The following is a 576,716-nucleotide window of genomic DNA, read 5'->3' as shown; positions in this document are numbered from 1 at the left end:
AAAGAGATGGGAATACCAGATCACCTGACCTGCCTCTTGAGAAACCTGTATACAGGTCAGGAAGCAACAGTTCATACTGGACATGGAACAACCGACTGGTTCCAAATAGGAAAAGGAGTACATCAAGGCTGTATATTGTCACCCTGCTTATTTAACTTATATGCAGAGTACATCATGCAAAACATTGGGCTGGAGAAAGCACAGGCTGGAATTAAGATTGCTGGGAGAAATATCAATCACCTCAGATATGCAGATGACACCACCCTTATGGCAGAAAGTGAAGAACTAAAAAGCTTCTTGATGAAAGTGAAGGAGGAGAGAGAAAAAGTTGGCTTAAAGCTCAACATTCAGAAAATTAAGATCATGGCATCTGGTCCCATCACTTCATGGCAAATAGATGGGGAAACAGTGGAAACAGTGTCAGACTTTATTTTTGGGGGCTCCAAAATCACTGCAGATGGTGATTGTAGCCATGAAATTAAAAGACATTTACTCCTTGGAAGGAAAGTTATGACTAACCTAGACAGAATATTGAAAAGCAGAGACATTACTTTGCCAACAAAGGTTCATCTAGTCAAGGCTATGGTTTGTCCAGTAGTCATGTATGGATGTGAGAATTGGACAGTGAAGAAAGCTGAGCGCCAAAGAATTGAAGCTTTTGAACTGTGGTGTTGGATAAGACTCTTGAGAGTCCCTTGGACTGTAAGGAGATACAACCAGTTCATCCTAAAGGAGATCAGTCCTGGGTGTTCATTGGAAGGTCTGATGTTAAAGCTGAAACTCCAAAACTTTGACCACCTCATGCGAAGAGTTGACTTATTGGAAAAGACCCTGATGCTGGGAAGGAATGGGGGCAGGAGGAGAAGGGGTTGACAGAGGATGAGATGGCTGGATGGCATTACCATCTCAATGGCCATGGGTTTGTGTAGACTCCGGGAGTTGGTGATGGACAGGGAGGCCTGGTGTGCTGCAATTCATGGGATCGCAGAGTTGGACACGGCTGAGCGACTGAACTGAATCGAACTGAACTGAATGGTCTAGTGGTTTTCTCCACTTTCTTCAATTTCAGTCTGAATTTGGCTATAAGGAGTTCATGATCTGAGCCACAGTCAGCTCCCAGTCTTGTTTTTGCTGACTGTATAGAGCTTCTCCATCTTTGGCTGCAAAGAATATAATCAATCTGATTTCGGTGTCGACCATCTGGTGATGTCCCTGTGTAGAGTCTTCTCTTGTGTTGTAGGAAGAGGGTGTTTGCTATGACCAGTGCATTCTCTTGGCACCACTCTGTTAGCCTTTGCCCTGCTTCATTCTGTACTCCAAGGCCAAATTTGACTGTTATTCCAGGTGTTTCCTGACTTTCTATTTTTATATATTTCTTAATATATATATTAAGAAAAAGAATCTGACTGCCAATGCAGGGGGCACAGGCTCAATCCCTGGTCCAGAAAATTCCACATGCTGCAGAGCAACTAAGCCTGTATACCACAATGATTCAGCCTACATGCCCTAGAGCCTATGCTCCACAATAAGAAAAGTGACAGCAATGAGAAGCCCCTGCTCGCTGCAACTAGAGAAGCTTATGTGCAGCAATGAAGGCTCAGTGCAGAAAAAAAAAAAAAAAAAAAAAAAAAGAACACAAAGTCTGAAATTTTCATGTTTGGCCAAAATGGAGTAACAAGGCCTACAGTAATTCGCCCAGATTAAATGATTAAAAAAACTGCAAGATGTGAAATAACAGGTTTCAGACAGCATACAATAAGCAGTGAAGTGTAGCAATCCTCGACTGAAGGAAAACAAAGGAGGTGAATGTTATGAATCTCTCATTTAAAACCTGGATATACTTTTTCAGGGTAAAGCACTGGGTGTGAAAACACAGTAGAGCCTGGCAGTATCCCAGACTGAGCACAATGAAATGGCAGTTTAGGGAGATTAGTGTTCCCTTGTGTCTCTCATGTCTCCAACTGAATACTAATCAATAATTGCTTTAGAAGAACTTACCTGAGAATAGGGAGTGAACCACACAAAATAAAGTGGTGAGTCAATCTCCAGGGCTCATAAAAGGCTGGGAATAGTTTCCACCAAAGCAGAAAAACTGTTGCATGTGGCACTAGGTAGCAAACTTAGAAGGGTATTTCCTCAGCAGTGCAAAAAAAAAGAGTTAGCCCTACATTAAAGGCTGCTATGATCTGGCTAAACAAACTTAAAGGTGAGCCTCAAAAGAATAGAAATATTAGGTTGGTACAAAAATAATTGCAGTTTCAGACCGTGAGTTTTAAATCATTATAACTAGGCTCAAACACACCTTTATTAATCAAAATAGGAACCATTACAATCAACACATTTTTGCCAATGAGAAATAAGTTTATTCCTTTAGTGTAAAAAATCCATGCTTCAGGATTTGATGAATGCTAGGAAAGCATTTTCTGCACTCTGGTGGTTGTGGAAGTGTTTTCCCTGCAAAAAGTAGTCAAGATGCTTGAAGAAGTGGTAGTCAATTGGCAAAAGGTCAGGTGAATATGGTGGAAGAGGCAAAACTTTGTAGCCTAATTCATTCAACTTTTGAAGTGTTGGTTGTGTGACATGTGGCTGGGTGTTGTGGTGGAGAATTGCGCCCATTTTGTTGACCATTGCTGACTTCAGGCATTGCAGTTTTGGTGTATCTCATCGATTTGCTGAGCATATGTCTCAGATGTAATGGTTTTGCAGGGATTCAGAAAGCTGTAGTGGATCAGACAGACAGCAGACCACCAAACAATGACCATAATCTTTCTTTGGGTGCAAGTTTGGCTTTGGCAAGTGCTTTGGAGTTTCTTCGTTCAACCACTGAGCTGGTCTTTGCATAAAACCCACTTTTCATCACATGTCACAATTTGAGAAGTGATTCACTGTTGTATAGAATAAGAGAAAGATGACACTTCAAAACGTGATTTAAAAAAATTTTCAGTCAGCACATGAGGCACCCACTTACAGAGCTTTTTCACCTTTCCAATTTGTTTCAAGTGTCAAATGACTGTAGAATGGTCAACATGCACTTCTTCAGCAATTTCTTGTGTAGTTCTAAGAGGATCAGCTTTGGTGGTTGCTCTTAATTGGTCACCGTCAACTTTCAAAAGGCTCTTGTCTCCTTTGCAAAACTTCTTGAACCACCACTGCACAGTACATTCGTTAGCAGTTCCTGGGCCAAATGTGTGGTTGATATTATGAGTTGTCTCCACTGCTTTACAACCCATTTTGAACTCGAATAAAAAAATTGCTCAAAATTGGTTTTTGTCTACATTATTTCTATAGTCTAAAATAAACATAAAATAAATAGCAAGAAATAAGTCATTTGCAAAAAATAGAGCAAGAAATGTGCACTAAAATGTTTTAGATAACTACATTTATTAAGAATGTATTTCATTATCAAATGGCAAAGTTCAACAATGTAAAACCTCAATTACTTTTGCCCCAACCTAATATTTTCAAGTTACTTTACTGGGGAACAAAGACTGGAACAAAGACCAAGAATATGTATTATTAAATATGAAAAGTAGGCAAGAAAGCAAAATTCACAATGCCTAGCATCCAATCAAAAATTCTGTTGTTGTTACTATTTAGTCGCTATGTCATGTCTCTCTCTTGGCAACCCCATGGATTATAGCCTGCCAGGCTTCACTGTCACAGGATTTCCCAGGCAAGAATACTGGAGTGGGGTTGCCATTCCCTCCTCCAGGGGATCTTCTTGACCCAGGGATTGAACCCATGTCTCCTGCACCATCAGGCAGATTCTTTACCACTAGGCCACCAGGGAAGCCCGAATCAAAAATTACCAGGCAGATACAATCCATAAATAGGAAATAAATCAGTCAACAACTACTCAGAAAAGTCTCAGATGACAGGGTTAGTAGGCAAGGACATTAAAGCTTCATTACAACTATATTCCACTTGTTCATGACAATAGAGGAAAGCAAATATTTTAAGGGAAGACATGGCAGATATTTTAAAAATACATAAAGTGAACTTCTAGAGATGAAACATAATGTCTGAGATGACAAATACACTGCTAAGATTAAAAGATTAGACACTGTAGAAAAAAAATTAGAAAATTTGAGAAAAAAGAATAGAGAATCTATGAGCTGCAGAACAACTAGAAGCATTCTAAGATAAATGTGACTGGAGTTACTGAAAGTGAGAAGGGAGAAAGAGACAAAAACAATATATGAAGAGTTAGTGGTTGAAAGATTTCCAAATTTGATGAAAACTATAAATCCATAGGCAAATGCATTACAAAATCCCAAGACAGACATAAAACTACAAAACACATCATAATCAAGAGAAAATCACAAAATTAGCCAGAGAAGAATGACAAATTACACATAAAGGAATAAAGATAAGAATGATTTTTGGATCTTCATTGAACAAGAATGACTTCTGGTGAAAAAATAATGAAAAGCCAAAAAAAAAAAAAAATAGTGGAGTAACCTCTTCAAAGAACTGAAGAAATAAAGAAACAACTATGAAAAAAAAAAAAAAAAGAAACAACTATGTTACCCTAGAATTCAGTATTAGAATTACAAAAGAGTTACAAAAAGACAGTGAAATAAAAGATCTTTTCAGATATTAAAAACTGGAGAATTAATCAACAGGTGACATCTACTATAAGAAATGCTAAAGAAGGTCTGTCAATAAGAAGGAAAAAAAGTACCAGGGGGGAATGTACACCAAAATAAAGGAGTGAGGCACGTTGGAAATATTAAATATATGTGTTGTTGTTTAGTCACCAAGTCGTGTCCGACTCTGTGACCCTATGGACTGCAGGACACAGGCTTCCCTGTCCCTCACCATCTCCTGGGGTTTGCCCAAGTTCATGTCCATTGCATCGGTGATGCCATCCAGATATCTCATCCTCTGTTGCCCCTCTTCTTCTGCCTTCAATCTTCCCAAGCATCAGGATCTTTCCCAATGAGTCAGCAGTTTGCATCAGGTGGCCAATGTATTAGAGATTCAGCATCAGTCTTTCCAAAGAGTATTCAGGGTTGATTTCCTTTAAGATTGACTGCTTTGATCTCCTTGCTTTCCAAGGACTCTAAGAGTCTTCTCCAGCACCACTGTTTGAAAGCATCAATTCTTTACCCTCCAGCTCTCACATCTGTACATGACTACTGGAAAGATCATAGCCTTGACTATAAAGACCTTTGTCAGCAAAGCGATGTCTTTGCTTTTTAACACACTGTCTATGTTTGTCATAGCTTTCCTGCCAGGAAACAATCATCTTCTAATTTCATGCCTGCAGTCACCATCTACAGTGATTTCAGAGCCCAAGAAGAGGAAATCTGTCACTACTTCCACCTTTTCCCCTTCTATTTGCCATGAAGTGATGGGACAGGATCCTATAGTCTTAGTTTTTTTAATATGGAGTTTTAAGCTGGCTTTTCCACTCTGTTCCTTCACCCTCATCAAGAGGTTCTTTAGTTCCTTTTCACTTTCTGCCATTAGAGTGGTATCATCTGCATATCTGAGGTTGTTGCTATTTCTCCTGGCAATCTGGATTCCAGCTCGTAACTCATCCAGCCTAGCATTTCACATAATGTACTCTGTGTATAAGTTAAATAAACAGGGTGACAATAAACAGCCTTGTAGTATACCTTGTGTAGGTATGAAAGAATGTTATTTATAAAATCACTTTAGAAGATAATTGAATATTTGAAGGAAAAATTATAACCATGAATAATGCAGCTCATCACAATCATAGAAGTAAAATAAAATATATGACAATATAATTCAAAAGCCAGAAGTACAGAAATGAAAGTGTACAGTTTGTTGCACAGTTCTCTACTACATGTTAAGTAGTATAATATTAGTTGAAGGTAGACTAGGATAAATTGAATGTGTATACTATTAACCTCAATAAGGAGTATATAATAAGCCAAAGGAGCTAAATAGAATTTAAAAAATATTAACATCAAAAGAAGGAAAATAAACATGGAACAGGAGAACAAAGCAAATAGTAAATGCCAGATTTAAATATAAATATATCACTGATTCATTTTAATGTAAATGAACTAAATGCTCCAAATAAAAACAATTGTCTAACTAGATTAAAAGAACAATACTCAACCACATATGCTTTAGAAGAGCTTGGTTTGTTGAAATAGTAAGTAAAAGAATAGGAAAACACAAAATTTTATATGTATCAGTATTTCACTACTAGGATAATGCCATGTCCAACCAAAGGCAAAAACTTTAATCATATATAATTATAATTTATTGCTCAAACATCTGAGCTAATCAGTTATTCAGTCAGCTCACCTAGACTGGCCTCAGTTAATATGACCAGATAATTCTGCTCCATGTGACACTCAACCAGGTTGGCCTGAGTATGTTCTTATGGTGATGGAAATTATCTAAGAGAGCAGGACCAAGGTACAAACCCATTTCAACCCTCTGCTCCAAGGGATGTCTTCATGTCAGAGTCAAAGCAGAGTGTATCAACTCATGGTAGGAGGCCACTGTAAAGTTGCATGGCAACAGCTATGAACACAAAGAATGTAATTAAAGGAAAAATGAGAATTGGGCCCATGTGACATAATCTACTTCACTATATTATCAGCAGATCAAAGAATCTTGAGGCAAAAAGCATTAGCAGAGACAAAGAGGGACATCTCATAATGATGAAAAACGATTTTTTAGAAAAGAAATTTTCGTTTATAGGCATCCAATCACACAGTCTTTAGAAGAGAAGCAGACAAATTCACAATCACGACAGGAGATTTAGCACATTTATCTCAATAAAGGATATAATAAGCAGACAAAAGTTCTCTAAGTAGATAGAAGATTTTAACAACTCGATTAACAAACTAATCTAAATTAACATACATAGAACACTGTCTTCAATAATCACAGAATGAACATTGTCTTCTAATGGAAATGGAACATGTTTTCAAAACTGATCATATATTGAGCCACACAGCTGGTTTTAGTAAATATCTAAGAATTGAAATTGAAACCGTACCCCATTAAGTTAAAAAAAAATCCATCCTGAAACCATACACAATAGGATGACCAGAAACAGGTAAATAAGAAAATTTTGAGCTCATCTAACATATCAGTCGCTCAGTCGTGTCTGACTCTTTGCGACCTCATAGACTATACAGTCCATGGAATTCTCAGGGCCGGAATAGTGGGGTGGGTAGCTGTTCCCTTCTCTAGGGATCTTCCCAACCCAGGGATTGAACCCAGGTCTCCTGTATTGCAGGCGGATTCTTTACCAGCTGAGCCACCAGGGAAGCCCAAGAACATTGGAGTGGATAGCCTTCTCCAGCAGATCTTCCCAACACAGGAATCAAACTGGGGTCTTTTGCATTGCAGGTCCATTCTTTACCAGATGAACTACCAGGGAAGCTATGATTGGGCTTCCCTCATAGCTCAGTCGGTAAAGAATCTGCCTGCAATGAAGGAGATTCAGGTTCGATTCCTGGGTCAGGATGATCCCCTGGAGAAGGAAATGGCAACCCACTCCAGTATTCTTGCCTGGAGAATCCTATGGGCAGAGGATCCTGGCAGGCTACAGTCCATGGGGTCACAAGAGTCGGACACAATTTAGTGACCAAATCAACAAACAGATCAGTAGATAAGCATACAGCTTGTTCAAAACACCCTCTGCTTCACTGAGCGAGTCTGCCTTATTTGTTGCAAAATAGATACCCTCCAAACTTCACATAGCTTAGGAACCTGGGGTCAGCTCTTGTCCAGTTCAAGCCAACATACACTAGTTGGGATACTAACCCGAAACCTGAGCCTGCTCAAGTATCTGATGTATGATTTTTTGATGACAGAGGGCCACAAACTTCACTCTCATATCATGCTAAGCATCTCCATTTTTTGAACATGCATCTATGAAGAAGAATGTCACTCAGATACACCTGCACAAAATACCAATTGCCTCACCTTTTCTCTACCTCAAATTACCTTTTCTCACCCTATTTATACAACTGTTTTTATTTGGAGCATAAAGACCACCCTGCTTATTTATCCCACAAATATCTCAAATCCCTCACCTTCAGGGACCTGGAACTGAGTTTTATTTCTGGCGCTGAGATTTGTTCTCCTCTACAAACCCTGGCATATTTGTGCTTGGTTTATTGCATGTCAAGCAAATGAAACTGATTTGGCAATAAATATGGGGAGCCAGACAGACTTTTTCTCCATGGTTTGTTGATTCTTTGCAGGCATTATGAGCCTGTGGATGAGTCCAAACAGCTGTCTGGTCCATTTGTTCCAGGGACCATTCCCTGGATTTCCCCTGGCATGATGCTGCTGACCTTTGGTGTATTATTTTTAATGGCAGGTAAGAAACAATTTCTGGGTCTGGAAGATACTTGATGCTGAAGCTGAAGCTCCAATACTTTGACCACCTGATGCGAAAAACTGACTCATTTGAAAAGACCCTGAACCTGGGAAAGATTGAGGGCAGGAGGAGAAGGGGGAAACAGAGGATGAGATGGTTGGATGGCATCACTGACTCAATGGACATGAGTTTGAGCAAATTCTGGGAGATAGTGAAGGACAGGGAAGCCTGGCGTGCTGCAGTCCATGGGGTCACAAAGAGTTGGGCATGACTGAGCAAATGAACAACAACCACCTGATTAAAAAGTACCTGTACTTAAATTTTCCAGATGGTGGGTTAGAGGCCCAGATGGTGGGAACTTGGTAGGATCATGGGCTAGAGGCCTACACTAACAGGGACAATAAAAACGTTACACCTGCAGAGTTCGTCTAAACCTGGGTTAATGTCCTGAAGTTCTGGTTTTAGACTGTTTTATGTTTTGGCCTTAGTTGTCTTGTCTGTCTGATATCTGATTGTCTTCTTTGTTAAACATTGGCTATTTAGAGGCTGAGAATTTGGAACTACTTTATATTCAAATGAAAATAAAAGAAAACGTGAAATGGTGTTTCTAAATCTTAGTTGGTTGTTAGTTTTAGTCACTAAATTGTGTCCAACCCGTTGGACTCCAGCACGCCAAGCCTCCCTGTCCATCACCAATTCCTGGAGTTTATTCACGCTCATGTCCATTGAGTCGGTGATCCCATCCAACCATCTCATCCTCTGTCGTCCCCTTCTCCTCCCGCCTTCAATCTTTCCCAGCATCAGGGTCTTTTCCAATGAGTCAGTTCTTCGCATCAGGTGGCCAAAGTATTGGAGCTTCAGCTTCAGCATCAGTCCTTCCAACGAATATTCAGAACTGATTTCCTTTAGGATGGACTGGTTGCATCTCCTTGCAGTCCAAGGGACTCTCAAGAGTCTTCTCCAACACCACAGTTTAAAAGCATCAATCTTTCAGTGCTCAGCTTCCTTTATAGTCCAACTCTCACATCCATACATGACCACTGGAAAAACCATAGCTTTGACCTTTGTTGGCAAAGTAATGTCTCTGTTTTTTAACATGCCATCTAGGTTGGTCATAGCTTTTCTTTCAAGGGGCAAAAGTCTTTTAATTTCATGGCTGAAGTCACCATCTGCAGTGATTTTGGAGCCCCCCCCCCCCCCAAATAAAGTCTGTCACTGTTTTCCCATCTATTTGCCATCAAATGATGGAACCAGATGCCATGATCTTAAGTTTTCTGAATGTTGAGCTTTAAGCCAATTTTTAAACTCTCCTTTTTAACTTTAATCAAGAGGCTCTTTAGTTCTTCTTCACTTTCTGCCCTAAAGGTGGTGTCATCTGCATATCTGAGGTTATTAATATTTCTCCCAGCAACCTTGATTCCAGTTTGTTTTCTCCAGCCCAGCGTTTTGCATGATGTCTCTGCATATAAGTTAAATAAGCAGGGTGACAATATACAGCCTTGATGTACTCCTTTCCCAATACAGAATCAGTCTTTGTTCCATGTCCAGTTCTAACCATTGCTTCCTGACCTGCATACAGATTTCTCAGGAGGCAGGTTAGGTGGTCTGGTATTCCCATCTCTTTTAAGAATTTTCCAGTTTGTTGTGATCCACACAGTCAAAGGTCTTGTAGGTCTTCATAGAACCATTCAACATTAGCTTCTTCAGCATTACTGGTCAGGGCATAGATTTGGATTACTGTGATGCTGAATGGTATGCCTTGGAAACAAACAGCGATCTTTCTGCCATTTTGATTGCAGCTAAGTACTGCATTTCGGACTTTTCTGTTGACTATTATGGCTACTCCATTTCCTTTAATGGATTCTTGCCCACAGTAGTAGATATAATGGTCATCTGAGTTAAATTCATCCATTCCAGTCCATTTTAGTTTACTGATTCCTAAAATATAGGTGTTTACTCTTGCCATCTCCTGTTTGACCGCTTTCAATTTGCCTTGATTCAAGGACTTAAGATTCCAGGTTCTTATGCAATATTGCTCTTTACAGCATCGGACTTTACTTCCATCACTAGTCACATCCACAACTGGGTGTTGTTTTGCTTTGGCTCCATCTCTTCATTCTTCCTGAAGTTATTTCTCCTCTGATCTCCAGTAGCATATTGGGCACCTACCGACCTGGGGAGTTCATCTTTCAGTGTCCTATCTTTTTGCCTTTTCACACTGTTTCATACTGGTCAAAATGGCCATAATAAAAAAATCTACAATCAGTGTTGTGGTGGGTGTGGGGAAAAGGAAACCCTCCCACACTGTTGTTAGTGGAAATGTAAATTGGTACAGCCACAATGGAGAACAGCATTGAGGTTCCTTAAAAAACTACAAATAGAATTATTATATGATTCAGTAATCCCACTTCTGGGCATGTATCTGGAGAAAACTGTAATTTGAGAAGATACATGACCCCCAGTGTTCACTACAGCACTATTTACAACAGCCAGGACATGTAAGCAGGCTAAATGTCCATCACCGAATGAGTGGAAAAAGAAGATGTGATATATAAGATGCACACGCACAATGGAATATTTGTTGTTTAGTCACTAGGTTGTGTCTGACTCTTTTGTAACCGCATGGACTGTAGCCTGCCAGGCTTCTCTTTTCTTGGATTTCCCATGCAAGAATACTGGAGAAGGTTGCCATTTCCTGTTCCAGGGGATCTTCCAAACTCAGGGATCAAACCCTTATCTTTTGTATTGGCAGGCAGATTCTTATGGAATATTACTCATCCTTTAAAAAAAACTAAGGAAAAATAATAAAATACACATAATTCAAGCTACTAGAAATAATAAGGGAAACATTTTAGCATACAGGAAAGATATGTGTTTTCAGTGCAAGAAAGTATGAAAAAATGGAAATGCATTTTGTTAAGGGAAAACAAAGTGATTTTTTCCTAATTATTCCTGGTTATTTTAAAATGGGATAGAAAATAAAGGTTAACCTAATATGGATACACTGGAGCAGAAATGGTAACCCACTCCAGTGTTCTTGCCTAGAAAACCTCCTGGACAGAGGAGTCTGGCAGCATATAGTCCATGGGGTCACAAAAGAGTTGGACATGACTCAGCGACTAAACAATATGTACACAGAAAATTGTGGAAGGTTGTTTATGGGAAAGGAACCCTGAGAAGAGTTTTGTAAGTGGTCAGAAATGGTTAGGATTAGATTGGATTTTAATTAAGTAAATGATCTAATTAGGGACTTTGTTATTAAAAGTAAGCTGATGAAAGACTGAAGTTTTGGTGCTCTCTGTTAAGAGAACCAAGTTTTCTTGGAATACTGAGCTACTGTTGATTACACATCTTACATTCCTCACCTCCTTTAAGTGATTTGTCATAACTTCATTTGCCTTTGAAATCTTTTAATGGTACTTTGGTTAAGTGAATAAGTGGTGCTTTACAGTCATCTTATACCCTATTTGACCAGGCATTTTAAAACCTTTTTGACAAAAGATTTCCAACAATGATCCAGCAATCCCACTGCTGGGCATACACACTGAAAAAACCAGAAGGGAAAGAGACACGAGTACCCCAATGTTCATCGCAGCACTGTTTATAATAGCCAGGACATGGAAGCAACCTAGATGTCCATCAGCAGATGAATGGATAAGAAAGCTGTGGTACATATACACAATGGAGTATTATTCAGCCATTAAAAAGAATACATTTGAATCAGTTCTAATGAGGTGGATGAAACTGGAGCCTATTATACAGAGTGAAGTAAGCCAGAAAGAAAAACACCAATACAGTATACTAACGCATATATATGGAATTTAGAAAGATGGTAACAATAACCCTGTGTACGAGACAGCAAAAGAGACACTGATGTATAGAACAGTCTTATGGACTCTGTGGGAGAGGGAGAGGGTGGGAAGATTTGGGAGAATGGCATTGAAACATGTAAAATATCATGTATGAAATGAGTTGCCAGTCCAGGTTCGATGCACGATACTGGATGCTTGGGGCTGGTGCACTGGGACGACCCAGAGGGATGGAATGGGGAGGGAGGAGGGAGGAGGGTTCAGGATGGGGAACACATGTAAACCTGTGGCGGATTCATTTTGATATTTGGCAAATCTAATACAGTTATGTAAAGTTTAAAAATAAAATAAAATTAAAAAAAAAAAATAAAAAAAAAAAAAAATTCCAAGGGTCAAATTCTAATTGAAGTTTTTTGGATCTCGAGCTAAATTTGGGATGCTTCAGAGGGCCGCTGAAGCATCGAAGAGAGAAATATTAAACTAATTAGGATTATTTGATATTTCAGACTACATGGGAAGCATTATAAAATGAGTGGTGATAAATCTTAAGTTGTACAGTATGGATAAATGTCATTAATATAAATTTCCTAGAAATCATGTGAAATTTCTAAAACTTGGATATGTCCGAGTATAGTATTATCAGTCATAATTCTAGCTATTATCTTTAAACACTGTATGACACATTGTATGTCAAGTTTGTCAACTGCATTCCCATCAGATCTTTAACCAAGCTTTTTCAAAGAGAAAAAGAGTTATTTATTCAAAGAGAGTTATTGTTGCATTCTAATGCATAAGCAAAAAGAATTTCATTTTAAGATTCATAGAAAGGACTTTTGACTAGTGCTGCTGCTGCTGCTGCTAAGGTGCTTCAGTCGTGTCCGACTCTGTGCGACCCCATAGAAGGCAGCCCACCAGGCTCCCCCGTCCCTGGGATTCTCCAGGCAAGAACACTGGAGTGGGTTGCCATTTCCACAGGTTTCTGTAAACATTCAGATCACACTGCTCAACTGAATAACTACAGAAATCTAATGGAAACACTGATGTAACCCTGATGGTTCCTTCAAACTGTTAACAAAATATAAGATCAAAGATTAGGTACATTGGATAGAGTGAACTGATGAATATAGTTATACGTTTTATAGTTTTTATCTGAAATATTACTGGCTTTTAATCTGTGTTTTCCATATATGGGGAAAGCTTTCCCCTTAAGCTAATTATAACATATAGTACCCTGGTAAGTTATAACTTTGTAAGTAAAATTGAAACATTTATGTCTTCTCTACCCAATCCCTTCACAATTTGGGAACTCAGTATTTTTATTTTCATGGAAATATAGCTACTTGCATGAGTTCTAAGAATCTGTTCTCCTTATAATGGGACACAGTAATAATGACTATATGACCATGGCTTTAAGTGGAATATCCTATTTGGAAAATACATAAACTCAAATATGACTAGACAGCGTTAAAGAACTAAAGTGGACTTTATGGAACCATAAAGCCCCTTGAAAAAACAGTTGTGGTTCAGTAACAAAATCTGGAGGGTATATTCTCTGGCTACAGTTCGATCAAACCAGAAATCAATCATAAAAAGATAACTAGAAAATCTGACATTTGAACTATACACTATACTCATAAAAAAAAAACCATGGGTCAAAGGCAAACTATAATTATATGAGAAAAAGTTTTAATTGGTTGATATTGAAACTGCAATATGAATTGCAATATGAATATTTCAAATATTGGCCAAAGAAAGACGTTCTGAACAAAAGTTCTGTGACTGAGAGGAAGGTAAACTGCTTGAATACTGAATGAAAGGAAACATTCTAACCAGAATCATTACTATCATAATTTCCCACATATCCACCAATTCTTTACCTTGCATCTATCAGCCAGGGTGACCAAATTCACATGAAAATTCAGTACTATTTAGAGAAACACTAATAAATATGATTTCTCTTCCAGATCTCTCCTCTTATTTCCAAACCCATACATCCAAAACTCTACTGCAAACTCAACCTGCATTTTTCACAGGCATCTCAAAATTTGGTATGTCCAAAACTGAACCCTTGACTTTCCCTTCAAAATCTATTTCTCTTGAGGTCAGTTCCATGTTAGTAAAGGGCACCCCCGTTCACCCAATTGTCCGAGCAAAATCCAGGCTGTGTCCATTAGGACTGAGAAAGTAAAACAAAATTTACTCTACAGACATAAAAAAAAAAAAAAACAAGAAAACTGGACAAAATGCATGAAACAACTTTCAGACATCTGACAAGGCAAAGATGAACAGTGACTCGAGAAGAGAAACAAATAAAAATGCCATTCACACCTGCATGACGTACAGATAAGCTGAACCACTGGCCCTGCCCAGAGGCTGCGGGGCTTGGTGCCCCCATCCCCACACCCACCCCGCCCGGGGACCGGCTTAAGTGGAAGCCCTCTGTTCTTAGCGCAGTCCCTTGAGCAGGGAAGGACGATGGCAGCTCCAGCTTCACTAGACATAGTGAGCTGACAGGGTAGAATGCCTAAGGTGTGCCTACCAAATTGAGAGTATTAATGTAGCTTCATCTTTCTAGAGATGCCTAAGGGGTAAGCACAGAGTTGTACTTACAGTGACTGCAATTCGAAACCTAAATCAGGAATACAGGCTGGAGAAGGCCAACGTCTCTCAAGATGGCGGCCAGGCAGAATGAAGCGCCCAAGGCTGCAGGTATGGGTGGGCGTGGCCAGGGGCGTGGCCTCGGATACCAAGTCCGGGACTGAGATGAAATACAAGGCTAACACCTGACCTTAGCTCAGAGCACCACACTTTAAATGTCTTTTAAGGTATGGACTGATTTGTCTTGCTCTTCCTAAAAATAACTTACACATAAACTCAGTTCTTGTCAGTCATTTAGTTCAGGCATTAACTAACTTTGTACCCCAGTTTGTTATTAGTTCTCTCTTTCTGTTTTACTCTTTTTTCTCTTAACTAACCTGCTTCAAAAATTTACACTTTTGTTTAATCTCTGATTCCTCCAGGCATTTCTCTAGCTTTCACCTTATTTCTGACTTTTAGACTCATATCCAACTGTTTACTGGTCATATTCATCTGAATGTCCTGCTGTAGACACCTCAGAGTCCATAAACCCTAACCTGAAGGATCTTTCCGTCAAATACAATCCATTGCCTCTGTCTTCAAATCCCTAAATGACAAGATTTGAAACCAATATTTCATTTGTAAGTCCTCCTTTTTCCTTTCCAACTCCATTCCCATGGTTACCTACCAAATTCTGATTATTATACTTCCTACTCATTTCTCCTAGACATTCTCGTATTGATTTCAATGCCCATTATTTTCTTGGGCTCCAAAAATCACTGAAGACTGTGATTGCAGCCATGAAATTAAAAGACACTTGCTCTTTGGAAGAAAAGGTATGACAAACTTAGCATATTAAAAAGCAGAGACATCATTTTTTCCAACAAAGATCCGTCTAGTCAAAGCTATGGTTTTTCCAGTAGTCATGTATGGATGTGAGAGCTGGACCATAAAGAAGGCTGAGTGCTGAAGAATTGATGCTTTTGAACTGTGGTGTTGGAGAAGATTCTTGAGAGTCCCGTGGACAGCAAGGAGATCAAACCAGTCAGTCCTAAAGGATATGAGTCCTGAATATTCATTGGAAGGACTGATGCTGAAGCTCCAAAACTTTGGCCACCTTATGTGAAATGTGGGCTCATTGGAAAAGACCCCTGATGCTGGGAAAGATTGAGGACAACAGGAGAAGAGGGCAACAGAGGATGAGGTGGTTGGATGGCATCTCTGACTCAGTGGACATGAGTTTGAGTAAACTTCAGGAGATAGTGAAGAACATGGAAGCCTGGCATGCTGCAGTTTATGGGGTTGCAAAGAGTTGGACATGACTTAGAAACTGAACTACAACAGGCTCATAATCATCACCCTGGTAACAACTTCTTAGTACTACTATGCTAAGTGTTAAGATGTCACTACTTCCAGTATACCTTTCCCAAAATGTACCTTTCAAGAGTTGTATAGTGATATTTTTAAAAAATGCATACCTGACTATAGTTAAAATTCATCCCTGCTGCTGCTGCTGCTGCTAAGTCGCTTCATTCGTGTCTGACTCTGTGTGACCCCATAGATGGCAGCCCACCAGGCTCCCCCGTCCCTGGGATTCTCCAGGCAAGAACACTGGAGTGGGTTGCCATTTCCTTCTCCAATACATGAAAGTGAAAAGTGAAAGTGAAGTCACTCAGTAAGTGTCCGACTCTTCGTGACCCCATGGACTGCAGCCTATCAGGCTCCTCCATCCATGGGATTTTCCAGGCAAGAGTACTGGAGTGGGTTGCCATTGCCTTCTCTGAAAATTCATCCCTAGTGTTAAATTTTTAGCTCCTTAAATTGGATCCTGCCTTTCTTCCCAGCTTCATCTTCCCTCTACTCTCCTTCATCCCAACTCAGCAAAAGTTGGGTAACTCCAGTAAAAGTAAACCCCATGTACTGCTCTCCTAGACCATTATGTATCTTTCTTCATGCTGTCCCTACTGCCAGGCTGACCCACTTCCCACCTCCAACTTTCACCTGGTTAATACCTCTTGTTGGTGTAAGACTCACAGGAAGCTGATCATTTTTGATCATCACCACCTATTCCTCAGAACCATACTCAGTTAAATATTTCCTCCTCTTGTCCTATATGTCCCTTGAAATCATTGTATCTACTGAGATTAGGTAGCAATCAAGGGATTAAGAAATCTTTTCTGATATGAAGATTTTCTAAAACTTCATTGTGGCTTCTTCTTTAGACACTTTTTCCTCTTCTCTTATCAAGAGAGAATGAAACAAGTTCTGGAGGTTGGTCCCATGTTAGGGCAGACATAGGTCTGATACTATCATGCTTAGTTTCAAAGCAGAAGCAAGACAAAATTAAAGCATGCAAAGCAGAATATAAAAAGGGTACCAAAGAGTTTATCAAATAAGTCTAATGATCACATTTTTATTTCAAAGAACATAAGTATTCAATCTTCGTGTAAAGCTTCAAATCTGACCACAAAATATAGTTAAAGAATTTGACTCAGGGACATGATATAGCATAAGAGACCACAAGTTCCCACTGATATCCGGGAAATATTTTCTCCCAGCTTTATTGTCCTAAAAGAACTGACTCAGTTTCAGACTTGTTATTCATCTAATTAAATGGCTGTTTTGTAATGAATACTGTTCAAAGTCTAGTAAGCCACATATGATTTTAGACAAAAAGTTTGATGAACTGATATAAGATTGTGCTAGAAGAACTGAGTTATTTTTTTAAGGACACTTTCAAACCTGCAAACAAAGAATGTCAGCCATTTTTTCACAACTCCACCCTCCTGTAGAGTAGGAACTCTTAGTCAAATAGTTTCCATAAGGAGCAAGCTGACCCAAGACAAACTTTTCTTTCTAGTGATCATTGTTACACTATCATCTTGGGGAGAATTCTACTGAAAACAACGTAAGAGAGTTTGCAGTTTGTTATAGTCCATAAAGCCTGTTTCATATACTTTGCAAACATATGTACACACACACACACACAGTCATTTGCTACTTAAACATCTAGGCTGGCCTACTGTCACTCAAGTCTTTGTGTGACAGGAGAGGCTTCTCAGAAAAGTGTAAGAAGCAAGTAATATTAAAACAAATACTGCAGCCTACAGTCTAGGCAATAGCAATCCCAAACTTTATTTATATCATTCTAATTACTGTTAGAGCAATTCTGTTTGTTACTGCTTGGACTGAAGGCTGAGTCAGGAGCTGTTTTAAGTACCAGTTATCTAAATCTGCAAAATAATAAAACTGACACAAAAAAGGGATAAATTCAAGACCTATAGCTGGTGAGTGGTGTCACTCACCAGCTGAGTGACAGCCTCTGATTTTCCTTTCTTGGCAGTATGCTGGGGCTTGATGCCAGACTCTAGTCAACTGTACAACAGTGTATCAAGCCCAAAGTCTGGACATTATCTTTACTAAAACATATGGTATTCCTATTTTAACAACTGTCCTTTTTTATTAAAAGTAATGATTCTCTTCATGAAAGCTCATTGAAATTAATAATTTTGCTCTTAATACACTCATAATGAAGAAATACTGAACAGCAAGTTTGAAAGAGCTACTCATTGGTAATATTGGGGCTGAAACTCTTAACAACTTGACAAGAAAAAAAGAATCCCATGCTTTTGAACAGAATATCTGCAAGCAGCCTGAAGTGGCTTTAGGTTGTTTTCAGTGTTGATTGGTCTTTGATTCTGTGGACAGAAACCAGTTATTGGCTAAGATGCTCAAGCATAACTCTGACTCCTAGTTATTGATTCTTCTATAAAACTTCCATATTAGTGTGAGTAAAAGGTTTTGTGGCATAAAATCTGATAAACCAAGTAATTCCAAGCATTATAAAACAGGACTGCATTTGCTGTGTGTCAGGGTTTGTGTTAAATACAATGCACATGTTATTTATTTCCTCAGAGTCTTAGAGTTAGATATTATCAATGTATTTATGTCACAGGTCTAGAAACTGAGACTCAGAAAGATTAAGTAGCTTCTCCATAGTCACATATACCTCTGACTCATAAATTGTAGCTTCCCAGGTGGCACTAGTGGTAAAGAACCCGCCTGCCAATGCAGGAGACATAAGAGACATGGGTTCAGTCCCTGGGTCAGGAAGATCTCCTGGAGGAGGGAATGGCAACTTGCTCCAGTATTCTTGCCTGGAGAATCCCATAGACAGTGGAGCCTGGCAGGATACAGTCCATGGGGTCACAAAGAGTTGGATACCACTGAAGTCACTCATATAAATTAACCCAGTCCATTTGACTTCAGTTACATTATGAAACTTTTTTTTCCCTAGACCTGGATTCTTCAGTTAAGTAGCTGTGAGCCACCCATGGCTAACTAAATTTTAATTGATAAAAATTTAACAAAAATAAAAGTCAAGTTTCTCTGCTACTAATCACATTTGAAGTGCTTAACAGCCATGTGTCTCTAGCAGTTATTGTACTTGACAATGAAGGCAGAGAAAGTTAGTATTGAAAGTTCATTGGACAGTGCTGGTCTAGAATCACTGGTAACTGGAATGCCCTCTCTCTTTTCTGACAATGAGAAATACATGAAGTACGTTGTTACTTTGACTTCCAGGAAGTTCAGTTCCAAAATTTAAGCTCAACTGTAGCAATATTGACTTCCAGGAAGTTCAGTTCCAAAGTTTAAAAGCTAAAGTATAACAATATTTTAACTCTTGTGATCAACATATCTGTGTCATCTTTTCCTTGGGCCTAATTTTCTGTTATTTATTACTATTTCATTGAAAAAGTTCTTGTTGGAAGTTTTCTTAAATCATTTGTGAAAAAGGCCAGTAGATAAATATAAATAAAAATCAGGACACTTCATCTGATTTTGTATGACCTCCCTGGTATAAAGTATGGAATAGCCAACTATATGCTGTCTAAAAGAAACACACTTCAAAAATAACAACAGTTATTAATAGTCAGGATGAAAGTAAGTGGATGGAAAGGCTATACATGAATCAAAAGGAATGCAGAAGAGGCTACATTCATACCAGATAAATTATACTTCAGACCAAAGATAATTACTAGAAACACAGAAGGACATTATATAATGATAAAGGGCCAGTCCACAAAGAAGACATAGCTATTCTAAATTTGTGTGCAACAGACAACAGACTTACAAAATATGTGAATGAAAACTTGATAGAACTAAAAGGTGAAATAGATGGATCCACAATAGTTTAAGTCTTCAACACTAAACTCTCAAAAATTGATACGACAATTAGATTGAAAATCAGCAAATATTTATAGGAATTCAACAACAGCAACCAATAGGTCTAATTGATATGTATAGAACATTCCACCAAACAATATCAGTATATACATTCATTTCAAATCCTTACAGAACATAAGCAAGTATGACCATATTCTGAGTCTTAAAACAGACCTTGACAATATAAAAGGAGTTAAATCACACATAATGTGTTCTATGATACACTGGAATCAAAATAGTAATCATAACAGAAAGATAACATGAAAATCTTCAAAATTTTGGAAACTAAACCACACACTTCAAAATAATCTATGGGTCAAAGAGCAAGTCTCAAGGAAAATCATAAAAATACACTGAACTCAACGAAAGTGAAAATACAACACACTCAATTTATGGGACATACCTAAGGCTGTGATGAGAGGGAAATTTATGGCACTAAATATATAAATTAGTAAAAAGGAAGTCTCAAAACAATAGCATAGCTCCCAAGAATCTAGAAAAAGAAGAGCAAAATAGACCCAAGAGCAGCAGGAAGAAGGAAAGTAAAATAAAGAGGGATGAGACATGAGAGAAGTGGTTATGACTAGCAAAGGGCAATATGAGAAATCCTTGTAGTTATGGAATTGTCCTGCATCTTCACTATATCAATGTCAATGTTCTGGTTATGATACTGTTACTCTAGTTTTGTAAGTTGTTCCTCTTAACCACATATGTAAAGAGTATGTGGTGTATTCCTTTGTATTCTTAAATATCTCTTCAGTTCAGTTCAGTCCCTCAGTCGTGTCCAACTCTTCACGACCCCGTGAATCGCAGCACACCAGGCCTCCCTGTCCATCACCAACTCCCGGAGTTCACCCAGACTCACGTCCATCGAGTCAGTGATGCCATCCAGCCATGTCATCCTCTGCCATCCCCTTCTCCTCCTGCCCCCAATCCCTCCCAGCATCAGAGTCTTTTCCAATGAGTCAACTCTTTGCTACATGATATAAAAAGCTACAATTTTCTCAAAACCCTTAAAAGAGACAAGCCACAAAATAGATTTTACAGGACAAAATAAGAAAAAAACCATCTAGATTACAACGAATTCCAACAAAAATATTCAATAGATAAAATGAAGAAAAGATTGAAAACTCACTTCACAAAAGAGAAAAAGCACAATAAAATACAATACACACACCAGATCGGTTATGATGAAATAGTCTGATGGTACTGAATGTTAGCAAGGTCTGAGCAATTTGAGAAAGGTTGAGTAATGGATATGAACTTCCAGATTGGTGGGAGATTAAATTGGTACAACTTCTTTGGAAAACTCTTAGGAATTATTTTAGAAATCTGAAGATATATTTGCCCTAATATCCAATAATTCACAACTAGAATGTCTCCTAGGTAAACATGTGCTTTTGGGCACTAAATATACAGCACTGTTCTTAGCAGCATTCCTTGTCATAGCCTCAAACAGCAAAAAACTCCAAAATGCTCATTGAGAAGAATTAATAAATAATGTCAGCACATTCAGACAACTGAATAACATGGAGCAAACAAAGCCAGATGACCAGACCTTTAGCATAGGATTTATTGGAAGACATCAGTAGCAGGTTTGGAAGTCCCCTGTTGCTTATTCCATTTGTAGTCAACATACAGGAATGAGAGGGGCCCTGATTCTTGTATTAATATGACTGCCAACAAGGGAGGATATTGCTTCACAAAGGAAGAGGCTGGAAAACCAGAGAATGGCTAGCTTGACAAGGGTTGTGATCCAAAGCCTGCATGACATGGCAGAACTGTGGCTTCTAGCCTCTTCCACCACTTCATCGTATATCAGTTAGGAGTTAGGCACTCATCAGACTAACCATTTACCACCCCACACTCAAACTGAGGAAACACAATCTTTGGGTCAATATCAAGCCTACCCACCAGTGGGCCAAACCATGATCTAACATTCCTTCTATCTTACACATAAGAAATCTGTACTTGTCCTCTCAGGAACAACATGGAGGATCTTCTGTGATTTTACTGTTCATTTTTAATTGTTTCTTTCCTCTCATAAACCAACATTAAGAGTCATTGGTTCTTTATCAATCTTGACCCCTTGATCTAAAAGCCAAAATCAAATAGATTATAGGAGATAGCAGCTCACTTAGCTCTCCTACAGTTAGCTCCTCACCTGGAGGTGGGGATGGAGAGTGTGATGGTTAACACTGTGTCAACTTGACTGGGCCTTAGTCAAGTTGGGAAGCTCACTATCTGGTTAAATGTTATTTCTGTGTAGATCTGTGAGGGTGTTTCGAGAAGAGATCAGCATTTGAATTGATGGACTGGATAAAGCAGATGGTTCTCCTTGGCGTGGGTGGGCATCATCCAATTAACGGAGAGCCTAAAAAAACCAAAAAGGTAGAGGAAGACTGCTCGCTGTTTGACTATTCACCTGGGACATTGATCTTCTCCTGGTCTCATTGCTCCTGGTCCTCAGGCATCAGACTTCAACTAGAATCCAGCTCTTTGGCTGTCTAGCCTTAAACTAGACCACTGGGATTCATTCAAGTCTCCAACTTGTAGATGCAGATCATGGGACTTCTCAGCCTCCATAACTACTTAAGTCAACACCTTATAATATACAAACATTTGGGACCCATCCGTTTCTCTTAATATTTAAAGTAAAAGTGAAAAGAAGAATAAATACACATCGAAGTACACAGTGGTAAAAGGACACCTCATCTTCAACTTAATCTCAAATGATTCTGGAAGAATAAACATATGTTATAATATATTTTTTGTTAGGTTTTCTTAAGTTTGAAATTATTTCAAAATTTAAAATTAGAAAAGAAAGGAAAGGGAAAAGAAAAGGGAGAAAGAAAGGCATACTCCAATTCTAATATTTTTATCTCCTTTTTTGAAGGAAATAAAACTCATCCAGCAGAGGCAGTGGTACCTCAGAGTATGACAAGATAGCTAATGGGGCTGACATGACAAGACACAGTGCTGGTTAGGGACCTGGACCATAGTGGGAGGACAAAAACCACAAAGACAGCAGGACAGAGCTAACATTTCCAACACTCTGCAAACATTTCCATTTGCAGAGAGTTTGGCCACACACTGTAAAAACACACAACTGGCAGACTATCATCTCAGGCCAGCAAACCCATCCAAAATTAACACAGTCTTGGATTTGGAGATCCTTCTCTTTGATCTAAGGATTCAGGCCATCAGAAGATGTTAATTTTTTAGCTCCTTATTCAAGATGGAAAAAGAGGCCAGCTTCTTGAAGAAGAGCCTTATTCTAAAAGTTGTCACAGTTCATTCCCTGACTTCTCAGACTGCTCTCACCTAGCATATGGCTCTCATCCTAGAAAACCTCTCAGTGTTGTACACAAGGACAAGATGCAGACAGCAGCCTAGGGAACTTAGGGAATCAAAAGCTGCTACATAGATAAAACCATTTCACACAAAATAGCATGTGAAACAGCATTGAGTCAAGAGCCTCTGAAAGAGTTGCTAGATGCAGATACAAAGTAAAATGTGGTAGTTTTCCCTCCCATATTAGCATCAGCTGTGCCAAAATAATGGTACAGGAATAATGGTACAGGAAAGAGAGCTATTTAATATCCTTGGCAGACTGAAAAACACTATGGCATCCCTCAAGATATTTGGTGTTGGCAGATGCAAACTATGATATTTAGAATGGATAGGATGTCCAGAGATAAACTTACACACCTATGGTCAACTAATGTATGAAAAAGGAGACAAGAATATGCTATGGATAAAAGATAGATTCTTCAATAAGTGGTGCTGGGAAAACTGGACAGTTACATGTAAAAAAGTAGGGCTTCCCCAATGGTTCAGTGGGTAAAGAATCCTCCTGCAATGCAAGAGACACAAGAGATGCAGGTTCAATCTCTGGGTTGGGAAGATACCCTAGAGAAGGAAATGGCAACCCACTCCAGTATTCTTGCCTGGGAAATCCCATGGACTGTAGGCAGGCTACAGTCCAAAGGGTCACAAAGAGTCAGAGATGACTGGGTACACATGCACACACATGTAGAATAATGAAATGACAACATTCTCTAACTGTTTTCACATCTATTTCCCATGAAGTGATGGGACCAGATGCCATGATCTTCGTTTTTTGAATGTTGAGTTTTAAGCCATCTTTTTCACTCTCCTCTTTCACTTTCATGGGTACAATAAAGGACAGAAATGCTGTGGACCTAGAAGAAGCAGAAAATATTAAGAAGAGGTGGCAAGAATACACGGAAGAACTGTACAAAAAAGATCTTCACAACCCAGATAATCATGATAGTGTGATCACTCACTTAGAGCCAGACATCCTGGAAAGTGAAGTCAAGTGAGCCTTAGGAAACATCACTGGCAAAAAAGCTAGTGGAGGTGACAGAATTCCAGTTGAGCTGCTTCAAGTCCTAAAAGATGACACAGTGAAAGTGCTGCACTCAATATGCCAGCAAATTTGGAAAACTCAGCAGTGGCCACAGGACTGGAAAAGGTCAATTTTCATTCCAATTCAAAAGAAAGGGAAAGCCAAATAATGCTCAAACTACCACACAATTGCACTCATCTCACACCCTAGCAAAGTAATGCTCAAAATTCTCCAAGCCAGGCTTCAACAGTACGTGAACTTCCAGATATTCAAGCTGGTTTTAGAAAAGGCAGAGGAATCAGAGATCAAATTGCCAACATCTGCTGGATCATTGAAAAAGCAAGACAGTTCCAGAAAAACATCTATTTCTGCTTTATTGACTATTCCAAAGCCTTTGACTGTGTGGATCACAACAAACTATGAAAAATTCTTCAGGAGATGGGAATACCAGACCACCTATCCTGCCTCCTGAGAAATCTGTATGCAGGTTAGGAAGCAACAGTTCGAACTGGACATGGAACAACAGACTGGTTCCAAATAGGAAAAGAGTACATCAAGGCTGTATATTGTCACCCTGCTTATTTAACTTATATGCAGAGTACATCATGCGAAATGCTGGACTAGAAGAAGCACAAGCTAGAATCAAGATTGCTGGGAAAAATACCAATAATCTCAGATATGCAGATGACACCACCCTTACGGCAGAAAGTGAAGACGAACTAAAGAGCCTCTTGATGAATGTGAAAGAGGAGAGTGAAAAAGTTGGCTTAAAGCTCAACATTCAGAAAACGAAGATCATGGCATCCAGTCCCATCACTTCATGGCAAATAGATGGGGAAACAACAGAAACAGTGATAGACTTTATTTTTTTGGCCTCCAAAATCACCAATGCAGATGGTGACTGCAGCCATGAAATTAAAAGACGCTTGCTCCTTGGGAAAAAAGTTATTACCAACCTAGACGGCATGTTAAAAAGTAGAGACATTAATTTGCCAACAAAGGTCCATCTAGTCAAGGCTATGGTTTTTCAAGTGGTCATGTATGGATGTGAGAGTTGGACTGTAAAGAAAGCTGAGTGCCAAAGAATTGATGCTTTCGAACTGTGGTGTTGGAGAAGACTCTTGAGAGTCCCTTGGACTGCAGGGAGATCCAATGAGTCCGTCCTAAACGAAATCAGTCCTGAATATTCAATGGAAGGACTAATGCTGAAGCTCCAATACTTTGGCTACCTGTTGCAAAGAACTGACTCATTTGAAAAGACCTGATGCTGGGAAGGATTGAAGGTGGGAGAAGAGGGGGATCACAGAGGTTGAGATGGCTGGATGGCATCACTAACTCAGTGGACATGAGTTTGAGTAAGCTCTAGGAGTTGGTGATGTACAGGGAAGCCTGGCATGCTGCGATTCATGGGGTCGAAAGAGTCAGACATGACTAAGTGACTGAACTGAACTGAACTGATGCCACTTTACGTGAGACTTGAATGACCAGCATGGATTTTGGTATCTGAGGTGTTCCTGGAACCAATTCCCCATGGATACTGAGGGAGGACTGTATATGATAAAGGACTATTATCCAAATGTACCAAGAACTCTTAAAGCTCAGCAAGAAGAAAACAAACAATCTAATTAATACAATGGGAAAAAATCTGAACATGGTATCCCATCCTTAACCAAGTAAATCAGGTCTCACTGTGATGATTATATAAATCTCTTACTTTGTCTTCCAGCACCTATTCCTGCTCCTAAGTCTATTCCCAACCCATCAGAGTAAGGTAGTTAGAATAAATAAGATGATATTACTTCTATGTTCAGAACCTCCTAAGGCTTCTCATCTCAGAGTGAAAACAAAAATTCCTATTGTATCTTTGTCAACATTATTTTCTTCCATCTTATTTATGATTTTCCCCTTTGGCTTATCATATCTACCCAAATGGAAGTTCTTCTCTCACTAGGCATTCCCCTGCATCAGCATGTTCATGCTTGCTTTTCCCTCCACCTGGAAATGCTTTGATACAGACAATAACATGATTTTGTCCTTCACTTCCTTCCAGACATTTTTCTTGAAACCTTGTAGAGCAACAACTTTAAATTTACAATCCCTATTCCCTCACGAAATATCTTCCATCCCTGTTATATATCTTTGTTCTTTGCACTTAATACTGATTAAAATAATATACCATATTTTACTTATTTATGTGTAACCTATTAGATTATAAATCTGATGAGGGTAAAGATGTTGATTGTTCTGTCTGATAGTGTAACCTGAGTCCATAGTACCAGGTCTGCCTTTGATATATATTGCTGGATGAATAAAGAAATCTTAATGAAAGGGCTTCCCTGATGGCTCAGACAGTGAAGAATCTTTCTGCAATGCAAATGCAGGAGACCCATGTTCAATCCCTGGGTCAGGAAGATCCCCTGGAGAATGAAATGGCAATCCACTCCAGTATTCTTGCCTGGAGAATCCCGGGACAGGGGAGACTGGTGGGCTGCCGTCTATGGGGTCACACAGAGTCGGACATGACTGAAACGACTTAGCAGCAGCAGTAGCCGATCATATTTTAAAAATATATCATATGATATGATATGCATAAGATATGCAAGCATATTCTAAGTATTTGTATGATAAGAAAATGGAGTATAATATTCTGTAAGTTTCTTTAAGTGTTTTGCTCCTACAGGAGCACATTTTACCATTGTATGTTGAAAAATTCGCTAGTCTTCAAAGTGTCTTATTAATATTAATATATTTGTCTTCCCTAGTGGTATGCTAGTGGTAAAGAACTGGCCTGCCAGTGCAGGAGACTTAAGAGACACAGGTTCAATCCCTGGATGGGCAAGATCCCCTGAAGAAAGGCATGGCAATCCATTTAAGTATTCTTGCCTGGAGAATTCCATGGACAGAGGAGCCTGGTGGGCTACAGTCCATGGGGTCACACAGAGTCAGACACAACTGAAGCTACTTAGCACAGTGTGTGCATGCATGCGTGCACACACACACACACATATAATACAGAAACACACACACACACATATACATATATGTATCTGTGAATTTTTTTTTTCTGAAAGCATGATTCTGGTGCATGTTTGAATTAATATTAAAAAATGCCTCTCTGGAGATGACCATAAGTATAGCTTTAGGCATTTGGAGAATACTGAATTGGATTTCCTAGTACCTCAACATTTAGTCTTAGTGAACAATTTAAATTTACCTCAGTAATAAACACTTCCCAGTTCAGTGGGGACAAATAAACAAGAGCAGAGAGTAGAGAGAAAATAGAGCTCTTTTCTGATATTTCTAGGTTATTCTTGCCTTGTGAAAAGCTTTAAGCAGTTCATCACATTTCACTTAAAGGATCGATGGATTTGTTTTCCAGCTTTCAGATTTCTCAGTTTCTACTTAAATTAGTGGTTTGTCCCACTGGAGATCCAGTACATCTCTTATACCATAAGTTTACAGGTGGTGCTGTTGTGGTTCAGTCGCTAAGTCATGTCCGACTCTTTGCGACCCCATGGACTGCAGCATGCCAGCTTCCCTGTCCTTCACTATCTCCTGCAGTTTGCTCAGACTCATGTCCATTGAGTCAGTGATACTATCTAACCATCCCATCCTCTGCCACCCCCTTTCCCTTTTGCCTTCAATCTTTCTCAGAATCAGGGTCTTTTCCAATGAGTCAGTTCTTTGCATCAAGTGGCCAAAATACTGGAGTTTCAGCTTCAGCATCAGTCCTTCCAGTTTATATTCAAGGTTGATTTCCTTTAGAATCGACTGGTTTGACAAGTTTACAAGTGCTTGATGCTATTTGTAGTATCAAAATAAGTTGGCAAAATATGTTTTATAATGAGCTAGAATGTAAGTAATTCTTAATGCTAGAAATCAAACTGTGTCTTGTGGAATGCAATTAATTATCAACCTGTAGATACTAGCAAGTTTCATCTGTTTCTTATCTACTTTTAAATTTGTTTCAAGATTTCATATTTGATTATAGATGAATAATCTTCAACACTTGTATATTTTATATCTATATGAGAGTCATGATTACAATTTTCAATAATAATAATGACAAAAATTATCCAGAAGAAGAATCATTCAAAAATGTATGGAAAATTTCAAAATAATCAGAATTCCAAAATAATTATTATTACTACTATTATCACTAGTATTGAATAATATTGAATATTAAGATAGCAAAACAATTCAAAAGTGTTAATAAAACAAAACATTTAGTTATTACAATCATATACTGCTCAAGTAATAACTTTAAATATATTAATGAATTAATGAAAAATATTATATTAAGAAAAGCTGTCCAGTTGTTTTCCAGCATTTCCATTTCCAGACACAAATCTACTATGGACAATTGTACAGTAACTAATTGAAAAACCTAGAAGAAACACATAGATTCTTAGAAACATAAATATCAAAACTTAATCATGATGAAATTGAAAATCTGAACAAACCAATTATTAGTAAAAAGACTGGTAAGTAATCAGAAGCTTCTCAAAAAACAAAAATCCAGTACCATATGGCTTCACCAGTGAATTCTACCAAATATTTAAAGAATTAATACGAGCCATTCTCAAACTCTTCTAAAAAATATAAGAGGAAGGAACATTTCCAAACTTATTTTATTAAGCCAACATTATCTTGATGCCAAAACTGGACAAGCACTTACTAAAAAAGATAATTATAGACTGATATTAATAATGAACATAGATGCAAATATCTTCAACAAAATAATAGCAAATCAACAGTACATTAAGAGGGTCATATACCATGACCAAGTGGGATTTATCTCTGGGATGTTATGCTGGTTCACATATCATTCACAAATCAATCAATATGACATATATCACATTAAGAAACATTCACAAATCAATCAATATGACATATATCACATTAACAAAATAGAGGACATAAATCATAAGATCATCTCAATAGATGTAGAAAAAGCATATGAGAAAATTCAACAATTTATGACTAAAAACTCTCAACAATCTGGATATAGTGGGCATGAAACTTAGCATGATAAATGTCATATATGATAATCCTACAGCTAACATCATATTCAATGGTGACAATCTAAAAGCTTTACCTTTAAGATCACAAGCAAAGCAAGTATTTCCACTCTCACTCACTTTATTCAACATAATATTGCAAGTTCTATTGTGACAAATTTGGCAAGAAAACAAACTAAAAGATGTCCAGATAGGGAAGGGAAAAGTAATGCTGTAACTGTTTGCAGATAATTGTAGAAGGCATACAGAAATGAAAAAAAATCCATACTCATGGATTAGGAGATTTAACATTAAATATGTTCATACTATTGTCACCCTGCTTATTTAACTTATATGCAGAGTACATCATGAGAAACGCTGGACTGGAAGAAACACAAGCTGGAATCAAGATTTCCGGGAGAAATATCAATAACCTCAGATATGCAGATGACACCATCCTTATGGCAGAAAGTGAAGAGGAACTCAAAAGCCTCTTGATGAAAGTGAAAGAGGAGAGTGAAAAAGTTGGCTTTAAGCTCAACATTCAGAAAACGAAGATCATGGCATCTGGTCCCATCACTTCATGGGAAATAGATGTGGAAACAGTGTCAGACTTTATTTTTCTGGGCTCCAAAATCACTACAGATGGTGACTGCAGCCATGAAATTAAAAGATGTTTACTCCTTGGAAAAAAAGTTATGACCAACCTAGATAGCATATTCAAAAGCAGAGACATTACTTTGCCAACAAAGGTCCATCTAGTCAAGGCTATGGTTTTTCCAGTGGTCATGTATGGATGTGAGAGTTGGAGTGTGAAGAAAGCTGAGCACCGAAGAATTGATGCTTTTGAACTGTGGTGTTGGAGAAGACTCTTGAGAGTCCCTTGGACTGCAAGGAGATCCAACCAGTCCATTCTAAGGGAGATCGGCCCTGGGTGTTCTTTGGAAGGAATGATGCTGAAGCTGAAACTCCAGTACTTTGGCCACCTGATGCGAAGAGTTGACTCATTGGAAAAGACTCTGATGCTGGGAGGGATTAGGGGCAGGAGGAAAAGGGAACAACAGAGGATGAGATGGCTGGATGGCATCACCGACTCAATGGATGTGAGTTTGAGTGAACTCTGGGAGTTGGTGATGGACAGGGAGTCCTGGCTTGCTGTGATTCATGGGGTCGTAAAGAGTCAGACATGACTGAGTGACTGAACTGATGTTCATACTTCTCAAAGCAATCTATAGGTTCATTGCAAAATTAAAACATATCAAAATTAAAATTACATTTTCCATAGAAATAGTAAAAGCAATATTAAAAGTTGCACAGAACCAGAAAAGAAAATGGCCAAACCAATCTGAAAAAAAAATAGAACTGAATGAATCACACTACTTTTTTCAAACTATATTACAAAGCTACAGTAATCAAAACAGTATAATAGTGAAAGTGAAAGTCGCTCAGTTGTGTCTGACTCTTCGTGACCCCACTATACAGTCCATAGAATTCTCCAGGCCAGAATACTGGATTGGATAGCCTTTCCCTTCTACAGGGGATCTTCCAAACCCAGGGATGGAATCCAGGTGTCCTGCATTGCAGGTGGATTCTTTACCAGCTGAGCCATAAGGGAAGCCCAAGAATACTGGAGTGGGTAGCCTATCCCTTCTCCAGTGGATCTTCCTGACCCAGTAATCAAACTGGGGTCTCCTGCATTGCAGGTGAATTCTTTAAAAACTGAGCTATCAGGGAAGCCCCAAACAGTATAATACTGGCATAAAAACAGACACATGGATCAATGAAACAATTAATTTAAACAATTTAGTGAATTAAATGAAACTTTAACACATGTATATTTTATATCCATATGAGAATCGTGATTAAAATTTTCAATAGTAATAATGACACAAATTATCTGGAAGAAGAATCATGCAAAAATGCATGGAAAATTTCAAAATGATCAGAATTCTAAAATCAGATAGCCTAGCAATAAACCCATGCATATATAGTCGACTAATTTATGACAAAAAAAGTCAAGACTATACTTTGGTAAAGGATATTACCTTCAATAAATGGTGTTGGGAAAAGTGGAAAGCCACATGCAACAGAATGCAAGTGTATCCCAATCTTACTCCATACAAAAAAAATCAATTCAAAATGGATTAGGTTTGAACATTAGACTTAAGATCATAAAACTCCTAAAAGAAAACAAAGACAATATGCTTCTTTACATCAGTCTTAGTGATGCTGTTTCAGATCTGATACCAAAGCAAAGGCAAAAAATCACAAATAAGTAAGTGAGATTACATTAAACTAAAAAGCTTCATCATAGCAAAGAAAACCTTCAACAAAATGAAAAGGCAACCTAAAGAATGAGGAAAATATTTGCAATCATAAATATAAGGGATTAATGTCCAAAATATTTAAAGAACTCACAGGACTCACTGGCAAAAAGGAAAAAAAAAATCTGGTTAAAAAATGAACTGAATAGACATCTTTTCAAGAAGACATGCAAATGGCTAATAGGTACATGGAAAAGTCTACACCATTACTAATTATCAGGATATGCAAATCAAAACCACAATGGAATGTCACCTTACATCTGTTAGAATGGTGTCACCAAAAAGAAAAAATATATATATAGAGAGATAAGTGTTGGCAAAGATATGGAGAAGAGGGAATACTCTGTGCACTTTTCATGAGAATATAAACTGGTGGAGCAATGGTACAAAACACTATAGAGGTTATTCAAAAAGTGAAAAATATTCAAAATAGAATTACCATATGATCCAGCAGTCCTACCTCTGGATATATGCATATTTAAAAGAAATTTTAAAAGTGTATAAAAGAGATATACTCCCATGTTCAATGTGGCCATTATTCATGATAATCAAGATATGGAAACAGACTAAGTGTCCATTAATGAATGAATGGCTAAAGAGGAGGGGATAATGAACATATAAATATGCAGCTGACTCTTGAATAACATTTCAACTTAGAGGGTCCACTTATACACAGATTGCTTTCAATAATAAATGCTGCAGTACTATGGATCATAGGTTGGTTTAAACCATGAATATGGAACCTCGGATCCAGAGGAACCACAGACACACAGGGCTGACTGTAAGTTATACGCAGATTTTTGATATGTGGAAGGTCAGTGTTCCTAACCTCCATGTTGTTAAAAATATATATATATGATGAAACACTAATAAGCCATGAGAAAGAAGAAAATCCTGACATTTGTGACAACATGGATAGACTTTGAGGGCATTATGCTAAATGAAATAAGTTAGAGAAAGAAAAATGCTTCATTGAATCACTTACATGCAGAATCTTTAAAAAAGTCAAAGTCACAGAAACAGAGGGTATAAAAGTGGTTTTCAGGGCCCAGGTGGTATGGGAAATAGAGAGAGGCTGGTGAAACAGTACAAATTCTCAGGGTACAAATTGTAAGATAAGTAAGATCTGAGTCTATAATGTATAAAATGGTATTATATTTGATAGCATTGTATTATATGAATGAAATATGCTAATAAACCAGAACTTAAATGTTATCACCAAATTAATAAGACGAATAAGAATAAGAACAAGAAGAAGTGGTGAGGTGATAGATGAGTTAATTAACTAGATGGGAGGAGTCTTCTCATAATGTTCAATTCAGTTCAGTTCAGTTCAGTCGCTCAGTCATGTCCGACTCTTTACGACCCCGTGAACCACAGCACGCCAGGCCTTCCTGTCCATCACCAGCTCCTGGAGTTTACCCAAACTCATGTCCATTGAGTCGGTGATGCCATCCAACCATCTCATCCTCTGTCGTCCCCTTCTCCTCCTGCCCTCAATCTTTCCCAGCATCAGGGTCTTTTCAAATGAGTCAGCTCTTCGCATCAGGTGGCCAAAATACTGGAGTTTCAGCTTCAACATCAGTCCTTCCAATGAACACCAGGACTGATCTCCTTTAGGATGGACTGGTTGGATCTCCTTGCAGTCCAAGGGACTCTCAAGAGTCTTCTCCAACACCACAGTTCAAAAGCATCAATTCTTCGGTGCTCAGCTTTCTTTATAGTCCAACTCTCACATCCATATGTGACCACTGGAAAAACCACAGCCTTGACTAGACGGAACTTTGTTGACAAAGTATGTATTCAGTATATCAAAGCACCACAATGTATTAACACACTTTAAATGTCTTACATTTTATTTGTGAATTATATGTCAATAGAACTGAAAGAAAAAAAGAGCAGAAACTGAGTTGATGAGGTTGTCAACTTTTAGAGTTGAGAATCATTGATTGCACCCTCCAGCACCAGTACTCTTATTCTCCCTACCACACCTGCCTGCCCATTCCTTTACGTGTTTTAATTCTTTTAATTAATTAATTAATTTATTTTTAAAATTTATTTAATTGGAGGCTAATTACTTTACAATATTGTATTGGTTTTGCCATACATCAACATGAATCCACCACGGGTGTACACGTGCTCCCAATCCTGAACCCCCCTCCCACCTCCCTCCTCATACCATCCCTCTGGCTCATAACACACATTCAAAGGATGTGATACTATTCCCATTTTATAGAAGCATAAATGAGTTCAGAGATCTAAGTTATATAGCAAGTAAGAAGCACACTGCAGCATCTGACTGGCTTCTCTTAGATTCTGCTCTTGCAAATTCTTTCTTACTCTCATGTTTTATATCTCTCAAATGTATGCAGAGATTCCTGTGATTCCTACCTGTACATGAGAGCATGCCCCAGAGGTCTATGCCTATCCAGAGAGGTAATATTGACAAATAAAATATAAATAAAATACATATACCTTGTGAGAAGACTCCTCCTATCTAGTTAATTAACACATCACCTCACCACTTCTAGTCTTTGTTTTTATTCTTGTAAATGAGAGCATGCCCCATGGGTCTGTGCCTGACCTTTCAATTTTTTTTTTTTAATAGAGTGACCTTTGCATTTTAATTGTCACTCAGTCTAACAAATTCAAAAATTGAAGTTTTAGTTAAAATATGTTGTCCAATTTATATTCTTATTGCTCCAAATGCAGTGAGGACAATTCCCATCCAGAATCATGCTTTCAGCCTAAACATGACTAACATCCTCTGCCTTAGATAGAGTGTGTGTGTGTGTGTACATGCGTGTGCACACATGCTCAGTCTCTCAGTCATGTCCAACTCTTTGTGATCCCATGGATAGTAGACCGTGAGGCTTCCCTGTCCATGGAATTTTCCAGGCAAGAATACTGGAGCAGGATGCCATTTCTGATTTCATTACTTTTTCTTCTTTTTTTTTTTTAAATTTTCTGATACATGGTTTTTTTTTTTCTTTTTAAAATTTTTTAACTTTACAATATTGTATTGGTTTTGCCATATATCAAAATGAATCTGCCACAGGTATACATGTGTTCCCCATCCTGAACCCTCCTCCCACCTCCCTCCCCATACCATCCCTCTGGGTCGTCCCAGTGCAGCAGCCCCAAGCATCCAGTATCGTGCATCGAACCTGGACTGGCGACTTGTTTCATATATGATATTATACATGTTTCAATGCCATTCTCCCAAATCATCCCACCCTCTCCCTCTCCCACAGAGTCGAAAAGACTGTTCTATACATCAGTGTCTCTTTTGCTGTCTCGTATACAGGGTTATTGTTACCATCTTTCTAAATTCCATATATATGCGTTAGTATACTGTATTGGTGTTTTTCTTTCTGGCTTACTTCACTCTGTATAATAGGCTCCAGTTTCATCCACCTCATTAGAACTGATTCAAATGTATTCTTTTTAATGGCTGAGTAATACTCCATTGTATATTCATTACTTTTTCTGGTTTCCCTTTTCCTTTTAAAGATTTTCATTTTCCCCCCCAGTTACTGAGATGGGAAACCTCTCAGATATTTTTAACCTCTCCTATATCTAGTTACCTGTTACACCTTTCTTTTCCTCCTCCCTTGTCCACTGCTCTATCCAGATACCAGCTTAGTGCCTGGCATGTACAAACCATTCTGTTAAGACTCAAGGGGAACAAAAAGTAGTGTTATTTAGCAAAGAATAGAAATTAAAAAATAACTATCTAAGATGTCTAGGGTGAAGCAATAAAATGGCTATGATTAATAACCTTTGGTGACAAAATTCCACACATAATGCTCCTTTATTTCTCACCAGAACTCAGTAAGTTAAGTTAGGTGCAATTATTATCTTTATTTTGCAAATGAAGACTCCAAAGCTCAGAGAACAGTCTACCTAAATAACACGACTGGGAAAGGCCGGTGATGGGATCTAAGCTTATCTGTACCTAAAGCTCATTTCTCTTTTAGTGGGGCTACATTCTACAATAATATAAAGTTGATCAGGGAACAATGCCAGACAAAAGAATATCCATGGAATTAGAATGACAAAAGGTTTCAGCAGCCTGAAGAAGTCTGCTTTTTCTAGTGGGACCACAAGGGCCCCTGCAGGCCTCTGACTAGCCACTTGGTCATTCTATGGTATTTAGAAAGAGGTGAAAACATCTACCAGATCAACACCTCGTTTAGGATAACACACAATGCTTAGTAAACATGATTACAATGATGGTACACATGATTACAGAGAACTGCACGGTGGAGTGTACACAGCATGGGTTTTGTGCGAGGGCAGGTCTGGATTTGAATTCTGGCTCTATCACTTACCCTGGGCAAGAGCATCGCTTTGTTTAACTTGCTTCTTTGTCTGAACAATGGAATATTAAGACCTAACTATAATTGCTATTGTGAGAACAAAATAAGTAAAGGAATTATGGAGTTTCTATACTATGAATGCTTAGTAATAAATATGTCCTTATTAAGCAAAAATAGTATCATGATTAAAAATTAAATAATACTTTCTCACCTTTGTGAGAAAGGTCACATTTTAAACATGAGTTTTAAATGTGACATAGGAAGTATGAAGTTTAGATTGAGGGACTTTTGTTAAATCTTAGTTTTGCTCAGTGATTACATAAAAGTCCCTTGTAAACAATCTTTCTGTGCTAAAATCTATCCAGTATTAAGTGGATATTTGGAAAGTATAGGGAGAATCACTTAAATGAACATAACATGAACATGCATCATCGAGAAAAGAACTCTCAGTATTGCCAGCCTCCTGTGTTAACCTTAAATTTCATTGTTTATAAAGGCAATTAAATTAATGTTTATAAAGGTATTGCATACACACTTATACGAGGCTTATATTTTCACCTTTCTTCATATTTGGTCTAATCCACTGTCATGGTCAATGGTAATCAACATCTAACAAGACAGAACAAGCAAATAAGCAGTTCTTAGCACAGATCTTCTCCATGCAGCTCAGGACATAGCAGGGAATGTTATGAACTCATCTCAGAGATTTGCCCTCAAAGATCACAGTGGTCATGGTTAAGCTTATTCTCTCTCAACTCTGCTTTGTTGTTCATAAATTTACCTATTTGTTGTTCTGTTCTACAAAACCATGCCAACTAGTAATATAATGATGAATGAAGCTTGACTTCTCCCTAATGGAACTGACAGATACTCAGTGCACTCTTTCATATGGTTTCTGCCTTTATTCCCTTGGAACACTGAGCCAGGTATGGGGAAGGACAGAGGCCTCCCGGATAAAAGTCAGGACCTGTCTGTTAGCAGATGTGAGACTACTTTGGACTTATTAGCTCAAGCTATTGTCCAACAAAATTCAATCCATTGTGAGCCCGAGAGAAACCAGCAAAGGTGAGAGAGCCCTCTCCCAATATGCAAACTGATCACTTTTTGTATCTTCTCGTGGCGGAAAGTGCAGGGTGCTCTGCAGATCTCTTTTATAAGGGGACTAAAGCTTCCCTGGTGGCTCAGTGGTAAAGAACCCCTTCCCAAAGCAGGAGATTTGGGTTTAATACCTGAGTCAGGAAGATCCCCTGGAGATGGAAATGGAAACCCACTCCAGTGTTCTTGCCAGGGAAATCCTATGAACAGAGGAGACTGGCAGGCTATAGTCCATGAGGTCGCAAAAGTTGGACATGACTTAGCAACTAAACAACAACAATCACCTCCTAATATCATCACCCTCGGGATGTAGGATTTCAACATACAGATTTTGGGAGGGCACAAATATTCAATCTATAATATGTGGCATAGATAAGTGATAAAATATTGCTTTGTATTTTTTACAACTTGCTTTATGTGGTATCTTCTAAATCAGGGATCAGCAAATACTATTTCTGAAGAGCCTGATAGTAAATATTTCAGGTTTTGAGGGTCATATGACCTCTGTCATACCTATTCACCTTTGCCACCACAGTGCAGACAGTAAGTAAACAAATGGCATGGCTGTGTTTCAATAAAACTTTATTTAGAAAACAAGGCATATGGGCAGATTTGGTTTATTGGTCATGCTTTGACAACCTCTGTTTTAAGTCAACAGCCTAGGAGAATATGTAATTCTCATTTTAATAGTATGAATTCAATGATTGGTAATTAGCCTTTTCGTTGTCTTCAGAAAATTCTATATTGAAAGAAACCATACAGACATTGTCATAAAAAATATCAAGACCAATCACTGCAGTCAGCATACCACTGTGCAGTATGGAAAAGCCAGATAAACAGTTGCTATTACAGAATATATCAGAGAACTCAGCAAATGTAAACTGTTTTCAGAATCATGTTTTCCCTAAAGTAATATTACTGCTATTTTGAATACCATAACAGAAATTTAAAGACAATAAGAAATAATAATACAGTATGTTAGATGTTCTACTTTCTTAAAATTATTAGAGCAATGTAAATTAATGTAAACTTAACAAAAACAACCTATTCTGACAGAATGTTTGTGTCTGATGATTAATAAAGATGTACGTGAAAAGATCATTTGAATGAAACTGTATTTCTTTCACTCTTCAAACACCATTTGACACAATTCTTATGCAGATTCTCTAAGTTTTTCATTATTCATTTGAGCTACATGTATCAAAGAATAAATCAAAGTCAATAACACTGGAGACACAAATAATAGCATTCTCACTGGAGAAGAAAATAAAAGTAACTTCAAAGAGACTAGCCTGTAAGTTTAAGCTTTTATTAATAAATGCGCCTTCTTACATGTAACTCAGGTTAACTAAATTAAACAACTGACTTTCAAAAAGTCTTTCCTAACTTCAAAATTGACATAGCACAGACAGAAATGGTATTTAAAAAGATTGAGACTAACTAATTTCAGCTGAAAAAACTGTTTCTATAAATGTCATTTCCTAGAATTTCCAACAGCCTCTATCTTAATAATTGAGTGATAAAAATAAACAAAACTACTTGCAAGACTAATAGTCACTAATGGATAAATACTACCTCCTCTTGCTACTGACGCATGAATAGATAAATCAGTAGGACAAAAGAGAAAGTTCAGAAATATATTTAAGTACAGAATAAAATCCAAGATATAAAAATATCTCAAATCACTAAGGAAAAATGACTAGTGGGCAACTAGATACAAATTTGGAAAAAAAAAAAAACTGAACTTACAGTTTGCACAATGGTAAAGGGTAAAGTCAAAAGGGATTAGAGGTCAAAAAACAACAAAACAAAACCCCAAAAGAATTCATGTATATAATAGAAAAAAAAACATAGATTAATCGTAATCTGAGGATGAGAAAAACAAACTTTTCCAATTATGGCTTGAAAATTCAAAATCAGTAAAAAAAAACCTGCATAATAAATTCAACTATATTAAAATACATTTGTAAAGTGAAAAGACATTGTAAAGTAAAAAGATAAATGAAAACAGGAAACATTTCCAAAAACTGCCAGTGAGGACAAGATTATCTTCCTAGTATAAAATGAACTAATACCACTTAAGGAAAAAATATCAGAAACATGATTTTAAAAATGAGTAATAGTATAACTGACAGTCCATAAAACAGATATGCAAAATGGCTCTAAACCTTATAAAAAGATGTCCAGTTTCTTACATAATTATTGTAATGCCAATGGACTTCCCTAGTGGCTCAGAGGTAAAGAATCTACCTGCCAATGCAGGAGAAACAAGTACAGTCCCTAGGTTAGGAAGATCCCCTGGAGAACGGAAATGGCAACTCACTCGTTCTTGCCTGGAAAATTCCATGGACAGAGGAACTTGGAGGGCTACAGTCCACAGAGTGGCAAAGAGACAATGACTGAGCAATGGAGCACATGAACACACACACACACACAGCAATCCTACTTCTAAGAATTTACTCTGAAGTTTCATTGTTAGGAATATGAAAAATATATGCATCGATTTTCTCACTGTAGTATTATTTTTGATAACAAAATATTGGGAATGAGATCCTGCCAAACATATTTGAATAAATAAATTATGATACATCCATAAGCAATTACAGTTTCTGTGTGCAGATACCATAATGAATGAAGATAATCTCTGTAACTGATTTGGGGTGATTTCTAATATATACTATTGAATAGAAAAAGCAAACTGCAAAATAGTTTATATGGTATGCTAACTTTTGTGTGAGAAAGAAAGGAAACAAGAATCATTGAAGGAGCCGAGAATACACAGTGGAGAAAAGATAGTCTCTTCAATAAATGGTGTTGGGAAAATTGGATATTCACATGTAAAAGAATACAACTTGACCCCTAATTTACATCACTCACAAAAACTAACTCAAAATGGATTAAAGACTTAGACCTAAGACCTGAAACCATGAAACTCCTACAAGAAAATATTAAAAATCTCCTTACATGGGTCTTGGTAATAATTTTTTTGGAAATAACACCTAAAGCACAGACAACAAATTTTTTTTTAAAGTGAGGCTACATCAAACTAAAAAAGCTTTGTACAGAGAAAGAAACTATCAATAAAGTGAAAAGACAATCCATAGAACAGGAGGAAAAAAGTATTTACAAACCATTGCCAGGGAGGAGAAAATTCCCCCTTCTACCTTTCTTGAGTTCTTGCAGCTGCACTAATAATAAAACTGACACAAGACAGATTATCAGGAGAAAAAGAAATAAATTTTATTTATGTGCATGCAGGTCTCATAGAAATAGGACCAAAAAAATGGCCAAAGCAGGCAGCTTTTATAGTTTTATTTTAGACAAGCAATAAGTTGTGAGGAATTGACAGGACATAAAAACTTAGGTTTGGGGGGCTCACTTAGTAAAGAATCTAAAGAGTTTGGATTTGGGGCAGTATGTTAAAGTAGTGACAAGATTTGCATAAATAGGCCTCTCACCTGAATTTCCTGTCTCTGGCAATCAGGGCATCCTTTCACCTCCAGATGCAGGGAGTGCATCTTTCACCTGAGAGATTTATTTCCTGCTTTCATGGAGCCAGAAAGGAGGTTTACAGTATTCCTCTTGCACTGGCCATTTTTTAAGTAACTTTAATTCCAAGTAATCAATATGCTATTGTGTTATATTTGTGGGCAGTTCTCCCTGAGCCCCAACACTGTATGTCTGATAAAGGATTACTACCGGAAATACTTGGAGAACTCTCACAACTCAATATTGAACCCTCAAATTAAATGATTTTTTAAAAATGGGCAAAAGACCTGAATAAACATTTTTTCAAAGAAGATACACTAATGACCAAGAGGTACTTGAGAAGATGTTCAACATCACTAGTCATTCAGTTCAGTTCAGTTCAGTCGCTCAGTCGTGTCTGACTCTTTGCGACCCTGTGAACTGCAGCATGCCAGGCATCCCTGTCCATCACCAATTCCCGGATTTCACTCAAACTCATGTCCATCAAATTGGTGATGCCATCCAGCCATCTCATCCTCTGTCATCCCCTTCTCCTTATGCCCCCAATCCATTAGAGAAATACAAATTAAAACCACAATGAGATATTATTACCACACGCATGTTAGAATGACCATCAAAAAAAGACAAGTGATAACAAATGTTGGCATGCATACAGAGGAAAGAAGAAAAACAAGTTAGGTAACTTTTGAATGTAGTACTGACTATATATGGATCAATGAGACATATTTTAAGGGAAACTAAAAGAAATTTTGAATTTTAATAGCAGGTTTTTTTTTTTTTGTAGTAATAGTACTGGTAAAGTGACTCTTGAATTACTGTATACTGTAATATTAAGCAAATGGTACAAATGTATTAAAAGTTTTCGAGAACCAGATTTCCTTATGGGAAAAAGGGGAAATGCAAGTATGAAATGGGAAAGGGAGACGACTTTGTGGTTTAGGATCAGAATTCCAAGTGTCACTATGAACTCATAATTAAAACAAACAAACAAACATATTTCCTAACCGTTCACAGAATGGGCTGAATAACAGCGATAATCCCATGGACTGTATAGTCCATGGGGTCACAAAGAGGCAGACACGACTTAGTGGCTTTCACTTTCACTTTCTTAGGTCTTAGTCAACCACACCTAGTTCAAAATATAGCTATCCATGGTGATCATTCCTTTCCTGTAAAAGGCCCTCCATCTAAATTCTTTGGGAAGCTAACAGGAAAGGTCAACACTTTTTTATGAGTCTTTTGGATTTTAATTGTTTTCAGCTCAAAATAATCTACGTGTCAAAGAGACATTTGGTTCTCCTATACATACATATGCATCTACAGTAGAATCTGTTTATTGTACAGATTCCTAGGTTTCACATTTGAGATTCTGATATAGCAAGTACAGGATACAGAGCTTTAGGAAAACACTTCAGGGATATTTTGAGGCTAGTGATCTGAGATCCACACTGTAGACAGTTCCCCAAAACTGGCTGATAGATAACCTGAGGAGGTGTTTTATGTTTGTTGTTTATTAAGTGCCTAGATTAGTAAACTGCAATCAACTGTACTGTGTAGAATTCTGCAGAATGATACCCAGGATTTCTGTTTTTAAAACTCCAAAAAAGCAAAGTAACAGCAAACAATCTCTCAATCCCAATGAGAGTCTGATTTCAGAATCAACAATATGTGACATTATATGCTCATTAAACTTCTTTGTAGTTTCCTGTCAAAAAAAGTGTGGTATGGTTTATTCGAGTAAACTTATATATCCCAAGAAGTCACCCTATATTGTATTTTCAAGAACAAAAGACAGGTAAGCTGTTGTTTTAACCACTAACTCCAACTTAGCTCCACTGCTACCATATAGATTTTTTTTATTAGTGGTAGTACTATTGCAATTCCCTTGTTCTTTGTAAATCAAACAGATAAGCATAAAGGATGCTACACTTGCAAGGTATATACAATTTGAGTAGATACTGTGTGAAGAAAAAAAGTGCCTTTTCTTCTCTTTATAAGCAGAATGAAACACTGAGACAGGAAACAAAAGAATAATTTACAGGTTGGAAGCATCTGGAGAGACAAACATTCTATTTTTCCAAGTAAGAGTTTCTGTAATGTGTGTGAGTATGTATGCTCAGTTGGAAAAAAAAAAAAGAACATATGTATGTGAAAAAAGTGAAAGTGTTAGTTGCTTAATAGTGTCTGATCCTGTGACCCCATGGACTGTGCCCACCAGTCCTCCTCTGTCCATGGAATTTTCCAGGCAAGAATACTGGAGGGGGTTGTCATATTCTACTCCAGGGAATCTTCCTGACCCAGGGATCAGACCCACCTCTCTTGCATCTCCTGCACTGGTAGGCAGATTCTCTACCACTGCGCCACCTGGGCAGCTGGAGCTTTATAACAGGGAAGAACAAATCTCCCTATTAGATCTGCTTCTTTTACTTTAACCTTTGTATGTTATTGCTTTTGTTACAAGTTAAGAATGTTGCCTATAGTCTGAAATATACAGAATAGCCCAGATTAAAGGCTATGACCCTAAAGGTTTACTACTTGCCCATTCATACAGAGAGAAAAAGTTGCAGAACAGAGAATAACATCTGTCTAGGAGGTTATAGTAACCTGACCTACATGGACTTCTGCAGGAACAAAGGACTCTGACACCAAGAACTTTACAACCAACCATTCTTTTTTAACATAAAAGAAGCTGAAATTCTAACTCACGTAGGATGTTTCTCTGGGATAGCAGTCCACCATCTTCTAGGCTTGCAGCTTTCTTAATAATGTCATGATTCTCTGTCCCAACAAAGATTTGTCTCTCGATTTATTGGCCTGTTCTGTGCAAGCAGTATGAGTTTGGACTTGGTAACATTTTCACAGCTCTTTCACAGTTAAGAATTCAGCTAGGTGACAGTTCTTCATAGATGATCTACAATTCCACTGCCCGGGGGCTTGTTAAAAATGGATGTGTTGCAGCGCTACAAGTAGCAGGGCTGGTAGGAAAAACAGCAAGTACTTCAGGGGAGTACAGGGTGATAAACCCAAGACTGGGGATATACAACACAGGAATGAGAATTTAAATTGCGCACACATGACACAGGATGTTAAAGGTCACCTGAATGAATTCAGATGTTATTTAGGTGGCAACACTGAGATTTGAAAAACATGAAATTCAGTCATCCTAGTGGTATAAGCGTTATCTCATGGTATTGATGCATATGTCCCTAGCGAGCAATGATGTTGAGCATTTTTTCATTTGCTTATGAACTATCTGTATATCTTCTTGGAGAAATATCTATTTAGATTCTTTGTCCAATTTTAACTGGATTATCTTTGTAGCATTAAGTTTTAAGAGTTCTTTATACATTTTGGATTCAAGAGCCTTATGAGGTATCTAATCTACAAAAATAGCAGTTTATTTCAACGTAAGAAATGTGTCTAATAACAAATGGATAAATCACCTAGAGAAGTAAACTGTACTTAATGAAAACATGGTTTAGGTTGGTTAGGTTTATTTTTGGGAAGAGAATTAGACAAAAAAAGTCCATAGCAATGATTGCTGCTGCTACTGCTAAGTCGCTTCAGTCGTGTCCGACTCTGTGCGACCCCATAGATGGCGGCCCACCAGGCTCCCCTGTCCCTGGGATTCTCCAGGCAAGAACACTGGAGTGGGTTGCCATTTCCTTCTCCATATAGCAATGATTAAGATTCCAGAATAAATCACCAGTATCAGAATACAGGCATAAGGGGTGGGGGTATTTTCTTTCTGAGTCCTACACTACACCAACTGTCTCACTGTTGAAACTAGAGCTCTTGTCAGTTTGTAGATTTCAGAGAAATGTTTTATTTTTAAAAATTTATTTATATTTAAACAAACTTTTTAGAATAGCTTTAGATTTATGAAAAAGTTGAAAAGATAATACAAGTTCCAATATTTCCCTCACCCAGTTTCCTCTCATGTTACGATCTTATATTACTGTGGCACATTTTCACAATTAGTAAGCCAATACTGATACCTTAATATTAACCGAAGTCCATTTTCTCTTTTTTTTTTCCAGTTTTTTTAAGTTTAAGGTATACAGCATAATGATTTGACTTACACTCATCATGAAATGATCATCACACTAAATTTCAGTTCAGTTCAGTTCAGTCGCTCAGTCGTGTCCGACTCTTTGTGACCCCATGAACCGCAGCACGCCAGGCCTCCCTGTCCATCACCAACTCCCGGAGTTCACTCAAACTCATGTCCATAGAGTCGGTGATGCCATCCAATCATCTCATCCTCTATCATCCCCTTCTCCTCCTGCCCCCAATCCCTCCCAGAATCAGGGTCTGTTCCAATGAGTCAACTCTTCGCACGAGGTGGCCAAAGTATATGAGTTTCAGCTTCAGCATTAGTCGTTCCAATGAATACCCAGGACTGATCTCCTTTAGGATGGACTGGTTGGATCTCCTTGCAGTCCAAGGGACTCTCAAGAGTCTTCTCCTAAATTTAGAGACTAGAAAATTTAACACAGGATATGGGAAGTGATTGTTTCTATACATATTGTTGCAATTTGAAAATCTTAAATAACAATTCCAAAGGCCATTTCCTCCCTCATGAAATATTTTGTTTTCTCAGTTCTAAAGAAAAATATTGGTCTTTTGAGGCAGTTTATTTCTGGCTTCCCTCTTTGGGTGATGCCATTGAGTCTGACCTCCAGTTTTATGAGAAGATTTGATGGAGACATCTGAAGCCAGAAGAATCTTTCACAGGCATTGAGAAGTGATGAAGAATATCTGTTTCACAAAGCAGTACCAGCTTAACATAAGCTTTAGAGAATGCCTAAGCCGGGAGAATTATGATGTTATTATCATACTTTAAGGGTGCTCAGATTTGACTCAAACTATTTACTCAGGTGGCTAAAACATTTTTGTTAACTCTAGAATAAAGCTGAGAAAGTATACTTACAGAATGTATCTTAGTCTCATGCTTGGCAATGAATCTCTGAGGAATCATTTCAATGAGAAAATATTCCCACAGACACATTACAGGACTGAGGATATCGGAAGACAAGGCATGACATAGGCTATGGACAATCTGCAACAACTACAAATTTCAGAAGTCACATACTCATCAACTTTGAGATGGCCTATCTTTGTACACGTTGCCTTCTGCAATTCAACAACCTATATGGATTTCTGAACACGGCTATCTCATCAAGAGAAGAACTGGCTTGGCTGAAAATGCTATCACCTATGTTTCTGGCCACAGACTCATAGTATCTGCTATATTCTTGTGCTTTTTTATTCATGTGCACAGGCAAAGCCAGAATGCTGGACAATATAGTCACCTGCTGCTGCTGCTAAGTTGCTTCAGTCATGTCTGACTCTGTGCGACCCCATAGACGGCAGCCTATCAGGCTCCACCATCCCTGGGATTCTCCAGGCAAGAACACTGGAGTGGGTTGCCATTTCCTTCTCCAATGCATGAAAGTGAAAAGTGAAAGTGAAGTCGCTCAGTCATGTCTGACTCTTAGCGACCCTATGGACTGCAGCCTACCAGGCTCCTCCATCCATGGGATTTTCCAGGCAAGAGTACTGGAGTGGGGTGCCATTGTCTTCTCCGATATAGTCACCTAGTTGGACTATAAAGAAAGCTGAGCGCTGAAGAATTGATGCTTTTGAACTTTGGTGTTGGAGAAGACTCTTGAGAGTCCCTTGGACTGCAAGGAGATCCAACCAGTCCATCCTAAAGGAGATCAGTCCTGGGTGTTTATTGGAAGGACTGAAGTTGAAGCTGAAACTCCAATACTTTGGCTACCTGATGCGAAGAGCTGATTCATTTGAAAAGACCTTGACACTGGGAAAGATTGAGGGCAGGAGGAGAAGGGGACGACAGACGATGAGATGATTGGATGGCATCACCAACTCAATGGACATGGGTTTGGGTGGACCGTGGGAGTTGGTGATGGACGGGGAGGCCTGGTGTGCTGGGGTTCATGAGATTGTAAAGAGTCAGACAAAACTGAGCCACTGAACTGAACTGAACACATTGAAAAAAAACAATAATTATCAAATGCATATTTTATATTATGTATATTATTCTAAGAATTGTGTCCTTACAAAGTCACTCTCTCATGACTATTATTATCCTGATTTTATAGATGAGGATACTGAGGCATAGAAAGACAAATTTAATGGGCCTAAGATCATGGCATCCTGTCCCATCACTTCATGACAAATAGATGGGGAAACAATGGAATCAGTGACAGACTATTTTGGGGGGTTCCAAAATCACTGTAGGTGGTGACTGCAGCCATGAAATTAAAGATGCTTGCTTCTTGGAAGAAAAGCTATGACCAACATAGACAGCATATTAAAAAGCAGAGACATTACTTTGCCAACAAAAGTCCATCTAGTCAAAGCTATGGTTTTTCCAGTAGTCATGTATGGATGTGAGAGTTGGACTATAAAGAAAGCTGAGCTTCGAAGAATTGATGCTTTTGAACTGTGGTGTTGGAGAAGACTCTTGAGAGTCCCTTGAACTGCAAGGAGATCCAAGCAGTCCATCCTAAAGGAAATCAGTCCTGAAAATTCATTGGAAAGCCTGATGCTGAAGCTCCAATACTTTGGCCACCTGATGTGAAGAACTGATTCATTGGAAAAGACCCTGATGCTGGGAAAGATTGAAGGTGGAAGGAGAAGGGGAAGACAGAGGATGAGATGGTTGGATGGCATCACCGACTTGATGGACGTGAGTTTGAGCAAACTCCAGGAGTTGGTGATGGACAGGGAAGCCTGGCGTGCTGCAGTCCATGGGGTTGCAAAGAGTCTGACATGGCTGAGCGACTGAACTGAAGATCATAGAAAGATTGGATAAATTTGCCAAGATCAGATTTAAAATTTGAGCCCCAGAGTCCACTGTTTTAACTACTAGAATAAACTAGACTTTCTAAAATGTGTTATATTATGAACCAAGAGTTAAACTTGTTTACTACATTTACTGTAGGACAAATAATTTAAATACAGTAAAAATACTAAAGAGAAATGTTCTTTACACATTCTGGATTTAACTATGGACAAGTACAGAAGGTCATAATTCATTCAACAAATATTTCACTTAGTATCAGCTGTCCCATTGCTGGGATTGTGGTTATAGCCATGAAAGAGAAAGACAGGAGATGGACTCTCAGGGAGATCAAATTGTGGAAAAGGAGGGCTTTTTATAAATAAATAATAAAAAAATTATTAGTTAACTTTAGTGTCATAAAGAAAATAAAATAGTTAATATGATGGAGACTGATGGAGTGGAGTAGATGATTTAAACAGTGTGTTGAAAGGTCTTTTTTGAAAAATTTGCATTAGATTTGAAATCTTGTTTGTAAAAAGGAGCTAGACTAGGGTAACCTAAGGAAAGCACTCTAGGCAGAGAGAACTACAAGTACAGAGCAACAGACAATGGAAAATGTTTGGTAACAACACAGACAAGGAAACTCAGTACTGAACTCAGATCACATAACCATTTTCACAAATTGCATATTTATTGTGACACAAAGTCAGCCCTGCTTTTTGTTCCCAAATCATGAAGCAGCATAAATGAGAGGTTATCACCTTATGGTCTTGTATGAACTGGAATTTAAGACTTGTAAGAAAATCTGAGATCATTTAGCCAAGCCAACCTCTCCTTGAAAAACCAGTTAAGAATAATCTCTAAACTATAAATGAAAGATCTTTAAAAGTTACAATATATTTTTCTATCTACTAAAGCAACTCCTTATCAAGTAAACAGTTACACAATATTTATATGCATTTCTGAATGTGAAAATAAGAAAATATTAAAAATTAATATTGGCACCCATTATCATCCTTACTCTTCTACTTTTTATTTTTCCTAATACCTTGTAATATACCAAGGAATTTACTTATTATTATATTTATCTTTAATGGATTGACTCATAGTAGAATGTACACTTCACAAGTACAGAGAGTGTGTCTGCTTTCCTTATTGATATAGACTCTTAACAATATTTAGCCTGTAGAAAGCAGGGAATAATTAAGCAAATAAATGGATGAATACGTAACTATGTCCAATGACAGGAAATTAAAAGAAAATATATTGTGTTTGGCCATCAGAGTTGTGATATTTTTCCAGAATTGTCTAGGTTCAGTTCAGTTCAGTTGCTCAGTTGTGTCCGAATCTTTGCCACCCCATGGACAGCAGCACACCAGGCTTCCCTGTCCATCACCAATTCTTGGAACTTGCTCAAACTCAGGTCCATCAAGTTGGTGATGCCATCCAACCATATTGTCCCCTTCTCCTTCTCAATCTTTCCCAGCATCAGGGTCTTTTCCAATGAATCAGTTTTTTTGCATCAGGTGGCCAAAGTATTGGAGCTTCAGCATCAGGCTTTCCAATGAATATTCAGGACTGATTTCCTTAAGAATTGACTGGCTGGATCTCCTTGCAGTTCAAGGGATTCTCAAGAGTCTTCTCCAACACCACAGTTCAAAAGCATCAATTCTTCGGTTCTCAGCTTTCTTTATAGTCCATCTCTCACATCCGTACATGACTACTGGAAAAACCATAGCTTTGACTAGATGGACTTTTGTTGGCAAAGTAATGTCTCTGCTTTTAATATGCTATTCAGGTTGGTCATAGCTTTTCTTCCAAGGAGCAAGCGCCTTTTAACTTCTGGCTGAAGTCACCATCTGCAGTGATTTTGGAGCCCAAGAAAATAGATGTTTCCCCATCTATTTGCCATGAAATGATGGGACCAGATGCTATGATCTTCATTTTTTGAATGTTGAGCTTTAAGCCAACTTTTTCACCTTCATGAAGAGGCTCTTTAGTTCTTCTTCGCTTTCTGCCATAAGGGTGGTGTCATCTGCATTTTTGAGGTTACTGATATTTCTCCTGGCAATCTTGATTCCAGCTTGAGTTTCATCCAGTCTGGCATTTCACATGATGTACTCTGCATATAAGTTAAATAAGCAGGGTGACAATATACAGCCTTGATGGACTCCTTTCCCGATTTGGAGCCAGTACATTTTTCCCATGTCCGGTTCTAACTATTGCTTCTTGACCTGCATACAAATTTCTCAGGAGGCAGATAAGGTGGTCTGAAGAATCTCTTAAAGAATTTTTCACAGTTTGTTATGATCCACACAGTCAAAGGCTTTGGGGTAGTCTATAAAGCAGAAGTACATGTCTTTCTGGAACTCTCTTGCTTTTTCTATGATCCAGTGGATGTTGGCAATTTGATCTCTGGTTCCTCTGCCTTTTCTAAATCCAGATTGAACATCTGAAAGTTCTTCGTTCATGAACTGTTGAAGCCTTGCTTGCATAACTTTGAGCATTACTTTGGTAGCATGTGAGATGAGTGCAACTGTGCAGTAGTTTGAACAGTCTTTGGCATTGCCCTTCTTTAGGATTGGAATGAAAACTGACCTTTTCCAGTCCTGTGGTCACAGTGAGTCTGCCAAATTTGCTGGGATATTGAGTGCCGCACTTTAACAGCATCCTCTTTTAGGATCTGAAATAGCTCAACTGGAATTCCATCACCTCCACTAGCTTTGTTCACAGTAATGCTTCCTAAGGCCCACTTGACTTTACATTCCAGAATGTCTGGCTCTAGGTGAGAGAGCACACCATCATTGTTATCTGAATTATGAAGATCTTTTTTGTATAGTTCTTCTGCATATTCTTGCCACCTCTTCTTAATATCTTCTGCTTCTCTTAGGTCTATACTGTTTCTGTCCTTTATTTTGCTCATCTTTGCATACACTGTTTCCTTGGTATCATTAATTTTCTTGAAGAGATCTCCAGTCTTTCCCATTCTATTGTTTTCCCCTATTTTTTTGTATTGCTCACTAAGGAAGGCTTTCTTATCTCTCTGTCCTATTCTTTGAAACTCTGCATTCAAATGCGTTTATCTTTCCTTTTCTCTTTTGCCTTTCATTTCTCTTTTGTCAGCTGTTTGTAAGGCCTCCTCAGACACCCATTTTGCCTTTTTGCAGTTCTTTTTCTTGGGGATGTTTTTGTTCACTGCCTCCTGTACAATGTCACGAACCTCTGTCCATAGTTCTTCAGGCACTCTGTCTATCTGATCTAATCCCATGAATCTATTTCTCACTTCCACTGTATAATGTAAGGGATTTGATTTAGATCATACCTGAATGGTCTAGTGGTTTTCCCTACTTTCTTCAATTTAAGGCTGAATGTTGCAATAAGGAGTTCATGATCTGAGCCATAGTCAGCTCCTGGTCTTATATTTGCTGACTGTATAGAGCTGCTCCATCTTTAGCTGCAAGGAATATAGTTAATCTGATGATGGTATTGACCATCTGGTGATGTCCACCGGTAGAGTCATTTTCTGTGTTGTTGGACATAGTCTAGGTTGGACCAGTTCATCTCTCAACTTATTTTCAGCCGTACTCATCTATAATTTGCCTTTGAACACTGTAAAAATGCCATACTAATTAAATATGTTGTTAATAACTTTTGCATTAAAGAGATGCTTTTACATTCCTAGAATCTATAAAGATTGAACAGTCAGATGGGTAAGTTTTATATTTTTATTACCATGTTTTCTCTTTGGGGCGAGACCATGCTTATGTGGTTCAGTCTTCAAAAAGCATGTTTAATTTGACTAAATGTAGAATAAACTCTGAAAGTCTCTTTGTATATCCACATGCACACAACTTTTTCTACAATACATACACAAGGGGTGCTTCTATAAAGGAAGATAAACATTTTCCAAGAATCTCTTGACTGTTTAAATGTGGAAACCTTGGTTTATGTGGTTAATATACACTTTATGTAACAGTTTGGGTAAACTTTCCTGCTCTTAACTTCAAAACCATTCACCAGAAAGGGAATGTTTATTTTAGAATCACAACAATTTCTACTAACATGTGACAGTCAAAATATATTCATTTAAAAATAAGTAAAAAGAAAAGACTAAAGCATTAAAGTGCTAAGTCCCCAAATTTCAAAATACAAGTTAAGAATAGAAAATGATGTCTAAAATTCATCTCATTCCTTTTGGCATATGTATTTTTTCCTTCTCTTAACTTTTTTTCAATTGATTAAAAATAAATGACTTTGATGGAGAATTTTATACGACACTGAAAGACATAAAGAAGAAAAATTCCAGCTCAGATAAGATGCAGATAGAAATCTCATTATTTTCATGAACATGTTCAGTGTCTTATGCAATTTGATGGTGTTGGGATGGTGGACAGGTGCCAATCAACTATGACTTTGCAGACCAGTGTCTAAGATTTGGAACTATATCTTAACAACAATATGGATGTAAGTGTATGAGTTAAAAGGTGCTGTTGTAGTTTAGAAGAGAAATGGCACTGCCTTAAAGGCAACAGACCTATTTTATACATCCATATTTTCCCATACTCTACACTGGACACAGAAAACAGTCCTTCCAGCAGACTTCCAAAGAGCTGGAATGTTGCACATACATTCCTCTCTTGTCTTTCCCTCCCAAAGGAAATATTTGCATTTATTGGCAAACTAATTATTCTTCTGTTTTAAAATCTATCTTCCTCTGTTTTAAAATCTATCTATCCCATGTATTCATGTGCTGTTCATGCTAAATTGCTTCAATTGTGTCTGACTCTTTGTGACCCTATGGACTGTAGGCTGCCAGGCTCCTCTGTCCATGAGATTTTCCAGGCAAGAATACTGGAGTGGGTTGTCATCCCTTCTCCAGGGGATCTTCCCGACCCAGGGATCAAACCCACGTCTCTTATTTATCCTGCATTGGTGGATGGGTTCTTTACCACTAGTGCCATCTGGGAAGCCCAAGAATTGGTAGGGAGCAGAACAAGATAAAACTGCAGGCCTCTGATAAAAAAGCCGGAAAAAAGTTTTTCGTTTTTCCATGTCTCACTCTCTCTCTCAACTGTCATGGAATTTTTATTTGTTATTAAGTAGTACATTTGCTCAGGCTTGGGGAAAGTTGTGGTACATATGCAGACTCTCATAGTGTCCAGGGTCCTGTTTCATGACACAGTGGTACACAAACCTCAGCCCTTCCTGTGCCAGCACCTGGGGTCCCTCTTGGGACAGCAGTCACTGGGCAGAGGTGGAGGAGCTCGTGGCCAAGACCAGTCACATGATGGTAGAGAGAGGCAGAAGGAGGCAGGACTGGGTGTGAGCTGAAACTCCAAGTCTTTGACATGTGCTATATTATCCATGGAACTTCATTTACAAACACTGATAAAATTTATTAAGAATTTCAACACAGTGACTACCTAGCATTAAATAATATGATTTATTATGATTGCACTGGTTGTATGCTGATGGAGTTGATACTATATGCCATCTTTCAATTCCATGACCAATGATACTATATTCCATCTTTCAATTCCATGACCAATGATAATTTGAGCAACTATGCTTTCACTGAAAAGCATGGATTACTATTTTCTTATTTTTTTCCTCAGAAGTAAGATATCCATGTAGTTATTAAGTAAATGAGAAACCCACTCCCAGATTCTCATTTGGAAGCCCTAATTCCTGGGATCATTCCTGGTCTAGTTACTGTATCAGCAGAAAAACAGATCCTCTACTCAAAACTGGTGATTAAATAAATTCAAAGACAAGACCATTTACAAAATTTGGGGGCAGAGTTAAAGAAAAATAACAAGGATACCTTGGTAGGCACCCTGGAGTTAACCGGAGTGTAAAACAGTACTGCTTTTAAGTCTGAAGGGGCAAAGACAGGGAGCCATTTTCAAAGAAAAAAATCCAGTTGTGGAACTACCAGACAGAAGTTGCAGCCTTCAACAGCCGAACTCATCCTCTGTCAACCACACACCAGGAAGGAGGAAGCTGGTGGATAATTGTCTCTACCTCTCTTCCTTTCATGCACTGATCTCCTCCTGGTGCCTCGCATTTACCAACCAAAGTATTCCAAACTGCAGAGCTCATGAGGATCACACTTCTAGGGCACAGAACAATATCAAGTGGGTTGTAAAACAGAAGTAAGGGAGCAAACAGAAAATACAGTGCAAGTCAGTTTTCACTCATGTGCCTACTGCTGTATACCCATCAGTGCCCTACTCAACTAGCAGTCCCCCCAAAAAGCAATTCTATGGAGTAAGTGTGCCGAAATTTCAGATTTAGATAGTCAAGTCAACTGATTCTCAATATATCCATTCTGAAAATCAAAGTTTAAGAATCTGTAACTGGAAACTATTCGACTCACCGACAAGTTCACACGCATCATCACGGAGTTGATCTAAAGGGTGAACACACTTTTGAATCATTAGTCAGGGAAAGTTTTTTATTCTTTCTTTCCTATAGTAATACTAGTAATAGGCAAATTAGGCACTAAATTGAGTTTATTCACAGAAATTTTTATGGTAGCAGTGGATTGTCATCCATTTTTATGGTTGAAATGGATTGTCAGAGACAGTCTACAGACTTTCATATCATTCCAGCCTATTTTCATAAATATTTGTAATATAACATAATAAAGATAAAATATAAGAGGTCTGGAGGATGAAATACCTTGTAGCAGAAATATTTTATGTAATACAAATTGTGATTTCTTAGTAGGACAATTTATCATACTCAAAGACAAGCTCAAGAACAACTATATATTTTAATAACATGAATGTACATCAATCATTTATATTTACTCAATGATCACTCTGTGTACAAACACTGTTCTTGTCTGTCCTGAAGTGCAGGGGAAGTGTTACATATTCCTGATTAAAAGCTGATTTACTTTCAAATTATTTAGAAAAATAATCACCTCTTTGTCTGTCATAATTCTTTTTCAAAGTAACAGAAGCCACCTTAATTAATTCAAATGGAAAAGCAATTTACTTAAAAACAATCTTACAAAATCTCAGGGAGCAGGGAAGAGCAAAGTATGATTCAGAGATCATCCATCTTAGAAAAACACTAAAACCACACTGCTGAAACCGAACCATGAACATCAAAACCCTAGCCACTCCACCTTGAATGCTTTATGTTAATGCTTTATGTCACCAACATCACTAGAAAAAACTAACTTGTTCATGCATCTGCTTCTTCAGATAGCTTTCTTCTGAATCATGGTCATACACTGGTGCCTCTGACTTGTAAACCTAGGTTTTTGTTCTAGACGTAAGAAAGGCTGAGAAACTGATGTTCTGGCTCCTTTCTAAAGGGTAGGGATAGTACACAAAAGAATTATGGCAAATACTCCAAACATTGGAAAGTCATTTAAAAACATCTTCTGCATGATGAAATACCTTGAGCTAGATTGACTTTCCAGTATGGAAAAACAAAAAACAGATCCTATGTGTGAAATAATCACTAAAAACATTAAATAATACACTTCTCAGTAACCCACATATCAAGGAGGATAGCATAAGAAAAATTATAAAATATTATAAACTGAATGAAAATGAAAAAAAGAACCAAAATTTGCATTCATAATAAATACAGTTCTTACACAGATATTTATATGTTTAAATGTTTATATCAAATACAAGGAAAAGTCTAAAATCAATGATTGAGACTTCTACCTCTGAAAAAGTTAGGAAAACAAACAGTAAGACTAAGGTAAACAGAAAAAAAATAAGAAAAAGATCACTAAAATAAGAAATGAATAAGAGAAAAATCATTAAAACTGAAAGCATTTTTTCTAAAATGATCTACAAAATTAAAAAGAAAACACTCAGGTTGTACTGATTAAAGGAAATAAAAAAGAGAGAAGACAAAATTACCAAATAACAGGAATTAAAGATGAGTCATCAGCACAAGCGCTACATAACTTAATAACATCAAATAAATATATGCAAATAAATTTGACATCTTATGTGAATTACAAAAATTCTTTGAAAGCACACATTTAAAACTTTATGCTGCTGCTGCTAAGTTGCTTCAGTCGTGTCTGACTCTGTGCGACCCCATAGACAGCAGCCCATCAGGCTCCCCCATCCTAGAGGACATAATAAATCCTAATAGCCCTATATCACTTTAATACATTTGCAATTTAAAACCTTTCCACAAAGAACATTCTGGTTTTAGAAAGCATCATTGGTCAAATCCATCAGACATTTAAGGAAGAAAAAAATAGCAATCCTTCATTAAATCTTTTAGAAAAACAACAAGGAAGGAACATATCCAAACTCATTTTATGGGGCAAGCATTATGGTACCCAAACCAGACAAAGATATTTCAAGGGGGAAAAAAAAAAGCTAAATACTGATATCCACCACTGATTAACACAAAAACAGGCTTAACAAAAGACTTAGCAAATAAAACACAGCAATATAAAAAAGAATAATACATTAGGACTGCTGTAGTCTTAGCAGAACTAAAATAGCAGTTTGCCAATTTAAAAATGCATCAGTGTAACTGATCACATTAAAATAATAAAGGAGAAAAATATGGTCATATCAATAAACATCATCTTAAAACATGTTGAAAGCATTTAATGAACTCCAATATCCATTCATAACAAAAAAATTCTCATAAAACTAGAACCAGAGAGAACTTTCTAAATCTGTTCAGGGCAAGCATCAAAATCACATATAATTTCATGCTTAATGGTGAATGCTTTAGCCCTACGATCAGAAATAAAACAATAGGTCCACTCATCAGCTCTATTCAACACTGTATGGAAAGTGACAACCAGTGGGGAAAATTAAGTGCCAAGGGTTTGGAGGGAAAGAGGGATGAATAAGTGGAACACAGGGGTTTTTAGGAGAGCAGAACTATTCTGTATTCTAATAGTGGATACATAACATGATATTCATTAAAACTGTAGGAAACACAATGTACATCAATTGTAACAAATGTGTCACACTAATGCAAGATGTGAATAACAGCATGTGGGTGTGGGAAATTAAAAGCCATCTGGGAACTTTCTGTTCAATTTTTGGGTGTACCCAAAACCACTTTAAAAGTCTACTAATATGTAGTTAAATAAAATAATATATAAATATATAAATACATATAAATGTAAAAATGGTGAATCTAGTGAAGAGTAGAGGGTATTCATATTTCTCCACTTTAAAATGAGTTGTGAGAAATAGTAAAGAATATATGAAGAAGTCTACAAAATATTTAAGAATATATAAAACAAAATCTGCTGCTGCTGCTGCTAAGTCACTTCAGTCATGTCCAACCCTCAGACGTCCAACCCATAGACGGCAGCCCACCAGGGCTCCCCCATCCCTGGGATTCTCCAGGCAAGAACACTGGAGTGGGTTGCCATTGCCTTCTCCGAAATAAAATCTAGATATGTTAAAAAAGGTGTGTATCATCTTGGAAAAATCTAATCCTGTGATCAGTTCAGTTCAGTCGCTCAGTCGTGTCCGACTCTTTGCGACTCCATAAATTGCAGCACGCCAGGCCTTCCTGTCCATCACCAACTCCCGGGGTTCACCCAAACTCATGTCCACTGAGTTGATGATGCCATCCAGCCATCTCATCCTCTGTCCTCCCCTTCTCTTCCTGTCCCCAAATCCCTCCCAGTATCAGAGTCTTCTCCAATGAGTCAACTCTTCGCATAAGGTGGCCAAAGTACTGGAGTTTCAGCTTTAGCATCAGTCCTTACAAAGAACACCCAGGACTGATCTCCTTTAGAATGGACTGCCTGTAATATCCCTCCTTAAAATCATCACCAGCTTCCCACTCTTCCTAGGATAAAGACAAAACCGCTTAACACAATGTCTGAGGCCCAATGTGATCTTGGCGCCTGTCTCTTCTTCCTCACTTCTGTCCACTGACTGGCTTCACCATGACCATGATCTCTGCTCTTTGGGGTTCAATCATATGAAAATGCTACCAAACACACTGGAAGCAATGACTCCTTCAAAGTTCTCTCTCCTCTCAGACTTTGCTTGCGCTGCTGCTTCAGGTTGGCTAAGCCAGACTGGAAAGGGATTTCTCCCGGTTTCTTCCCATCTGTTCCCCTCTATCTCCTACAGGAAACTTTCCCCATCCCCTAAATCCAGAAACTTCCTTCCTTAGCATCTAGTGCTTAGTCCCATAGTGTATTGTAACTGCACGCCTGTCTGTGTTCTCCAGTGTCTGTAAACCTGAGGACAAGAACTATCTTTATTCCTCAACCTCAAGTACTGGATCTGGCCCACAGTTATTATATATTCAATAAATGGGCTGTATGTGAAATTAAAAAGTTGGACTAAACAATCCAGAAGATCTATTGGCATGCATCAAATAACCCCAACACCAGGAAATACCTTTTTCTCTTAATTCCTCTGGTTCTGAGTGTTTGAAGACCTCACGAGTCAGGGTTGTAATTCCCAGGAACCCCCTGCATGTCATGTGCCACTCGGACTACGGTCACGCGACACAGACTTCATTTCCCAGCATGCCTCCAGAGGCGGCGACTGAACTGCCCACGCAAGCCTGGCCCTGAGTGAGCAGAGGAGACTGCCAAGGTGGAGTGGCCGCGTATGCTCATGGGTCCGGGCCGAGAGGGCTCAAGAACCATTTATTCATATCTTCGAGATGGCTATTTCATTTGTGTGAAGTTGGAGCAGAACTGAACCATGAAGTGTGAGAGTGGCTCAAGAAGAGCTGAGGGGCAACTGGATCCCATGCAGCCGCAGATGTACTTCCTCATGGTCAGCTGAATTTTACCTCTAGGGACCGAAGTGGTCCACGCTATCCTTTCTGAAATCCTGGCTGTCGACGGGCTGGCCATCTAGGCATGAAACCTGCCTGGTAGAGGGATTTATTAAGGGTGAGGATCCCTGGCTTCGTTCTACTGAAATATATTCACCAGAAATAGCAAATTATTAAAAATGCCAAATCTAACCTTGGGGAAGGGCAGAATTATTCAGTACTGCTCTTGCCCTGAACTGTTCAGGAAGGAATGTTCAGTTATTCTGTGTAATCAGTTCAGTTCAGTTGCTCAGTTGCGTCTGACTTTTTGCGACCTCATGGACTTTAGGACTCCAGGCCTCCCTGTCCATCACCAACTCCCAGAGCTTACTCAAACGCGTGTCCGCTGAGCTGGTAATACAATCCAACCATTTCATCCTTTGTTGTCCCCTTCTCCTCCCACCTTCAATCTTTCCCAGCATCAGGGTCTTTTCAAACGAGTTAGTTCTTCGCATCAGATGGCCAAAGTATTAGAGTTTCAGCATCAGGCCTTCCAATAAATATTTACGACCGATTTCCTTTAGAATTGACTGGCTGGATCTCCTTGCAGTCCAGGGGACTCTCAAGAGTCATCTCCAGCACCACAGTTCAAAAGCATTAATTCTTCGGGGCTCAGCTTTCTTTATAGTCCAACTCTCACATCCGTATATGACTAGTGGAAAAACCATAACTTTGACTAGATGGATCTTTGTCGTCCAATGGTGACTAAGAAATCAGCCAGGCCTGATGAGTTGGATACAATCCTTTATATTAAAATAGAAAATATTATGTGACTTGCAAATAGGTACATAAATAAAATTTATATATATTAGAAATAGTTTTCATTTCAGATGGCATTACTTTATGTGTGGGAAATCTCAATATTTGTAAAAACAATTAGATCAGATAAAAGAATATTATCAGTCTCAGATTCAAAGTAATATACAGAACTTAATTATTTTCCTATATTTAAACAATGTACACTTGAAATCAGATATCATTAACAATAACATATAAACATATTGTTTTAGAAAAAATCCAGGTGGAATATTTGTACACTGAAGCCTGTAAAATATGCTGAGAGAAATTGTTTTCTGCCTGGAGCCAGCATGAGGAGCTCTGCCCACGGCAAAGGTCATGAGGAAGGAGGCTCGGCATACGCAAAAGGCGGGATCGAGCCTCAGGAGTCCCCCTGGATATTCTCGAGCATCTATCCCCCCAAAACCAGAGTCTGCCTACTTTACTGCTTTGTGCTCTCACCTCTGACTTTACGGGGGCTGTCCCCCCCCCCACCATCTCGCTCTCTCTGAAAAGGAGTTAACTTACAGCTCCAGTTAATAAAGTTCCTGGCATTAGGAATGTTTAAATCCAAACCCCTCAGATGGCTCTCTAACTCACCTGACAAGTTTACCTGGACTCCTACAGCTATGCATACGATTGTTTACAGTCTCCCAGCTGCGAGAGGCAGGGGAAGCTTAAGATATTCAAATAGCTTAGAGCCTCTCAGAGAGTTAGAAACGGTCAGAATAAAACTAGTAAAAGATTTCATTGATGAGCCAATGCTTGCTGCCAAGTTTCCACATCCCCTGTATTGTATCCTTGAATGTGTATTAATTAATATAGTTGGTATGTAGAAAAAATAAGTAGTGGCCTTGGTGTTAGCAACTTTAGACCTTAAGGTAATAAATTCTTTCCTTTGTTGTAAACCCACTGCACTCTATAGGAATGCAACTTTATCTAACACCTTTGGAGGATGGCGCCAAACCTTAAAATAATTACTCTTAGAGAAAATAAGTCTTATGGATTGACAAACCTTTGTCAGAGTCATAAAATGTTAATAGGCCTTCTGGCCAGAAGATGATGTAAATCACCTAAACCATTTGTATATGATAGATTTGCAGAAAAGAAACCCTGGTTTCGATAAGGATCAAAGACTGCTGACTTTGCATGATTTCACACCCGCTATTATCCTCTATGAACAACTTATGGTATAAAAGCCCCTGTTGAAAATAAAGCTACGGGCCTTGCTCACAGAAGCTTGGTCTCCCCATGTCATTCTTTCTTTCACATTCTGGCTGAGTCTCCATCTGGAGCGTGGAGGTCCTCTGCGACCATTTATTTGCCTGGGCTTCTAAGACCCACTCGAGAAGGTGCCTAAGGTGGGGCACCTTCTGCTATTCAAGAGGGTGCCTGCGGCCTCCATGGTCAGAACTAACCTGATGTCACAGGTTATACTGATTTTCCGCGTAAACCAAGCTCCTCAGCCTCTTTTCTCCACTGAATTTTCCTGCTGAGCTATCCTCATTCTATTACTCTTTATATCTTTGATGAATATTTAAATTAATCGCCGATGCCATTTCCCTTTCGAACTCCCTAGATCAGCCGGGGCTGGACCTTGGCAGTTTTCATTCTAAATTGATTTATAGGTTGAAATTTAACCCAGCCAAAATTTCAGAAGTTTGTATTTTCTGCAAATGGACAAGCTGAAACTATTAAATATATATGGAAATTCAAGGAACACAGAATGATCAAAATGATTTTAAAAATGAAAAAGTAGGAAGACACTACCTCATTTCAAGATTTACTATAATGCTAGAGTACTAAAAAGAGCAAATTGTTTGTTGAAGAACATGCAAATATATAACTGGAACAGAAATATACTCACATGCCACTCACAGATATGTGGCCTAATGACTTTCAGCAAAGATTCAGGGTAGTTCGATGGGGGAAAGAATAGTGTTTCAACAAATGAGACAATTAATAATTTAAAACAAAAATGAAGTTTATATCACAATGTATAAAGTTGAACTTGAAATGTATCATAGAAATAAAACTACAAAATTTCTAGATGGAAACATAGGGAATAAAATTTGTAAACCTGAGTTACACAAAGATTTCTTAGAAAGGAAGCAAAAAGTATGAATGATGAAAACATTTGTTAAAATTGAATTTGGTCAAAATTTAAAACTTCTGTTTTCAGAAGACATTTTATATAAATGAGAAGTCTACCCACAGTCTGGAGTACAAGTTGCATTAAAAATACTAATATTCAGAATATTGTACATGCATATATAAACATGCACATACATAGTACACATGTATGAAAATGCATACATATAGACGTTGTATAATGGAGCCGCAAGATTATATATATATGTGTATTCATATTGTATAATTTTACAGTTCAATAATACAAAGTGAACCAAAACAATTTAAAAAAACAATAAATGTTTTAAACAGACACTTCAACAGAGAAGATGGGCAGTTGAAAAGTAAGAACATAAAAGGTTGTCAGCTTCATTGTTTATTAGGAAAATGTAAACTAAAACCACAGTGATATATCCATACATTCACTCGAAGGGCTGAAATTTAGATGTACTAGGCAGAATGTAAAAACAAAAAGGCAAAATGGGTTGTCTGAGGAGGCCTTACAAATAGCTGAGAAAAGAAGAGAAGCTAAAGGCAAAGGAGAAAAGGAAAGATATACCCATTTGAATGCAGAGTTCCAAAGAATAGCACAGAAAGACAAGAAAGCCTTCCTCAGTGACCAATGCAAAGAAATGGAGGAAAACAATAGAATGGGAAAGACTAGAGATCTCTTCAAGAAAATTAGTGATACCATGGGAACATTTCATGCAAAGATGGGCACAATAAAGAACAGAAACGGTATAGACCTAACAGAAGCAGAAGATATTAAGAAGACGTGGCAAGAATACACAGAAGAACTATACAAAAAAGATCTTCATGACCCAGATAACCATGATGGTGTGATCACTCATCCAGAGCCAGACCTCCTGGAATGTGAAGTCAAGTGGGCCTTAGGAAGCATTACTGTGAACAAAGCTAGTGGAGGTGATGGAATTCCAGTTGAACTATTTCAAATCCTAAAAAGATGATGCTGTGAAAGTGCTGCTCTCAATATGCCAACAAATTTGGAAAACTCAGCAGTGGCCGCAGGACTGGAAATGGTCAGTTTTCATTCCAATCCCAAAGAAGCGCAATGCCAAAGAATGCTCAAACTACTGCACAATTGCACACAGCTCACACACTAGCAGAGTAATGCTCAAAATTCTTCAAGCCAGACTTCAACAGTACATGAACTTCCAGATGTTCAAGCTAGATGTAGAAAAGGTAGAGGAATCAAAGATCAAATTGCCAACATCTGTTGGATCATCGAAAAAGCAAAAGAGTTCCAGAAAAACATCTACTTCTGCTTTAGTGAAAGTGAAAGTCATTCAGTCGTGTCCAACTCTTTGTGACCCCATGGACTATACAGTTCAGGGAATTCTCCAGGCCAGAATACTGGAGTGAGTAGCCTTTCCCTTCTCCAGGGGATCTTCCCAACCCATGGATGAAACCCAGGTCTCCCACATTGCAAGTGGATTCTTTACTAGCTGAGCCACAAAGGAAGCCCAAGAATACTGGAGTGGGTAGCCTATCCCTTGTCCAGCGGATCTTCCCGACCCAGGAATCAAACTAGGGTCTCCTGCATTTCAGGTAGATTCTTTACCAACTGAGCTATCAGGGAAGCCCTACTTCTCTGCTTTATTGATTACGCCAAAACCTTTGCCTGTGTGGATCACAGCAAACTGTAAAATTCTTCAAGAGATGGGAATGCCAGACCACCTTACCTGCCTCCTGGGAAATCTGTATGCAGGTCAAGAAGCAACATTTAGAATTGGACATGGAACAACAGACTGGTTCCAAATAGGAAAAGGAGTACATCAAGGCTGTATATTGTCACCCTGCTTATTTAACTTCTATGCAGAGTACATCATGAGAAATGCTGGCCTGGATGAAGCACAAGCTAAAATCAAGATTGCCGGGAGAAACATCAATAACCTCAGATATGCAGATTTCACCACCATTATGGCAGAAAGCTATGGTGTTAGAGAAGACTCTTTAGAGTCCCTTGGACTGCAAGGAGATCCAACCAGTCCATGCTAAAGGAAATTAGTCCTGAATATTCACTGAAAGGACTAATGTTGGAGCTGAAACTCCAATACTTTGGCCACCTGATGCAAAGAACTGACTCATATGAAAAGACTCTGATGCTGGGAAAGATTGAAGGTGGGAGGAGAAGGAGATGACACAGGATGAGATGATTGGCTGTCATCACTGACTCAATGGACATGAGTGTGGATAAACTCCGAGAGTTGGTGATGAACAGGGAGGCCTGGTGTGCTGCAGTCCATGGAGTTGCAAAGAGTTGGACATGACTGAGCAACTGAACTGAACTGAGCCAGAATGCAGAATAACTCAAACTTATTAAACTATACAGCTAAAACAGGTTTTTTTTTTAATGAAATGTAAATGTAAATAATGTCTGATTTAGACTTTCAAAGTAGGCAGCATAAGATAGCTTAAAGGTAGTATGAGAATATAGGAAGACAGAGGAGGCCAAAGCCAGTAAAGAAAGACTTCCCAGAGATTAGGCTTGAACTAGGTATTGAGGATGACTATGAGCTGCCTAGCTACATAAAGAAGTAGACGGGGAAAGAAGGTGCATAAGTAATTTGAAGAGAGTTTCAGTAAATTCAACAATATATGAAAGCCAATGAGGTACAAGAAAGGAAAGTGAAAGTGGCTCAGTGGAACAAGAGCTTAGGGAATGAATGAAGGTTCAGCAGGAAATAATACTGCCAATTATTGTATATAAATAATTATGTATATGGTTATATAGAGAGAAATTGGTAGAAACTAGTTCATAAAGATTCTTGAATTATAAACTGTGATTTTAAACTATCTCATCAACTATCTTATATGTGATGATGTATAATCAAATGATTTTAGACAGAAGACTGATTTAATTAGATTTTATTTATAAATAAATTCTGATTGCAATGTGAAAGTTAAAATGAAATATGGGGAAACTATGTGAGAAACATAGTTACAAGAGGAAGATGAAGAGGGCCTAAAACAATGACGTTGGTAATCACACGGCAGAAGACATATAGAAGGTGATGTGATTCTGCTACTTAGACAACGAGAGTCCGAATATAAGTGAGTTCTCCAGGTTGGATGATATCTTGATGATGGTGCTGTTTCTGGGATTGAGACATGTAGTGGTATGGTCAGTTGTGCATTAGGATGAGAATTTAGAGAATCAAACGTATGATATTAAATATGCTGAATCCAAGGTAACCATGGTAAAACTAAGTATAGTCTGGTACAGTTTCTTTGTTCCCTCCCCTCAAAATTGTATTTGTTTTGTACTTTATGCCTTTTTAAAATCAACTTTTTTTCTTATAAAGCTTTCTAAAATTGAGTTACTTTATCCCTCATTCTTACTCTTGACCTTCTTTCTTCTTTTACTGTAAAATTATTTTAATATATAGTAACTGTGTATAAATATACACATAACCATCAGATGATCTCTTGTAAACATGTAATTTTCAGGTGCTCTCTTCTTTCTTTAGTCTGTATATTTTCTAAGGGAAGTAGCTTTAACTTGCTCCTTAATATGGTGATTGCATTAGCGTTTGTTGTCGATGCTCTTGTGCGGTTATTGTCATTTATCTGTCTGCCAGGCTTCTCTTATTTTGCTTATAACTGGTTTGCTTCAGAAAATTAAATTTCTATCAGATATCAGGCAAAGGGAGAGGGAAAAGATAGATAATATTTAACTGCATCTATTTGGTATCGATTTTGTGCTAAAAGGGACATATTGAATTGTTAGAACTCTTTTCTTAGGCTTCTTGAAATAGGGGAAAAATCCTTTCCAGGTGGTGAGGATATTTTTCAGAAAAAGCACTTCACTCTTTTTAGTAAACACTTTGAACTATTTAGGATTGTGACAGATATCAGTGAATACAAATTAATTAGCAGTTATAGAAGATGAATAAATTGTATGAGCTGACATCTTATATGCATGTGTTGTTCTGAGTTTTATAAAAGCACAAGGTAAAGACATTTTCACACTTTTAGAATATATTCTAGTTGAGTATGCTAAATTATAAAGCACATAAAACATTAGGGATTTGCAGTATTTTTTTAATACTTTAAAAAAAGTTTCAGTTAGTCAAAACTACTTGAGATTAATCTCTGAGTCATAATCTATAAAATTCTAGGTAAGACAGGATATTGCCTGAAGTGATGGTATCGTCTGCTCTCCATATTGTGCAAGTACATGAAATACTAAAAGTTGTTGATTTAATTTCTCTTGGGAAAGAAAAATATCCATTCTGAACACAATGTACACATGCACACAAAATAAGACACTACATCTAATAGAATAATCAATATAAAAGAGATAAAAAATGCAAAATGTTTATAAGAATGTGGAACAATACACATTCTTACAATTTGGTAGTGAGAGGGTAAAATACTACATCTAGTTTATTAAAGTTTCAAAATTATATAGTGATTTCTTACAAATTTAAGCATGAATCAACTCCATGGTCTAACATTTCTATTCCTAGATATTTCCCAAGGAAATAAATTAGAGTTATGTCCACAAAAACACTTGTATAAAGATTTCATAAAAGCATTATGTATAATATCAAATAAAATAAAACAGAGAACAACACAAGTTCCAACTGTAGAAAAATGGATAAACACAGGTGTGATGTGTTCAAACAATGAAATAGTACCCAGCAATAAAAAAGGAAATACACTTGAGATATATGCAGTAGCAGAGACAGTGGAAGAAGATGGAGACACACACATATATACACATAATATAGTGGGAAATGGAATTTTCATAAGGTATATGTGAACTAGCAAAAGCAGTCTATGATGATAGTCAGTGAGTGGTTGGGAAAGGGTAGGAATAATGATTTAAAGGGTAAAGTTGAATTTTATGAAGTGAGGAAAACGTTTTATATATTATTTGGAATGGGTGTTACACGCTTGGGTAATTTAAGAACACATACTTTTTACCCTATTGTTGACCCCTCCTAGAAGTCATAGCAGTTTGCCTCATTGGGAACCATTAGTAGGCTGAGATCAGCAATAAGTATATCTTTTTAGCTGCATGGAGAATTTCTAAATCATTAGTAAAATTATATGCAATAATCTGTTGGCTGAAATTATCAGACTTGTAGCAGATAGGCACAGTGAAAATCTTGCTAAATAAAATAAAAGTGAAGAAATTGTGTTTCTCAAAATTAAGCTCATATGGACACCTGTATATTTCAGCATAATCAGTTTAACAACTTTAATTTAGGCCTCAGATTATCACTTACATATTTTTCTTAGTTATTTATGAGGCAGTTACGTTTAGTTTTCAGTATGTAAAGCAATAAATTTCTCCTAAGGTTACTCACTGTTTTATCTGTCACAGATTTTTCAGGCTTAGAGGTTTCAGTATGGAATGATTTATTTTTGTCTTAATATCTTTAATGACTGTATGGCTCAAGTGCTTATATGTTCTACCATTTTAAACACTTCACAAGAGAAATAACATGATAGTAGCTGTGAAAACATATAGTGGTGAGTTGAAATTTTCAACTATGGGAAAATTTGCTTTTAATCTGGGAGTGGCAAAAACATCTGACACCTAATGATATGTCCACATCAAACTCAATAGAATTTAAGATCTGTTAGTTATTTTTATTTTTTACTTCACCTGATATTATCATTTGCTATCTTCATAATTCATTTTTTCCTACCAAAGGTTAATGTGAGATTTGATTATGGTAAGACTTTGTTACATGTAGGGGAACATGTTATTTAGTTAAAAATATGTATGGTGCACCTTCTATGTACTAGGCACAGAAATTATGTAGTATAAGATGCCCATCTATTTTCTTTTTCAAAACAGTTTAATCTATTCTAGACCATTTGAATTTCCAAATAAATTTTATGATTTATCAATTTCTATTTAAAAAAACTATGAGAATTTTGACTGAGGTTGAGTGAAATCTAGAATTAACTTGAGAAAACTTTTCATCTTGATAATATTGAATCTTTAAATTCCTGGTATGTTATGTCTGTCTATTTTATTTGTTTTACTGTTTTATAAATATACTAAACATGGTAAACTTGCTAGTTCTAAAAGCTATTTATTTTTTATTCCATATGATTTTTTTATATAAAACAGCATGCCATCTGAGAACAGAAGTACTTTTATTCCTTCCTTTTTAATATGTATAACTTTTACTTTTCGTACTTTGTTGCATTTCCTATAGCATCTAGTACAATGTTGAATAGAATTGGTAAGATATTCTTGCCTTAGTCTAGCTCTTAGATGAAAAATATTTGATCTTTTACAATTAGACATACTGTTATCTGCAAGTTTTCCTTGGATGCTTTTTTGCAGGTGGAGAAAGTTTTCTTCTATTTCTAATTTGCTGAGAATTTTTATTATCCCTGGAAATGGAACTAAGAGATGAAAAACAGAAAAAAAGTGAGCTAGAGATTGTGGAACTAAAGCCTGTTCCTTTGTGGTAGCAGTTACCACAATTACTTTCTAAACTGTTACTACAAATAATTTGACTGAACTATATGATTTAAGCCGGAGAAGGCAATGGCACCCCACTCCAGTACTCTTGCCTGGAAAATCCCATGGACGGAGGAGCCTGGTGGGCCGCAGTCCATGGGGTCGCGAAGAGGCGGACACGACTCTGCGACTTCACTTTCACTTTTCACTTTCATGCTTGGAGAAAGAAATGGCAACCCACTCCAGTGTTATTGCTTGGAGAATCTCAGGGACGGGGGAGCCTGGTGGGCTGCCGTCTATGGGGTTGCACAGAGTCGGACACGACTGAAGTGACTTAGCACAGCATAGCATATGATTTAAGCTAGTATTCCCATATTTAAAGCGTTCAATCATGTATTACCATCAAAGGATAAAATTCAGTTCACTTAGCATGGTGCTCATGGCTCTCAATAGTACACTCTCTGCTCTCAGCTTCCTGTTCTTAATCATTCCTATTATCCTGCATGACCTTCTGTACTCTTGACGGTTGAACAGTGTGCATTTCCTAAAACATGCAATAGTTGGCACTTCTGTTTTGTAACTGTTATTTCTTTTGTCTGAAATCTCTTTTCAGTTCTGGGAAATAATTTGCACACAATTTGAACCACCTCTACGAACCAGTCTCAAGTCTGTGATACCTCATTATAAACATTTGTGTCAGAACACAATGTACAGTTACTAGTTCTTCTGTTACTTGACTATCCTCTCCTCTCTCCCCCTCCTCCCCACACATGCACACACTGGACTATGAATTTCTTAAAGGCATGGACTCTCTGGGTGCTATATTTGTATCCTGAAGGCTAAACTTTGTTGTTGTTCAGTCACTCAGTTGTGTCTGACTCTTTGTGATCCCCATGGTCTGTAGCATGCCAGGCTTCTGTGTCCTTCATCATCTCCTAGAGTTTGCTCAAACTCATGTCCATTGAGTCGATGATGCCATCCAATCATTTCATCCTCTGTTGTTGTCCCCTTCTCTTCCTGCCTTCAATCTTTCTCAGCATCAGGGTCTTTTCCAATGAGTCAGCTCTTTGCATAAGGTGGCCAAAGTAAGGTTAAACTCACTTGTGTGTAACAAGTGACACACATTAGTAGTTTATGATGAATTTTTACAGAAAGCAGTTTATGTGGATTGGCCAAGGCTGGGTTAAAGTATCTTGACTGAAAAAGTCAATTTGGGTTGACTTATCCTGGTATTTATATATAAAAATACCCAAATGGATTCTTAACTCTGGGATATTTGGGTATAGTAAATAAACTTAGTATTAATGTGTAATTATTAATTTTGGAACAAGAATGTAATAAGTTTGGTGACACATTGTTAAAGATAGAGTTAATTAATAAAATTATTTACACAAGGATTCTGAAATAAGTTCCATCTCTTCCTTTCCAGTGACCTAAAGGGGTGCAATAACTAATTTCTAAATGGACCTAGTTTGAATTAACCTATATACATATTTTCAGCTATATGGATTTTAAGAAAATTTAATCAATCCTTTTTCATACCTAGAGGATGTATTCTTCAATATTCCTAGGCATCAAAAATAAGTTGATTTCACCATTTCTTACTTTCTCTGTGATAGCTCTCTGAAGAAAATATATTCTCTATTCTTTTTTTTTTAATTTATTTATTTTAATTAGAAGCTAATTGCTTTACAATATTGTATTGATTTTGCCATACTTCTCTCTATTCTTAAATCAACAGTAGTCTGATGTTGATCTAGGCAGAATGACTTTCTAGGACTAGATCAACTCGTGAAAGTTAAACTCAGTCGTGTCTGACTCTTTGCAACCCCATGGACTATACAGTCCATGGAATTCTCCAGACCAGAATACTGGAGTGGGTAGCCTGTTCCCTTCTCCAGGGGATCTTTCCAACCCAGGGATCAAACCCAGGTCTCCTGCATTGGAGGTGGATTCTTTATCAGCTGAGCCACCAGGGAAGATCAACTTGTAGGTATATGAAAAGGAATGAAAACTGAGAAGGCTCTGCTTTTGTTGCAGGGTGTCAGACAAGAGGTGAACTCTAATACTTGCCTAGACAAAACTGACAAATAAAAGGGTGAAAGGGGCCTGAAGTATGTCTTTGATGGGTGTTGTCAGGTTGGAGAAGTGAGTTTTCTGATATGCAGAAAACGAAGTTACTACTTCCTTTAGAAATGTGTTTCGTAAGAACTTGCTTACGTTCCAGCCGTGACATCCCATCTGGGGTTGTGATTTGGTTCTATTTGGGGCCAGTCTCTCCTGCCTAGCTGTTGAGCAAAGGTGTATCTCTTGATCCTGGCAAATCTGTGTCACATCCTTTACAGCAGTGCTTTCATGTATTAGGATATCATGGAATCTCTAGTCCAATTACACTGTAGTCTACAGAAGGTCATTGTCACATCTTATTTGACTTTTTTCAAAACAGACTGCTTTATTCTTAATACTACCACTTTACTTTAATGACAGGTAAGGGTTGGTTATCTAGGAAGCCCATGACAGAACGTTATAGTTATCAGATGTTTTGTTGATGCTCTCAAATATTTGTCTGCTAGATACTATGTCACCTGTTAACATCTTCAAAGTCTCAGAAAATTTCTCAGTGACTATTACTGACATGACATTACTGTCATGACACAGATGACACTTTTTACTTATTTTGTTCTCATATACTAAATTTCTCCCCTTTAAATTATAATCTAGAAAAATTTGCAGAACTGTAATAAAATGATACTATATGCAGAAATACCTAAACACAGTTTTATGTAGTTTTTTTCCTTCTTTACTGCCTTGCTATTTTTCTAAATAATTGGGATTGCATTTTAAAACTGTGATACAAGATTACAAAATGTAAATACTTAAAAATCTTACAAGTTTAAGTCTAATTTTGCAAGGTATATGTTTATAAAATTTTGGAAAGAAAACAAAATATGAAGCAGAAAGTAACATCACATACAGATGACCAGAGCACTAACAGTGTTTTTCTTAACAGATGACTATCTTTCAATAGTGTGTTAAAAGCACTGCTTCTCTTGATCTTCTGTGATTGTAGGCCAGAAAAATGTTTTTATATAGAGGCATAGCCACAATTTGAACATTGACAACCTGAGGGAGGGATAGCAGTAGACTTCATTGTTTTGAGCTAGTCACTTGGACAGTTTATCATTTGCTGTGTTTTTAATGATCTAATAACACTCTCTGTTTAAACACCCTTGTTGGCAAGATTGTAAACACTATGCAGTATGTTTGCAGGCATGCTGCCGCCGCTGCTGCTAAGTCGCTTTGGTCGTGTCTGACTCTCTGCGACCCCATAGACATACGTCATTAATAAAACAGGCAAATGATAAAGCAATGCTGATGCTGGCTCAGCATCACCAAATCAACGCTAGAAAATATTTTTAATCCTGGTTTGAAAACTGGTTTTAATGCAGTCAAACTCTGGAGGGCAGTATTTCTCAGAGTTTCATGTGAAAGTATCTGAAGCAGAATCAAATAAAATGCAGTTTTCTAAGCCCCACTGTAGAACTTCTAAGCTAGGATCTCTGAGGGAGTGGTGTAAAGAACAGGAAAATTGATATATGTTTTTGAGTATCTGCCCAAGAAAATTTCTTCACACTAAATGGTTTAAGAAACACTGTTCAAAACTATATTATATAAGTAATGGCAGTTATTCTTGACTTTCCTCTTAAATTCTCATAACCCCAGATCTAATCTGCCTCCAAATCAGATGGATTGCATCTCTTCAAAGTTACTCATATCTGCTTTCTTATCAACACCACACCATCCTGAAACTCAGACTTCCCTTATTTCTTTTAAAAAAGTTTTTTTAAAAATTTACTTATTTTAATTGGAGGCTAATTACTTTACAATATTGTAGTGGTTTTTTGCCATACATTGACATGAATCAGCCATGGGTGTACATGTGTTCCCCGTCCTGAACCCCCCTCCCACCTCACTCCCCATCCCATCCCTCAGGGTCCTTCCTTATTTCTAAGTGATGAAGTCTACACTATTTTAGATAGTAGTGACTGTCCACATGTATCTGTTGATCACTTGTAAAATCAATAAAGTGGTTATAATTTTGTTTAAATTAGTTTGGTTATAATTTTATAAATGGATACTCACTTCATATATCGGGAGACTTTTAAGTGTGTTTTAACCAATTTGGAAGTATGAATCTGATTTTTCAAATGATAATTTTATGAACTCTAAATATAAGCCAGATATTTCACATGGAAATCCACAAATTGAGATGTTGTGTATGTTAAAATACGTAGTGGATCTCAAAGAGTTAGTGTGAAAAAAGGAGTGCAAAATATCTCAGTAGTTTAATATTGTTAACATGCTAAAATAATAACCTTTGTATATTAAGTAAAATATAGTTTTAATTCAACTTTACCTGTTTCTTTTTATGTTTTTATTGTGGCTACCAGAAAAGATTTAAATTGTATACATGACTATCCTTATGTCTCAGTTGGAGAGCACTGTTCTAGCATAAAGAAGCAGATAGCATTTAGTGTGAGCAGGGCCATCCTAACCATTAGTAAAATAAACATAGTTTCAGAAAAGCCTAGAAGATAAGGGGTAACAAAAAGAGGAACTGAAAGGCAACATGGGAATTGCAAGCAGGAATGTTAAAACTACGGGAATGGGATAACCTGCTTCACATTTTAACAATGAAATAAACAGAAATTACAGTATCAGATTTGTTTTGCTAACTATTCCTTAAGAATTTTTCTAAGTAGCCCCTTTTCACCCCATGCAATATTAATCAAAGAATCAAGGAAGTGCATAGTTGAGAATGATTTTCCAGGCAATAGTCCAATTGTTAAATTTTATAATACTATTTTAATTGAAAATTCTGCTTAAGAAATATCATCCTCACTATTGTCCTTAAGTTTTATATAACAGTCATTTAAGGAGGACAATCTGAGCGAAGGTAAAAAGAGAAAGGGCCAATGAAACAAATGATCCAGAAAACCAATCTCAGTGTGTTAAAATCATGAGAATTACCTTCTCTTCTTATTCTACACCTTCTCTTCTCTCTTTTTTTAACCATTTCTATCTCTGCCTTTCCCTTCCTCAGCAATCCAGTCTTAAGGCCATTAGGTAGGGCCTAGCAGGGAAGTATTTTTTACTAAATGGAAAAGAGTCATGGCTCCACAAAGCAGGGTTCAGTGCTGTGGGGTATGAAGAAGGCCTTCACACTGGAGAAAGGGGAGTGAGGAAGGGAAGTCCCAGCAGAAGAGGGGGACATTGCAATATATGATATAGAACCTATGTGAGGTGAAGCTGGGATCCAAATGTGGGTGGAACAGATAGGCCCTTGCAAGGCCCTGGAGCCCAGAGTGGGTACAGAGTCTTGTGTGCTATGGAATGATTTGGCAACGGGTGTTGGAGCATGGACAGAAGATGGAGAGTTCTCCACAGGTGGGTGGTAGCTGATGCTAGACATAGCGTGTCCAATCTAGAGTAGGGTGAAAAGAGGGTGTGTGTTTGATATGGGGGTATTAGTTAAACAAATATATTAAAGGTATTAGATGCTAGTATCAGAGAATGGAGTTACAGGTATGAGATAAAGGGAGTAAAGAAGAATGACGGTTAATTAATTTTGAAGTCATTAATGGAAACTCAGATTATGTATGCATCTACCTCACAACTTTTGACTTCTATATGCCATTCTCATCTCCAAGAAATCTGGGATTGATGGAGAAGTGCCTGAATGCAAGCATAGGGCAACCCCACTCGAATATGAGCCTGACACTGCTGATTTCAAAAAATAAGGAAATGTTCAAAGAATATTTCAAAGAACACAGTAGCCAGCTTGTTCTCAGATAATTTAAGCACAAAAATAAACATGACAGTAATGGATTATGATGCATTGAATAAAATGGGAAACCAGAAGCTCTAAAATAATAAAAATAGACATGAGAATAAATTGAAAGATTTGCAAAGAACAGCATGTTTATAAAATTTCAAGGCAACTCCCCACAAATACCAATCTATTATAAAGATTGCACATACATATATATATATATATATGCAGAATATATTATTTTTGAGAAGAGATGCCTAACAGTTATCACCCTTGTCAAGAGATCAAACATTGTTGGTAATGGGACAAATTGAAATCTTGTGCCCCTGATAGGCTGCAAAAAAGAAAAGAAAAAAAGCATAGTATAACTTCTGCAGTATCTATCCAAAGATGCATAACCTGAATCTGCTCTTAAGAAAACGTTAGACGGATAGATGCAGAGATAGCTCAGGTGAGACTGAGATAAGAAGTTCTGGGCTGCTTGGCAGTTTTGTGGTCATCAAAGAACCAGGAACGCTTCTGATTATCCATGCAAAGCAAATGATTTCCACCTTTAAGTTGTTTGGAATATTGTTACTTCAATCCCAGAATTTTCAGGTTTCAGGAAGCAGAAAATAAGAAGGGAAGGATGCAAAAATGACGCAGCCACTAGCTTTATAAGGACTGTTAAAAAGAGCTATACTAGAAACTGACTTATAACTTCAACTTATATCTTATGTGAAACACTTTCAGAGCTGAAACTGAATAACTATATTTAGATGATTATATTGCCACCTTAAACAATGAAATGATCCATTAGTAAGGTAAATGGAAGAAATACAGTTTTTCTTTCCTCTTATGAAAAGTATCCATTTTTAATTATGTCATACAACTGTCTTGTTTTTACTGAAATAAATAAGTCTTGGCAAAATAAAAAAAAAAAAAAAAAAAGAAAACGTTAGATAAACCCCACTGAAGACCGTTCTACAAGACAACTGGCCTCTAACATTTGTTGGGCGGGGGAATTTTTCCCCACCCCTTTTGAGTTCTTTTGTCTGGACTATTAATTAAATTGACACAAGACAGATTAAGAGAAGAAAAAAAAAACCATACATACAGATGTCCCATAGATATGGAAACCAAAGAAGTGACTGAAGCAGGAACCTGATATACCTTTTAGACAAAGAAGCAATAGATTTTTGAAGAATTGACAAGAAATAGAATTTGAAACAAGGTAATAAATTAGTAAAGAAATAACAAAGTTTATGTAGGCTCTAAATATCTGTATCTGTGGTTGTAAGGATGTCTTGCTACCTCCTGGTACAGAGAGGGTACCTTTCACATGAGAGATTAATTTCCTGCTTCAAGGGGGACAAAAGAGGGTCAGAGTATTCTTGCATCAGTGTTTTCTTGCATGGGTACATGCTGAGTTGCTTCAGTTGTGTCCAACTGTTTGTGACCCCATGGACTGTAGCCTGCCAGGCTTCCCTGTCCATAGAATTCTTATCAATATGCCAAAGAGCATATTTTGAAGTGTGCTGCCTTGAACCTCATTACTTTGAAAAGTATCAAGTTCATGAAAGTTAAGGAAAGACTGGAACAGCTACATTCTGAAAATCACTAACGAGACATGATAACTGAGTGCATTGCATGATTCTGAAAGCTATTTCTGGGCTTTAAAGGACATTTGGGGAACAAAGTTTACATGTGAGGGTATGAGAATTAGATTGGTAAAGACTTAGTGTTAATTTCATGATTCCTGTGGTTTGTCTTTATGCAAGAATTCTAAAATACTAAGTTATTTGGTTGGTGCATCATGTTCTCAGCTTACGGGCAAATAGTTCATGAAAATATAAGAAATAAAAATATAAAAAATATATTTTTACTGTTCTTGCAAGTTTTCTATACATTTTAGAAAATTTTCAAATAAAAACAACAAAAAGCTTCATGAGAATAAAAGCATGTCTATTTTAAAATCTGTAGTCTAGTAGACAAATGGTTTTCAAATATTGTCTTTCCAATTATAGTTCTTTTCTAGTTGCTTTGGTTTTCTTAGCTAAGAACCAAGGTCATAAACTGAGAGAGGATTGGCAAAATATTTTTAAGTTTGAAAAGAAGAGGAAAAATATAAATACTCGTCTGGAGGAACTGGAATTAGGCAAGGCTGGGAGTTACAGTATGTCGTGGACAATGTTACGGGCCCACTTGAAAGCAGAAGTTGTAAATTTAGAGTGAGATCAGAATTTTCAGTTATATTTATCTGCAAAGGTGCAGATTTTGGCTTGGATTGTGTTTTTCCTGGGAATATAAAAAAATCAAAAGGGAGAAAAGATAGTTGAGCATGTTTGCAGAGGAGTTATGATGATTCATTGTGTAAATATGAACTGCAGTAGGTTTTAAACATGATATCCATTGTTGAAGAACATGCCTTTTTGCTGACTCAGCATTATTCATGCACATGCTCCTGAAATCCTGCTATTCCTAACTGGAGAAAAACATAACTTAATGTGTTGTAAAGGATGGAATACCATATTCTCCCCATATTTACTGTGTATATGTCTCAATCACTAGTGCCATACCATTTGTTCATGATTATCCTTAATGTGTCTATCACTTATGTGTCTATTTTCCCAACAGCACTGAGAGATTCTGAAAGATGAGAGGCTATTTGCTTTAAATGTCTTGTGCAGAGCCTGATACTTAGTAAACTATCAGTCTTTTAGGAAATCCTGTTATTTTATTTTTTGGAACAAAATCACCATCTTGTGACAAAATAAAATATTGTCACTGTAGACTTAAAAGTGTCATTGTCTTAATAATTACTGGCATAAGTATAATTACTTTCTGGTCTTTGAACTCTGAATGAGATAGGATGTTAAAAGTAGTATCTTCGCTGAAGGTGCTGAATTTTCACATCTCTGCTTTAATCTCCATCTATATAATTTAAACTTTTGGTTTTATTTAACTGCAATTTTTCTTTTGTCTTATGGGAAAAATAATACTTTCATAAGAGAGAGAGGCATTTATTTCAAGAACCTAGATAAGTTTTCCAGAACTCAAATACGGAAAGTCACATAGGGTTAGACTTGAGAACTGAGAAGCCATCAGTAACGTAAGGCAGTTATGCATCTTTCAGGCTCAGAAACTGTTTTCTTCTCTTAGTTTTTATTTTTTATTTTTTCTCTCTAGAGAGCTCTCATCTGATCCTGCAGCTTGAAAATGTTTCACCATGACTGGTCTTGGCTCCTTTATAACTAAAATCACTTGTTTTAAATCTTTTGGTCAATGGACACAGTCTCTGTGCCCTGAATCTAAAATGCAAAAGAGTTATCTAGTTGGCTCAGATGATCTTTTTCTCAATGAGTCTGTCTGTGGATGGGCTCCTTCTTTAAATTTTTTTCTTCTCCTTGTTCAACCAGTTGTTTTGAAAAGATAGGTCAAGATCTCATCCAGAGGGAGTGTATGGGCAGGTCTATCAGTCAGAAAAGCAGGACCAATGAGAACATGTCAAATAGGGCATGGACTCTAGGAATTAAACCTTATACAATGATAAAAGTAAGGTCCAGAAAAGAGAGTTGAATGATCAGAGAAATTTTTTATTGGCCTTCAGAAGAATTTCCAGTATTAAACCTCAAAGTATAGAAATGCAGATTTGGTCCTGGTAACCTGATGAAGAACATCTATAAACAGAAAGGTTTTGTGTGGTTTTTTGCTATGAAATTCATTATCAGCAACACATTTCCTTAAATTTTACCTTTGTGATGTGCTCTTGATGTTTGCTAACTTTAATGATTTGGACTGATATTTCTCATAATGAGAATGCTTAACTTGATGAACTTGATACCAAAATCTAAAAATTATCAGTGAGTTCCAGAAAATGATACCTGTTGCTCCAGTTTAATACCTAGGAGGTGATTACATTTAAGCCTAATCTCCTCCATAAATTATGTTCACATGACTTTCATCCCTGAAATTTTTATGAATCTGAGAAAACTGAGTTCTTTTTCTGTTTGTTTCTCCAGTGTTAAAGGAGGTTGATGGCCTGTTTTATGAGTTAAAATATATCTATAGTTAGGTTGGAGAAGTCTTCTGAAGATTGATACAATCAACCATTTTTTGTAGGATCATCACAGAGGAAAGTGCTGAACATTAACTGGATTTTTTTTTAAAAACAAGATTGTCACAAAGAGGAAATTTCTTAAATTGTATGGGAAAGAGATGTTATGAGCAAGGAAAATTCAGCTATAAATGTTTAGGGGTAGAATTAAAATTTTCCAAACAAGAGAACACAGAAAACCAAAAATAGAAAAAAAAATCAGCTGAATTTTACTGCCACTTACAGTAAAGTTGTAGAGTATTGGGGCAGAAAGATTATAGAAGTTAATGTCCCTCTTCTAGCCCAATAAGCATTGAATTTGCTTTAACTAAACAGGGCAGGATGGAATTGGGCTGAGATTTGGCAGTCTGTGTCAAGAAGAAATATTTTCCTTTAAATAAAATAGCACAAGGGAGTGAATACTTTGGAATAAGCAGTCTCAGTTTCTGATACCATAGTTATTCCTAAAAATTTGTCACATATTTGAGAAGGTTGCCTTCTAACCCCACAGCAAGCTCTATAATAGATAGTTTATTGTAAGTGCATTTCTTTGTCATTTTCAATTTATCCTACTTGAATATGAACTGAAAAAGGAAATGTCTATAAGTACAGGCTTATGTTCAGCTCTGAATGTTAACTTGGAGAAAAAGAGAGCACATATGAATGAGATCTCTGTCTAATCAAGAGATGCTTTTGGATATTTGGCAACCAAATCTATGGTTATAGAATATGAAAGAGTCAGAGAAAACATTAATGTAAAATAAAAAGTAAGGCACTAAAGTTAGCAATATTTATCATACCAAAGAGCTTATAAAGGCTGAAAAATCTATTGTAGGTATGTGCCATGCATGCACAACCTGCCAGAAACTGACATCAAAGAAAAGTACATGTTACCAAAATGAATGACTCTTGTGTCATAATATGAGACCATTTTGACCTGTAGTGTATGAAATTACCTGTCACTTGTAACAAATTATTGCCCAACCAGTTTTCTGTGCCCTCTTATTAATGTATCTCTTTTTCAGCCACTCCAAATTACAGACACTCTCAGGAGAATCTGCTTCCCAATTCCTGCTTCCACTTTGCCACAGTGTCTTTGTCAACAAACAGCTCCTGCAGTCTCACTTTTACCCCAGCCCTTCTCCTGCTCTGATTGGTGATTACTTAGATCTATTAATAACTGCATCATCTTAGTAGAAACTCATTAGCTAATGTCAATATTCAGAGAATTACTGGACACCACTCCTATTCCCAGATTACTACTATAACTTAATCTACATGGAAAGGATTAACTGGAATATATATTCTATTAATCCCAAACTAAATGTACCTTCTCTACTCAACTTTCCTTGAATCAGATTCTAAAAATGTTAATTGTCGCCCTAAAGCCACTGATGGGATGGGAATTATTATAAAGTGGGGGGCTTCCCAGGTGGCTCAGTGGTAAAGAATCTACTTGCCAATGAAGGGGCCAAAGGATATGTGGGTTCAATCTCTGGGTTGGGAAGATACCCTGGAAGAGGGCATGGCAACCCACTCCAGTGTTCTTGCTTGGGAAATCCCATGGGAAGAGGTACCTGGTGGGCTACAGTTTGTGGGGTTGCAAAGAGTTGGACACGACTGAGTGACTAAGCACAGAAGAGGCCTCATGTAAGTAAGAGGCCTTAAACCTTTTATTCCATTAGCTTTCTGGTAAATCAGCCTCTGACTATAACCCCAGCACTCTTATGGTGTAAAGTAAGTTAATAAAAATTGGCCACTATGCATGGGTTAACATGTTAAAATGCAGAAAAAAGCAATGTAATATTAAGTATCAGAATGACTGCTGCTAGAATCTATGTCACATTCCTCTAAAGGTCAGGTACCTCCTGCTCCCTACAACATTTTAAGAAACTTCAGGGAAATTTTTTCCCCACTATGAATATTCCAGAATACATGTCCAGGCTTAGAATGTAGGCCCTGATATCCTGGACATATCTAAGCCTCACAGTCATCATCATGACTGTTTCCTGCATCTTCACCATCTCCAGGTTCACAATTCAGCTAGTTAGATAAAATTGTTTTTATTCTCACGTTGAGAGAGTCCTCATTCTGAAGCAGGGTGGTAGTTCATTTTGAATAGGAAAAAAAAATAGACCCTTTAAAAGTATTTCCCTTAATCATCACACACACAAAAAAGCAGTCTGTCTACTGCTACTTTCTTCTGGGGAAGGGATAGACGGGAGATGAGCTAAGAGCCTTAGAAATGTCAGAAGTAGCAGGTAGTAGTAGCAGTTCCTTGGACTGCAAGGAGATCGAAAAAGTCAATCCTAAAGGGAATCAACCTGAATGTTCATTGGAAAGACTGATGCTGAAGCTGAAGCTCCAATTCTTTGGTCATTTGATATGAAGAGCCAACTCATTAGAAAAGACCCTGATGCTGGGAAAGATTGAAGGTGGGAGATGAAGGGGACGACAGAGGATGAGATGGTTGGTTGGCATCACCGACTCAATGGTCATGTGTTTGAGCAAGCTCTGGGAGATGGTGAAGGACAGGGACGCCTGGCATACTGCAGTCCATGGGGTCGCAAAGAGTTGGATACGACTGAGCGACTGGACGACAATGAAGTAGGTACTAGTTGCAAAATACTCTACTTATCACTGATAGAAGATGCAAAAAGATAGGTGCCCAGAGGGAACTGAAAATAGTAGTGGAGTTCAAAGAAGAGAGAATCCACTTACTTGCTGGAATCAGGATTTGATGAGTCAGAACTACAGCCATAAATGGAGGGCCCTGTAGGTGAGTGGAAGACAACAGTGGAAAGAAATACTGGAGCTACATCCTCAAGATTTTAAACAGCAGCCTAAAAAATGACTATGTAGCGAAAGAAAAATATTTTTTTTTCTCTATGCTGCTAAATTCTTGGCTGAGAACCACCAACTCCCATAATAAAAGATTACAGAAGAAAAGGAAGCAGAAGCTTAGTAACGTGTACCTCCTGTATGCATGGAAGAGACCCAGGAAAATGGAGTAACTGCCCCAAATGGCCTAAACCATTACCTTAAAATACATTTCCAAGTAAAGACAAAAGGTGTTGGGGGGGCTGATGAACCAGCAGGGAGGTTTTCAGGCAAAGCCCAGTAAACAAAGGTACATTTGTTTTTTTTTTTTTCAAAGGTACATTTGTTATGCAGACCAATTCTTCTCCATTGATGAGAGGTTCTGGATATTTAGTTGTCTTTTTCCTGGTATACCAATGGAGACACTCTTGTAAGGTGATTGCTCTTATCAAAGTAATGTCTATTTACATTACAAAAGGTTAACAAACTTCCACTAGATTTTCTGAGCTTCTCTTGTGTCCACTCTTTCTTAAAAGTAGTCAGCCTAAATCTTTATGCCAAAGAGATATGTTTTAGGCTAGCAAATTCTGCTCTCCTTCAACTATTTGGTGGGAAATAAGCAACCCCACAGAGTTCTTGAGCAGATATCTGAAATTAATCAGATCTGTGAATCAGGGAGTTTTGTCCAGAGTGAGAGATAGTGATGAGAGGGAGAAGGAAGTGGACTGCTGAAGAGACAGATCTGCAAGTGAGTCCAAGTCCGAGCGAGATGAATCAAGAGCAATAGCAAAAGAGAGTATGGGAAGAGTGTGGATACAGTAGGCTTTGGGATGGCTTTCACAAGAAAAGGATCAGTGAAGTAGATACTTGATTGAAAAAGTAAGCACTGAAGTTACTAGAGTGAAATAGTCAACACCCATGTTCCTATGAACTTCCACTTCTTCGTAGATGTTCTATCAGAATTAAACTGTGCTTGTGTTTCTAGCCACCAGATAAGAATTTTGAGAGTCTCTTTGACTTTTTTTGTGTGTTAAAACACTACATTGCAGCTCATAGATACAAGGACATAACTAATAGACATCAAGACACATTGCAGGAGTTAAGCTTAGAACAGTCTGCCATCATAAAAATAAGAAGCAACCATTTTATTTTTTCAAATAAGCATATATCATCATACATAAATTTGCATAAAATATACAACTTTAGAAACAGTCATGGGGATAGTGATTTTATTCAAAAATAGCTGAAGGACACAGAATGCCTAGTTAAATTATAACAAGGTTTGTCTTCTCAAATTCTTCTTCATAGATAGCTATGGGAACTTCATATTTTCCTGGGAAAAATTATTTTTTTCAGAGAATAGAAAGCAAAAGCCAGTAAACATTCAGGCCTCTTGCCAAATGGAAATTATCTGTGCCGAGAATGGTCAAATTCCCAGCACATGAAGATTTTTTTTCTTCTTTTCCATGCCATCAGTTCAGTTCAGTTCAGTTGCTCAGTCATGTCCAACTCTTTGCCACCCCATGAATCACAGCATGACAGGTCTCCCTGTCCATCACCAACTCCCAGAGTTCACTCAGACTCACATCCATTGAGTCAGTGATGCCATCCAACCATCTCATCTTCTGTCGTCCCTTTCTCCTCCTGCCCCCAGTCCATCCCAACATCAGAATCTTTTCCAATGAGTCAACTCTTCGCATTAGGTGGCCAAAGTACTGGAGTTTCAGCTTTAGCATCATTCCTTCCAAAGAAATCCCAGGACTGATCTCCTTCAGAACGGACTGGTTGGATCTCCTTGCAGTCCAGGAGACTCTCAAGAGTCTTCTCCAACACCACAGTTCAAAAGCATCAATTCTTCGGCGCTCAGCCTTCTTCACAGTCCAACTCTCACATCCATACATGACCACTGGGAAAACCATAGTCTTGACTAGACGGACCTTTGTTGGCAAAGTAATGTCTCTGCTTTTGAATATGCTATCTAGGTTGGTCATAACTTTCCTTCCAAGGAGTAAGCATCTTTTAATTTCATGGCTGCAACCACCATCTGCAGTGATTTTGGAGCCCCCAAAAATAAAGTCTGACACTTTCCCCATCTATTTCCCATGAAGTGATGGAACCAGATGCCATGATCTTCGTTTTCTGAATGTTGAGCTTTAAGCCAACTTTTTCACTCTCCACTTTCACTTTCATCAAGAGGCTCTTTAGTTCCTCTTTACTTTCTGCCATAAGGGTGGTGTCATCTGCATATCTGAGGTGATTGATATTTCTCCCAGTAATCTTGATTCCAGCTTGTGCTTCTTCCAGCCCAGCATTTCTCATGATGTACCCTGCATATAAGTTAAACAAGCAGGGTGACAAGATACAGCCTTGACGTACTCCTTTTCCTATTTGGAACCAGTCTGTTGTTCCATGTCCAGTTCTAACTGTTGCTTCCTGACCTGCATACAGGTTTCTCAAGAGGCAGGTCAGGTAGTCTGGTATTCCTATCTATTTCAGAATTTTCCACAGTTTATTGTGATCCACACAGTCAAAGGCTTTGGCATAGTCAATAAAGCAGAAATAGATGTTTTTCTGGAACTCTCTTGCTTTTTCTGTGATCCAGTGGATGTTGGCAATTTGATCTCTTGTTCCTTTTGCCTTTTCTAAAAGCAGCTTGAACATCTAGAAGTTCACGGTTCACGTATTGCTGAAGCCTGGCTTGGAGAATTTTGAGCATTACTTTACTAGTGTGTGAGATGAGTGCAATTGTGCGGTAGGTTGAGCATTCTTTGGCATTGCCTTTCTTTGGGATTGGAATGAAAACTGACCTTTTCCAGTCCTGTGGCCACTGCTGACTTTTCCAAATTTGCTGGCATATTGAGTGCAGCACTTTCACAGCATCATCTTTTAGGATTTGAAATAGCTCAACTGGAATTCCATCACCTCCACTAGCTTTGTACAGGAGACAGGGATCAAGACCATCCCCATGGAAAAGAAATGCAAGAAGGCAAAATGGCTGTCTGAGGAGGCCTTACAATTAGCTGTGAAAGGAAGAGAAGTGAAAAGCAAAGGAGAAAAGAAAAGCTATAAACATCTGAATGCAGAGTCCAAGCAAGAAGAGATAAGAACGCCTTCCTCAGCGATCAATGCAAAGAAATAGAGGCAAACAACAGAATGGGAAAGACTAGAGATCTCTTCAAGAAAATTAGAGATACCAAGAGAACATTTCATGCAAAGATGGGCTTGATAAAGGACAGAAATGGTATGGACCTAACAGAAGCAGAAGATATTAAGAAGAGGTGGCAAGAATACACAGAAGAGCTGTACAAAAAAGATCTTCATGACCAAGATAATCACCGTGGTGTGATCACTGACCTAGAGCCAGACATCCTGGAATGTGAAGTCAAGTGGGCCTTAGAAAGCATCACTATGAACAAAACTTACCTTACCATATGTAAAATAGATAGCCAATGGGAATTTGTTGTATGGCTCAGGAAACTCATACAGAGGCTGTGTATCAATCTAGAGGGGTGGGATGGAGAGGAAGATGGGAGGGTTTTCCAAAAGGGAGGGGATATATGTATACCTATGGCTGATTCATGTAGAGGTTTGACAAAAAACAGCAAAATTTTGTAAAGCAATTATCCTTCAATAAAAATAAATGAATTAAAAAAAAAAAAGCATAAGCATAAGAAGGGATGGTCATGGGAAGTAAATGCCAAATCAGCTTCTTCCTTGACTTGAATTCTTTCTGAAGTTCAAACAAGTTATTGTGTAATTTTAGAGAAAAAAGAGGAAAGGAAGATTTATTCTCATGGGAAAAATGACCTAATTTAAAATAACATGAAGCATAAAATATTAAGGCGAATAATATGTGGCAGGAGAGAGAGAATAAAATCCCTTTTAGGACTATGTAATACAAGAATTGGTGATGGCATTATATTTGTACTTGACAAGTGTATAGGAAAGATGCAGATATTTTTATCCCATTGAATTCTTCCACAAGAAAAGTTCATGGACTGGTCCAGGGAATAATTCTGTTTTGATCCTTCCATGAAAGTTGGGTGCTACTGTGGTAATTTGTATTAATGTTAACCAGTCTGAACTTTAAAACAATTATAGTGAAATGACATTTTTTCGTGTGATTTTCTCCTATTAGCTATTAGTTGTAGTATTGGTGATATTGGTGACAGCTCAGTTTAATTTTTCTTACACAGTGTTCTATGGTACACTGTTTTCCAGTATGGAATAACTGTCAATCAAAAAGAAAAAGAGTGACTCTCTTTTCAAATACATATATACATATATTAGAGAAATGTTGAATTAATGTTCATCTGATTATTTCTGAAAAAAATCAGAGATTTTAATATTTTAACAGTCTTTCATATATCCTTGAAGTGCTTATTTTCAAATTGACAAGAACAGCTTTGTAAAATTTTTTTAAATTGGAATATAGTTACTTTACAGTGTTGCTACCAATGGCATCATTTTGTTCTTTTTTATGGCTAATATTCCATTGTATATATAAATACCACATCTTGTTCAACCATTCCTCTGTTGATGGACATGTAGGTTGCTCCCATGTCCTGGCTGCTGTAAACAGTGCTGCAGTGAACATTGGGGTGTACCTCTTTTTTTGAATTATGGTTTCCTTCAGATATATGCCCAGGAGTGGGATTGCTGGATTTTATGGTAGTTCTGTTTTTTTTAAGGAACCCCCATACTGTTCCACATAGTGACTATACCAGCCAACAAGGGATTAATCTCCAGAATATACCAACAGCTCTTGAAGCTCCATATAAAAAATGGGTAGAAGATCTAAATAGACATTTCTTCAGAGAAGACATGGCCAAGAGTCACATAAAAGATGTTCAACATAACTAATTGTTAGAGAAATTCAGATCAAAACTACAGTAAAGTATCACCTCAGATTGGTCAGAATGGCCATCATTAAAAAATCTACGAGCATTAAATGCTGGAGAAAAGGGAATCCCTTCACTGTTGGGGGGAATGTAAATTGTTACAGCCACAATGGAGAACAATATGGTGGTTCCTTAAAAAATTAAAAGTAGAGCTACCATTGGAGAAGGCAATGGCACCCCACTCCAGTACTTTTGCCTGGAAAATCCCATGGACGGAGGAGCCTGGTGGGCTGCAGTCCATGGGGTCGCTAGAGTCGGACAGGACTGAGCGACTTCACTTTCACTTTTCACTTTCGTGCATTGGAGAAGGAAATGGCAACCCACTCCAGTGTTCTTGCCTGGAGAATCCCAGGGGCGGGGAAGCCTGGTGGGCTGCCGTCTGTGGGGTCGCACAGAGTCCGACACGACTGAAGCGACTTAGCAGCAGCAGCAGCAGCAGCAGCAGCAGAGCTGCCATATGAGAACAGTCTTAACATCTAAAGAAGTTAGTGTTCTAAGAAACACAGTTTGGAATTTCCTTATATATGTATTTTAAGATCAGGGAATAGATGAACCATTCTAGGGCATTTTAATCAATTTTTTAAACCAGTTCACCCCGGGAGGTTGAAGACACTTTCTATCTGCCTCTGTCTGTCTGTCTCCCTCCCTCCTACTTCCTTCCTGTCTCTCCGTTTCTTAAATTACATTTGAAATCCATTTTTCACAACAACTTTCTGTGATCGTGCGTTTGATGTATTTATTATGGCACTGTAGGACATCCTTGAACACACAAGGACATTGCCCTTGTGAATATGTGGGGCCTTCTTAGATTATTGCTGACATTGACCACTAGGAGTTGAACATCTTTAAGGAAAATTGAAATCTCTCTTCTTAAAATTGATTTCCTCTCATACTTAATTCTGACATATGCAAATGTTAAACGACTTCTTGCTATGAGGCAAAACAAAATGGGAAAAAGAAACACAGACCCCCTCTTCTGGGAAAGAGGCTTCGTAAAGTTTAAAAATAAAATAAAATTTAAAATCTTAAAAAAAAAAATACACTTTTACCATCTTCCTTAGTAGCTGAACTCAACTGAATAATTTATGTCAGCTAATCATTGCCTTTCAGCTTCTGTAGCCATACAGTTAAGTTCTGGTGAATGACATAGGAATCAAATCGCTCAGAGGTACTTAACGTTCTTTCTTTGGAAGGGAGAGAGAATGTTTCTGTTACTCTTTTCTTTACTGTTAAGTGTGGTATTGATGTTGTGGCTAAAGCTATAATGTTCATCTTGGACAGGCAGGGAACCTTAAGGATGAAAACAACCAATGGATGAGGTTCCTGTTGATATTAGGAAGCATTAGATTAAACCCAGAATTGCCTGCCCTTTGACTTGTTTTACACAAGAGAAAAAAAGTCTTGAATATTTAAAGGAGGCCTTTTTTATTAACCAAGGACAATGTTTATCTGATGAAAACGTTCTACTACATGTTTACCTGGAGCTCACTCTGCCCTCAGAACTGTACTAAGCTATGCTTTTCAAAGATTTTGATGGTGATCCACAGTAAGAATTCACTTTATATCATAATCCAGTATTCACATGTACATTTTTTTCTTATATATAATGGAAAAAATCTTTTAAGAAATAGTATTTTATCCTTGCTATATGTGCAATATATATTCAGTATATCCAATGTATCTTTTCATTTTATGTGATATTTGAAAACAGAGTTGGATTAACCATGCCAAATAGAACACAAAGAGATATAGGAGGAAAAATAATGTTAATCCTCATTTAAACAAAGCAATGTGTCTGTGTATACACAGAATGAAAGAGAAAGAAGCTAGCAATTTAATAATTGCTATATGCCTGACAGTATCTTAAGTGATTTGCATAGGTTGAACCCATTTGATTTTTATAAAAATGCTGTGAGTTAAAATTGTCTGCATTTAGTAGACAGCTGTAGTTATTTGAAGTGAAAGGACTATACCATAAATTGTGTAGTTAATTGGTCCTAGAGCCAGGATTCAAACTCAAGTTTGTCTGCCAACTACATTACTCTTCAGATATTCAATTCTACTGAAGTATGGGTTGTTTTTTTTTTAATTTTTTTAAATTTTATTTTATTTTTAAACTTTACAAAATTGTATTAGTTTTGCCAAATATCAAAATGAATCCTCCACAGGTGTACATGTGTTCCCCATCCTGAACCCTCCTCCCTCCTCCCTCCCCATTCCATCCCTCTGGGTTGTCCCAGTGCACCAGCCCCAAGCATCCAGTATCGTGCATCGAACCTGGACTGGCAACTCATTTCATACATGATATTTTACATGTTTCAATGCCATTCTCCCAAATCTTCCCACCCTCTCCCTCTCCCACAGAGTCCATAAGTATGGGTTTTTTATTACTCTGATATGTTTGTGTGGGTTTTGTTTGTTTGTTGTGGTTTTCTTTTGGTTTGCTTGTTTTCTGTTAACAGTGCTGTTACGTTGTTTCATTTTCACTCAATACCTTTGGAATTTTGAGAACTGAAGTAAAGAGTAAATAAAAAGGAAAATTATTTTGTTCACTTTTGCTCCTGAGTACCTCTGAAATATGGTCATTGATGGGCCAGTTCAGAAACAGTCCAAGTTCAGTAGATTCACTTAACATCTTAGAAATAGCCATGTTTTGTCTTGCGTGTTTCTGAGCATTCCTATGGGATTTCATTGATCAGAACTTGATTTTATTTCTTTTTCTTGTTCTTTACAAGATCTTTTTTGAAGCTATGAGGACTAAGTACCAAATCAAATTGTTGCTGAATTGTGCATAGAAATCATAAAAGACATTAATACAAATCCTGGTTCTAAATAAAAATGTTACCTTGTGCAAATTATTTAGCTTCAGTTTCCTTACATGCAAGATGGTGATTTAAGCATCAACTTCACAATGTTGGTTTTAGGCTTATACATCTAAAGTAAAATAGGGAAAGGAGTATGACAATGTTGTATATTATCACCCTATTCATTTAACTTATATGCAGAATACATCATGAAAAATGCCAGGTTAGCTTGAATCACAAGCTGAAATCAGGATTGCTAGGAGAAATATCAACAACCTCCGATATGCAGATGATACCACTCTAATGGCAGAAAGCGAAAAGGAACTAAAGAACCTCTTCATGAGGGTAAAAGAAGAGAGTGAAAAACTGGCTTAAAGCTCTCAACATTTAGGAAACTAAGATCATAGCATCCAGTCCCATCACTCTGTGACAAATGAAAGGAGAAAAGGTGGAAGCAGTGACATATTTTCTTTCCTTGGACTCCAAAATTACTGTGGACAGTGACTGCAGCCATGAAATTAAAAGATGTTTGCGCCCTGGGAGGAAAGCTATGACCAACCTAGACAGCATATTCAAAAGCAGAGACATCACTTTGCCTACAAAGGTCCATCTAGTCAAAGCTATAGTTTTTCCAGTAGTCATGTATGGATGTGAGATTAGACCATAAAGAAGGCTGAGAGCCGAAGAATTGATGCTTTGAAATTGTGATGTTGGAGAAGACTCCTGAGAGTCCCTTGGACTGCAAGGAGATCAGACCAGTCAATTCCAAAGGAAATCAACCCTGAATATTCATTGGAAGGAACTGATGCTGAAGCTAAAACTCCAATACTTTGGCCACCTGATCTGAAGAGCCGGCTCATTAGAAAACCCTGATGCTGGGAAAGATTGAAGGCAAAAGGAGAAGAGGGCAGCAGAGGATGAGATGGTTAGATAGCATCACTAGCTCAATGGATTTGAATTTGAGCAAACTGGGAGATGGTGAAGGACAGGGAAGCCTGGCGTGCTGCAGTCCTTGGGGTTGCAAAGTCAGACACGACTTAGCAACTGAACAACAACGACAACAAAATATCTAAAGCAGTAAATATAGACTGAACATTAGTAGTGTTAAGTGTTCAAGCTTCAGGTCACAGAGACCTAGTTCAATATCTGCCATCTTCATTACTACCTGAGTAAATTGGCAATGTTATTTAGCCTAGCTGTAAACCTTTCTTTTCTTTCTATAATCATTAAAAATACTCACTCCTTTTGTGATAGCTGTGAGATTATAAAAGATAATTTATTTGAATTGTTTATCACAAAACATGTTACATTTAAGCACTCAAATATAAGCACTTGCCATCATTCCTCAGTTGATTAATAATTAGTTCATATGTGAAATAGATGCTGCTAAATTTTAGTGGACAGGCTTTTAAAATCCTGTTAGGAAGACCAATTAGTGCAGTAAGTCTTGCAATTTGGAGAATTATCACACTCCAGCTAACAGTGTAAATATCTACATACAAAATCCTGTAGTGTTAGTTCTGGGGGACTTCTGACTGACTTCAAAGAAAAAAAGATCTAAAATGATTAGAGCGTGTGAAGACTTTTGAAGTATATTTCTTTGTTATGATATTTGAATACTTAATTAGAAAATATGCTCAATGTAATACAGAAAACATATATTTTCCCCCCCACTATTTGACTTAATGTGTTTTCAGTCATGTACTAATTCTTAGTTACATGGGAAACAAAGATGAAGAATTTCATCTGGGATATAAAGTATTCTTTTCTGTTTTTGGAGATTTCTCCTTGTGACACCTTTAATATAAGTCACTTTAGTGAAATCTTCATGAACATTAGATGATTTTTTAAATTACAACTACTTCAGAAGAATCCACTTATTTCTCAAGATTAATCTCTGTTTCTGTATTACATATACAGGCACATGAGCAATGAATCAACATTAGGATTTTGCAGTTGTTTGATACACAACAAATCTGGTTAATAAAATCTGTTGCTTTCCCTTTCTCACTTTAATAGATACACTGTTTGAATAATTCTCCTACCTTAAAGCCGCTGAATAATTCCATTTCTGAGGCACATTTTATTTAAGTTTCCTATCTAGATTGGTTCTTTCTGCTGGTACCTTATATTCAGTCTATAACCACTAATATTACAATAGGCAAAATTGGAATTAATTTTAAAATGTGGAAAAACTTTATCAGAAAGAGCTCACAAGGCTAATTAAGAATTAATAGGAGTCCTCTTGTCATTTTATTTGCTGTAAGCCCAGGAGTTACAGTAGTCTCAGCAGCTTTGCAAAGCAACTACTGGCTTGATTGAGATTTAAGACATAGATGATTGGTCAGTTTATATCCTGCAAGGCAAATTTACTTTTGGTGAAGTGGTCTTCATGAATTCAAAGATAATCAGCCACCATATCCATACAGTTATATATTTATTCCTTGCTCAAATTCTCCATTATTATTGCTTTGAAATCCATTCATCCTTGTTGTTCACCATTTGATCTAACTGATCTAAAAGCATCAGCTAATTAAATGACTCAGAGCTATCATTTTTTTAAATTTTATTTTATTTTTAAACTTTACATAATTGTATTAGTTTTGCCAAATATCAAAATGAGCTATCATTTTGAAACAACTAACAGAAGTATAATTTGGGTACATTAATATACAATCTTATTTATGCAACTAGATTTTATAATACAGTATTAGATTTTATAATACAATATTGGAAATAATGGCTAGTAATTGCAAAATTACTTTTCTGTTTTCATATTAAGAAACAATGCCCCAAATATCACTACTTTGATACCTGCCAGATTAATTAACAAATATAAATCAATTATCAACACATTTTCTATCAGTATATCTTATTTTAGAGTCCAAAGTTGGAAGTTCCAGCTAGAGTCATATGAAACTTAAAACACAAAGTACTCTTTGCATTGGGATTTTAAGGCATCATTTCAAAGATATCAACTAGAAAGCTCTTTGCAAAAAGACATCATTTACTAATTATTTTTTCTCATCTTGAGGGCAGATTTAAATTTTAAGACTTGTGCATACATCTTCATTTGATATTTTTATATTCCAAAATTTTCTTCAATAATACTTCTCAGTCAAGCAGAACATTTCCCTTGTGCTAAAAACTTAATTTCTTAAACAAATATTCTATATCAGGGAAATCATTGAATTCTTTAAACCATTACCCATCTATGAGTATATTTTGAACTTTTCATTCCACATTGTATATATTCTTTCTACTATTACATCTAAAACCTTTTTTTTTTTTTTTTTTTTTATCAGATTTGAGTAAATTAATGCCAAGTTGGAGCTTCCTTCTCTTTTGGTCTTCTTCCTACATTCCCATTACCACCTTTACTCAACTTTTCATTAAAAAAAAAAAAATTATTGAACCCAGACAAAGGATCAGTAGTATGCTTCATTCAGGAGCTATAAATATGAGGATGAAACAGCCTGTGCTTCACAAATCCTTCACAGATTAGGATCAAAAGCTATGCAAATATTATTAACACCAAAGAAATATGACAAGTTTTATGATAGAAGAGTAATCATGAATATCACAGAGAAATTATCATATTTACCTAATGAATAAATGAAGACAAAAGTGCCTTGAATTGAGCCAGATTTTTATGATTAAAGAAGGTGGGTAGGACTATGCATATGTAAGTATAATCTATAATGGAAAATGCAGTAAGTGTTTAGACTTAGGACTTAAGGCTAGGGGATCATAATGTACTACTTTATAAAACTGTGGAACTTGAATGGATATGAGAATAACTTTATTTTGGCTAATGGGTTTGAATAACTTTCTCCTCTGAATTTTACTCTACAGTGCTGCAGTAAATGGGGTGAAGGAATGATATAACCAGTGAAGATCAAAAAAGAGTATCAGATTTGTCTGTAACAATCTGTTATTTCCAATGGAAATTATTTTGGTAAGTAATAATGGATTTTTTCAAAATTATAAATTTGAAAACAATCTCTTAAAGCAATTTATCAAGATATTCAAGATGGTTAATTCTGGAAGGTAAAAATTATTTTTCCTTGAACTATTTTGATATTTAAGAAGTCATCTAAAATTTTAAAAAAATGACCACTTCCAAGAGAATCTGTTTAATCAGAAGTTTGAATGACAGGCTAATTAATTTAGGAATAAGGGCAGTGGGGAGTGGTGTAGGCAAAATGAGTTAAAGGGGTAAAAAAGTATAAATTTTAAGTTACAAAATAAGTCATAGGGATATAATGTGTAACACAATAGCAATAGTTAACAGTAATATACTGTGTATTAAAAGTTGCTGAGAGAGTAGCTCTTAAAAGTTCTTATCAAAAGAAAAAAAATGTAAGTAGGGTGATAATGTTAACTAGCTTCATTGTGGTGGCCATTTTGCTATATTTCCAAATATTGATTTATTACCTTAATATTGTAAGTCATATTTAAATTAAAAATGAGGGCAGAAATATCAGTTAAGAGATGAAAGCAGTACTCCAAGTAAAAGGTAATATGTTTCTGAATGAAAGGAATGACATTAGCAAACTGAGTTTATAGACTCACTACTGCATGAAGTGAAAGAAGCATCCTAAAAATATGGTTTGATTACAGAGAGCTGGAGATGTTACTTCATGTAGGTAGAGAGATATTTTTGTAATTAAAAAATATGATTTGTAATTAAAGTTTTTATAGTGACTAAGTGAAGACAATAATATAAAATATGTGCAATAGATGACAATTCTAAATTAACTCCTAGATTCTTGAAATAGCCAATAGAAGTGTTTAAAAGATAGATAATGTGTAGAAGGTTTAAAGCCAATAGCTAAGAGGAATCAAGTCACCTTTTTAGAGCGTAAAATGAGAGGCATTAATTGACTGTGAGGACCTGGAAAAGCAGAAAGATTTAGAAAATCATTCTCTAGGCATACAGTATATTCAAGAAATGCGGGTGCCTGTGAAGGTTTAAGAAATGGAATTTGTATCTCTCTTGACTTTGATGAGTGCTTTAAATCTTTGCCACATCACGTCTTGTAATGGAGGCTTGTATGGAGCCTAGCTATGACTCTACTCCTTGTCTTCAGTCTGTTCTCTTCATTCTTCCCTCTTTTGAGAGCTCAGGCAAACCTCAGAGAAAGACTACTCATTAATCCATAAGTGGGTACCAGAATGGAAGGATAGATTTAAAAACTTTCTACCTAGGTCAGTTAGAAGCATATGGACTATATTGTTGTTGGTGGTCAGTCGCCCAGTCGTGTCCAACTCTTTGTGAACCCGTGAACGGCAGCACACCAGTCCTCCCTGTCCCTCACCATCTCCCAAAGTTTGCCCAAGTTCCATTGCATCAGTAATGCCATCCAGCCATCTCATCCTCTGATGCCCTCTTCTTCTTCTGCCCTCAATCTTTCCCAGCATCAGGGACTTTTCCAATGAGTCATCTGTTCACATCAGGTGACCAGAATACTGGAGCTTCAGCTTCAGCACCAGTCCTTCCAAGAAGTATTCAGGGTTGATTTCCTTTAAAATTGACTGGTTTGATCTCCTTGCTCCAGCACTACAGTTTGAAGGCATTAGTTCTTTGGCGCTCTGCCTTCTTTATGGTCCAGCTCTCACACCCATACTTGACCATGGGGAACAACATAGCCTTGACTATATAGACTATTGTTGGAAGAGTGATATTTCTGCCTTTCAACACACTGTCTAGATTTGTCATGGCTTTCCTGCCGAGAAGCAATCATCTTCTGATTTCAGGGCTGCAGTCACCATCCGCAGTGATTTTAGAGCCCAAGAAGAGGAAACCTATCACTGCTTCCACCTTTTCCCTTTCTCTTTGTCATGAAGTAATGGGACCAGACAACCCACTCCAGTGTTCGTGCCTGGAGAATCCCAGGGACAGGGGAGCCTGGTGGGCTGCCATCTCGGGTCGCACAGAGTCGGACACGGCTGAAGTGACTTAGCAGCAGCAGCAGCAGCAGCAATGGGGCCAGATGCCATGATCTTAGTTTTTTTAGTATTTAGTTTTAAGCTGGCTTTTTCACTCTCTTCCTTCACTCTCATCAAGAGGTTCTTTAGTTCCTCTTTGCTTTCTGCCATTAAAGTGGTATCAGATATCATACGCATATCCGAGGTTATCGATGTTTCCCCTGCCCGCATCTTGATTCCAGCTTGTAACTCATCCATCTTGGCATTTCTCATGATGTGCGCAGCATATAGTTTAAATATGCAGGATGACACTAGACAGCCCCTTTGCAACGACAAGGCAGTGATCTGTGAAGGGGAGAGAATATATTGGATACGTTTAAATCTTAGTTTAAAGAATAAGAGAAGCAGTATTATGCATTGGGTCCAAGAGTACAGAGATAAAGATGGGAGAAGATGGATCGGATTCTAGATGGGTATATTGAGGGTACAGAGCAACAAATCAGGATAGAGTCACTGGATTCAAGATGTAGGTTATAAACAACACCAAGGTACTGTGAAAGCATTTTCACTGGGTGATAGCTGCATCTGTAAGACTGATTGTCGTTCTTATCTTATGTAAAAGGAAAGGGAGACTCAAAAGGTTAAGTGTCTCACCTAATTTTACATGAATATGCCCATAAGTGGCAAGGCTATTATTCAAATCAAATCTTGCTGACTTTGAGGTCCACATTTTTTGCCTACACCATACTGACCTGTGAAATGAACTATTTCCTGCCATATCCACAGGCTAAAAATGTCTCAGCTATCAGTGATATCTGGCCTCTTAATGTGAATGAGGGCTCCCAAAAGGGAACAGTGCCTGGAATCCAGCAGATGCTGCCTCCCGCACCAAGGTGATTGCAGAGAAGCTTGAGGGGGATGCAAGAACCAGCCATCCACCACATCTGCCACACCTTATGTTGATAGGAAACAGGATTTAGCCTTGGTGGCTCAGTGGTAAAAAATACACCTGCAATGCAGGAGACGCAGGAGACCGGGTTTGATCCCTGGGTCAGGAAGAGTCCCTGGAGGTGGGTATGGCAGTCCACTCAAGTATTATTTCCTGGAGAATCCCATGGACAGAGAAGCCTGGCGGGCCACAGTCCATAGCTCACGAAAGGTTGGACACAACTGAGCACTTGGCACGCATGCACAGCTGAGGTGCATAAGATGAATCCAGTGAGCCCCGAGGCTTGCATCTTTCCATACATAGAAGAACTAAATTCCTTAGCTTGATATCTGATTTTCCTTACTGCTTAACCATAGTCTTTGATGTTCCTGCTGCCTGCCCCTTTTGTTGCAAACTTATATATAGCCTGACTCCCTCTCTTGCCTCCTTGGAACAGTTTTTCTTAGGGCCATTGAGATGCTGCCTTCTGGGGCTCAGACTTCTTAACATACCCACCAAATAAAACAACTCTCTATTAACAGGTTGTGGCTAATATTTTTTTAGTTGACAGACCTTAAGACATTTTTAAGGACTTTAAAAATATATTCAGGTGTGCTTTTTGGAAGGATGCTTTTGGCATAGTTTACTGGTAAAATGTATGTTACAGACCTTTTGTCCTGCGTAAATAATCTCAATTGTTTATGTGTTATGCATTCTAGCTTCCTCAAGCACCTAGTTGTTTTTCCTGTTTACCATTCAGTTTGACAATAGCATTGTGTATTAACCTGTTTTCTTTAAGAAAACAAGATAAAATGTGGACGAATTTTAATAGGGAGGCTCCTGTTTGAAAGGAAATAGGGGGAGGGCAGTCACAAAAGACGGGGAGGGTAAGTAAACTGTGTTGTAAATTCAACCCTGTGGCAAGCAGAAAGGGAGGGAAGTTTGGGTAGATTTGTCTTAGACTGCAATACAATTCAATAAAGTTTGGACAAGGTCAGAATTCTTCAGGGAGTTTCAAGTCTTCCACGCATGGGTCTGCCTTAGTAGCCCTGCCACACTATCATTGGTTGGGAGCAGCTCCTGGGAAGTAGAATCTTGGCAAAAACATTGCAGCAAATTTCAGATTGCAATAGGCTGTTAATCTATCTACAGTGTTGTAGCCACGCGTTCCGGGAAACAAACTCACTCAGAAGGACAATGCAGATAGTGGAGTGCAGTTTATTACACCAGCGGGCCCAAGGTAGAGTCTCCTCTTAGCCAAGGACCCGGACCAGTTTTTGTGAAAACCTTATATACCCTAAGTGTACGTGCCCAAACCCACCTCCCCCAATTCCCTGAATGTAGTCTGAACAAAGGAAAAGAAAGATACAATCAAAGTTAACCTGTGATTCATATGCCTTAGGCCTAGGTAGTTAACAGTGGACAATTATCAATAGGCCTGTGGTCATACCCCAATAAGCATAATAGAATGTATGATTCTATTTGGTCACACAGATAACTAGGGTATTCTTCTAGGCGAAAGAGAGTCTAGGTATGAGCCCTGGGGCTCTTCCTCCTGGGGGCGTGGTTTTCCAGTTGGTATGTTGTTTCCATAGATACTGGGCTGCTACTGCTGCTGCTAAGTCGCTTCAGTCGTGTCCGACTCTGTGCGACCCCATAGACGGCAGCCCACCAGGCTTCCCGTCCCTGGGATTCTCCAGGCAAGAACACTGGAGTGGGTTGCCACTTCCTTCTCCAATGCATGAAAGTGAAAAGTCAAAGGGAAGTCGCTCAGTCGTGTCTGACTCTAGCGACCCCATGGACTGCAGCCTACCACAGGCTCCTCCGTCCATGGGATTTTCTAGGCAAAAGTACTGGAGTGGGGTGCCATTGCCTTCTCCGAGATACTGGGCATAGAGCTCAAAGTCCACATTCCGACCCAAGATGGAGTCCTGCTTTCAAGATGGAGCCTGTTCTGTCTGTTTCCTCCTTCAATAGTTGTGGACCTGCAAGCTGCATTCTCATGGTTGCCAAAGATGACTTCCAAAGCTTTACGAAAATTTAGAAACTTATCAGACACTATCTACCCTATAAATTAAGGAATATTTGTTGTTCTGTCACTCAGTCACGTCCGACTCTTTGTGACACCATGGAATGTAGCACGCCAGGTTTCTCTGTCCTTCAGCCTCTTCCAGAGTTTGCTCAAACTCACATCCATTGAGTCGGTGATTGTCATCCAACCATCTCATCCTCTGTCGTCCCCTTCTCCTTCTGCCTTCAATCTTTCCCAACATCAGGGTCTTTTCCAGTGACTCAGTTCTTTGCATCAGGTGGCTAAAGTATTGGAGCTCAGCTTTAGTATCAGTCCTTCCAAGGAATATTTAGGACTCATTTCCTTTAGGATTGATTGGTTTGATCTCCTTGCAGTCCAAGGGACTCTCAAGAGTCTTCTCCAGCACCACAGTTTAAAAGCATCAGTTTTTCAGTTCTCAGCCTTTTTTATTTTCCAGCTCTCACATCTGTACATGACTACTGGGAAAACCATAGCTTTGACTGTAGGCAAAGTAATGTCTCTTTTTTTTAATACACTAAGTTTGTCATTGCTTTTCTTCCAAGGAGCAAGTGTCTAAAAGACAATGGCTGTAGTCATTGTCCACAGTGATTTTGGAGCCCAAGAAAATAAAGACTGTCACTGTTTCCATTGTTTCCCTAGATCTATTTGCCATGAAGTGATGGGACCAGATGCCATGATCTTACTTTTTTGATTGTTGAGTTTTAAGCCAGCTTTTTCACTGTCCTCTTTTACCTTCATCAAGAGACTCTTTATTTCTCCTTCACTTTCTGCCATAAGTATGGTGTCATCTGCATATCTGAGATTATTGATATTTCTCCCCCCAATCTTGATTCCAGCTTGTGCCTCATCCAGCCTGGCATTTCACATGATATTCTCTGTATAGAAGTTAAATAAGCAGAGTGACAACATACAGCCTTGACCTACTACTTTCCCAATTTGGAAGCAATCTGCTGTTTCATGCCTGGTTCTAACTGTTGCTTCTTGGCCTACATACAGGTTTCACATGAGGCAGGTAAGATGGTCTGGTATTTCCATCTCTTTAAGAATTTTCCAGTTTGTTGTGATCTACACAGTCAAAGGCTTTGGTACAGTCAATAAAGCAGAAGTAGATGTTTTTTATGGAATTCTCTTGCTTTTTCTATGATTCAGTGGATGTTGTCAATTTGATCTTTGGTTCCTCTACCTTTTCTAAATCCTGCTCGTACATCTGGAAGTTCTTGGTTCACAAACTGTTGAAGCCTGGCATGAAGGATTTTGAGCATTACTTTGCTAGCGTATAGTTTTGATAATAATATGGGATTATATATAGACTTCCTCATGCCTCTCTCATATCTTCCATACTCTTGAATGAGAGTCATGGATAAAATCCTTTTAAAGATTATTTAAATAAAAGGAAGAGTGGAAAATCTGAATTTGAATTATAAATGACATTGAACACAGTCTCCTATGAAGAGTGAAAAGCATATTTATCTTTTCAAAACTAAATATATTGAAAGATAAACCAAGAGCATTAATGAGTCTTTGGGACACTAGATTAACACTATTTTTGTTTCAAGAGGTAACATGGGATATTTGTTCAGTTTACTCCAATAGATGTGAGGGCTGAGGGGACTAGGAATGCCAACACCTTTGAAATGGCCATAATACGTCCATGATCATGGTAGATGATTTACATTTGAAAGGTAGCAGAATATTCCAGCCCGAAATATGACTGTAGGAGTTCAGGGTGTGTCAAACCTAAATATGTCTCTTAAATATATTGATTATTTTGAGTGTTAGACCCTGGAAAAACAGCAAATGTGGGGAGAGGTTTACTCTGAACTCTTCTTATCTGCCTAAAAACAAATCCCCCTAAACAAACTCAGTTGTCATAAGGCTCCTCCCCAGGAGTCTCTTCAGCAGAAGAAGATTGGCACTTCTTAGAGGAGACTAGATTAGAAGTTGATAGCACACCGAGAGAAGCTTTGTACTCTTCCTTTAGAAGATGTACATCCTCCCTCTCCTTTCCTTATGCCTGTGGTATTTAAGCTAGAATTCTAGGCCACCTGGAGAAGTTATTCATTTTCCTTGGGTATCTCCCATGTACATGAGGTATACATCTTAATAAACTTCTGTTTGCTTTTCTCTTATTATTCTGTCTTCTACTAAGCGTTATCAGCTAAAAACTCAGAAGGGAAGAGGGAAAATTATTTTTTTTCTTCTACACATTCAATCCATATAATGACTATGGTAGAAAAAAATATTAGTCTTATTTAAAGATGAAGGTAATAAGGCTCAGGGTCACAGATCAAGGAAATGACAAGGAAGAGATTTTCAGTCTAAATCAGAGCAGCTCTGAATCCTGTAATCTTTCCAAGTGCAGGTATTTTACTTTGTTTATCAAAGATTTTCAAAATAGCTCTTTTATATCAGACACATTTTATAGACTATGGAAGATTAAATACAAAAATATATGTTTATAATGTTCAGTCTCTCCCTTAAGGAATTTATAATTATTTGCAAGAGATAATATTTAATACAAAGTTATGAAACCCAAACCCAATTGTAAATTATATGACTAGTAAAATCAAAATACTATGAGTTGAAGTTGTTAGTGTGAGCTTTATGGTGGTTTGGGTGCTTGCAAAACTAACAGAAGGTAGTAGATGTTTTTTGGATGGAGATCTTGCTATAGCATAATACCAAGAATGGGTAGCTAATAAATATAAAAAAAATATTTTTCACACTACTGGAAACTGAAAGTCCAAGATCATAGAGCCAACATGGTTAGGTTAGGGCCCTCTTCCTGAGTCCAGACTTCTTGTATTCTGACATGATGCAGCAACTGGAGATCTCTCTGGAGCACTGACCTTATTCAGAGGGCTTTATGCTCATCACTTAAGCATACTCAAAATGACCCACCTTTTAATATCATAATTTTGGAGCCTTAAGATTTAAGCATATGAATTTTGTTCAGTTCAGTCGCTCAGTCATATCTGACCCCCTGGACTGCAGCACGCCAGGCTTCCCTGTCCATCACCAACTCCTGGAGCTTACTCAAACTCATGTTCATCGAGTTGGTGATGCCATCCAACCATCTCATCCTCTCTCTTCCCCTTCTTCTTCCACCTTCAATCTTTCCCAGCATCAGGGTCTTTTCAAATGAGTCAGTTCTTTGCATAGGGTGGCTAAAGTACTGGAGTTTCAGCTTTAGCATCAATCCTTCCAATGAACACTCAGGACTGATTTCCTTTCAGATGGACTGGTTGGATCTCCTTGCAGTCCAAGGGACTCTCAAGAGTCTTCTCCAACACCACAGTTCAAAAGCATCAATTCTTTGGCGCTCAGTTTTCTTTACAGTCGAACTCTCACATCCATATGTGACTACTGGAAAAACCATAGCTTGGACTAGATGGACATTTGTTGGAAAAGTAATGTCTCTGCTTTTTAATACACTGTCTAGGTTGGTCATAGCTTTTCTTCGAAGGAGGAAGCGTCTTCTAATTTCATGGCTGGCGTCACCATGGCTGCAGTGATTTTAGAGCCCAAGAAAATAAAGTCTCTCACTGTTTCCATTGTTTCCCCATCTATATACCATGAAATGATGGGACCAGATGCCATGATCTTAGTTTTCTGAATGTTGAATTTTAAACCAACTTTTATATTCTCTTTCACTTTCATCAAGAGGCTCTTTAGTTCTTCTTTGCTTCCTTCCATAAGGGCGGTGTCATTTGCATATCTGAGGTTATTGATATTTCTCCTGGCTATCTTGATTCCAGCTTCTGCTTCATCCAATCCAATATTTCGCATGATGTACTTTGCATATAAGTTTAAGCAGGATTACACTATACAGCTTTGACATACTCCTTTCGTGCTTTGGAACCAGTCTGTTGTTCCATGTCCAGTTCTAACTGTTGCTTCTTGACCTGCATACAGATTTCTCAGGAGGCAGGTCAGGTGGTTTGGTATTCCCATCTCTTTCAGAATTTTCCACAGTTTGTTGTGATCCACACAGTCAAAGGCTTTGGCATAGTCAATAAAGCAGAAGTTGCTATTTTTCTGGCACTCTCTTGATTTTTCCATGATCCAACAGATGCTGGCAATTTGATCTCTGGCTCCTCTGCCTTTTCTAAATCCAGTTTAAACATTTGGAAGTTTGTGGTTCACGTACTGTTGAAGCCTGACTTGGAGAATTTTGAGCATTGCTTTGCTCGCCTGTGAGTTGAATGCAATTGTGTGGTAGTTTGAACATTCTTTGGTATTGCCCTTCTTTGGGATTGGAATGAAAACTGACCTTTCCAGTCCTGTGGCCACTGCTGAGTTTTCCAAATTTGCTGGCATATTGAGTGCAGCATTTTCACAGCATCATCTTTTAGGGTTTGACATAGCTCAACTGGAATTTTAGCATCTCCACTAGCTTTGTTCGTAGTGATGCTTCCTAAGGCCCATTTGACTTCGCATTCCAGGATGTCTGGCTCTAGGTGAGTGATCACACCATCGTGGTTATCTGGGTCATGAAGATCTTTTTTGTATAGGTCTGTGTATTCTTGCCCTTCTTCTTAATATCTTCTGCTTCTGTTAGGTCTATACTGTTTCTGTCCTTTATTGTGCTCATCTTTGCATGAGATGTTCCTTGGTAGCTCTAATTTTCTTCAAGAGATCTCTAGTCTTTTCCATTCTATTGTTTTCCTCTATTTCTTTGCATTGATCACTCAGGAAGGCTTTCTTATCTTTCCCTGCTGTTCTCTGGAACTCTGCATTCAAATGGGTATATCTTTCCTTTTCTCTTGCCTTTAGCTTCTCTTCTTTTCTCAGCTATTTGTAAGGCCTCCTCAGACAACCATTTTGCCTTTTTGCATTTCTTTTTTTGGGGGATGGTCTTGATCACTGCCTCCTGTACAATGTCACAAACCTCCGTCCATAGTTCTTCAGGCATTCTGTCTATCAGATCTAGTCCCTTGAATCTATTTGTCACTTCCACTGTATAATTGTTAGGGATTTGATTTATGTCACACCTGAATGGTGTAGTGATTTTCCCTACTTTCTTCAATTTAAGTCTCATTGTTACAATAAGGAGTTCATGATCTGAGCCACAGTCAGCTCCCAGTCTTGTTTTTGCTGACTGTATAAAGCTTCTCCATCTTTGGCTACAAAGAATATAATCAATCTGTTTTTGGTATTGACCATCTGGTGATGTTCATGTGTAGCATCTTCTCTTGTGTTGTTGGAAGAAGGTATTTTCTATCACCAGTGCATTTTCTTGGCAAAAGTCTGTTAGGCTTTGCCCTGCTTTGTTTTGTCCTCCGAGTCCAAATTTGCCTGTTACTCCACGTATCTCTTGATTTCCTACTTTTGCATGAATTTTGGGGGAACACTAATATTCTGACCATTAACAGTTGGGAATACATGTTTGATTTAAGACATCTGAGACTGAATTCTACCTCTAACATTTAACATCATAGTTATTTAAGTTAACTCTCTATGACTCTTAGTTTTTACCTCTTTAAAGTAGGGGAAACAATACCCACTTCACTGTATTGTTGTCAGTATTGGCTAGGAAAATGAGTGAAAGAGCAAGCCGCTAATTCATAGTCGAAATGCAGAAGGCACTATAATTGGCAATGAGATCTGTATTTTATCTGAATGCCAAATTCTGTTCATACTTAAACTAGATATAATGTTTAACCCTGCTGTCAAAAGTTTTCAAAAAGAAAACATCAAAACTATTTGTTCTTGAATTTTAAAATTCTTCTTTGAATTGTATGAGTCATCAATTTTCAAAATATTTGTTTCGCTCACTATTGTTTATGAGAGAGCAGAGCTCTTAAGTACGATTTCTAAAGTTGGAAATAAATGAAATACCAACTCTATCTAAAAGAAACCTAAAAATAAAACTAGAGAGGAGCAGGAAAGGCATATTTTCAAAATAGAAAACATTCATAAGAGTCACACAGATAAAGTATATTTCAACATGGCAATCCAAGAATTCTCATTGGACTGACTATATTCTCATTAAATCAAAGTTGATTTTCCAGTACGGGCAGCATGATACTCTAGTCTACGTTTGTTGTTAATTTTAAAAAAAGGAATTCTTTTGAGCGACTTCACTTTCACTTTTCACTTTCATGCATTGGAGAAGGAAATGGCAACCCACTCCAGTATTCTTGCCTGGAGAATCCCAGGGACAGAGGAGGCTGGTGGGCTGCTGTCTATGGGGGTCGCACAGAGTGGGACACGACTGAAGTGACTTAGCAGCAGCAGCAGCAGCAGCAGCAGCACCTTATTGTTTATTAGCACATTTAATTCTTGCAACAATTTTAGGAGATAGTTGTTCTCACTTTACAAATGAGTTAAGCCTAAATCCAGAAGACATAGGATATAGATAGTCTGACCCCACCGTCCTTGTTCTTAACTATTGAATTTACTGCAGGTATGCTATTTGTAATATTGTCTCCTAGTTTACCTTCTGGGAACATATGTTCTAATATTAGAACCTGTATGAATTCTGTGAAAAGTGAAAGTGTTAGTTGCTTTGTTGTGTCTAACCCTTTGTGACCCCATGGACTGTAGCCTGCCAGGCTCATCTGTCTATGGAATTCTCCAGACAAGAATACTGGAGTGGATAGCCATTCTCTTTTCCAGGGGATTTTCCTGACCCAGGGATCGAACATCGGTCTCTTGCATTGCAGGCAGAGTCCAACAGATGCAGTACATACTCTGTTCATGGACTCTTGCATTTGCCCAGAAGCCTCTTGTTCCAGATATCTCCAGAGTACACCACCCTTTTCCCTTCTAGTTTCCTTGCAAATAGCATCTCCCAAGAGCCCTTCCTTGACCACTCTTTCACATGCAATCTACTTACTTGAAGAGTTTTGTTTTGTCTTTGCTTTTTAATAATTATGACTGTTTTTAATGTCACCTTATACTTTTAATGGCTTTATCTTTTCTATTATTTTGATAAACAGTGCCTAAACCAATGGATATTATATTGCAGACTCTTTTTATAAATGTGTATTGAATGAATAGGTGGTCATGAGACAGATGTTATGCTAATAGCTTTGAGGATATTATCTCAGTCTTAAAACAGTCCTTCTAGGCTATCATTATTTCTCTTTCCACACATGGTAAAACAGATTCATATATGTCAAATAACTTTAACAGATATAAATAAGTATTAAATATCCAAGACAGGATTGAATCCAGGTTCATGTGATTTTAGAGTTCCCAATTTTGCAATTATTCTGTGCTGCCTTTCTAATTATTTTGAAAGAAAAAATAAGGAAAATGAATATTTTATCTATGCTGTAAATCATTATTTTGTATCACAGTAACATGTTTTAGTATAATATATCCATTAAACTAAGTCTGTAGTTTTAAAAGGACATTTCTTCATATCTTTATAATCAAAGTGCTGACTGTTTTTTTCCATTATACTTTCATCTATCTTTGTTCCTCTACAGAGATATGCAATTTAAATTCTTCATTAAATAATAATGTGCAGCTTTATGAATCTAGGAACTTTAAGAGGCGTATCAATCCTTAACCCTAAGTGCCCTAGAACAAGTCAGAACTGTAAGTCTTTTTATGACACAGAATTGAAAGTCCACTTCACAAGCGGCCACAATGATCTCTGCCCTCCTCTGAGAAAAACAAATGTTTCCTTTCTCCTTTTTCCCTGCAAATTTTTTTATGAAGCCTATGTGTTCTTTAAAAATTTAATCATGTTATTACCTTAGGACTTTCTTATAAATGCCTGATTGTTTGGCTCTAAACAAATTTTTAAGAACACTCATAATGGATCTTTGGTGTAAGATAGTAATCATATGATGTGATAAGTGCAGAAGTGGCTTAACAAAAAAGATTTTTGTGGCTCTGGTTTGTAGTAGATAGAATGTTCAGCTAATTCATTCAAATAAATAACTTTCCTTTGCTTCTATTAAAACTTGTGCTCACAAGTTGCATATTTCCAACCCTAGGTAAAGTTTGAAAATGTACATAGGTGTGTGAGATTGCATCTCAGAAGTCAAATTTTCAGAAGCTAATGTGAGAAATTTGAGAAGCAAATAACCAGGACTTTGGGATTATGCATTACTTATGTGAATCGTAAATGTAATGAGATAAGAACCCTTTTTCCTCTAAGAGTAGTGTTGGTGCTGGGGAAAATATATTTGAATATGTAATCAATTTGATTGATCAGTGTTTCAACTGACTTCAATATGGTATGGGAATCTGATGACTGTGAAATGTTATATAGAATGATGTCTGGAGACTATCTTAGGTTGGTCAAAATAATCAATCAGTAGATTTAAGACCAAAAGCCACAATGAGATAAAATAACATTCAATAGAGTTAAAGTTGGCTAACAAGTAAAAGAAGTCTATTTCAATTTTGTTACTGATTTTTTTGACTGTTTTTGTTCAAGCAATAAGTCATATCTGATTCTGTGACCCCAGGGACTGCAGCATACCAGGCTTCTTGTCCTGCACTATCTCCTGGAGTTTGCTCAGACTCATGTGCATTGTGTCAAAGATGATAGCCAACCATCTCATCCTTGGTTGCCACCTTCTCCTCCTGCCCTCAATCTTTCCAAGCATCAGGGTCTTTCAAATGAGTTGGGTCTTCCCATCAGGTGGCCAAAGTATTGGAGCTTCAGCTTCAGCATCAGTCCTTCCAATGAGTATCCAGGGTTGATTTCCTTTAAGATTGATTGGTTTGATTTCCTTGCTGTCCAAGGGACTCTCAATAGTCTTCTTCAGCACCACAGTTTGAAAGCATCAATTCTTCGGTGCTCAGCCTTCTTTATAGTCCAACTCTCACATCCATACATGACTACTGGAAAATCCATAGCTTTGACTATATGAATCTTAGTTGGCAAAGTGATGGTTCTGCTTTTTAATATGCTATCTAGGTTAAGGAGCAGTTCAGTTCAGTTCAGTCGCTCAATCGTGTCTGACTCTTTTTGGCCTCAGCGTGCCAGGCCTCCCCGTCCATCGCCAACTCCTGGAGTTAACCAAACTCATGTCCATTGAGTCAGTGATGCTATCCAACCATCTCATCCTCTGTCATCCCCTTCTCCTCCTGCCTGCAATCTTTCCCAACATCAGGGTCTTTTCAAATGAGTCAGCTCTTAACATCAGGTGGCCAAAGTATTGGAGTTTCATCTTCATCATCAGTCCTTCCAATGAACACTCAGGACTGATCTCCTTTAGGATGGACTGGTTGGACCTCCTTGCAGCCCAAGGGACTCTCAAGAGTCTTCTCCAACATCACAGTTCAAAATCATCAATTCTTTGGTGCTCAGTCTTCTTTATGGTTCAACTCTCACATCCATACACGACTACCGGAAAAACCATAGCTTTGACTAGATGGACCTTTGCTGGCAAAGTAATGTCTCAGCTTTTTAATATGCTGTCTAGGTTGGTCATAATTTTCCTTCCAAGGAGCCAATGTCTTTTAATTTCATGGCTGAAATCACCATCTGCAGTGATTTTGGAGCCCCCCAAAATAGTCAGCCAGTTTCCACTGTTTCCCCATCTATCTGCCATGAAGAGATGGGACCAGATGCCACGATTTTAGTTTTTTAAATGTTGAGATTTATGCTAACCTTTTCACTCTCCTCTTACACTTTCATCAAGAGGTTCTTTAGTTCTTCTTCAATTTCTGCCATAAGGGTGGTGTCATCTGCATATCTGAGGTTATTGATATTTCTCCCGGCAATCTTAATTCCAGTTTGTGTTTCATCCAGCCCAGTGTTTCTCATGATGTACTCTGCATAGAAGTTAAATAAGCACAATGACAATATATAGCCTTGACTTACTCCTTTCCCGATCTGGAACCAGTCTGTTCCATGTCCAGTTCTAACTGTCGCTTCTTGACCTGCATACAGATTTCTCAGGAGGCAGGTCAGGTGGTCTGGTATTCCCATCTCTTTCAGAATTTTCCACAGTTTATTGTGATCCACACAGTCAAAGGCTTTGGCATAGTCAATAAAGCAGAAGTTGATGTTTTTCTGTCACTCTTGCTTTTTCAATGATCCAACGGATGTTGGCAATTTGATCTCTGGTTCCTCTGCTTTTTCTAAAATGAGGAGGAAGTGTCTTTTGTTATCTCAGCTGCAGTCACTGTCCGAAGTGATTTTGGAACCAAGAAAAGAAAAACTGTTTCCATTTTTTCCCCATCTATATGCATGAAGTGATGGGACAGGATGCCAGGATCTAAGAATGTGAATGTTGAGTTTTAAACCAGCTTTTTCACTCTCCTGTTTCACACTCATCAAGAGGCTCTTTAGTTCCTCTTTGCTTTCTGCCATTAAGAGTGGAATCATGTGCATATTCGAGGTTGCTGATACTTCTCCCAGCAATCTTGATTCCAACTTGTGATTTTTCCAGTCTTTCATTTCACGTGGTGTACTTTGCATAGAACACTAATCAACAAGGTGGCAGCATACAGCCTTGATGAACTCCTTTCTCAATTTTGAACCAGTCCATTGTTCCATGTCCAGTTATATCTGTTGCTTCCTGGCCTGCATACAGGTTTCTCAGGAGACAGGTAAGGAAGGTGGTCTGGTATTCCCATCTCTTTAAGAATTTTCCACAGTTTGTTGTGATAAACACAGTCAAAGGCTTTAGTATAGTCAGTGAAGCAGAAGTGGATGATCTTCTGGAATTCCCATGTTTTTTCTATGATCCAGTGGATGCTAGCAATTTGATCTCTGGATCTTCTGCCTTTTTTAAATGCAGATTGTACATCTGGAATTCTCAGTTCAGGTACTGTTGAAACCTATCTTGATGGATCTTGAGCGTTACTTTGTTAGCATGTAAAATGAGCACAATTGTGCAGTAGTTTGAATATTCTTTGGCATTGCCCTTCTTTGGGATTGAAATGAAAACTGAACTTTCCAGTTTTCACTGTAAAAACTTTAAAAGCCTCAGGATTCAAGCTGAACATTGTCTTGGTTTTCATATTCATAGCTTATTTTGAGATTTTAGACCAATCAGCTAATTTATATTGGGCTTTCTTTATGGAATAAAACAGTATTTCATGTAAAAATTGGCACAGTAAATGACAGATACAGCAGGGACCTAACCAAAGCAGAAGAAATTGAGAAGAGGTGGCAAGAATAAACAGAACTGTACAACAAGAGTCTTAATGACCAGGATAACCACAATGGTGTGGTTACTCACCTAGAGTCAGATGTCCTGGTATGAAGTCAAGTGGGTGTTAAAGAAGCATTATTAGGAACAAACCTAGTGAAGATGTGCCGGGGTCCAGCCCCAGCTGATCCAGGGTATTCGAAGGAGAGACGGCATAGGCGAGGGTCAGGGAACAACTGCTTAATTACACTTTAATTAAGGATACAAAGAGTAATAGAATGAGGATAGCTCAGTGAGGAAATTCAGTGGAGAAAAGCGGCTGAAATAAGGATAGCTCAGTAGGAAAATTCAGTGGAGAAAAGAGGCTGAGTAGCTTGGTTTACGCGGGAGACCAATAAAACTTCAAGACAAGAAGTTTGCACCACTTACGTAGGCCGCAGGCGTCCTTCCATTCTCCCGAAGGAGAGGAGACACTGAGGCCTCCCCGGTCGGATCTTAGAAGCCCAGGCATAATTAGCAAGCATGGCGGGTTCCGCGCTCCAGATGGAGACTCAGCCGGAAGTTGAAAGAGAAAGCGACATGGGGAGACCAAGTTTTGGTGAACAAGGCCCGCACTTTATTTTCCAAAGTAGTTTTTATACCTTAAGTTATGCATAGAGGATAATGGGGGAAGGGGTAGAGTCATGCAGCAAGCCAGGCTTTCTTCCTCTAAACTTATCATATGCAAGAGTTCAGGTGATAGACATCATCTTCTGGCCAGGAGGCCTGTTAACATTTTAAGAAACTTATCTTTCTCTAAAGGTGATTATTCCAAAGTCAGGCGCCAGCCTTCCAAAAAGCATTGGACAAAGCTGCATTTTACATTTCTATACACCCATTATATCAATCAATACACTGCCAAGGACACAGTAAGTAAGGAGTATGGAGACTTAGCAGCAAACATTGGCCCAACAAGTGAAAAACCCTTCACCAATACAATTTCTAATCAATCTTTTAACTACTCAAAGGAATCTGTGTTTAGGCAGTTTAGAACATCTCCTGCCTCTCACAGTTGGGAGGCTCTGAACAATCACATGTGGCCGGAAAAACCCATTCAGGCAGGCTAGAGGATTTCCAAAGGAGTTTGTAGGTTGAAACACTGTCACATCCAGGAATTATTAACTGGAGCTGTAAGCTAACTCTCTTTTCAGAGAGAGGTAGTGGGGGACAGCCCCCCGTAAAGTCAGAGGTGTAGGTGAAAGCACAAAGCAGAAAGTAGGCAGACTCTGGTTTTGGGGGTAGATGCTCGAGAATTTCCAGGGGGGACTCCTGAGGCTTGATCCCGCCTTTGCGTATGCCGAGCCTCCTTCCTCATGACCTTTGTCATGGGCGGAGTGCCTCACGCTGGCTCCCGGCAGTGATAGAATTCCAGTTGAGCTATTACAGATCCTCACTCAATATGCAATATGCACTCAATATGCAATATGCCGGCTCCCGGCAAAGATGATGGAATTCCAGCTGAATTATTTAAAATCCTAAAAGGCGATGCTATTAAAGTGTTGCACTAAATATGCCAACAAATTTGGTAAACTCAGTAGTGGCTGTCAGTCTGGAAAAGGATAGTTTTCATTCCAATTCCAAAGAAAGGCAATGCCAAAGAATATTCAAACGACACAATTGCACTTATTTTACATGCTAGAAAGGTCATGCTCAAAATCCATTAAGATAGGTTTCAACAGTACCTGAACTAAGAATTACAGATGTACAATCTGGATTTAGAAAAGGCAGAGGATCCAGAGATCAAATTGCTAGCATCCACTGGATCATAGAAAAAACACAGGAATTCCATAAGATCATGCACTTCTGCTTCACTGACTATACTAAAGCCTTTGACTGTGTTTATCACAACAAACTGTGGAAAATTCTTAAAGAGACGGTAAACCAAACCACCTTCCTTACCTGTCTCCTGAGAAACCTGTATTCAGGCCAAGAAGCCACAATTAGAACCGGACATAGAACAATGGACTGGTTCAAAATTGAGAAAGGAGTTCGTCAAGGCTGTATGTTATCACCTTGCTTATTTAACTTCTATGCAAAGTACATCATGTGAAATGCCTATCTGGATAAACCACTAACTGGAATCAAGATTGCTGGGAGAAATATCAACAACCTCAGATATGCATGTTTCTACTCCTGATGGCAGAAAGCACAGAGAAACTAAAGAGCTTCTTGATGAGTGTGAAACAGGAGAGTGAGAAAAACTGGCTTAAAACTCAACATCAGATTCTTAGATCCTGGCATCCTGTCCCATCACTTCATGGCAAATAGATGGGCAAAAATGCAAACCGTGATAGATTTTCTTTTCTTAGGCTCCAAAATCACTGCAGACAGTGACTGCAGCCATGAAATTAAAAGATGCTTGCTCCTTGGAAGGAAAGCTATGACAAACCTAGACAGTGCATTAAAAGCAGAACCTTCACTTTGCCTACGAAGGTCCATATAGTCAAAGCTATGGTTTTTCCAGTAGTCATGTATGGATGTGAGAGTTGAAACATAAAGAAGACTGAGCACCAAAGAATTGATGATTTTGAACTGTGATGTTGGAGAAGACTCTTGAGGGTCTCCTGGACAAGGAGGTCAAACCAGTCGATCGTAAAGGAAATCAACCCTGAATATTCATTGGAAGGACTGACGCTGAAGCTAAAGCTCCAATACTTTGACTACCTGATGCGAAGAACCAACTCATTTTTAAACACCTGATGCCAGGAAAGATTGAGGGTAGGAGAAGAAGGGGTAACAGAGGATGAGATAGTTGGATGGCATCACCAAGTCAATGGTTTGAGCAAACTCTGGGAGATAGTGAAAACATGGAAGCCTGTTGTGATGCAGTTCATGGGGTCAGAAAGAGTTGGATAGAATTGAGCAACTGAACAACGAAGTGCTCTTTAATGTTAATTGATTTTTTTTTTTTTGGAGCTAGCCAATATAAAGTTTTAGAATCTTAAATTCTAACATTGAAAAACTGAAGAATTCTCAAGTGATATCTAATCCACTTATTCCTAAATATGACTCATTACTGATATTTTGTAGGTGGCTGTTGAAACATCTAGCTTCCAACTGTAGTTCAGTGATTTCTGCTTCTGTAAGACTGAGGTGTGGCCATGGAAAAGATATTAACATTTCCTGGATACATCCAATATACAATGGCTATGAGACAACTGAAGTTAAGTGAATAATATTCTCACTAATTAGAAATTAGTTTTGGCTGGAAATAGAACTTCCTTATGACCCAGCAATCCCAATGCTGGGCATACACACCGAGGAAACCAGAATCGAAAGAGACACGTGTACCCCAATGTTCATCGCAGCACTGTTTCTAATAGCCAGGACATGGAAGCAACCTAGATGTCCATCTGCAGATGAATGGATAAGAAAGCTGTGGTACATATACACAATGGAGTATTACTCAGCCTTTAAAAAGAATACATTTGAATCAGTTCCAATGAGGTGGATTAAACTGGAGCCTATTATACAGAGTGAAGTAAGCCAGAAAGAAAAACACCAGTACAGTATACTAACGCATATATATGGAATTTAGAAAGATGGTAACGATAACCCTGTAAGTGAGATATCAAAAGAGACACAGATGTATAGAACAGTCTTTTGGACTCTGTGGGAGAGGGAGAGGGTGGGATGATTTGGGAGAATGGCATTGAAACATGTATAATATCATATGTGAAACGAATCACCAGTCCAGGTTCGATGCATGATACTGGATGCTTGGGGCTGGTGCACTGGGATGACCCAGAGGGATGGTATGGGGAGGGAGGAGGGAGGGGGGTTCAGGATGGGGAACACGTGTATACCCATAGCAGATTCATGTTGATGTATGGCAAAACCAATACAATATTGTAAAGTAATTAACCACCAATTAAAATAAAAAAAAAGAAATTAGTTTTGGCTAAATTTTAGGGAAAAAAGTATATCTATCAAAGAATAAATTTTTTTTTGCCATTTGTACCTTGACATTATAGATGAATATACAAATATTTAAAATATATTTTGAGAGGATATGTTTCTTATTTAAAATTGAGTGAGACATAGACCCTCTAAGACTGAAATTTATCACATAGTTATAGTATATTCCCTTCTCCCCACATCCTAGCACCACCACAATAGGGCTTTAGTAATGTAATACTGGATTCCAACTAAAAGAGCTGTGATGTGTAGCCTCTATTTAATCAGGCATTCTTAGGGAAATCCAAAAACAATTGGGGAAACCAAAAAAAGGCAACAGAGTAAACTGAAACCTTTGCCATCTTCAGATAGAATAAACACTAAAAACAGATCAACTTCTATTACCTCATTATGTCTATCTAACATGGAAGTGTTTGAGAAACCTTCACACTACATTTCTATCTATAGTTTCATCTAATAGAGTGATAGATTATGTGTACTCAGCAGTCTTACATGAGCAAGACCCTAATCTGATTCTCTTTGCTTTGGGAGAGTCCTTGATGATATAACAAATTTTCTCAGATCAGCTAAGTAGGGCAGCATACTCCCTCCCATAACAGTCACAAATGGTGCTTGGCAAAACATCAGTGCTTTTGGCTGCTGCTGCCTCTGCCAGCCTCTTTAGTGAACAAGTGTCATGGCTCACAAAAACCCATAATAAAACTACAAAGGCAGTTATTTAGATAAAAAAAATCTGAGAGAAGTGTTAGAAAAGTATGAAATTGCAAAAAAGAAGCCAAGAACAAAGAACAGGTTAAATATTTGAATAAATAGAACTGAAACCATGATAATATTTTCTTGTAGTGATTAAACATATATACACAATTAGTTACAGCCCCAAAAGGCAGGAGACAAATTAAGGAAGTCTAAAAGTTCTAAGTTCTTTTAAAGAAGTGGCAAAAGTGTCAATTTATTAAAGTATTTTGTATTATGGTGATCACTAAGCGAAGATTAAAGTATGTATAATAGCATTATGGGAAAATAAGAATAGCAGAGAAACAAAACAAAAAAACCATTGGTTTGTCCAGAAGGTTAAGCAATTAAAAAAAAAAACAAACAGTAGATTTAATCTTAAATATATCAATTGCTGCTGCTGCTGCTAAGTCGCTTCAGTCATGTCCGACTCTGTGCAACCACAGAGACGGCAGCCCACCAGGCTCCCCCGTCCCTGGGATTCTCCAGGCAAGAACACTGGAGTGGGTTGCCATTTCCTTCTCCAATGCATGAAAGTGAGAAGTGAAAGTGAAGTCGCTCAGTTGTGTCCGACTCTTAGCGACCCCATGGACTGCAGCCCACAAGACTCCTCCTCCGTCCATGGGATTTTCCAGGCAAAAGTACTGGAGTGGGGTGCCATTGCCTTCTCCGAAATATATCAGTAACCACATCTAATGTAATACATTAAGAACAATTAAAGCACAAAGGCTGTCACTGAGATTTTTAAAAGCCTTGTCATATTCTCCTTAGAAGAGTCAAAACTGTTATATAGAATACAAAATGCTTGAAAGTAAAGAGATGGAAAAATGTTATAGTCTACAAATATTAGCAAAACCAGCCTGATGTTGCTAAACATCTATTGTTGCTAAACGACTATCAGATAAACAGACTATCAGTTCAGTTCAGTTCAGTCCCTCAGTCGTGTCCAACTCTTTGCGACCCCATGAATCGCAGCACGGCAGGCCTCCCTGTCCATCACCAACTCCAGGAGTTCACTCAAACTCATGTCCATCGAGTTGGTGATGCCATCCAGCCATCTCATCCTCTGTCGTCCCCTTTTCCTCCTACTCCCAATCCCTCCCAGCATCAGAGGTTTTTCCAATGAGTCAACTCTTTGCATGAGGTCTATAAGTCAATAAATTTTAGTAGATATAAGGAGTATATCATTTCTTAAGAAAAAGGTTAAATCCACTATAAAGTGTTATAACTTTGCGTGTGGACTAGTAACATATTCTCAGAATACTCAAGGCAAACATGACACAAAGGAAATAGATAAATACACATTCGTAGTAGAAGATTGTAAGAAAAATTTCCCAGTTATTTGTGAAATATGCAGATAAAAATCACCAAGTGTTTCGAAGCTTAGACAGTATGGTTAACAGATGGCCTTGCTGGCCTGTAAGAACATTGCACTGAAGATCTTATGCTGGGTCTTAAATAATTTTCAATAAAAGTCCAAAGATGGAAATCATGGTTCTTGCCATGTTAAAACCCAACTTGTCAGTAAAACCAACAAATGGAAAAAAATAAAGAAGGAAAGAAGGAAGGGCCCAAATTTGCAAATTAAGCAAGTACTAAGTAGCCTATAATTCAAGGAAGAAATCATAATGCAAATTAGGAAATAATTTGAATTGAGTAAAAATGATAATATTAATTTTTAACATAAAGTATAATATTAACTATTAATAGCAAAGTATTAATAACTATCAACAAAACATGAGATATTGTTAAAGCCATGTTTAGAGGAAAGTTAACATTGAATTTATACTTTAGAAAAGAAGAAAGATTGAAAATCTGTGTATACCTCTTAGGAGTCTAGAATAAACAGTAAACTGATTCCAAAAAAAAAAAAAAAAATAGGAAGAGGAAATTTTAAAAGTAAAAGTATAAACTGATATAGAGTGGGAAGATTTGGGAGAATGGCATTGAAACATGTAAAATATCATGTATGAAACAAGTTGCCAGTCCAGGTTCGATGCACGATACTGGATGCTTGGGGCTGGTGCACTGGGATGACCCAGAGGGATGGTATGGGGAGGAGGGTTCAGGATGGGGAACGCATGTATACCTGTGGCGGATTCATTTTGATATTTGGCAAAACTAATACAATATTGTAAAGTTTAAAAATAAAATAAAATAATAAAAAAGAAACTGATATATACAAGAAATAAATAAAGGAGAAAATCAAGAAAGTTTGCTGTCATGTTTAAAAAGATAAATAGAAGTAAAAATACCCTAAACAAGATTGATCAAATCAAAGGAAAGAAGGCATAAATTGTCAGTAGTAAGAATAAAAACTGGAAATAACTTCAGACCTTACATACATCAAAAGGATATGGAGATGCTATCATGAATTTGGTGGTGGTTGTTTAGTCACTAGGTCATGTGGGACTCTCTTTGTGACCCCATGGACATTGCCTGCCTCTGTCCAGGCTCCCCTTTCCATGGGATTTCCCAGGCAAGAATTCTGGAGTGATTCACAGTTTCCTTCTCCTGGGCATCCTACTGACCCCGAGACTGTAACTGTGTCTCCAGCATTGGCAGGCGGATTCTTTACCATTGATCCACCAGGGAAACCCATATTATGAATTGTTGTTTATTCTCTAAGTTATGTCTGATTATTTGCGACCCCATGATCTGCAGCAAACCAGGCTTCCCTGTCCTTCATTTATTTCCTGGAGTTTACTCAAACTCATGTTCATTGAGTTGGGTGATGAATAGCATTATGCAAAAGAATTTTTAAAAGTATATAGAAACCGAAAGTACCTTGGGAAAGACAACATTTCACAACTGACTCAGGAATTCAGTGGGAAAAAAAAAAGTTCTCTATCTAGTAAAGAGATTAGATCAATAATTAAGAATTTTCAAAGCAAGAAAACTTCAAGTTCCAGATGGTTTCCCAAGTTAGTTTACCAAACATTTAAGGAAGAATAATACTAATCTTAAAAAAAATTCTTCCAGAGAACAGGAAAAATAATAGTTTTAATTATTTTACAGAAGGACAGTATCATGTTCAATGCCACATCTTATAAGGACTAAAGAAAGAGAATTACATGCTGAGCTATCTCATAAACATAGGTGCAAGATTAGCATTTAAATCCATTGATACATGAAAATAATGATTACATCAAGGTCAGTGTTGAACTTAGTGTAGGAATAAAAATTAGTTTTAAATTTAACAATCACATTAAAAGGGAAATCATCTCAATAGACATTGAAAAAGTATTAGGCACAAGTCAACCCACATACTTTGTTTATAAAAGCAGTATGTTCTTATTGAAGTATGAATAAGGAGGAATGGCAATAATCTAATAAAGGAATATCTACAAAAAACATATGATAAGCTACATATTTAGTGAAAATTTTCTGCTCAGAATAGGAATGAAATAATATTCATGATTGTCATTTCAATTAACGTACTAGATTTACTAGCCAGAGCAAAAAGAGCATAATTATTAAAAAGTTTTTAGGTATATAATTATTTTCTTATTGGAAGGTTAGAATCAAATGATGATTAAGAAAAAGGAGCATATCTCATCTTAATTTCAGTATCTCTGGCTCTCAACTGGGGAGGATTTGTCCATGGTCATCCTGAGTCAAACTCTATTTATTTTGAGGCAACTTCCTTTTTGTTATCATGGAATTGCCCATTATTCAGTCTATTTAACACTCACCTCCACCATATAGTCCAGAATTTTCTAAAATTTTCTGATACTTTGCTGTCTTGCTACTCTTAGATTTTTGAAATTTTTCTGCTAATCCAAGGGTAGTCTATGGTAATTTATTTAGTTAGTTCAATGGTTGGTTCAATGGAAAAGATAGGGTATAAACCTGCTGGCTCAAAGACTCATTCTGAAACCAGAAAAATGATAAATATACTTCTGTGCATCCAAGAGCAAAGCATCTGAGACAGTGAAAATATGTTGTCTGATATTTTCACTGATATTGTGACATGTCACTGATATTGTGTGATATTTCACATAACAATTATTCAACTGTTATAAAGTAAAAATTGTTATAAACAATTACAATTCATAACAATTGTTCATTTGGGAATTTGTACATATCCTAAAACCTGTGTAAAAAGCAAGATTATACTTGTTTGAAAATGTATTGATGATACTATTAAAATTGCAGTGATTCAAAATAAGTTTAACTATTTTAAAAATAAAATCAAGTTACTTTGGCCTGTTAAGAATCCAAGACACATTATAACAAATAGGCTTTACTGAAGAAGACAAAGTTTTGCAAATGCAGTTTATATTTTAGAATGAATAAAGGACCAGATTTGAATTTATGGTAACCACTGGCAAGTGAGTGGTTACTATAATAACGGAGACAAACTGATCCAGATTGAGAGAAAAATTTTCAGAGTTAGACCAGTCAACAGGAAGGTTATGTGCCGTTTCCTGCCCTCTTAGGTTCCTACTCTAAGGAGAAAAATATTGGAGGATGTGTTTCAGGTATCAGAAAGATGACATGAGTAAAAAGTTTGCACTGATATTTCCAAAGATTTACAGACAAATATTCTGAATATAAGCATTAGCTAAGCTATCGTGGAAAATACTTCATGAAAGAATTTGAAGTTTAGAACTAACTTAGGTAACATCTCCATCTTACTCAATGTTTTATGTCAATTTTGCCTCAGTAAAACTGTTAGGGGGAAAGAGGAAAATACAGTGTTTCTTAACTTAAAAAAAAAAAAAGACTGGCAGTCACATTCTGACCAAAGACCCAAGAGTAGATATGTGCTGAGGGTTCCAGTTCTTTAGTATTCACATTAAGGAAACATTCTTTATTACTGACATTTTCAGGCCTCAGGAGATGTTTGTACCTACATCTCTAGTGGAAAAGGACATTGAAGTGAGTTTGTTGACAAAGTTTGCCCATATATATTATTCATAACAGTAAAATCTTATTTTTAATATACTGGAGAATAGTAATTGCTGGTTTATGAATATATGGACCATTTCAAGTAATTTTGTATGGTTTATAGATCCACCTGTCTTAGAGCAAGTTAGTAACATTTTCCACACTTATATGAAGACACTTTGAAGTATGTGATTAATAAAATGTAATATTTAAGTTTTAGTAAATTTCAAGTAGTTTTATATGAATATGTCATATATTGATAATCAAAATACAGTAGTATTATGAGTACAGAGGGATGATGACTGGAGATATATAGTGTGTATATACATGCATATATATATATATATATTCTTTTTTTCCCAAGGTGTCCTCATGTTCAAAAACTAAAACCCATGCTAGAAAAAATGAGACTGTGTTATGATATAAGATATCATACCCTCAGTGTTTTGCTGAAAAATCACTTAGGCAATTCTAACTCTGGTTCTTATACAAAATCACATTTCCATGTAACCACATTCTTTCAAGGATTGCTTGAAAAAGGGAACACTGCAGGATTTGGGCAGACTTTTCAGAGGTATAGAGGGTAGAAATTATTATGTAGTTAAACCTCCGTGTGTGTGTGTGTGTGTGTGTGTGTGTGTGTATGTAGCTCAGTTGTGTCCGACTCTTTTTGACTATATGGACTGTAGCCTGCCAGGTTACTCAGTCCATGGAATTCTCCAGGCAATAATACTGGAGCGGGTAGCTATGCCCACTTCCAGGGGATCTTTAAATCAAACCATCTAGACTCTAGTTTCTTAAATATAGATTTAAGAAACTGCCCTTTACTATCTACCATAACAGATATTTCAATTATTATAAGCCCATCCTTCATGATTCTAGAATCTACTTTATTTCTCTAAATTGTATAATGTACCTTTTGCTTTTATCATCTCCCCAAATTTATGCCAACTATCTTTTCTGCTACTCATTTTATCACTACTGACCTATTTATATCTTTCCGAGAAGCCTTAACTCAAGTTTTAAGAATCCTTAGGTGGTAGGAGACAAGTAATTGTGTGTATTGCCGTGAAAGCACTTCATCAGGCATTCAGAATATTACTGATACTTTCATTTTTATTTTAAATATAGTATTTTTCTGAAATATCATTTATAATTTTTTATTGACGGATAATTGACTTACAGGTGTACAACGCAGTGATTCTAGATCCCCTGGAAAAGGAAATGGCAACCCACTCCAGTATTCTGGAGGAGCCTGACGGTCTATAGTTTATGGGGTGGCAAAAGAATTAGACAAGACTTAGCGACTAAACTGCAACAACAACAACTTATGTATGTGTGTTCAGTTCAGTTCAGTTTGGTTCAGTGGCTCAGTCGTGTCTGACTCTTTGCGACCCCATGAATCGCAGCACTCCAGGCCTCCCTGTCCATCACCAACTCCCAGAATTCACTCAGACTCATGTCCATTGAGTCGGTGATGCCATCCAGCCATCTCATCCTCTGTCGTCCCCTTCTTCTCCTGCCCCCAATCCCTCCCAGCATCAGAGTCTTTTCCAATGAGTCAACTCTTCGCATGAGGTGGCCAAAGTACTGGAGTTTCAGCTTTAGCATCATTCCTTCCAAAGAACACCCAAGACCAATCTCCTTTAGAATGGACTGGTTGGATCTCCTTGCAGTCCAAGGGACTCTCAAGAGTCTTCTCCAACACCACAGTTGAAAAGCATCAATTCTTCGGCGCTCAGCTTTCTTCACAGTCCAACTCTCACATCCATACATGACCACTGGAAAAACCATAGCCTTGACTAGATGGACCTTTGTTGGCAGAATAATGTCTCTGCTTTTGAATATGCTATCTAGATTGTGTGTGTGCGTGTCTATATGTGTATATATATATATATATATATGTAATATATATTCTTTTTCAGATTCTTTTCTGGTATAGTAATTACAAAATATAGAGTATAATTTCCTATGCTATACAGTAAGTCCTTGTTGGTTACCTATTTTATATATAGTAGTGCATATATGTTAATAACAACCTCCTAATTTATCCATCCTCCCTTTTCTCCTTTGGTAACCATAAATTTGTTTTGTATGTCTGTGAGTCTCTTTTTGTTTTACAAATAAGTTAATTTGTATCTTTTTAGATTTCACATATAAGTGATATGATATTTGTCTTTGTCTGACTTCACTTAGTATGTGCATGTTATGGCTTCCCAGGTGGTGCTAATCTCTAGGTCCATCCATGTTGCTGCAAATGGCATTATTTTATTCTTTTTTATGGCTGAGTAGAAAGTGAAGAAGAACTAAAGAGCCTCTTGATGAAAGTGAAAGAGGAGAGTGAAAATGTTGGCTTAAAGCTCAACATTCAGAAAACTAAGATCATGGCATCCAGTTCCATCACTTCATGGCAAATGATGGGAAACAGTGGCTGACTTTATTTTTCTTGGCTCCAAAATCACTGCAGATGGTGATTGTAACCATGAAATTAACAGACACTTACTCCTTGGAAAGAAAGTTATGACCAACCTAGACAGCATATTAAAAAGCAGAGACATATTAAAAAGACTTTGCCAACAAAGGTCTGTCTAGTCAAGGCTATGGTTTTTCTGGTGGTCAAGTATGAATGTGAGAGTTGGACTATAAAGAAGGCTGAGCGCCAAAGAATTGATGATTTTGAACTGTGGTGTTGGAGAAGACTCTTGAGAGTCCCTTGGACTGCAAGGAGAGCCAACCAGTCCATCCTAAAGGAGATCAGTCCTGGGTGTTCATTGGAAGGACTGATGTTGAAGATGAAACTCCAATTCTTGGCCACCTGATGTGAAGAGCTGACTCATTTGAAAAGACCCTGGTGCTGGGAAAGATTGAGGGCAGGAGGAGAAGGGGATGACAGAGGATGAGATGGTTGGATGGCGTCACTGACCCAATGGATGTGGGTTTGGGTAGACACTGGGAGTTGGTGATGGACATGGAGGCCTGGAGTGCTGTGGTTCATGGGGTCGCAAAGAGTCAGACACGACTGAGAAACTGAACTGAATATTCCATTTTATGTATGTACCACATCTTTTTATCTGTTTATCTGTCAATGGACATCTAGGTTTTTTCCATGTCTTGGTCATTGTAAATAGTGCAGTGAACACTGGGGTACATGTAACTTTTTGAGGTATAGTTTTTTCCAGATACATCCCAGGAATGGGATATCAAGAACATATGGAAACTGTGTATTTTGTTTTTTAAACTGATAATTTGGTTATGCTTTCACCATCTTATCCAAGCAAAGTGTCATATAATTACCAGAGAAACTTGGTCATATTAGCCATTTCAGTCAGATTGTTCATTCCTGTTCAAGAACTGTGGTAGCCTAGGTTTGCCTAGCATATTTTCTTGTTGTCCTTGCTGTTGGAATGATGATGATTCCATGGCTATGAACAGTAGTTTATAAAAGCATGTAGAGCAGAGAGCCAGTTTTCTTTACTTGTTTGTTCAGTTACAATAATTAATGATGAGTAAGACTTGTCACTTTTTCTCCAGAATCCTTTTATATTATAACAGCAGTGGATTTGCGAGCCTGTTTTATATATTTACCTTCTCAGAGCCTTCAAATGTATTTGTAACCTGGCTGGGGATTGTCTTTCATTCCACAGTACCTGGCCTGCAGGGGAATGCAGGGGAATAATAAGTAAGCTTAAGTAGTCCAACAAATACCAGTGCTTAAAGCTGCACCATCTATGTGTGGAACTGGTACTATACACACAATTCTGCATAATTGTCTTCTAGAATCAGCTGCATATCTCAGAGTGCTGAACACAGAAAGTAAAATTGCCATTCCTCATGTATAACACATCTATGCCCATACCTAATACCATGGTCATAATTAAGATTGCTAGTGAATCATACCTCTCTTTCCCACTGAGACCAGATCCAGCCCCCGTTCTTTCCAGTGAGCCTTCCTTGGCATTTTTGTATATAAGTTAATACCTAGTACAGGGTCAATACATACTCACTTAAATGAAGAAATAAATGGTTAAGTAATATTCCATTGTACATATATTATATTGCCTTTATCCATTTATCTATCAGTGGACATTTATATAGCTTTCATGTTTGCCTATTGTGAACAAGGAGGTGCAATATCTCTTAAAAATAATGGTTTCATTTCATTTTATACAACCAGAAGTGGAATTACCAAATTATACAGCAGTTCTATTTTTTTAATCTTTTGAGGAACCTCCACAGCGTTGTCCCAGAGAAGGCAATGGCACCCCACTCCAGTACTTTTGCCTGGAAAATCCCATGGGCGGAGGAGCCTGGTAGGCTACAGTCCATGGGGTCGCTAAGAGTCGGACACGACTGAGCGACTTCAGTTTCACTTTTCACTTCATGCATTGGAGAAGGAAATGGCAACCCACTCCAGTGTTCTTGCCTGGAGAATCCCAGAGACAGGGGAGCCTTGTGGGCTGCCGTCTATGGGGTTGCAGAGAGTCGGACACGACGGAAGCGACTTAGCAGCAGCAGCAGCAAAAGCAGCAGCAGCAACAGTACACAGTGTTCTTCTTCTTCTTTTTTTTTTTTTTTTTCTGTATCCTGCCTGCATGTTATATCTTGTGTTTTTGTTTTGTTTTTGTTTCTTTGGTAATAGCCATTCTAATGAATGTGAAGGGGTATCTCATTGTGGTTTTATTTGCCCTTGTCCGATGATTTGCAACGTTGAACACCTTTTTGCTTACTTGTGCCATTTGTATGTTTTCTTGGGAAGACATGCCACTTCTTTAACTGGATTCTTTTGCTTCCAAATTGTATGAATTCTTTGTATATTTCAGATGTTACGCACTTTCAGTTACATGGTTTACAAATGTTTTATCCCACTCCATAGCTTGCCATTTCATTTTATTGATTGTATTTTTGTTGTGCAGAACTTTTTAGTTTAACTCACCATTCAATCTCCACTATCACAAGCATGTTTCAGTAAGCATGAAAACTACAGTCTCACAATCCTGACCGAGGAAATATAATTTAGAATTAACTTCCTTCCAAATTAAGACATTCCTCTGATGTGCTGCCCAGTGGAATAAAGTTGCATTCTCCAACAGTACTTAGCCCCACCCAGCTGATCTTTTGTGTACAGATATGCGGAGACCTAATACCAAGTTACTAAAAGCATCTCTCTGCAGCCTTGCCTGTATCCTCACTTAGCTCATTTTACTTTCTGTTGCAGCCTCTCTGAGATGGGGTTAGCACTACTATCATTTAAAGGCAGCAAGATTATCTTCAAGGAAAACAGCGCTAAAATCCATCCATCCTCTTGACGTCAATTGCTTAGGAAGGGAGTGAATACAGAAAACTTCGTAAAGTCAGCTCTGCATGTTTTATCTCTTTTAAATTTCCAAGTGAAAACAATTACTAGAAAGCCTGGGGTTGTTGCTGATTATAAAACAGTGATTTTCCCCCTCCTGTGATTTTTAAAAATTCAGTAGTTTGAACTATCTGAATCAAAGTTTAAACTTCGATTTATATAGCTGTATAAGAATTTTGCAATGTCAACTGTGAAGTTTGAATTGGATAATCTTTCTTCTGAAGGATTCAGACATGAGCACGCTTCCAGCTCAGATTTTGCTTTAACCTGCTTGACTGAACTTTCTGGTGATTCTAGTCAATGGGAACTTCAGCACTCCAATTCTGTCCCTGTTGGTAAGCTAAACCTTAGATTGATATTTTTGAGTATCTTAACTTACATCTGTACTTTTTAAATGCCAGATGTGTAAAAAGTAAATCTTAATGTCATTTACTTTGCAGTCGTGTAACTGATGTCAATTTTAGTTTCTTGAGCTATTTTTTCCTGAAATATATAAATACTTTTTATAGAAAAGAATAGAGGGTTTGCCAATAGAGTAAAATGTCAGAAAACAAATTCAATGAACTAAAAAAATGTTAATGGTGAAGTAGATTTTGTTTGCCTAAACACTCAAGTCTATCATGGCTTTGTTTTGTTTGGGACGACTGAGGAAATCAGGGGATTTATCCATAAACTGCAAAAAAAAAAAAAGTCCTGCCTTCTTTCATTCCTCTTTTTTACTTCTGTTTTCTTTTACATAATTATATCAAAGACAATATATGCTTTGCCTCTCTTTAAGAACAAGATAGTATTCCTTTTGGTTTTGTTATTTTATTTGGATTCTGTGTGAGCTGACAGTGTTAATAGAATTTAATATGAAGAATTTCTTTTTTGATACCTTTGGGTATTACTTATCCAGAATCTCAGTTTTCCTTCTTGCTCTACAATTTTGAGTAACTAATGCTAGACACTAATAGTTTGCATTCATCAAAAACTTCTGAGGGTTTCATTTGGATGAACAGCTGTGAGATGTCAATAATAAATTGTTCTTTGTAGAAAAAAATTGTATAATAAATAATACTTAAATGTTATTCTAAAGGAAAACTATAATGATTTAGTTCTTTATCTTTACTCATAAAAATGACAGTGTAATATGAATGTAAAAGTTAAGCAAAGCCTTCTGGCATTGAAATATGTATAATATCATATATGAAATGAGTTGCCAGTCCAGGTTCGATGCACGATACTGGATGCTTGGGGCTGGTGCACTGGGACGACCCAGAGGGATGGTATGGGGAGGGAGGAGGGAGGAGGGTTCAGGATGGGGAACACATGTATACCTGTGGCAGATTCATTTTGATATATGGCAAAACCAATATAATATTGTAAAGTTAAATAAAATAAAATTAAAAAAAAAAGTTAAGCAAAGCCTTCATCACTCTGGTTGTTACTGGACATTAATCTTTGTCCAGTGAAAAATATTTGCAGAAATAATAAATTCCATTTTGTAACCAGAGGATTATTCCAAGAGAATTTGGCATGTTTATTTGTTTTGAGATGTTTAAAAAGAAGCTTTATGTGACTCCAAACCAATTGCTGATTTTTTTGTTGATAGATTCTTTGTCTTCTGTGACTTGTTTTATTATACTATAGGCAGTTCTACAGTCAGGATATATAACAATCTTTTGTAAATTTTCTTTCCATTGTAAGAAAAGCGGTCCCCATGTTATTGTCTTTTTCTTAAATTGAGAATCTTCTTGAGAATTGAACCTACAATTTCATAAAGTGGGAAAATCAGTTCTTTATAAGTAAATGCAGCTTTATACAGGAAACTTAGACAGGAAACGAAAATTTATAAACAAAGCATTTGCCAGTTCAATCATTTTCTTTGCAAGGGATTTTATCTTATTTCATCTCTGTCGTAGCACATCTTGAATTGAACAGTTGTCTTCATGCAGTTGAGCTGTACATCTATAGCTTAAGTGTAAACCCAGAGCCTGGAAGACACTTCCTCATTGATATCCTGGCAGTGCCTCAAATTCAAAACAACTAAGCAAAACGTCCTAAAAACTCCTCCTCCTTCTTATATCCTTTTTTCCCTTTTAGTCAATAACTGCTTAGCATATATTTCAGTATAAAGTTTGTGTTTAGTTGTATGCATATTAGTTTATTAATAATATTTGTCTTCTCTACCTCTTTGACAACCACTGTAGCCCTAGTACTCAGTAGTGTGCCTGGCAGTAAAAGGTTCTTGATGTGACTCCCTGCCTGCATACCTAAGGGACTGAAAGATTGGCCCTCTTCATTCTGCCTAGTGCATGCATCCGTGTAGATTTCTAACCGATCTCACCTCCAGGTTCTCTAACAAGCTTCTTGCATATTGACAGTCACATTTGTTGTTGTTTGGTTGCTCAGTCATGTCTGACTCTTTGCCACCCCATGACTGCAGCTCTCCAGGCTTCCCTGCCCTTCACCATCTCCCGGAGCTTGCTCAAATTCATCTCCACTGAGCAGGTGATGCCATGCAACCATCTCATGCTCTGTCGTCCCCTTCTCCTCTTGCCTTTGATCTTTCCCAGCATCAGGATCTTTTCTAATGGGTTGGCTTTTTCCATCAGGTGGCCAGAGTATTGGAGCTTCAGTTTCAGCATCAGTCCTTCCAAAGAATATTCAGGGTTGATTTCCTTTAGGATTGACTGGATTGTTCTCATTGCTGTCCAAGGGACTCTCAAGAGTCTTCTCCAGCACCACATTTCAGAAGCATCAATTCTTTGATGCTCAGCCTTCTTTAAGTTCCAACTCTCTCATTCATGCATGACTACTGGAAAAACCACAGCTTTGACTATAAGGACCTTTGTTGGCAAAGTAATATCTCTGTTTTTTAAAATGTTGTCTGGGTTGGTCATAGCTTTTCTTCCAAGGAGCAAGTGTTTTTTTAATTTCATGGCTGCAGTCATCATCTGAGCTTATTTTGGAGCCCAAGAAAATAAAGACTGACAGTGTTTCCATTGTTTCCCCATCTATTTGTCATGAAGTGATGGGACCAGATGCCATGATCTTAGTTTTTTGAATGTTGAGTTTTAAACCAACTTTTTCACTCTCCTCTTTCACCTTCATCAAGAAGCTCTTTAGTTTCTCTTCCCTTTCTGTCATAAGGGTGGTGTCATCTGCATATCTGAGGTTATATTTCTCCTGGCAATCTTGATTCTAGCTTGTGTTTCATCCAGCCAGGCATTTCATATGATGTACTCTGTATATAAGTTAAATAAGCAGGGTAACAATATACAGCCTTGAAATACTCCTTTCCTAATTTTGAACCAACTGTCCAGTTCCATGTCCAGTTCTAACTGTTGCATCTTGACTGGCATACAGGTTCCACAGGAGGCAGATAAGGTGGTCTGGTATTCCCATCTCTTGAAGAATTTTCCACAGTTTGTTGTGATCCACACAGTCAAAGGCTTTAGCATGGTCAGTGCAGAAGCAGATGCTTTCTTGGAATTCTCTTGCTTTTTTATATGATCCAACGGATGTTGGCAATTTGACCTCTGGTTCCTCTGCCTTTTCCATATCCAGCTTGAACATCTGGAAGTTCTTGGTTTACGCATTGTTGAAGCCTAGCTTGGAAAATTGTGAGCATTACTCTGATAGCATGTGAAATGAGTGCAATTGTGTGGTAGTTTGAACATTCTTTGGCATTTCCTTTCTTTGGGATTGGAATGAAAACTGACCTTTTCCAATCCTGTGGCCACTGCTGCATTTTCCAAATTTGCTGGCATATTGAGTGCAACACTTTCACAGCATCATCTTTTAGGATTTTAAATAACTCAGCTGGAATTCCATCACCTCCACTAGCTTTATTCATAATTATGCTTCCTAAAGGCTCATTTTACTTCACACTCCAGGATGTCTGGCTCTAGGTGAGTGATCATACCACCTGGTTATCTGAGTCATTAAGATCTTTTTTGTATAATTCTTCTCTGTATTATTTCCACCTCTTCTTAATATCTTCTGCTTCTGTTAGGTCCATACCATTTCTGTCTTTTTTGTTTTGTCCATCTTTTCATGAAATATTAGCTTGGTGTCTCGATTTTCTTGAAGAGATCTCTAGTCTTTCCCATTCTATTGTTTTCCTCTGTTTCTTTGCATTGATCACTTAGGAAGCCTTTCTTATCTCTCCTTGGTATTCTCTGGAACTGTGCAGTCAGATGGGTATATCTTTCCTTTTCTTCTTTGTTTTTTGCTTCTCTTCTTTTCTCAGCTAATTGTAAGGCCTCCTCAGATAACCATTTTGCCTTTTTGCATTTCTTTTTCTTGGGGATGGGTTTGATCCCCACTTCCTGTACGATGTTACAAACCTCCATCCATAGTTCTTCAGGCACTCTATCAGATTTAATCCTTTGAATCTATTTGTCACTTCCACTGTATCATCAGAAAGGATTTGACTTAGGTCATTCCTGAATGGCATAGTGGTTCCCTACTTTCTTCAATTTAAGAAGACAGTCACATAGTCCTTCAGAAGTACAAGTCTGACCTATTTTCACCTTTGTTTACAATTTCTGTAATTCTTTATGACCTCAGTTATAAACCTAGTGCTCTATGACCTAAATCTGTTTTCTTCCAAAACTTTTCAAGCCTCATATAACCTACACATACCCAACAAGAATGTTTTTCACTTTAAATCAGTGTGCATATTATTCTTTCAAAATAATTTCCAATAATTCTTTCCCTCTGCCTCTATTAAGATCTCACTGAGATAAAATACTGTTGTATCCCCAAATACCTATGATTAACTCTCTATATAAAGGAATTTTTCCTGTTGCTAAACTTCTACAAAATGTTTGTTCATTGTGTTAAAATTTTCACATTCTAATTATTTTTATAAATACATATGCTCATGGCTCCTTTCCTATTAGATTATGTTTCTTAAAGGTAATTGCCATTTCACAATTGTTTTTTGTGTCTGTGAATCACATACAACAATTGTCTGTCACGTACAATAAATATGATTCAGTGAATTGCCAATTAGTACCACGTAGTTGGGCTTCCCTGGTAGGTCAGCTGGTAAAAAATCTGCCTGCAATGCAGGAGACCCCCGTTCAGTTCCTGGGTCAGGAAGATACTCTGGAGAAGGGATAGGCTACCCTCTCCAGTATTCCTGGGCTTCCCTGGTGGCTCAGACCTGGGTTCGATCCCTGGGTTGGGAAGATCCCCTAGAGGAGGGCCTGGCAACCTACTCCACTATTCTTGCCAGGAGAATCTCATGGACAGAGAAGCCTGGCAGGCTGTGGTCCATGCGTTTGAAAAGGGTGGTATGAGACTAAACACAGAACAGTATAGTTTATCTTTTAATGAATTTTATGTTATAGGTAGTATTTACTGAAATCAAATTATACATATATTTTAACAGCCAAAATATGTGGAAATTATTAAACAATTTGTTGCCTGATAATAACAAGTACCTGGAATTTGTTTTTTATTCAAAATTTTTATGGAGCATTGAGCATTCTAGAAATCTGTTCTGTATGCTAAATCTTTTTATCCTTTTCCTAATAGAATCAGGTTGTATCCTTTCATTCAGTATATATTGATTGAATATTCATAAGAGTTAATGCTTAATGTCTATATGAAAATAAAAATAAGGTGATAACAGAAGTAAAGAAGAACTGTGTCCTTTTAATCTCAATGGCATGATAGTGTGAAATTTTTTTTCTTTTTGGTAACTTTATTTATTTTTGGCTGTGCTGGATCTGCTTGGGGTGAGAGGAGGACTCTCTCTAGTTGTGTTGTGGGTTCCTCACTGTGGCTTCTCTCCTTGCAGAGCATGGGCTCCAGGCACACGAACTTCAGTAGTTCAGGAACATGGGCTCAGTAGTTGCAGTTCCCAGGCTCCAAAGCACAGGCTCAGTAGTTGTGGCACATGGGCTTAGTTGCTCCACAGCGTGTGGGATCTTCCCAGACCAGGGACTGAACCTGACTCTACTGCAATGGGAGGTGGATACTTTACCACTGAGCCAGCAGGGAAGCCCAGCAGCGTGTTTTCAGTATGCATATGTACATACTCCTAGCATAGGAAAATAAAGTATGAGATGAATGGTAGTTCCTAGATTTTGTCAGTCAGTCAGTTGGGACAGTTCAGTCGCTCAGTCAGTGTGACTCTTTGTGACCCCATGGACTGCAGCACACCAGGCCTCCCTGTCCATCACCAAGTCCCAGAGTTTTCTCAAACTCATGTCCATTGAGTCGGTGATGCCATCCAGCTATCTCTGTCGTCCCCTTCTCCTCCCGCCTTCAGTCTTTCCCAGCATCAGTGTCTTTTCAAATGAATCAGTTCTTCACATCAGGTGGCCAAAAAATTGGAGTTTCAGCTTCAGCATCAGTCCTTCCAATGAACACTCACACTCATTTCCGTTAAGATTGACTAGTTGGATTTCCTTGCCGCGTCCAAGGGACTCTCAAGAGTCTTCTCTGACACCACAGTTCAAAAGCATCAATTCTTCGGTGCTCAGTTTTCTTTATAGTGCAACTCTCACATCCATACATGACCACTGGAAAAACCATAGCTTTGACTAGATGGACCTGTGTTGGCAAAGTAATGTCTCTGTTTTTTAATATGTTGTGTAGGATGATCATAACTTTTCTTCCAAGGGCAAGCGTCTTTTAATTTCATGACTGTAGTCACCATCTGCAGTGATTTTGGAGCCCAGAAAAATAAAGTCTGTCACTGTTTCCACTGTTTCCCCATCTATTTGCCATGAAGTGATGGGACCAGATGCCATGATCTTAGTTTTCTGAATGGTGAGTTTTAAGTCAACTTTTTCACTCTCCTTTTTCATTTTCATCAAGAGGCTTTTTAGTTCTTCACTTTCTGGCATAAGGGTGGTGTCATTTGCATATCTGAGGTTATTGATATTTCTACCAGCAATCTTGATTCCAGTTTGTGCTTCATCCAGCCCAGAGTTTCTCATGGTGTACTCTGCATATAGGTTAAATAAGCAGGGTGACAATATACAGCCTTGACATACTCCTTTCCCTATTTGGAACCAGTCTGTTCCATGTCCAGTTCTAACTGTTGCTTCCTGACCTGCATACAGGTTTCTCAAGAGGCAGATCAGGTGGCCTGGTATTCCCATCTCTTTAAGAATTTTCCACAGTTTGTTGAGATCCACACAGTCAAAGGCAAACGTCTGACAAAATATGGTCCACTGGAGAAGGGAATGCAAACCACTTCAGTATTCTTGCCTTGAGAATCCCATGAACAGTATTAAAAAGCAAAAAGATATGACACTTAGAGATGAACTCCCCAGGTCCGTTGGTGCCCAATATGCTACTGGAGATCAGTGGAGAAATAACTCCAGAAAGAATGAAGAGATGGAGCCAAAGCAAAAACAGCACCCAGTTGTGGATGTGACTGGTGATAGAAGAAAAGTCCAATGCTATAAAGAACAATACTGCATAGGAACTTGGAATGTTAGATCCTTGAATCAAGGCAAATTAGAAGTGGTCAAACAGGAGATGGCAAGAGTGAACGTCAACATTTTAGGAATCAGCAAACTAAAATGGACTGGAATGGGTGAATTTAACTCAGATGACCATTATATCTACTATTGTGAGCAAGAATCCTTTAGAAGAAATGGAGTAGCCATCATAGTAAACAAAGGAGTCTGAAATGCAGTACTTGGATGCAGTCTCAAAAACGACAGAATGATCTCTGTTTGTTTCTAAGCCAAACCATTCAACATCATAGTAATCCAAGTCTATGCCCTGACCAGTAATGCTGAAGAAGATTTTAATGGATCTGTCTAAAAAGAAATACATTCCATTGTCTGCAAAAGCAGTATTTATACTTTTCACTTTTTAAAAAATACCTTGAAGATAACACATACCTACAGAATTTAAATAGTTCTCACAAGACATCTATTAGGTAGAGTTTGTTTATCTTAAACTCTGTTCACTAAGAGAATCCAAATTTCAGAGAAGTAATTTAATTGGACAAAAGTCATATACATATAGTAAGAGAGAGAGAGAGAGTGTGTGTGTGTTTGTGTATGTTGGGGAAGTTTAAGAGTTCTTAATCTGTTTTCTGTCTCTAGTGTTTTTTCCTTCTTAACACAAGTGGGACATTAAGTTTAAAGAAAGTCACATGGGGGAACATGCTTTATTGTGTTCCAGAAATGGATTTAATTAGTAATCAGTAATGAGAATATAAATTTCCTGCCTGTACTCCAGAATGCACTTTAAATGATTTGTAAGCCAGTGAGCATTTCATCATTATGGTCATCTTGGTCATCATCCTTACTGTGGTGTTAATGACAAGCACAGATATATCATTTCCTGTGTATTCAAGCAGTGCTTTCTTTTATACCTATAATGTTTATATTTATATATAAAACATATAATGTTTATTTATAACATACTAATGTAATATATATACATATATACATACATACATGTATATACACACAGACACACACACACACACTGGAGAAGGGAATGGCAATCCACTGCAGTATTCTTGCCTGGAGAATCCCCATGGACAGAGGAGCCTGGCGGGTCACAGTCCATGGGGTCGCAAAGAGTCGGACATGACTAAGCAACTAACACTACATTACTACACTATACACACACAAATGTATATATTTACATATTTAATTTCTCATGTTCAGCCCTATGGAGAAGCCCTATGGAGAGTTAGGTAATATTATTTCCTTATCACACTACTAGTCAATCAACAGATATTTTCTACACCTTAAGAAATGTGTAGTGGAGTAATGGATCATTTCTCGCTGTGAGAACAGTGGTTCACATTTGATATATGTGCCAACATGAACAATAAGGAACAAATTATATGTACCTAAATGCAAAGAGTGGTTACCACCGATTTTAGATGTTTATAAAATCTACACATCTTTAATTTTCTGTAACAGTCTGTTATGCATCTATAGGTTATAAAAACTTTTTTAAACCTAATTGTGTCTTTGATTTGGAGAAGGCGATGGCACCCCACTCCAGCACTCTTGCCTGGAAAATCCCATGGACGGAGGAGCCTGGTAGGCTGCAGTCCATGGGGTCGCTAAGAGTCGGACATGACTGAGCGACTTCACTTTCACTTTTCACTTTCATGCATTGGAGAAGGAAATGGCAACCCACTCCAGTGTTCTTGCCTGGAGAATCCCAGGGACGGCGGAGCCTGGTGGGCTGCCATCTCTGGGGTCGCACAGAGTCGGACACGACTGAAGCGACTTAGCAGCAGCAGCAGCAGTGTCTTTGATTATTGTGACTTTTTGGTGATTGGCTCTACTTGATAGTTAGAGACCTACAATTTAGGAAGCAGATCATTTGTTCAGGTTGTGGTTATTATAATATAGCAGAAAGAAGACATAACTACTGCAGACTGTAGCAAACCTGGATGCAATTTTAAAGGATGTCTTCTCCCCTTGTCTATAGTGTCTGCCTGTGTGGATGTCTAGTTCTCTAGAGTGACTTACTGCTCTGTCTTTACATCTGTTTTCTATATCCTTGATGCTTCTGAATGTTTGCTTTTTTGCCAGCTCCTCAGGGACTCTTACTATTTCTATTTTTCATGAACTGTTTTTCTAGTTTCAAATTAACCTGTTACTGCATGATGCAGACACGACATTCCTTTAGAATTTAAGTACCCCATACAATTAGATAATAATCTCTTAACATAAAATCGTATATTACTGAAAAAAAGTTGTGTCAGTTATCTCAATTATGTGAAAGCAAACCAGTAAACATCCATTTGGACCAATGGGCTGCATATTGAAACAATGCTTATATAATTCACATAAGTACTGATACAAATACTTCACAGTGGTGGTAAGTGTACAGTGCTAATTCTGAAGAGTTGAAGATCATTTTGTTCATCTATTATTCCTTACCAAAACCAGGTATGTTCCACTGATAGTCATGTAACTTCCAGTGTGATAAAATAACATTTTGATCAATGTGATCTATAATTCACTTAAAGGCCAATAGCATAAAATACATTTCAATGGTTGAAAGATTTTGGCCATAATAGATAGTAAATTTTTTTTCTAGAGTTTCATACAGTGCAGTCTAGTATATTCAAGAATGTATGTGATTCAACTTTGAAGAAGTTTGTTAATTTTATTTAATCTAGAACTGTGCATGTTTATTAGACTCAGAACACTTTTACATAGAACATTTCCAACATCCTGCAAGATTTGCTTTGAAGATTTAAAGAATACATTATGTAACTAATGAAATAATGGGAACTCTAATAAAAAATCAGGATAGGGTCCCACTAAGTCACCTCAAAGTATACCACCTTAGACAAGGTTTTAACATCTCTTCTGGATGATTTTCCTAATCTATACAATATCTAGAATAGATTAGTTGATCTCGAAGCCCACTGACAATTATAAAAAAAACTTAATAAAAACAGATTTAGAACATTTCCAATACACATCATTAAGCTTGGTAAAGCCAGTAATATAAAAATAGGTAAAGATAATGTGTATATTTATATGTAAGTTATAGCAGTGAGTGTCAGCATATGCAATGAACTTCAGAATTTTCAGAGCTCTTTTACATTTGAATTTTACAACCACTCTGTAGATGAAATCATTTATTATTCCCGTTTTACAAATAAAGAAATTGCATATCTAACAGTGAAATTTTAGTCAGTGGCAAACCAAGGCCTTAAATCCAGGCTTTTTCCAATCCCACGTTATGCCACTATGCTACTACAAGCATAAGTACCACTATTGCCATAATGATTATAGTGAAAAATATGGGAAACAACAATATTTACTATGTCAATTGCTTTCCAGACACGTCTAATCTCATTTTATTCTTCCGATACTGTTCAGAAGAATGGAGAGATTCAATAGTATTGTAATCACCTGTCATATATCAAATATAGTTTTTCAATTAAGAAGGGTTGAGCTGGTATCTTTGCAAGAAAAAATATGACAAGTAACTTGTTAAGCTAGGAATGACTACTTGGCCTACAGAAATTAACTGTTAACATGCTGGTTTTAAATAATTAGTGTGATCATTTCAAGTGTGTTCTATATATTTGGTGAAGCACAGAATCTTTTAATAGTATTAATCATTTTAAACCATTTTTTCCTGTCTAAATTAGGAAGCTTATTCAATTCTAATGATTTCTGGTAAACTAATCCTAACTTTTGACCAACTATCATTAAATACTAGAGGCTGACATAATTGTTATACTTTAAAAAATTATCTTTGAGTTATTTCCATAAGAGACTTGCTTTCTTTTCTAAATTTTTATTTAAAAAAAATTCAGATGTCTTAGCAAGGTGCTGGTGTACTGTGCATTTACAGTAACATTTTGATGCAAACAACATCCTTTCTGCTTTCTTTTGTTTGTAGCTGAGGATTAACTTGAAATTATTCTATTTAGTCATGCTGCTCCTGCTAAGTCGCTTCAGTCGTGTCCGACTCTGTGCGACCCCATAGACTGCAGCCCACCAGGCTCCCCCATCCCTGGGATTCTCCAGGCAAGAACACTGGAGTGGGTTGCCATTTCCTTCTCCAATGCATGAAAGTGAAAAGTGAAAAGTGAAATTGAAGTCGCTCAGTCATGTCCGACTCTTAGCGACCCCATGGACTGCAGCCTACCAGGCTCCTCTGTCCATGGGATTTTCCAGGCAAGAGTACTGGAGTGGGATGCCATTGCCTTCTCTGCTGTTTAGTTATACTGCTACTTAATACCAAAGATGAAGATGAGAAGCTGGGTCTCATGATTTCTCATCTATTGCATTTCACACTAAAGTAGTTATCTTCTCTCAAAGATTTCTTAGTATCATGTCTCCCTGATACCAAGTGAAAATAAATCTACTCCACTGAAGTATAACTGAGACATAAAACAATTAATTATTGTGCTTTCCTTAGAAAACAGATTTTAAGGTGTCATATGATCGCAAACAAATGATGTATTTTCAAGAGCATTGCACCATTCAGTAGTAATCAGAGGAGTAAATATAAACCCATGATAAATATTACAGAGTATTCCCATCAAACCACATAATCACATACAAAGGCACACATGTACATACACATTCAGTCACTGTGTTTTTTAGAGAATTTTACTGCTATTTTTTCGGAAGTGTTCTGGAACCCAGAAATGACTGACCACTCTGCTGAAATTCTAGTTGTGCTAAGCATAAAAACAATCTTTTTATCATCATGGGTGATTTGGGCTATTACCAAATGGGCTTTTCAATGATTATTTTTTGTCTCAAAAAATTAAGAGCATGACTACTAAGGGAATCTAAAGAATAGGCTCTGTGTTCTCTGACCTTGGGGTATGAGGATGAGCATCCAACTAATGTTAGCCCAGAAGACTATCTCTGACCAAAAAGTAGAAGACAGGCCACTCTAGAAAAAGAGTTTTGTTCAGTTAGAAGTAATTAGAGGTACTAACTTTTTTTGAGATACTTAGAACTATGACCAGCTGCCATATAACTAATTATAGTTATACAAACATCACCAACTGTTCGTTTTTATTAAATGTCTGCTCTGTGTCCAACTCTCTGCCAGTCTTTGTGAGAAATGTACTTGGAAGGCCCAGTGTCTGCTCTAAATCGTGCTCTCTAAATCTGGTTATGAAAAAACCCATATGTATGATTGAAACAGGTTACCATCTCATCCTGCCAGTGTCATTCAGGGCAGGAACCTATGAACTGGGAGGACAGTGCTTTTAGAGAGGTAGTTCTTAAAGCCAAAGTGTAGCCCGCAGAGCACTCACATTAGAATCTCGTAATATGTGAATATTCTTGGATCCCATCCCAGACCCATTACATGTACACTCTGTGGTTATAATACAGAAATCTAGATTTTAGAACCTTCTCATATTATGACTCTATATACCAAAGGTTGAGAACCAATGTTTTTGTCAATGGCAAGGAGAGGTTTATTGGCAAAGGCCCCTTTTGGTGATCACTATATTATGGCCTTTTTTTTTCCAGATGATTTCTGATCATAACGATTTTCAAGTCTCCATTTGACTCACAGCATTTCCACAACCCTCTATTCCAAGTTCACCTTCATGCTGGGGCCCTACCATAGAGGCCCATATGAAAACATTAAATCCAGGTAAACCATTGAGTACTCCAGAACTCTTGCCTGGAAAATCCCATGGATGGAGGAGCCTGGTAGGCTGCAGTCCATGGGGTCGCTAAGAGTCAGACACAACTGTGTGACTTCACTTTCACTTTTCACTTTCATGCATTGGAGAAGGAAATGGCAACCCACTCCAGTGTTCTGGCCTGGGGAATCCCAGGGACGGGGAAGCCTGGTGGGCTGCTGTCTATGGGGTTGCACAGAGTAGGACCCAACTGAAGTGACTTAGCAGCAGCAGCAGCAGCAGAACTCTTTTGTCATCAACTTTTGTTTAAAGGCTGTTGATCCATTTATATACTTGCCAAAGTGTCTTCCTATTTTCTTACACCTACACATCACCCTCAGATAAATTCAGATTCACATCTTTCTAAAAAGTCCTTCTTCTCATTTTTTATATAAAATATTTCGTTTTCTCTATGTTGGAGGTTCATTATACTCATTTCTATGGCACTGATTTCAATGTAAAGTGTTTCCTTTTTGCATTTAATCTTGCATTTAAATGGGTGTAGTTTTCAATGTAATTTTGTCAAATAGAGAATAAACTTCTACAAGATAAGAGACATGTTGTACTTCTCTTCCCTCAAGAGGGACCAACAGAGAGCTCTGTGAACAGAAGGACCTGCATTACTTGTTCTTAATATGACTTTACAAAGACGGACCAACTGATAGAAATCTTTACTTCCTTTGTGTAATGTTTTAATATAACTCTGATTTCCTAATGGCTCTGCCTAGGGACCTTCAGTTCATTCTGTCTCAAGAAGAGCAATCTAGGTTCATATAATATGTGTACTTTGGCTGCCCTGGTAAAATGAAAAGTTAATGCTAATGTGATGTTGTAAAATGAAATAACCCCAACAACCACCATTTTGTTAAATGCTTGCTGAAAATATTCTACTAGGAATTGAGTACTTCTGTTATAATTCAAAATAATGATTTAAAAAGTGGCCTTTCTAGATTCCACATATAAGGGATGACATGATATTTCCCCTGCTCTGTCTGACTTAATTCACAAAAGGAGTGATGCAAATGAACTTACTTACAAAACAGAAGCAGACTCACAGACTTTGAAACTGAAAAAGAGCTTATGGTTGCCAGGGGTTGGGGCAGGAGAGGATAGGGGGAAGGGATATTTAGGGACTTTGGGATGGGCATGTACACACTGCTATATTTAAAATGGATAATCAATAAGTACCTAGTGTACAGCACAGGGAACTCTGTTCAAAGTTATGTGGCAGTCTGGATGGGAGAGGGGTTTGAGGGGGAATGGATACACGCATATGTATGTATGGCTGAGTCCCTTTGCTGTTCACTTGAAACTCTCACACAACATTTGTTAATTGGCTAAACCCCAGTACAAAATAAAAGCTTTTTTTTTTCCAAAGTGGCTTTTCTGATAACATACAAGGAGTGCTTATGTGGCCATTGCATCAGTGCATAATAATTGGTGGAATTCACTAAAATGAATAGAGATAAAGATAGTTGCTGATATAGAGATATCTCTCCTCAAATGATTTCTGGTGTCTTGTCTTCCTGATGCCAGATGAAAAAAATTTTTGCTTCAATTTTTTTGGAATAAGTTTCAGTACCTTGGCTTACCCAGCATTTTATTTTTTTAAATTAAGACTTGTAGTGAAATGTTTATGATAATGTTCTCAGGTTGACATAATGATACATAGCCTTAATCTTTATTCATAAAACTGTTTCTGGAAAGCAATTGACAGGAAGCTCTCTAAAGTAATGGGTGTGTTCATATCTGAGGTATGGAGTCACACACTCTACCTAATAATTTATGACCAATTACAGAAAATGTACTTAGGTACTGCAGCTTGTGAGTATTATCTCTTTACAATAGATTCAAGATTCTCTTACAGTTAAGCAATCTCACTTTAACTCCAATGCTTTTATTATTTTTTTCTTTTAAAGCAGGAGATAAAGTAGTGGGGTACAGATGTACACTGTGAATTAATTAAGTCTGCATATGTGGGTGTATTTGCATGTGTAAAGGTAGAAACAAAATTGAAAATAACTATTCTTAGAGATATAAGCAGGAAGATAGAAGTCCAGGAGTAAACTATTCTGGAAAGAAATTTGGCATTATTTTTCAGATGGATTTCAAATCATATATAGCTTTGATTCAGAAATGCAACTTCTAAGAATTTGTTTCAGATAAAATCAGAGACATACACAGAAATAATGAAGCAAAAATGCTCATTGTAGTGTTGCTTTTAATAGAGATAATGAGAACTAAGAGTCCAACAGTGCTGAATTCATTAAACAATTAAACTATAACATATCTCCCAAGAAGGAATGTTACAGACTCATAAAATAAGTAATGAAGAAAATGCTGTTGGTAATGGAAAATGCTCAAGACATAACATTAAATGAGGTGATAAAATTATATGCAGATGTTTTATACAAGGTTTGTGTAGATATTTATAATTACATGAGATTTGAGCAAAAAATAAAAGAAAAACATACCAAAATAGTAAAATCTGTTAGTCCTGAGGGTTCAGTTCAGTTCATTCACTCAGTCGTGTCCGACTCTTTGTGACCCCATGATTCGCAGCATGCCAGGCCTCCCTGTCCATCACCAACTCCCGGAGTTCACTCAGACTCAAGTCCATCGAGTCAGTGATGCCATCCAGCCATCTCATCCTCTGTCGTCCTCTTCTCCTCCTGCCCCCAATCCCTCTCAGCATCAGAGTCTTTTCCAATGAGTCAATTCTCCACATGAGGTGGCCAAAGAACTGGAGTTTCAGCTTTAGCATCATTCCTTCCAAAGAAATCCCAGGGCTGATCTCCTTCAGAACGGACTGGTTGGATCTCCTTGCAGTCCAAGGGACTCTCAAGAGTCTTCTCCAACACCACAGTTCAAAAGCATCAATTCTTCAGCGCTCAGCCTTCTTCACAGTCCAACTCTCACATCCATACATGACCACAGGAAAAACCATAGCCTTGACTAGACGGACCTTTGTTGGCAAAGTAATGTCTCTGCTTTTGAATATGCTATCTAGGTTGGACATAACTTTCCTTCCAAGGAGTAAGCATCTTTTAATTTCATGGCTGCAGTCACCATCTGCAGTGAGTTTGGAGCCCCAAAAAATAAAGTCTGACACTGTTTCCACTGTTTCCCCATCTATTTCCCATGAAGTGGTGGGACCGGATGCCATGATCTTCGTTTTCTGAATGTTGAGCTTTAAGCCAACTTTTTCACTCTCCACTTTCACTTTCATCAAGAGGCTTTTGAGTTCCTCTTCACTTTCTGCCATAAGGGTGGTGTCATCTGCATATCTGAGGTTATTGATGTTTCTCCCGGCAATCTTGATTCCAGCTTGTGTTTCTTCCAGCCCAGCGTTTCTCATGATGTACTCTGCATATAAGTTAAATAAGCAGGGTGACAATAAAATTTACCTTTTTTGTTGTTGTATGCTTTCTGAATTGCCTTGATTAATCATGTATTACTTTTACAATGATAAAAAGGAGTTACATCTGAATGCATATCAGGAGTATAATTGTTTTCATATACTTAAGAAAAATGAGAAAAAGCTTACATGAAAATAGACATAGAGGGAGCTAAATTGTGCCAGAGTCCTTGGCTAAATATAGGTTTCCTAATATTTGAGAATATTTGAGAATTTTCAAGTCTCCATTTGACTCTCACAGCACTTCCACATCCCTCTATTCCAATCTCATTGTCATGCTGGGGCCCTAGCATAGAGGCCCACATGAAAACACTAGATACTCAAGACACTTGTTCAGGATGTTGAGGATAGTCATCTTTAGCACTGTTTTTGCAGTCATTGTTCTCCCCAGCCCTCCAAATACCTAACCTTATTTCCAACAAAACTCTTCCATATACAGAAATAGCCAATATGCGCAATCAATGGCCACTTACCATATCCAGGTAAAACTGCAACTGGCACTTTTATGAGCTTCATTATGTTTTACTTTCTCAGAAGAAGAAATCATTTGACAACCTTTCAAGAAAGAGGATATTTCAGGGAAGACAAAGGGGCAGCCAACAAACAGGTGCCCCATCTATTTAAAGGTTAGCAGAAAGGAAAGAAAGGATAAATAATAACGGCTGTAGGCATCAAAATGTCTGTGGGCATCAAAAAGCTAACAATAAGAGAGAAGAGAAAGGGCCACGTATTAAAAACTAGCAATAGCAAAAGTATGGAAATCAACAGGAAGATAATTATACAATAGAGACAGAATATTTTTATGTATCAGGATCTGTTGAAACACAGAGATTTGTTAGTAAGATATTTATATCTCATAGAATCATTGAATCAAGTTGAAATAGGCTCTAAGGTAAGTTTTCAGGAAAAAAAATCATAGAACATACTGATGTTTAAGCATGAAAAGTGAGACATAGCTGCTGTCAACTCCAAACACATGCTACTTATGCTGATATGCCCAAACTTTCACCTCTCCTCCAACTCTGGCGCTACACAGAAAATCACTTGGTAAACAGGAAAAGTATACACTGCTACATCTCCAACCCAAAACTGTGCCCTAATTGGTTTCTGATTAAATCACTGCCAAAACCCTTGCACTGGGGTGGAATGAACCCCACACAGGACCGATTGCCTGAGAGTAGGCAATGCATAGATTCATCAAGAGAAGGCCACTTTGAACTTGTTTCCTCATTTGAAAAACAAGGGACTTGGACCTCTTTTCAAAGATTCTTTGATTTTTTTCATAAGCATTTGGTTAAAAAATAATAAGGGTCTTTGTTTGAAGGTCTACAAAGTCCTGCAAGTCATCATAAATTTGGAATATGTATTGCTTAATATAAATTTGTGCACTGGAGAAACTCATCATTGGCTTCCTGTGGCTATGTTCTCACCCTTATTCTTGTGTCTTTTCAAAACTCATGGTGCTGCCTGACTCAGGGGTACTCTTCATCTAAACCAAGGGCATTGGAGAAACCATTGCTTATCCCTTGAGTTAGCTGTGGTGGATGCTATTATTGATAGTGGCATTTTGCCTGTTCTTAGATGACCAATGGGAGAAGGCAATGGCAACCCACTCCAGTACTCTTGCCTGGAAAATCCCATGGACAGAGGAGCCTGGTAGGCTGCAGTCCATGGGGTCACTAAGAGTCGGATGCGACTGAGCGACTTCACTTTCACTTTTCACTTTCATGCATTGGAGAAGGAAATGGCATCCCACTCTAGTGTTCTTGCCTGGAGAATCCCAGGGATGGGGGAGCCTGGTGGGCTGCCATCTATGGGGTCGCACAGAGTCAGACACGAATGAAGTGACTTAGCAGCAGCAGCAGGTGACCAATGAACTCTACTCTCTTGTTTCCCATATTTGTATCTTACACATTCTGAAATTTGAACTTTTTGCTTGTTCTTTGCTTTTCTTTGTCCTTTGTTCTTTGCTTTTGCTTTTTCTTGGTCTGTAATTTGAGTTCTCAAAACTCAAATATACTTGTTCATGTTATCTGAAAATTCTGTGCAGAAAGTTCTTGCTTCAGTTTATGAGTAGAAAATACAAACCATAATGATAATCTTAGATTTAATAGTTTTATTTTCTACTTCTTGTAAGTAAATCCAAAAGTTGCTAGCATTTATTTTTGCAATTTTTTGAACATTTAAACTGAACAACAACTTCTTGATATGGGAGTTGTCTACCTAGAAATGGAACTTAGCAGATAATCTGGTACCCTATATAAAGTAAACTCGTTATTCATCATATAAAGCAATGGAGAGGCAGTTGCTTTAGACCCTAGAATCAAGCTAGAATCCAGAGGTTGCTCTGATATTTCTTAGTTATATGACTTAAGAAACTTTCAATGAATCTCTGTGTGTTTCTGTTTCTTCATATAAGGGCGTAAAAAAAAAATCTCTATTTCACAGAATAGTTAAGAATGAGAGTGAAAGTTGGTAAGTTGTATCCAACTGTTTGTGTCTCCATGGACTGTACAATTGATGGAATTCTCCAGGCCAGGATACCGGAGTGAATAGTTGTTCCCTTCTCGAGGGGATCTTCCCAACCCAGGGATTGAAACCAGGTCTCCCGCATTGCAGGCAGATTCTTAGCCAGGTGAGCCAACAGGGAAGCTGAAGCCTGTAAAAAAAAATCTGTATTTCACAGAATAGTTAAGAATAGTAAGTTAAATAATACCAAAAAAGCATTTAGCACAATGCTTAGCAGTTAACCTAGAACTAGTAAGTATCTGGGCTTCCCTGAGCTTTAGTTAAGAATAGTAAGTGAAATAAGACCAAAAAAGCATTTAGCACAATGCTTAGTACTTAGTCTACAACTAGTAAGTATCTGAATTTCCCTGCTGGCTCAGATGGTAAAGAATCCACCTACAATGTGGGATACCAGGCTTTGATCCCTGGGTTGGAAATATCCCCTGGAGGAGGGCATGGCAACCCACTCCAGTATTCTTGCCTGGAGAATCCCCCATGGACAGAGAAGCCTGGTGGGGCTACAGTCCATGAGGTCACAAAGAGTCGGACATGACCAAGCAACTAAGCAGACAGTAAATATTTAGGAAATTTTGTTATTTTAAGTATATTATACAAGGTAACAAGGTAGGATATATACTATTATGGTGTTCCGCAATATGATGGCTGACCATGTTCTGGGGATTGTAATCCATATGAGACAAATTGTAGAATCTGTGTAGTGAGAACTGAGCTTCTCAATTTAGGTACAGTTTTCCACTGGGATACATGACTGTGCAGAGAATTAACATCACACATTTCAGGAGCATTTATTTTACTTGAAAAGTAATCTTATGAAATTTTAATATTAAAAAGGAAATTTGGTAGGAAGTGAATAAATACCTAGATTAATTTGTATAATAAAATGTTAGATTTCAAAGAAAATTCCTGTTAACCTAGAGATGTTTGTGGGCATTTGCTTTTCTAACATGAGAAACATTTCTAGAGGAAAGTTTGTGAGGCACTGGAAAGAAAACAAAGCAAGAAAAAAAAATGTATTGGCTGCATCAGAATCCTGGTTTCTGCTGGTTGTTTGGGTGTTGATGGCCCATGACAATGGGCTTCCTTGGTGGGTCAGATGATAAAGAATCTGCCTGCAATGCAGGAGACCTGGGTTTGATCCCTGGGTTGGGAAGATCCCCTGAAGGAGGGCATGGCACCACTTCAGTATTCTTACTTGGAGAATCCCATGGACAGAGGAGCCTGGTGGGCCACAGTCCATGGGGTTGCAAAGAGTTGGACATAAGCACACACAGCCCCATGATGGCAGTATTTCTCAGTGCTTTTTGTGGAGTCAAATGTCTTGGGTTCAGTGAGGCCATGTTAGTTTTAGCATTTACATAGTTGCATTGACATTAAACAGTGTTCTTTTCTCAGGATATCATTAGAGAAGCTGGGAATTTTATAATACTTCACTTAAAATGAGATTGGGAAAGGGAAACTTGAGCTTTTTTCTGTGTTAGTTATTAAACTTGTCTTTTGCTCCCACTCTAGATCAAAGTAGGCAGGAGGCAGTCTAGGTCAAAGTAGGCAGGAGATTGTCTAGCTTTTGCAACATGGATAGACCAGCAGAGTAATATTATGCTTAGTGACATAAGTCATACAGAGAAAGACAAATACTGTTTATGGAGTCTAAAACATAAACTAATGTGCTTAGTCACTCAGTTGTGTCAGACTCTTTGCGACCCCATGGACTGTAGCCTGCCAGGCTCCTCTGTCCATGGGAATTCTCCAGGCAACAATACTGGAGTGGGTTGCCTTGCCCTCCTCCAGGGAATCTTCCCAATCCAGGGATTGAACCCAGATCTCCCACATTGCAGATTGATTCTTTACCATCTGAGCTACCCGAGAAGCCCATAAACTAATGAATATAGCAAAAAAGGAACAGACTCATGGAGATACAGAACAAACTAGTGGTGACCAGTGGGGAGAGCAGAAAGGGAGGGACATGCTAGGGGATTAAGAGGTACAAACTACTATGTATAAAATAAAGAAGCTGTAAGTGTATTTGTACAGTACAGGGAATATTAGCCAGTGTTTTATAATAACTATAAAAGGAGTATAATATTTATAAACTGTGAATGATTATGTTGTACACTGGAAACATATAATATTGATAATCAACTATGCTTCAGTAAATTTAAAATAAATTGAGGTGATCTAGCTTCTAGAAATGGGATGTCTTCTCTTAATGTTGAATGATGTGTTACATAAGGAAGCTGAGATACTAGTGATGTTCAGGCATCATCTGGATTAGCTTGACTGAATTGTACTTGTCAATGGGTAGAGATAGATCTATAATCTTCTCTTGTGTGAAAATATGAGAGTGGGACCAAGACAGCATGTGTAGCTTGTCTAAGATCACACAAATAATTGGATACAGAGGTCAGTCTATAATGTTGTATAATTTACATTGTCAAAACTGCAAGTTTCTTCTAATTCCAGGGGCTCATGATGAATAAGAGGCACGACATGGGCTTCATCATAGAAAACTCTGACTATGATTCAGAGACACAGTAGATTTCAGAACTTGTACAAGTTACTTAATAATTTTCTTCCTGTTCTCAGTGGGATATCCACTTTACAGACTTGTCTATAGGATTGAGAAAATGTATGAAAAAATACCTTGTGCAGAGAAGGGACTTACAATAAGTGTTTAATAAATATGTGATGTCTCCCCATTTCCCATTTTCAGTGTTTTGCCTACTTATTTACTCCCTGTGCTTTCTCAAATGAAAAATTGCTGGGCCATTCATTAATTGCTATGATAACTAAGGATAGTGAATCTGAAAACCACAAAATATTCTACAAATACCTATATCATTGTGAGTTCCCTACTTAATTCTTGCAACTACATGCCTTTTACATGCCTTTTAGATCAGATTCCCTTGAGAGTGATTTATGACTAATTTCAAAAAGACAAAGATATGGGAATATTCATCTAAACATTTCTAGTAATACCAGAATCTTGAGCTCATCATTGTTTGTTTATTGTCGATTAACACTGAAGAAATTTTCTTCCCCCTTTATCTATTCTGCCATTGTTTGCTCCAAAATTCTTATCTGATTCCTTGGTAGATAAGCATAATTCAGTGCTTTATTTTTATTCCTTTCCACTGAATATTTGGCTCCAGCCAGTCAAATTTCAGAATGCATGTTCCATTTCCAAGGCCACAATGGAGACAAGTCTTGAAAGAGAAGGACATAAAGAAGAGGTCAGTTCTGTAGCGGAAACCAGAGTGTGGATTTTGGAAGTTACCTAACTTCTACATCCAAAATGCTACATATTTCATAATTTCAAATGAAATACTATAGAAGCGTGGTCAATACTGTATACAGCGTGGTCATTTTTTCCTCTGGCTTTGTCTTGAAAGTCAAATGAAGCTGTTCTCAATTTATCTGATGTCCTTATTATATGCATTCTTTAAAAAAGTTTTTAGAAAAAGAAAAATAAAATTAATTAGTTTTTAGAAAGTAGCATCCTGTTAGCTCCATAAAATACATATGCAAATTGTCTTACATTTGAATTGAAAGTGACCATTTATTTCATCACAGAGAAATGATGAAGAGAAAGAATAGGTGGAATTTTTGGAAGCTCCAGGGAATGAATTATTTATTTATGGATCAACAATGTAATGTGTGACCAACTAAAATGTAAAAATTGTATAATACAAGGATAGGAATGAATTAAAAGGAGATTAAAACGTGGTATCTTCTTTTAGATGACTATTAGAGAAGACATTCATTACATTAACACTCACTGAGTAGTCAAGTGTCTGTGTGTGTGTGTGTGTGTGTGTATATATATATGGCAATACATTGTACAATATATAAATATATGCAATAGGCAATGTACCATGTGTAAGTGTACTTTGATATGCAAACAGTAATATCTGTGTATATGTGTGTGTACTGCCTGGGCTGGTATCAACTCTATTCTTCCTGACATTCTAGACATCACTGCATCCCTTGCCTCATTCTTTCTTATTCATGAATTAGCTCAAGCTGTCCTTTCAGTCTTGGGCTCTTGTTCTTGTCTCACCCTGAACGTGCTCAGTATTAGGATCTTGATAGATGGCTACAAAGAAGGAGAAGAAAACTAAGAAAAAGGAGAGTCTGCATGAGAGTTTTGCAGTGTAGTCACTGTGTGGATGTGTCCATGTAAGTTTAACTTTAGTCTTTAGTTTACTGAAAGGTAAGCTAAAGAAGAGTCTCTTCCTGGGCTTACAGTCTGTGCTTCTATGTCATAATATCTCTTTATCTGTATTAGTCTTCCCTAGTGTTTCTGAGATGTACCTTTCCCAGATCTGGACTTGGCCACTGTTTTAATCCTCATCCACACTAGATATTCATCCTCCACAGATGTCAAATTCCTGCATTCTCCACACCTCATGCCATCTTACTCAGCCCTACCTGTTGGAACATCTGTATCTCATGCTTGACTCCAGCCTCAGTATTACTGAGGACCTTCACAGAATATGGGGCCATCAAAATGATGGGAATGAGCACACCCTTTCACCTCCCAGGTCCAGTGAGGTAAGAAGTGGTAGCAGTGTTCTTCCCTCTCCCAATATAAGTGGTCAGGTGTTAGAGAACAGGAAGGAATTTAGGATCGTCTTGGAAAGTCAAATTAGAACTTTAATATTGTACCTCAGTTTCATGATGAATTAATTAAATTTTGCTAAACTGTCCTGGAAAGTGGACACACTGTATCACACCACTTTTTAAGCGGAAGGGATTTCTATCTTCTGTGCAGTGTAACTTAGAATTTAACCCTCAGCAGTACACACAGCTGCTTTAAAGTTGAGAGTGATTATTGAAGGGAAAAGTGAGGTAACTGTTGATTATAGTGTGTGTCAAAGGAAGAATCAATGATTGAGGATATGTGTTCTGGACTTTCAGAAGAATCAATCAACATGGCCCAAAGAGAGTAGAAAATGAAAGACATTTTAAAGTGGGACAGACTTTTTTAAAAGAAAGGAGGAGTTGTTCTCAGGGGATGCAATGACGAAGACTGACCACAGAATATGATGTCTTAAAAGCATTCACTTGTGCGTCTGTGTATGCCTGTGTTTGCTGGTTTATTTTTTGCCAGTCCTGCATACATTCTTCTTTCTTTCAGTATGAATACTCTGGATTTCTCTTGGGAAATGAATCCCTTTCCTACTCTTTGATGATAAGGTTTGTGCCTCTAAACTGTGCCCGAAGTCAGCCTTCCTTCCAAGTATTCCAGTTATTGGGCCAATGAATTTCTTATTGGTTATCACTCATTTGGTTTGACTTTTCTATCAGGGGCAACAGGAAGATTTCTCAAAGGTAGATACGTACATTTCCAGTTTGGGGTAGGATAATGATAAGAAATGACCTGCTTAGCTAGATTAGAAGATCCTTGTTGTCAGGTGGTGGAACATGGATAGAATGGATGAATGTTGTTGTTCAGTCACTAACTTGTGTCTGACTCTTTGTGACTCTATGGACTGCAACATGCCAGGCTTCCCTGTCCTTCACTATCTCCCAGAGTTTTCTCAAATTCATGTCTATTGATTTGGTAATGCCATCCAACCATCTCATTGTTCGTTACCCTCTTCTCCTTCTGCCCCCCAATCTTTCCCAGCATCAAGAGCTTTTTAATGAGTCTGATCTTCACATCAGGTGACAAAGTACTGGAGCTTCAGCTTCAGCACCAATCCTTCCAATGAATATTCAGGGTTGCTTTCCTTTAGGATTGACTAGTTTGGTCTCCTTGCTGCCCATGAATAGAATAGTTAGCCTTTAATGATAAATTAATAGTATTAGCCAGTGTGGATGATAGATACCCTGCTATTTGAGGGAGACCCATTTTATCTTTCCTCTTTTTTTCTAGTCAAGACCTCATAACAGTAAGCTGGGCCCATAGCCAGACAACCATTCTTAACTCATGGAAGTCTACCAAACTCTGGCCTTAACCTCTGCTCTCTAGGTTCCTGACTTTATATCTTTTTGCATCTAAAATAGATGGAAACTAAGCCTCATGTAGAAGCCTAATGTGTCCCCAAGGAAACATTGAAGTTTTCTGTCCCTCCCACCAAAGAGAAAATTTTATTTAATTGTAGGAGGAGGAGGAAGTGGCTAATCTTAGACTGTTTACAGAATTCCTCCAGGGGTCTCAGATTTGCCTAGCCTGATTCAGTTCTATTTCAGGGTGAACTCCATGTGGGTACTTCATGTTCCTGTTTTTTTGTTTCACGCAGGCATGGGATCTAGGCATAAATTTATACTTGCATAACCACTGAGAAATGACATATTTAACCATCTGGCTAGGAACTGGGACAAAGACACTTTTACACTCTTAAGAAGCTATAACTATAGAATTCATTGATATTAATGGTATCCTATGTTTCTATATTTTCATGGTACCTTAATGGACTTTATCTTCCTTATATGTGGAAATTGATTTTTTCCTCAGTGAATGGTTTTAAGACTAAAAACATAAGACCATGTGGTTCTGTGTAACAGTTGCAACAGTGTACATTTTCCCCTCAATGGAAACTCTTAGCCAAATTTCTTTGAAGAAACATTCCCTTGCCACATTCTAATCATGATATTAGTAGATAAAAGCCTTTTCTCTGGGAGTTTGACTGATCCATGACCATAGAGTGTCTTACTTATTTAGATATGCTTGTGCAATTAGAATGGCTATTAGGACTTCAGTTAGGAATTCTGGGCTTACTGTTTGGGTTTGAGGAAAGACATGAGGCTAAAACCGAGACCTGAAACAGTTATGCTGTGAGAGCCTGGAGCTGTCAGGGCCTATCTGTGGAGCGTATACTGAGAAGAAGAGGAACCAAGAGATGGATAGTACTATAATCATTGAGTATTAATCAGGCCCTAATTGAAGCTGGTCTGAATCCAGAAATTGGTTAAATTAAGTCTGTTATTTTTAAAAACTAGCCTATGTCAGAATTTGTGTAACTGACCCTTTCCTTTTCTTCAAAATTTCTCTCAAGTTATTTCTTTGTCTGTGAGGCTTTTTTTTTTTTGACACAACTTGATAGGTGGTTAATCCATTATAATTTTTATCATATAATGGCATGTTTACATATCTATATCTTTCATATTATAAATTACTGTCATTAATTTCACAGTATTTAGCACCTCTTCTGTTCTATATTGTGTTCACTTTGGGGAATTCATCAGGACAGAGTTTGTGCTCTGAGTGAACTACTGGAAAGACAGATTATTGATCATTAAAGGTATGATGTATTTTAGCCAAAGGAAGAACTAGGGATGCCATGGAAGATGTGTAATAACAGATTATTACATATGCAACATATTTTTGAAGTCTACATAAATATACTGTTCAGTTTTATTAATAAATTAAATTTATTTTAATTATTTAATTATTTATTTTTATTTAAATAATTTTCTTTTATTTATTTATTTTAATTACTTATTTTATTAATAAATTAAATTCATTTAAATTAATAAATCATAAATGAAATCATACTGTGGATTTTCAGTGTGGTCAAACATATAGAAATCATGAAGGTCAAGTTCATGAATGTTATGTTTGAGTAGTAATACATTTAATTCAGAGAGAGAAGTTACATGAAGGGATAATGATTTGTGTATTCAAACTATGTAAATAAACCATTGCATATATCTGGGTCTATTTCTCTCTATAGAATCAGTACATGAGGCAATATTTTTAAAAATGTCCCTCAGAGCCTTTGAGGTCTTAACATACAGGTTATCAAATGAAAGACTGACCACTAGTAAAACCCTGTTGAAACTGTGCTAATGATTTTAGGCAGACACTCTCATTGATGCTTATAGTCTATTGCTATTTTTACATTCATCTATCAAAAGGTCATTTGAGTTTGGCATACAGCTGCTGTTGGAATAGAATTAAGCAAACTGCTACCCTGGAGATTAGGTTCAAGCTATTAGCTTCCTTGGTCTTAATAATTAACCTACTCCTATAACTGGTTGAGTCTAGAAGAGACAGCAACAAAAATTTCTTAGAATATCATATCCAAAATTTCTCAGTTCAGTTCAGTCGCTCAGTCGTGTCTGACTCTTTGCGACCCCATGAATCGCAGCACTCCAGGCCTCCCTATCCATCACCAACTTCCGGAGTTCACTCAGACTCACGTTCATCTAGTTAGTGATGCCATCCAGCCATCTCATCCTCTGTTGTCCCCTTCTCCTCCTGCCCCCAATCCCTCCCAGCATCAGAGTCTTTTCCAATGAGTCAACTCGTTGCATGAGGTTCTAACTGGCCTCAAATAATCTTCTAAGTTATATTTATTTCCAGAATTCCATTAATTAATTTGTTAGTTATAAAAAGTACTTTTTAGAATCTTATGTGGTGGATTTTGATCAATGGAACAGTTTAGTGGAAAGAGAAACACTTAAACCTTCTATTAAAGTGTAACATGGTTAGTTCTATAGTAAATTCATGAATAGTGTGTTGTGGAAACACAGCACTAGAAGTGATAAGTTCCGACAGAAGGAATTGGAAAGGAAGTGGCAAAAAAAGTACACAATGGTGGAGACATTTGACTCCTTCTAAATAGAATTTTTCCATAAAGTTAAAGTATGAGGATGGCGAAGGAGTCCAGGTAAAGAGAGCAATGTGGTCAAACCACAGAAGAGCATGGGAAAGAAACCTGCAGTTGAGAAATCAAAATCCATCTTTAAAACCACCCTGAAACCACCAGAGATATTCAGTCATTTCTCTGAATTCCTAGAACATTTTTTCATATATTTGATAGAATAATTTTTTTATGACTCTCTTAGGCTATTTGTCATCATTCTATGCTCCTCAAAGCAGGAACCATTTCTGATTTACTTGGCAAAGCATATGTTTCCTTGGCAGCAGTTCAGTAGACAGTTGTTAAATGGATAGTAATGTAACTGGACTGTGGGTTGCATGAGACAGAGATTGAAAGACAGGGTTAAGATGGGCCAATTTATGATGGGATTCGAATGTCAAAACAAGCAGTTTAGCTTTTATTTTTTTAAAGAAGAGAAGCCTCCGAGGATATTAAAGGAGGTTAGTGACACAACCCAAGCTATGCTATTGGTAGTTCCAGAGGAAGAAAAGTTATTTTCTTTGGTCTCCGAATGAAGGCTAATTATCTTGGTAAAAAATGTTTTAGTATGGCCTCATATGAATCTTAAGTTTATGAATAACTAAAACAGCTGGTCATACACAACTTTTAAGTTTATTAATAATTAAAGTACCTTCTGAATAATTAGAAGTGGGTATGTATGGACAGTGTCGGAGAAGGCGATGGCACCCCACTCTTGTACTCTTGCCTGGAAAATGCCATGGACGGAGGAGCCTGGTAGGCTGCAGTCCATGGAGTCGCTAAGAGTCGGGCACGACTGAGCGACTTCACTTTCACTTTTCACTTTCATGCATTGGAGAAGGAAATGGCAACCCACTCCAGTGTTCTTGCCTGGAGAATCCCAGGGATGGGGGAGCCTGGTGGGCTTCCATCTATGGGGTCGCACGGAGTCGGACACGAATGAAGCAACTTAGCAGCAGCAGCATGGACAGTGTCTCTTCCTTGTTACCAGTTGTAATGAAATCAACATATACGGCTACATTCAAATACTCATTAACAAACTAGTGTGAAATAGTTATTCCAATTCTGTAAGTTCACAAACTCCTATGGCCAGTCCTTTCACGTGCTCTGATAGTGCCTTGAGAGAAAGATTTATCTGAGGCAACGCAATGATATTCTAAGAGCAGGTTCGCCTAAGCTGTAAAACAGGACTATTTAAAACTTAAATCTAGGGAACCATTCTTAAGAAATCTAAGATATGGGTTCCCAGATTTATATACCCTATTATGCAATGGCAAAAATGCCTCTGTACTGTTTCTACATAAACTATGTTTGAAACGTCACTCCTTTCACCAATAAAAAAATCATACTAACATCCACAGTTTTAATTGATAAACCATTGGTTTTGACTGCAGATAGTAATAGTGAAAAACTGGTAGTAACTGCTTCTGGAGTGTAGATTAACTCTAGCAACATGCGCTCTCCGGGGGTATAGAGTAGTAGAACAAAGAGACAGGTACACACACCTCTCTTATACACACACCCACTCAGATGCACACATCCACTCACACACAAACTCATCATATCCTCTTTGCAAAGGTATATTAAGGTAAAATTTAGAGTATAGAATATTCTTTAAGAATCTATGTACTTTTTCTAGTTACTATACATTAATCTGTCATTAAGTCTGTCTTCTCTGCTCTTGAACAGTTTCGTAGGCCAATTCTGCTCCTCTTGCCAGCTGCATTCAGGTTTACGAGAATCAAGTTTTAAGAAATTAAAAAATCCAGAAAACAATATGATTTAACACTTCAACCTTTCATGCAGTCCAGTTTAACTCACCTTACCTTCTGCTATAGATTTCAATGTCTGTTTTCCCTAAAATTCATATTGAAATCCTATCCCCCATTGTGGTGATAATTAGAAGGTGAAGACTTTAGGAGGTAATTAGGTCTTGATTGGAGCCTCCATGAATGGAATAAGTGCCTTTATAAAAGAGAGCCCAGAGAGCCTCTTGTTCTTTTCCTCCATGGGAACATAGTGAAAAGATGACCATTTAGAAGTATATCATCACCAGACACAAATCTGCTGGCACCTTACTTTGATTTTGGACTTCTCAGCCTCCAGAACTGTGAGAAATGTGTGTTTATAAACCATTCAGTGGAAAGTTTCTGAGGATTTTCTTGAGAGTCACTCTAATCCCAACATTCACACCTTCTCTGGAGCTTCTGCTGTACTCTCCCTGGGAGGGTGCTACTTTAGAACGCTTCCTCAGTTCCCACACATAGAACTTGCACCTCACACAGGCCTTTTCATAGAAAAATTTCTTCACCTTGTCAGGCATTCCTCTCAGGCAAGTTCCTTTCAAGCTGTTCCTTCCAAGCATTGGCCTATCCCACAGGATAACACGGTAATATTATACCCAACACATTCCAGAAGGGCAGGCAACTAAGCTACTCTCCAGTTTTTTCTCTTTGCTGTGTTATCAGGGACATCCCCAGCACCTATGTTCTTCAGAATTTTCCCAGGAAAATAGTAAGACATTGATTTCTGTGCCATGGGAACCCCAGAGAACGCAGGTTATTTTTCCCTAGGAAGACATTTGTCACTTAGTCTTTCGAAACTCTTAAGAATCTTTCATTGCCAAGCTCCTGTGTGGGTGCAAAGCAGGTCTTTCTTGAGGCACCCTGACTCTTTGGACTAGTTTTCTTGAGTCTGCCACATTTGGTTTGAGATAGAGGTGAAGCACACTGGGAAGGTGTGCAGAGGATACAGCAGGCTAACACTTTTCCTGTGTACACGAGTCTTCAGTCTTTCTTCCCTGTTAATCTCCTGTATTGTCTTATATGTAGATGTGCTGAAAGATGTGTAAAGGGAAGCAGCCGTGTTTTATAATCTGTAAGTGTTCCCAGCATCATTCTTTGGAACATGGGGGTGAATTTTACCTATTGTTTTCAGCTTTGGTTCCTCTTTCTGGAAAAAAGAAAAAAGAAAAATCTCATTTTGCATCCTACTAGACATTCTACAGCTCATTTAATACTCACATGGGCTCTAAGAATAGGTATTATTATCCTCATTTTACAGATGTGGAAATGGGTGTGGAACTCATTATCTCTCCAAGTGGCAGAAGTCGGCTGGAAATCTGTGTCTAGCTTTAAAGCCCAAACACCACAACCTTACTCAGTTCAGAAATGTTTTGAGCAAGGAGGTTGCTAACAAAATTGACACTGATTTGTGACTAAAATGTCATTTTCTGAACAATGGATTTTCTTCTCAAGGAAAGCCTATATATTCCAGAAGACTCCTCTGAAAATCTGAGGAGTTTAGGTGACTTGACTACCAAGTTGTTTTGGGTATATCAGTCTTGGGACCCAGTCATTTCCATAGACGTTAAATTGTCCAGTCATATTTTCAAGTAAAATGGCAGTTGAATCAAAGTTACCAATTCATGCCTCAAAAGGCATTGTTAAAAACTCAAGCTTAAATTTTATGTGTCCTCTTCTAGTAATTTTTGTTCCTTCACCTGTTAAAAGGAAAATCTAAAAACCTTTAAGAAAAATGGAGGTACATGCATAGATGAAAAGGGAGGAGATAACAAGAAATAGTGATAGACAATAACAATATATTGCTGTGGTTTCCCAATTACAATTCAACTTTTATGGTTTAGTTTTCTATTGAATATATCATAGGAAACTATTTCTGATTGAGCTGAAGATATTATCAAACAAAGTTTGATTATACATTTGGAAATTTGGTTTAATTAGTAGTTTGGAGCTTTTAAAGTATGGGTTTATATGGATGTGATACTCTTTTTATTGTACTTCCGGTTTATATTGAATCTTGCATATGTGTGAACAATTCATCTTGCAGTCAAAATGTCACCTCTCCCTGTTCCTCACATGATACACAATTCTATCCGTCCATTTCCAAATGCATATATTATATTATTAGAAATACTGCATATTTAGAATTCCTCTTAAAAAAGTCAGAAATCTGGTATTTGTTAATCAACTTGGTTTGCATTTCTAGGTAAACTCATTATTATTATCTCTATTTGCACTGCTTTTTATAAAAATATGAACACTGTTTCCTTTCTGGGTAGTATCAGAACAGTTTAGTTTATATTTTAATATAAACTGATTTCCCTAAGGAAAAGAGAGGGTGACGTGGAGAGGACATCAGCATAATTATTATTTGACAAATGAGAATGATTTTATCTTCTTAGTACAAAGCTGTTTTAAAGACTGAAGAGAAAAATGCATTCAAGGACAAAATAATTGGAATATTCTCAATCAAAACTATCTAACTCAAGGTTAGTGAATTATTTATTCACCTTTAGGGATTAGTTGTGCAGAGGTTTTGACATGCTGGGGCATTATGTGCTCTTAAACATTAAGTTAGGCATTGAGCAGATGAATGAACATACAAGAAAGAAGCATTTTAGTGTGCACTTTGAGCTTTGCTAATTTAATAACTAATTTAACTGTTTCAATTAATTATAGTTGATTTCTAAAATAAAGTCAAATTAATAGGGAATTTGATACCCAGAGAAATAATTTTGTAAGGATTAAGGGTTTAAAAATAGTTTTTTAAAAAGTATAAATTCCTTATAATAAATCAGATTCTTAAATGTAGAGTTAATATTCTAAGTTTTGGGGTTTTTCTGTAACCTTTAGAAGTTTGGAAGAAAAACCTCAGCAGTAGTTTTCTTTTGTATGTGTGCATAATTGCTTTATTAAACATTGATGTGGGTTTAAATTCACATTTTTCTCTCTCATCAGCCATCTTGCATGAACCTTTAACCTCTCTGCTCTTCCAAAGTTTCTTCATCTTTAATGATAATAATAATAATGATGACATTAATAAGAATAAATTCATTAAGTACTTGGTGCCAGGCATTGTTTTACATGCTTTTCATAATTTGATTTATTTAATCCTCATAATGGGTCAATGAAGAAGTGGCTATAATTACAGAAGAAAGAGCTGACGCACAGAGATGTTAGAGGTTGCCCAAGGTAGGTTACATCTACTTTGTAAGTGGCAGATATAAAGCAGGGGTACTGCAAAGCAGGGGTACTACAAAGATGGTTCATTTGCTCTTAATACCCATACTAGATTACATCAATGTCAGTAAAAGGTAGAACTTGTAAAGGTGACATTTTACTTTGATTAATGTAATCCATTAGAGGTCTACACTGAAATCTCTATGGGCTAATGATATCCAACTTTGTGCGGACGATACACATGGTTAAAGATATAGTACCAAGCTTTCACACTTTATTTGCTAAGCATTGATCATGGAGGCTCTCCACAGAGAGCCACACTTCTGCAGATCATTTGATCGCAGGGAACTGAATGTTTTATAAAATATGAAAATAAATGTCAAAACTAAAATATTTCCATATAATATGAACATGATGTTAGCCCTCACTAAAGGAAAAATAAAGTTCTAAGGTATCCAAGGCATCTTTTTAAAGATTATTTTGATTAATATTTTTAGTTTTACACAAACATTTATTGTTTTGCATACATATTTATAAAATCAAAGCAGTTAGCATGTCCTTGTCTTAGATCTGAATGAAGCAACAGCCTCAAGTAGAGCCATCATGAGACACAACAGTCAGAAGAAAAAGATATTGAGGTGATTTTGCTTTTCTAATGTTTTTAAAGTTTTCTGATTCATTAAGTTTGTTTCATTTTATAGCATTGTATAATATGCAAGACCTTTAATTTGTATTTTGAGGCTTTGCTTCAGCAGATCTCCTCTCTTTTCCTGTTTCTTCTGACTATTGATGAACAGCTAGGACTGTTGTTGCTCTTGTGGAGTAGAAGAAATGGGTGCAGGTGGTGGGACAGAGGTACTTGGTGTGACTCTAGCTTTTTTTTTTTTTTAATATTTTTTTATTGAGGGATACTTGCTTTACAGAATTTTGTTGTTTTCTGTCAAACCTCAACATGAATCAGCCATAGGTATACATATGTCCCCTCCCTTCTGAACCTCCATCCCATCTCCCACCCCATCCTACCCCTCTAGATTGATACAGAGCCCCTGTTTGGGTTTTCTGAGCCATACAGCAGATTTCTGCTGGCTATCTATTTTACATATGGTAATGTAAGTTTTCATGTTACTCTTTCCATACATCTCACCCTCTCCTCCCCTCTCCCCATGTCCATAAGTCTGTTCTTTATGTCTGTTTCTCCATTGCTGCCCTGTAAATAAATTCCTCAGTACCATTTTTCTAGATTCCATATATATGCATTAGAATATGAATATTTATCTTTCTCTTTCTGACTCACTTCACTCTGTATAATAGGTTCCACCTCATCAGAACTGACTTAAATGCATTGCTTTTTATGGCTGAGTAACATTCCATTGTGTGTATGTACCACTACTTCTTTATCCATTCATTTGTCAATGGATATTTAGGTTGCTTCCATGTTCTAGTTATTGTAAATAGTGCTGCAATGAAAAATGGGATACATGTGTCTCTTTTTTTTAATTTATTTTTATTTTATTTTATTTTTTAACTTTACAATATTGTATTGGTTTTGCCATATATCGAGATGAATCCGCCACAGGTATACATGTGTTCCCCATCCTGAACCCTCCTCCCTCCTCCCTCCCCATACCATCCCTCTGGGTCGTCCCAGTGCACCAGCCCCAAGCATCCAGTATCGTGCATTGAACCTGGACTGGTGACTCATTTCATATATGATATTATACATATTTCAATGCCATTCTCCCAAATCATCCCACCCTCTCCCTCTCCCACAGAGTCCAAAAGACTGTTCTATACATCCGTGTCTCTTTTGCTGTCTCGTATACAGGGTTATTGTTACCATCTTTCTAAATTCCATATACATGCGTTAGTATACTGTATTGGCGTTTTTCTTTCTGGCTTACTTCACTCTGTATAATAGGCTCCAGTTTCATCCACCTCATTAGAACTGATTCAAATGTATTCTTTTTAATGGCTGAGTAATACTCCATTGTGTATACGTACCATAGCTTTCTTATCCATTCATCTGCTGATGGACATCTAGGTTGCTTCCATGTCCTGGCTATTATAAACAGTGCTGCGATGAACATTGGGGTACACGTGTCTCATTCAATTCTGGTTTCCTCAGTGTGTATGCCCAGCAGTGGGATTGCTGGATCATAAGGCAGTTCTATTTCCAGTTTTTTAAGGAATCTCCACACTGTTCTCCATAGTGGCTGTACTAGTTTGCATTCCCACCAACAGTGTGAGAGGGTTCCCTTTTCTCCACATCCTCTCTAGCATTTATTGCTTGTAGACTTTTGGATTGCAGCCATTCTGACTGGCATGAAATGGTACCTCATAGTGGTTTTGATTTGCATTTCTATGATAATGAGTGATGTTGAGCATCTTTTCATGTGTTTGTTAGCCATCTGTATGTCTTCTTTGGAGAAATGTCTATTTAGTTCTTTGGCCCATTTTTGATTGGGTCATTTATTTTTCTGGAATTGAGTTGTAGGAGTTGCTTGTATATTTTTGAGATTAGTTGTTTGTCAGTTGCTTCATTTGCTATTATTTTCTCCTATTCTGAAGGCTGTCTTTTCATCTTGCTTATGTGTCTCTTTCAATTTTGGTTTCCTCAGGGTATATGCCTAGGTGTGAGATTGCTGGGTCATATGCTGGTTTTGTTCCTAGTTTTTAAAGGAATCTCCATACCGTCTCCGTAGTGGCTGTATCAATTTACATTCCCACCAACAGTGCAAGAGCATTCCCTTTTCTCCACACCCTCTCCAGCATTTATTTTTTGTAGACTTTTTGATGATGGCCATTCTGACTGGAGGAGAAGGCAATGGCAAACCCACTCCAGTACTCTTGCCTGGAAAATCCCATGGACTGAGGAGCCTGGTAGGCTGCAGTCCATGGGGTCACTAAGAGTTGGGCACAACTGAGAACTTCACTTTCATTTTTCACTCTCATGCTTTGGAGAAGGAAATGGCAACCCACTCCAGTGTTCTTGCCTGGAGAATCCCAGGGATGGGGGAGCCTGGTGGGCTGCCGTCTATGGGGTCACACAGCTTCGGACACGACTCAAGCGACCTAGAAGCAGCAGCAGCATTCTGACTGGTGTGAGGTGATATCTCATTGTAGTTTTGATTTGCATTTCTCTAATAATGAGCGATGTTGAGCATCTTCTCATGTATCTGTTAGCCATCTGTATGTATTTGGAGAAATGTCTGTTTAGGTCTTTTCCCCACTTTTTGATTGGGTTGTTTATTTTTCTGGTATTGAGTTGTATGAAGTGAAGTGAAGTTGCTCAGTCGTGTCTGACTCTTTGCGAGCTCATGGACTGTAGCCCAACAGGATCCTCCGTCCATGGGATTTTCCAGGCAAGAGTACTGGAGTGGGTTGCCATTTCCTTCTCCAGAGGATCTTCCCAACCCAGGGATTGAACCCAGGTCCTCTGCATTGTAGGAAGACGCTTTACCATCTGAGCCACCAGGGAAGTCCCTTTGTTTGTATATTTTGGAAATTAATCCTTTATCAGTTGTTTCATTTGGTATTATTTTCTCCCATTCTGAGGGTTCTCTTTTCAACTTGCTTACATTTCCTTTTCTGTGCAAATCTTTTAAGTTTAATCAGGTCCCACTTGTTGACCTTTGTTTTTATTTCCATTACTCTTTGTGGGGGGAGGGGATCATAGAGGATCTTGCTTTTTGACTTATGTCATCTAGTGTTCTGCCTATGTTTTCCTCTATGAGTTTTATAGTTTCTGGTCTTACATTTAGGTCTTTAATCCATTTTGAGTTTCTCTTATTGTATGGTATTAGAAGTGTTCTGATTTCATTCTTTTACATGTAGCTGTCCAGTTTTCCTAGCACCATTTATTGAAGAGGCTGTCTTTGCCCCATTGTATATTCTTGCCGCCTTTGTCAAAAATAAGGTACCCATAGATGCATGGGTTTATTTCTGGGCTTTCTATCTTGTTCCATTGGTCTATGTTTCTGTTTTTGTGCCAGTACCATACTGTCTTGATGACTGTAGCTTTGTAGTATAATCTGAAGTCAGGAAGGTTGATTCCTCTTGCTCCATTCTTCTTTCTGAAGACTTCCTTGGCTATTCAGGGTCTTTTGTGTTTCCATATAAATTGTGAAATTTTTTGTCCTAGTTCTGTGAAAAATGCCCTTGGTAATTTGATAGGGATTGCATTGAATCTGTAGATTGCATTTGGTAGTATAGTCATTTTCACAATATTGATTTTTCCTACCCAGGAATATGGATATCTTTCCATCTGTTTATGTCACCTTTGATTTATTTCATTAGTGTCTTATAATTTTCTGTGTACAGTTCTTTGGTCTCCTTAGGTAAATTTATTCCTAGATATTTAATTCTTTTTGTTGCAATGGTGAATAGGATTGATTCCTTAGTTTATCTTTCTGATTTTTCATTGTTAGTATATAGAAATACAAGTGATTTCTATGTACTGGCTTTGTATCCTGCAACTTTGCTAAATTCACTGATTAGCTCTAGTAATTTTCTGATACTATCTTTAGGCTTTTCCATGTACATTATCATGTCATCTGCGAACAGTAAGAGCTTTACTTCTTCTTTTCCGATCTGGATTCCGTTTATTTCTTTTTCTTCACTGATTGCTATAGCTAGGACTTCCAGAGCTATGTTGAATAATAGTGGTGAAAGTGGACACCCTTGTCTTGTTCTTGATCTTAGGGGGAGTGCTTTCAGTTTTTCACCATTGAGAATAATGTTTGCTGTAGGCTTACCATATATGTTGTTTCCTATGCTGAGGTATGTTCCTACTATGCCCATTTTTTGAAGAGTTTTAATCATACACAGGTGCTGAATTTTGTCAAAGGCTTTTTCTGCATTATATGGTTTTTATCTTTCAATTTGTTAATATGGTGTATCACATTGATTGATTTGTGTATATTGAAGAATCCTTGCAGAGACATTACTTTGTCAAAAAAGTCCATCTAGTTAAGGCTATGGTTTTTGCAATAGTCATGTATGGATGTGAGAGTTGGACTATAAGGAAAGCTGAGCACAGAAGAATTGATGCTTTTGAACTGTGGTGTTGGAGAAGACTCTTGAGAGTCCCTTGGACTGCAAGGAGATCCAACCAGTCCATCCTAAAGGAGATCAGTCCTGGTGTTCATTGAAAGGACTGATATTGAAGCTGAAACTCCAATACTTTGGCCACCTGATGTGAAGAGCTGACTCATTTGAAAAGAACCTGATATTGGGAAAGATTGAAAGCAGTAGAAGAAGGGGATGACAGAGGATGAGATGGTTGGATGGCATCACCGACTCAATGGACCTGAATTTGGGTAAACTCCAGAAGCTGGTGGTGGATAGGGAGGCCTGGCATGCTGCGGTTCATGGGGTTGCAAAGAGTCGGACAAGACTGAGTGACTGAACTGAACTGAACTGATTTTATCTTTACCAGAGGAACTGCTTTGTTCTTCTGCTTCAGATATTCTGCTATTGATTCCTTCCAGAGTATTTTTAATTTCAGTAATTGTGTTGTTTATCTCTGTATGTTTATTCTTTAATTCTTCTAGGTCTTTGTTAATTGATTCTTGCATTTTCTCGATTTTGTTTTCAAGGTTTTTGATCATCTTTACTATCATTATTCTGAATTCTTTTTCAGGTAGTTTGCCTATTTCCTCTTCATTTATTTGGACTTCTGTGTTTCTAGTTTGTTCCTTCACTTGTGTAGTATTTCTCTGCCTTCTCATTATTTTTTTTAACTTATTGTATTTGAGGTCTCCTTTTCCCAGGCTTCATGGCTGAATTCTTTCTTCCTTTGTTTTCTGTCCTCCTAAGGTTGGTCCAGTGGTTTGTGTAAGCTTCCTATAGGGTGAGATTTGTGCTGCATTTTTGTTTGCTTTTCCTCTGATGGGCAAGGCTGAATGAGGTGGTACTCCTGTCTGCTGATGGCTGGGTTTGTATTTTTGTTTGTTGTTTAGATGAGGTGTCCTGCACAGGGTGCCACTTGTGGTTGGGTGATGCTGGATCTTGTATTCAAGTGGTTTTCCTTTGTGTGAGTTCTCACTATTTGATACTCTCTAGGCTCTGGAGAAGGCAACTGCAACCCACTTTAGTACTCTTGCCTGGAAAATCCCATGGACCGAGGAGCCCGGTAGGCTGAAGTCCACGGAGTCTTGTCGAGTCAGACACGACTGAGTGACTTCACTTTCACTTTTCACTTTCATGCATTGGAGAAGGAAATGGCAACCCACTCCAGTGTTCTTGCCTGGAGAATCCCAGGGGCGGGGGAGCCTTGTGGGCAGCTGTCTATGGGGTTGCACAGTCGGACATGACTGAAGTGACTTAGCAGCAGCAGCAGCAGGAGGGTTAGTTCTCTGGTAGTCTAGGGTCTTGGAGTCAGTGCTCCCAAGGCACTCCAAAGTCTCAGGGCTTGATCTCTGGTCAGGAATGAAGATTCCACAAGTGGCTTGTTATGTCATTAACTGAGATTAAAACAAGTATCCAAAAATGAGAAACCAAAGATGAACCCCAGACAAATGACAGTTACAAAATCAGGTAAATAATAACTAAAATAATGGAATATACACATATACATATACACCCATGAACAAAGTGAAATAGTCCAACAAAAATAAAGTACAGTAGATTTACCTAGTGAACAAAGGAAATCAAAAATTATATGTACCAGTTAAGAACAAAACTAACTAAAGCACAAACTGGAAATTAATACTAAAGCAAGGTGCCAAGTGGGAAATAAAACAGTGAAAACAAAGCTAGCAAATATGTTGAGAGGAGAAGAAAGAAAGAAAATAAAGAAAAAATAGATACGCAAAGTTAAATAGAGGTAGATTAAGATAACTGCAGTGGGAAAAGAACAGTAGGAAAGGCAAAAAGGAATAAATGTAGAAAAAAATATGCTTAAAAATTAAAAATATAAAAAAGAGAAGAGAATAAAGAAAAATAAAAAAAAAAAAAAAAAAAAAGGAAAACTCCACAGAACTGCAAAAGCCCAACCTAGAGGCAGAGGTTTATAACAACAATAAAAAGTATGCTGAATATACACATACACATATACACCCATAAGCAAAATCAAAACAGTTCAACAAAAATAAAGTACAATAGATTGACCCAGTGAACAAAGGAAACCAAAAATTATATCTACCAGAACAAAAGACAAAACCAACTAAGTACATACTGGAAAACTAAGCTAAAGCAAGGTGCCAATTGGGGAATAATAAAGCAATGAAAATAAAACTTACAAATATGTTGAGAGGAAAGGATTGAAAGAAAGAATAGATAAGAAGTTTAAATAGAGGTAGATAAAAAAGATTTATAAATATTAAAGATTAACTGCAAGGGGTAAAAAAACTGTAGGAAAAGCAAACAAAGGAATAAATGTAGAAAAAATACTAATAGGTTTAAAAAATTAAAAATTGAAATCAAAAAAAGAAAAAACAAAAAGGAAAGCTACACAGAATGGCAAAAACTCAATGAAGAGGCAGAGGTTTATAACAGCAATAAAAAATGTGATTGAGGGGGAAAAAGAGCTCAAAAGCTTAATTATATTTCATAGTGCCAATAAAATTGACAACTATGACAGAGGAGGGAATAAAAGGAAAAGGAAAAAGAAATCCAAAGGAATTCTAGAGAACAAGTCAAAACATTAGAATAATAAATGTATTTCTTCAGTTACTGCTGTCAGAATCCTTTCCCTTGCTGGGAGTCACAGTCTACCTCACCTCCCTAGGATGCCCTCCAACACTGTGCTGATCTCTGGACCTGCTGTGGGGGCAGCTCAGATTCTAATCTGGTCCTACTCCTTTGTGTTCTTGCTTCCAATGTCCACAGCTATCAGAACTAGTGCATTTCCTTTTGTGGGAGCTCTCAGTGACCTTTTATGTATTCCGTAGACACAGAGTCTGCCTAGTTGATCGTGTGGATTTAATCTGCAGCTTGTACAGCTGGTGGGAAAGTTTGGGCCTTTTTCCTCAGCCACACTGCCCCTGGGTTTCAATTATGGTTTTATTTCCACCTCTGCATGTGGGTTGTCCACTGGAGTTTGCCCCTGAGGCTGCCCTGGAGGACTTGAGTTTGCCCCTATGAGGGCCAGGTGTAGAGGTGGTGCAGCTGCTTGGGTCGCAGGGGTTCTGGCAACAACTGGCGGCTAGGCCAGCAGGAAATATAGTTCTCTAGAAGGGCATGGCAACCAGTATTGGCTAGTACGCTCCAGTATTCTTGCCTGGAGAACCTCAACACCCCCGTCCATCCCCCCCCCCCCCCCCCCCGAGGAGAAGCCTGGCAGGCCACAGTCTACAGGGTCACAAAGAGTCGAATACTACTGAAGTGACCCTGTGCACATAGATGCAAGACTTTTTTTTGCCTGTTCAGCTCTGCCTCAGCGAGAATCGAGTGTGAAGGTAGAGCAGCTGCTTGACTTGCAGGGACCCTGGCGGTGCCAAGCGTGCAGGGAAACGGACTGCCTCTGCTGCAGGAGTAATGGCCCCATCAGAGTCTTTTTCCAAGCCTCTTGTAGCTGGCAATCAGAGGGCCTCTTTGGCCAGTCCTTCTCTGTACCTCTGCCCATTCAGGCACTTAGAGGGCTCCCTTGCCTAAGGTCCTTCTCTAGATCTGGGCATCAGGCACTTCAAGGGGCACCCTGGGTAGGGTTCTACTCTGTAGTTCAGTGCATCACGCTGTTTGATGGGCCAGCCTCTCTATTGTTTATTCAGCTGCCGATGCTGGCATGTGGGGAGACAGAGGCTATGGTGATGGTTCCAACCCTTATGCATGACTCAGCAGTATCACCTTGCTTCCTTGTCTGCCTGGCTTTCCTCCACTGGCATTTCCCGCTAGGATCTCCTCCCTCACATCCCCTCAATCTGTCTCTCCACAGTCAACAGCAGCCCTCACCCTGGGATCACTCCATAATCCCCAAATTCCAGCTCCCAGCTGCTGTGCCTTCCATGGGACCTCATCCCTGTCCAAGGTATGTATGGCTGTGGCAAGGCCTGTCTGATTCTTATTCCATTTAGGCTGCCACACATTAGCTTTTTCACTGTCAGCCTTAAATGTTTCTCTTCTGACTCAGACAGTTGCCCTGATATGAGTATCAGACCCCTGCTTCAGTTCCCCCACCTGCTGAGTGCAGGTCCAGTCCTACTAACACTCCTGTTTCCCCCCCCTAGTTCCTTCATCCTACTGAGTTTTGCGTGGTTCTATATGTTCTTTTCCTCTGGTCAGGTACTCCTGTCTGCTCTCAGCTGGTGTTCTGCATGCACTTTCGTGTCTGAAGGTGTATTCCTGATGTATCTGTGGAGAGAGATGTACTCCACGTCCACCTACTCCTCCGCCATCTTGTTCTCTCTCTAGCTTGTTTTTTATCCTCAACTGGTATTTTCCTCACAGTTCAGAGTCTCATAAGAGATTAAGTTAGGGAGAAACCCGTGTTATAGGAAAAAAAAATGCTGAAATTAGAGTTGGAAGAAGTAGGTTCCAGGATGGGCTCTGTTACTTGGTAACTGCATAACTGCAAACGAGTAAGTAACTGTTGGAGCCAGAGTAGCTTTCATTGTGAAGTGGGAATAGCTTTGATCCCATAAGGCTGATATCAGTAGATTAGCTAACTGATATGAAAGTGCTGGGTAAACTGTAAAAAATTGTCTATATACAAATACAAAGTAAGTAGTAAACTAATATGGTATAGTAGTGGTAGTGATAATATGGATAATAATAATTTAATGACACTTATCACCTTACTTTGTATAACAACCTTTGGTATTGCTGTATCACAATGGGAGAGAAAATTCAGTTTCAGTAGCATCAGTGGATTCGTTTCACATTTTATAAAGCAGCTGTTATATTCTTGACAAGGTCAAGAGTTGACTTTAAAGTTCAAGTAGAAATGTCCATGATATAAATAAGTCAGGTTTGCAGTGAGTCTTGGGATGGGATTGGGCTAAAAATATTCTTTAGTAGTTTATGGTAAAAAGCATTTATCATCTGCACTAGTCAGTTCATGAGTTTCTCATACCAAGGTAGCCTAAAATCCAACTTATCTGTATTAATAGTGATTTTCACACATTTCCACATTTATCAAGAAAGAGGATCAATCTCCTGGGATTAAAATATTATATAGGTGAATCTGTTGGTCTCATGCCTCCCAACCACTGAGCCCTCTAATGATAGTAACACACTATTCTAGCAGAATCTTAACTCACTGACAACATTACCATTATCATGAATAGCTTTCCCTGTGAGGACAGAGAAGGCAGAACTATGGCATCACCTGCCATGTAGTGAGGAAGAACCTGTTAAGGAAAGACTAAAAGGAGCTGGTGTGGCAGACAGTTGAAATAAGGAGCAATCAGTTCTGACTTCCCTGAGAAGACTGCATTGAATTTTGGAATGTTAGACTGTTATCTCTTAATTACAACTTGAGCCCTTTTTCTTAAGGCTTACTGTATGAGAAGTCATATAAAATTTAAGATTATAATTTCCTTGAGATTGTGTTTTATAGTTCATGAATTGTCCTGAGTAATAGTGATTTTTAGGGGAACAAAATTTATTTTCTACTAATTATTTTGCAATAGATAATTGATAACCCTGTTTGTGAAGCAACTCCCCACTAAACTCTCTAAATTGATATGAGTTGATCAAGTCCTATAAACATTTTAGTGTGAATGATATTAACTTATTCTATGTGAATGTGATGACAGCTAATAAATAGATACATTTTATAAATAAAGTGATAAACTATTGCCTCAACCAATCAATGGTATCTTCTTCATAACGACAAAGAATGAATTTATTCATACTGGTTTTGTATATTTCTCATTTTTGTTAGGCATCAATCCTCTTCTCCCTGTCATCAAACATGCTGGTCAGATGCACTCCTAGTCACTCTTTCTTGACAATGTTTCTCTTGAAAAGAAAAATCTCTGGTAAATAATAGGTACCTGCTGCTGCTACTGCTGCTAAGTCGCTTCAGTCGTGTCCGACTCTGTGCGACCCCATAGACGGCAGCCCACCAGGCTCCCCCGTCCCTGGGATTCTCCAGGCAGGAACACTGGCGTGGGTTGCCATTTCCTTCTCCAATGTATGAGAGTGAAAAGTGAAAGTGAAGTTGCTCAGTCGTGTCCGACTCTTAGTGACCCCATGGACTGCACCCTACCAGGCTCCTCAGTCCATGGGATTTTCCAGGCAAGAGTACTGGAGTGGGGTGCCATTTCCTTCTCCAATAGGTACCTAAAAGTTTGTAATTCTTGGATAAGACATTTTTTAAATTGACCTAAGGTCTGCTTCCTTGAGCATAAAACTCAGGAATAAAGAATATAAATTTATGCAGCTAATGTATTCTAGGAGTAGAGTAGCTAAGAACTTGAGTTATTAGGAGGTTATGTTTTGACTCAGAATTATTTACGGGAATTGCAAGCACTAGTTACTTGAACGTTACCACTTCTTCTTTATTTCTCCATTGATTTTCTTTGTCTTTGTATGCATCTTTCATATTTGTGTACTAGCCTAAACACATGTTCCTACATAACAAAAATACTACTTCTGTGATTTCATACACAATAGGAAAAAATTCCATCTTAATTCAAATTGAAGCCTTCAAATATATGTAGCTACATGAATTTCCCCAAGCCAATATTTCATGTTGTTCTTTCTAGTCTCACATCCACCTCCATCAAGCCATTTTCCAAAACTTCTGAGAATATCAGAAATATATAGCAAGCACTTTTATACTAATCAGCATTAATTTAATAGTTAGTATATGAAATATACAGAAACTGCAGTCCACGGAGTTGCAAAGAGTTGGACATGGCTGAGTAACTAAACAACAACTGTCTTCTCTTATGTTAGCAGATTTTTTAAGCTTATGAATATTTACCTAAGTTTTCAGGGATTTTCAATTATATATTTCTCAGGAGTATTCTTAATAAAAATATAGTCACATGAGCAACTTTTGCACCTTGATTCAACATCTGATGAGAGCAACAGTTACTTCTTTCCTCAGTAATAAGTCCCTTTATTTAACATATCTTCTGAGCATCTGTATATCATGTGCCATAAATAGCGTGCATTCCTAATTCACAGGAAAAGTTCACTTTTGTTCTGTGGTTTGAAGAAATTTGGGGAAGAGTTAGATTTTGGATAAAAATTTATAAAAGTGGTAAAAAATGGAGGAAAGCAAGGTTAGACAGTGGGAAAAAGTGGGGGCAAATATCTGTCTTGTTTTGACCTAATCAAAATTCTTCCCATGAAATAAGAAGATTTCTTATGAAATAAAAAAATAAATTGTTGCAGTAACTCAAAAGGAGAATACTGATTTTGATAAGGTAATTTTCTGGTACTGTCCTGATAAATCACTTTCAGGTCTATTCAGTTAGAACACATCATTCACTTGGTAGTAATTGTCCTTTATCATTTGAACATGTGGACAGAAGTGGGAGAACCTTGCTTACAATTTTGTAGGAGCTATAAGGAAAGAGATGCTAATTCTGAGATTACAAGCACTAAGGTGTGATCACTCACCCAGGGGCAGACATCCTGGAATGTGAAGTCAAGTGGGCCTTAGAAAGAAAGCATCACTATGAACAAAGCTAGTGGAGGTGATGGAATTCCAGTTGAGCTATTTCAAATCCTGAAAGATGATGCTGTGAAAGTGCTGCACTCAGTATGCCAGCAAATTTGGAAAACTCAGCAGTGGCCACAGGACTGGAACAGGTCAGTTTTCATTCCAATCCCAAAGAAAGGCAATGCCAAAGAATTCTCCAACTACCGCACAATTGCACTCATCTCACATGCTAGTAAAGTAATGCTCAAAATTCTCCAAGCCAGGCTTCAGCAATACGTGAACCATGAACTTCCAGATGTTCAGGCTGGATGTAGAAAAAGCAGAGGAACCAGAGATCAAATTGCCAACATCCGCTGGATCATGGAAAAAGCAGGAGAGTTCCAGGAAAACATCTATTTCTGCTTTATTGACTATACCAAAGCCTTTGACTGTGTGGGTCCCAATAAACTGTGGGAAATTCTTCAAGCGATGGGAATACCAGACCATCTGACCTGCCTCTTGAGAAACCTGTATGCAGTTCAGGAAGCAACAGTTAGAACTGGACATGAAACAACAGACTGGTTCCAAATAGGAAAAGGAGTACATCAAGGCTGTATATTGTCACCCCGCTTATTTAACTTATATGCAGAGTACATCATGAGAAACACTGGGCTGGAAGAAGCACAAGCTGGAATCAAGATTGCCAGGAGAAATATCAATAACCTAAGATATGCAGATGACACCACCCTTATGGCAGAAAGTGAAGAGGAACTAAAAAGCCTCTTGATGAAAGTGAAAGAGGAGAGTGAAAAAGTTGGCTTAAAGCTCAACATTCAGAAAACTAAGATCATGGCATGTGGTCCCATCACTTCATGGCAGATAGATGTGGAAACAGTGGAAACAGTGTCTGACTTTATTTTTCTGGGCTCCAAAATCACTGCAGATGGTGATTGCAGCCATGAAATTAAAAGACTCTTACTCCATGGAAAGGAAAGTTATGACCAACCTAGATAGCATATTCAAAAGCAGAGACATTACTTGGCCAACAAAGGTCTGTCTAGTCAAGGCTATGGTTTTTCCAGTGGTCATGTATGGATATGAGAGTTGGACTGTGAAGAAAGCTGAGCACCAAAGAATTGATGCTTTTGAACTGTGGTGTTGGAGAAGACTCTTGAGAGTCCCTTGGACTGCAAGGTGATCCAACCAGTCCATCCTAAATGAGATCAGTCCTGGGTGTTCTTTGGAAGAACTTATTTTGAAGCTGAAACTCCAATACTTGGGCCACTTCATGCAAAGAGATGACTCATTGGAAAAGACTCTGATGCTGGGAGGGATTGGGGGCAGGAGGAGAAGGGGATGACAGAGAATGAGATGGCTGGATGGTATCACCGACTCGATGGACATGAGTTTGAGTGAACTCCGGGAGTTGGTGATGGACAGGGAGGCCTGGCGTGCTGCGATTCATGGAATCACAAAGAGTTGGGCAAAACTGAGCGACTGAACTGAACTGAACTCAAGGATATTATCAGTCTGGAAATATCAGTTGCCACTCTATGGGAAAAGTAGTCTTAAGATTACTCTTCCCATACAGTGATAAAGCTGACCTCAATGTAAACTTGGGAAAAGTTCAAATTTTCTGCTTTTTTAGAAAATAATGATAATTATTTTAAATGATATATTTTGATTGATGTACAGGTTAATAAGGGTGAGATTAAAATGTTTGTATATCTGACATGATTTTAAAAGGTCTGTTTTAAAGAATTAGTCTTTATTCATTTAAATTTGCACCTCTCTCTTCAAAGTACATTGCACTGAAATATGTCTTGGTTTGATTTCTGTTTGGACTAGTGCAAGTTTAATTAGATTTCTGAATCCAGAAGTAATTTGGTTTCTCCACATATGACTTTTAAGGGCAAAATAGCTTTAGATATTTGTTCTGAACACTAAAATAAAAATGAAAGTCAGTTTTAGTTTTGCAAATCTTTTGGTAATACAGAATTTTGAAAGGTAATTTTCACATATATGACCTTTCATGTTATATCAGCATGTAAGTGAAAGTCACTCAGTCATGTCTAACTCTTTGTGATCCCATGGACTGTATAGTCCATGAAATTCCCCAGGCCAGAATAGTGGGGTGAGCAGCCAATCCCTTCTCCAGGGGTTCTTCTGGACCAAGTATCGAACAGGGGTCTTCTGCATTGCAGGTGGGTTCTTTACCAATTGAGCTATTTATATCAGCATACCAATTTCCAAACAAAAGTTTCTCCCTTAAAAGTTGCAATGCAATATATTATGCCACTTTACTAAATTGGAAAAGAAATATAAAACAAGTTACAAGTATTACCTTTGTCTAAACCTTATAAATATATTTGTGTATTTATGAATGTAAATAGGCTCCCCTTGTGGCTCGGCTGGTAAAGAATATGCCTGCAATGTGGGAGACCTGGGTTCGATCCCTGTGTTGGGAAGATCCCCTGGAGAAGGGGAAGGCTATCCACTCTGGTATTCTGGCCTAGAGAATTCCATTAACTGTATAGTTCATGGGGTCGCAAAGAGTCGGACACAACTGAGCAACTTTCACTTACACTTTCATGAATGTAAATAAGTACCAACATTGATTTATGTTTTTCTGTTTGGGAGATTAAGGATGGGCAGTGGTGGCACTTGTAAGATAGGCTGTCATCTTCTAGTTTTCCATGAATTCACAACTGCCATGCTTCATTATTTTCTTTCCGATGGATAACTGTTGATTTAATACTTAGTCATGAATTCTGGCAAAAGTATTCCACATCAAAATAGTAACCACAAAATAAATATCATCACTGTTAACTAGCAATATTTGGACATGTCCAGCTACATCCAGAGCCACAAACTTGGGAATAGTCTGATTCCTTTTTATACTCCATCTTCTACTCATTATTTTTTCCTTCTCCTTATCAACATAATATTTTTAAAATAAACTTTTCAGAAAAGATATAAATTTATAGAAAAATCCAGGGAATAGTATGAGGAATTCTCATATACACCACCCCTAGTTTTCCCTGTTATTAACATTTTGCATCAATTTGGTGCATTAGTAAAATTAATAAACAGATATATTATTATCTAAATTCCATACTTCATTCAGATTCTCTTAGCTTTTATTTGTATTCATTTTGTTGTTTCAGAACCTCATTCAGTAAAACACAATGCTTGTGTTTGTCATTTCAAAGATCCCCTTGAGAAGGAAATGGCAACCCACTCCAGTATTCTTGCCTGGAGAATTTCTTGGGAATTTCACGGACAGAGGAGCCTGGCAGGCTACAGTCCATGGGGTTGCAAAGAGTCAGACACAACTGAGTGACTCACACATTAAAGCTACTGTTAACTGCGACAGTTTTACAGGCTTTCCTTGTTTTTGATGGTCTTTACAGTTTTGAGAACTGGTCAGCTATTTTGCAGAAAGTCCCTCAATATGTATTTGTCATCTACTTACCTCATGTTTAGACTGGGATTATGTGTGTGAGGGAGGAAGACCACAGAGGTAAAATACAATTTTCAGTACAATGTGTCAAGGTTATACTAGCAACATTACTTACCAATGTTGAAATTAACCTGGATGAAGTACTGTTTGTCAAGTTTAGAATGTTTTCATTTTTTTTTCCTCTTTACCATAGAAAAGACTCACTAAAAGTATAAATAGCCCACACTTACGGAGTAGCAAGTTGTTTTCACCTCCTTTAAGGAGCAGCATTCAGATAAATTATTTGGAGGTCTTCTTTTTGGGCAATTTGTTCATTTTCTCTCATTTGTTTAAATACTGTTTTTATCAGTATGGAAACATGCATAGTGCTTTTATATTTTAAGTTTTAATGCAGTATTGCTTCAGTTGTTCACACTTTGGCCATCTGGAGCTGTTTCAACTGTCTCCAGTGTCACTTTGCTGTACCACCATTATTGTGAGTATTTGTTTTTCCCCTTATGAAACATCCCGCACTTTTAGAGAATACAAGATACTACAGACTCTTTCTGTATATTTATTTCCCCAGTTCTTCAGCAAGCCATTTTTCTGAAAACTCCTATTCCATTTATTGAAGAACAAATGGAAACCGACATCTTGGCATTAAGTATGCTTATTAGTGTTCTAATATCATTGCTGTTAGGCTCTCTCAGCTGAAAGTACAGTGAACTATATGTATACATAATAGCCTGTATGTGTGCATCTATCTGTAAATATTTCAGTGTGTAGCAGTATCCATCTATGTTAAACTGATCCATTCCATGAGTTATTGTAGCCTCCTCCTTTGTTTATCTGTAACAATCAACTCTCAACAATGAGAAACTTGACTTGTACCATGTACTGATACCATCCGTTTACTGATTTATTTTTCAATGCCAGTATACATGTATAGTGTTACTGGAATTGTTAGCCTAAACCCCCAACAGAAAGAACTTTGTCCACTAGAGTACTGTACCTATGTATAGCCTCTTGCCTTTAGTCTTACAGATTTCTTTCATTTTCAAACTTGTTTAGGATAGCAACGTTTTCCTTTACTCTCTTTAGTTAGGATGTTTCATTTATTGCAATAAATGTAATTGGCTTTGTCACATTCTGCCTTCTTTCCTGAAGAAACTCTATTTAGATTTTTTTTTTAATTTGCATGTTTTAGGGTTTGTTCTTTGTGTCACAAAGTTCTAAGGGTTTAAATAAATGTGTTCAGTTCAGTTGCTCAGTGTTCAACTCTTTGCAACCCCATGGACTGCAGTACCCCAGGCTTCCCTGTCCATCACCAACTTCTGGAGCCTACTCAAACTCATGTCCATTGAGTTGGTGATGCCATCCAACCATCTCATCCTGTCATCCCCTTCTCCTCCCGCCTTCAATCTTTCCCAGCATCAGGGTCTTTTCTAGTGAGTCACTTCTGCACATCAGGTGGCCAACGTATTGGAGTTTCAGCCTCAGCATCAGTCCTTCCAATGAGTATTCAGGACTGATTTCCTTCAGGATGGACTGGTTGGATCTCCTTGCTGTCCAAGGGACTCTCAAGAGTCTTCTCCAACACCACAGTTCAAAAGCATCAATTCTTCTGCGCTCAGCTTTCTTTATAGTCCAACTGTCACATCCATACCTGACTACTGGAAACATCATAACTTTGACTAGACAGACCTTTGTTGGCGAAGTAATGTTTCTGCTTTTTAATATGCTGTCTACGTTGTTATAGGTATAGGCTAGGCTAGTACACAAATAAATGTGTACTGTCCTGTATTCCACCCAGTATCACAGATAAAACTTAAACTGTGTGTCACTGTAGTCTACCAATTAAACTTTCCCTTACCCTACGCTTGGCAATGACCACTCTTTTGTTTTTCTACCATCTTTATAGGTTTTTTACATTTAAAGGAGTGTTGAGTAATTTGGAGTCATATCATATGCAGCCTTTTCGGATTGGCTTCTTGCATTTCACCAACGTGCATTTAAGGTCCATCTGTGTTGTTTTGTGGCTTGATTAGCTTATATCATTTTGTGGCTGAATAATGTTCTGTCGTATGTACCTGCCACAGTCTTTTTAGCCATTCACTTATCGAAGCCTATCGTGAATGCTTCTAATTTGGGTGGTTATGAATAAAGCTACTATAATTTTCATGTGAAAGTTTTGTGTGGACATATTTTCAGTGAGTTTAATGAGCACCTCAGAGTATGATTGCTGGAGTGTATGGTAAAATTGTACTTAGCTTTGAAATAAATAGCCAAGCTATTTTCCAAATTGACTGTACCATTCTGCATTCTCATCATCAGTGAGTGAGAGTTCCTATTGTTCTGCATCCTGGTCAGCAATTTATGTTGCCACCCCTCCACACACAAAACATTTAAAAAATTTTAAAATGTTTGAAGTGATATTTAGTTTTTGTTTTAATTTATAACTCTCTAGTGACAAGATCTTGAGCATCTTTCATATGTTTATTTGCCACCAAAACATCTTCTTTGATGAGGAGTCTAGTTGTCTAGTCAGATCTTTTGCCAAGTTTTTTATGGTGTTAGTTTTTTTTTTTTTTTTAAATTTTATTTTATTTTTAAACTTTACATAACTGTATTAGTTTTGCCAAATATCAAAATGAATCCGCCACAGGTATACATGTGTTCCCCATCCTGAACCCTCCTCCCTCCTCCCTCCCCATACCATCCCTCTGGGTCGTCCCAGTGCACCAGCCCCAAGCATCCAGTATCGTGCATCGAACCTGGACTGGCAACTCGTTTCATACATGATATTTTACATGTTTCAATGCCATTCTCCCAAATCTTCCCACCCTCTCCCTCTCTCACAGAGTCCATAAGACTGTTCTATACATCAGTGTCTCTTTTGCTGTCTCGTACACAGGGTTATTGTTATAATCTTTCTAAATTCCATATATATGCGTAAGTACACTGTATTGGTGTTTTTCTTTCTGGCTTACTTCACTCTGTATAATAGGCTCCAGTTTCATCCACCTCATTAGAACTGATTCAAATGTATTCTTTTTAATGGCTGAATAATACTCCATTGTGTATATGTACCACAGCTTTCTTATCCATTCATCTGCTGATGGACATCTAGGTTGCTTCCATGTCCTGGCTATTATAAACAGTGCTGCGATGAACATTGGGGTACACGTGCCTCTTTCCCTTCTGGTTTCCTCAGTGTGTATGCCCAGCAGTGGGATTGCTGGATCATAAGGCAGGTCTATTTCCAGTTTTTTAAGAAATCTCCACACTGTTCTCCATAATGGCTGTACTAATTTGCATTCCCACCAACAGTGTAAGAGGGTTCCCTTTTCTCCACACCCTCTCCAGCATTTATTACTTGTAGACTTTGGGATCGCAGCCATTCTGACTGGTGTGAAATGGTACCTCATAGTGGTTTTGATTTGCATTTTTCTGATAATGAGTGATGTTGAGTATCTTTTCATGTGTTTGTTAGCCATCTGTATGTCTTCTTTGGAGAAATGTCTATTTAGTTCTTTGGCCCATTTTTTGATTGGGTCATTTATTTTTCTGGAGTTGAGCTGTAGGAGTTGCTTGTATATTCTCGAGATTAGTTGTTTGTCAGTTGCTTCATTTGCTATTATTTTCTCCCATTCTGAAGGCTGTCTTTTCACCTTGCTAATAGTTTCCTTTGATGTGCAGAAGCTTTTAAGGTTAATTAGGTCTGGTGTTAGTTTTATTATACAGTTTTAAGAGTTATTCCTGTGTTTTGCATACAAGTCTTTTATCAGATATTTACTTTTCAAGTATTTTCTCCAAATCCGTGGTGTGTCTTTCTCTTCCATCAAGTGCCATTTCAGAGCAATAGTTTAAAGTCCAAGTTATCAGTTTTTCTTCCACAAATGGCACTTGGTGTTGTATCATACAGATATTCTCCCTTATTATCTACCAGAAAGTTTATAGCTTTATGTTTAGTTCTATAATCTAGTTTGAGTTACTTTTTGTGAAAGATATGACCTGTGTCTAGTTTACAGACAGGTGATGAAAACTTTGTAGCATTTCTTGACTGTAGGGGAAGGGATTTAAAATACTTTTCTCTGTCTCTGTCTCTGTCTCTTTTTGCCTGAATTTCAAGGAGTCGGAATGTCTTCATGTATTGCCAACAGACTGAGGTAATGAGGACCTCTACCATGTCATATACCTTCAGATGGGAGTTAGGTGGATAAAGTAAAGATTGGGGAGTCACAGTGAGTGATCATAGGCTCTGAATTCAGATAATCTGTTCAGAATCCCAAGTCTATCTTTTACTAGCTAGTTGACCCTGGACATGTTTTTATACAACCTCTTGTATCTTGGTTTCTCCATCTGTTCATTTCAGTTCAGTTCAGTTCAGCCACTCAGTCATGTCCAACTCTTTTCGACCCCATGGACTGCAGCATGCCAGGCCTCTCTGTCCATCACCAACTCCCATCTGTACAATGGTGATATTAGTCTGTATTCATGCAGATGATGTAAGGTCAAATTAATATTTGTTAAGTGCTTAGAGGAAAACCTGGGACATAGTACATGTTATAACAATATTTGAAAAGTATTTGATATATAAATGCAAGTTTAAATTCAAATTATCTCTAGATATTTGTTACTTTTTTTTTTAACATTTAACTTAAAAAATAAAACCCTTAGTCATTAAGGATATTTGGTGTGTGTGTGTGTGTATGTATGAATGTGTTAGTTCCTTTCTGAATGATTGGAGTTGGGAGTTTGGGAGGTTGGTGTCTGTATTCACGCATGGACCAGGATGGAAAATGGAGGATGTAATTTGCATTGTGACCAATGTAATAACTAAGGACATTGAACTGCAGGCAGGAGAATTCAGGAAAACTTGTGGCTTGTATGATTTAGCTATCCTAGGCAGGTCAGGAAGCAACAGATAGAACTGGACATGGAACAACAGACTGGTTCCAAATAGGAAAAGGAGTACGTCAAGGCTGTATATTGTCACTCTGCTTATTTAACTTATATGCAGAGTACATCATGAGAAGCGCTGGACTGGAAGAAGCACAAGCTGGAGTCAAGATTGCCGGGAGAAATATCAATAACCTCAGATACGCAGATGACACCACCCTTATGGCAGAAAGTGAAGAGGAACTAAAAAGCCTCTTGATGAAAGTGAAAATGTAGAGTGAAAAAGTTGGCTTAAAGCTCAACATTCAGAAAATGAAGATCATGGCATCTGGTCTCATCACTTCATGGGAAATAGATGGGGAAACAGTGTAAACAGTGTCAGACTTTATTTTTGGGGGCTCCAAAATCACTGCAGATGGTGACTGCAGCCATGAAATTAAAAGATGCTTACTCCTTGGAAGGAAAGTTATGACGAACCTAGATAGCATATTCAAAAGCAGAGACATTACTTTGCCAACAAAAGTCCGTCTAGTCAAGGCCATGGTTTTTCCTGTGGTCATGTATGGATGTGAGAGTTGGACTGTGAAGAAGGCTGAGCGCTGAAGAATTGATGCTTTTGAAGTGTGGTGTTGGAGAAGACTCTTGAGAGTCCCTTGGAATGCAAGGAGATACAGCCAGTCCATTCTGAAGGAGATCAGCCCTGGGATTTCTTTGGAAGGAATGATGCTAAAGCTGAAACTCCAGTACTTTGGCCACCTCATGCGAAGAGTTGACTCATTGGAAAAGACTCTGATGCTGGGAGGGATTGGGTGCAGGAGGAGAAGGGGACGACAGAGGATGAGATGGCTGGATGGCATCACTGACTCAATGGACGTGAGTCTGGATGAACTCTGGGAGTTGGTGATAGACAGGGAGGCCTGGTGTGCTGCAATTCATAGGGTTGCAAAGAGTCAGACATGACTGAGTGACTGAACTGAACTGAACTGAACTGAGGGTATAAGGAATTCCTTCTTTAACAACTTTAACATTTATGAAATGCATTTATTTGTTTTCAGAAGGTCAGGTAGCACTGTTTATAGTGCACATTAGCAGAAATACAGAATTTTTGTCTTGAGGAAAAGTGGTCCTGGTTTCACTTTATGCCAGACAATCAGACCATGACTGCCTGTTGCAGCCAGTTTGACCCTGGATGGAAGAATCATCAGAGGAGAGACATTGTTGCTGTGCCTAGTGGTATTAGCAGTCAGATGACCTTTTCCTAGAACCATATAGAATCCTTTATTGTTTTTTTCTCTACTCTCTGTTGTAAGTGAATTTTTCTTGAATTTTTCTCTTCCATATTTTCTCATACTAGTTTCTACTTTTGCTTGAGCAATAATATTTTAATTAGTTACACTCATCCTTCCAGCTTCCTTCTCTGCTCCTCACTTCTCTAGATATTATTTATGTTCAGTGACACCCTCTGACCCTTTATGTCCTGAGCAGCTGCTTCATATCATTGTTCAGCTCATTGAAAATTTGCATTTGTCCAATGGCAGTACTGATAAAAATTTCTCCAAAGGACAATATTAACACTCAGGGTTTTTATATAAGGTAAGTAAATGTGCAAAGGCTTATATTTTTCTTGAGAGAAATGGCAGTAAGTAGAGCTCCAAAGTGTTAGTTTTTTTTTTTCCAAAAAAGCAAAAAAAGAGATATGTTTTAAAAAAATACACCAGAACTCGGCACACATGTGGTTTTTAATGTGAAAATAAAATGCAATGAAGTGGCGGAGAGCTGGTATCCTGCAGATTGATGGTTTCAGTCATCATTTGAACATTTGATTTGAAGTTGTCATGTTAAATCTCAACTCTTGTGCGTTTGTCATCTCAGATTGAAGTTTCTCAGTCTTGGCACTATTAACATTTTTTGCCATAAAGTTCTTTGTTTTGAGGGGCTTTCCTACTCATTATAGGATATTTAGCAGCATCCCTTGTCTCAACAACACTAGATGCTAGCAACACCCCTCCAACCAGTTGTGACAAACAAAAATATCTCTAGGCATTGCCAAAAGTCCCAGGGGAGCAGAATTTCCCCCAGTTGAGAACTACAACAAAAAACATTTAAAATATGCTTTTCCAGGAGATGTTTAAGCCCATGGGAAAGAGATATGGTGAAATGGGGAACTTGAAAGTAAGTACAAGTTAGAAACTTAGGCAGAACTTCAAAGAGCTATATTAAAGTTTCTGTGTTATCTGAGCCTACTTAATTATTTTGTACTTGATGTTTGTTTTATTTGAGTAGAAATTTTTAATAACCAGCAGTGTAAAAAGAAATCATATCTTATTTTTGTTATGGTAAAATCAACAAAGCTCTTCCTTGGGATCTCTTAGTTTTTTTCATGAACTCTGTCTTTGAAACAAGATAAGGTTAAATATTGGCTTTCCAAGTGGCTGTGTGGTAAAGAATCCTTCTGCCAACGCAGGAGATGTGGGTTGGAACCCTTGGCTTGGAAATACCCCTGGAGAAGCAAATGGCTACCCACTCCAGTATTCTTGCCTGGGAAATCCCATGAACAGAGGAACCTGGCAGGCTACAGTCCATGGTGATCTATAGTCCAGACTCCACACTCAAAAAAGTCAGACGCGACTTAGCGACTAAGCACAACAACATTAAATATTATATCAATTTATGTGGCTGAGGAAAGTAAAAGACAGAAAAGATATAATCTCACCTAAGATACCTAAGCAGTTATGCAGTCCAAGAGGAAACATGGAGTACAAGAGTCCACGTTCTCTTCTTATAGCTTAAAGCTACTCATTGCTCTTTTGGGGGTTGTGAATTCACTATACATAAAAAGTCATCTTATCTTTATAGCAAAATTTTAAAATATCTATTAAACTCTCACCAGTGAGGTCATATTAAGGAAAGATTCTCAATTTAGAAAGCCTTTTTAATTCTGCATAACATTTTGCATGTCATAGGCACTGAACTAGAATAATTCAACTTTATTCAAGATCAAGTAAGTGGAAGAAAAAGATAGAGACCATAAACGTCCTACAGAAAATTCAAATGAGAAATTATTTCTGGCTTGAGAGTAAGAAATGATCCAGGATTTGTGAAGTTTGAAGCTTATGTAATAAAAGGAAAAAAAAAAAAAAGAAAGAAAAAGAACTTCCCTGATAGCTCAGTTGGTAAAGAATGAGCCTGCAATGCAGGAGACCCCGGTTCGATTCCTGGATTGGGATGATCATTTGGAAAAGGGATAGGCTACCCACTCCAGTATTCTTGGGCTTCCCTTGTGGCTCAGCTGGTAAAGAATCTGCCCTCAATGTGGGAGACCTGGGTTCGATCCCTGGGTTGGGAAGATCCCCTGGAGAAGGAAAAGGCTACCCACTCTAGTATTCTGGCCTGGAGAATTCCATGGACTGTATAATCCTTGGGGTCCCAAAGAGTTGGACATTACTGAGTGACTTTCACTTACTCACATTCAAAAAATAATGCAAATTTTTAATATATAGTAGCTGGTGGAAAAGGGCACATTTAGAATTGAGAAAAGTAAATTACTACAGTTAGACTTTGTTTCAATGCTGACAATTGCAAAAAGCACAAACTGCATAAAAAAAAAAGATGTTATTTTTATTGATGAACTACCCAACACCCTCTGCCGTGTTTTTTCCGTTAATTTTCAGATTCATTCTCTTTGATAGCCTCTTTTTTTTTTTAAAATAATTTTGCTTGTTTTTGACTGTGCTGGGTCTTCATTGCTGCATGGGCTTTTCTCTAGCTGAGGTGAGTGGGGGATACTCTCTAGTTGCGGTGTGCATGTTTCTCATTGCAGTGTTTTTTCTTGTTGCATTTGGAGCATGGACTCCAGGGCATTTGAGCTTCAGTAGTTCTGGCACATGGGCTCAGTAGCTGCAGCTCTCAGGCTCTAGAGCTCAGTAATTGCAGTGCATGGGCTCAGTTCCCTGTGGCATGTGGGATTATTCTGGACCAGGGATCAAACCCATGTCTCCTGCATTGGCAGGCAAATCACTACGGAGCCATCAGGGAAACATTGGTGGCTCTTCACATGACATTGATTTTGTAATAATTGTTTCTGTAGCGAGAATTTTTTAATGATACATTGTTTTCTCTCTCATCCTTGGTTGAAGAAGCTTATTTTCATTAAAAAAGTTATTTTCAGCTACACAATTATTTTTGATAATACCATGCACATTTTTAGAATTATTGTCCAATTTGGAAATACCTCTATTTAGTTTCTCATTTGTCATCTATAGGGTTTGGTATAATTTCTCAGATGTTTCAGGTTTGGTACATTCCAAATGTTATTTCAGCTCTAATTACAAATTTCTGGAGTAAAGCAACATAGGACACATCCATTCACAATCACAATTACTATCCTTATATGTTTGTGCCATATCATGGGTGAGTTCACATAGCAAGCAGATGGTCAGAGTATTCCTAGAAGCCATCTGTACACCAGTACTGCCATAAATATGTTAATTCTACGTAGCTATAGGTGCTTAGCCCATAATTTTCTCACTAAAACGTAAATAAATGTGTTTGTATTCAGCTTCCCCTGTCAAGTCACAAAAGTACTCATGACCAATCCACAGCCCCACTTGATAGAGGTGAGATGTGACAGAGGAAACTTAGAGTAGATAGAGACAACGGTCCCAATGTATTACAACTTTTGCAAACTTATAAAAATGTATGAGTGATCATGGGAACATATTAAATGAGTGGCACCTTCAATTATGGGCTCCACTGACTACATTTTTCTGTTTCTCCGTGAGGAGTATGTTCAATAGAAAAGAAGCACTGTTAATTTCTATCATGACCTGTGAACTGTGACATTGCCTGTACTATTTTGCATTTTGATTTTTTCTTAATGGTCGATACCATGTGGCACAAGCACGAGCTTGCCATGATTGTAAGAGATAGGCTAGGCCTTGTGTCTATGCCTGGATTTTTTCTTTTTTCTTCCTGGTAAAAACTATTATAAGGATTAGAGATACTGGTTGTGGGTTTGAAAGGCTTTAAATCCTGGCTGCCCATTTACTATCCGTGTGACGTTGGAAATGTCATTTCCTTCTGTTTTACTCCTTCATCTTGGGCTGTCTCCTGGGTTACTTGGTCTTTCTTACTACACAAAGTTTTCTAAGGATACAGTCTATAGTTTGAGCACAAATGCACCTCTGATACCTCACAGATTGCATGCAGTTGGCACAAATGTTCGTTGAATGATAGTGAATGAATAACTACTATTATAGTTTAATGAAGTGATCAGAGAAGTGAATAATCATTGAGAACTGGTTGTGATTAAGAACTCAAGAGGGACATATCTAAAACAGCCCAAAGCACAGTAGAGGGTCAGATGAACAATCAGGAAAAACTTTCAAAAGGGGGGAGATATTAATGGGAACCTCTGAAGCATGGTGGCTTCCCTCATAGCTCAGTTGGTAAATCATCTGCCTGCAATGCAAGACCTGGGTTCGATTCCAGGGTCGGGAAGATCCCCTGGAGAAGGAAATGGCAACCCATTCCAGTATTCTTGCCTGGAGAATCCCATGGACAGAGGAGCCTGGTAGGCTATGGTCCATGGGGCCGTGAGAGTCCGACACGACTTAGTGACTAAACCACCACCTCCTGAAGCAATAATAGGGATGAGCATACAAAGAGTCAGGCATTCCCAGTGGAAGGCACACTATATGATAAATGAATAGAGAGATACAGAAAAGAAAACAGTGTTCTAGATCTATAGTGTGAGATGCACGGGGAATGATAGCAGGCAATGGAATGAAGAGGTAGGCAGGAACCAGATCTCAAAGGACCTTGATAATACCAAGTTCAGTTCAGTTCAGTTCAGTCACTCAGTCGTGTCTGACTCTTTGCAACCCCGTGAACCACAGCACGCCAGGCCTCCCCGTCCATCACCAACTCCCGGAGTCTACCCAAACTCATGTCCATTGAGTTGGTGTTGCCATCCAACCATCTCATCCTCTGTCGTCCCCTTCTCCTCCTGCCTTCAATCTTTTCCAGCATCAGGGTCTTTTCAAATGAGTCAGCTCTTCATATCAGGTGGCCATATTAGTATTGGAGTTTCAGCTTCAACATCAGTCCTTCCAATGAACACCCAGGACTGCTCTTTTTTAGGATGGACTGGTTGGATCTCTTTGCAGTCCAAGGGACTCTCAAGAGTCTTCTCCAACACCACAGTTCAAAAGCATCAATTCTTCGGCGCTCAGTTTTCTTTATAGTCCAACTCTCACACCCATACCTGACCACTGGAAAACCATAGCCTTGACTAGACGGACTTCTGTTGGCAAAGTAATGTCTCTGCTTTTTAATACACTGTCTAGATTGGTCATGACTTTCCTTCCAAAGAGTAAGCATCTTTTAATTTCATGGCTGCAGTCACCATCTGCAGTGATTTTGGAGCCCAGAAAAATAGTCAGCCAGTTTCCACTCTTTCCCCATCTATTTGCAATCAAGTGATGGGACCAGATGCCATGATCTTTGTTTTCTGAATGTTGAGTTCGAACCCAACTTTTTCACTCTCCTCTTTCACTTTCATCAAGAGGCTCTTTAGTTCTTCTTCACTTTCTGCCATAAGGGTGGTGTCATCTGCATATCTGAGGTTACTGATATTTTCTCCCGGCAGTCTTGATTCCAGCTTCTGCTTCTTCCAGTCCAGCATTTCTCATGATGTACTCTGCATATAAGTTAAATAAGCAGAGTGACAATATGCAGCCTTGATGTATTCCTTTTCCTATTTGGAACCAGTCTGTTGTTCCATGTCCAGTTCTAACTGTTGCTTCCTGATCTGCATACAGGTTCCTCAAAGGCAGGTCATGTGGTCTGGGATTCCCATCTCTTTCAGAATTTTCCACAGTTTATTGTGATCCACACAGTCAGAGCCTTTGGCATAGTCAATAAAGCAGAAATAGATGTTTTTCTGGAACTCTCTTGCTTTTTCTATGATCCAGCGGATGTTGGCAACTTGATCTCTGGTTCCTCTGCCTTTTCTAAAACCAGCTTGAACATCTGGAAGTTCATGGTTCACGTGTTGTTAAAGCCTGGCTTGGAGAATTTTGAGCATTACTTTACTAGCGTGTGAGATGACTGCAATTGTGCGGTAGTTTGAGCATTCTTTGGCATTGTCTTTCTTTGGGATTGGAATGAAAACTGACCTTTTCCAGTCCTGTGGTCACTGCTGAGTTTTCCAAATTTGCTGGCATATTGAGTGCAGCACTTTCACAGCATCATTTTTCAGGATTTGAAATAGCTCAACTGGAATTCCATCACCTCCCCTAGCTTTGTTCTTACCAATGCTTTCTAAGGCCCACTTGACTTCACATTCCAGGATGTCTGGCTCTAGGTGAGTGATCACATCATCATGGTTATCTGGGTCAGGAAGATCTTTTTTGTACAGTTCTTCTAAGTATTCTTGCCTCCTCTTCTTAATATCTTCTGCTTCTGTTAGGTCCATACCATTTCTGTCCTTTATCGAGCCCATCTTTGCATGAAATGTTCCCTTGGTATCTCTAATTTTCTTGAAGAGATTTCAAGTCTCTCCCATTCTATTGTTTTCCTCTATTTTTTTGCATGGATTGCTGAGGAAGGGTTTTTTTTTTTTTTTTAATCTCTCCTTGCTATTCTTTGGAACTCTGCATTCAAATGGGTATATCTTTCCTTTTCTCCTTTGCTTTGCTTCTTTTCTTTTCACAGCTATTTGTAAGGCCTCCTCAGACAGCCATTTTGCCTTTTTGCATTTCTTTTTCTTGAGAATGGTCTTGATCCCTGTCTCCAGTACAATGTCACAAAACTCCGTCCATAGTTCATCAGGCACTCTGTCTATCAGATCTAGTCCCTTAAATCTATTTCTCACTTCCAGTGTAGAATCATAAGACATTTGATTTAGGTAATACCTGAATAGTCTAGTAGTTTTCCCCACTTTCTTCAATTTAAGTTTGAATACCAAGTTACTTATAAGTTAATAGAAGTCGCTGGCTGGTTTTAAGCAGAGGAACAACAAATCCAACTTCTTATCTGCCGTAACTATTTCTCACCTCTTGGCTTAGGTACCCAAGGAGCAGTTTTTGCTTGAATCATCCTAGTAAGTCCTGTCTTCACAGACTCTATTAACCCCTTAAATGCATATTCAGTCTATTAATAAAATGATTCAAAATTGTTATCTTGCTACAGTTTCCTTTTTTGATATTAAACATGTTTTGGTCAGATTAAAATTTGGTTTTATCACATAGGCAAAGCTGGAAGATTACATTTAAAACAAGATAAATAGCATAGCATATCTTATTTTAGTTAAATGAATTTTGCAATATCTAACTTAAATATATTATCCTTAAATCTTGAGATATAAAAGTTCACAGTAAACTCTGAAAAAAAATCATGAAAATTTATGTTAGTGAAACTTTTGCTGTTGCCTCATGAGTTTGCTATATTTCATTTTATGAGTTTAATGAATTTCCTTGACACCTGCCTCCATTAATAAACATTCCTTTGAGCTTTATGTGAAAGTCATAAACTGGATCATCTGTGTCCTCCTGCCATCTACTGGTCATAGTTGAGAACACATATTTACATCTTCACTGGTCTTTGGTAAATGATTGTGTTGAATGTTGTGAAATTAAATCCATTTGTAGAAAACAGGGGTGAAGCCATCAGTGATTCATCCATAGGCAATATTGAGAAGTTTCTTTCCCTTTTTTATTATAAGAATCTCTCAACCTGCCTTTATTCATCCTGAGTTTTTGATGAAGAAAGATTCTTCATTTGCGTGATTTTACTTGTGCTCCCCACGTGCTTTGGGGAAACATCTCCCTTCAGTCATACCATTCTCTTCCTCTCATACTTTATACTCCTCCTCAGAATAGCAATCCAGACTGCCAGTTGTGTGTGACCAGTGAGACGAAGATATTTTGCTATTGGTGTACACAGCAATGAGCTTTTTAAACAGGATTTTGATTTCTTAACCTATTGCTTACATAAGTGAAGTTATAGTCACTTTGTTGGTAAGTCAACATTGTTGACGATAAAGTGTGACATAAATGCCATGAGTACCTTCTGAGTGCTGGGCATGCATGCCCCTCTCATATTTCAATGTGCACACCATAGGTTGCCTTTATTTTTTTAAAGAAAGCATTTGGTTTTTGTTTTGTTTTAAATGCTAAACTATCCTCTCCTTTTTGTTGTTATTCTTACTTCTCTGATCCTAAAAGTTTGTATAACCTACCTCTTAATGATGGGCGACCCTAAACTGTCACAGAGCCTTTCTTCTTCACCCATCTACACTAGGTGCTAATCTAGGATCCATCGCTTCTTTATGAGCAACATTTGCTGAGCGCGCATGGTGTGTGTTTTTATTATTATTTAAGTTCAGGATCCACTACACCTACCAGAGGTTAATTTAAAAAATCACCTATACACAGAACTACTCCGTATTCAAGTTGTTATGCATATGAAGTATTAATAAACAAATAAAGCTAGAAATAAAACATGAATAAAAGAACGGTTGGCAGAGATTTCCTGTTGTTTTTTGCCTATTTACTTAGCTGTCTTAAAATCATTTCTCTTCACTGATCCTTTATTCTTAGTTTGCCTCATTCTGTTTCAGGATCAGAGCCTCTTTGCTTTCTTCTGAGATTGGTGCCATGTAAAGACAGGGACATCGCCCAGAGATGAAAACAGACTGGCACAGATGAGCTAGTTGGGTAAAGACTTCTGCCTCCTGAAACTGTGATTCTTTCTAGACACATATAGTTTAAATTAATAAAATCATGGAATTGGATAGTTGAACAAAAGAGGTTACTTTTTTTTTTTTTTGCAACTCATTGTCTTTGAGCAGAGAGCAGAGGTGAGGAAATGGACACAGGTGCTGCTGCTGCTGCTGCTGCTAAGTCGCTTCAGTTGTGTCCAACTCTGTGCGACCCCATAGATGGCAGCTCACCAGGCTCCCCGTCCCTGAGATTCTCCAGGCAAGAACACTGGAGTGGGTTGCCATTTTAAAAAGTGAGATGTGACAATGTTATAAGAAGGGACAGTATGGAGAACTGGGGGAAGAAAGGTCTTCAATATAGAGCACTTTCCAGTGAGGAAAAGTCAATATATCTACAAAAAGGTTCATAAAATACTTTGACTACAAAAAGGAAGAAGAAAGGAGTAGAGGAATCTAAAGACAATTTATGTCCCTTATCTAGACTGAGATTCATTTGATTTCTTAATTCATCAGCTTAATTTTGAAATAAGATGATTCTTTAGTGTCATTCTTTATTGATTTTTTAAAAAATTGAAATATAGTTGGGGTACAACATTATGTTACTTCCACATGTAGTGATTCAACATTTAAATACATTATGAAATGGTCACCATTATAAATCTAATAACCATCTGTCCCCATAGAAAGTTATAATATTGACCATATTTCTTGTGCTGTATTTTACATACCCATGACTTTCGTTGTTGTTGTTCATTTGCTCAGTTGTGTCTGACTCTTTGCGACACCATGTACTGCAGCACGCCAGGCTTCCCTGTCCTTCACCATCTCTTGGAGCTTGCTCAAACTCATGTCCATTGAGTTGGTTATGTCATCCAACCCTTTCATCCACTGTCGTCCCCTTCTCTTCCTACCTTCAATCTTTCCCACAATCAGGGTCTTTTCCAGTGAATTGGCTCTTAGCATCAGGAGGCCAAAGTATTGGAGTTTCAACTTCAGCATCAGTCCTTCTAATGGATATTCAGAGTTGATTTCCTGTAGGATTGACTAATTTGATCTCCTTGTGGTCCAAGGGACTCTCAAGAGTCTTCTCCAACACCACGGTTTGAAAGCATCCATTCTTTGGTGCTCAGCCTTCTTTACAATCCAACTCTCACATCTGTAGAGGACTACTGGAAAAACCATAGCTTTGACTTATATGGACCTTTGCTGCTAAAGTAACGTCTCTTTTTTATTATGCTGTTTAGGTTTGCCATAGCTTTTCATCCAAGGAGCAGGCGTTTTTTAATTTCATGGGTGCAGTCACTGTCACAGTGATTTTGGAGTCCAAGAAAAATCCTCCAAGCTAGGCTTCAACAGTATGTGAACCGAGAACTTCCAGATGCACTAGCTGGATTTAGAAAAGGCAGAAGAACCAGAGGTCAAATTGCCAACATTGGTTGGATCATAGAAAAAGCTAGAGAACTCTTGAAAAACATCTGCTTCATTGACTATGCTAAAACCTTTGACTATGTGGATCACAACAAACTACAGAAAATTATTCAAGAGATGGGAATATCAGACCACCTTGCCTGCCTCCTGTGAAACCTGTATGCAGGTCAGGAAGCAACAGTTAGAACTGGACATGGAACAACAGACTGATTCCAAATTGGAGGATTTTGTGCATTACTTTGTTAGCTTGTGAGATGAGTGCAGTTGTGTGGTAGTTTGAACATTCTATGGCATTGCCTTTCTTTGGGTTTGGAATGAAAAACGGACCTTTTCCACTCCTGTGTTCACTGCTGAGTCTTCCAGATTTGCTGGCATATTGAGTACCAGCACTTTCACATTTTTTTGACCCAGGGCAGTGACCTCTACCAGAGACTGATTGAGTTGACTTGGTTTTGGGTGTTTGAGTGTCTCCTGTGGAAGTATGGATCAGCAGTGGCTTGCCATGGGGGCAGGGGCTCTGGCTGCAGCAATCCTGGGAGGCACAGCATGTGGCATAAGTCTTCTTAAAGAAGGTTGCCATTAGCTCCACTACAGAGCCGTGGAGCAGACGACCCACAAACTGGAGAATAATTATACCAAAGGAGTTCTTGCACTGTGGCAAAAGTTCTAGGGCCCACAACAGATTTCCCAACCTGGGGACCTGGCAAAGGGCCTGAGAACCCGCAGGGAATTTGACTTTGAAGGTCAGTGGGATTTGATTACAGAAATTCCACAGGACTGGGGAAACAGAGACTCTTGGAGGACACAAACAAAATCTTATGAGCATCAGGACCCAGGAGAAGGGGACAGTGATCCTCTCAAGAGACTGAGCCAGACTTGCATATGAGTGTCCGGAAGTCTCTGGGGGAGGCATGGGTCAACAATGGTCTGCCACGGGGTTAGGGGTACTGACTAAAACAGTCTTGAGAGGCTTGGCATGCTTGCATAAGCCCTTTTGAAGAAGGTTGCTATTACTGCCATTACCCCTACTACAGGGAGGGAACACAGCTCCACCCATCAGCAAAAAATTGGATTAAAGATTTACTAGCATGGCCTTGTCAACCAGAGCAAGACCCAGTTTTCCCCACAGCCAGTCCCTTCCATCAGGAAGCTTCCACCAGCCTCTTATCCTCATCCATCAGAGGACAGACAGAATGAAAACCATAATCCCTATGACTTACTTACTTTAAACTGGAAGTTTATACCTCTTAATCTCCTTCACCTATTTCACCCCTCCCCCACTCACTTCCCCTCTGACAACCACCTCTTTGTTGTCTTATCTATGAGTGAGTCTGTTTTTGTTTTGTTTTGTTTGTTCATTTGTTTTGTTTTTTAGATTCCATATATAAGGGAGACTGTCATGGTATTGGTCTTTGTCTGACTTAATGCGACTTAGCATGCATGATAGCCTATAGATCCATCTCTGTTGCCCCAGATGGCATGATTTTGTTTTTTAATGGCTGAATTCCATTGTATGTATTTGTATGTGTATGCCACATCTTTATTAATTTGTCTGTTGATGGAAACTTAGTTTGCTTCCATAGGCATACCAGACCACCTGACCTGCCTCTTAAGAAACCTGTATGCATGTCAGGAAGCAATAGTTAGAACTGGACATGGAACAACAGATTAGTTCCAAATAGGAAAAGGAGTAGGTTAAGGCTGTATATTGTCACTCTGCTTATTTAACTTATATGCAGAGTACATCATGAGAAATGCTGGGCTGGAGGAAGCACAAGCTGGAATCAAGATTTCTGGGAGAAATATCAATAACCTCAGATATGCAGATGACACCACCCTTAAGGCAGAAAGTGAAGAGGAACTAAAGAGCCTCTTGATGAAAGTGAAAGTGGAGAGTGAAAAAGTTGGCTTAAAGCTCAACATTCAGAAAACTAAGATCATGGCATCTGGTCCCATCATTTCATGGCAAATAGATGGGGAAACAGTGTCAGACTTTATTTTTCTGGGCTCCAAAATCACTGCAGATGGTGATTGCAGCCATGAAATTAAAAGACGCTTACTCCTTGGAAGGAAAGTTATGACCAACCTAGTCAGCATATTAAAAAGCAGAGACCTTACTTTGCCAATAAAGGTCCGTCTAGTCAAGACTATGGTTTTTCCAGTGGTCATGTATGGATGTGAGAGTTGGACTATAAAGAAATCTGAGCACAGAAGAATTGATGCTTTTGAACTGTGGTGTTGGAGAAGACTCTTGAGAGTCCCTTGGACTGCAAGGAGACCCAGCCAGTCCATCCTAAAGAAGACCAGTCCTGGGTGTTCATTGGAAAGACTGATGCTGAAGCTGAAACTCCAATACTTTGGCCACCTGATGCAAAGAGCTGACTCATTTGAAAAGACCCGGATGCTGGGAAAGATTGAGGGCAGGAGGAGAAGGGGACGACAGAGAATGAAATGGTGGGATGGCATCACTGACTTGATGGACATGGGTTTGGGTGGACTCTGGGAGTTGGTGATGGACAGGGAGGTCTGGCGTGCTGCGGTTCATGGGGTCAGATGTGACTGAGGGACTGAATCGAAATGATATCTTGGCTATTGTAAATAAGGCTGCAGTGGAGATAGAGGTATACATATCTTTTTGAATTGGCATTTTCATTTTCTTTGTGTAAATACCCAAAATGGAATTTTGTGAGTCATATGGTATTTCTATTTTCAATTTTTTGAGGAACCTCCATACTGTTTTCCATGTGCCTGCACCAATTTACAACCCCCCACACAGTGCAGGTTCTTATTAAATATTTGTCTTTTCATAAGAGTTTTTCTGTGTCTTCTTCAGTGTTTCCGTTTTGTATTTCTCTGAATAGATGATTTTCATAAAGATGATCATCTGGGGTTAAACCTCTGGAGTCCTGGCTTTGGATCAAAACTTTGGGTTTGCCAAGAGTGTTCAAAGTCTGTGAGAATCATACTTAAATGAATAAAATGCTGAAGTGACCATTGATCACAGTAGCCATTCATGTTATTCAGATGTGTTTTGATGGAGATTCACTAGGAGAATTGATACCCTGTAATCTCTGGGGATGTGACTTGTCCAACTTTATCTCTGACATACTGAACAATAGTAGTGAACCAGTCATTTTCAATTAGTGGTATTAACACTTATGCACAGAAGAAGAACAGGGTATGTTCATCAACTAGAATCAGAATTAAGCCTCTGAGGCTTCTTCTCATGAGTCATGTTTCTTTTCTCATCAACAATGTATTATACTTCAAGCAGCCTTTTAAAAGTTTTTGTTTGTTTGTTTTGCCTCAAAAGAATTTGAAACATAAAACAATTTTTTAAAGAAATGTGTGCATTTCTCATACATGTGAGATTTGATGGTGTGAAATACTAATTCAAGTGTCTTCAGAATCCCCAGTTTTCAAATAAATATTAGGTTCATTTAGTCTATAATTCTTATTGGATCAGAAATGAGGATATATACAGTTCCAAAAGATTTTGAATTTGGGGAAAACATATATTTTGGGTCAAAATTCTGTTTTTCATAAATTTGAATTATCAAGGATTCTTTCTCTTGTACTGGTACCTCCTGCCTCATAGTTCCATGTATAGAAAAGTATTGATTGAATCATAAAGGGTTTGAAGTCTGCCAAAACTGGTTATGAATTTTACAGTTTTCATTCATATGATATTAACAGTTTACTTATGATCTCTAAAATCCAGGTTTTTTATTCTATGAAATTGGTTGTAATTATATTTCCCCTTCTGTACATTGCTAGGATTAAATAGTATAACTTGTGAAACTTTACATAGATCATCCAAAATAGAATAGCTTTAAGTTATATTTTCCCTTTCCCTAAAGCATTTTGGGTGATTGCAGTTTGATTGCAGGTGATTAAGTTTTTTTTAAAGTTTGCTGTTTTAGTTTTTATCAGTAAGTATCTTATTTATTTCCCTTATAGAAGGGGGAAAAGTGGAAACACTGACAGACTTTATTTTCTTGAGCTCCAAAATCACTGTAGATGGTGACTGCAGCCATGAAATTAAAAGACACTTGCTCCTTGGAAGAAAAGCTATGACAAACCTAAATGGCGTATTAAAGAGCAGAGACGTCACTTTGCCAACAGAGGTCCAAATAGTCAAAGCCATGGTTTTTCCAGTACAGATGTGAGAGTTAGACCATAAAGAAGACTGAGTGCCAAAGAATTGATGCTTTGGTACTGTGTGCTGGAGAAGATTCTCAGGTGTCCCTTGGACCTCAAGGAGATCAGCTTAGTCAATCCTAAAGGAAATCAACCATGAATACTCACTGGAAGGACTGATGCTAAAGCTCCAATACTTTGGCCACTTAATGTGAAGAGCTAACTCACTGGAAAAGACCCTGATGCTGGGAAAGATGGAAGGAGAATGAGGCAACAGAGAATGAGATGGTCAGATAGCATCACCAATTCAATGGACATGAATTTGAGCAAACTCCGGGGTAGTGGAGGACAGAGGAGCCTGGCATGCTACAAGTCCATGGGGTCACAAAGAATTGGACAAGATTTAGAGACTGAACAGCAATATCAACAACAAATCATACTTTTAATTATCATCGTATCTTTCCTTTGTCAAAATATGTTTCCTGTTGCAACACATTTTACATAATTTGCTTCAGGATTTTACAAATAAAACAAAGCAGACAAAAATCATAATAAATCTTCTTAAGGACTTAGTAATTTTAAAAATGATTCTAAAAATATCTGAATACTTTTCTTCTTTTTTAAAGAAAGTATGAATCATAGGATAACAACAAAAATGTATTTTTGCTTTTGCTCTTATATAGAGAGCTTTGTTTTGTCTTTCCATGTAGGTGAAAAGTTCTATAATAGACATTTATTCTCTTTGTAAACTGAAAATAATTCGTAATGGAAAACTTATACATGCCCAAATGCATGTATTAAAGTTTACATGCCAGTCCCTAATTTTAACAAGTATTCTGTAGTTTATAACTTAGTATATTGCGTGTCAGCCTTTAATCTTAAACATTCTACTGCACTTGAATGAAAGTGTTTATGAACGTCATAAGTTAGTGTGAAATTTAAGGGCTGCACTGATTCTAAAATAAGCAACTTTCTCTTGTGTGTGAGTATAAAAGACAAAAACTGGATTGTTTACATGGACTGTTAGATAAATGGCGCAATGATTTTATAAACCAAAAATTTCCAAAATGTCAACAATTTAGAAAATCTCTTCATGAAAATGTCTACCGCCCTTTCTTCTACCATCTATTGGAGAAGGCAATGGCACCCCACTCCAGTACTCTTGCCTGGAAAATCCCATGGACGGAGGAGCCTGGTGGGCTGCAGTCCATGGGGTCACTAAGAGTCGGACACGACTGACTTTACTTTCACTTTTCACTTTCATGCACTGGAGAAGGAAATGGCAACCCACTCCAGTGTTCTTGCCTGGAGAATCCCAGGGACGGGGGAGGCTGGTGGGCTGCCGTCTATGGGGTTGCACAGAGTCGGACACGACTGAAGCGACTTAGCAGCAGCAGCAGCATGTTGTACATAGAATGGTTGTGCATGTGTACATGTGCTTGCATAGAACATAGAACTAAACTTCTAGGATTCACATCATATTACTCAATTAGACTAGTTTGAGGATTTAGCTTGTCACGATCAAGAAAAGGAAGCTTGCTCATTAATTGATTTTTTTCAGCACAATCTCTAGGCTTTCCCTGGTGGCTCAGAGGTTAAAGCATCTGCTCGCAATGCAGGAGACCTGGGTTTGATCCCTCAGTTGGGAAGATTCCCTGGAGTAGGAAATGGCAACCCACTCCAGAATTCTTGCCTGGAGAATCCCATAGACGGAGGAGCCTGGTGGGCTACATTCCAAAAGAGTCGGATGCTACTTCACTCACTCACTCACTCACTAATGGGGTTAACTAGTATTTACTTGGTGTGCATACCACTTTTTACAATGTCATCCAAATTTATTGACTTTAGTGGTCTTAATTTACAATCATAGATTAAAGATGAAAAAGATTAGAAAGTAATCTGGTTTAACATTAATATTCTTTAAAATTTAGATCCTCAAGATATTTTAACTTTCAACCATTAAAACAATTATATCTACCTATTCATCTATTTATTTATTCATTAAATATTTACTGAATGTCAGAAATGTTCTAGGCTTCATGCAGCTGAACAGTATAGGCAGGGATTCTGCATTGAAAATTATTATATTTCTATAATAATTTATATTTATAATAATATATATATATTATATATAATATTTTATATTAATTTCTCCAAGAATAGGAGAAAATTCACAACCATGTATATATAATGAATGTGAAAATTACATATAGTGCTTTAGTAGGTGGTGGATGTTGCATGTTATATAAAACCAGAAGAAAGAGTATTGAAGTCCCTGTTATTGCAAGCACCCTTTTTATTTGTTGTCTGGTAATTCATTATAGTCAAGTTTTGTAACATATTTAATTTTTTATCTATTTTGAACTGGAGAAGGGAATGGCAACCCACTCCAGTATTCTTGCCTGGAGAATTCTGTGGACAGACGAGCCTGTCGGGCTGCAGTCCATGGGGTCACAAAGGGTCAGACATGACTGAGTGACTGACTAAGCACTCTATTTTGGACAGTTATTTCAGATCATTAACCCAAATTTGGAAAATCTAAATTCAAGTTTCTTCTAACTGGAGATAGCTTCTTTTAGCATTTCATGGAACTGTATCCATTTCTGTCCAGCATTTTAAAAAGACTTATATTAATCCTAATTTGGATTAAAAGACATTTATGTCTGATGTATAGAACAATCTTATGGACTCTATGGGAGAGGGAGAGGGTGGGAAGATTTGGGAGAATGGCATTGAAATATGTAAAATATCATGTATGAAACGAGTTGCCAGTCCAGGTTCGATGCACGATACTGGATGCTTGGGGCTGGTGCACTGGGACGACCCAGAGGGATGGTATGGGGAGGGAGGAGGGAGGAGGGTTCAGGATGGGGAACACATGTATACCTGTGGCGGATTCATTTTGATATTTGGCAAAACTAATACAATTATGGAAAGTTTAAAAATAAAATAAAATTAAAAAATAAAATAAAAAATAGAAGACATTTATGATTTTGTGTTCAGATTTTTTCAAAATTTGTAACTTGATAGACCTGCTAAAAATTGTTGATATTCATAGATGCAGTAAGACATTATTAAACTATTTACATGGTAATATATCGCTTCTTTACACAAAAAAATAATATGAAAACACATTGTTAAAATAGATCCTTCATAATCATGTGGTTACAACAAGCTGGAGACCTCCCATTTATGCTAATTAGAGTTCCATTTCACGGCCTTGGAGCAAGAAGAAGGACTAATTTACATCTTCATTTATATTCAGCCTCCTGAAAATGAGTCATGACTTGTGGTTCAAAGTTTTCTACTCTTTACTGTAAATACCAAATAGTTCCTTGTCTACACAGCTCTTCACTGACTTGCTTCTGTTGTTGCCCCAGATCAGCCCAGGGTGACCCCTTCTCATGATTGTGATTTCAATTCAGATGTCATCCCATAAAGGAGACTTTCTTCCCATTCTATTAATGCAACCCTAGGTCACTTTCTTTCATATTATCCATTTTATTTCCCTCGTAGCGCTAAGGTTGATTTGTTTCCTTGTTTATTATCATCTTATTGTCTTACCTTAATGTCTTAAATGCACAGCTCCTATTTGCCTTGGTCTCTGCTGTAACTCTGGTCTAAGCTAAGTATCTGACACATGGCAAATGCTCAAGAAATATTTGTTGAGTGAAGAATGAAAAATGATAAGGGTCTTAGGCTTTCCATGATTAAATTATTCTAGAAAATTACTTTCTCTCCATAATTTAGTGTTTTCACTCATTAACTTTTTAATACCAGATTAGATGGGAATTAAATTGATAATTTTGGTAGGCAAAAAAACATTTGCCATAGAGTAGAATAGTCTGGTATGGTATGATATAGTACAGTAAAATAAGATATATAGTATAGTGTAGTATACTATAGTATAGTATAGTATGTATACCATAGTAAATTTAGCTACTGCTGCTGCTGCTAAGGAGAAGGCAATGGCAACCCACTCCAGTACTCTTGCCTGGAAAAACCCCATGGACGGAGGAGCCTGGTAGGCTGCAGTCCATGGGGATGCTAAAATTTGGACACGACTGAGCGACTTCACTTTCACTTTTCACTTTCATGCATTGGAGAAGGAAATGGCAACCCACTCCAGTGTTCTTGCCTGGAGAATCCCAGGGATGGGGGAGCCTGGTGGGCTTCCATCTGTGGGGTCGCACAGAGTCGGACACGACTGAAGCGACTTAGCAGGTTGCCATTGCCTTCTCTGAGTAAATTTAGTATGGTTGGTTAAATGGTTAAAGTCATGGACTGTGGATAAGTCCATGATGGTTAGGGTTGAAATTCTGACTCAGCTGCTTACTTATGCAAATTACTTTAAGCCTTCTATGCTTCTTTATCTGTAAAATCAAGATAATAATAGTTACTCATACAGATACTGTGAAGACTGAATGAGCTTATTTGCATGTTTATGATAGTGCATAGTATGTAATAAACATGTGACAGTATTTGCTGTCACCATCATCATTATTCAGTGACCATAATTATCTTTCTTGTGGTGGCCCCTCAGCATATGACAAAAGAGCACTAAGGGAATCCCTTCATATCCAGTAAAGCTGTACATAAAAATGTATTCCCATGTTTATTCATACCAGAGCTTCCCTTGAGAGTATAGCTGTCTTCAAAGGCCCATTGTAGTCAATGCTGTTACAGAAAAACAGAACAATGGGCTCTTTCAAAGATACTGATATGTGAGTCCTGAAAGCTGTATTCACTGGAAATTATGGAAAGCACCAGCATTGTACTTTGTCCTCATGTTCTTTAGTCTTGTGGCAAGTTTTTCATTGAAACTGGTCTCCAGAGACATGAAATATCAGAATCAAGCTTTGCTAAAATGCATTCTTTAAAAATACTTTCTTTTCTTTACTTCTAGTTTCATAAGAGAAATATTTTGGCTGCCTGGGGAAATAGTATTACTGACTCTAATTTAATCTGAACTTAGTATGTGATAGGAGCTTAATCATTTCCTTGACCCAGGCACTAACCCAAACTTATCCTACTACCTTGTGAAAAAAGGTATCTGAGTACACCTGAATATTCTCTGTAAAATTCCTCAGACTTCAAACATGACCATTAAGTCAGCACTTAAATGCAAAGATCATATTCAGCACTGTAATGAAAATTGGAAGACCCAGAAAAAAAAAAAAAAACTACAAAAAGTCACTGTGTTCTCCCATCATCAGGTACTCAGTAATTATTAGACTCATAAGCACTTTTATTTTTTGTTAGTCTTTTGTTAGTCTATTTTCTTTGTTAGTCTTTTGTTAGCCAAAAAACAAATGTGTTTTGTTAGTTGTTAAAATCAAGAGACAGGCCATTGGGAGTTGAAAGAATCGGTATTCACAGAAACCATTGTTTCAGCTCAGTTGAATTAGTGATGGAGCCTTTTTCAGTTTCCATTTCTGTCTGCGTCATCTGACTGTTTTGAAGAGAGGGGAATATTATTGAAAGATCCAGAAAGTTTATTTAGTTGGGAACTCCAGTCACTTTTGAGAGGAAGGTTTAAAATTTACATCTTCCAAGTTCTTTTTCAAATTAGCCTTCTTTCCCAAATGAGACGGTTATTGTATGTGACTGTGATCTTGACTTTGATTTTTGTTTACTTGAATGAATGACAGGAAATATAGAGAATCTGAAGAAAAACTATGGCAAATGGTATGACAAGAGACAGAGACTTTCTTCCAAGGAATCTTTTCAATTACATCCTCTTGAAATCAATTAATGGAGCGTAACTGGATTCTATATGCAGATACTGTTTACCCAGACACAATCATTCTATTGAAATGACTTGTTGAAGTTCTGAAGTTTTAATTTTTTTGTGATATTCTTTAATTCTGTGGGATGCACCATTTTTCTTTTGCCTTTACATTTCTGTATTTCTTTTATATCAGAACTTAAGCAAAGATAAAATGTATATTTGCCTAGATCTCTGAAATATTCTTGAATGGAAACTGATTATCTAGCTTTGCCACTCTGGCGTGTGAATACTGATGGCCATATTTGAACAGGACCCTCTTAATCCAGATGTCCTTTAGTCCCACTGTATACTTGTATGACTCTGTTTATATAGTACTTTGTGAAGACAACAAAAGGTTACTTATAAGAAAAAAGCTGAATTTATTCAATGGAGTGATAATTGAACACATTCCACTATGTAGTTAGCATAAGAAGTAATAAATAGTACTCTTCTGATATTATCAATCACTATACAAAGGAACAAATGAGAAGCCTTAGCTAGCTTTAGTTAAGGAATGAATTTTATGGTGTTGTGGTTTCTATTACTTCTTGAATTGTGTAATTCTTTGCCTCTTCTGGTGGCCTGTGGTGACTATTTGGTGAGCAATAACTCTCTGCCACTTGCGTTGCAAAAGCGTTGCTCATAAACTAGGAAAAATTCCTTTTGTATTTGTGTGTGCTTGACATTTTCTTTCTCCTGCAGCTCTGAGCACTTTATGTTTTCTGGTTGGCTGCCATCTTTGTTCTACTCATCGGTATCGGTGAGGGCTTTCCAGGCGGCACTAGTGGTAAAGAACCTGCCTGTCAATGCAGGAGACTTAAGAGATGAGGGTTCGATTCCTGGGTCGGGAAGATCCCCTGGAGGACGGCGTGGCAACCCAATCCAGTATTCTTGCCTGGAGAATCCCATGGACAGAATAGTCTGGTGGGCTATGGTTCATAGGGTCACAAAGAGTTGGACAGAACTGAAGTGATTTAGCATGCATGCACGTGTTGGTGAATATATACAAAAATAAAGAATAGTAGACTCTGTTCTCTCTGGAGGACCAGGTCACCGTTTGATTGCCTTGTAACTGAAGAGTCCCATGATGCGCATAGCTCGAGATGCCATAACACTCCCTGAGTAGCTAACATGTTTAATCAGCCCTAGGTCAAAGCACTTCTGTATTCCTGTTTAATCTTTTCATTTCTAAGATACACACTACAGTGAAATAAGTTTTCAAAGGATACTATTTTACAAATTTTTTGCTACCTTACATACTATCACTGAGCTGATTTTATGCAAAAATTTCCATTGAATTCCTCACTGCCATCCTTCAGTGTCGAAGCAGTTTACCACCTGAATGATAGGGTTGAGACAATGAATTGATAAGCAAGGGAACTAAATCATATTTTTAGTTCTGTCACTAGCTAGTTGTTTTCTTCTTTGGAGGCATTTCACTTAACTTCTCTAGTCATAAGATCCTTAATCTGTTTAATGAAGGTGCTATTATATCCTTCTGATTTTACACACATAAACACACACACACACAGCCTGTTTTTTAAATGAAATTTGTTTTAGTTTTCCTAAATATAAACAAGAAAATGAAAAAAAAAATCCCCTCCCTTTTTAGGGGATATAGAGAGCAAGTGTGGGGAGGGAACAGGAGGCTTATCCTTCTATCCTGGGTCAAAGTCTGAGGCACAGCTATTTGATTCTAGATGTGCTGTTTTCATAAAGCTAAATTCAACTTTAGCCTTGACTTCAAAAGAAACTCAGAAAATCACATTGTTTAATTCAATTTTTAAAAATTGAGATACTCAAATTTTTTTAATTTTCAAAAATTTAAAATGATATAGTTGGTGAGTCAGTCTTATTTTGGAATGTAAAATAGAGTTAAAAAGCATCATGAGAAGTGATATTCTGAAGATAATGATATCTTAGCAAAGCTATGAATTACTAGAATCTCAATAGGAGATGTCTTGCTCTCCAGATAGTTTTCCTGAACTAAAATGTCAAAGTCTCTTATAGAGTGAGGCCAATGACGACCTTGAAGACGGATATGTGAATTGTTCCTTAATTTTCTAGTACTTAAATAGAGTAGTTTTTAAACTCTTCCATGGAGTACTACTTTTATCACCTTCTTAAGAAAAGAGAGTCACTTTACTGAATAGTTTTGAGCACTTGGTGTTCCTACTTATTTAATCTTTATTCTCATTAAATTTATTCCAGGCTTTTCACATACCAACTCTGCAGTAATTTGAACACACCTCCCCACACAAACCCCCTCTTGTACATATTAGATAGACACACAGATGCATTTACACTCTCTTCATGTCTGTTTTCCTTTTTTCACCACTCACTGGTGAACTGCATTTCAATAAAGATAAAACTTCTTTTAATCTTTTCATATTATTTCTAAAATCTGAGCAAAATTCATATTTAAGGTAGAATATTAGTGTACTAGTGCCCTGAGTAAACCTTTTTTAAGTAATCCACCTGAAAGATTCTTCTATGTCACTCATCTTGAAAGAAACACTTGGACAGTATGAAAGTGAGAACTTCCTTTGTTAGATTTTAGTTAATTGAAAGTCAGAATTCACAAAGGACAACAATACTGGGGTCTCAGTCATCCTGTCTGGCACGAAGATTCAGGAAGCAGACATTTTTAACACTTCACGATAACGATGGATGATCGTGTCCAGAGGAGACACCCTTTTTCTCACTGCACTGTCTTTGCTGGAAGCCACTGCTCTATCCCATGACATCTCTCTGCACACTGACCGTGGTCATACATCTGCACCAGTGCTTTACAAAATACAGCAGAATATGCTAAAATATATAAAAATAAGAGAACACTTAAATTTGGGCATATCTTTGAAATCTGCAATGAGAGAATGCTTTATTTTGAAATAATCTTAAGAAACCAATGAGTCAAATGTGTTTTCACTTTTGATGAAGAAATTGAAATTAAGAGATAATGGCACTCTTATCCAAGGCCTACTGGCCGGTCAATGGTAAAGATGAACTATGAAGACGGGTAATCTAATTGCTTAACGCAGTATGCCAGTCTACCTTGTGTTTGCCAGCTTTGAGTCTGCGTCACACTCTGAGTTACCTGGATTTCACAGACAAGGCCTCTGAAACAAATAGTTCATCTGCTTGTTCTGTCTGCTCTACTGGATACTGAGTAGAGTATTTAGTGTCTGGAGTGGTAGTTTGGAATAATAAGAAGGCATACTCAACAGTAAGATGCAGTGCTCCTCTGCATACTGCAGTCTCATTCTAGAAGGAACTGCCAACACCTGGATTGTGTTCTATGCTGTGGATTTGATGCTGAAATCTTGGCCTTTATGCACCAGTGCCAAGAACAGAATCTCAGAGACAGAGTTTGGGGTGAAGTAGGAAAGGATAGTTTTATTGTTTCATTAGGCAAAGGGGCCATAGCACGCCTGTGCCGCTCAAAATTGTGTGTCCTAACCTGGGACATTTGATGAGGAGTTTTATAGCCCTGGTGGCTCAGATGGTAAAGCGTCTGCCTACAGTGTCGAAGACCTGGGTTCAATCCCTGGGTTGGGAAGATCTGGAGAAGGAAATGGCAACCCACTCCAGTACTCTTGCCTGGAAAATCCCAAGGACAGAGGAGCCTGGTAGGCTACAGTCCATGGGGTCGTAAAGAGTCAGACACGGCTGAGCAACTTCACTTTCACTTTATAGCAACTGTTCAAGTGTGGGGTTGCCGATAAGATTAGAGTGGGTACTGGGACTGCATTCCTCTGAACTTGTTTCGGATAATCTTCATGAGCTGCTCTGGTGTCTTCAGTCTGGCCTTAGGTGGTCTTCTCTAGTATAAAGGAGCTGATGTTTTCCATTTGTTGGGTTTTAATTCTACAAATTAAACAGATGGGAATACCAGATCACCTGACCTGCCTTCTGAGAAATCTGTGGGCAGGTCAGGAAACAACAGTCAGAACTGGACATGAAACAACAGACTGGTTCCAAATCGGGAAAGGAGTGTGTCAAGGCTGTATATTGTCACCCTGCTTATTTAACACATATGCAGAGTACATCATGAGAAATGCTGGACTGAATGAAGCACAGACTGGAATCAAGATCGCTGGGAGAAATATCAATAACCTCAGATATGCAGATGATACCACTCTTATGGCAGAGAGAGAAGAAGAACTAAAGAGCCTCTTTGATGACAGTGAAAGAGGAGAGTGAAAATTTTAGCTTAAAACTCAACATTCAGTAAACTTAAGATCATGGCATCTGGTCCCATCACTTTATGGCAAATAGATGGGGAAACAATGGAAACAGTGAGAGACTTTATATTTTTGGGCTCCAAAATCACTGCAGGTGGTGACTGAAGCCATGAAATTAAAAGATACTTCTCCTTGGAAGCAAAGTTATGACCAACCTAGACAGCATATTAAAAAGCAGAGACATTACTTTGCCAACAAAGGTCCAACAAAGATAGCTGGATGGCATCACCGACTCAATGGACCTGAGTTTGAGTAAGCTCTGGGAGTTGGTGATGGACAGGGAGGCCTGGCATGCTGCAGTCCATGGGGTCACAAAGAGTCAGGCGTGACTGAATGACTGAACTGAATACAAAATGAAGGAAGGATCTTTATTTTGATATATTTTTTTGTGTGTGTGAGGGTCTTTACCCTTTTATCAGTGTTGGAAGAGCACTCCTGGTATCATTCATTGAATTAATCTGCTAGGGCTACCATGAAAAAGTGCCACAGACTGAGTAGCTAGAACAACAGAATGTATTTGCTCACAGTTCTGGAGGCTACACATCTGAGATTAATGTGTTGGCAGGCTTGCTTTCTTTTGATCATTTCTCTTGTTGCATTGTTGATAGTTGTCTTCTCTCTGTTTCCACATGGTCTTCCTTCTTTATGTGTCTCTGTCCTAATTTCCTTCTCCTAAGGAAAACTGTCATATTGGATTATAGCTCACTCGAATTATCCCTTTTAACAGTTACCTCTTTAAAGACCTATCTCCAAATACAGTCACATTCTGAACTACTGGGGGATAAATACTTCAACATATACATTTTGGAGGACATGGTTCGGTCTATAACAATATGGTAATTAAATTTCTCTTTTGAAGACAATATTTATTGGACTTGGTGGTGTTAGTACTATGGATGAAATAAAGGGGAAAGATAGGAGACCATCAAGAACAAGAAGATTAAAAAAAAAGAATTGCTTCTCACTATGCTACACCTAGACATGTACGAATGTGACCTTCTTTCCTGCATTTGTACATATTTTTTGTCATTAATAATTATTTCCCCATTACTTATATGGCTAATTCCTAGACATGCTTGAAGAATTAATTTTAGCACCATCTCCTACAAGAAGCCTTTACTGTTAAGTCACTTCAGTCGTGTCCGACTCTGTGCGACCCCATAGATGGCAGCCCACCAGGCTCCCCCATCCCTGGGATTCTCCAGGCAAGAACACTGGAGTGGGTTGCCATTTCCTTCTCCAATGCATGAAAGTGAAAAGTGAAAGTGAAGTTGCTTAGTCATATCCGACTCTTAGTGACCCCATGGACTACAGCCTACCAGGCTCCTCAGTCCATGGGATTTTCCAGGCAAGAGTACTGGAGTGGGGTGCCATTGTCTTCTCTTTACTCTCTCCCAATTTTACTGATCTGAATTCAGCAGTTTCCTCTGTGCTACTTTTGCACCTGAATGTTTATCAGCACTGGTAGGCTTATCATCGTGTACAGTAATCATATACACTTATTCCCTCCATTAAGCTGAGAGCTCCTTGAGGATTAGGACTAGCTGTTTTATTCCCATGTCATCAATGCCTGGCTTGGTTTTACATAAACTTAGTTTCTTGATCCAATACATATTGTTCAGCATTCTCTCTGTGGCAGACAGAGAAGATACAACAAAAAGAAAAAAAAATCAGTCTCTGCTCTACAAGAACAATTTAATGAAAGCATCTCAGAAGCAACACATCTTGGATGCATCCCCACCACTACCACCACCACTATCTATAATCACAAAAAGGCATCCTTCATTCTTTCTTCTCTAGTTAAGTAGATTTCTATGAGGAATATTACATTCTTTGAGCAGAGATTTCTTTCCATTCTTAGCCTGTCTAGGACAAATATTAGCAGTCCAGGACTTGAATGTTTTTTTTATTTTAGTTTTTAACTTTACAATATTGTATTGGTTCTTCCATATATCAACATGAATCTGCCACAGGTATACACGTGTTCCCCATCCTGAACCCTCCTCCCTCCTCCCTCCCCGTACCATCCCTCTGGGTCGTCCCAGTGCACCAGCCCCAAGCATCCAGTATCGTGCATCGAACCTGGACTGGCGACTCATTTCATTTTGTAGTGAGTCAAATATTGTGGAACGTAGGACCATTTCTCAAAGCTCAGGTGGGAAGCAGAAATACACATATGACAACCTTTATCCTGAGTAAGATGCATGGCAAATTATACATATGAAAACCTAGAGGTAAAGTGGTTACAATTCAAAGGATAGCAATGATAAATGGAATACATGTCAAGTAAACCTGAAATTCCAACCGAGTAGCCTGCCTCATAAGCTCTACAGTGGAGGGAGAAAGCCTGTCAGTGTCAGCCCATTTTGACTGGAATCCTTCTGGGGAATAAGGAAGGCATTTTAAAGACATTCTCTGTCTCTTATCTCTGGGATGAAATTCAGGATTCAATACAATTTTATAAGTAGATGTTTACACTGGGATTCATAAAATCCCTCCACAAATCACCTAGGGGAAATTTTAGTCTATCTCTGCAAAGTTGCTCAGCGTTAGAAATACTTCCAACCTCCTCCAACCTATCCCCCAATTACTCTGAAATCTTTCTCTGCTCTCACTCATCATTTCCCCGTTCCCTATGGTTCAGATTTTAAAGGTTTATTAATTAGAATTATTCACTGATTGATTTTAACACTATTATGGGGCACTTGATATATACCAGACAGTTCATATAATTCCTGTTCTTATGGACCTTAAATCCAAGCAGTTAATTATGCATTCAAACAACAAATGTAAATATTTCTAAGTACAGAATTCAGTGTTTTCAGTATTAAGTATTTTCAAAACGTTTCCAGGCATAAAGTGCAAGTTGAATATGTATAAGGACTACCTTCCCATATACACGTAAAAATCTGCAGTGGTGCAAACTAAATTTACCTGGAATTTCCCAACACTGTTCAGTGGCACCAGAAGCTTTCCTTTTGAGGAGCATGTATCAGAATAGCTGAAGTCACCACCTTGAATCCTAAGTACTTGATGTTACATAAAATATTGTACCAGAAATTTATCACAAATAATTTATATTATGTGGCAACTTTTCCATTCCATAGAGAATTTATATTCAGAGATCTTTGTATTTTTGCATGAACACTGAGGAAATACAGCTCAAAATATTATTTTTAGGCTTTATCAGTTTATTTCATCCTTGGTTTAGCAGGTAATTTAAATGTCTTGAAAAACATCATCAGCTAAGAGAGAATAAAATCATAATCATTTCCATAATGCTTCCCTCTTCTTTTAAAAGTGAGCATCAGTTTTAAAAAAAAGTTTAAAAAATAAGCAAATAATGTGAAGATCAGTAATCTCTTTTTAAATTCAGTAGCAGATTAGTTATATTTATTGTGCAGGTATTGCCAGCTAAATTTTCCACTTTTCTTGCTCTTCTTTATGGTTCTCCAATTAATCTTATTGCACATCTTACTCATGTTTCCATCTGCTTGGTCTACTGGTGAAAATGATCAGACATAAACAAAACAAAACAAAACAAAAACTTATGCTTACTCTCTCTGTACAGAATTATATAACTCCTTTTGTCTCACTTTGTCCTTTCCTTTTGGAGAAGGCAATAGCAACCCACTCCAGTACTCTTGCCTGGAAAATCCCATGGACAGAGGAACCTGGTAGGCTGCAGTCCATGGGGTCACTACGACTGAGCAACTTCACTTTCACTTTTCACTTTCATGCATTGGAGAAGGAAATGGCAACCCACTCCAGTGTTCTTGCCTGGAGAATCCCAGGGACAGGGGAGCCTGGTGGGCTGCTGTCTCTGGGGTCGCACAGAGTCGGACACGACTGAAGTGACTTAGCAGCAGCAACAGCAGCAGTCCTTTCCTTTTAATTTGTTGGCATATAAAACATTGGATAATATACTAAAATGAAAATTTAGTTAAGAAACTATTTTACAACTCTAAAAAAAAACAGAACAAAATTAAACATAGTACTAATAGCCCAAAGACAAATCATTGTGGAGCAGAGAACAGTCCTACATTGTATGGTAAATGTATGGTCTTGAAAGGAATATGATAAAATGATCATTTACAGAATATTTACTGTGTGCCAGACACTGCCATAAGCACCACCTAAAATATAGAGAGTTCGTTGTATTTTAGTTTCTGTCCTAATGGATTGATAGCATCAAAGCCCAGTCTCTGGCAGTTTCAAAATCTGCAACCTGGAAGTAATATTACCTACTTATGTAATTGTTGTGAACATTGTATGAAGTAAGGTGCCCAGCCCCCCAGGGATGGTGCTAAGTGTGTAACTCAGATAATCACCACGTATTTTTTCCCCCAGAGACCTCTTTGTAGTAGGTTCTTTTTAAGCAGAGAGGATGCATATGAGGATGCCAAACCCCCCTTTCACTTTCAAAATTGTGTCCACTGGAGTATTGAGCCAAAGATGTCAGCCTTGATATATTTATGTAATATTAGCTTCTTGTTGTTTTCGTTTAGTTGCTAAATAGTGTCTGACTCTTGAGACCCCATCGACTCCCCTTTGCAACCCGCAAGGCTCCCCTTCAAAATATCATCTAAATGAAGAGGAGATTGCTTTAAAAGACCACTTTAAAATACTATTTAGAGACTTTGGTATACAATTTTATGTTGTTTTCCTTCTAAAATTATTTAAGGTAAATATTACTTATCTAGTAGTTTATAATTCTGAAAATTTCTGGGAAATATTTCTATTCTTTGAAAGCTCTGAAAATACAAGAAAGGTCAAGTGAGAATATTAAATATTAAGCATTTACTCTGTTCTGAATATTCATAATTTTACCTCATTTAAGCCTCATAAAACTGAAAAGTAGGGATTATTAAGTACATTTTATGGGTGAAGATACTAACCATTAGAAATATTAAGTACTTGACTTTGCTTCATACTGTTGTATTATAAAATTTCAGTGTTACCTCAGGCATTTCTGCTGACAAATTCCATGTTATTTCCATTAAACTAAGGCTAATTAATGGAGAAGGCAATGGCGACCCACTCCAGTACTCTTGCCTGGAAAATCCCATGGACGGAGGAGCTTGGTAGGCTGCAGTCCAAGGGGTCGCTAAGAGTCGGACACGACTGAGCTCCTTCCCGTTCACTTTTTTTTTTTTTTTTTTGATGGTAAACTTTATTATTTATTTATTTATTTATTTTTTTAGGTTCTTAATTTTATTTTATTTTTAAACTTTACATAACTGTATTAGTTTTGCCAAATATCAAAATGAATCCACCACAGGTATACATGTGTTCCCCATCCTGAACCCTCCTCCCTCCTCCCTCCCCATTCCATCCCTCTGGGTCGTCCCAGTGCACCAGCCCCAAGCATCCAGTATCGTGCATCGAACCTGGACTGGCAACTCGTTTCATACATGATATTTTACATATTTCAATGCCATTCTCCCAAATCTTCCCACCCTCTCCCTCTCCCACAGATTCCATAAGACTGTTCTATACATCAGTGTCTCTTTTCCCGTTCACTTTTCACTTTCATGCATTGGAGAAGGAAATGGCAACCCACTCCAGTGTTCTTGCCTGGAGAATCCCAAGGATGGCGGAGCCGGTGGGCTGCCATCTATGGGGTTGCACAGAGTCAGACACGACTGAAGTGACTTAGCAGCAGTAGCAGCAAGGCTAATTAAAATGTGGTGTAGGAGAAGCAAAGGATGATAAACTTTATAATGGCATACGGTTTTCTGTGTTTGGTTTCTTGTTGTTTTTGATATGCAGCTGGACTAAGGTGAGAAGGGTATAAAATTATTCATTATGGAAAGAAAAGTCATACATTATGTGGGATCTACTAATTTATAATGATGAGCTTCATAATAGCTAGCGATAGTACTATTTTTAAGATTCTTCATATTACAGATGATAAAACATAGTCACAAAAGGCTAATTAGTAAACATAGGTGGTTGATAATTATTAAATGTATTCAGTTCAGTTCAGTTCAGTCACTCAGTCATGTCCGACTCTTTGCGACCCCATGAATCGCAGCACACCAGGCCTCCCTGTCCATCACCAACTCCCGGAGTTCACTCAGACTCACATCCATTGAGTCAGTGATGCCATCCAGCCATCTTATCCTCTGTCGTCTCCTTCTCCTCCTGCCCACAATCCCTCCCAGCATCAGAGTCTTTTCCAATGAGTCAACTCTTCGCATGAGGTGGCCAAAGTACTGGAGTTTCAGCTTTAGCATCGTTCCTTCCAAAGAACACCCAGGGCTGATCTCCTTCAGAATGGACTGGTTGGATCTCCTTGCAGTCCAAAAGCATCAATTCTTTGGCGCTCAGCTTTCTTCACAGTCCAACTCTCACATCCATACATGACCACTGGAAAAGACATAGCCTTGACTAGACGGACCTTTGTTGGCAAAGTAATGTCTCTGCTTTTCAATATGTTATCTAAGTTGGTCATAACTTTTCTTCCAAGGAGTATTGGTGGGAACTAAATCCAGTTTTATAATATCAAGCTCCCTTCTTTGTCCAAAACTCCAAGCTTTGCCAGCTCTAGTATCACAAAAAGAATTTCATTTATGTGATTTTGACAGAATGTCTGTGGCTCATGTTACACCAGGAGAAGCTTTAATGTGTTTTCCCAGTTTGGCTCTGATTTTTCTGAACAAATTCTAAAAATAGATAACCCACAATATAAAGTCTTACAGTGAGCTGCACAGACCAGTATATCTGAAAGTAGGCGCCTGAATTTCTAAGTAAGGATCTGCTTTACATGAAGAAGAATTTATATTTGATAAAATGTTTTCAGAAAATATACCTAAGATGAAACTGATACTGTCCTAGAAAAGTATCAGTCAGACTTTCCCCATAGTCAGTTCAGTTCATTTCAGTCACTCAGTCATGTCTGACTCTTTGTGACCCCATGGAATGCAGCATACTGGGCTTCCCTGTCCATCACCAACTCCTGGAGCTTACTCAAACTCAGGTCCATCAAGTCGGTGATGTCAGCCAGCCATCTCATCCTCTGTTGTCCTCTTCTCCTCCCGCCTTCAACCTTTCCCAGCATCAGGATATTTTCCAATGAGTCAATTCTTTGCATCAGGTGGCCAAAGTACTGGAGTTTCAGCTTCAGCATCAGTCCTTCCAATGAATATTAAGGAATGATTTCCTTTAGGATGGCCTGGTTAGACATCCTTGCAGTTCAAAGGACTCAGAAGAATCTTCTCCAACAGCACAGTCCAAAAGCATCAATTCTTTGGTGCTCAGCTTTCTTTATAGTCCAATTATCACATCCATGCATGACTACTGGAAAAACCATAGCTTCGACTAGATGGACCTTTTTTGTCAAACGTAATGTCTCTGCTTTTTAATATGCTCTCTAGGTTGGCCATAGCTTTTCTTTCAAGGAGCAAGTGTCTTTTAATTTCATGACTGCAGTCACTATCTGCAGTGATTCTGGAGCTCAAGAGAATTAGTCTGTCACTGTTTCCATTGTTTCCCCATCTATTTGCCATGAAGTGATGGGAGCAGATGCCATGATCTTAGTTTTCTGAATGTTGAGTTTTAAGCCAAATTTTTCACTCTCCTCTTTCACTTTCATCAAGAGGCTGTTTAATTCTTCTTCGTTTTTTGCCACAAGAGTGGTGTCATCTGCGTTATCTGAGGTTATTGATATTTCTCCTGGCAATCTTGATTCCAATTTGTGATTCATCCAGCCCAGCATTTTGCATGATGTACTCTGCATATAAGTTAAATAAGCAGGGTGATAATATACAGCCTTGACATACTCTTTTCCCGATTTGGAACCAGTCTATTGTTCCATGTCCAGTTCTAACTGTTACTTCCTGATCTGCATACATATTTCTCAGGAGGTAGGTCAGATGGTCTGATATTTCCATCTCTTTCAGAATTTTCCACAGTTTGTTGTGATCCACAGTCAAAGGCTTTGGCATAGTCAATAAAGCAGAAATAGATGTTTTTCTAGAACTCCCTTGCCTTTTCGATGATCCAGTGGATATTGGCAATTTGATCTTCCAGTCCCATTCCAGTCCATCTTAGTTCACTGATTCCTAAAATGTCAATGTTCACTCTTTCCATCTCATGTTTGACCACTTCCAGTTTACCTTGATTCATGGACCTAACATTCCAGGTTCCTATGAGATATTGCTCTTTACAGCATCAGACTTTACTTCTGTCTGTCACCAGTCACATCCACATCTGGGTGTTGATTTTGCTTTGGCTCCAGATGTCTCTTCATTCTTTCTAGTATTATTTCTCTATTCTTCTCCAGTAGCATATTGGGCACCTATGGACCTGGGAAGTTCATCCTTCAGTGTCCTATCTTTTTGCCTTTTCATACTGTTTATGGCATTCTCAAGGCAAGAATACTGAAGTGGTTTGCTATTGCCTTCTCCATTCCCCATAGTAGCCTTTAGTAAAATATATGTCTTGAGAATATTTATCTTTCTTTGATTCTTGATGACATACTGCTGCTGCTGCTGCTAAGTCACTTCAGCCATATCTGACTCTGTGTGACCCCATAGACGGCGGCCCACCAGGCTCCTCTGTCCTTGGGATTCTCCAGGCAAGAACACTGAAGTGGGTTGCCATTTCTTTGTCCAATGCATGCATGCATGCTAAGTCACTTCAGTCGTGTCTGAGTCTGTGCAACCCTATGGACAGCAGCCTGCCAGGCTCCTCTGGCCATGGGATTCTCTAGGCAAGAATACTGGAGTGGGTTGCCAGTCCCTTCTCCGTGATGACATACTATCTAAGTTTAAAAATTTTAGTGACAAAATCTCTCTGTACTTTTATACCCATATTTTATGAAAAGGCCTAAGGTCAGTTTGTTTCAAAGTTTGTAAGTCTTGTTATCTATTTGGCTGAACCACACTGATTCCATCTTGTCAGCTCTATCTCAGGCCAGCAGTCCTATCCTCTCCCCTTTCTACGTGATTGAATTTTAGCCTACTCCCAGGACTGTGCCCAAGCCAGATAAGTTCTCGTCAACTCTTCCTCTTGCCTTCGTCTGATATGAAAATTGGAAGAGTGCCTTTTGCTGATGCAGATGGTTAATAGTCATGAGACCCCTGGGAGGAGACAAACCCCGGGTTCCCGGAAGTGTGGATTTACTTTCCTCTAGTGGTCAGATTCTATTTTTATCTTTTGCTCATTTAAATCCCCTTACTGGAGAAGGGAATGGTAAACCATTTCAGTGTTCTTGCCTTGAGAACCCCATGAACAGTATGAAAAGGCAAAAAGATAGGACACTGAAAGATGAACTCCCCAGGTCGGTAGGTGCCCAATATGCTACTGGGAGAATTGGAAAAGACCCTGATGCTGGGAAAAATTGAGGGCAGGAGGAGAAGGGGATGACAGAGGATGAGATGTTGGATGGCATCACCGACTCAATGGACATGAGTTTGGGTGGACTCCCAGAGTTGGTGATGTACAGGGAGGCCTGGCACGCTGCAGCTCATGGAGTTGCAGAGTCAGACACGACTCAGCAACTGAACTGATCTGAACTGATACCCCTTTTGGCTCTGCAGAGTACAGCTGTGAATGTCTCTGAATCACTGTTGCCTGATTCCCCATAAGTTATCCACAATAAACTTCATAAGTGCACTCCATTTTTCAAGTCTTAAAGTTCCTTCTCAGCTCAGAGGATATTATTCAATATCTCTGCCTCCCAACACTATCAGTTTTTTGTTTTTTTTTTTTTAAGTCACTCACAGGAGTCTTTCATCAGCCTTAAAATGGAGCCATTTAATTGGTATATATATATCTCATGATTTTTATTTCTTGTAAGTTTGTATTATTGCCCTTTCAAAATATATATTTTAGGTTTTTGTTCTATTTCTTCTCCTCCTCAAAAATTTTCCTTTCCCCAGAAGTTTTTTTTTTTCCAGTAGTTTTGTTGTATATATTTTTTCTAGTTTCTATCAAGAATACCACTTGAGGAAGTTGAAATGGTTTTATCTTTTAGTTGAATAATTTCTCCTGAATTATTTTTATATTGTTGTTTCCATTTTATTTGTTCATTGCCTGGGTCTTCCCTACAGTTTTCTCCTTTTAATGTCTCTTTTTCTGTTGTTTAATTGTATTTTCCTGGATTTTTTTGGTCACAACTGAATTTATAGCACATGGTACAATGCCTGCTGCATAAGGAGTTTCTAGAAGCATTTGATGAATATATTAAGAATAAAGGAAAAAACAAAAACTTTCTTGTTTCTTTGTCCTCCCCTATTCATGTTAGTGGTTAGTGAAAGGAATCTCATTTTCATTCATTTTATGTGTTTAGTTCGTCAACCAAGCAGAATAAGCAAGACTGTTTTCCATTTAGTAAAACAGTCATTGATAGTGCAGTCTGCACATATTTCTCTAGGCCATAACACATGCTAGTTAAAATTGTAGGCTTTGTCTAGAGATGGACCTGGTTTTGGTCACAGTGTTGCTGTGTACTAACTGGGAGAGTGTGGTAGCAAGATCATGTTGTTTCTTCATGACTCCAGCACCTGATCATGGTGTCTTTCACAGAGTAGGTCCTCAATTTTCAGAGTGTTTGTTGGATGAATAAATTTACAAAATTATGGATGTAGTCATCTTTCAATTTTTTAGAAATATTATAATTAATAAATTTATACATTAGAAAATACCATAATATCTATCAAAATTACAAGCAAGGCTATGTGTTTAAATGATATTTAAAGTGAGGTATAACTGTCCATTAATTTCAAAAAGTATTACCCACTATTTGATTATGTTTGTTCACTGACATAGGAAAAGAATGGTGTTATTTCTTCAGATGGCTGAATGTCAGATGTGTGTTAGAATTTGAAATATACACGGAGTAAAGGAAGCTACCCCAGAGTTGATCCAAACTCAGTTAATGATATCCAAGTAGCCAGAAAACTTACAAAGAAGTAATTCTTTATGTAACTTGGGTCTGCAAGGTGAAAAAATCTGACTAAAATAGTCTCAGAGAACAGCAAATCATCCTTCCTGAACTACCTTTTCTTTTTTAATAAGTGATAAAAAAGCATTTTTTTTTTTTTACAAATTTCAGCTTATTGTCACAGTAATAGATATTTTAAGCCAGCTTCTATCAGTATTTTGGTGAATGGATAAGCTGTTTAATCAGACAAGAATGACTTGTATTATTTTGTAAAAAATGGAAAAATTGAGGAAAAATACAGGCATAAAAGATAATTCTAGAGTTTTAATTTGTATTTATTAAGCATAGTCCAAAAGAAGTGTGTGTATGTGGGTTTATATTGAAATATGTTCAGTCAGGCATTGTTTGTATTTTGAAAAATTAGAACATAAATGTCCACAAATAAATTGTATGAAATAATATAAAATAATACAAGGTTAGATATGGCAGTTACTATTTAAAATACCTATTGTAATTTACATATTGTTAAAAATATTTGCTCACCCTCCTTCCACACCCTAGACCCACTGATATCAGGCTTGACTGAAGGATTTATATAGGGCAATGAAATGTCAGCAGAAGAGATGACTGTCACGTTTTTACACAAATATTCATTTTCCATGGTTTTCCTTCCCTGTGCTATGATACATGCGGTGTCCCAGGTAGTAACTGTCCCATCATTGTGGTCTCACACTGAGGAGTGATGGGGTCATGGAACCAAATAGCTATTCACTCCTCTTGGTTGCATAATGAGATTAAACCTTGCTGTTGGAAGTCACTAGGGTTTTTGAGTCATTTGTTATTGTCAACAGCATAACTTTGAGGTGACACTGGGAGAGTAAATCCATCATCTTGATATAGTTTATATTATTAACATTCTATATCCTCAATGTAAATACATCTGCTTGTGACTTTGTCATACATCCTTTCAGTTTAAGTCAGGGAACCATTTTGCTGTTTGAAAATGTGTAAATTCAGATATAGTATATAGAGGCACTCCAGTGATGTGTTATTTCTCATTTAAAAAAAAGACATTTTATCTATTTACTCTCCTAATTGCCCTTCTTCACCTACTGATCTACCTATATGGATAGATATGAAATAACAGACAGAAAACCATGAGTGATGGTTAGATGTGAGGGGGCAGAAGGAGGAGGGAAAATAATTCTTACCTCATACAAATATAAATTAACTTATTCTTTATAAAAATAGTAGCACAAATTATGGTGACGATTTCACAAATGGATGCTTATCTCCAAGCTCATCAAATAGTATACATTATTATAGCTTTTTATATGTCTAAAATAATAAAGCTAAGGAAAGAAAATATCAAATATGTATATATAATGCATACATAATATATAATTAAAAATAAAAATAAGCTAACTGAAAATGCTGTAATTTATCTTTACTCCTGTAAATATCATCATGGATTTCAGAAGTATTTTTTTTAGTTTTTGATTTTTTAAGGGTTAATTTTTTATATTTGTTGTTTTCTTCACAATTTGTAAAGGTAACCAATTATATATGTGTGTGTGTGTATGTATGCATATATATATATGAAAGAAATAATAAAAATATATATGAAAATCTGGATTTTATCTCTTGCTTGACATTTAAATGCATGCTACCGAAATGAAGTAGAGTTTACAAAAAAAAAGTTTTATTTAATGGGAATGGCCAAATATACTAAAAGGAAAAGAAAATAAGCCACATTTCATTTTTATGCTATAGTATTTCATGACTACACTCTGACAAGTGAAATATGCTTATTTAGAGACATCTAAAAATCTGCAGTAATTTTTCTAGGATTTTTATTCACTTTATTTTTGGTAGAGATGAAATGCCTGACCTTCTTTTGACTTTAAATGTTAATACTCATACTTTATAAAATGCTACAAACACATCTCTAAACCAAGAAATCCATTAAGATGGGTTTTAAATGGATTTCCTTCAAGGAGATAACATTAGAAGTCTTTTTTACCTCTTCTTTTGAAACAGAGTCAGGAGCTAATGTTTTTCTCTAAAGTTATACTGTAGGACAGAGATTAACTTTTCCCCTGTGTAACTCTGGACATCTCAGGAGATTAGATGAACTGCAGAACAACAGATTTTAATTTTAAATGGGGGGAGTTTTCCAATATCCAGTTAAAAAATTTAGGATTAGGAAACAAACAGGAAATTAATGTCTAATAAACTTTTAAGTATTTACCTCTTCTTCTGCTTCTTAGCTAAAGAACTTTAGATTTAAGTAGATCTTGCTTTTACTTCTGGTTTGGTTGCTTTCTAGATGCAGGACCTTGGATGAATCAGTTAATTTTATCTGAAGCTGTGTTCTCTCTGATTTATAAAAGGGAATGACAATATATATTTTCACTGGCTTGGGAAACATTAAAATACAATAATGTACATCCAGTGCTTAGCACAGTATGAGATTAAATACCAGTGTCTCACACAGGGGAGGCTTTCCCTGCTTTATAAAAATGTGTATTTGTATGTAGGCAAACAGATGACACTTAGCTGTGCTTAAGAGCTTGATCCATCAAAAGCACCCAATAGAGCTAACATGGAGGTAACTTGAGTTGTGCTACACTTGTGTCTCCAAATATTGCAAAAAAAAAAAAAAAAAAAAAAAGACTTACCCAAGGCTCTTGCCAGCAATGCAGATGCCTAGACCCCACCTCAGCAATTCTGATAGGGAGCGTCTGTCATCAAAAGGGAGGATGGAATCTAGTCATCGAAGTTTTAGCAACTATCCTCTTGCCTGAGGAAGGTATCCTGAGGCAGGTCAGGTTAGTCGCTCAGTCGTGTCCAACTCTCTGAGACCCCATGGACTGCAGCACGCTAGGCTTCCCTGTCCATCACCAACTCCCGGAGTTTGCTCAAACTCATGTCCATAGAGTCGGTGATACCATGCAACCATCTCATCCTCTGTCATCCCCTTCTCCTCCCACCTTCAATCTTTCCCAGTATCAGGGTCTTTTCCAAGGAGTCAGTTCTTTGTATCAAGTGGCCACAGTATTGGAGTTTTAGCTTAAGCATCAGTCCTTCCAATGAATATTCAGGACTGATTTCCTTTGAGGCAGGTAGTCCCCCTTCAAAGAATTCTGACTTCATTTTTACAGGTGAATTTGGTTTTATAGCTTTTAACTCTTCAAAACGACACCAAGACTTTAATCTGAGATAAGGTTGTCTACATACAGGCTAGTCTAGGATCCTTGTGCTTATATTCAAATAGGGGTCAATTTCTCAAAGAATAAATTCCTATAGGAAGGATATCTCCTCAGGGATTCTATTTAGCCATTGTTTTTAGGTTTAAAAAAGCACTTCTCACTCTGATCTGTTTCTATGGAATTACACCTGGTTACAACACATTTTCATTAGCCTGTTTTAATGTGTTTGAAAAATGCCTCCACCTCACTCCTGATAAGGTAGAATTGGTTAATCTGAAGCAACCTCCTTCCTCCCTTTACAGGTCATCTCTGCATCAAAAGGATACTGTTCACTTCTCTGGTATCATTACCTTTGGGCTTTGATGGGTACAATCGGTCAGCTTTGCTTCACAGTGACTCACGTGATATTTTGTCCGTGTCACTTGGACTGACCTCTCCTTTTACACTAATTGACTCTTCGTAACCTCTACTGAGATCACCTTTGCTGTTCTTTCATGCTCTGAATTAACCTAGCTAGCATGGCACCCCACTCCAGTACTCTTGCCTGGAAAATCCCATGGACGGAGGAGCCTGGTAGGCTGCAGTCCATGGGGTCGCTAAAAGTCAGACACAACTGAGCAACTTCACTTTCACTTTCATGCATTGGAGAAGGAAATGGCAACCCACTCCAGTGTTCTTGCCTGGAGAATCCCAGGGACAGGGGAGCCTGGTGGGCTGCCATCTATGGGGTCGGACAGGGTGGGACACGACTGAAGCAACTAGCAGCAGCAGCAGCTGCTGCTGACGACATCACGATGTAAGCTTGCCCTCTAGTGGCAGCTGCTCAAATCGCGCCTGAAGAGCTTTGGTTCTGCCTTCACTCATGAGAAATGTTCAGCTCAGTTCAGTTGCTCAGTCGTGTCCAACTCTTTGCAACCCAATGGACTGCAGCACATCAGGCCTCCCTGTCCATCACCAACTCCTGCAATTTAATCAAACTCACGTCCATTTAGTCAGTGATGCCATTCAACAATCTCATCCTCTGTCATCCCCTTCTCCTCCCCCCTTCAATCTTTCTCAGCATCAGGGTCTTTTCCAAAGAGTCATTTCTTCACATCAGGTGGCCAAAGTATTGGAGTTTGAGCTTCAGCATCAGTCCTTTCAATGAATATTCAGGACTGATCTCCTCTAGGATGGCCTGGTTGGATCTCCTTGCATGCAAGTTCAGTTCAGTTCAGTTCAGTCTCTCAGTCTGTCCGACTCTTTGCAACCCTATGTATTGCAGCATGCCAGGCCTCCCTGTCCATCACCAACTCCCGGAGTCCACCCAAACCCATGTCCATCGAGTCGGTGATGCCATCCAACCATCTCTTCCTCTGTCGTCCCCTTCTCCTCCTGCCCCCAATCTTTCCCAGCATCAGGGTCTTTTCAAATGAGTCAGCTCTTCGCATCAGGTGGCCAAAGTATTGGAGTTTCAGCTTCAACATCAGTCCTTCCAATGAACACCCAGGACTGATCTTCTTTAGAATGGATTGGTTGGATCTCTTTGTAGTCCAAGGGACTCTCAAGAGTCTTCTCCAACACCACAGTTCAAAAGTATCAATTCTGTGGCACTCAGCTTTCTTTATAGTCCAACTCTCACATCCATACATGACCACTGGAAAAACCATAGCCTTGATTAGATGGATCTTTGTTGGCAAAGTAATGTCTCTGCTTTTTAATATGCTGTCTAGGTTGGTCATAACTTTCTTTCCAAGGAGTTCAGTTCAGTTCAGTCGCTCAGTCATGTCCGACTCTTTGCGACCCTATCAATCGCAGCACACCAGGCCTCCCTGTCCATCACCAACTCCCGGAGTTCACCCAGACTCACGTCCATCGAGTCAGTGATGCGGTCCAGGCATCTCATCCTCTGTCGTCCCCTTCTCCTCCTGCCCACAATCCCTCCCAGCATCAAAGTCTTTTCCAATGAGTCAACTCATCGCATGAGGTGGCCAAAGTACTGGAGTTTCAGCTTTAGCATCATTCCTTCCAAAGAAATCCCAGGGCTGATCTCCTTTAAAATGGACTGGTTGGATCTCCTTGCATTCCAAGGGACTCTCAAAAGTCTTCTCCAACACCACAGTTCAAAAGCATTAATTCTTTGGTGCTCAGCCTTCTTCACAGTCCATTTAATTCTTCCATTCGTAAGCATGTGGTTTAGATCTGACTAATGAGAGTACCACATTCTTCAGGCCTTGGTGACTGACTTGAGGACGACCAACATTAAGACACTGCTAATCCTTCTGAAAAACAGAAGGGAAAAAGTGGAAGCAGTGACAGAAGGCAACGGCACCCCATTCCAGTATTCTTTCCTGGAAAATCCCACGGACGGAGGAGCCTGGTAGGCTGCAGTCCATGGGGTCGCTAAGAGTCGGACTTGACTGAGCGACTTCCCTTTCACTTTTCATTTTCATGCATTGGAGAAGGAAATGGCAACCCACTCCAGTGTTCTCGCCTGGAGAATCCCAGTGATGGGGGAGCCTGGTGGGCAACCGTTTATGGGGTCACACAGAGTCGGACACGACTGAAGTGACTTAGCAGCAGCAGCAGTGACAGATTTTATTTTCTTAGACTCCAGAATCACTGTGGATGGTCTCAATAGCTGTCATAAAAAATGCTATGGTTGGTTTGTACCTCAGGTGTGCTAATTTTGAGATAATGAGTTTTGCACCTGTGTCTCAGATTCCCCAGGTGCCTGAAACTCATTACCCACAGGCATGACTTTCTGGTTAATATACTCTCTATTATCTGTCTTTCCTGATTCACTTTCCCACTTCCCAATTAGTGTTTTCTGTACCTCTCCAAGCAAGCTACTTGCATTTAAAATTTTGTCCAAGGGTCTTCTTCTGGGGGAACCCAAACTTAGACTCAGACTCTGTATGTGTGTGCATACATGTATATTTGTGTGCTTTTGTGAGATATGTGTACTGTATTCTTGGATTTGTATAATAGGACCATTTTATAATGTTGGGAAGGTTTGGGGGTTTTATCCTCTTTTCCTTTAGTAGATTATCTGATTACTGTGTCTGTGTTTATCTCTTTTTGTTGGTTGTTAGGAAACTCAGGGACAAATTTGTTGCTAACTTCTAATAATATTAAGATTACCCCATAGCCTGCATTCTGTATATTAATTTCACTTTTGGATTCAACTTTTCCCAATAGTAGCTTCCTTTTGTTCTATTTCTTCTTTACCTTTAATGTGTTTTCATGTATTTTCTCCTTTATGAAAAGACAAGATTTTAAAAATTAAACTAATTTTTAAATAATAATTCCTAACACTATGTAGGTCACTGTGTTTTAAAATAGAAATTGATTAAGAGAACTAAATAAAAGTGAAAATACAAGAATACATATCTGATCTATTCAGGTGGAAACAATAATTATCATGTGTCATTTCAGCCAAGCATTAAGGGAAAATTCAGATTTCAAGAATACCCAAGATTTTTGAAAAAATAGAAAAATACATAGAACTAGAAAGTAGATGAGAAGACAAAATGATTATAAAATTCTGAAAGGTCACATGCACCAAAACATCACAAAACTCAGAAAAATAACATAAAGTATGTTTTCAGTAATTACTTGTCACAACTCTATAATTACTTTTCTACATTTTGGCTACATGCTATTTGAATATTTTAATGCATTTTAATAACACTTTCTACAGTAAACAAAATTGAAGGATAACTCATTCCTTCCTCCAAAATAGTTGATCCAACATTTTAAATTATTAATATAGTTTTTAATTTTTTTGTTTCACAACTTATTGTCATGCAAATTTGTATCAACTATGAGAGATCCTCTTTTAATTTCCCATCATATATAAACAACTCAGATGGTAAAGAATATGCCTGCAATGCAGGAGATGTGGTTCAATTCCTGGGTCTGGAATATCCTCCAGAGAAGGGAATGGCAACCTACTCCAGTATTCTTGCCAGGATAATCCCATGGACAGAGGAGTGTGGCAGTTTATAGTCCATGGGGTTGCAAAGAGTCAGACATGAGTAAAGCAATAGCATGCATGTAGAATGTGAAGTAAAATGAAGAAAGAGGATTCAAACTTGATTACTGGTGCTGCACATCTTTCAGTTCAGTTCCGTTCAGTCGTGTCCAACTCTTTGTGACCCCATGGACTGCAGCACGCCAGGCTTCCCTGTCCATCACCAACTCCTGGAGCTTACCCAAACTCATGTCCATCGAGTCGGTGATGCCATCCAACCATCTCATCCTCTGTCGTCCCCTTCTCCTCCTGCCTTCAGTCTTTCCCAGCATCAGCGTCTTTTCCAATGAGTCAGTTCTTCACATTAAGTGGCCAAAGTAATGGAACTTCAGCATCAGTCCCTCCAGTGAATATTCAGGATTGATTTCTTGTAGGATTGGCTGGTTTTATCTCCTTGCTGTCCAAGATATTCATAAGATTCTTCTCCAACACCACAGTTCAAAAGCATCAGTTCTTCGGTGCTTAGCTTTCTTTATAGTCCAATTCTCACATCCATACATGACTACTGGAAAAACCATAGCTTTGACTAGATGGACCTTTGTCAGCAAAGTAATGTCTCTGCTTTTTAATATGCTGTCTAGGTTGGTCATCGCTTTTCTTCCAAGGAGCAAGTGTCTTTTAATTTCATGGCTGCATTCACCATCTGCAGTGATTTTGGAGCCCAAGAAAAGAAAGTCTGTCACTGTTTCCATTGTTTCCCCATCTATTTGCCATGAAGTGATGGGACCTGATGCCATTATATTCGTTTTTTGAATGCTGAGTTTTTATGTAGAGAAAGACTGAGGGAGAAACAGATTTTGTTTAACCCTTTTAAAGCAAGTCTGTGAAGTATTTTGTACTTATGGATAATGAGATAGCTTTAACTCTGTCCCCATCATTCAGTGAAAAAGTGGAATAATACAAATTAGATTTTCCCTGGATTTATTGCCCTCATAAATGCACATTTTGAATACTGATATTCCTTTTCCCCACTTTTTTGACTGGCTAGCTGATCTGTAAGGGCACTACTCAAGCCTGACAATGTAGAATGGCTGATCTGTTTTAGCTGCCTTACCTCCAGAATGTCCACTAGAGGGAGCTACTACAATGCTTTCTATTTTTTTGTTCATTGTATTCTTGGCTTTTGATAACTAAGGTAAAGTTAGTGTCTTTTGGTTACCCATAGATTAAATCTTAATAAAGGTTACTTTGTTATTTTTATAAAATTGTATGCATATTCCACATAGGAGATCCTGGAGTCTTGAGCATAAACCTTTCTGAAGGAGAAAATGTAGGAAATAAAGGGGGAGAAAAGTTTAAATAACTGGCAGTGACGCATCTAATTTAAACTGTGATTGAGGAAGAATCTGAAAATATTTTAGTATGTAAGGCATAGAGTCTTATATAAAATTTAAGAGAAATCAGCATTTTTACCTTAAGATGTATAAAATTATATTCACTGTGCTGTCTCTACTTGTTGTTTTAAGTGACTAGTGAATATTTAAGAACAATTAAAAGCTACCTTTTGCATAGTCCCCAAATCCATTCTTCTTCTAAGGTCATATGTTACTGAATACAGAATTTTTCTACCAAAGGAAGTTTTTAGAGCACATGAGTCATATCATGTAAATACCTCCAATTAAATTACACAGAATAAGTACAAACGTAAGAACAACAGCAATAATAATAATAGCAACCATTTGGGATACATATATTCTTCTTTAATCATTTCCTTTAGGTCAGGCATGTTGGTGTCCAATGCAGAATTAGACAGGCCAGCCCTGGGCTGTCCCTTCATTTTGCCGTGTGCTGTCAGGAAATGCTTCTTGAGGACAGTAGCAGCAAGGTGGTAGCAGTCCATGCAAGGGTATGAGTGATAAAAGCCTCACTCAGAATGGAGCTTCTTAGGTGCCGGTAGATAAGTGCCCTTCCAGTGGAGCATGTGTTTCTAATTTGGGATCACCTTTCTGCCAGGGATATATATGTTGTGAGTTCTGAGGCTACTAAGTCGCTTCAGTCGTGTCCGACGCTGTGTGACCCCATAGACGGCAGCCCATCAGGATTCCCCGTCCCTGGGATTCTCCAGGCAAGAACACTGGAGTGGGTTGCCATTTCCTTCTCCAATGCATGAAAGTGAAAAGTGAAAGTGAAGTCACTCAGTCGTGTCCGATTCTTCGCGACCCATGGACTGCATGCAGCCTTCCAGGCTCCTCCCTCCATGGGATTCTCCAGGCAAGAGTACTGGAGTGGGTTGCCATTCATTGACTTCTCCGTGTGAGTTCTGAAAGGGCCTCAAATTTCATGTTATCTCTTGCTACCAGGTGACGCTAGTGGTAAAGGACCCGCCTGCCAATGCAGGAGACTTTAAAGACGAGGGTTCGATCCCTGGGTCGGGAAGATCCCTTGGAGGAGGAAATGACAAACCACTCCAGTATCCTTGCCTGGAGAATCACATGGACAGAGGAGCCTGGCAGGCTACAATCCATAGGGTTTAATGGAATGGACAAGACTGAAGTGATTTAGCATGATAGCAGATGAAGTGGTCAATACCACATTTTGAATTGGCACTGTTCCATCCTAACAGATGGAACAGCTTGTTGGGGAATCAACCTTTAATTGTCTTTCTGAAAATAAGATGGACACATCTCTACAAACTGAACTTACAATGAGAGTAATAGCCCAGGAGGCTTTGAAAGCAGCATGTAACAGTAATGGGGAAGAAAACTTTCTCAACCAAAAATGATATGGATTTGATATATCTTAATATATTTGTATTCAGAGCACATGAAAGAAATCATTATACTTTGATGATATAAAGACCTGGATGTGCTAATATTTAGTTCAGTGGTTCTGAATTCTGAGTGCACACTGAGATCATTGGGGAAAATATTAATAAAATCTCAGCTGCTCAGGCCGTACTTCATACCAATTAAATAAAAATTGCTGGGATTAAAATCCAGGCATTAGTCATTTAAGTTTTCCCAGGTGATTCTAATGTGTATCCAGTTCTAGGAATCACTGGTACAGTGTAATGTTTCCCAAACCTTTCTGTTACAGGACTCATCTTGGGATCTTGTTAAAATACCAATTGTGATTCAGTAGGTTTGGAGTGACGGAGAAGGCAATGGCATCCCACTCCAGTACTCTTGCCTGGAAAATCCCATGGACGGAGGAGCCTGGTGGGCTGCAGTCCATGGGGTCGCGAAGAGTCAGACATGACTGAACAACTTCACTTTCACTTTTTACTTTCATGCATTGGAGAAGGAACTGGCAACCCACTCCAGTGTTCTTGCCTGGAGAATCCCAGGGACAGGGAATCTTGGTGGGCTGCCGTCAATGGGGTCGCACAGAGTTGGACACGACTGAAGTGACTTAGCAGCAGCAGCAGCAGGTTCGGAGTGAAGCCTGAAATTCCCAGAAGATGGCGATGTTGCTATTAACGTACCACTGCTTAGCCACTGTACCAGGCAATGTGGGTTTGCTTTCTTCTCCAGGATAAACACAGAACTCCTAAAATGCCACGACTCCTTCAGCTTATTTGGTGATATTTATTGTTGCTCAATGGTATGGAAGTGTATTATCTATAGATTATAAGATAAAAGTCAAGCACGTATCCGCTGATACTTTTTTTTAAATTTTATTTTATTTTTAAACTTTACAATATTGTATTAGTTTTGCCAAACATTGAAATGAATCCGCCACAGGTATACTCGTGCTCCCCATCCTGAACCCTCCTCCTTCCCCATACCCTCCCTCTGGATCCTCCCAGTGCACCAGCCCCAAGCATCCAGTATCGTGCATCGAACCTGGACTGGCAACTCGTTTCATACATGATATTATACATGTTTCAATGCCATTCTCCCAAATCTCCCCACCCTCTCCCTCACCCACAGAGTCCATAAGACTGATCTATACATCAGTGTCTCTTTTGCTGTCTCGTACACAGGGTTATTGTTACCATCTTTACTTTTTAAGTTGACCTGTCTTTATACTCAGAAATGTTTCTTAATAGTAGGCTTCCCTGGTGGCTCAGATGGTAAAGAATCTGCCTGCAATGCTGGAGACCATGTTCAATCCCTGGGTTGGGAAGATTTCCTGGAGAAGGAAATGGCAACCCACTCCAATATTCTTTCCTGGAGAATTCCATGGACAGAGGAGCCTGGCAGGCTACATTCCACTTGGTTGCAAAGAGTTGGACACGACTGAGTGACTGTCACTCACTCACTCACTCATTGTTGCTCCATGGTTTGGAAGCTCTTGAATTGTTGACACAAGCTTCAGCCCATCTTCTGTGAATCTTTTGGTTGAGTCTAGAACCCACTAAGATTCTCTGCTTAGATTATTTTTTCTTTCAGGAAACCTGGGCCAACAGATACTCAGATTTTTTAGCAGCAAGGAGTTTTAAATCACAAATTATATATAAATTAGTGGAAACACAATGAGTTTGATTTTACAGTACCCACCTGATTTTCTGTATCACTAATATATTAATTGTAGGTAAAATTAGGTCTGTGAATATTTGAGATACTTTTCCATCATCAGAAATAGAAACACAGAGCAGTTAAGAAACTTTTGTAAAGTCACACAGTAAATGATGGTGAAATCGCAATTTTAAACCCAGGCAGTAGGTGTATGTAAGCCTTTGCTCCTAACCGACACTTTTTACAGCTTTGCAATAAAACTGTTATAGGAACCAATTAATAGGTGAGAAAATTAGAGCCCTGGAAAGTAAATGACTTACTCAGTTATAAAGAAGTGGTCATTGGCCACAGCTAGGTCAAAACTCAGATTGTTTCCTTTTAATGATAAAGTCCAAGTTGGTCTCTATGTGGCTATTGAAACTAAGAGAGGATCTTGTCAAAGAATAGAAAACTGACACATGGATTCAATTTGCCATCCATTTTCTTCTCCGTGTATGTTATGGGCTATCCACACAGCAGCATGGATTAATGCTATCATAAAGTTAACCAAATGATTATGGAAGGCAGAGACTGCCCCCCAAAACTTTATGATGAAAATCTGAACATAGCTGAGCAGGAGGCTAAGTACCCAAGAAGAAAGGGGATGGGCTCAGAAGATCCCTGAGGAAGACAGACTGGCAACACTGTACCCACAACAGGGCAAGTAATTTCAAGGGGAAACCGCAAGCTGCCTTTTTCCTAGCTTACTTTTAAGATCAAGAAGTGGAAGTTTACTTCAAAGGTATGTATTATTGCCCACGTTTGAGAAAATGGTTGTTCAGAAAGAAACAAATAGACCCCATGTCTAAGTAGACAATAAATGTGGAATTTTCTATTACTTAAAAAAAATTGTTCTAAGAAAGTGCCTACAAGAGAATACATAAATCTAGGCTCAAACTTCATCGTATGAGTGGGTAGAAAAGGGATAAAGGGATTCTCAGCTTTATTATTATTATTTCCTAATAGATTCCATAAAGCTGGTCATTCTAGCTTCAGTAATAATAAACCCAAACTAGAGTGGATAAATGTGTAGACTTCTCCTGGCCTCTCCCCTTCTTCCAATTTCAGACCAATTTCTTTGACTGTTGTGTGCCTGGAGCAATAAAGGAAGAAAACATTTAAAGCAGACTATTTTCTGTACCATGTTCTAGAAACCAGCAAGGTAGGAGAAGAGAGGAATATTGCTTTGCCAACTGGATACACTAAATTAGTCATCATGGTGGAGGATGAGTCACTAAGTCTAGTCTGACTCTTGGGAACCCATGGACTATAGACTGGTAGGCTCCTTTGTCCATGCGATTCTCCAGGCAAGAATACTGGAGTGGGTTGCCATCTCCTTCTCTAGGGTATCTTCCCAGCCCAGGAATCAAACCCAGGTCTCCTGCATTGCAGGCGGATTCTTTACCAACTGAGCTATGAGGGAAGGAAGCCCTTAGTCATCTTGGGTGTTTCTAAATTGAAGAAATTAATTGGTACCATGGATATAATATGCAATATCTATTTGCATGCAAATGACCTCCTGGGAAGTTGCAGTAGAGGAGTTAAGCCCAATACCCAACCATCAAGTGTATTATAACTTGGTGCCATTTTTGCTTTTCTGGTAGAGTACAATCTAGTCAAAATTTAATATTAAGAAGTTCTAGGTAATAGATTCTAACTTGGGGCATTACTTTAACTCCCCCAGAGGCTCAGACAGTGAAGAATCTGCCTGCAATGCAGGAGACCTGGGTTTGATTCCTGGGCAGGGAAGATCTCCTGGAGAAGGAAATGACAACCCACTCTGGTATTCTTGCCTGGAAAATTCCATGGACAGAGGAACCTGTCTATGGTGGGCTACAGTCCATGGGATCACAAAGAGTCAGACATGACTGAGCAACACACACACTGGGGCATTACTTTATCCTATTTCATAGCCATATAATACACCAATTTAAAGTATGCTCAATGGGATTTAGTATTCACAGAGATGTGCAACCATCAAAACAATAGATTTTAGGAGATTTTCTGCCCCTAAAAGTACCTCATACCCATAGTTCCTAACCCCCCTCCCAGCCTCTGCTGGACCCCAACTCTAGAAAACTTCTAATCTATTTTCAGCTTCTAAAGATTTTTCTACTCTAGACATTTTATGTACAGGGAATTCTATAGCATGTAGTATTTTGTGACTGGCTTTTTCATGTAACAAAAATTTCAAGATTTTTCCATTTTGTTTCATGTATCAGTCATTCAATCATTTTCATTGCCAAATAACTTTCCATTATGGATAGATATACCACATTTTATCTAATCTTTGTTATTTCTTTTCTTCTGCTTGTCTTAGTTTGCTGTATATCCTTACAGAAATTTCTGGAGATTTAAAGTGAATGATGATAGATACATACATCATCATTTAAGGGTGTTTTGCTGGGAAAAAAGGGGAGGGTGGGTCTGTGGAATGCCTCACACTAACATTTAGATTTTCATATGTGTCTTGGCATCTGAAACATAACATACATCAAATTTACCTGCTATCCCCCACCTTGCATCTTGTTCTTCTTTTCCCCTTCCCTATAGCTGTTAATCCATTTACCCACGTGATTAGAGTAAAACTCTTTCAATTATACTCAGCAGCTCTCTTCTCTCATATTGCATATCTGTTCCATTAGAAAACACTGTCAGTATGTAAAAGTGAAATGAATTCAGCGAACTACAAACAGCCTTGGATTTTTGTAACATAATACATAAAGTAGGCAGCTGCTAATGAGATTTCTAGGAGCCAGATCATCAATAAATTAAATTGCAGTGGTATTTGGGAAATGAGAGTACATGTGGCTTGAGCCAAGACCCATTGTCTCTTTGCCCCTCTCTCTCAAAACAAAACAGCCCAGCATGATGGAAGCTTTTTTCTAGGCTGGTGCAGCCAAGAACACAGGGCTGCCTCTCCAAAGGGCTTCCAGGCTAGAACTGCTATATCTCCCCAGAAGGGAGAGGAGCCAACACTTTTCCTCCTCCTAAACTTTGTGTTGGAAAAAACTATTCTAGGCAAGAGAAGTGAGGTATTTAGAATTCCATCCAGGCCCCATTCAAAGATCAGAAGCTCTATACCAGATGTGGGAGGCCAAAAAGTCTGGGTTCCAATCTATAAACAACAGGGATGTGAAATGGTCAGATATAAATGTAAATTACAACATCATGGGTACCTGCTGCACGTAGCAGGGATTGAAAAGGTTCTATATTGGATGTAAGGGTGACAGGTGACTATTTTAATAATCCAGAAAATGTAGTAGAGAACTAGGCTAGCACAGTGGAAACTAAGCTATGTGTGAAAAGAAATAGTTAAATTAATATATCTACAAGTAGTGCAGGATGAGAGGTCAGTGATATCTTTCTTTTTTTTGGTGTATGAAAAAATGTCAGCTTTTATGATGAATATTCTAAATATATGCTTTCTTAAGCCATCTAAACTGGTTCATAGATTCTCTGATATTAGGGCCAAATCTCTGCATCCAGGACAATGCCTCGATGGAGGGGTGAGTAACAAATATTTGAAGATGTGGTTACCAGTTAACTTACCAAAGATGTGTGTTGTGTACACCTCAAATCAAGGTTACAGTGTAGTGTACAAGTATATTACCACTACAATGTAACTTTGATTTGAGGTGCTTTCAAAAAAATGTCATTTTTTTAAAAATTTTATTTTATTTTTAAACTTTACATAATTGTATTAGTTTTGCCAAATATCAAAATGAATCCGCCACAGGTATACATGTGTTCCCCATCCTGAACCCTCCTCCATCCTCCCTCCGCATACCCTCCCTCTGGGTCGTCCCAGTGCACCAGCCCCAAGCATCCAGTATCGTGCATCGAATATTTTTGAGAGACAGAATAATGAACTGCCAGTGTAAGTGGTTCAACATGAGAATATGTTAAAATCCTAGTTCCTCCACTGTACCCATGTGTTTTTAGACATGTTACATAACTTCCCTGAGCCTTAGTTTCTTTAGTTAGAAAGAGAACAAATCCTTCTTTCACACATTTGCTGCAGGGAGCAGAAGTAGCACGACAAACAGTCAGCATATAGCAACCACCAATTAACAGTAGTTTATTCATTTCACAAACAGCTGCTGTGTGCCTTTCAAGTTCCAGATAGTTCTTGAAAATGCAGGATGAATGAAATATGGTTCTTGCTCTTCATGAATGTACAGTCTAAAGGCAAGACTCCTACAGAGAGAGAGAGAGACAGACAGACCGGACAGACAGACAGACAGACAGACACACACACACACACGAGTAAGATGAAGGCAAACAGAATGCCATTTGTTTATCACTGTTGTTATAGAGTTTGACCCTCTTAGGACCAGGTTTCTTTCTTCACCATGGGCTCACTTAAACATTTAGTGCACTAGTTGGCTGAAAGCTCACCATTCAGAAAACGAAGATCATGGCATCTGGTCCCATCACTTCATGGGAAATATATGGGGAAATAGTGGAAACAGTGTCAGACTTTATTTTTTTGGGCTCCAAAATCACTGCAGATGGTGATTGCAGCCATGAAATTAAAAGGCGCTTAGTCCTTGGAAGGAAAGTTATGACCAACATAGATAGTATATTGAAAAGCAGAGATATTACTTTGCTAACAAAGGTCCATCTAGTCAAGGCTATGGTTTTTCCAGTGGTCATGTATGGATGTGAGAGTTGGACTGTGAAGAAAGCTGAGTGCCAAGAATTGATGCTTTTGAACTGTGGTGTTGGAGAAGACTCTTGAGAGTCGCTTGGACTGCAAGGAGATCCAACCAGTCCATTCTAAAGGCGATCAGTCTTGGGTGTTCATTGGAAGGACTGATGGAAGGACTTTTGCCACCTGATGCGAAGAGTTGACTCATTGGAAAAGACTCTGATGCTGGGAGGGATTGGGGGCAGGAGGAGAAGGGGACGACAGAGGATGAGATGGCTGGATGGCATCACTGACTCGATGGACGTGAGTCTGAGTGAACTCCGGGAGTTGGTGATGGACAGGGAGGCCTGGTGTGCTGCGATTCATGGGGTCACAAAGAGTTGGACACGACTGAGCGAGTCAATTGAACTGAACTGAATCCTGAAAGTGCACTAAATCCTTAATCATGTGCCAAGGACCATGAATTAATGGGCTAGATAGTGTGATTTATTGGAATAGAGACATGATTAGAATAACATTATAGTGTCAGATGTCATACTGGCATTACTTTTGCTTTTGAAAGTTCCTCAACTTATAGTCCTGTCAGATTTCTCTTCTCTGCATAAGGAATATTGTTTTGGTTGAAGTGAAATGGATGGGATTTGTCATATTCACCAGACTTCTGTTCTACTATAGAACTTGTTTTGAAAACAAGGATTGGTTTCAATTCAGTTGCTGTATTAGAGGACAAATGTAAAGTTTGCCTTTACTTGGGCATGAGTCCCTGCACAGAAACTGCTAGGTGAACACAGAAACTGCACCAAACTGAACCCAGCCACAATAGGAGACACAAAACTCACACACATGGACACCCCTCAAACATTACTGACCCCCTCAGCCACATGGTGTGTTATGAATCCTCCTGTCCTCATATGCATGACAGAGTTCCCTTAGATTCAGACAACACCCCTTCCACTACTTCATAATCTACAACACTTCTGCAAGCAAGCTGTAGGTCTCTGTCAAGGGAAATAGCATGTTTATTGTAGAATTTATGTGCATCTTAACCATTTAATATTTATAAAACTATGCTTCCTCTTTTATTCAGTTTCAATTTTTATGTCATGTAAGAAGTTTTTGAATGTTGTCACCAACTGTATTTTTATAAGCCCCATGGTTTTAGTTGTGCAGTTTGTATAATGTGATGATATTATATAGGTATGTGCCTTATTATGGGGCTTCCCAGGTAGTTCAGAGGTAAAGAATCTGCCTGCCAATACAGGAGATGCAGAAGACATGGGTTTGATCCCTGGGTTGGGAAGATCATTTGGAGGAGGAAATGGCAGTTCATTCCAGTATTTTCACCTGGAAAATCCCATGGACAGAGGAGTCTGGCGGGCTACAGTCCATGGGGTCCCAAGAAGGTGGGCATGACTAAGTGACTGAGCACACATGGATGTACCTTATAGCTAAATTATTTGTCTCTTTAAGTATTTCAAGTTACTTAAATACTTATATCTAGCTTGAAAAATTAATCTTTTAGAATATCATTTGTAATATTTTAAAAAAATGTGTCCATACTTGATATCAGAACATTCGATATGCTTCTAGATGGAGGCTAACTGTATTCCTAAAAGTGCTTGAAAACGTTCAAAGAGGTTACATGGTATGTCTGTTGACCTTGTCAGACTGAGGCAAAGCTCCAACGTTATTTTTAGAAATCAGAGAAGGTAGACAGAACCTCTTTTCCTCCTTCTTAATCTCTCACAGTGTAAAAATAGCAATGCTTCTATGCTATTGGCAGGAGAATAACTAAATAAGTAACCCATGTGCTATTATTTTGCTTAATGTCCCAATAGCACCTGAAATGAGCATTTTACCACATTTATGTACGTGTCTGTACTCATTTTCTGGGGAGACAATAGCCTCTCAATAGATTTTATACTTTTCAGTTTTTCACATAGCTGAATACTGTGTAGCTTCTGCCCCATATTCTCTTAGTTGAAGTAAATGAAGGAAATATGGACTCTGAACAATTCTCACTATTAAAAGTCTTTAAACCCAGATTTATTATCAGATAGGTTGTATTTTAGGTGTCTGGTTTCTACTATGTTTTTTAGAAGTGTAATATAAGGAAATTTCTGATTGTATGTAGCTCATCTGCTTTACTATTCTATTAAACCATTCTATTAAACTGGGTTAGGTTTTAAAGGAAACACATTTGATTTCTATCCTGCCCATTTTGAAATAAATCCTGCCAAGACTTTAGGACAAATACAGACATGTAAAAGAAACCAACCCATGATGAAGAAAAGTAGAATAACATCAGATATAGGATACTATATAATTTATCCTGTGATAATAGAATAGATACTAATTTGTGTTTGGCCTTGAAAACAAATCTATATTTTGAATCTAGATTTTGATGCCAAAATATAGAAAAAAGAGAGGCCAGGGTATGAACAAAGAGGAAACTAAATTCGTTGTTGTTAATCTAAGATTATTTGGAGGAAGATCTTTTACAGTCTGTACACTCCAGGAAAAGGCAGCATGATCATTCATTTATTTGAATTGATCAGTTTATGAATTACCTAAAATTGCATGGAGCTTTTAGTGTGTACGTGTGACTCTGCTCTTTTTTAGGAGAGCATCAGCAGCTTTCATCCTATTTTCAAAAGAGCCCACACCTCCAACAGTATTAACCACCTCTGGTATTTACAAGATGTTGATGTAACATAAAGTCATCACAAAGATTTGCTAGTTCTTTTTTGTTTGTTTGTTTATTTATTTTTTTAATTTTATTTTTAAACTTTACATAATTGTATTAGTTTTGCCAAATATCAAAATGAATCCGCCACAGGTATACATGCTAGTTCTCTTAACTGTTGCTGACTCTGCTAGTACACAGTAATTTCCTTGTACTTATCACCATGAGATTTGTTGTCGCAAATTAGTTGGCAAAGTAATGTCTCTGCTTTTTAATATGCTGTCTGGGTTGGTCATGACTTTCCTTCCAAGGAGTAAGCGTCTTTTAATTTCATGGCTGCAATCACCATCTGCAGTGATTTTGGAGCCCAGAAAAATAAAGTCTGACACTGTTTCCACTGTTTCCCCATTTATTTGCCATGAAGTGATGGGACTGGATGCCATGATCTTCGTTTTCTGAATGTTGAGCTTTAAGCCAACTTTTTCACTCTCCTCTTTCACTTTCATCAAGAGGCTCTTTAGTTTCTCTTCACTTTCTGCTATAAGGGTGGTGTCATCTGCATATCTGAGGTTATTGATATTTCTCCCAGCAATCTTGATTCCAGCTTGTGCTTCCTCCAGTCCAGCGTTTCTCATGATGTACTCTGCATATAAGTTAAATAAGCAGGGTGACAATATATAGCCTTGACGTACTCCTTTTCCTATTTGGAACCAGCCTGTTGTTCCATGTCCAGTTCTAACTGTTGCTTCCTGACCTGCATACAGATTTCTCAATAGGCAGGTCAGGTGGTCTGGTATTCCCATCTCTTGAAGAATTTTCCACAGTTTATTGTGATCCACACAGTCAAAGGCTTTGGCATAGTCAATAAAGCAGAAATAGATGTTTTTCTGAAACTCTCGTGCTTTTTTGATGATCCAGGGGATGTTGGCAATTTGATCTCTGGTTCCTCTGCCTTTTCTAAAATCACCATGAACATCTGGACGTTCATGGATCATGTATTGCTGAAGCCTGGCTTGGAGAATTTTGAGCATTACTTTACTAGCGTGTGAGATGAGTGCAATTGTGCAGTAGTTTGAGCATTCTTTGGCATTGCCTTTCTTTGGGATTGGAATGAAAACTGACCTTTTCCGGTCCTGTGGCCACTTCTGAGTTTTCCAAATTTGCTGGCATATTGTGTGCGAGAAGTTAATAAAGTAATAAAGTCCTCAATGTGAGTATCTGAAGCTTAGTCCTGTCTGGAATTCCAGGTTATTTGAAAATGGCCTGGCACACATGCTTCAGATTTATCCCACCTAAAAGGTGAAGGACCTTTCTATAAGATCCATTAATCACTGTTTGGGGGATGTTGCCAGGGATGTTAATTCCCTAGAATTCCTAGCCTGCCTTTCACATCAGCAGAATAAATACAGATTGTGAGTAAAAACCTTTTAGACAGAGACAAACAGAGGCTTGCAGGAACATTCAGAAAGGCGTGTACTGAAATGGCTGAGTCAGGGCTCTGCTATAGCATTTTTAGAGGTTATATATTCTAAGAATGTCAGATTCAAATATTAGAACATTTTTTTCAAACATGCTTAATACTTAAGTGAAATTACCTGTCTTTCAAGACATGATAAAGACACATTTTCTTACTAAGAAGACTAACATCAGCTCTGTTGCTAGCATGAAGGCATGGTAATAGTCAGTGGAAATAGAGCAAGAAAAACAACATGCCATGAAGCAGCATAGATACCAGAGGAACAATTATATATGGCTAGAAAAATAGTCAGTGCTGAAAGCACTGACTTTGTGTGTGCATTTTGGATGAGTTTATGTGTATGAATGATATATATTTATGATGTTACCTTCCAAAGTAGTTGTACCTGACAATTTCCACCTATATCAGAAATTTCCTCTTCTTCTTCACTGGTAAACCCTCTGAAAGATGTTTTTCTCAGACATTCATCTGGCCTATATGCAACTTGTTAAAACTTTTCCATATCCTTATTAAATGAGATTTCGCCTTCTGTCCAAGTATATGAATAACCATTAGTACAAATCAACTGGTTTATTTACTGATGATAAACAATTCTCTCAAATTAATTTTATCATTTAAATGATTTTCCTAGGTCTTTTTGCTTGTTCCATGAAGCAAAGCATTGAAAGAAATATAAATTGAAATAAGATAAAGATATTTGTGCTTGGCCAACTTGAATAACAAACTGTAGTAATAATGTAATTGAAAATTTCAGAAGAAATGGCTTCAAGAATGGGAAACTGAATAAGATAGCTAAGAACAAATGATGAGAAAATATTAACCATCAAAGTACTACTTATGGAAATATTCACTCTGTGCATTAATGTTGGCAGGTGTATTTGAGTGATAAGCGTTTAGATATCTATAACAAGAAATCTAATTTTCTCAAGAACAATATATTTTACTTTTAATATCAAAGTGAACATTAAACATATAGTTAAATTTTAATATGAAACTCAAAAACTGATTTTTTTTTACACACACATCTACACAAATAAAATATTATCAGACAGAATGTCTCAAAGTTCAAGAAGTATGATCACCGATACTCTGAAAACCAAAATCATTTTTACTGACATAAAACATGAGTCCGAGTAATGGATCCTGGACCTTGAGAATGAGAAATGAGCTCTGAAAGTCACGTATATAGGGTTACATTCCAGTCACCACTCGACAACTCTAATGAATTTTGCATTTCTCTGGGCAGAAACAAATACTTCTTACATAGTGAACCATGCTAATTCCAGTTTGAGGATAAGTTATGACATGGCGGGTTATGCTGCTGCTATTAAGTCACTTCAGTCATGTCTGACTCTGTCTGACCCCATAGATGGCAGCCCACCAGGCTCATCTATCCCTGGGATTCTCCAGGCGAGAATACTGGAGTGGGTTGCCATTTCCTTCTCCTGGTAGGTTATATTGCGTTCTAAATACTCAAAGTAGTCTTAGGTCCTGTGGTTTGACATTTTGCACCAAAAGATTGGAAAACATCTCCTGTCCCAGTCTATACTTAGGGTGCAGCATGCACAAATTCCTGTGCCCAGAGCCAGCCAGAAGCAGAAAGTAAGAAATGAAGAAGTCTGTCCTCCCTTAATTCCCAGTTCTGTGCCTCTCTCACTCCCTCCATTTTGTATTATTGTATGTTTTCCCCAATATAAACATAATTTGTGTTCATTATATAAACTTTTTAAAATACAAAAATATATCATGAAAACACAATCAAAATGAACCACAAGCTAGACATCCCCACAATCAGTGTTAATATTTTAGGCTATACCTTCATATTGTACTTTTCCTGCACAATTTTGTGATTAGAAATATATCTTTGTGTGCCTAAATATTGAATGTATTGAATTACTTCCACAGGATAAATTCTCAGAAAAATGGTTATCCATGGAAAGAGTATGTATACGGAGTGACATTTTAGTGGTAGATTTTGTCTTTTGGCAAATAGGTGGCAGCCTCCTTCACCAAAGCAAATGTTCCAGTCCTACTAATATGAGTAATACAGAAAGTCTCCATTTCATGAATGCATCCTACTATTCTTTTTATTTTACTCTTTATATGAGTAATTTAATACTTTTTATCATGAATTTTATGTTCACTGAAGTATTTTGATTTTCTTTTTTGTCTGATTGTTGTATGGGAGTTATGACTCAGGAGCTTAAAGTTTGGCTGAAAGAACGAATTTAAATTAATACATTAGAATTTACTGACCTTGGTTTTTCATGATGGACAAATCAGTCAGTTAATGACTAAAAGGTACTTTTGACATATAGAGAAATCTTTTTAGAGTATAGACATAAATATGCCAGCAATGAATTATGATTATAGTCAAAGCTAAGTTTAACCTTTTTTATCTTGATCTTTCAGGTTCTATTCAATGTGGTCCCTGTTTCCATTTCTATATCTGTCTTTAGGATTTTTCATCATGTTATAAAATATGATGTTTGAGAGAATATGGGCTTTATTCTCTGATTTCAACATCTCACCAGAATACATTTGCTCTGCATCTTGTCAATTACTTATTTTTGTCAAAACTCTAATAATACTTCACTGAGTTCTTGTAATAGTTCAATAACAATTAGGTATTTCATGTGAAATATGCAGCAAGGTGACCAGCACTAAAGAACACACTCAGGAATATTATTTTCCTTCTCTTTTGTTTGATATGACATGCACTTCAGCCAAAGTGAAATTGTATGGCTTCTGTGCTTTTCCCAAACACCCTCCCCACAGAATTTGCTCATGTAGTTCTCTCTGCTTTGCAGGGTACTGTACCTGTTTTCATAGTTGAGAACTTCCTACCTAAGGGTTTCAAATCAAAACATCTTCATAAGATATTTGCTCACCTTGCCTCTATTAAAAACGAATGTAATTTTTCTGAAATGCCAACGCAATGCTTTATCTGTACCTCCCTTGTGGCCATTATTTCTTTTTTCCTTCCATCATAATTATATAAATACACAGAATGACAAGCTGTAGATTGTTTTAAATCATGAGTTTTAGAGTATGAGAGGTATGGCTTTATTCCATTCTGTTACTAATTTATTGCATGTCTATGAAAGGAGTTTTCAACCTCATGCTTCAGTTCAGTTCAGCATGCCTCAGTTACCTCTTCTTTAAAATAGTAAACATTTGTGAGATTAATAAGAGTATCTTGATACAGCAGATCTAAATAACAGTGATTATGATGGTGATGAGCTTTGTGAGAACAAGTTCTGTTTTATGCAACTTGGAAACATCTGCAGAAGTGAATAATATGTATGTATGTGTCAAACACAATAATAGGAACCAGGTAGCACGATGCTGTCCTGCTGCCCTGGGCTCTGCTGTGTTCTCTCGGACTTTGGTAACATCATGGCCTTTGATATGTTTTCTTTTGCCAGTGTGTTAAGAGTTGTTACATATTTCCTGTAGCTGTTTGAAAAAAATAATTATCACAGTGTCATCATGCTCTACACCCTTACTCCTCCCCCGTGTTTTATGTTTTTGACACGTTAAGATATTTTTGTGTATCCCTTAGTATCTGGCTACAGCCAGAATTGTAGCTATAGCATGGGCCAGGGATGTGCTGAGACCTTTATTTTGGTGGGAATTCTGGAACCAGAGGGGCTAGAGCTGGAATCTAGTGTATGTTGGAACCCCTCCTGGGGCATACTTAAGGCTGCTGCCTTGGAAGAGGGCTTGGAGCTGGAGCTGGGTATGGGCTGGTGGGTGTTCTGGGTCAGCCTTGGCAGGCAGGCTGACAACTTTCCAGACACTTTTCTATCTGCTGCTTCTGTGCTGTCATTCAAGCAAGTCAGTTCGTAGGTGCATGAGTGCTAAGTCCTTCTGGTCGTGTCTGACACTGTGGAGCCCCGTGGACTGTAGCTTGCCAGGCTCCTCTGTCCATGGGATTCTCCAGGCAAGAATACTGGAGTGGGTTGCCATGCCCTCCTCCAGGGATCTTCCCGACCCAGGGATCCAACCCACGTTTCTTCCATCTCCTGCATTGGCAGACAAGATCTTTACCACTAGCGCCACCTGGGAAGCGCAAGTAAGTTCATACATGCATCATTTAAGAAAGGAGTCTTGTTTTATTATAGCCTTCTGATTTTCCTGGTCACAGGCTCCACGTGTTTTCAAAACCAGTTAAATGGTTCATTTTCCAAGTGCCAATCTCCAGTGCTGGGGAGCTCAAAGTGGGATTCAAATTCCTCACTTTTTAGGGAGGTTTTCTAGGTTTTGAAATACCCTTCCTCTTTTGGGTTGCCCACTGAAGGTTGGGTTTTTTTTTTCCCCACCTACGATGTCAGTGTGATTTTCTCTGTATCCTTTACCGTAGAAGAGCTGTTCTGCTATCTTCAGGACATTCTCAGGGAGAGTTGATCTATATATAGCTGTAGTTTGGGTGTGTCTGTGGGAGGAGGTGAGCTCAGGGTCTTCCTACTCTGCCATCTTGAGCCCGCCCCGTTGAAAATGCCTTTGAATACATCTCTGGGTTTTGTTCTTACAGATGCTATTGTTTAGAAATAACTCAGTCTGAGAAAGCAGAACCACATGGACACTTTGAGTCAAATTCCTCTTTTTCTACCCTCACCCATGCTTTCATCTTCTATGTTCTTCATGAAATTGTTTCTCCTCCTGCTCTCAAACTACAGAGCTGACTATGTCTATATACATGTGTTTTATTTAGCCTGGATATTATCTTGTGATCAGCACACTTCAATGATAACTGGAAAGAAGGATGGTAGAAAAACACTTAAACACAGTGCTCCCACTGTTCTTCATTGCCTAAATATATTTTTAATAAGGAAAATAAAATGAATTTGACTACTATTCTCTGTAATAGAGTGCTTATGCTTGGTCGCTCAGTCGTGTCCAACTCTTTTTAACCCCATGGACTGAGAGCTGCACTCCTCTGTCCTTGGGACTTCTCCAGGCAAGAATACTGTAAATGGGTTGCCATGCCCTCCTCCAAGGGATCTTCCTAACCCAGGGATCGAACCCTGGTCTCCCGCATTGCAGGTGGATTCCTTACCATCTAAGTAACCAGGGAAGCCCAATAGAGTGGTGGTGGGTAACAAGATTATCTTTTCTCTTGTACTGGTAAATGATCGTATGCACACTGATTTATTTTTTAATGATTTTATTTATTTATTTTTGGCTGCAGTGAGTCTTCATTGCTGCATGTGGGCTTTCTCTAGTGCGTGAGCGGGGACTGCTCTCTAGTTGCATTGTGCTGGCTTCTCATTGCAGTGGATTTACACGCAGGCTTCCGTAGTTGCAGCTCCTGGGCTCTAGAGCACAGGCTCAATAGCTGTGGCACATAAGGCTTAGTTGCTCCTTGGCATGTGGGGTCATCCTTTATCAGGGATCGAACCCATGTGCCTACCTTGGCAGGTGGATTCTTACCACTGAGCCACCAGGGAAGCCCTGCACTGCTTTATATTTAAGAATGTTCTTGGTACCTAAGGGAAGCAAGCTGTAATAATATGAATGGGTTTATTAAAACAGTACTGCCTCGGGCGAGTTAGCAGTTTCTTCATAAGTTCCTGAATGTCAGCATTTCTAAAATAAGAAATGAGAAAATGTCTGCACGGGATGCTAAGGCTTCTTCTGGCCCTAGATTAATTGACCCTCCCTTTAATGCTTTGAGGGATGACTAATAAGCAACATGTTTAAGCCAGAAATTCAAAACATTTCTCTTTTACCAGTCTAAAAAGGAGAAAAAAAATAATGAGCTGTCAGGGTAGAGTCCTTGCAGTCTCTGACACATGTTAAATTTCTCCTGAAACTTGATATTAGTTTTACTATGAGACATTAAGATTTTTACTAAGGTTGGGGATTAGGAGAAGAGAAGAGGTCAGTCATTCTTGCTGCTTTTGTGTTAAGTGACAGAAAATCATCCCATAGGTAAGAAGCTATAGATACTTTTTATTATTTTTCATTGCAGTGAGTAATGATCATTGACAAAAGGCTAGCAAGGGCACTTATTTGACAAGCACTCCTGTTTCCAAAACCAGTAGAGATTTAATAATTAAAAAAAGGTTTATATAATTTACATATGAGCAAAGGAACCAGATTTTACTATAAAAAATGTTACAAACTTCCAAGTCAGGTAAGTGTGGGTTTGCTCTGAGTTCTTGAGTACTAGGTACTGGAAGTTGGAACACTTTCAAAGATCATCTAGAATTCCTAATTATTATTCATGAATCTTTGCTAGAGCTACTCCTACTCCAATTAATGACTGTTTTAACATATATTTGGGCATCTCTTGAGGTGTGGGAGCCACAAACCAAAGCATCTCATTCCATTTTGGGTAACTTTTACAGTTATGTTTGTCCAGATATTTATAGGTATACTTTAGGAGTTGGGTATCTTCTTTTTTACCTTGCTGACATCTATAAGGATTATTTAAGTTTGCTTTATAAGGGGATATATTTTATTAATAGTAGTGAGTATTGTTGTCAGTATCAGAAGTAACCCGTGAGTGTTAGTGTTCTAACACAGACACATATTTATGGGTTTGTTGTCATGTAATGATCAACAGCACCCTTGCAGAAGCCATTAAAAACTTGTAATTATATAGAACACAAGCCGTGGGCTGGATGAATCAAGGGTCCTTTTATTCCACCCACATCAGCTACTGTGGAAATTTTGGACATTTACTGGTACCTTTTTCTTCTTCATTAGTCTCTTTCAGTTTTTCAAGAAGATAATTTATTTACTTTCCCTTCAATATAAAAGATCGGTTATTTTGCAAAATATGTGGTCTATACAACTCAGTTGTTTTTGATCTGTAAGCAACTTTCTCATGACTACTTATTTCTGAATGAAATAAATAAGTACTTATGAATCTTATTTCTGACTTGATTTCAGTCATTTATTCCATGGATTATTAATATAAAGGGAACAGTAATAATTCTGAGCATACTTTTATACTAAGTTTCCTGCTAGTCATTCTATATATTACTCCACAACGATGCAGTGAGGGAGTCATTTTTCATACCTCTTATAGATCAGGGAAAAGAAGCCAAGTGGCTTTAAATAAGTTGACTCAGGGTGATATAGTCAATAAATAACATATCTGACATTAGAAGCAAAGACTGACCTCACAGCCCATCCTTTCCACTATAGCCTCCTGCCCTCAGATTATACATGCAAAAATGAGGAGTTTAGAAACTAGTACCGTGATCCTTGAATATGTTGGAACTGTGATGGACTCCATAAATTCCCTTCTCTCCTCCCTACCTGGGTTTTAAACCAGTTGATAAATAGAGCACTAGAGACTGACAGATGGCTATCAAAAGGTCAGCTGTATAATTGATGAAAGCTGGGAGAACGGAACTTTGATGTGTGGCCAAATGAGCTAGGTCAGTTTCCTCTTCTTCTGAATTTTAGACTGTCCCATCAAGCAACTGACATAAGTATAAACCTCGGACAACTTCCTTAGTGTCTGACCCCATATTACATGGCAGAAGATAGGGGAACAAACCAAAATAGATAAAAAATTTGTTGAACTAAGCATTCCTTGCTCCTTTTCTTCCAAACTTGCAAATTGTGTAGCACAGATAAACTAGGAGCGTATTCTGTTGAAGTCCCTCCACAGTGGACTTCTGTATATGTAATTTTATAATTCATATAGTATTAACAAACACAGGAAACAATGAAAAGGAGTACTTAGCTCCTTCTTGTCATGAATTCAGAATATTTTTCTTTAAAAAGTTCATATTTTTAATTGACAACAATAAAAATAAAGACTATTAGTATTTTATTACCAAGAGTAAGGTAATAGGTTTATAAAACACTTACATAATTTGATGTGCAAAAATTGAAATTAGGAAGGAAAGTGAATTGAGAAACTAGTAATAGAAGGGGAAATCAAAAGAATTATTAGGATTGAAAAAAGCTGAAATGACAGCAGCATTTTTAAAAGAAGGTAGGGTACTGAAAGCAGAGAGACATAATAAACAGCATAATTAAATTATAAATGTCCTTATCATTATAAAGATAACCGAGTGCTGTGTTAGTCATGAGTAAGCTCTGTAAGCATGTGTGAAGTGATGTGCTTTGAATTCTTAAAGATGCATTTACAGAGGAATATGGAAAGAGCATTTTCTGAAACAGATGTGTTTTTGTATCTGCAATACCAAGCAAGATTATTTCAGGACTTGTTGTCATATATTAATTATAAAAATTTGATATTTTACTCTGAGTGAAATGGGATTTCATTGAATGAAGGGTTTTAGGAAAAGAACTCATCTTCCTCATATCTGCTCACTCTCAATTCCAAACCTACCCCCATGCTCAGTCACTGCAATAGGAGAGAGACCAATTAGAAGCCTTGCAGCTGTGGAGATCTGAGAAGTCATAGTTAGATTCTGGATATATTTTGAAAGTGGACTGAAGGTGGGTAATGAGAAAAAGGGGTCAAGATTTTGGTTTCCAAGATTTCCCCATCAACTGATATGGGAAAATGGTGAGTGAATTTGATCTGTTAGCAAATGTCAAAAGGTTCATTTGAGAATATTGGTTCAGTTTGAACATGATTCTTTTAGACCAAGTGGAAATATAAAGAAGACAGATATGTAATATAAATGCCTGGAGTTAGGGAGAGATATCTGGCCTGGAGATACACTGATCTAGTGGTATCAGATATAGATAAGTTTTAAAACCATGAGGAATTATGAGGTCACCAAGGGACAGCAATAAAGATAAAAAAGAGAAGAATCCAAAGACTCTGAGTCATGGGGCTTTCCAAAGTAGACAGGTCAAGAGATGGGAGGACTGAGAAGGAGCGTCTAGTGAAGTTGGAGAAGAGCCATGGAAGTGTTGTGCACTGGAGGCCGAGTGAGGAAAGTGTATCGAGGAGGAAGTTGCAAGCAATTGTGTCAAAAGTCCTTGATAGACCAAATAAGATGAAGACTAGGAATTGACTACTGACTTTGGCATTGAAGAGCCATTGGTGACTCTGATAGTCTTAGTGGAGGCATGGAACAGCAAGCAACAACAACAAAACCTATTGTGGAAGATTTAAGAAGAGTTAAAAACAATAACTACTAACCCTAGTTTTGTGTAACTTTACAATGAAAGGAAACAATTAAATATGGAAAAAACCACCAGGAAAACAGGAGTCAAGAGGTTGCTTCCCCTCCCCCCAATTTTTAGGGATTAAAAGAGTATGCTTGTATAGTGATGGGAGTTATCAACTAGGGGTGAGGTGGGGTGTGGAGAGAGGCTGGCTTTGACTCAGTATGGAGAGAGCATGGGAAGGTTATTGGTCTGAAGTAGGTGACAGTAATGGAAACTATTGCATAAGTAAAGGAGATAGGCTTTGGTGGGAATGCAGTTTGTCTTGAGTATCAGGCAGCAAGTCAGAATACATGGGTACAGATGCCAGGGGGTGGATGGGAGCTGTGGAAGTTTTCTTCAGTCTTCTCAGGGAAACAGGAAGCAAAGCTATCAGCTGAGAGTGAGCACTGGGGAGGAGGTGTTGGAAGACAGAATTTAAAGTGAGGGAATAAAATACGAAATAGCCTTCTAGGAGAGTGAAAATATATATTGACTGCTGGTCAGCATTAAGGACCCGTTTGAGGCTATTATAAACTTTAGGGCGCTCATCCTACAGGTTGACACATTTTTAACTCCAGTTGTGTTTTAAACTGTCCAGTCTATGCCTGGAATTGGTGTGATATGAACATGCACACATACACACACAAATCATATTTAAAAATAAATTGTGTCTCCTTTATTTTAGTCAAAAGAATATTTTTAATAATATTCATGGTCCATATTCCAGCTCTATCTGAGATGGTATTTTTATTTATTTTTATTTTTTTTATACTCTCAACCCAACCACATACTTTATTTTTTTTATTTTTTTTACAATATTGTATTGGTTTTGCCATACATCAACATGAATCTGCCATGGGTGTACATGTGTTCCCCATCCTGAACCCCCCCTCCCGCCTCCCTCCCTGTACCATCCCTCTGGGTCATCCCAGTGCACCAGCCCCAAGCATCCTGTATCCTGCATCAAACCTGGACTGGCGATTCATTTCTTATATGATATTATACATGTTTCAATGCCATTCTCCCAAGTCATCCCCCCCTCTGCCTCTCCCACAGAGTCCAAAAGACTGTTCTATACATGAGATGGTATTTTTAAACATAGCAATACAAAGGCTTTGATACCATGTTTCTAAAACAGTTGCTAATATTTTTCTTTCTTTTGTCTTTTTCCCTCTAGGCATTGAATATGATTTTAAAACAAAAAATAAAATACAAAGAACACTATACCCCAGTCAACATAACTGACACGTAAGAATTGAAATTTATTTTAGAGATCAATTCCATTCCCCTCATTACAGATGGGGAAACTAAAGCCCAGTGAGAGGGATTGGCCCAGAGGGCTTAAGATTCCATACAACTCTACCCACAGAATTTCATCAAACTTTACCTCATTTGTTTTCTTTAGTGCCATCTCACAGATCAGAATCTGCCTTTCGTAATGATATGGGCAGGGAATATTACAGGCTTGGATTTTGTTAGTTACATAGGACAAGCTAGTAGGCACTTTCATTATCAATATTCTTCTGCAGAACAGGTGTGTAGAAAAAAGGTCTATGCTAATTCCCAGCAGATGCTCATCCTCTCTTCTCCTACATATGCAACAGCTCAGCTGAAGCAAAAGTAAACTATCCCTGCATAATATCCCTTGTATTATTTTTAGGAAAATGGCATTACTGTTGCCTAGTTACCTCTTTAAGTTCTTAATTGTCTCTTCATAATGCAAGTATCATAAGCTATAGCAACCTCATGGCAAATCCAGAATCACAGGTGATTACCACTTTCATTAACTTTCCCATTTCCATTTGGAGTTAAAGTCTAGGTACCTGAATTCTTGTCCTATTTCTGCCGTAGATTTGTAACATTGGTTAAGTACCAAACTTTGGGTCACTCATTTTTTTAACATATTAATTGAATAAGGTGAGCTTGATCAGTGGTTAAAGTATTTTTAAAGTAGCAGCATCCTGGTTGTGTGAGAAATGAAAATGACTTAAAAAAATTTGAATCAGAGATATGATGGCCCAATTGACCACCTTTTGAAGACCTTCCAACCTTCTCAGGTTTCTTTCATACATCTGCACAGAACTCAAGTTCTCCAAGAATCATGATTTAAAACCGTTAGAGGATCTAGTGTCTCTTATGGTTCTCTAACTTTATAAACATACGATGTTGTGCTACGTGTGTTTGTGTGTGTGATGAAAAGGTTCAGGCAAGAGATGCCCTTTAGTTTGCCAAGACCCTTATATATACCCTAGACCAGCGGTCCCCAAGCTTTTTGGCACCAGGGACTGGTTTCATGGAAGGCAGTTTATCCATGGTCCATGTGGAGGGGTATAGTTTGGGGATGATTTAAGCACATTAAATTTATTGTGCAATTTATTTCTACTATTATTACATCAGCTCTACTTCAGATTATCAGGCTGTTAGATCCTGGAGGTTGGAGACCCATGCCTTAGACCAGAGACTGCTTTATTTCCCCCTCATTGATGTAGTCTCAAAGGCAAAGAAGGCAGCTCCGAGTGAGATTGATGGAGACCTTTGGCTTCTCATCTCATTTTTAAGTTTCATAATGTAGATAAACTTATATTTGTTACAAGAATATTCATGGTTAAGAGTGGTAGAGAGTGATTAATGCCACTAATTGCAAGGAGGGGGAGAAACTGGTGATTCAACCCTGCTAAGCTCAGGTACTGGGCAGAGGCCGTGAAGGCACCTGCCAAGATCCAGCCAGTCTGCCAGTTATCATATGGTATCCGTCTCACATGATTCTTTATCTGTGAACTGGATCTTGCCCTGATACTTGGAGGAGTGAGGATAAAGTCTCCTTCATACATAAGAGGTTAAGGAGTAGAACTTTTGCCTCCCTATGTTTCATAAAGTTTTGTACTAACTTTCCACATGGCACATATCTATATTTGTCTCCTACAAGTGTACTTTTTTTTTAAAGAAAATCTTTTTCATTTCAATCTAATGTTTAAATTTAATGCTTTACCTATAACATACTATGTACCCCATCAGTTCATTTTAGCCGCTCAGTCGTGTCCGACTCTTTGCAACTCCATGAATCGCAGCATGTCAGGCCTCCCTGTCCATCACCAACTCCCAGAGTTCACTCAGACTCACGTCCATCGAGATTGTGATGCCATCCAGCCATCTCATCCTCTGTCCTCCCCTTCTCCTCCTTCCCCCAATCCCTCCCAGCATCAGAATCTTTTCCAATGAGTCAACTCTTCGCATAAGGTGGCCAAAGTACTGGAGCTTCAGCTTTAGCATCATTCCCTCCAAAGAACACCCAGGGCTGATCTCCTTCAGAATGGACTAGTTGGATCTCCTTGCAGTCCAAGGGACTCTCAGGAGTCTTATCCAATATCACAGTTCAAAAGCATCATACCTACATCCATATCTATGTTACAACTATATGAAAAGTTAAGTTGCAGGGGCTTTGATTAAAAACTACATAATTATTTTTAAAGAGAGAAGGAATTTCAGTTTACCCAGTTTATCCCCTCATTTTACAGAGACAGAAATTAAGGAAAAATGAACTTCCTAAGGTTATCTGTTTAGTTGGTCATGACTTACTTTCATTCTGAACTGATTCATTAGTTCTTTGAAAATTGAATAAAAATTCACACAAACACCTTTGTAATCATGAAAAACAGTCATAAGTTGTGTTTCAGCATTGATGGTGTCAATATATGATTCATTCTGATGTAGACAGCATCACTCAATGAATAAGTGAATGGTTGCAAGCTTTTTAATTTAAACTTTTTAACCAATTGTCCTTCCTTCTACCATCTCTTTCAAGATTATATGTAGCTCCTCCAATGATATTGCGGTCCAGATCTGTCAATTAATTTTAAGCAATTTTACCAGACTAGTGTAGCCTTTTCCACTGAGTCAGACAGTAGGCCTCACTTGTGTCTCATAAATGCTGATAAAAGAGGGGTTTCAGAGCTAAAGCAAGTTTGATAACTAATATTTAACAAGTAGTTTGGAGAGACTTTTACTTAGAAATAAAAATTTTAATAAAATATTTCAATTCACTAATGCATTTCTGAGGATGAACTAGTCTGATATAATTCTCTTTTTTCTCAATCCTTTGCTGAACTTCCTAGAATTGTTTTTCATGCAAGATTTGAAACATTTGGCCAGATGTACATACTAAAACAGAACCTAGCGTTTTGAAATTGATGGACATATACACAGTGGACAACCTCCAGTGACTTTTAGGATATGGAGTTCTCCCAAGATGGAACTAAAAATACTGTGATTTTTTTTTTTTTTCAAATACTCCACTCGAGGCCCTCCACTTTCTCATTGATTCCCTTTCTTTCTGCCAACCAGATGTGAGTATTGGCTAGGACTCTGTCTTGGCCTTCTATATTTTTTCTTCCTGTTTTTTTTCCCCTTCTCTTCTAAGAGCTTTTTCCTTGTATAAGTTCAGCTCTCACTTTTATGTGTGTAGCATCTCAATCTGTGTCTCCTACCTCTACCCCCCTCTCAGTTTGTGAACACAGGTACTAAACTGTCTCATGCTCAACCCGAAGATAATGTGCCTGAAACTGAGCCAGACTCAGTTCCTTCAGATGTAGTTACCAATGTGGAAAAGACGTTTCAGTTTTTTTGACTATCACGTGATTGAATTGGACTACATGTTTCTCAGATCCCTTATAATTATGTCATTTCCTGCATTTTGGGGGCTGGGGTTCTGTAAATGTGCTTCTCCAACCCCATATTCTTCTTCTTATCTCTCAGTAAGCCTTTGTCCTGCTTCCACACTTCTCTCATTATTTCTCATTCTTGAAGTAACTTTATGATCTCCTTAGTCTATCCAAGTCATTTATATTTTTGAAGATCAGCTTAAATCCTATTATTACCTGAAGATATTCAGTTCAAACTTATTATGACCGTCCTAAAAAAAAACAAAAACTCTTTGTCTCCCTAAAATAATGTTTAATGTTTTATCATATTGATAAAACAATCGGGAAATCTAAATACTCTTCTATAAAGACTTATAAGGGCTGAGTAAGAAAGAATAATGAAGAAACCTAGGTTTAAGTCTCTTCTGTGACTTTCAATCTGCATGTCTCCTAAAAACCCTTTGCAAAACATGCACTGTGTCTTGATTTGCTCATTTATGAACTAAGTAGTGTTGGATTAGATAGACCCTAAGTCTCTTTCAGTTTATAATTGATAAACTGATATTTAAAGGTGTTTAATACAATATATGTAAGCTATACTTTACTATTATAAATCAATCTCTGCTATCATAAAATAGACTCTTTTATTACATGTTTGTCTGGTGATCATTAAATTTCTCAACCTCAGACCCTTATAAAAGTACTCACACTTCAGAATCAAAATAATAGATAAATTACAGGATAGTTATTCTATTTTGGTAACTGTATAAGACCAATTTTATTCAGATGAGCCATTAAAATATGGGGTCACCTACTAAATAGGTAGGACTTCCCTGTAGCTCAAATGGTAAAGAATATGCCTGTAATGTAGGAGACCAAGGTTTGACCCCTGGGTTGGGAAGTTCTTCTGGAGAAGGGAATGGCAATCCACTCCAGTATTCTTGCCTGGAGAATTCTACGGACAGAGAAGTCTGGCAGGCTACAGTCCATTGGGTCACAAAGAGTCGGACACGACTGAGCTACTAACACACACACACACCCTAGGTTCTGATACTAATTCCAATGTGAGTGATGGGGGAGGTTTCCCATTCCAGCAAGCAATTCTTGGGACACCAGCTAGATATCCTACAAATCAACTGAATTTTGACACTGTTTATCCAGAAATATAATCAAATTTCATGGTTACAAACTCAGTCCCACAAGATTGCTTCCCCTCTCCCTCTCAGTTCACATGCTTGTCAAAAGCCAAAGTGGTCCAGGTTTGGTGCATGAGACAGGGTGCTCAGGGTGCACTGGGATGACCCTGAGGGATGGGATGGGGAGGGAGGTGGGAGGGAGGTTCAAGATGGGGGACACAACCCATGGTTGATTTATGTCAATGTATGGCAAAAACCACTATAATATTGTAATTAGCCTCCAATTAAAATAAATAAATAAATTAAAAAAAAGCCAAAGTTGTTACCTACACTTTTGACAAACTGGCTATAAATCAGAGTTTCCCATGAGGTTCTCCTTCCCAGGGTTTGATCAGTTTTTTAGGTAGGCTTACAGAAGTCTGGAAAACATTTTCCTTACTAGATCACTGGTTTATTAGAAAAGATTATAACTCAGGAATAGCCAGATAGAAGACATGCATAGAGCAAGGTGTGTGGGAAGGGACACAGAGCGTCAGTGCTTCTCCAGGTGTGCCACTCTCACCAAATTTCCATGTGTTCACCAACCCAGAAGCTCTCAGAAACCTGTCCTTTTGGGTTTTCAGTGGAGGCTTCATTACACAGCTCTGGGCCATTGGTGACTGAATTCCATCTCTAGCAGATGTCAGGATATCAGGCCTGCGGTTTCAGCCTTCTAATCACATGTTTAACTGTCCATAGGTGCTTTCCATAAAGCACCTAATTAACATAATAAAGGACACCTTTAAGCGCCGCCCCCACCACCACCACACTCGGGAAACCCAAAGGGTTTTAGGAGCTCTATGCCAAAAATGGGGATGAAGACCATCTATATATTTCTTATTATAAATCACAACATCACACCTATATAATATATTAATTGAATAAGCTTGAAAGCTTTTATTGGGGAAAAAAAGCTTGCTAAGTACAAGGTACTGTGACAAATATTGCTAGATTGGGATGGGGATATGGATAGAGAAATGAAGTAAAAGGTTTGGTATCTACCTTCCAGGAGAAAATTTTCCAATGAGGGAGCACACAGATAAAGGGATTACTATAATTATAAGCATGCTGCTGCTGCTAAGTCGCTTCAGTCGTGTCCGACTCTGTGCGACCCCAGAGACGGCAGCCCACCAGGCTCCGCCGTCCCTGGGATTCTCCAGGCAAGAACACTGGAATGGGTTGCCATTTCCTTCTCCAATGCATGAAAGTGAAAAGTGAAAGTGAAGTCGCTCAGTCAAGTCCGACTCCTAGCAACCCCATGGACTGCAGCCTACCAGGCTCCTCCGTCCATGGGATTTGCCAGGCAACAGTACTGGAGTGGGTTGCCATTGGCTTCTCCACTTATAAGCATAAGAAACTGTTAATTGCTACCACTTACTGAATACTTATATGAACTAGGACTTATGCCAGGAACTAATATATGAATGCTAATTAACATGAACAAAACTACTTTTTTTTTTTTACAAGATTCCAAGGTTATTATTCTATTTAGCAGAAGAAAAAAAAAAAAAAATGAGATCAGAAATCTTAATCTCTCCAAAGTCACATAGCTAGTGTGATGAGAATGTACTATTCGTTACATCTTATTAGGTATCTTTTGAGGCTTGGAAACATTTCTGTAGAAGTGCTTATTTAAAAGAAATAATTATTTCTAAATGGAGGTGTCAGAAAATTGCCTTTGAAAGTAGCTTTAGTATTGAGTCTTGTAAGAAGAATAGACTTTTATTTAACTTGGTGGGTAGACAAGTCATTTTAAGCACAGAGAACAGATTGAGCAGAATCGCAGAGACAAAGAAGTAGAGGTTGTGTTCAGGGAATTCTGGTGATTAGGCATGGTAACAAGAAGAGCAGGGACTGAGCAAAGGAAAAGATGCAGCTTTTGAGGTTGGGTGGACAGGGTATTAGAAGAATGTGTTACTTACCTGGGGCAAATGTAATTGGAAAATCTGGCTAGATTTCTAAGTTCTTCAAAGATGACAGCTCAATCAGTTTGTATAACAGCGAGTAGAAGCTACCTACCTGCTTAGTTTTTAATGAAATTTACTGAAAGTTGTATCTTCCTATGCACTTTTTCATAACTAATTTGACCTATACCAGATAGTAGTTTTACAGCAACTGTAATCAACACGAAAAGCTCTTTTTTTCATGATAATTTTCTACTCTTTTTCTGGTCTATTGAGTTTCTAAGCAATTTTTTGTTCTTTGTACCTCCTTGCAAAAGTTGTGCTCTTCTCATCGTGGGCTTGAAAAGAGTGTGTGGGTTGCCAAAAGGCAAATACAATGAAGGTAAATTTTGAAGTTGGTTGCAGGTGCTCCCACCTTTTTTCTTCGGTATATGGAGGAGAAACTCCAGAGTCTTTGTGGGGTGTGAAAATTTAACACAAATTTGTAGGATCACATTCATACGACTAATTATCTTGCATCTTATTGAGTTTTATCCAGTAAAGCCAATCTACTGATAACAGGGTTTGTTGAAGGAGAGTGCAGTATTTATTGCAGGTGCTTGGCAAGGACTATGGGCAGCTAAAGTTCAAAAGACTCCAACTCCCTGAAGGATTTCAGGGAAGGATTTTTAAAGGCATAGTAAAGTAGAGAGTCACAGGGTACATGATCTGCTTATGCATAATTCTCTGATGGGTGAATGGTGAAGTAATTAACAAGAAAAAATTGTGAATCAATGAAGACTCATATGAATAAAAACAAGCTCTTGTATAACATTAATGGCAATAAGAATGTTAGAAGGAACTGGTATTTGAGTTATTCTGTGTGCCAAGTACTGTGTATAAGTCCTTTGTGTGGGATTGTTGATTGCTCTCAGCAACTCTGTGAGACCAAGAGTACTATCAATTACAGATTAGGTAAATGAGGATTAGACATGTGAAGTCACATTTTGTGATCTAGCTCCTTTTGCCCTCGCAGAGTCATGAACTTGGACACGAAACCAGGTCAGTCTTTTGAAGAGACAGAGCTCTTGAACATTCACGGATAGTGGTGTGATCCTAAAAATCAGTAACAAAATTTCCATCGACTGTAGAAATCAAAATTAGATGCATTTTGGGAAGAAGTGTTAGTCTTCAGACATATCTTACATGATAAACCATCAAAATCCTGTGTATAGACAAATAAATTATGGGCGAGGATAAGGTTAACTTACTAGGAAACTCTAAGTTGATTTTGTTTTAATTCTACAATTCTATAGATGTTCTTATTTTTATAAAAAGTGAATAATTACACTTTTCTCATTTAGATCCACCTGTGGTATTAAATGGCATGTTCTTTCTATCTTATTCTATGAAAATTTCAGGTAGGGTTTTTGTATCAAAGAATTTTCATTTATAATGAAGAAATTGACATCCAGATGCTAAACCTGTCTCCTTGTTGGCAAGGTTTAGGCTTTCAAGGTTTTCCTGCTCTAGGACCACATGGCCACAAGCCTGACTTCTCAGAGAAAGAAGACCTCTTCCGCTCTGATGCCTAATGGAAACAATCCTCTGTACATTATACCTATTTTTGTATATTTCTTAGTGTAAATTCAGAGCATTTACTAGTTTGTTTTTTCTTGGGGATAAGAAGCAAGTATTGTCATATGTGACATTTTACGCTTTTAAGTTATTTATTTGACTGCCCCGGGTCTTAGTTGTGGCATGTGGAATCTTTAGTTGTGGCCTGGGAACTCTGGGCTGTGTCATGTGGGATCTAGTCCCCTCACCAGGGATCGAACCCTGGCCACCTGCATTGGGAGAGTGGAGTTTTAGCCAGTGGACCACCAAGGAAATCCCTGTTTTGTTTTGTTTTAAGTCACTTTATTGAGCTATGATTGACATACAAAATGTTCTGCTTAATGTTAACAACGTGATGAATTTGGAGATAAGTATACACTTTTGAAATCATCACTGCAATCAGTGCCATTACAATATCCACCACCTCCAAAATTATTCTCTGGCCCTATTAATTAAGGGGTCCCCAGTGGCTCAGATGATAAAAAATCTGCCTGCAATGTGGGAACCCAGGTTCAATCCTTGGGTCGGGATGATCCCCTGGAGCAGGGAATGGCTACCCACTCTAGTATTCTTGCATAGAGAATTCCATGGACAGAGAAGTCTGGTGGGCTACAGTCCATGGGATTGTAAAGAGACAGACACGACTGAGTGACTATCACTTCACCTATTAATTAATTAATTCATTCTTTCATGATAAGTGGAATGTTGGTTACTAGGGGCTAGGGGAAAGGGAGCATGCAAAGGTGCTCGTCAAATGTGCTAGTCACTTGTTACGCAAGATGATTAAGTTCTGACGATCAATGGTATAGTTAATAATATTGTTACATAACTAAAGTTTTTCTGGCAAGGTAGATAGATTTTATGTTGCTCTTGTTTGGTTTAATCAGTAGATTTTATTACAATTCCATCCTTCCAGTTACTCAGACCAAACTCCTTATAGTCTCCATGATACTTTTCTCACTGTCCTCCACATATGATTAGTTAATTCCTCTGTGACTCTATCTTCAGAATGCATGCCTAATTCAACTGCTGCTTATCATCTTCACTGTTTCCACTCCTGTCAAAAGTACCATCACCTTTCCCACTGGATAACTGTACTTCCCAACCAGTGGCCTCTATAGCCTTTACTCTATTCTGCTACCCCTCACACACTCTCTTCTTGACAGAACAGCTACAACAGATTTTACAACTTTAGTCAGATAAGGTCACTCCTCTTCCAGAAAACCCCCTAAAGGCTTCCTGTGTCATACAAGACCTTACTTAAAATGACCTGCAACACCAGTTACCAGCCCTATGATTTTATCTCCTACTAATTCCCCTGTTGAAAAAAATTTACACCATGTGAGAGTTGCAAATTAGGTTTTACTTGGGGCAAGATGAGGACTGCAGCCCAGGAGACAGCGTTTCAGATGGCTCTGAGAAACTGCTCTGAGGAAGCGATGGGAGGAGCTAGGATATATAGAAGTTTTGCAACAAAGGGTAGGTAATCCTGTCAAAAGTTTGTCAGTTGAAGAAACCAGATAGTTCAGGTAAAAGAATATAGCACTTTTCCATGTATGGGAAGATAAGTTGTCTCAGGGCTTACCAGCTCACCCTTGGCTGATGGCTGCAATTGCCGATGACTGTGATATCCTTTGCTCTCTTATATGGCAGGAAATATTCCATTTCTCACCCCATAGAGCACAGGGCCTCCGTGTAGTTCTCCTTACCCCTGGATTGTTGTATTTGTGCTGGCTTCTGTCTGGAACACTACATTTCTCCAAATATGTGTATGGCTTCCTGCCTCACCTCCTTCAGAGCTTTAATCAAACATCACTTTTTCAGTGGGATCCTGAGTAATCCTTCCCTGGCCATTATGTGCATGCCTTGCCCCGACTCCAATGCACTTATTTTTCTCCACAGCGCATATCTGACATACTATAGTTTTTTTTTTATATATATTATGAGTTATTTTCTTCCATTATATTGTACCTGGCATGGGAGAAGGAAGTTTTGCTTTGTTTAGTTTTTCTATTTTGATCACTAAATCTTTAGTGCCTAGAACAGTGCCTGATAAATGGTAGGTTCTCAAAAATATTGCTGATGAAATGAACTACACAGTAATCCATCTTTAAAATGTAAAACTGGAAGTTTATGCAGTACTATATTTCCCTGGAGTGAACTGCAGCATCAATTTGAGACAGCAGTCTCTCCTGTTATATGTGTGCTTCTGAAAACAGTAATTAGCCAAGCCCATGCATACTGTATACACATCCCTAATGTGAGATAGGGCACTAATTGCCTGCCACACTAAGGACTTGTAGGTCTTCCTGTCTTAATTAAAGCCAGATTACTAACTGTGTGGAGATTCTTATGATTCTTATGGGATGTTGGTCTAGATTTTCCCCTTCAGTTCAGTTCAGTTCAGTTGCTCAGTCCTGTCCAATTCTTTGTGACCCCATGAATCACAGCACTCCCTGTCCATCACCAACTCCCAGAGTTCACTCAGACTCATGTCCATCAAGTCAGTGATTTCATCCAGCCATCTCATCCTCTGTCGTCCCTTTCTCCTCCTCCCCCAATCCCTCCCAGCATCAGAGTCTTTTCTAATGAGTCAACTCTTCACATCAGGTGGCAAAAGTATTGGAGTTTTAGCTTCAGCATCAGTCCTTCCAATGAACACCCAGGACTGATCTCCTTTAGAATGGACTGGCTGGATCTCCTTGCAGTCCAAGGGACTCTCAACAGTCTTCTCCAACATCACAGTTCAAAAGCATCAATTCTTCAGCGCTCAGCCTTCTTCACAGTCCAACTCTCACATCCATACATGACCACAGGAAAAACCATAGCCTTGACTAGACAGACCTTTGTTGGCAAAGTAATGTCTCTGCTTTCCCCTTAGTATGTTCAAAATTTCCTTTTTCTTTTAATGCCATTCTTATTCTCCTGGACATGGTAGATGCTTAAATATCAAAGGAATACAGCTTATTCCATTTTCTTAAAAAAAAATCTGTTTTAAATTAATTCCAAATTCTTGAGGGAGAATGTAATTTAATTCTCATTGTCACAAACCAGAAGTTGTAGTTCCTATTTACCATTTTTCCTTAAATAACAGCCTAGAAAAACCAGTCTTAGCACCCAGCATTTCTATCCTGTGAATAAGAAAGCTAGCAGGTCTGTACAAGAATATATGTATTGGAGTGATCTTTTATTAGGACTTGTGTTCACTCATTCATTTATCATAGCATTGTAATGGTTCTTTTGCCACAGGTATTGAGCTAGGTGAGAAAGTACAGGAAGAGAGACTGAAAAGAACATTATATACAAGGTAAGAAAAACCAAGATTGAGTCAGAATGGGGTGTATAATAACAGTGTGACTTTGGCAACTCAAATTTTCTTTGCATTTCCTATTTTTTATTAGGAAATGATGGTGTTAATATATACTTTACAAACTTGAATTTTCTGAGCACTGGAAGAATTACTGAATTATAAAATAATTTGTAAAATGCTATATAAAGGTAAGTTCTTTTATTACCACATTATAACAAAACATTTTATGTTTTCATATGAAATTAAATATTATTATAAAAACTTCATTATGTAATAAGAAGGGGATATATAAGAAAGAAACAGGGAGAATGACTGCCAAGGTTCTTTTCTAAACACAGAAGAAGTCAGTAGGAGAAAAATATATAAATGTTTGTAGTAAAAAGCAACTGGGCTTCCCTGATAGGTCAGAGGGTAAAGAATCACCTGCAATGCAGAAGACAGCAGAAACACCAATTCGATCCCTGGGTGGGGAAGATCCCCTGGAGAAGGAAATGGCAACCCACTCCAGTATTCTTGCCTGGAGAATCCCATGGATGGAGGAGCCTGGTAGGCTACAGTCCATGGGGTTACAAAGAATTGGACACGACTGAGCAACTTCAGTTTATTTCTTTCCAGTATTCTTGCCTGTGAAATCCCATAGACAGAGAAGCCTGACAGGCTACAGTCTGTAGGGTTGCAAAGAGTGGGACACAACTGAGTGACTAAGCATGAAAAGCAACTACAAGGCATGGAAGCCAACTGCATGGCCTGTGGACTCAGATAATCTGTGTTCAGATTGTGATTATGCATTTTCCTAGCTGCATGATGTTTAGTGTTTGCTTAATCCTTTTGTTCCTCAATTTCCTCATTTATAAGTTTCAGATAATATTTTGGTCTTTTATGGCTAGTATGAAGATTGAGATAAGTGTTTTGCATACTACTGCTACTGCTAAGTCACTTCAGTCGTGTCCGACTCTGTGCAGCCCCATAGAAGGAAGCCCACCAGGCTCCCCTGTCCCTGGGATTCTCCAGGCAAGAACACTGGAGTGGGTTGCCATTTCCTTCTCCAATGCATGAAAGTGAAAAGTGAAAGTGAAGTCGCTCAGTCGTGTCCGACTCCTAGTGACCCCATGGACTGTAGCCCACCAGGCTCCTCTGTCCATGGGATTTTCCAGGCAAGAGTACTGGAGTGGGTTGCCATTGCCTTCTCCCGTTTTGCATACTAAGGTCTCATTAAATATTAGTTGTTACATTTCTTACTAAGGTTGCTAATATTATAAGTAGGGTAGCACACAAAATTCCTTTTGCCACAAGTGGATTTCCAGGAATGCCATGCAGAAATGTGAGTGGTCTATTGGTATTTTAAAGGAGAATGGAAAGTTGGCCATCTTTCTTTTTCCTTTTTTTCTTTCTTTGTCTTCTGTATATTGATGGTTCCACTCTTCAAAGCTTGGATTGTCCAGGGCCCTTGCTTCAAACCCATCTGGTGCTCAGAAATCTTGGTTCTTTCCTTATTTGAATGGCAATATGCATGGAACAGGGAGTACAGGGGATAAATAAAATAAGTAACAAACTGACCCAAGTCATATTAGTAATGACTTTTTGTCCATTTTCAACAAGAGGTGATCAATGAATAAAATGAATACAGAAGCAAGAAATATAAACTTTATTTAGATATTCAGATAACTTCCCAAACCAAAAAGCATGCTCTATAAATACAAATGACTCCTCCTCCTCATCAAGCCTTATAACATTTTATAGTTATTATATTTTAAAGTCACATTTACTTATTACTGAGTTGACCCCAACAGTTTAATAAGTTAAATAAACATTGTTGTTTTTATTTTGCATGTAATTTTTCTGTCCTTTTTTAGAAATTCTAGGCAGGTCTGTAAGTATGTTATTTAAAAAAAAACAACTGTAGATAATCACACTTACTGATGATATTCAGATGGTGAGTAATCCATCTAGTCATCTGTCAGTCCATAAATATTTAGTTACTGTACATTATTTCCTACCTTTTTATATATTATTTCATATCTCAGTCCACAAAGACCCACTTTAGTTGGGCAGAGTCCACTGTTTTGTCTAGTCTGTATCCTTCTTCCCTTTTTAAATCTCCTTAGCTTTTGTAAGACTGTGCTCTCCTTGTTTTCAGCATCAGTCTGAAAATCTTTGCTGCAAGCTACTTGAAGGAGGTTTACATGAAGCTCAAAAAAGCATCTAAAATCTTTCAGGGTCTTTGCAGGACCTGTGAGTGAGTTAGGCAGGCAGATCATAATATGACAAAGGGAATGATGAATGAAACTAAACCTCTTTAGGAGAAGTGTGATGAATTGAAGAGAGATGGGAGAGGAGGCACCGACAGTTCAGTTCCACTTGACCCTTGACAAGTGACATGAAGTTTCAGTTTTAACGCATGTCCCCAATTTTTCAAGAGAAGTTGCTAATGAGGGTATTTGTCTAAATATTTCAATTTAGAATATTGGCAATACTTTCTAATCCTTGAAAAAAAATACTGTGTAAGCCTAATAAAATGACCCTAAGTTCAGATTTCCACTCCAGCACTCTTGCCTGGAAAATCCCATGGACGGAGGAGCCTGATAGGCTACAGTCCATGGGGTCGCAGACAGTTGGACACGACTGAGTGACTTCACTTTCACTTTCAAGTTCAGATTTATCCTTTATCTATCAACCCGAAACTTCTGCTTTATATACTTCAGAAGTTTTTGAGGGACAATATAAAGAAAATGAAGGCTTGTTAATATTGACTGCCTTTTATCAAGTGGCTAATGAGTTATCACAGCATAGTCTGTCTCTTTATTCTGTTTGACTAAAGACCTCTCCTTTCCACTAGGGGCAGGGTTGACAGCGGTGGTGGTGGTGTTTTAGTCACTAAGATGTGTCCAACTCTTGTGAACCCGTGAACTGTAGCCCCCCTCCTCCCCCGACCCCCCAGGCTCCTATGTCCTATGTCCATGGATTTTCCCCAGGGAAGAATACTGGAATGGGTTGCCATTTCCTTCTCTAGGGCATCTTCCCAACCCAGGGATCGAAATCGTGTGTCCTGCACTGTAGGCAGATTCTTTACCACTAAGCCACCAGGGAGGGGCTTCCCTCATAACTCAGTTAGTAAAGAATCAGCCTGCAAAGCAGGAGACCCAGCGTTGATTCCTGGGTGGGGAAGGTCCCCTGGAGAAGGAAATGGCAACCTACTTCAGTATTTTTGCCTGGAGAATCCCATAGACAAAGGGACCTGGCAGGCTACAGTCCACGGGGTCGCAAGTGTCAGACATGACTTAGCAACTAAACCACCACCAGCACCAAGCCACCAGGGAAGCCCAGGATTGAGAATAGGAAGGGTGAATTGAGAATAAAATTATCTCCTGCTGCTCATGAATAAGGTATCTATTACTAGATTATTTGCTGTAGATGGGCGTCACCATAGATTCTAATGGTTTCCCAGGGACAGCCCCTGTTTATACTTGCTTTCCCACCCAGTGTAATAAATTAATAGTTCCTTTTTCATACTTAAAATTATGCCAGTTAGGAAAATTATGTGGTGATATCAGTGCTACTTAACGCATATTATAGCTATTGACAAACCAAAATCACTTGAATGCAGAGACACAAGTTAATAATAATTGTTGGGTACTATAGGAGATGGGGCTTCTCAGGTGGCTCAGTGGTAAAGAATCCACCTGCAATGTAGGAGATCCAGGTTCGATCCCTGGGTCAGGAAGATCCCCTGGAGGAGGGAATGGCAACCTGCTTCTGTATTCTTAACTGGAGAATCCCATACACAGAGGAGCCAAGTGGGCTACAGTCCATGGGGTTGCAAAGAGCTGGACATGACTGAAGCTACTTAGCACTATATGAAATAAAACAGTTGTAGTGTCTAGACTCAAAACCAGGTTAGCTGAGTGTGAAATCAGAGTTCTTTCCATAACCCAGGCTGTTTAAAATTTTATATTGAGCTTGAGGAAACTATTTTACAGATAATGGAAATAAGGCTAAGAGAAAAATGTACTCAGGTACATCCCTTAGGAAGTAACAGAGCACAGATTTTAACTAAGATCTTTTGAGGTCAAGGCTACGTACTTTCCTAGCTGTCTCCCTATTTGGAAATCCAAGATCAAGCATTGCACTATACATGACAATTACTGTACTTGAAGGTACAATTTGATGATGCATATGTTAAGGGAAATAGACTCATAGAATAGGACTAATAGTTGGGGAGACACGACTAACTGGCATAAAAGAATCAGAACAACTCATGATTCTATATAATTAAGTGCTGGATTATTTTGTAAGGATAAAGAAGTTCAGAAGAGACTCCACGTGGGCTGGTATATTCAAGGAAGAGGTGGCAAATCAATTGTGCCATGGAGAACTTGAGTGATGAATAGCAGGTGGAGAACATTCCCATGAGAGAAACAGAAGTATTTTTGGTTGTTTTTGTGAGGCAGATCAAGGAATATATTTTGACCCAAACTGTGCTGGGGAATCAAGAGAAATCTGGTGGAAAAACTAAGTTGGGCCAGCTTTTGAGAATTTTTTTAATGCTTAATTTTGTTTTAGCTGTACATATATATAACTTTACATAAATGCATAAATATGGTTATATACTTGCCTTTGAATATATGGTCATTTTTTCTTTTCCCCCTTTTGGGATTCCTTCTCTTCCTTTCTCTTATACAGCCATGTTAACCTACCCACACCCATGTTAATAGCCTGGTATGTAGTTTTGTGTTTATTTTAATAACACATATTCTAACAATCAGATTTCATGGTAGGATAAATTATAATTTAACATGTTGCTGAGTCTGAGTTTTGTTTCCACTGTTTTTTACCAAGATCAGTGATGCAATAAAGATTCTGACATTTAGGTCATTCTTTACGGCTTCTGTGTTTGTATGGGATATACTTTGAGGAGGTGGATTATTGGTTAAAATAGGCTCTCATACATCACAATTCCAAACCAATATATGAAAGAAAGCTTTTCTCAACATCCCCTGTAAAAATAGGTATCATGGCTCCTTTCCATTTTTGTTAATGTGCAGAGCTTAAAAATATACCTAGTTATTTTAACTTATATTTCCTTGACTGCTGGAGAAAATGTATTTCCCATTTTAAATTTTTTATGACTTTTTAGATTATGATATGAGAATTCAGTCTGTAAATACTCTACATTTTTCTTTTCTTTTATTTTTTGTTTCTCTCTTTTCCTCTTTCTCTCTCTCTCTTTTAAATTTGTCAGTCTAGGTTTAATCAGCGAAGCAGAATGAGAAATACTTTAAATATCATGGAATAGGGATTTATTTTAGAAATTTGAATTTAACCAACAATAGGAGACTTTAAGGAAAAAAGGGTATGTTGGGTGACCCTATAAAAGCCACTAACCTGCTCTTCTGTAGCACTGGTATGGCCGACAATCAGGGAACATGGAGTGGGACGATGTGGCACACTGCTGGAGCAGCCCATGGAACAGCTGTTGCTTCAGTACCTGCTGGTGGCATTGCTTTTCTGTAGGAAAATAAAAAAAGAGCTGGACACGCTGCCAACAACAACAAGGGCTGAGTGCACTTCTGTGTCATTCTTTCATTGCTTGTATACATAACGACATTCCAAGTGCAGTAGCTGCTGCTTTCCTCCAGCTTTCCTACTACTAAGTCGCTTCAGTCGTGTCCGACTCAGTGCGACCCCATGGACTGCAGCCTACCAGGCTTCTCTGTCCATGGGATTCTCCAGGCAAGAACACTGGAGTGGGTTGCCATTTCCTTCTCCAATGCTAACCCCATGAACAGTATGAAAAGGCAAAATGATAGGATACTGAAAGAGAAACTCCCCAGGTCAGTAGGTGCCCAATATGCTACTGGAGATCAGTGGAGAAATAACTCCAGAAAGAATGAAGGGATGGAGCCAAAGCAAAAGGAATACCCAGCTGTGGATGTGACTGGTGATAGAAGCAAGGTCCGATGCTGTAAAGAGCAATATTGCATAGGAACCTGGAATGTCAGGTCCATGAATCAAGGCAAATTGGAAGTGGTCAAACAAGAGATGGCAAGAGTGAATGTCGACATTCTAGGAATCAGCGAACTGAAATGGACTGGAATGGGTGAATTTAACTCAGATGACCATTGTATCTACTACTGCGGGCAGGAATCCCTCAGAAGAAATGGCGTGGCCATCATGGTCAACAAAAGAGTCCAAAATGCAGTACTTGGATGCAATCTCAAAAATGACAGAATGATCTCTGTTCGTTTCCAAGGCAAACCATTCAATATCACAGTAATCCAAGTCTATGTCCCAACCAGTAACGCTGAAGAAGCTGAAGTTGAACGGTTCTATGACGACCTACAAGACCTTTTAGAACTAACACCCAAAAAAGATGTCCTTTTCATTATAGGCGACTGGAATGCAAAAGTAGGAAGTCAAGAAACACCTGGAGTAACAGGCAAATTTGGCCTTGGAATATGGAATGAAGCAGGGCAAAGACTAATAGAGTTTTGCCAAGAAAATGCACTGGTCATAACAAACACCCTCTTCCAACAACAGAAGAGAAGGCTCTATACATGGACATCACCAGAAATCAGATTGATTATATTCTTTGCAGCCAAAGATGGAGAAGCTCTACACAGTCAGCAAAAACAAGACCAGGAGCTGACTGTGGCTCAGATCATGAACTCCTTATTGCCAGATTCAAACCACTAGACCATTCAGGTATGACCTAAATCAAATCCCTTATGATTATACAGTGGAAGTGAGAAATAGATTTAAGGGCCTAGATCTGATAGATAGAGTGCCTGATGAACTATGGAATGAGGTTCGTAACATTGTACAGGAGACACAGGGATCAAGACCATCCCCATGGAAAAGAAATGCAAAAAAGCAAAATGGCTGTCTGGGAAAGCCTTACAAATAGGTGTGAAAAGAAGAGAAGTGAAAAGCAAAGGAGAAAAGGAAAGATATAAACATCTGAATGCAGAGTTCCAAAGAATAGCAAGAAGAGATAAGAAAGCCTTCTTCAGTGATCAATGCAAAGAAATAGAGGAAAACAACAGAATGGGAAAGACTAGGGATCTCTTCAAGAAAATCAGAGATACCAAAGGAACATTTCATGCAAAGATGGGCTCGATAAAGGACAGAAATGGTATAGACCTAAGAGAAGCAGAAGATATTAAGAAGAGATGGCAAGAATATACAGAAGAACTGTACAAAAAAGATCTTCATGACCCAGATAATCACGATGGTGTGATCACTGACCTAGAGCCAGACATCCTGGAATGTGAAGTCAAGTAGGCCTTAGAAAGCATCACTACGAACAAAGCTAGTGGAGGTGATAGAATTCCAGTTGAGCTATTCCAAATCCTGAAAAATGATGCTGTGAAAGTGCTGCACTCAATATGCCAGCAAATTTGGAAAACTCAGCAGTGGCCACAAGACTGGAAAAGGTCAGTTTTCATTCCAATCCCAAAGAAAGGCAATGCCAAAGAATGCTCAAACTACCACACAATTGCACTCATCTCACACGCTAGTAAAGTAATGTTCAAAATTCTCCAAGCCAGGCTTCAGCAATATGTGAACCGTGAACTTCCAGATGTTCAAGCTGGTTTTAGAAAAGGCAGAGGAACCAGAGATCAAATTGCCAACATCCGCTGGATCATGGAAAAAGCAAGAGAGTTCCAGAAAAACATCTATTTCTGCTTTATTGACTATGCCAAAGCCTTTGACTGTGTGGATCACAAGAAACTGGGGAAAATTCTGAAAGAGATGGGGATACCAGACCACCTGATCTGCCTCTTGAGAAATTTGTATGCAGGTCAGGAAGCAATAGTTAGAACTGGACATGGAACAACAGACTGGTTCCAAATAGGAAAAGGAGTTCATCAAGGCTGTATATTGTCACCCTGTTTATTTAACTTATATGCAGAGTACCTCATGAGAAACACTGGACTGGAAGAAATACAAGCTGGAATCAAGATTTCTGGGAGAAATATCAATAACCTCAGATATGCAGATGACACCACCCTTATGGCAGAAAGTGACGAGGAACTAAAAAGCCTCTTGATGAAAGTGAAAGTGGAGAGTGAAAAAGTTGGCTTAAAGCTCAACATTCAGAAAACGAACATCATGGCATCTGGTCTCATCACTTCATGGGAAATAGATGGGGAAACAGTGGAAACAGTGTCAGACTTTATTTTTTGGGGCTCCAAAATCACTGCAGATGGCGACTGCAGCCATGAAATTAAAAGACACCTACTCCTCTGAAGGAAAGTTATGACCAACCTAGATAGCATATTCAAAAGCAGAGACATTACTTTGCCAACAAAGGTTCGTCTAGTCAAGGCTGTGGTTTTTCCTGTGGTCATGTATGGATGTGAGAGTTGGACTGTGAAGAAGGCTGAGCGCCGAAGAATTGATGCTTTTGAAGTGTGGTGTGGGAGAAGACTCTTGAGAGTCCCTTGGACTGCAAGGAGATCCAACCAGTCCATTCTGAAGGAGATCAGCCCTGGGATTTCTTTGGAAGGAATGATGCTAAGGCTTAAACTCCAGTACTTTGGCCACCTCATGTGAAGAGTTGACTCATTGGAAAAGACTCTGATGCCGGGAGGCATTGGGGGCAAGAGGAGAAGGGGACGACAGAGGATGAGATGGCTGGATGGCATCACTGACTCGATGGACATGAGTCTGAGTGAACTCCGGGAGTTGGTGATGGACCGGGAGGCCTGGCATGCTGCGATTCATGGGGTCGCAAAGAGTAGGACACAACTGAGTGACTGATCTGATCTGATCTCCAGTGCATGAAAGTGGAAAGTGAAAGTGAAGTCGCTCAGTCGTGTCCGACTCTTGGCGACCCCATGGGCTGCAGCCTACCAGTCTCCTCCATTAATGGGATTTTCTGGGCAACAGTACTGGAGTGGGGTGCCATTGACTTCTCCCCCGGCTTTTCTAGTCATGCACTAATTTCTCTCTTGTTTAGCTTTAACCTGGAACCACAGAAGGAAGACAAGTCTGGAAAACTTAGTTGTAGCTGGGTGAGGTTGACACAAAAGGTGATGTTACAGTTTGTTCACAAAATACAAAGATAATATATGCTCTTATAAACTTTTGTTAAATGTTCATTGATTGTGAAAAGTCATTTAGATCATTCTGTGTTTACTTTGTAGTTATAGCTCATGGACTTAGTTGCTCTGTAGCATGTGGGAATCTCCCCAGAGGAGGGATTGAACTTGTGTCCCTTGCATTGCTAGACAGATTCTTAACCACTGGACAATCAGGAAAGCCCCTCTGTTTACTTTTTGTTTTATCGTCTTCTCAATAAAACAAGGTATTAAGATTATTTTCACTTTTCCTGATTCATTCTCCCTTCCCTCATTAGACTTCTGTAACATTTTTACTTTCCCACTCTCAACTACCTGGGTTTGTTGAAAGAATTGATAACTAAGTGGAATTTGTTTTATAGTGTTTCTCTTCTTTAAAATATCTTTTAATAGCTCGTGTATTAAGTATCCCTAGAAAATGCATTATTATTAACTTGGATGTAATTCAATAAATATATAAGCATGATACTACTACTATATTATTTTACTCTTCTTTTATCTAGAGGTTTCTTTTCTGATTTATCTCTCTTTTTTTCTCTCTTTCCTTAAGGGTTTAATCAAAGTATGTAAGTTAAATATATCACTCAATTTACTGCAAATCCTTAAATGTCTCCCTATACTTGAGAATACATTATATCCTGTCTAGGTATGTGATTCTGGTTTGAAGTCATTTCATCGTCAGTCTGAAGGAACTACTCCAGCTTGCATCATTGCAGATTAGAAAGTCTGATGTCAGTCTATTTCCTGTTTTCGTTTCTCAATATTTTAATGATTCCAAGGTGACAAAACCTAATTTGGGGGCTGGAAAATATAGTTACTAGCATCGGCAAGCAAATTTTCCTGAAAGGAAACACACACATTCTTTTTTTATTGTGTAAAATGTGACATGATATTTTTTTTTCCAAATGTTTGACCATCATTTTATGATAAAACACCACAAACTTGGAAGACTTGAAACTTCAAATGTATAAGGCTTATATAACCATTTGCTAACAATTCTTAAAGTAATTACAAAGATGTACTGTTTCTTCTCCTATAAAGCTTGCAAAAATTAAAATTATACATCCCTACTGAATTTGGCACATAGATTCCAGTATATACTTGTTTAATGTAAGGAAAAGTAATATGTAGTTTTCTCCTCTTACTTATAGAAATCATAGGAAGGGAAGAAGACCTTTCTTTCATATAAAATGTGATTTATTGATTATTTTCAAGGTAATATAATGTGATCAACTATTCTGTGATGCTAAATAGATTCTTTAGATTTAATGAATACAAAGGCTATAATGGGCAGATTTATTACTGATATGTAAATGGTTTCAAGTAGCAATATTCATTTTTAGAGCATATTTAATGGTATCTCATTAAATATTTCAATAATTTTTCATCCTATAACTTTTATTTTGGCAAAATCTGTGTCTCTTCATCACATTACAATGTTTAATTTCAGATCCCACTCAAGTTCAGGTTGCACAAAGCTTCTATTTGTAGATTTATATCCGTGAGGATTTTCTGTGCTATTTCTACTATTTTCCTTCAGAGGGAAAAGAGGAAGGACCCTAGTGAAACCAGCCATATGCATTATATATCTGAAGTCAGAGCACGTGAAATTCTCTTCCAGCACATAAGAAGCCTGGAATATGAGGAACAGAACAGACCTTAGGGAGTACCTAATCCGTCAGTCTTATTATAGATGAGACATTTTGGGCCAAGAAAGCAAGATGATTTTCACAAGGTTAGCATGCCAATTTATAGGCCAGGGTAAATGGGTAGGCTCTAGACTCCCAAAGCAATGCCCGCCTTCCACATTTTTCTGCTAGGTTAAAAAAGGTGTCTCCATGCCTAATTGCTGAGTTTGTTTTTCAATTTCAAATCTGTACTATTACTGGATTAAAATGGCATAATGGTATTTTATATCAAGATTATTTGTTATACTTGTTATCATTATGCATTTCTTTTTTACATTTATTTTTCTAACATAAGCAATACATTTTTGATGGCTAAAGTGACTATATAATTTGCTGTCCAAGACAGAGCACTTTTTAAAGTTCGAGGCTATTAATAATTACACTGCAACAAAAAGCAATCCAGAATATAAAATCACTCTAGGAATAGATGGAGAGTAAGTTTAAAATCGGAGGAACCTGGTGGGCTACAGTCCACGGGGTCGCAAAGAGTCAGACACGACTGAGTGACTTTACTTTCACTTTTCACTTTCAAGTTTAAAATATTAGAAAGTAAAATAAAAATATTTAGTTCACTGGTATTTCCTCCATGCAGACTTAGCTCTAATTTTAGTTCTGTCATAGATATGTATATGTGATATTTTGCAAAGGCAGATCTCACATTGCAATATAATTTTGCAGTTTGTTCTTATTAATAAAACATATATCAATCATTTTTCCAGTAAATAAGCATTTATGCACACTATATTTTTAATGGATTTTTTAGTATTATGTTGTTAATATCTTTGGATAAATGAAAAGCCAGCAGACATATTCCTTGCCCAACAGAGTTGGTTATGTTCAAACAGAGACCACTATTGTTCACACCCAGCCACTCCAGCTTCTCAGAGGTTAAGCATATATTACCTTTGAAAAGTAATTCGGTAACTACAAAATCTTCCTCCATTTCTACCTTCCTATTGGCAAGCACCTAAAAACCAACAAAAGCACAGGCCTACCCAAGTCAGTTAGGGGCATCAAACTATCAAAAGAGATTCTAGTCACACCCAGAATCAGTTCCACCACATCCAGAACACCAGCTGAGTATCAGCTATGCTCAAAAGCATAGGAACTCAATAAAATGTAGTTGAGTAGTTGATACAACCAGAGCGTCAGTTTAAGAACTTACAAAGATGAGCAGGCATAGAAAAATAAATAAATAATTATTGCATTCTTGGGTTTTCATCACAAAAACAGTCTGTATGGAATTATCTGCCTGGAATAAATAAAATTACAAAGGAAGGCAAATCCATAGTCTTGCATTCAAAACTTAAAAGGCAATTAAAGACTTAGATTTGAATATCTTGTTACTAGACTCTTCTGACAAATACTATAAAGCAGTTGGGTATCAGAGAAAACATTTTACTCAGCAGATGTATATTTGATCTGCTTTTACATGCCAGGCTACCTTTTAGGCAATGTAAGAAATAAAAAAAAAAAATGGGTAAGTACAAAGTCTTCCCTAAAGTATTTCTTCTGAACTAGAAGAAAAGTATATGCCTACTTTAAACAGCTTAATGCTGATTCATGTTGATGCAGGGCAAAAACCATCACAATATTGTAAAGTAATTATCCTCTAATTAAAAATGGCAACCCATTCCAGTATCCTTGCCTGAAAAACCTCACGGACAGAGGAGGCTGGTGGACCACAGTCCAAAGGGTTGCAAAGAGTCAGACATGACTAAGAGCAACTACACACAAAAAAAATATAATAAAAAAAAGCTTATACATATAATGCATGGTAGAAACATATGCTTTGAAAAGATGTTAGTCATATCCTCTAGGAATTATAGGAGGTTAAATTCACATCTAACTGGCTTTATAGTGGATGAGTTTGGCTAAAGGAAGCCATCATCCTGAAGATGGTATTGTTCTGGGGCCTTGAAGAATGGGTAGGGGGTGAAAATACTTATGAGTCAGATAGGATTTTAGAATGAGCATTCTATGTGGAGGAAACAGCAGCAGCAAAGCATATCTTCCAGGCTTGAGGAAGAAATCCATTGTAGGATCAAAGCAGTTTATAAAGGAAAGCCTTGGAAACAAGACAGAGAATTGGCAAGAGCAGATCGTGGAGCTGCTTGAGTGGTAGAGCAGTGAACCTGGACTGTATTCTATAAGCAGCTTAAAGAACTAACTTAAGTTTTTCAGCAGGGTCATACAAACTGTGGTTTAATCCATCACCAGCTACTTTGTCCCATACATCTGCCTTCGCTTGATGTTGTCTTCTTCAGCAAATCATTTTGTGTTGTCTCTTGAAAATACTTGTGATAAAAAACTTAGGTGGAGTTCAGAGGAAATGGAGGTGCTGATTCTCCTCCATTGCTTTCTTTTAGTCACATGAGTCCATCAGGAATGTTATTCCTAAATGCTTCTCTGAACATATAGTCTGGATTTTAGCAGGTCTAACCTGCCTAGTTCTGTTGTTATATAGTAACATGTGACCAGGAACTACTGACTTTGGGGAAAGCAGTTGTTAAATTGTACTCCACCCTTCCATTTATCACAGAATATCACTTTTTTATAAAGAGTTTTTTTGTGTGTGCCTTTGAGTAGGGAGAGCCACTAGAACAAAAAAAGTAATTAATACATTTATATATATATATGTGTATATATACATATATACACACACACATACATACATATTATATATATGAAAATGAGGGAACTAAACAACATTTTTTTCCTTGAGGTTATTTTACATTTTAAAATTCATTGCGTTCTTTACTTATTCATTAGTAAGCATTTATTAAGCATGTGTATCAGGAACTACACTGGTCTCAGAAGAAACAAATATTCTATACTCAGTCGGCTCTCAAAGAGACCGTACACTCCCACTCATAATGTCTTCCAGGGAGATCGCGTTACTTCACTGCCTGTTACTCTTTGTAGATAAATCCATACTGATGTGACTTGTTTATTTTATTTTGCCCACTGATACTTCAAATAACTGGGTTCTAGAAAGGGAGTAACCTCAAAGAGAATTTCTGTCTCTATTTTTGTTTGCACTTAGGCAGAGAAGCAGAATTGGCAATTTCAATTAAGTCCGTGATTCAAGAGCCAAAGAGGTAACAAGGAAACTCTATTTTTCTGTGACAGAGCGCAATATGGGGGAACTCACAACTGGCTGAGCTGAGCGGTCATATTTCAGGATTCAAAGGAATACAAAGCCTCTCAGTTACATAAAGATCAGAGTCCTTTACCTCTCTGGGAGGCAACAGTTAGCATGGGGCCTTATAAATTAATTACTTAAGGAGGACAGGAGACAGGTGGTGACCTGTGGGAGGGCAAATGCAACAGAAACTTCAACAAGGAAAAAAAAAAGCCATGTTCCAAGATGGAAAAAGAAAGAAACTCAGAGTTGTAGAAAGATAGATATGGAAGGATTTTTAAAGATACATGTATTTAATCAATTTAAAATCAATATTGCATAATGTATTCAAAATATGAACATGACAAACATTTATGGAGGAATTGAAAAAATCTAGTCTAATCCCAACTTGCAAAATTAATTATTCTGGACATTTTTGGTATGTTTCTTTCCAGTCTTTTTTTCCCCCTGTTTTACAAATTATAGTCAAGAGCATATATTATAGTCAAGAACATATTAATCATGACCCTTTATTGAAAATTACATAAAATAAATATTTTTTCATTATTAAAATTTGAGGAAAGTAACTTGCTCAAGAGCAGACATCTAGCAAGTAAGGAAGTCAAGGTTTAAACCCAAGCAGGCCACCTCTGACTCTGAACCTCTGTGTTCTATATTCTGCTTGAATATAGTGAACTTGTATCAATCATTCCAATAATCTCATTTTCATGATTATTCCTAGAAGTGGATTATCTCTCTTCCTTCCTCTTTTTATTGCTTTCTTTCTTTTGTTCATTCATTCACTCATGTGAAGCTCTGTGTTAAGCACTGTGATTGGTTCTGGGGATACAAACTTAAAGACACATTAGCCATTCACAGAGAGCAGCTGTATCTAAAGGGAAGGCAGACATATAAACAAATAATTTCAACATACACATGTATTTTTCTCTCAGAAAATTTTGAAATCATTTTACTCAGCATTTTTCTACCTTGTATTAAATTGCAAGAAAATTTTAAAAATGTGAAGAAGTCCAAAATGAAAAACAATATGAAAAAACAAGCCATTTAGTTTCACTTTCCCTAATGAGGCTATTTAATATGCATTCCTAAACTGTCTGCAGTAGAGATGTCAGTATAAACTATTTCTTTTTAACAAATCATAGACTTGCTTTTCAGAAAAGTCTTTGTTTAAACACCTCTTTCTGCACTCCCCACTCCCCAAACACACAACCTCTCTTTCTTTATATACCACAGAAACACACAGACACACACAGAGACACACACGCAGACACACAGCCTTTCCTTCTCTTTGCATTGCTTTTCCTGTAAAGCAGATGGTGCTAGAAATTTCCAAGGCCCCTCACAAAGCTGTTCCTCTAGCAACCTTCCTTAAAACACTGATTTTAAAACAAGCATAGATGTTCTTTGAATCCCTTGCTAGTCAATCTGTCAGTCCAGGCTAAAATGTTTCTAATTAAAAGCAGTCAATTTTATGAAAAGATAACTTAATCTTAGATGCACTGCAGAGGTTTGGGTATAAGGGTGCTAGAATAATGCCAAACTACTTTTTTTGGGAAAAAATAATGAAGCTAAATTCTTTCTAATGAGGTTCAAATTCTTAGTCATCCCTAGATCCCATGCACGCATTCTTGCCTCCTGCTGATGTGTGGTTGGAGAAAATCAGACATCAGCAGAACGAAGTTGTTCTAGAAAATTGAAAATGTTACCTATATCTGGAGTATAGGTAGAGTAGAATCAGAGGCTTTTAATTCTTGCAACTGTTCCTCCTGATCATGAATTGGATTACTGCTCACATTTCAAAAATATTTATGATTCAAACCCAGTGATTTAAAAGGATTTGAAAAGGAAGATCAAATCCATTGAGATCATAATTATAATAATAGTATCTAATGTTTGAGGTATGTTAGTTTCCTGCCATAAACTAGTCCTTAAATACATTATCTAATAATCGGGTTGTATTAAATTCTAGTAAGTTGTGTTGTATCAAAATGACCTACCAGTTGTATTAGAATTTTAATGAAATGAGCAAAGTATAACAAAAACATCCTCAGGTAAGTGATTTATTGCTTTGGTTTTCAGTGTTCTCTTCAATAGAAACATCTCTAAAAGGACCCTTTGTGGAGACTGACTCTGAGATTTGTTCCAAATCTTCAGTTGAAGATAAACTCACATTGAGTTCATTTTTCTAACCAAATATTAATAATAATAATTAATATTTTATTGGTGTCTGCCTCCAGAGCTCTTACTGAATACTCAACATTTTCCTTCTGTAGGACCCTCCTTCGTTAAAGAAGGCTGTGTATCCTTCGCTATGGCTTCCACTGAGAGTGAAATCCAATTTCACTCTTCTTGCTTCAGATGACTTGCTTCAGGCCTGCTCATTGAAAACTCAGGAGAGACTCTGAGTCAGAACCACCAGGCTGACCCGAGGCAACCTATAAAATACCATGAGAGATAATAATAAATTTCAGTTTTAAGCCTCTACTTTCAGAGTGGTTTGTTATGCTGGCGTATATCACTGGAACATCTGCTTGTGCAAAACTGCATTCACTTTACTGTCCTTATATCATGAACCATAGGTGAAATCAAAGAGCATATGCTAGTAGCTCGACCTGTCTAAGGTTTTGAAATTTTTGATATCTATGTATCCTTCTCTCTTTTATCTACCTTTATTTGGATCTTTCACCTGATTCTGAGTTGATCTCACAAAACTTTAAAACTCAGGAAATATTAGACTCTTTTTTTTGCATGCCTATTCTGTAATATGTTACATCTTCCAGAAGAAACTTGAGAAGTTTGAATCAGGAAGCATTGATAAGAGGAAAAGAGACTGTATCCAAAAGTATGTTGAGCAGGCCCGTGATTCCTGTTCTGGCCACCATGGCCTTCTGAAAGTGACTTCATGTCTTTAGGTATCATATGCCTTCCTTTCTCTCTCAAGGTGTTGCTTTACATGTTTCTTTACATGATAATTCTTTGTTGTGCTGGGCTTCAGTTTCTTTTATAATATTCAGATAGTGATAGTCTACCCACTTTATAATTCTTTTATGAGGATTAAATTAAGCATCTTGGATAGCATTTTTTCAGCACCTGTTACGTGTTGTTGTTGTTTAGTTATGCCCAACTCTTTGTGAACCCATGGACTGCAGCTGACCAGGCTTCCTTGTCCTAAACTACCTCCAGGAGTTTGCTCAAAGTCACGTCCATTGTGTCAATGATGCCATCCAACCAGCTTACCCTCTGTCATCCCTTTCTCCTCCTGCCTTCAATCTTTCCCGGCATCAGGGTCTTTTCTAATGAATTGGCTCTTGGCATCAGGTGGCCCAAGTATTAGAGCTTCAGTTTCAGAATCAGTCCTTCCAATGAATATTCAGGGTTGATTTCCTTTAGGATTGACTGGTTTAATCTCCTGGTATCCAAGGGACTCTTGAGTCTTCTCCAGCAACACAGTTTGAAAGCATCAATTCTTTGCTGCTCAGCCTTCTTTATGGTCCAACTCCCACATCCATACCTGACTACTGAAAAGGTCCAGAGCCCATATCATATATGATCCAGTCTCAGTAACTGAAATACAAGAGGAGAACTCAAGTGTAATGTGCTAGACTTTAACATTGTTTATCTAAAAACCCATTCTACTGGATAAGTGGAGGTTATTCATATTTTCCATATTCATGTTTAGCAGGAAAAATAAAACTGTTCCTGCATCCTCCATTGCATTCCTCTTAGAGCAGAAACCAACTTTGCCCTTCTATAAGTGCTGGTGTTTCAGACCAACTTTTAGGAAATCAGTCTGTGCCTAGACATAAGCAGCCTCAAAACTTGAAAAAGAGTGAATTGCTTGTAGTTATGAGTCATTAAGATCATTTTTGTATAGTTTTTTATTTTTGCTACCTCTTCTTAATGTCTTCTGCTTATGTTAGGTTCATACCATTTCTATCCTTTATTATCCCCATCTTTGCATGAAATGTTCCCTTGGTATTTCTAATTTTCTTGAAGAGCTTTCTAGTCTTTCCCATTCTATTGTTTTCCTCTATATCTTTGCACTGATCACTTAGGAAGGCTTTCTTATCTCCCCTTGCTTTTCTTTGGAACTCTACATTCAGATGGATATATCTTTGTTTACTCCTTTGCCTTTAGCTTCTCTTCTTTTCTCAGCTATTTGTAAGGCCTCAAGTTTGCCTTTTTGCATTTCTTTTTCTTGGGGATGGTCTTGATCACTACCTACTGTACAATGTCATGAACCTCCATTCATAGTTCTTCAGGCAGCCTATCAAATCTAATCTGTTGAGTCTATTTGTCACGTCCACTGTATAATCATAAGGGATTTGATTTAGGTCATACCTGAATGGTCCAGTGGTTTTCCCTACTTTCTCCAATTTAATTCTGAATTTGGCAATAAGGAGTTCATGATCTGGGCCACAGTCAGCACCTGGTCTTGTTTTTGCTGACTGTATAGAGCTCTCCATCTTCAGCTGCAAAGAATGTAATCAATCTGATTTCGATATTGGCCATCTGGTGATATCCATGTGTAGATTCTTCTCTTGTGTTGTTGGAAGAGGGTGTTTGCTATGACCCAGTGTGTTCTCTTGGCAAAACTCTGTTAGTCTTTGCCCTGCTTCATTCTGTACTCCAAGGCCAAACTTGCCTGTTACTCCAGGTATCTCTTAACTTCCTATTTTTGCATTCCAGTCCCCTATGATGAAAAGGACATCTTTTTTTTTTTTTTGGTATTAGTTCTATAAGGTCTTGTAAATCTTCATGCTGCTGCTGCTGCTGCTAAGTCGCTTCAGTTGTGTCCGACTCTGTACGACCCCATAGATGGCAGCCCACCAGGCTCCTCCATCCATGGGATTTTCCAGGCAAGAGTACTGGAGTGGGGTGCCATTGCCTTCTCCAGTAAATCTTCATAGAACCATTCAATTTCATCTTCTTCAGCATTAGTGATTGGGGCATAGACTTGGATTACTGTGATGTTGAATGGTTTGCCTTGGAAACAAACCAAGGTCATTCTGTTGTTTTTGAGATTGCATTCAAGTACTGCATTTCGGACTCTTGTTGACTATGATGGCTACTCCATTTCTTCTAAGGGATTCTTGCCCACAGTAGTAGATATAATGGTCATCTGTTAAGTTGACCCAGTTAAACCCAGTTTAACCCAATCAGTTAAATTCACCCATTCCAGTCCATTTTAGTTCACTGATTCCTAAAATGTCGATGTTCACTCTTGCCATCTCCTATTTGACCAATTCACCTTGATTGCTGGACCTAACATTCCAGGTTCCTATGCAGTATTGTTTTTTACAGCCTCAGACTTTACTTCCAGTACCAGTCACATCCACAGCTGCGTGTTGTTTTTGCTTGGCTCTGTCTCTTCATTCTTTCTGGAGTTACTTCCCCACTCTTCTCCAGTAGCATATTGGGCACCTACTGACCTGGGAAATTCATCTTTCAGTGTAATATCTTTCTGTCTTTTCATACTGTTCATGGGGTCCTCAAGTCAAGAATACTGAGGTGGTTTGCCATTCCCTTCTCCAGTCGACCACATTTTGTTGAAACTCTCTACTATGACCCATCCATCTTGGGTGGCCCTATAAGGCATGGCTCATAGTTTCATTGAGTTAGACGAGGCTGTGGTCCACGTGATCAGTTTGGTTAGTTTTCTGTGATTGTGGTTTTCATTCTGTATGCCCTTTGATGGATAAGGATAAAAGGCTTATGGAAGCTTCTTGATGGGAGAGACTGACTGTGGGGGAAACTGGGTCTTGTTCTGATGGGTGGGTCCATACTCAGTAAGTCTTTAATCCAATTTTCTGTTGATGACCCAGTTCTTAATGCCCCAGATAACCATGATGGTGTGATCACTTACCTAGAGCCTCACATCCTGAGTGTAAAATCAAGTGGGTCTTAGGAAGCATCACTACGAACATACCTAGTGGAGGCAATGGAATTCCAGTAGAACTATTCCAGAAGAGTTCCAGAAGAGCTATTTCAAATCCTAAAAGATGATGCTATGAAAGTGCTGCTCTCAGTATGCCAGCAAATTTGGAAAACTCAGCAGTGGCCACAGGACTGGAAAAGGTCAGTTTTCATTCCAATCCCCAAGAAAGGCAACATTCAAAAAATGTTCAGTGAACAAGGAATGTTCAAACTACTGCACAACTGCACTCATCTCACACGCTAGCAAAGTAATGCTCAAAATTTTCCAAGAGAGGCTTCAACAGTACATGAACCGAGAACTTCCAGATGTTCAAATTGGATTTAGAAAAGGTAGAGGAACCCAAGATTAAATTGCCAATATCTGTTGTATAATAGAAAAAGCAAGAGAGTGCCAGAAAACATCCACTTCTGTTTTATTGATTACACCAAAGACTTTGGCTGTTTGGATCATAACAAACTGTGGAAAATTTTTAAGGAGATGGGAATCCCAGACCACCTTACCTGCCTTCTGAGAAATCTGTATGCAGGTTAAGAAACAACAGAATCAGATATCGAACAATGGACTAGTACCAAATTGAGAAAGGAGTATGTCAAGGTTGTATATTGTCACTCTACTTATTTAACTTATATGCAGAGTACAGCATGTGAAATGCTGGGCTGGATGAAGCACAAGCTGTAATCAAGATTTCCAGGAGAAATATCAATAACCTCAGATATGCAGATGAAACCACTCTTATTGCAGAAAGCGAAGAAGCACTAAAGAGCCTCTTGATGAAAGTGAAAGAGGAGAGTGAAAAAGCTGGCTTAAAACTCATCATTCAAAAAATGAAGATCATGGCATCCAGTCCCTTCACTTCATGGCAAATAACTGGGGAAATAATGGAAATAGTGTTAACAGCAATAAAGAAAACTTTATATTCTTGGGCTCCAAATCACTGCAGATGGTGACTGCAGCCATGAAATTAAAAGACGCTTGCTCCTTGGAAGGAAAGCTATGGCAAGCCTAGACAGCATATTAAAGAACAGAGACATTACTTTGCCAACAAAGGTCCGTCTAGTCAAAGCTATGGTTTTTCCAGTAGTCACGTATGGATGTGAGAGTTGGACCATAAAGAAGGCTGAGCCCTGAAGAACTGATTCTTTTGAACTGTGCTGTTGGAGAAGCCTCTTGGGACTCCCTTGGACTGCAAGGAGATCCAACCAGTCAATCCTGAAGGAAGTCAGTCCTGAATATTCATTTGAAGGACTGATGCTGAAGCTGAAGCTCCAGTATTTTGGTTACTTGATGCAAACAGCTGACTCACTGGAAAAGACCCTGATGCTGGGCAAGACTGAAGGCAGGAGGTGAAGGGGACGACAGAGGATGAGCTGGTTGGATGGCATCACCAACTCGATGGACATGAGTTTGAGCAAGCTGCCAGAGTTGGTGATGGACAGGGAAGCCTGGCGTGCTGCAGTCCATGGGGTCGCAGAGTCGGACACGACTGAGTGACTTAACTGAACCGAACTGAACTTGCGGTTCTAGAGATTTGCTGCAATTCATTTACAGACTCTAGGAGAAGTTCTCCCTTCCCACACCCAGCCTACCCCGCATAACGCCCACCCATACTGTGGCACTGGACACTCGAGGTTTGCGAGGCTATTCCTCGAGTAGCCGCTAAGGGGAGCCGGACGCTGGACCGCCTCGCTGTTTCCATGACAACAGTGGGCGCGCTGTCTAGGGAGCTAAGTGCCGGCAAAAGCAGGTGTCTGATTGCAGTGCTTTCGCGGTTGTTCCGGGATTGCTTTGAGCCTCGGAGGCTCTCACAGAGTCTGCATACTGGTACTCCAGCTTTCCCTCGGACAGCTTCCTAAACCGGCGGGGACGCACTGAGTGAAAATGGTCCATCATTCAGGCTCGATTCAGTCTTTTAAACAGCAGAAAGGTCAGTCGGAATCTTGGTCCCCCCCTCTCTGTGGGCGTCACGTCCCGTCTGCATGCCCTTGCAGTTGTGTAGGAGCATCCTTTCCAGACTAATGCGTCGCAGAGGTGGAGAACTCTGTGAAGTTTTTAAAAATGTTCTTTTTTTTTTTTTTTTTTTAATGCCACTTCACTTTGCATCCGAAATGAGTCTGATCTCTGAGCCTCCGCACGGTCCCTGGGAAAAGCGGAGTTCGTCATTTCAGAGACTGTAATGTCTATCTTTTCTAAGATTCTGTCAATGCATTGCAGTAAACCAGCTTAGTAGGGGTTGTTATACCGGCCCAATTGCGCTCTGAGATTTGAAAACAGAGATATTGGCCCAGGTTTGCCCCAGCCTATGATTCAGATGGTTAATAAGCTCCACATAAGTAGACATCCTATTTAAGATGATTTTACACAATCCTAGGATAAATTAATTTTTGGGCAGTTCCAGAAGTTGGCCTGTTGAAGGGGCTCTGAAACTTTCTCAGAAAATTCAATTTTCCCCTTATCGTTATGCTTGATTCTGGGTTTCAGGATTTTATTATTGTTAGTAGGTTCCTCTGACAGATTCTCTGTCTTATCTCTTTTTGCCTTTCCTTCAAATTTCTCCCTAAATACAGTGATGAGTCTATATATGTTCATAGTCAAATCAAGATTTATTTTTCAAGTTATTCTCACCCTTTGGTCCTTGTTCATTATTTTATTTAAAAGCTTTTTAATAGATCACATATTTTTGGATATGTTTCCAGTTTTCTGGAATTTGTCCTAAAATTATTAAATAGCATAATTACCATTTTTTTAAATTAATGATGATAATTATGTCATAGTTGATCATATGGTACCTAAGATATGTGAATTCTAGAATAGTAGATATGTTCATGCAAAGTGAAGGAAATAGTGAGTTCCCTGGTGGCTTAGTGGTGAGGATCCTGGGCTTTCACTGCCATGCCCAAGGTTCAGTCCCTGGTCTGGAAACTGAAGTCTCACAAGCTATGCAGCATGGTCAAAAAAAAAAAAAAAAGTGACATATACCTTTATTAAATATTCCTACTTCCCCATGCCTAGATGTTATTCATGTTTGTTTTTGTTTTTTTTTGGCCAACAGTTGTTTCTTTGTAGATATTTGCGTTTTTTAAGCAAAAACTGTTGAATCCACCAGGGATAATTTAAGAGCAATCCCCGTATTAGGCAAATTATGGACTTAGTGAGCTTTGAATGGCATAGTTTTATACTCTCTTCAAGTCCAAGTTCTCTAGGTTATTTTGCAAATATGCTGAAGTTGGAAGTGAGATGAGAGATTGGGTAGACAAAAAATTCAACTTGTGTGCAATTTTACTTCAAATCTAAAAGAAAATTTAGTTGTTCCAAAAGTTGTGTTCCCTTTAATCATTATTTTAAATACATACAAACATTCAGAATGAAGAAAGTATAGGAACTTTGCACCAGCTTCATATGGTTAATAATCCTCCCCTCATGCATGGGTGCTAGGGGTAACTTATTTCTGGGGCCTGAACTATTGAAATGCCCCTCACACAACTTATGTATGAACACATATTGTGTTTTTAAAAGCAAATAATTGCCAACTCTAGGACCAACTGTCATTGTTCCCATTATGATGCATTATGAGCATTGTTTCCATTATGATGCATTATGAGCCATCTATTTTCAAGCTTCCTTTACTTTTTGGCACAAATAGCAACTTTAGCAGAAGGATAAATGCAGGGAGCAGGAGGGATAGGAAAGAAGTATCATTAAAGTGGTTTTAGTTAATTGTTTCTTAACCCTGAGTGGACTTTTCAAAAAGACATACCAAACGTGGGATTAACTACTTTAATTCTACAAAGAGGAAGGAGTAAAACACTATTCTAGATGCTTTCTTACCCAGGAAGTGTGAGACAGAAAGCTTTTAGGGATGCTTTTCATTGTAACATTAACCTTAAAACTGCCCATTAAAGAGGAGAAAATTGTGTACTGTAAATCTGGTGTCCTAAATCCTAAGCCTGCCATTATAATTAGCTTAGAAACCTTGAGTGACATTTCAACCTCTTTGGACTTTTCTTCATATATAAATGTGAAAAAAGTGAGCACCTGAACAACATGGTCTTCCTCTGGTCTATGGGAAGGGCAGGTGCAATGAAAAGAGATGATTCCCCGCCCCCCCCCGGGCCAGATAAAGTGGAAAGTAGTGCTTTTAGTTCACTGTTAGGAAATAATTTGGATAAGTAAAGTAATTTATGAGGATTATTTTTTATCTTAAGTGATATCAATGTCTTTTGTGGTTTTGATTTCAACTTTATAATACCTAAAAATAGCCTGAGATATTCAGAAAAAACTGTTATTATAAAACTTTAAAAATGTTCACTAACTTGATAAACAAGCACACAGTAATGAAACTCTCAGCAAGCTTGGAGATGTTCCAAAATATGTGAGAAATACGTAGTAATCAATCATTGATCCAAACACCAATATCACTTAGTGTTTTCAATAAATCAATATGGATGTTAAAATAGTTATCCTTAGGTTAATCTATGTTCTTCATTTTCAGCCTTGGATTTTTATCCTATATCCTACTAACAAATTACATTTGTTAATCTCTCTCTAAACCTCAATCACCACCACTGTGAAATAAAGATAATAATATATATGTTGCAAAGTACCTGAGTTTGTCTGGCACATGATTGGGGTTCAAAATGTAGTAAACAATAACAAAACCAGCAGCAATAATAGTAATAGTTTTTCTTCCCAGCCTCATTCATTTTTTTTTTTTTTTTACTTCTTAGGAGTTAAAAAAACACAGACCTTTAGTGATTTCCTTATAATTCATTGCCCTTTATTTTCCTTAGTCTCACTCATTGTTATTACTTTAGGGTTTCTTAGGGAAAACTGGATTCCAGACCATCTAAGGATTCCTTCCAGTGGTCTTGAGTTACAGTCCTGAACTATTCAACTCATATGACCATGCCTCAGGAAAACTTCACCTAAATTCCCATAAAGTAAATTTAGAAATTCAATTCTTTTCCTAATTTTAAAATTTCTTTGCAAATAAATTGCATTTATTCACTACCGACTTACCCCATATTTAGCAGGTTCTTGCTGTGTGCCAGGGACTATACTTAGTGGTAGTAATATTAAGGACACTTTCATTCCTAAACCTGTTGTTGCAGAAATCTCCTTCAGAGAACTTTGTACAGTAGGAAGTCTGAGAGGTTTGCTGAACACCACCTTTGTGTGAATTATAGAGAACTTTGTATTTTTCTAGGAAGATACTGACATTCTGTTTCTTGGCCATGTCAGTTAAGTTTTGTTTTCTGAAGAAAAGACCCACATATGTTTTTTATTTTTATTTAAATTTTATTAATAGATTGTTTCATTAAGAGGCATAATAAGGAAGCAAAAGAAGTGAGAATCCTCAGCTAGAGTGGGGGGAGTATCGGGATGGGATTTTTGCAACTTTATTTCTGAAGTCCCAAAGGTAAATGAGTATATTATGCTTATAGACAACTGGCAGTGTGTGTTTGCCTTTGACTTAGCACATGTTGGAGGAACTTACTAGCTGGGAAATCATCAGTGATTTCTGATGCAGATCCAACTGCTCCTCAGCCTGGTTTGCTTTGTTTCACTTGATTTAAAATGGACTCGTGTGTCACCCAAGAGTGGGCGGGAAAAAGACAATGATAGTTCTGGCTTCTGGTGGCTGTTATTTACCAATAGAGCCAGTAAGACTTTCAGAGAAGCCATAGGTCACATCAAACACAGCCTGTCCCCAAAAGCTTGGATTTAATGGGATCATCAGAAGTGGTTAAGTGATTCATCATTATCACAAAGGACATTTGGTTAAACACGAAGAGTAATATTTCCACAGAATCAAATACTTCCTACTCAAATAAGTTATGTGGTAATAGTAATCGTTACACTTACATGGGAATTGGCAGGCCACAGGCACTTTCATTCTCTTTTTCTTAAAATAAATTATTCACTACTGCGGGGGCCCACCTGTCGAGCCTCTCAGCAACAAGCTTACTTTGTGCCTAGTAAGGGAGGGTGTTGGAGAGAATATCTGGTTTCAGAATTTCTGGCATCCACTGTTTAAGCCTCCTTTTCCCTTCACTGATATTTTTAGGATCTAGAATCTTCCTATACTCTCACCCTGGTGAATCCAGAAAAAAATCTAAAGCCATTTGTGCAATGACTGAAATGCATTCACACATTCGTAGTAACTCTCCCTGGTATTTTGACAGTCTGTTCTTTTATTTATGACTGAAGAAGGGAAGGCATTGTCTCTTGTTAAAAGCTATATAGGCAAAACGTTGGGGAAGATATTTTAAAGTCAGAAAATTATTCTGACTGGTCCTTAAGCACAGACTGGTACTCAGGCTGGTGCTGAATATGACCCTGGATCATCAGAAAGGATTGAGTGTCTGATCTAATTGAGAGCCCCTCGGGTCTTCTGCTCTCTTCATTTTTACCCTTCCCTTTCTTTCCCTTTCCACAGGCTATTTCTTACATATTTATGACTCTAGTTATAGATAATTCATCTCCTAGTAACGATGAATCAAACTGTGAATACAATAAAGAGATACTTCATTCCAAAAAGCAAACATATGTATCTAGGATCATCTCTGTAAAAATCCTGTGTACCAAAAATGGCTTAGAGAAACTGCCATGTTACTTCAAAGTAAGAACACTGATGTTTAAAATGATAATTTTGAATTAGCAACAGTAGTATATATACGCAATAAATATATATCTTATAGTAGGAATGAAGACAAGCGGTAAAGTTTAAAAGCAATTCCATCCAAATTAATTATAATGTAAATATGTGAGTGTTTATGAAAGCTATTTAGAAAGTCAAGTATTCAAAGCGTCATATTTCCTGAGAGTTCTAAAGAGCTGAAATTTTCATCTCAATGTAGAGTTTAACATTATACTGTGAGCATGATGTTACTGGAAAAAAATATTGGGACTGGTGATCACAGCTGACCCTTGAACAACATGAGTTTGGATTGTATGGGTCCAGTTACATGTGGTTTTCTTTCAACAGGAAACACTACAGTACTACACGATCTACAGTTGGTTGAATTCACAGATGCAGAGCCACAGATACAGAGGAACCAGATATTTAGTGGCGAACTGTAAATTATATGTGGGTTTTTGACTGCATGGGAAGTCAGCACCCCTAACCCTCACATTGTTCAAGGGTCAACTGGATATAAATCAACCTATTAAAGGAAATCCAAATCTATAAGCATAGCAAAGCTTGACTTTCTTCTATTTACTACTCTGGCATTTTACCATTGCTCAGATGTTTAGAAAACATTAGTATTTACAGATTAATGTAAAGTAATCATACCTTGATGAAAAGTCTTGACTCAGTTTTTCCTGTGATCGAATCCTCTTTACCTCTCTAACTCTGGGTATTTATCTAACAAATACTGGCTTGTTAGGTTCCTTATCCAAAATTTTGGGATAATAATCTTCATCTCTCAGGAATGTGGTGAAGGGTAGCAAAAAAACAAAACCAAAAAAAGCTGCTAACGTTGTGTGAATACTATCACTATCCACTGTCCCCAGAACTCAAAAGTACACTGCATTATTTTATAATGACTAAAACTTTAGCAGATAGATACATATATATATATATATTTTTTTTTTCTATTTTCAAGGTGAGGGAATTAAGGTTTAGATGTTATATGCATTGCCAAGTTAACTCTTAATGAGTTCAAGGCAGAGTTCAAAGATCTCTGAGCTTGATCGTGGTCAGCTCACTCCCTTCTGCGGCTTTAGTGAAGTGAAAACTTTAAACAGAATAATGTTCATTACACCTTCTGACTTCATCAAAAGTTACAGAAGTATAAAATCATATTCTAAACCTGACAGATCATTAGTACAACCAACCCAACCTTCCCTTCATTTATTGCCTTTCCTCCTAAATTGCACAGGAAAGCAGCAGTTACTTCCTACATGGCAACTCAGCAGGCATGTAGGAAGCCTGTACTAGCTGCAGGACTCAGGTTTATCAAAACATCAGGCCCAGACTCACATCCTCACTAAAGATGAGAAATAGTTGGCCACAGAGGAGAGGACTTTCTTGTGGGTAAATTGGGTGGATGTGAAAGTACATCGCTTAAAGTATTTTTCAATTGCACTGTATTAGTCATGGAACACCTCTCATCATTATGTTTCTAGGAACTTAATCAGTTGACCAAAAGGCATCTTCCCAAAATAACTCTTAAATTGTACATGTTTTATGTTTGGCTTTGGAGCTCTTTTAGAAGCAATTTGGAGGTGGAGGTGTGGCTACATTGCAAATACATGCACAAGTTCTGTGTTAAACAGTTGCCATCACTCACTGATATACTGAGCAATTCATTTTATCTGCCATAGCTCATTTCCCACATTTGCAAGATTTAACAAATCACCTGGAGTTTTGTTAAAATTAAAGTTCTTAGTGCCTCCAGACTTAGAGAATCTCATCTCCGGGGATACTGGGAATTTGTGTTCTTTACAATTATGCACAATTATGTACTATGGAATTCTTACAAGGTGCATTTGAGAAACAATTTTGTAAAAAAAAAATAGTAACTGTGTAAGCACTGAGAGAGATAATGGATTTAAGAGAGTGGGCTAAATTAAATTGTAAATAGATGATCTTTCTTATTAATAGAGGCAAAACTGTATAGATTCTAGCACTTAAGCTTCATACATGCATTTAGTACTATGAAAATGTAACTTAGTGTGTTTCTAATATAATTATAATTCCCCAATTCCTCCTCTGTAAGGTTTGATGAAGTTCCTAAATGAGAGTTACTGTCTGGTATCCTTTACTGGACGCTTCAGTAAAGGAGTTTTTATACTTGTAAGGAAGAGCTCTCAGACTTTGTCTCCAGTTGTCCTGTCATGACCTTTGCAAATGCTGTCAATTCATTTATGCCCCAGGTATTTTAATTCCTATTTTTTGCTATACAAGTTTTTGCAAAAGAAAACACTGTCATGAGTATTCTGCTATTATGACATGTCTCAACATGGCTTTTTAAAAAATAAAATGCACACTAAAAGTTTAAGGTTCTCCTTGATTAATGTATATGAAAGATATGTGTTAGGTTTGAGTTTTATAAATAATTTACTGTCATAATTTAAAGTCACTGTGAGAAAGGCAATGTGTGCAATCAAAAATGGGAGTATGGAAACCTACAGATTGTGTTTGAATTTGAAAGGCTGTTACATAGTGGGGAATCATGGGCAAACTGCTTTCAGTCAGTTTTAGTTTCCTCATTTCTAAAATCAGAATAATAATAAGTGCTATTATTAAATGTTTATTCTTTGCCAGACACTGTTTAAAGCATTTTGCTTGTAATTGCCACTTAATATTCCTAAGCAGACATTTCTATTAAATGGTATGGACCTAACAAAAGCAGAAGATATTAAGAGGAGGTGGCAAGAATACACAGAAGAACTATACAAAAAAGATCTTCACGACCCAGATAATCATGAGGGTGTGATCACTCACCTAGAGCCAGACATCCTGGAATGTGAAGTCAAGTGGGCCTTAGAAAGCATCACTACGAACAAAGCTAGTGGAGGTGATGGAATTCCACTTGAGATATTTCAAGTCCTGAAAGATGATGCTGTGAAAGTGCTGCACTCAATATGCCAGCAAATTTGGAAAACTCAGCAGTGGCCACAGGACTGGAAAAGGTCAGTTTTCATTCCAATCCCAAAGAAAGGCAATGCCAAAGAATGCTCAAACTACCTCACAATTGCACTCATCTCACAGGCTAGTAAAGTAGTGCTCAAAATTCTCCAAGCCAGGCTTCAGCAATTCATGAACCGTGAGCGTCCAGATGTTTAAGCTGGTTTTAGAAAAGGCAGAGGAACCAGAGATCAAATTGCCAACATCCACTGGATCATGGAAAAAGCAAGAGAGTTCCAGAAAAACATCTATTTTTGCTTTATTGACTATGCCAAAGCCTTTGACTGTGTGGATCACAATAAACTGTGGAAAATTCTGAAAGAGATGGGAATACTAGACCACCTGATCTGCCTCTTGAGAAATTTGTACGCAGGTCAGGAAGCAACAGTTAGAACTGGACATGGAACAACAGACTGGTTCCAAATAGGGAAAGGAGTACGTCAAGGCTGTATATTGTCACCCTGCTTATTTAACTTCTATGCAGAGTACATCATGAGAAACACTGGGCTGGAAGAAGCACAAGCTGGGATCAAAATTGCCGGGAGAAATATCAATAACCTCAGATATGCAGATGACACCACCCTTATGGCAGAAAGTGAAGAGGAACTAAAAGGCCTTTTGATGAAAGTGAAAGAGGAGAGTGAAAAAGTTGGCTTAAAGCTCAACATTCAGAAAATGAAGATCATGGCATCTGGTCCCATCACTTCATGGCAAATAGATGGGAAAACAATGGAAACAGTGTCAGACTTTATTTTTTTGGGCTCCAAACTCACTGCAGATGGTGACTGCAGCCATGAAATTAAAAGACACTTACTCCTTGGAAAGAAAGCTATGATCAACCTAGACAGCATATTGAAAAGCAGAGACATTAGTTTGCCAACAAAGGTCCATCTAGTCAAGGCTATGGTTTTTCCAGTGGTCATGTATGGATGTGAGAGTTGGACTGTGAAGAAAGCTGAATGCTGAAGAATTGATGCTTTTGAAGTATGGTGTTGGAGAAGACTCTTGAGAGGCCCTTGGACTGCAAGGAGGTCCAACCAGTCCATCCTAAAGGGGACTAGTCCTGGGTGTTTATTGGAAGGACTGATGCTGAAGCTGAAACTCCAATACTTTGGCCACCTCATGTGAAGAGTTGACTCATTAGAAAAGACCCTGATGGGGAGGGATTGGGGGCAGGAGGAGAAGGGGATGACAGAGGATGAGATGGTTGGATGGCATCGCTGACTCGATGGACATGAGTTTAGGTGAACTCCAGGAGTTGGTGATGGATAGGGAGGCCTGGCGTGCTGAGGTTCATGGGGTCTCAAAGAGTTGGACACCACTGAGCGACTGAACTGAACTGAACTGAATTTCATAAGTGAGGAAACAAGGGCAGAGAAGGTAAGCAAGTGTTCAAGGTCACAAAACTAGTAGAAGTGGAGCTAAGCTACCTACCTGGCAGGTAGAAATGTTACAAAGAATAGCATTAGTGTACCATTAGTTACTTCTACAGAAATTGCTCTATAGTAGGCTCAATACTTTGTAAATAATGTTTACATAAAGCATCATTAACTCTCTACTCTGACTCCAAATCAATAAGATTAAAAATTGTTCATAACTCAGTACAGGGATTTCCTTCTTTACCTAGCTATTTCCTCTACCTACTTGATTTCACCAGTATTTCCTAATTCTTTTTTTCAAATGATTCTCCCAAAGTTGAGCTGATTGAAAATACTCAGCTTTTTTTCTTGTAAGTGAGCTTAATTTACCAACATTAGCTCAATTTAGACATATTCAAAAGACATAAAATTGTTTTTATCTGTGAACTGGTGAATCTCACAGGCACAGTGTTATATATTTGCAGTTAGTGGTACACGTATAGTCTATTTGTATAAAGTTACTTTGAATATAGATTGAACATATCAACACAAGGTAGTCTCAGACTTACAATAAGAGAGAGGTGAATGGTCAAGAACTTGAGTGCAAGAGTCAAGCAGCTTGGGTCAAATGATACTTCTGTATAATTTGATATGTGCGATTGCATGATCTTAGCCATAATTTTACTTCTCTAAATTTCCCACTTTATCTTATAAATTATAAGAGAAATTTCTCTTATAAATTGGAACTGATAGGATTGTTTTGAGGGTAGCTTTTTGAAGTGGATTCTAAAAATTAATACATTTACCAATTTGGCTCTCCCTGTTTTTGCTATTGTTTTAACTTTTCCTAATCTTAAAAAGTTCTAAGATATCCCAGTACAAGTTACACTTGTATACAATGTGTGTACTAAGAGAGGGTTAGCCAGTCATGTCTGCCTCTTTATGACCCCATAGACTGTAGCCTGCCAGGCTCCTCTGGCCATAGAATTTTCCAGGCAAGAATACTCGAGTGGGTAGCCGTTCCCTTCTCCAGAAGATATTCCTGATCCAGGGATCGAACTTGGGTCTCCTGCAATGCAGGTGGATTCTTTACCATCTGAGTCACCAGGGAAGCTTGTACTATAGATGTCCCTATAACATAGATCAGAAAAAGTCAAATTTAATGCACTTTCCTTACAGCTCAACACTTATGCCATGATTCAGAAGAAATTAGCCTATATATGAATGTCAACATACCAGGGTTTCAGTTTAGAAATAAAATTATCTAAAAACAATCCATTATTGTTCATCTCTGAATTTTCATTTATTTCTGATATAACATTATAAATTTATAATTATTTATGATATGTTTTATGCTTATAAGAATTATAAAGCAATATTGTTCATGGGATGAGTGTATAGAAAATGGAAACTGAAACAAATTTTATTCAGTTAGAGTTCAAATTACGTTTCTCATTTTCATATTTTGTGCCTGTTACCATAGGCAATGATAATATTTAAATGTCCATCATTGGGAGTAGCCAAAAAAATTGGGGGTATACAGTAAATTCTAAGTTTCTTACTGAGGAAAATTGTCTTTGGTGTAACGCCTACTTTGGGGCACTAATATTTTGAATGATGCTTCTCTAGTTCTCACATGTTGCTCCCAGATGAATGAGTTGGTGTTTGCACAGGTTGTAATTAGTCATAACTCTTACCAGATGTGAGCAAACCACCTACTCAGAGGCACTTATGCCAATTTAGACAACATTACTCTAGAATTTAAATCATGGATATTTCCAAACTCATTCTATGAGGCCACCATCACCCTAATACCAAAACCAGACAAAGATGCCACAAAAAAAGAAAACTATAGGCCAATATCACTGATGAACATAGATGCAAAAATCCTTAACAAAATTCTATCAAACAGAATCCAGCAACATATTAAAAAGATCATACATCATGACCGAGTGGGCTTTATCCCAGGGATGCAAGAATTCTTCAATATTCGCAAATCAATCAATGTGATACACCACATTAATAAATTAAAAGATAAAAACCATATGATTATCTCAATAGATGCAGAGAAAGCCTTTGACAAAATTCAACATCCATTTATGATAAAAACCCTCCAGGAAGCAGGCATAGAAGGAACATTCAGTTCAGTTCAGTCCAGTCACTCAGTTGTGTCCAACTCTTTGCAATCCCATGAATTGCAGCATGCCAGGCCTCCCTGTCCATCACCAACTCCCGGAGTTCAATCAGACTCACGTCCATCTAGTCGGTGATGCCATCCAGCCATCTCATCCTCTGTCGTGCCCTTCTCCTCCTGCCCTCAATCCGTCCCAGCATCAGAGTCTTTTCCAATGAGTCAACTCTTCGCATGAGGTGGCCAAAATACTGGAGTTTCAGCTTTAGCATCAGTCCTTCCAAAGAACACCCAGGACTGATCTCCTTTAGAATGGACTGGTTGGATCTCCATGCAGTCCAAGGGACTCTCAAGAGTCTTCTCCAACACCACACTTCAAAAGCATCAATTCTTCAGCGCTCAGCTTTCTTCACAGTCCAACTCTCACATCCATACATGGCTACTGGAAAAATCATAGCCTTGACTAGATGGACCATTGTTGGCAAAGTAATGTCTCTGCTTTTGAATATGCTATCTAGGTTGGTCATAACCTTCCTTCCAAGGAGTAAGTGTCTTTTAATATCATGGCTGCAATCACCATCTGCATACCTCAATGTAATAAAAGCCATATATGATAAACCCACAGCAAACATTTTCCTCAATGGTGAAAAACTGAAAGCATTTCCCCTAAAGTCAGGAACAAGACAAGGGTGTCGACTCTCACCATTACTATTCAACATAGTTTTGGAAGTTTTAGCCACAGCAATCAGAGAAGAAAAAGAAATAAAAGGAGTCCAGATTGGAAAATAAGTAAGACTCTCAATGTTTGCAGATGACATGATCCTCTACATAGAAAGCCCTAAAGACTCCACCAGAAAATTACTAGAGCTACTCAAAGAATATAGTAAAGTTGCAGGATATAAAATTAGCACACAGAAATCCTGTGCATTTCTATACACTAACAACGAGAAAACCGAAAGAGAAATTAAGGAAAAAATTCCATTCACCATTGCAATGAAAAGAATAAAATACTTAGGAATAAATCTACCTAAAGAAAAAAAAAGACCTATATATAGAAAACTATAAAACACTGATGAAAGAAATCAAAGAGGACACAAATAGATGGAGAAATATACCATGTTCATGGATCTGAAGAATCAGTATAGTGAAAATGAGTATACCACCCAAAGCAATCTATAGATTCAATGCAATCCCTATCAAACTACCAACAGTATTTTTCAGAGAACTAGAGCAAATAATTTCACAATTTGTATGGAAATACAAAAAACCTCCAATAGCCAAAGCAATCTTGAGAAAGAAGAATGGAACTGGAGGAATTAACCTGCCTGATTTCAGACTATACTACAAAGCTACAGTCATCAAGACAGTATGGTACTGGCACAAAGACAGAAACATAGAGCAATGGAACAAAATAAGAAAGCCCAGAGATAAATCCACGCACATATGGACACCTTATCTTTGACAAAGGAGGCAAGAATATACAATGGATTAAAGACAATCTCTTTAACAAGTCGTGCTGGGATATCTGGTCAACCACTTGTAAAAGAATGAAACTAGAACACTTTCTAACACCATACACAAAAATAAACTCAAAATGGATTAAAGATCTCAATGTAAGACCAGAAACTATAAAACTCCTAGAGGAGAACATAGGCAAAACACTCTCTGACATATATCACAGCAGGATCCTCTATGACCCACCTCCCAGAGTAATGGAAATAAAAGCAAAAATAAACAAATGGGACCTAATTAAACTTAAAAGCTTTTGCACAGTGAAGAAAACTATAAGCAAGGTGAAAAGACAGCCTTCAGAATGGGAGAAAATAATAGCAGACGAAGCAACTGACAAAGAATTAATCTCAAAAATATACAAGCAATTTGATATTTCTCAATTCCAGAAAAATAAGCAATGCAATCAAATAATGGGCCAGAGAACTAAATAACAAACACATGAAAAGATGCTTAACATCACTCATTATCAGAGAAGTGCAAATCAAAACCATAATGAGGTACCATCTCACGCCAGTCAGAATGGTGCGATCCAGAAGTCTACAAACAGTAAATGCTGGAGAGGGTGCAGAGAAAAAGGAACCCTCTTACACGGTTGGTGGGAATGCAAACTAGGATGGCCACTATGGAGAATAGTGTGGAGATGCCTTAAAAAACTGGAAATAGAACTGCCATACGACCCAGCAATCCCACTGCTTGGCATACAGAGGAAACCAGAATTTAAAGAGACACATGTACCCCAATGTTCATCACAGCACTGTTTACAACAGCCAGGACATGGAGGCAACCTAGATGTCCCATCGGCAGATGAATGGATAAAAAGCTGTGGTACATGTACACAATGGAATATTAATCACCTATTAAAAGGAATGCATTTGAATCAGTTCTAATGAGGTGGATGAAACTGGAGCTTATTATACAGTGTGAAGTAAGTCAGAAAGAAAAACACCAATATAGTATATTAATGCATATATACGGAATTTAGAAAGATGGTAATGATGACTCTATATGCGAGACAGCGAAAGAGACACAGATGTAAAGAACAGACTTTTGGACTCTGTGGGAGAAGGCAAAGGTGGGGTGATTTGAGAGAATAGTATTGAAACATGTATATTATCATATGTGGAATAGATCGCCAGTCCAGGTTCGATGCATGAGACAGGGTGCTCAGGGCTGGTGCACTGGGATGACCCTGAGGGATGGGATATGGAGGGAGGTGGGAGGGAGGTTCAAGATGGGGAACACATGTATACCCATGGCTGATTCACATGAATGTAAGGCAAAAACCATCACAATATTGTAAAGTAATAGCCTCCAATTAAAATAAATAAATTTTTTAAAAAAGAAAAAATAAATCATGGATAACAGTCACTCTAGTATATAATTCATATAAATTCACATTTTGCAAAACTTATTTTATATATTTTAAAACACCATGTAATGATATAACTGAACAATGAATGTGTACATGAGGATATTCTGTCTAAATATAATGTTTAAGACATAATGTAATTTGCCTATATAATCTGAGACCTGCATAATGCTTGAGTACCACATTGTCTTTAAGAATGGCATGCTTTGTAAACTAGATAGCCAGTGGGAATTTGCTGTATGATGCAGGGACCTCAAACCCAGGCTCTGTGATAACCTAGAGGGGTGGGATAGGGTGGGAGGTGGGAGGGAGGTTAGGAGGGAGGGGACATATGTATACCTATGGCTAATTCACTTTGATGTATGTAGCTAACCAATGCAATATTGTAAAGCAAATATCTTCCAATTAAAAATACATTATTATTATTTTTTTTTTTAAAGAATGGCTTGTTTTGAGAGTAAGAAGTGAAAAAGGGATGGGGGAAATTCCGAACTTTTCCCTGCTTCAGACCCAGTCTTGAAAAAACCTCCCATAGCCAATTGGAAATGTCACAAGCAAGACTTTCTTTGAAATTATCTGATAATTCTTCATTTAACCAAGATAATAATCCTTGATGTGTATAGTACCCAGCAGATATAAAACTTAACATATTTGAATTTTATTTCTGCCAAAATAATTTTGGGCCAGATATAAATGTCTTCTTCAGCTTTTCAGCAGATGAAGAGATGTTATCAAGTGTTCATTGAACATTTAAAAAAAATTCCTGTTTTAAAGATGTGGGGAATTGTAATTGAACTTACTGTGCTTGATGTGCATTGAATTCAAATAATTCTCCTGAAAACCCGTCACAAAAGGGACCCTCAGCTTCATTTCATAGATTAGAAAATTGAGGCACAGTGTGAGAAATAGCTTACCCAGTAACATAAGGTGAGTATTTAGGATATGAACTTTAAACCAGCAATTTGGCTGTATAACTTGTTCCCTAAAATAGTATTTGCATTTTAGTAAGGTGGGTAAGAGGAGCTGATAATATTCAGGGCCCACTGTTTGTCGGTGTGCTGGCCATTGTATACATGCAGTATCACACAATTTGTATATTTAAGGCACAAATATATTTTACAGATAGGGAAACAGATGAAGAATTTAAAGTTGCACGTGGCCACATAGCCTAACAGACTTTCCTTGTTGTCGGATGTTGAAGAATCTCCCTGCAATGCAATGCAGGAGACATGGGTTCGATCCCTGGATGGAGAAGGTCCTCTGGAGAAGGGAATGGCAACCCACTCCAGTATTCTTGCCTGGAGAACTCCATGGACAGAGGAGCCTGGTGGGCCATAGGCCATGGGGTCGCAAAGAGTCGGACATGACTGAGCAAGTAACACTTTCACTTCTTCACTTCACGTAGCTAATATGTAACCTCTGAGCCACCAGGGAAGCCCAATATGTGGCAGGCCTGGAGTAAAATCTCACTTTCTACTATCATGAAATGCATTATATTTAAGAAGAGTTGTTTCTACTATGTCATCTTGAAAAATCTGGATTAGAAAAAATAGTTTATTAATCAATAATTACAATGAATACTCCAAGATATGAACTTTGTATGCCATGCAAGGTGGAACGATTATTGGGTGCTTGTGTTATTCAGCCAGTTAGAAGGTACAAGAGGGATAACAACAAAGAATATTTGAAAATTTCTGTTACAGAGTGTATCTCTTTTTATAGTATAGTCAATATCTATGAAAACTGTTTTACCATCTCAGAATGACTCTGTTCCAATCTCATGCTATTCTAAACCACCCTCTCCCCAAAGACCCAATTCCCTTTAGTCACATATCCTTCATGCTGCCATTTTAAATCTGGACTTGCTGTCTGTTACTTTATTTCCTCTAAATTTGAATATTGAATGTTAAGCTTTTGTTTACTGGACTATGTACACTGGGATGGAAAATAACAAGGGGACAGGAATCATAATGTGGCTTACCCTAACTCCGTAATTATGTGTTTCTTCAAATATGTATTGAATATCTACTATGTTCCAGGCACTGTGATAAATATTGGAAACACAACAGTTAATTAAATTTGACATCTGCTGAAGAAGCTCTTCAAAATTTATGTTCCTTTCCATCGAGACTCATGGTTTTTCAACATAGAGCTGTCTCTTAACCAATCATTTTTCTTGAAGAAATAACTGGCTGTCATCAATTTGGACATCAGCTTCAGTCATAAAAGTGCTTTGTGGTCAAGGTATCACTTAAAAATTTGAAAGCAAGCAAAATTTCTTTAAGAACAGCTATAGTCAGCCTTGTCATTGGAATAAACTCCTGGGAGCTGATCCAGCATTGCAATTCAAAATGTGCTGCCCATATTAATATTTGGAAGTGTTTTTAATAAAATATTATAGTATCTAATTCTTATGAGGCGGTAGTATAAGATGAGAGTTGTATATAAAACTTCAAATTCTTGTTTTATCACTTACTGGCTATGTCATCCTGCTGCTAAGTCACTTCAGTCATCTCCAACTCTGTGTGACCCCATAGATGGCAGCCCACCAGGCTCCCCCGTCCCTGGGATTCTCCAGACAAGAACACTGGAGTGGGTTGCCATTTCCTTCTCCAATGCATGAAAGTGAAAAGTGAAAGTGAAGTCGCCCAGTCGTGTCAGACCCTCAGCAACCTCGTGGACTGCAACCTACCAGGCTCCTCCGTCCACGGGATTTTCCAGGCAGGAGTACTGGAGTGGGGTGCCATTGCCTTCTCCTAATAACTTCAATAATTACCTAAAACTCACTTTATTATTTCTCATTCTTTGATTCTTGCTTCATTGTTCAACCATAACTCTGGGATACACAGCTTTCAAATTAATTTTATCTTCTCTGTTGTTTTGTCTTCAGTTTTCCACTTTTTTCCCCCCTATATTCTGATAGTACTGCTTAAGATTGTCTTGTGTATCAATGATCCAGTTTTCTCATGGGTTAGATTTTGTTCTTTATTTTTCAAAGCATATTTTAAGTGTCTAGCAACAAATTATTAATGACTCTATAAATTATTTCTTCAATTTATGCAGCTCTGTTTTCATTTTAATGTGGTATAACAATTTTTAAGAATTCTTTTTTTTTTAATTTAGGGGAAATCACAGATGCTATCTATATTTGTTTATTGTAGCTTGTCTTGTTCAGTTTTACTATTTTGCAACCTTTGAGACATGTTATTCCCTCTTATACTGAAAAAAAGAATAAGCATTTTCATTAGTTCTATACATTAATTTCTAATTTTCATCTGCAATGAAAGAGAGGGATATAAAAGCCAGGTATTTGACCCAAAGCAATAGAGAGGATTCTCCTAGTCATTGCTCTTGTTACCATCCTCCAGTCATATCTTAAAGGGGATGGCTGTTTGCTCTCAGTTTATTTGCCCGCTTAGTGACCTAGAATCTTGACGTGATTTGGGTAAGAAGATCATTGGGCAGTTTCCTTTGTGCCATTTTTTAAAGTGTTTATTTAATCAGCTGTGCGCCTTGCTAAATTTACTAATGAAATTTTATTTTTGGCCTGGTTTCTACTTTAGGCAAATTGTGTGTTTTTGTGTAATTGTTTCTGTTTCCTTCTGTATCAAAGTATACCCGGTAGGATCAATGAAAAACTCCACTTTGAAGTGTTTTTCTGTTTGATGTGGACCAACTTGCCCTATGCTATTGCTTCTCCCCTGTTATTACATAAAGATAAAGGGATGCTGACCTGTCTATTTTTCTGCCCTGTCCACTTATCCTTGCTTTTACAATCAACAGATATTAATGAACTCATATCAGAATTCCATAAACTTTCTTCCAATAATTTAGCACCAAATCTGACTAGACATCTTGACTTAATCTGGCTTTGTCTATCCCATTACTTTTTTTTTACTAGCTTGTAGCATTGTGGTAGTAATGAAGATTCATTCATTTATATTATTTCTCCCTCTCCCGCCCATTCCCTCCCCTCATCTTCTTCCCTTTTCCTCCTAGGTCATTTAATTTGGAATTTCAGGCAGAGGGAGTTATATGAGTGATTTTAAGAAGCACCTTCCCCAGAATTCTCTTAGAAATATAATTGAAGAACGTTGCAAAAATAGGAATTATAATTATTAAAATGGATGTGCCTTGCCCTTTTTTCATTTTATCTTAATGTTCTCTGGATATTGTGTTTATTTACCTTTATTTATTTATTTTTTGCTTTCTGTCTTTGTTATATTAAACTTAATTTGTTGGTTTTCAACTTTCTCAGTGATCTAGAAAGCACATACTCTGTTTTAAATTCTGATTGTCTGGTGGCCTCTGCCTGGTACATAATAAGTATTACATCATTTACACCCTTCCCCCCTTCATTGTCTTGATTACACTTGCCCATCCAAGGAGTTTTTCTATAAATTTGGAAACTATCCCAGTTTTGAAATGTCTTCATAATTAAACACAGCCACCCTCCCCACTGTTCTGAGCACAATCACAATGAATTCTAATTTTCTGTTTATCTGCTGCCACTAGCACCCACTAAAAAACTGTAATCTGTTAAGAACATGTTCTTACTAATATTTATCACCGAAGTTGAAATCCTCACCTAACAACAGTAGATATTCATTTTTATTTTGTTTTTGAAAAATTGGCATGCAAAAATGAAGAAATGTAAACCTCAATTAAAATATTTTATTTATTTTTCCTTTTAACTGTAAAACATATTTTGCTGAAAAAAAATGATTCAGAATGCAAACAGAGATTTATTCAAAGCTGCACTAATTGGGAAGTATTGCTAAGACAACAGTTGCTGATTCCTTGTTAAACGTTTTTAGACTAAAGTAAAATGAAAGGGAAAATGTGAAAATGAAGGGATAGTGAAAAAAGACTTAAAAAGAGAGCAATGGCTTATTTTACCCCTTTGTACTCCCCAGGACCTTTCCCAGGAACAACCTTTCTTTTAATTCTTAATATTCTTTATTCTGGCATTTTCCTCTGTATTTCTAAATTATATACTTATGATGCACTTTATTATTTGTTAAATTTAGATACAGTCTATTGATTTCCTCTCAAATTGCCTGTAATTTAACTTTTCATACTACCACTGCATCACCACCACAATCCCTCTTCCTTTACTTTCCCAGTAAAGTTTATCAATTTTGATTAAATCACTAGTTAATAAATATATTATCATATTGTAATATTTTAGTCCTTTGTCAAGTGATAGTCAAATAGTATACTGATTAATTCCCTTTTTATGAGTTCTTTTTTTCTTAAATAATTCATTTTTCATTTGCTTTATTTTTATTAACTCTTCCATAATTTCTTAAGTATTCAAAAATAATTTATTAAAGGCTTAGCAATTATTTTTCCTTATACTCAAACATGGATGATTGTAATTTTTTTTCTTCCCTCTTGAAGATGCTACTCCATCTTACCTGTGTCCTTCTACTCCAGACTTCAAGATTGATGCAGAGCTGTTGTACTGGAACTTCTCTTTTCAGTGTTCTTGTTTTTATATCTCTTTTTGATTCCATGTCTTTCACTTTTTTGATTTGCTGTCTTATTTTACTAAGATATTCTCTAGTAACTTCCTAAGAAAGGATGTTTGAGGAGTTTATTGTTTGAGCCTTTGCATATCATAAAATGTCTTTTTATCCCCCTACCTACAAAGTTGATGAACTGTTTAGCTAGATAATGAATTCTAAGATAGAAATTATTTCCTCACAAAACTTATACAGAATTATATTGCTGCTCATTTTAACAGACATTTGCTTTCAAATAGCCTCACATCATTCTGGATCCAAATATCTTTTACAACTTTTTAATTTACTTGTTTATTTGTTTCTTTCTCTCCCAGTCTCTTGTTCCTCACAATACCAACACTTCCAAAGGGTTAAGATCTTCTCTTTAACTTGGTATTCTGAAATCTCATAATGGCAAGAATTGGTTCTAATTATTCTTTATGCTGGTACTTATAAGCTCCCTATTTTAATATATAAAATTGATGCCTGTTAATTCTGGAGACTTTCCTATAATATCTCTATAACAGTTCTCTAAATTTTATCCATTTTTTTCTTAAGCTACTATAAGATAGATTTTGAAAATTGTGACTTCTCAAATTATTTTTTATTTTCTCCTATTTTCATCTATTTGTATTTTTTCTTTTTGTTCCATTCTTCTGTATCTACTTTATATGTTTATACACACACATATATATTAATACACATATATTAATATATTATGTATATATTAATACATTGTGTGTGTGTATATATATATATATGTGTGTGTACATTTATATATGTATGCTACAGCTACAGCTTCCCAGGTGGCTCAGTGGTAAAGAATCTGCCTGCCAATGCAGGAGGCACGGGTTTGATCCCTGAGTCAGGCAGATCCTATGAAGTAGGAAATGGCAACTCACTCCAGTATTCTTGCCTGGCAAATTCCATGGAGGAGGAGCCTGGTGGGCTACAGTCCATGGAGTCACAAAGTGTTGGACACGACTAAGTGACTGAGCATAGTGCAAGTACCTGCTACATGCATTTATTTTTAATTTTAAAAGCCTTTAAGTATATTTGGCATATTATAAACTGCATGTAATTAAGTATACAGTTTTATAGTTTTTGACTATGTACACACCAATGAAACCAAAACTACATTCAATATAATATTGTTTATTTATGAAATTTTCCACGTAGAAAATTCCAGAAATTTTCTCCTCTCCTCACCTACCTGTCCCCCTTGTCCCCAGACTATAACCAGCATACTCTCTGACACTGTAGATTGCTCTTGCATTTTCTGGAATTTTATGTAAGTGACATAATTTTATATAAATGGTATATATTTTATCTTTTTGTTTACTCAATGTAATTATTTTATCAATTCAGTTCAGTTGCTCAGTCATGTCCGACTCTTTGCAAGCCCATGGATTGCAGCACAGCAGTCTTCCCTGTCCATCACCAGCTCCCAGAGGTTGCTCAAATTCATGTCCATCAAGTCGGTGATGCCATCCAACAATCTCATCCGCTGTCACCTTCTCCTCTTGCCTTCAATCTTTCCCAGCATCAAGGTCTTTTCCAGTGAGTCAGTTCTTTGCATCAGGTGGCCAAAGTATTGGAGTTTCAGCTTCAGCATCAGTCCTTCCAATGAATATTTAGGACTGATTTCCTTTAGGATGGACTGGTTGCAGTCCAAAGGGCTCTTAAGAGTCTTCTCCAACACCACAGTTCAAAAGCACCAATTCTTCAGCACCCAGTTTTCTTTATAGTTCAACTCTCACATCCATACATGACTACTGGAAAAACCATAGCTTTGACTAGATGGACCTTTGTTAGCAAAATAATGTCTCTGCTTTTTAATTCTTTTATATTCATTTGTATTATGTATATCTGTAGCTCATTTCTTTTATTGCTGATTAGCATTTGATTATATTGATTATAATGTATTATTTTCTATTGCTGCTATAATGAATTACTGCAAATTTATTGACTTAAACTTACATCTTTCATTTTTGGAGGTCACAGTCCAAAATGAATTTCACCAAGATAAAACCAAATTGTTGGCACAACTAGTTTGTTTTGCAGACTCTAAGGGGAGAACGCCTTTCCTTGCCTTTTGAGCTTCTAGAGACTGCCTGTTTCTCCCCCCTGTTGCCCCTTCCCCCATTTTCAAGGTGTGCAGTTACAGTCCTGGCTTCTATCACCACATGGTCTTATCTTCTTAGTCAAATTTTGGTCCTCCCCCAGTTTATAAGGACATTTGGGATTATATTTACGACTCACACAAGTAATCCAGGAGAATTTCCTTACCTGAAGATCTTTAGCTTTATCACAACTGCAGAGTCCTTTCTGCCCTATAAGGTCACATTCACAGGTTAACGGGAAGAGGACTTAGATTATTCAATCACATATAGATATACTGAAAGTAATTTATCCACTCACCTGGTGATGGTCATTTGAGTTGTTTCCAGTTCGATTTGATGGTTATTACAATAAAGGGACTATGAACATTGAGTGAATGTTTTTGTGTGTAGATATATTTTTTCACTTCTCTCAAATATCCAGGAGTCAAATGGCTAGATCATCCTGTAGATATAGTTTTAACTTTTTAAGAAACAGACTGTTTCTCAACATGGTTCTGTCATTTTATATTTCTACTTTAGCACTATGTAAGAGTTCTAATTCCTTTATAAATTCCCCAGCGCTTCTCAATTTTAGCCATTCTAACAGGTGCTTAGTAGCAGTATGCCATGGTCATTTTTAAAAGACCTTGATGCTGGGAAAGATTGAGGGCAGGAGAAGGGAGTGAAAGAGGATGAGATCGTTGAATGGCGTCATCAACACAATGTACATGAGTTTGAGCAAACTCCAGGACATGGTGAAGGACAGGGAAGGGAAGACTGACATGCTGCAGTCCATGGAGTCACAAAGAGTAGGACATGACTCAGTGACTGAAGAACAACAGTGATTCATTATAGGGGCTTTCCAGGTGGCACAGTGGTAAAGTGTTCACTTGCCAATGTAGGAGACACAGGTTCAGTCCCTGGGTCAGGAAGATCCCCTGCAGGAGGAAATGGCAGCCCACTTCAGTATTCATGCCTGAAAAAAATCCCATGGATAAAATGAGCCTGGCAGGCTACCATCCATGGGGCCACAAAGACTTGGATACAACTGAGCACAACCATGAACAGGAGCAATAATTCATTATGTTGAGCATTTTTTCATGTGCTTATTTTTTCTCCAATATCCTCTTTAGTAATGCATCTTTCCATATCTTTTCCCCATTTTAAAAATTTGATTATTTGGGTTTTTTCACTTGGGATTTTCATTATGTATTACATACATACTAATACTTTGTTCGGAGAAGGCAATGGCACCCCACTCCAGTACTCTCTCCTGGAAAATCCCATGGACGGAGGAGCCTGGTGGGCTACAGTCCAGGGGGTTGCGAAGAGTCAGACACGACTGAGAGACTTCACTTTCACTTTTCACTTTTCATGCATTGGAGGAGGAAATGGCAACCCACTCCAATATTCTTGCCTGGAGAATCCCAGGGACAGAGGAGCCTGTCAGGCTGCCGTCTATGGGGTCGCACAGATTCGGACACAACTGAAGCGACTTAGCAGCAGCAGCAGAGCGACTTCACTTTCACTTTTCACTTTCATGATTGGAGAAGGAAATGGCAACCCACTACAGTGTTCTTGCCTGGAGAATCCCAGGGACAGAGGAGCCTGTTAGGCTGCCGTCTATGGGGTCTCACAGAGTCGGACACAACTGACACGACTTAGCAGCAGCAGCAGCATCACTTTATTAGATCTAAAATTTACTCCCAGACTATGGCTTGTCTTTTCATCCTCTTAATAGAATCTTTTGTTGAGGAAATGTTTTTAATTTTAATGAAGTAGAATTTTTCAGTTTCTTTCTTTTATGGGTCACACTTTAGGTATCATATCTAAAATATGCTTGCCTAACTGAATGTCATAAATGTTTCCTTTTATGTTTCTTTTTAGAAGTTTTTATAGTTTTAAGTAGTCATAACATTTGTTTCTATGATCTGTTTTGCATAAATTTTTTATATGGTGTTCTATATGGATCAAAGTGTCTTTTCCATATGCATATCCAATTGTTCCAATATCATTTGTTGAAAATAGTGTCCTTTTTTCTCTGAATTGCTTTTGCAATTTGTCAAAAATCAGTTGTTCATATATGTGTGTGGATCTATTACTGAGCTATTTTCATTCCATTGTTCTCCTAGTCAGCCTTTACACCAGTTTCACACTGCCTTGATTACCGTAGCTTTATGATAAATGTTGAAATTCAGTTAGTATTACTCATTTGTTGTTTTTTAATGTTCTTTTATCTATACTATGTTACTTGCATTTTCATATGAAACAGAGTAAGTTTATTCATTTACACTTTATAAGACTGTTGGGATCTTGATTAAATCTATAGACCAATTGGCAGAGAAATGGCATCATAATATTCTTTTGACTTACAAGATGGTTTATCTTATATTTTTTATTCATTATTGTGTTTGGGGTTTGTTTTATATATATATACACTCACACATTTAGTTTCTACAAATTTAGGAAAAAAAATTTGGCCAGTAGTTTTACTCCATTCTCTTTTGTAGTCTCCATTTACACATAAATTAGGTTACATGAAGTTGTCCCAAAACTCAGTTCTCCTCTCTTCATTTAATTGTTTCTTCAAATTTTTTCCATTATGCCATGTTCAAATTCACTGCTTTATTTCTTCAGTAATTATTGTTAATCTTATTCAATGCATATTTTTTTGTTTTATACAATTTTGGTTTTATTTCTAGAAGTTCAGTTTTTTTTTTTTTTCAATTTCGTGCTTCTACTCTGATCATGTGAAATAAAATTATAATAACCATTTAATGTCTTTATTTACTAACTCTGCTATATGTGTCAGTTCTGGGTTAATTTTGATAAATTTTCTTGTCACTATGTTTCAAATTTAACTTTTTTTTGAATGCCTAGTATATATATTTTTAATTAGAAACCAAACACTGTCAATTTTACCTTGCTGAATGCTGGACATTTTTATATTTCTATAAATATCATTGAGCTTTTTTCTAGAAGGCAGTTAAGTTACTTGAAACTACTTTGACTCTTTTATATCTTGCTTTTAAGTTTTGTGAAGTGGGATCAGAGCTCAATCAAGGAATTTCTCACTATAGTGCAAGGCTTTTTGAATATTGAGATTTTCTGGTCTAGTTAGTAGTTGGCACTAGTGGTAATGAACCCACCCGCCAATGCAGGAGACATAAGAGATGTGGGTTTGATCCTTGGGTCAGGAAGATCCCAACCTGCCCTGTTGCCTGGAGAATCCCATGGACAGAGGAGCCTGGTGGGTTATAGTCCATGGGATGGAAAGAGTCAGACATGACTGAAGCAACTTAGCACACACACAGTCTAGCTTGTGGGAACAGGCACTATCCCTGGAATGTATGAGTACTGTGTATTGTAAACTCTAATTCTTTGGAGTGGAACCAGTTGCATATCTAGAGAAGGTCCTGCATTGACATTAATTTTAGTGGTGATTTTTTTTTTTTTGGATATAACACCAAAAACAAAAGCAACAAAAATGAAAATAAACTAATGAAACTAAAGAGTTCTGTTCAGCAAAGGAAACCATCAAAATACAAAGGCAACCTACCACATGGAAGAAAATGTTTCAAATCATTTATCTGAAAAGGGGTTAATATTCAAAGTACATAAAGAACTCATACAATTCAATAGCAGAAAAAAAAACCCAATAGAAAAATAAGCAGAAGATCTAAACAGACATTTTCGCAAGACCATACAGATGACCGCTGCTGCTGCTGCTAAGTCTCTTCAGTCGTGTCCAACTCTGTGCGACCCCACAGACGGCAGCCCACCAGGCTTCCCCGTCCCTGGGATTCTCCAGGCAAGAACACTGGAGTGGGTTGCCATTTCCTTCTCCAACGCATGAAAGTGAAAAGTGAAAGTGAAGTCGCTCAGTCGTGTCTGACTCTTAGCGACCCCCTGGACTGTAGCCCACCAGGCTCCTCCGTCCATGGGAGTTTCCAGGCAATACAGATGGCTAACAGATCCTTAATAAGTATTCAACATCAGTAATCATCAGGGAAATGTTAAAACCACAATAATTATCACCTCATACTTGTCAGAGTGGCTATCGAAAAGATAAGAAATAACAAGTGTTCGCAAGGATACGGAGAAAAAGGACCCTGTGCACTGTTGGAGGAATGCAGATTGGTGCAGACACTATGGAAAGCACTATGGAGGATCCTCAGCACATTAAAAATAGAACTATCACATGACCCAGCCATTTCACTTCTGGGTATTTATCTGAAGAAAATAAAAACACTAAATGGGAAACATATATACACTCCCGTGTTCATTGGAACGTTATTTACAGTAGCCAAGATACAGAAACAAGTTGAATGTCCACCAGTGGATAGACAGAAAATAATTCAGCTGTTAAAAAAAAAAAAAGAAATCTTGCCGTTTGTGAAAACATGGATAGCCCTCAGGGACACTAGGCTAATTGAAATGTCAGACAAAGAAAGACAAACACCAAATGATCTCACTTATATGTGGGATCTTAAAAAAAATGACCCAAGTTCATAGATGCAGAGAACAGATGGGTCATTGCCAGAGGCAGAGGGGTGGGGAGGGTGAGCAGAATGGGTGAAGGGGGTCAAGAGGTAGAAACTTCCACTACTTACCTACCTTAATAAATAAGCCATGAGGATGGAATGCATGACATAGTAACTAGTTAACAATAATGTATTATATATTTGAAAGTTGCTAAGAGAGTACTTCTTAAAAGTTCTCATCACAAGAAATATTTTGTAGCTATGTCTAGTGACAGATGTGTATTAGTTTGTGATCATTTAACAGTACACACAAATACTTAATCATTACGTTGCACATCTAAACTGATATGTCAATTACTCCTCAGTTTAGAAAAAAAAAATCCAGCTTTAAGTGTGCAAATGCAACTTGACCCCTTTTATGCTATTAAACTTCAAACACAATATGTGATTACTTTTTATATTTGTTTTCCAGAAGCCAGGATAGGCCAGTTTAATATAATGTAAGAGCTGTTAAATCATATCAGAGGTCAGTGCTTATGGCCTAGGTAATGAAAAGCTGTTGTTTGAAATGAGAGGTATCCAGATTCTTAAAAGTATTTTGTTAAGAGTTCCATCGTCTTGGGAAAAAGGCCCTTGGGTGCTTTTATAAGTGTTTTATATTTGCAGCAGTTTGGGGAATATTAGATTTATTTTTCATTTTAAATATCTGATGACATTTTATTGTTTGAGGCTTTGCTCTACATCACAGCGGAACAAAAAGAAACTGCACTTTAAAGAGATCTATTCTTTATTGTAATATTTGTAATAAAACATAATTGCATTTAACATGGAAATGTGACTTAACTGCCTTTTGTAATATAACTGATAATGTAATTGTAATGACTTAGTTGAACTCTTGTTTATGCTACTTCCTTATGAGTGCCATGGAAAAATAATAGAGAACATTTGCAATAAACATATTTATTTTGAAGGAAAAGCAAAGGGATGGTAATTAGACTTCTGGTGTCGGCTGCCAATTTTGGCGCTTGCTACCCTGTTGATTTAGAAGGTAATATTTCTGAAATTACTTTTCTACCTTGTGCATGTCCCAGATAGTACATGCACAGTACTTGCAAAACCACTAGTAAGCATTCATGTTTAGTCTTTTGGCACTCTGGTTCTTTTTGCAATAGTTTCTTATTTAAGATTTTCATCTCTTCATGGTAGGCAGTTGCCTGCTGACTCTGCTTCTGGGTAGTGAACCCTGTTCCAGGTTTTTGAAAAATACCCTTTTATCCCCTCCTTCCACACATCTCCATTAGGATTTAGCTGAACAATTGTCAATTATTTTAGTGACTGATTCATAGATTCAGGAAAATTATTGGAACCATCCATTACTGTCTCCAATTACCATTTCACCACCAAATAGAAGTTTTTAACATGAGAATCACACTTAAATGTGCAGCTTCTCTCACTGAGCCTATGACAGAAATTCTTCATTGACTGTGGGCCATGGAACTTGAGTCAAATCACTGTCTTACTGTTTTCATGATGGTGTATCAAGTAGCCACAATCAATCATTAAAAATCATCTTGCCGTATTTGTTTTGAAACAAAATAATGATAAATATGTTGTGTTTCTAATGTATGTTAAATATTCTCTCTGGAGTTGTGTATTTATTATCTCTAATTCTCATAACTGTACAGGGTGGATTATGATTTTCCATCACTCAGTTAGAGAAATTAAAGTTCTAAAAAAAAAAAAAGAAATTAAAGTTCTGAATGTTTAAGCAGCAAGTTCAGATTGTTATTTATGAAGTCTAATAGAGCAGCTCTACCTGACCCTGAAATCCCTCTCACTCCAGTAAGCAAACTAGTTTATCTTAAAGGAATGACTGATGGCAAGCAGAGCCTACAGATTTTTGAGCAGATGGCTTTGTGGCAGTTATGAAATTGTGCTGGCTCAGGCTGACCCTAAAATGCATGAGCAAATTGTGCTTTTGGTGTGTGGATTATCAGTCCATCTCCTAAATTAATTTGATCTTTAGAGGAAGGAGTTACCTTCCTTTGAATTCCAGAATCATGTTATACTTTTTTAAGTATTCATTAAGGAAATATTAACAGATTATTTTATATGTTGTTAGTGGTTACATTTCTGAATTACTTGCATAATTTTGTCAGTTTCTTCCATAAAAGAAAGTGTCATATACATCATCTTTATAATTTTATTCTTAGCATTAATGGTGTTTCACATGTAGGATATATTTAAGAAAATAAATTAATTTAAAAAAAAGAAACCATAAAAAAAAGAAAACGCATGGTGTAGAATCTTTCCTCTAAGTTCTTACAGCTCAGTTGGTGGACTAAAATATGCTTGTATCATTCAAGAACAAGTGATAACTGGAATTTATTCAACAGTCAGTAATGCAGTTTCTTAAGCACATATGTCCAGAGAATGGGCTAATCCTTGATGGACTGGCATAGTTAGGAATGTCACCATTTCCATTAAATTTAAATTTGTCAATATCTTAGTGTTCTCCCATCATCTGGGTGAGGAAGCCATGACGTATAGAGATTAAAAACCTTCCCATAAACCATCCTCTTAGTTTATAGGAAAACACAAACTTATCAGGTAATCCATGTACAAATCTTAATTAATTGATGGCATTTTAGAATATATATTAGTTAGCATTCTGTTTAGTGCTGCCATAACAGCACAGACTGGGTGCCTTTAACAACAAAAATTGATGTATCATTATTATTATTATTTTCTGGAGGCTGTAAGTCCAAGATCAATGTGTCCCTGGTTCAGTTCCTCCTGAAGCCCTCCTCTTTGTCTTGTGAGTGGCCATCTTCTTGCTGTGTTGTCACATGGTCTCTTTCTCCATGTCTAGGCATCCTTAGGGTCTCTTCCTCTTATAAAGACATTTATTGAATTAGATTTGGGTGCATATGATCTAATTTAACTTTAATTGCCCCTTTAAAGGCCCTATTTCCAAAGATAGTCATATTGAGGTTTAGGACTTCCTAGGTGACTCAGGCAACACAGTGCAGTGCATGTGAGAGTCAAGTCTGTGCTTGCTGAGTTTATGTCTTTGTGTTGTTTTCATATTCTTGAGACACACTATGCATTTATTTCCTTCAGTTCTCCTGTTGGCTTCAGTTCTTACTGACAGTTATATTTTCTATGGTTGCTTCACATTCTCTAATATACATTACAGAAAGACGGAGAGTAAGGCAATTGGCCTAACCTAGCTCTCAAAAAGAAGATGATACCATAGATCTGAGAACAAAGGAGATTGTCTTTTCAAGATTCAAGTGCCTACTTTTGGTACGTTTGTCCTGATTAGGGCAGTCCTTTTTAAAGGAGTGGCTCACATAGCTCCAAGGTCCTGGGTGCTATTCTAGATCCAATAAGCTGAAAAGAAATTTTAATTTCTTTTCTTTAATTTTAAATATATGCATTTAGAATTACAAATTTATATTTAATATAATTTACAAATTATATTAATTTGTAATGTTACTCAGAAGAGGTGTGCTAGTGGGAACTGCAGTAATTAATCTCCGCAGCGCGTGTGTACATATTCAGTTGTGTCCAATGGGCTATATAGCCCACCAGCCTCTTCTGTCCATGGAATATTCCAGGTGAGAATACTGGAGTGAGTTGCTATTTCCTACTCCAGGGGATCTTCCCAACCCAGAGATCAAACCCGTGTCTCCTGCATCAGCAGGCTGATTCTTTACCAGTGGGCCACCTGGGAAGTCAGTCTTTGCAGTGCGTGCATTTTAATCATATCCATTTGTGTAGTTTCAACTGATTGTAGATGCTGCTGTCTCATGTAGACTCACATAGCTCCAGGGTTATGGGTACTATTCCAGATCCTACAAGCTTAAAAGAAGAAATTTTAATTTCATTTCTTCTTCCCCAAAGAAGAAATGAATCCTATTAATTAAGAAATTAATCCTATCTCTGCATATCTGGCCTCTGTAGATCCAACCTCTGTTCATCCAGAAGCACAGAGGTTGGATCTACCCTTCAGGTTTGATAACCCTACTGGTTCAGCAACACAAAATATTGCTAATATTTCTAGCAGTTTCCTAAGTGACTTTAAAACATCATTGCCTTTGGTTCAAAAAGGCCTGTCTCTTTTAATATTTCTTGTTCATGCCTGCAAGGCCATCATTTAGAGAAAGTATAGTCATTGTATTGATGATCTTTCTGGTTGAGATCCTGAATTCTGTAAATATTAAAGTCCACCTGAGTGGACAACAAATGTTGGTGACAAAGAACTGTTGCCCAGAAGTGCTGAGAGTACTCCCTCCACCTTATCGCTGTGAATGCAAATACTAATGACAGATAGCTCTGTGTGTTTTAAAGAGTGAGCCTTGAGAATCTATGTGCTTCGACTTTTCTATAATAATTAAAGGTTAAATCTAATATCAGTTCTGAATGATCTCTGCATCAGTTTATATCAAGAATCTCAATATAAATGAATCTAATTTAAAACTATACACATTCTGGAAATGCAACTGGCAAAGTTAAGTTTTCTTTATTCTTACCTGGTTTTGAAATAGTGGAGCATGCCTTTTAATATGATAACTTAGGGTTCAAAAAAGCACAAAGTCTATAATCATGGCATAGCTAATTTAAAGCTCAACCAATTTACAGGGTCCACATTCACAGAAGTGCTGAGAGTACTCTCTCTGCCTTATCATTATGAATAAAGTAAGGCCTCATTTATTTTTATATTCTAAATCAGGTAAGTAATATATATCTTTTCAAATGACATGAATGTGTGTATGTGTGTTGCAAGTGTGGAGTGCTTTTCTGGTGGAATCATTAAAATCAGACATACTGATTTTTTCAGTATTTTTTTATACTTTTCTCAGACAGTAAAGAATCTCTTTGCAATGTGGAAGACCTGGGTTCAATCCCTGGGTTGTGAAGATCCCCTGGAGGAGGGCATGACAATCCACTCTAGTATTCTTGCCTGGACAATCCCCTTGGACAGAGGAGCCTGGAGGGCTACAGTCCATGGGGTTGCAAAGAGTCAGACATGACTCAGCGATTAAGCACAGCACACGGAGTGAGAATAAAGAAGAAGTGGCTGAATTCTGAATAAGAATTCTGAAAAAGCTGAATTCTGACATACTTAGATTTTAGAAGGGAATCTAGGAAATCTTTCAAATCTGTCCTATCTGGAAACATTTGAATGTCACATAAACTATAACATTTATGTTTGATATTTTTTAATTCTTAATTTCCTTCTTCACTTCTTCCACTTCCCTCTCCTCCTTTAACTTTTTATTTTCCAATCGGAGAGCTCTGAGGCTATCAGGTAAACCTAAAGCTGATTTTTGAATACTTTATGATTTTCAAAATGGGAAGCAACAGCACATTGTCAATGACCAACTCTTTTCTTTTTGCTTTTGTTATAGTACTCTTGGAAACTTTTAGTATACTCCTTCAACTTTAGCACTTATTTTCAACATGGCCTGATTTTAATGATTCCAAATGATGTGTCTAACACAGTCTCTCTAATCTTCATCCTCATGTTCTCTAATCTATCCCTCTATAAGGAAAGGTTCTTTTTCCGTTTTTTTCTTCAAAGAGTATTGACTACTTTCTGGTTTACTGTTATTTTCTGTATTAAAACCCTCTGTTTGGTGTATTATTGAACCATCATGTGGGACTTGTCCTTGGATATTCAAATCAATTTCAGGTTTTGAACGTCATCAGTGCCACTTCCTGTACCCTGCTGATTGCCTAAAGAGAGGATGAAATTGAGCAGGTTAATGCCTTCTCATCTTTCCTTTCCCTCTGTATACTCAGGCTACTTTTTGATGTGAAGATTCAGTCTGTTCTTGGATGAAAATTAAATTGACCTATTTAGAACAGCATATGCACTAGAAATGATTAACCCCCTTAAAAATGGATTGCTAGCCTTTTTATGCTCTTATGATGAAAAGTCAGACCTGGATAAATGAAATTAAATAAATATTCTTTTTAAAAAAGAAGTTGCTGCACATTTATAAAACATCAGTGGATGTATTTTGCTTTTAATTCAAGGGTAAATCTTTAAGTAACAGTACTTTTTATACTATTTCAATTACTTTTTAATAAACAAACACACTGATTGACTTTATATAATGAGCTGGACATTGATCTAAATCCTACAATAAACAAAGCAGGTAAAATTTTTGATTTTTAGTGAGGTAATATTCTGTTGGTAGAGAGAGACAATATAAGAAGTAATATATCTGCATAATGTGTCAGACAAACGGGGCTTCCCACTTGGCATGAAGTGGTAAAGAACCCAATGCAGGAGACATAAGGGATGCAGTTTCAATCGCTGGGTTGGGAAGATCCCTTGGAGGAGGACATGGCAACCCATTCCAGTACTCTTGCCTGAAGAATCCCATGGACAGAGGAGTCTGGTGAACTACAGTCCATGGGGTCACAAAGGGTCAGACACGACTGAAGCGACTTAGCATGCATACATGCATCAGACAAATGGTGACTAGTACCAAAGACATAAAATTAGAGCAGGAAAAGGGCCATAAATTGGCAGAGTAATAGTTGAGATTTTAGATAGATTGGCTAGTTTACTGTGAATGTTTATATTCATGTAATAAATACTGTTTTTTATATGTATCGTTTTATGGAAATAAGAGCAGTGCATGCTTATTATGGACTATTTAGTAAAATGTAAAAAATATAAATGGACTAATGATATAATCCATCCCATCACCCTGTTCTGTTATCCTTAACCATTTGGAATTATTCATGCAGTATTAACTTTATATTAACTGTCTCATCCCCCTTTACAATTCTAAGCAGCCATGTCTGTCTTATTCATTGGCAGACAGAATAGGACCTGACACTTAGTAGGGTCATAATGAATGCTTTTTGACCAAAAGAATAATTTGGCTGCTATATAAAGCTGATAAAGCCTCATTCCTAAATCACCTCCACTTCAACCCTCCATTCTTGTGTCTGATACAGAATATTGCCAGCAGTGTCCAAAGAATAACTTGTCAGAAGCTTTACTTATAAGGGAGGTCTATTTACTTATAAGACAGGTCTATTTCCCAAAGAAGGTGATTGTCACCTATGATTTAGAAGTTAATGTTAATTCTCCAGTAGAATGGAGAATGGGTATTTTATTTTTATAAATAAACATAAAATGGATCTATGTATAAAACACTTTTTAAAAACTTCTTGGTAGCAGGATAAATCATGTTGTATATTTCATTTCTCAAACTGGGTTTTAAGAATATTGCATTTTTTTACTAATGATAGATTCATTCTATATTATCATAATGTTTACATTCTAGACAATTTGGGTAATAATTTAGCCCACATACACATATATACATACATACATATTCATTCTGTATTTAATTCAGTTCAGTTCAGTTCAGTCGCTTAGTCGTGTTTGACTCTCTGTGACCCCATGGGCCGCAGCATACCAGGTCTCCCTGTTCATCACCAACTCCCAGAGTCCACCCAAACTCATGTATTGAGCCAGTGATGCCATCCAACCATCTCATTTTCTGCCGTCCCCTTCTCCTCCTGCCTTCAATCTTTCCCAGCATCAGGGTCTTTTCAAATGAGTCAGCCCTTCGCACCAGGTGGCCAAAGTATGGGAGTTTCAGCTTCAGGATCAGTCCTTCCAATGAACACCCAGGACTGATTTCCTTTAGGATGGACTGGTTGGATCTCCTTGCAGTCCAAGGGACTCTCAAGAGTCTTCTCCAACGCCACAGTTCAAAAGCATCAATTCTTTGGCACTCAGCTTTCTTTATAGTTCAATTCTCACTTCTATACATGACTACTGGAAAAGCCATAGCCTTGACTAGATGGACCTTTGTTGGCAAAGTAATGTCTCTGCTTTTGAATATGCTGTCTAGGTTGGTCATAACTTTCCTTCCAAGGAGTAAACGTCTTTTAATTTCATGGCTGCAGTCACCATCTGCAGTGATTTTGGAGCCCAGAAAAATAAAGTCTGCCACTGTTTCCACTGTTTCCCCATCTATTTCCCATGAAGTGATGGGACGGGATGCCATGATCTTCGTTTTCTGAATGTTGAGCTTTAAGCCAACTTTTCACTCTCCACTTTCACTTTCATCAAGAAGCATTTTAGAACCTCTTCACTTTCTGCCATAAAGGTGGTGTCATCTGCATTTCTGAGGTTATTGATATTTCTCCCAGCAATCTTGATTCCAGCTTGTGTTTCTTCCAGTCCAGCATTTCTCATGATGTACTCTGCATATAATTTAAATAAGCAGGGTGACAATATACAACCTTGATGTACTCTTTTTCCTATTTGGAACCAGTCTGTTGTTTCATGTCCAGTTCTAACTGTTGCTTCCTGACCTGCATACAAATTTCTCAAGAGGCAGGTCAGGTGGTCTGGTATTCAATCTGTATAGTGTATTCAATTTGTACGGAGAGTTCTGAGCTTAGCAGTTTTATTAGAGGTCCATAAATAAGTTGCTCAAAGAAGGTTAAAATCATAAAATATGTCATAAAATATTTTCAAAATTAGAAATTCCAAGAAAGTAATTTGGAAACTACTGATATAATAATAATAGTATCCATATAGTGAATATAGGGCCTTATAGTTTTCAAAGCAGTGGTCTCTTCATAATTCATAGCCAAACTGACATCCTCAAAATCCAGTTTGCTGGGATTTCCTGAAATTAGAATGTAATTGGCAAGAACAAACTAACACGCTAGACTTGGCTCCTCTACTCTTCTTTTCTCCTCCCTCAACCACCTACTCTGCTAGTCTCTCAGATAAAAAGAAGTATGAACTCCCACCTTATAAAATTCAATAAAAATGGATGTTATTTTTTTAAAGAAGAAACAGTTATAGAAGCAAGCTGGTTTTCCCCAAATGCTCCTCTGCTGTGGAGTTAGTCATCAAGTCTCAGAAATTACATAAATATTCTCTCAAAGCCCACTTCTCTCTGGTAGCAAGCTTCTAGCATTTATGAACCTAGCCTTGTAAACCCCAGTTTCTGCCTCCTGGATGATTCTCCAAGGTAATGCAATAATTGCACTGCTTATATAATTAAAAGTACGTGTTACCCAAGCTGAGAGATTGCCCTCTTTAGTTGTGAAAACATCGGCGTTATTTGAAAAGAAGTCAGAGAATTGCAGCAGCGCCTGAGCCTATTATTGAGTCACAGGAGTTTGCCTGCAATGGTGAATCCTCATAAGGAAGTTAGATTTGTCCTCATGTGATAATCTTGGACTCTGAGTAAGCATATGCCTGATGTGAGGTATTTGTAAATATCGCTGTTACTGTGATATTCAGTACTAAATAGAAAAGAAATATTCCCAACAGATAGATTGCAGCACTTTTAGATGAGGTTTAGTCTATATCCACATTTTCCAAAATGTGGTCCTAGAAATTCTATCAAATATCCAAAGAAAAAGGAATTAGAAATCAAATGAGATAGGAATTTGTTTCTTAATAATATTTATTATCTTATCCCCAGTTACCTCCAAGATGGGTATTAATAGTGAAAATTAGTATGACGAAGACACATGCAAGTTAGTTTTACCAAGCTTTGGCCAAATATGTTTTAAACAAACTTGTTTTCAACCAGTATATGTTAACACACTATAAAAAATTCCACAAGACATACTGTGAGAACTTCTAACCAAAGAGTGGGTCATTAAAACTACATATTCTAGTCATATTTAATTTAGAATTTATTAATAGTTGTGAGAATTTTGACTTATTCCTACCTTTGGTGATATAGTTGCCTTATGGACATTTCACAATCACGTCCTAGAGTGCTCCTGATAATTTAACTCAAGTTAGGATAATAGATTTGCTGTTTTAGGAAATGATAGCAATTTATATAAAGGGTTGCCCCATCCTAAATGAGTTTAGACTACTAAATTGTGACATCTAGCATATCAAACAATATGTTTTTCACAATTATTTTCAGGCTGCCTTTAGAGAATAACTGCACTGGAAACAGAAGCATCCTAAAACAAGTACCGAGATTCAGCCTGAACTAGGAGAAATAAAGTACAATATTCAAATTCCTTATTAAATATGTACATTAGCTAATATTTGCTTATGTCTAATACTATCAAAACTGGCAAGAATGTGGAAGAAGTAATAAGAACAACAATAGCTAACCCTCTTATAGCATATATTTGGTGTCAGGCATTGTTCTCAGTGCTTTATACATAATAGCAATTGATAATAGATCCCCTCAGTTTTGGAATTTGGAAAAAAGCAAATAAGCAAATGAGTAGCTAACTTTAGACATGATAGGTGAAAAGCTGAGGGTACATGGAGAAGACAGCAAGACCCATGCCTATCAGACCCCAGAACAGCTCAGATATTATAAGTATCAAGAACCTCCAAAGGGGCTACCTGAAGTAGAGCTTAAATAGAATTAATTGAAAATCCTTTAAAAAATAGAGAGAACCCTAAAATGCATCCAAGTGCTCAAAGAACAGCTCCCAGTTTTCCTTCTTTTCCCTTTGTTCTGAAACCGATTTATCACTTAGTTCCTCAACTCTATCCCTAACACATGCTGGATATTTCTTTCTCTTTTTCTTTTTGTCCTGCACTCTCTGTAATTTGGTTAAATCCAGTGCCCCAGTTCTCCTTATGGCTGTATGTAATCTACTGTATACTTTCATTGTTTTATATTTTATTAAATATATTTTCATTAGTTTTTTGCATTTCTCAAATCAGAAGTTTTATGAATACCCCTTTGTTCATCTTTTCAATTCTGTATTTTATTTTTAAACATTTTATCTTTAGTTACTTTATGTTCTGTATGTTGATATTTAAGTACCTGAAATCCTGAAGGACCTAAACTATGTCTTTATTTTTCCTGGATTTCATTAGTAGAGGTTCATTTTCTTGCTTGTTTGAGTGATCTTTATATGTTGCATTTGTGAACTCTTAAATCATTTTAGTTGGTGGGAGTACTAGGGTTTAAACCAAGGATGCTTTTCTTCACAGAGAATTTGTGTTTTCTTTTGCTGGGAGCCAAGGGACAGTGTGTCTGGAATCACTTTTTCCTGATTTAACTACTCAATCTTAATGTGAAAATTGCAGTTTCAGCTCCTCACTTTGGAGAGGCCAAAGCCCTAGTCTCCTGGGTAACATAGGCTTTTACAAGCTTGTCACCAACTGCCTCTGTTCTGGTTTCAGATCATGATTCTTTTTCTGTTTAATTTTTGTTTGTTTTGTTATGCTGTCTTTTTTGAGAGTTTCATTACTTCCTACAGTCCAGGAAATACATCAAAATATATTTTAACCAGAATCAGGTAGTACTTTAACAAAAGAATCCTTAAAACGTCAAGTCTTTCATTATGAAAAAAGAGGAATATTTTATATATAATATTTTACTGTTTTACCTGAAGTAACTATAAATCTCTTATGGATAACCCCAGTGTTGCATATGCTTATTGTCTTGGCTTTAGCACAGAATTTCATGCAAAAAAGTTGATTGTAAAGTGAACAATGAATGAATTAATAAGGGTCTATTTGAAATCTCTTTTCTTAACAATAGTCCTTAACATGTAATAATAACTAAAATTTACTAAGCATTTTAAATATGACAAATTATATTCTAAGTACATTGCATATAATATCTCATTTAAGCCTCCATAATACATACCTGACTAGGTACAAAGGACTTCCCTGGTGGTTCAGACTATAAAGAATTTGCCTGCAATGCAAGAGAAAGATTCGATCCGTGTGTCAGGAAGTTCCCCTGGAGAAGAGAATGGCTACCCACTCCAATATTCTTGCCTGGAGAATTCCATGGACAGAGGAGCCTGGAGGGCTACAATCCATGGGGTTGCAAAGAATTGACACAACTAAGCGACTATCACACATTTTACAGATTAGAAAGCAGACAAAGAGCTAAATGAATTGTTTAAAATCACACCTTACAAGCTATCCCATTATGACCAATTTTTGATAAATACTAGTCATTGAACCACTTAAAGTCACTGCTAATGACCCACATTGAGAGAATGCCAGCATCTACCAGGTTGGGGGAGCAGTTAAGCATATATCAATCATCCTATCAATGAGTCAACAAACTTCACCCAAATAGAGTAATGTTGGGTATTCTGTACCGTGTTAACACTTGAAAGAAATATTGGGGAGCATTTTGTACTTGAGAAAAACTAAAGTTAAAGGCAAGCCTAGAGGTCTTCATGTGCACAGAACACAAAATTCAGTGCTCATAAGTGAGACCTGCAGAATTTCTTCCTAAGCCATGAATCCTTAGGCCAACTTTGCTTGATATGTTAAATTTACCTATAAATACACATATTTTGATTTTTTCTACTCCACTGTAATAAGACCAAGCCAATGTATCAGCAACTACTCCAAATATGATTTTTTTCCTTCTTTATTAGGAAAAAAAAGTATAGTACTTTTTTTATTTTGTGAAACAAAATAGTACAGTGAGGAATAACATGTGCTGAGACTGCCTGGGTTCAGATCCCACCTCTACCACTCATCCTGTGATGTTGGGCCAATAACTCAGTGCCTCAATTAACTCCTGAATATAACGTGGATACTAAAAGTTTCTATCTCAAAAACACTTTGTGATACTGATGAGTGAATAAAGCTAACTGAATCCATTAATAAATGATTCCAGGATCTGTCACAGAATGCACAATGTATGTGTTTTTAATTATATTTCTCCAGCCTTAGTCAAGCTGGCCAGCCATGTGCAGACAGGCACTCTGCAAATGGATAGGTATAATAGCATTTTTTATAATTTTAGGAACTTCGATTAACATTTGAAAAGATTTTTAATTCCTATGAAAAGTCTTGCTTTATAATCATGAATATGTATTAAGTACCACATGTTTGCTAATTTTGTCTAAAAGTTGAATATCTTGTTACATTTTATAGTGCTTTATCTTTTCATTATGCATACTGAAAAGGTATTATTTTTCATCTTGAATAAAAGACTAAGGAATATTGAAATTCTAATTCTGTATGTACTTTACAAAATTTTAGAATTGAAAAGTTTATGGTAAACTTGATGTATTTTTGAAATATTATAATTAAAAGTCTCTGTTCACCTCTGCTGCCTAACTCAAGAATGATGTACTGCACTGTCTTAGGAAGTTCAGTGTGTGCCTAATGGTCTGAATTGAGAGCATGTATATAAATAATTAAAAGATGCTTACTCCTTGGAAGGAAAGTTATGACCAACCTAGATAGCATATTCAAAAGCAGAGTCATTACTTTGCCAACAAAGATCCGTCTAGTCCAGGCTATGGTTTTTCCAGTGGTCATGTATGGATGTGAGAGTTGGACTGTGAAGAAAGCTGAGTGCCGAAGAACTGATGCTTTTGAACTGTGGTGTTGGAGAAGACTCTTGAGAGTCCCTTGGACTGCAAGGAGATCCAACCAGTCCATTCTGAAGGAGATCAGCCCTGGGATTCCTTTGGAAGGAATGATGCTAAAGCTGAAACTCCAGTACTTTGGCCACCTCATGCGAAGAGTTGACTCATTGGAAAAGACCCTGATGCTGGGAGGGATTGGGGACAGGAGGAGAAGGGGACGACAGAGGATGAGATGGCTGGATGGCATCACTGACTTGATGGACGTGAGTCTGAGTGAACTCCGGGAGTTGGTGATGGACAGGGAGGCCTGGCGTGCTGCAATTCATGGGATCGCAAAGAGTTGGAGACGACTGAGCGACTGAACGGAACTAAACTGAACTGATATAAATAAGAAGGTAATCAGTAATCAGTAAACCACTCAGTGTCCTGCCTTCACATGGTTTTGTCTTTTATTAAGTTTCTTGAAACTGAAAGAATTTGTAGGATGTAATTTCATCATTGGAAAGGGAATAGTATGCCAGATTCAGAATATCACCAGAAGAGGGTCTTTCAAGCTCCTGTTAGAGAAGCTTTATAGAAATATGCACTCAAATTCGATCTCAAGTATTTCTTTTGTATAATATGGATGTTAATGTCTCTCTCTGTACTTACAAAGGGAATTTTTTCATATTTATATCCAGTGTGAATTATTTGTTGTTGTTCAGCCTCTAAGTCATGTCCTACTCTTTGCAACTCCATGGACTGTAGCACACCAGACTCCCCTGTCCTCCACTATCTCCTAGAGTTTGCTCAGATTCATGTTCACTGAGTCGGTGATGCTAACCGTCTCATCCTTTGATGTTTCCATCTCCTTTTGCCTTCATTCTTTCCCAACATCAAGGTCTTTTTCCAGCTCTTTGCATCAAGTAGCCAAAGTATTGGAGCTTCAGCTTTAGCATCAGTACTTCCAGTAAATATTCAGGATTGATTTCCTTTAGGATTGACTGATTTGATCTCCTTGCCATCAAAGGGACTCTCAATAGTCTTTTCCAGCAAAATTTGTAAGCATCAATTATTTGATGCTTAGTTTTCTTTATGGTCCAACTTTCATATCCATACATGACTACTGGAAAAATCATAGCTTTGACTATATGGATGTTTGTCATCAAAGTGATGTCTCTGCTTTTTTTTTTTTTTTTAACTTTCAGCTTTTTATTTTGTATTGGAATATAGCCTATTAACAATGTTGTGATAATTTCAGGTGAACGGGGAAGGGACTCAGCCATACATATATATGTATCCATTCTCCCCCAAACCTTACTCCCATCCAGGCTGGCACATAACATTGAGCAGAGTTCCATGTGCTATACAACAGGTCCTTGTTGGTTATCCATTTTAAATATAGCAGTGTGTACATGACCTTTTCAAAGTCCCTAACTATCCCTTCTACCTGGCAACCATAAGTTCCTCTTCTAAGTTTGTGAGTTTCTTTCTGTTTTGTAAGTGAGTTCATGTATTTATAGATTCCACATATAAGGGATGTCATATGATGTTTCTCCTCTGTTTCACGTACTTCACTCAATATGATGTTCTCCAGGCCCATCTATGTTGCTGCAAATGACATTATTTCATTCTTTGTAAGGACTAATATTACATTGTATATATGTAACACAACTTCTTTATCCATTGTTGTCTCTGCTTTTTAATACCCTGTCTAGATATGTCATAGCTGTCCTTCCAAGGAACAAGCATCTTTTAATTTCATGACTGCAGTTACTGTCTTCAGTGATTTTGAACCCAGGAAGATAAAATCTGTCAATGCTTCCACCTTTTCCCTTCTATAATGTGAATTATAAGTGGAAGAGAAAGACAGTGGTGAGAGACACATCTAGGAAGTTATTACAGTGAGGTAATAAAGGTGCTGATAAGAAAAGAGACATCCCAAGTTCTTTGAAAAACTACCTTTATCTTGAATTTTGTAGAAACTGACATGTTGAGAGAGAGAGAAGTTGAATTAATCGAAAAGAAGTCATGTGGTTTGTAGAGGATGAGATGATTGGATGACATCACTGGCTTGATGGACATGAGTTTGAGCAAGCTCTGGGAGTTGGTGAAGGACAAAGCCTGGAATGCTGCAGTCCATGGGGACACAGAGTCAGACATGACTGAGTGACTGAACTGAACTGAATCATTATTTAAACTTTAAAATGATTTGATCATTTTGTCTTGTGCTCAAGCCTGAGATCTATTACCTATTAGCTAAATAACCTTGGATAATGACTCTTCTTCATTCTTAAATAGAAATAATGAAACTCAGTCAAATGGATCTCTTTGCACTTTAAAAGTATGCATACTTTGTAAATTCTAAAACTAAATAGGTAAAATGAAGGAATCTGGTATTCATTTCTATCTTTTATGAATCATGAAAATTTGCCTGAGAACTACACAGAAAATATTATAAAATTTGTTTTCTTTACTGTTGGGTTTACTAAAATGTTTCTTTGGACTTTTCTATAACATCATACAGAAGAACCCAAACAAACTTTTTGGCCAACCGAGTACTTTATCCATTCAGTTATTTCCTTAGATTAATTCCAAGGACTAAAGTCATTCACAAGAATAAACATCACCATACCCTTGCTTAATTATTTTTTACAGTGATTGGACCAGTTTTGAGGCCAGAAGTAGTACATAGTTTGACCTGTTCTCCTCAGTTTGTAGGGTATTTAGATATAGCTATTTTCATCATGTTACAGTGAAGAAATGTACATTAGCCTCAACATCATCACAAGGACTCAGAAAGTTTCCAATAAGAAAACATTCAGTTTGTTCAATTAGTTAGCCCAGATAAAAATATTGAAGACCAAAGCTAGAGAGATGTGGGCATTTGTCAGACAGACCTCAGCCTCAATCTTGAATATATGGCACACTAGAAAAGTCAGTGTACTTACTCTGAACCACAATTTCCTCATAAAAATGATGTCATAATTTATTTTTCTAAGAGTTATGATGAATAAAGTTTAGTATCACAGCAAAGGCTTTAGAAGTTTGTACCTGGCATTGCTGTTGCTATGTTGCTAAGTCACTTCAGTCGTGTCCGACTCTGTGTGTCCCCATAGACGGCAGCCCACCAGGCTCCCCCGTCCCTGGGATTCTCCAGGCAAGAACACTGGAGTAGGTTGCCATTTCCTTCTCCAATGCATGAAAGTGAAAAGTGAAAGGGAAGTCGCTCAGTCGTGTCTGACTCTTAGCAACCCCATGGACCATTTTTAGCCTGTTTGCCTTTTTGTACAAAAAAAAAAAAAAAAAAAAAAAAAAAAAAGACATGAATTAAAGAAAAAATCAAAATACAAAAATAGCAAAGGATTTCAATGTCACTCTAAGAATGTATTTACTTCATAAAAACGAAGCTGAAGTTCTCTTATACAAAAAGAAAACATTCTGGAAAGAATGCCAGCATGTTTCGTGTAACTTTTGAGAAGAGCCGAATAATTGATGCTTTTGAACTGTGGTGTTGGAGAAGACTCTTGAGAGTCCCTTGGACTGCAAGTAGATCCAACCAGTCCATCATAAAGGAAATCAGTCCTGAATATTCATTGGAAGGACTGATGGTGCAGCTGAAATGCCAATACTTTGGCCACCTGATGTGAAGAACTGGCTCATTGGAAAAGACCCTGATGCTGGGAAAGATTGAAGGCAGGAGAAGGGGATGACAGGAGATGAGATGGTTGGATGGCATCACTGACTCAATGGACATGAGTGGGAGTAAACTCTGGGAATTGGTTATGGACAGGGAGGCCTGGCGTGCTGCAGTCTATGGGGTCGCAGAATCAGACACGACTGAGCGAGTGAACTGAAGTGAAAAAAAAAAAAAAATGAAGTGAAGAGCAATAGCCAGGTATTTTGTGATCTTGTGTAACAAGACTTCATGCTCTTAATCACATTTTTCTATATTTTTCCAACTTTCTTGCTAAATATTTTGCTTCTCTAGCTTTTCTGTTATCAACTCCGGTGTGAAATGCAAAATAAAATTTTCCAGGCTTATGAGACTTCAAATAATTCATTTTTTTCTTAATATATATATTTTCTTGAAATATAGAAAAAATGAATTCCTTGGCATCCATAACATGTGCATGTATACCACATCATTCTGCTTTACCCCCAAAATTGTATGTAGTTATTATATGTTGTTAGGTTAATCATTTTCCCATTATGGGTTGCATTGCAAATAATTCATTTTTACTGTATACTGCCAAACGTGTTCTTAGAAAAGCTGTATTTTACTCCTTCTCTGCTTTTTCTTATAAGCCAGCTTCATATAAGTTTTATCTTTTCCTATGGAACTTTACTTAAAAGAAGTGAGAATATGCCTTTCTATGGAAGCATGGTTTTATGGAAGCATGCCCTAAGATGAGTAACTGAGTAACAGTTGAAAAGTATGTACTGTTTTACAAGCTTATAATAGGAAATGTCATCACCTAGACCTGAAATATTGAGTCATTGGTTCCCTGTGCTGCACCGTGGCATTTGGCACACATTTTTTCTGTAACAGAGCAGGTAGTAGATACTTCAGGGTTTGCAGGCCACATGGTCTCGGATGAAACCACTAAATTTTGACATAATAGCATGAAAGAGCTGTAGTCAATATGTAAACAACTAGACAGGCTGTGTATCAATGAAGTTTGCTTTCAAAAATAATTGGCAAGTCAGTTTTGACCTGCAGAGCCTAGTTTACTGAATGGTACTCTAACTTGATCATTCATCCAGTTCCACGTGTTAAAGTCTGTTACTTCCAAACTTTAAGTGCTGTCCTTAAATAAATTCTGATTTGTCAATAACAGAAAATCTAATTCAGAACAGTTTAAACATCAAGGAACACATTTTCTCACATAACCAACAATTCCAAAATTAGGGCTCCTTCAGGATTGTTTAATGCACCAATTTACTAGCTCAAGGCTGTCTGCAAGGACCAGGCTATACATCTGTGTGTCCTGCCATCTTTAGAGTCTTATTCTCTAGTTATGTAGAAACACAATATCACACTGTAAAAAAAGAAAGAGTCAGAAAACTTGCCCATGTGCCCTCATTAACATATTTCCCTTCACTTTTCCATTGACATAAACTAGGCCACATGCTCAGTTGTATGCAGATTACAGTTACAAGAAATACTATTACCACCATTGGCTTGGACTTCTCAGAATTTATGCCTCAGAATTGAGGGTAGAGCCAACCTATATTGTGAATGCCTGAATAAAATCTGGGTCTCAATTACAGTAATGTGGGGGATGGAGTTTGGGTTAGAAACCCAGTAAGTGTAAAAAACATACTTAAGGTTTCTTGTGAACTGTTGATATTTCCTTTGGGCAATATCTTGAAAGAGTAATTAATTCATCAAACAGTAGGCATATTCTTACCATTCATGCTTCCATTTTTTCCCCAAAAGGTTAAAAGAATGCACTTGGAGAGTAAGACTAGAATAGTTATACAGCAATCCTTCTGATAGTTCTACTCAGTTATCTTTTTTTAAATCTTATATGGGAAGATTAATCTTATTTTATACTCATTATTGGAAATCCCAAATGGATAAAAAGTAGAGGGAATCATATAATAAATGCCTATGTACATGCAATCAGCTTAAACATTATCAACTACTGGCCCAACATGTTTTATTTATACCCCTATTCACTTCTATAATCCACTGGATTAGATTTCATCAGACACTACTTATGTCATGTTTTATTTAGTAAATATTACAGTGCATATCTCTACAATTTAAATAATGTTTAAAAATTAAAACCAAAATATAATTTCCATACTTAAAAAAGTATTATCCTTGATATCATGATACTAAAAGCCAGTCCTTGCCTATGTTTCACAAGTTGTTTCTTAAATTGAGTTTGGAAGTTGTTCAAATCAGAACCTAAAAGGATCTATACACTGCAAGTGGTTGATATTTCTCAGCTCTCATTTAGTGCACAGGGTCCTCTTACTATCATTTTGTCTCTTGCAATTTGTTTGATGTAAAACTTTAATTTTAATCTTGTAAATTTACCCACAATCTAGATTTCCTACTTTTGCATTACAGTGCCCTATAATGAAAAGGACATCTTTTTTGGGTGTTAGCTCTAGAAGGTCTTGTAGGTCTTCATAGAACTGTTCCACTTCAGCTTCTTCGGTGTTACTGGTTGAGGCATAGACTTGAATTACTGTGATATTGAATGGTTTGCCTTGGAAACGAACAGAGATCATTCTGTCGTTTTTGAGATTGTATCCAAGTACTGCATTTTGGACTCTTTTGTTGACTATGATGGCTACTCCATTTCTTCTAAGGAATTCCTGCCCACAGTAGTAGATATAATGGTCATCTGAGTTAAATTCACCCATTCCAGTCCATCTTAGTTCACTAATTCCTAGAATGTCAATGTTCACTCTTGGCATCTCCTGTTTGATCACTTCCAATTTGCCTTGATTCATGGACCTGACATTCCAGGTTCCTATGCAGTATTGCTCTCTACAGCATCAAGATTGCCAGGAGAAATAGCAGTAACCTCAGATATGCAGATGACACCACCCTTATGGTAGAAAGTGAAGAAGAACTAAAGAGTCTCTTGATGAAAGTGAAAGAGGAGAGTGAAAAAGTTGGCTTAAAGCTCAACATTCAGAAAACTAAGATCATGGCATCCAGTCCCATCACTTCATGGGAAACAGATGGGGAAACAGTGTCAGACTTTATTTTTCTGGGCTCCAAAATCACTGCAGATGGTGATTGCAGCCATGAAATTAAAAGACACTTACTACTTGGAAGGAAAGTTATGACCAACCTAGAGAGCATATTCAAAAGTAGAGACATTACTTTGCCAACAAAGGTCCATCTAGTCAAGGCTATGATTTTTCTAGTGGTCATGTATGGATGTGAGAATTGGACTATAAAGAAAGCTGAGCACCAAAGAACTGATGCTTTTGAAATGTGGTGTTTGAGAATACTCTTGAGAGTCCCTTGGACTGCAAGGAGATCCAACCAGTCCATCCTAAAGGAGATCAGTCCTGGGCGTTCATTGGAAGGACTGATGTTGAAGCTGAAACTCCAATGCTTTGGTCACCTGATGCGAAGAGCTGACTCATTTGAAAAGACCCTGATGCTGGGAAAGATTGAGGGCAGGAGAAGAAGGGGACGACAGAGGATGAGATGGTTGGATGGCATCACCAACAGAATGGACATGGGTTTGGTTGGACTCTGGTAGTTGGTGTGGACAGGGAGGCCTGGCGTGCTGCAGTTCATGGGGTCGCAAAGAGTCAGACACGACTGAGTGACTGAACTGAACTGAATCTAGATTTTGCTGGTTATGTTCCCTTTGTGTTGTTTAATGTGTCTCTTGATCCCGTGTTTCCTGTAACTTGAAAGATTTCAAAGCATGATCAGATTCAGATTCAATTCTCGTCAAAGAATACCTCATAACTGGTATTACATATTTCCATCAGGAGACACCTAATGAGTAGTTTTCTATCTGCAACAATATCAGTCACTGGTGATCATTATTGAAATTTATTATTTCACTAGGACATCGTTTTATCCTAAAGATGTTGAAACTGAGGTTCAATTAGGTTCAGTTACTTCTACATAGTCACAGAGGAACTATGGCAAAATTCATTAACAATTCCTTTTGGCTCTAACTTCAAAATATAGCTTGAATAGGACTTTTTACACCTGTTCCCTCACTTACCTTACCACATCAGTTCAGTGTTTTCTGTTATCCAAACTACTTCTGTAGCATCTTAATTACCCAGTTTCAATCCTTACTTCCTCCAGCCTGTGTTTCACATAGTAGCTGAGCCAAGCTTTCAAAACAACAGACCAAGTCACTGCTTTTAAACTTCTAGTGACTTCCCATTTCACACAGAATAAAAGGCAAATTCCTTGAGGTTTACAGGTTCCTGCATTAATGGCTCCTGGCTTTGACGTTTATTTTCTGCTCTCTTCTCCTCACTGTTCTGTAGCCAGATGCCCCTTTGCTCTTCTGTGAACATTTCAAACACTTTCTAACTCAGGGCCTGCACTCATTTTGCATTTACACCAAATGCTCTCATCTCAGATGTTTGCATGCTTCATTTTCCAATTCACTGAGATTTTTACTCATCCTTCACCTTCACAGAATGAGATTTTGTGACCTTCCCACCTAAAATTGAAGTGTCCATTATTCTTTGTTCTCATACCCTTCTTTTTGTTTTATTTCTGAGCTGACTTATGAATACCTGATGTTGCATGCTCTGATGGGCTATCTTCCCCACTTGTATGTGGATTACATGAAGGGAGGTCTTCATGTTGTTCATCCTGTTAATATGATAGGGCTAAAATAGTGTCTGTCTCGTAGTGTTTGCCTAGTGATGCAAATATTTGAATAGCTGGATGAATGAATGAATTGGAACAAGAAACGACATTGAATAACTCCTAGTCTTCATCAGAACTTGTCCAGGTGACACTGTGACAGATTCTGTTTTGCTGGACTCTATAGCAGGAATTCTGGGTTTACATACCTCATGAGGCCCCTGTAGTGCTGTTTTTCCTAATCACTTTGGAAAATTACTCATTCACTCTCCATCAGTCTCTGCTCTATTTTCCAGTAACAAACTTTCTCTACCCTCCAGATATTTATACATGATGTTGCTTCTCCCTGGAAAGCTTCACTGTCACATTATTTCTGGGTAATCCTACTTATGCAAATATAGCTTAGAAATCACTTCCTCTGGCAGGTCTTCCCTACTCTCCACTTCCTCTCCAAGTATGGGTAAGAAACCCCTCCGATATGCCCTCAGGGCTGTGGGGTACTTTTCCTCCCATAACACTTCTCACACTCTAGTTAGAGCTACATACTTTAGGGCTAACTTTCCCCTAACTTGTCATTTATCCCTGGAGCTGACATTATATATGGAACATGGTTCAACAAACATGGAATTAGTGAAAGGGAATGTACCGGGTACTTGTTTTTCTTGGGAAACAAGAGAAAAGAGATACTTTGGGGCAGGAGTCAGTTGACGAAGCCTTCAAGAATGCACATGAAATTTTTTACCCACCTCCAGTGTATAACACTGGACTTTCCCTCCATATCTACTTTATAAATTGTAGTAACCTGACACTGGAGGAACAACAGTTAGTTATATGGATAATGCCAGCCAATTAAACGTGCTGTGTATGTATTTTGTGAATTGAGTACCGGAATATATGTAATGAAACAACATAATCTCTCTTGTTTTCATCAAGGTAAAAACTACCATGAAAAAAATGAGCGTCATTTATTTTTTTTTCCCACAGCAGATTATTTTCATCTAATCATCTCTGTTTGTGCCTTGACAGAATTTTAAAGTGTGTGTGAGCAGGATGGCAGTTTAAATGTTGTGTTTTCCTCCTTTTGCTTCTAACAAAATGATGTAGTAATGGGAATGATGATATGATACCCTTACAGACAAGGCACAAACAAGGTTGAGTGTTAATGTCGAGTAATTAAATGACTGTATCTCAGAGGTAGTGATCAGTGTCAGCCATTTTCTACATGATTTCCTCTTGATCAGAGTTCTTTTTCTAGACTCCACCACATTCAATATTTTCATGAACTCGGAGGGTAGATTATAAGGAAAATATGTCTTTTGACACATAAATGTAAATGAAAAGTAAAGGGATGGTCTTGAGGACTCAGGTATCCCTCAATATTCACTGAATACATTGGCATTTAGTGGTTGTTGAGTACATTTATTGAGTGCCTATTATGTGCCAGCCCCTGTGGTGGCCTCAGTGTCAGTCTCACACTGTAGCTGTGAACACAACATATTTCCTGCCTTCCAGGACCTTACCATGCATAGCAGTTATGCAGACAAGAATCAGATGATTTCAGGGAGGATTCTTTAATGACAATGGAGATACATGCCTATATGTGATGAAAGTATAAGCAGGGAAACCTCCTTTAACTGAGGTGGGATCAGATATGTCCTAAGTAACTGGAGATAGAATGATCTCTGTTCGTTTCCAAGGCAAACCATTCAATATCACAGTAATCCAAGTCTATGCCCCAACCAGTAATGCTGAAGAAGCTGAAGTTGAACGGTTCTATGAAGACCTACAAGACCTTTTAGAACTAACACCCAAAAAAGATGTCCTTTTCATTATAGGGGACTGGAATGCAAAAGTAGGAAGTCAAGAAACACCTGGAGTAACAGGCAAATTTGGCCTTGGAATGCGGAATGAAGCAGGGCAAAGACTAATAGAGTTTTGCCAAGAAAATGCACTGGTCATAACAAACACCCTCTTCCAACAACAGAAGAGAAGGCTCTATACATGGACATCACCAGAAATCAGATTGATTATATTCTTTGCAGCCAAAGATGGAGAAGCTCTACACAGTCAGCAAAAAACAAGACCAGGAGCTGACTGTGGCTCAGATCATGAACTCCTTATTGCCAAATTCAGACTTAAATTAAAGAAAGTAGGGAAAACCACTAGACCATTCAGGTATGACCTAAATCAAATCCCTTATGATTATAAAGTGAAAGCGAGAAAGAGATTTAAGAGCCTAGATCTGATAGATAGAGTGCCTGATGAACTATGGAATGAGGTTTGTGACACTGTACTGGAGACAGGGATTAAGACCATCCCCATGGAAAAGAAATGCAAAAAAGCAAAATGGCTGTCTGGGGAGGCCTTACAAATAGCTGTGAAAAGAAGAGAAGCAAAAAAGCAAAGGAGAAAAGGAAAGATATAAGCATCTGAATGCAGAGTTCCAAAGAATAGCAAGAAGAGATAAGAAAGCCTTCTTCAGTGATCAGTGCAAAGAAATAGAGGAAAACAACAGAATGGGAAAGACTAGAGATCTCTTCAAGAAAATTAGAGATACCAAGGGAACATTTCATGCAAAGATGGGCTCGATAAAGGACAGAAATGATATGGACCTAACAGAAGCAGAAGATATTAAGAAGAGATGGCAAAATACACAGAAGAACTGTACAAAAAAGATCTTCACGACCCAGATAATCACGATGGTGTGATCACTGACCTAGAGCCAGACATCCTGGAATGTGAAGTCAAGTGGGCCTTAGAAAGCATCACTATGAACAAAGCTAGTGGAGGTGATGGAATTCCAGTTGAGCTATTTCAAATCCTGAAAGATGATGCTGGGAAAGTGCTGCACTCAGTATGCCAGCAAATTTGGAAAACTCAGCAGTGGCCACAGGACTGGAAAAGGTCAGTTTTCATTCCAATCCCAAAGAAAAGCAATACCAAAGAATGCTCAAACTACCGTACAGTTGCACTCATCTCACATGCTAGTAAAGTAATGCTCAAAATTCTCCAAGCCAGGCTTCAGCAATACGTGAACCGTGAACTTCCTGATGTTCAAGCTGGTTTTAGAAAAGGCAGAAGAACCAAAGATCAAATTGCCAACATCCGCTGGATCATGGAAAAAGCAAGAGAGTTCCAGAAAAAACATCTATTTCTGCTTTATTGACTATGCCAAAGCCTTTGACTGTGTGGATCACAAGAAACTGGAAAATTCTGAAAGAGATGGGAATACCAGACCACCTGATCTGCCTCTTGAGAAATTTGTATTCAGGTCAGGAAGCAACAGTCAGAACTGGACATGGAACAACAGACTGGTTCCAAATAGGAAAAGGAGTTCATCAAGACTGTATATTGTCACCCTGCTTATTTAACTTCTATGCAGATTACATCATGAGAAACGCTGGGCTGGAAGAAGCACAAGCTGGAATCAAGATTGCTGGGAGAAATATCAATAACCTCAGATATGCAGATGACACCACCCTTATGGTAGAAAGTGAAGAGGAACTCAAAAGCCTCTTGATGAAAGTGAAAGTGGAGAGTGGAAAAGTTGGCTTAAAGCTCAACATTCAGAAAATGAAGATCATGGCATCTGGTCCCATCACTTCATGGGAAATAGATGGGGAAACAGTGGAAACAGTGTCAGACTTTATTTTTTGGGGCTCCAAAATCACTGCAGATGGTGATTGCAGCCATGAAATTAAAAGATGCTTACTCCTTGGAAGGAAAGTTATGACCAACCTAGATAGCATATTCAAAAGCAGAGACATTACTTTGCCAACAAAGGTTCGTCTAGTCAAGGCTATGGTTTTTCCTGTGGTCATGTATGGATGTGAGAGTTGACTGTGAAGAAGGCTGAGCACCGAAGAACTGATGCTTTTGAACTGTGGTGTTGGAGAAGACTCTTGAGAGTCCCTTGGACTGCAAGGGGATCCAACCAGTCCATTCTGAAGGAGATCAGCCCTGGGATTTCTTTGGAAGGAATGATGCTAAAGCTGAAACTCCAGTACTTTGGCCACCTCATGTGAAGAGTTGACTCATTGGAAAAGACTCTGATGCTGGGAGGGATTGGGGGCAAGAGGAGAAGGGGACGACAGAGGATGAGATGGCTGGATGGCATCACTGACTCGATGGACATGAGTTTGGGTGAACTCCGGGAGTTGGTGATGGACAGGGAGGCCTGGCATGCTGCAATTCATGGGGTCGCAAAGAGTCGGACATGACTGAGTGACTGAACTCAACTGAACTGAACTGGAGATAGTCTTCTTTATTTTTAATATCAAGACCTGCTGAAATTGTCAAAATATAACACAATGAATTTGAGCACTGGTTAAGAGCTGATTCTGAACTGAATCCCAAGTCATCACCTTTATAGGAATTGAAGGGAAATGGTGTGGTTTGGCAACATCCCCCAAAACAGTTGTAGAAACAAAATCTTTAGAGAATACAGGATTTGAAGGGGAAATGATAGTTATCTTCAAATAATTGAAAAGCTGTCATATGAAAGGTAGACTGCATTTATTTTTGTACTTTCTGAAAGGCAGAACCAAACCAACATTGGGAACCATAGGAAGGCACATTTTTGCTCTGCAAAAAGTTCTTAACAGCTGGAACTGCCTGAATGTGAAACAGGCTGCCCTGGGGGAGTCATCAGCAGTTTTAAAGCAGGGAATGACATAATGTAAGCAGAGCTGCAGAGTATAATGTTAGAGCAGTATTAGTAGATATTTCCATTGTTTGTAGGATGGGCATCCTGTGCACTAACCATGCCACTGACTGTCAGAAGCAATTTTTTCTTTCTGTCCCGGGACCTCAGATTTCTAAATCTCTGGCAGGTTTGTCTGGCTTTAGGAGAAATCTCTTGGCTTGAATTATAATAATTACCTAGAGTAGAAGGGCTTCCTTCAAAGCTCAGATGGTAAAGAATCTGCTTGCAATGCAGGCAACCTGGGTTCAATCCCTGCGTCAGGAAGATTTCCCTGGATAGGGAAATGGCAACTCACTCCAGTATTCTTGCCTGGGAAATCCCATGACAAAGGAGCCTGGTGTGCTATGGTCCATAAGGTTGCAAAGAGTTGGACACAACTAGGTAATATACTTTAAACAATCTAATAGCTGTAGTGGGTAGTGAAACAATATTGCTATTGATATAATAATCTGATAGTTGTTTTAGGATTTTTACTCTGTAACTGTATATTGGCATATTTTAAGAAGCATGACTGGCCTTTGGTGTACTGAAATCGACACAGTGCTTCAAGTTATTCAGTGAATGTAAAGCACTGACTGAGTTTCTATGGCAGAAATAAGGAGGCATCTTATTTGTCCCTGACCTCAAGGGGCTGAGTTTAATGGTAGAGATATAGCTTGCTTGCAAAAATTATACTGAAATAAAAATTATCATTTTTAGTTAAGGAGCCTAGGTGCTATTAAAATTCGAAATAAAGAGATAACGCTTTTAAGGGAAGAATAAAGGGAGATTGTGTGAGCGTATGGATGCTTTTGAATGGCTTATTAGGTAGGTTAAACTCCTCATTAACCTCTAAAGTCATAAATGGAGTCAGACAAATCTCTATGTATTTCTGGAAATGAATGTTAAATGGGGTCACCATTGTTCCAGAAATCAAGGGTCCTTTTTAAAAGTGATTCACAAGACATAGAGTGTTTTACATATGTGCCTTACAGTTGGGAATGGCTTAAACACTCTTACCTCATCCTACAATTCCATGGCAGCCACGAACTGTATTTACTAACAGTGCCGAGTTCTGCCTTAACAGTCTGTTGCCCATAGCGCTCTTAAAAGCAGGAGGAGGAAGTGAAGGGAATTAAGCCTGGTTCAGGCACATGTATTTGCAAGTTGTCATTCTATCATCCGTGAATGCCTTTCCCACAGGTACTTCGCTGAAGAAATTACTTTATATATTGTTTAACTGGAGATAGTAGGCTGTCTTCATAGTGTATTTCTAATCCTTAAATAAGAATATATGAAGGCTGAGATATCATGCATTTGGGGGAAAGCTGTTACCTGAAAGTGACTTAAATTCATTTCCTTGGAATTGTCTTATTTTAAAATTTTAGTATAATTACTCTTTCTATTTTGTACAGAAATATTATTTTGACCTATGTATAGAACTATCATAAATTTCAGTCTATTTTAATATGCTGGCGAACTAGTTTAAGTTTTGTTGAAAATGAATTTAATAGGAAACTAACTCCTTACCTTAAGAGTTACTTTAGAACTTACCCCCAAAGAACTTACATCATAAACCATGCTTATGTACTCATTTCATCAGTTTAATATTTAAGTTTCCTTGTTATTTCTTTCAAAAACAGAACAAAGGGGTTGGGTTATTGAAGATAATTTATACACAATGTCTCCTGCCCGTGTCTATAGAAATAACACTGCCTGAGTTTACAGCCTCCTTGCATTTATTGGCAGCTTCACAATGGCAGAAACTTAAAGGAGGTTAAATAAAGTAAGGCTGAGAAAAACTAGAAAAACTTGAAATAAAGGACTTTGAGACTTCTCTTAGAAACAGAGTGACCAAATTTAACTATGAAAATCATAGTATATTACAATCTTGGAATTGAAATTGTCCAGAATCTGGAAGTTAATCCAAATCCAGTGTTGGAGTTATCACCTGCTTTGGGATCTTTTACAAATAGTATGCCATACTCTTCCTTAGAATTATCCATGACCGTTATGATCAGTCCAATTTCTCTGTTTTAATTTTGGGGAGATTTCTTATAGTTTAGAGAAGTGAAACCACACTCCTAACCCCAGAATGCACACTTGTGGCTGTGAAGTAGCCATGGATATAAGGTAGAGCCAGACTGACCAAATATTATTTGGGATAGGTGTGAGGATGTGTGTGTATATGAAAGTCTGTTTAGAAGTACACACAAGCTACTTTAAGGCCTTTAAATACCCAGGTCTATCTAGAATCTCTTTAGGAGCTCCTGAATATTCTTAGAATTGCCCTAAGACCCCTGTACTAACTGGCACGTGAAAACACCATACGCTAGACCTGCTAGGATTTTCAGAAGATGACATTCCCTTTTGTAATGACAGTCCCATCTGAACCTGCCCATTCACATAACAGTATGTCCCCAGAAAGACCTGTCAAGCATAAAGATAATACATTCAGAGGTTCAGTGGCATACCCTGAACTGTGTTTGTGACCTATAGCAATTCCAGGGACCCCTGTTTGACCACTGCCACCTCTAACTGCAAAAGGCCTGCAATCTAGTCAGTTATATAAATTAATCTTCACTGACAATGTGTGTCTGAATTTTAAAAAATATATGTGGCTATGGTTTCCATTGGAAGAGACAAAGCAGTCAGTCGGCTCTTGTATTTTCAATTTGTTTGCATTTCTTTGCTGTTCATTTCTCCCCTTGCAAAAAGCAGCACCTATTCATCCCTCAGTCCATTTTCCTTTTTAAGGAGTAGAAAACAAAAGTCCAGAACACATCTTTGTTTTTGTGTGTGCCATTCTGGAAGAAAACCTATCAAGGACCAGTGATTGCTTGAAAATCAGGGAAATAAAGCAAGGGACATATTCCCTTTTTCTCTTTGAACTGGGCATGACATTTGTACATATCATGAGTGATTTGAAATCATTCTTTTTAATAATGTCTGTCTGTCAATTTAAAATACATTCTTCATTCTATAATGACAAGATTAGAACATTTATATTTAGACAGCTTTTAAAAGAAAATTAGAAGGCAATGAAACTCCTCTGAGGTTTTTAACATTAGACTTATACTGAATTAAATGAATTATTCCTAAATTTCTTACTATTTTCAGCTTTGGTATAATAATTAAAGTGCTCAGCATTGATGTTGTATAGGTTGGCAGTTGTTAATAACTTCCATTTTATAGAACAAGTGATCTTGCTATAAATATTCGTCATATTCTTCCTAAGATCATCCAAATTCTACTCTTTCTCCACCATAAATAAAAAATATATGTATATTTATTTTAAAGCACGTTTTTGTTGTCTCTTAGACATTATTTGAATGTTGGTATTTCTATTCAGTAAGTAAATTACAATAATGCTGTGGAATTAGAGAATGTGAGCATAGAATCCTAAGGTTTTGTAAGCATTTCTTGAATTAAGATAAAGATTTAGCTGAAACCCAGGAAATGTATTTTCAAATCTTAAAGTAGGTTCATGAGAACCTAATTATGCAGAGAAGACTCAAGGCAGTGTTTTTTGTTAATTTTAATTTTTCTAACTAGGGCCTTGGCCTCAAAATTCTAGGTGAAATTATTGGCTTTGCTAAGCTCATCTATGCTTTAAGATATAAAATAACAGTAAACCAAATGGCCTTTTAGGCTTCTTTCTTCTAGGCCTATATCTAATTTTGAACCTTAAAATCACATCCTCTCAAAACCTTAATAAACACCAGGAAATCAGAAAGAAATGAAAATATGTCCCTAAGGTGTAAGTCTTAAACTATCTTCCAAAAGGTTACCTGCATAAGCCCTGTACTGTTTTTGCTTCCCCTTCACAAATCCTGACACATGGAAGACAAATTAAGTGGAAAGGCAAGACCAACAGACACTGTATATGCCAGAGTTTATGATCTCTTTTATCAATGTACCTGTTGGCTTCACTCTTAAGAACCCTGGAACAAATGTGTGTATCTGCTAGAACATTATCAGGGACTCTTTACCTTGGAAGTGGAGTATAGGGAGGGAGAGTTTTTGTTGTTGCCCTAGAGGCCATCAGTAATTTCTTCTTGCATATCTGAAAGGCAGGGTGCTATGGTAAGAGGAACATAGCTAAGGGATCTTATGGACTTGAGTTCAGTTCATAGGTTTGGCATTTACTGGGCTTTCCTGGTGGCTCAGACAGTAAAGAACTCGCCTGCAATGCCAAAGACCTGGGTTCGATCCCTGGGTAGGGAAGATCCCCTGGAGGAGGATATGGCAACACACTCCAGAATTCTTGCCTAGAGAATCCCCATGGACAGAGGAGCCTGGAGGCTACAGTCTATGGGGTCACAAAGAGTTGGACACAACTGAGCGACTAAGCATAGCACAGCACAGAGATGAATGTCCTTTAGTTAGTTAACTTTAATTTTCTCAGTCTCAAATATGCATAATCAAAACTTTAGGATTATTATGAGAATTAAATATATCAAATATCACCTAGGAATGCAAGGTTGGTCCAGCACTAAATACCAATTATTATTTGCCACACTAACAGACTTGAGAGGAAAACGACACGATATATCAATAAATGCAGAAAAGACATTCAATACCTATCATGATAAAAATATCAGTGACCTAGGATTAGAAAGAAGTGTCCCCATGTGATAAATTCATTTATAAAAATTCACATCTAACACCATACTTAATCATGAAATTTCCCCCTAAGATAACTTTTCCCCTAAGATCAGGAACTAGGCAAGATTTTCCCCTTTTACTTCTGCTTCTCAGTGTTTGATTGGAAGTTCTAGAAACTCTAGAAACATGTAAGGAAGCTCAGTCTCTCTAGTCATTAAGGAAATGTAGTCTCTCATTATTGTTAGAAGATCTAACAGCAGCAGCAACAATCCTGTTGATAAGTGTATGGTACATCAGAAACTCATACACTGGTGGTAGAACAGCCACTTTTGAAAAAAGTTGACAGTTCCTCTAAAAGTTAAATGTGCACTTACCATAAGACTCAGCAAGCCTGCTGCTGCTGCTAAGTCATTTCAGTCATGTTTGACTCTGTGCGACCCCATAGACGGCAGCCCACCAGGCTCCCCCGTCCCTGGGATTCTCCAGGCAAGAACACTGGAGTGGGTTGCCATTTCCTTCTCCAATGCATGAAAGTGAAAAATAGAAGTGAAGTCGCTCAGTCGTGTCCGACTCTTCGTGACCCCATGGACTGCAGCCTACCAGGCTCCTCCATCCATGGGATTTTCCAGGCAAGAGTACTGGAGTGGGTTGCCATTGCCTTCTCCTCAGTAAACCTACTCTCATGCATTTATGAGAATTTAAAGCGTCCATGTGAATGTTTATAGTAGCATTATTCATAAGCACAAAAACTAGACACAACCCAAATGTACTTAAATGAGTGAGTGGATAATCTAATTCTGTTACACTAAGGAATCCCCTGGTGGTCCAGTGGTTAAGAGTCCGGGCTTCCAATACAGGGAGTGTGGATTTGATACTTGTTCAGGGAACTAAGATCCTACATGTTATGTAACATGGCCAAAAGAAATGTGTTACCTCCATACGATGGAGTTATGACTTAGTAATAGAAATGAATTCAAATGAATATGTTATTGATACTTAACAAAAACACAGATGGTTCTCAAATGCATTTTGCCAAATGAAAAAACCTAATCTTAAAATTTATGCAGTGTACAATGTACAGTTCTGTTTATGTGGCACTCTGGAAAAGGCAAAAAAGTAGGTAAAAAAACCAAATCACTAATTGTCAGGAATTAATGGTGAAGGAAGAGCCTGAACACAAATGGGAAGACTTGGAAATTTTTTGAGGTGTTGTAATTTTTCCAACTGTGCTTTTGGAGTGGTTATAAGAATATATGTTTGTGTCAAAGTCAAATAACTGTACAACGAAAAAGTTAATTTTCTTCTATGTAAATTAAAAAAGGGGAAAAATCCAAGCATATGTGTTATCTCTCAAAACACATATGGTTTTTATAATGAGAATAACAGTGCTTGGCAAAAATAATCTTAGGTTTTATTGAACTCAAATCTTTGAAAAAATAATATAACCTTCTTCATGCAGGTAAACTATGATTTTAAAAATATAATTTCAAAAATCAAAGCTAAAACGCTATTAAGCTAAACTAAAACTCAAATTCTGACCTTCTATAAAATAAATATCCCTTAGAAGAGTAGTTGATAAATAATAGGTGGTAATTATTAGTAGTAATATAAACATAATTAAACAGCAATATTAATAATAACAATAATATGTGAAATCCTTATTATTTGCCACTTGTTTTTAAAAATAAACTTTATTTTTAAATACCATAGGAATAGCTAAAATTTCTCATCCTGAACTGGTTGAAAAAATATTGAAATAAATACTACTTTTTGTTTTGTTTTCCTAGCATTAGTAAACTTATTTTTCCCATTCTTATTTAAGCTTTTGAAATAAGCTTTCAATGATAAAATATCAAACTATATTCAAAAGCAGATGTATAAATTGCCAGCCTTTGGCACAGTATGGACAGGACCATAAGTAAGAACAACAGCAGCAGGTGGCAAGAAGTGGGAAGATCTGTGGCTACAAATGTTCGTGGTAGGATAAAAATATAGAACAGCTTGAGTCCCAGTGCAGTACTAGTTAGACTAATCATGCCTGTGTTTGGGTTCATATTCTACACCTCAACAAATTTCTTCTAGTTATTGGTTTTACCAGTAACAATGTGTGGTTGGAAGAGGTTAGATTTTTAGATTTTCAAAATGTTGTCATAGACCTGTGTGATACAGTGGGAGTCTTCAGAACCCCCCTACTTCAGGACAGAGTGTAACCCAAGTGTCCTTGAATGTCCAAATACTTTGGCCAAATGACTTTTTTGAGCTCTTTGGAGTGAAACAGCCTGTGCTGGTCTTGGCAGCCATATAAATAGTATAACTTTGCAGCTTGTCAGAGGTACTCTAAGTGTTTAAGTGTTTTATCCTTATCCAAACCCAAGATTTAGTTTCATTTGGTGTTACCTTCCATGGGACAGGTAAGAGTTGATCAGGAATTTCATTTTACCCTTCTACATACACATGCATAGACACATACGCACACACACAACTACATTAAGTATAATGCAAGGAGCACCCCTGTGGTTTTCATAATAATAACTCCAAGGTATTTAAAGGTTTCATTTTCATCCCTTTCTCACAGTGTTGAGAATCCAGTGAGTTTGATTAGGCATTTGAAGTCTATCAGTCATCATGGTAGTACTGAAAAAAAAAAAAAAATAAACATTTTTGTTAAACCTGATAGCTCTGGGCTGCATTTCCATTAGAATATGAACTTGATGATGAATGAATGATACTGAAATCTCCTTGTTTTTAGCTAATCAGTCAAGAGACAGCTCAGAAGACAAAATCCTGAAAATACCTTTTCCTGTTCCAGTGAAGAGTTCAAACAGGTGTTTTGGGTCACAGATGGTTATAGATGTGTGCAGGGGCATGGATTTTGGGCACACACGGTGAGATGACCTGTCAACTGTTCCAATTCCTGCAATGATTCCCTGGTGGTTCCACCAAGATCATTACCAGTCTTTTCCCTAAGAAGTCCACTGCCCCCACCTGCATGAAACACACTTGTGGTACATTAATTGAACAATAAAATTCAAGGTTTCAAAGGTTACCTGGAGGTTATTTCAAAAGGATATCTGCAACCGTTCAAGGTTTTTGATACACGTCCTGTCCCAAATTATCTCCTGATAGTGCTTCCAAGATTTTCAAACACAAAAGGATTAGATAGAAAATGGAAAAAAACAATATTTATGAGCCTTGTTAGACATTGTAATTAGGCAGTTCAGGAGGAAGGTTTGGACCCATTTGGGGATCTTCATTAGAACCATTGTTAGTTTGCATGAAATTCCCTAATTTCTTAATATGTTGGTAGAAGGTTTGCTTCTGCTATTAGATTTTAATCTTTGAGAGTGTGTAGGGAATCTACTAACTTTCAGTTTCTTTCTTGGCATTAATTCATGAATCCTTGTTCAAACAGCTGTTGCCTTTTGAACATAGTGATCTCTTTTCTTCAAGGATTTAGGCAGGAGTTCCCTCAAGTATACTGCAATTTCTTTCACCCAGATGCAGTCCTTGACCCTAATTACCAAAACCTAAAGCAGAAGATTAGTTCCTTTAAAGTGATCTGTGTCTCTATGCTACATGAAATATTAATTTTTTTGGAAAATGAGCTACTTATTATTTTATTGGTATAAAAACTCCAGAAGTTTCTTTTTTTAAAAAATTCTGCATACTACATATTTATGGTTCTGATTTTATATCTTATTACATCTTATATATACATGGCATCATTTACTCATTTATAATAATAGCAAATACATATAGGATAAACTAAGTACCAGGCATTATTCTCACACTTTAATCATTTAATATTCACACTCATCTGTAAATTAATTACCATTGGTAGCTCAGATGGTAAAGATTCTTCCCGAAATGCAGGAGACCCGGGATCGATCCCTGGGTTGGGAAGATCCCCTGGAGAAGAAAGTGGCAACCCACTCTAGTATTCTTGCCTGGAGAATTTCCATGGACAGAGGAGCCTGGTGGGCTACATTACGTGGATTTGCAAAGAGTTGGACATGACTGAGCAACTAACACCCACACACACTTTCTAATTTTGAAGTTGAGTAAACAGAAGCAGAGAGATTGAAAAGTTTATCGAAGATCAATAATTCATATTTTGCCAGTAATTCATATGTGCTCATTCTTGTGTATGAGCAAAACCATCCCTCTTATCCACCCACTCTTACTTTTTCTTTCTCTAGAAACCAAATGTGTGCAAAATGCTAAGATCTCAAAACTGAATGAGACTTGGTTTCTACCTTGAGGTAGCTCATGGTGTCACAGAAAAATACGCACCTATACTAGAAGTGCCTTGGGAGTGCTACAGATGCTTAGGGAACATGGGAGCAAATACCACATAAAGGCATTACGAAAGCTTTTCCAATGTTGATGGCATCTGAGCCTCACTCTGAAAGGTAGAAGTTTTCAGGACAAAAGAAATAACATGAAGAAAATGTGGCTGAATGACCAGGTTATTCAAGGAATAAGGAGACGTTGACTGTGAGATTATGAACTTAACTACAGTGGGAAATTATAGGAAGAGCTGTTACAGATTTATCTTTTACTAATTTCTGTTTTGTTTCCAGTGTATTCTAAAGAAAGCACTTTGCAAATAGCACCTTTCATAAATAGCAGGCATCTCTGTGACTCTTAGGATTCATTTCTGCCAAGATCAATTTGAGTCTTAAGAAGGAAGCAAGGACACTAATGGTATTTGAGGGAGAGGGGATTTGCAAATCACTGTGTGGGTCACTGGTTTTGTAATGATAAATATTCATATCTTATTTGTGGCATTACCAAATGAATATTTAAAGAAAAATCTCATTTGTACTTCAAAATAGCAACAACAACAGCAACACTAAGTTGATAGGTTGCCTGAACCTTCAAGTTTCAGAACACTGTATCATGAACTAAGAGTAAATCCCTTTTAAAGTCCCCTTGAGATTTATTTATTTATTTTTAATTGGGGGAAAATTGCTTTACAATATTGTATTGGTTTCTGCCACACATCAACATCAATCTGCCATAGGTGTATGTATTCCCCTCCCTCGTGATTTCAGTCTTTATGTGTGGAGGGTATTTTACTTATTTATTCACTGCCATATCCCCATGGCATCCGGTTCCATCACTTCATGGCAAATAGATGGGGAAACAGTGGAAACAGTGGCTGACTTTATTTTTTTTGGGCTCCAAAATCACTGCAGATGGTGATTGCAGCCAAGAAATTAAAAGATGCTTACTCCTTGGAAGGAAAGTTATGACCAACTTAGACAGTATATTAAAAAGCAGAGTCATTACTTTGTATACAAAAGTCCATCTAGTCAAGGCTATGGTTTTTCCAGTAGTCATGTATGGTTGTCAGAGTTGGACTATAAAGCAAGCTGAGCGCCAAAAAATTGATGCTTTTGAACTCTGGTGTTGGAGAAGACTCTTGAGGGTCCCTTAGACTGCAAGGAGATCCAACCAGTCCATCCTAAAGGAAATCAGTCCTGGGTGTTCCTTGGAAGGACTGATGTTGAAGCTGAAACTCCAGTGCTTTGGCTACCTGATGTGAAGAGCTGACTCATTTGAAAAGACCCTGATGCTGGGAAAGATTGAGGGCAGGAGGAGAAGGGGACGACTGAGGATGAGATGGTTGGATGGCATCACCAACTTGATGGACATGGGTTTGGATGGACTCCAGGAGTTGGTGATGGACAGGGAGGCCTGGTGTGCTGCGGTTCATGGGGTCTCAAAGAGTCGGACACAACTGAGCGACTGAACTGAACTGATATCCCATTGTCTGGAAAAAATATGTAACATCTATAACAATAAATACTTATCAAATGAATATATTAATTAGTAAAATACCTAATAGAACTTTATCTTACTCTTTCATTTGTAAGCATTCATTTGCATATCATTTGTGCAAACCCAGTGCCACACACTACAGCTATGATTGTGAACAAGACAAACGTGGCCTTTGCCCTCATGGAACTTCCCTTATAGATAAAGAGACTATATTTTAAATAATATCCTAATAAATAAATGCATGCAAACATGGTAAATTCTACTAAAGCAAAGTATATGTTTATAATAGGACATATAGCAAGGAAAAGAACCTATTTTTGGTGGACTGTGTGACTTGGAAGTCAGAGCAGTACAGAAAGATAAGGGCTTTCCTGGTGGCTCAGTGGTAGAGAACCTACCTGCTAAGGCAGAAGATGCGGATACGATCCCTCTGTTGGGAAGCTTGCCTGCAGAAGGAAATGGCAACTCACTTGAGTATTCATGCCGGACATAATTTAGCGACTGAACAGCAATGACAGCATCTTCATGTACTTACCCTTATTTAAAAAAAAAAACACAAAACTTTAAATTTTATTCTCTAGTGTTAAAAAGGTGTATGTTGTTTTCTCCTCCCAAATGTTTATGCTCGGTGCTCCTCTGAAGTTACACATCTGTACACGTGTAGTGGATTATGTCTGTAGATCCCCCCGTATTCATTCTGCACCTTTTTCTACCCTGCACTGTGTCTCAGCAAGCAGATATCTATGACTGACAGCAACTGCTGGTTCTCATGCTCCATAACTACTGTTTAGATTTGACCAGTGGGAGGCTTCAGCAGCAGATTAGAAGCTGACAGAAGAGAGGCTGGGGTATATTATTTCCTTGGCTCCCTTCATGCCTGTCTGTGGTTGGCAGTGGCTAAGTTCCTGTGTCTAAGCACACGGAATCTGACAGATTTCCTCTTCCCCACCTTTAATTGTCTCCAGGTTCGTTTATCTACTTCCTCTCCTTGCTCTGTAGGCCCAAGGGTGATAAAGGTTTCCTGGTACTGTTAGTTGTAGCGAGCTTCCCTGACTGTTATCTTTTTCTCTTAATCCTGCCCACAGCCTTTAAGTAGGCTTCCCTTGTGGCTGAGCTGGTAAAGAATCTGCTTGCAACGCTGGAGACCTGGGTTCAATCCCTGGGTTGGGAAGATACCCTGGAGAAGGGAAAGGCTACCCACTCCAGTATTCTGGCCTGGAAAATTCCATGAACTATATAGTCCATGGGGTCGCAAAGAGTCAGACATGACTGAGTGACTGTCACTTCACTTTTAATAAACTCATCGGTTACTCTGAGTTAACCATCTCTGGCTTCCCTGGTGGCTCAGTGGTAAAGAATCTCCCTGCCAGTGCAGGAGATACAGGTTTGATCCCTGGGTTGGGAAGATATCCTGGAAAAGGACATGGCAATCCATTCCAGTATTCTTACCTTGGAAATCCCATGGACAGAGGAGCCTGGTGGGCTACAGTCCTTAGGGTCATAACAGAGTTGGCTAAGACTTAGTGACTAAACAACAATAACTATCTCTACCCTACTAGGACAGTATGAGTAGACATACTTTTTCTTGTTCAGTTCAGAGCAGTTCAGTTCAGTCACTCAGTCATGTCCGACTCTGCAACCCCATGAACCGCAGCACGCCAGGCCTCCCTGTCCATCACCATCTCCCGGAGTTCACTCAAACTCACGTCCATCGAATCAGTGATGCCATCCAGCCATCTCATCCTCTGTCGTCCCCTTCTCCTCCTGCCTCCAATCCCTCCCAGCATCAGAGTCTTTTCCAATGAGTCAACTCTTTGCATGAGGTGGCCAAAGTACTGGAGCTTCAGCTTTAGCATCAGTCCTTCCAAAGAACACCCAGGGCTGATCTCCTTTAGAATGGACTATTCTTATTCAAGTGAGAGGAAAACCGAAAAGTGAGTGAAGAGCAAATTATTGTAAAATGAATTTTTAAGTAAACAGAGAAGTTGCTTGTTATATTCCAAAGAACAGAGACCTTGAAATCAGGTGGACCTGGTTTGTTTCAGGCTCCAACACTTCCTGCCTGTGGGACCTGAGACAAGTTACTATCTTTTGTGTCTCAGGATTCTCACATGTAAAGTGGGGATGACAAGTCTTAACAGGATTGCTCTGAGAAGTATTGATAACACTCAGGGTGCACCTAGCATTTTGTAGGCACTCAATATATAGAGCTTTTATCACATAGAAATAACTTCTGCCAAAAAGGACACACTCAAGCTACATGTTCTTTTGAGGGAGAGAAAACTATTATGATTTCACAAGGCAGACAAATAAGAAAATTATCTGCCCATTTTTGCTTTTTTTTCCCATAAAGCTTATTATTTAGGTAAATATGCTTTGATTGTATCCACTAATATAGCAAAATGTGTTTGGAGTTTATAAAATTAAATAGCATCTAAGACACCACCTCTCCTCAGGCCATCAGTTCGAAAGTACTTCTGATAAAGGTATAAAATCTTACTAAATAGCATAATTCATCTTGAGACTATAAAAAGAGACAAATATATTTATTTTTAAATTTATTTTAAGAATTTTCTCTAGAAAAATGAGCGTCTAAATGAACCTAGAACCTATTATACAGAGTGAAGTGAGTCAGAAAGAGAAAGATAAATATAGTATTCTAATGCACATATATGGAATCTAGAAAAATGGCTCTGAAGAATTGATTTACAGGGCAGCAATGGAGAAACAGACAGAGAATAGACTTACAGACACGGCGAGAGGGGAAGAGAGGGTGAGATGTATGGAAAGAGTAAATAAAAAAAATTTCCTCTTATGGACATAATATGAAATTCATTAGATAACAATATTGTGTTCTTTTGCTACAAATGTCCCCAAATTCTTCTAACAATTTACTTGGCAGAAATGTCAAAGTTTAATCTATAAAATATGCATATATTTTATATATTTATAAATATTTATGCATTTATTTTATATATATTAAATATATATATATATATTTTCACATGAGTCCTTTAGAATGAGTTAGTTTTTTTTGAAATTTTATAAAAGAGTGGTGGGTCTTTTGAAAAAATGTGTATTTTGCACCGAAAACAGCAAAGATTTTTTTACTCTTCAGTTTTCTCTTTGAAGTTTTCAAAGGAACCATTTTTCCAATTAAAACTTTTTATCATCTGGAAGCTCATTGAGTTAAGTAGTATCTCAATCAGAACTTTACCTCCTTTGATGTCTTATGTGAATGTATTTCTAGAAAATACCTTATTTATAATTGGACCTTTGTGTATACCTACCCAAGTGAAATAGTCTTTTCATGAGATCCTTTTAAATATGTGAGCATTTATTAAGTCCTCTTAGAACAGTTGGAAGTAGTACCAACTGTTGCTTTAGAAAAAGCTGTTATAAATATAGGAAATGACATATTTTTATGCTTCTACAGGTTTAACCTTGAACTTAAGAGCTGCATATGTTTACCAAAACTGACATGTTACTGTGGTCTCTTTTCTAGTTATTAGCTTTAAATAGGTAACTATCAAATATTCAAGGGTACCAGGTAAAGTCATACAAGAAAAGAAATGGAACTTTAGAATAGAAGAAAATAGGCCTGAATGTGCTGTGGGAGTAGTTAGTGTTAATCATGCCAAGGAAAGAACAGATATTGCTGGTTATGCCAAGCAGAATGTGATGGTGTTTGATGTGGAAATTTGAAAAGAAAATGTACTTTTTAGAACATTAGGTTATCACACTTTCAGCTTAAATTTTATTGGTTTCTAGCAAAGCCAACCTGTATGATAGTTTTGGAAACACTCAGTTGTTTAGGAAATGAGAAAGTTCTGCTTTAAGGTCAATGGGGAAGAAAAATGCAGAGCTTTAGGAAGGATATGTGTATCATCAACATTGTTTTCTCAATTTTCTTTTTATGTTGCTTTTAACAAATGTTTTCCACAGTTATGTGTTTATGGAAGGTCTTACACAGAATTTCTTACCTTATATGCATAATCCTTTGTAGAAAACTTACTAAATCCAAGAATTATAAATAAAATTGTAGGAGAAGGAATGGTTCAGAAAGAATCAGCTCAGATTACCTACACAGTCAGGACTTCACTGTTACTACCTCTTGGATTAGGAGTTCCTCTTTGGTGGTTTTATGATGATTTATCCATATTTTTATAAGTTTTTAATATAAAGAACTACTTTTATGTATATGAACATCTTCTGATGGTGAGCAGCATTTTTACCAAACACTGAGTTAAGTCCTGGTCCAGAAAAAGAACTCAATAATTGTTGGAATTATTAAATATTAGAAAACTGAATGAATAAAAATTAGGCTTAGTATAATAATATTTATGTTATATAACTCAGTTACACACGTTGTTAACTTAATGATGGAAATGGAAAAATAATAATTAGGTTTATAAATAATAGCTGATACTTACTTTGTGCCAGTCAGTTACATACAGTGTCTACTCATAGCAGATTGTGTATTATTCCTATTCGTTATTTGAGGGCTTCCCAGGGGGCCCAGTGGTAAATAATCTACCTGAAGTGCAGGAGATGTGGGTTTGATCCCTGGGTCAGGAACATTCCCTGGAAAAAGAAATGGCAACCCACTCCAGTATTCTTGCCTGGGAAATCCTGTGGACAGAGAAGCCTGGTGGGCTACAGGCCATAGGGTCACAAAAGACCAGACACGACTTAATGACTAAACAACAATTATTTTATAGATCAGCACAAGAACAGCAACTTATCAGATGATGGGTAGACATCCCAGTTACTGTGTACCAAACAGCACACATTCGTTTTTCATCAGCATATTTCAGAGTTGGCTAAGATTGTGGATATAGAATTACAGGTTCTGAAGTTTGCTCTGGCTCTGTGGTTTCTACATTCAGAGCCCACTGCTGAAACTTTGTGTGATATTTTTACTAAGTGAAACCATGGTAACCACTCATCTAGGACTGGGGTTTGTGAAGAGCCGTGTGGGGAGCATTCTGTATAGATCATGGGTTCTGGAATCCAATGACTATCGCTTTCACATTCAGTTTTCTGCCAATTGCTTGATTTATGACCTAGAGTAGGTAAATTTCATTGCTTCTCACATTTTCATTTCCCATTTGAAGTATGTTTAAAACTATTTTATAAATTTTGGCACAGTCTTATGGACTCTGTGGGAGAGGGAGAGGGTGGGAAGATTTGGGAGAATGGCATTGAAACATGTAAAATATCATGTATGAAATGAGTTGCCAGTCCAGGTTCGATGCACGATACTGGATGCTTGGGGCTGGTGCACTGGGACGACCCAGAGGGATGGAATGGGGAGGGAGGAGGGAGGAGGGTTCAGGATGGGGAACACATGTAAACCTGTGGCGGATTCATTTTGATATTTGGCAAATCTAATACAGTTATGTAAAGTTTAAAATAAAATAAAATTAAAAAAAAAATAAATTTTGGCAAATGCAGTTATTCAAAAAAAGGACATAAGGCAGATAAATCTGTGAAAAATAATGGGAACATAAGCATACGCAAAACTCCCCAAAGAACCATAGGGAATTTTTATCCCCTACCTGGACTGCAGCTGTAGCTCATTTATGCCTCTTTCACTTACTGTACCCCAGTTGTTGCTGTTGTTTTCTTCAGTTCTATAAATATGTTGCAATCTTTCTACCCCAGGGCTTTTACACGTTATTATCTTTACCTAAAAGCACTCCCCACAGACACATACATATAAACATCAACACAAACATACATAGACACCTTTCTATGTGTTAGGTTCCTTTTCATGTTTTTTTTTTGCCTAACATTGTCACTTCTTCAGAGAAAATGCCCCTGATCACTTCATAAAGAAAGACCTTTTTATAATTCTTCATTATATAACTATGCCTGTATTTTCATAGTGTTTCAGACAATTTATATATGCATATACATACTGTTTGATCAATGTCTGACACTCTGCTTGAGTGAAAGTCCCATGAGGGCAGAAATTATATGTCAACCGTATTCACCACTGTATACCTAATATCAACATGGGGCCTGCAGAGAGCAAAAACCCAAGTACTGTCTTTTCTGTGATTAGGTGAATACAGAGATGAATCAAATGATGGAAAATACTGATAGCATTGATGAGCATAAAGCTTAGTCTCACCCTATACTGGTTTATAAGATAATATCTACATGTGTGCTGGCCTTCCCAGGTGGCACTAGTGATAAAGAACCTGGCTGCCAATGCAGGAGACTTAAGAGATGCTGGTTCGATCCCTGGTTCTGGACGATTTCCCTGGAGGAGGAAGTGGCAACCTGTTGGGGGCCGGCATGAGGCACTCCGCCCATGGCAAAGGTCATGAGGAAGGAGGCTTGACATACGTAAAGGCGGGATCGAGCCTCAGGAGTCCCCCTGGAAATCCTCAAGTATCTACCCCCATAACCAGAGCCTGCCTACTTTACTACTTTGTGCTCTCACCTACACCTCTGACTTTACGGGGGGCTGTCCCCCACCACCTCTTTCGGAGAAGGAGTTAACTTAGAGCTCCAGTTAATAATAATTCCTGGGCGTGATAGGAGTGTTTTAACCTACAAACTCCTCTGAAGGTTCTCTAGCCTGCCTGACAGGCTTGTCCGGCCACATGTGATTGCTCACAGCCTCCCAACTGTGAGAGGCACGAGATGCTTTAAACCTTCTAAAAACAGGTTCTTTAGAAAAGTTAGAAAATTATTAGTATAAGTATAATGGGCTGATTAGAAATCGTATTGGTGAAGGGTTTTTCATTTGTTGAGCCAATGTTTGTTGCTAAGTCTCCATATCCCCTGCCCTTACACACATTAATGAATATGTAAAAGAAATAAGTATTAACCTTTGATATAAATCACGTTAGACCTTAGGCTAAGTAAATTCTTTCCTTAACTAAAACCCACTACACCCTCACCCTATAGGAATGTAACTTTATTTGGGTGGCGTCTGTTTTAAGAATAATCACCCCTGGAGAAATAAGTGTCCTGGTTGACTGACCGCTGTCACAAGGAGAGGGTCGTAAATTGTCAGCAGGCCCCCTGGCCAGAAGATGATGTAACACCCCTAAGACCTCTGTATACATTTGTATGAAGCACCTGACTTTGATAAAAGTCAGGACTGCTGACCCCACGTGACTTTTGCATAACATCTCAGTGTATAAAAGTAGACCATGGAAAATAAAGAATGGGGGATCAGTTCCTCGAAAGACTGGTCTCCCCATGTCTCTCTCTCTCTCACTCTGGTTGAGTCTTCATCTGGAGCGCGGAACCCACCATGCTTACTAATTATGCCTGGGCTTCTAAGATCCGACCGGGGAGGCCTCAGTGTCTCCTCTCCTTCGGGAGAATGGAAGGACGCCTGTGGCCTACGTAAGTGGTGCAAACTTCTTGTCTTGAAGTTTTATTGGTCCCCCGCGTAAACCAAGCTACTCAGCCTCTTTTCTCCACTGAATTTTCCTACTGAGCTATCCTCATTCTATTACTCTTTATATCCTTAATTAACGTTTAATTAAGCAGTTGTTTCCTGACCCTCGCCTACGCCGTCTCTCCTTCGAATACCCTGGATCAGCTGGGGCTGGACCCCGGCAGCAACCCACTCCAGTATTCTTGCCTGGAGAATCCCCATGGACAGAGGAGCCTGGCAGGCTACAGTCCGTAGGGTTGCAAAGAGTCGGACAGACTGAAGTGACTTAGCATGCACATGCACGCAGGCACCAGTGTGCCTGTCATCTTTAGCTCAGCAGGTTTTGAACATGCATTCTGGGTTCAGTAGATTAAGGTAACTAGTATCATTGTAGAGTCCCCATTAAGGCCATTCTCAGAGGACCAAGGCATTTCTCTCTGTTTCTAATATCTTTACTAGCAACTATTACCATCTTCCATCTGCATACTAACCCCCTCCAAAGAATATTTATTCATTTACTTATATGTTCTTCTATGGTAAAAGATAGTTTTCAGCCAGAGCCCTGTAACAAAAACAGATCATTTAATATTAAACATCAGTGTCTTCTAAATGAAATAAAATATTAGACTGTATTACAAAAGATTCATAGGCATAAAACCTTACTAGGACAAATTTTTCCTGTGCAGTTCCTTGGATGTAGTATAGAAAACTCTAGTCAGTCCTTAACTAAGGGAGATTGTATGATATTTGAGTAGGATTTCAATATGAGTTTTGTAGGCCTTGGGGAATCCCTCTTCAAAAGGGTATTTTCCTTTCTTACTATTATGGAGTCCCAGAAAGCTAAGTGAAAGAAAGTGAAAGTGTTAGTCACCAGAGACTGCATCAATTTATAATTTTTTCTTGCATCCCTTTCTAGTTCACATTTTATTTGCACCCTGATAATTATTTAAAACTAATTAAATACATTTTTTAATAAAACAGGAAGATAAAATCCATACTGCTAGGTTTATTTGCATTTCATCTATTCAATCATGTCTTATTTCTGTAGAACTGCTTTCAAAAATTGTCATTTTTTCCCCCAAGATTCTCATTTTTCTCAAAGGACAGTGCACATTGGTACCTCTGCTTGTCTTTATTTGAATTCATGCATTTGATACATTCTTAGAAATCTGGAGTTAATTCATGAGCTGATTATAAAATAGCTTAAAAGTATTGACCAGAACAATGTTGGTGGAGTTTAGTTAACTTGTTTGTCTTATAATAAATATGATAATTACTGTCATGCTGGAGAAGACTCTTGAGAGTCCCTTGGACAGCAAGATCAAACCAGTCAATCCCAAAGGAAATCAACCCTGAATATTCATTGGAAGCATTGATGCTGAGGCTGAAGCTCCAATATTTTGGCTACCTGATGTGAAGAGCTGACTCATTGGAAAAGACCCTGATGCTGGGGAAAATTGAGGGCAAGAGGAGAAGCGGGCAACAGAGGATAAGATGGTTGAAAGGCATCACTGACTCAATGGACATGAGTTTGAGCAAACTCAGGGAGATAGTGAAGGCTGGAGAAGGATGGCATGCTGCATTTCATGGAGTCGCAAAGAGTCAGACACAACTTAGTGACTGAACAATATATCCATCTATCTGTATATGTATAAACACATATACTAAGTACATATAAAATAACAAGAAAAAGCCTAACAAAACACTAGAAAAACCATAAAATCGCTTAGTCATTGAAGAGTTATAATCGGCTATGAAATATATGAAAACATGTTCAATCTGTTACACAAAGAATAAAACAATTTTTTAGTTTTCTATTTGTTGGCTTATTATTTTATTCAGAGTTAAAACAATGGATACTGTCTAGAGTTGGCCAGGAAATTTCATAAGGAAATGGATTCCATCTTGTACTATTTGTGGAAGTGTGAAAAGATAAAGCTTTCAGGGAGATCAGTTTGGCATTATTTATCCAAATCGTAAATATTCATGTTCTTCAAGCCAGCAATTGTACATCTAAGTGTTTCCTCTTAGAGAAATACAGTATGTGCAAAAGAAGGCATATGCCAGAATACTCACAGCAGTATTTCAGGGCTGAGGAATGCCCTGGGATTAATGTGAGGAAGTGAGGAATGATGGGGACAGGGATGTGCAGGGGCGTGGGGTCATTCATTGCTGGGAGCATACAGTTACAGGGACATCCAGTTATGGAGGCAGAGTCCTATCTAGGGATATTCTTTCTTCTGGCAGATCAGTCCTCTGTGAGGGAGGGACTGTTACGTGGAGCACAGGAATATTGTCCCTTGACCCATGCCTATTGACCAACTTTTGTACTAAAGTATGTGTGCTACCTCTTTCCGCCTCTTGATCACCCATTAGTGTGTTATGCATGTGTCGAAAGGAGGATAAGGTATAAAAAGAAGGGCTCCAGTTAATAATAGTAATTTGAATGTCAGTTCATTAGGTTTTATTTATTTCACTGCTTTAAAACTGAAACAGATTTATCCAAAGACAATCCAAATTGCTGTCCTTATAACTCCCCAAATGAACTTAAACCTCAGTTTCTTTTTTGCAGGCCCTTTAACAAATAGTGAAAGCTCAAAACTGGAAGAGGAGATGTTTATTTCTCATAACTGTTTGATAAAAATCTCAAAACACTTCTCCTGAAAATATAGAAACAGAATTTACTTATTTCTAATCCCCAGGTGGTACTTTTCAATAGTATTTTCCTGAAATAGCCATCATGAGAATTAAAATTATTTGTTGATTTCTTCTGATAATTTCTTATTGTTAAAACATGCCATTTTGAATTTGCAGGTATGAATATAAGCAAGAGTGAGATAGCAAAAGAAACTTCATTAAAACCATCTCGGAGATCCTTGCCTTGCCTGGCCCAGAGCTATGCTTACTCAAAGAGCCTGAGCCAGTCTACCTCACTCTTCCAGTCAATTGAGAGTGAATCTCAGGATCCCACTTCTGTAACCTCAATCTCCGCTGACAAAGCAGAGCAAGGTGAGCTCTACTTTCTTGCTTAACTTATAAAGAGTAGTGTTGCAACCCTCTGTCTCTCTCTCCCTCCCTCTTTCCCTCTCTTCCTTTCTTCCACTTAGTGTTTATGGAGTCTTCAGAAAGGAGACTGGCATAGGAAGGAGAACAGTTGTGCCTGCCAGTCAGACAAAAGGCCATTCCTTGGCCAGATGGTGTTCATCCCTTTATGTCCCTAAAAGTAGCCAATACCATGCAGATATGGACCTACTTTCTGTTGGGAGGAGACAGACCAGCCACCCAAATCACTGGCTTATTAGCATTCCTAGTGAGAATTTATTACCAGTAATTAAATATGCCAGCAATAATAAACTTGGTTTCCTTAAAACAAAAGACCCAAAAACTTTAAATAATACTGACTGTAAAGCAATAAAGATTTGGTTGCATGAAGATGTGATTGGACAAGTGTTGGCAACCAAAACTACACACAACTGCCCGTTTGAGATGCCATTATACCTTTGCTAAGTCACTTCAGTCATGTCCGACTGTGTGTGACCCCATAGACGGCAGCCCACCAGGCTCCCCCATCCCTGGGATCCTCCAGGCAAGAACACTGGAGTGGGTTGCCATTTCCTTCTCCATATTTCCTTCCTTCCTTACGCCTTTAGATAACTCCTTTTCAAAAGAGTTAGGAGTCAAAATACAACCAGGTCCTTTGTCATTCAGTGGATGGGTGTTATTTTTTTTTTTTTCCCCATCCATCTCTAAAAGCTTTTATGTTATGAAAACTCATTTCCTTATGATTCCTGAAGCTTGCTTCCTCCTCTAGATAAATTGAAAATTCTGATTTTCTCTTTTCAATAGTATTGGGAAAGTACTGCCTATTTTAAATAGTCAGCTTACATCCATGGCCAGTAAGAAAAGTGGCTAATTGTTCAAGAGAATCAAAGTGCTAAAATGTAAGATGGGTGTCTTTCTCATTTCAACTCATTAACTGAAAAACATTTCTTCATGTTTGGCAGTCATTTGGATATTAGTCCCCACGGTTATTTTTCTAATCATTGTTATGTGTTTAGTCCCCCAAACTACAAAGTCTTTTTGCTGTTGTTCCAGTTAACACTGAGGAAGAGAGGAAAGATTCTGTGCTCAAATGTTCTTTCACCGACCTCAGTGATTTTTGCTTGGGTGAGTTGATTTTTGATATTTTCTTCCTCCTTTCTCCACTCCAAAAGCAAACTGTCTTCAAATTTAAAACATTATTTTTTAAGAAAAAATTTCATGTTTAGTCTTTAACATTTGATGGATGAGAATGTTCATCGCAGCACTGTTTATAATAGCCAGGACATGGAAGCAACCTAGATGTCCATCAGCAGATGAATGGATAAGAAAGCAGTGGTACATATACACAGTGGAGTATTACTCAGCCATTAAAAAGAATACATTTGAATCAGTTCTAATGAGGTGGATGAAACTGGAGCCTATTATAGAGTGAAGTAAGCCAGAAAGAAAAACTCCAATACAGTATACTAATGCATATATATGGAATTTAGAAAGATGGTAACAATAACCCTGTGTACAAGACAGCAAAAGAGACACTGATGTATAGAACAGTGTTATGGACTCTGTGGGAGAGGGAGAGGGTGGGAAGATTTGGGAGAATGGCATTGAAACATGTAAAATATCATGTATGAAACGAGTTGCCAGTCCAGGTTCGATGCACGATACTGGATGCTTGGGGCTGGTGCACTGGGACGACCCAGAGGGATGGTATGGGGAGGGAGGAGGGAGGAGGGTTCAGGATGGGGAACACATGTATACCTGTGGCGGATTCATTTTGATATTTGGCAAAACTAATACAATTATGTAAAGTTTAAAATAAAATAAAATTAAAAAAAAAAGAAAAAAAAGATTAAAGTATTGTTAAGGTATGTCATGTACAGTTTGTAAATCAAACACAGGAAGTTTTAAATGAACAACAATCCTATAACAGAAAAAAGAAAAAATTCTGCTGTTAGTCTTTTGGAAATTTCCTTCATTTCTCTATGAATAAATAAATTTATACTACTATGTATAGATTTATCAAATTTCAGTATTATCTGTTGATCTCTTGTGCTAGATGAGGGCTTATTAGTCCATTTGTATAGCCTTTCATTCTTTTCAGTTGCATTGCCATTTAAAATTTGTAATCGCTTCAGATTAAATTTATAACTTTAAATAGTATATTTTTTAATAAAAAAATGCAGTATCACTTCTTTTTCTACAATTCCAAGTTATGCCCTCTATGCTACTCTTGAATCCTCTTAGAGTCAAGGTCAGATAAACTCTCCTTTCCTACCCTCTATCACATACTCAAAGTCATGTCATATTATGTTTATTTTGTTGCTTATATAATGTCACAAACTTTTGTTAGTTTTATTTTCCAAGATCATATAAATTTTTTCTCAGGAAAAGAAAAATATTCCTTTTTCTAAATACTTCCATTATATTTCAGCTTCTTGTTTTTATATCCTTTATCTCATTCTTCCTTAAGAAATTCTTAAGTGGTGTCCATTGACTTTCATTGAATTACTGCATTAATTCCATTTTCTAATTTCCCCCCATATTCTTCTTTCTTAGTTTTCATTCTCATTTTTTTTTCAGAATATATCCTTAAACAACTACCTGTGAATATCGATGTGACATGCAATCTTTTTAAGTTATTCTATATCTGAGATGACTTCTGTTGGTTCTTACATTTGATTGATATTTCTTTGTTTATAAAATTCTGCATTAAAAATAATTTCCTATGAAATTCAGTGATTAATTCAATGTCATCTAACATCTGTTATTACTGTTATAAATTCCTTTGTAGTTGATTTTTCTTCTCTGTGTACCTTTCTATTATATTTACTTTTTTTGTTATGTTATAAAATTATACAACATTATATTTATATATTTGTGTATGTGTTTTAGTTCATCCCACTCTAGAGATCATTTGTCCTTTATATTTGTCTTATGCCTCCTTTCCACTTCTGTGATACTTTATCTACAATTTATGCACTTTCGTTTTCCTTCTTTTTCTCTTTTGGGAAATCTAGTTAAAAGCCTGACATTTTCTCTCATCTCATAGTTTTGATTTCTGCCTCGGTTCAGGAAGATTCCTGGAATTTTTCCTCAAAATCTCTTTTCATTTATGTTGGGGAGGGGAGCAGGGCGGGGGATGCAACAGTATATGCATACTTAGTTTTTTTGTTTTCAGAATATAACTTTTTCAGAGTATCCTATTATATTTCATAAATACTGCTGCTGCTGCTAAGTCTCTTCAGTCGTGTCCGACTCTGTGTGACACCATAGACAGCAGCCCACCAGGCTCCGCCGTCCCTGGGATTCTCCAGGCAAGAACACTGGAGTGGGTTGCCATTTCCTTCTCCATTGCGAAAGTGAAAAGTGAAAGTGAAGTCGCTCAGTCGCGTCCGACTTGTAGCGACCCCCTGGACTGCAGCCTACCAGGCTCCTCCATCCATGGGATTTTCTAGGCAAGAGTACTGGAGTGGCTTGCTATTGCCTTCTCCGTTCATAAATACAGCATCTCTCTAACAACACTTGGCTATTGTCCTAAGTTTTCCTTTGGGTTGTAAATTTTAGTCTGTTTTCCCAGGGATCATTTTTAGCTGTAGAATTTTCTCAAATTTCTAGTGATTTTTTGGTCCTCTGTTTACATTTAGGAAAGACTGACTCAAAGCTGGATACAAGGACAAGTCTTAGAAACAGAAAGCATCTATGCTACAGTGAGTGGTTAAGGAACTATTACTTAGATGATCCACCCATGTCAGACTGAGGACTGCACTCTAAAGTGCCAATGCCCACATTACTCTCTTATGCTGTGAATTTCTGTAGAGAAATGGTTACTGTTTGCCTGTTCTACTGTTTTGTTTTCTATTGCCTGTTTCAGTTCTCATCATGTTTTCACCCTCAATTTTCGTTCTTTCCTTCTGTTTATCTGCCATCTTTGAGTCCAGACATCTCCAGGATTTGTCTAAGGAGAGTCACTCTCTCTTCTTACCTCTGAACATATTCTAGGCTAAGCTGCTCCATTAGTTAACACTTCCATCAGAATTTTACCTTCTAGAACAGTCTGGTAGATTTTTACTTTTTAATAGTTATCTGAAGTCTCCAGAGGAAGGGGCAACAAACATGCCTGAAAACTCATTCAGCCACCTTGAACTCTGCTTCTTCACACTATCAACAAGTTAATGATAAATGACTCTTTGATGAGATATTTTATCATATAGGACAGAGGGGGAAATCTGTGGAATACTTACTGTAGAGACTCAGTGCCCAATTTTACATCTAAAAATTTATCCCAGGAAAAATAATATTAGAAATTAAAAACATTTTTTCTTACAGCTTTTATTTATAGTCATTATCAAATTTAAGAACAGAAGCAAATTATACTACCTCACACCAGTCAGAATGGCCATCATGCAAAACTCTGCAAATATTGGAGACGGTATGGAAAAAAGGGAAGCCTCCTACACTGTTGGCAGGAATGTAAGTTGGTACAGTCACTATGGAAAACAGTATGGAGGTTCCTCAGAAAACTAAAAATAGAACTACCATCTGATGCAGCAATCCCACTCCTGGGCATGTATCAGGACAAAGAAAAAGTGTTAGTCTCTCAGTCATGTCTGACTCTGTGATCCCATGGACTGTAACCCACCAGGCTCCTCTGTGCATGGAATTCTCCAGGCAAGAATACTGGAGTGGGTAGCCATTAACTATAATTCAAAAAGATACATGCCTCTCTGTGTTCATAGCAGCACTGTTCACAATAGCCAAGACATGGAGACAACCTAAATGTCCACTGACAGATGAACAGATAGAAAAGATATGGTATAGAACAGTCTTTTGGACTCTGTGGGAGAGGGAGAGGGTGGGATGATTTGGGAGAATGGCATTGAAATACATATAATATCATATATGGAACGAGTCGCCAGTCCAGGTTCGATGCACAATACTGGATGCTTGGGGCTGGTGCACTGGGATGACCCAGAGGGATGGTATGGGGAGGGAGGAGGGAGGAGGGTTCAGGATGGGGAACACATGTATACCTGTGGCGGATTCATTTCGATATTTGGCAAAACCAATACAATATTGTAAAGTTTAAAAATAAAATAAAATTAAAAAAAAAGAAAAGATATGGTACATAGATACAATGAAACACAACTCAGCCATAAAAAAGAACAAATCAGTGTCATTTGCAGATGATATCTAATAACATAGATGCTATTAGAATTATGATATTAAGTGAAGTCAAGTCAGAAAGAGAAGATATACCATATGATATCACTTATCTGTGGAATCTAACATAAGGCCCAGATGAACCTATCTGTGAAACAGAAATAGACTCACAGACCTAGAGAACAGACTTGTGTTTACCAAAGGGGAGGGGAATGGGTAGGAACGGGCTGGGAGTTTGTGGTTAGTAGATGCGAACTATGACATACAGGATAGATGAGCAACAACGTCCCACTGTATAGCACAGGGAACCATATTCAAGACCTCGGGATAAACCATAATGGGAAAGCATATAAAAAGAATGTGTGTGTATAACTGAGTCCTTTGCTGTAAAGCAGAAATTAATACAACATTTTAAATCAACTATACTTCAGTAAAAAAGCCCCCAAAACTTAAAAATTTATTTAAAAAATTAAGCAATAAAACAAAAAAATTCATAAAAATGGAAGCAAATTGAATATTTTAGTAATGGGAGAGTAGATAAATTGTGAAATATCTACATGTTAGACTATCACAGGCTCATTAATACACTATATTATGGAACGTTTAGAAATATGTTGCTCAGAGGGGAAAACAGCTCTATGTAAATGCTACTGCTGCTGCTAAGTCACTTCAGTCGTGTCCGACTCTGTGCGATCCCATAGACGGCAGCCCACCAGGCTCCTCTGTGCCTGGGATTCTCCAGGCAAGAACACTGGAGTGGGTTGCCATTTCCTTCTCCAATCATGAAAGTGAAAAGTGAAAGTGAAGTCGCTCAGTTGTGTCCAACTCTTCGCAACCCCATGGACTGCAGCCTACCAGGCTCCTCCGTCCATGGGATTTTCCAGGCAAGAGTACTGGAGTGGGTTGCCATTTCCTTCTTCAAATGTAAATGCAGAGTGCCTCTTATTTTAGTTAAAAATATATTAGAAAAAAAACTAGAAAGAAACATACCATTATGCTAGCTGATAATGAATATCATCTCCACATGTGGTTATTTGGGGTTGTTATATATCTTCTTGCTGTCTGTATTTTCTTTTTTCTTTAAGGAAGATATATACAAATATTATATAATAAGAATATGTAAAGAAAAATACTGACATCAAAACTTTTTATAAGTTGAGAAAAAAGCTCATATTTCAGTCAAAATAGCACACAATTCTATGCATAGTTTTCAAAACTAATATTTGGAACCGGTTGATAACATTTGGAATAATGGTGGTACTGAAAGATTCTATCCTGATCCTCCATTAGTAGACAGTATAATTTTTATTTATTTTTTTTTTATAACAGAGACAATTACACTAAATATACTCTTTTGCCTTTTGCAGTTACAATGCAAGTTTGCTTCATTTGAATGAGATTTATATTCGGATTCATACTTGTTGGACTTGCCTACGAGCAATGCCTTAAAACAAGGGCCTTTCCTTCATAAATTGAATAGAAATAAAATGAAGTCCGAGTTTTATCAAAGAATGATACCCCAATACGTGTGTCTGCCCCAACAAGTATTTTATAACCTCAGACTGAATTTATTTGTAATCCGTGGAACCCGAGCCATGAATTTTCAGTAGTGCACACGCTGGTGGCCTGGCTTCATTGCCTACATCAGGCATTCTCAAGTCGCCTAGAGCTTTCAAAACTTCCGGGACCCACCTCCAGAGTCAGTTTTAATTGATCTAAGGATAGAAATCAAGATCCATACGTTTAACTGTTCCCCAGATAAATATTAAGTATAGCCAGAATTAAGAATGTCTAGCCTACAACATGTATATTGTTCTCTCTCTGAAGACTTCGCTGAGATACTTTTTCATAATTTGTTTAAAGGATGAGCTGTGTTATTTATAATAGCACTCTGAATGACTGTGAATTAGTCGTGTTTTTTAAAATAATACCTCTTTGTGTGTGTGGCTTAGACACAAGGTTGGCTTATTAAGTTTCCTAATTAAAGGAAGCCAGCCACCAGCAGGTTCATTTCACATACAACATCGAGAAGAGCATTTCATCAGAACAGATATGCTCAATCAGAGTGCAAAGGCCTTTCCCATAAAAAGTAATTAGTCCTGAAAGAGGTTACTTGTGTTAGTTGTTTTCTGATAAGAAAACAAAAACAGAACAAAAATCTTGTTCAAAATATCCATGCAGGTGTTACAGTTTGCATAGAACCCTTCATCAATAATTCTCCCAAGTTACTACTAGTAGCCTAACAATGACTCCAGTCATGTAAACCTTTCTATTCAATTCCAGGAATCTTATTTTTGACAGTTTGCCAATCCAAATATTAACATTTCCTCTACTGCATAATGTAATTAGATGCCCAGACTCCTTTTTTTACCCCCTCTCACCATTCAAGTATCTCAGTCATTTGACACATTTGACTTGTGTTTATATCTCTCCAGGAATTTGTAACTCATACTCATTATTTTTTTTTAAATTTTATTTTATTTTTAAACTTTACATAATTGTATTAGTTTTGCCAAATATCTCTCCCAGCATCAGCCTATCATTCATTCAGTTTAGAGAAACATCAGAGCTTCTGAAGGGGTTAAGACATCACACCGGAGGTACGTGTTCACCTCTATCATGAAGCCAGGAATGAAGCTCCAGCTGACTGTAGTATCACCAGGCATTCCAGGGGCCTAGCTAGATATAAAACTTGGCTGTGAAATGCTCTTTCAAAGTTGGCTGAATATCTGTAGCTGGTATGTCTTTATCATGTTTGAGAGGAGGTCAAGTAAAACAATGTCAAATATGGAAAAACTGTAACTTCATGAATCATGAGTATTTAATAATACATGATGTCTTTTAAATTCAGGAAAGTTATATTCTCTAATTTTGCATCTAGAGTGCAGATTACTATCTTCTAATGTTGAGTTGGTTAATGCATTGGAGTTTCCAAGTACTAATAGGGTTTAGTACAATTTTTGGACCCCTACTGATGTTTCTAATTAATGGCTTTTCATTTTTTTAGAGTAAACTACTTTGAACTGCCCCATAAAAATGTTGAGGCTATGGCAGAGTTACGTGGATGTGGTCAGTGTTTCACTGAAGACATATTTCTCACTGTTCAAAAAAGCTATTCAGTTCAGTCACTCAGTCGTGTTTGACTCCTTGCGACCCCATGGGCTGCGGCATGCCAGGCCTCCTTGTCTATCACCAACTCCAGGAGTTTACTCAAACTCATGTCCACTGAGTTGGTGATGCCATCCAATCATCTCATCCTCTGTTATCCCCTTCTCTTTCTGCCTTCAATCTTTCCCAGCATCAGGGTATTTTCCAATGAGTCAATTCTTTCCATCAGGTGGCCAAAGTATTGGAGTTTCAGCTTCAGTATCAGTCCTTCCAATGAATATTCAGGACTAATTTTATTAGGATGGACTGGTTTGATCTCCTTGCAGTCCAAGGGACTCTCAAGAGTCTTCTCCAAAATACAGTTCAAAAGCGTCAATTCTTTGGAGCTCAGCTTTCTATACAGTCCAACTCTCACATCCATACATGACTACTGGAGAAACCAAAGCTTTGACTAGACAGACCTTTGTTGGCAAAGTACTGCCTCTGCTTTTTAATATGCTGTCTAGGTTGGTCATAGCTTTTCTTCCAAGGAGCAAGCATCTTAATTTCATGGCTGCAGTCACCATCTGCAGTGCTTTTGGAGTCCCCCCACCAAAAAGTCTGTCACTTTCCATTATTTCCCCATCTATTTTCCATAAAGTAATGGGACCAGATGCCATGATCTTAGTTTTCTGAATGTCGAGTTTTAAGTCAGCTTTTTCATTCTCCTCTTTCACTTTCAGTGGCTGACTTTATTTTTCTGGGCTCCAAAATCACTGCAGATGGTGATTGCAGCTGTGAAATTAAAAGACACTTACTCCTTGGAAGGAAAGTTATGACCAACCTAGACAGCATATTGAAAAGCAGAGACATTACTTTGCCAACAAAGGTCCATCTAGACAAGGCTATGGTTTTTCCAGTGGTCATGTATGGATGTGAGAGTTGGACTATAAAGAAAGCTGAGCACTGAAGAATTGATGCTTTTGAACTGTGGTGTTGGAGAAGACTCTTGAGAGTCCCTTGGACTGCAAGGAGATCCAACCAGTCCATCCTAAAGGAGATCAGTCCTGAGTGTTCATTTGAAGGACTGATGTTGAAGCTGAAACTCCAGTGCTTTGGCTACCTCATATGAAGAGCTGACTCATTTGAAAAGACCCTGATGCTGGGAAAGACTGAGGGCAGGAGGAGAAGGGGAGGACTGAGGATGAGATGGTTGGATGGCATCACCAACTTGATGGACATTGGTTTGGGTGGGCTCCAGGAGTTGGTGATGGACAGGGAGGCCTGGCGTGCTGCAATTTATGGGGTCACAAAGAGTTGGACATGACTGAGCGACTGAACTGAACTGAACCATCTCTTTATGTTATCACTAAAATGTGACCCTGATGGCATACTGGAATAACAATAATTTACTGAACTCACATGCACACCTCCCTGCCTATGTTATCTTATTTTTCTTAACAGTCCTTTGGGTTGGTGTTATTATCATCTTATTTTTACAGATGAGGAACCTTATTCACCAAGAGGCAAGTTAACTTAGAAAAATCATCTAACTAGCCAATGGAGAAGGTAATGGCAGCCCACTCCAGTACTCTTGCCTGGAAAATCCCATGGACAGAGGAGCCTGGTAGGCTGCAGTCCATGGGGTTGCTAAGAGTGAGACACGACTGAGCAACTTCACTTTCACTTTTTGCTTTCATGCATTGGAGAAGGAAATGGCAACCCATTCCAGTGTTCTTGCCTTGAGAATCCCAGGGATGGGGGAGCCTGGTGGGCTCTATGGGGTCACACAGAGTCGGACACGACTGAAGTGACTTAGCAGCAGTAGCCAATGGAGAACAGAGGTTTCAACCCAGGAAACCTTTATCTCTTATCTTCTCTCCTAATCAGCACAATAGCAACACAGGCATTTAAGATGAAAAGTGGTTAGTGAAACCCAGGGAACACCAGCTCTGCAAGATGTTAATAAGTATCAGGCTGGGAGCAACAAAAGATGGCGGAGTAACATTACATGGTAAAATATATTTGGGAGATGATTGATTAAAGAAAACTAATCAGGTTGGGAGGTTAGGATCTTCTTGCTTGGTTTTCTTCATTTATTCTTCTAATTGTTGTCTCTGGACTTTTAATTCTACTTTTCATAGAACAGTCAGGGCACCATTCCATTGCATAAAGCATTCTCCCCCAGCCACATAGACACATAGATACACACACACAAAATTTTTCTGGGAAGTACTGATCCATGTAACAGTGAACGTGAAATCATAGTGTGCCAGCAATCTTGCTCATCAGTCCTGGAAGTCCTGCTACTATTGCTCACCCTTCTTTTCTTGTTAGTGTACTAGAAAATGGCAAAGACAGAGCAATCCAATTAACAAGTAACTAATGCCTAATTCTACCCTTGCCCACACTGCAGTAAAATCAGGTAACTTTGAAGTGAAATAAGCAGGGCTAATTAAGACCAATATACTTTGGGTCCAACCCTCCAAAATATTCATCTTCCTAATCTTGTGCAATCAACATTTTGCCAGTGTTATGAAATGACTCCCTCAGGAAGGAGTTTGTGTTAGATAATCAAGGCATTCACTTTCTACAAGTTTCATAGTTCAGCTTAATGGCTTGTTTGTTGATCTTATTTCTCAAAACAGTTATGTTCAAATGTAATGATGTATGTATGTAATGATTTTGCTGTCTTTCTGTAATATTAATCTCCACTAATTTTCATCATTTTTTCCCAACAGTTTCATGATAAAATGGTATAAAAATAACTTTTCCACTGATGTTACCAATTTACTTACGATTACAGAAAAAAAAATGGAATTACAGGGAAAGACATTGTTCTCTAGTTTTGAAAGCCTCACAGTCGCTGTAAATCTTTTCAGCTTTTTATTAAGCACATTACATAAGTCATCTTGTCTCACTTTTCAAGTTATGTTCAGAATGTAACACTGCTCACCATTTGCTGCTACAAGTGCTCTACAACGTAATCCACTCTGCCACCATTTCTTGGGAGATAGTGTAATAACCTCCTAATCGGTCTCTCTGCTCCACCTCATGCTTCCTTATAATCTATTTTCTACACAGCAATTATAGGAAGCTTTAATAAAAGAAATTAAATCTCTTCGTTTTTGTCCTCATATTCCTCCAGCTTTCCCATTACACTTAAAATGTAAACCTCCTACTTGGCCTTCAGAGGCCGTATGAGGTATCTGGGCATGGCTTCTTTAGGCCATTTCCTATCGCCTCTTCCCCCTTGTTGTTTTTCTGTTGCTCAGTCATGTCTGGCTCTTTTGTGACCCCATAGAGTAGCCACCAGGCTCCTCTGTCCATGGGATTTCCCAAGCAAAAATACTGGAGTGAGTTGCCATTTCTTTTTCCAGGGGATCTTCTGGACCCAGGGATTGAACCCATGTCTCCTGTATCTCTTGCATGGTAACAGGCAGATTCTTTACCACTGAGCCACCTGGGAAGCCAATTCTGTAGCCAATTCAACCTTCTGTTCCCTATTGTTCTGATCCCAGGGCCTTCCATTGAAAGAAACCAGAGTCACACAAACTTCACTTTATGTGCTCTAATCTTGATTTATTTTCCTTTTTAATACATAGAAAGTATTACCTGAAATTCTGTGGGTTTTTTTTTTTTTTCTCTCTCTCTTTTTCTGTTTCCAGAACACAGAGGCTTTGTTGACTTTCTTGATTCCTGTAGCCCAGAATCAAGAACGTTATTTGGCACATAGTAGGTGCTCCAATAATATATTTAGAATCTGAAAAATGGATAAACGACACAGAGGCTATTGACATGCATATCTTTGGAGAGTTTGCTGTAGGATTTGCCCATTACTTTTCTCACCATGATGTGATCTCTCAGTGTGCTTTTCCTCACCTGTTAGAAATCATTACTGTGTTATTTTTCTCACTGATGACCTAATCTGATTATATTCCTCTTTTTCATTTGGGTTGACAAACCTTCTGGGAGAGCATTTAAAGAACTGATAGTCATCATTCTCCTTAAGTAGGAAGAGTATGACTTTCTAACATTACTCTTCTGTGAAGTCCTCCCTAACATTCAGAAGTTGAGATGAGGCCTTCTTTCTATTATTATAGCACTTTGAATATGGCTTTATGTATACTTGGGCTTCCCTGGTGGCTCAGAAGGTAAAGAATCTGCCTGCAATGTGGAAGACCTGGGTTCAGTCCCTGCACTGGGAAGATCCCCTAGAGAAGGGAATGGCTACCCACTCCAGTATTCTGGCTTGGAGAAGTCCATGGACAGAGGAGCCCGGCAGGCTACAGTCCATGGGGTCACAAAGAGCTGGACACAACTAAGCGACTTCCAGTTTTGGATTCCCTGGTGGCTCAAATGGTAGAGTCTGCCTACAATGCTGGAGACCTTGGTTTGATCCCTGGGTCGAGAAGATCCCCTGGAAAAGGAAATGGCAACCTGCTCCAGTATTCTTGCCTGGAAAATCCCAGGAACAGAGGAGCCTGGCAGGCTACAGTCCATGGTGTTGCAAAGAGTTGGACACGACTGAGTGACTTCACTTTCTTTTTACTTTCCATGCATACTCATTTTGCTAGATGATAACAATTGCTATTTATATCTGTCCCATTCGTGTTGCCCAGCATGCACCGTGTTTTCAGTGACAGATAGGTAGATAAATGATGATTGATTGGGTGAATATATGGAAAGATAGATGTGGGTAGAATAAACGCCAACACATTGACTCGATGGAAAGCAGTTTATCCACAGAATTTCCTCAGTTGGGGGGTTGACTCAGTATAGCTCCAGCAGTACCTGTGCTGTGACTGGTTAGTGTCAGGAGTTTAGAACATTGATACTGTTAGGGAGAAGCAGACAACAAAAGAACAGCAAAGAACCAGTAAATCTGGCTCTTCTACGTGTGTGTGTATGTCCCTTCACTGTTCCCCTGAAACTATCACAGCATTGTAAAAATGGCTATGTGTATTGTTTTAGTAACTCAGTCGTGTCTGATTCTTTGCGACACTATGGACTGTAGCCTGCCAGGCTCATCTGTCCATGGAATTTTCCAAACAAGTATACTGGAGTGGATTGCCATGCCCTTCTCTAGGGGAACTTCCCAACCCAGGGATAGAACCAGGGTCTCCTGCATTGCAGGCAGATTCTTTACCATCTGAGCCACATGGGAAGTTAATCAGCTATACCCCAATACAAAATAAAAAATTGTAAAAAAGACTGGGTCTGGATCTTTACCAGCACCAAACCTCTACATTTTTACTCCAGTTTGTGTTTTTTATGTCAAATTTTGTATCTTTTCATTTTATGTATTTCTAAACTGATTTTTGTCATTTTAGTTGATTTTACTACTTTTGTCTTTTAACTTCCTTACTAGATTTATAAGTGATTAATTCACTACCTTTTCTCTGTATTTGTCTTTGCCAGTGAGATTCTTACTTACCTGTTGTCTCCAAAGGAAGAAATCTCACTTAGCACCTAGTTTCAGGTTGACTGGAGACCTTGGCCTCAGACAGCCTCTGTTAAAGTATGCAAATACGTACAGTTTCTGTGGGGCTGCGATCCCAAGCCCTACAGTCTTCAGACAGGAAATCGGAGGGTGGCCTTGGGAGACTGTTAACAAAAATCAGAGCTCCAGATCAGTGTGTAAGCTATTATCAAGGTGAAGTGAGGCAAAGGGGTTGCATAGGATGCTATCTCTCTACTACGCTGGAAGTACCTCCATAGACTCTAGATGTGTGGGAAAACTTAAGCCTATCCCTCAGGCTGAAGCTCCAACATAAATAAATAGGCTTTTCACAGGAAGGTGGGGATGTGTTTCAGTCTGTGATCTGTGCATTGCTCTGAGGGTAGTAGCCTGCCAAGAATTGTCTCTGATTGTCACAGTCTGGTGGAGACCAGAAACCAGCCTCTTTGGCTGCCAGGGTTACCGATCAATAAATACCACCAGTGTTCCTGTTGGCTTTCCTGAGTCAGCTGTAAGCTGGGCAGTATTGCAGGAAAATGCCTTGACTGTGTTTGCCTGTAGGTCTCAGTGATGCCATGAGAGAGTTCCTTGAAGAGCTTTGAAACATGTTCACATTTAAGTTGCTATCCTGGGATGTTATATTTGAGCCTCTTGATAACCACAAAGCAAAAATGCATAACACTAAAGACCATCATTGTACTACAAGGGGAAAATGCTCTTGTTTCCTGCTCCCAGACAGCAGGCGAGGGAGTGTCACACTGCATGAGCTTTTTAGTTTCAGCAAGGCAGTGAGACAGTGCAGAGACTGCTTTCCCCACCTGTCCTAGCAGGGCAGCAAGAGGGTTTAGCTTGCCTGCTTGTGCTAGCTTCTCTGGTAGCTCAGATGGTAAAGAATCTGCCTGCAATGCAGGAGACACAAGAGACATGAGTTCGATCTCTGGGTTGGGAACCCACTCCAGTATTCTTGCCTGGAGAATTCCATAGACGGTCCATGGGGTCACAGAGTCAGACACAGCTAAGTGACTAACACTTGCACTTGTGCTCTCAGGGTGGGTAGAGAGTGCAAAAACGGTGTCCACTGACACCTCTGTCTCTGGAGAGAGTTTCAACTGTCTGCTGCCCTTTCTGCAGATGCTTTAAAATTAGCAAGTGAATCTCCTTCACATATAGTCTAGGCACTTTTTAAACTGCTGCTGGCATGAATGAGACCACATGCAAGCCCTTTAAAAGGTGAATCTCAGTTCCATATGTCCCTTGGGTCCTTTGAATGTCTTCCCATTTATTTCCTTGCCAGGTATTTTGGGGCCTTGTCTTCTGGTGCAGATCCAAGGCTGGGGTGCCTCATGTAAGGCACAAATCCCTTGCTCCTCTGAGAAAAATACTGAACTGAGGAGATCCCTCCCTGTTGTGTGTCACTACACTGAGAGTGGGGTTTTGGAAGGACTGTCAAATATGGTCTCTCCTACCTTTCTTGATATCTTGATATCTTTTGCCATGGAGGAGCAGTTCATCTGGTTTACAGCTCTTTCTCAGAAGAAACTGATGCATATGTAACTACCCCAGAAAGAGGTGGGTCCAGCATCTTCCTATGCCGCCATCTTGAACCTAATAACTGTTTTAATCTTCAGCCTCAGCTACTCTGGCAGTCCTAAAACATGCTGACATTAGTAATGAATAGGAAGGTTACATAGTTGAAAGTAAGTGATCACTAATATGATCACTCACACATACTGAAAATTGTTCAAAAGTTTCACCATCCATTTCCAGATGCTTAAGCATGTATAATACAATGTAACAACATAATGAAATAAAATAGTATTATAATAAAGAAAAATGGCTGAGATGGAATAACTTGGTTACTAAAATTACACTTCCAGAGATGGCTCTAAAGTTTATGTTGCAATCTTAGTAGCCTCCTATATTGATCAGTCTCTTTTGTTTTGAGCTGGTGCTGGTTTACAAGTAACATTTAGAAGACTTACTGGATTCCCACTTGACTCAACAAAAGTTTTTTATCATAAATCACATTATTGGTGATTGGAAAAGAGATATTTAGATTAAATTTTAAATTGTACATTGGCATACTTAAAGTAATTACATAGTTTCTTCCCCACTTAGACTTTAAAAGGGAAGATAAGGTTTTTTTGTTTGTTCCAAATTACATAATTTGTTTTGTTGATTCTAAATATTTGAGTTGTGAATTTAAGAAAAACCAAAGGAAGGAAATATATAATTCTTCAATATTTATGTGTACAAGTCATATTTTGTTATTGTCCTTCAGTCACTCAGTCATGTACATTTCTTTGCAACCCCATGGACTGCAGCATGCCAGGCTTCCCTGTCCTTCACTATCTCCCCGAGTTTGCTCAAACTCATGTCCATTGAGTGGATGATGCCTTCCAACCATCTCAACCTCTGTCGCCCCCTTCTCTTTCTGCTCTTAATCTTTACCAGCATCAGGGTCTTTTCCAGTGATTTAGCAATTCACATGAGGTAGCCAAAGGATGGAGTTTCAGCTTCAGCATCAGTCCTTACAATGAATATTCAGGATTCATTTCCTTTAGGATTGACTGGTTTGATCTCCTTGCAGTCCAAGGGACTCTCAAGAGTCTTTTCCAGCACCACGGTTTGAAAGCATCAATTCTTCGGCACTCTGCCCTCTTTATGGTCCAACTCTCACATCCATACATGACTACTGCAAAAACCATAGCTTTGACTACATGGACCTTTGTTGGCAAAGTGATGTCTCTGCTTTTTAGTACACTGTCTAGTTTTGTCATAGATTTTCTTCCAAGGAGCAAGCATCTTTTCATTTTATAGTAGCAGTTACCATCTGCATTGATTTTGGAGCCTAAGAAAATAAAGTCTGTCACTGTTTCCATTGTTTCCCCATCTATTTGCCATGAAATGATAGGACTGGATGCCATGATCTTAGTTTTTTAATGTTGAGTTTTAAGCCAGCTTTTTCACTCTCCTCTTTTACCTTCATCAAGAGGCTCTTTTGTACCTCTTCACTTTAGATTATTCTGTTTAATCCTTGGAATGAAAAGATTTTATTACCCCAAATTTTCATATTAAGGAACTGACTCACTGCCACTCAGCTAATAAATGGCATAACCAGAATTTAAACTTGGCTTTTATGGAGCTAATATTAGTTATCTTTCCATTACATCAAGCTCTCTGCATTAAATTACTAATTGATTTTCTTAAGCTTGGAGAATCTTGATTTTTGATTGTTTGTATTTTATATAATGGGTTTATTGAGTTACAATTCACCTTGACCATACAATTCACCTACTTTAAGTAGTGGGTGAAAACTCAGTGGTTTTTAGCATATTCTCAAAGATATGTACCCATCACCACAGTCAATTTTAGATCATTCCTGTCACCTCAAAAAGAAATTCCATACCTATTAGCAGTCAGGTTTTACTGTAATTCAGTAATTCAGCCCTTTTTATTGCTGAACAAAAATCTACGATATTGATTAAACCATATTTTATTTATCCATTCATGAGATTATGGACCTTTGTATTGTTTTGACTTTTTCGCTGTTATGAACAGTGCTTCTAGGAACATTCATGCACAATTTTTTGGTGAAATTATGCTTTCATTTCTCTTGAGTATTATACCTAGAAGTAGAATGCAAGATCATGTGGTGACTCTGTTAAAAATTTTGAAGACCTGCCAGACTGTTTTCCACAACAGCTTCACCATTTTTCATTCTCATCAGCAGTATATAAAGATTCAGTTTTTCAACATTCTCATCAACACTTCTTTTATTATATACATCCTAGTGAATATGAAGTGGTCTCATTGTGGGTTAGATTTACATTTCCCTGAGCACTAATCATGTTGAACACCTTTCATGTTATTTTTTTCCTTTGAACCTCTTGTATATTTTTTCAGAGAAATGTCTGTTCAGATTTTTTGCCCATTTTCAAACTGGGTTGTTTGTCTATTATTCAGTTGTAAGAGTTGTACATACATGTATACAAGTCCCTTATTCGATATATAAATTGCAAACATTTTCTCATATTCTGAAGGTTGTCTCTCTCTTTTGATGGTATTCTTTAAAGTACAGATTTTTAATTTTGATACAATCCAATTGTCTACTTTTTAAGAGTGTATGTCTTTCTACCCGTCAGCTACTGGAGAGCAACAGTAGTTCCATTTGTCATAATCAAAATTACCTGTTTTCTACTATATCAGACACATGTTAAATGTTTTTGTTTTTTGAAAGTCTGTTTTTCTTAGTTATCAAATTTACTGGATTTTAAGACACTAGCAATTGTGAAAAGCATCATCAAATTAATAATCACTTTTAGGAAATATGGATTGTTGCTCTTGTTCAGTTGCTCAGTTATGTCTGACTCTGTGACCCCATAGACTGCAGCATGCCATGGTTCCCGGTCCTTCACTGTCTCCTGGAGTTTTCTCAAACTCATGTCCATTGAGCCGATGATGCCATCCAACTATCTCATCCTCTGTTTTCCCCTTCTCTTCCGGCACGCAATTTTTCCCAGCATCAGGGTCTTTTCCAGTGACTTGGCTCTTTGCATCAGGTGGCCAGAGTATTGAAGCTTCAGCTTCATCATCAGTCCTCCTAATGAATATTCAGGGTGGATTTTCTTTAGGCTTGACTAGTGTGATCTCCTTGCTGTCCAAGGGACTCTCAAGGGTTTTCTTCAGCACCACAATTCAAAAGCATCAATTCCTTGGTGCTCAGTCATCTTTGCGGTCCAACATGGACTGTTGACCCCATCCTGATTTCAGAAATGCTAAAATGTGGGGGGAAAGCATCTTAAGACAATGAAATATATATGGTATTGTAATTTAGTGCTGTTGAAATTATTCAATTTGTTTGAAATTTAAATGATCTTTACCACGTGGGGCATATTTCACACAAACACAAGGATCTGTGTCCTCGATAAGAACCAGAACACATTAGTAGGTTTTGTTTATATTTCAGATAATTCTTCTAATGGAAGAGGGATTCACTTTATTAATCATATGCAATGTGGTCCTCTTCATTGTCACAGATGTTTATTGGCATTAATACCAATGGCAGTTTTTTTTTTTTTTTAATTCTGCTATTTATGATACGCATAAACTTCTGGCAAGAATAGTAGAAAAAGGTCTCGGGTGAGGGGAAAACTACCATTCTTCTGTCAAAGTAAGAAAATGTTTCACATTCTTAACATATTGTAGCTGTCACTTTTTGTCCTTAAGTTTGCATAGTATCACAAAAGTTTCATCATAAGGGAGAGTATATTTGAAATGAAATATGTCAAAATTAAGAAAAACAAATTTTAACTCAATATTATATTTTAACATTTCTATAAGTTTTCAGTCTGTAAAATTAGCAATTTAACAGATGGAAAATATTGCCACATATAAGTGTACCATCTACTCATCAATTTATTCAACAGATACTAAGTGCTTAAGAGATGATAAACAGTAAGCTAAATAATGGGTGTGAAGCAGTGAACAAAACAATCAGCTCACCAATAGCACTTACAGTGGGAAGAGACAGATGACCATCTATCAGTACTCTCTCTCTACATATATACTTTTTTCTTTGTCCTTTATATAAGCACCAACACAAATATATGCATGTAGAGAAGGAAATGGCAACCCACTCCAGTGTTCTTGCCTGGAGAATTCCAGGGACGGGGGAGCCTGGTAGGCTGCCGTCTATGGGGTTGCACAGAGTCAGACACGACTGAAGTGACTTAGCAGCAGCAGAACATGTACATATTCATTATATATATATATATACACACACACATATGTGCATATGCAGATGATATATATATATATACACGTACATATATATAGGATAAACATATACCACGTTTATAAAATTATGCTTCATGCTAAATCAACACAATTTGCTTAAGGAGCAGACATGGTGATAAGAGAAAATGAGGAGTCAGGATTCTGGCCTGTGTTGATGGAAGAATTGAGTTGCTGTTTATTAAGGTGGCAATGGTTTCTATACTTTAGTGCCCATAGGCTTGTTGAACATGCTTGTGAAAATAGATTTTCTTTCTTTCAGATTATAACTTTAGGATTACCCTCCAGTCTTTCTGTTAAAACATATTGACACGTTTTGTTCCTAAAGTTTACTAACTTATTATGTTGGTACTTGAGATCGAACCCATGTCTCCTGCATCTCCTGCACTGGCAGATAAATTCTTTACCACTGCACCACCTGAGAAGGCCTTACCTAAGTCTTGGGAAACATTATAGCATGTTCACAAACATCAGCTTTGGCATCAATTGGGATGTGTTTGATGTACCCCTTAATGGTTCAGCAACTTTGCCATGCTACTTAATTTGCATATGCCTTAGTTTATTTATCATTGTGTAGATAAATATCATACACACTAGTAGAGTTGTTATAAGGATTAAAGGAAATTATATGTGTAAAGTTTCTGGCTCTTAGTATACGCTCAGCAAATATTAGCCATCCATGAGTGATAGCTATTATTAATAGGTATATAGGTATAGGTCAAATGCCTAGAGCATGTTAATGTAATTGGTAGTCAATTATATCCTAAGGTGTATAATGATCTGTTCATTCTTAGTTAATACTGCTGCTAATAACTTGATACTGCTAGCTATGCATCACATGCCAAATGTTATAGTAGATTTTAAGCATTACTAATAAAAGAAACTAATGCATGTAGTATACATTAAATTTTTAATTTTGTTACAATACTGAGCCACATGACTGAACTCTTGAAAGAACTATGTATAGTTTTCTGTGTTAAAATTTGTTGTTGACAGGTTAACGACAGATTGAATAAAATAATTACTACCGAGGTCCAGCCCAGGCTGATCCAGGGTATTCGAAGGGGAGACGGAGTAGGCGACCTATTTATTTATTCAGAGATATAAAGAATAATAGAATGAGGATAGCTCAGTAGGAAATTTCAGTGGAGAAAAGAAGCTGAGTAGCTTGGTTTACGCGGGAGACCAATAAAACTTCAAGACAAGAAGTTTGCACCACTTACGTAGGCCGCAGGCGTCCTTCCGTTCTCCCGAAGGAGAGGAGACACTGAGGCCTCCCCGGTCGGATCTTAGAAGCCCAGGCATAATTAGTAAGCATGGTGGGTTCCGCACTCCAGATGGAGACTTAGCTGGAAGTTCAAGGGAAGAATGACATGGGGAGACCAAGCGTTGGTGAGCAAGGCCCCTAGCTTTATTTTCAAAAGGGGCTTTTATACCCTAAGTTACACATAGAGGATAATAGGGGGTGCAAAGTCAGCAGTCTTTGATGCTTATCAAAAACCAGGGTTTCTTTCCTGCAAATTTATCGTATATAAATGGTTTAGGTGATTTACATCATCTTCTGGCCAGAGGCCTATTAACATTTTATGACTCTTGACAAGCACTTATCAACAAAGACTTATTTTCTCTAAGAGTAATTATTTTAAGGTTTGGCGCCATCTTTCGAAGATAAAATTACATTCCTATAGGGCGGATGTGTAATGGGTTTACAAAGGAAAGAATTTATTACCTTAAGGGTCTAAAGTTACTAACACCAAGGCCACTACTTATTTTTTCTACATACCAACTATATTAATTAATACATATTTAAGGATACAATACAGGGGATGTGGAAACTTGGCAGCAAGCATTGGCTCATCAATGAAATCTTTTACTAGTTTTATTCTGACAGTTTCTAACTCTCTGAGAGGCTCTAAGCTATTTGAATATCTTAAGCTTCCCGTGCCTCTTGAGGCTGGGAGACTGTAAACAATCGTATGCATAGCTGTAGGTGTCCGGGTAAACTTGTCAGGCGAGTTAGAGAGCCATCTGAGGGGTTTGGATTTAAACACTCCTAATTGCCCAGGAACTTTATTAATTGGAGCTGTAAGTTAACTCTTTGACAGAGAGAGCGAGATGGTGGTGGGGGACAGCTCCCAGTAAAGTCAGAGGTGAGAGCACAAAGCAATAAAGTAGGCAGACTCTGGTTTTTTGGGGGTAGATGCTCGAGAATATCCGGGGGCTCTCCCGAGGCTCGATCCTGCCTTTGCGTATGCCGAGCCTCCTTCCTCATGACCTTTGTCACGAGTGGAATGTCTCTCGCAGGCTCCCGGCAAATTACAATAATTGCATTTGATTTATTTGAAAAGACTAAATATTTAGGAATCTGTTTTTTAATTTGGAGAGCTATTTGTATCACCTAGAACACAAAGTTTGTGAAATGTGTCACTAGTTCTTGGTGATGCTTGCAACCATCATGGATATTTTCTATTTTATACTCTTTTACATTGACTATATCTTGCTCATTATTCATATAATATGCACATATAATTTCTTATATGTGCTACCCTTTTTTATTTTTCCAGTGGTAATTACCATATTTCAATGTTCTTGCTCCTTTTTTGCTGTTGTGGTTTCATTTCAATCTCCTAATACTTTTTAATCTTTCTTGTAAAGTTTGTTAGCATTTCTTATATGATTTCTTAGACTTCTTATTCTTTTAAGTCAAGTTCATATTTATAAAACAGCAATTTAAAAAAAATGACCAAAATCTGTAGTCTTTTTAATTAAACAAATAAATGTGTAAAATTTGCGTTAAAAAGCAAAATTGTACTGAATTCTTACAAATATCTCTATTTTCAAGTTCAAAAGAGATAACAGCCAGTTGCATTTGCATGACTTTAACTTTGTTTTCAAAATGTTTAAGTACACTAAATGACAGAGATGCATTTTATTTTTTCTGAAAGTTACTGGCAAGATTCTGTATTATTACCTTTTTTTGCTTATTTATTGGATATATGGGTCATATGAAAATTATACTTGGTTAAACCTTGAGAAAACATGGAAAAAAGAGGTCATTATATTTAAGGAGAAAGAAAAGAAAGAAGGATAAAAATGGATGTAATTTTCTCTTTTTCTTTTCTAGACCTAGGAAAAGATAAGGATTACACGGATGACTCAGAGCATGCTAATTATGACCGATCTCGCCTCATTAAAGACTTTGTTCCTAAAAATAATTCTGAACCGAAGCCCAGATTGCCTAAGGTAATGCAAACTAAACAATCTATAAGTCATTGAGGACTCTAACATCTAAATCCATAGAGTTCTTTTTAATTTCAGTTGATATTTCCTGGAGAGAATGAGGCTGCACAGGACTCAAAACTGAAAAGTTATGTGTAGACATCATATCCATTTATATTATCAAACAGAATTTTATAAACATTCTGAAGCATAAAATTATTCAGTAATTTTTTAGAGGTTTATTCCATCTTCTTTCTTGTTTTTTGAAAGACACCATGGTTTAATGAGAACATGAATTTTATTATCAAGTGGGACAATATTTGAATTGCAGTTCCAATACTTATAGTTGTGGTAACTTGAGCAAGTCAGTCAAACTCCCTTAGGCTTGTTTTCATCATTTGTAAAATTAGAATCATGTTGTCAGCTTGACAAATTTTTTGTTTTTCTTCAAGTTTTGTTGAGATATAATTGACACAGTGCTTTATAAGTTTAAGGTATACAGTATAATTATTTGACTTACATACATCATGAAATGATTACCAGAATAAGTTGAGTGAACATTCATCATCTCATATAGATGCAAAATAAAAGAAACAGAAATACATATATATATATATTTCTTATAATAAGAACTCTTAGAATTTACTCTTAACTACTTCCATAAACAGCATACAGCAGTGTTCATTATATTTACCATGTGTATCATCCATGGGGTCGAAAAGAGTCGGACACGACTGAGTGACTTTCACTTTCATTTTTCACCATATAAAGATATAATGTAGTTATTGACTCCATTCCCCACACTGTGTATTTCATACCCATGACTCAGTTATTTTGCAACTGGAAGTCTGTAGCTTTTCATCTCCCTTACTTCTTTCCTCCTCTCCCCTGCCTCCCCTCTGGCCATCACCTGTTCACTTGTCTGTCCTCTCTGTCTATAATTCTGTTTTATATTTATCCTTTTATTCCGTTTTTTAGATTTGACATGTAAGTGAAATCATACAGTGTTTTTCTTTCTTTCTCTGCCTGACTTACTTCAGTAAGCATAATGCCTTCTGGGTCTCTAGGTCCTTCCGTGTTGTCACAAATGGCAAGATTTTATTTTTTTTTTATGGCTGAGTAATATTCCCTATGGGCTTCCCTGGTGGCTCAGAAGTAAAGAATCTGCCTGCCAATGCAAGAGATGTGGGTTCAGGCCCCCATTTGCGAAGATGCCCTGGAGAACCTTTTTAGTTTCTTGATCGTTTCTTTCACTATGCAAAGGATTTTTAATGTAATGTAGTCCCATTTATTTTTTTTGCTTTTGTTTCCCTTGTCTAAGGAGACATATGTAGAAAATATCATTGAGATTAATGTCAAAGAGCATGCTGCCCATATTATCTCCTAGAAGTTTCATGGTTTTGGGTTTGCATTTACATCTTTAATCCATTTCTAATTTACTTTTGTGAATGGTATGAGAAAGTAGTCCAGTTTGATCTTTTTGTATATAGCTGATTGGTTTTACCGACATCCTTCATCGCAGAGACTGTCTTTTCCCGTTGTATGTTGTTGCCTCCTTTGTCACAGATTCATTGTTCTGTTCCACTGATGTATGTGTTTGTTTTTGTGCCAGTAACACGTGGTTTTGATTACTTTAACTTGTAGTATAGTTTGAAATCATAAAGCATGATTCCTCTAGATTTGTTCTTCTTTCTCAAGATTGTTTCTGGGTATGTGGGGGTCTTTTGTATTTCCATACAAATTTTAGAATTATTTGTTCTGCTACTGCTGCTAAGTCACTTCAGTCATGTCCGACTCTGTGCGACCCCATAGACGGCAGCCCACCAGGTTGCCCCGTCCCTGGGATTCTCCAGGCAAGAACACTGGAGTGGGTTGCCATTTCCTTCTCCAATGCATGAAAGTGAAAAGTGAAAGTGAAGTCGCTCAGTCGTGTCTGACTCTTCACGACCTCATGGACTGCAGCCTACCAGGCTCCTCCCTCCATGGGATTCTCCAGGCAAGTGTACTGGAGTGGGTTGCCACTGCCTTCTCCGTTATTTGCTCTAGTTCTCTGAAAAATGCCATTGGTATTTTGATAGCGATTGTGTTGAATCTGTGGAAAGCCTTGGGTAGTATGATCATTTTACCATTATTAATCCTTTCAGTCCATAAGTATGGTACTAATGTATCTTTCCATCTGTTTATCTGGTCTTTAGTTGCTTTCATGAATGTCAGTTTTGCAAGTATGTCTTTTACCTCCTTCGATAGTCTTATTCCTAGATGTTTAATTTTTTTTGATGCAACTGCAAATGTGATTTTTTAAAAAAAATTTCTGTTTCTAGTAGTTTGTTTGTTGTTAGTATATAGAAATACAACATATTTCTGTACATTAATTTGTAGCCTACAGCTTTACAAAATTTCATATCATCTGCAAATATTGACAGTGTTATTTCTTCCTTTCCATTTTGGATTCTTTGTGCCTATTTTTACTGTCTGATTGTTGTGGCTAGAACTTCCAATACCGTGTTAAATAAAAGTGCTGAGAATTATCAGCCTTCTCTTGTCCCTGAACAAAAGCTTTCAGCTTTCCACTGTTGAGTATGATGTTAACTGTGGGTTTGTCGTTTATGTTGAAATATGTTCCCTGTATACTTGTTTTGATGGGAGTTTTTATCATAAATGGATGTTGAATTTTGTCAAATAACTTTTTCTGCATCTATGGAGCTGATTATATAATCCTTATTTTTCAGTTTGTTAATGTGGTGTATCACACTGATTTGCAGATTTTGAAACATTATGAAAGGTTTCCATAACAACTTGAATGTTGAGAATACTGTGTTGAAACTATAATTCATCAACAAATCACTGGGTTGGGGTTCAGTTTTAAAAATCTCTGATTCCAGAAATCCCATCATCCCTCAAAATTCTTTTGTGAGTTCTTCAAAGTATCTGAATAAAGTCATCCAGCACCAAATACCATCATCCCCTTTTGATGCTTTCCAAGACAAATATTGACTCAGTCCAACTTCACTTCATTTTTTTCTTAAATTGCTTATTGATTAAAGTGGGAATACCTTAGTAAAAGAAATTTGGATGTTAATATAAGGAATGACTTAACTTTTAGTTGTCACTGCGTGGACAATAACCAATAATCATTTCCTTGAAAATATCTTTTTCTGTGATATTTGATTTGGTTTGACCTGGATTAATTTTACAAATCCCTTCATTTGTCACCATCAGTGTGTGAGTGATGAAATATGGCACAATTTAAATCTTACTGTTATAATGATTCTGAGCTGTAAAAAGTAGACACAGAAATAAATATTTGTGCCTGGTTTATTCATTCATCTTTGGTTTGGTTTTGTTAAGTAAGGATACTATTTTGTGCTGATATTTCTTAGATTGTCTTCACAGATTGGTAGTTTATCTCCCAATGTTTACTTCATCTGCCTCTGTATGTACTATCTGATTGGTCCTGTGGATGTTTGGAGAGTCGAGTGGCTCAATGGTCAAGAATCCACTTGCCAATGCAGGAGACACAGGTTCAACCTCTGGGTTGGGAGGATTCCCTGGAGAAGGAAATGGCAACCCACTCTAGTATTCTTGCCTGGGAAATCCCCTGGACAGGGGAGCTTGATGGCTACAGTCCATGGGGTCACAAAGAGTTGGACATGATTTAGCAACTGAACAATAACAAACAACAACTGTCTCCAAAGCATTGTTCCAAGAGACTTGAGCCTGAGAGAAGCCATAAGAAAAAATTGAGGAAAAGCAGATATTCTGCCTTAAGATACTTTTAGCACCAATGAGAAGGAACACAAACATGATATGCTTAAAATAATTAAAAAATGAATTAAGATTAAATAAAATTTGTGTTATCTGCTTCTTTAAAAATTAGCACATGCCACCATGTTTTCTTCCCTTTATGATTTCAGTCTCTTTTCATTCTAATGCTTTCCTTCCCTCCTCTTTGGGCTTCCCTGGTAGCTCAGTCAGTAAAGAATCTGCCTATGGTGCAGGAGACCTAGGTTCGATCCCTGGATCGGGAAGATCCACTGGAGAAGGAAAAGGCAAATCACTCCCGTATTCTTGCCTGGAAAATCCCATGGCAAGAGGAGCCTGGTGGGCTATAGTCTATGGGATCACAAGAGTTGGACACGACTTAGCAACTAAACCACCACCACCAATGATACCTTCCACTCCATTTCTGCTCAACAGTCACCAATTCCCAAATCTCTAAACTAGACTTGAACTTAGAATATTCAAGTTAAGAAGAAATAATTAAACCTGCATACATATTTTGTTTTTTAGACAGCAAAATAAGAGAATGATGTGTGATGATGGTAGTATCCCACAGTCGTCCAGTCCAGTCATCCTAACCTAAAATCCTGTTAGCTCTATTACACTTCTAGTCAAATTTGAAAATGTAGTGCATCACTTGGAGGCTTTTGGATTCACTCTTCTAGCTTCTATGAAAATATGTCCACTTTCATCCATTTTATAGGTTAAGGTGTAGCACAAATCCAACTTGAATAAATAGTTCTATTCCAAAAGAAGAAAAAAGATGTTTAAAATACATTTAGCTAGGCTACTTGCTTGCAAAGCTTATCTATAAATGAAAGGCAAAATAATCTTCTTAGGTGTATTCTTTGTGTACATTTATCATAGAGAACCTCAAAAAAGCAATGACCTATATAATTATTGTTTGAACAAGCATCTGAATAACCTTAGTGTATAACTCTGCTGTTGTTCAGTCTCTCAGTCATGTCCGACTCTTTGTGCCCCAAGGACTGCAGCATGCCAAGCTTCCCTGTCCTTCAGTAATTTACCAGGAGTTTGGTCCAACCCATGTCCATTCCATCAGTGATGCCATCCAACCATCTCATCCTCTGTCGTCCCCTTCTCCTCCTGCCCTCAATCTTTCCCAGCATCAGGGTCTTTTCCAATGAGTCAGCACTTTGCATCAGGTGGCCAAAGTATTGGAGCTTCAGCTTCAGCATCAGTCCTTCCAATATTCAGGATTGATTTCCTTTAGGACTGACTGGTTGGATATCCTTGCAGTCTGGACTCTCAAGACTCCAGCACTACAGTTTGAAGTCATCAATTCTTCGGTGCTCAGCTTTTTTATTTTTTTATTTTTTATTTTTCAGCTCTCACATCCATACATGACTACTAGAAAAACAATAGCCTTGACTATACAGACCTTTGTAGGCAAAGTAATGTCTCTGCTTTTTAATATGCTGTCTAGGTTTGTCATGCTTTTATTCCAAGGAGCAAATGTCTTTTAACCTCCTCTTTAACCTTTAACAAGAGGCTCTTTAATTCCTCTTCACTTTCTGCCACAAGGGTGGTGTCATCTGCATATCTGAGGTTATTGATATTTCATCCCATCATTAAATGATATGCATATATATGTGTGTATGTGTATGTACATATATTTTAAGTTGGCTCTTGGGAAATTGACAACATTCATTCACTTGTGACCTAAAAAAATAGCAACTTTCATATGGTTCAAATTAGCATGCATTGATCTCTATGTATCTAGTTGTAGGGCTGAAGATCTGTGCATTATGTTATTTGCTTAGGATAACTGTACTGGTTGCGATCTGTCCCATGGATATTATACAGTGTAACTGATATTTTATTTCTTCACAAAAGTTATTCAATTACATTTTAGAGATGAAAGAACAAGTTTATAAAGGGTCAGCAGAAAGGGAACAAAGATTCACAGAGGAAACTGACTCTTAATGTAAACTACATTGTAAATCATGACAAGTGTTAGATTCAGATCAGATCAGATCAGTCACTCAGTTGTGTCCGACTCTTTGCGACCCCATGAATCACAGCACGCCAGGCCTCCCTGGCCATCACCAACTCCCGGAGTTCACTCAGACTCACGTCCATTGAGTCAGTGATGCCATCCAGCCATCTCATCCTCTGTCGTCCCCTTCTCCTCTTGCCCCCAATCCCTCCCAGCATCAGAGTCTTTTCCAATGAGTCAACTCTTTGCATGAGGTGGCCAAAGTACTGGAGTTTCAGCTTTAGCATCGTTCCTTCCAAAGAAATCCCAGGGCTGATCTCCTTCAGAATGGACTGGTTGGATCTCCTTGCAGTCCAAGGGACTCTCAAGAGTCTTCTCCAACACCACAGTTCAAAAGCATCAATTCTTTGGTGCTCAGCCTTCTTCACAGTCCAACTCTCACATCCATACGTGACCACAGGAAAAACCATAGCCTTGACTAGACGAACCTTTGTTGGCAAAGTAATGTCTCTGCTTTTGAATATGCTATCTAGGTTGGTCATAACTTTCCTTCCAAGGAGTAAGTGTCTTTTAATTTCATGGCTGCAATCACCATCTGCAGTGATTTTGGAGGCCAGAAAAATAAAGTCTGACACTGTTTCCACTGTTTCCCCATCTATTTCCCATGAAGTGATGGGACCGGATGCCATGATCTTCATTTTCTGAATGTTGAGCTTTAAGCCAACTTTTTCACTCTCCACTTTCACTTTCATCAAGAGGCTTTTGAGTTCCTCTTCACTTTCTGCCATAAGGGTGGTGTCATCTGCATATCTGAGGTTATTGATATTTCTCCCGGCAATCTTGATTCCAGCTTGCGTTTCTTCCAGTCCAGCGTTTCTCATGAGGTACTCTGCATATAAGTTAAATAAACAGGGTGACAATATACAGCCTTGATGTACTCCTTTTCCTATTTGGAACCAGTCTGTTGTTCCATGTCCAGTTCTAACTGTTGCTTCCTGACCTGCATACAAATTTCTCAAGAGGCAGATCAGGTGGTCTGGTATTCCCATCTCTTTCAGAATTTTCCACAATTTATTGTGATCCAGTGAAAGGCTTTGGCATAGTCAATAAAGCAGAAATAGATGTTTTTCTGGAACTCTCTTGCTTTTTCCATGATCCAGCGGATGTTGGCAATTTGATCTCTGGTTCCTCTGCCTTTTCTAAAACCAGCTTGAACATCAGGAAGTTCACAGTTCACATATTGCTGAAGTCTGGCTTGGAGAATTTTGAGCATTACTAGCGTTTGAGATGAGTGCAATTGTGCAGTAGTTTGAGCATTCTTTGGCATTGCCTTTCTTTGGGATTGGAATGAAAACTGACCTTTTCCAGTCTTGTGGCCACTGCTGAGTTTTCCAAATTTGCTGGCATATTGAGTGCAGCACTTTCACAGCATCATCTTTCAGGGTTTGGAATAGCTCAACTGGAATTCCATCACCTCCACTAGCTTTGTTCGTAGTGATGCTTTCTAAGGCCCACTTGACTTCACATTCCAGGATGTCTGGCTCTAGGTCAGTGATCACACCATCGTGATTATCTGGGTTGTGAAGATCTTTTTTGTACAGTTCTTCTGTGTATTCTTGCCATCTCTTCTTAATATCTTCTGGTTCATGACATTGTACAGGAGACAGGGATCAAGACCATCCCCATGGAAAAGAAATGCAAAAAAGCAAAATGGCTGTCTGGGGAGGCCTTACAAATAGCTGTGAAAAGAAGAGAAGCGAAAAGCAAAGGAGAAAAGGAAAGTGTTAGATTACAGAAAACAAATAAAAATTTCTAACAAGATTTGCCTTCAGCTATAAAACTAGGTTCTAGGAAATAACTCCAAATGTGTCAAAGTGGTGTCTTACATTGAATTTATGAGGATGCCCTGTTGAGTTTATCAATAGTAAAAACAAATAAATAAATACAGAAATCCATCTGACTAGTTTACTGGTTATTGTATAGGTAGACTATACATCTGCTTAAGAATTTGAGAGCCATTGTACAAACATTTCCTGAATGACTTAAGTCAGTGTGGTGAATTTTGTTTTGACCATATATCCACTGCTTCTGATAATTTTGTAAGTCAAATATATTTGTAAGATACTATAGTTTGCTCTAGAATTATCTTCAGTAAGATGAATTATTTCTTTAGAATGTTTTCTTTAAGTTATTAACTTTAGGCACGTATCATTTACACTAAAAGTCCTTAATATTTCAGAGATTAAACTCATGTGATACTGATATCTAATATGATAAAATGATATTGATAAGTTAATAGGACATATTTTTTATTTATTTTTAACCCACTCTGTCCCGCAGGACAGAGGACAAAGAAAGATGGCAAACATGGACAGGTCTTGCTGTCTATGTAGTGGGATGCAGTTCAGGAGGTGGGCATGCATATAAATGGAGAAAGCTAAGAGGCTTTAGAAATTAGAGATGATACTAGATATGGGATAAGTCTAGATTTATCTAGCCTCAAGCTCTATAATAAAAGCTGTATTTAAATATCTCTGGGGCATTGCAGTAGATACAAAATTGGCCACAGCCCTTCCCTTTTCCCTATACCTACAATATTTTCAATGGAACTTTGCAGGTTCTCTCATCCAAGAGGTACTTATTGGACTGGCCTCAGGCTTTGCTTTGATCAATAGATTGCCTGCAGAAGTGACCATGTCCCAATGCTGAACCTTGAACTTGAAAGATCTTTCATTCCCATTATTCCTCTTGGGACTCTGCCTCTATCATAGGAATGTCAGAGCCATCCTGCAAGAGGATAATAAGGCCATGTGGACTGAAACCTAGTGAGTCCAGTTGTCCCAGCTGACACAGAGACGTGAAATAATCCAGCTAGAACCCACAGAAGGTCTAGCTGAGACCAGGAGAACTACACAACTGGGCCCAGCCTGCTCACAGATTCCTGAGCTAAATAAAAATTATGTGGGGCTGGTTTATTCATCCACAATAGATATTGGAGCCATAAATGTTAAAGGGTAGCATATTTGCTGATGCCAATGATTGTAAATGTAAAGTGAATTCTTTCTCACTGGAAAGGGAACATGTGCAAAATTGTCCCTGAGTTTTCCACACATACCCATGTTATCCATTTAATTCTATAGAGCCCAAGAATATCTTAATGTCATAACCTAAATCATGAGAAATCTAGGGCTCTAACATTTTCTTAAATTATCTTTTTTTAATAAAACTCTATTTACAAAAGTAGTTTTTTTTTTACCTTTGAATCAGTGCAGAATTCCAAGATTATCTTCCATTAAACCATATGTGTATTGTTAGCAATGTTCCAAACACCCATTAAAATTGGTGAGGAACTAGCTTTTTAAAGGCAAGTTTATTTCCTTTCTAACATTTTGACAAAAAGACTGTGTCACACATATGTAGACAAGAAAATTGAGGGAGAAAATTAATAATGTAATATGAGCAAAGAAGCAATTCTATGGATTTATAGACTGGAGCACCTGGGCAGACTGCAAGCAAAGTTTTAGAGGAGAGAGGGATTCTTTTTAAGATGATTTCAGTAAATATTTCCTATCTCTGTCTCATTAGTATAGAGAGAACTATGAATAACACATGATGATAAGGTCCTATAACCAACTGGATGGTTCTGAGAAACAAAATCCCTTTCTCCATCAAGGAATCATATACTTCATACCAGCAGAGACTTCTAGATGTGGACAGTTTACAGAGAATGTCTGTGATTAATCTAGGTTAAAAGGAATGAAGCTGTGAAGCAGAATCAGTGGCTTGTGTACTAGGCATTAATGAAGAGTTTACTGCTGCTACTGTCCCTCAGGATGCCAAAAATAACTATAGAGGTTGCTAAAAATGTCTGAGAATATATATCTATATTTCAAATTATAGTGACTCCCCCTCTTAAGAGACTTTGGGTATCATATTAGACGGAAAAGGGGTTATAGACCAGGAAAATCTTGATATGAATATTTTAGCAGTTCATTAAATTTGAATCACAAGGCCATTCAATTTGACTGTCTACTGGCATTGGCAGATGGTGTTCATCTTTAACTAAATTGGTAACAGAAATAATTTTCTGTTAAGGCTGGAGAAGCACAGATCATATAATGGTGATGGCGAGGCTGATGGTCTCTATGGTCTTCTACAGTGTACCTTTCGCATGGACATTGGCAGTTGTTTAATTCAATTTAATGGTTCTTTGTCTCCAAATAATGTATAGGTGTTAATATTCTGAATTTGCACACTTTGCCCCAGTAATTGTAAGATAATATTAATTTAAAATACAAGGTAAATGACTAAACTTGACCCAGTATGGCTGCTTCAGCTAATGATATACATGAAATTAAATACTAATTATTTGCATTTATTGAGATAGTTTCTAAAGAAAATGCTAATATTTCCCTAACTTAGGACCTGAGATAATACTTGTTTATATTTAATAATTTCATCGTGGGAAACTGTACCCTAAATATTTAATTTTTATTTTAACCATGGGACATGCAGGAAATCATTTTGGTTTCTTAATGTTTTTGCCAGTATTTTAAATTTATCTTCTTCCCTAGTTTTAAAAAGACTCCTTTTTAAGCAGTCTAACAAATACCTGATCTTGTTTGCAGACTCTTTGATACTGAGGAGAGCATTATCTTCCCTGTGGCCATAGAAGGCATGTCCCTCCATTGTGCTGTTTAATATCTTACCTTGACCCTTAGAAGCCCTCATCAAAAAATGATGAGGGTGTGTTCTATACTTGCTAATTGCTAGGGTATATTTTCCCTAAGATTTAGCATAAGATTTTCTAGAATCCCTCCATATTATCTATGAGTTGTTTAAACCCAAATGTGTTCATGTTTTCGTGTATGTATTGTGATAAAAATATCATTTCAAATTGTAAAGACATCAACCTTTTAAAAAATGTGCAAATGTTCTCACAGTAACTGATTAGTAATTTGGAAGAGGTTAAAATGTTTTCAGGCTTCCCAGGTGGCTAATAATGGTAAAGTGGTAAAGACCCCTTCTGCCAACACAGGAGACATAAGAGATGTGGGTTCGATCCCTGGGTCGAGAAGATCCCCTAGAGAAGGGCATGGCAACCGATCCAGTATTCTTGCCTTGAGAATCCCACGGACAGAGGAGCCTGGTGGGCTACAGTCCATAGGGTAGTATAGAATCAGACAGTACGCATACAAAATGTTTTCAGATGCCTACCTCACATCTTACACCAAAATGAATTGAACTAAACAGTTAACCAATTCAGAATTGTATGTGTAAAAATAAAACAAGCATTTTTTTTTTTTTCTAATCACAGACTGGAAAAATGTCTTCTCTAAAGGGATTTTCTACACAAGCAACAAAATTAATCATGGAAATCTTGATGGAGTTGACTAGATACATACTAGTATCAAAATTACAATAGCGTTAAGAAGAAAGAGATAAACTTAAGATTCTACATATAGAATATACTAGAATATACCAAAGGTTGGTTCATATTCTTAGTCTACAAAGACATCATAGTAATATAATTGATAAATGCACAAGTAAAAAAATAATTGAAAAACAATACAGTTTTAACATGTAAAGTGATTAGCAGAACTAGTAATTGCAGAAATACAAAAGTAAGCAATTTTTTAAACCAAATTATAATTTTAAAAATAAAACTCAGAATTGATACTATAGACTGTCACTTTAATTTTTTATTGGTAGATATGTATGTTGATCCAAATTTTCTGGAAAGTAATTTGACAATAACGATTAAAAACCTTAAAATAATCTTTCCTTTGACCCACTTCTAGGAACTTGTTCAGAGAATGTAATTAGATGTTAGCCCAAATAATTGTTTAAAGATGTTTCTCACACAGTAATTTGTAAGGGAATTGTGGGGGAGGGAATATAAAGTGCTTAAATGTTCAAGAGTAAAAAATGAAATTAAAAACAGTAATGCCTTTAAATAAGGTGATACAAAATAAGTCCCCAGTTATTTAAGGATGATGTGAAATAATCACAGTGTATAATTACGTAGTAAGAAAATGGTTCTAAAAAACAATATATGCAGTTTGATACCATCTATATACAAGTAATATAGCTCTTTTTCATAAATAAAATTATTAGCATTGTGTACAAAAAATTAAACTGAATGGTCAAATTCACATGACTTAAAGTTTATTTCACATATTCTTATATGTAAGCTATTAAGTATTACACTATTATAATTCCTATTTTAAAACCTGTGGCGGATTCATTTTGGTATTTGGCAAAACCAATACAGTTATGTAAAGTCTAAAAAAAAAAAAAAAAAAATCTCACACAGCTAGTAAATGGGCAGATGCAGAATTTAAAATAAAATGGTTCTGTTTCCGACAACTGCTTTTCCACTTTGCCATACTGGTGAGATAAGAGCAATTCAGGATTCAGCTTTTCAACATGTTAACTGTCATTAAACAGAACTGCACTCTCTCTCTCTCTCTATATATATATATACACATATATATATATAATCTAATTCTCATAATAATAAAAGTAAGTAGTAGTAGTAGTCTCATTTTACTAATGAAGAAAATAAGATTTAAAGAGGTAAGTTTTTTGCCCAGTCTCTGAACTAGGCAGGAACAGAGTTGGACTGTAGCATGTCTGTATATCTTCAGTACTCTATGCTTTTCTGACTTCAGCTTAATAGTTAACTATAATAACATACTCATATATTAATCATATCTTTCAAAAATCCTAAAATGTTGCTCTGAAGTAGGTAGTTATGGACAGGGAGGCCTGGCGTGCTGCGATTCATGGGGTCACAAAGAGTCGGACAAGACTGAGCGACTGAACTGAACTGAACCCTCTACATCCCAGGAGTGGACTAACCTGTTTGTAATTTACTCTTGTATCAACAAAATAAAAATTTGTAGGGAGTTTGTTACAGACTTAATATTTCTAGCAAAAGTAGCCACAGAGGAGGATGTGTATATTCCTTGGTGTTACATAATAATCAGTGATCTAAATGTTTTCAAATGCATCTGCTACACAGTATGGGAGCTACCCTTGTAAATCAGGGCAAAAATAAACTCCACAAAACTCTGCTGCTGCTGCTGCTGCTAAGTCGCTTCAGTTGTGTCTGACTCTGTGAGACCCCATAAACAGCAGCCCACCAGGCTCCCCCATCCCTGGGATTCTCCAGGCAAGAACACTGGAGTGGGTTGCCATACTCCTCCACAAAAGCCCCTACAGCTATGTCTAGAGCTGGAGGCTAGGAGATCAAGAGACATTTAATTATGAGAGTATATTTAGGTGTAGGATGGCTTTGTTGGGATTGTCGTCTCTTTGTTCCCTTAAAGACTATGTGGGGAAAATGTGCCTATTTAGGAAGTCGTCTTATTTCATAAGCGATACAAGAAAACAAACAAAATACCATAGATGTTTGCTCTCTCCTGGAACTAATGTCTTGGTAATTAGACACAGAATAGGCTTCCTCAATCACCAGCTTACTGGTTGTCCCCACGAGTATTTAGCTCATCTTGGGAGATCTCCTAAGCCTCCCCGGAGGACTTTAGCTCTAAAATGAAAGCTGCAATAACTTCTGCAGAATTTTATATACGTTTATGGGACGTGAAAGCAAATTTAATAAATTAATGTGTGGGCACACCAGTTAAATGGTGCAGATAATTCTTCTGCTTGATATTTATACAGTCAGTCAATGATAGGCTCACATCAAACTCTTTCTCTCTACCTGCTGAGATGCGAGGGCAGCCAGTGAAATCAGATCAAAACTAATGCTATTTGAACACAGTTGAAGTCAAGTCTACTTCATTAATCTCCTAACTTAAGGCTCTCCAGGTTGTTGGAACATTAATAAAAATAACATTAAATAATTACAACAGCTAACATCTATTAAGGATCCTTCAGAGATTTTTTTTTCTTCATTTTATTTTATTTTTTTTATGGCTTTTTATTTTTATTTATTTATTTATTTTATTTTATTTTTAAACTTTACAATATTGTATTAGTTTTGCCAAATATCGAAATGAATCCGCCACAGGTATACCTGTGTTCCCCATCCTGAACCCTCCTCCCTCCTCCCTCCCCATACCCTCCCTCTGGGTCGTCCCAGTGCACCAGCCCCAAGCATCCAGTATCGTGCATCGAACCTGGACTGGTGACTCGTTTCATACATGATATTATACATGTTTCAATGCCATTCTCCCAAATCTCCCCACCCTCTCCCTCTCCCACAGAGTCCATAAGACTGATCTATACATCAGTGTCTCTTTTGCTGTCTCGTACACAGGGTTATTGTTACCCTCTTTCTAAATTCCATATATATGCGTTAGTATACTGTATTGGTGTTTTTCTTTCTGGCTTACTTCACTCTGTATAATAGGTTCCAGTTTCATCCACCTCATTAGAACTGATTCAAATGTATTCTTTTTAATGGCTGAGTAATACTCCATTGTGTATATGTACCACAGCTTTCTTATCTATCCATCTGCTGATGGGCATCTAGGTTGCTTCCATGTCCTGGCTATTATAAACAGTGCTGCGATGAACATTGGGGTACACGTGTCTCTTTCCCTTCTGGTTCCCTCAGTGTATATGCCCAGCAGTGGGATTGCTGGATCATAAGGCAGTTCTATTTCCAGTTTTTTAAGGAATCTCCACACTGTTCTCCATAGTGGCTGTACTAGTTCGCATTCCTACCCCTTCAGAGATTTTGTTGATGACCTACATCCATTTATACTTGCAACTCTTAAAAAGTTGGGTATATTTTTACCCTCTTTTCAGAGGTGAGGAAATGGAAGTTGGCAATGGCTAAGTATCCTTTTATCATAAAGCTAGGTAAGCAGTCGGCAGGAAGTCTATGGAGGCCACCTCACTGCTAAGCTCTGTGCTGTACTGAACAGTGTTCTGGAGGTGTGAGACAAGTCCATCAAGTGGTTAGAGAACATGTTCACCTCACTCAGGAATTCTCATGTTCCCTAGGGACCATGGATATTGTGCTTTCGTCAATGTTTTCTGCTTAAGAAGAAAGTATAAAATTGAGGTTCCTATGCTCAAATCCTAATAAACTGTGAAATACTCAGCCCTTTTCTGCTGCTCAGAGCCCTTCACCGCCCCATGCCCTTTGCCTCCATTCACATTGGCCTATAGGCTCCTTCCTGCCACCAAATGCGTCCATCAGAATATGACCATTCTCAGCCACCATCACTATTTGAAAAGGGAAGAAAATATCAACAAGATTAAGTACTCTTGTGTTTATTAAATAGCTTCTGAAACTTGTAGAATTTAAAAAAAATTGTCTTGTGACCGTTGACTTCTTTGCAAGGTGCAATTCAAGATTCCAAGTGAGGATCCCAGCCATGGAGACCTGCAGGATTTTATTAACCCCTTGATGACACAGACAGTGTAGACATCGGGATTACAGTAATCTTCCATTTGTTGTTTAAAGGTTTCAAACTCTTGTGTGATGTTAAAATGTTCTGTTATGTGGGATTAACTGGAAAATCCATTCTTAGCATGCTGATTAATTCAGGGCCATATCCATTAAGTGGCTGATTCTTAGTTCACTGTCTTGTCAGTCTCAATTACAAGCTATCCTGTGGAGGTTTCCTTGACAGAAATAAATGTAACCTTCTGTCTCATTTCATCCTGTCAGTGTTCATCACAGAGGGGCTAAATTTTTCAATTCGATTTATTCATTTATTTATTTATTTTTTAAGGTAACAATTACTTCTGTTGCTTTCAGGTTACAATCACTTCATCATTTTCATCCCAGAGCCAATATAATACAATGTCAAGTAATAGATATAGGATTTTTCAAAAACTACAAATGGTTCTGTTGTAACTTTCTCCAGTGAAAAAGAAAATGTGGCCATTTACATGAACTGGAAAAAAATATATAGCCCCACTCAGCTATCAAAAAAACATTACCTATAAAAAAAAAGTTCACCAATAAAAAAAGTTTTTGTTTGTCAGACCACTATTATTCAGGCTGAAATATACCTCCCACCTTTTATGTTAATCTGCCCAACTAATTCAAATAAGCTAAGAATATGCAATAGATCATTAAAAATTGACAGTAAAATCATCAAAATGTCACTGACATTATATAACTAAATGCCATTTAGATGAATCATACGCAGACACTATTAAACAATGACACACGAAGGCAGCCCCCTACTCCACCCCATAACCACTCCCCCTTAAAATAAAGTAATTTAAAAAATACAGAAGTTCTTATAAAGAGATGATGTGTTATCTTTTTTCCCCTTTTAATCATTATTCAGATTCAGGCATTTAAAGAGTTGTCTAAAAACCCTCCAGTCAAATGCTTTGTGCAGCGTTCAATATGTAACACTCTAGCTAATGGAAAAAGCAGGCGGTGGAAGGGAGAACTTTCTGTTGTCAAGCTGAAGAGTGCTTCAAAGAAGATTCTCATTTGAAACTCTGTTGTCAGCAATGAAGGATTCCAAATGCAGCTGAACCCAGAACTCTGACTGTGGTATGTTTAGATAAGTATATTTAAACATTAGGGATTCTATTTTACTTTTCTGTTTCCTTAAAAATATGTAAGAAGCCAACAAAGAATTATAGACATTGATTTCAGAATTGTAGATGAGTGTATCTGTTCTTTCAAATACTAGAAATGTATTTTTAAAAATAAGAAATATATCATCTAAATGGATATATTTTAAGCATCAGTGTTTATCTCACATAACAGATGCTGCCTCTCTGAAGTTTTGGCTATTTTTAAATGCATTTGAATTTTGGTTTCAATGAAATAGGTACTCACAAGTTCTACTCTAAAATTTGTTCTTCATTCAAAATATTTATAAAGTATAATCACTTACAAAAGGATGTCTTTTTAAGATGTTCCTAAATTATTTTTTATATAAGGTATTTTAGTAAATAATATCAGTCAAAGTAGAATGTCTGAGAAAAAAATCTGAATTTAAAGAAGCATGTCTTGTAACATTAAATGTTAAAAAACTGATACAATTATCAAATTAATTTTGTTTTAAACTAGGGAACAAAATGTTTTTCAACCTACTGTATTTTCTCATGCATTTAAAGGTGATAAAATTATTTTTGTCCCATTCTGAAGGCTTTCATTTCTTTGTTTAAAAATGTCAGCTCCTTCCCTTTGGAGATAAGAGGTTCAACTTCTAAATCTCCATTCAAGGTTAGATCATCTAAAATAGATAATCACTGATATGTAAATAAGTGTTCTTTAAAAAAAATAAATACTTAAAAGATTCATTTTATAGTATATGAAATATAAAAATCAGTGGGGAGGAAAAGTATGCTCAAATGTATTCTCTGTCAGTTATTCCCACTAAGATTATATTTAAAGCTCATATGTTAAAAAACAAATGTTTATTTCATTGAGAACCCAGTAGAAAAACCATAGTATACCCCATCATAATCTGCTTAGAAACGTTTGGCTTTTGGTTTTCATTAGAAAACACAGAACACCTTTGATTTTGGCAAATAAAAATGGTTGGAAAGAGAATAATATGATAGTCTTAAAAACCAGCACTTAGTATAATATAGTGCCTGTTACATCATAGAAATTCAACCAGTATTTTGTTTCTCTTTTCCTTTTGGTTCCTTTTTAACTGTTACAAAGAAAACTTACAATTGCTTCATAATTTTTATTCTTTCTATGGATATATGACTTATTCTATGGTATTCAGAGTCACACTTAGTCCAGTGATAGCAGGTCAGGTAATTCAAGTGTTTTGAATCCAATCTGAGGTTCCACCTTCAATGATTAATTTTCTATCTTCTTTGTAATTCCACTGATACTGTGTTGCTCAGTGAACCAGCTCCATTTAATAGGATACTCCAAATGTTAAAAAACTGATTCCCCTTAAATAAAATAACTAAAGTCACTAATGCAAAAATTCACCTCAAAGACCAAGTGCTTGATACATTATTCAGAATAATTCATTGTATGAACCATCTTGAGAAAAGTAGGAAATATGTTCTTCCATAATTATACCTGATTTTAACTGAATTAGTACTCAGCCATCAGTAGGAAAGTAGCTTTACATTTGAGGACTTTTTTCAGAGAAGAGTATGTGCTGCATAATTTTACTTGATTTTATAAGAATTATGTGTATTTTATAACCTTAAAAGCAAAATTATAAGCAAAACTTCACTAATTGTCAGGTTAAGTATTTTTTAAAAATTATCTTTCAGCATTTTTTTATCAATAAATGAAAGATGACATTTGGTAATATTAAAGTTTCAAATTGCAGAAGGAAATGGCAACCCACTCCACTATTCTTGCCTGGGAAATCCCATGGACAGAGAAGCCTGGCATGCTATAGTTCACGAGGTTGCAAAAGGGTCAGAAATGATTGAGCACATAGACACACACAGAGGTTCAGATTTCACATTCTAAGAAATTTTAGCTGTGGCAACTTTCAAACAAAATATGTTTCTTTTTCTAAACAGTTACCTTGCAACCATGGTTGTCAAGCTGGAAACATCAAAATCACCTGTAGGGCTTGTTAAAAAAACAGGTGACAAAGCTCTACACCAGAGCTTCTGAAAACAATAATTCTAGTTGAGGCTGGAGAATTTGTTTTCCTAAGAAATTCTCAGATGATGTTGATGTTGCTGATACTGGTACCACATTTGAGAACCATTCCCTGACATCTTCCCTTAATATCTCCAGTGTACTCTATTTTTTGAGAGCCTGCCATATGCCAGACCTTATACTAAGTCTGGATATTTCTTGATGAATAAAACAGGCAGAATCCCTACCCTTGCAAAGCTTGTAGATGTCTAATGGAGGAGTCAGAAAATAGATAATAAACTAACAAGTTAAATAACTATTTACAAGTTGTCATTAAGTGGGTCATTAAATAGTGGAAGAGGAGCTACACAGGGCAATCAGGGAGGTATTAACCTCTCAGAAGGTATTAACGCCAAGAACTGAAAGATGAGAAGTCAGCCGAAGGAAGAGTGGGAGAAAGAGGTATTCCAGGCAGAGAGGTGCCTCTTATGAGGGCCCCGGAATGGGAAAGAGCTTGGTGTGTTTGAGAAACTGATACATAGCCTGTGTGGCAGGAACACAGAGACTGAACACCAGGACAGCTGAAATGAGAGGAGAGAGAGAGGTAAGCAACACACCGTTCAGGGGCCCTTATGCCGGGAGTCTGGATTTCATTCTAAGTTCAAAGAGTTTTCAACAGATTTCTGTTTTCCTAAGATCACTTTACATGAGAATGGGCAAACAGCGATGAGAGTAAGGTGGTGTTAGAGCAGTTCAGTTGAAAGATGATGGTGGTGTAGCCAGGAGTGCTGGCAGTTTCCAACATCAGAATATATGTATATATATAACCATAGAGATGATAGTTACTAAAAAATCACAGTGATGTTGCTTATAGTGACATGGGAACATGTCAAAGAGGGAAAAAAGCAAAATAATTTTGTTTGAAAGCAAAATTATACTTGCATGTGTGTAAAAAGAGTCTTCAAGTATCATACTGGGATTATAGTTGATTTTTTATTCCCTTTATTTTTTATACAATAGAAATGCATATTATTATAGAATTTCTAAATTCACCTGTATCAGTGAAAAGAAAACACTGTGACTTTGAGAAGACAGCCACAGGTTGAATGACTGAGTCATGGGTGTGTGTATATGTGTGCACATACATATACACTCCAAGCATTATACAAAATATAGTGGGTACAAAATGAATAAAGTATAGTTCCAGTCATCAAAAGGCTTGTAGTTAGTTGGGAAAGATAAGAATAGGGACATAAGTGCAACTCTGATGGAAATGTTAGAGTGCATAAGTATCATCCTTTCTGTTCTTTGACAGCCGGCTTAGATACCAGTTTCTCCCAACACAATCACAACCAACACCCTAATGGGTCTTGAATAACTCCCCCACTTGCATGACCTGTGCCTTTACCTGCAGAGTTTTCTTCCCCTTCTTCACATATCACTTTTTAAAGACTATATTTAGAGCAATTTTGGATTTACAACAGGATTAAAAGGGAGGGACAGAGATTTTCCATATCTCCCTACCCTCACACATGCATAGTCTTCTGCATTACGAGCATCAGTCACCAGAATGGTACATTTTTCACTAATGATAAACCTTCATTGACACTTCATAATCATCCCAAGTCCACAGTCTACCTTAGTGTTCGCTCTTAGTATTGTACATTCTATGGGTTGAATAAATGTATGATGATGTATATACATCAATATAATAACATACAGAGCATTTTCAGTGATCTAAAAATCCTCTGTGCTCTGACTGTTTTTCTCTACCTTACTCTGGCCCTTTGCCAGCAACCACTTTTCTTTTTATTAGTATTTCTGTTGTTTCCATAGTTTTGTCTTCTCCAGAATGTCATACAGTTGGGAATCATGCAGCATATAGCCTTTCCATATTGTTTTGTTTTACTGAGCAATATCCATTTAAGATTCCTCTAGCAGTCCATGGGGTCATGAAGAGTCAGACACGACTGAGCAACTGAACTGAACTGATGTCTTTTCATAGCTGTATAACCCACTTACTTTTAGTGCTGAATATTATTCCATTGTCTGGCTGTGCCACAGTTTATCCATTGACCTGCTGGAGGACGTCTTGGTTGCTTCCCAGTTTGAGCAATTATTCATAAAGCTGCTGTGAACACGCACATGTAGGTTTTTATGTGGACATAGATTTTCAACTCTTTTGGGAAAATACCCAGGAACACAATTTCTGAATCATATAGTAAGAGTATGTTTAGTTTTATAACAAACCCCAAAATTGTCTTTTAAAGTAGCTATACCATTTTGCATTTTCAGCAACAATGAGTGAGAATTCATGTTGCTCCACATCCTCACCAGCATTTATTGTTATTAGTGTACTGGGTTTTGGCCATTCTAATATATTTGTAATGGTACCTCACTATTGTTTTCATTTGCATTTCCCTGGTAGCATACACTGTGGAGCATCTTGACATATACTTATTTACCATCTTCTTTGAAGAAGTGTATTTTCAGTGATCACATGCCATTTTTAACTGATTTTTTTAATATTGAGTTTTAGGATTTCTTTGTTTACTTAGGATAACAGTTCTTTATCAGATATGTCTTTTGAAAATATTTTCTCTTAGTCTATGCTTTGTCTTCTAATACTCTTGATATTGTCTCTTTCCAAAGCAGAATTTTAATCAGGTCTAGCTATACATTCAGACACGACTGAGCGACTTCACTTTGACTTTTCACTTTCATGCATTGGAGAAGGAAATCGAAACCCACTCCAGTATTCTTGCCTAGAGAATCCCAGGGATGGGGGAGCCTGGTGGGCTGCCATCTATGGGTCGCACAGAGTCGGACACGACTGAAGCGACTTAGCAGCAGCAGCAGCAGCAGCTATATATTATTTCTTTCAGGGATCATGACTTTGGTGTTGTATCTAAAACATCATCACTATTTAAGAGGTCATCTAGGTTTCCTTCCAGCAATTTTATAGTTTCATACTTTACATTTAAGTCTTTGATCCATTTTGAATTATTTTCGTGAAGAGTGTAGTCCATCTAGATTAGTTGTTTTGTCCTGTTCTGTATTTGACTGTCTACTTGTTTTAGCGCCATTTGTTAAAGAGAAGACGTTTCCTTCCTTCCCCAGACAGTCACTTTATCTTTCTTCTCAGCTCTTGTACTCACCCCTCATATAGCCCGAATCACACCAAATTGTAATTAACTTGTCCTGCTATCTGTCTACTTGACTAAATTACTCTCTCAAGGATGGGGATCATGGTCTATTTTTCTTTGTAATTACATCAGCACCTTGCACAGAGCCTGCCTCATAACAAGAACACACAATAAACTTGTTAAATAAGTGAACATAAAGAAGAATATTAGGAAAACATTACAACTTTCAGTTGAATAGAGTTATGATTGTGGCCTTAAGAGTTAAGATAAAGTTTATGAAAAAGTAGGAAATCAAGCTTATCTTTGAAATTGGATAAAAGTTTTGAGTAATTTTACTTCTAGGACTTATATGAATAAAACAATTAGAGAGGTTAATAGGGATGTATGATATTCAGGGATATTCACTGAATCATGATGAATCATGCCAAAGAATAATTTAGCAAATATAGCCAAAATATTCTTCAATGAATCATTACCATTCACAATAAGTGTTAGTTGCTCAGTTGTGTCCTATCTCCTCTGTCTATGGAATTCTCCAGGCAAGAATATTGTAGTGGGTTGCTATTCCCTTCTCCCAGTACTCTTCCCAACCCAGGGATTGTACTCAGGTCTCCTGCACTGCAGGCAGATTCTTTATCATCTGAGTCATCAGGAAAGCCTATTCTTCACTAGAATAGGCTAGAAGAATAAGCCTATTCTTCACTGGAAGGTAAATAAATGAAAGAACTGTAAAACTGAATACTGTTTGGGTATTAAACAGTGCAATAGGACATAGCCACCTTGCATATTATATATCAGAGAAGTGTATACGCATCATACATACAGTTGCATCTATATCTGTGGATTGAGAGAGGAAAGAGTGAAAGAGAGCTCTGAATTTGAAACGGCAGTCACCTCTGAGCAACACTTAACTTTGTCTTCATTTTGTAGCAAGCATGCAGATTATTGTGAAAGTGAAAGCAGACTTGGAAAAAATGAAAAGCGCCATTGGAGCAGACGAAGGCTGGGACATGAACAAAAGTAGGGTCTAGACTAGTCATGTATGTGCAGTGACCAAGATAAGAGACACACATAGCTAGAGCACAGAGTGTGGGAGAAAGGGCCTGTGGAAAGACTACAGGTAAGGAGGCAATATGGATTTATACAACAAGTCTTATTCATGAGCCTTTGTTGCTTCATACCCATAAATGCAAATGTTTGTGATGTCATACAGATTTACAAAACACATCCACGCACGGAGTGGATTAATTGACCAACTGAGCATTCAGACAAATGGACTCTATATTGTCACTTAACTGGACAACACATGTAACTCCTTACATAAATGACAGTATAGACATTTCAATTTATGTAATAAGCTCCTCAGTTTGATTCTGAAGAGCAGGTATGGCATTGAAGGATCTCTTGTGTAGGGATGTTGGTCTTTTATATACTTGATAGTAGTACTAAAAATAAAAATTTAAAATAGTAACAGTAATTCACTATGCACCAGCATAATTCTAAATTTCATATGAATATCCATTCATTGATTCCTTATAAATATCTGGGAAGGTATTTATAAGGAATCAATGCCCTTAAAAGTAACAAATAATATGTGCTAAAGAGTACATGGGACTCTACATAATAAGTGTATGTGAAATAGGTATGATTCTTATCACTTTATAGATATGCATCTTAACAATATAATAGTTAAGAACATAGCTCCTGAATTTAAGACATGTGAATTTGGATTTGGTGCTGCCTTTTACATGCTGTGTTGGAAAAGCTGTTTACATTTTCTTTGCCTCAGATTTCTTGTCTGTAACATAAGGTGGGAGAGCAGTAACAGTTAATGATACCTACTTCATAGGATATTTATAAGGAATCAATGAATGGATATTCATATGAAATTTACAATTATGCTGGTGCATAGTGATTTATCAATAATATGGAGTATTCCTATTATTATTGATGGGAAAATTGAAGATCTGCAAGATCAAATCACTGTTTCAAGGATTCACAGTCATAGTAAGTGGCAAGGTTGACTTTATCCCTTTTGTGGTCTAATTCTGTACTGAGAAAGGGAGGTAGATTGAAATTAAGGGAAAAAAAAATCCAAGAGGAGGAGCAGGTACTTAGAGGTTTTAGGACTATAGGAGAAATAAAAGAAACTAAGAAAAAATGCTCCAGAAGAAGAGCTTTGTCTAATGCACAGTGTGATATGCAATCTCTCATTTTCTTCTACAGTATGTGACAAATTTCTACCTTGTTTATTAATTGTCTCCACAAATGGGATTTTGTGGGGGAGGGAGAGAAGTAAAGAACAAGATGAGAAGTTCTTAAATGTTGTGTTACATGTTTATAACCTAAGGAAAAAAGTAGACTTTGAATGTTGAATCTGGAAAACTAGTCTCTCCCTACACCACTGAACAAGTGGTAATGAATCATGGGAACTTCATGGGGATTATGCTTGTGACTTGGGATCAGTTTTATAGAATACTTACCAGTCTGTTTTTCACCTTGTATTTTCCCACTTAACAAGAGATAGGCTATGTGCGTGTTAGTCACTCAGTCGTGTCCAACTCTTTGCTATCCCATGGACTATAGCTCACCAGACTCCTCTGTCCATGGAATTCTCCAGGCAAGAATACTAGAGTAGGTTTCCTTCTCCAGGAGATCTTCCCAACTCAGGGATCAAACCCAGGTCTCCTGCACTCCAGGCAGATTTTTTACTGACTGAGCTACCAGGGTAGCCTCTATATATATATATATATATATATATATATATATATATATACACACACACATACACACACACGTAAACTTTACTACTTAGAAATAATCTGACTTCAGCTATATTCATATATGTTCAGTTCAGTTCAGTTGCTCAGTCTGTCCGACTCTTCACAATCCCATGGACTGCAAAATGCCAGGCTTCCCTGTCCATTACCAACTCCTGGAACTTTCTCAAACTCATGTCCATTGAGTCAGTGATGCCATCCAACCAGCTCATCCTCTGTTATCCCCTTCTCCTCCCGCCTTCAACCTTTCCCAGTATCAGGGTCTTTTCAAATGAGTCAGTTCTTCACATCAGGTGGCCAAAGTATTGGAGTTTCAGCTTCAGCATCAGTCCTTCCAATGAATAGTCAGGACTGTATATGTATTTAAGTAAAGTTCACATATGCATATAATTGAGTTCCATTTTGTGTTTATTTCATTTATTGTCTCAAACATTTAACTGCCTTTAAAAAAATAAACATGTACATCAATAAAGCAAATGTAGTTAAGGAAACATATTTTGTTACAAAATCATGAGCGGGATTAAATGGTTAGAAGAGAATGTTTTTAGAGTTCCTAGGTAGAGGTTTCTGGACTGACATTATCTATACCTGCTTTTCTTAGTGATATCACTGCTTTGGAAAGCAGTGGTTTAAAAACCTGTACAAACTTTCCAGGGTGCTCAAAATGTTTATGTGTTTATAGATACAGATTTTCTTTAGTCCTTCTTAGATAAGCTATTCTTCCTTTGGTAACAAGGAGACATTCAAGATCCTGCCTTCAAAGGATTTCTCTTCCTGACATGAGATCATAGAGTTTAGCAGATGCTACTGGCATTTTTGACACTGAAATAAAATGTTTTTTCATTAGTGAATAAAAAACAGCCATCTGTAAAAAGAAAGGGAGCCTGGGGCAGGGACAAAGATGAAAGAAACTACTACTCTTATATAACCTGGAACTTGGGACCTGTCATCTTTGTTTGACAGGGTCTTAAAGCGGTACTGGGTCAAAACAGGCAGACAAGAGGGGAGGCTTTTAGTGGAAAAAATAGCATCATCTAGCCATTTGTTAAATACTGTTATTAAGAATCATCTCTGATGCTGTGTGCTTTTTGTTATCATTACTTAATGCAGTTGCCACTGCCCTGCAGACGCCGACCTGATTTGCAGGGACTCTTTCATGACTCACAATTGTTTGGCTTTTAAAGTCTCCAAAAAGTCAGTCACAACAATCCGTTTTCCCACACACCATTGCATTCTTTATTCCTAAATCATGGTGATTCTTAAGAGCAGAAGGTTAAAAAAACATCAAAACTATAGCTCTTCAAAACCCTGCCTGTGTGAAACTCAGATTATTTAGGCTATTTAAACTTATTTGTTGTGAGTAGCTCCATTCCCCCCAGTCAGGAGATATTCTGCCTTGAAGTGACAGAAAGTTTATAAAATTTATAATTTATTCTGCCTTCCTATTGTTGCTGTTGTTCAGTCGGTAAGTACTGTTCTACTCTTTGTGACCCTATGGACTGCAGCACGCCAGGTTTCCCTGTCTTTCACCATCTCCTGGAATTTGCTCAAACTCATGTTCACTGAGTTGGTGATACCATCTAACCATATTATCCTCTGTCTTCCCTTTTCCTCCTGCCCTAATCTTTCCCAGCATCAGGGTCTTTTCCAATAAGTTGGCTCTTCACATCAGGTGGCCAGAGTATTGGAGCTTCAGTTTCAGCATCAGTCTTTCCAATGAATATTCTGAGTTGATTTACTTTAGGATTGACTGGTTTGACCTCCTTGCTGTCCAGGGGGCTCTCAATGGTTGTCTTCCTCCATACATATAACTTGTTCCTGAGCATCTCCTCTCTATTGTAAGGGAATTATGGAAATGGTTGAACAGAGTTCATACACAGCTGGGGATTTTTGTGACACTGTTATGATTTTAAAGGTCATATATAAGTTTTGAGAATGAATTAATGAATGGACTTGCTAAGTCTCCTGTCTCATCTGTCTAGTTCATTTATACCCACAATATAGCAGACACTAGACTAAGCACCACAGAGATGTCGTAAAGAACAAAGATGTGGTCTCTGTCTTCCTGCAGTTGACATGTATAAGCATTGGTGGTAAAGGCCTCAAAATAATTATTTTTCCTGATTTCCATGGTGAAAAAGCAGCAAGCTCCCAGCGGCCTATTTCAGACTGTCAGTGAGGTCAGCTAGTTCATAAAATTTCCCCAAATTTAAAAGCTGGCTCTTGTGAGTAGGTACTGCTGCTGTTGCTGCTGCTGCTGCTGCTGCTAAGTCGCTTCAGTCGCGTCCGACTCTGTGCGACCCCATAGATGGCAACCCACCAGGCTCCGCCGTCCCTGGGATTCTCCAGGCAAGAATACTGGAGTAAGTTGCCATTTCCTTCTCCAATGCACGCATGCATGCTAAGTCACTTCAGTCGATACTAGTGGGTGAGAAGCGAGGGAAAGATCTCAGTGTAGGGAAAGATACACAAAAAATGGAGGCAGTGTGTCAAAGGACTTCATTACCAGGAGACCATAAGATGCCTCAGAACAGAAGCAACTGTTCTTTATTCTCCCTCACCAGTTTGTTTTTCCTTTTGACTATGAAAAGATAACCATAAGAACACGTTGACACAATTCATCTATACCTTCTCCATACTCAGAGGGGAAACAGATGAATTTTAACCAACTCTTCCCACATAGCCCCCACCTCCACTGTCACTTCCGTCTTCTACCAAACATCGTTAGCTTTAGAGAAACCCTATTATTTTACAATTTTCTGAAGTTTTAAAAAAAACAAATTATAAAAAACTCAAAACCAAAACATATAATTACCTGTACATTATTTATCAAGTGGTAAGTTGTACCACTTGTGAAGAAGGAGAGTGAAAGAGCCGACTGAAAACTAAATACTAAAAAGCTAAGATCATGACATCTGACCCGTTACTTAATGGCAAATAGAAAGGGAAAAGGTAAAAGTAGCGACAGATTTCCTCTTCTTGGGCTCTAAAATCACTGCAGATGGTGACTGCGTCCATGAAATCAGAAGATGTTTGCTTCTTGGCAGGAAAGCTATCACAAACCTAGACAGAGTGCTGAAAAGTAGAGACGTTACTTTCCTGACAAAGGTCTGTGTAGTCAAGGCTGTGGTCTTCCCAGTGGTCACGTTTGGTTGTGAGAGCTGGACCATAAAGAAGGCAGAACCCCAAAGAATTGATGCCTTTGAACTATGGTGCTGGAGAAGACGGAGAATCCCTTGGACATCAAAGATATCAAACCAGTCAATATTAAGGGAAATCAACCCTGAATACTCGTTGGAAGGACTGATCCTGAGATTGGAACTCCAGTATTTTGTCATCTGATACAAACAGACTCATTGGGAAAGTCCCTGATGCTAGGCGAGATTGAAGGCAGAAGGAGAAGAGGGCATCAGAAGAGGAGGTGGCTGGATGGCATCACTGATGTAACGAACATGAACTTGGGCAAATTTCAGGAGATGGTGAAGGACAGGGAAGCCTGGTGTGCTGCAATCCACAGGGTCACAAAGAGTCATACACAACTGGGTGACTGAACAACAGAACAACAATTTGGACTAAGGATATTTAATGTGTTCATAAGTACAATTTAATATCTCTTCTAAATATTGTTTAAAGCCAAAATCAAAGAATGTCATGTTTGAATCAGTCATTACAAAGACATTGTCTGCTTCGCTGTGGCTCAAATGGTAAGGAATCTGCCCACAATGCTGGAGACCCAGGTTCGATCCCTGGGTGGGAAAGATCCCCTGGAGATGGAATTGGCAATTCACTTCAGTATTCTTGCCTAGAGAATTCCATGGACAGAGGAGCCTGGTACAGTCCATGGGGTCACAATGAGTTGGACACAGCTGAGCAAGTACACGTTCTTTCTTTCTTTTCTTTACAAAGACAAGAGTTCCTCTGTTGTTTAGAGTTTCCTGTGCCGACAAAGATAAGGAGAAATGTATTGAATGTGGGCCCTGGACCCTGGAACTTGCACCATATCCTAGGAAAACTTAGTTATCTAGAATTAAAATTGTGTTTAATAAAATTGGGGTTCTCTCAAGGCATTAGGATGAGATTAACCATTAGTGTCTTATTAATGAATTAGGGAGCTGAGATGTGTGTATCTTTTGCTCTATCTCAATGCTGCTGTTACACTTCAAGAATATTCTTAGGTGCCTTTGCCTAAATGGTTATGTGATTATCTAATCTTTTTTACTTATTTTCTGGTTAGGAAAACCTATCTTCTCAGTAAAGCTGCCTTTGGTCAGCACCATCTGCCATGGTAGCTTCCCATATTTAACTTCTAGGGCAGCATATAATTTAAAACGCTTATTATTTTCCAGATAGTCATTTGTCATTTAATACCTGCCACTTATTTTATTAAAATACTTTTCTTTTATGGGCATGTATTTGTCATCCTGTCCTCCATTCAAAATGCCAGTATTTAATAATTATACCAGTAAGTCCACTGCATCAACTTCCTACTAATCACTTTAAGATAAAGCTATCTACTTATCCTGATGGCTAGACTATAAGGCCATGTCTGTTTTGTTCACTGTTTTCCACTTATGCCTATAATAGTAACCACGACAGAAGAACTCTGAATCAATACTTGTTGGTGAGTACTTAACTCTATGTTGGAGGGGATGTTTGTCTCCTACTTTGTGAATGGGGAAACCAGTGAATGCAGAGATTGGCATGTGCAAGTCCGCATAGCTAGCTGAGAGGCAGAACCAGAATTCAAATCCAGGTCTGTCTGCTTCCCAAGAATGAGCCTTTAATTCTCGGCTGCACTAACTCCCATAGGGTGAAAAATGCTAAGGTTAAGAAAAAGACATGCTTGTCAGCATGTAATGGGTGCTTATTAAACATTTTCTTATGCAAACTGGAATATAAAAGACCACTTTTGTACTCATTTTATTCTCCTTTTGCTGTTCACTACTCTATCCTCAATGACTGAAGCAAGTATTTGGATCTGAGTAGGCACTAAAAAAAAGATTTGTTGAATAATACATGCTCTTTTGTTTCTTCAGCATGTAGTTCAAAGTAGTTGTTGAGTGTGTTAGATATGTGTGTGTGTGCATGTGTGTGTTTTAGGTTAGTGAAAGCTGTACCTGTGAGTTTTAATAATGCAACTTTCATGAGATATGATTTGTTTCCATCTTTTTTTTTTAGGACATATTTCTTATTGTCCATATAGGAGCATGCTGAAAAGGACTGCCATGATGGGCAGTTCCAGAAAATACTGGCTAAAAGATAAGCAGTGCTGTTTTGAACACAGTGGGGAAAGGAGAGGGTGGGATGATTTGAGAGAGTAGCTTTGAAACATGTATATTAGCATATGTAAAACAGATACCCAGTGGCAATTGGCTGTATGCAGGGGACCCAAAGAGAGTACTCTGTGACAACCTACAGGAGTGGGATGGGGAGGGAGGTGTGAGGCAAGTTTCAAGAGGGAGGGGACACATGTATACATATGACTGATTCATGTTGATCTATGGCAGAAACCGACACAATACTGTAAAGTAATTATCCCCCAGTTAAAAATTAAATTAAATTAAAAAAAGATGAGCAGTGCTTTAATGGCTTTCCAAATGCTTTACAGAATTACAACTTTGTATCTAGCTTCTAAAAAGGAGTGGAAGTGCATTAGGAAAGATTCGCATCAGTAAATCAGCAATTGAGAGCCATTTTTTCCTGCCTACTGAGCTAATTAATGTCCTGACCACTCCTGCCTTGTGTTTTAATTTTTACTTTTTTAAGTGATAAATTATCTGTAAGTTTTTGCTAACTTTAGAATACTGCTGCTATTAAAAAGAGATGTAGTTTTTCCCTATTAAAAATGATAGGAGCTTATCCATCTCTGGACCTGAGATCAGTAACACCAGTCTTTAAAATTCAGACATCTTCTGTTCTGACCTCCTTTCCTTCTTCTTGTTTGCAGCCCGCAGGGACTGTCACTCACTGGCTGAACGTCAGATGCCCATGGCACTGCCACCTGCCTCCTCGGGGCATTTCCTTCTTCCCTTCCCACCCTCAAAACTCCAACCACCTTGTTTCCTGACTTGGTTTTTGACAAGGGAAATAATAAACCCAGATTAAGTTTAACCTAAGCTAAGGTTTAGTGGCTTGCTATACCTACACACTTTCCAAATCATAGTTTTCAAAATAACTTGTAAGCTGCACAGAAACAACTTTTAAAAATTTAATAAATATGACTTTATTTTAATATTTGTTAGAAGAAAAAAACATAACTGGCCAAACTTGTTTTTTTTAGATGTTGTTATTTTTGCAAAGTCTATATTTTTAAGAAAGAGTGCAGTCTAAAGAAAAATATATTAAATAGGTGGTCTTAGCTGTAGCAAAAAATACATGGATATATGAGTACATTTTGAGAAGCAATGCCATATTGTATCTTGTCTAATTACTTCCCAGATGACAGTTGTCATTTATCTAGCACTTAAGAAGTCTGGCACTCACAATAGTTGTTTTATACTCATCAGCCACCATCTTCACAATTTTTCAGAGAAAATAAACAGGCCTATTATTACCATTTTATAAATAAGACTGTGGAAAATTTAATTAAGGCTTTGTGCACAGTAACTCAAGATAAGAAGTAGGAAATGGGTCTTCATCTCTGTTATCCCAACTGCAAGTTATGTTGTCACAAAATTAAAGGAATATGAATTCTTCCACTTATCTTGGTTTCAAACAGAAGGCATTGTGGTGTGTTGGTTTTTCATAGTCTCCAAAAAGGAAAGATTAGGAGGAGGAAAAGAAATGTTGGGTACCTTCACTAATCCACATTTCTTTTAAAAACTCAAATGACTATACTATTAGTTTAGCTGTGAGGCTTCCAAAGAGCTTGGAGGATTTGCTGTAAAAGATGCAACATCTTTCTGTCAAGGCTTGCCAAGGGGAGTTTAGTTTACAGAGGCAGGTGTTCCTAGAACTGGGAGGATTCTGAGACTGCCTGATCCAAAAATTTTCAGCCTGTCCCAGGAGCTCTACGGGGGCTTCTGCATGAGTTCCAGGGGACCCATGAGCTCTCTGACATTGCATGTATAATTATATGAGTATGTAAGTATGTGTATTTTTTCCCCTCTCAATATTGCCTATTACCAAAGAAGACCCTACTACAGTACTCCTGCCTGGAAAATCCCTTGGACGGAGGAGCCTGGTAGGCTGCAGACCATGGGGTCGCTAAGAGTCGGACACGACCGAGCGACTTCACTTTCACTTTTCACTTTCATGCGTTGGAGAAGGAAATGGCACCCCACTCCAGTGTTCTTGCCTGGAGAATCCCAGGGACGGGGGAGCCTGGTGGGCTGCCGTCTATGGGGTCACACAGAGTCGGACACGACTGAAGTGACTTAGCAGCAGCAGCAGCAGTCTTGTCTTGACCTATCGTTCTACTGGTTAGGGAACTAAGCTACCAATGATGGAGGAATCTATACAAGTAAAAATGTCAAACCTCTAATCTTAAATGACATCCATGGGTGCCTCAAAGAGCTAATCTTTTTATTTCTTTGTTGCTGTTGTTCAGTTGCTAAGTCGTGTCCAACTCTTTGTGACCCCATGGATTGCAGCACACCAGGCTTTGCTGTCCTTCACCATCTCCTGGAATTTGCTCAAATTCATGTCCATTGAGTCAGTGATGCTATCTAACCATCTCATCCTCTGCCACCCTCTTCTTTTCCTGTCAATATTTCCCAGCATCAAAGTCTTTTCCAGTGAGTCGGCTCTTCCCATCAGGTGGCCAAAGTATTGGAGCTTCAGTTTCAGCATCAGTCCTTCCAATGAACATTTAGGGTTGACTTCTTTTAGGATTGACTGGTTGTATCTCCTTGCAGTCTGTGGGACTCTCAAGAGTCTTCTCCAGTATCACAATCCCAAAGCATTAATTCTTTGGCACTCAGCTTTCTTTATGGTCCAACTCTCACAACTGTACATGACTACTGGAAAAAACATAGCTTTGACTATATGGACCTTTGTCAGCAAAGTGATGTTTTAGCTTTTTAATATGATATCTAGGTTTGCCATAGCTTTCCTTCCAAGGAGCAAGTGTCTTTTAGTTTCATGGCTGCAGTCACCATCTGCAGTGATTTTGGAGCCCAAGAATATAAAATCTGTCACAGCTTCTACTTTTTTCCCTTCTATTTCCCTTGAGAGATGAGACTGGATGCCATAATCTTAGTTTCTTGAATGTTGAGTTTTAAGCCAATTTTTTCACTCTCCTCATTCACCCTCATCTAGAGGCACTTTAGTTCCTCTTCACTTTCTGCCATTAAGAGTGGTATCATCCGCACATCTGAGACTGTTGATATTTCTCCTGTCAATCTTGATTCCAATTTGTGATTCATCCAGCTTGGCATTTCGCATGATATACTCTACATAGAAATTAGATAAACAGAGTGACAATATACAGTCTTGTCATACTCCTTTCCCAATTTTGAACCAGTCTGTTGTTCCATGTAAGGTTCTAACTGTTGCTACTTGACTGACATATAGGTTTCTCAGGAGACAAGTAAGTTGATATGGTATGCTCATCTCTTTAAGAATTTTCCACATTTTTTTTTTTTTTTTTGTGATCCTCACAGTCAACAAAACAGAAGTAGATGTTTTTCTGGAATTCCCTTGCTTTCTCTGTGATCCAGCAAATGTTCACAGTTTGATCTCTGGTTCCTCCGCCTTTCCTATACCCAGCTTGTACATGTGGAAATTCTTGGTTTACATGCTACTGAAGCCTGGCATGAGGTATTTTGAGCATAACCTTACTAGCAGGCAAAATGAGTACAATTGTACAGTAGTGAACATTCTTTGGCACTGCTATTCTTTGGGATTAGTATTAAAACTAACCTTTTCCAGTCCCATGGCCACTGCTGAGTTTTCCAAATTTTCTGGCGCATTGAGTGCAGTGCTTTCATAGCATCATCTTTTAGGATTTGAAATAGCTCAGCTGGAATTCCATCATCTCAACTAGCTTTTTTGTAGTAATGCTTGGACTAAAGCCCACTTGACTTCACACTCCAGGATTTCTGGCTCTAGGAGAGTGACCACACCATCATGGTCATCCCAGTCATTAAGACCTTTTTTTGTATAGTTTTGTGTATTCTTGCCACCTCTTCTTCAACTCTTCTGCCTCTGTTATGTCCTTATTTTTTCTATCCTTTATGGTGCCCGTCCTTGCATAGAATATTCCTTTGATATCTCCAGTTTTCTTGAAGAGATATCTAGTCTTTCCCATTCTATTATTTTCCTCTACTTCTTTGCATTGTTTGTTGAAGAAGACCTCCTGTCTCTCCTTACTATTTTCTGAAACTTTGCATTCAGCTGGGTATATCTTTCTGTTTCTCTCTTGCTTTTGCTTCTCTTCTTTTCTCAGCTATTTGTAAAGTACTCTCAGACAACCCCTTTACCTTCTCGAATTTCTTTTTCTTTGGATAGTTTTGGTCACTGGCTCCTCTACAATGTTACGAACCTCTGTCAATAGTTATTCAGGCACTTTGTCTACCAGATCTAATCCTTTGAATCTATTTGTCACCTCCACTGTATAATGGTAAGGGATTTGATTTGGTCATACCTGAGTGGCCTAGTGGTTTTTTGCTACTTTATTCAATTTAATCCTGAATTATGCAATAAAGAGCTGATGATCTGAGCTATAGTTTTTGCTGACTTGTATACATCTCTTGTTTTTATAGATCTTGCTTTAGCTGATAATATAGAGCTTTTCCATCTTCTGCTGCAAAGAATATAATCAATCAGATTTCATTATTGGCCATTTGGTGATGTCCATGTGTAGAGTTGTCCCTTGTGTTGTTGGAAGAGGGTGTTTGCTATGACCAATGTGTTCTATTGAAGAAACTCTGTTAGCCTTTGCCCTGCTTCATTTTATACTCCAAAGGCCAAACTTGCCTGTTACTCTAGATATCTTGACTTCCTGCCTTTGCATTCCAATCCCCTGATGATGAAAAGGACATCTTTTTTTGGTGTTAGCTCTGGAAGGTCTTATAGGTCTTCACAGAACTGGTCAAATTCAGTTTCTTCAGCCTCAGTTGTTGAGGCATAGACTTGGATTACTGTGATGTTGAATTGTTTGCCTTGGAAATGAACCGAGATCATTCTGTCATTTTTGAGATTGCACCCAAGTTCTGCATTTCAGACTCTTTTGTTGACTATAAAGGCCACTCCATTTCTTCTGTGGGATTCTTGCCCACAGTAGTAGATATAATGGTCATCTGAATTAAATTCACCCAACCCATACCCATCCATTTTAGCTCACTGATTCCTATAATGTTGATGTTCACTCTTGCCATCTCTTGCCTGGTCAGTCCAATTTGCCTTGATTCATGGACCTAACATTCCAGATTCCTGTGCAATATTGTTCTTTACAGCATTAGACTTTACTTTCACTACCAGACACATCCACAACTGGACGTTGTTTCTGCTTTGGCTAAGTCTCTTCCATTCTTTCTGGAGCTGTTAGTAATTTCCCTCTGCTCTTCCCCAGGAGCATATTGGACACCTTCTGACCTGGGTAACTCATCTTCTGGTGTCATATCTTTTTGTTTTCCTTTTCCTGCTGTTCATGGGGTTCTCATGGCAAGAAGACTGAAATGGTTTGCCGTTCCCTCCTCCAGCTGACCGTGTTTTGTCAAAACTCTCTACCATGATCTGTCTGTCTTGGGTGGCTCTGCATGGAATGGCTCATAGCTTCAGTGAGTTGTGCAAGCCCCTTCACCACAACAAAGCTATGATCTATGAAGGGGTTTATCGCTTTATAAATATGTACATTTTAACAGCAAGAGTAACTCTGGTACTGGAAAGAACTAAGCTTGTGGCAAAATAAACATTTATATTCTATCATGTATTTTCATTGCTCACTTTCTAAAGTTTCCAACATGACCTGATTCACTTTTGCTCTGAGTAGATTATTTGTAGATATTATGAAAGGTCATCTGCTTTATGACATTAGCAAAAATATTTGCTTGATAACTCTTCTTCCTCTTGCTGTGTCTCAAGAGACTCTTGTCTTATTGAGGTAGAGCTTTTAGGGAGAAATAAAGAGAAACCTAGGAATGCTGGATCATGAAAAGTAATTTTCTGCAAATATAAAGAATACGACCTATGGCTCCTCTTTTCTGCAAGAGTCAATATATTTCTCATCAGATCAAATCCATCTTTCCATGAAGGTTATGTAGGATTTTATTCTCTGCCTTCTTAGAGTATATGATTGATGATAAACAAACATCTAGTAGTTTCAAACAGTTTGCCTTGGAGTATTATGTGAATTGCCCTGATTTCCACATATGGTCAAGGACAATGGCGATGATACTAAGCAGTTATTCAGTGCCAGAAACTATGATACCCTGATCTGAAGGTCTGCCACTTCAAGTTAAATATTCAAGTGAAACAGTAGCCTCTGACCAGGGTAATGTTCTGGATTATGCCTCTGTTTCAGAGATAATCTTTTCATATATTTTGACCTGACATTTTTATTTTGCACTTGCAAAACTGCAAATGAATTCAGTCTGCCCCTGTGTAATCTGACCTCTTTGTGTTGAGCTTCCCATTCTTTTTAGGCATCTGCCTGTCCTTCATCTGCTATGAATTCGGAGCCAAGGGAGTATCTTAATATTTTAAATATTGAGGTATTCTAAAAATATCTTGGCAGATTGGGCTGTCTGGCTCATTCACCATTGTAACCCTGGCACCCAGCACACAGAACAGTGCTAATATGAAAGCCCATATTTGTCAGATCTGCAAAAGTCCTTGAGGAAAAAAGCAGTGTCTATGTTCAGGTATGCAGTTTACCTCCCCAATTCTAATTTCTCCTGTGCCCTGAACTTAGCAACCCTATCTTTTCCTATCAAAGACACTTTGATCTTTCAAGTAAATAGGAGGATAAGCTTGTTAAGTTATATGCTGCTGCTGCTGGATTAGTCCCTTCAGTCGTGTCTGTTTCTGTGTGACCCTATGGACTGCAGCCCACCAGGCTCCTCTGTCGATGGGATTCTCTAGGCAAGAATACCGGAGTGGGTTGCTATACCCTCCTCTGGGGGATCTTCCTGACCCAGGGAGCAAAACCTGGTCTCCTACATTGCAGGCAGATTCTTTACTGCAGAACCACCAAGGAAGCCCATTAAGTTATATACATACACACAAATCTCTGTTGAGATCTTGATTTAAATGATATCAGCTTTATAGATGAGTGTGAGATAATGGGTATTTTTACAATAATGAATCTTCCTGTGATGAACAGATGCTTTTTACATGTAATGTTGGCAAATTTATCCATCTTTTTCTATTTCTGTCCTGTTTTAGAAATATTCGCCTACTCTAAGTTCCTATGTTAGCATCTAGAAACTATATATTCTAATGTTGTTCACAGTCAGTAATCCATCTGGAATTGATTTTTAGAAGTTTATTGAGATAAAATTCATATACTATATAATTCATGGCCCATTTAAAGTGTACATTTTAATGTTTTTAGTATATTCATAGGATTGTGTAATCATCACAATATAATTTCAAAATACTTTATCTACCCCCCAAAACACCCTGTATCCATTGGTGGTAACTCTCCATTCCCTCACTCTTCCAATCCTAGAAAATGATTAACTATGTATATTGCCTACTATTGAATTTCATAAATAGGAACATATAACATATGGACTTCTGTACTAGCTTCTTTCACTTTGTATAATATTTTCAGGGTTCATCTATGTTGTAGCATGTGTCAATTTTCAATTCCATTTTCGTGCTGAATAATGGTGGTGCTAATAGTAAAGAATCTGCCAGCCAATGCAGGAGACATAAGAGATGCATGTTCGATCCCTGGGTTGGGAAGATCCCCTGGAGAAGGAAATGGCAACCCACTTCAGTATTCTTGCCTGGAGAATCCCATGGACAGAGGAGCCTGGTGGGCTACAGACTGTGGGGTCACAAAGAGTCAGATACAACTGAAGCAACTTAGCATGCACACGCAATGTTTAATTATATGGATAATACCACTTTTGATTTGTGTATTCATCCACTAGACACTGCATTATTTCTTCTTTTTTTTCTATCACAAATGCTGCTATGAATGTTTTATAGAAGTTCTTGTGCAGATGTGTGCTTCATTTCTCAGGGTATATACCTAGGAACATAGCTTAGTTGGTAAAGAATCTGCCTGCAATGCAGGAGACCCAGGTTCAATTCCTGGATCAGGAAGATCCGCTGGAGAAGGGATAAGCTATCCACTCCAGTATTCTTGGGCTTCCCTGGTGGCTCAGCTGGTAAAGAATCCGCCTGCAATGTGGGAGACCCAGGTTGGATCCCTGGGTTGGGCAGATCCCCTGGAAAAGGGAAAGGTTACCCACTCCAGTATTCTGGCCTGGAGAATTCCATGGACCATATGATCAATGGTTGCAAAGAGTTGGACATGACTGAACGACTTTCACATACCTAGGAATGAAATCGAAGATTTGGTAACTCTATGTTTCACACAAGGAGTAATCATCAAACTGTTTTCCAGAGCTTCTCTACTATTTTACATCCCCACCAGCAACATAAAAGGGTTTCAGTTTCTCCTTATCCTTGCCAATGCTGGTTTAATTTTGTCTTTCTGATTATAGCCATCATAATGGGTGAAAAATGGTATCTCACTGTGGTTTTGACTTGCATTTCTCTATAACTTTCATAATTTTCATGTTGAAAATCCCTCAGTGTTTATACAGTCATTTGTATATATTCTTGAAGAAATCTCTATTCAAATCCTTTACCCATTTTAATTAGATTAGCTGTGGTTTGAATTATTGTTATTTATATTTTGTGAAAAGAAGTCCACTTATCACATATACATTTTTTTTCCATTTTTTTTTTTTAAATTCTGTGGTTTGCCTTCTACTTTCTTGATGGAATTTTTGCAGCACAAAAGTATTTAATTTTGATATAGTTCTATTTATGTTTTGTCGCTTGTGCTATTGGTATTGTATATAACCTATAAACTCAAGGTCCCAAATATTTACTCACACGTTTTTAGTGTCATAATTTCATAGCTTTCTCTATTACATTTAGGTCCGAGCTCCATTTTGAGTTATTTTTTGTGTTTGTTTTAAGATAGGTGTTCAACTTCTTTGCCCATGGGTATACAGTTGCCCTAGCACCACTGTTTGAAGAGACCACTTTTGTTCCTCATTGAATTGTCTTGGCGCTGTTGTTTAAAGTCAAAGGACCATTAATTTATGGGTTATCTCTGGACTAGAATTGATGTTTCAAAATTCTAAAAGCCAATTAAGTATAAAGTAGAAGTCTAATTAATCTTTTTTTGTGAATATCCAATTCATCTGAATCAGCATCATTTATTAAATAGACTATGTTTACATTTTCAGTATCTTCTAGCTTTCATTGTATTTTATTTCTTTTGCTTATTAATTATTTGGATGATTTATTTTTAATTTATAAATGTTTGTTTCCACTATTGTTATTAACTTTAGATCCTACCCGGAGTAGCCACACTATAGATTTGCCAGCATGTGTTTAGAAAACCTACCACTTTTTTTCTACTTGAGAGCCAGAGGTTTTCATACTTTCCTGATAATTCCTCTATGAATTTCAAAAGATGTATGTTTTATTTTATCTATCATTTCCAGGATTTTATTGCATGAGGGGTTTTGAAATTATATTGTGTGCCATGTGGCTGGGATCCCAGCCATGCTCTTCTATTTTTATCCCTGTTTCTGAAAACTGGTGCTGGTTTTTCCTGGGAGAATTTTACATCACTGCATTTTCCCCTTCAGACTTTATTTCAGTGGTCAAAGAAGAGTAATGCATTCCAACACATGTGCTTTGTATTCCAGCCGATTTGTGAAATTTGATAAGATTGGTAAGGTAACACATTTTATTTTGGGATAAGAGCACTGCCTTTTCCTCCTATTTTCTCCTTCATGGTGTTAAAGGTGCTCACTGAGGCAGAAGTACAACAGATCTCAATTTTCATTTACGATTTTCCCTGAAAAGACCTTTGGCTCACCTAGGGAGTGAACTCAACTGCCAGCTATTTATGTGAGCATCATTTGGAAGAGAAATAAAAGCCATAGCCAAAGTCAGTTGAGAAACCTGAAAGACCTTTAAAAAACAGTCACTTGGAGAAATGTTTGGGAAAAAGAAGAGTATCATGAATGTCAGAGCTGTACATGCCCTTCCTTGTTTTGCACCAACTCTATGATTCATGGTAGGGGAGCTGGATTGCAAGGAGATCAAACCAGTCAATCCTAAAGGAAATCAACCCCAAATATTCCTTGGAAGGACTGATGCTGAAGCTGAAGCTCCAGTACTTGCCTACCTGATGCTCAGAGCTAACTCATTGGATAAGACACTGATGCTAGGAAAGATTGAAGGCAAAAAGAGAAAGGGTGGTAGAGGATGAGATGGTTAGATAGCATCACTGATTCATTGGACATGAATCTGAGCAAACTCTAGGAGATAGTGAAGGACCAGGAAGCCTGGCGTGCTGCAGTCCATGGGATTGCAAAGAGTCAGACATGATTTAGTGACTAAAAAGAAACAAAGGGGAATTAAGCAACAGATAAGAAGACAGAGTTGTCTGAATGCATTAGCAGTCATAGAACCATGAGTAAAATATGAATTCTTTTGTTTCTTTATTTTTACCTTTTAAAATTTTTCCCTGACATTTCCTAAAATGATATATTATCCCCCAGTTGATCCATGGAGGAATTTGGTGGATGAGATGGCAAGATTTCCTTCCTCTGTGTAGTATTTCCTAAGATCACTCTTAAAAATCAACTTCTTCATCTTTCAAACCAGATCTTTAGCTTTTATCTAATTCATAAACTTTACAGTGACAGACAGACTCTAGGACCTAAATCATCTTTGCCTCTGGGTGTTTACATTCTTGTATAATCCTTTCCCCTGTAGACTTGCTTCTAAACACCAGAATAAGGCCAAAGAGATGTAATGTCCCTTCTGTGACTTTGTTCCATTACATGAGTCTGCTTTGCTATCTGTTTCACTCTGGAGACTCTTCTTGTTGGTTTGCTGAAGTAAACTGCCATATTGGAAATGTCCACATGTCAAGAAGCAGTAAAATGCTTCTGGAAGCTGAGAATGACCTCCAGCTAACAGCCAAAAAGAAGTCAAATACTTATTCCTTAGCTACAAGGAAATGATTTCTACCAAGAACCTGAATTTTCTTAGAAGTGGATTCTCCCTAGTCAGGTCTATAAATGAGAATACAGTCCTGCAGACAAATTGATTGCAGCTTATGTGACCCTGACCCACTAAGCTATGCCTGAACTCCTGACCCACAGAAATGTAAGATAATATAAATGTAAGATAATTTTTAGTTCTTAAGTTTGTATTAGGTTTTTAATCCAAGAATAGATAACTCACACACCTACCATAAAATATGCTATCCTGATACATTAAATGGAATCTTACCAATGAATTTTTGGTATACCATTAATGAAACAAACTGAAAATTCTTAATCAAACTGAAATATACCAGCTTGTCAGCAGGCCAGGGAATACAATCAACAATATGCTTTGTCTGACTCACTGACACAGATTTGAAATTTTGAGTAAATTAATTTTGTATAACTTCTAAACATTCATTGAATTAATTCAATAAAATTATGTCAACAAGATGCTCTATCAGCACAATTCTGAGTATTCAATCTGAGAAAAATATGATGGCTTAATTTCATGAATCTCTTTACTTTAAGAAGCAATATTAAAAAAAAAAAACACTCTTCTTTTGTACTTATTTATTTCCTGGCTACACAAAGTGCCCCATTTTTGGAACATTCTCCCTATTCCCTAGATTTCTATTTAATAGCATCACACAGTTGTAATAGTAATGGTAATAATAAGAAGCACATTTATAATATTTTACATAGTTTTTACTCCTGTCATTCAAGTGTTATCTCATTTAGCATATATGTATAAGGATGCTTCCCAGGTGACTCAGTAGTAAAGAATCCACCTGCCAATTCAGGAGACACAAGGGTCTTGGGTTTGATCCCAGGGTCAGGAAGATCTGAAGGAGGAAATGGCAACCCATTAAAGTATTCTTGCCTGGGAAATCCCATGGACAGAAGAGCCTGACGGACTATAGTCCTTGGGGTTGTAAAGAGTTGGACATGACTGAGCTTGTATGCACATGTGTAAGGATAGGATATTAAAATAAGAGACCATCTTACTTATACATGTTGCCTTAATTCTCCTTTCACAATAATTATATGAACTATTGAACTATTCCTCTTACAGAAAAAGAAAAAAAAAAAGAAATGTGATTGCTATCTGTAACTTAACTCATTGTCCCAGCTGCAAACCCCACATCTTTATTTCTATCCATTAAAATGGTCTTTACTGACAATCGTCCAAAGCACCAGACTTATTTTTGCGTAGTGCTTGTCACCATCTGGATTATACCATGTAATTATTTCTTTGCTATATCTGCCTTATAGGAGGATATACCTTGTTTTGCTTTGTTCATTGCTGATTTCTCAGAGTCTACAAACATTCCAAAAACATAGTAGATAAATAAATGTATATATACAAATTTTATATATAAAATAAATATTTCTTGAACATATACATCGCCTTGTTAGAGATAAGGGGTTGTACAGCAAGATGAAAAGTCCTTTGTTTTTCACTCTTTTACTTGAAGATGTCTCCTTTTTTCCCCCAAGAGGTAAATTTAGTATTGATAGAAAAGTGGCAATAAAATATGACATTTCATTTAGTCTTTTAAATAAACTTTAAGAAAGGACTTTCTTTTTCAAAGCAGTTTTGGGTTCACAGAAAAATTGAGCCAAAAGTCAGAGATTTCCTGTATACTCTGCCCCAACACATGCAACGCCTCTCCCAAGATCAACACCGCCCCCCCCCCCAATCAGAGTGTGTGTTTGTTACAGTTGATATAGCAATATTAACATATCACCCAAAGTCTATAGTTGATGTTAGTGTTCACTCTTGATATTGTACAATCTCTAGGTTAAGACAAGTTTATGATGGAATATATCCATCATTATAGTATCATTCAGGGTAGTTTCACTGCCCTAAAATTCTCCTAGCTCCTGGAAACCCCTGATCTATTGTCCCCATAGTTTTCCCTTTTCCAGGATATCATATAATTGGAGTAATATGTAGCCTTTTGAACTGGCTACTTTCACTTGACAACTCAGTCATTTCTAAAGCTGAAAAAATTGGTATGATTTAAAAACAAATCCTGAAATTCTGAACCTTCTGAAGATACCAAGCAACAGGAATAAAAGGCATCTTTTAGTCCTACCCTTTTCTCAAGTGACTCTCTTCCTCTAAAAGTCCTCTCCCGGAGAGAAAGAAACTCAAGAATTAGATCTCAGTCAAGATTAGAGTAAGGTCCAGAATGTCTAGGGTGCTTTTGTTGTATCATATAATATGTTAGAGCTACCATTTGGAGCAAACCTCATTGTCCAACCAGTTGCATAGCCTGTAGGCTGATGAATCCATCTGTACCTGCCTCTAGGTCAGGATAGGAGATGCAGTGGCTTGCTTCCTTCCGTACATTCCCAAGAAGCATAAGCAGTGAGAAAGAAGAGGCAGTAACTCCTTCTCCCAAACCTTGTTCCTTAATCTGGGGTTTACCCAGAGCCACACAGTGTGTGTGCATCCACTAAGTCTCGGGTGAAAGGGAGGTGAAGAGAATCTCTTCTTGGAAATCCCAGATGGGACAAGGAGCTCTTAGACTGCCACTGGGGAAGAAGCTTATGACTGATTTCCGGATTCTGCTTTCAGCTTCCCTAGTTGCCGTAGCTGAAAGAAGAGTGAATCAGTGAAGTCCCTCTCTTCTATGTCCTAAACTCTGTATATAATTATCTGTCAGGCCTCAGAGGTAGCATTCTGTGGTTGGGTAACAAGGCAACCTCTGGGTTCCAAGACTGATGTACTTTTTGTGAATCTTAAAACTTTTTTTTTTCAAAGTCCATGTGGCATCACCTGCTGCCAAGACGTCATAGGCTATCTCTGGGCATTAATGAAATCAGTATTTATTAGTTGTAAATTGATTGAATCCCATAGTTAGTAGTGGTTTTTAATAGGAAGCCATAAATTACCTGATATACACATGCATGAGTCTGGGTGAAGAGAGCAAAAGGAAAATAGGAATAACACCTCACTGAGCTGAGAGGGTTTATAAAATGCAGTGCTTAAGAGCTGGTGCTTCGTCTCATCTTGCCTGAATTCTAATTCATGCTATGGCTGACAGACTGGCTGACCTTTGACACTGTTGCCTGATACATGTAACTGAGCTAATGACAAAACTGCTATATTGAGTTCCTATACAGGTTAAATCAGTAGTGTATCAGTTCAGTTCAGTTCAGTCGCTCAGTCATGTCCGACTCTTTGTGACCCCATGAATCACAGCATGCCAGGCCTCCCTGTCCATCACCAACTCCCGGAGTTCACCCAAACTCATGTCCATTGAGTCAGTGATGCCATCCAGCCATCTCATCCTCTGTCGTCCCCTTCTCCTCTTGCCCCCAGTCCCTCCCAACATCAGAGTCTTTTCCAATGAGTCAACTCTTCGCATGAGGTGGACAAAGTACTGGAGTTTCAGCTTCAGCATCATTCCTTTCAAAGAAATCCCAGGGCTGATCTCCTTCAGAATGGACTGGTTGGATCTCCTTGCAGTCCAAGGGACTCTCAAGAGTCTTCTCCAACACCACAGTTCAAAAGCATCAATTCTTTGGTGCTCAGCCTTCTTCACAGTCCAACTCTCACATCCATACATGACCACTGGAAAAACCATAGCCTTGACTAGACGGATCTTTGTTGGCAAAGTAATGTCTCTGCTTTTGAATATGCTATCTAGGTTGGTCATAACTTTCCTTCCAAGGAGTAGTGTCTTTTAATTTCATGGCTGCAATCACCATCTGCAGTGATTTTGGAGCCCAGAAAAATAAAGTCTGACACTGTTTCCACTGTTTCCCCATCTATTTCCCATGAAGTGATGGGACCGGATGCCATGATCTTCATTTTCTGAATGTTGAGCTTTAAGCCAACTTTTTCCACTCTCCTCTTTCACTTTCATCAAGAGGCTTTTGAGTTCCTCTTCACTTTCTGCCATAAGGGTGGTGTCATCTGCATATCTGAGGTGATTGATATTTCTCCCGGCAATCTTGATTCCAGCTTGTGTTTCTTCCAGTCCAGCGTTTCTCATGATGTACTCTGCATATAAGTTAAATAAGCAGGGTGACAATATACAGCCTTGACGTCCTCCTATTCCTATTTGGAACCAGTCTGTTGTTCCATGTCCAGTTCTAACTGTTGCTTCCTGACGTGCATACAGATTTCTCAAGAGTTCTCAGGAGGCAAGTAAGGTGGTCTGGTATTCCCATCTCTTTCAGAATTTTCCGCAGTTTATTGTGATCCACACAGTCAAAGGCTTTGGCATAGTCAATAAAGCAGAAATAGATGTTTTTCTGGAACTTTCTTGCTTTTTTCCATGATCCAGCGGATGTTGGCAATTTGATCTCTGGTTCCTCTGCCTTTTCTATCTATATCTATGTGTATATATGTATATATAAGTGCTTGACTAAATGCTTAGCATATAGAAAAGTTTTAATAAATGTTAGCTGCAGTTATGACTATTGAATCAATCTATCATCAGATATAGATATCAATGCCCAGTAGTACAAGGTTAGAAGCTAATTCAGTGCATGATTTATTCTTATACTTCTTTAATTAAAACTATTAAAAATTCTCTATTTCCATATGCATTGCCATCAGTGGTAATTAAAACTGCGATTAAAATATATTGTGCTTTCCAGGGCCCTTGGTTTCCTAGCTTAGCAATAGTTGAGAATATAGAGAATACAAAGACCTTTCCATTTGTTTTTTAAAGTCTGCCTCAATATCAACATCTGTGATATGGGAAAAATAGCACTTACCTCTCAGTTTTGTGACCGTGAAATGTGTTAATATATGCAGACTATGTAGAGGAGTACTTGTTTTCTGCCTAGCTTGTATTAGTATTTTTTAAATATTGGTTATTATTTTATTATAGCAGTTATTCCTGCTAGATTGTAATAGGAGCTGGAATACAATCAGTTAGAGATTCTGCCATCTAATAAACAGTACTTCAGAGTTACTAATTTAGGGAAGATTTTTATTTCTGATGTCTACACACTAGAAGTGGAGTTGACTTTCTGTAAGGAAGTGATAAGACAAGCCTTGCTCAGCAGTGAAGTCAGGCTGTATCAGATTTTTTTGAGATTCCTCAGAAGTATATTTAGAGATGATTTGCATAGAAAAATTTGAATAATAATAACATCTCTTGCATGTTTTAAGGTAGGTGCATTAAAATCTGTCAGTCCATTCATTTATGACCTAAGTCAAATCCCTTATGTTAATACAGTGGAAGTGACTGGCATCAAAGGATTAGATCTGATAGATGAGTACCTGAAGAGCTATGGAGGAGGTTCAGAACATTGTACAGGAGATGATGATCAAAACCATCACCAAGAAGAAGAAATGCAAAAAGGCAAAACGGTTGTCTTAGGAGGTCTTACAAATAACTGAAAAAGAAGAAAAGCGAAAGGCAAAGGAGAAAATGAAAGAAACAGCCATCTGAATGGAGAGTTCCAAAGAATAGCAAGGAGAGATAAGAAAGCCTTCCTAAGTGATCAATGCAAAAAAATAGAGGAAAACAAAAGACTAGAGATATCTTCAAGAAAAGTAAATACCAAGGGAACATTTCATGCAAAGATGGGCACAATAAAGGACAGAAATGGTATGAACCTAACAGAAGCAGAAGATATTAAGAAGAGGTGACAAGAATACACAGAACTATACTAAAAAGATCTTCATGACCCAGAAAACCACAATGGTGTGATCACTCACCTAGAGCCAGACATCCTGGAATGTGAAGTCAAGTGGGCCTTAGAAAGCATCACTATGAACAAAGCTAGTGGAGGTGATGGAATTCCAGCTGAGCTATTTCAAATCCTAAAAGATGATGCTGTGAAAGTGCTAAACTCAATATGCCAACAAATTTGGAAAACTCAGCAGTGACCACGGGACTGGAAAAGGTCAGTTTTCATTCCAATCCCAAAGAAAGCCAATGCCAAAGAATGCTCAAACTACCACATAATTGCACTCATCTCACACTCTAGCAAAGTAATGCTCAACATTTTCCAAGCCAGGCTTCAGCAGTATGTGAACTGTGAACTTCCAGTTGTTCAAGCTGGATTTAGAAAAGGCAGAGGAACCAGAGATCAAATTGCCAACATCCATTGGATTATAGAAAAAGCAAGAGAATTCCAGAAAAAAAATCTACTTCTGTTCCACTGACTATGCTAAAGCCTTTGTATGGATCACAGCCAACTGTGGAAAATTCTTCAAGAGATGGGAATACCAGACCACCTTACTTGCCTCCTGAGAACTCTGTATGCAGGTCAAGAAGCAACAGTTAGAACTGGACATGGAACAACAGACTGGTTCCAAGTTGGGAAAGGAATATATGAAGGCTGTATATTGTCATCTTGCTTATTTAACTTACATGCAGAGTCCATCATGTGAAATGCTGGGCTGGATGAAGCACAAACTAGAATCAAGATTGCTGGGGAAAATATCAATAATCTCATATGCAGATGATGGCACCCTTATGGCAGAAAGCAAAGAGGAACGAAAGAGCCTCTTGAGGAAAGTGAAAGAGGAGAGTGAAAAAGCTGGCTTAAAACTCAACATTCAGAAAGCTAAGATCATGGCATCTGGTCCCATCATTTCATGGCAAGTAAATGGGGAAACAATAGAAACAGTGAGAGACTTTCTTTTCCTGGGCTACAAAACTATTGAAGATGATGACTGCAGCCATGAAATTAAAAGACGCTTGCTCCTTGGAAGAAAAGCTATGGCCAACCTAGACAGTGTATTAAAAAACAGAGACATTACTTTGTCGACAAAAGTCCATTGAGTCAAAGCTATGGTTTTTCCAGTGGTCGTGTATGGATGTGAGAGTTGAAACATAAAGAAGGCTTAGGGCTGAAGAATTGATGCTGTCGAACTGTGGTGTTGGAGAAGACCCTTGAGAGTCTCTTGGACAGCAAGAATATCAATTCAGTTAATCCTAAAGGAAATCAACCCTGAATATTTATTGGAAGGACTGATGCTGTAGCTGAAGATCCAATATTTTGGCCACCTGGTACAAAGAACTGACTCACTGGAAAAGGCCCTGATGCTGGGAAAGATTGAAGGCAAGAAGAGAAGGGAATGACAGAGAATGAGATGGTTGGATGGCATCACTGAAATGATGGACATGAGTTTGAGCAAGCTCCAGGAGTTGGTGATGGACAGGGAAGCCTGACGTGCTGCAGTCCTTGGGGTCACAAAGAGTTAGATACAACTGAGTGACTGAAATGATTGAAATATGTATGTAGAGAAAATTAAAACATTTTTATTCTATAAGTACAATTTTAAAAAGTAAAGTTTCTGTGATAGAAAAATCTGAATTTTAGTCTAGTACCATTTACTAAAATTCCATCTATGTGTGGAATTTCTTGTGAATCAGTGTATGATGTGTGTTCTGTTGATTTGTTTTTCTTAATAGGGATTGTTTCTATTATTTTAAATTTTGTGGGTTTTTTGACAAGACTACTTATTTGTCTGAAATGGAAAAAAATATTAAAAATCATGTTTCCTCTATAACAAGTATGGCCAATAACGAGAGCTATTATGAAAAATGGTTTTACTCTGAAATAAATTATAGCTACATACCAAGGCTCCTTGGCTGTTTCTCTAATTAAGGAATGTAAAGCTAGAACTTCTGAGGAAAACATGGGATCAGATAGCATCTGGACTGCTCTCTTCTAGTTTTGTATTAAAGATAGCCAAAAAAATACAGAAACACAAAAACAAGCACCACCACTGGAAACTAATAGGAAAGGTTTTCATTATTTGAAGATTTGTAGGATATGATTAAGCCTGGAACAGACACTTGGCCTTATTAACTAACCTGCCTAATGGCCCCAAAATTGCAGAAGGGAGTTGAGCTAACTTGGTCCATGATGTAGCCTTAGTTTTGGGCTTCAGGGGTCACAGAGTCTAAGAAACTAAACACTGGCTCCCCATCTCAACAGGCACAGTCTTCTGAGTGGGCCAGAGTCATGCTCTGCCTCCTCTGCTCTTCCCCATTTGTGCCCCACTCGCTAACTTCAAAGAAAACAAATACCCAGGAAATGGGCATGGCAGTAATTGGTTGAATTCCAAATACCAAAATTTTGATAAAAATAAGTGTTGGGGGCAGGGAGGACAGAAACTAGTAGCACCTGAGATTCTGGTATACTGGGGAGAGTTCATTTTTTCATAGACCAGGATGTCTTTAAAGAACAATAGTAGTAATTATTATTTCTAAAAGATTGGAAAAAACACTTATAAAGTAGGGGTAACTTTACTATTGGTAGAGATTTAAACTGATTTAGAAGGTAGTTTGGCATGCTGCTGCTAAGTCGCTTTAGTCGTGTCCGATTCTGTGTGACCCCATAGACGGTGGCCCACCAGGCTCCCCCATCCCTGGGATTCTCCAGGCAAGAACACTGGAGTGGGTTGCCATGTCCTTCTCCAATGCATGAAAGGGAAAAGTGAAAGTGAAGTCGCTCAGTCGTGTCCGACTCTTCACGACCCCATGGTCTGCAGCCTACCAGGCTCCTCCGTCCATGGGATTTTCCAGGCAAGAGTACTGGAGTGGGGTGCCATTGCCTTCTCCAAGTTTGGCATTATCTGCTAAAGTTGAAAATGAGCATTTTTTGTGACTCACCAGTTTTTCTCCTAGGTGCATACTAGAAATGCATGCCCAGGTGTATTTTAAGGTATACACGAGAATGTCTATTATAGCTTTATTTGTAATAGGCAATACTGGAAACAGCCCAAATACCCATCATTAGAAGAGAGCATAAATAATTAATTTTTGTTGTGTTCATATGGTAATATGACAGTGAAAAAATAACTACTAATGTATATGAAAATCAGGGATAAATTTCACACTCATAATATTACATGAAAGAAGCCAGACACAATAGATCGCTCATTATACATTTACATAAAGTTTAAAAAACTTAAAGAGAGTATCCTTTGAAGATAAAGCTAAGGGAAAGTGAGATAATAATACCATAAATAATAGGATTATGATTATTTTAGAGGAGGAGGATGTGGAGGGCATAATGATTGAGAGAGAAGGTTAATGGGGTATTTATTGTTTCTTGGAGTAGTTATAAAGAGGTTTGTCTTATAATAATTATTATGCTTTTTTATTGCACTCTTTATTTCATAGTAAATCATGTTTCATAAGTACTTGTGAAGGATATCTGCTTTCCTTTACTCTAATTCCATATTCACAATAACATCCTTTGGCATATTTATCTGTTTCTGTCTATCTTTGTCCTGAGAAAGATAACATTCCAAAATGTGGAAGGGTTCATTTGACTCATTAGAAAACAAGAAAAATTCTAACAGGAATTAATATATTGCCTGCATTTTTATCTTGTTTTCTTGTGATAATCGCGAACATTTTTAAAAACTTTGTAAAGTGAGTCAGATTATGTTGAAAGTACTCTGTATGCAATGTCCAATTTAGTCATAACAACAATCTTACAAGGTTGATATTTTTATCTTAACTTCAAACCTATAGGAATTGAGGCTAAGCAATGAAATTAAATTACATGTCTAAGAACACAGTAAATCAAAACCCATCTCTGTCTGATCTGGATCTTAATACATTAAGCAATGTGTCATACTGCATTTTACTAACTCAAAGGTATGGTTAACAGATAATCAGCCATTACTTACAGATTAGTGACAAGATCTAATTTTGCAATGGCCTGAGAAAGGACTGTAGTAAATTTACTGATATAATATGACCCTTAATGGCTTCTGATACCCATTAATCTGGTTTCCTCTGGCTACACCTTGACATTTTTTAACTCTGTAGCTCAGATCTCTCCTACTGCACATGTTAGACAGCATTGTAACTAAACATCTCCTTGCCTATCACTCCATGTGAAAATGTGAAAGTTTTAGTCTCTCAGTTGTGTCTGACTCTTTGTGACCCCATGGACTGTAGCCTGCCAGGCTTTTCTGTCCATGGGATTTCCTAGTCAAGAATACTGGAGTGGATTGCCATTTCCTTCTCCAGTGGATCTTCCCAACCCAGGGATCAAACCCACGTCTCTTGTGTCTTCTACATTGCAGGCAGATTATTTACCCACTGAGCCACTGGAGAAGCCAATATATATGCTAAAATCAGAAAATATTCAGTGTCTTCTTATTTTTATCCCTGGAGTTTAGCACAGCACCAGCACACATTAGGTGTTCAATAAATGCTTGTTAGATCAACAAGAATTAATGTTAGGAAAAATATACATTTCACAAGCAGTTGCTGTCATAATTTTATTTGAAGAATACCCTAAAATGCGTTCTCATGAAAATAAGCAGGCTTTATTGCTATTTGGCAAAAGGGCTAAAATCTTTGCAAATCTGAGTCATAGCTTGCACATTCTTAAGATCTTCTTTAGGAAGTTGAGCTTTTTTGAAAGTCCCTGTGCTTCATGGTTTGCAATGCCTTAAATAATTAAGTGGTTTTCAAAATTGTTGAAAGATTAGGTACCTGATGGATGATCTGCATCCAGCTTCTCAGAGAGAAGCTGATTTTATTCTGTCTTCTGGGAAAAATAAACATGAAAAATTTGGTGTTAAATTGGATACATTCCACGTTGTAATTGGAAAGCATTTCACTGTTCTAAATGAGTCTTGATTTTATGTATGAACAACCATTATTATATCAAACAAAGAAGTTCTTTTGGTGTCTAGATACAATGATATATCTAAAAAATTTTCTGTCAATTCTGCATTTAGGCAACATATTTGAACAGGGTTAATAAACATCTTGGTTAATGGTTGACAGATTCATTTTGATATTTGGCAAAACTAATACAATTATGTAAAGTTTAAAAATAAAATAAAATTAAAAAAATAAAATAAAATATAATACATGTGTGCATACTCAGTTGCTCAGTTGTGTCTGACTCTTTGTGACCCTGTGGACTGTAGTCTACCATGCACTTCTATTCATGGAATTTTTCAGGCAAAAATACTGGAGTGGATTGCCATTTCCTTCACCAGGAGATCTTCCCAACCCAGGGATTGAACTTGCATCTCTTCCATCTCTGCACTGGCAAGCGGATTCTTTACCACTGAGCCACCAGGAAGCACAAAATATAATATTCTAAGCTTAAATTATGTAGAACCTATGTTGTGTTCTCTATACATAATTCAGAAGAGGTTTCCAAATCTTACCATATTTCTTTTTTTCTTTCTGTTTTAAAAAATTAATTTATTTATTATAATTGGAGGCTAATTACTTTACAATATTGTAGTGATTTTTGCCATACATTGACATGGGTGTACATGTGTTCCCCATCCTGAACCTCCCTCCCACCTCCCTCACCATCCCATCCCTCAGGGTCAATCCAGTGCACCAGCCCTGAGCACTTTGTCTCATGCATCGAACCTGGACTGGTGATCTATTTTACATATGATAATACACATATTTCAATGCTATTCTCTCAAATCATCCCACCCTCACCTTCTCCCACAGAGTCCAAAAGTCTGTTTTTACCTCTGTGTCTCTTTTGCTGTCTCACATATAGGGTCATCATTACCATCTTTCTAAATTCCATATATATGCTTTAATATACTATATTGGTTTTTTTTTCTTTCTGACTTACTTCACTCTGTATAATAGGCTCCAGTTTCGTCTACCTCATTAGAATTGATTCAAATGCATTCTTTTTAATAGCTGTGTAATATTCCATTGTGTATATGTACCACAGCTTTCTTATACATTCATCTGCCAATGGACATCTAGGTTGCTTCCATGTCCCGGCTATTGTAAACAGTACTGCGATTAACATTGGGGTACATGTGTCTCTCAATTCAGGTTTCCTCACTGTGTATGCCCAGCAGTGGGATTGCTGGGTCATATGGCAGTTCTATTTCTGGTTTTTAAAGGAATCTCCACACTGTTCTCCATAGTGACTGTACTTGTTTGCATTCCCACCAACAGTGTAAGAGGGTTCCCTTTTCTCCACACCCTCTCCAGCATTTATTGTTTGTAGACTTTTTGATAGCAGCCATTCTGACCAATGTGAGATGCTACCTCATTGTGGTTTTGATTTGCATTTCTCTGATAATGAGTGACGTTGAGCATCTTTTCATGTGTTTGTTAGCCATCTGTATGTCTTCTTTGGAGAAATGTCTGTTTAGTTCTTTGGCTTGTTTTTTGATTGGGTCGTTTGCTTTTCTGGAATTGAGCTGCAGGAGTTGCTTGTAAATTTTTGAGATTAATTCTTTGTCAGTTGCTTCGTGTGCTGTTATTTTCTCCCATTCTGAAGGCTGTCTTTTCACCTTGCTTATAGTTTCCTTCGTTGTGCAAAAGCTTTTAAGTTTAATTAGGTCCCATTTGTTTATTTTTGTTTTTATTTCCATTACTCTGGGAGGTGGGTCATAAAGCATCCTGCTGTGATTTATGTCAGAGAGTGTTTTACCTATGTTTTCCTCTAGGAGTTTTATAGTTTCTGGTCTTACATTTAGATCTTTAATCCATTTTGAGTTTATTTTTGTGTATGATGTTAGAAAGTGTTCTAGTTTCATTCTTTTACAAGTGGTTGACCAGTTTTCCCAGCACCACTTGTTAAAGAGATTGTCTGTTCTCCATTGTATATTCTTGCCTCCTTTGTCAAAGATAAGGTGTCCATAGGTGGGTGTATTAATATCTGGGCTTTCTACTTTGTTCCATTGATCTATATTTCTGTCTTTGTGCCGATACCATACTGTCTTGATGACTGTAGCTTTGTAGTATAGCCTGAAGTCAGGAGGGTTGATTCCTCCGTTCCATTCTTATTTCTCAAGATTGCTTTGGCTATTTGAGGTTTTTTGTATTTCCATACAAATTGTGAAATTATTTGTTCTAGCTCTGTGAAAAATACCGTTGGTAGCTTGATAGGGATTGCAATGAATCTATAGATTGCTTTGGGTAGTATACTCATTTTCACTATGTTGATTCTTCAGATTCATGAACATGGTATATTTCTCCATATATTTGTGTCATCTTTGATTTCTTTCACCAGTGTTTTATAGTTTTCTATATATAGGTCTTTTATTTCTTTAGGTAGATTTATTCCTAAGTATTTTATTCTTTTCATTGCAATGGTGAATGGAATTGTTTCCTTAATTTCTCTGTTTTCTCATTGTTAGTGTATATGAATGCATGGGATTTCTGTGTGTTAATTTTATATCCTGCAACTTTATTATATTCATTGATTAGCTCTAGTAATTATCTGGTGATATTTTTAGGGTTTTCTATGTATAGGATCATGTCATTTGCAAACAGTGAGAGTTTTGCTTCTTCTTTTCCAATTTGGATTCCTTTTATTTCTTTTCCTTTTTTTATTGCTGTGGCTAAAACTTCCAAAACTATGTTGAATAGCAGTGGTGAGAGTGGACACCCTTGTCTCATTCCTGACTTTAGGGGAAATGCTTTCAATTTTTTACCATTGAGGATAATGTTTGCTGTGGGTTTATAATAAATGGCTTTTATTGTGTTGAGGTATGTAGCTTCTATGCCTGATTTCTGGAGGGTTTTTAATCATAAATGGATGTTGAATTTTGTCAAAGGCTTTCTCTGCATCTATTGAGATGATCATATGATTTTTATTTTTCAATTTGTTAATGTGGTGTATTACATTGATTGATTTGCAAATATTGAAGAGTTCTTGCATCCCTGGGATAAAGCCCATTTGTTCATGATGTATGATCTTTTTTAATATGTTGTTGGATTATGTTTGCTAGAATTTTGTTAAGGATTTTTATATCTATGTTCATCAGTAATATTGGCCTGTAGTTTTCTTTTTTTGTGGCATCTTTGTCTGGTTTTGGTATTAGGATTATGGTGGCCTCATAGAATGAGTTTGCTTGCCATATTTCTTTATCATCATTTTGAAAACTACTTTTCTTTTTTTGCCTGATCAATTGGTCAAACTCTTTATTAATAATTTAGAATCATATAATAATTAGATACTAAACTAGAATCCTAGTTAATAGAGTTTGATTGTGAACATGTTTACAAAGATACAAGAACTGTTAATATTACCTAAGGTCACTTATTATAAAAACATAAAATATGTAGTTTTTTTTTTTTTTTTTCAAATTGTAAGTTGATTCTATGGAAGAGTTTAACATTTATTTTGCTTAATCTTAGAGTAATGAATAATAACTATCAGAGTTCCACTTTCTTAAAAATTGGAAAAGCACATAAAATATTTTAAAAGCTATCTTACTGTCTCATAATTTTCCTACCAAACAATCATTTGACTTCTAGATCATCTCATTGAAAGATTTTACCTTCACCTGGACTAAATATGTTATTATTAATTTAAGGTCAGGTGATACTTAATAGCAAACACTCTCTTCCAACAACACAAGAGAAGACTCTACACATGGACATCACCAGATGGTCAACACCGAAATCTGATTGATTATATTCTTTGTAGCCAAAGATGGAGAAGCTCTATTAAGTCAACAAAAATAAGACTAGGAGCTGCTATGGCTCAGATCATGAACTCCTTATTGCCAAATTCAGACTGAAATTGAAGAAAGTAGGGAAAACCACTAGACCATTCAGGTATGACCTAAATCAAATCCTTTATGATTATACAGTGGAAGTGAGAAATAGATTTAAGGGCCTAGATCTGATAGATTGAGTGCCTGATGAACTATGGAATGAGGTTCGTGACATTGTACAGGAGACAGGGATCAAGACCATCCCCATGGAAAAGAAATGCAAAAAAGCAAAATGGCTGTCTGGGGAGGCCTTACAAATAGCTGTGAAAAGAAGAGAAGTGAAAAGCAAAGGAGAAAAGGAAAAGATATAAACATCTGAATGCAGAGTTCCAAAGAATAGCAAGAAGAGATAAGAAAGCCTTCTTCAGTGATCAGTGTAAAGAAATAGAGGAAAACAACAGAATGGGAAAGACCAGAGAGTTCTTCAAGAAAATTAGAGATACCAAAGGAACATTTCATGCAAAGATGGGCTCGATAAAGGACAGAAATGGTATGGACCTAACAGAAGCAGAAGATATTAAGAAGAGATGGCAAGAATACACAGAAGAACTGTACAAAAAAGATCTTCATGACCCAGATAATCACGAGGGTGTGATCACTCACCTAGAGCCAGACATCCTGGAATGTGAAGTCAAGTGGGCCTTAGAAAGCATCACTACGAACAAAGCTAGTGGAGGTGATGGAATTCCAGTTGAGCTATTTCAATCCTGAAAGATGATGCTGTGAAAGTGCTGCACTCAATATGCCAGCAAATTTGGAAAATTCAGCAGTGGCCACAGGACTGGAAAAGGTCAGTTTTTGTTCCAATCCCAAAGAAAGGCAATGCCAAAGAATGCTCAAACTACTGCACAGTTGCACTCATCTCACATGCTAGTAAAGTAATGCTCAAAGTTCTCCAAGCCAGGCTTCAGCGATACGTGAACCATGAACTTCCTGATGTTCAAGCTGGTTTTAGAAAAGGCAGAGGAACCAGAGATCGAATTGCCAACATCCGCCTGATCATGGAAAAAGCAAGAGAGTTCCAGAAAAACATCTATTTCTGCTTTACTGACTATGCCAAAGCCTTTGACTGTGTGGATCACAATAAACTGGGGAAAATTCTGAAAGAGATGGGAATACCAGACCACCTGATCTGCCTCTTGAGAAATCTGTATGCAGTTCAGGAAGCAACAGTTAGAACTGGACATGGAACAACAGACTGGTTCCAAGAAAAGGAGGACATCAAGGCTGTATATTATCACCCTGCTTATTTAACTTCTATGCAGAGTACATCATGAGAAACGCTGGACTGGAAGAAACACAAGCTGGAATCAAGATTGCCGGGAGGAATATCAATCACCTCAGATATGCAGATGACACCACCCTTATGGCAGAAAGTGAAGAGGAACTCAAAAGCCTCTTGATGAAAGTGAAAGTGGAGAGTGAAAAAGTTGTCTTAAAGCTCAACATTCAGAAAACGAAGATCATGGCATCTGGTCCCATCACTTCATGGGAAATAGATGGGGAAACAGTGGAAACAGTGTAAGACTTTATTTTGGGGGGCTCCAAAATCACTGCAGATGGTGACTGCAGCCATGAAATTTAAATACGCTTACTCCTTGGAAGGAAAGTTATGACCAACCTAGATAGCATATTCAAAAGCAGAGATATTACTTTGCCAACAAAGGCCCGTCTACTCAAGGCTATGGTTTTTCCTGTGGTCATGTATGGATGTGAGAGTTGGACTGTGAAGAAGGCTGAGCACCGAAGAATTGATGCTTTTGAACTGTGGTGTTGGAGAAGACTCTTGAGAATCCCTTGGACTGCAAGGAGATCCAACCGGTCCATTCTGAAGGAGATCAGCCCTGCAATTTCTTTGGAGGTAATGATGCTGAAGCTGAAACTCCAGTACTTTGGCCACCTCATGTGAAGAGCTGGCTCATTGGAAAAGACTCTGATGTTGGGAGGGATTGGGGGCAGGAGGAGAAGGGATGACAGAGGATGAGATGGCTGGATGGTATCACTGACTCGATGGATGTGAGTCTGAGTGAACTCCGGGAGTTTGTGATGGACAGGGAGGCCTGGCATGCTGCGATTCATGGGGTGGCAAAGAGTCGGACACGACTGAGCGACTGAACTGAACTGAACTGATACTTAATACTAGACTAGTATTAAGAGGATTGTATACTTTAGGCAAAATAAAATGCAGATGAAAAATTTTATATAACCTTATTTTAACTCCTTCTTTGTTTATATTATCATGGGGATGCCTGGAGGCAGTGGGTCATACATATAAAACAAAGTGTAAGCCAGGGCTTTTGCAGTTCTGATATAATTTTGTGATCAATCATCTTATTCTAATTTGATTTGTGTTAATGTTGGAGGAAAGAGGATGAGAAATTACTACATGATCTTTTAATGGCATTATATTTTTGAGGTAATTCCTGTCTGGATACACATTACTATGGATTATTCCATTCTTTCCATTCCCTTCTTTTCTTCTATCCTTCCTTCCTTCTTCCCATAAATATCTATTGATGCCTACTATGTGTCTGGTTCTGAGTTAAATGTTTGAAATACTCTGTGAACAAAACAGTAAGAAGTTATTTACCTTTGTAAAATTTATATTCTAATAGAATAAGGTAGACAATAAAAAGATAACAAATAAATAATTTAGTGTTATATAACATGTTGGAAGCAAAGCTATGACCAACCTAGAGAGCATATTAGAAAGCATTGAGAGATAATACTTTGCCAACAAAGGTCCATCTAGTCAAAGCTATGATTTTTCCAGTAGTTATATTTGGATGTGAGAGTTGGACTATAAAGAAAGCTGAGTGCTGAAGAATTGATGCTTTTGAACTGTGGTGTTGGAGAAGACTCTTGAGATTCCCTTGGAATGCAAGGAGATAAACCAGTCAGTCCTAAAGGAGATCAGTCCTGGGTGTTCATTGAAAGGACTGATGATGAAGCTGAAGCTCCCATACTTTAGCCACCTGATACGGGGAACTAACTCATTGGAGTTCAGACCCTGATGCTGGGAAAGATTGAAGGCAGGAGGAAAAGGGGATAACAGAGGATGAGATGGTTGGATGGCATCACCGACTCGATGGACATGAGTTTGAGCAAGCTCTGTGTGTTGGTGATGGACAGGGAAGCCTGACGTGCTGCAGTCCATGGGGTTACAAAGAGTCGGACATGACTGAGAAACTGAACTGAACTGAACGTGTTGAAATTTAACAATCGTTAAGAAAAATAGGTTAAGGAAAGTAGGATCAAGAGTGGAGTATAACGGAAAACAGCTGAAGGGTCTCGAAGACAGGAGTTACATAATGTAATTTATAATGTGGAGGATCACTCAAGTGTCTTAACTGTCATGCTGAGAATAGATTTTAGAGAAGCAAAGTTAGAAGCTAGGAGATGAGTCAGACTATTGTGATAATGTCGTCAATAGATGACATATCTTAGAACAGGGTAGTGATGAAGATGTTAGAAAGTGATCAGATTCTAAATATATTTTGAAGAATGTTCCAATGATTTGCATGTTAGATGGGTGAAAATAGAGGAAACAAAGATGACTTGAGATTTTTGATCTGAGCAATTTAAAGAATAGGTTTGAAGCCAATCAAAATAACAAGGGTTTGGGGGAACATTTGCTTAGATATAATAAGGAATTCCATTTTGGACAGTCAGCTTTGATATGTCCATTAGACATCCAAGTGAAATCTCTGGAGTGGTGGCGGCAAAAGCATTCTAAAGTCTGAAGTTAATTATGTCTTCTCCAGCTATTAATCCTTAGTATCTCTACCCTATAGAACTATAAATCATAGGCCTTTTGAGGGGTTAGCCTTCTATTACTGCCAAACCCCAGACCTAGTAATGTGTACCTACATAGGCTTGTCTTTTTCAATATAGTTGTCAAGACCACCATCAAATAGGTGAGAGTTCTAGTTTCACTATTTCCTTTTCCATGACATCTGGGATGCAACTTAACCTTTTTGGCTTCTATGTACTCATGTCAATATCTACCTTAAAGAATTATGAGAATAAATCACTTGGCACATTGTGTGGCACTTTAGTAAGTTGTCAGTTAGTGATAGCTATTATCATCATCATTATTATGGGCTTCCCTGTTGGCTCAGATGGTAAAGAATTCACCTGCAATGCAGGAGACCTGGGTTTGATCCCTGTGTTGGGAAGATCCCCTGGAGGAGAGCATGGCAACACACTCCAGTATTCTTGTCTAGAGAGTCTCCATGGACAGAGGAGCCTGGCGGGCTCCAATCCATGGGGTTGCAAAGAGTTGGACACGACTGAGCGACTAAACGCAGCACACGTTATGCAACTACAAGGCGGTGGTGACTCTGCTTGAGTTGTTACTTAGTCACTTTATAGTATCCAATAAAGTAATCCTGGGACTCTCAAGACCTTTTTATTCACTGGAGAAAAGAATGTGTAAAGTCTTCTTGTCCTTGAGCCTGGAAGTCTCTGCTCCTGCTGCTAAGTCACTTCAGTTGTGTCTGACTCTGTGCAACCCCATAGATGGCAGCCCACCAAGCTCCCCCATCCCTGGGATTCTTCAGGCAAGAACACTGGAGTGGGTTGCTATTTCCTTCTCCAATGCATGAAAGTGAAAAGTCAAAGTGAAGTCGCTCAGTCGTGTCCGACTCTCAGTGACCCCGTGGACTGCAGCCCACCAGGCTCCTCCATCCATGGGATTTTCCAGGCAAGAGTACTGGAGTGGAGTGCCATTGTCTTCTCCGGATGGAGTCTCTAATACCCCTGAATTCACACACTTGAACCTATTTTCTCCAAGAAGACAGCTCCTGAGCCACCTGACCTGTTCCTGTAGGATTACAATCACTCAGATATCAGTTTTGTTACTTCACTTGGATGACTTATTGGCCACTAGGTTACTCTGGTCCTCTTTTTTTAAACCTTAAGCTTCATATATGTCCTAAGCAGGCTCCTCCAAAGAAGTTTGAGATGTCTTTTTTTGAAATTATCAGTTAACTCTCAAAATGTTAAGACATTTTTTAAGCTCAAGAATGCCTGTATGGGAAAAATGAGACTGAGATTTGGTACAGATAATCAAATAGCTTGATAGGAAACAATGGAAAAAGAAGGATAATGTATCTAATAGCTAAAAACATGGACCAGGAATAAAAATTGAATTAAAGTAATATTGCCTGCCTGGCAAGTGTTTACTGACAAAGTGCCAGCTCCCCAAAAAAGGCCATTACAAAAATCAGGTGATTGCTAAAATTAATTTTATTAAAGTTACAGCAAGTAAGGATATCATCTGGGTAGTCTTAGTAGTGTTTTACAGAGATGAAGTTGGGAAAGAGTTTTCAGAGGGTTCTAGGACCTGGGCTGGTAGGTATTAAGGTAAATCTTGCAAGGCAGGCAGTTGGTTGAAAATTGGGCAGCATCCATGTAAAACAGCTGGGATAGGTGGACAGAGCAAGATGAGTACCTTAAAGATCTTAATAAGCACATGGTTAGTCTTAGTAAGTAGGTGGTTGTCATCAGATCATAGTCTTATACTCTGGGGGGAAGTATTTCTTGGAACAAGCAGTTCAGAAATTATTTTTTGGTGTTGTTGAACATAGGCTTAGGGAAATAATGCCTCATCTGAGTATCATTTCATGGAAGAAATTATGTTAATTTCAGTTCTTAGTACTTATGTTGTTTAAGCTTTCTTGTCTTTATTTTTGAAAGGCAAGTTTGAGTTTTAAGTAAGATAAAACATGTAAAACATCTATGTCTGGGCCTGATTTTGAGCAAATGTTCAATGTATGTTGGCTGTTATTATTTTTATAGGGTTTTATTGAATAAAACACAGACCTTCAGATGCTAACATCAGAGAATCCATGTTCTGGTGTCAGACTAATTTCAAATCCTAGAACATCATTTGGTAGCTTTTTTCCTACTGTAAGGTGAAAACTTTAAAATTTATCTTTTCGTGTCTCATAATTGGAATGTAAAAAAATACATTTTTACATTGGATTGCCAATGTTTGAACAGAAGTATCTGAAAGCTGAATGTGTGTGCTTATCCAACCCACACTATTAACAACCATTGCTTTATTTGCAGAATGACATGAATTACATAGCATCCAGTGGACTTCTATTCAAAGATGGCAAAAAGCGGATTGATTACATCTTGGTTTATAGAAAGTCAAATATACAATATGACAAAAGAAACACATTTGAAAAGAACCTCAGAGCGGAAGGCTTAATGTTAGAAAAGGAGGTAGGTGCTTTAATAATATTAGCTATATGATACAATGTGCTGGAAGAGATATGATATTTTACATTTCAGTATAAAAGGTATAACATATGGCTTTTAAAAACATATAGCAATTTTCTCCCACATGTAAAAGAAATGCATATGTATAGTCATATTTTAAAATATTTTCCTTTTTTACTCTATACATTTCTGTAAATTTAAATATTTTGCAAAGGGCATAGCTGTTTTTACATTTTTTAAAATTAAAGAAGGAATGATCCTGTATAAAGTACAAAACTCTATGAAAAGAAAAACAAAATGTTGAAAGAAATGAGTCTGCCAAACCGTTAATATCTAGGTTTTAATATGTTAGTAAGCATGTTTGAAATTTGTGTCTAGAGCTCAAATGAGGAATCTAAACTGAAGGTAAATGCTTTAATCTTTAGAACATAGATGGTAATATAGGCTGTGTTTTAGTATGAGATCACTGGAGAGAATGATAAAAAAAAAAAAAAAAAAGAGCCTAAAAGTGAGCCTATAAAAAGTAGGAGGGGAAAATAAATGGTTGAGGATGTTGGATGTAGGTGGAAGTAGAAGAGATGAGGAGTCACAGAGAAGAGTGGTTACCAGGGTTAAGTGCTGCTCAGAAGTCAAGTGAGACCAGAAAGAGGCCCAGTTAAGTGGAGAATATGGAGATCTTTGGTAAAATCAGAGAGAATCTTTTCTCTGAGGAGAGAGACTGGGGCAAGTTGAAGAGTGACTGGATAATGGAAAAATAGAGGCTGTGGCAAACGTCATCTGTTTGCTCATCTGTGAAGGGAAGGATGAAGAGTGATAGCCCGAGATGGAAACAAGGTCTCATGAGGTTTTACTTCTTTCTTTCTGTTTTCTTTTTTTCTTGTATGTGATGTTTAAATAATGAGGAGGAAGGAAGGGTGAATGAAGAGAGGCAGGGAAAGAAAGAAATAGAAGAGAAAGATTGAGGAAACAGAAGACAGATGAGTAAAAAGAATTGAAAGGCCTTTAGGTGAAAATTAAGGGTGAGATCCAGTATACAGTTAGAATATCAAGTGTAATATCAGGGAAAATTAAGATTCCTTAATTGTATTCTAAAGTTAATTTTCTGCAATCATTTATTTTGGTTGTCAATGATATGTTTACTTATATTCTTAATTCTACGAGTATTAACATTGGTTTTTTAAATGGTTGAGTTAATTAGGACTAGATTAATTATCATAATGTTAATGTGTAAAATCAACAAAAAACAGTTTAAGTGAACAAAACATATTTATGTAATAAGCATGCTAACTTTATATATGAAATAAGCATGTTATTTTTATATATAAAAATAGTCTTAAAATTTCGAATCAAGAAATTGTTCAGTACTATTTTTATTAATTTTCTATTGCTGCTTAACACATCACCACATATTCAGCAGCTTAAAATAAAACCCATTTGTTAGCCCACAGTTTTGCAAATCAGAAGTTTGGGTATGGTGAGCACTTGGCTCTTGTTTCTTGGAAGACTTAAATCAGTGTGTTGAATAGGCTTGCATTCACACCTGGAACTTAGGGTATTCTTTCAAGCTTATGTGGTTGTGATAGAATTCAGTTCCTTGTGGTTGTAGGACTGAAATCCACATCTCCTTGCTAGCTATAAGCCAGGTACCTCTCTCAGTTCCTAGAGGCCATTCTGATTCCTTGCTGCATGCTCCCCACCCACGTTCAAAACCAGCAACAGAGACTCCCCTTTGCATACCTCTGCTGCTTTGAATCTCTTTTGCCAAGAAGAGTCCCTTTCAGGGAATCATCTGCCATGGAGAATAATCTCTGTTTTAAAAGCAAATGTGCCATATAAAGAACTTAATCATGAGACTGAATATGCCATCATATTCACAGGTCCTGTAGATTGTTCAAGATGAAGACAAGGCATGAAGATCTAAGAGGATTTCTTAGAATTCTGCCAACCACATTAAAAAAATTCAATATCCTATGTATTGCCCTTTTAAGCAAGTAGGCATAGAAAGAAACTTAACGCTATGATTATAATATAGAACATAGATATGTTTTTGGTTTAAACCTTATGTTAACTGATGACTAAATGGCATCTAAATAGTTATACCTATCTGAACTATCAAATCCAGTGTTTTGCATTATCATGAACTTTTATTTCTTCTTAAAATTTTTAGTATTATAATATGTGTGCTTTATTTGCAACTTAATTTTAATAAGTATTAAATTGAAAATATTTAGGTCTTGTCACAGGTGGAAAAGGAAAATGAAATTGTGAAAATGTCAGCAAGTACTGGATTTTTAGCAGAAAAAATGGGAGTATTCCCTAGGAAACAAATACCCATTTTTAAAATTTATATTCAACAGAGTTAAGCACTGAGCCTGGCACAGAGTACATCTCAAATCCTCATTAAATTGCATGTTGATGTGGATAGTTTCTAGATGATCACATCAGCAACAGATAATGATTTATGTTTGAAGATTGTGCAGATAAATAGGTAGATGATCTCTGTCAAGATATGTTCTTTGTTATCCAAGTGTATTTCCAGGTTATATCAGCATTTTACCTTTATCTTATACTTAGTATAGCAAGCTACCATATTCTATATTTTTTTCAGCTCTCTGCCACCAACTTGCAGAGTGACATTGTAAAAACATATTTTTAAAATTTCCTTTTTTTCTCAAGAATGAATCTTCTACCTCTTGAAAATTTTGGATGGAATAATTAAATAATAATGTGAAGTGTGAAGGCTGTGGGTGTTTTGTTCTCCTGGAAAAGCCTGCCTGCATCAGAGCTAAACAGAATAGTGCCAGATTGGGAGCTTCTGATTCCAAGGGAGAAAGTAATCTTGCTTTCTGCCAACACCATCCCTTCATCAACCTCCTGCTGCAAGGAAATAAAACTATTTTTGTTTGTTTGTTTTTTAAGTAGAGGTATAACAAAAGAGAAATTAAGTTGAAGAAGTTATAAGACAATTCATGCTGCTTGGAAAAAATATATACATATATATGTATGTATATATTAATATATTTTAGACATACAAAATTAGAAATGTTCTAGCTGTATGTGCCCTTAGCTTGATGTTTCACTGGTGGTAGAATTAATGTAGTAATTTCCTTCTGAAGAATCTACTTTATTGGGGTGTATTAGATTTTTTTCACATCTTAAGAGTTGACCAGACTGAATTAATTATCAGTGCTAAGCCAGCTATTCATGATGCTAATTTGAACCTGACATAGTACCTCTTCCAAAATAATTCTGGCTTATTGCTTTCTTATCTTCATTGTCTCTCGCTTAGGTACAAGTTACAAAGAATGTGTACTCAAAGTAAGTGAACTCATTCATTCATTCATCCATTCAGTGAATGCTTAGTGAATGACTACTGTGTGCCTGGTGTAGAACTAGGTGCTCAGTAGACATAAATGAACAAAGCAAATATCCCTCCTCTCACAGCACTTACATAAATAGATTCATTCATTAGAAGAAATAAACACTATAGAAAAAAAAAATGGAGTGAGGTAAGGATGATGGGGTGAAGCAGGCAAGTAATAGCAAGTGACCAAATGATGGAAGTAGAGTGAATGAGAGGGAGATTAGTAGGAGAAAGGTTTAACAAGATATTGAGGGTGAGGTTGTAAAAGGCTGTGTAGGTCATTGGAAAAACTTTGGTTTTCACTTTGATTCAAATGAGGTTCTGAGAAATTATACGATCTGAGTTATATTTTAAAGAATAACTCTGGCTATTGTGCTATGAATAGACCATTGGGGGCAAGAATATGAGCAAAGGCTCTATTAGAAAACACTGTAAGACTCTAGATCAGAGATGGTGGTGATAGACCAGAGCAGTAGCTGTGGAAGAAGTGGGGAGCGACCTGTTCTAGCTGTACATGCTGTGAAGAAAAACAAGCTAGGAACCAACTAATGGTATGAAACCCAAGCTCTCCTATGGTGGAGGGTAAGCCTTCCCAGATCTCTCCCAACACCCATGCATGTAATAGTCATTCCTTCTTCATGCTGCTAATATATTCTGGCAGCCAACATTCCTAGGTTTTAAGAACCATGATGCTCTGTGGGAGAGTGTGATCTCCATTCATACCAAAATAAGGCTTAGCTCCTGAGAAATGATTTTTTTTTGTCCCAACATCTGCTTATTCCTCAAAAGAGATCCCCACTCTCAAACTTCTGAGAAACCATTGGAGAGAATGTAATGATCTAACATCAGTGCACTTCTCAAGGGATTGGTTGTTATCTTAAATCATCCCACCCGTAGAATGTGTCATTCTGGTAGAGACTGATTTTCTCTGAGTCTAGATTCGTTTTCATAGAAGTCTCACTTCCAGATTCTGGGATGAAATGAGCACTAAATATGTTTTATTTAATTCTGAGGGTCCCATTTTCTCTGTCTTTGAGTAACTGCTGGAAAGGAACCCACACGTCCCCAGGAACTGAGCAATGACATAAAAGCATAAGGCACTTTGAATACATAAAGAGGAAAGAGAAATTTCCCAAAGAAACTATAGTCTGTAGAAATACAGTTTTATTACAATTTATACTGAGTTTTATTTCAAAGAAAATTTAACTTTTCAATCACTTGATTCAAGTCCCCAACTTCAGAGTTTTCCCCAATCATATGTTGTTACTGGCTTTTCACTTGTATAATTCAAAGCCTATTATAGAGGCCTAAAAACCAAGGCACTGCTCCATCAAAGATGAATCAAGTAGCTATTTACTGAAAAAAAGAAAAAAAAAAGAACTATTCTAGTGAAGCTTTGAAAATAGCCATTACTTTGGCCATGGTCTGATTCTAGAAGCATGCTCTCACTGGGAATGAACATTATGGTAAACCCCTTGTACTTGAGCTCCTTATAGTCTAGTCTCTCATAAGACTCATGACAACTCTATGAGGTAAGACCATTCTCTCCATTTCCCAAGCGAGAAAACTGAGGATCAGAGAAATTAGGTAATTTCCCCAAGGTCCTAGAGTTAATAAATGATAGAAATGGAATTTGTACTTACCTCTTTGTGATTCTAAACACTGTGTTTTTTCTTCCATACCGTGTCATTTCTTCCAACTAGGCATTTAGGATTAAAGAAATTGACCAGAGTACTCAAGTTTGTTAAAAGCTCCTTAGATAATCCCAATGCCCACTTTATTTTGCTTAAAAACCTCTTGTCTAGATCAAAGACACAAATTATTATGATCTCTTGCAGGAAACATTATACTAACCTTTTAAGATTCAAGTAAGTATGCAAATTTGACAGCTCCGCAAGGTCATGGACTTGTAAGTCTTATACTCTGTTTATCCCCAGAATTGTCATAGGCTCTCACAAGTATAATAGTAATTGCTCAATAAAACATGCTAAAAGAATAAATGAATGAATAACTGGTATAACTGTCAGTGTTGTCTATCCACCTTGAGCAGGAAAAAAAAGGATCATGAGAAAGTTTGCAGCCAGAATAACTTCAGAGTCCTAATTGGCTCATGATTATTCTGGTTGGTGGCTCTGGATCTTAATAATGGTCAAGGAAGAAAGCACGCTAACTCACATGGATGATTATTTCTTGCATACAATGGCATTATTACATTTTTATTAAGATAATTCTGTGTTAAGAAATTTTATTCATATAAATTCCTTTTAAATCAGCGATAATGATTCCTGTGTATATAAAGGGGACAGTGTTCTTCCCTGTCAGGTCAAATTGTGACATGATGTTACCAGCTCTGATTCTAATTGGCACCTGTTCTGTTGCCCTTTACAGCCAGCTGTTGCAAACTCGGATATCATGTTTATTAAAATTCACATTCCGTGGGACACACTTTGCAAGTATGCAGAGAGACTGAATATTAGGATGCCCTTCAGGTACTTTCAGGTTTTGTTTCATTCTATCTCAGAATGTATTAAGATGAGCCTGTTTTTTGCAAAACCAGAGAGTAATAAATGTAATTCTTTCTGCAGAAGAAATGCTTTTTCCCCCCAAGTTTAGTCAATTTTGGCCATTTATCTTACCTTCTAATTTCCTTGCCTAGTGTAAGCTTCCAGGTTCCCTGTTTGCTTTATATCATTTCTAGCTGGACTAGACTGGAAGGAGGGAAAGATAGTTGTTTTCTAATTTTACTTACTATTCCTAAGATCAGTCTCACTTATTTAATATAGGTAGATGGAACTCTTATTTTTGTGACAGAAGTAAGTGTGTAGCATTCTTATGTATACAGATTCGGCATTATCTGTATAGCAGTTATCAGGAAACTTTCCTCAGGTGCAGATCAACCAGATAGTTTCTTAGCTCTGTCCTCAGTGCCAAAGGATAAATGGTAATGAAAGACCTTCTCAGTTTAAAGATGTTTCAGTCTTTCCTATAGGCAAGACTACAGGAAAGTCAAAAATTGAATAGACCTATTTCCCCATATTGTGTGTTTTGTGTTATATGCAGAATGTATCACTTTCCTTCCTGATCTCTCACAATGAAAATCAAGTGTTTCTACTATGCGTGAACTGGCATTGAAGCTCAGTATGCTTCATCAACTGCTAAAAAAGGTTTTAAAAGGTTCAGGGTAGCAAGATGCCAAGGAAAAGAGCCTGTAGATAATGAATTTGCATGAACAGTAGGAGGGCAATTCAAAACTGTGAAGAAATTTATCAGACCTGGTAGCATGGAAGAGACCAGATCTGTGAGAGGGCTGCCAGCCTTGGGTCAAATGACAAGCCTCAAGAGTCTTGTCTTTTTAATCATCTGAAATTCCTCAGGCTTTGGAAGTTGCACCCACAAGTCATTGCCCACAAAGCAGAAATTGATTAAGCACTGGCAACTACTGAGGAATTTTACAGTGACAATATTAGAATTAGATACCTAAATTGACTCCCATTCCCGTTTGGGTCAATCTCAAGGGAAATCAATCCAGTCAGTCTTAAGCGAAATTGACCCTGAATACTCATTGAAAGGACTGATGCTGAAGCTGCTGCTAAGTCACTTCAGTCGTGTCCGACTCTGTGTGACCCCATAGACGGCAGCCCACCAGGCTCCCCCGTCCCTGGGATTCTCCAGGAAGAACACTGGAGTGGGTTGCCATTTCCTTCTCCAATGCATGAAAGTGAAAGTGAAAGTGAAGTTGCTCAGTCGTGTCTGACTCTTAGCGACCCCATGGATTGCAGCCTACCAGGCTCCTCTGTCCATGGGATTTTCCAGGCAAGAGTACTGGAGTGGGGTGCTGAAGCTGAAGCTCCAGTATTTTGGTCATCTGATGGGAAAATCGACTCATTGGAAAAGTCACTGGTGCTGGTAAAGATTGAGGGTAGAAGGAGAAGAGGCTGTCAGAGGATGAGGTGGCTAGATGGCATCACCAATGCAATGGACATAAACTTGGGCAAACTTTGGGAGATGGTGAGGGACAGAGAGGCCTGGGGCGCTGCAGTCCATGGAGTTGCTAACAGTCGGACATGACTGGGCAACTGAACAACCTGTTTGAGAAATAGTTTCGAAATCCTCTATACAGATAATTATAAGATAGGTAAATAATATCTTGAAGAGCTTGGCAAAAATAATAATAGTAACAATACGGGGAGGGAGGTGGGAGGGGGATTCAGGATGGGGAACACATGTACACCCGTGGCGAATTCATGTTGATGTATGGCAAAACCAATACAATATTGTAAAGTAATTAGCCTCCAATTAAAATAAATAAATTTAAATTTTAAAAAAAGAACAAAAGAAAATGAACACAGGAAAGAAAATTCCTTAGAATTCTTTAGCACCTTATATAAATTATTAATATGATATCTATAAGATATCATATTATATCTGATATAATAATATGTGACATATATGATATATATATATTATATCATATCTAAAGTTTGTACATTTTTATGAAACTTGATCCCTGAAAGAAGCAAGTAAGGACATATGAAATATTATTTGTGTTGTGGTTAGATAGTTTGAAGTCTCCAGAAGACTTCTTTCGATTCAGGTCATTCTACCGAACCAGTCTTGAGAGCACAAGTAGGTAAGTAAACACTGTGCTACTCTACGTCTCTTGACTTCTGAGGAATTTTTTCCTCCTGACACTATGTCTCCTTCTTAAAAAAGTCTTTTGAAATACATGCCTGTGACTTATTTCAGGCTGACAATGCTCTATCTGGTTTCTTCTTGTTTGGTCTATCTGGTTTCTTCTTGTTTGGTCTGTATGTATACATGCGACACAGAATCATGCAGAATTAAAACAATGAGATTCATTTTAACTTACAAAATTATCAAACACTTTCACAGGTAGTACTCTTCAAACCTAGCACAGATATGGTGAATAACCACATCTGTTGATATGTGGTGAGACTCAGTCTTCATAAAATATTCTGAAACAATTTAAAATTATTTTCTGTGAGACTTAAAACTTTTCATAAGCTTCATATTTTATCTTAAGAAGAAAATTGAAAAATATGTAAAAACATTCCCTGAATATTTTTTATAATTGTGAAAAAAGTAAATATGTTCAACGGTAGAGGATTCAAATAAATTAGATATATCCTTGTGATGCAAAATAATTCATTTATAAAGTGAATGGGTACAAGGATTTCTTAATGACTGTAGTTAAATAATAAGTAGTAAAATTTAAGTAAAATATGTATAGGATATGCATTTATTTATACAATGAGATTTGAACAATGTAAAATGAATAGAAAAAAATTGGAAGAGAATATAATATGCTAAAACATGATTGCTTCTGATGGGTGGGAGTGAAGTCTTTATTATTTTGTGGGTCCTTATTTATTTTACTTTCTTACAAAATTATTTTTAGCAAGTTCTAATTTGCTTGCAGGATATAAACAAAGATGCAAAAGAAGTGTAACACCCAAGACAATAACCTACTTTCTGATATCAGGGTGAAATTGTTAAAAAAATTCCAAATTAATTTCCATATGCCTTTATCCTGCCCCTATTCCTGTGATTTCACCATTGTTTCTAAGAGGAGTTATAGTTGAGTTTATGCACAAACTGATTGCCTCATAGATGCAAAAGGAGGAAACCCTTAGAGACTGTCACAAAGCATGCCATTTCAGTAGATTTTATTATTCGGATTATGTTCAGGTTAACTGAATATTATGTTTAAATATCTCATCCAAAAAGGTTCATAGCTTCCATTACCTCCTCTGAGCTTTATACAAAACACATGTCTGCTAGAGGTCCAAAAGACTGAATCCTTTTTTGCTATCCAAGGGGGAATTTGGCATTATCTGATTCTTAGTTCCTGGCCAAGACACTTATTATTAATTTGAAATTATACTTTCCTTCAATGAAAAATAAATGTTGGTTAACATGTTCACTTTGCACCAAATATTTGACATTCATAATTTCAGAAATATTTTTTCTTTCTTTATCAGTACTGTTGCAGTAAGGGGGACCCCTTTCAGGGCCCGAAACTGGGCTCTTGTCTAACACTCGGAAATGAATTGTCTGAGGAGGCACATGTGCTGACAAAGCAAGAGATATTATTGGGAAAGGGCACCTGGGTGGAGAGCAGTAGAGTAAGGGAACCCAGGAGAACAGCTCTGGCTGCAGTCTCAGGTTTTATGGTGATGGGATTAGTTTCTGGGTTGTCTTGAGCCAATCATCTGACTCAGAGTCCTTCCTGGTGGTGCACGCCTTGTTCAGCCAAGATGGATGCCAGAGAGAAGGATTCTGGGAGGTGGTCGGACATGTGGTGTCTCCTTTTGACCTTTCCAGAACTCTTCTGGTTGGTGGAGGCCTATTAGTTCCATGTTCCTTACCAGGACCTCCTGTCATAAAACAACTCATGCAGATGGTTACTATGGTGCCTGGCCAGGATAGGCGGTTTCAATCAGTGTGCTTCCCCTAACAGTACTATTCAAGTATGTCCACTCTGCTGTAGTGTATCAGCAAAAAGTCTTATAAAGACAATGGCAAAAGAATCTAGTGTCACAAATTTCATATAACTCATTCCACCATCTTGGTTGGATTGTATTATTTTTAAAAATTGAAAATCTGTTAGAGCATATTGGCCTTTTCCCTCTCATTTCCCTTACTCTTGACTTTTCAGATAACTATTGATGAACTCTAATTTAAAGAATAATCAATATTCTCATAATTTAAAAAAAATCTGTATCAAAATTATTTATTTGTGTCTTTTCCTTAGAAGTTCTTTAAAACCGTTTTGCTGTTATAAATGATATTCATTTTTATTTTCTGATAAGATTGCATTTGAAAGAAGACTTATGATACATCAAAAGAAAGAAATATGAAATATATATAGTTACTGTCTCTTTTAATTGATGCTTTGGCTGAAGTTTCTTCTTTATGTTTTTCAAGATAATGTTTACAATTTCCACATTACTGAAACTTTGAAAAATGCAATTATGATTCTTCTGATTTAATAATATAAATATTAGAAAATATATAGCTTTTCCAGAGTATACCAAAAGAACACTGGTTCAAGAGAAAGTAAAAGAAAAATATCCTGTGACCAAATATGTTCTTGAAATTCAAAGTTAAACAATAAGTTTATTTACTGTAGGAATTTTTAGAGAAGTGATTCTAAGTCTTCAGAATACATCAAAATTACCTGGGAAACTCAGCAAAAGTAAAGTTTCCTGGAACCTACACCCAGAGGATAAGATTGGGTATATGCATTTTTAACAAGCATCCCAAGTGATTTTGTTATAGTTGGTACAGAAATATTGTCTTCAGGATTTTAGTATTTTTAGAATTCTTATAATGTTTATAAATTTCAACAGTTACACAGAGCAACCTTTCCTTAATTTTCATCTGATGATGGATTTTTTTAATCATAATATGATGATGTTCTTGAGAAAACATTCTGAGGAATTCTAGAATGAGGAGTTCTTTTGCAACATCTTTCCCTATTACTTGAATAATAGATGTAGCATTAACCAACTCCTTAGTAACTAACTTCTGATTTATTTATAAGATATGCCTAAAATTTGGGATAGCAGTCAGCTCATGAAGAGGGAATATTATTTAAGTATAAAATAAGTGGCAAAGTATTTTCATGATTGTCAGCTCAATTTCCCAAATGTCAATTGTTATCATATTTAGGGACATACATAGACATATATGGAGAAGGAAATGGCAACCCACTCCAGTATTCTTGCCTGGAGAATCCCAGGGACGGTGGAGCCTGGTGGGCTGCTGTCTATGGGGTCACACAGAGTCAGACACGACTGACGTGACCTAGCAGTAGCAGAGTCTTCTGGGGAGAAGGCAATGGCACCCCACTCCAGTACAGTTGCCCGGAAAATCCCATGGATGGAGGAGCCTGGTAGGCAGCAGTCTATGGGGTAGCTAAGAGTCAGACACGACTGAGTGACTTCACTTTCACTTTCCACTTTCATGCATTGGAGGAGGAAATGGCAACCCACTCCAGTGTTCTTGCCTGGAGAATCCCATGGACGGAGAAGCCTGGTAGGCTGCTGTCCATGGGGTCGCACAGAGTCGGACACGACTGAAGCGACTTGGCAGCAGCATAGACATATATATTGTCTTAAAATTAAGAAATGGATAGACATCAAAGAACTTAAATAGGAAAAATGCGTATCTCTTTTCAAGACAAGATTTTTTAAAACATTTATGCAAGAGGGACATATGCATTCTTGACTATTCCATATTCAATGTTGAAACCTATATTGCATTCCATAAAGAAAACCTGCAAATTTATTCAGAAAAAATTATTAGAGTTATAACCCTTCTTACAAAAGTTTTCTGCTAACTTACTGTTTGAACACAAAACTTCAACATTTTATCTAGAGTCTATGCTTGAATATTCTGCATATATAGAATTTTATATATATAAATTTTCTAGCAAATTCTTTTCTTGATTAAAATGGCCTGCATACTGGACTTGATGTTTCATAACCAAAAAAAAAAAAAATCTGAGAATTAAAATATCCCACATTTTCTATCTTTTATTCTATTAGGAATGACTTTGTGTGTCTTCTATATTCCATAAATATCAATTCCCACTTTCCTCACTTTTCTTTTTAATCAAGGTGATTCATATTCATTCTTACCCTTCTCAGATTAAAATGGGCAAGCCTATTTAAGATGATTCAGTCATCCTGTAGCTTCTCAGACTGAGTTCAATATGGGTCAACCTTCAGTCTTTCCTCAAGCTTTTATTCCCACAAATGTTTTAATCATAGCAAATTTGGGAGAATTTTTTAAAACAACTAAGAATAACCTTTTATTATTGTTGGGAATAAACTTAGATCACCTTTGTATGCAAAGGATAACTCACTCAAAAATAAAATGATGTAGTAACATACAGAGACCCCAGTGTATAAAATAGATAAAAGTACAGGAGCTTCGCTTAACAAGGAGCAGGGGCCAGGGTCCCTCTCATATGACAGTCCTTCTCATTTGGATCTGCAAACATCTTCACATGTGGCCACTTCACATGTGGTCACTGGTTGGAAACAGTGATTGAGATAATGATTTACTTATAATTTTGAGTGACTGTAATCAGTTCTAATGAGGTGGGTGAAACTGGAGCCTATTGTACAGAGTGAAGTAAGCCAGAAAGAAAAACACCAATACAGTATATTAACGCATATATATGGAATTTAGAAAGATGGTAATGACAACCCTGTATGCGAGACAGCAAAAGAGACACAGATGTATAGAACAGTCTTTTGGACTCTGTGGGAGGGGGCAAGGGTGATTTGGGAGAATGGCATTAAAACATGTATAATATCATATAAGAAAAAAAAATAAACTTATGATGGAACAAAAAAAATGCTGTCTTGATATAAGGATCTTTCAAATGAAAAAATATGGGAAAATAAAGAAAGCTCTGTCAATGAACAATATGCAGTTAATAAATTATGTAATGAAGATTGTATGTGGAAATAATTTGGTCCTGCAGGTTCATTTATGCAGAAAGACTAAGGAGAATTGCAGGTTATTATTGATTGAGTGGGTTAAAGGTTCACTTGTATATGTTAGGGGAATGTAATTAAAACTAAATCTTCCCCAAGCAAAGAAACTTCTCCACAAAGATACGAGAGAAAGATCACCCTTTTTATCATAAATAAGCATTAAACCAAATGCGGCTTGCGTCACAGGAAATTCACTGAGATTGCAAAAACAGAAAGAAAGCTCCCCCTTTTATAAAGCCGTGCAGATACAAGCCATTATGGGCATGTCCTCAAGATAAACAGGGACCAATCCTCAAGTAAGAGGACTTGACAGCATTAATTGTCACACATAGTTCATCCTAGATTTGACTGGTAATTAGAATGTTAGTTAATTGGGAAAAGTGAGTTGCTTAATTTTATTTGTTTTTATGGTCTAAAAACCACATGTATTCATCTTGTATGATATTCTTCCTTCACTTGTTTTTTATTTCTCCGAAAGCATTTCAAAATTTTTAAAAACGCTTGAAAGAAATATTTCAAAATAGTAACAATAAAAAGAGGATAACATTTAGTCTCAATGTTCCCTTGTCTTTTTATGTTATTCCTTACCATATCCACAACTGATAATTATAGTAATCATAATCCTTATCATCTCTTAATCACATTCCTAGATTTTTTTTGATGCTGACAATTATTTTAAACCAATTTCTACATTTGTAGTTTTTTAAAGATATACCTTATTTAGTAAATGTTATTAAATTGAAAGTAACCTCAGGCACTGAAGGAAATAAATGCAGCTGTGAATTAAAAGCTCATTCATTTATTCATCAGTCATGGGAATCCTCATTACTATTTACCAAAGAATATACCATATACACAAAGTCAGATGAACTGAAACTGGCATCTTTAAGAAGCCCGATCTCCTATATAAGATAGTCAGTGAACAGTTATATAATAATGGGGTAAATAATGTGAGAGTTTTAGAGAGAAGTTGCGTTTATAGCCCAATAGGGAGTGAATGACATATGCACACAAACCTGTGTATATTTGAAAAAAATAAAGGAAGTGGTATTTAAAATGTGAGTTTAGGATAAGCAGAGCAAGCATTCAAACTCCATACTTAAAATTAGTGTTAGACTGTGTCAGGGACAAGTTAAAATTCTTTTCTAGGATTGTGACTGGTGATTGCTATGAAATACAGTAGCTCAGAATGTTTTCAGGTTTTCTAAGCAGTTAATAATACAGGACTAAATGTCAATTGTACTGACTCTCAGCCCTGCTTTCTAGAAACCACATGCACTGCAGAGGAGTCTTCTGATTCTCTGGAATGGGTTTTGGTGGGTGGGGGTAAAGAGGCATTTTAGAAGGTCCAAAATGAGATTCTTGAGCTCCAAGATGTAGATTTAGTGAGAATCTTCTAGAGTATGAATTAATCAGAATGGTACATATTTACTTAATACACTCAATATCTTTCAGTCCAAAACCTTAGCATCAGCGGTTAAGATCCTTCATTATATATGCCTTGTTCATTATACCCTCACCTCTTTATGATCCTCAACTTGCAATTTATATGCTGGCAATTATCAAATTAGTAAAAATTCCCTGAATTTTACAATGGTTCACTTGCTCCCATAACCATTCATATGCTGCTACCTCAGGCTGAAATGCTGTGTCCTAAGTACTCCATTTAGAAGACTCCTGTCATTCAACAAGGTTGAATTTAAGACTCAGCACAGATAACACATAGTGATGAAGGCTTCCCTGTCTCCTTTCTCCTACATCTACAAAAGCTAAACGAGATCCCTTCCTAGGTACTTCTGTAGCCCTCTCTGTTTTACTGTGTTATCACACTTTATCATAACTATCACTTGTCTCCTTAATTGTAAAGTAGCTTTTTGAGGGTAAAGACCCACTTTTTTATCTAAATTTTTAATGGTTATAATTTAATTATAATATAATTCTAATTATAATATTAAGGTTATAATAGAATTCTTTGCAATATCAGAAATACTCAGTACATATGTGTTTAGATGGATAGATGACTTTTTATAACATACAAGTATATGCTCTAATTAATATGCATTGTGTAGCAGAAGACAGACTTTTAAAAGAGAATTAAGGGACTTCCCTGGTGGCCAAGGGGCTAAGACTCTGAACTCCCATTGTAGGGCACCTGAATTTGATCCCTGGTTGGGGAACTAGATTCCACATGCTGCAACTAAGACCCAGAACAGCCAAATAAATAAATATTTTTTAAAACTTAAACAAAAAAATTAAATATTCAAAAATGATCTATTGATTTATGAACTGTCTCTGTTATTAGTAACTTAGAGTCTGAAATTAAAACAATGCAAATTCACCGTTTTTCCTATTTGTGTGTGTTCTCAGTTGCTTTAGTCATGTCTGATTCTTTGCGACCCCCATGGTCTGTAGCCCACCAGGTTCCTCTGTCCATGGGATTATCCAGGCAAGAATTCTGGAGTGAGTTGCCATGTCCTCCTCCAGGGGATCTTTCCAATCCAAGGGATCGAACAACATGTCTTCTGCATCTCCTACATTGCAGGCTGATTCTTTACCCACTGAGACACCTGGGAAATGTTCTTCCTGTTATACTGGTTTATTTCATGTCTTTCTTTAGCATGTGAAAATGAGAGTATTGAAATGCTCAGTATAATTGAATGTTGTCACTCCCTGATTTCACAATTTTCATGTGACTTTCCTCAGTTGATTTCTTTCTTTCTTTCTTTTTTAGGAAAAAATCTTATTACACTGACCGGAGGAGCAAATCAATGGGCAGGTTGGTGGGTGATATGTAATTTATTTACAACCAATTTGTCATTTGGGGGAAAAAAATAAAAATTTATTTGATTATCTGTAACAGCAGTTGCAAATTTTACAAAGGGGAACTTTATTATTTATTCAAGAGATTTCCAAAATGATTATGCCAAATTTAATAATGCTTAAAATCATGATCCATTTTTTTCTATTTACCATTGCCATTCCTATAATCCTCCTTTTATATAATATTATAGAACAAGGATTTTGATTGCTAGTTAGTGTTTTAGGAGATTTTAATTTTAAAAATAGTTATAAAGCCAGGATTGATAGGTAAATGATGACCCACTAAAGTAATAGACACAGTAGAGGCCTTCTGGATCATCTAATCCAAGCCTCTTATTGATGAGATGGTAAAAGAAAGATTAGCATCCGGAATGATGAAGTGGTTTCCCAAGGCCGTACAGCATCTTTTGTATCACGTACCTACTTTTATTCCACCAGCTGAAGCTGACTCTCTTTCAGTCCTGGCATTGAAAGCAAACTTCTTTTTAAAAGCTTTATCTCAAAACAACATCTCCTTATGTATTGTGGTAACAGTAGCTATGGCAAAGGAATTAAGTAAAACATAACCCTGAGACACAAGAAACCCTCCCACCTGAATTGCCTTGGCCCCTTTTCACTGGAGGAAATGAGCTTTCATTTAATGAACTCTACAAACAAAAGGCTTATAATATTTGACTGCTCCTCTCCTTGCAAAAAAATCAATTAACCAAAGCAGAATGTGAATGTCATGTCGTAGGCTCTAGTGAATGATACTGCAGGACGTTGAAAATCAGAATGACACAAAAACTAGAAAAATACAGTGTAAATATCTGACCATTTAAGGAAAGAATTTAATAAATCTAGTTCTTTTACCAAAGAAATATCTAAATATAATTTAGAACTTTAAAACAGGAAAATTTTGAATTCAAGAGTAGAAGAGTATACTCCTTTAAACACTAAATTTGAGTGTGGTTGGAATAGGTGACAAGAAAAGCAAATCATGGGGGGAAAACTTGAAATTTGAATGGATGTTAAAAGGAATTAGAACTTAAATGGCTTTTAATAAAATTAATGATGTTCCTTAGCCAGTCAGATTTTTCTGTTTGTCAGGTTGACATATTCAGAGTTACTGTGAGTGTTCATCATTTCACTTGTGTTCATTTGTTCCTGGTCTATATAGCAAATTTCCAAAGTTATTTTTGCATAACAAGGGCAAATTCATTGGGATTTTATATAATTATAAAACTGCAGGTTTTTCTCTACACATGCCTGTTTAATACTGGATTGTGTTGAGAAAACATATTTGGGTTTACTTCTGGGTGCTGTATAGAATTAGTGGGATTTTTGCCACTATGTAAGTGGTGGATTTTCTGCTATACAGGTATATTCCTTTCAGAGACTTACAGAAGGATAAAATCCTGTATATTAAATTGGCAACAAATGTCTATGTAATGCCGTCATAATTTAGTTTTAGAGTAAACTTGTGTTTAGAATTCCTGATAAATATGTATTCTAAATTCTGTTTCTTTAACATTTTTAATAGTAGAAAATGCTTTTCTTTTCTATTTTGGTCAAACACAAGTAAACTAGAAAAATGAACACTATATTATGTGTCGTAATATGTTTTATTTTCTTTTGTGTTTATTATTTTTTCTTTCATTTTATGAAATTAAAATAAGATTATCAGTTATTCCAAATGATTGTTAATTTAAAGTAGTACTCTAGCTTACTGACTTACAATTTACATATTACAAATAGTTTTCTTTGTTCTTGAGTTAGTGGATGCATATGAGGAGGGTAACAAATAGGAAAGGCGAAATTTATAAAATACATGATATTAAACTGAAAAAAATGATTGTCTTGGTATTTGCTTGCATTTACACTTTCAATTAAGGAAATGACTGATTTTGATTTTTCTTAAAACTTGACCTTTGGAAAAGTAAACTTAAAGGTTTGCGTGTGTGTGTGCGGGCATCATCATTCTTATAGAATTATAAAACCCAATTTGTAGACAGTTGAAAAGAGGGAAGCAAAAATCAGAGTGTGCAGTTAGATGGCACTGTGCTTTCCCTTTTCTGATGTGGGAGAAATGTTTTGTGCGTGGGTAATTTGGCCAATAAACATTAGGGGATAAATAGGTACAGGCAATTATCCAGGCTTTGAAGATCATTGTTTCTACAGGCAGATTGATAGAAAATGTATATAAAAATACAGTTCAAGCATTGCTGCTATCTATACTTAGTTTACAAGCAATTTAATATTCAATTATCAAAGCAGTTTCAAAACAACCCTTTAGGGAAGCAGAACAAAGCATAACCAGTTTTGCAGATCAGGGAAAAGGAATGATTTCATTATCACTCCTTTTCACCAACCCTGCATCTCATGCCCTAACTTTTATAGCTGGTGTGCTCTGACAAGTTCTTTGGACCCTTTAATCCAGATTTCTTTTCAAGTTCCCTTGAATTCTCTGCTCTGCATTGATTTTAGCAAATAAACTTAAAGCTCTGTTAGAAGTCATCTTCACATTTTGCCATAAAATCTTGAGTTTGCAAAATGGCTAACGTGATAAAGGTTTGGTTCAGTTCAGTTCAGTTCAGTTGCTCAGTTGTGTACGACTCTTTGTGACCCCATGGACTGCAGCATGCCAGGCTTCCCTGTCCAAAACCAACTCCCAGAGCTTACTCAAGCTCATCTCCACTGAGTCATTGATACCATCCAACCATCTCATTCTCCTTCGTCCCCTTAACCTCCCACCTTCAATCTTTCCCACCCATCAGGGTCTTTTCAATGAGTCAGTTCTTCACATCAGGTGGCCAAAATATTGGAGTTTCAGCTTCAGCATTAGTCCTTCCAATGAACACTCAGGACTGAACTCCTTTAGGATGGACTGGTTGGATTTCCTTGCAGTCCAAAGGACTCTCAAGAGTCTTCTCCAACACCACAGTTCAAAAGCATCAATTCTTCAGCACTCAGTTTTCTTTATAGTCCAACTCTCACATCCATACATGACTACTGGAAAAAGCAAAGCTTTGATTAAATGGACCTTTGTTGGCAAAGTAATATCTCTGCTTTATAATATGCTGTCTAGGTTGGTCATAACTTTTCTTCCAAGGAGCAAGCATCTTTTAATTTAGTGGCTGCAGTCACCATCTGCAGTGATTTTAGAGCCCCCTAAAATAAAGTCCAATAGAAGCAAGGTCTGATGCTGTAAAGAGCAATATTGCATAGGAACCTGGGATGTCAGGTCCATGAATCAAGGCAAATTGGAAGTGGTCAAACAAGAGATGGCAAGAGTGAATGTCAACATTCGAGGAATCAGTAAACTAAAATGGACTGGAATGGGTGAATTTAACTCAGATGACCATTATATCTATTACTGCGGGCAGGAATCCCTCAGAAGAAATGGAGTATCCATCATGATCAACAAAAGATTCTGAAATACAGTACTTGGATGCAATCTCAAAAACGACAGAATGATCTCTGTTCATTTCCAAGGCAAACCATTCAATATCACAGTAATCCAAGTCTAGGCCCCTAACAGTAATGCTGAAGAAGCTGAAGTTGAATGGTTCTTTGAAGACCTACAAAACCTTTTAGAACTAACACCCCAAAAAGATGTCCTTTTCATTATAGGGGACTGGAATGCAAAAGTAGGAAGTCAAGAAACACCTGGAGTAACAGGCAAATTTGGCCTTGGAATGTGGAATGAAGCAGGACAAAGACCAATAGAGCTTTGCCAAGAAAATGCACTGGTCATAGCAAACACCCTCTTCCAAAAACACAAGAGAAGACTCTACACATGGACATCACCAGATGGTCAACACTGAAATCAGATTGATTATATTCTTTGCAGCCAAAGATGGAGAAGCTCTATACAGTCAGCAAAAACAAGACCAGGAGCTGACTGTGGCTCAGACCATGAACTCCTTATTACCAAATTCAGACTTAAATTTAAGAAAGTAGGGAAAACCACTAGACCATTCAGATATGACCTAAATCAAATCCATTATGATTATACAGTGGAAGTGAGAAATAGATTTAAGGGCCTAGATCTGATAGATAAAGTGCCTGATGAACTATGGACGGAGTTTTGTGACATTGTATAGGAGACAGGGATCAAGACCATCCCCAAAGAAAAGAAATGCAAAAAAGCAAATGGCTGTCTAGGGAGGCCTTACAAATAGCTGTGAAAAGAAGAGAAGTGAAAAGCAAAGGAGAAAAGGAAAGATATAAACATCTGAATGCAGAGTTCCAAAGAATAGCAAGAAGAGATAAGAAAGCCTTCCTCAGTGATCAATGCAAAGAAATAAAGGAAAAGAACAGAATGGGAAAGACTAGAGATCTCTTCAAGAAAATTAGAGATACCAAGGGCACATTTCATGCAAAGATGGGCTCGATAAAGGACAGAAATGGTATGGACCTAACAGAAGCAGAAGATATTAAGAAGAGGTGGCAAGAATACACAGAAGAACTATACAAAAAAGATCTTCATGACCCAGATAATCACGATGGTGTGATCACTGACCTAGAGCCAGACATCCTGGAATGTGAAGTCAAGTGGGCCTTAGAAAGCATCACTATGAACAAAGCTAGTGGAGGTGATGGAATTCCAGTTGAGCTATTTCAAATCTTGAAAGATGATGCTGTGAAAGAGCTGCATTCAATATGCCAGCAAATATGGAAAACTCAGCAGTGGCCACAGGACCGGAAAGGGTCAGTTTTCATTCCAATCCCAAAGAAAAGCAATGCCAAAGAATGCTCAAACTACCGCACAATTACACTCATCTCACATGCTAGTAAAGTAATGCTCAAAATTCTCCAAGCCAGGCTTCAGCAATACATGAACCGTGAACTTCCTGATGTTCAAGCTGGTTTTAGAAAAGGCAGAGGAACCAGAGATCAAATTGCCAACATCCGCTGGATCATGGAAAAAGGAAGAGAGTTCCAGAAAAACATCTATTTCTGCTTTATTGACTATGCCAAAGCCTTTGACTGTGTGGATCACAATCAACTGTGGAAAATTCTGAAAGAGATGGGAATACCAGACCACCTGACCTGCCTCTTGAGAAACCTGTATGCAGGTCAGGAAGCAACAGTTAGAACTGGACATAGAACAACAGACTGGTTCCAAATAGGAAAAGGAGTATGTCAAGGCTGTATATTGTCACCCTGCTTATTTAACTTATATGCAGAGTACATCATGAGAAACGCAGGACTGGAAGAAACACAATCTGGAATCAAGATTGCTGGGAGAAATATCAATAACCTCAGATATGCAGATGACACCACTCTTATGGCAGAAAGTGAAGAGGTTCTAAAATGCCTCTTGATGAAAGTGAAAGAGGAGAGTGAAAAAGTTGGCTTAAAGCTCAACATTCAGAAAACCAAGATCATGGCATCCAGTCCAATCACTTCATGGGAAATAGATGGGGAAACAGTGGAAACAGTGTCAGACTTTATTTTTTGGGGCTCCAAAATCACTACAGATGGTGACTGCAGCCATGAAATTAAAAGATGCTTACTCCTTGGAAGGAAAGTTATGACCAACCTAGATAGCATATTGAAAAGCAGAAACATTACTTTGCCAACAAAGGTCCGTCTAGTCAAGGCTATGATTTTTCCTGTGGTCATGTATGGATGTGAGAGTTGGACTGTGAAGAAGGCTGAGTGCCGAAGAATTGATGCTTTTGAACTGTGGTGTTGGAGAAGACTCTTGAGAGTCCTTTGGACTGCAAGAAGATCCAACCGGTCCATTCTGAAGGAGATCAGCTCTGAGATTTCTTTGGAAGGAATGATGCTAAAGCTGAAACTCCAATACTTTGGCCACCTCATGCGAAGAGTTAACTCATTGGAAAAAACTCTGACTCTGGGAGGGATTGGAGGCAGGAGGAGAAGGGGACGACAGAGGATGAGATGGCTGGATGGCATCACTGACTCGAGGGACGTGAGTCTGAGTGAACTTCCGAGTTGGTGATGGACAGGGAGGCCTGGCGTGCTGCAATTCATGGGGTCACAAAGAGTCGGACATGACTGAGCGACTGAACTGAACTGAAAATAAAGTCTCTCACTGTTACCACTGTTTCCCCATCTATTTGCCATGAAGTGATGGGACGAGATGCCATGATCTTAGTTTTCTGAATGTTGAGTTTTAAACCAAATTTTTCCACTCCTCTTTCATCAAGAGGTTCTTTAGATCTTTGCTTTCTGCCGTAATGGTGGTTTCATCGGCATATGTGAAATTACTGATATTTCTTGTGGCAGTCTTGATACCAGCTTGTGCTTCATGGAGCCTGGCATTTTGCATGATGTACTCTACATATAAGTTAAATAAGCAAAGTGACAATATATAGCCTTGATGTACTCCTTTCCCGATTTGGAACTAATCTGTTGTTCCATGTCCAGTTCTAAAGGTTGCTTGTTGACCTGCATACAGATTTCTCAGGAGGAAGGTCAGGTGGTCTGGTATTCCCATCTCTTTAAGAACTTTCCACAGTCTGTTGTGATCCACACAGTCAAAGGGTTTGGTGTAGTCAATAAAGCAGAAATAGAAGTTTTTCTGGAACTCTCTTGCTTTTTCCATAATCCAACAGATGCTGGCAATTTGACCTCTGGTTCCTCTGCTTTTTCTAAATCCAACTTGAACATCTGGAAGTTCATGGTTCATGTATCGTTGAAGCCTGGCTTGGATAATTTTGAGCATTATTTGCTAGTGGGTGTGTGAGATGAGTGCAATTGTGCAGTAGTTCGAGCATTCCTTGTCATTGCCTTTCTTTGGGGTTGGAATGAAAACTGACCTTTTCCAGTCCTGAGGCCACTGCTGAGTTTTCCAAATTTGCTGGCATATTGAGTGCAACAGTTTCACAGCATCATCTTTTAGGATTTGAAATAGCTCAACTGGAATTCCATCACCTTTCCTAGCTTTGTTCGTAGTGATACTTCCAAAAGCCCACTTGACTTCACATTCCAGGATGACTGGCTCTAGGTGAGTGATCACAGCATTGTGATTATCTGGTTTGGTAGAGTGTCGATAATACATTAGATTGCATAGATGGCCTGGAGGTGGTTGTGTTGGTTGTAGAAGTAGTAGTGATATTCCTTTTTCTTATTAATGTCATAAATTTTATTGAGTCTTCACTTTGCACTGTAGGGTCAGGCTTTACCTATTTAGTTATCAGGATATCCCTTCAATTAAGAGATGAGAAAACTGAATGAGAATCAAAGAAATTAAGTAATAAGCTAGATCTTCACATCATGTGATTCAGATCTAACCATGACTGCATTGGACATGTCCTGACACATAGACATCACCAGATGGTCAACACCAAAATTGGATTGGTTATATTCTTTGCAGCCAAAGATGGAGAAGCTCTATAGAGTCAGCAAAAACAAGACCGGAAGCTGACTGTGGCTCAGATCATGAACTCCTTATTGCCAAATTCAGACTTAAATTGAAGAAAGTGGGGAAAACCACTAGACTATTCAGGTATCTCATAAATAAAATCAAATATGATTATACAGTGGAAGTGAGAAATAGATTTAAGGGACTAGATCTGATAGAGTGCCTGAAGAACTATGGACGGAGTTTTGTGACATTGTACAGGAGACAGGAATCAAGACCATCCCCAAGAAAAAAAATGCAAAATGGCGGTCTGAGGAGGCCTTACAAATAGCTGTGAAAAGAAGAGAAGTGAAAAGCAAAGGATAAAAGGAAAGACACAAGCATCTGAATGAAGAATTCCAAAGACGAGCAAAGAGAGATAAAAAAGCCTTCCTTGACGATCAGTGCAAAGAAATAGAGGAAAACAATAGAACAGGAAAGACTAGAGATCTCTTCAAGAAAATTAGAGATGCCAAGGGAACATTTGATGCAAAGATGGGCTCAATAAAGGACAGAAGTGGTATGGACCTAACAAAAGCAGAAGATATTAAGAAGAGGTGGCAAGAATACACAGAAGAACTATACAAAAAAGATCTTCATGACCCAGATAATCACGTAGGTGTAATCACTCATCTAGAGCCAGACATCCTGAAATGTGAAGTAAAGTAGGCCTTAGAAAGCATCACTACCAACAAAGCTAGTGGAGGTGATGGAATTCCAGTTGAACTATTTCAAATCCTGAAAGATGATGCTGTGAAAGTGCTGCACTCAATATGCCAGCAAATTTGGAAAACTCAGCAGTGGCCACAGGACTGGAAAAGGTCAGTTTTCATTCCAATCCCAAAGAAAAGCAATGCCAAAGAATGCTCAAACTACCGCACAATTACACTCATCTCACACGCTAGTAAAGTAATGCTCAAAGTTCTCCAAGCCAGGCTTCAGTGATACGTGAACCATGAACTTCCTGATGTTGAAGCTGTTTTTAGAAAAGGCAGAGGAACCAGAGATCAAATTGCCAGCATCCGCTGGATCATGGAAAAAGCAAGAGAGTTCCAGAAAAATATCTATTTCTGCTTTATTGACTATGCCAAAGCCTTTGACTGTGTGGATCACAATCAACTGTGGAAAATTCTTCAAGAGATGGGAATACCAGACCACCTGACCTGCTTCTTGAGAAACCTGTATGCAGGTCAGGAAGCAACAGTTAGAACTGGACATGGAACAACAGACTGGTTCCAAATAGGAAAAGGAGTTTGTCAAGGCTGTATATCGTCACCCTGCTTATTTAACTTATATGCAGAGTACATCATGAGAAACGCTGGACTGGAGGAAGCACAAGCTGGAATCAAGATTGCCAGGAGAAATATCTATAACCTCAGATATGCAGATGACACCACCCTTATGGCAGAAAGTGAAGAACTAAAGAGCCTCTTGATGAAAGTGAAAGAGGAGAGTGAAAAAGTTGGCTTAAAGCTCAACATTCAGAAAACTAAGATCATGCCATCCAGTCCCATCACTTCATGGTAAATAGATGAGGAAACAGTGGATGGAAATTGTGGCTGACTTTATTTTTTTGGGCTCCAAAATCACTGGAGATGGTGATTACAGCCATGAAATTAAAAGATGCTTACTCCTTGGAAGGAAAGTTATGACCAACCTAGATAGCATATTAAAAAGCAGAGACATTACTTTGGCAACAAAACTCCGTCTAGTTAAGGCTATGGTTTTTCCAGTAGTCATGTATGGATGTGAGAGTTGAACTATAAAGAAATCTGAGCACCGAAGAATTGATGCTTTTGAACTGTGGTGTTGGAGAAGACTCTTGAGAGTCCCTTGGCCTTCAAGGAGATCCAACCAGCCAATCCTAAAGGAGATCAGTCCTTGGTTTTCATTGGAAGGACTGATGCTGAAGCTGAAACTCCAATACTTTGGCCACCTGATGTGAAGAGCTGCCTCAGTGGAAAAGGCAATTTCCCACCTGATGCTGGGAAAGATTGAGGGCAGGAGGAGAAGGGGACAACAGAGGATGAGATGGTTGGATAGCATCACCGACTCAATGGACCTGGGTTTGGGTAGACTCTGGGAGTTGGTGATGGACAGGGAGGCCTGGCATACTGCGATTCATGGGGTTGCAAACAGTCGGACACAACTGAGTGACTGATCTGAACTGAACTGACTGCCTTTGATTAGCAGGCATCATTTTTTCCTTCACAGTAAGTGTGTGAAAAGCCTAAACTGATAATATGATTTATTTTTCTTTAAAAGGTCAATGATGATCTAAAAGTCACTTTATTTCATTTGTCTAATTTTGTCAGAGATAATAGGCCCTTGAGTCCTATAGCTTATCAGTGTTTTCTAATTGTCATCAGATGCCTCTTTTATTCGATCCTCCTAGCCACCTAATGAAGTAGGACAGATGGAATTACTTCCTGTTTTTACAGATGAGGGACCTAAAGCTCAAAGACTGGAAATGTTTGGCTCAGTTTCCATACTGGCAATTTCCTCCTCTAGCTTCTATAGCATTGTTTTCTTCACTAGGCTGAATTTGAAGAGTTAGAATAATTGCTTTATAACACACTCAGTGTTTTTACATGTCTGTGCACAAGTGGCTAGAATGTGGTGATATTTTGTGATTTCAGAGACTTTCTTTGTAGTAAGAAGAAACAAAAAAGACTCTTCAGATAATTTTAATGTGTTATTTTAGGCTAGAAAGAAACACTCTGGTCCCTGCAAAACCAAAAAAAAAAGATTTGGCATCTAAATGATAACCTTATTTGGTAAAGAAAAGGTCCAAACTCTTTACGTGCTAAAGTTTAACATCAAGACTTGACGTTTGTTTCAAATTATGCATGGTATTTTTACCATAATAGACTTTAGTGAAATAATTTCTAAGATACAATCATTGCCTGCAGATTGTTGTACTAAATTTTTTAAAGTTTAAGCAGAGTTGGCCAATGGAGAGGGCAATGGCACCCCACTCCAGTATTCTTGCCTGGAAAATCCCATGGATGGAGGATCCTGGAAGGCTGCAGTCCATGGGGTCGCTAAGGGTCGGACACGACTGAGTGACTTCACTTTCACTTTTCACTTTCATGCATTGGAGAAGGAAATGGCAACCCACTCCAGTGTTCTTGCTTGGAGAATCCCAGGGACAGAGGAGCCGGATAGGAGGCCGTCTATGGGATCACACAGAGTTGGACACGACTGAAGTGACTTAGCAGCAGCAGCAGCAGAGTTGGCCAAATATTATGAGACATTGTACTTCTCTAGGAAAATATTCTTTCCTGCCACTTTGACTTACTATTACAGAAGAAGCCAAAAATTGCCAAAGATAGACCTCATAGTGTATAAATATAGCACATTTTTATAAGTATAACATAGCGGAGTTCATGGATAGCAGGATGAGCACCACAGAAGCTAGTTAGAAATGCAGGGTCTCAGAACTCAAGCCTGTTGAATTAGCATCTGCATTTTAACAAGATATTCAGGTGATTTAACTGTCCGTTAAAGTCCTGAAAGCACAACAAAGGCTCCTTGACTCAACTTTACTTGTTGTTAATAATCAAGTTTAAAGTAAAACACTAACTCACAACTGTCTAGCAATGTCAGTATGATTACTTTTATGGGTGAAGAAACCAAGGCAAGAAGTTAAATAACTTGTTCCTGCTGCTGCTGCTGCTGCTGCTGCTAAGTCACTTCAGTCATGTCCGACTCTGTGCGACCCCACAGACGGCAGCCCACCAGGCTCCCCCGTCCCTGGGATTCTCCAGGCAAGAACACTGGAGTGGGTTGCTATTTCCTTCTCCAATGCATGAAAGTGAAAAGTGAAAGTGAAGTCGCTCAGTCGTGTCCGACCCTCAGCGACCCCATGGACTGCAGCCCACCAGGCTCCTCCATCCATGGGATTTTCCAGGCAAGAGTACAGCGCCCATAATGCAGAGCTGCCTTTGAACGCAATTTTTCTTGATTCCAAAACCCTTGCTGGTCCCATAGGACCTGTGGCTCCTAAAACTGAGTGTGTCTCATGTTGGAGCCATTTCTTTCTTTTCAGTTTCCATGTTTGTGGAGCCACATTGCTGTAGATTTTCTAAAGTCATCTGTAGCCACACACACACACACACACACACACACACACACACATACACACATGTATACAAACAACTTTAATAAATAATCTCACTGGTTTTATTCTTTATGCTTTTTCCTATGCCATCTTTATACATGATGAGCTTCTAATATTTTTCCACAAGACTTTTCTTATGAGAATAACCTAGTTGTCCTGAAGGAATTTAAATAAATGCAAGATTTGGTTTGTTTTGGAATATATTTCCTTTGTGTGAGCACATAAATAATACAGGTGTGTGGGTATGAGTGTGGATGTATGTATGTCTTTGGGAAACTCTTTTTCAGAATGGTAGTGAAAGGTAGACATTCATGACTCTGAAATGCAACCTAATTGATAAAAAATGTGACCTTGTTCCAGGGTGCAAAAATATTTTAGGAGAATCAAAAAATGGATGTCCCAAAATCCAATGGTTCTCGACAAGTCAGCTTTCCCAGAGCTGGAGGAGTCAGACTGCTATACTGGCCCCTTCAGCCGTGCACGGATTCACCAGTGAGTTCCCATATCTTTTCTCCCAGCATCTCTTGAAATCACCCTTTTGCTCTTTACATAATTGGCTCTCACATTTATTTCATGCAACTCTTTCTGCATTGGGAGAGTAGGACATGAAGGGAAAGGGAGAAACATTGCTTATCGCTGAAGTACTGAAAACAAAATAAGCTAGCTCCTCGCTTGGAAAGTGCAGTATGGGGGAATGACATCAATTGTTAATGTGTTCTATTTGGAACCACATTGCTTAAGGTAGCACAAAATTTATGGGAGGCAAAAGACAATCTCTTCTTGTTTCATGCTCAACAAGAAATACAAGGATATCTAGGCTTCCTTATAAACTGAAAGATATTAAAATGAATATTTGATAATGCCCTGTATTATTTATAACTGTAGCCAAATGATTTTCTTTTAAGAAGAGCGTTTCTCTTCTGATTTACTATACTTTACATGCATTCATTTTAAGGGGAAAAATGCATGGATGACTACCCAGGACCTTATAACTGTTGCTAGATTCTGTGGTCTGCTTTGAATATTAAAACCAATCCCCTTAATCTTCCCAGCTTCATAATTAACAATAAGGACACCTTCTTCAGCAATGCTACTCGAAGCAGAATAGTCTATCACATGCTGCAGCACACCAAATATGAAAATGGAATATCAAAAGTGGGTAAGAACACTAATTCAAAATGCAATATGGTATTTACTTTTACTAATTACACTCAGAAGTATTTTTTGACTACTGAAGCTTTGCATTCTTGCATTAGATATGAGGATATAATGCAGTGAACAAATTCTCAACCTTCTTTTTTTCAGCCTTTAATGAAAGAAAACAAAATAAAACAAAGCTTTTTTAAGGGCATATGGCAACATGTATTGAAATGTGAAATGTTCAAAAACTTTGGAACATAGACTTTATTTCTTGAAATTTATTCCAAGAAAAAAATCTGACTCTTGAATAATGATATATGTAGATATTTGTCCACTGTGGCTTTGTAAACAGAAAATAGAATAGAGTACTCTACTCCAGTAGAGTAATACTGGCGATACTTTGTCCACTAGGATATATCCACATAATGTATCCATTAAAAATGATGTGATTTGATTCACTCAACTCAAATGTATTCAGCATCTATTATACTCTACATATTATAAAATATATATGACATAGACCCTTTACTGATGGAGATTGAGAATTAGTATCAGTTCTCTATTTGTTGACTTTGAAAGGCAGCTGAAAGCAATTATTAAGCTGAAAAAATTATTACAAAACTATAAGTCTAATATAATTCCATTTCCTAAACACAGATGAAAAAAATCTAGACTCTATATGAAATATTTTAGAGGTTATCTCTGAAAGGTGAGATTATACCTAACTTTAGCTTTCTAAACATCTGTGTTGTTTGAATGTTTAGCACTGTGCTACAGCATGTCTGATGCAACAGAAAATTGAGAAAGTATCACCAGGGAAAATTAAGTAAAATTGCAAAGTTTACACAGAGCAAAGCAGAAAACAGCAGGTATCAGATGAGCTGGCCATTTGTTAGGGTGAAAAAGATGGCTGAAGAAATAGAGTGTTAGTCACATTCTAAAAACTTTTAAAAATAAAGAGTTGATAGCCAATGGAAACTTGTACTAATATCTACTAATTTGCATTCAAATAGAATGCCACATTGGTAAAATGAACTATGTTTCAAGTCATCCAAAGAGGAATGTTCAGACTTTGGTTCTCTTCTGATTAATAATTAATTTATTATCTAGCAGTCAAAATAATTACTTTAAGCACTAAATCTTTATTAAAAATTTTACAGTTAATCAGATGTTTTCTAAATAAGAAATATAGAGAAATCCAGACTGTAAACTACAAACGTGTCTAAATGATAGCACTATGTGCTTATGTAGTCTTTAAAGATAAAATTGACATTTAAATGATTCATGCACTTTGTCAAACATGCAATAAACAGAGAAGGGTATAAAAATAAAATTTAAAAATTGGCACTGTTACAAAATAGTGCTAAATTTACATACATACATATATATCTCATAATTAGAATTATCCAATGTTTACAATTTTCTGTCCTTTTCAAAATTACCATTATGTATATTTTCTCAAGCCCTTAGTATGCCTGAAAACATTATTGTAAATAGCTATAAATACTCTGTTATAAGCATTCATCAAACTGCAGTCATTTACCAAGCCCTAATATAATTGTTTGGACCCTAATAATGAAGCAATTCCCTAATTTTGATGTATCAGATCAAATCAGATCAGTCGCTCAGTCATGTCCGACTCTTTGCGACCCCATGAATCGCAGCATGCCAGGCCTCCCTGTCCATCACCAACTCCTGGAGTTCACTCAGACTCACGTGCATTGAGTCAGTGATGCCATCCAGCCATCTCATCCTCTGTCGTCCCCTTCTCCTCCTGCCCCCAATCCCTCCCAGCATCAGAGTCTTTTCCAATGAGTCAACTCTTCGCATGAGGTGGCCAAAGTGCTGGAGTTTCAGCTTTAGCATCATTCCTTCCAAAGAAATCTCAGGGCTGATCTCCTTCAGATTCTTTACTAATGTAAATGATATTGCAATAAAAATTTCTCCTCAGAAAAGTTTTATCAATATCTAGTCTTCCCAAAACGATATGAGAGAGTCCATTTCACTACACTCTCATTGGGTCAGAAGAAATTTTAAAAAGAGTCACATATTGCTATTTATTCTCTTTGGATCAGCATTAAAGAATTAAACATTTCTTGATATGCAATCTCCTTTTGAGACATTTTTTCTTGAGGAAAAACAAGTTGTTCCAGGTTCATCTACCTCCAAATAAGTTGGTAATAAAATGCCCACATTTAATGATATGGCAAAGTGCCATCTGTTAGCACCTTGCAAAGCTCCATTTATTATTGTTATAAGGACACAATTAGACTCTTAGATTCAGTCTCTTTCACAGTGTCACTGTCCTTGTAGGTGGTACAGCTGTGGAAGTCATTTGGGATATTTTATTTTAAAATTAATTTATTGATCCAAGTATTATGTATGTTGCTTCAGAGGGAATTCTTCAATTAAACTAACTCAGTTAATGTTCTATTCTTCTCTTTCCAGGTATCTGTAAACTTATAAACAATGGCTCATATATAGCAGCTTTTCCCCCACATGAGGTAATTTTAAAGAACAATTTCCATTAAAAAAAAAATTTCTCCTGTTCAATGCTTGGTCTCATTTTTTTTCAGTTAAGTCTAGCTGCCTTATTCCAGGAGGGTTCAATTAAGTGAGTGGCCCTGGACCTTTCTGAGACCCCCATTATAATCTGTGCCTGTGCACTGGTTCTATATTCCTTCTGCAGTTTGCCCTGTACCAGGAATCCCAGCCTCGGAGGGAACGCGTGGACGTGGCTCAGCCACTCTGACCAGACTGTTCCAGCATAGAGCTCCAGGCTTGACGCAGCTTGGAATTCACACAGCTGTGAAACAGGGCAGATTCTGGTCTGTGCCTACTGCCTTGGGATACCTGAAAGCCCAAGGAAAACCTCAACCCCAACCCTACACCCCATTATTTACCTGATTTTCTGCCATATTATTGCTTCTTCCAGTTTTCAGTAGGTCATGTTGTGGTAGACTCTGCCTGTTGAGTCATTAACGATACATAAATCAGTTTTAAACTCCCTCCCCCAACATAACACATGCACACACACACACACACACGCACACACACACACACACACACACATAATATTCTTTTTTAAGGCAGTTTTGCATTTTAAAATAAGAACAAAGTATTTAGGGGTTTAATGTGTGTGTTTTCAAAGCCCAGCAGTCTTCTATTTTTAAAGGCTGAGAACTCAGAACCTAATCGCTATACCAGAGGAATTCACAGTCTAATATAACTCATAAAAGGTAAAATGTATTGAGCACTTCCTGTTTGGTACTGAGCTGTTATTTATATGGACTATCTCATTTAATCCTTGCGAACAACCCTTTGAGATGGGCAATAATATTGACCCTATTTTATAGATAGACCATTGAGTCTGAGAAAAGTTAAGTATTAATGGCACAGTTTTGAACCTAGGCATCCAGACTTCAATGCTTCTATTCATTATGGTATACCTACTGATATTAGGAATAGAAATGACGATAGCAGATAATGTGTTAGAGTGTTTCATAAAACAGGTCCTATGCGTGAATATTCCCATTCATCTGACAGTAACCCTGGAGAGGAGATATTATTTTGCCCTTGCAGAGAGACAGAAACATGGCTCAGAAATTAAAAACCATGTCCAATACAACTTAGTCAGTAAGTGGTGAAGTGTTTGGAGTGTGAGTCCCCACAGGAGCTTCTATAGCACATCGTTTGTTTTCTTATTTTAAATACTTTTTCTACCTAAGTAGTCTGTGTTCTGACAGTTTTTATTTTTTGACAGTTTCTTATGTGAAATTTGGAACCTATTAGGAATAGGTTGGAGAAGGAAATGGCAACCCACTCCAGTATTCTTACCTAGAGAATCCCATGGACAGAGGAGCCTGGAGGGCTGCCATCTATGGGGTCGCACAGAGTCCGACACGACTGAAGCGACTTAGCAGCAGCAGCAGCAGCAGGAATAGGTTGTAAATAATAGTCATTTTCCCATTTATTCTTGTAATTTTGTAGAAAAACTAACATATGGTACGCATATACAAAATTACAGGTACAAATATACAAAATGACCGAAAACAATATTGTTGAAATACAGGCAATGAAAATAAAGCGGCAAGTCAATAAAATGGACTCGGGAAGGCTATTACTTGAAGAAAGAAAAACAAAGCTTATTTAGAGGAAAATGGAGTCAATGGACTCTTTAATTTGAATAAGGGCACTCACAGTTTTAGACCTCCTTTTTCCTTCATGCAAGAGTGTTATTAATATCAGTCTTATACTTTTACCACAGTTGAGATTTATTTTTTGCTTACAAAAAAGACAATAGCAAGAGGGGAGAAAGAGACATTTCCAGGGAAATTTGGCACAACAATGAAGAAAGGGAAGGAGAGGAGTATATATATGAGAAAGACTGCCTAGGTAGAATTGATAATCCCACCAATTATGAGTAGTGGAGACAAAAGAAAAGTGTGTTGGCTGGATGAGGGGGCTGATCATGGAAAAGGTAGGGATCAAGGTGTGTACATAGTCCTGTGAAAATACATGGTTGAGCAGGAGTCTGAACTTTGGTCCGTTTTCTCTTGCAGTTCATCTCATGTCACTGTCATCCCAGAAATTTGTGGTTCATTGAGATTAATGAGTAGAAGTCAGACAATGATGTACTAGAGATTCTGAAAGTTAGCATCTTAAATCCAGGAAATGCCTACATCTAACCATTGAGGCTGGCAAGGAAAGTCATGTATTTTAGAAGGATTATCAGGAATGATTTAAAGAAACCTGAGATTTTGATTTACCTTCCCGTCTCAGGGCAAGCTATCTTAATGGGTAGGCCAATTTCAAAAGAAAACAAACTTTTCTCAAGCGGATGTCTTAAGCATCTTGATCTTTCCTCCCATCTCCTTAGCTTCCAATCTTTAAGCACCTTGGGTTCCCTTAGGAAAGAAAACTCTGAGACTGCACACTAACTGTACTTCTGCTTTTACCTGATTAATTTATTTTGTTAGAAGTGAAAGTGAAAAGTGAAAGTAGCTCAGTTGTGTCTGACTCTTTGCGACCCCATGGACTATGCAGTCCAGGGAATTCTCTAGGCAAGAACACTGGAGTGAGTAGCCATTTCCTTCTCCAGGGGATCTTCTTAACCCAGGGATCGAACCCAGGTCTCCAGCATTGCAGGCAGATTCTTTGCCAACTGAGCTATCAGGAAAACCTGGAAGTGAGAAAAACAGAAGCAAAATCCATATGAACCTTTCATTTCAGCCTTGAGGCACCTGCAGACCATAAATCAGGTGCCATTTTTTCTTCATAGGATCTCACCGCCCTGATTGCCTAGAAGGATGTTAGTTTGACACTGTTCAACTGCCAGAGTATAGCAAACATCTATAAAATTAACTAACAGTGATTTTGTACTTCTTATGTGCCTGACATTTTATAGCTATACGCCAAGTGGGTCCTCACAAAACCTCTTCTATATTGATATATCATCAATATTTATTCTTATCCCCATAATCTAAGTGAGGTAACTGAAACATAACTTGACTAGCTTTAAATTTTCATCAAACATGTCATAAAAGTAGAATCACACATCAAAGTGAGCAGAGGAACTTCATTAAGTTCTGTGTCTAAGTTTTGATTCAGAAAATAAAATTATTATATCTATTGTCCTTTTTTATTATAGAAGCAGAGCAGTTCAGCCTTCAGGGAACACTTTCTTCCAAAAGACAGATATATTCTATGTTTCTGAAACTGCATATGACAGATTTTTGAGAGGCGATATAAAGAATTTTAAAACACAATTCCATTTTTGGAATATCTTATCTGAAGTAAGTTTTAAAAATTCTAGAATTTAAAAACATGGCTAAAACTGGTGACATATCTCTTATACTTTAAACACTTTTAATTAAAATATAGTTGATTTACAATATTATATTAATTTCATGTGTACAGTGTAGTGATTCTTTTAGACGGGGAGCACTTATTTAATGAACATTTACTCTTTTCATTAGCTTCTATTAATGAAGTAAATATTTTCTGGGACTGGATAGCTTATCAAAGCAGAATAAGACTCAGTTTCTGAACTAAAGGCTATAGCAATTTCTCTTGATGATGATGAAGACATTGTGTTTATTAAAAGACCTCAAGTTTCAAACAAACCTAAAGTCTAATTTAAGTAAAAGGGATTTCATTGGGTTAAAAAAGGAATTTAAGAAAAGTTTTAAAGAACTATCAGAATATTTTCAATAAAAGATATATATATATATATATATATATATATAAAAATGCATTTACTGCATCACTTCAGTGATGGGCTTATGTTTATAATCCTGAAGCTTCTAATAAGGTTTTAAATTATTTTGTAAGAAAAAAAAAGCAAAAGCAATTCCTAGTAATACACATTTCACTAAAAGAATGTGTATCAACTCATTTTATTTGTTTCAGGGAGCCTATAAGAGTAGCCAACCCATCAAAACCCACGGACCTCAGAATAACAGACATCTATTATATGAACGCTGGGCACGCTGGGGAATGTGGTACAAGCATCAGCCCCTGGATTTAATCAGGTAGGTCCTGGGGATAGATCAATAATGGAATACATATTATGCTGTTTTCTCAGCATTGTCTTAGATTTGGAATTATTTTCTTTACCCACCAAATCATCTGTATCAGTCAGGGTTGAACAAGAGAAAAAAAAAAGGCCACTACCATCTTTTCAATAAAAGCAACGATTTAGGGAATTAGTTTCTCAAGGGATGGGAAAACTGAGAACTCAAACAGGAATGTGAGGCATGTTAAACCAAAAATTAACACAGCAGACAAATGCTAACGACCCTTAATGCTGAAGGAAAAATGGGATGAAGTGTATTTCAGAGGTTATTACCTGAACCCTTTGGTAGGAGCTTTGCTATTGATGATTAGGACTGTCTGCAGAGATGTGAAGTGTTGAGAGTCAAGCCAGAGAGAATTATAGGCGGCTCAGTGGTAAAGAATCTGCCTGCCAATGCAGGAGACACTGGAGACACAGTATGATCCCTAGGTTGGGAAGATCCCAGGGAGCAGGGCGTGGCAACCCACTCCAGTATTCTTGCAGGAAAATCCTATGGACAGAGGAACCCGATGGGCTGTAGTCCACCAACTCATAAAGAGTCAGACACGACTGAGCACACACACAATTCACAACAAATTATGGCTGCTCTGGGGAGAGCCCTGAGAATGGCCAGGAGAGGAGATAAGATACAGGCTTCTTCCATCCTTCCACCTCTGAGACTTTCAGTACCTCCTAGTGTGAGTTAGCAGCAATTTACAAGGGAATCTGTATGATCTACTTCCCAGTGAAAGAAGGGCAGGCAGAAAATAGATCTGAGAACAAATAGAAAGGTGGCCGGCATAGCATCTCTGCATATATTTATCTTTCAATGAAGATTTAATGAGTATCTATTTTATTCCAGGAGGTATAGCCTAGTGAGTAACTGCTCACAACTTGAATTAGTCTTGAAATAGTGTTATATTCACAATTTATTTTATTCTGATGGAGGATGATTTGTTCTTATTTTTAAAAATCAGGAAATATATATTAAAGAGACTTACATCCCCAGCTAACTAGAAATACTTATAGGATAAAAATTTTAAAATAGCATTCATATTATAAGATTATATGTGTTGATGAGATGTTCATGAATTATAAACATCAAGAATAACTCAAAACCGTATCATTGTCCTAATAGGAAATGGATAGAACAGACAGAATCAAGGGAGAGTTTGAAGATAATTTAATAAAAGAATTTAATATACAGAAGCGTAAATAGGGTCAAGAGAGCCATGAGATGATGATGATGCGTCCGCCTACTGGTGTGCATGTGTGCTCAGGGGCTCCTTCGTGTCCGACTCTTTGCGACTCTATGGAATGCAGCCCACCAGGTTCCTCTGTCCATGGGATTATCCTGGCAAGAATACTGGAGCAGGTTGTGATTTCCTTCTCCAAGGGGATCTTCCTGACCCAGGGACTGAACCTGTGTTTCCTGTATCTTCTTGCATTGACAGGCATATTCTTTACCACTGAGCCGCCAGAGAAGCCCAGGTGGAGAGTGAGGGAGTATCAGTTCATTTTCTTTTTTTATAAACAACCATTTCTAAGCATGTGTTTGTGTTTGTTTTCATTTTAAGAATGAACTCTAACATTTTAGTAACTAAAGCCTTTTAGCCTGTTTTTCCAAAGAAAATATTGAAATCTGGAAAAAAATACATAAAAAAAAATGGTCTGCTACAAAACCTGCTTAAGATAGATGTGTGACTTTTTTTCCTAATGTCTTTCAATAGACACTGGAAGGATTTAAGTGTAAAAACTAAATGAAACAATTCACTCTAAAAAGAGTTCAACTTAACATTCGTTTTTATGATAAAAGTTATTTCAACAGCGGAATCCTATCGTCAAATGAAACATAGCATAGACTGTGCTGTGCTAAATTGCTTCAGTCCTGTCCGACTCTTTGTGACGCTATGGACTGTAGCCTGCCAGGTTCCTCTGTCCATGGGATTCCCCAGGCAAAAGCACTGGAGGGGGTTTCCATTCCCTTCTCCAGGGGATCTTCCCAACCCAGGGATGAAACCTGCATCTCTTAGGTCTCCTGCACGGGCAGGTGGGCTAACGCCACAGGGGAAGCCCCATAACACAGGATACCAGTATATACAACATAAAAAGAGAGTGACTCCAGTTGAAGTGTGATGGCGTGACACCAGCAGCAACCCCCTGTTCCTCCTTGCCCTGTTGTGGTCTTAAAGAAATTGAATAGAGCTCCTAAGAGATTGTGACTACCCATGTTCTAGATTAAGGATATTTTCATTAGCCTTCTTTGCTTGGAACTAGTTTCTTCTCTTGAAACAGATCTGAAATTTGCTATAACTTAGGTAATTGCACTCTTGTCAAATAACGTCGTTGCTCCTCTTAACCTTCGATAATGTATAATTAAAAATCTTGGTATAATACTTTGTCTGTGCAGTCCTCTATAATCATCATCATAAAAATGTTAGTAATATGTGCCAGAACCATACTCCACCCCACAGAACACTTGTTTGAAGGAACAAGTAGCTTTGTTAGAATACCTGCTAATATTATAAGCTTCATTTCAGAGTAGAACACTTCCATTATAAAAGAAATAAATAGGCTTTTGATCTATGTCTCCTACGAGAAATCAATGAAAAAAGCAAAAAATTAGATAAATGATGCTCAGTAGAGGATGATTTCATGTCTACACTAGATAGAATACACACACACTTTAGTTGGCACAATACAGAGAATGGAGTAGAAAGAGAATGATTTTTGAGAGGGAAGTCTTACTGAAGGAAAAAAAAATAACAAGAGAATTTTCTTTCCAGTAAGAATTTTTGCCCAGAGAGGTATTCCCGAATGAACTATAAAACACTAATCTCTAAAACTAGTACTGGGACAAAAGTGTGTTAAGTAATTATTTTTAGAAGATGGAGACCAAACACCAGTGCAGAATTCAAGAAATGTCATTTCTTACTGGCGCCATGTAAATTGTGATGGTTAATATTGGCAGTGACATGGTGAAGAGTAACTGAGAAGTTGTTGGAACCATCTTGTTCATCTGCTGTGTCAATATGAAATGTTAACCAAGTGAATGGAAATAAAATACATTCATTCCCTTTGTTTCATTCAACAGAATACTTCCTGGGGTGGGTGCTAGTGAAACAAGATACAGGTCCATTTTCAAGTAGCTTGTAGTCATAGGGGGAGGGTAAGGAATGGGGGAGTCATGAAGCTTTATGAGTTTAGGATACTGAAACGTGGGTCAAGGGAGTGTGGGAGCAAGACCAGGGACATCTAACCCAGGTTTGAAGTGAAGTCAGGGCAGGCTTCCTGGAAGAAGTGATATAAAGGACAGAATAAGTATAAGCCAGACAGGAGAAGAGGGTGAAATGTAGTCTTCCAAAGTGAGGAAACAGCCTTAACCAAGAAAAGAGTCATGTGCTCCAGGAACGGCAGAGTTGAATTTTGTTGAGGAAGATGTGTGACAAAATTGTGCAGATTGTGTCTGGCATGAGGGAATCTGGCCAAGAGTGCAGACAGAGACTGAATTCAAGTCTGCTTTCAGCAACTACCCAGAGGGAGACACTTTTCTAATTTATGCCAAAGCAGTATGGTTTAGCACAGCTCTGTGTGGGGGAAACAAAAAGGATTCTACTAAGAGGATGAAGAAAAGCAAGAACTGGCTTATGAAAAGCTTTATGAGCCATGTTAAGAAGTTTGACACAGAAATAAATAGATTTTGCAAAATTGCTCCTATAAAGGCAACATTCAAAACAAACTATTACCATCACTGGATTTATTAAGCAAGGCTATTATGATATCCCAGATGGAGCTGAGGAGGAACTGAGCTGGAACCTCAACTGTTTATCTGAAAGTCATATTAGGTGCGGCATTAATAACTGTAGTATTCCTTAGGTTGCCATAAGCTAAGAATTTGCTTTCTTGCACAGGCTGTACTTTGGTGAGAAGATTGGATTATACTTTGCTTGGCTGGGGTGGTATACTGGAATGCTGATTCCTGCAGCCATTGTTGGCTTGTGTGTGTTCTTCTATGGAATATTAACAATGAATGCAAGTCAAGTAAGGTAAGCTATTAACAGACTTACTAAACAGCTTGGCCTTCTGATTAGATCAAAACTTTATAATAATGCTGATTGAAAAATAAATGATTTTTTTATTTACAATAAAATTTGTACTACAATTTGTTTTTATTTTTGCAGGGGGGAGGCACCATAAAAAGGCCATTCCTATTTTTTATATGCAGATTATCTTGGATAAATTCTAAGACTGTTTCTCTTTATGCCAAATTTCTCTTTCTAGTATATGACTAATAATAATTCAACAATGCAATAGACCATTCTATGTAATTTAAATTTGCATATAGTCTTTGGTAGTCTGAAATACTCTCTCAATATAGTAATTCAAATAATTATAATAGATACAATTCTTTAAACACTTAAGATATACAAAGACCTTCCAAGCACACTGTTTCATTTTATACAACTTTCACTACCAGCCTTGGAGATGAGTTTTCCTTTCAGCACCTGAGCGAATCTTACATAGCTCAAGATATCTGAACAAAATGTTGTTGTTGTTTATTGCTTAGTCATGTCCGACTCTTTTGTGATCCCATGGACTGTAGCCCACCAGGCTCCTTTCTCCATGGATTTCTCAGGCAAGAATATTGGAGTGGGTTGCCATTTCCTCCTTCAGGGGCTCTTCCTTACCCAGGGATCGAACCTGAGTCTCCCAGTCTCCTGTATTGCAGGTGAATTTGTACCATGTAAATCCCATCCTAAGTGGTCTCCTGTCATGACAACATAAAGTTACTTTCTACTTTCTTTTTATTCTCGAAGGGAATAGAATTTATAAAAGATTTTCGCATCAACTTAAAGTATCAAAATGGTAGTAAATAAGATTTTGAGAAATAACAAATGTTTATCAGAATGATGGTTTTTCTGTTAAAGTTTAAATGACTCAACATTTGGATATAGAAACAATATGAAATTATTCGGGCTTCCCAGGTGGTGCAGTGGTGAAGAGTCTCCCTGCCGATGCAGGAGATGCAAGAGATGTGGGTTCAATTCTTGGATCAGGAAGGTCCCAAGGAATAGGAAATGGCAACCCATTCCAGTATTCTTGCCTGGAAAATTCCATGGACAGAGGAGACTGGCAGGCTACAGTCCAGAGGGTCACAAAGAGTCAGACACAATTGAGTACGCAACACACACAATGATAGTATTCAGCAGAAGTAAGAGTCACCTTGGCATTAAAAAATCCTCTTAATAGCGTGTTCTATTTACTGTGCCAAAGGGACTTCATCAAGTTCAACCTTGTATGATACAATTCAAAATATGATAAAGCATTTTTGCTCTCCTTAAAAGCTCAGTACTTTTTTCTCTTTTGGTTCATCTTTTAACCATGGCCATGCTACTGGGTGGTAATTATGACAGTTAATGGGACCATAACATGCATTTCCTTGAATTTTCTTTGTATATTTGTGTACATGCACACATACACACACACACATGTACACACTGCCTTATAAATAATGCAGATATATTTGCGTAACAATTTTGCCTAAAAACAAAATATTTTCATTGTTCCAGAGTTGAAGCCTATTCCATAACCAAATTCCTTGATTTGGTATCTCAGAATCCCCTTGTTCTTCAGGAAGGCCAAATGGTAATTAGCATGAAAACAAACACCTAATGTTCAAAAGCATTTCTTCTAGTAACAGGCTTATTTCAGAGTTTTGCCAACTCACCACCAATCTAGAAGGCAGCACCCTCCTGGATAAACATGCACCCACTGAAGACATTCGTCCTCCTTTGGGTGTTTCTTTATATGCTATTTTTGCATTTATTGCCTTTACTTTCGGTGTCAGACCCTATAAATCACTGCCAAAACTGAGTTCAAGGAACTTACCCCTAAGTTTTCTATTAGTAGTTTCGCAGCTTCAGCTCTTAAGTTAAATCTTTAATCTATTTTGGGTTAGCTTCTGTATATGCTGGAAGATAGAGCTGTAGTTTCATTCTTTTGCGTGTGGATCCTTCTCTTCTAACACCATTTGTTGAAGACACTGTCCTTTCCTCATTGAGTATGCTTGGCTTTTTGTCAAAAATTGGCCACATATACATGGGTTTATTTATGGTTTCTCTATTGTGTTCCATTGATCTATGTATCTGTCTTTATGCCAGTAATGTACTGTTATGACTATCATACCTTTATAATATTGTTATCAAAGGTGTGATGCCTCCAGCTTTGTTCTTTCTCAAGATTGCTTTGACCGTTCGGGATTTTTGTGGTTTCATAAAAATGTTAGGGTAGGTTTTTCTGTTTTTGTGAAATTACTATTGAATTTCTGATAGAGATTGCATTTAATCTGTAGATCTCTTCAGGTAGTATAGACATTAAACAGTGTGAAATTTTCTAATTCAAGAGTACAGAATATCTTTCCATGTATTTGTATCTTCTTTAATTTCCTTTGCCAATGTCTCATAATTTTCAGCATATAGAGCTTTCACCTCCTTGGTTAAATTTATTCCTAAATGTTTTCTTATTTTCGATGTAATTTTAAGTGGGATTTTTTTAAAAAATTTCTCTTATTGATAGTTTTTTGTTAGTATATATAAAAACAACTGATATTTGTGTACTGATTTTATATCCTGCAAATTTATTGAATTCATGTTTTAGTTATAGTTTTTTGATAGAATGGGCTTCTCTGACGGCTCAGCTGGTAAAGAACCCGCCTGCAATGTGGGAGACCTGCGTTTGATCCCTGGGTTGGGAAGATCCCCTGGAGAAGGAAATGGCAACCTATTCCAGTATTCTGGCCTGGAGAATTCCATGGACTGTAAAGTCTATGGAGTTGCAAAGAGTCAGACATGACTGAGGGACTATCACTTCTCTTCACTTAGGGTTTTGGAGAAATGGTCTTTTAAAATGAATTGACAAGAGCAGAAAATGATTTTTAGGCAGTTAGCTACTGTTCAAATTGATCCCACGGAGAACATACTCACAAAGTTTTCCCACGTGCTATAGACTTCCTCCTCCACACTTTCGAAGCTGAAAATGAACAAAAGGCAATGAAAGGAATAGATTTTCTGTTCCTATTGATTTATGTACCAATGAAGAAAATTAGACTCCTTTTGTATGAGGTAAGTATTCTTTAACCTTTAGCACAAGGAGTGTTTTAAACTCGCAAACTCTTTTCTTCTGTGCTTTATGGTATTATATTACTGCTACTTCTGTCACACTATAATTAAGACCCTGTCAGACTTGCTGTACTAAATCAAGGTAAGCATCACTGAATATCTTGACTTTCAAAATTTCACGGGACTGAATTTTTCCATTCAAGGTGTCAGACGTGGTTAAGTTGTAGGTGTTATCATGGCATGTGGGTGGAGGACATAGGACTTTTGAGTTGCTTTGTTTCAGTTTTATTTTAGTAATCTCTTTCTTGTTTATTGCAAGGTAACAAAATGTTGAAAAGCTAAAGATTAGGTTGTATTTATTATGTTTCTACCAGTTGTGTTTATGTAAATTAAGGTCATATTTCTTAACTGCTCTGCAATTAATTGTGTATGTGAAAATCATGTTCAGATTATTTCTTGTATGTGCATGTACAAGCATATATTTACATGTATATTGGTCTTACCCAATCAAAGGTGGTCAGATTTGTTTCAGGTAGAGCACATATTAGGGAGTATGAAAATGAACAAGCAGGAACACATGGTCTCTTCTTCTCAGGCTTTGGGTTTCAGGTCCAAGGCAAAGAGCAGAAACAGCTTTCTTGCCTCTTTGGCATTAGAACTCACCAAGAAATATCAGTCCTGGCCAGCTTTTCAAAAGCTGTTGGACCAGGATTGAACCCCTGTCTTAAAGGACCTTTCAAACCCTCTCCTGACAACCTCCTTAGCAATAAGGGCTTCGTCAGTTTATCAAGTGCCTATGATGTGCCAGGCACATTATCAGTATTCCTGAAGTAGTATCCCACTTGGCTATTATCTCCAACTAGAGATGAAGAATTGATCCTCAGAGTGGTAGATGATGACTTAGGGGGAAATATCTAGCAAGTTAAACCTATATCTAATTTTTAAAAATTGCAATAAGAACACTTAAGTGGGGCTTCCCTGTTGGCTCTGGTGAAGAATTTGCCTGCCAATGCAGGAGACAGGGGTTCAATCTCTGGTCCAGGAGGATCTCACATGCAGTGGAACAACTCAGCCCATGCATTGCAACTATTGAACCTGTGCTCAGATCCCAGGAGCCACAACTACTGATCCCATGTGCCACAACCACTGAAGCCCACACGCCCTAGAGCCCACGCTCTGCAATGAGAAGCCTGAGCACCGCAACTAAAGAGTAGCCCCTGCTCATTACAACTAGAGAAAAGCCCATGCAGCAAAGAAGACCCAGCACATCCAAAAATAAATAAATATACATATTTTTAAAAGAACGCTTAAGTGCACAGGTTTCCCTGGTGGCTCAGACCATAAAGAGTCTGCTTGCAATGCAGGAGATGTGGGTTTGATTTCTGGATTGGGAAGATCCCCTGGAGAAGGAAATGGCAACCCACTCCAGTATTCTTGCCTGGAGAATCCCGTGGACAGAGGATCCTGGTGGGCTACAATCCATGGGGTCGCAAAGAGTTGGACACAACTGAGCGACTAACACACACACAAGTGCACACTGCAGTATTGTTAGCTGTAGGCACAATGTTGGACAGCACATCTCTAGAGTTTACCCATCCCACATAACTGGCACTTTATACCTATTGAATAGCAGCTTTCCATTTCCGCTCCATTACTCCCTGGCAACCACAGTTCTACTCTATATCTATGAGTATGTTTTTTAAGATACCTAATATAAGTGAAATTACACAGTATTCATTATTCTGTGACTAGTTTATTTCACTTAACATAATGTCCTTCAAATTCATCCATGTTGTTGCATATGGTAAACTATCCTTCTTTTTTTTAAGGCTAATATTCTGTTGTATGTCTATTCCACATTTTTATCCATTCATCCATGAATGGATATTTGGATTATTTCCATACCTTGGCTAATGTGAATAATATTGAAGTGAACCATGAGGTGCAGATATCTCTTTGAGACCTTGATTTCAGATCTTTTAGATATATACCCAGGAGTGGGATTAATGGATTGAATGGAAGTTCTATTTTTAATTTTCTGAGGAACCTTCATATTGCTTTTCATAGTGGCAGCACCAATTTACAGTCCCACCAACAATATTCAAGTGTTCTAAATTTTCTACATCCTTGCCAACATGTGTTGTTTTTGCTTTATTTTGTTTGTTTTGTTTGATAATAACAATCCTAACAGGTGTGGCTTAGCATTTTATCATTTACTTATTCCTTGAAAATTATATATTATTCTAAAATCCATGTTTTAGTCATGTTTCCAAACTTCCTTCCTTTAAACCTACTTTCATATTATCAGATTTCCCCAAAATGGGCATCACCACACATCTTATTCTGTACTTTGCATTTTAACAGAATCACAGGATGCATCAAGAGCCTAGAGCAGGTCCAGGCATTCACCCCCAAATGGACAAATTTTTTCCGCCTCCCTTATGGATAGAGGTGGTAATTATGATAAATTGGTGATAATTATTATTTCCTTTGAATTAGCTCTTGATGTGTATTTCTAACAGATAGAAGACAAAAGAAAGCCACATTTTAAGCAATGCTTTGTATCATGGTGTGCATAGTTGCTAGTTGCTCAGTTGTGTCTGACTGTCTATGGGATTCTCCAGACAAGAATACTGGAGTGGGTTGCCATGCCCTCCTCTAGGGGATCTTCCCAATCCAAGAATCGAACCCATGTCTCCCGCATTGCAGGTGGATTCTTTAACATCTGAGTCCCCAGGGAAGCCCAAGAATACTGGAGTGGGTAGCCTGTCTCTTCTCCAGGGGATCTTCCGACCCAGGAATCTACCTGGGGTCTCCTGCATTGCAGGTGGATTCTTTACCTGCTGAGCTACCAGAGAAACCAGGTGTATATTAGGAAGAAATCAAGAAACACTTTGGGCACTCTCTCTCCATCTAGTGGTTAAGTCAAAGAACGCTGTAATCATCTCAAATTCCATATTTTAGGCTAAAAAATGTTGCAAAACTTGTTTAGTGTTTTTTTTGTGTGTGTTATCTGTCCAGTGGAACTTTGAGCAGCTTATGGAAAATGAGTTTGATAATTCTGGAAATAAAAATAAGGCTCAGTCTGATGACTAGGATCCTAGACTGGATGCTTTGATACATCTGTGCTTTTGTTTGATTATTTGGAAGGTGGGAAAGATGATGTAATATAAACCAAATTTAATACCATTCTAGTGTGAGAGTTCAATACGGGGTACATTATACATTTTTTAAACAATGAATTATGATAGCAAGCCTATTTTAATAAGAATTTTCTCCAAGAGGTGGGTTAATTCTTTTTTTTTATTTCTACAAATTAGTAGTATTAGTAAGAGGAGGTATAATCATCTCTCTTTTTTTCTGAGCTTTAAAAATGTATATTTTACCTGCTTCCCCCTACTTCACATAGACATCATGATTACTAGCAATAAGATGTATGTGAAAGTGGGAGAATTATAGTATATATAAGACTCGTCATACCATCATCATCATTAGTAAATTAGTTTTTGGAGGAAAGTCCCTTTTAATATGAAATAAACTTACCCCTCTTTCAGATGAGTTGTAGTTGATGGAGAACTGGACCTGAATCAGGAAAACCTAAACTCAGTTCCTTCAAGTATCTCTTGTAAGCTTATGACTTTGAACAAAGCACTTAAATATCAGCTTCCTCTCAGCTGTGGAGAATATTACCGTTGCAGGAGGACTAAACTTAATGGACATGAATCCATCTTTGGTTACTGTAAGGCGTTGCATTAGAGTATAGTACTATTATTTACTAGTCATTTCCACTTTGTCTTGAGTTTGTACACATCCAGCATTTGAAATAGATATGCATTATTTTTTTTCACTTTGAGTTTATATATTTTGAAAACAGCAAAAGTTTTATTAACAATTGTATTTCCAGGCGTAGTTTTAAAAGCCTTTATATTACCTTCAACATTTCTAGAGCAGATTTACTTAAAGACAATTTATTAAGGGGATACCAGATGGGAAAGGGCCAGATACAACAGATAAAGGCACAAAACATCTAATAACAGTTGCTTTGATCCCTCAGACTGTGAGTCTTTTGAGAAATTGTTATTGATGCCCTGCTCATGTCATGATGTCATCTATAAAGTATGCTGAGATTTTTGAAAGATAGCAATAAACTCAAGGAGCAAATGTTACAAGGTTACATTCTATTGGAGGATATCATATATTTCAGTAATCCGTAATGCATTGATTGACTGCAGTAGGGGTTCTGAAATTATGTGAATTATGGGTGCTACTCATTTTGGTGACTGCAAAGCAGTGAGAACCAGGGGAAAGATCTATAGACCTGAAAAATCAGCATGCTGTTGCTGCTGCTAAGTTGCCTCAGCCGTGTACGACTCTGTGCGACCCCATAGATGACAGTCCACCAGGCTCCCCTGTCCCTGGGATTCTCCAGGCAAGAACTCTGGAGTGGGGTGCCATTTCCTTCTCCAATGCATGAAAGAGAAAAGTGAAAGTGAAGTCGCTCAGTTGTGTCTGACTCTTCGCGACCCCATGGACTGCAGCTTACCAGGCTCCTCCATCCATGGGATTTTCCAGGCAAGAGTACTGGAGTGGGTTGCCATTGCCTTCTCTGAAAAATCAGCATAGTCAGATGTGATTCCAGCTCAGCCACATCCAAGCCTGTGAGCTGGGTTAAAATATTCTTAGGTGTTCCTCCCAAGATTGTCCTACATGCCATGAAATCAGGTGGAAAAGTGTCCTTGTAACAATGCCCCACAAGTGCCCCCTGAGTATAAAATTGGCCTATTATCATTAAAATATCTTGAATCAGAGATTTCTTAAAACAAAGAAGCAAACAAACTCAATATCACAAAAATTCTACAAATTTGGGTGGGAGTCATTCAAGTTCTTCCTCCCCTGTCCACCACTCTTCCAGTATTTCCATTTCTTCTTTTCCTTCCCACCTTACTACTTCCCATAGGATTGGCTGTAGGGGCTAAACAGCTTCCTGAGTGTGGAGGTTCATGCTTTCTTTTTCTTCTTTGATTTCTTAAGCCAAGAAATTTGCAAGGCCACTGAAGTCTTCATGTGCCCTCTCTGTGATAAGAACTGCTCACTGCAGAGACTCAACGAAAGCTGTATCTACGCCAAGGTCAGTGTGGACCCTCACATTCCCCTCCCTGCCCTCTACTTTTCCTAGGAACATAGGCAGTAAAAAGTCCTCTAGAAAACTGCTTTCTACCAAAGTTAAATGTTCCCAAGAGTTTCAACAAACAGTGTCATTGACAACTGAGTAAAACATCACTCTGTGGCAGTTATAAAAAGGATGTATTTTATTAGAATATTTTTGTCTTCTTCTGTTTATATAAGTGGTTATTGCCATTACAGACATAAAACATCCACTTGGAATGATATCCAGATTATTTTTATGGAGAAGAAGATTATTTCTTCTTCAGTGGTAAAGTTTGTATCTTCCCATGAAGACTCATGAAATCTAAATACTTCTAATCTGACAGAGAAAATGAAGTTTTCTTAACATACCTGAAGTTCTCAAATTTCTTCCTATTAGAATCACCTGAAGAGTTTTTTAAATTCCTGAAACCCAAGCCACATCCCAGAGCAATTAAATTAGAATCTTTAGTTTTGGAACCTAGGCATCAGCATAATTTAAAAACTCCCAGGTGATTTCAGAGTGCATACAAGTTTGAGAAATGTGTACTTCAATTTTATAATTATGAGTATTCATTTGTAAAATGGTTTTATTAAAGTATAGTTAATGTGTAATAAAATGTACATATTTGAAGTATATAAATGAATGTGTTTAAATACATATATATGCTTTTGTGAAACCATGGCCACAGTCAAGATAAAGTAACATATCTATTACTTCCAAAGGTTTCTTCGTGATTTCTTGTAATCCCTGCCTCCCAAACCCCACCCCTGGGCTCAGGCAAACATTTTCTGCCATTATAGATAAATTCGTATTTTCCAGACTGTTATGTATAGAGTCATACAGTGTGTGAATTTTTTCTAGTTTCTTTCACCCAACATAATTATTTTGAGGTTCATCCTCAAAATAAATGTCATAACATTTATCAGCAAATCCTCCCTCTTTATTGCTGAGTATTAATAGTATTGCATGATATGGCTATATCAGAATTCAGTTATCCCTTGATCTTCATAATTAAGATGAATCTTAATAATTATCCATTCATATTAATAATTTGGGGGGAGGTTAAGTTGTTACAATTTTAAATAAAGGTGCTATAAACATTCATCTACAAATGTTTGTTTGGACAAGTATTGTTATTTCTCTTGGGTAAATGCCTAGAATAAAAATGACTAGATTTTATGATAGGTAGATTTTTATCCTTCTAAGACATTGCAGAACTTTTTTCCAGAATTTCTACACATTTTACATTTCTACCAGTGATGTATGAGAGTTCTAGTTTTCCATATACTCACTAGTTCTCATGATAGTCTTTTTCATTGTAACTGTTCTAATAGATCTTTAGAGAGAGCTCACTGTGGTTTAGTTACTTGAAAATTATTTGATTCTTTCGGGTCTTGCTTTTAGGATTTGTGAGTTAGCCTCACATCAGTGCTCTTTCTAGCACTAATTTTCCCCACAAATCTTTCTGTGCACCCTCCCCAGTGAAGTGTGAATACTGAGGATTTGCAGTCGGGCTAAAAGGCCCTACCCCTGCCTGACTCTGAGGTCCTGAAACTGTTTCCTCTAATGCTTTCAGGGGTTATGTCTGCAGCCAGTTTCCTCACATGAGTGCTCTCTGTCTGGCTTGTCCCTCTTTGCACTCTTGTGACTCTTTCAGGCAACCATAATGCTCACCTCCATTGTTTCCTACCTCTTAGGGATCACTGCCCTTCATTGTCTCACACCCAGTCTTGAAATCTGTTGCATTATGTATTTTGGGAATTATTCGGTTATTTCCAGATTGTGGGTAAAGTCAGTCGCTGTTACTTCATCTTGTTCAGAAATGCTGTGCTAGGTCACTTTGTTTGTGTCCAACTCTATGGACTGTAGCCTACCAGGATCCTCTGTCCATGGAATTTAATAGGCAAGAATACTGGAGTGGATTGCCACACCCTCCTCCAGGGGATCTTTCTGACCCAGGGATCAAAACCATGTCTCTTATGTCTCCTGCATTGGCAGGCATGGTCTTTACCGCTAGGGCCACCTGGGAAGCCCTGTTCAAAAGTAGAAGCTTGTGTATAATCACTTTTGACAAGGGTGAACATAAAAACAAAAGCCACTTAAGATCCTCCTAGGAGACCAAAACTTACTAAAATGAGCTTCTGAATTATTTTTCTTAAATGCATGTTATGGGGAAAATCTGTTTTGTTTATAATTTAATTTCTGAAGTGTGCTTCGTATTAAATTCTCTCAAATGTTCCCCAAAGATATCTTGTTTTGGGAAGCATTTTCTCGACACTTTTTATAAAAGCCAAGTATATTAGAGTCATTTGATGTATAGACACATGTCCCTCCCTTTGCCCATGCATTTCAAAGATATATGACAGCCTTAGGGACACCAACAAATCCAAACACTAAAGATAAGAATCATATGTGGCAGAGTGATAAAGTGAGGAAGCTGTCCAAGGAAATGCTAAATCCAGGGAGCCATTGTAATTATGTGGTATCTACATTCCTCTGTTACCCTGGAGAAAAGAGTATATGTAGGGGTAGGTATGACTCAGGAAGATCTCACTTAGTAACTATTATCAGGTAGGTGGAAATGTTAGCTTGCAGAAGAGAATATTGCCTTAAGGAACAATGCAAGAAATAAAACCCACCAGGGTGAAATCTTCATTATGTCTTGTATTTGATCCTCTGGTTAAGGTAAAAATGTAGTTACTTGATTTACATTTTAAAAATCAGAACTATTCTTCCTTCATTGAATGGAAATAAACATTTTCTTTTAAAATCTGTTATATTTAAACACCTAGAGGTTACTAGATGGGCAGTGTCAGAAATAAGAGAAGAAATTTTTAGCAAAGAAACAAGCCCACCAATCTAAAATCATCTAGTCACCTGATCACCTAGCCACCTCATCTGCTGCTGCTGCTGCTGCTAAGTCGCTTCAGTCGTGTCCGACTCTGTGCGACCCAGCCACCTCATCTAGAAACTGGTAAATTCCTTATGGAATCACTGCTACTTGTGAAAAGTAGCAGGACATTAAATCTGCCATATTTTACATGTAATTATTGTGCATAAATAAATAAATAATGTTCACATTTAATCATTCCCTTAATAGTGTCAAGGATGTGTTTCAGGAAAAATGTGGTCCCATTATACAATAAAAATTATATCTAAGTACATTAACATTTTCTTTGGTGATTATTTTAGGTTTTGATACTTAAAAGTATGGGGTTGAGAAATATTTGCAATTAAGTCATTGCAGTGATATCTGCATATTCTTCAAAGCACAGGTGACCACAGGTGTCAATTTCCATTATGTTAGGATTTTTCATTAAAGGTAAAATCATTAGCTACAAGAGTCCTGCATTGTTTTTTCATGTAGTTCTAAAAATGACTCAATTCTTATTTGAAGTAACGCTTATTTATAATAGTTATGGATATTCGGTGATTTTTTTTACTGGTTCAGCAAACATTTATTCAATCCCTAATGTATTGAGCCTCAGATTGTATACTAATGTTGAGATTACAACAGAATCAGGACAGATCATGTTTCTTCTGAAGGAGGAAATGGCAACCCACTCCAGTATTCTTGCCTGAAGAATCCCATGGACAGAGGGGCCTCGCAGGCTATAGTCCATAGGATTGCAAGGAGTCAGGCCTGACTAAAGTGACTTAACACACATGCATGAACATGTTTCTTCTTTAAGAAATTTCATGGAAGAATCCTCAGAAGACTACATCAGAATCATCTAGAACTGTCATTAAAAACAGATTCCTGGGCCCATGTTAGATTCAGAATCAGCTGGTCAAGGGCAAGGCTTAGAAACCTACATGTTAACACATTCCTCAGGTGATTCTTATTTGTAGGCCCACATTTATAAAGTTATTGCACTAAACAAGTATTGAGTTGGGGTGAGGGTGAATACCTGCCTCTTGAGAGACCTATACGCAGGTCAGGAAGCAACAGTTAGAACTGGACATGGAACAACAGACTGGTTCCAAATAGGAAAAGGAGTACATCAAGGCTGTATATTGTCACCCTGCTTATTTAACTTATATGCAGAGTATATCATGACAAACGCTGGGCTGGAAGAAGCACAAGCTGGAATCAAGATTGCCGGGAGAAGTATCAATAACCTCAGATATGCAGATGACACCACCCTTATGGCAGAAAGTGAAGAGGAACTCAAAAGCCTCTTGATGAAAGTGAAAGAGGAGAGTAAACAAGTTGCCTTAAAGCTCAACATTCAGAAAACTAAGATCATGGCATCTGGTCCCATCACTTCATGGGAAATAGATGGGAAAACAGTGGAAACAGTGGAGAAGGCAATGGCACCCCACTCCAGTAGTCTTGCCTGGAAAATCCCATGGGTGGAGGAGCCTGGTAGGCTGCAGTCCATGGGGTCGTGAAGAGTTGGACACGACTGAGCGACTTCACTTTCACTTTTCACTTTCATGCATTGGAGAAGGAAATGGCAACCCACTCCAGTGTTCTTGCCTGGAGAATCCCAGGGACGGGGGAGCCTGGTGGGCTGCCATCTATGGGGTCGCACAGAGTCGGACACGACTGAAGTGACTTAGCAGCAGCAGCGGCAGCAGTGAAAACAGTGTCAGACTTTATTTTGGGGGGCTCCAAAATCACTGCAGATGGTGATTGCAGCCATGAAATTAAAAGATGCTTACTCCTTGGAAGGAAAGTTATGACCAACCTAGATAGTACATTGAAAAGCAGAGACATTACTTTGCCAACAAAGGTCCGTCTAGCCAAGGCTATGGTTTTTCCAGTAGTCATGTATGGATGTGAGAGTTGGACTGTGAAGAAAGCTGAGCGCTGAAGAATTGATGCTTTTGAAATGTGGTGTTGGAGAAGACTCTTGAGAGTCCCATGGACTGCAAGGAGATCCAACCAGTCCATTCTAAAGATCAGTCCTGGGAGTTCTTTGGAAGGAATGATGCTAAAGCTGAAACTCCAGCACTTTGGCCACCTCATGCGAAGAGTTAACTCGTTGGAAAAGACTCTGGTGGTGGGAGGGATTGGGGGCAGGAGGAGAAGGGGATGACAGAGCATGAGATGGCTGGATGGCATCACCGACTCAATGGACATGAGTTTGAGTGAACTCCGGGAGTTGGTGATGGACAGGGAGGCCTGGCGTGCTGCAGCTCATGGGTTTGCAGAGTCGGACACGACTGAGCATCTGAACTGAACTAAACTGAGGGTGAATACATGAAGCTTCCATGTTTGGTGTAGCCTGTGCCCAGGTCCAGTGGGCATGGATAGGTGTACAGATTTTGCACTATTGAAGAATTAGGAACTGAGGAACTGAGAGAAGGCTAAACTTTGGTCTAAATTCCAACTCTTTGCCTCTTTTCCTTGTAATCACCTGGCCTGCAGGGTTGGATCTGGTCCAGAAGAGTCTTGTTCTCCTTAGCCCACAGAATCTTGAATGGAATATATACAGCAGTTTCCAGAGCCTTAAGTTATTCTGAACTCATTGTTGACTTAAAAAATAGTCACAACCTAAAAGTTGAGAGTTATGTTTTTTTGGTGGGAGTTTTTAGGACTTTAAGCCCAGGAGACATCTCAAGTAACCCTAAGAGAACTGCTCCAAGTAGGCAGAGAGGAGTCAGGTTATATAGAAGTTTTCAACAAAGGGCAGGTAGTCTGAACATCAAAAGTATTTTTGTGAATTAAAGAAAACCAGATATCTCAAGTTAAGAAATTTAGCACTTTTCTATATATGGAAAGATGCTAGAGTCTGGGCTCACTGAAATCATTCCTTTCCTATGCATCTCAGCTGTCTGGAGCCAGTATCCTGCAATATTTCACATCCTGACATTTTCAGTTCTCATTGTAGGGAGTGGCTGCAGTCTAATGGCTGCCAGATGGTACAGGTATTCTTTCTGAGTGCCCTGGAGGGCTGGAATCGTTGATGACTGTGACATCCTTATGTACTGATATGGCAGAAAATAGACCATTTCTCACCAAGAAACAATTTTAGAGAGAGCTATCTATCAACTACAGTAGAGGAGAAGAAATAGACTTTAAGCTTCCAACCTAATAAGAAATTTATTTCCATAAGCAGTCCTCACATTTATTGATTTTCAGCCACACTCAGCTCTCCAAGAGAAATCACATGTCAAAGAAAATGGAGAATTTGTGCTAAAACACAGCTTTGTTTTCTTAAAGAAGTTTGCTTCTGTCTTCTTAAATTACCCCTACTCACATGCATAATGTTAAATAAAATGCTTATCCAGAGGTTCCCTATGCATAAAGGCATGCTATTAAAATAAATATTATACATTTGTAGATTGGACAAGATTTTTTACTTTTAGCATTTTTGCTTTTTTTTTTGGCTCTGTTATGCTGCTTTGGGATTTTTCTTGAGATTTCAACTGGAGTTTTCTTTTATAGAGCAACTGTTCTTTTCCTATTAGGCAGAAGGCCTCTCCCATCTTTATTCTCCTGCCAATTGCTCACTTTCTAAGCTTGAGCCACTCACACTGTGCTTGACTCTTCATTTTTTGTCCCCTCCGTTTTCATTTAGCAGCTCTTATATTAGGCCCCTTGGTGGTGGTGGTGTTCAGTTGGTAAGTCATGTCTGACTCTTTGCGACCCCATGGACTGTAGCCCTCCAGGCTCCTCTGTCCATGGATTTTCCAGGCAAGAATACTGGGGTGGGTTGCCATTTCCTCCTCCAGAGGATCATCCCAACTCAGGGATCAAACTCGAGTCTCCTGCATTGTCAGGTGGGTTCTTTACTACTGAACCACAAAGGAAGCCCATATTAGCACCCTAAAAAAGCCTTGTCATGGGAAGCTATTGTATAAGCACAGGCTTCTGAGTGTTCTTCTTATCTCCAAAGTCTCCCCTCTCATAATACACACCACACGTAATAGTTTAGTGGAGGTAACATGACGACCTTACACTTTTACCCGCCTCCTCAGGGCAAGTTCTGAAGACTTCCCTAACTTCCATTCTAGCTTTATCTCTCACTACAAGTTTATAATCTCACATTACATCAGTATGACATGTATACCTTACCATGTCTAGCAGATGTGTTTCTAAAAGTTGATATTTAAATTTACTTAGTTAAAAAATGCCTGAAAGATTTATAAACAAAATAACAAGAAAAAAATGAAAAGCTTTTTTTAAGGAAAATACTCCTCAAAAAATAATTTGTATGCAACACAATTGTTATTAAATATGGCTTTTTACATGTCACTTTTCTAAAAACAGGGCCATTTCTGGAGCAGGGGGAGCCATTATTTCTTGGTCACCTTTATGTTTCCATGTGTGAAGCCTCTGTTCTAATACTTTTAAGAGGCTGTTTCCTGCACTAAACTTGTTTATAAAGGACAGCAGACAGCTGTTCAGCTGCTTGGCAGCCACAAGTGTCTCTGTGGGATATCTTTGGACATAAAAAAAAAGCTAAATTCCCCCACTGGGTGGAATTTTATGAGCTCTGTGGGAGAATTTCTTTGTGGTCCTTTTCTCTACTGTACATAATATATGCTGATGATTGTTGTGAAAAACTATTCTTATTGCATTTTTCAAAAGCCCAAGCCTTAACATCAACAGCCTTAGAAGTTTAGAACCATCTAAAATATCTTGCACCTATCTACCAACTTTCAAAAGTAGTAGTTTTCATTATCTTTTGTATAATGAAATTTTCAATAATGCAATATTATAGGAAAATACCTAATTGCCCTCTACTCCTGTGAGAATAATGCACCTATTTTCTGTATGATTTCTATAGTATTTAAGTGACTGACAAAAATGTGATGCCTTGACTGTATTGGTTTAATCTCCCTCACTAAATTATGACTATAGTAAAGATATTATGCAAATGAAAAGAGAAAAAGGCAAATTGAATTTATACTTTATTAAAATCAAATAATTCTTACAACTCTGAAATGTATATTCAATAACATTGTGTGACTGTACATTGTTCTTTATAAAACTTCAGGTCATGTCTTACTAAAAAACACTTGGACTGTATCCTAAATATATCCAGTGATTGATGAAATTTCTTAATGACCCATGGCACGTTCTGAAAGACATCAGAGAGCAGGGCTAGCACTCTGATACCTCTCCCTTGGAAACGCTGGATCACTAATGGAATTCTGCATTCTGCAACTTCCCCAGCCCTGGAAGTTTGGCTAACAGGAAGTGCAGCTGTGTGTGCTTTCACTGGAAAGCCAACTTCTTAAGCTCACTGCATAGCTTCCATTTGTGGTCCACAAATACTTCCTCAGGGTGCTAGAACCACTTCAAGGCAGGAATAAAGGTAGAGTCCAAAAGGGAAAGAGAAAGTAAGGGGGGAAATGCTGATTCCCCAACTTTCTCCATGAGTAAATCACGCGAAACAGTTGCGGGACCCATGAAAGGATTGTCTATCTTGTATTTACAAATGATAAAAGAATGTGATTCCAGTGAGAAAAAAAAATCAATAGTGCCTCAATGTAAAAAAAGTAATCACTGGATTATTATAGCCAAAACTATGGCTAATATCTTTGTTTGTTTTCCATTAAGGTGACATATCTGTTTGATAATGGAGGGACAGTCTTCTTCGCTATTTTTATGGCAATATGGGGTAAGTACGTTCTTCCATTACTTAACTTCCTAACCCTTGTTTTCTGAAGCTGTTGTGTGTTTCTGCACACCCACACACACAAACACACATACCATGTGTCAATTCAACAATAAAATCTTTTTTCCTATGCCTTCTTGATACATTCACAGCTTCTTCGGGAATTTAACTCTTGATCTAATCTTCTAATCCCTAAAGCCTCAACCTTCCTATACTGTAGAGCATATTTTTCCCACCGAAAGCAGCCAGTAATTAAAAACAAACTGAAGCATACTTATGAAAGTGATGATCAGAAAATGTTTTGTTTGCTTAAGGCTTCCAGTAATCTATTTTTTTTAACCTTACATTTTATGCACTTAGAGATACAGAATCTACTCCGTATAGGATTGAGCAATAATGTCTAATACTAAATAAATCCTGTTCCTATCTAGCATCTTAAAACTGTAAAAATTATGTTTAGGTATATGTATTGGCTGACTTTTTCATGAAGTTTCTCATTGAATTTTTAAAGAACCCAATTAATTGAGACCTAAAGTAAATTACAGATTGGAATTTCCCATGATTTGAAAAGAAGTGATTACTTTCCTGGGTAGGGTCAACTTTCCGATGATGGTCTGTTGAATGCAAAGTTATCATCAACTTGGCAACTTGAGAACTTTACTATGGACCTGCTGATATAGAAAAATAAAATGTACTAGAATACAAATCTTTCACTCCCATTGCCTTAATTTCCCAGGAACACAAACTCTGTGCCATACTCTTTCTAGTTTTAAGTCAAAATTTAAAAAAAAAAAAAAAAATCACCCTTCCAATTTTCCTTCAGGAAAATACATTAAGACTACAAAGGGAGCAATGAAGAGTTAATCCATTGACTTTTGTCTACCCCCTCACCCAAAAAGTAAAAATGTAATTTGGGGTTCCTATTTTCATTGAAGGATTTTTTAATTAATCAGGCAGGGCAATCATGGTGAAGTCTTTTAGTTTTACCTGATTCCATAGATATTTCCTACTAAGAAAAAAATAGGCCAAAATACTAATGAAGGTTTCTCAATGGATGAATCAGCATAGCCAAAACTGGTAAGAAAGGAAACCTTTTGGATGATTTATCCTCTGTTTATGTTTTTGCTAGTAGCCTCATGCTTTTACAGTTCTCCTTGACACAGGCCACATGACAGTGGTCTTGCTTCAGTGTTTGGCAGATGGATTTGAAAAAGCCAGGATGTAGATGAACACTTGCCATCTGCTGCCTTTTCCCCCTAAGTTTTACACTGAGGTACGAAGTGGAGGTATGTCATCCATAGGAATGCCGTCGTGTACATTTTCTCCACCTGCTGAAGTAGATGAATCATTTGCAGTTGGGTTGTAATAACTAGAGTTCCCAAAACTCACATCATAAGGTTCCGGTGCATTATCTAATCGCAGAACTAAAAAAGCAACAAAAAAATTGTTTTATAGTGACAGTCTGGAATGCATACTCCCGCATCTGCTAGACCATAGGAATTGTTCTGGATGAGCAAATAGTTACATTTTTATGTGATATTTTCAGATACTGGTTTTGAATTTAAATAAGTAGTTATTTATCAAGCCACATTGTTCTTTCTAAAACTAAGAACAGTTTAACTTCCAAAATTTCACTGCTGGTGGTCCAAACATAAAGGAACTACGGGAGAGATCACAACAGAAGTCTAGCAATATTTGGTATAAGGAAGTATTAACATGTCTCATTGACTTTTGAATCTTGTGAATTCAGAACCATGTCAACAAGTTCAGAATTTTTTTTTTTAATTTGGTCATGTTATGCATTTGTGGGATCCTAGTTCCTGACCAGGGCTAGAACTTGGGCCCACAGTGATGAAAGCATACAGTCCTAACCACCAGGGAATTCCCAACATGTTCAGAATTTTTACTTCTGGTGTTAAGTGATTTTTAAAAAGTGAGAGCTTTACTTTTAAAATCAGTGCCATTATTTTATCAAGTGTCTTAATATCTTTATGGGTGAGCAATGGAGAGGAAAAAAATTGTAAAATCTTGTTTGCTTCTGATAGATCCAGGTTATTGTACACTTAAGGTTTTCTAACTAATAACATGGTTAGTTTTTTTTTTTTCTTTCCACAAACAACTAATTATTATTTCCTTAATGATCTTGAATTTATTTTTATAGAAAACTTGGAATGTTCTAGGCTTCTGAATACTAAAACAGTGACTCTTTACTAGCTATATTAGTCATCTAATTATTCAGCTAGGTAGTCTCAGATCCAACCTAGTCCTTAAGCCTTCTGTTTACAAACTGGGTTCCCAGGAGCCTTATGGATTTGAAAGGGGTGACACAAAGTTACCTTAAAAAAGTAAAACTGTTGTGATTGAATTATTCCATTATGCCTCAATCACAACATCTTAGACTCTGTAAAGTTGACAGACTGACCTTTTACATGTGATAACATTTAAAGAAAATATTATGAAGTTAAAAAAAAAAAAGTTTGGAAGCCCCAAAAGTTTGAAATCCTATCCTTCAATTTGGAAAAGTGCTACTTTTTATTTTCTATGGATTGCTGGAAATCCATAAACAAATTTGAAAAGGCCAGGATGTAGATGAACAGAGTTCAGTTAAATTTACAACTAATGGGTTTGCTTTTGAAAATCAGCAATATGTCAGTAATGATCCAAACTTATAAAAAATCAACAAGATTTTATCAATAGGACTCAACAGAGGCATTTAACTATATTTTGATGGTAGCAAGAGTCTATTGTGTAAGCCAAAAACCCGATTTTTTTTTTGTCCTGAAATATTTTTTTTTAAAAGATGAGTCAAGCTTTTGAAGTGATTTCATTTCTGTTCTAGTTAATACTGATCAAACTCCGTAGTTTATTCTTAGCAGACTCATTTCTCATCCATAGATGTGGGTGCTTTTTTTTCCATCACGTGATTGGGAAATTTCTGAATTAAGGTATATGTGACTTTATGTACCCAAATATACAGCTCTTCAGAAATTCTTTTTTAGAGCCTCATCAAGATAATTAATAGAGAGCTATTGTATATGTGTAAACTTTGTTGTATATGTGTAAACTTTGGAAGAGCATCCAATTAGAATAAATCATTGTTCAAAATCCTGCTACTAAGAGATCCAACAACGATGGAGAATGGCTCCAGTTTTTTGCTTACAAACTGGCAATTTTGTTCTTATTATCATACCATTGTCTTTTCATTGGCTTCTCTGATGGTTCACATGGTAAAGAAACTGTCTGCCATGCAGGAGACCTGGATTCGATCCTTCCAGGGGGTTAGGAAGATACCCTGGAGGAGGAAATGGCAGCCTATTCCAGTATTCTTGCCACACTCTTCCTGGACAGAGGAGTGAGTGGTGGGCTACATACAGTCTATAAGACTGCAAAGAGTCAGACACGACTGAGTGACTAACACTATTTATAATGCTATGTTTTAGGTTCTGGGATTACTTAAAACCAATTGTGATGTGATAAGCAACAGTTCCAAATGGTTTTAAAACTTCACCGACAGGCCCATAGTTATTTTGGTTATGTTCTTTGAGAAAGAGAGTAGGTCAGAAAAAATCTTTAGTTCGTTTCTGTCATGTGACTCTCTAAATCCCATCTAGATAGTGCAGTGAACATTAGCATCTTCACTTAGTTAAAACCAGTGTGTACAGGTGAAGTTCTGAAAGTTGTTTTTACCTGGTTCATTTCTGTCGTCATAAAGTCGCCGATGGGAAAATGAATCTGTTTTCCTTTTTCCACATAAAAGGTAGCCAACAAGACTAAGCAATGAAGCACCCAGAATAGCACCTAAAATGGCCCCAAACACCACTCCTGTATTTCTGTTCTCTAGAGGACAAAGAAAAAATAATTTACACATACGAAGTAGAAAACAGTTATTCAAAGAATAGAAATACATGTGGATTTTATGTAAGCAAAGTTTAACACATTTTTTTTAAGATAATGGGTATGTATATATAGTGTGTGTGTGTGTGTTATAAAGTACTGAGTTTTGGGGATGTATCCGAAATATATACATCCTGATAAAACTGTACTTCAAAATTTGAATTATGCTGAAACATTCCTAAGCCTTAGTTTTGTAACTGTCTCATTACGTATTAACACCAATAGTACTGAAATGCCATGTGCATTCTCCATTAAGATCTAACTTCTGTGTTGAATTCTATATTGTTTTTAATCAACTCTGAATCACTGATGAACTTTAATGATGAGATAGGCTTTGAGTTTGTTTCTATTCAAAAGTAAAAAGCAAATGGGAGTAAGTAGGTGATAGAAATGAATTCACCCCAATGAAAAGGCATTATGAGAAAAATAAATATATTCTGATATAGAATATTTTCAAATACAGGAAATATACCAAACAAAACAGGATGTTTGCTGTGCTTTGTACATTTCAAACAAATGTGTAGGTCTGCGTTTCAAGGAATCCAGAATTTCATTCTATCATGCCCTTTAACAAGCACCTTATTTGAAGGCTGTCATCAATAAATCACATAATATTCCCTGAATTCATGCTTAGTGCAATTTATTTTCAGCTTTAAAAAATAATTTCTCAAGAAGCTTATTAATTAGGTAGGCAAGGGTTCTTATAGGGTCTCTAATTCTATATCAGACTGCATTTATACACCAAAAAACATGTTGAAATTTATTGACAACAGCAGCACATTTTTTTACTAAGCTGAAAGTGAGACAAAGTTAACTAAATTTTCTTTTGATTAAAAAACAATGGTAGGATTAAGTACTCAATATTTTCTCTCTCTCTCTCTCTCTATATATATATATAGTGTTAGAAAGGCAAAACAGAGCATATTTTTTATGTATAAATGGAAGGATGTCTTAAAATTATGAAAATATGTGTACACATAATATATTGGTTGCAATGCTACAGTAATCTTGGATTTCAAATTTTAAAACTTTTCTTGTACACTAACAACAGCTCTCAAATAGGAATTTGCATATGTAATTTGTTGTTTATATCACTAACATCTATAGATAGGTTGTATGGAAATCAATTAGTTCACAGAGGGAAAAAAGAGAGTATTTTTTTTTTAATTCAGGAAACAAAACCATGGTTATGTAATGAATCTTCATTATATATTAGAAATATTTTCTGCTTTATGTTTTAAAACTTGACTGATCCTCAAATGAAAACAGAAATGTCCCCATAACACAATTTTCTTGTGATACTCACAGCTAAATTTTATTTTTATGGTGTTCAGTAGGTACCAAACTAAAAATCAAGAAGGGTATCCTGTTGAATTTACTTTTTTAAAATATCAGTGTTCTAGTCTCCTGTGACTGCTGTATGGTTTCAGATAATTTCCAAATTTATTCATTTCATTCTCTTTTCAAAACCCACATACATATATTTTTAAACTTCAGTTGCATTGTATTCCTAAAAGTCTGGGAAATTTCATATAGTCTTTCTGAGATGCAGTAAAATTGTTACTGTGTCTTAAAACTGTACCATTACATCAGTTTCGGTTTCTTTTCATCTTAACCTATTTCTTATTTTGGTCCACTGTTTCATCACATTCCCATTCAGTAATGACTAGTGTCTATTGACTTAAGTCCCCAAACCCCTTCACTCTTCACTATGAATATCATGGCTGCTGTTGCCAAATGAGAACCACGTGCACTATTGCAGCCTCCTTTTTCTTCTAGAGTGGTGCATTCCTCAGGTGTAATAACTTATTTGGATATTCAATTTCACACAAAAGGAAAATTAAATCCATTTATATTTACCTTCTTGGGGGTCTGACGTATTTGGAAAGATTTTTGAATTATTGGTGAATTTCAGGGTGGGATGTAAAGTTGTTTCTTGATAGACAGTAAACCCCTCCACGCTCTCTCTGGTTGTGGTAGGCCATCCGTCTGTTACCATGGGGGTCACAGATGTGGTGTTTGGTCCTGAAGGGAGGTTGCTAACTGTAATGGAACTGTTGTCAGGCGCTTCCATGGTATCATTGATGGAAGACAGGGTAAAGTTTTCTGAAGATACAGAAACTGTGATATTGGGAGGGGCTGAAGCTGGCAGAAGACTGTTATCTGCTATGGATGAGTTCCAAGGCAGTTTAGAAACAAAGCTGTGGATTGAGGGAGATCTTGGGGAAAGTGTAGGCATGAGGCTTGGACTCCTGGAAGAGTTGTCTGTTGACAGATTACTGTAGAAACCTGTTTCATGTGTTTTATTTGATGGATCCTCAAAAGGGAAATTACTTGCTTTGGGGCTGGAGGTTTCTCTATTTTCTTTATCTGAGGTTAAATTTGCTTTACTTTCTAAAGGGACAGATTGATTTCCCCCTGTTTTTAAGTCTTCTGCAGTGCTTTCTGTTGTGTTTGTTTTTTGACTTTCTTCCCCATGGCTTCCAAACAGTAGTAAACTAGACAAAATTGAAATCAACAGAATTTTGGCTGAAGTCAACATTGTAATCTTCTTTGGTATTAGTGTTAATATGGAGAATCTGAAAGAAAATAATAACCATTTGATTTATTAAATGAAGTATTGAGGTTTTTCTTTAATGGATCTACATTTCTAAAGTGACTTTAAAAAATATAGAGACATAGTACTCAGATAATAGTATCATAACCTTTATTCCAAAAGTTTGTTTTCTTTGGATTTTATTAAAACAAGAGTCACTAAGTTCTGTTTGACTGAATTCTATTTTCTATATAATATTTCTTTCTTTCTTCCTCTAGGGAAATGCCATATAGAAACTTTTTCAAGCTAGGCATTGCCATTTTATTATTTCCAAGATCATTTAGCTTGGGACAAGTTGAAGTACACACACACACACACACAGTGTATATGGATGGCTAAGTAATTTTTTTTTAATACTATAAATATAGGGCATGTAGAGCTTGCTGATTTCTTTAACCTATTTAAGGAAACATGTTTCTTATAAAGATGTAATTTGGAGTGTTTATTATAAAAATTATGTTATCGATTATACACTAAACATACCACTTTAAAGTGAGTCAGTCAGGAACTCCACTTGAAAGCATTTTATTAGTTCTTAATTTGAGTTACTTGAATTTGAGGTTAACATCCCTTTTTTTTAACATTATGTTTACTTCATGTAGCCCCTTTTCCTAGTAATCCCAAGTTACAGAAAGTCAGAAGAACTCTTAGAATTGGAGATTCTTTCGTTGTATTCTCCTATTGTATACGTGAAGAATCTGATTGGGAGTATGTGTGGAAAAAGGTACCTAACTAGATCGTGGCAGAGCTGGAGTTGGAAACCATGGCTCTGACCTCCAATCCGGGCACATCACATTGCCTCTTAAATGTGGAAGCTCCACAATTCATAGGTAGGAGGATATGGGGGAGAGGTTTTGAATTTACATTTATATTGCAAATCTGGCTTCTTTATGAAAAACATATTAAAAAGAATCATCATGTGAAGCAGCTGTTTTATCAAATCATAATAATCATACTAACTTCATAGTGTTCTGCAGACTAAATGAAAAGATTTAAGTAGAAGTACTTTAAACCATATCTGGTCCAAAGTAAGCAGTTAGTTAATTTCCATTTCTTATTATTAAAATATAACATTATTTCCATAAGTGTCTTACAGTTTGTAATATCAACTCATTAGATCCTCACAATGATCTCTTGAGACAAAAAGAGTAGCTCACATTATCCTCATTTGCAGATGAAGAAACTGAGGGTCAGAGTGTCCAGTAATGAAAGCTAGTAAATGAAAAAAGCAGCAGTGAAAGTCAAGTTTGCTGACTCCAACCTAATTAGGTATTTAAATTTTAAGTATTTTTAATTTAAAAATAATTCTTAAAAAAAAGTTAGACTATATTTATATTTGTGATTATTTTGTTTATTTATATTTCAGTCACTTTCTGTGATATCAAGAAAATTCATTTAGATCTTAAAAATTTTTAACATAATTGGAAAACATTATTAGTATGCACTTATTACATGAGATGGTTTGCATGTTTTCTCATTTAATTCTTAACAAAAACAATCAAACAATAAGGAAGAGGGTATTAATCCTACTTTACAGATAGTTAAATGGGAATAAAAAAATGTAAATAATGTATTCAAAACACATAGCTAGTAGTTGAAAGATAGGGTTAAGATTCAGACCTTGGCATCAAAATCTCATAATCACTCATCTATATAATAGAAGCTACAAAGGAATATAGATTTGGTATCAACTGGTTTTTAGAACTTTTCCCACAAGTGTTTACTTGGCACAGATTATAATAATAATAAAATAATCCAAATTTCATTTTAACCAGAGCTGTTGATAACCTCATCTTTTTAATCACTGGTAAAGTAGTGACTTCTACCTAACTGTGCTGTGCTTAGTCACTCGGTCATGTCCAACGCTTTACAACCCCATGGACCGTAGCCTGCCAGGCTCCTCTGTCCATGAAATTCTCCAGGCAAGAATACTGGAGTGGGCTGCCCTGCCCTCCTCCAGGGGTCTTCCCATCCCAGGGGTTGAACCCAGGTCTCCTGCATTGCAGGTAGATTCTTTACCGTCTGAGCCACCTTCTTTGTTTAGTACCTCTTAAACATACTAAAGTACACCTTTACCCTAATTTAGAAATTCCCAGCAGTGGTCTCCATGGTTTCTAAATAAACACGTTTACCTTGTAATTTACAGATTAACATTAACAAAATAGGAATGATTATCCCCAGGACCTGAAGTTCACCAACATTTAATTAAAATATTGCTTCACCTAGCACATTTAAAATGCAATCAATTTAGTTTAAAAATACTCAAATGAACCTTTTCAGAAATATCTCTTTCCTGTTAACTCTGTCAAGTTCATAGTAAACTTTATAGCCTCTTTCACTGTCTCCTGACATGGATCTGATTCATTTTGCATTGTATTTGGTCACCTGTCTGGTTAGGCAGTTTGATTTGCCTTCCCTAAACCTAGGCTTTCTGATTATTTTGTCTTCCCAAAGAAGCGGTCACCAGAGGGGACCAAAAAACAAACCTTGGCCGTTCATCTAATTTTCTCATAATGTCACATAAGGATTGTTGCTAAGTGCTTTTACTCCCTTCCCGTTATGAGAATCCACTCAAGAGTCAACAAAGTGAGTTTTGTTGTTCCTGTTTCACTTTGCCTGTAACATGGAACCACCAAGGGGATCACTCTACCTTTTACCCAGCTTTCGATTATAACTTGAAAACCTCAGGTATCAACACCCTTAATGGGCCAAGCAGTCTGTTATGCCTATAATTTATTTCCAGGGAAACAGGAGAAAGTAAAGAGTGGGATAAGACAGTACATTGTGAATGCTATTTGTAATTTATTCAAAAATTAATACACTCGTGGGTAAGGCTTTTGTGAGTATTGATTTGTTCTGTTGTCCCAGAATGGTAACTGGGGACAACTTTGCTTCTGCCCTCTGGCTTCTGAGAGAACCAGGTTGCACCTCCTACTTAGGTCCGCTCATCTTAAAGGGACAGAAGCAGCCAGGAACTGAAGCCATCAGCTTTTCAGAACACTGGCACTGGATTTTTGCTGGGGCAAGGACTAAGCAATTTTGGTTAAGTGTGACCCCATTTTCCCCTGGAGTAGGAAACGGCAACCTACTCCAATATTCTTTTCTGAAAAATTCCATGGAAAGAGAAGCTTGGTGGTCTACAATCCACGAGGTCGCAAAGAGTCAGATATGACTGAGCACAGACCCCATTCTGAATGGAACAAGGCATATTACAGACATGGAAGATTAACATTAGTGGTACAGAAACTCCAGAGGACAATAAAAGAAATCTATATTCTTTACAATTTTCTTTCAGCCTCCTTTCTTCTCTAGTTATATTTTTATTTTTATTTTTTTAAATTTTATTTTATTTTTAAACTTTACATAATTGTATTAGTTTTGCCAAATATCAAAATGAATCCGACTCTGTTGTCTATTTGCTGTGTAAAGTTATGCTGGATAATGGATTGCGTGCTCCTGTGTTCCAAGTTCATCAGTCAACCAGTTGCACAGTGAAGGCAGAGAGAATGCGGGGATGAAAGAAAGTGAATTTGGAGAGAGAGAGAAAAAAACAAAACAGGAGAACCAGATAGCATCATTTCTTCTGCTCTTTGCCCCATCTTGCCCTGAGGTTGAAATTCCTAAGAGGAATTTTCAGGATGTAGCCTGCTGCTGCTGCTAAGTCGCTTCAGTTGTGTCCGACACCGTGCAACCCCATAGACGGCAGCCCACCAGGCTCCCCCATCCCTGGGATTGTAGCCTAGGAACAGAGATAAGCTCATTATGAACCTGAAAACCTTCCAAGATTAGAATTATTATAAAGGGAATAGAGACAGAGAGAGAGAGGAGGATCCATCCAATTTGTGATACGTTAAACAAAGATTCTAAGTCTTTCTGAATATATTGAAATGTTTGTATTGCTTCTAAGGCTTAATAACTTTTAAAATATACTTTCAGATAGTGTGAGTTTCACTTTTTTTTTTTTTTTAATAATTCCTCTATCCAAAGAAAATGAACGCTATTTTCTCTTGTCTTTGGTGTTGGCACTAAAAAGTGGTTTCACATTACTGTTTTTGTATAGAGGGTTTCAGGAGGTGGTGATAAGGGAAGAAAAAAAGAAAACTTGTGGCTGTTAAGGGAAGCAAATCCATATTCACTGTTCATAAAATTGTTGCCCCTTAATTTTGTAAAGTTATTATTCTGCCCAGCCCTCCTGTTGTAACTGAGTCATACCTATTTTGCACTGAGCTTTAAAAATAAGGAGGTATCCTGGTTTGTGTCAAGTAATCAAGCCATGCAAGGGAAGAGGAATAACCATGCTAGTTATTCTAAACTAAACCAAAATCAGAAATTTTAAAGAAAACCATTGCTTTAAGGTGCACTGAGAAGATGTATAAAAGCAGGTTTCTACATGTAGTGAAACAACTAAAAAGTATATTCTGTGCTGCTTCTCTCTCAGTTGTTTGTGATCATTCTTATTGTAGATCTCAGGCTACCAATTAAGACAGATGAGTTGTGCTTGTCTTAGTCATAAGAAACAGCCTGGCATGTAGCTGGTATCCCAGGCAGAGCTCACATTTTACTCAGAGCGGACTTTCCAGTCTTGCATTGTATTTTGCTGTCCCTCACTGAAAAAGCCACAGTAAATGAAGACGTAGGGAATTATGCTTCTAGAGATGCCTCTTTTATGAGAGGGTTTTAAGGGAGAGAAGACTTAACTAGCCAGAAGGTAGGATTCTATTGAGAACCCATATCATTCACTTTATTTGATTTTAAAAGGAAGAAACAAACAAAAAGGAAAACATGACTTTCCTTCAGGAACTAATACATTTCAAGAGTTTGAGAACATTATTCTAATTATAAGACAGAGGAATGTATAAGCCCAGAAGAATAGATAGAATGTCATACTCCCTGCTAACTCGGGCATTTTCAGTCATAAACTTCAATAGTGAAATAATTAGGTGGAAGAGTGTTAAGTTTAGAAAGATTGTGTCTCCAAAAGAAATATTCTGGACCCAAATTCCCGGGTTTTCAGCCTTCTATTGTTTCACTGTTTGTAGAAACAGTCTCTATGGGTTGGTTAGAAGACAGTGGTAAGCAGTATATCGACCTCTCTTTAATAAAAGAATCCTTACACAGCCACAAACTGAAAATAATTATAAGAAACTTAATGCCTGTCTTTGATCCATGGGAGGTCTTTTGCAGCAACCGGCTTAGCCTTTTAGATTTCCATTGAGTGCTCTACAGGTACACATACCATGTTAAGTAAAATATATACACATCATTTTGCCAATTTTTAATTAAGAAGATCTTTGGTAAAGATATAAAGCTTAATAATTCCTTGCATTAGATTGTTTTCAAAAAACTGTTGTGTTCTAACCTTTCAGCAAGAACCATTGAGCCAAATGCATAATTTAAATCTAAATACTCAGTTTATATTCTCACAGCCACTTCTGCTTTAAACATTTTGAAGCTTTTTACTAAGATCTGACTTAAGGAAATTCGGCCTTGCAATCATGCACATTTGAAGCAAGTTTTTTCTTTAACTCTTCAGCTGGTTTCATCATCTAGAGAATTTGGCAATAATTCTTAAAGTTAACTCACTTAGCACGAGTGCTCATTTGGAAGGTAATTACTTGATGAAACAGCTACCTGTCTTCACAAAGGGTCTCTGTAGGTACTTGCCAGACTGTTCTGCCAAAAGTTCAACTGACTTTGATTCTCTTTGGTAAATAAGAGAAAGAGAGAGAGGGATGAGACCAAGGATCTGATATAATCCAGCATGCACTTACCTTCAGGTCTAGGAGGTGTTTACAAACAGGAACTGAAGTATCACAGCTGTCCTGGCCACAATGAGTCTGCCATGCATTAGAGAAAGCAAATGGGTTAAGTGTACAGATGTCCCACTAAGCAGGAGGGTGCCAGAGAAATGAAGTTAGATGAGGCTAGCTGTATCTTGCTTGTGTAATAGAGCACCCAAGAACCTGACTGACCTGCTTCTCAGCTGTCAGCATGAAGCTATCACCTCATTCAGGCCTTTAAAAAAAAAGAGAAAAAGAAAGCCCAACCCTCCAGCTTTCATAGGTTGGTTGCTTTGACTTCGGGACAGGCTAGTTCTCTTTCGGGTGTTGGAAAACAAAGGGCATGCATTTCTTGCCCTCGGTGGAAAAAAGCGGGACAGAGAGTTTGGTCCTGGTCACTGCTGTATCAGGGATTTCTGACACATGCCAGGTTCCCCCTTTGCAGGTGAGGAAACCACAGTGAGTCAGGCCTGCACCTGTTGCTCCAGTGACCTGTGCCGGCCGCTGCTGTTCTCCAAACACATAAACAAATCTTTTTTTCCCATTGTGGGGATGCCCGATTTGTGTACTCACAACCTGAATGCAGAAAGTGTTGTCTGCTGTGCACTAAAACTAGATTTATAGAAAGTCACACTTCAGACAGTGGATTACTGTGTATCAGATCCTTGAGAAAGCTGTAAAATATTAAGTTAGAAATCAGCACCAGGACTGAGGTGGGGTTTCTTGCTGACTCTCAGAAGTTTGGGGGAGGTGGTAACTGGGACCTGACTGAGAATGGCCATGTGATCCCGAGTAATCCTGGCAGCCTGCTCACTTAGTTTCCATCCTGTGTTCTCTTTGCTTTTCCTCTCAACTTAGAAGCCAGAGAGTTTCAGAAGAGCCTAAGTAATGCTTGATTAAATACTAGAGTTGAATAACAACCTGGCATACTTCCTTTCACGGCTTATAAAAGGGAGAAGAGTGAAACTGCACTTTCTGGGAGATTCCGCCCATCAATATTTGGGGACCGTCGCCAGGGTCTGTTCAGTTCAGTAAGCCTGAGGTTCATGCTTAGATTCTGTTGCGCAAGGAGATAGGTTTCCAACTGCTGAGAGAGAAAATAAAACTTTAGCTAAGGTTCAGGGGCTTTAAATTGAATGCAAAGAATCTGCCCAGTTAATTGGCTTCAAAAAAGAACAAGGTAATTCTATAGTTTCGAAATTTTTGAAGCCCAAAGTCCTTCAGAGTTTGATTAGAAATTAAGCCAATTAAGCCTAAAATATATTCACTCAAAAGATATTTAAGCTATATCTGCACTGGTAGGAAGAAAAGCAAGTTCAGTTTAATCAAATAACTAGTTACTGAGAAATGGCTTAATAAAATTCAATTGGTTATTTTCAGATTAGCTAGTTACTAGGAAAAAAAAATTCAACTGAATAAATATTTTTATATCTGTGCTTAGAGAACTGAACATGACTTGGCAGGACCGGGTGTACCGTACATACCCTTAGGGATTTTCCTAGATATGTGCATGAATACATTATCACATTCTACTTAGCATAGTAATCATGGCCTATACCAGGCAAGGAAATTACAAGGTATTTCTGCTACAACTCTGCTTTCACTGCCACAAGAGTCGAAGTTAATCTCCAGTGACCCTTTTTTCTGAAGACGGTAGCTGTGGCCTCAGAATCCTTTTCACTACTGCCCTCCTGACAGCCTTAACCAATTGAGTAGACCCGACCCTAGAGATAAACCTTGTTTACCTTCCCTGTCATGAGCACATCTGGAAGCAAAGTTATAAAATGAAAACTATGCATAAATTTAATGCCTCAGTTGTTACTTAGCTCACGTAGTTGTGATCAGACACCTTTAGGGAAGCACCTGAGTTGGAGTTAAAAAGTAATTTCTTGCCAAACAAACAAGTCTTGCTGAGATGCATTTCCAGGTGTACCTGTGCACGATACCACAGTCTAGGTAAGACCTATCCCATTTTGGACCTGAAGAACTCAACAATAAGGGACAATTACCCAACAATTTCATCCGGCAAACCAGCTGAGATGACATACTATGCAATGCTTACATAATTTGTGTTGTACTTCCTTACCTTCTATGGAGGCTTTCATCTAGCACTCTCCAATTGCTTTACACCATTAATTAAAGCTCACAATACATAATGGAAGAAGAACTACTGCCTCTTTGTCTTAAATGTCTCCACTCACCAGTGGAGTTTCCAGAACATGAAGTCACATTATGGTCACTGATGGATCTGAAAACAGAACCAGATTGTAGCTTGGGACCATGTCTCAGATAAAACCAAATTGTTCTAGGTCCAAAGTGGTATCTTATTTTACAAACCCTATTGTGTCACATGTGTGATACTGACATCACACATATGGAATTTGTTTTCATAGGTTAAATTCATTATTAGCAGGTTATGAGCTTAAAACAGATTCTATGTTGAATTTATGTTTTGTCTCCTCAGAGGAACATAGATTTTTTAAGCAATAAAAAATTTTTTTGAGTAAAAATAAGGTAATATCATGGTTATATTATCTGAGGATATGTCAATGATATTCTTTACAAGCACAATGGAAATTGGCGACTGGAAAATTTCTTTGGGATGTTAACAGCTGTTTTAGTATTCTCTTAGAAGAGAAGTAGAGGGATCATTCTCATGAGTGCTAACACTGGTTTAGCATACAAGATGTTTTTTTTTTCTTTCCTAAGTCATATGGTATTACAGCATGATCTTCATTTAACTGTAACTTCTTGGAAAGGTTAAACACTCTATTTTGGTGCTAAGGACAATGCCTTTTGTTAAGCAGAAGTTTTGAAATAGCGTATACATGGCATACATACACGCATAAATGGGGATCCTATGAAAGTTATTGTAGAAGTTAGCATATAAAAAGATAATTATAATGCTATATAATATACAAAATATTTACAGTGATATAATAAAAGAAGAGTTAAAAGGAGAAATTAAGAGAAATTGCATTTAGGCTTAGTGTTAAAAGAACCTTCCAACTGTCAGAGTCAACCAAAAACGCTTGTCTCCTGGGATACTGAACATCACAATACTTTAAGCACCCAAACAGAAGACAGATAGATCACATATCAGAAATGCTAGTGAGAGGATTCAAGCATACATACCTCTAAAAGCCTGGACTAGTTGACTTTTATAGTTCCTTTGAAAGCTAAGATTTTATTCTTTTTAAAAAGAATGGGTACGGTTTGTTAATACTTATATTATGGTATATATTATGGTGAGCAACAGAGTTGAATCGGCCTAAGGTCAAATTCGGAGAAAGCAATGGCACCCCACTCCAGAACTCTTGCCTGGAGGGTCCCATGGATGGAGGAGCCTGGAAGGCTGCAGTCCATGGGGTCGCTGAGGGTCGGACACGACTGAGCGACTTCACTTTCACTTTTCACTTTCATGCGTTGGAGAAGGAAATGGCAACCCACTCCAGTGTTCTTGCCTGGAGAATCCCGGGGATGGGGGAGCCTGGTGGGCTGCTGTCTATGGGGTCGCACAGAGTCAGACATGACTGAAGTGACTTAGCAGCAAGGTCAAATTAGAAAATGTTGGAAAATGGAAATTATAATAGTCTAAATAAGAAGTTTCATGAGAACCAATCGACTGGACATCTACTACGGGATTATGGATCATTCTTCATGACACAGTAACTGATAATGTGAATATTTTATAAAATACACAAATTATATAAATGTTTTATTAATATTTAAAATATGTAAATGAAAAATATTTGAAAATATTTTAAAATAGTTTTAAAGACAATAGTACAAAACTGGTAATAAGTAATATAAGTTACATTGTAAGATTGATAGTAGACTTGAAATGATTAATCTTTCTTCATTCTTCTTTCTAGTCATTAGCATGTATTTATGTTTAATATAGACAGATGATGAGTACATTTTATATTTACTAACAATACAACCATAGTAATTTCCTTGACTTTGCCCACTTGTAACAATTTTTTAGGAACTTTTATAGAATATTTTTTTCTTAAAGTACTTTAAAGCATATTGTTCCAAGAGACGTTTAATTTGAGGTAAAATGGGCATACAATTTTAACATCTTATTTCCCTCCAAGTGTCATTTAATCTACTACAAAGAACTAATAGTAAGTAAAAAAAACCTGAAGCTAGTAATGATTCTCTCAAGAAGGAAATGACAACCCAGTCCAGTATTCTTGCCTGGGAAATCCCATGGACAGAAGAGCCTGGCAGGCTGTAGTCGTGGGATCATAACAGAGTCAAACACGACTTAGCAACTAAACACCAAAAAAAAGTAATCAACATCATCTTAGCATCAGTCAAAAACTCAGAATAAAAATTGTACCTTATAACTCATTTCAGGTAATGAATCTGGTTCTTTTTGGCTAAGCATAGTCTTAGGTGTAAGCATATGGTACATACTAAAGTTCAGCTGTATCTGATCACAGTTTTCAAATGTTTTATCTCCCTAAAGTGAAGTCGCTCAGTTGTGTCTGACTCTTTGTGACCCCATGGACTGTAGCCTGCCAGGCTCCTCCATCCGTGGGATTTTCCAGGCAAGAAAACTGGAGTGGGTTGCCATTTCTTTCTCCAGGGCATCATCCCAACCCAGGGATCAAACCCGGGTCTCCTGGACTGAAGGCAGAGTCTTTAATGCTTCCTAAATCATCATTTAAATATTTTGCCTAAAATCAACATTACTTTAAAAATTCAATTAAAAATCAGGATGCACTGCAGGATGTCACAAAGCTCCAGAGAATTACAGGCCCAAGACAGGTAGTATCACTGAGCAAAGAATATGACTGTGCAAACGCCTGCAGTGTGTGGGGTCCTGGCCACAGGAAGATGGTGGCCATTTGCAGAGCATACGCCCAAACTAGAGCGGTGGCTGTGACCTTGCTCAGGCTCACAGTTTTCAGGGGCGACTTCTGGCTCAACATTGTCAAAACATCTAATAAAGAGGAAAACCCCCAAATCTGGAATTTTAGAGAAGAAATCTCCAAAATTTTAACGTTAGTAAAAATCTAGTAAAATCAACAGAAAAGCAACATACACTACAGCCAGTCCATCAGATTGTGATGTTTACTTTAATGTGAATCTAACAGTGAACAGAGTATCTGATATGAGAAGTATCCCAGAATATGTCAGTGTTGCTGTCATTTTAGCTATGGTTCCTTCACTTAAATGTGGCAGAAACAAAATGGACACTTACCTAACACATCACACAAAATGAAACGACTCTCTGTTATTCTAACTACCTAACTACCAATCTTCTGACGTACCTGACTATCTAATCTTTGTCACTGTACAAGCAGTCACTAATCCTACCCCTATTTATGGCTAAGGAAGCTAAGGGACAGAGCTGAAGTGACTTGTCCAAAGTTGCACAATTAATAGGCGTCAGGGCAGAATACAATTCTGAGTTTTTGGTCCCAGAGCCTGTGCTTTTAAACACTACATTATTTCTACTGCCGATTTCTATGACATGGCTTAAATACACAAACTTTCACAAAAAACAAACTTACCCAAAAAAATGACATATCTTCTGGCAAATATATTTGTACCACTTATGAATGAGTAAGACAGTCTGGAAAATTAGATTCCAAAATGCTGAAACCATGGGATAATTTGAATGGTTTATTATAATATTTGACATTAAAACTGTCCCAGAAAATCCCATACGTGATTAATAGACTCTATTATAAATCTAATCTATTGTCTGTAGCCCTGTTGTCAAATATTCGCATTTATTTAATCAGCACCCTTTTTGCCCAAAGGTCTATCCACTTAAGGCATTTTCTCTTTTCTGAAAGTTTTTCTTATTTTTGCTGCAAAACGAAAAAAAAAGGGGGGGGGTGGTATAAAAGCATTAATTGTAATACATTTCCAAACAGAAATATTCTAATATAATAAAATTATTCTACCACAAAAAAAAAAGAAAGTTATAAATTGGGCATGTCAGATACAAACTTTAATTCAGGCATAGTTCAAAGAAGTGAATTACATAACCATAGCAAAACCTGTTGCATTCCTATCTACACATTTAAAGGAACATGTTTTCTCAGTAAACATCGTTATAGAAACAGGAAATTAAAATGAAGTTGATGCTGAAACCTATCTGATTGTAATAAGAAGTAGTGGGTGTCCATGGATACCTGGAGCGATTGAAAAACAAAAAGACCATTGACTTAACAACTTAAGAGAAGCATTTATAATAAAATCTTTTATTTTAAGCTTAATATTTATTAAATTTTGGAATGAATTCTATTGTTTTATTAATTGAAGTGATAATCCAGGTATTTTAAAGAGACATATCCATTCTAATGTTCAAAATTGTTTTAATTATTTTAATTTCTGTCTGTATCTTTTTGTTTCAAAGAAGTATGACAAGGTAATCAATAACCGTTTTCAGGCATCAATATAAAGGATAATATTCTGAGGTAGAAATAGAATAGAATTGGATTTAAAGATGAAATGGAACCATTAAAATGTTTCAGTAGATAAGAAGAGCTTTCTGAAAGTATATATCTTAAAGGGATATGAATTAGGTATAAAAGACCAACATAAAAGTTATATTTTAAAATGTCAGTTTTTATAATGCACTGGAAATTGCATCGTTTGCCACAATTAACATATATGATGAAAATAAATTTTGGGTGTCATAAGTATATATAATACGATACATAGTTCTATAAACTTATTTGAGGTTACAAAAATTTTGAAGACCACTGATTTAATGCATTACTTTTTCACTAATTTCTAAGGATGCAGAATATTTTACTGGGTATTTTTCTATAATAATTAGGGCCTGACACAGTAACAGTTTTACTCTCTTCTAGTTCCATTAAAGGAAAAAAAAAATGCCAGAGAGGATTTCAGAGCTTTTGCCAAAATGTGATGGAAACATTTCAAAAGTAGATATTACTTTCTTCAGAGTGTTACCATTGCCAGTGTGCTCATACTCTTCTCTGTATGTTACTACAGTAGATTTGTTAGCATGAGGTGGCCCTACCGAATCTTTATTCAGTGTGAGAACTCTGGGGCTCCTTCTCTGGCTGTGTTCTCTGTTGAATCCTGGTCCTGCTACTTACTGGTTCTGTAACCTGAACTATCATATCCGAAGACTACTTTCTCATGTGTAAAATACAGAACGGGATATCTACCTCCTAGGTAGATATCCTAGACAATGGGGAACCAAAAGATAAAGTAGGTGAAGTATTATGTGTTGCTTGACACTAAATAAGGGCTTATCAATGATAACTATAATAATTTTAAAGATGGTAAAAATTGAAGCTTCAGCATTTTGAATAAAAGTTGAGATGAATCCAACAAAATGTAGAAAAACTTATATTGGATTATTTTGAGCTTGGGTCTATACTTTAGTACATAGTAGTTGTTTGATAAATATTAATTGAATGAAAAGTGATTTTTCATGATCATGAAATGACCCAATTTTAATTGATTTTTTTTTTTTTTACATAAAATCTTTCCCTGGTCACCCTTTTAAAAACTATAACTCTTCTTTCTTGATCTGTTTCATCTCCATTCCCTGAATTATTTTCTCCCTCAGCATTTACTGCCCTCTAACATTACCCTATATCTTATTTTAGTTGTTATTTTTTGTCTGTTCTCATACTAGAAATCTCATGAAAGCAAGCATTTTTGTCTTTTCTTCATGGTTTTATCCACATAGCTAGAATAATTCCTGGCAAAGGCTAAATGCTCAATTAATGTATAAAGGAATGAGCAAATGATTGGGAGTGAACAAATAAATAAATATATTTAAGAATAAATAAAAAAGTACATTAAGCATAAAATAACTGCAAGTTCATTTTTCTTCTACCTAGAATAGTCTTCCAATTATAAGCTCATCAGATCTGAAATAATCTTTTTTTCACTTAAAGATATTCTTTGGACATCTTTGTATATTTATACACATAGATCCTTGAGCAGTTCCCTTTAGCAGGTGATAAGAGATGGGAGGTAATTCACAAGAAGAGTTGATTTTAGCTAGGGATGCATAAAATTTGTGTTGTAACAGGTGAGAATATGGAGGTTATGGCACAAGTGTAGAACCATAGATAAATATGGTTTTGATGAATAACTTATTCTGAATATTTAATTTTGAAAGATGAGAGACAGTAAACTGTTGAGTGATGTTAGAGGTGTAGCTGCTGGATGTTAAAATAGAGAAGAGAAAGTATGATAGTATGGCAGCCCTGAGGGTCTACTCAAATCATTGATTTAAAACAAAACAAGTCATCCAGTAAAACTGTATTTTTCCTCAAGCAATGGTAATGTGCTTGGGAACAGGTAGACAGCAGAGGGACTGTTGTTTTTAATTAGGGTTATGTTTTAACTATGGGTTTATGTGACAGACTGAAAGAAGAGCTAAAAAGTTGAGGGCATTTGTGAGTGAGTATAATGATTGATCAAGAGGATGTAGAGAGAAGAAATTGAGGGCACAGGGGAGGAAAGGACAGAGAAAATGTGATGGGGAGAATGGATTGAAAATCTGGGTGAAAAGTTAATGGATCAAAAAAGTCTGGGTGAAGTTGTTGTTGGAAGTGAAGTTTATAGGAAGTAAGCTACAAGGATGGAGGTTATAACTGGGAGATTATGGAGGGTTTGGAGGGACTAATCAAAAGTACACCTTGGGAGGGCAGGCATAAGATAGAGTAGGAGAAAGCAAAGAACTGAGAAGCCAAGATACTAGAAATATTATCGATGGATGTTGTACTTTCAAAAATTTATTTTGGGAGTCACGTTGATAAGAGTTACACTCAGCTGACTTAAAAAGTTTTTTTTAGAGAACTTGGGGAAGTATCCCAAGGGAGTAGTAAATGGCTTTCACAGAGAAAGAGGGTAGAAAGTATGAACTGATAATATGAGACTCAAGTCTGTGAATCTTTAAGGAGGAGGGAGAGAAAAACTAGTCTTGAAGCAGCAACGAGGAGCAAGAAATTCAATGCCTCATCTTTGGCACCTGTCGGTGTGGGAGACACGTAGCCATCACCTGAAAATGTCACATAGAAAGTGAAGTTTCAGGAGTGTCCCCTAAGTGTCCCTTACTTGTTTCAGTTGAGCAGGAGGCGAAGGAACATCTTGCCAGGATAGAGAATTCTGAGCTCCCTCTAGACTCCTGCTGATGAAAGAGTTCTGAAGGGAAGCCTTTTACTGCTAGCACCTAAAGCAACTTTTCTTTCCAAGCAGGCAGTAGCAGCCTGCTGGTAAATGATATTGCTCTCTTTAACAACTGCATGATATTCCACTGTGTAGAAATACTGCACAACTGATTCATTCCCGTATGATGGAGTATTCTATTATACAAGTTCACATCTTTTAGAATCCTAATTTCATTATAGAATCTTTAGATGGCCATTGCCTTATTTATCAACTATGTGATGTATTTTGATATGAATTTAATTAAATCAAGTTACAACCGGTTTTAAATATAATAAAGTGGCAAAACTGGCAGATTGATAATATTGTAGTTTATTTTTCTACCTTTAAGAAGAGATCCAAGTGATTTATTAATCCTGCCTTTAAAAAAAATCAAGATGGATAATTAAAAAATCCTGTCATTTCTAATTTGTTTCTTTCTGGTTTGAAAAGTTAGAGTAACAAGTTATAACCTCACAACTTTGCCAACAAAGGTCCATCTAGTCAAGGCCATGGTTTTTCCAGTAGTTATGTATGGATGTGAGAGTTGGACAATAAAGAAAGCTGAGCGCTGAAGAATTGATATTTTTTAACTGTGGTGTTGGAGAAGACTCTTGAGAGTCCCTTGGACTGCAAGGAGATCCAACCAGTCTGTCCTAAAGGAGATCAGTTCTGAGTGTTCATTGGAAGGACTGATGTTGAAGCTGAAACTTCAATACTTTGGCCACCTGATGCGAAGAGCTGACTCATTTGAAAAGACCCTGAGGTTGGGAAAGATTGAGGGCAGGAGGAGAAGGGGACGGCAGATGGTGAGATGGCTGGATGGCATCACTGACTCAATGGACATGAGTTTGGGTAAACTCCAGGAATTGGTGACAGACAGGGGAGGCCTGGCGAGCTGCAGTCCATGGGGTCATAAAGAGTCAGACACAACTGAGCGACTGAACTGAACTGAACTGAACCTCATAACAAAAGAGTTTTTAAGAGTTTATTTGCTGAGTGTTCTGAGCACTGAGCCATGACCTGGAGAGGAGCAGAGTGAGGAGAGAGTGAGATACCTAGGCTAGGTCTATATACTTTAAGAATCCAGATTTGTTCCTTGTCTCAAAAGCAGGGACAGAAGAAAAAGAAGTTATTCATGACCTAAAGGGGATTTTGACATTAAGATCATGGGCAAAAAATAACAATGACTACTGTTTTTCTCATCTGGTTGGAGGACTAGGAGCAATATAAACATTTTGCAGAGAACAATGAAAACATGTTAGGTTTAACTAAGCTGACAGTTCTATCAGCTCTTAGCTACAGTAAAAGGAAGGCAGTTTTGTGTTGCATCAGGAGAGAATCCTTATTAAAAACACCTAGCGTTGTCATAAATCCTCTTCTCTGAATGAATACTTTAAACCAAATAGGTGTCACAGTGAGCTGGTCTTCTAGGGTCCAGTTCATTTGGGGACAAGTCTACTATACTTTCTGAACTTTTGCAGCATTACCAATAAAATAACAATAACTTAATTTCTTGAACATGGAGGATTTTGTGAGTATGTGTAAAACATTTGAACAGGCTATCTGGAACATTTGTGTCTGATGCACAATAGCTATTCATTGGAAGGAGATAAACAATTTTGGAAGCTCTCTTTAGGGAAAGAATGCAAAATAAAAATATCAAAAGTTTACAAATTTTAAAAACTTCAAATGCTACATAAAATCAAAATCCATAAAAGTAATAATATTTTAATTAATTAGTTGTCTAACACATCTCTGTAAATGCTCTTTGTCTTACTTTTTTATCTGCATTTTTTTTATTATCTATGCATGTTTTAGTCACTTACTCGTGTCCAACTCTTTGTGACACCATGTACTGTAGCCTGCCAGGCCCCTCTGTCCATGGAGTTCTCCAGGCCAAGAATACTGGGGTGTGTTGCCATCTCCTTCTCCAGGGCATCTTCCTGACCCAGGGATCGAACCTGTGTCTGCTGCATTGCAGGCAGATTCTTTACCGTCTGAGCCACTAGGGAATCCCAATATCTGTGTATGATGTTTAAAAAGATATTTCATGGAAGGAATGGAGAAGTCATTCAGTTTTTCTTCTTCCTCTAGCACAATTATTGAAAGTTATTTTATTATTTTTGACAGTTTTTAAAAAAGATTTATTAATTTGTTTTGCTGCCTCAAGTTTTGGCTGTGGCACATGGGATCTTCATTGCATCATGTGGGATCTTTAAGGATGGTGCACAGATTCTCCAGTTGTTGAGGATGGCACCCAGACTCTCCAGTTAAGGTGCAGGGGCTTTGTTGCTCCACAGCATGTGGGATCTTAGTTCCCTGATCAGGGGTTAAACCTTTGTTCCCTACATTGCAAGGCAGATTCTCAACCACTGGGCTACCAGGCAAGTCCCCATATTAGCAGTTTTGAAAGGCTTATTTCAACTTCATAACTGATAATGCCGTGCGCATTTTAATATTGTTGGAACTCTGAGAAAATCTCTGATGTGTTTCATATATGACTTAAAGTTTGTGAAATAATTCTCATGGAGTAGTTTCTGGCCCCATATATTTTAGATCTTATTTCTATTCCATTATCAGTACTGGATACCATAGAACATGTGCATCTCTTCATACGTCCCCTAGCCTGGCACCTGAAAGACTCATCATGTGAACTGGAGGAGTCACCTCAGAAGCCATTGCTACATTAGGATAACTGGCAATAATTGAACAACACTTGGAAGTGCCTGCAAATCACATAAACATATCTCACTAAATGCAAACTTCATGTATCCCTAATTATGGAAACCTTGCAATACTTAGCTATCAAAAACACTTGGCCACTCCCTCAGCCATATTTGGAAAAATCAGAGATTCTGGCTATGTCTACAGGGAACTATTAGACACATCAAAATTGTAAATAGAAGCAGTTTAATTATTCTGGGACTAACTGAGTGTTTGCTTGAATTGTGAACCCAGAAGCATTATGCTTACTTCTGCATGTCCACCTTCACAAATTTAGATACAGTCGTCTAATAAAGGAAAAATAATAGTCTTTTCAGACAATTAAGTTATAACGTGTCAAATTTTTATTTGAGTTTGATTGCAAAGGAAAAGTCTTCTAAAAGACCAATGCAAAGATTTCTATCTTGGTAGAGACATTTATAAGAAAAGAAAATTGTTAGTAATCATTTTTAAGATTCCAAAGAAAACAAAAAAGGGTGACTTCTGATTAATAGGTCACTCTCAATCTCATTTAGGTCTATTAGAAATCTGCTCAAACATTTTGTCTGTGATGCTAATTTCTTCCCAGAAGGATGTTGCAGATTATGTAGCTCAAAAAGTTCTGTATCAGACCATGTTTAGCAATAGTTTTTCCTTTAGCGTAGAAAAAGGTCAGTGTTTGGATTAGATTTGAATTTCAGCCAAGTGACTTCCTCAGGTAACTTAATCTCCAAGAGCTTCGATTTGCTTCTCTACTGAAGGAGATAATAATCTTTACTTCTCCTGGGTTGTTGTGGAAATGATAGGAGCTAATTAAAAATATGTCTAACACAAAGTCTTGAAATTTGAAAGTGCTCTATAATGGTAGTTTTCTTCTTCCTCTTTGAGACTATGATGCAACTCATTTTCTTTTTCTTTTTCTTTTTTTTTTTGTGTGTGCTCTAATAATAGACATTGTGCTCTCAAAAATAATTTTGAATTGAATTATTTATTCTAGCAGTGGTCCCCAAGCTTTTTGGCACAGGGACCAGTTTCATGGGCTTCCCTGATGTCTCAGTTGGTAAAGAATCTGCCTGCAATCCAGGAGACCCTGGTTTGATTCCTGGATCAGGAGGATCCACTGGAGAAGGGATAGGCTACCCACTCCAGTATTCTTGGCTTCCCTGGTGGCTCAGCTGGTAAAGAATGTGCCTGAAATGTGGGAGACATAGGTTTGATTCTTGGGTTGGGAAGATCCCCTGGAGAAGGAAACAGCTACCCACTTCAGTATTCTGGCCTGGAGAATTCCACGGACTGTATAGTCCAGGGGGTTGCAAAGAGTTGGACATGACTGAGCAGCTTTGACTTCACTGCACTTCACCAGTTTTATGGAAGACAGTTTTTCATTGGACCAGAGGCAGGGGAATGGAATCAGGATGATACAAGCGCATTGCATTTATCATGCATTTGATTTCTAGTCTGACGCCACCACTGATCTGACAGGAGGTACTGGTCCGTGGCCCAAAGGTTGGGGACCTCTGCTCTAGAGGCAGCTTTACAGTCTTAAATACAAAAGAAGAAAAAGAACAGTATAAATGGCTTGCTGGGTCACCAGAAAAAGATGGGCAGTGTTATGACACATATGACTGAATTTTTATAAAACAGTCAAAATATAAATAATTGAAAAAGCATGTTTCCTACAGAAAAAATATATAGTAGCTTTATTCAGTGAAACCAAGAACTTTCTCTACCAAGTTCCCTATGTATAATAACTAACAGAATGTTGAAAAAAAGATTATTATAATTTATTATGGGATTGCCCTGCTGGCTCAATGGAAAAGAATTTGCCTGCCAGTGCAGGAGATGTGGGTTTGATCCCAGGGTCAGGAGAGTCCCTGGAGAAGGAAATGGCACACTCCAGTATTCTTGCCTGGAGAATCCCTGGCTAGAGGAGTCTGGTGGGCTACAGTCCACGGGGTCGTAAAGAGTTGAACATGACTTAACAACTAAGCAACAACAACATGATCTATTATATTCTTCAAATGAATGAATAATAGTTAGATGTTAGATCATTTATAAATTATACCTTAATTTAAGATTAATTTGTACAACACCTCTAAGAAGATGATTTTGCTATTCTTGTTTTTAAATTGTGAAAACAAAGGCTTATCATTTTTCATTAGTCTAAGGTCACATAATTAGAAAAGAATATAGGTAGTTTTCAAAACCAGAACATCTGTACCCCAAGCCATGCTCTTTCTCCAGCACCACATTGTCATTCCTAGATGGTCTTTTGGGGGTCATTATAACTTGATCAAGAAGATAAATTGTATTTATTGTAAAAATGAAGTTAGTAATTTCTTTGATAGTTGTTGGCATTCACCTATGATGCCAAGTACATTTCTAAGGATTCAATTCCAGGGGGATGTTTATAAGGTGAAAAGGCAAATATTTAACCATGCTTGGAACTAGGACTCCTTACTGGACAATCAGAATGGATATTGACTTTAGTTCTGGAGCTCTTTCCTGGAGGCCAGAGCCGTTCCAGGGGTTAATGCTACATGTACCCCATCCTGGTGAAGGTTTCCTGGAGAGGAAGAGCCAACCTGTGAAGGGCATGATGCCTTTAGAGGGTTCAATTATGAATTTTTTTTTCTTTTTCCCTGTCATAAATGAACAACCAGGCTCATTTATGACAGAAAAGAGAAAAGAAAAACAAAAACAAAGAATGGATGCTTTTGAGTCGTGGAGAAGACTCTTGAGATTCCCTTGAACAGCAAGATCAAACCAGTCAATCCTAAAGGAAATCAATCCTAAATATTCATTGGAAGGACTGATGCTGAAGCTGAAATTCCAATTCTTTGGCCACCTGATGCAAAGAGCCAACTCAGTTGAAAAGACCCTGATGATGGGAAAGATTGAAGGCAAAAGGAGAAGGGGGCAGCAGAGGATGAGATGGTTAGATAGCATCGCCAACTCAATGAACATAAATCTGAGCAAACTCTGGAAGATAGTGAAGGACAGGGGAGCCTGACATGCTGCAGTCCATGGGGTTGCAAAGAGGTGAATATGACTTAGCAACTTAACAAAAACAAATGGTTGCATCTCTGAGTGTCAGCAACGTATCAGCCCTAAATACACTTCTTTAGTAAAATACTTTGGATGGGATTGCCAAAATTGAAGTAGTGGCTGTTTATGAATGTGGAATTGTAGGTGACTTCTATTCTTTACAGTTTAATTTACTCATTTCAGTATGCATTTACTGAAAGCCTTATAAATGGCAGGCATTCCTAGGTTTCTGTTACTTTCATTGGTGTTATATTTATAATCAGAAAATATTCCACAGACTTAATTAAAGAAGTTATATCAAATATATGAATGGTAAGAAGAAGAAATATCCGGAGAAAATTAAATCCATAACTTTAAAAAGATTAAATTGTATTTATTAAAAATGCATGGCAAAAAAAGTTAACAAGTTATTTGTGTAGACACCTAATTTTTTAGCAATTCATTTAGTATCCATTTTAATGTGAACAGGTGCTACTGAATGCTTATTTAATGTACAAATGCCAATACCATATTGAGTGACAGGAAGAGTTAACTTAGACACATTCCATCAAATTTAAAAGTCTGCTCTGGTCAGGACTGTGGTGAGAGTTCTCGTATTTTAATATAGCACAATGCTATTTATGTGTAGCTTTTTATTTCTTAATGAAGTTTCCTATGGGGAAGAATATCTGATTTTAGAAATTGGTAAGGATTTTCAGTGCTTATATCAAATACTGGCCTTCTCATGTTTTTAGAACATAGATATGTATTGTTTTATTTCTTACTTAGTATTTTTAGAGAGACAGAAGGAGAGGAAAATTGGAAGTAAAGTTAGAAAAAGATTCTGTGTCTTTGGACAAAGAGGAAATTTAACCAGACAAGAAAGTCTTGACTAGCCAGTTCTACAACTAATCAGTGGTGACTGACTCAAGTACAATCCAGCCCAAATATTCAAAATCTACTATTTCACACATAGGCTCTTTCCATTGATTAATCTACTAGATATTCATGCATAAAAAGCTCTACTAATTGCATTTCTGTAAAGCATTAACCAGAAAATCAATAACTTGTCCTAAGCAGGGAAATTTAAAATGTCCCATATTCATGGCCCTTCTGTTGATTGTAGAACCTGTTTAGTGAGGTTTCTGTTTCTACCTCATGTATAGTGATGTTGCAATGCTGTGTGGGGTAAGCACATTTTGCTTGCAGATGTCGCTGAAAAAATATCTGGGGAATGGAGGACTCTTCAGTTGTTCTCGGATGTTGTCCCCATTGATGAGGCCGAGCATTTGCTCTGACACAATCTCATTTCAGCTGGGTCTCCTTTTAAGAAGGCTTCAAATCCTTATCTCTTCTGGTGAAAATAATACTTGGAATTCTTTTGGGGGCTCAATATATTCAGACATGCTTAAATTCATTTGTGTTTGGAACTGACCTCTTGCCCCTGATCCCCCTCTCATTAGCTACTCCTCTTCTTCAAAGTATAGTGAAGTAGTTTTTAAACTTTTTCAACAATAATTATTTTTCCAAATAAAATTTGAACATGACTGCTCAATATATATTTATATAAAGAAAGGGATTCTCTGTCAAGGGACTCTCTCTCTTCCAATGTTGTCAGTGAAATTCCATGGAGCATTCCATGAAAACCTCTGGAATAATGCAAAGAACACTTGCACAGGAATTAGAGTTGCAATCCCTGAGTTGTTCAGTAATTCAGTTCATTTATTAAACATTTTCAGTGTGCAAAGCACTAAAATGCTAAGGGGAAAAAGGCCCTTAAGAGACTTAACCTTCAAGTGTGGGAAAAAAACAGGTACAGGAAAAAGTTCTAGATGCTTTGGCAAGGTCAGTGATATATATTGATCACTCTGGACCTTGTTTTTTGGTAAATTAAAATAAATAACTTCAAACTACACATAGAACTGTGCTTTTGAACTATGGTGTTGGAGAAGACTCCTGAGAGTCCCTTGGACTGCAAGGAGATCTAACCAGTCCATCCTAAAGGAGATCAGTCCTGGGTGTTCATTGGAAGGACTGATATTGAAGCTGAAACTCCAATACTTTGGCCACCTGATGCGGAGAGCTGACTCATTTGAAAAGACCCTGATGCTGGAAAAGATTGAAGGCAGGAGGAGAAGGGGATGACAGAGGATGAGATGGTTGGATGGCATCACGAACACAATGGACATGGGTTTGGGTGGACTCTGGGAGTTGGTGATGGACAGGGAGGCCTTGCGTACTGTGGTTCATGGAGCAGCAAAGAGTCGGACATTACTGAGTGACTGAAGTGAACTGAACACATAGGACCTTACTACTCTTACATGCTTGACCCTGTGATTCTGTTACTCTGTGCCATTGAATTTGGATCACAAAGGAAAGCCACTGGAAATGGACATGAGACATGAAGGTACAAGGACTGGATGCAGCATGTGCATCTGTGAAATTTTTGTAATGTTGAGAAAAGTATACATGATAGTCAGTGAGATAAGAGTGAAAAAATAAATGCATAGTTGCTAAGGAGCAGAATTACTGGGCGTCATCTTCAGCTGTTTTGAAATGCTCTTCTACCTCCACGATGCACAGGAAACCCAGCTTTTCTCTGATAACTAAGCTCCCTTTTCCACTGAAGGCCTCTTATCCTCCAGCTTCATCTCCAATCCAGTTTCACAAGATCAAGGTCATGCTACCAAAAGTCTCTGCTTATTTATTCCAATAGAAAGAATCACTCTCCATTGAGAGTGCATGTTGATAATTTATATAGAAGGTAAGGGAAGAAAAATTGCAGCTGTATGAATTTAATACAAATTAAATGTAGTTAATTTTAATTATTTAATAATATGATATAAATGCATCAATTCAAAGAAGAAAGGCAATGATGACAGAATGTGATGTCATCAGGTAAGAATTATAATAGTAATATTATTATTCTTATTTATAGCCACAGTCTTCCTGGAGTTTTGGAAAAGGAGAAGAAGTACACTAACCTATACTTGGGACCTTATTGAATGGGAAGAAGAGGAGGTAGGATGTTAAGAGACCAGGAGATAAGAAACTGGAATAACATATGATGTAGGAAATCACTCACTGCCTTAACGTCCAAGCAGGAAGCAGCTAAACACAATTCAGTTTTCCCTTGATTTTTTTTTGTGTTACTAACAACAATGTTATCTTATGAATATAATAGACACCAATGATGAAATATGTACTTTTTCCAGAGCACTTCTATAATGTTTCCTTAAATTCCATGCTAATTAAAATATAGTTTAGGGTTTATCTGGAAATTATCTTGCATCTAGTTTTTTACAAGTTGCTTCCTTGCCAAGACTCGACATAGAAGTAGGCCAAATTCCAAGAATTTAGTCAATATTGGATGATTTTTAAATTTATGCCTTAGATATTTAACTAATTTTCATTTTTCTCATAGGAAACCCTTCGTCCCCAGTTTGAAGCAAAGTATTACAAGATGGAGCGAGTGAATCCTATCAGTGGAAAACCTGAACCACATCAGCCTTCCTCAGACAAAGTCACTCGTCTTCTTGTTTCTATCTCAGGAATATTCTTCATGGTAAAGTAGAATCTCAGAATATTGTGGGATTCCAGGTTTAGAAAGAAGTTCTAAAATACCAACTCATTTTGTGACCCTGAGGGGGTAAGAAACTGTATCCTGTTCAGTATGTTGGTAGTACATACATACTATTAAACAAAATAAAAATCACAGCAGGTCATGCAGTAATTGCAGAGGGAGTTTGTATATATTTTTAAATAAAATACTGTCTGGGAGAAACAAAGATCATCTAAGAAAAAATGGAAATTATGTAAGTCATCCTAAAATTAGATCCTCTGTTTTAAAACCAAGCATTCATGTGACAGTTGAGATTTGAACAACGTATCACACTAAAACAACTGAGTCTTACACTGTTTATTTTGACTCTAATGTAACTCAGTTCTTTAAAGGAAATTTTAAATTTATGTACGCTTTCTTGGAAAAGTAGATTTCTTTAGCTTTTGGGGTCAATGTTTTGGATCTATGTTGTTGCTTTTATTTTTTTAATAATGCAAAACGTGGGTGTCTCTTCCGGTCTCCCCTCTTGTAGATTTCCCTGGTGATCACTGCAGTGTTCGCAGTTGTGGTGTATCGCCTGGTTGTCATGGAACAGTTTGCATCATTCAAGTGGAATTTCATCAAACAACACTGGCAGTTTGCAACTTCCGCTGCTGCAGTCTGTATCAATTTTGTAATCATTATGGCATTGAATGTTGTAAGTGTTTACGATTTTTTAGTAGGTGTAAAGTGGGTGAGTAGAGGAGAGGTCTGTGTTTCCTTTATACTTGGATTGGACTTATAAGAAGCCAAGATAAGGCCAAGTATCATTTCTGGCAAAGACAGTTTGGCTTAACAGGAAGTATTTCATTTATGTGGTTTACATGATTTTTTAAAAAAATTAAAATCCATGACAGTTGTATTGTCTTCCTTGTTCTTTGAATTTATAGTTTATTTATTTATTTTTATTTTTGGTTGTGCTGGGTCTTTGTTGCTTTGCACAGGCTTTATCTTGTTGCAACAAGCTAGGGCTACTCTTCTTTGTAGTGCCCTGGCTTCTCATTGTGGTGGCTTCTCTTGTGGAGCACAGGCTCTAGGCACATGGACTTCAGTAGCTTTGACACACAGGTGCGTGTGGAATCTTCCCAAACCGGGGATCAAACCAGTGTCGTCTGCACTGGCGGTGGATTCCTATCTGCTCCAGCAGGGAAGTCTTGGGTTTATAACTTGGTTTAGTGACAGCTTCCACTCATCAAGTATCTAGTGTGTGCTGGAAATGGTGCTATGCTCTTTGTTCATGATGCTATGCTCTTTTCATTCAGATAAGGAATTCTTAGGATTAGAAAACCAGTCCAACAAATTCAAACTCTGAGAATTTATTGGAAAGATATAGAAAATTCTGTTTGAAAGTGTAGCCTCGTTACCTCCAAGACCTCATGTGAAATGGAAAACAGACAGCTTCTCCATTTGCATTTCTCTGAGACTAAGTATTTTTTCCTTCCTTCCTTTCTTCCTTCCTCTTCATCTTTCTGTCTTTCTCTCCCTGTTTCTCCTTTCTCTCTCTCTCTTCGTTTCTTCCATTCTCATCTTTTTTTTTTTTAAACAATGATTCTATTTGCATTTGTTTTCATGGGGAAGAGACTGTTTTTATCAGCAAAAGACTATATTGCCTAACAATGGTCTCTATTTCAGTGTCTGGTGTGCTGGGGCATTGATATGCTTTTCTTATCTTCATTGACTCTAACCTCATGATCATGTTGGTCAGTTTCTGTAGTTCATTTAACTTAGATCATCCAGTGTTTTAATGTGCTAATTTCTCAGAGAGTGCATGTGATTGGTTCAACATCACATATACCAATTAACTTGTGAACCAAATGTCTGTGGCTGAGAAGACATTATGCTTAGGTCTGCCCCTTTAGCAAGGTCTGTGGTTGGGGTCCTATTTTCTCTGAAGACAGGAGGCATTGACTGGCTCATTTAGAACAATTTATTTCCTTTAATTCTTCCAAGACCACCACACGATCAATATTCTCTCCATTATGTAAATAAGGAAACTACAATTCAGAGAGCTTAAATAACTTGTCCCAGATTGTGCATTTAGTAAGTATTAGTGCTTGCATATTTATTTACATGATAATTCATGTAGAGAACTGACCAATACACACATAATGATGTTGATAACATAAACAGGTAATATGTATCTGGTTCCAAACTAGATTGACACTGGTGTTATGTGATTAGTCGGGAAGGGACTAGAACCATTTTCTATTTAACTTTAAAATAATCAGGGGAGTTCTTAAGTGAAAAGTGAGTAGTCACTGCAAGAAATGGGTAAATTTCAATGCAAGGACAATAGTTAGTATTTTCTACTGGAGTTTGCTTTTTTCAGGTTCAGTTTATTTGTAGAAGGAGAATATGTTCTTACTGTGTCTCCAAGTAAGCCATACAGTATTTTAATTTATGCTTTTGACTCATGGATTGAAATGAACAATAAACATTGAAAAACTACAGAGCTAGGATGAAGAGGGCTGTGTGATAATCTATGAAAGGCAGTATAGGTTGTATGTTGCACAAAATCACCACAGTGAAGGAGGAGCCATTCACAACATGGGTTTTATAAACAGATTTTTATATCTTTCATTCTTATGTTAACTGTTCTAGCAGATAGTGAAAGAAATTGTTTAAGGAAAAGAAGGCTTTAGTGGTTAATGTATTTATTTCTAGGTAACACTAGCAATAAGCTAATATGATTTTAAATTGATTCATTTTCCTATTCTTGATAGGTTGGTTGAATATTAAATTTAATAGTATTTAAGTACCTGACATACAGTTACATAAGAAGGATATACAATTTCACTTGATTTCGATGGGAATACATCTGCATTTTGAAGAATGACAATAAAATGTTAATAGTGGTTATATTTCAGGAGTGGGATAATATTTGATTTCATATTTTTTTCTGTTCATTCAAATGTTTATCTCTATATGTAGGTTTTGGTTTATAATCAGAAAAATATAGTCTTTACTTTTAATACATAATACCATGATATAAAATCTGGAACAAATCAGAATTGGAATGTACTTTTACTTTGTATATGAGTCACTCATAAAACCACAGCCACTTGGGTAGCTTTAAGTAGCAATTTCAAGTCGTTTTTAAAATTTTGTCTTTCACCAAGTAGAGAAAAGTTTTCCTGATGGCTGCATAGCATCCCAGGACACTCACATGCAGGCGTGCACACACGCATACACTCTCTCTCTCTGTCTCTTTCTCTCTCTCTCTGTTCCTTCTGTTCTCATTTATGCTCTCCCCCTCCCTCCTGCCCCTCTGAACAATGTCCAGGCTTTCATCAGTTTGTATTGTCAGTTCCTCAACATACTGTCCAGATAAAAAAGTAATGGACTTTAAACACAGACAAAGCAGAGATTTGCTCCTTGACCTGTGTGATCCTGACTACCCTGCATAACATCTTTGAACTTTAATTTCTTGATCTTTCAAATGAGGGTAATAAGACAAATGCCTAGGGGGATTGAAAGATGGAATGAAATCTGCTTCTAGTGAATAGAAGTGTTCAATAAATGCTCATTTTCTTCCTATTTGTTCAGTGCTTTGAATTTTTATTTCTCTTTATAAGTCTATTTATACTCTCATTTCCTTTCCTGCAAAATACCAAATTATCTTTATTGTTTTCCCCATTTTCCTCATCTTTAAATAATAGAGTTTGATTATTGCCCTTTAGTTCAAGATACAGGAATGCTGATGATCTTTTCTTTGATCCTTCTAAATTCTTCAGGCCACATCTGCATTTGTTAACAATTTTTTACTCTTTGTTCTTTATTATCTGCTACCTATAAATAAGTAAATACTCATAGTGCTGGTAGAGAGAAAATAAATCACATATAGGTTGTTGTATTATGTGTTTTCATCAAATATACATCTAAATATAAGAAAATAGAAATGTTTACTTATTTCATACAGAAATCATACCATTACACTATGATAATTTCAGTAGTCTTGTTCTTCTATATGTCTTAATTTTATTTTATCCTTTTTTAAATCCATTGTTTATTAGCATTGAACTATAAAATAGCCACATTGTTCTTATAAAACTAAAGACAGTATAAGGATATTTAAAATATTAGATAAAAGTCACTTTTCTCAATCCAAAATGCCAGTCTCCTCCCTTCCTACCATAAACTAATTGTACCCATTGGAGATAATCAATGTTAATGGTTTCATGTCTGTAAATCTCCACTCTCCCCATCAATTATTATTGCCTTCAAAAATGTACCCTGTGTTCCTGGGTTTATTTGGCAATTTGTTCCAGAGACCTACTGATCTTCAAATACATCTTAAGTACTGAAATGGGCTCATATTTTTGAAGATGGACAATATTTCACAGACAAAGACAATGAAGAAGAAAAATGTGATTAATTAATTTTTGCTTGAGAAGGCAAGCATGACAGTTCTGGTAACAGAGCTTCCAGATTCAGTGTTCAATCCGTAGTCCCTACCCGGAAAATTACTGATCATTTCAGTTAAACTGAAGGACATGTTACAATCAGAACTGCATTTGAATTAATTAGGAACTTTTTCCCTACAAGTTCAGTTCAGTTCAGTCGCTCAGTCGTGTCTGACTCTTTGTGACCCCATGAACCACAGCACGCCAGGCCTCCCTGTCCATCACCAACTCCCGGGGTCCACCCAAACACATGTCCATCGAGTTGATGATGCCATCCAACCATCTCACCCTCTGTCGTCCCCTTCTCCTCATTTTCCCTACAAGTTCAGTTCAGTTCAGTCGCTCAGTCGTGTCTGACTCTTTGTGACCCCATGAACCACAGCACGCCAGGCCTCCCTGTCCATCACCAACTCCCGGGGTCCACCCAAACACATGTCCATCGAGTTGATGATGCCATCCAACCATCTCACCCTCTGTCATCCCCTTCTCCTCCTGCCCTCAATCTTTCCCAGCATCAGGGTCTTTTCAAATGAGTCAGCTCTCCGCATGAGGTGGCCAAAGTATTGGAGCTTCAGCTTCAACATCAGTCCTTCTAATAGACACCCGGGACTGATTTTTAGGATGGACTGGCTGGATCTTCTTGCAGTCCAAGGGACTCTCAAGAGTCTTCTCCAACACCACAGTTCAAAAGCATCAATTCTTCGGTGCTCAGCTTTCCTTATAGTCCAACTCTCACATCCCTACATGACCACTGGAAAAACCATAGCCTTGACTAGACAGACCTTTGTTGGCAAAGTAATGTCTCTGCTTTTTAATATGCTGTCTAGGTTGGTCATAACTTTCCTTCCAAGGCGTAAGCATCTTTTAATTTCATGGCTGCAATCACCATCTGCAGTGATTTTGGAGCCCAGAAAAATAAAGTCAGCCACTGTTTCCCCATTTATTTCCCATGAAGTGATGGGACTGGATGGCATAATCTTAGTTTTCTGAATGTTGAGCTTTAAGCCAACTTTTTCACTCTCCTCTTTCACTTTCATCAAGAGCCTCTTTAGTTCTTCTTCACTTTCTGCCATAAGGGTGGTGTCATCTGCATATCTGAGGTTATTGATATTTCTCCTGCCAATCTTGATTCCAGCTTGTGCTTCATTCAGCCCAGCATTTCTCATGATGTACTCTGCATATAAGTTAAATAAGCACGATGACAATATATACCCTTGACGTACTCCTTTTCCTATTTGGAACCAGTCTGTTGTTCCATGTCCAGTTCTAACTATTGCTTCCTGACCTGCATGCAGGTTTCTCAAGAGGCAGATCAGGTGGTCTGGTATGCCCATCTCTTTAAGAATTTTCCACAGTTTATTGTGATCCACACAGTCAAAGGCTTTGGCATAGTCAATAAAGCAGAAATAGATGTTTTTCTGGAACCCTCTTGCTTTTTTGATGACCCAGCGGATGTTAGCAATTTGATCTCTGGTTCCTCTGCCTTTTCTAAAACCAGCTTGAACATCAGGAAGTTCACAGTTCACATATTGCTGAAGCCTGGCTTGGAGAATTTTAAGCATTACTAGCGTGAGAGATGAGTGCAATTGTGTGGTAGATTGAGCATTCTTTGGCGTTCTTCCTATTATCAGTGATATTGCAAAAAATTGAAATTTGACGAAAGTTTCCACTGATGTACCATACCCTAGTTTTGTATTATTCCAAGTGCTTCTCAATCCCCAGTCCCTTGACCTCTGATTCTACACCCTCTAGTCTCTCTCCTCAGTGACCACTCTTTCCTGAGAATCACAATTAACCCTCCAACATACACTCCTCTCATAGGTTCAGACACAGCTTCTTCTCACTAAGTTTATATTTTTGATGAGGTTTAACGTATTCTCCCTTCCAAAGTACTTGCATTTTACAGATAAGAAGACCTCTAGAGCCAGGTGAAGACAGTACTATTTTTATTATAGAAACTATTCTTTGAGATCCTTAAAATCCCACTGTGTGTGTGTGTGTGTGTGTGTGCACGCGCGCATGCGTGCATGCCTGTGCTCAGTTGTGTCCAATGGACTGTAGCCCACCAGGCTCCCACTAGCTCTACTTTTTTAAATACAAAAGCCCGTGTAAATGCCTAGAGCTAAGAAACAAGCATCCATAGTTCCCAGGAGAAAACAGCTGACTTTTCTTTTATAAATGTTTATTTCTACTTGTTGAACATTTGGCATAAAGACAGGGATTCTTGGAAGTGAAATAGGCCATAGAACTTGTCCTTTGCCCTTGCAACTAACTCAGGAGAAAATTTTAAAATGGATTTAGCATCAAGCAAGAACTATGTGACAGAGGATGAGATAATTGGATGGCATTACCGACTCAATGGACATGAGTCTGAGCAAGCTCCAGGAGTTGGTGATGGACAGGGAAGCCTGGCATGCTGCAGTCCAGGGGTTGCAAAGGGTCAGAGACAACTGAGTGACTGAACTGAAGAACTATGCAGTCTACTCAACAAATGTGAAGGGAATGTTACATTTCTCAGATTCAATCCATATAAAAAATTCCTTCCGAATTTATGCATTTCCTTCCTTCTCAGGATGTTAAGACATTTCACAGATTATCAAACAGTCCTATCAAACACATGAACACACAGGATTAATTTAAAAGCTTAATCAAATAAGGATAGATGAATATCAATTGATATCAAAATATCAGACCCTTTAAAAAACATACCACCGAAAGGATTCACCTGGAATACCAAATGCTACCTTTTGCTATTTTCAGACCAACACTAAATATACAGCTCATGGAAATGTACTTTTTGTTCCTTAATAACTTGACTTCGTGAAACTATATTCCCCAAATTAGGGATTTGGACTCTATTAATCTAATATGTTTTTTGGCTATATGTCATATACATGAAATTACAAAATAAGTGCATGGAAAATAGTTTAAATTAGCCAAATATGTTTAATTGGAACTTTTCATATTTAATGTATACAAACTGAAACCTTAGGTCATTATTCATGCATTACTTTTGTCTCCTTCATCGTATCAGTGACTAACGAGAATTGTGCTTCGATAACATCTCTCCTATTCATTCCCTGCTCCTCAGGCTCGCTTCTGCTTCCTTAGTTCAGCCAGCTACTTATCATTTTTAACTTGGACTGTTGCGGCAGCCTGATTAGTCTTCCTGTCTGTATTTTCACCTCTTCCCATCTCCATTTCACTCCACTGCTGCAATCGCCTTTCTAAATTGCAAATTTGATCATTGTAATTTTGTACTCGAAACTGTCTAACAGGTTCCCACTGCCTCTGATATCAATGGCAAGGAGGGTTTCCATTATTAAAATCAGTTTTCCCTTCTCTCCTCTTTAGTGGTGTGTCCCATCCTCTCCCTGTCTATCACACCCTGCATTGCAGCCTACAGACTCACTTGAGCTTGCTGCCTGGCATTCTGCTGTTTTGCACCCATTTCCTGGTTCACAGTGCTTCCTCTATTGGCCTTTATTTCCTTTTATCTCCTTGAAGAATATCTCTTCATCTTTGACAATTCCAGTTAAGGATCCCTTCCTTCTTAAAATTTTTCTCAGTTCCATATGTGAAATGAAATAATCTTTTGTGTCTTTTCTCATAGGTACTTTGGCAGATCTGTTCTCCATTTTTATCAGATTCTCCTGGTAGAATCAAACAGTCTTTTGTGACTATTCTTCTGTCCTTGGGACATGCCTTTTCTCCCACTATCAGGGTATCAGCTCCTCAAGAACTGGGACTGTAGCTTCCTCGTGTTTGTATCTCCAGGTCTTGCCGAATGACTAAAAGACATTTAGGATATATTTTTGAAGACATTTAAAATATTTTATTCTTCAAATATCCTAGCATTTTGAATATTACATTTGCTCAAAATTATTTTTGTTATTAGAATTATATTTTCAGTGTCTTTCAGGTTTTCTGCCCTTGTTATTTTAATTCAAATTAATGATCAAAGTATACACATTCTCTAAGCTTTTAAAATAGGTGGATCGAGCCATTCCTAAAGAAATGTTCAATTTAGGAGAGAGATATGGGTCAAGATAATAAAAATTTGATGACAGGCCCCTTTTATAGATCATAAAAGTAACTTAAAGGATTGTTTCTTGTTTTTTATTCATCAAATCACCTGAAACACTTTTGAAAAACTATAGATCCCTGAGTCTCATTCAGAATCTTCTTTGTAGGACTATGAAGTCTGTATTTAAAACAAAAAATAACCCATAATGCTCTCCAAGTGATTCTGATCCAGTCATTCCCCAAAATAGCATTACAAAATCAGTTATTTAAGAGATATAAGGTAATTTTGATACACAGCCAAAATCAGAAATCACATATTCCAAATACAGAATACAAATAATTTAACAGTAGCTAAAATTTCAAGTTATTATCTTTAACATCTTTTACCAGGAAGACAGCTAAAAAACTTCAAAGCCAGAATTTGAAACCAGGACTTTCTTTTTATAAATCCCATCATCCTTTTTCTTCTTTATTTTACTGACCCTGAAAATATGCTATTGAAGATACCATAAATAGCATGCTTAGCCATCATCAGGAAATATTTCCAAAAAGTTTTTAATAAAAATTTAAAATGCCATTATTTTTGAAATGTATGTTCTTGTTGCTTGACAACAAGATTCTTAATTTATCTTAATTCTTAATTAATTAATTCTTAATTAGTTTAAGAATAGATTGCAATAGCATGACAGCTGTCTGGTCTCATGATTAATGCATAATTTTGAAGAAAAAAATAGAAACATCACAGCAGAAGTACTCTTATTACAGTTTGAAATAGCTGGAATTAAGCCAATTAAACTGTTTCAGCATTGCCAATAAAAGGATGAATTCCTTTTGATTTTCCTCCTCTCATTTTAGAATCCATGTGCCATGCATAGAGCATGATTTAACCAAAAAAAAAAAAAAAAAGAAAACCCTTGAATACACTGGGCTGTTGTAAGTACTCCATGCTGGTTCTGGACTCATCCACATTATTTGTTTATATTTTGCCACTTTATTTTTTTGATTGAAGGATATTTGCTTTATAGAATTTTGTGGTTTTCTGTCATACATCAAGAATCAGCCACAGGTACACCCATGTCCACTCCCTCCCAAACATCCCTTCCATCTCCCCCCATGTCTTTAGGTCTGTTCTCTGTCTGTTTCTCCATTGCTGCCCTGAAAATAAATTCATCAGTAGCATCTTTCTAGATTCCATATATACGTGTCAGTATATGATATTTCTCTTTCTGACGTCACTCTATCTAATAGGCTCTAGGTTCATCCATCTCATTAGAACTGACTAAAATCCATTCGTTTTTATGGCTGAGTAATATTCCATTGTGTGTATGTTCCACTGCTTATTTATCCATTCATCTGTCAGTGGACATCTAGGTTGCTTCCATGTTCTAGCTATTGTAAATAGTGCTGCATTGAACATTGGGGTACATGTATCTTTTTCAATTTTGGTTTCCTCAGGGTATATGCCCAGGACTGGGATTGCTGGTCATATGGTGGTTTTATTTTTAGTTTTTTAAGGACTCTCCATACAGTCTTCCATAGTGGCTGTATCAATTTACTTTCCCACCAGCAGTGCAAGAGGGTTCTCTTTTCTCCACACCCTCTCCATCATTTGTTGTTTGTAGACTTTTTGATGAGGGCCGTTCTGACTGGTGTGAGGTAATATCTTATTGTGGTTTTGATTTGCAGTTCTCTGATAATGAGAGATGTTGAGCATCTTTTCATGTGTTTGTTAGCCATCTGTATGTCTTCTTTGGAGAAATGTCTGTGTAGGTCATTTTCCCACTTTTTGATTGGGTTGTTTGTTTTTCTGATATTGAGTTGTATGAGCTGCTTGTATATTTTGGAAATTAATTATCCTAATTATACATAATTCCAAATTATGTATAATTTGGAAACATAAAAACATGTTTCCTTTGCTATTATTTTCTCCTATTCTGAGGGTTATCTTTTCACCTTGTTTGTAGTTTCCTTTGCTGTGTGAAAGCTTTAAGTTTAATTAGGTTCCACTTATTTATTTTTGTTTTTATTTCCATTACTCTAGGAGGTGGGTCATGACATATTTGATTTATGTCATCGAGTGTTCTGCCTATGTTTTCTTCTAAGAGTTTTATAGTTTCTGGTCTAAAAGTAGGTTTTTAATTCATTTTGACTTTATCTTTGTGTATGGCATTAGTAAGTGTTCTAATTTCATTCTTTTGCACATAGCTCTCCATTTTTCCCAGCACCACTTATTGAAGAGGCTTATCTTTGCCCCATTGTATATTTTTGCCTCCTTTGTCAAAAATCAGGTACCCATAGGATGTGGGTTTTATCTCTGGGCTCTCTATCTTGTTCCATTGGTCTATATTTCTGTTTTTGTGACAGTACCATATTGTCTTGATGACTGTAGCTTTGTAGTATTGGACTCTTCCACATATTAATCCCCTTCTGTCTCTAGATTCCAGAGCATGCATTTCTATATTTCTTCCATGGGCCTGATCCCCAAAGACCTCAAAATGTACCCAAGTTTCCTTAACTGATAATTACAATGCAAAAAGGTTATTATGAAATAGGGTGGATCAAAGTGTTGGACCACACATCTTGACCTCAAAAGGAAACAATAACAAATGACTCTTAATAAGAAGATTGGCTTTTTTTAATGTATTTGTTTCATTTGTTCATGTGTATGTCAACAATTTCTAGAAATTCAAAAAGGAGAATTCCTGGAAAAGTGAAGACTCTTTTTGATTCTGCATTTGTCCATTTGGAGCTCCTTTTTACAATGAAAGTTAGATTGTGAGCATCTGACTTGGAGATGAAGAGCATTAAAGCAAATGTAGGACTCCTGAATTTTGCCCCTTGACAGCAAATGCCTTTGCCACTTTTTTCCCAATTGATTTCTCATGACACCTCCAAACAAAGCATTATTTGGGGAGATGATGTCTTTTTCAGCTCAGAATGCATTCTGAAGTCCTCATCACAGCCTATGAGACACCAAAAAAGTATTTGCCTCCGAGATCTCTCTGATTCGCCTGTTACTGCCTTTGTACCTCCACCCCATCGCCCTTATTCCTCCACCTTCAGGAGACACACCAAGAGCATGGCAGGCTCAGGCATTTGCACTCATTGTTTCCATGTCTCCCAGATACTTAGCCCTATCTCTGTTTGGCTCCCTTACTCCAAGTAGCTCTCTGCTCAGATGTCTCCCTCTCTTAGAGGTTTCCCTGACCAGCCCCTACATAGCACTCTACTGCTCTCTACCCATCAGCCTGCTTCATCTCTCCTCTTAGTACTTGGCATCTCCTGGCCAAGTACATATTTCTTTGTCATATGTCTCTGAGACCCAGAATTTAAATTCCATAATGGTAGAGACTATATTTGATTCACTGTCATTTGTTTCCCTGGATAGTACCTGACTCATTAGAAATTTCTAATAAATACTTTTAACCCAATGTACATGACTAAGAGAATATTGGCTTACTGAAATGGACTCATGAATGATTTTTAAAAGCTTGGGTTCACTATGTGGTATTTTATATATTTTTAAAATTTATTTTATTTATATATGTATTTTAAAGACACATGTATATTGCATATATATATGTATAATGATGCAGATTCATATAATGTATACATACACTCTTTCATGAATTCTTCTTCCTGTCCAACTCTGTGACCCCATGGATTGCATCCCACCAGGCTCCTCTGTCCATGGGATTTCCCTGGCAAGAATACTGGAGTGGGTTGCTATTTCCTACTCCAGGGTATCTTCCCGACCTAGAGATTGAACCTTGGAGGTGTCTTTTGCTTCTTCTGCATTAGCAGGTGGATTCTTTACCACCACAACACCTGGGAAGCTCCCATACATTCACTACCTGTATATAATGTAGTAAGCAGAACAACTGACCCTGAATCCCTTTATTTTCTCCTCCCTCAATTATATCTCCATTCCACCACACACACACACAAACACACAACTTCCCCTGTCAAGGTTGCTGTCATATACCGTCTAGTTGGTTATATTTAAATTATGGTTTCCTCGTACACTTTGTGGGTGAGTTAATGAGTCACACTGCAAGGACTGTTTTGTAGTTTATCATCATGACAGTGCCAATAGGCTGTAGCATTTGGGCCTCGGATGGTATAGGCTCTCCACTACTCTAGATACCCTTCCAAAAGTGGTATTTCCAGGGGTGGCACAGTGGCTTTTCTGACTGGTAAAATTCCTTCAAAGGTTATTAGATTATTATAGTCCCTTGGGGCATCAGCTGTAGATATTGCCATCCTGGGCTTATGGGCAGGTCTGTGTGCTAAGTACTAAGACAAAATCTGAAATTGTTTATGAGACAAGGCATAGCATAGATGCTACAAGAGAGTCTTTATACCAAATACTGACTTTGCTTCTTGCTTAGAAGTATTATCTCAGGCTAGGTACTTAACATTCTAAACCTCAGTTTCCTGTTCCATAAAATCATAACATCTATTTGATAATATTTTTGTAAGGACAAACATAAATAATGTACACTGGGTTGGCCAAAAATTCGTTCCAGTATCCATAACATCTTACAGAAAAACATGAACGAACTTTCTGTGCAGCCCAATGGAAAACACTGTTTGGCACCAGCCAGATACTCTAAATGGCAGTTACTTAAGTAAAATTTTCTCAGTCTCCATGAGGGCACTTAATTCAGTGCTTGAAGCCCAGTAGCTACTCATGGATTATTTGCTGATTGATAAGGCTTTCTTATCATACTCTTTGGAGACCCTTCTCTAATCATCTTAGTTGATAAATGGGGCATGGAAAAGAGTAAAGTCAGGAAAACTTTGGTGCTCACAGATTCAAACTTATCTAATTCTAAAATTTGAAAATGATAACTTGTGTGTATAGTTTTTAAAAAAACTGCACCAGGAGTAGAATGAAACTTTTGGACTCAATATAATCTTTCTGTTTGAAGACACCGCTTCAGATCTTAGGAAGAGATAGTTGGAATCATGGTTAAGATGAATAATCACATTCGTTCTATTGAATGAACAGTCAGGGAAGGTGAACAAGTTTTAATGTGTCCATATACCTATTGGATTTTGCATGCTGATAGGCAGGGTTACTTGAATTTATAGTCTAAAAAATAATTCGTTTAATTTTGAAATTATGTAATTATATTTACATGCACACATATATCACCCTTCTATCTGTAGTAAATATATGCTTCCAGCTGTATTTACCTGTAATATTGTGAAATATGTTTTTTTTTTCCCTTGAGTCTGTATGAGTTGTGAACAGAGTAAAGTAGGACAAGGAGAATATAAAAAATATTCTGACAGATTATAAAAAAATGTTATAAAAATGTTCACGTAACTACAGATTCAACAGATTTGATTAGTGAATCTTGTTTTAAATAAGCACCAAACCAACTTTGTTCTGGGAAACAAAGTGAATCTTGTTTTAAATAACCACCAAACAGCTTTGTTGTTTGGGAATGCAACTTTGTTCACTGTCTTTGTCATAGTTAGGAAGATTGTTTATCAATAGTAAAGAAGACATAGTTCCACTAAAGCTTCCAGTGTAGGAAAAAAGCAAATGTAATTTGGTTATCAAATCCCAGGTCAGACATTAACCAGCTGAAACTCTTTGGGGTATATACAAGTCTCTTTTGTTTGACTTATAAAGTGAAAATAAAGACAGCTAGCAGAAAGGTTATTGCAGAAATCATGTCTGTATATAGCCACATTTACAACGTGTTTTTATTACATTTTGTGTGTTCATGTATATAATGCACCACATAGTAAGATTTAAAACGTGCTTCTTCTTAATTGAAAGCAGTTATTCCACTTTGTAGAATAACTTTAGATGTTTAATTGAATAGTCTAAATAACAGTATTTTCTAAAAGAAAATAACATTAACTGCTTTCTCTTATTACAGGCTTATGAAAAAATTGCTTACCTTCTCACTAATTTAGGTAAGTCCACTTTTCTTACTTCACTCCTTAGTAAGAAAATAACATGGGCATATCAGTCTGCAGTTTCTTTACATACTTTAGCATTTTTTATATCAACTTTGGTTAGATAATTGTCAATAAAATGAAAGAAGGGACCTAGGAAGTTGGAATTCATTGTATAACTATAGAGAAGTAATGTATATAGTTACAAAATCCTAGTAGAAATTAACAAACCTAGTTCTGCCTACTTGGGATTGCTTTCCCCCTACCTTTTCAGTTCTTTGGGATTTTCCCTGCAACATTTATTTTATCACAGTGTCATATTACATGTACACAACTTAAAAGGCAAAAGAGTATTAAGAGATTTATGATAAATACCAGCTCTTTGCCACATTGCCCATTCTTGCTTTCCATATCCCTGAGGTAGTGCTTTTTAGCAGTTTAATCATTGTTTTCTGTTCTACCCTATTTCTAAAGTGCATGCTACTACTGCCATTCTTGGGTTTTCCAGCTTTGGGAAGTGATTGCCTTCCCATACTAAAAGACAGGAACTTCGTACTTCATTCCCACAGTGTCCCGAGCCCTCACCCTTCCCCATCCATCTCGAGGTAAAAGCAGACTGTTAATTCTCCTCCTTCCAAAGTAGTTGTACTGGCAGCGTTAGCCTAATGAATAATTGGTGTTCACATCATGTATCTACAGAGCTATGCTCCTATCTATGGCATGATGTGTACTGTGGTAGCTTTCTTTCTTATACAACCTTTATATTTTCGTGAAGCTAATAATAACATTTTTTTTTTGCTTAATTGTCTACACATACTTGCCTTGATTTATCCCGAACTTCTTGCCGTAACTCTAAATTCTCTCTAAATACATTAAAAACATCAAATATTGTACTCACTTTCTTCTGAGAGGTATCCTCCCTGAACCACTGTCTACTCCAGTCTCAATAGGTTACCCTCTGGGCTTGTGCTCAATTGTATACACCGCTTTGACCAGCACTGTGGCAATTCCTTCACTTTTTATGTTTTCAGTTGGACAATACTTTTTGGATTCTTTGTTTCTTCTGTCTTATTTTCTTATTTTGCTACCTGGAAAGTAAACATCTCAAAACCTTGCATGTCAGAAAATACCTTTATTTCTATCCTCAAACTTAAATTTTGGTCCCCTAATTTGGGTACAAAATTTTTATTACAGAGTTGTTTGAGCAGCGATCTTTTATTATTTGAGAACTCAACAGAGCCAAGGCATTGAGCTCAGCTAGACTCTCCTCCTTTACTATTTTGTTTTATATCACAATTCTGTGACAGTAGTATCCCAAGTTTATCGATAAGACAATCAAGGTAATTAAGTTGCATGCGTGCAAAGGTGATTCAGTCGTGTCCCATGCTGCAACCCTATGGACTATAGCCGGCCAGGCTCCTCTGTCCATGGGATTCTCCACACAAGAATTCTGGAGTGGGTTGCCATGCCCTACCCTAGGATCTTGGTTAAATCACTCGTTGATCTTCCCAACTCAGGGATCAAACCCGTGTCTCCTGTGTCTCCTGCCTTGCAGGTGGATTCTTTACCGCTGAGCCTCCAGAGAAGCCCAATTAAGTTAATGGGTAGAATTTAAACTCAGATGTGACAGACTCCACTGTGATGGAGTAACTGTATCACTCCATTAGGATGTGTTGCTTGCCTTACAGTGTGTTTACAGGTGCGAGTAACATGAGAAGAGACAATGTATAGGGGGAAGAACTAGCCCCTAGTTCATAGTCTGGCTGATAGGGTCACTTGGAAATTACATGACTACGAGCAAGTTTTTTAGTCTTTCCATTCTTTCATCTCCTCTTCTTCTCTCTGCTCCATCTCCTTTTCCTTTTTTGAGTCTCAGTTTCTTCATTGGAAAAATGAGAATGAGAATAGTTCCTGTTTCACTGTCACTGTAGCTTAGCTGCCTGACACATGACAAGTGCCCCATAAATGGGAATGATCTTTCTCATTGTTCTTTAAACCCTCTGACCTATAGGAGAAGGCAATAGCACCCCACTCCAGTACTCTTGCCTGGAAAACCCATGGACGGAGGAGCCTGGTAGGCTGCAGTCCATGGGTTCGCTAAGAGTCAGACACGACTAAGCGACTTCACTTTCACTTTTCACTTTCATGCACTGGAGAAGGAAATGGCAACCCACTCCAGTGTTCTTGCCTGGAGAATCCCAGGGATGGGGGAGCCTGGTGGGCTGCCGTCTATGGGGTCGCACAGAGTCGGACACGACTGAAGTGACTTAGCATAGCATAGCATAGCATAGCATAGTTTCTTCAGTTGGGTAATAAAACACTTGAACTAGATATCCTCAAGGCTTTCTTCTAGCTCTGATTTCTTACATTTATTTGCTTGTAAAGTATTTTATGGCCAATATGAAAGCAAACCTAAGCAAGTAATTTGGGGAAGCCATAATATTAATTATAGAAGCAGAATATGCTAACTGCCAGGAATATCAGTTTTCACTTGATATTTGATTTTTCCATCTATAACTCATACCATAATGCCTGTGGACTCATAGCTGTCAATTAATAATGAGCTTTATAAATTTAAATTAATAAAATATTGGTATTTTGTTTAAAGAAATGTAATGTCATTGCATGTATCTATAAAAATAATATGTATGCAATATATGATATTAAATTCTATATAAATTTAGGCTTGCAAATTTGTGCTTCAAATTAGAAATTAGGTTTAACTTTCTAATTATACAAAATACTTTTAAGACTTTGTTTCTTGATTTCTTTTTTGCCCAAACATTTTATTTTCAAATATCATACATACACAAAAATCAAACCATCAATTCTGGCACATTAAGGTTTTTTAAAGAGAATATATAATATTTGATCCAAAGTGATACTTTTTTAAGCCTAGCTTTTCAGTTGTTAAGAATTAGATCAGAATGGCTGTCAGTTGTTTCAAATAATGAAGTATCTATAATAATGAACAATGATTTATCTATAGTATTGATTATCTATAAAGATAAACTTGGATTCCAAGAAGCAAATTAGGTCAACTGTTGAAAAGAATTTTTATTTTGTCAGAGCTCAATTCGGGAATAAAAGTATCTATGTCAAGGGAACCATAACAATAAAATCAGATGTCATCATACTCATATTAGGCAAACTAGAATTTAATATATATTTGAGAGGGAAAGAGAGAGACTTTATACTGATAAACAACCTACCAAGTCAGTATAATAGTCAATTTCTATACACTTTCCACCAACCTTCAAAGCATAGAAAGCAAAATATAATAGAAATACACAAATAAATTGACAAATAAACACTCAAAATATAAGCCAAGATATACAGGACTGGAAAACGTCAGTTTTCATTCCAATCCCAAAGAAAGGCAATGCCAAAGAATGCTCAAACTACCGCACAATTGCACTCATCTCACACGCTAGTAAAGTAATGCTCAAAATTCTCCAAGCCAAGCTTCAGCAATACGTGAACCATGAACTTCCAGATGTTCAAGCTGGTTTTAGAAAAGGCAGAGGAACCAGAGATCAAATTGTCAACATCTGCTGTATCATCGAAAAAGCAAGAGAGTTCCAGAAAAACATCTATTTCTGCTTTATTGACTGCCAAAGCCTTTGACTGTGTGGATCACAATAAACTGTGGAAAATTCTGAAAGAGATGGGCATACCAGACCACCTGACCTGCCTCTTGAGAAACTAGTATGCAGGTCAGGAAGCAATAGTTAGAGCTGGACGTGGAGCAACAGACTGGTTCCAAATAGGAAAAGGAGTACGTCAAGACTGTATATTGTCACCCTGCTTATTTAACTTATATGCAGAGTACATCATGAGAAATGCTGAGCTGGAGGAAGCACAAGCTGGAATCAAGATTGCCAGGAGAAATATCAATAACCTCAGATATGCAGATGACACCACCCTTATGGCAGAAAGTGAAGAACTAAAGAGCCTCTTGATGAAAGTGAAAGAGGAGAGTGAAAAATTTGGCTTAAAGCTCAACATTCAGAAAACTAAGATCATGGCATCCGGTCCTATCACTTCATGGCAAATAGATGGGGAAACAGTGGAAACAGTGTCAGACTTTATTTTTCTGGGCTCCAAAATCACTGGAGATGGTGATTGCAGCCATGAAATCAAAAGACACTACTCCTTGGAAGGAAAGTTATGACCAACCTAGACAGCATATTCAAAAGAAGAGACATTACTTTGCCAACAAAGGTCCATCTAGTCAAGGCTATGGTTTTTCCAGTGGTCATGTAGGGATGTGAGAGTTGGACTATATATAAAGAAAGCTGAGTGCCAAAGAATTGATGCTTTTGAACTGTGGTGTTGGAGAAGACTCTTGAGAATCCCTTGGACTGCAAGGAGATCCAACCAGTCCATCCTAGAGGAGATCAGTCCTGGGTGTTCATTGGAAGGACTGATGTTGAAGCTGAAACTCCAATACTTTGGCCACCTAATGCAAAGAGCTGACTCATTTGAAAAGACCCTGATGTTGGGAAAGATTGAGGGCAGGAGGAGAAGGGGATGACAGAGGATAAGATGGTTGGATGGCATCACCAACTCAATGGACGTGGGTTTGGGTGGACTCGGGAATTGGTGATGGACAGGGAGGCCTGGCATACTGCGGTTCATGGGGTCGCAAGGAGTCGGACATGACTGAATGACTGAACTGAACTGAACTGATAGAATATTTGAATATCATAACTGGCAGCCTTCTTTTAAACATATATAAGCTGTATGCTCAAGAGAAAAGTGAATATTCTTTTAGACACTTGATACACTGACAAAACTTATCCATGTAATTTGGCCACAAGAAATTGTAACTTTTTTTGTCCCAAGGCAGAAATCACACAGGACACATTTGTGGATCATGAGGCAGTGAAATTAGAAGTGAAGTGAAGTGAAGTCACTCAGTCATGTCTGACTCTTTGCGACCCCATGGACTATCGCTGCCAGGCTCCTATGGGATTTTCCAGGCAAGAATACTGGAGTGGGTTGCCATTTCCTTCTCCAAAGTTTTCTCCAAAATTAGAAATGGAGACCCAAAACAATCTTACACAGGAGATTTTTTAAAAAACCACAGTCTCATTTCTAAATAAGTTTTCTGTTTAATTTACAAACTATTTAGAAGGAAACAACAGTGAAAACATAACCATGCATAAATGTGGGCTCTCCTGACAGTTCTCCCTTCTGCCCGTCAAACAGTCACTCTTGTGGATGCCCCACAGATCCTTCCGGTTTCTGACACTTGTCTGCTTTGGGCTTGGCGTTCCCCAAGACCTATTCTGGAGTTCCCCAGGATAAAGTTTCCTGTTTATTCTGTGCTTTGCTCATGCATACTGTTTGGCCTATCTTTTCCTTTAAGTCAGAGCACATCTACTTTCTATTTTTCTTAAATTTTCAGTTACATTAGAATATATACATGAGATGTGCATATATATTTTCTATCCCTTATTTGGATATCCAGTGGGAGCTGAGGCTGAGGTACATTCTGCCATCTTCATCCAGTTTTATGAAGATGTTGCTTTATGTTGTTATCTTTTGTTTGCTTTATTTTGAGAAGTCAGAACCCTAAGGTGTAAGTTGACAGAGTTCTTATCTAAACTCCTCATTTCACAGATTATAAAACTGATTGCAAAATACATGAAGACACCTGCCTGAAGTTACCAGCAAATTAGGTATAAGGTTGAGATAAGAACTGAGCTTTTCTGACTGATGTAGCCCTCTTTTTTCATTACTAATCCACTTCAGTCTGCATATAAAATATTCCTTTTTTAAAGAACTCTGTAGACAGTTAAGTTCTCTGAATTAAGTATAGACATTTGGAGTGAAAGACTGCTTCAATATTTATGGTTACCTCTAAATGCCAGGAGCAGAGAGAATAAGGAAAATCCTTATGTCTTAACAACAGATATCATACTTTTGTAGTTGTGGAAAATGTCTAAAGATTATCTCATTGGATCTTTTCAGCAATTCTGTGGAACAGATATTATCATTCCTATTTTTACAAATGCAGACACTAGAACTCAGAGGCATTGAGTGGCTTATAGACTCAGTAAATGACTGAACTAGACGTTGAACATAGGACTTCTGATTCTGTATCCATATTTCTTGTCATTTACTTCATCTGTGTAAGCACACTCTATGTTCCTTTTAGAATATCCTCGAACAGAATCTGAATGGGAAAACAGCTTTGCTTTGAAGATGTTCCTCTTCCAATTTGTCAATTTGAACAGTTCTATCTTCTATATTGCTTTCTTTTTGGGGAGGTAAGTCAACTTCATACACATTGTCTTTGCTCAATGACGGAGACTGTCAACAGTTTTATTGCCAGTTTGTTAACAGAGGTGGCAAATTCTTGTCCTCTGCCTTGAAAAACTGTCCCAATGAATCTTCACATGCTTTTTCAAATCAAGACTTAGTATAGTGCTTCTGGCTGCCACTCCCAATTAAAGTTGAAATAAAAAAGTAAAGCCATATACTTGAATCACTTTTCTGTACAACTGAAACTAACACACTATTGTAATCAGCTATACTTCAATAAAATAAATAAGACCTATATGCCGTGCTGGGGTTGAATTATGATTCTCCAATCATTAGTGATGATTTTGTTAAATAAGAATTTTTTTTGTATAAGCCTAGAGTACACTTCCTTAGTGTGGAAACATACCTATCATGGTAATACTTTTTCCTGAATTTGCTGCAGAATATAAAAAAGAAGCATATTAAGCTACCTGTTCTGGTTTGCCATATGCTCAACACTCCAGCCAGTGCCATGGAAACATACTGAAGCTAGAAAATTTTAAACTAAACCATTCAGCACATTTTATTAATAGTCACTAACTAGGTCAAAAAGACATTAAAACTCTACAAGTCAGTGTGGAAAATTTCATTTGGTTGGTTTGTCTGTACTTTCTCAACCCGTTGATAATGACTTCACACATCACTTTTCCTTTTTAAGTCAGGTCCTTTGATGTGTAAGCATGGCCTAAGTCACTGTTTGGGTACACATTGCTCCAGAGAACACTTAGGTCTACCCACACTTGCACTGGTTGTAATGCATTAGTAAGTGTTCTTCAGTCAACCCCGCCTAAACACTAATGAATTAAAATGGCTTTTTACAGATTCGTTGGCCATCCAGGAAAGTACAATAAACTTTTCAACCGGTGGAGACTGGAGGAAGTAAGTAACCTTGTAAGGGTGGGGGTGGGCATGGATATGGGCCAATGACTGTGGGGGAAAAGGGGGTGGGAAGAGAGAGAAAGGGGAGGTGAAGCAGGCAATTTCATCTGTACTGAAGACATGTTTTTGATAAAGCAGGAAATCTACGGGTTCCTAAGAAACCAAGTCTTCCAAAAAAGAGGGTGTATGTTAAACCCCAAGATCCTGACCTCAGAGCTCTTTAATATACTATCAAAACCATTTCTTTCATTCACAAAGCCCAGAAATTTAGCTCCAGTAGATTTTTTTCTTTTGGAGGATTATTATTATCTATGCACTGATCTCCAAACTTTTAAATATATTGTGTTTCCTTCTAAGCAAGGAAAATTTAGTCTAAAAGAAATCTTACATGAAATACCAATTTATAAATGTATAGGTATATCTTCAAAGTCTTATATTTCTTTATTGATTTATAATATGTATGTACGGGAACAAAATGTCTAGGAATAATATTTCTATATTCCAGGGAGAGAATGTTGTATATTTTCACTGAGATTGACAAACTGCCCTCCCAAATGCCAGCTCTTACCTATAGTATATGAATTTACTTCTTCAGAATTTGCCAAGTGAAACAGTTTTGTTTTTACCAATAATCCAAAAGATATCAGAATATCTCTTGATTTCAGTTCCTTTAATTACAAGTGACACAGAGAATGTTTTTCATGTTTGTTGATATTTTGTATTTCTGCAGGTATGTTATTCCTGTTCATTTTCATTAAACTGTTTTTTCTGTTTTAATAATTTCTAAACAAATACAATTAGGTTCTTTCAAATTTGTTAGGGATATGTTTCCCATTTTCTTGTATATCTTTTAATTTTATTTTGATATATTTTTTACAAAACTATATAGCATTTTCTAATCAAAATATTATTGTCATTAATGTTTTGGGGAATTTGTTTCATCACAAAAATGTGTTGTCAATTTGGGAAATTTTTAAAATTCATGCATATTTTTAACTACTGTTATTTTAAAAAATATTATCTTTGACCCATTCAAAGTTTATTTTCATGTAAAGTATAATTAAGATCCCCCAAAATTAGCAGCCACAAATTTAATAACATTACTTTTCACTCAGAGAAATGAGATTGTAAGGTTTATTATATCAGTATTCTACACCTTAAAATTTCTGGATCTATTTAGACTAATTGTCAAATTTTTTACTTATCTAATTCAAAATTTTAAAAATTATTCTAATGTAAAATTCAATTTAACATATGGCAGCATTAGTTGTTTTTGTTCAGTCACTAAGTGGTGTCTGACTCTTTGCAATGATATGAACTGCAACATACCAGGCTTCCCTTTCCTCCACTATCTCCCACAGTTTGCTCAAATTCATGTCCATTAAGTTGGTGATGCCATCTAACCTTCTCATCTTCTGTTTCCCCCTTCTCCTTTTGCCTTCAATCTTCCCAGCATCTGGGTCTTTTTCAGTGAGTCAGCTCTTTGCATCAGGTGGCCAGAGTACTGGAGTTTTAGCTTTAGGATCAGTCCTTCCAATGAATAGTCATGGTTGATTTCCTTTAGGATTGACTGGTTGGATCTCCTCACAGTCCAAGGGACTCTCAAGAGTCTTCTCTAGCATCACAGTTCAAAAGCATCAATTCTTCAGCCCTCAGCCTTCTTTATGGTCCAGTTCTTACATCTGTACATGGCTACTGGAAAAACCATAGCTTTGACTCTTTGGACCTCTGTCAGCAAAGTGAGTCTCTGCTTTTTAGTACACAGTCTAGGTTTGTCATTCCTTCCAAGAAGCAAGTGTCTTTTCATTTCATGGCTGTAATCATCATCCATGGTGATTTTGGAGCCCAAGAAAATAAAATCTGTCACTGTTTCCACTTTTCCCCCTTCTATAATGTTTGCCATGAAGTGATGGGACCAGATGCCATGATCTTTGTTTTTGAATCTGAGCTTTCAGCCAACTTTTTTCACTCTCCTCTTTCAGCTTTATCAAAAGGCTATTTAGTTCCTCTTCACTTTCTGCCATAAGAATGTTACCATCTGCATATCTGAGATTGTTGGTATTTCTCTCGACAATCTTGATTCCAGCTTTTGAGTCATGCAGCCCAGAATTTCTAATGATGACTCTTCATAGAAGTGAAATAAACAGGCTGACAGTATACAGCTTTGTCATATTCTTTTCCCAACTTTGAACCAGTCCATTGTTCCATGTCTGGTTCTAACTGTTCTTCTTGACCTGCACACAGATTTCTCAGGAGACAGGTAAAGTGGTCTGGTATTCCCAGCTCTTGCAGAATTTTCCAGTTTTTTGTGATCCACATAGTGGATAACAGGCTTTAGTGTAGTCAATGAAGCAGAAGTAGATGCTTTTATGGAATTCAGTTCCTTTCTCTGTGATGCAATGAAATCTTGGCAATTTAAACTCTGGTTCCTATGAAAAAAGTGAAAAGTGAAAGTTAATTGCACAGTTGTGTCTGACTCTTTGCCATCCCATGGACTGTATAGCCTGCCGGGCTCCTCTGTCCATGGAATTCTCCAGGCAAGAGTACCAGAGTGGCTTCCCATTTCCTTCTCCAGGTGATCTTCCTATGCATTTTCTAGATCCAGCTTGTACATCTGGAAGTTCTCAGTTCATGTACTACTGAAGCCTAGCTTGAAGGATTTTGAGTATTACCTTGCTAGCATGAGAAATGAATGCAATTGTAGAGTAGTTTGAGCATTCTTTGTCTTTGCTCGTCTTTGGGATTGGAATGAAAACTGACATTTTCCAGTCCTGTGGCCACTGCTGAGTTTTCCAAATTTGCTGACATATTAAGTGCAGCACTTTAACATCATCTTTTAGAATTTTGAATAGCTTGTCTAGAATTCCATTACCTCCATTAGCTTTGCTGTTAGTAATTCTTCCTAAGGCCCACTTGACTTCACACTTCAGGATGTCTGGTTGTAGGTGAGTGACCACACCATCATGGTTATCCAGTTCATTAAGACTTTTTAAAATATAGTTCTTCTATGTATTCTTGCCACCTTTTCTTAATCTCATCTGCTTTTTGTTAGGTCCTTACCATTTCTGTTCTTTATCATGCCCATTCTTGCATGAAACATTCCCTTAATACCTCCAATTTTCTTGAAGAGATTTCTAGTCTTTCCCAATCTATTGTTTTCCTCTATTTCTTTGCATTGTTCACTTAAGGTTTTCTTATCTCTCCTTGCTATTCTCTGGAACTCTGCATTCAGTAAGGTATATCTTTCCCTTTCTCCCTTGCCTTTTTCTTCTCCTTTTCTCAGCCATTTTTAAAGCCTCTTCACATGACCAGTTTGCCTTCTTGTATTTCCTTTTCTTTGGGATGGTTTTGGTTCACACCTCCTGTACATTGTTATGAACCTCCATCCATAGTTCTTCAGGCACTCTGTCTACTAGATCTAATCCCTTGAATCTATTCATCACCTCCACTGTATAATCATAAGGGTTTGATTTAGGTCCTATCTAAATGGTATGAATATTTTCCCTACTGTCTTCAATTTAAGCCTGAAGTTTACAATAAGGAGTTCATGATCTGAGCCACAGTCAGCTCCAGGTCTTGTTTTTGCTGACTGTATAAAGCTTTTCTATCTTCAGTTGCAAAGAGAATAATAAATCAAATTTCAGTATTGACCATCTCCTGATGTCCATGTCCAGAGTCATCACTTATGTTGTTGGAAAAGGGTGTTTGCTATAATCAGTGTGTTCTGGACAAAACTCTGTTAGCCTTTGCCCTGCTTCATTTTGTACTCCAAGGCCAAACATGCCTGTTACTCCAAGTATCTCTTGACTTCCTACTTTTGCATTTCAATCCCCTTTAATGAAAAGTACATATTTTTCTTGGTGTTCTAGAAGGTGTTATAGGTAGGCCTTCAAAGAGCTATTCATCTTCAACTTCTTTGGCATTAGTGGTTGGGGCATAGACTTGGGTTACTGTGATGTTGATTAGTTTGCATTGGAAAAAAATGAAGTCATTCTGTCATTTTTAAGATTGCACCCAAGTGCTGTATTTTGGACATAAGTTTGAGCAAACTCCAGGTGATAGTAAAGGACAGGGAAGCCTGGAATGCTGCAGCCCATGGGGTTACAAACAGTCAGACACGACTTAGCGACTGACCTACAACAACTGCATTTCAGACTCTTTTGTTGACTGTGAGGGATACTCCATTTCTTCTAAAGGATTCTTGCCCACAGTAGTCAGTATAATGGTCATCTGAATTCCTAAAATGTCGTTGTTCATTCTTGCCATCTCCTGCTAGACCACATCCAATTTACCTTGTTTCATGGATCTAATATTCCAGGTTCTTATGCAATATTGTTCTTTATAGCTTCAGACATTACTTTCACCACCAGACACATCCACAACTGAGGAACATTTCCGCTTTGTCCCAGGCTCTTCATTCTTTCTGGAGCTATTAGTAATTGCTCTCTGATCTTCCCCAGTAGCATATTGGACACCTTCCGACCTGGCGGGCTCATCTTCTGGTATCATATATTTTTGCCTTTTCATACTGTTCATGGGGTTTTTGTGGCAAGAATACTGGAGTGGTTTGCCATTCCCTTCGCCAATGTACTACATTTTGTCAGGAATCTCTGCTATGATCAACCTGCCTTGGGTGGCCCTGCATGGCATGGCTCATAGCTTCATTGAGTTATACAAACCCCTTTGCCAAGACAAGGCTGTGATCCATGAAGGGGAGGCAGCATTATTAGGAGGTCATAATTTAGTGAAAGGTTAAGAAAAAGATCACCTGAGAACTTGGAGGGTAGAGGCATTTCTGATCTCTATCTAAACAGTCCCCCCAAACACAGGAGCTCTCTCATTAATGTTGTCTCCTTTGGGTGTTCTAAAAGTTGATTGGAATACTTTGAGAAAGCCCAAGAATGTATGCTTTTTATCAAAGAAAACTGGGCTCAAATGTTAATCTTTCTGATTATTCTTTGTCCTTCATTTAACCTCTCTGAATATCTGTCTTCTCATCTGTACACTGGCAATAGTAATACTTAGGTTGCAAAGCTGTTACTAGATAAGAGATAATTTGCATCACACAAGTAGCCCAATCCCTGTACTATGGTAGGAACTCTGTAAATTGTAGCTGATATTTATCAATGCTATGTCTCTACAGCTACCTGGGTATTATTCTACTGGAAAGAGATAAACTAGGGCCTTTCATAATCCCAGGCTTCCTGGAACTCCCCAAATGAAACTTGCAGTTTTCTTTTATAGCCCCAAAGTATGACCATATCCACTAAACGCCTTTCAGCTCCCCTTTGGTGTGTGTGTGGATGTGTGTGTGTGTTGTGGTAAAGGGCGGGGGGTGTAGAAAAAAAGGCTTACTTTTTCCCAAGAGTGTTCAGTGGAGTTAGCAAGGGTAGTTCAGGGAACAAAGTGGTCACAGGCAGGTAGGTCTGCATATGATGCCATTTTAGTGCCTGCTAGCACCAATGAAGTGAAAGTGAAGTCTCTAAGTCATGTCCGACTCTTTGCGACCCCGTGGACTGTAGACTACCAGGCTCCTCCATCCATGGGATTCTCCAGACAAGAGTACTGAAGTGGGTTGCCATTTCCTTCTCCAATAATTTTATTTAATTGGGTACTGTTACTGTTAACTGGGGCTTCCTTGATAGCTCAGTTGGTAAAGAATCTTCCTGCAATTCAGGAGACCTCAGTTTGATTCCTGGGTCAGAAAGACCCTCTGGAGAAGGGGGAGGCTACCCACTCCAGTATTCTTGGGCTTCCCTGGTGACTCAGCTGGTAAAGAATCCACCTGCAATGCCGGAGACCTGGGTTCAATCCCTGGGTTGGGAAGATCCCCTGGAGAAGGGAACGGCTATCCACTCCAGTATTCTGGCCTGGAGAATTCCACGGACTGTAAAGTCCATGGGGTCGCAAAGAGTCAGACACAACTGAGCTACTTTCACACTTCCACTGTTAATCGTGAAATTATTAGAATTTGTGATTCCTCTTCGAAAGTCCCAGGGAAATAACTGTAATACTAGTGTCAGGAAAAATATTTCGTAGCCATCCTATTTCCCACAATGCCTATGACATAGACAGTAGCCTTATTTTCCAGTAAAAGATTTATTTTGAAAAAAAATCAGTGAATTAAAAATATGGGTTTGGAATAGAGCCTGGAAATCCTGAAAGTGTAGATAGAAAAGGTATATATGATGGAAAATAAGAGTTAGATCTCTGAATTTAGTCATACAACAAGCATTTATTTTATTTTATTTTATTTTTAAACTTTACAATATTGTATTGGTTTTGCCAAATATCAAAATGAATCCACCACAGGTATACATGTGTTCCCCATCCTGAACCCTCCTCCCTCCTCCATCCCCATACTATCCCTCTGGGTCGTCCCAGTGCACCAGCCCCAAGCATCCAGTATCATGCATCGAACCTGGACTGGCGACTCATTTCATATATGATATTATACGTATTTCAATGCCATTCTCCCAATACATACTGTATCTTAGACCTCTGCTGGGTAATATGTGGTGTACAAGTGAAGATATCTCTTTCCTGCCTTTAATAATGTTAACAATCTTGAAGAAAATAACATAACCATGATATGTAACAAGTATTTTGTCTTTGGAATCTGACAATCTACATTCTAATTTTGCCCCGCTGGATACATGATCTTAATATTTCTATGTCTCAATTTTTTTTTTCCTTGCAAATTGTGATAAGAATAGTCATTCTCAATAATACTGGCCATAGGTGGATTAAGTTGGATCTTGCATGTAAAATGCCTGGCATGAATAATGGCAGCTATTTATAAAGAAAGAAATATAGTACTGCAATTTATTTAGAAAATTTATAAACTGGCTCTTATGGACTTCTCTCATACTATGCTATATAATATTTCATGGCTTCTTAGATTGTGCTAGTGGTAAGGAATCCACCTACCAATACAGGAAACACAAGAGACACTGGGTTTGGTCTCCCTGGGTCGGGAAGAACTCCTGGAGAAGGGAATGGCAACCCACTCCAGTATTCTTGCCTGGGAAATCCCATGGACAGAGGAGCCTGGCGGGCTACAGTCCATGGAGTCACAAAGAGTCAGACATAAATGAGCAACTGACCACCTTATTTGTGTATCTATATAAAATGTTAATAGTAGTTAATATGGAATGAATGTTTACAATATACCAGCACATTCAAGAGAGTTCCAGAAAAACATCTATTTCTGATTTATTGACTACACCAAAGCCTTTGACTATGTGGATCACAATAAACTGTGGAAAATTCTGAAAGAGATTGGAATACCAGACCACCTGACCTGCCTCTTGGGAAACCTGTATATAGGTCAGGAAGCAACAGTTAGAACAGCACATGGAACAACAGACTGGTTCCAAATAGGAAAAGGAGGACGTCAAGACTGTATATTGTCACCCTGCTTATTTAACTTATATGCATAGTACATCATGAGAAATGCTGGACTGGAAGAAGCACAAGCTGGAATCAAGATTGCCAGGAGAAATATCCATAACCTCAGATATGCAGATGACACCAGCCTTATGGCAGAAAATGAAGAAGAACTAAAGAGCCTCTTGATGAAAGTGAAAGAGGAGAGTGAAAAAGTTGGCTTAAAGCTCAACATTCAGAAAACAAAGCTCATGGCATCTGGTTCTATCACTTCATGGCAAATAGATGGGGAAACAATGGAAACAGTAAAAGACTTTATTTTGGGGCTCCAAAATCACTGCAGATGGTGACTGCAGCCATGAAATTAAAATATTCTTGCTCCTTGGAAGAAAAGCTATTGAGCAACCCAGACAGCATATTAAAAAGCAGAAACATTACTTTGCCAACAAGGGTCTGTCTAGTCAAAGCTATTGTTTTTCCAGTAGTCATGTATGGATGTGAGAATTGGACTGTAAAGAAAGCTGAAGAATTGATGCTTCTGAAGTGTGGTGTTGGAGAAGACTCTTGAGAATCCCTTGGACAGTAAGGTGATCCAACCAGTCCATCCTAAAGAAAATCAGTCCTAAATATTCATTGGAAGGACTGATGCTATCGCTGAAACTCCAATACTTTGGCAACCTGATGCAAAGAACTGACACATTGGAAAAAACCCTGATGCTGGGAAAGATTGAAGGTGGGAGGGGATGGGGACAACAGAGGATGAGATGGTTGGATGGCATCACTGACTTGATGGGCATGAGTTTGAGTAAACTCCAGGGGTTGGTGATGGACAGGGAAGCCTGGCGTGCTGAGTCCATGGGGTCAAAAAGAGCTGGACACGACTGAGCGACTGAACTGCTGATGGTCATATGATTGTGAGTGGTGCAATGGGAATGAAAGTCTGGGTCTCCTGCACATTTATCCATGCCCTTTACTCATTCTGAGCTTCCCTGGTGGCTCATCTGGTAAAGAATCTGCCTGCAATGTGGGAGTCCTGGTTTTGATCCCTGGGTTGGGAAGATCCCCTGGAGAAGGGAACAGCTACCCACTCCAGTATTCTGGCCTGGAGAATTCCATGGACTGTATAGTCCATGGGGTCACAACTGAGTGACTTTCACTTTACTCTTTCTAAGTATAGACTTCTTACTAAATGATTTTTAGAGTATTGAAGGACTGGATTTAGCTCAAAGGAATCATTATGTGAGGAGATAGATTCACTGAAACTGTTAGACCGCTTTCTCTACCATATTAGAGAAGGAAATGGCAATCCACTCCAGTATTCTTGCCTGGAGAATTCCATGGGCAGAGGACCCTTGCAGGCTATTGCTCATGGGGTCGCAAAGAGTTGGACATGACTGAGGGACTAACACACTCTATCCTATGAACCAAAAAGTCCTTATGCTCAATTCCAACAAAATTATAAATGGCGTGTCTTCTGGCCTCCCCACTTTGCCCTACCATTGTGGAGAGTGATCCAGTCACATGGTTCTATGATGGTCTTCCTTTTCCCTTTCCACAAATAATAGGCTTTGCTAAAGCAGCTCTGCTGCTGCTGCTGCTGCTAAATCGCTTCAGTCGTGTCCGACTCTGTGCAACCCCGTAGACTGCAGCCCACCAGGCTCCCCTGTCCCTGGGATTCTCCAGGCAAGAACACTGGAGTGGGTTGCCATTTCCTTTTCCAATTCATGAAAGTGAAAAATGAAGTCATTCAGTCATGTCTGACTCTTTGCGACCCCATGGACTGCAGCCTACCAGGCTCCTCCATCCATGGGATTTTCCAGGCAAGAGTACTGGAGTGGGGTGCCATCGCCTTCTCCGAAAGCAACCCTACAAGGCAGCAAATACATTTGATAAATAGAAGTCATCCTTAGCATTATGTGAAGGAGCAGTGCATTAGGGTAGAGGAGACCACAGCTTTCATTTCTACATCTCCAGTTAGCATTGCATGATCTTGGACAAGTTAATTTGCCTCTTTGAATCTCTCTGCAAAAAGTGAACAGTTTCAGCTTGCAACTGTGATCTGTGATCTGCCTCTGTAGCTTAGTAATTATTCTGTCTCAGACATTCTACTGAACCTGTTTATGGTATATATGTGGCAGAGTTCAGGGGGTCCTAAATTCATCCTGAAAAGGAGTATGCTTGTATAGGAGAACTGAAACTTTTCCACACGATAAAAACTACCACTGGCAAACCCTCTCTCTGGCTCAGATTGGAGAGTTTTAAGTTACTGGGCTGGAAACAGAAAAGCAGGCTCTTTGTGTCCTAAGTACTTGTTCCCTTTGAAGTCCCACTGGTACTGACTTGATAGAAATAGAAACTGTAGATCAAAGCTACAGAGACCATCAGCCTTATGAGCAGGACATGAACCCATTTCCAAAGAAAAAGACCTACGCTTTCCTACTCAAATAGTGCACAGTTTCCAGCAAAACACATTGATTACAATTTTCATTGTAATCACATTTTTGTGTGTATAAGTTTCTAATGTTGTTGCATTCATGAGTGCTCAGTCACTCAGCCATGTCTGACTTTGCAGCCCTATGGACTGTAGCCCACCAGGCTCCTCTGTCCATGGGATTTCCCAGGTAAGAATACTGGAGCAGGTTGCCGTTTCCTCCTCCAGAGGATCTTCCAGACCCAAGGATCGAACTCACTTCTCCTGCATTGGCAAGTGGACTCTTTACCACTGAGCCACCTGAGAAGCCCTCTAATGCTATTACTGAGGATCTAAAAAAGCAGTGGAGCACAGACAGGGCATCACTGGGCTCATACTGGCACACTGTTTTGTGGCGCACTTTTATCACTTAAATGCATTATAATATGCACAGATAATTCCTCCCTGGGCGATAGACCTTCCCTCCATCTTGAGAGTGGGTTAGACTTAGTGACTCACTTCTGAGAGAAAGGAAAAATGAGTAACTTTTCCATGGAAACACGTGGCAGATACTATACTAACCAAATGTTGAAGGTTAATATCACTAGTAATGGCCTGTAGATATCAGGTAACCCTGATGGTGAAAATGGCACTTAACCACTGTACCCTACCTCCATTCCCAAAACATATAACCCCAGTCTAAAGGTGAAAACATGAGATTAACCCAGCTTGGGGGATTGTCCACAGGATGCTTGTCAGTGGTACTCAAAATTGTTAAGAATATGAAAATCTGAGAAACTGCCTAGACCAAAGGAGACTGGGAGAGACATGACAAATTCTATGAGGTATCCCAGATTAGATCCTGGAGCAGGTGAAATCTAAGTAAAGTCTGGAGTTTAGTTCATTGTTGTTCAGTCTCTAAGTCATGTCTGACTCTTTGTGACCCCATGGACTGTAGCTCTCCAAGCCTCCATGTCCTTCACTATCTCACAGAGCTTGCTCAAACTCATGTCTGTTGAATTGGTGATGCCATCTAACTATCTCATTCTCTGTCATCCCCTTCTCCTCCGGCCCTCAGTCTTTCCCAGTATCAGGGTCTTTTCCAATGTGTTGGCTCTTCTCATCAGGTGGCCAAAGTATTAGAGCTTCAGCTTCAGCATCAGTCCTTCCAATGAATATTCAGGGATGATTCTTTAGGATTGACTGGTTTGATCTCCTTGCTATCCAAGGGATTCTCAAGAGTTCTTCTTCAACATCACAGTTTGAAAGTATCAATTCTTTGCCACTCAGCCTTCTTTACGGTCCAAATCTCACATCTGTACATGACTACTAGAAAAACTATAGCTTTGACTCTACAGACTTTTGTCAGCAAAGCGATGCCTCTGTTTTTTAATACACTACCTAATAGAATGTATTACTGTGAATTTCTTAGCTTTGACAATATACCTTGGTTCTGTAAGGGGCAGTGAAGGGAATTGGGAGAGGAGTGTATTGGCAATCTCTGTACTATTTTAGCTTTGCAAATTTTCTACAAATTTAAAATTTGCCTGAGGTAGGAAGCTTATTTTTAAAAATATAAACATTTTGTTAAATATTATAATATCACTTGGTTATTAAATTGATTCCTTGATGGTTCAGATGGTAAAGAATCTGCCTGCAATGCAGGATACCCAGGTTTGATCTGTGTGTCGGGAAGATCCCTTGAAGAAGGAAGTGGCTATCCATTCCAATGTTCTTGCCTGGGGAATCCCATGGACAGAGGAGCTTGGTGGACTACAGTCCATGGGATTGCAGAATCAGACATGACTGAGTGACTAATACTTACACTGTTTTCATAAAGTATTCCAGAACATTCATTAAATGCGATCATGCCTAACATGGAGCCTGGCAGTAGTAAGTGTTCATTAAAAGGTAGATTTGTTAGACTTCCCTGGTGGTCCAGTGGTTAAGATTTTGTGCTTCCAATGCAGAGAACACACCTCATGGGGTGGCCATGAAAAGAAAAAAAAGGTTTGTTGTTATTGCTGTTATAATTTTGATCAATATTCCAATATATTTACTGAAAACTTCCCTATCAAGTATCCTCATACATGGTATTCCTTCCTTGTTTTTATTCTCTTTATGCGTTGATATGAGGAGACATGGCTTTAGAATTTGCTATGCAGTTGGAAGATGGGGATGTTTAAGCTCTCTGAGAAGAGCAAGGTCCTTATTGCCCCTGTTGTTTGTTTCAGTGTCATCCCAGTGGCTGTTTGATAGACCTTTGCCTCCAGATGGGAGTTATCATGTTTTTGAAGCAAATATGGAACAACTTCATGGAACTGGGATACCCGTGAGTACTTAATTTTTAAACTGGCCACGTATAGCGTGACAGGTCTTCCCAGGTGGCACTAGTGGTAAAGAACCTTCCTGCCAATGCAGGAGACAGAAGAGACTCACATTCAATCACTGGCTCGGGAAGATCCCCTGGAGTAGGAAATCGCAACCCACTCCAGTATTCTTTCCTGGAGAATTCAGTGGACAGAGGAGCCTGGTGGGTTATAGTCTGTGGGACCTCAAAAAGTCAAACACAACCAAGTGTGCACACATATAGAGTGACAAAGAAGAAAGATACAGGTAGTATGGCTGGTTGTTAAGAAGTGGGCTTGGTTATCAGAGTCATAACAGTTCAGTTTCCATTCTGCTCCTCTCTAAAATGTGTGACCGTGTGTAAGTCAGTCTTTCTGTGCCTTAGTTTTCACATCTCCTAGAAGGGCTCAGTAGCTGTATCTTCTCAAGAACAGTTTAAAGGATTAATGGAAATAATGGATGTAGAATACTTGTATTCTGTTCAGTATCCTAACACACTTGTTGGTATTCTTAAAGTATTATTGATAGTGTGGGTTCTTGAGGACAAAAATAATTTCTGGTTTCTTTTGGAAACCAAAAGACTAAGGTTGTTGTTGTTTTTGTTTAATACAGAGAACCTCCACTCTGCCCACCTGCCAAAAAAAAAAAATAATAAAATAAAATAAAGTTAAAATCATAGATGGGAATATTTAGGGCTCTTTGTTACAACAACAATAATTAAAAAAATCATTACACCGGTATTGGTTGTGACAATATCAAACCAACAGCATTCTATTTTTGTCCATATGGATAAATTCTGTGAAATGCTGACATAAAAGGACATTGAATGCTCACTTTTCATCTATTAAAATATATTATCCTTTAGAATATAGTGAAATAGAGTGTATTTAAACAATGTGATATGGAAGCTTTGAGGTCTAACCAAGCTAAAAACAATATAGTATTGAGAAATTTCCTTGCTATGGGGGAAGAACTGGTTAGTTAACTGATGCTATAAATAGTTTAGGCTCAGTCATCAAATTATGCCATATTTTTTTCTCCTCATTGACCCATAACTATATCAGGACATGCCTGAGCAGAGGGCTTGGAGAGGTGATATTAACCCTGAAATTGGTAATAAAGTATTGTGTTAAATTACAGACAGTCTTAGAGCACTGGACTGTGAAATTACTGAGGCCTGGTTCAGATTCGTTCTCTGCCTCTTGCTAAAGATACCCATAATTTACTTAACCTCTCTGAGACTTTATTTTTTAATTTGTAAAATAAGGGATTTATGAAGATTAGATTAGATGACACAATGGTCTTTAAATCTTCATCAATAAATGACAGAAGCTTTTTGTGAAGAGATATTTATACAAATCCTCAAGAGTCAAAACGGATTAAAGCAAATTTCCTCTGAATGAAGAGAGAATAGCAACAGAGGTTTGGGAAGCCCAGTCCATTTTTCATACCCCTTTCTATCCTTGGCTCATCTCTTTGAACATAAATTTTGAAGAATGTAATTTGGAAATATCAGAATAAATCAGGTAGCAAGTGCCTACCATAGCATCTGACATGGTTTGGATGCTTCACAAGCAAAGTCACAATGGTGTGGTAGCCATTGTGGTATTAACATTGATCTTATTGTTATCACTATCCATGTGCTTCTATACATACTGTGCACTTTGGACAGCACCTTCCACCATGTCCTTGCCCAAGAGGTCAGCCTGGATTTTGTATTTCAAATCCCAAGGGTACCATTGCAAAGGATATCCTGGTGGGGTTTTTGCAACAATTGGATTAAGACCTTGCTGCAGAAAATGTAACAGGAGTGACCCAGTCCCTAAAGCAATAATTTTTAAACTTTAAACCACAATTCTCTTTCTTCAAGTAGAAGCTTAAGCAGATTGAAGTAAATAGCATAGAAGCAAGCTGGCTTTCCAACTCCAACCCTCTTTTTCATCTTCATGAGGCTCCAGAGGCAACCTACATGGAGCACACACTGAAGCACTCTGCCCGACGTTTTTATCCGGCTATGGTGGCTCTTCCAAGCCCCACTAAAGCTCTAAGTCCATGATTAATTACAACTGAGAGTTGGGTAGTGTTCACTGAGTCCTGTGAAATTCACTTTATCCTAGAGATAATTTTCATCTAACTCTTAAAATAATTAATTACCCAGAAGTCTATAATATTTGCATACCAGGATATTTCTGAGTCATATAATTTCAAGACTGCCCCTGGACTGGGGAAAAGAGTATTGTTACTTCCTTCCCAAGTCTGATAAATGGACTGAAACTTGGACTCATTGCAAGTTATTGTTCCCTATAGGAGCAGAGTGTAATCGCTTGAATGCTTCATGTTTATAGACTCAGAGAAGTGAAGTGCTAATGCACAGCTAATGCATTGTAGGGTGGAGACTAGAAATTACATCTCTTGAAACTCTAGGTAGGGCTCAATTAAATGATTTTACTCATGTTCAGAGAACACAGCCCAGACGATTTGGCAGGAAGGGCTCAGATACAATTACAGGCAGCATAGGAGTTTAAATATTTATATAGATGGGATCATAGAATCATAGAAATGAGACTCTGTCTAAACAATGTCAGGAAGCACCAGTGCATAGGAGGATCAACTCTGAGAAATATGTAGATGTTTACAGGGGCTAGGAAGTCTAGGGGTCCTTTGTTCCAGTGGTTAAGAATCCTGCTGCCAAGCGAGGGACATGGGTTTGATCCCTGCTCCAGGAAGATTCCTCATGCTGTGGGGCAACCAAGCCCAAGCACCACAGCTACTGAGCCTGTGTGTCACAACTACTGAAGCTCGTGTGCCCTAGAGCCTGTGCTCTGATGAAAGAGAAGTTACAGCAATGAAAAGCCCACCCACTGCAACAAGAGAATAGCCCCACCTGCCACAACTAGAGAAAGCCCACACGCAGCGACGAAAATGCAGCACAACCAAAAATAAATGAATAAATAACTTTGTAAAAACAAAGTTGAGGCCATACAAAGACCCCCGATTCCCAATACAGTTTCAAAGTAGTGAATGTTTCACTTTTCTTAATGCATTGTAAATTGTTTACCAGTTGCTTAAATAAGAGCTCAAAAGTCCTTTGTCTGCTCATAATGTAGATTGATCCAGAACTGGTGGTCACGACATAAAATCAAGCGGGGAATTCAAGATGCTTCCATCCCTCAGTGGGAAAATGACTGGAATCTGCAGCCCATGAATATTCACGGACTGATGGATGAGTACTTAGAAATGGGTATGGAACCTTCTGCAAAGCTATTTGACCTTCTTGATACTTTTTTCTACTTCACTCAGACTCTGATTCCAGAGAGAAAACCATCTCTCTCCTTTCCAACTCCAAGCTTTCTAAAACACATCTACACCTTTGTCTCAGCAGAGCTGGAGAAGATAATAAGGCAGTGCTCTTGGAAGGCTTATGCGTATTGCCCTGTCAACCATAACATTTGAGCAAAATGAAAGTATCTACCTTTTGAACAAATATTTTAAAGGAACAAAATAAAGCAAAACTCATTCCTACGTTAAGAAATGTATCATCCCACCCAAATAAAGCAGTAATTCTTTCTCACAGTAAATCTTTGCACAGATCCGTCTGAGTCTGGGATTCTTCAAGAAACTTATTTATATTATGAAAATAAGGATTGACTGTTAAGATCGCTGCATGTTGGTGTGTTGTTTTAATGTTTGGTTTTGTTCTCTGGCCCTCATTTTTCTCATCCAGAAAAACAGAAGACAAGATTAGGTCTCTTGCTTCTCTTCTAGGACTGAGCATTTTTCTTCAAGTTCTCTGACATTTTTCTTCCTTCTTGATGTATCACATAGAGATGAAACAGTCATAGAGCCTTTTACAGTCTATTGAGACCTGAGTTTGAATTCAGATTTTAAGCTTTTTTTAGCTATCTACCCTTTAGCCAGATTAACTAACACCTATGAGCTTCAAGTTTTCTCAACTGTAAAATAGGATAAGCATACTTACTTTATAGGGTGTTGAAAGGATTAAAGGCAATCTATGTAAAGATGCCTAATATGACGCAAAGAAGACACTCAGTAAATGAGACTGTTTATATTACTAATTTTCTAACTCTCTGCCTTTACAGTTTTGCAGTTTGGTTTTACTACCATCTTCGTTGCAGCTTTTCCTCTGGCCCCTCTTTTGGCTTTGTTAAACAATATCATCGAAATCAGGCTGGATGCATACAAATTTGTCACCCAGTGGCGGAGGCCTTTGCCAGCCCGAGCAACCGACATAGGTAAGATTCAGGAACTACATGGGTTTTTGCATTGCTAAGGCCAAGTGGTGGCTTGATCTTACTTAGCACCATATGTGTTTCTATTGCTGGGGCTCCCTTCCAACCATAACAAAACTGTTTTCATTAACGAAAGAATAAAATGAGAGTAATTTTATTTATAACTCTTGGCTGAGAGTAAGTTCTTACTGAGCATTCCTATTTCATAAACTTGTTTATAACTGTAAAGGATGTCATATATGCCTTTCTAGGACTTATTTTTTTCATATCATTGTTTTTTAAAGTTAATTTTAACCCTATTTGAAACATCAATTTTGACCAAAATCAATAGTCTGTTGATACGATATACAATTTCAAAGGCTGTTTTGTGTATCTATGTGATGCCAGATTGGTTGACATTTTCTACTTCTTAAGAAACCAGTGATTTTCGGATCTTGTCACTAAACTAGTTTTACTCTTTCATATTTTTACATTAAAAATGTTTTTGACAAAGATAAAGGCAAAATTCATAGTGAATGCAGATATTTTGGGGTTCACACAATGAATTACTACTATACTTTTATTGGTTTTAGTACTAATCAAGTTCTATATATAAGCTTTGAAGAATCTTAAGCAGCTATGCCATATCTCATTGTTAAAAACAAAAACCAATTCCAACAATCTTCTAATTTTCAAATCTCTGTAGATGGGATCTTCCTCCTCTCTATAGAAAGTATTCAGTAGCTGTAATATCTGTAGTGAGATATATACCATCCTTAGAAAGTAAATAATGGACAGAGCTTGGATCCAACATTGGCTTCTCTGGTGACTCAGACAGTAAAGATCTGTCTGCAGTGTGGGAGACCTGGGTTCAATCCCTGGGTCAGGAAGATCCTCTGGAGAAGAGATGGCTACCCACTCCAGTATTCTTGCCTGGAGAATTCCATGCACAGAGGAACCTGGTGGGCTATAGTCTACGGGGTGGGTCCCAAAGAGTCAGAGACAACTGAGCAACTAACACTTTCACAATACTTGGTTCCAGCATAACTGAAACATCTTTTCCAAGTTAAAGGTTGGAGAACTAAAGGATTTTCTTTTTTTTCTTTTTATTCGCTGTCTTTTATCTTTCTCCTACTAGGTATCTGGTATGGAATTCTTGAAGGAATTGGTATATTGGCTGTGATCACTAATGCGTTTGTAATTGCTATAACATCTGATTACATCCCACGTTTTGTCTATGAATACAAATATGGCCCCTGTGCAACTCATTTTGAATATAGTGAAAGGTAAGGTTGAACTTTACACATTTTATGTTTGTCACTAAACAGAACTTACTGGGCAGTTTTGTTCTGTGACCATGAAGGGTAATGTTTCTGATCATTGTGTTTCTATATTTATTAGATGAAATCAACTGGGATAAAAAGCACAACAGTGTTTTACAGAAAATAATTTTAGAGTTTCTCTATGACTTTCTGTGTAAATTCATCACTGGCATTAAAATGGTAAAAACGTTATAATGTATTTAGAAGTCAGATTTAAAACCAGGAGAGACCTTAAAAATCATCCAGTAATTTTCTGTCTATGAAGTGAAGTGATATGAAAGTTGTCTAGTCTGTCCGACTCTTTGCAACCCCATGGACTATACAGTCCATGGAATTCTCCAGGCCAGAATACTGGAATGGGTAGCTGTTTCCTTCTCCAGGGGATCTTCCCAACCCAGGGATCAAACCCAGGTCTCCCACATTTCAGGCAGATTCTTTACCCTCTGAACCACAAGGGAAGCCCAAGAATACTGGCATGGGGAGCCCATCCCTTCTCCAGCTGATCTGCCCAACTGAGGAATTGAATCGGGGTCTCTTGCATTGCAGGTGGATTCTTTACCAACTGACCTATCAGGAAATTGAGGCCCATAATAGTTAATCGGTTACTGAAGGGAATTAAACTAGGTTGTGAGGAGATGCAGAATGTAAAGAAACTGTCAGCTATATAAGAGATTTTTCTAAAGGAATTTACTGCTAGAGATTTTAAGGATGCAGAAAAGGATACCCTAGACCTGCCTCCTTTTTCCTTTTCGTTAAAATTTAAATCAACACTTCCAGGGTTTCTCGACCTCTGCACTATTGATACTGCAGAGCAGATAATTCTGTTTTTGAGGAGGAGGGGACATCCTGTGCATCTTACGATGTTTAGCAGCACCCATGGCCTCTACCCAGTGGATACCAAAAGCAACCTCCCTGCTCCCCAAGTTGTGACAACCACAGATGTCTCCAATCATCACAAAATAGTCACTGGGGAACAAAATTTCTCATTTTATTAATGGAACCATTGCCTTAGGGGACATGGACTTTCCAGATCTTTCCTTCTTGAAAATGTGTGTTAAGGAAGAATGAAAGGGAGTGCTGCACTTGGCGACAGAGAGAAACTGGAGTTTTTAGCTAGAGGGTAGCTTTAGGCGTAAAAGTAGTGATAAGTGATTAGTAGTGCTAGGAGAAGCTGCCTCTCCTCCCTTCAGGAGCAGCTCTGGGCTTGCATCTTATCTAGATACAGGACTTGTGCCCCAACAGGGCGAGTCCTGGTTAGGAAGACATCAGCTCTTGGTTCTGCTGATGAACTAACTAATTTGTCTCAGAACATTGCAGTGCCTTTCTGAACAAAAACAAACATCTCAATTTTTCAAAGAGAGGTAATAAAGACATGAGATTTTATTTTATATTTTAGAGTCTTGTCAAGAGATTTTTGACTTGAAGTCAAACTCCCTAGACTTAAGTGTTAACTTTGCTTCTTACTAAAAGGCACATCATCAATCTGGACCTTTGTTTCAGAAATGATGTCTAAGGTAATATTTTATGAACTGTAAAACACAAAACACTAAAAAAAAAAAAGATTTTAATATTAGTAGTGAAAAATCACAAAGTCCCTTTTTTCTTAATTCAAAATGGTCTAGAAGCAAACTTCAAAGATTTGAAATACGGAGCACAATCCGCACCCCTCTTCCTCACAGGCATTATTTGTTAGTGTCTTTACCGCCACCTAGTGGCAGGTGAGAGTGAGATTGGCTGGGCACCAGCTGTCTTACATTCCAGTCCTGACTTGTCACTTAGTCAGCATATGAGCCCTTCTCCATAAGCAGTGACTAGGGATGCAGAATCATTTCAAGGAGACATGTGGTGGGCTGATGTGAGGCTGAAACCACACATTCTCAAGGGCTACCTGTATTTAATTTTCTCTGGATATGCTTAGCAGCTAAATTGGAGTACCGTCATTCAGATTGGAAATTTCCAGAGCAAGAGGGCGAAAGGACAAGGTGTCAGTGGAGAGGAGAATATTGGCAAGAGATCAGCTTAAATGATAAATTATGAGGTCTAGGATGGACAGGGAGGGGAGAGAAGTCAGTGGGACCCTATAATTAATATTTGGAGGTTTAGAATAAGATAAACGGGCACTCAAATCCAAGCTCTAAGAACGCTGTGTTCCAGGCAGGTTCTCAATCTGTGGCTTGCATGTCTTCTTCAGTGTTCATGAGGTCAATACTATTTTCATAATAATACTAAGATACTATTTGCTTTTTTACCACATTGAAGTCCGCACAGATGGTACAAAAGCACTGGTGGATAAAATTTTTTGATGGCTTTGCATCACTCAAAGCAGTGGCACCAAAAACTACTAGTAATGATTGTATTTCTCACTACAGTCGCCATTTTTAAGATGCCAGTATGAAATTTCAGATGGTTGAATACCATTACCGATGCAATGGATGTGAGTTTGAGCAAACTCCAGGAGGTAGGGAAAGACAGGGATGCCTGGCGTGCTGCCGTGCTTGGGGTCGCAAAGAGCTGGACACGACTTAGCAACTGAACAACAAGACATTTCAAAATATCTTGGATGAAGCAGTAATAATTATTAATTGTATCAAGTCTCTACCCTTGAATAAATGTCTTCTCAATATTCTATCTGACAAAACACGAAGTGTGCATGAAGCACGTGTGCTATATCCTGAAGTGTGATGGGAGTGTCACAGAAGAGCACCTGTGTGATTGCTGGAGCTGCATACCAAACCAACATTTTTTTCAACAATTGCCAGACAAAGAACAATTACCAAACAAACTATGAGTATTCCGACTTGGGTATTTAGCAAACACTCTTTTATAAAATGCACAAAACTAGCTTGTCATTTTAAGGAAAATAATCAAGAATGTTTGTGGGGCTTGAGAGTTTCCCAGTATTTATTTTTTCTGATAAAAATCAGTGGTGATATTAACAATTGTGCTTTTTCATGGTCTTCAGTAAAAAATAAATCAACATATGGGATATCCGCATAAGCAGCGGTCCCCAAACTTTTTGGCACCAGGGGCCAGTTTTGTGGAAGACAGTTTTTCAAGACCTGGGAGAGGAGGGATGGTTTGGGGTGATTCAAGTGCATCACATTTATTGTGCACTTTATTTCCAATCTAGTGCTACTGCCGATCTGACAGGTACCAGTCTATGGCCAGAGGTTGGGGACCCCTGATTTAGGGAAAAGATATTCTCCAAATGGCCCCTATTTGATATCACAGAATCATGCTTGGATAAATGATGAATTCAGAGTACAAGATAGACCTGCTATGAAACAGTTTATGTGAAAGTTCATTGAAACTTTAAGATTCCACTTTGCAACAAAAATTTGAGAAATTACCATAGGTAGGGCTTTGGTGGAATACCAAAGAAAAATACTGACCTTTATCTGAAATATTAAAATAGTCTTTTTCCAACTAGTTAATTGGTATGAGGCCAGATTTTCTACTTGACCTTCAACAAAAACAACACATTGCAACAGATTTAATGCAGGTATCCCAAGATGACTCAAGTGGTAAAGAATCCACCTGCCAATGCAGGAGACCCAAGAGACTTGGATTCAATCCCTGAGTCAGGAAGATCCACTGGAGGAGAAAATGGCAACCCACTCCAGAATTCTTGCCTGGGAAATCCCACAGACAGAGGAGCCTGGTGGACTACAGTCCATCGGGTCGAAAGAGTTGGACACGATGGAGCACACCTGAGTATCTTGTTGTTCAGTCGCTCAGTCGTGTCTGACTCCTTGCGACCCCATGGACTGCAGCACGCCAAGCTTTCCTGTCCTTCACCATCTCCTGGATCCTGTTCAAACTCATGTCCATTGAGTCAGTGATGGCATCCAACCATCTCATCTTCTGTTGTCCCCTTCTCTTCTTGCTTTCAATCTTAGCTGTCTTCTATTAAGGCAGATATTAAGGTATTTTGCAAACATGTAAATCTGTGTCATCTCTCACTCCAATTTTTTCTTTTGGAACATATATTTTTCAAATGTGTTTGTATATTATTTGAATGGATTTGATAGTTATTTACAACGAGTTAACATAATATGTTCTAAATTTCTCTTTCAATTTCTAATGTGGTAAATATCAATTGATACGCATGCTTGCATGCTAAGTCACTTCAATCGTGTCCAGCTCTGCAACCCCATGGGCTGTAGCCTGCCAGGCTCTGCTGTCCGTGGGATTCTCCAGGGAAGAATACTGGAGTTGGTTGCTATGCCCTCCTCTAGGGGATCTTCCCAACCCAGGGATCGAAACAGTGTCTCTTATCATTTTCTGCATTGGCAGACGGGTTCTTTACCACTAATTCTACCTGGTTGCTCTTATGCAAATAGCTTCTTGAGATCCTCAATGCCTATTTTAAATGTAGAGGGTATCTGAAACCAGAAATTTTGAGAATTATAGTACTAAAGAAAGCCATTTCGTTTCTGTAAATATTAGTTTTTTTAATCCACATGGTGGAAATAATAAGCTTCTAAAGTTATTGTAAAATTTGACCCTGATTACAATTTAATACTGAACCATCAGGGTAGGGAATTTTGCCTATATTGTTTACTGTTGAATACCAAGTATCTAGAATGTTCTAACAAATTTTAGGTCCTCAATATATAAATTGAAAAAGTTAATAAATCACAAATAAGCATTTTTATCAACTGGCTGCTTGATTATAATTATCCAAATACTGTAACATGTATATATATGTATATTTATAAAAGTATATTTATGCAATTTCAATGCATATGAAATAACCACAATGCCCACTGCATGAAAGAAAGTGAAAGTGAAGTCGCTCAGTTGTGTCCGATTCATTGCGACTCCATGAACGGTAGCCTACCAGGCTCCGCCGTCCATGGGATTTTCCAGGCAAGAATACTGGAGTGGGCTGCCATTTCCTTCTCCAGGGGATCTTCCCAACCCAGGGATCGAACCCGGGTCTCCTGCTTTGCAGACAGATGCTTTACCGTCTGGGCCACCAGGGAAATCCACCCACTGCATAGTGAACATTTAATAAAATATAAGTCAGGTGATAGGGCAAGACAGAAACTATTGCAGGGAAATCGCAGGCAAGAGTCAGTCTCATTAAGTTATAATCACAGGTATAGTGAGTCAGGGAATAGAATCAGAGAGCTGAGTTGCTCAGAGTTTATAAATAGAATGAATGGCATAACAGCACTTATTAAATCCCATCATTTGTAATGAAGGAGTTGGATTAGAAATTTATGAATCTGAGTCACATGATGCTTTCTTTTCTTTTCAGTTGTTTAACAGGATATGTCAACAATAGCCTATCCTTCTTTGACCTGAGTGAACTTGGCATAGGAAAATCTGGGTATTGCAGGTACTTAAAAATTATAGCTGTCTTTTCTTTTTGCTTTCACCATTCCATCTCCTCCATTCAACATGTTAATGGGAACATTGAAATTGTCATTTTGAAGTTTTGGCAAATAAAGAACATTTGGGATCTTCACATCTTGATCTCTAATCTCCAAACTCTGTTTTTGTGGATTTTAGGTACCGAGACTACAGAGGTCCTCCTTGGAGTTCCAAACCCTATGAATTCACCCTCCAATACTGGCATATCCTCGCTGCTAGACTGGCCTTCATTATTGTGTTTGAGGTTAGTCACAGGCTGATAAAATTACTGTAGATAAACACTTTTCCAACTGATACATTAACTGTCTTTTTGAACTCAGTTTCTCACTGACTTCCAAAACTGGAGCTGACTATGTACCTGTAAAAGATTTAAATACAATGAAACCATGGTGACAAGTACAAAAAAAGCAAGGGCTGAATAATGTAAGTTAAAGAGTATTTATATCAGAAAACTAGGATAATCTCTAGGTCCACGGTGGACCTACATATTATCACACTTAGTGAAGTAAGCCAGACAGAGAACGACAAATATATTCCACTTATTTGTGGAATGTAAAAAAGTGACACAAATAAATTTATTTATAAAACAGAAACAAACTCACAGACATAGAAGACAAATGTATGGTTACTAAAGGAGAAAGAGGGGGATAAATTAGGAGTTTGGGATTAACATATACGTATATACGTGAACTGTGAACTTCCAGATGTTCAAGCTTGTTTTAGAAAAGGCAGAGGAACCAGAGATCAAATTGCCAACATCCGCTGGATCATTGAAAAAGCAAGAGAGTTCCAGAAAAACATCTAGTTCTGCTTTATTGACTATGCCAAAGCCTTTGACTGTGTGGATCACAACAAACTGGAAAATTCTGAAAGAATAGGGAATACCAGACCACCTGACCTGCCTCTTGAGAAACCTATATGCAGGTCAGGAAGCAACAGTTAGAACTGGACATGGAACAACAGACTGGTTCCAAATAGGAAAAGGAGTACGTCAAGGCTGTATATTGTCACCCTGCTTATTTAACTTCTATGTAGAGTACATCATGAAAAACGCTGGGCTGGAAGAAGCACAAGCTGGAATCAAGATTGCTGGGAGAAATATCAATAACCTTAGATATGCAGATGATACCACCCTTATGGCAGAAAGTGAAAAGGAACTAAAGAGCCTCTTAATGAAAGTGAAAGAGGAGAGTGAAAAAATTGGCTTAAAGCTCAACATTCAGAAAACTAAGATCATGGCATCTGGTCCCATCACTTCATGGCAAATAGATGGGGAAACAGTGGAAACTGTGTCAGACTTTATCTTTTTGGGCTCCAAAATCACTGCAGATGGTGACTGCAGCCATGAAATTAAAAGATGCTTACTCCTTGGAAGAAGTTATGACCAGCCTAGATAGCATATTGAAACGCAGAGACATTACTTTGCCAACAAAGGTCCGTCTAGTCAAGGCTATGGTTTTTCCTGTGGTCATGTATGGATGTGAGAGTTGGACTGTGAGGAAAGCTGAGTGCCAAAGAATTGATGCTTTTGAACTGTGGTGTTGGAGAAGACTCTTGAGAATCCCTTGGACTGCAAGGAGATCCAACCAGTCCATTCTAAAGGAGATCGGTCCTGGGTGTTCTTTGGAAGGAATGATGCTAAAGCTGAAACTCCAGTACTTTGGCCACCTCATGTGAAGAGTTGACTTATTGGAAAAGACTCTGATGCTGGGAGGGGTTGGGGGCAGGAGGAGAAGGGGACGACAGAGGATGAGATGGCTGGATGGCATCACCAACTCGATGGACATGAGTTTGAGTGAACTCCGGGAGTTGGTGATGGACAGGGAGGCCTGGCGTGCTGCAATTCATGGAGTTGCAAAGAATCAGACACGACTGAGCAACTGAACTGAACTGATTACTATATATCAAATAGATGACAAAAAATGACCTACTATATAGCTTAGAAAACTATATTCAATATTTTATAATAACCTATAAGGTAAGAGAATCTGAAAAAATAGATGTATATGTATATATATGTCAGTCACTTTGCTTTATACCTGAAGCTAACACAGCATTATAAATCAACTGTACTTCAACTTAGTTATGAGCACCATAGTAAACAAATTTAAAAAGGAAAGAATGATTTTCCTAATCTAACAAAAGAACCCAAATTTGTTCATCGGATGGAGAGATTATCTTCTGAACAATCAACTCTAATTATAGTTAATCATATGTATTTGTGAAAGTGAAAGTGAAGTCTCTCAGTTGTGTCTGACTCTTTGCAACCCCGTGGACTGTGGCCCATCAGGCTCCTCCGTCAATGGGATTCTCTAGGCAAGAATACTGGAGTGGGTTGCCATTTCCTCCTCCATGTGTATTTGTATAAGCATACAAATAATTCAGTAATTTATGCCTGAGAACACTTTTATAAAAATTGCACAGATTTTGATGATCAGAGTGATACAGTAAATACTAGATTGTAGTCCTGTTAAGAAATTTAGAGAAGCTACAATATCATTGCCTTGCTTAAAATACAGCCAGCCTGATACAGTGAAGAACTTAATTAAATGCCTCAGTTACCAACAACCTTCCATCATGGATCCATGACACCAATGATTCCCTCTTTTTTTGTTCTCTTTTCATTCCCTGCTACCCACTCCCTCCATAAGCACCCACTCTGTCTTCTTCTGTGGAAGATGCTCCACATCTTTATTTGAATATATGTTTGTTTATAAATATATATATGTGTGTGTGTGTGTGGTATTACTTTAAGTACTATTTTTCAGAATTAATTCAATGGTATTAGGTAATAATTCATTTTATCTCTTGCCATTGTACTTTTTCAGATCTAGAGAGACATCTATCCATGAGATCTGTAATTTATTTTGTTTACTTATGATATTTAATCAAAATTAAATACCATATGCTCCTTAAGATAGGTACTTAGACCTACAATAATTCTCTACCTCAATGTGTCTGTTATTAAGACTATAGGACATGTTATCTTGTAAACACATTAAGGGTTTTTAAGGAGTATTTTACTCGGGTGTGGAATTGTTAGTTTATATGCGAACTTGGTTCCATGTATAATAATACCGACAGAGTCCTCTTCAAAATTCTCCTGGATTTTCACCAGATTTTCATAGTATCTGATTTCTAATATTTTGCAGTTGTACAAGAGTAAGGTAATATTTTGCTTTAATTTTTTTTTTATAACCTGTTTACTAATGGCACTGACCATCACTTTTAGTACCAGAAAGCCATTTAGGCTTCCTTTTTTGGTAAGTGTATTATAACTTTGATCCATTTTGGATTGTGTTTCCAGTGTATTTGTTACTAAATTTTATGATTTCCTTATCTATTTTATCCCATGGACAGAGGAGCCTGGTGGGCTGCAGTCCATGGGGTCACTAAGAGTCGGACACGACGGAGCGACTTCACTTTCACTTTTCACTTTCATGCACTGGAGAAGGAAATAGCAACCCACTCCAGTGTTCTTGCCTGGAGAATCCCAGGGACGGGGGAGCCTGGTGGGCTGCCGTCTATGGGGTCGCACAGAGTCGGACACAACTGAAGCGACTTAGCATAGCATAGCATATCTATTTTATATATTAATCTTCACCAGTTATATACATAGCAGATGTCATTTTTTGTCCACAACCTATTAGTCTTACCTGTAAACAGATACTATTCAATTCTGATGTAGTCAAGCCCATAATTGTTTACCTTTCATGGTGTGTGCTTATTCTGCATAGCTTAGTTAGGACATTTTCCTTATCTCCAATTCAAAAAGGTATTCTACTACATTTTTACTATTAACTCTATAGTTTTACCTATCACATGTCTTTAAGATACCTGGAGTTCTTATAGAGTCTGAAAGAAAAAGTTATTTTTTTATTCTCCATATAGTAAAATAATTTTTGCACTGTGATTTACTGAATAATCTATTATCTACCCACTGACTTGTAAAACCATCTCTGTTATATTTCAAGTTCCTATATTGTCACGGGTATATCTCTGACCTCAGTATTTTGAGTTATCACTCTGTCTTTAGTAACTGGATCACTATTGCACTATATAAATGCAATATTTAAATATTTCATATCCGATAAAGCAAGTGACCTTCCATTCCTGCCACATTTTCTCTTAATTTAAACAATTATCATAGCTATTTGGAATTATTAATCATTCATCTAAACTGTTTTTCAGGTTCCTTCAAATATTGAGCAAAGACCTTGGTTAGAATTACATTTGTAGAAATCAAATTTTGACTTATTTACAAAATCTCTGTTGTTTCATTAACGAACGTGGAATTTATTCAAATCGTTCTATTCCTTTAATAGATTTGTAAATATTCTTTTGCTTATTTTTCCCTTTTAATTTCTAGAAAATTTATAGATATTTTTTATTGCTGTTATGAGTACTCTAAACCTCCCTTACATGATTTGCTTGATTTTTGCTGGAATACCAATAATATTTTTAAGATGATCATACTTCCTTATTTAAGTTCTAGTATTCTGTCTGGTAAATCTGGTGAATTTTCTTTTCAAATGATAACACCAGTTGTAAATAACAACAGTTTTGCATCTTGAATTCCACAGTTTCATTGCTTTTGTTTGCCTTACTGTATAGCTGGAAACCAATAGGATGTTGAATAGCAGCAGTGTGAACAACCATGTCTTGTTTCCATCTTCAATGGAAACACTTCTGGTTTTTTAAAGTATATAATTTGCTGTAGGTTTTTCAAGATAAACTCTATCACTTTAAGAAAATTGTCATTTGTTACTGGTTGTGAGAGTGCCTTGATAAATGGGTATTAAAATCTAACTTAAAGAAGATTTCCTTTTTAGTATTAAGCCACCCTTTCATATCAATTTCTGAGAATCAGTTTGTAGGTTCACTTATTACCATTGTATACGACTTGGAGATCATGGCATCCGATCCCATCACTTCATGTGGAAACAGTGACAGATTGTATTTTGGGGGGCTCCAAAATCACTGGAGATGGTGACTGCAGCCATGAAATTAAGACGCTTCCTCTTTGGAAGAAAAGCTATGACAAACCTAGACAGCGTATTAAAAATCAGAGACATCGCTTTGCAGGCAAAGGTCCGTATAGTGAAAGCTATGGTTTTTCCAGTAGTCATTTACAGATGAGATTTGGACCATAAAGAAGCCTGAGTGCCAAAGAATTGATGCTTTCAAACTGTGGTGCTGGATAAGACTCTTGAAAGTCACTTGGACTGCAAGGAGATCAAACCAGTCAATCCTAAAGGGAATTAACCCTGAATATTCATTGGAAGGACTGATGCTGAAGCTGAAGCTCCAGTACTTTGGCTTTTTGAGAAGTGAAGAGCTGACTCACTGGAAAAGATCCTGATGATGGGAAAGACTGAGGGCAACAGAAGAAGGGGCAGCGGAGGATGAGATGGTTGGATGGCATCACCAGCTCAATGGACATGAGTCTGAGCAAGCTCCAGGAAATGGTAAAGGACAGGGAAGCCTAGCATGCTGCAGTCCTGAGTCACAAAGAGTCAGACATGACGGAGTGACTGAACCACATAGGACTTGGAGCATATTCCTGCTTACTAATTTAAATTGTAACAAATGTTTCTAATTTTTACTTCTGTGCTCTTGAGTCACATTGCTGGCTATTCTGTGAATATCAAGTATTTGGTCGGGAAGGAAACTCTTGATCTGCTTATCTATGGGAAAGTATGACTTGCATTTCTATGATTTACTATGTAGTGCTATTTCCCTGGACACGTACAGCAAGCCTAGTTAACAGTACCTTTTTCCTTTCCACATAGAGATTAAGTCCTAAGTCCTTCAAGTGAATGGGTTCTTTTCTACAGATCATCCTAACTCTATCAGATTTTTTTTTTAATCAATGTGACTCAAGAGCACAGAAGTAAAATTTAGAAATATTTGTTACAATTTAAATTAGTGAATGGGTTCTTTTCTACAGATCATCCTAACTCCATCAATCAGATTTTTTTTAATGAGAAATTAAAAGACCTATTATTCATGGGAAAAGAAAAAAGATTCATTTATAATAGTTGAAGGTACTATTTAAGCAGTGCTTATACTGTACCAGGTACCCCTTTGAACTTTTCACATATATTTGCTCTTTTAATTCTTATACCAACTTTAAAAGATACCAATATTAGCATCATTTTAGAGCTGAGACATAGAGAACATAAGTGATTTGCATAAGGTTACACAGCTAAGAGTGTTGGAGTGAGATTCAAACACATGCAATTTCATTCAGCATCTGTACTTTTAATCACAAGCATATTACCTTTTGATTTTTGTTCCTGCTTTTTTTAATGCAATACTTTTATCAGTTTATTTTAGTATAATATATTTTATCATAGAATAAATGTTGATAAAGATAAGTTATTTTAGAGCAGTTATAATAATATATGATTTTAATAGAGTAGATATTCTGAAAAATGTATATACTGGGGTCTGAGTCCACATTCAGCTTCACAGCTTCACTGTATTCTGTATGGTTCATACACTGTGTGTTATAACATCTTATAATGAAGGAATTTTCCCTGCGTATGGTCTTTCTTATCCATGTATGACAATGCATATCATAGCAGTATTGCATAGTATATAAGGGTTTTATGGGTGTGTATGTCAGATTCATTCAGTGTTTGTAAGGTGGCATCAACACGTTTTTGTTGTAATACTTATTAGATGGAAGGCAATAAATGTATCCCCAATATAGTTTTGGGATATCTCCAAAATATTCCCAAAATATTCTAGATGGTACATACCGAGTTCTGATGCTTGATTGTAAGGCAAACACAGCATTGTTCATGACTATTTTGTTTTATAATTAGCATTTCAGAATCGTTGAAAATGTACTTTCTCCTCTTAAACTTTCAGCACCTTGTTTTTGGGATCAAGTCTTTCATCGCATACCTGATTCCGGATGTACCAAAGAACCTATATGACCGAATAAGACGGGAGAAGTACTTAGTCCAAGAAATGATGTACGAGGCTGAACTAGAACACTTGCAACAGCAGCGGAGAAAAAGTGGTCACCCTGTTCATCATGAATGGCCTTAGTGGATCCGTTGCCCAGTGGGGGCAATACCATTAGTGGACATGATGGCAAATTATAATTCTAGGTGGAATCTAAGAGGAAGGCATACCTGGCAAACCACATGTATAATATGATACTTGGAAATACATCACAGCCATCTCTGGATTTGAAATATCCAGTCGTCTAGGGAAGAAGAAAAATGGCTCATGACCTTAAAAAATGGTTAGATTGACATTGCAGGAAGCCAGGGTCTAATTCTCAGAACCAGCCTCAGGGAGTTGTGTGTTTGGAAATCTCCACCTTCCATCAACACAGTATACTAGGAAGTGTGATGACGAGGTTTCTAATGACAGATTTCCTTGTAAATGTTCACAAGTCAGGCATGACTTAAAGTATCATGTGGTCCTCATGTGCACACTAATCTGACTTTGGAACCTTAGGTTGAGTTGAGCTACTTACCAAGAAATGACAAATCAGTTATTGCCTTTGCTGCCAGAACTCCATGTCCCTTCAAGTTATTATTTTATAAGAATTTCCTTTGTTTCTTGCTGGGATTTTTGGATCTGTATCACAGGAAATTCATGTTGTTTTTCACTGACTATGCAGTTGAAGAGTTGCACAACTTCAGTAGTCAAACCAAAAATCTAAGACTCCAAAAAGAATACCATTCATTGAAATAATACTCTATTGCATTGGCTGCATTCAAATCTGTTTTATCACTAGCAGATTCACTTTCACTGCCTTTTTTTCTCCTTTACTAAAGGCCAATGGAGTCATATTGTTATAAAATATGGATGCTCATTCTCATATCATTTAGAAGATAATGAATCCGTATTTTACTGTGGAAGGCTGTTTTATAGTATATTTAATTTCCACCTCCCTGATTTATTGCAGTTCTCACAGAATAACTTGAAATGCTGTAAATATATTGATTTTCCTTGTACCTTTGCACCTTGCAATATGGAACACAAGTTATTAATACAATTCATGCAGCTCTGAGACCAGTTACACAATATTCCATTGTAGCTTGTTTATTCAGGAAAACAGAAGCCAGATGCTTTGCAACATGTAAGCTTTTCCAACAACGTGCACTCTTGCTCGTGAGCTGATGAAAACAATGCATGAATATAAATTTATATTATTTGTAAAAGAACACATTTTTTTGAGTTTTACTTTCTCTTCATCACTGAAGGGAGTTTTCTGTTATTTCTTTGGTAGATTGATTTGGTTTATTTTTGAAAACTCACTAGAAAGAAACTCAAATTAATTGTGAAAGACATCGTTTTTGCTTGTTGTGGAGTTGCTGTTTCTCTGAACTCTGTGAGCATGAATGTTCACAGACTGATGTTGAGGAAGCATTCAAATAAAGTCTGGTGGAGGCATAAACTATGGGGGTAGGATGGGAAGAAAGAGAAGAGTTGAATTAAGAAAATATATAGTAGAAATCAAGACACTTTTAATTGCAAAACAAAGCTAATCTCAATTTTCTTCTTCTGGGAATGGGATGAGGCATGCATAATCGTGGTGCTGGTTGCTAAGTCATGCCCATTTTTTTGAGACCCCATAGACTGCAGCCTGCCAGGCTCCTCTGTCCATGGGATTCTCCAGACAAGAATATTGGAGGGTTTGCCATTTCCTTACCCATGGGATCTTCCCGACCCAGGGATCGAACCCAAATCTCGTACATTGACAGGCAGACTCTTTACCACTGAGCCACTAGAGAAGCTCGTATGTAATCATGCATTCATACACATATGTGATTTTTTTTGTGTGCCGTTTAAAGGTACAGTTATTTCCAAAATGTATAAAGACCAGTGGAAATAAAACTACTTTGTATATATGCAAGGGTTTCTCTAGCAAGAAAAATCATAAAGTTTCTCTTCACTATTTAAAAAATTTTAACAATGAAGTGTTTTTTGTTTTGTTTTATTTTAGTTTTCCTTCTTTCTCTCCAGAGATAAATAAATCACAGTGGTTGGTTGATTTTTGTCAAAAATACTTACTTCCCTACCTGCCCTCTGATTCTGAGCAAGAGGAAGAACTTCAGACTCTAAATGTCCCTCCCATCCCCTTGTCTCAAGGAATTCTTCCATTCAGATTCCAGAATCTTCCTCAGATTCCAGAGAGGTTTTGTTTCTGCCACCTGCCTATTCACAGTAACTAATTGTACTAACTTCACAAAGAAACTTTAAATACTTCCATTTTGTAGCATCTGCATTTCCTTTTCTTTGTTTGTTAAATATATACACATGCCTGAGGATAAATACTCTCTATGCCTATTGAAGACATAAATGAACCTGACATTTATGTCCTTTTACAATTAGGGACACAAGGCAAAGCCATTTGCCTTATAGTAAAGAATACAGATAGCCCTTGAGAATTTGTCTCTTTCTGAGTTATTTTTATATAACCATATAAAATCATATTGATTACCTAGCAGGAATAAATGAAAAGAAAAAGGTATTTTTAATAAAAATTATGATACATTGATTTAGGAAATGCCTTCTCTGATATTTTTGAAATCGATGGAAAAATAGAGAAACAATGAAAAAAATTATCTGAAATTCTCCTTTTGTGAACCAGTGCAGTAGAATCTAGTTATATCTTCATCATTGTTGACAGCAAAATATTGACAGCCCCTCACGGTATATCAGTTTTAGACAACTCAGTTTTAGTTGAGAGAAATATTTTATATCATGGTTTTCGTATGAATACAAATTATTTCTCAAAGATTTATATAACACACTATTCTCAGGAATTCTGTATTACATGAATGCTGCTTATATATTTTCTTATTCTAAATTGTTGTCTTTTCAAGCAGATAACTAATATATACATGTATGTGCATGCTCTCAGCCTTGACAAGTTGCGCCAGGCTGTAGCATTTTCATTGTACAGTGTGTGGAAAATCGCTCTAGGTTATAGCTGAAATTGTTTACAGTTGTCTGAGTCCGTGCACGCACTTTGAGATAAAATGTGCCTGAGTGACTGCATGAGGAGATACAACTTCTGAATGCTGCATATTCTTCCAAAATGACTCTTAGCACAATCTGTTGTAGAATGCGATAAAACAGAATCTTTTTCACTCAATAAATTTTCATGTGAGATGGTATTTTTCCTATAATATGCATGTTAATTTAATCCTGTTTGTTTTCTAAATTTGACGCTGGGATTTGTTGAGTGTGTATGGGAAGAGGGGATTACACGTTCTTTAGTTCTCCAAGGCAATGGTTTCCTTTTCTTTGGGCCCTTCCCCACTCTTGAAAAGTTTTGACTCTTTGTCTTCCAATAAACTCACTGTCATCATCAAGGCATTTCCTCATATGGTAGTGCAGACGGAGTACCACGTTGATCCTAATAGTGCTTTGTGTTAGCAAAGATGGGAGAGGAGCTTGATCTTGTCACGTAGAAGCATTTTCTTTCTTTTTTTTACACTTTCACTGGCTCTATCAGTCGCCATTAAAATCTCCTTAGAACAGGAAGTTTAGCAGAGATTGTAATTCATGCCAATGAAGGAGGATAAATTGAACCTGCTGTCAACAAGAAGCCACCAAATGGCCCATTTTTTTCTCAATGTGATGGGGCAAATTGAAAATCCAGGTTGTGCAAAGAGTTGCTTAACTGATAAGGCTGAATTGATTAGTCTATCAGTTGGTAACAGGGAGACATAAACCGAGAGTATGATGTGTTTGTGTATATGTGTGTGTGTGTGAGAGAGTGGGTGCATCCACACACAGGACTAGGAATTCATTTTATTCTGTAAAAACCAGTGAGCACTTACTCTCTGTGAGATATGCCTAACTCAATCCTGTTACATTCATCCGATATTTTTATTTTCCCCCAAATCGTAGTATTATAACAAGCTCTGAAAACAATTGTAAGTTTTATCCAGAGCATCAGTGAACCTCTCATATCCTTCCTGTTATCCTCAGTAGCTGAAAAGAAAACATTTTAGGAGTGACTTAGAAAACCCAGCTTCTAGTGGAAAGGTGGGCATTCCCATATAGACATTTCTATTCAAAATGAAATGTGTCAAGAAAACATAGTCTGAAGACTGATTTGACTTGCCCTTGAATCACTGATCAGTGTAGGTTCTTGCTAGCTAGGATTCACATACTTGTAGTGGTGTTAAGGTACCTTCAAGAGTGCTTGTCAGCTGTGTTCATCTTGGAAACGACACCCATGACCACATTAAATGGTTTTCTTTCTAGAGAACACAGATATTAGAGTCACTGCATCCTAGCCACATCCACAAGACATGTTTTCAGGAAAGTAAGATGACAGCAGGCAGATTGGGAGAAGAGACTCATATCTGAGACCAGATCCAATTTCTTAGAACATCACATTAAGGAAAAGACATCTATACCTCCTGCCTTATACTTTATGATGGTATCAATGTGTGCTCCAGCACATTCTCCTTGAGGGAAAAAAAAAGCAACTGTTCTATGTATCAGTTCAGTTCAGTCGCTCAGCCTTGTCCAACTCTTTGAGACCCCATGAATCGCAGCACACGAGGCCTGCCTGTCCATCACCAACTCCTGGAGTTCACTCAGACTTATGTCCATCGAGTCGGTGATGCCATCCAGCCATCTCATCCTCTGTCGTCCCCTTCTCCTCCTGCCCCTAATCCCTCCCAGCATCAGGGTCTTTTCCAATGAGTCAACTCTTCGCATGAGGTGGCCAAAGTATTGGAGTTTCAGCTTTAGCATCAGTTCCATGTATAACTATCCCCAGAGTGGGAGCCTTGTACAGTAGACAGGACTGTCAGCTAGGTGGGTTCAGCTTTACATCTTTCCCTAAGAAGGAAGGTGATGATACTTTCATACATATGCTGTCATTGACTTA

The 576,716-nt window shown here is 37.7% G+C and overlaps 2 protein-coding genes across 5 annotated transcripts; one reads left to right on the top strand and one right to left on the bottom strand.

Moving 5' to 3' along the window:
* The first annotated feature begins 122,496 nt into the window (after nt 1-122,496).
* ANO3 (anoctamin 3) lies at nt 122,497-574,995 on the top strand. 4 transcript variants are annotated; one of them, XM_025266342.3, is made up of 27 exons: nt 122,497-123,205; nt 349,680-349,874; nt 350,961-351,032; nt 372,536-372,654; nt 433,552-433,710; nt 439,460-439,560; nt 449,336-449,380; nt 461,265-461,396; nt 461,957-462,063; nt 464,493-464,548; nt 468,456-468,577; nt 472,512-472,646; nt 480,750-480,846; nt 489,386-489,446; nt 519,550-519,632; nt 520,036-520,176; nt 520,706-520,870; nt 534,542-534,578; nt 540,727-540,838; nt 541,694-541,751; nt 553,785-553,882; nt 557,007-557,140; nt 558,000-558,152; nt 559,267-559,414; nt 564,717-564,797; nt 564,971-565,076; nt 571,712-574,995. In XM_025266342.3, exons 1-27 carry the CDS (start codon nt 123,052-123,054, stop codon nt 571,892-571,894), a joined length of 3,054 nt encoding a protein of 1,017 aa, XP_025122127.1. In that variant the 5' UTR covers nt 122,497-123,051; the 3' UTR covers nt 571,895-574,995. The 4 variants fall into 4 exon arrangements, with proteins under 4 accessions (XP_025122127.1, XP_025122129.1, XP_025122131.1 ...); XM_025266344.3 differs by lacking the exon at nt 122,497-123,205 and adding an exon at nt 276,065-276,565; XM_025266346.3 differs by lacking the exons at nt 122,497-123,205; nt 349,680-349,874; nt 350,961-351,032; nt 372,536-372,654 and adding an exon at nt 387,022-388,865.
* MUC15 (mucin 15, cell surface associated) lies at nt 490,563-501,868 on the bottom strand. Its single transcript, XM_006072815.3, has 4 exons — nt 501,705-501,868; nt 495,198-495,916; nt 493,131-493,280; nt 490,563-490,867 (listed from the first exon to the last, which is right to left on the bottom strand). The coding sequence occupies exons 2-4, from the start codon at nt 495,877-495,879 to the stop codon at nt 490,707-490,709; spliced, it is 993 nt and encodes a 330-aa protein (XP_006072877.3). The 5' UTR covers nt 495,880-495,916; nt 501,705-501,868; the 3' UTR covers nt 490,563-490,706.
* Nucleotides 574,996-576,716: the final 1,721 nt, after the last annotated feature.

The sequence above is a fragment of the Bubalus bubalis genome, chromosome 16, assembly GCF_019923935.1.
Source record: "Bubalus bubalis isolate 160015118507 breed Murrah chromosome 16, NDDB_SH_1, whole genome shotgun sequence".
NCBI classification, from domain to species: Eukaryota; Metazoa; Chordata; class Mammalia; order Artiodactyla; family Bovidae; genus Bubalus; species Bubalus bubalis.
The sequence above is the reverse complement of the archived record's forward strand: the minus strand, read 5'-3'. Positions and strand labels throughout refer to the sequence as shown.

Bases quoted from the DNA above. Each gene is read 5' to 3' on its own strand.
- ANO3 (XM_025266342.3), top strand. From the start codon at position 123,052: ATGTCAACTGTGAAGTTTGAATTGGATAATCTTTCTTCTGAAGGATTC. The intron at 472,647-480,749 runs GTAAGCTATTAA...TGATTTCTTAAG, and splicing joins ATGAATGCAAGTCAAGTAAG to CCAAGAAATTTGCAAGGCCA. The intron at 534,579-540,726 runs GTAAGTCCACTT...TGTTCCTTTTAG, and splicing joins TTACCTTCTCACTAATTTAG to AATATCCTCGAACAGAATCT.
- MUC15 (XM_006072815.3), bottom strand. From the start codon at position 495,879: ATGTTGACTTCAGCCAAAATTCTGTTGATTTCAATTTTGTCTAGTTTA. The intron at 493,281-495,197 runs GTAAATATAAAT...TTTGTCCTCTAG, and splicing joins TACGTCAGACCCCCAAGAAG to AGAACAGAAATACAGGAGTG. The intron at 490,868-493,130 runs GTAAAAACAACT...TTGCTTTTTTAG, and splicing joins TGACGACAGAAATGAACCAG to TTCTGCGATTAGATAATGCA.